The 541778-nt window shown below is 38.6% G+C and overlaps 3 protein-coding genes and 2 non-coding genes across 9 annotated transcripts; 2 read left to right on the top strand and 3 right to left on the bottom strand.

Moving 5' to 3' along the window:
* Nucleotides 1-69222: 69222 nt before the first annotated feature.
* CAMK4 (calcium/calmodulin dependent protein kinase IV) lies at nt 69223-280215 on the top strand. Of its 3 annotated transcripts, XM_054589977.1 has the most exons (11): nt 69223-69504; nt 165670-165748; nt 185224-185286; nt 187219-187301; nt 207104-207176; nt 242455-242545; nt 244620-244694; nt 260134-260209; nt 264469-264595; nt 268480-268632; nt 269699-280215. In XM_054589977.1, exons 1-11 carry the CDS (start codon nt 69344-69346, stop codon nt 270137-270139), a joined length of 1422 nt encoding a protein of 473 aa, XP_054445952.1. In that variant the 5' UTR covers nt 69223-69343; the 3' UTR covers nt 270140-280215. The 3 variants fall into 3 exon arrangements, with proteins under 3 accessions (XP_054445952.1, XP_054445954.1, XP_054445953.1); XM_054589979.1 differs by lacking the exon at nt 165670-165748 and having other exon boundaries at nt 69438-69504; XM_054589978.1 differs by lacking the exons at nt 69223-69504; nt 165670-165748; nt 185224-185286; nt 187219-187301; nt 207104-207176 and adding an exon at nt 224854-224958.
* Nucleotides 134207-134405, bottom strand: LOC129083993 (small nucleolar RNA SNORA74). Its single transcript, XR_008530556.1, has one exon. It is a non-coding gene; the product is annotated as a small nucleolar RNA SNORA74 (small nucleolar RNA).
* Nucleotides 246139-246304, top strand: LOC129083959 (U1 spliceosomal RNA). Its single transcript, XR_008530530.1, has one exon. It is a non-coding gene; the product is annotated as a U1 spliceosomal RNA (small nuclear RNA).
* Nucleotides 280216-283122: 2907 nt separating the features above from the next.
* On the bottom strand, nt 283123-303525 carry STARD4 (StAR related lipid transfer domain containing 4). Of its 2 annotated transcripts, none has more exons than XM_054589974.1 (6): nt 303307-303525; nt 296784-296902; nt 295788-295837; nt 289839-289965; nt 288639-288753; nt 283123-287810 (listed from the first exon to the last, which is right to left on the bottom strand). In XM_054589974.1, the coding sequence occupies exons 2-6, from the start codon at nt 296886-296888 to the stop codon at nt 287581-287583; spliced, it is 627 nt and encodes a 208-aa protein (XP_054445949.1). In that variant the 5' UTR covers nt 296889-296902; nt 303307-303525; the 3' UTR covers nt 283123-287580. The 2 variants fall into 2 exon arrangements, with proteins under 2 accessions (XP_054445949.1, XP_054445950.1); XM_054589975.1 differs by having other exon boundaries at nt 303366-303450.
* Nucleotides 303526-444325: 140800 nt separating this feature from the next.
* Nucleotides 444326-473011, bottom strand: NREP (neuronal regeneration related protein). Of its 2 annotated transcripts, none has more exons than XM_054589972.1 (5): nt 472927-473011; nt 472756-472797; nt 471401-471464; nt 450387-450464; nt 444326-446068 (listed from the first exon to the last, which is right to left on the bottom strand). In XM_054589972.1, exons 3-5 carry the CDS (start codon nt 471413-471415, stop codon nt 445943-445945), a joined length of 219 nt encoding a protein of 72 aa, XP_054445947.1. In that variant the 5' UTR covers nt 471416-471464; nt 472756-472797; nt 472927-473011; the 3' UTR covers nt 444326-445942. The 2 variants fall into 2 exon arrangements, with proteins under 2 accessions (XP_054445947.1, XP_054445948.1); XM_054589973.1 differs by having other exon boundaries at nt 472976-472994.
* Nucleotides 473012-541778: the final 68767 nt, after the last annotated feature.

The raw sequence follows: 541778 nt of genomic DNA, 5'->3' as shown, positions 1-541778 counted from the left end.
ACAGTTGACGCAATGGAGGGGTGTTGGGGCATTGGGTAAAAAAGGTGAAGGGGTTAAGAAGTGCAAATTGGTAGTTACAGAATAGTCAGGGGTGTGAATTACAGCATAGGAGACCTAGTCAATGTCGTAACTATATGGGGCCAGATGGGTACTTTAAATACCAGGCAGAGTGGGATCGCTGTGTAAAGTACATGACTGTCTAACCACTATGTTGTACATCTAAAACTGATACAAACAATACTGAATGTAAATTATAATTGAAAAATATAAAAAGATTTCTTTGTAGCATAAAATATGCTTAACTTCTGAATGGTTGGGCCAGAGTTTGGCACTTCTAAAAAGATACTTCTGTTGGCTTCTAAACGGCTGTTAACAATGTAGAGTTTCTCCCCAGCAATGAATGACTACCTGCTCCCCATATCATTAAAGACACTTGATAATAGGTTTTTAAAATTTTTTATTAATCTAATGAGTTAAAAATTACCATTATAATTTAAAAATCTGATGAAATGAGGATGGACATCTTTATATATGTTTATTTTAAGCCATTTTTATATTATGTGAATTATTTTTTACACTTGATTTTTCTATTGAATGATTTGTCTTTATCTCATGGGTTAGGAGTCTTTCATAATAGTTTAGATATTAGTCTTTGATGTCTGTTAACTATTTTCTTGCAGTCACTTGTCTTTAATTTTACTTATGTCTTTTTGTAGATCTTTTATACTTATATATGGTCAAATTGATAAATAATTTTATGACCTTTATTTCAAAATATAAAGCATATTCTGTATTTTCTTCTAAGACATTTATGTATGCACCTAGATCTTCATCTGGAATTGATTTTTGTGAAATGTCAGGTACAGAGGTACTTTTATTCAAAGGCCCAAAACTACCAAAGGCCATTCTTTATTCACTGATTTAAAATTTGTTGTATTATGATGTAAATTCTTTAACTGAGGTATTTAGTATTTCTAATGTATTGCTTTGATTATAGTTTTCTGATAACGTTTACAGATTTGGTGGGGGTAAAACCTAATGATTTCTAAAAATTTCTCAGCTATTGATGAGCATATCTTCTTGAAATTTTGATATTGGTTACACTAAATTTATAGTATTGATTTGGAGAGAATTTCAATAGCATTTCTCTTCAAGAACAATATATGTTTTCATTAAACCAGATCTGTGGGTTTCTTTTGTTTTCATATAATTTCTTCTTTAATCACATATTTTTGAAAGATTTATTTCTAGGGATTGTATTTTTGTTGCTATAGTGAAATATAACTTTAAAATATATCTTAAAATTGGTTATTGCTGTCATGGTCAAAGCAATTTAATTTTTAATATGCTGATTTATTACTGTACTGTGGAAGTTTCAGTATAAGAAAATCTAAGAAAATCCCACCTGCAGTTGTAAGACTTCATTTCTATTCAGTATCTCATTTAATTGCTTTGTTAGGATTGCTGTAGCTATGATCTGGCACATAATGTTGGGTAGTAGCAGTGCTTAGCAGAAATTTTAGCTGATTTCAGTGGAAATATTTTTCATACTCCACCATTAAGGATAATGTATGCTCTGAATTTCTGGTAGATACCCTTGTTAAGTTCTGTTTTATTACCAATTTACTACTTTTTAAACTAGGGGTATAGAATTTTATCAAAAGATTTCTCTATATATATTGAAAGAACAATATTTTCTTTAATTGGTACACTTCAGTGAATTTTATTCAGATTTCTATTATTGAATCATATATTTATTCCTGGGATAGAACTATTTGTAACTAAGGTGGAACTGGTGCATTTGCCTGTTTCATGGGATTATCTACCCTTGATATATTTTTTTTAATTTGCCTAATCAAATGAGGGGGAAAGTCATGCATAAAGTTTTTATGATATGGTGATTTTTGCCTATTTGATTTTCTTCTGTGGTTACTAAACCAGTTGGTTTTCTGTCTCTTCTAAAGAAATTAGATTTTTCTTACAAATCATGACTTTAATATAGATTTCACATTTATTAGTGTAAGTTATTGTGTTTATGCGTTTTTGTTAATCACTCGGGTGCAGATGACAGAAGCTCAACTCAAATACATGAGCGCAAAGTCCAGGGATAAAAAATGACTTTACCTGCCGCTAGATCTAGGGGTTGCTCGGAATCAGTCAGTTTGTCCATCTCCCCTCTTGCTCTCCTCGCTATTGGCTAAATGTTCAGTCAAGATCTCTCGCTCTCCGATTCTTCAGTTACTGAGGACCTACGGTGTGCCAGGATTTTATTTGTGCTGGGATATACTTGATCAAAATTTGAGGCATTTCAGCTGCCAGCAGCTCTGAATTTACATATTTTCCCCCTAAACTAATTTGAAAGTGATTAACTTTTTTAAAAGCCTGAAATAGAATCTTAATGAGCCTACTTAAACTTTGTACCGTAGTGGAGGGGTGACTTTATGGTAACGTTTAGGCAGAGGGAGAAGCCAGCAACAGCTCACAGTTTCCCACGACTGGATGATGTTCGGAGAGCTCTGGGAGTTTCCCCCAGCTTCTAAGGTGAACAAGGGGGAGCGCTGACCGCGAGGAGAGTGCCGAGAGGCAGGCTGTGGAGCCGCGGCGGCAGCGCGAGCAGGACCCCGCCGCAGTGGGACGGCAGCGCCCATTAGGAACGCTGGCCGAGGCTGAAAGCACGAGGTGGTGGTGGGCGGAGGGAGGTGGAGGGGGAGATCTGGCAACGCAGAAGGCTTTATTTTACCCGCCTGACAAGTTGGAAAGGGAGAAGGAGTGGACTGAACAGCTGAGATGAAAGAAACCAGCTTAGTTAAAAATTTGAACACACATGTTCACTAACGTTCAATAGCGTACGCTAATGTGAAAAGGACTGAGAAATTATATTTGGTAACTTTGCACCCCTCCCCCGAAATCCAGAGGTACGAGGGCTTATGATGAAATTTAATCAGTTCTGTAAAGTAACAAATTCTATAAGGATTTTCTTTTGTCTACTACTGTATGCTGAGTTTTTGCTTCCAATTATGCTAATTTCCAATTCCAGCTTAATTCTACTACATGTCACTAAAGAAATATATAAAACTTTCCATAGTTTTTATCTACATTTTTAAAAAGCAATTTATCTACACGGACATGTAGATAACAATGATGTAATAATGTTCACTGAAAAAAAATAAGAATGGCATAAATCCTAACAATTTTTAGCAATATCACTTATCTGTTGTTATGGCTAGGAATGGACATTTCAAATCAGCATTTTTCGCTACCATTTCAATTTTTCCACTATCTGATTAAATTCCACTCTTTACGACTTCCTTATTTTGGCTCTTTCCCCCGCCCCACCAACTTTCCAATCTTGCCTCTGTCCCATTACTCTGGCTCCTGATTCCTCACTCCTGACCACACCCTGCTCTCGAGTAAATATTATGCAAGCCCAGTGGGCGCATGCATGGCCAATGAGTAGGTTGCGCATACATGGCTGATGAGTAGGTTGCCCAACCTGGGCTCACCTTACCATGTTGATTGAATCTCTAAGTATAGTATACCAAAAGGTGACAACATACCCATCTACTACTGTGTTGCTCTTACATCATTGGTTTGTTGACGTACTCTTTTTTTTCTCATCAAATACGAGGCACCTACCCTGTCTCAGATTCTGTTTCATGCTTTTGAAATAGAAAACAAATCACACAAGGATTTCTGGACCTTGTGGAGCTTAATTTTAGCAAATTGTTCTCTTACACTTTTTGCCTGGCCTCTTTGCCTTTGCTCTTTAGAACAAAGATAAAGAGAAATTGTTTCTAAGCCTTCACACTTTGCAAAATGAGAGATTGCCAGAAGTTCTCTCCTTGTTTTTAAGTGTGGAGCGCACATGCCTAGTGTGTGAGCATGTGCGTCTGCGTGCGTGTGGACAGAAATTCTCAAGGGCCTTCTAAATGTGCATGTATACACCTGCATGGAGGAAAGTTCGACATGACAAAATGCCTGCATGATGTTTTTCTGTCATTCATGTTTTAACAGGATTTGATTAGCGCATAGAAAAGCAATGCATATGAAGAGATAAAATAAGGAGGAAAAAAAACCCTATTCTTTTTTTCTTCTGAAGGCACCATCCCTCCCATGGTCTGGAGGAAAGAGGTTGGTCCTGTATGGCCAGATTTGGGGAAGCAAAGGAGAGACATTGACCTTGCCATGTTTGTCACATGTGGTTTAGGGAGCTGAAGGCCACTCCCCAGTGAGCTGGGTGCCAGTGTTAGCTGTTGGCACAGTGAACACAGTCTAACCCAGTGGGAAAGTGGCAGCAAAGGACAGGATGAGTTGTTTATGTCTGTGTCTGTGGTGATAAGGAGGTGAGGTGAAGGGCAACACACAAGCAGAGACTATAATGGGTGAGGATATACCAGAAGTACGCGTGGACTTGTGTGCTTCTGTCGACCCATCCTACTCCCTTTCCCCAGGGCTTCAGTCAGTGTCCTGTGTGGGGTTCCACAAGATGTTGGAGATACTGATGCAAAAGAGACAAGGTGCCTGACACCCAACTCCAGGAGATGAGCCATGCAGGAGGAAAGGCAGAACAGCATGGACAAGAGGACGAACAATGACCATGGATCTTGAAAGACAGGTGGATGGGGAGTGGGGTGCACAGACAGACAATTCAGAAACCAAGGGGAAATGGAAAAGGCAGTGGAAAGTCAGAGGTGGCTACGTGCTCGCTGATTGTTACCTCTGGGGATGTGTGAAGGTCGATGGTCCATGAATTGAGTGCAAAGGAAATGAACTTTTCTGCATTATTGCATGGCAAAAAAATTTTTTTAATTAGACAAAAATAGGACAAAATGTTAACTATTGATTCTGACCATTGATATATTTACATTCCTGGACTCTTTGTGTTGAGTTGTTATTTACCTTATTTTATTTTATGTTTTTAGTTTTCATTATTTTTTAAAATAAAATGCATATATTTATCACTATCCATATGTACATACATACTTTTTTGTACCTGTACCCTATGTATGTGGCCAGAATTTCACTTCCTCCCAGAAGGTGACCCATAGAAGCTACAACTGTGTTTAATGCCCAACCACTGAACCTTCCCAGCAACCTGTAGGTTCCACTTGACCTGATAACACACACTTGGATGTGAATCCCTAGCATTTTCTCTTTGAGAGGAGAGGGTGGTTTCCGGGTCTCGTCTCCTCTCTACACTATGCTGATATGAGCTGGGAGGATGGAGGCCCATGAAGTGGCCATGAGTCAGTCACCTGGCACTTGGGCTGAGCCTGGAGCTCCTCCAGGAAGTAGTGGGAAGGGCAGCTCTTGGCAGAAGAGATCCTTTTTTAATGGCATGGTATGTGCCTGAGGTTTCCCAGAAAGCATGCAGAACACTGGGGTGGAGAGTTTCACTCTCCTTTAACAATAAACAGAAATAATCCTCCTGGTTCCACATGAACTAAATGGCAAAGGAACATAGTCTCGATTAGCATCTCTCTTAACCTTTTGTCAGAGCTCAAAGACGGAAATAGGCATTCCCTTTCCTGCTGGGACCTGACAGTCACTTACCAAGTATACCACACCTTGTATCACTTGAAACCAATTTTATCTTTAAAAAATATTAATTCTTCAAAAGTTATTATTCTCTTTTGAAACAAAAGACTTTTTTCTCATAGTTCTTATGTAGCATAACCTCTGAACAGATATCATTGTCCAGAGGCACTTATGATAAATTTAGATTACAAGGACAAGCTGTCTCACTGTTTTCTTAGACCTTCAAAGGGCTCAGCACGGTTGGTTTCTTCTGCCAACACAACCATGTCATCTCCATGTCTCTGCCTCTGCTTGTGTTCTTGCCCTCGGCTGAACTTCCCAATTTACTATAGAGTCCAAATTATGTGCACGCAACAAGTGTTCAGTAAAGACCTAATTTCATGGTTTTCATAGAGCAATCCAGTGTTTCCTGGGAGGTCCCTGAAACCCTTTCAGAGAGTCAGCAGAATGTTATGAAAAACCATTTTCATAATAAAGCTAAGAAGTTATTTTAATTATTTGATCTCAGTACTTCAAATGCAGAAAATATCAATAGGTATTATCTATACAACCAAAGCTTGGTTGGGTCATTGATAATTTTTAAGAGTGAAGGAGTCCTGAGACCAAAAATGCTGAGAATTACTACCCTACCTAATTGATAGGTTAAGGAAATATGTAGCCTCACTCGAGAGGTACCAGCATTCACTCTGCAATACCCAATGTTCATCTCCAAAAATGCCTTAAAATTTGATGTGCCAAGATGTGGAATATGAATCAATGTGACTTTCAGATTCTCTAAGAAAGCCAGTGGGGCCAGGGCAGCTGTCAGGCTTTAAGATTCCATTCACTCTCATATTTAGTTGGGATTAGTGGTCTATTGAGTTCAGTGGGACCTGATGGCAAACTCTGACTTAAGACAATGATGTGATAAATCAAATATGTCTAAATTGTTAATAAAATGAAATATATCAGTCTGGGTGTTTAGAATTAGTTTCAGCTGTTTTCAACAGAAAATAAATTTATGAACATTAGGAAATCTTTCCAAATCTTTTGTGAGCTGTGTGGCAGAGAACCACATCTAGATTATTCCAAGTCACTTGCATGGCTGATAGTGGCACCAGCGCTGGGTGTCCCTGGTGCTTCTGAAGGCTGGGGGTCCTGGTCACTACCCTCGTTGGAGCAGATTCTGCACAGCCTCTCCTCCAGAGCAAGGCCTTGCAATCATATTGTCACATGGGTGCATCCAGTTGGAACAATCCAGGGCTCATGCCTGAACCCAAGTCGCAAGGGAGGCCATGAAACTGAAGCTCTGGGTTCTGTGATGTGTTCGTGAGGCATTTGGAGTAAAAAGAAAAAAAGTAGGACAGACAACCCCATAGCGCTCTCAGCTTGGCTGTCCAACATGTACCCTTCTATACTTAGACTTCCTAACAGCAATAACAGCAGCAACAACAAAATTCTATCTTTCATACAAATAAAAATACACCCACCCTCTTGCCTCTTACCTGGTTGAAACAATTTTCTATCAGTTAAAAATGATATCAGAATTAAGTAACAGAAAATCCCAACTAATTGTGATTTCAACAAATTATCGGGACTTATTTTTTTAAATACATCAAAAAGCCTAGAGGTAGGCAGTTAGTTGTTCACACTGGTTCAGTATTCAGTGATGCTGTGAAGGACATAGGGGGTTTTTCCCTACTTTCTCTGCTTCGTTTTTATGACAAAGTTCCCCATGTCTCTCATTTTGTAGTCTTAAGATGGCTGCCAATAACTGTAGACTTCAGACCTCATCAAACCTTCCCAAGCAAGGTACAAGGGAGAGAGGCAAAATTATTTCTCCATTGGTAACATCCCCATCTACCCCCAAACAGATCTCTCCTAAGTATCACTGGGCAGAACTGGCTCATATGACTATGATTTGGACAATCACCAATAAAGAGAAATGATTAATTAGACAAAACATGATTTATCCCTCAGGGCTGGGGGGAAAAAAAAGGACAACATCTAAACATGCTGCTGGTAAAGGGAAGAAATGGCAGAGGCTGTTACATTGGCAGTGGACACTGTGTTTTTGTTCATAAGACCAACTAAGAAAAAAAAACCCTTAACACCATGCATTGCCTACTAGAGATTGTTTTTATTGAGTTATGGGTTAAATATGATTTAAATGAAAGAAATTTCAAGTATAATTTATGTAAATTATAACCTCAATAAAGGTTTGTTTTTTTAAAAAAAAACAAACAAACAATAATTTGAGTAGTTACTTGGCTCATACTGAATCAGCAGAGTGACGACCTGAAAGAGTGGGACAGGTAAGAACAATGAGACCACCTGGTACCAGCTCTTAAGTTGGAGGAAGGCTAGAATTTAGGCTGCTATTAAAAAGCAAATTTATACAGAGGAGCAGGATGAGATCTTGTCACAAACTCACATTTGTCTTTAAATCTTACCTTCTAGATTCTTTGCTAAGAGCCATATTGCTATCAACTCTAGAAGTGTATAAACTAATAATAGTAAAATATTTTAGTAGGAATGGAAGTGCATGGACTTAAAGGAAGGAAAAAGTGGTCCAAATGGTGCAAAGCTTTTTCTGCCTTGTGAGCCTGGCTCACCATCTCTGCGTAGCTACGAGTTTTATACATAACACTTTTAGAGTGATATACGACACTTCTAGAATTGATAGCAATACGGCTCCTAGCAAAGAATCTAGAAGGTAAGATTTAAAGACTTTGTGACAAGATCTGATCCTGCTCCTCTGTATAAATTTGCTTTTTAATAGCAGCCTAAATCCCAGGCTTCCTCCAACTTAAGAGCTGGTACCAGGTGGTTTCATTGTCTTCACCTGTCCCACCCCCTCAGGTCATCACTCTGCTGATTCAGTATGAGCCTAGTAATTCCTCAAATTATTTTTTTTAAAAAACCTTTATTGAGATTATAATTGACATATAAAAAATTGCTCACGTAATGTATACTTCTCAATGAGTTTGGACACATGCATACACCCAGATGACATTGCCACATCATGGCTGCATCAGAGTGCCCTCTGCTGATTTCTGGAGTCCATTGCTCATTCTGCAAAAAGAAGTCAAGGCAGTTTCAGGTCTAGCCCAGGATGTGTGGGCAAAGTGCTGATGAGTCAATCTTATAGCATCTTCTCTACTAGTAGCAACATCCTGTTAAAGTTAAGAATTGAAAAGACATTTCGACCAAGTGATGGCAAACAGAGCTCATTCTATCTTGTTTTTTATCTAAATATGTTAAATGACCTAATATTACAAAGGATATTCTAGGGAAACTTTCAGCACATTTTCCAGGGGTGTATATGGGATAAAAAGCCATCCAATGTTAATAGCATTAAAACATGCTACATTCAGGAAAAAAAGAATATTTACCTTTAAAGATAAAGCCATATCTATCAATTTTACTTTCCATTAAAGACAAAGTGACAGAAAGAGAAATGCCATATTCTACGGAAAGAAAGAATCACATCACTTTCCAGGAATAACTAGTGCCACACTTTAAATGAATTCTGAAGAAAACAATATAAATAATAAAAAACATAGAGTGCTCCCTGTTTTTCTTCCTAAACTTATTATAGCTACTTAAAAATATACCTCTGCTTTCCCCTTCCTACAAAAACAGTAGTGGCCAGAAAGTTGTTAGCTGTGGAAAACTGACATCAGTCATAGTTAGTATCCTGTAAAAAGTAGTTGGTGCTCAAAAATTGCCCCAAGTTTAAGGCTTTAATCTGCTCCCTGGCTGTGGATTTGCATTTCACAAGAATGAATGATGGCGGCTTTAAATCATTTCCTACCTGACCTCCTTAACTATAACCTCCTTGTCCATTAATTATAGAAGATGAATATAAAGTGATGAACTGAAGGGATAGCAGGGACGCAGGAGGAGGATGAGATACTGAGGACAGACAGCTCTGGGCGCACAGCCTCCCTGCTTGCTCTTGGGTGTGTCCATAACTCCTGCCCCCATCTGGCCACCATTCCAGTCTCTGTGCTGCCACTGAGTGGAGGACAAACTCCCCATTCCGCCACTCAAATGCAGAAGGCAGCACAATACTTGGCCTATTACTTTGTATTACACAATACAAACATACTTAGCCTATTCCTTTCTTGAACACATGCTAATCTGTAGCCACTTAATGCTGTTTACTTGAAATTCTCCACGTGTGCCCATAGCTTTGGGCCCATAGCCTACTTTGTTGTTTGTTTATGCTCTTTGCTCCACTTAGGACACCCTCCCTGTCAATTCCCAAATATGAAAGGAGAAAACATTGCTTCTGGAATAAGCCTCACCTACTGGCAGGCCTAAGGGAAGCTCTGGAGTCCTCTCAGCTTTAAAATGAGGGTTTAAAAACCGTGTAGCCCGCCAGGGCTCATGGGAAATGCCACACCCACAAAAAAAGCCTTTTCTCATTGCCCATGGTAATTGCATGTCTCTTGGGCACCTCCTCGTGATACATGCCTAGGTGGTGTACTGCTGAAGTACCTTCACGGTTAAGGAGGGAAAGTCTACATCCTCAGGGTCATAAGTGATAGTCTAAAATAATCTGGCTTACTTTTTGAGAAACTGTATTTTTTGCATTTTATATGTGTTTGTTTTCATGTAAAATAATTTTCAATAGATGTGTGCCAGGACCCATGGGTGATTCAGCAAATAGCCTCCAGGTATGTGTTGGTATCTGGAAACACTTGCCAACAGGTTGCCTGTAGCTTTTAAACAGACCTGTGCAGTTTTCAGTACCGCAGTCCTCCGCTGTCTGCGGGGGGTGCGTTCTAAGACGCCCGGTGCCTGAAACCTCGGGTAGTACCAAACCCTACATAGAATGTTTTTTCCTGTACATACATACCTAACATAAAGTTTAATGTATAAATTAGGCACAGTAAGAGATTAACAACAACAACGAATAAAAAAATAGACAATTATAATAACACACTGTAATAAAAGTTATACGAATGTGGTCTCTTTCTCTTTCTCAAAATATCTTGTTCTGTTCTCACCTTTCTCGTGATGACATGAGATGACACAAAGTCTATATGGTGAAATTAAGTGAGGTATTCAGAACAGCATGAAATTTAAAACTTACGAATTGTTTATTTCTGGAATTTTCTATTTAATATTTTCAGACCGTGGTTGACCGCAGGTAGCTGGAACCATGGAAAGCATAATCACAGAAAAGGGAGGACTCCTCCATGTGAGTGTGCTGCATGTATGTTAGCACTTTCTATTTGCCAACATGTGATCAGCATTATGGGCCCAGTGCATATGCCCTATTTCCTGAATCTTGCATGTAAGACGTATGTTCTGGCCAGGTCCCTTGGGTTCAGACAGAGCTGTGCTGTTACCTATCTGTGGATCCCTAGTATTAACTAACAAGGTGGCTTGAGTACCTGCTCAGTGAGTATCTGCTTCAGGTAATTAAGATGAATGAAGGAGAGAGAAAAGTGAATCGGTCAAATCAGACCCCTCATTTCGAAGCTGAAAGGACCCGGAGCTCCCATCAGGCCTGTCAGAGGTTTGGGCTTGCTCCAGAAGCAATGCTTCCTCCTTCACCTCAGCCTCTCCCTTTCTCCCAGAGGGCCTCCATACTAAACTTTGACATCAATATTTATTTAAATGAACATAAGCTAAGAAATTATGAAAAGAAAGGGCAAAAAATACTGTCCTAAGGAGCAGAGATTAGAACTCTGAGGCAAGCATCTTGTGCCAATGCTCCTGTGCCCCATGGGTCTTAGAATTCAGAACCTGAGGACAGCGGTGCTACCAGTGCTACCGAGCTTGTACTTGGAGGAGGTGCCACCTGGAGACAGGACTAGATCTGGAAGGAGACAGCATTGCCCAACTGGTAGTGGTGCCTCTAACTGGATGCTATGAGGCTATGAGAGTCTAGCCGTCTGGAAAAATTGCAAACTGGAATCAGCTGCGCTTCTAAAAGAGCTAGCTACTTACAGATCAAAACAGTGTTGTTCGGGGGGCTGCTGGCTGGAACAGGGAGCACACAAGGAAGAGAGTGCCCCTTTCTCCCGCTCTGGCCGCCTCACAGTCTCCCTTCCACAGCTTTTATCAGTGGAGCCTGACAGGACACCAGAGAGATCCCCGGTCTTCCCTACCCCCAGGAGAATAGCAGGAACACATTTTCCCTCTGGTAATCAGGAGGAATTGCCCAGACACTAGCATCCGCTTCCAATCCAACGGAAACCTTTGATTTTTTTTCCCCAGGTGGAAGAATTCCTCTCTTAGGAATGAAGACTTCTAAATCAGAGGAGCTCAAAGCCAAGGGGAAGGGAAGCAAGGCCTCTGAGAGAGGGTAGTGAAAGGTCAGTCACCCCGACTTTCACCACTTAATTTTCAGATCTGGACATTCTGCTTATGGGAGAAACAGTGCCATATAGTGGTTGTTGAATCAAAACATATTCTGCCTTCTGTAAGATAATATCGATTCTTTCTGAGTCGCATCATAATGGAGTCTTCAGTAAGCTATTCTGCTGCCCATCAGGCCACATCCTTCTGTAGGTCCAGGGTCATGGTAAGACCAGTGACCTCCATAAGCATGAGCTCACTGATGTACTTTTGCCATGATATGAGTTTCTTGATATGAAATAATATTGTGGGAATAACATGGTGGTAAATAAAGCACTCCATAAGTTCTTACATGGTGGTGGCTGCCAGAAGTATTAAAGGCAAGAAACACAAATCACATCTGAAATGTGAGTCTATTCTAGTTGAGGACAAACTGTTGCCCTGCCATGGCTGAAGAGGTTCAACATAGTCCACCTGCCACCAGGTGGCTGGCTGACTCTCCCAGGAAGCGCTGGTGTATTAGAGCCTGAGCGCTAGCAAGCGCAGCAGTCAGCAGTCAGCAGTAGCAGTAGCCAGATCAGCCTACGCACTTTCTTAAGACTATGGCTCCACCCCTGCTACCATGGCCACTTTGCACTTTTAAACAAGCCCCAGACTGGCTGGGGACAAAGGCCAACTGACATTCACAAAATGTGTCTTCTTGTGCACTTGATTATTGAAAGCTTCCTCTGTAGTTGATGCTCTTTGGCAATATTCACATGGGACAGAAACACATTCACCTTTTTCATTTCTGAGAGTCATTGCTCTAAAGTTGTACAACTAATCAAAATTTACATATGTTTTTTGGATAAAATGCCCAGCACACTAACTAGCCAAGTAGATTAAAGCCCAGGGGTGTTGTCTGGATATAGATGCAGTAGCTCTTGAACATTACTTTAGCTATTTAATTCATCCAGGATGATGCATACATAGTACTCATGGCACTTACATACTGATATTGGAATGAAGGAAGCTACAATCATTATATTCTGTCAGAGGCTTCAAGTTCTCACATGCATAAAAGCCCTGACAGGAGCTAGTAGATCATTCAGTCTAGGCATATATCATGTTAAAGATATCTCAAATCTGGTAACATGTTCCACTTTCTCCTCTGACAGTCACTTAACATGATGATATATTCTTCTGCCCTTGTTGTAGCACCAAGGACCCACTAGGTAAGCAACCCCTCCCCGCCCCCACCATACCCTTCTCCCCTCCCATGATTCAGAAGAACCATATACCAACATTGCCATTCAATCAAGAGTCATATATTTCTAAAGTTAAAGGGGGTGGGTGGAAACTAAGTAGTAATTAAGAATCTCTCAGGTGATTGATTGGCTCCCTTAGTCTTCTTTAATGCTTACAAATATTTTGACATTTTCTATAGTGGTCATGATACAGGAGCAAGGAGCATGACAGAATGGCCAAATGGTTTACTGAGTCACAATATGTTTCTGAGGAAATGTTTTCCACCAAAAAAAAAAAAAAAAAATCGAAGTCATCCTTCTACATATGTGAGCAGGCAGATTTCTGTAGGAAAAGTTAATAAAGGATCTCCTCTCAAGATTTACATTTTTTGACCTCACTTGACCACTCCAAATAAATCTTATTTAATCTTCCCATTACTTCTAAGAAGTGAAGTCACTTGAAGCAGTTTGGCCTAGATCACTCACTAGTTAGTAGCAGACAGTCTTTCTGTCTCTAAAGCCTGTTCACTTAATGAAACTTGTGCAATGTCATTAATATTGAATGAGGATTTTTTGTCTATTTCATAACATCTGGGATGTCCTGGCTGGAATCAGTACTGGTAAACTCCTCTCCACTTTGAGGAAAAGATACATACTTGGGCAGATGAAAATTTTCTGATGAACTCTCTCATTGATCTGGTGCTTTGATGGGAATAGCTGTGAAAAGTGCACACCCAATTGCCTTCTAGACTGGTTTTTTTGGAAAGTATAGCAGAAAAATAACCTGGCAAATAGAGGACAGGTTTGGATCCCTTTCAAATCCCTGCACCCTCAGGAACATGGAATTATTTGGAAACTGACTTTCTGACTCACACATACTTTTGGAAAACTTCACTACTTCCAGAGGAGAAAAATCGCAGCCAGCCAGCAACTGATTGGTTGTTTACCTGCATTCTTCTCAGCTTTCAAAAAGGCAACTGAAACCTAAGGGTCCTCGACTTATGGAAAGCGCTGGCAAGGCTATCGGCAATGCCTGTGGCAGTCTTTTATTTCCTTTTCTAAGCTTTCTTTTGGAATCTAACTTACATATACTTAAATGTATAATATAGATACTTAGTGCTCAGTTCAATAAAATTTTACAATTATGTATACTAGTGAAACTATTAAACAAAACAAGATAAAGAACATTTCCATCACCTCAGAACATTACCTCTTGTCCAGTAATGTCCTTCTCCCCGAGACACACATCCAAGAAGCAACTACTGTTGATTTTTATAACCAAAGATTAATGTTGTCTGTTCTTGCATTTTATATACATATAAAACCACATGTGTTTTTGTGTCCAGCTTCTTTCACACCACATAATGACTTGAGATCCATTCATATTTTTTTGTATATCAGTAGTTTTTCCTTTTCATTGCTATAATTCATTTATTTATTTTTCCATTTTATAGACATTTTGGTTGTTTCCACTGGATTGGCCAAAAAGTCCATATGGTTTTTTTCTGTAAAATAAAACACATTTTTTATTTTCACCAATAACTTTATTGATTTGGATATTCGGAGTATGTCAGCTATCTCCCATGTGGTATATCATTGATTGTTCTCAATTAATATCTTGATTTGATTGTTATCAGCTTCAACTGGCCTACCCGATTGTACAGCATCACCATCCAGCGAGAAATCTCCAGCATGAAACTTCGCAAACCACTTTTAACACGTTCAATCCATCACAGCACCTTCTTCATACAGTGCATAAATCTTTTGTGTGTGTGTGTGTGTATGTTTCAGTTGCGTTTTTACCTTTCTTGAAATAATAAAACATAATATGCCAAAAGTGTTGCTTATTTTCTTCCATCTTCAATATTAAAATGGCTACACAAAAATTTACCAATTCTGATAAGTTTTTTTAAAATGCATGCTGATAGACAGCTATGACAATACAGTAAAAAAAAAATTGTTTTAATGAAGTTAAAGATAGCTAAGCACTACTGGAACCACCATAAAGAAGAAAAAACCCACAAACTTTTTGGCCAACCCAATAGTTTTGGGTTGTTTAAATTTCTTTTTAAAAAAGGATTGATATTATTTAACTGGGGTAGACTTCAGGCAAAATTGTGAAAAAAAGAGCATATATTTTGTAAAAAGGAGGTTTTCCTACCAAAGTTTAATTCTTGTGCAGCAGAGAAAATAAGACTGTGTTTGTTTGGGAGCAAAGGGGATTTCCAATAGACTTCAAAAATTCTCAACTATAAGATTTGAGGAACATGGAATTCCCTTCCAAAAGTGTGGCATCTCCTTTATTGACGGACTTTGATGATACTCATTCTGATTAATTTGGGATGACTGGATGAAAGTCAAAGGCAGAAGGAAGGACTAAATCAGTATAATCCAGATGTTATTTTCAGTCCTAAGCTAATGTAGTTATTATTCTTGCAAGAAACCACTTCATTAGCTGCTGTGGTAGAGATACGTTATGCTATCTGACTTGACTCTCCACTTTGCTCATAGAAAAAATTCCATTTCCCCTAGTATGCTAAAATCATATCCTGTGCCTCATTCATGTGTTCATTTAGTCATTGATTCATTTAATGCATGCTGGAGTGCCAACTCTGAGCTGTGATAGAGGTCAAAGTTGAATAAAAGTTACTTCTTTTGTCATTAAATGAATAGATTGAGGCCTCTTGTAAGGGCCCGATGTAAAAGTACTCCGCGTTATTTCTAAATAATGTACTTACAACGTTACAAATGTAGGTAGCAGTCATTGCATTTATTACAGCAAAAACCTGGCTTGTGCTTTTCTCTGGACTGGAGGATCATGCCATTTCCACATGGGATAAGATGTTCAGATCACGCTGGCAGTATGTCCTAACATTTGATTTTCATCCCTGGCCTCTCTCTAGCTGCTCATGAACTCCACCTCTCCAGGGAAGGATGAGTGACTTACCCAGTTAATGGATTGGGGAGAAGAAATTGTGCAAGCTCAGTGCAACTCCTCTTTCCATGTCTCTGCCTTTAGAGAAGGTTGTTATCTATACTCTGCCACATCATAAAAGTGGAGACAGTGTTGGGTGGAAACTGTCTAGTCCTGCAGGGAACTGGGTGAGCAAGTGAGTGAAATCCAGGATGAAGTATTGTCTAGACCATTTGGCCCCAGCTCTAATGCCATTAGAAAATTCTCCAGTCAAATTTTCCAGCAAATATTTTGAGTGTATGATCTTTCAAGATATCATCTTCCCTAAACTTTGGTCAATTTCCTAATTTAATTTGCACTTTGGTGGGGAAGAGGAGTGTGATAAAATATTATTAAAAAATTGAAAACATAATTCTTATACAAATATATAATGAGCACATATGAAAGATATATTTCACTCTTTAATGGTGGTAATGTCAGGAAAGTAAAGATGATTAAAAGAGGAAACAAGAGACTTAAAGGATGGTATAAAGAAAGACTGCTAAAATGAATTCCTAAATTGGATGTAAAACTAGTTAGTATTCCATGGAGCAATAAACTTCAAACTTTGGGATATATTTTCTTCGGAAAAGAAATTACTTGTGTCTATACTGGACAAAATAAAATGTTTTGTACTTGGACAATCATTTTACAGAAACAAGACCTTAATTAAAAGTAAACAATAAGTCAGTCACCTTCCCTTATGTCATCAGATGTGGCTTCTTAGACAAAGTTCTAGTATGGCTTCTGAAAGGCAGGAAGTAATAGCTTTGCTTTATTTTCAAGTCTAGATACTTTTTCTTAGCAGCTTTTCTTTATCAGGACACCAAAAATTCTAAAAGACAAGCTCTAAGCCAATACGGAATACAAGAAAATACCCTGGCCTGGAACATGGCCAACTTCAGGCTGTTGTCACTAACTGGGCACATTAATGACACAAACAACATTCCTAAATCGAATCCGTACTTACAGCATCTGTTAGGGACTGAATGTTTCTGTTTCCCCCAAATTCATACATTCAGATCCTAACCCCCAAATGTGGTAGTGTTAAGAAGTACAGTATGGACTTTTGGCCAAGATGGAGGTGTACATAGATACACTTGGCCTCCTCGTGCAACCAAAAGAAGGACAACAAATTTAAATACAAAAAAATAACCATAACTACCAGAAAATTGAACTGCATGGAAGTCCGACAACCAAGGAGTTACAGAAGAAACATTCATCCAGACATCTAGGAAGGGTGGAGACAGGCAGCAGGAGCAGAGAGGGGGCACAGCAAGGCTGCAGCTGGAGGACCCGGAGGGCAAGGCAGTAGCTGGCAGATTGGACCTTCCCACATTTTCATGAAGATGAACTGGGAAGAACAGCTGGGGAGCAGGGCAAGACAGACTGGGCAATCCGGGGTTCCAGCATGGGAAAAGCCTCAGGCTGTAAAAACCTGTGGGGGTTGTGGTAGCGGGAAAAACTCCCAACCTCATGGGAGAGTTTGTTGGAGAGACCCACGGGGTCCTTAAGGTACACAACCCCACCCACCTTGGAATCAGCATTAGAAAGGCCCAATTTGCTTGTGGGTAGCAAGGGAAATGACTGAAAGCCTGCCAACAGCAGAGGAAGCAACACTGTCCCCTCTCAAACCCCTCCTGCACATACAGCATCACAACGCAGTGACCTGGGTTTCCCCGCCCTGGCGAATATCTAAGACCCCGCCCCTTCCAATGTAACAGGCACGCTGAGACAAAGAAATATGGCCCAAATGAAAGAATAGACCAAAGCTCCAAAAAATAGAACTAAGCAATGAAGAGATAGCCAATCTACCAGATGCACAGTTCAAAACACTTGTAATCAGGATGCTCACAGAAATGGTTGAGTATGGCCGCAAAATTGAGGAAAAAGTGAAGGCAATGCAAAGTGAAATAAAGAAAAATATACATGGAACCCACAGTAAAGGGAAGGAAACCAGGACTCAAATCAATGATTGGGGGCAGAAGGAAGAGATAAACATTCAACCAGAACAGAATGAAGAAACAAGAATTCAAAAAAATGAGGAAAGGCTTAGAAACCCCTGTGACAACTTTACATGTTCCAAGATCTGAATCATAGGGATTCCAGAAGGAGAAAAGGAAGAGCAAGAAGTGGAAAACTTATTTGAAAAAAATAATTAAGGAGAACTTCCCCAGTCTGGTGAAGGAAATAGACTTCCAGGAAGTCCAGGAAGCTCAGAGTCCCAAAGAAGTTGGACCCAAGGAAGCACACACCAAGGCACATCATAATTACATTACCCAAGATTAAAGATAAAGAGAGACTCTTAAAAGTAGCAAGAGAAAAGGAGACAGTTATCTACAGAGGAGTTCTCATAAGACAATCAGCTGATTTCTCAAAAAAAACCTAGCAGGAAAGGAGGAGCTGGAGAGAACTATTCAAAGTCATGAAAGGCAAGTGCTTGCATCCAAGATTACTCTATCCAGCAAAGCTATCAGTTAGAATGGAGGGGCAGATAAAGTGCTTCCCAGATAAGGTCAAGTTAAAGAAATTCATCATCACCAAGCCCTTATTATATGAAATGTTAAAGGGACTTATCTAAGAAAAAGAAGATCAAAAACTATGAACATTGAAATGACAACAAACTCACAACTATCAGTAACTGAACTTAAATAAAACAAAAACAAACTAAGCAAACAACTAGAACAGGAACAGAATCACAGAAATGGAGATCAGAGGGGAGATAGAGGGGAGAAAATGGAGGAAAGGTACAGGGAATAAGAAGCATAAAAAGAAGGTACAAAATAGAAAGGGGGAGGTTAACAATAGCATAGGAAATGGAGAAGCCAAAGAACTTATATGTACGACCCATGGACATGAACTAAGGGGTGGGGGGGATGCTGGTGGGAGGTGCAGTGCAGGGCAGAAGGGAATAAAGGAGAGAATGAAAGGGACAACTACAATAGCACAACTAATAAAATATAAATTTTAAAAAATAAAGAATAAAGGGACATGGGGAACTTCCAAAGTATTTCACAATTTTGCTTACAGTTGCTCACCCTGCCTTACTCCAACCTCCCCCTACTCTCCACCATATCCACACAGAACTCTCAGCCAACTCTGCTTCTAACAACTTGACTTCAGCCAAAGGTGGCTGTTGTTATTGAAGAATGAAGAGAGAATGGACTGGGCTGGACTGGGCTGCACTTTCACACTTGGCTCTTTCCTTTCGTGGATCAGTTCCATTTAGGAGTGTGACATATAATAGCTTCATTGTCATTTGAGGGCTCAAGTGTGGGACTTTCTCCCTTCTACACTACAACCCAGGTTTCTGAAGCTTGACTAGGACACCAGTCCTGCAGAAGGATCTAAAGCCATCCTCATCAAATGTCTTCTACCTTCCAATGTCTTCTACTTCCAGCCCTAGTTATACACACTGCCTACATCCACACTTCTCAGTAGGACACATAGCCAATGGGAATGGTCATCTCCCGGTCCAAGCTTTCTGTTTGTCCTTAGAAAGGAGGTTGATTCCAACATTCGTATGCTCATGGGCTTGCTTTGAGTCATAAGAGGGGAAGCCAAGTGAGATACAGAAAAACCTCCTCTGGGAACTTCCTCCTACAGATTCCAAAGACAGAAGGTGAAGGGGACACAGGATCACCCCTCAAGGACTCCTTCATTGAGCAAAAAAGGAAAAGGATTCGTGGACATGGACAACAGTGTGGTGATTGTAAGGAGGAGGGAGGTATAAGGGAGCTAAATGGTAATGGAAAAAATACAATAAAAAATTATAAAAAAAGAAGTAGAGTCTTTGCGAGATAGTTAGGTCATGAGGGAGGAGCCCTGATGATGAAATCATTGTCCTTATAAGAGACACAGGGTGCTGGCTCTGTTCCTGCTCTTTCTGCCACGTGAGAATGTAAGGAGAAGACACTCATCTGCACAATGGGAAGGATGCCTTTATCAGATAACAGAACTGCTGGCACCTTGATCTTGGACTTCCCAGCCTCCAGAACCAGGAGAAATAAATGCCTATTGTTAAGCTACCCATTGTATGGTATTCAGTTATAGCAGCCAGAATTGCCTCATACAACATCTGTATAATGATTGATTTTGGACAGAAACATTTATCTTTCAGCTAAGTATGTCAAGAAATGTGCCTTCAGATTAAATAATTAATTGACCTTTTTAATGGAATTATTTACTCCATATGTTTACACAGGCCTAAGGCTCTACTTTTATTGCCTTATGAATACTAAGGAGTATCTGATGTAAACCATGGTTTATTGTGAATCATTAATATTTACCTCTTCCAACAACAGTTGACCAGAAAGTTTCCATTTCTTCTTGCAATCACTTCTGGTTTCTGTGCCATAAACAAAGAACAGAGTATCTGTCTTCCTCATAGCTATGGCTGGAAGCCATGGAGCTGGTTCATCTAAAAAGTGTATCTAGTCATTTTAACTAAAGATAATTGGAACCAGGACACAAATCTGTTTTATGCCATATTGTAATGGAATTTGTTCCATCGACTGCTTATTCCTTATAACTCTGAGAGCAATTATTTTTAGGAAATAAGATTCTAAGGGAGCACTAATAGCTCCCTCAGATGAAATCACTGGGCTCTTCAATTGTTTCTTTTTATGATATCAGGAATTGATAGCAAAAATACAATCAGAAATTATATTATTATTCAAAATATTAAAGAAAGTCTTTAAGTAATTCTCAACAATTTACTAAATTGTAATAGTTTTATAATATATTTTGTCCAAGGTCTTCTTGTACTCTTCATAGAATATTCAGTTGAGGAAGTTGGACTATAGTCTATTGTGTATAAAATTGGTATCAACTCACCAGGAAACACCTAAAGAAATTCAGTGCTGCCCTTTTGAAAATAGGCGAATTACTGAAATATGAGGTCTGTCCAGAAGGTGTCCAGCCATGTACTATGAAAAAGAGACATTGCTTGAAGAAGAAGCAAAATATGGGAAACAATGTACATGGGACAATGATGCCTCAGTCCCCTTCAAAGTAGGCACCTTGGGACCTCACACCATTCTCCCAGTTGCCATCATCTGCCCTCTTGTATCTGCCTGAATTTCATCAACTGTCCTGAAATATCTTTCCTTCCAAAGGAGATTTTAGTTTTGGAAAAAGCCAGAAGTCACAGGGCACCAAATCCGGGCTTTAGAGGGGCTGAGTCACCTGCGTGATTTGATGTTTTGCAAAAAAACTGCACAAGACATGAGGCCTAAGTGGGGGCATTGTCATGATGAAGCTGCCAATCACAAGTTGCCCATAGCTGTGGCCTTCTGAATCGTCTGAATAGTTTCTGTGGAGGAATGTTGAAGCTTAACACAAAATTTGATGCAGATTTGTTACTCTACTTGCTCAGTCATTTTGAATGTGATGGCCACACAATACACATGCTCACTCAATGGCATCTACTGCCCCCACTGACCAGTACAGTGAAGTTGTCATTGTTCATGCATGCACATTTCAGTCCACTCTCCCTGGCTGCCAGGTTACGTGAATGTTGCGCAAACTGTTCTCATTATATTAACAATGGCTGGACTTTTTCCAGACAGACCTCATATGTCTGAGAAGCTGAGTTTTGATGTAAAAAGATATTAGTATATATTCTATGTGCTAGGCTTTTATTAAAATTGTTTCACATACATAGTTTAGTAAGGTGCATTAAGCTAAAACCAAAGCTAGACAACTTTTTTCTGCTTACATAAGACTATAGAAAGAAAGAAAGATTGCTGAAGTGAAAGATTCCAGGTGTAATGGGAGTTTTCCTCTTCATTTGAGGATATTTTCTACAGAGAGCGAGATGAAGAACATATAAATGGAAAACCTTACCTTTGTTAGGCAGAAATAGTAAGTTGGTAATCCAGGAGCTATGTTAGACAAATAAAGGAGGTAGAGAATGCATATGTGAATGCAAAAAGTGATGAATGGAACAAGTCAACACTAAGTTTTTATAATATACTAACTATAGATTAAACACTCAATATTTGTGCAATGTTAAATCAGCCACCATTAGTAACCCCCATTCTGAATGCCTATTCTCTGCCACATTAAAAACCATAGCAGCTCATCAGGATAACTGGTGAGCTACCCTGTGACCAAAGGCACTTGTCCCTAGAACAGCTGGCCTGGTAGTGAACTTACAGGTCATCGTTGCATCAGTGTGATTTCCTATAGGATACCACGAATTGAGAGAAAGTGTATTTCAAAAGCTTGGAACTATAATCATATACCTCAGGCAGTTAGTTTTATGTTTGTATCCCTTTAGAGTTTCTCTCATCTTTTATCAGTTTTTCTCTATAAACTATATTGCTTAATTCTCATCATGAGTCATTGATAGTAGTAGCATTAATTGTCCTTTCATAGATTTGGACCTGCAAGGTTCTCCTTTATTTGACTGCACGTTATATGTTCTTTTCTCTTCCTCTCTGTGTCCCTCCATCCCTTTCTTCTATTTTTCCCCTCTTCTCTCTCTGTCTCTGTTTCTTTTGCCTTTCCTGGCTGCTTTTTATCCATAGTTTATTTTAGGAATGCTTTAAAATGGAGCAACTAAGTGCAGCAAAATACTATTTATGAAAAGAGATGAAAAGGAAAATTTTAAATCTTTTTTTAAGAAATGAGGCTGCTACAACACTCCGTACCAAAGAGCTTTCCTTGTTAAAAATGAGCCACGCTTGACTCTAAGCCTTCTAGAAGTTAATATGAAAAGGGAAAACTGATCACTCACTGCATTCCCAACTTTTGGGCACAATGCTGTTTTGAATAAAATTAGAGTTTTGTTAGTAAGGAATAAAAAGTTGTTGACTATAAAGCTTGTAGTTCCTAGTACCTGCCACTATAACTTTCATGCACACCCTTCCTCCTACAAATAGAATTCCTTCCTAGACCTTTCCAAAGTAATACTACATCACTGTCATATCAATTATTTTATTCAATGTAAAGACCATATTTCTGTGTGGTGTGCTGTACGTTTCATCAGGTGTTGAGATGACCCCTCGTAGTCTGGCGATCAGTGAGCTTACACAATAGTTATAAGCCTCCATTTGGAAAAAAGGAGAATGAGAAACTTAGGCATTGTTCCACATAGCATACTCATATATTGCTTCTTGCTGGGCAAGAACAATGAGGACTTACTATTCTAGCAGTGAACTAAATTCCTTGGTTAGCCATATTTGGGAGGGTTCTCTCCTTCGTTACTTTCCATGATAATACTTAAGGAAGGCTTGGACACAACATCCTTGTGAGGGCTGCAAAGCTTCCGCAACTCCTTTCCTATGGGTGCAATTTGCGGGGCTCTTTGATTCCTTTATAAATTGATCAATCATGCAATGTTTAATATTTCTTTAGAAATATAGTTCCCTCTAAAACCTAGTAGGCTCTTAGGCTCTTCTAGTCAATTTTACATGTGAACAACCACAGCCAAAGATCCTTTGGAGCTATAATGTTAAGGCCTAGGATATATTGTTTCCTAGCAACAGGTTTTCATATTCCATACATCTTCTCCTTATTTTAACTTAATTGCCATTGACAACATAAAAATCATTAATTTCAAGGGTAAAAATATAGCTTAGCTTTTTTACCAGCAGGTTTACCTCCTTTGTCTTGCAGATAACATGAAGGAAGAACTGGAGATCCAGTACCAGCCCCAGGTAAGACTGCTGCTTCAGTTCTGGTGGGAAAGGCTTCCATTTTGGATAGGAAAGCAGTAGCTCCCTTCTCAAAGCTAGAAGACTCACATCCTAGGTTTTTCAGACACCTTAGATTGCAGGCTACAGGCAGCAACCTGCTCTCTTAGCTGCCAGAATGACCAGCTCTTGCTGGAGTTCATTTCTCTCAGGTAGGACTTTGCAATAAACAGCAGTAAGTAACCCATATATTTTGAATTTTTTTCTATTAGTTTCTCTAAGCTCAAAGTCTGTGCATGAGATTAATGTTTAATCACCATATTAAAAAAGATCATCAAATTTCTATCTTGAAATGTTGGGACTTAGTTATCTATCTCTTGACTTCCTTTACCTGGGAAATTCACATTTTTGTTTATTTTACATGCAACATTCCACTTACAAGCTGCTGTGTTTTGTGTCAGTGAGGAATTCATATTCAAGTAACAGAAAACTCATTACACTGGCTTAATTAGCTGAAAGTTTGTATGAGTTTGCTCAGGCTGCATTAACAAAAATACCACAGATGAGGTGGCTAAACAACAGAAATTTATTTCTCAAAGTTATTGAAGCTAGAAGTTCAACATTAGTTTTCTGGTTACGAGTTCTCTTACTGGCTTGTGGGTGACTGTCTTCTTGTTATGTCCTCACAAGGAAGAGGTAGGGAGAGAGGGAGGGAAGAAAAGACAGAGAGTGAGACATCTTTCTCTCTTTCTAAAAATTCAATTAAACATTTGATTTCATTCACAGAAAGGAAGATCTCTCCTCCTCTTCTTACAAGGGTAGGACCTTATTTGACTAGGGCCCCACTCTTGTTACCTCATTTAATCTTAATTCCCTACTAAAGGCACCATCTCCAAGTAGTCACATTGGGTTTAAGACTTCAACAAATTTGAGGGGCGATTACAATTCAGTCCATAGCTAGGTTTCTTTTTTTAACATAAAATTCTGGAGGAAGGAAACCCAAGATTGGCATAACAGCCACATGATGTTACTACCATCTAAGGCTCCATCTGTTTCCCAGCCTGTGGCTTCTGAGCCCATGGCTGTAGGTGCCTACTCCATATATGCTCACCTTGGCAGCAGAAAAGATGAAAAGATGGGTCACATCTTATTAGGAAGCAATTTTTTTCTCCAGAAATTCCGAGCAGACTGTTTCTTACATCCCTCTGGTAGGAACTATGTCCTGCAAAGACCCTTAACTGAGGGACTAGAGTACTAAGCATTAACTTTTATAGCTTGGGATAATTTTACTTAGAACAAAATTGGAATTCTTTTAGTAAAGAAGAAGGGATGAATGGAGTTGGGAAGGGCAACTCTCAGTGTTTGTTACCATCTCTCCAGATAGCTTAATAATAACATCAAAGCATAATCCAATAAAAAAATCAGGAGGGGCTTCTAATATAATATATTCTGGATCTATATTCCTTTTTGCTATTTTGGTTTTAATCCACAGAAAAAAGTCTAAAGTTTTCTCTGTATTTTTTCTGTATTATTCTCTATGAATATGTTTTTTATATTAAAGCATAGTCCAATCTATCACCAATTTTCCTATTCAGCCCAGCATCAGATGTTAGTCTCTACTTAAAAGAACTTGGGGGGCAGCTGAATATATGTACTGGAGCCAGAAAAACTCATGCCTTCCCTCAGGCCCTTTCTGGGGGAAGGCATTCATTCTTCCTCTGCAATAATTCTCTGTGGAAGGGTGAGTCTCCTCCAGACACAAGGCTGAGCTGCTTATATGCAGTATCACATTTTGCCAGTAGATGACAACAGCATCTTACATGTAAAGATTTCTGATTAGAAGTCCCTTAAGTTAGGGACATTGAATAAGGAACCATTTTCTTCTGTCATCAATTTTGTTAGCTGTTTTCAGTGGATATTCTTTGTGTGAAAGGGAACAATAAGTGGGATCATGTCATTATCCTGTTTGAAATCCTTCAATATCATCCCAACTAATTACAGACTTACAAAGGATACACAGATAAAGGAAATAAATGCCATCTACACAGCCAGAGCTGCTCTTGCACCTGACCTGATTCCTCTCTTCCAAACTTGGTTCTCCAGCTTCTCATTTGTTCCATTAGCTATTTGTAATCCCTTTAATATATTCCCTTTTTGCTTAAGCAACTAGAGTTGTCTTTTGTTCTTTGCAAAGCAAGAATCTTGAGAAGAATTTCCTATGGAGTCTTACTGCATTATATCTTGTTTTGCTATTTGTATGTTTGCAAGGCTTCTGTTATTTTTTTTAAAAATTGTTCACATACTTTTGCCCATGAAAGCTTCCTTGATATCTCCAGCTGTACTTAATTTCTCCATTATTTGAACACTACAATTGATGGCACTAATTACTTATATAGATCTATCACTTTCCCTTCAGGACTCCAGTAGAATTGAATCAACTTTTTAAGTGAGATAGCTACCTGACCCAATAAAATAAACTAAATAAAGGATCAAATGCAACATGACTCCTTGGTAAGGATGTTTTAACAAGTAAGAGATCTTCTTAATATACAATACCCTCCTTCCCCAAAAGTAACCAAACAAGGGCATCCCAGGATAAGGAGTTGAGGTTAGGGGGTAGAGAGTACTTAATGGTATATTTTTGGGATTTCCTCTTGGGATGCAAAAGAATAGTCCATATCTCTAGCAGTCCATTCCATCTACACACAGGCTCTGCATGGATAATCATGTCTGTATTAAAAGAGTGACTGAAGAGTTGCTTCATAGGTTTTTTCAGGAAAAGGGATGTGTGTGTGTGTGTGTGTGTGTGTGTGTGTGTGTGTGTGTGTTCATTTTGGGAGGGAAAGAACAGAAAGGAAAAGTCAGAATTTTTGAAGCTCCTTATTCATTACTCCAAAAATATTTGATTAATATTTGGCTATTACATTGTTGGCACAATATAAAACATAGCTTTTTGATTTCTGTTAATATAATTCATATTTCTTTAGCACCTATAGCATGGCAGATGCTTTTTGCATGGCCTCCTTATTATGCTTAAACTATAGGTAGAGTCAATGGCTCACTGAACTTAATGACTTGGAACACTGTATTCTGAACTTGTGCTGAGCTCCAAATTTTCTGGTCTTTCACCTAATCTCATTAATGTGTTGGTTAGTGGTAAGATGAAGCCAAGTCTAAAGGGAATCATCTTAGACATTGGCAAGTAAAAACTACATTCTAATAAGAGCTCTGCCACTGTCCAATTAAACTGGGTGACTTCGGGGAAGCCTTTTTTTTTAAAAAAAAAAATTATATTAGCTTGAAGTGTATGAAGCTCCTATTTTCATATAAAATGTTAGAGGAATAATTTATTTAAAAAACAGTTGAAGTCAAATGAGACTGTTGGATCAGTAGGACCACATGACATATCGTCTACTATTTTCCATAAATAAAACTAGATAATTATCATGACTAATGGTGATAGCCCTTCAAGATCAGAGAAGCCATTGATCCTCTGGGAGCTGTGTTACTTAATATTTACATAAGATGATTCCATCCAACCAGAAACATTATATCAGAATTTTCTATTGTTTCTATGTGCTGTCTCCAGGCTTTTAAATGTATCTACTAAAAGGAATCTTAGGAGAGCACACAGAAGTCTTACTCTATCTAGACATGTGACAAATTTAAAACAAGAGCAAACACTGAGAACCCAAGAGAATTGATCTGAATTTCATTTTCCTCTTGCTTTTTACCCAAATTACAAGATCATTTCCAGGAGAGGCTGTCTCATGGAAAGCACATGAGTCTCTCTATGTGGTAATCAGGACAGGAAACCTGATGCTTTAGGATTCTGTAATTATCTTTCCCATCAGTGTTTCTCAGGAGACTGGCTGCAATACTCAGATATTCTGCTCAAGGAAATGAAGGTATTCTGATTAAAGTCACGTTTTTTACTGAAACTTTTGTGGTCTTTAGCTAAAGAAGTTTAGTCGAAGAAATCATGGGAATGAGCTAGTGGGACTTCTAGCCTCCAGAATTGTGAATTTTTTTTATTGTGTAAGCCACCCAGTTTGTAGTACTTTTTTTACAGCAGCTTAGGGAGACTAATATAGCAATGGACTCACATCAGGAGAATTGAACTGAGAAACCAGACTAGGGTGGTATCTTTGGGCTTAGAGAAAGAGATGATAAAGTATGAAAACAGGATTTTGTGGAATTTTTGGAATAAGAGGGAAGAAAAAGTCTAGGCCAACTCCAACATTTCTAACATTGGTATGTGGGGAGATATGATTTTTATTAAAAGAGTTAGTAAACTTGTGAGTATGTGTGTGCGTGTGTGTGTAAATTAGCTTATGGCTAAGAAACTGAAAAGGACACCCAACAACAATTCCACGGCTTACAAAAGACAGACCTTTGTTTTGTCTCACATGTTATCCAGGATCGGCATTTCAGGTTGCTGAGTTCCTAGGCTGCCTCTCCATTCCTCAAAGCCTCATCATCACTGCATGGTTGAGGTGAAGTGACCACAGGTCACAGCTGTGGTGAAGGGGGAAAAAAATGAAATATGGAGGAAACAGATCTGGATGTCTTAAGCCTCAGAGCTAGAAGTGGCACAAATCATGTTTGTTCACATTCTTTTGAAGAAAAATTAGCATTGTAGTCACAACTAACTTCAAGAAAGAAAGTTTGTATATCTGGGAAGCTCCATGCCAAGCTAAAATTATGTTTCTATGAAAGAAAAGGGTCATGGATTTTGGGAGATAGTGAGCAGTCTCTGTTATGGTAAGGATGACTAAAGATGTATATTTTGGAGTCATTAAACTGTGAGAGTGGATGAGATCTCAAGAGAATGTGTGCAGATGAGAAAATAATACAAAGGAGGTCACGCTAACATTTGGAGGAGGAACCTATGAAGGAGATAAAGAAGAATGGGACACAGATATAGAAATACATCCATATTTTTTTGAGTAGAAATTATCATTCTTTTAGCCTGCCCATCATCTAAGCCTTCTGCCTATGTTTGAGAATTTCTCACCTCATGAATTTTGGTAGGAGGAAAACCACCTTCAAATACAGAGGTTAAAGATGACACGAGCTGGTTTTCCAGCCTTCCTTCTGTCATGAGCATGAATATGTGACCTAGCTCTGCCAATCCTATGCGTCCATCCAATCTGCAAGTTGCAAACTAGAACGGTAGGGCGTGGGGACCTGTGGAGGACCCTCTGGCAGCAGTGGCGGTTGCAGCGGGATGGAGTGCTCAGGGCGGCCATGCAGCAGCGCGAGGGCAGTGTCCAGCATCCAGAGCTGGTGTTGCTGGCCGTCCGAGCTCAAGTACTTGGTGCTTGTGACAGCAGTAGCGGCGGTGGTGTCTCAGGCAGGTTACTTCTGCTGGATTATTTTAGGTATTGCTCCCATCTGCATAGCCTATCAGTCACCTTCTCCATATGCTTCTGAAATGTATAGGTCAATTCAATAACATTACAATAATTCCCCCTCTTTTTTTTTTTTTTTTTGCCTTAAAAAGTAGCATCTGTTTTGCTTCTAATTAAGAGCGGCAGCCATATCTTTTTTCTTAAAAATGCAAATTTATGCCTTGTCCTTCTCTTTTTAAGAGTCAGGTGAATGAATATGTTTTAGAATATTATCTGAGAAGAAAAACATTTTTTCAGAAAATTTTGAGGCATTTAAATTTCTCTAGAAAAGTATGCATGTGCATAATGTAGGTCACGAGATGTAGGTTGTGGTTGGTTACAAAAACCCTTACCATGTTCAGGCAGGCAAACCCAGAAATCATTATGATTTAGAAACTGTCTAGATTTTCTTTTTAGTGAAACAAGGCTGGTAGTTTTGTAAAAATGCACAAACAATGATTTAGATCACAAGAAAAACTGAGAATGTACTTTCAGCCGTGATTAAGTAACAGGAAGCGCATGGAAACACTAAGTATTAATGATGCAAATTACCTAAAGATGTAAATCTCAAATATGATTTAAAATTTATTTTCTGGGTCAGTTGATGTTTCCATAATTAACCTAATCCTATGGAATAAGTAATATATTTTATAATTTCATATCTAGTATTTCTTTATCTATTTCCAAATTAGCTTTTAAGATAAACACTTTTTTCTGATTAGTAAGACACAGATAGAGAGAGGAAGATAGTTGATTATTCCACCAAAACCAAAAGTCTTATAGCACTTGTAGAATTATGATTTTTTTAATTATTAAAAATTGTTTTTAATCCTTCCCACCCATTACCTTCTTCTAATTCTCTCTCTCTCCCCTTCTCTCTCTCCTCCCTCCTTCCCTTGCTCCTTTTACCAAGAACTTCCTAAGTGGAAATTGACTTCTCTATTTCTCATTCCCATCATTGGTTGTGTCTAAGTTTAAATACAATTATACTCACCTAGGTTCAGGATTTCTTTTCAAGAAACCAACTAGACCAAACTAATCCAGACTCAGACTTAAAAGAAATAGAAATCCAAAGTGAAATATAACTCTAATATACTAATCTCTAACTTTTCTTTTTTAAAATTTATTAGTGTGATATTGGTTAATAAAATTATATAGGTTTTAAGTGTATAATTCTATGATACATCATCTGTATATGGCATTGTGTGTTTACTACCCAAAGTCAAATCTCCTTCCATCATCTTACATTTGACCTCCTTGCCCTTTACTACCCCTTCCTCCCCCTTTTTCCACTGCTAACCACCACCACCACACTAGCTATTAGGGAAATGCAAATCAAAACTTAAATGAGATACCACCTCACTCACACCTGTAAGGGTGGTTATTGTTAACAAGACAACAACAAGGATTGGAGTGGTTGTGGGAAAAAAGGAACCCTCATCCACACGTGTGAGGACAACATAATTATTTTTAATAAGAATCAAGAAGAGCAAGAGAAGTAGAAGGAAGGAAAGATGAAGAAAGGGGAGTGAAGGTAAGAAGCAGAAAGGCAATGAGAAGAAGAAAAGAGCGAGGGGAAAAATGGGGAGAGAAGAAGAGGCAGGAGGAGAAGGATGGAGGTGCGAAGAGAACAAAGGAAATGGGTCAAAAAGATGAGAACTTTATTTTTACACAGTTCCAGATGCAGTTTATCTTCTCACCAGTGTGGGCTGCCTTGCATGATATCCAGAACTGAAAGAATCAGCCTCTTCTATGATAAATCCTAACTCTATCTTCAGCTTGCCTTTTTGGTTTTCAGCAAGTAAGGGAAACGTGGCAGCACATTTTAGCATCGCTGTCATTACTCACAAGGGAGTCTTATTTGGAGACTGGTACAGTTCAGCTATTACATATCAAAGTAATTTTATTTCTGAACTTTTAAATGTATATTTATCAAAACAAGTTTGGGTAAAAGATCTGGTCAATTGGAATGATCTGGCTCATCCTGGTAAGAAAAGCTTGTGACCCCTACACGTTAGAGTGCTGTTTTGAGTGAAGTTTTTTGAGAAATATGTTGGACTGACTAGGACTTGGGGATTAGGGTTTATACTCTCAAGCCTTAGGCTTAGCAGCTCTGTGGTTCTGGGCAATTCACATCACCTCCACGGTTCACTTGAACATGCACACCATGATCAAGTTGAGTTAGTTCCTTTCAGCTTGAACATTACAGAATACTTTAAGACATGTCTTGACATTCCCCATGTGTCTGGTTTGAGGAGACGTAGGCCTTATGGAAATGGTCACAATCACTAGGCAGTGTCCCAGAAAATGCGATGGGTAAGAGCATTGGCTCTAGGAGGTCTGACTTAATCGCAGCACTGTCACTTAACCATAGGCAAACTTAAGCCTATTCCAACCTTAACCTTTGAGTATTAAGAGAAAAATGATTAAAACTAATCCTAGTCAAAATCAATTGTCGAAAGAGTCAGAATAACCTGGCTCTCCCAGACCTGCATGCAAGTGAAAAGTGCCCTTATCTTTCCACTTCCTCCCTCCCATTTACTCTGACACAAAGCCCCACGCCCCCACCCCGTCTTCACCCAAGCTGTCCTTTATTTGTTATGGTGAAATCCATGGGAACTTTTCTTTGTCCCTGAGTCTTTCTTGTGGCATTTGCCACAGTCTGCTACTACATCTTTCTTGAAAATGCGATTTCGGAAACACTGCTCTTTCCAGATTGTCCTCTGACCTCTCTGGCCACGCCTCTTTTAGTTGTAGTCATTTTTCTATATATTCTCTCCTTAATGTTAGTGTGCTTTAGGGTTTTTTCCTGTGTACTTACCCTGGGAGATCTCACTTGGGCTCAGGGTTCCAAAATCTAGGTCTCCAGTACATACCTTTTTCTTGAACTGTGTCCATTGAGCAACTGAGCTAAGACATCTAACATCCTGCCAATACAAATATGCAAGAGCACTCATCATTCCCTTAGTTCAGGCTGCTGTAACAAATGACCATAGACTGAATGGCTTAAACAACAAATATTTATTTCTCACAGTTCTGGAGGCTGGGAAGACCAAGATCAAGGTGCCAGCAAGTCCAGTGTCTGGTGAGAGCCCATTTTCTGGCTTGTAGATGGCTGTCTTCTTGTATCCTCACATGGCAAAAAGCAGAGAGAAGCAAGCTCTCTTGGGACTCTTATAGGGGCACTAATCCCATTTAGGACAGCTCTGTCCTCTGAACCTCACCTAATCCTAATTACCTACCAAGGCCCTGGCATCTTATGCCATTACATTGGGGGCTAGGTTTTCAACATATGAACTTTGGTCGGAGGGGAAGGGCACAAACATTTAATCCGTAACACTCCCTCTGCCAATGTGCTCCTCTCTTATTTTCTTTCCACTGAATTCTTCCAGCAGCCAAAACAGAAACCCCAAAATCATCTGTGACTTCCCCTTCTTCCTTCTTCCTCTCCTCAGGTCCTGTCAATTCTACCTCTTTAAAATATCGTAGGTGTTTACTGCTTACACTTCTTGCCTAAATTACTTCACCAGCCTCCTAAATGACCTCCTTGTCCCGTCCTTTTATTTTCCAATATATCGCTTATTTGAAAGACCATTTTTACCTCAGAATGCAAATCTTATATCTCAGAATGCAATTGCATTTGGAACAGTCAAGGTCCTTGCTGATTTGAGCACCATCAGGCCCAGCCAACCCCATTCCTCAGCAGCCCCCTCTCCCACCCCATGCTCCCACTGCGATGAACTGCTTGGGATCTGCTGATGAAGCACTTCATGAATGCCGCTCAGCTTTCGTTCAGGCTGCTTCCTCAATTTATCTTTATGGTAAAGAATAATTTTCTCCAAGAAGACTTCCTTGAACTGTACCTGAACGGAGCTATTATCCTCCTAAAGAAGAGTACTATGTTTATCTTTTTTTCCTGGAACATCTCAAAAACTATTTACTGTTTAAAAATTTTTAAATTTCATCAATGTTATACATGCATATAATTTAAACAAAGAGTTTTACAAGGTTTATTGTAAAAAATAATATTCTACTGTCCACATACAACTACTGTCAACTGTAGTGGAGACCTCTTTTAGTTCTAACTCCTTATCTCCAAATGACAAGCTTTTACTGCTTCATCTGTGGTTTCTTAATGTTTTAGCCTTTTCTCAGTGGAAAATAAGAATTTAATGCTTTCTTCCACTCCTTCCACAACCCACCAAATAAAGACACACTCATATACACATACATACATCACCATCCACTATCCTTCTAATGTAGACATAATACAATGGTACCATATGGCTCACAGGTGAGCAACATAAATACATTATGATTACATTTCTTTTCTTGTATAGTTTTTTGTGTTCCTTAAAGAGAATAAATGTCTCACTTTCTTGTCCCCTGAAATTTTTTTCTGTAGCTATCACTAAATCATCTGTATACTCTTTACCTTAAAACAAACAAACAAAAAAAAACAACCCTCCGGCCTTGAGTGGTGTGGCTCAGTGGATTGGATGTCATCCTATGGACTGAAAGGTCTCTGGTTCGGTTCCCAGTCGGGGCACATGCCTGGGTTGAGGGCCAGGTCCCCAGTTAGGAGCATGCAAGAGGCAACCAATTAATATTTCACACATCGATATTTTTCTCTCTCTCTTTTTCCCTCCTTTCCCCTCTCTCTAAAAATAAATAAATAAAATCTTTTAAAAAATGTGTCAATAATTCAAACTAATAGATATTACTATGAACTTTACCTCCTTTATTCCCCTCTTTTGGATCCCACTATTCTCTTGCCAAAGTCTGAAGTGATTTCTCTCTACACCAGTGGCTCAGCTGTCATTTTGAGCTCACCACCATTCTGCAAATTTCTTCTGCCTCTGCTTGTATTGGATTGTCTCTGTTATGTACCCTACAGTTTCTGCTTTCTCAGTTTATTATCTTTTAATGAAGCAACTCCTTTAGAAGCTTCTTAAGAAAGAATGAGTATGGAGATAAATACGTGAGACTTTGAAAGTCTAAAAATGTCTTTATTCCACTCTTTATGTTAAATGTTGGGTTGTTTCAATTAACTGACATTGCATGATAATGTTTCTCAAATAATTTATATTCCTCCTGACATTTTCTTTTTCTATAAATTAGTGAAAGGAGGGTGTTAAAATCTCTGTTGTGGCTTTGTCTATTTCCTTTTTCAGTTCCATCTGTTTTTGCTTCCTATGTTTAGAATCTGTTATAGGGTTCATAAACACTTAGAACCATTGTGGCCTTTTTATAAATTGATACAGTTTAACTGTTCTTTAATTCTTCAGTATCTAATCATTATTAATCTTAGTGCAATTTTCATTTCAGGTTTTTTATTTTTCACCTCTAGTAGTTCAATTCAGGACTTTCTTTTTCTCTCTTCTATTTCTCTCTTCATCACATTTGTTTTACTATGCCTTTTAAACATATGTGCCACTGCTGTATTAATGTATTTTTATACTAATTTTATAATTTTTGACATTTCTGTACTTATCTCTCTGAAGCTCATTCCTTGTTATGGACCATATTTTCTCCCCTCTTTGCATGCCTGATAATTTTAGGTTGGATGCCAGACATTTTCAATTTTACATTGCTGGTTGGTAAATATTTTTCTTTAAATATTTCTGAGCTTTAATCTAGGATACAAGTAAATTACTTGGAAAGAATTTTTTTCTTTCAAGGCTTGCTTGAAAGCTTTATTAGGCTGGACCCAGAGCAGGATTAGTCTACAGCAAATTTAGCCTCACTACCAAATCAGTAAAATTCTGATGATTCTACCCAATGACCCATGTATTAGAAAGTCTTCCCATTTTGGCTGGTGGGAACAAGCACTAATTCCAGTCCTTTTTTAGCTATAAAAATTGTTTTGCCTACTCTGTTTCCATGGTTTTTTCCCCAGACTTGGGTAGTTTTTTCACATGCATAGATCAATACTCAACCAAAGACTCCAGTGAACCCCTCTGTAAATCCTAAAGGTTCATCTCTAAGACGCTCCTTTTTGTCTAACCCCTACCCCAAATTTTAGCTGCCTTAGCCTTTGCATTTTCAACCCTATCTCTTTAAATCAGCAAAACTCCACAGGTCTCTGGATTTCCTCTCCCTGCATGTCACCCCCAGAAATGTTATCTTGCATGAGATTCCTAATTTCTTATTCTTCATATTTCTTTTCTCAGAATTTTCCTGAGTACTATATGTGCTGCTTGCTTATAATTCAGGTGAAAAAGCTTCTGGTATCCTTCCTTAAGGTTACAAATTATGAAACATTTTATATATTTTACCCTAAATAAATAAATCATTATTATCCAAATTAGTAAAATATATCATTTTTTTCCTTTATTTTCTGAAAAGCTATTAATCCATATAAATAGGTCCCAGCTCGCACACTGGTTTAATTGGGCAATATTTTACTGTCCTAGTATGTTGCTCAATGAATCAGGGGTAAATTCTGATTCTTCACCTATACAGGCACAGCAGATTTCACTATTGAGAGTGTAAACTCTTCCTGGAAATTCCTAGGCAACTTTTTAGGAATCCAGTTCTATTAACCACCAACTCAATTATGAGCATTTTTGGGAAAACAGTCATGTTCTAAAAGGTTAAGGTTTTTTATCTGTCTTAAAGAGCTCCAAACTCCAGATGTAGGGACTATTACATCCGTCCCCTACCCCTTTAATGTGCTTCCATTACAAATATGGGAGGTCTTTCAGTTAGAGAAGATCACACTTAGCAGAGGCGAGATAATTGATGATGCCTAAGTCCAACCAGCCTTTTTGCCATTATGGGTAAGCATAGTTCTGCAAATAAAATGGATGCCTCTCAGAGCATTATGTTTTCTTTTTCGAAAACTGCAAGTTTCCCAGAATCAAAGTAACATTCGAACCTACAAAGGTCACAATTTTAGCATTAAAGTACAGCTACAAGTACTTACTGTAGGAATACAGCGTCATTGTTGATAGAATTAGTTACACCATGTGAGTTGCTAAAAGTAGATAAATACCTTTATACTCTCTGACTGATGTGAAAAGGAATCATGCAAGGTTTATGAACCAAGAGCCTCCAACTTTTCCAAGTATTTTCTCAGCGTGAGGTTCTGGTGCCCTACAGGCTTTTTTGTCAGTGTTTTGAGATGTATGTCGTTAGCTCCAGCATCTGAAATGTAAGCATTTGTATATATATTTTTGACAGTCTGAAAAATGTATTGTTGCATTTATCATAGTCTGGAGCACCCACAGAAAGAGGTATAGTAATAGTACTACATGGAAACCCATAGTTTTCTGTATTTTTTAAACACAAAAATATTTTTTTAATTTTTATTGTATTTTTTCCATTACCATGTAGTCCCCTTCTACCCACCCCCTGCAATCACTATACTGTTGTCCGTGTCCATGAGCCCCTTTTCCTTTCTCCTCAATCCTCCCACCCCCTAACCTCCGCCGCCCAGCCTTAGCTGTCATCTGCTCTCTACGAGCCTGTCTCTCTTTTCCTGGTTAGTTCCGTTTGTTCACTAGATTCTGACTGGTTTATTTCACTTAGTATGACGTGCCTCAGGTCTATGCATACCGTCCCAGAGAGTCAAATGTTCTTCTTTTTATATGGCCGAGTAGTATTCCTAAACATGAAATAATGTTTGAATATTCACCTGGCTCAGAAATCAAAACAATACAAAAAGGTATATATTGAAAATTATTCCATCCTTCTCAGCCCCACTCACTTTCACCCTTCTCTCCCTCCTTCATCTCACTAGTTTCTTATGTTGCCTTTCCAGCATTGTTTCAAGACAAACACAAGCAAATATAAGTAAGTATTTTTAGTACCCCATTTAAATAAAAATGTTAGCATATTATGCAGTGTGCTCTAATTTTTGCTTTTTTAACCTAATACTATAGACTTGACATCTTTTCACATGAACACTGATATAATGCTGAGTAGTATTTTCTTATAAGAATGTATCATGTTTATTTAGCCAGGTCCCTCCTGATGAATAGTTGGGTTGTTTCTTATCTTTCATTATTATAACAGCATTGCATTGAAGAACCTTATACATAGTTTACTTAGTCTCTGTACTGGTTTAGCTACAGAATAATTTCTCAAAAATTCAATGACTAGGTCAAAAGGTAAATGTATTTGTAATTTTGACAAATATTATCAGATTTATTTCAAGACAGATTGTAGAGTTTCTTACTTCTAAGTAATACAATGACTTTGTCCATAGCTTTGCCACCAGAATGCTATCATATTTGAATTTTCAGCAATATAATAAAGGAATATTTTAATACAGTTTTAATTTCATATGTAAATATTTGTATTTATTTTTATGAAATCTCTATTGTTGCCTTTCACCTATTTTTCTATAAATTTGTTTATTTTTATTATTTATATTGAAGAAATATTTATAATCAGAGAAATTGGCTCTTGTGATACGAGTTGCAAATATTTATTCCTAGTGTGCTGTTTATTTTGCATTTTACTTATAGTGTGTATTTGCCAGTCAGGAGGTTGCTTCTTTTTCATTTAGATGTTCCTCTATGGATTCTGAATGTTGAATCATAGAAAAGCAATTTCAAGACCAAGATTATGAAGGAATTCCTCCATGTACTTTTATTTTTATGTTTTATATTTATATATTTGACTCTTGGAATTTACTCTGATGTTTAATTAGCTATATAGATCAAATTTTATCTTTTTTTATATAGCTCCCAATTTCCCAAAGATCATGTATTAAAAAGACCAACATTTTTCGCTTTTTGATATATCGATTTTATGACACATTAAATCTAAATGTGAATTTAGTTTTCTGGACTTTCTACTCTGCTCTTTCAAGCAGGAATAGATCACCACTAAGAGATCTGAAACTAAGTTAAATTTATTACCCTTTTTTAAATTTTTTTATTTTTATTTTTTAGTTTTATTTTAATTTATTTTTTCAAATACATTTGTCTCTGTCTACCCCCCACCACTTTCCCTTGCCCCCTCCTTCCTTCCCTCCCTCAGCTCTTCCCCTTTGGTTTTGTCCATGAGTCCTTGCTATTACCCTTTTTTTTAAAAGAGATAAGTGTTTAGGACACACTCTCTAAACAAAAAACCAAAAGAGTCTCATGGAGTTTGGGGAAAAATGAAGGGTAGAAACTGGCTGAGTTTTAAAAATGAGAGATTTAAAAATTGTCTGATGTTTATCGTGGAATTTAGGGATTGGCTAACTTTCAGAGGGGGAATACTGAACGAAAGCTGAGATTTGTTGATTGATTGCAGCCCCTTTTAATCAATGTTGTTGTTACTTACTTATAGCTACAGACAAGAGACAAGGAATAGTCAAACTTGGAATGTAGGAACTTTTTCTTCTCTGTTCCATTTATTCATGTCATGTACTCATTCCATCCAGGTCCATTTATATAACCAGATGTCTCATCGGCCTGTTCATGAACATTTTGTGAGGGAGACAATTTTATACTCACATGAGCCATGGATGGTATATTTTGTTTCTGCAGAAATCTTGGTGAGTTCATTTTTCACAATTCTATTTTGACCTTCTATTTCCCCATTGGTTCTGAGTACTCTTGCCAGATAAGGTATTGTTGCATTTGTAGGGCTCATCTATATAAACTGTATTCATTTAAAATACATTTTATAAAACATATGCTCTGACTCTGTTAATAGGCAGGGATGTTATAAACCTAGGAGTTAGGTCATGTAAATATATCTTGCTGCCATTGATTATGCTAGTCTTTGCACATAAATATGTACCTACCCATCCTGAAAAGGTATATATAATCTCTAAAATAAATTAATGGAATGAATACTTTTCACTTGAAAAAAACTTAAGCTAAATGTCAAAAGAAACACCTCTAATGGGGAATATGAGTTATCTGTGTCTTGTCCGCTTTTCAACATTGTAGTCCTGATAGATTGAACAGAGTGTTCTGACACTGTTGAATGACATGAGGATTTTGCAGTCATTTTAATTTATGGTATTTGAGGTTTATGAAGTTGTTACTCATCCATTTGGATTTCATCTTTACAAATTTTATTGCCATAATTTCTTATTCTGTTCTATTTTTCGATGTAGGTTTATGCCTTTGATCTTTTAAATTTAAATTTATTTTATCCTTTATAGTCATTTAGTAAATTGGATGTGAAGATAAATGTACATACCTTCACATATAGTTGGGGTTTCAATTGGATGCGAAGATAAACGCACATATTCTGACACCTTCTTCAACTAGAAACTTTCCTATAGTATTGTAATTATTATTTTACTCATCCGTTTCTTTGACTAATTTGAATATCCACTAGGAATATATCTATGATATTCATTTTGGTATAATCAGAGCTCTAGGCCATGGTAAACCATCACAGGTTCTCACTAGATCATTATTATTTTAATTAACGTGTACATTTCAAAAATAGGGGCACAGCTGAGGCAATGAACTCTTTTAAGGCTGAACTCATAGAGAATCCCACACCAGGCTGTGCAATGCCCTGATAGAATTGTTTGGATCTGACAGGAGGTGCAAGTTTTTCTGTTTAGTTCTCATTATCTATTTTAATCCATTTATTCTCAATATAAGCAACTTACTGAGATCTGAAATACAATTAAGTCTCACACAGAAAAAAAACAGAACATGGCAACAGAAAAAACTGTATAGTCATTTTATGTCAAGGAAAATAAATCTCATTTTGTAATAATGTGTGGCACACTATAATAAATTCCCAGCACTCTTACTGCCTTTTTTTTTTTCCTGGAAACAAATGTAAACATTCCATTCCAGGAACTACTTTCTACTTACAAAATTTTGTTCACAAAATGATTAGCTTATCTTTTCCTCAAGGTCACTGGATTGATGCACTTTCTATATAGAAGTCATTTGCCCATTTCTTATAATGAACTGTACATTGGTCCCCGTTCAACACAGAAAACCAAATTGATCATAAATGGAACATTCTTATATACATTTATGCTTGCATTTATTGACTCATAGGAGACAGCCCCATTTGACTTTAAGAATAAAAGAGCTGACTGTGTTTTCATTTTATCACTCAACCCAAAAATGATATTGAGAACAAGGATATCAGAAAAATACAACAAATCTTAATCTTGACTCTTGATAAAGCACTACGTTAACACTCCTTTCCTATCTCTGTCCTTCCCTTCTTTCTTTTTTTTCCCTCTTACTCCTTTGAAGGGGTAATACTTAACATAAAGTTAAAAAAATTAGAGTGCAAAGGTATACAAAATTAAGTATGCCCATCACCAACCTCTTGTTCCTTTCCCATAGACAACCACTGCGGTACAGATGATTTATTGCAAATCATTCTAAATATGCTCTATCCCAGGCCAGTGTATATATGCAGCTATTAAAATTTAAATTTCTCTCAAATGTTTGAATATTATACATACCTTTTGAACCTCCCTTTTTATCAGTGCAAAACATTTTAAATCAAATCATTACTCTATAATCTTCCTTGTTTCTGTGCTCCTGCATCTGAGTAACATCTTATTCTTAAATATCTTCTCAAATTACTCAAGTAGCTTTTTAATCAATGTTTGGTTAAAATTTCTCATGAGTACCAATTTCTTCACCTACCACAGATTTATTTTTATAATGAAAAAAGCTTATTGTAGGTTTGGTCACGTAATTAACACATGCACATTGTAAAATTTCAAACAATGTATATATGTATGAGAAATAAAGTTTAAAAATACACATGAAATCCCACAACTGTGAGAGAAACCAGTTAACAACAGACCAATCTTTCACTCATCTCTTTGTGCCCATGTACAACTGCACATGCATGAGGTCAGAGCATGTATGACTTTTTTAAAATTCTGAGCCTCTTTTTCAAAATGTAGTTTTCTGAATGTGTGTGTATGTATGTGAGACTCTCCTCATCTCCTCCTTACTCCATTCTGGCACCCACCCACCCCAAGTAACCAATGTTACAGACACCTATTTGCATGCATATTATAAATATGAAATCATAACTGTTTTCCTTATCCTTTCTTTGAGTGTAATTTGGCATTTTTTTATTGTTGTTCAAGCACAGTTGCCTCCACTTTCCCCCACCGCCCTCCCCCGCCCCACCCACCCCCACCTCCCTGCCTTGTCCTACCCCTCTTTGGCTTTGTCCATGTTCCCTGATGGCCCTTCCCCTTCTTTACCCCATTATTCCCCTCCCCTCCATCTGGTTACTGTCAGTTTGTTCTTTATGAAATCATAACTTATATCCTCCTCTGTGAATTTTCTCACTTAATAACACACACTGAAAAGCCCTCTGAGTCAGCTGGTAGAAATTCAGTAGTATTCTTTTTAATTGCCATATTATTGTTTGATGTGAATGAAGCACACCACATTCAATTATTCATCTATTAATTAAAATTCAAGTTACTTCCAACTTTTTTGGAGCTTAGAGTGATGTTACAATAAAAATTTTGTACATAACCCTTACCTTGTAGTCATTTGATTTCTATGAAATTAAAAGAGTTGTTAGTCCTGAGGGTATGAGCATTTTAAACATTTAATTAAAGTATAACTATATAGTGAAAACAATCAGTGAAGAGGTCACTGAATTATCACCATTTTTACCCACCTCTGTAAATGGTATTTAATTCAAAGAATAGAAGTTTACTAGCACCCCAGAAACTCTCCTTATGGTCTAATCCAGTCACAACTCCCACAAGGAAAACCACCTGCTTCATTTCTCACCGCACAGCTACTTTACTGCTCCTTTTGTACTTTGTGTAAGTAGAGTCATGTAGTGCCTATTCTTTTGTGTCTGACTTTGTTGTTCAACATTATGTTTGTGAGATTTATTTATGTTGTTGCTTGTGATTGTAAATAACTTATGCTCATTGCATATACGATTCAATCTTGATAAAATATCACACTGTTTCTTTTTCCTTTAACTGTTTCTGACATTTGGGTAGTTTTGGGCTTTAATGAATGCTTCTATAAACATTCTTCTACTTGTATTTGATGAAGATATATTGCATTTCTGTTTTGTGTTAATCTAAGATTGAAATTGTAGGTCATATATAATATGTACATGTTTAGAGATACACCTAAAAAATTTTACAACAAGGTAGCGCTATTTTTACCAGCAATGACTGAGTGATCTGATTTCCCACATCTTCACAGACATTAGCTAACTTCTGGTTTGGTTTTGTTTTTTAATTTTAGTCAGTCTGGTGGGTGTACTGTGGTGCTGCATTGTGGTTTAAATTTTACTTTGTATCCTCTGGTTATTAATGAAGCTGAGCTCATTTTTATATGTATATTGGCTATTTTGATATCATCTTTTGGGAACTGTGTTTTGTCTATATTTCTATTTGATGAACTGAATTTTTATTACTGATTTGTAGGAGTTAAGTCCTTAGATATAAGTTGTTTTATATATGTACTGTTTCCAGTCTACAATTTGCCTGTTTAATTTCTTGATAATATATTTAATTTTTGTATTTATTGATGTTAGAGAGAGATAAGAAAGGAGACAGAAACATGGATTTGTTGTTTCTCTTATTGATGCAATTATTGATTGCTTCTTGTATGTGCCTTGACCAGGGATCCAACATTCAACCTTGGTGTATCGGTGACACTCTAGCCAACTGAGCTACCCAGCCAGGAATCAACAGTATCTTGATAGACAGAAGTCATATGTTTTGATATAGTTCAATATGTCAATTTCGGGAGGCTTTTGTCTCACTTTAAGAAATATTTGCTTATTTCATGGTCTTAAAGATACTCCCTAAATTTTTCTTTAAAAGCTTTGTTTTATTGCCTTTTACTTTTCATGTATAATCCATTTGAAATTGATTCTTGTGTATGGTATGAGGTAGGGTCAAGATATATCAAGTTACTTCCAGTTTTTTTGAAGCTTGAAGTGATATTACAGTAAATTTTCATATGGATATCCAACTGACTAAGGGTTATTTATTAAAAAGACTGCAGTGTCATCTTTCTGAGAAATTACTGTATTTTGCCATATATAATGTTCACTTTTTTGCCCAAATTTTTAAGGAAAAAATAAGGATACATGGGGAGTACTAATTACATATCTATACAAATGTTTTTAATTCTTTTATTTATGCTTATGCATAGAAGTGTAACTCTAGAAAGCAATAATGATATCTGTATGCAAAATAATGCCCTAGAATATGATAATCAGTTTTGTTTCTAAATAAAATTAAATAAAAAATTGAATTAAAAAGTTAAAATGAAAAATATTTTTCCTGAAGTTTCAGGCCAAAATCATGGGTACACGTTATGCATGGGAGCATGTTATACATGGCAAAATATGGTATGTATCTTTTTCACTCTCATATTTTGTTGATCACTTGCTCATTTTTGCTCCAACCACATTTTGAAGTAATATACCTTTTAATACATATTGGTATCTTTTTGTAATTTCTCCAGCTTTTTCTTTAAAATCACTTTGACTATGTCTAACTCTTTATATTTCTATATGGATTTTGTCAGTTTACTTGCAAAAAACAAAAGCAAGAAAACCTGTTGAGTTTTTATTGAAACTGAACTGATGTTATACATTAATTGGAGAAGAATTGACAATGTATTTTCACTATGGAGTTTCCAATTCATATGCATTGTTTATTACTCCTTTTAACATATTTCTTCTTTAATTTCTTTCAACGATTTTTTTTTGGTTTCAAGTACAGAAATTTCACCCACTGTCTGTTAAATCTATTTCTTTTTTTAAAAGTATATTTTATTGATTATGCTATTACAGTTGTCCCATTTTTTTCTCCCCTTTTTTTCTTCTGCCTTGCACTCCTCTCTCACCAACATCCCCTCCCCCTGAAGTTCATGTCCATGGGTTGTATATATAAGTTCTTTGGTTTCTCCAGTTCCTATACTACCCTCAACCTTCCCTTGTCTATTTCCTTCTTGTCACCTGTGCCTTTTCCCCCATTCTTCCCCTACCCTCTCCCTGCTGATTACCCTCCATGTGATGATCTCCATTTCTGTGATTCTGTTCCTGATCTAGTTATTTGCATAGTTTGTTTTTGTTTTTGTTTTTATAGGTTCAGTTGCTGATAGTTGTGAGTTTGTTTTCACTTTATTGTTCATAGTTTTGACCTTCTTCTTTTTCTTCGATAAGTCCCTTTAACATTTCATATAATAAGGGTTTGGTGATGATGAACTCCTTTAGCTTTACCTTGTCTGGGAAGCACTTTATGTGCCCCTCCATTCTCAATGATAGCTTTGAGGGATAGAGTAATCTTGGATGTATGTCATTGCCTTTCATGACTTTGAGTACTTCTTTCCAGCCCCTTCTGGCCTGCAAGGTTTCTTTTGCGAAATCAGCTGCGTCTTATTGGAACTCCTTTGTAGATAACTCTCCTTTTCTCTTGCTGCTTTTAAGATTCTCTCCTTATCTTTAATCTTGGATAATGTAATTATGATGCGCTGCTTCCTTAGGCCCAACTTTTTTGGGACTCTGAGCTTCCTCGGCTTCCTGGAAGTCTATTTCTTTTGCCAGATTAAGGAAGTTCTCCTACATTATTTTTCAAGTAATTTTTCCATTTCTTGCTCTTCCTCTTCTCCTTCTGGAATCCCTATGATTCAGGTGTTGGAACATTTAAAGTTGTCCCAAAGGTTCCTAAGCCTCTGCTCATTTTTTTAAATTCTTGTTTCTTCATGCTGTTCTGGTTGAATGTTTATTTGTTCCTTCTGCTACAAATCCTTGATTTGAATCACAGTTTCTTTCCCTTCACAGTTGGTTCCCTGTATATTTTTCTTTATTTCACTTTGCATAGCCTTCATTTTTTCCTCTATTTTGCACCTATACTCAACCATTTCTGTGAGCTCCCTGATTACCAGTGTTTTGAACTGTACATCTGATAGGTTGGCTATCTCTTCATCGCTTACTTGTATATTTTCTGGAGTTTTGATCTGTTCTTTCATTTGGGCCATATTTTTTTGTCTTGGTGCTCCTATTATATTGTATGGGGAAGAGCCTCAGGTATTCACCAGAGCAGGGCAACCCACCTTGCTATGTTGTATGTGGGGGAGGGGTCTGAGGGGGAACCATGCTGCTTGCTGGGCTCTCACATGAGCTTTTGGTCACTTTCCCCACTACCCACAAACAAATTGGGCCCTTCTGGTGCTGATTCCCAGGTGGGTGGCCTTGTGTACATTGTAGTACACTGTGGATCTGTCTAACGGACTCTCCTGTGAGGCTGGGAGTTTCTCCGATTGCTACAACCCTCACAGGTTTTTACAGCCAGAGGTTTTGAGGCTTTCTTTTCCTGCATGGGAACCCTGGATTGCACAGTCTGTCTCACTCCCCTATTCTTCCTCCTGGTTTATCCACACGCAAATGTGGGACCACCCGGCCCACCAGCCTCTGCCTTGTCATGTCCTCTCTGCCACAGATGCCCATCTCCACCCTACCTGCAGATCTGAATGAATGTTTCTTCTTTAACTCTTTGGTTGCTGGGCTTCCATACAGTTTGATTTTCTGGAAGTTATGGTGGTTTTTGGCTTTTAAATTTGTTGTTGTCCTTTTGGTTGTGCAAGGAGGCAAAGTGTATCTCCCTACACCTCCATCTTGGCTGGAAGTCTGTTAAATCTATTTTTATGTATTTGGTGAGTTTTGAGAATATTGTAAGTGATGCTATTTTATTTTCTACTTTTTTTATTGCTTATATTTAAGACTATAATTAAATTACATTAATCTTGTGTCTAGTAATCTTCCTATATTCACTTATTAGTTCTATTGTGGTGAGGATTAAATGTGATAATGCCTATTAACCACATAGCATCATGCTTAGGATGGGCAAGTACTCAATAAATTTTAGCATGTTAGGAAAGAGATTTGTAAATTAGATTAGGTAATGGTTATTAAGGTCCCTTCCAACTCTGAGACTCTATTATTCCATCACTTATGGATTAGACTATCCTCCAAACCACAACTAAGAACACAATTCTATTTGGAGAGAGAATTGTAAGGATGGTAGGTCACACTCTTCCTCAAAAGTATTATAGCAACCTATAGAAAAAAAAAAATCAAGTTTGGCTTTTACCGATGAGCTATGTAAGTAGCTAAGATCAATTGCAAGGTAATTGATGTTAATGACACTATAACAAATCTTATTGTTAACCATTAATTAATCATGTGATTTTAGTGAAATTACTTATGCTTTTAGATCCTCAGTCCCTTTAGTTATAAAATGATAATATAGTTCCTCCCTCAAATATTTGCAATGAAGGTTGTCTATGGCAGCATTTGGTACAAAGTAGCTAGTTCAAAATACTGTTATTTTTACTTATTCTAAGGTGTAAGACATGACAGAAAAAACATATGTATATATTTTAGATCCAAAGTTAGAAATAAAAAACTTAACATATTTCTGTCTATAAGGACCATTTCCTAATTGGCCCAAAGTTATGTTATTTCATATTATAATTCTTATAATATCCTTTTATATATAATACTAATGCTTGAAGAAAAATCTTTGAGATTGATTGACATCCAGAGACAAATAATAAGGCTAATTTAATCAAGGAATTCTAACACAGTGTTATAAACCAAAATTTGAAATACTTTATTTTTTTTAATCCCTGAACATTTTTTTTCCCACTTCTCCAGCTCTCTTTTATTTATTTATTTATTTTAAATACATTTGTCTCTGCCTCCCCCCCACCACTGTCCCTTGCCCCCTCCCTCCTTCCCTCCCTCAGCTCTTCCCCTTTGGTTTTGTCCATGAGTCCTTGCTATATGTTCCTTGACTTTCCCCTTCCCTTCCCTTTCCCTGCCCCCCCTTCTCTCTTGTCTCTGTTGATTTCTTTTCCTTTCAGTGTTGCTGGTCATATTTTCCTTGCATCTTTGCATTGTTGGTTAGGTTGAAATACTTTAGAGTATCATTGACAATTTGAATAAAATTATGGCATAAGTAATCTATTATTTGTTACAAGGCAAGGAAAAAGCATCACAATCATGAATTCATTAATGTGATATTAAATAAGAAGGTCTAATTGCAATTTTAATTTTTTAGAGGGTATTGCATCTGGTATAACATAAATACTGAAAAATTAAAGCATTAATTTATACTTAAATTAAGTATGCATATCCATTAAAATGTAAAAGTATAATTACTGATTCTTTCTTTTTATTAGCTTTTATCTCTTGGCTGTGTACCCACCCTTCTCTACTCTTCTCTGTGGTTCTGGGTCTGGAATTTTCCAAACTGTATTTCTTCTTTGCCATATGGCTCCCTGTTAAAATGGGGCACAAGAGGCAGAAGGCAAAACGAGAGGCAGGAAGGGCTTGCTCCTTCCAGTTCTACCTCCTGCTCTTGTCAGGGTTACCACAGCAATTGTTTTCCATCCTGGCGGCGGCCGTTCATTTCCCACAGTCGCAGAGCCCGTCTCATTCGCCTCCGCCAGCTTGCAGCTTTCCCCTCAGTGGCCCTTCCTTAGCCTCCTGAACCCCAGCTATGAAGAGCCCTCTTTTGAGCTCCTAGGATACCAGCACCAGCTGCTCAGTTTCAATAACCTCAACCTTTCCCTTTGTTCCTTCAGCCCTTCAGGTAGGAGCTGCTTTCTGTCATTCCTATAACTATGTTTTGTTTTACCTTCCAGTTCTCCAAGAGTTCTTCAACCAATTCCTTAAATTAACCTGTTAAAATAACTGTGTGGTTTCTGTCTTCACAAGGGGACCCTGGCTGATACATTCTTTATTTTTATAAGCCAAGGAAAAGGTGTGCAAATTTTATGTTTGTTAATGTAGATGGCAGTATCCAAATATGGAAAAAAATGCCAACTGCAATTCTAATTTTCTAGGATTGAGAGATAAATTTGCATTTTAAATAATGTAAACATAATAAAAATTTAAAGCATGAAATGACTAAATTTTTTTTTCAGCATGAGTTTTCACTAAGACTTAATGGCCTAGTTACTGAAACTTTCTGTTCTTCATCCTCTTTGGCAAGCTATGCATGTTCTGTATTAAAAGTTTGCGGGAAATCCTCTTGATTGTTAGCACTGATTATGCATCGCCTTGCAAAGTCTGTATTTGTCAACCTCATAGTGGGGTATGCAAGGCACCCACTTCCATTGAAGTGGCTTCCTGGAGGCTTCCCACTCACTTGACTCTCTAGTTGGTCTCTTCCAGGATGGGTGCCTATCAACTTGTGAAATATAATCTAAGGGACTGGTTTTAATTGCTTTTTCTCCTAATAATTCTCTTTAATTTTATGAGGCTCAGAAGTTCAAGACAGACAGGAATTAGGAGTACACAAAATCATTGATGTTCTGCAAAGAGAATTTACTCTAATGGGTGCCTCTGCATTTGAGTACAATTTGCCACAACATTCTGCTAAAGAAAGAACTTCACTAGATGGCTCTACCTACCCATTAATCTAAATAACACCTTCATTTGTGATATATCCATTCTTTCTGTTAAACCATGTGATCTTCCCACAGTGATATTAATAGGACAATTACCACTTTGTTATTAGAAACATTCTTCAGAAATTTGAACCATAGTTAAATTTCAGTAAAAACATTATCAGAAGATCTAAATGTTTGTATACTAATATTTTTCCTTCTCAATTTCATTTGTCTTTTTACATTGAATATTTTATATACATAGTGTATGTCAAGTTTAAGCCCTATTAAATTTAAGACTATATATTTAATTGCAATATTGAACATAACAATTATTTGATGTCCAAAATTTCCAGGAATTCAGGTTCTTGGTGGATTATAGATTATTTATTCATTTGGACAAGTAAAGCATATAGTGGAAGGATGATAAAGCAAGCATCCTGCCCTCCAGGAACTTAAGAGCTCCTATGACAAATTAAGCCACATATATAAATAGCCATAGTACAAAGTAGAAAAATTATGATAAAGAGAAATATATTTGCTTTAAAATATTGCTATGTAAATTCCAGGTCTATTTACTTCCAATGAAAATGGTTGAGGAAGACTTTCTGTTGGTACGGCATTTGCCTTAAACCTGGAAAACTGAATACAGGAGAAGCACATTCCAGGCAGGATGTGGTACAGAAAGATCTGATTAAGATGACTCATATCACTGGGGAGAATAGGGAGGGGCCATGGGAGGAGTTTGCCAAGGTAATTGTGGGCAGCCTAGGATGGGATTGGCTGAGAAGATAAATGCCTCCAGAGCCAATGGAAAGAAAAAGAGAGCTCTCTGTCTCCTGAGCGGGCTTTCTCTCATGGTCTGACTCTGGCTCTGGCTCTCAGGCTCACTCTCAGGCTCCTCTTCCTCAAGGATGCCTGGATGATCAAGCTGCAGCTGCATGCATTTCCCAACAGACAGTATTTTAGATGGAAAGGAACTCCGGGCACAACCTAGCACTGGTCTGGTCTGGCAGAGGGTGGCAGATTTATTCTTTGGGTGTTCTAGATGGAACAGGCACTGAAGCAAAAGCCTGCCGTTCTTCCAAAATTGTGTAGCTTTTGTATATTATGTTGTTTCTAGTTTGTAAACTAACCCTATAAAAACAAGGTAACTAAAAACTAACAGGGAAAAAGAAGAAACCAGGCCTTAGAGTTTAGCCTTAATTGACAAGCTTAAATAATTGCTTTTGAATAAAGACTCTTCTTCTTTATCACAAAACCTTTGCCTCTGGAATTTTTGTCTAAAGGGCAGCGGCTGACAGCAGAACCCTAAACACTGTTTGGTAGCAGATCAACAGGACTTGAGTAGAGGAATGGCATGATATGGAAAGGAGAAACATTTTAGAAGGGATAAGGGAGAAAATATGTCAGCAAGGATGGTTAAAGAAGATGGAGAAAGGGAAAATAGAAGTAAATTCACAAAATTTTTTAAAATTTATATTTATTGTATGTTACCATTTATCCCCCTTATATCTCCCTCCCCCCTGCAATCATCACACTGTTATCCATGCCCATGAAATCTTTTTCCTCTTGGATCAATCCCTCTACCCCCAACCAACACACCCCCAGAGCTATCAGCCTGCCCTTAATCTATTAGTCTGTCTATTTTGCTTGTTAGTTTATTTTGTTCATTAGATTCCACATATGAGTGAAATCCTATGGTATTTGTCTTTCTCTGACTGGCTTATTTCACTTAGAATAATGTTCTCCAGGTCCATCCATGCTGTCACAAAAGGTAAAATTTTCTTCTTTTTTTATGGCCGAGTAGTATTCTATTGTGTAAATGTCTCATAGTTGTTTTATCTACTCATCTACTGATGGATACTTGGTCTGCTTCCATATCTTGGTGATTGTAAATAATGCTGCAATGAATATAGAAGTGCTTATGTTCTTTCAAGTTAGTGTTTCAGGTTTCTTCAGATAAATTCCTAGAAGTGGAATCACTGGGTCATACAGCAGATCCATTTTTAATTTTTTGACATACTCCACGCTGCTTTCCACAGTGGCTGCACCAATCTGCATTCCTACCAACAGTGCAAAAGTGTTACCCTTTCTCCACATCCTTTCCAGCGCTTGTTGTTTCTTAATTTATTGATGATAGCCATTCTCACAGGTGTGAGATGGTATTTCATGGTGGTTTTAATTTGCATTTCTCTGATAATTAGTGATGTTGAGCATCTTTTCATATGTCTATTGGCCATCTGTATGTTCTCTTTGGAGAAATGTCTATTAAGGTCTTTAGCCCATTTATTAATTTAAGTGTTTGTTTTTTGGTATTGAGTTTTATAAGTTCTTTATAAATTTTGGAATATATCAGCAAATATGTTCTCCCATTAAGTGGGTTGCCTTTTATTTTGTTGAGTTTCCTTTGCTGTGCAAAAACATTTTAGTTTAATATAGCCCCATTTCTTTATTTTTTCTTTTGTTTCCCTTGCCTAAGGAGATAAATCAGATAAAATATTGCTACAAGCAATGTCCAAAACTTTACTGCCTATGTTTCCTTCTAGGATTTCTATGTTTTTGGTTCTAACATTTAAGTTTTCAATCCATTTTGAATTTATTCTTCTGTGTGACAAAAAACGGTGATCTAGCTTCAGGTGTCTAGCATGTACTTGTCCAATTTTCCCAACATTTTATCTTTAACCCATTGTATACTTGCTTCCTCTGTTAAATATGAATTGATTGTAAAGGTATAGGTTTATTTCTAGGTTCTCTGCTCTGTTCCCTTGATCTATGTGTTTATTTTATGTCAGCACCATGTCATTTAGATTACTATCGCCTTACATATTTCATATTAAGTAGCATGATTCCTCCAACTTTGTCCACAAAATTTTTTGCTGAAGTGATATGGATTAATATTTGGCTGCTTTTCTGGCTTAACTGGTAAATAACCCTAAGGTGATGATAACCATGACTGTGGCTGTTAAGCATAATCATAATCACAGTCGCATCCATATCCACTAGATCTTTGGGAAATCACAAAGATATCTTAATCTTATCAATTACGATGTCCCATCCACTGTTCTTTAATTAAATTTAGAGCTATTAAAACCTAAAAATAGCCCTGGCTGGTGTGGCTCCATGGACTGAGTGCCAACCTGTGAACCAAAGGGTCATTGGTTCGATTCCCAGTCAGGGCACAGGCCTGGGTTGTGGGCCAGGTCCCCAGTAGGGGGTGTGCGGGAGGCAATGACACATTGCTGTTTCTCTCCCTCTCTTTCTCCCTCTATTCCTCTCTGTCTAAAAATAAATAAATAAAATCTTTCTTTAAAAAAACTAAAAATATATATCTTTTAAAAATGAATATAATTGTTAACTATATTAAAATGGAAAAGTTCATCAAACAATTTATATATTTCAATATGTAAAAGCTGAATAAGACTAAAACAGAAAACATAATGAAGAAGCCAAACATTTACACTTTGTCATCATGAATAAATTTGGACTTAAGAGAAGTTGATTTGACACTTTCAGTAGAAGAACACAGGACGAACATAGAGCAGAGGTACAGGAGACATAAAAAATAATACCCAGAATTGAAATATGTGATAACAGATTTATTTGTATATAATGAAAGTGAACAAACTTCAGCTGATGTGGGGAGCACACGGGCAATTACCTTCCATCTCTGACACTAGGAGGCCAGGGATGGAGGATAGGCTGAAATAGACAGAAACACTAGGAGCCATGAAGAGGCTGTGTTGTAGTCTCTGGGACAGGAGAAAACTAAGAGTAACAGGTAACCCTGTAAGAAAGAACTTTAATTTGTAATTTGATAACCTAGATTTATCCTATGCTCCTCGAAAGTCATTAATATGAAAATTTAAAAACCCTTTTATTAATAAATTCAAGTGATTCCTACTTGTCATGTGTCTTTGCTAATTTAACATATTTATCTCTAAGTCTGTGAGAATGAGTCTCCGTCTCTGTTACAAATTCACATGTGCAGAGAATAAGAATGCAGACCGATGGAGGTGTATTGCACTGTCAGCTCAAAACCACAAACAGCATTACTCCCTATAAAATGATTTCCTGAATCATTTTATAGAAAGTAATTCATTTGATGGTCAACATTCTAGATGAATTCTTGAAATATATTAAAATCATAAGAAAACACATTATGGTTATATTTTAAAGATTTTAAATGCATTCATATGGCAAATAATTTAAGCTCAGCGCATTACAAGTTGGTCTTTTATCTGCATAAGCATCTGGTGGGATGCTGGAAGTAGCGCTCCTGTGAAGCAGCCCCTCAATGCGCGTGATGGCTCCTCGCAGTGCAGGCGCCCTAACATCTCCCGCCCAAGCGCTCCCCACTCCCTGTGATGACTCCCTGTGATGACTCAAAATGGCCCTGCCGATCTACAGGATTCTCCCTGGACGCCGTACAGCCTTCACTGAAAATTAATGTTGACCATCTTAATTATCAGCTTGTCTGGGTCAGGCTCAAAGAATGAAAACTTTTAGCAATGATTTGAAAGATGGCTAAGTGATTTTTAATGCTCAGCCTTCACTAAGCTGCAAGAAGTAAGGCAATCAGGAGGGAATAAATACAAGATCTAAAATTCAGAGATGAAATTATAGTCTTATGTAACAGAACATCATGTTTCTAAAAGTTTGTATCTAATCACTGTACTTAAAGGTTTTTGTAAGTAGTTTTGTGTATATATCTTATAAGCATTTTTCTATGTTGTCATTTTACCAAAGCACTGTCTAAAAAAAATGAGATTATGTAATTCACTGTTTTCTGTAAAATTCAAGGTCTCAATATGCTCCAGTAATAATTACATATTCAAATCACAACTGAATACACTTCAGAACTATCACAGTAAATATACAGAGTAAACTCAGAAAAAAATCTAAAAGTGGTTAAATTTGGAGGAAGAAGAATATGAGGAGTACATGTTAGGGAAGTTGCCAACTGTTTTGAGAGGATAAAGAAGCAGTTGGTAACTTAAGTGATGAAGTCCCAACCTTGGGAGCCCTCAGAACATGACCATCAAACAGATCATTACAGCAGCAAATGTAACTTATCAACATTCTCATCCTGGAATGCTGATAGTTGTAAAGGCCCTGTGAATATCTGTTCTTATACACTTATATACTATAAATGAGGGAGAAAGTTGAATTAAATGAGTATTTTCCCAGACTTTTACTTCATTAAAACTATTTAATGAATTACATCAGTGATCTAAAAAAGAAATCAATTTTATTTTGAAAAAAATTCTATTTAGTAAAGCCACATGTGTTTATTGCAGGTTATTTTTATGATATACTTGTTAAATTTTCACTTTTAAAGCAGGAAAAGCTTTAGAAACAAAGAAGAGGTGACCTTAAAGTGTGTCCCAGAATGGAATTACCTGCTCTAATCATGAATTCCATCCTTATTTAACCTACTTTGTGCGCGTATTATCTACTAGAAAAGAAATTGGGTTAGGGACACCCTGCATTCACTTCTTTCATAGCAATTATCTCCCTATGTTATAATTGCCTGTATGCAATCATAGTCATTCCCAATCACTCTATTAGAAAGTAAACTTCTTTTCTACTAGATTGGCCTTATTCTTAGTGATATATTAAAATTTCTCTCTATAATTTTTTTCAATTTTGTCGTTATAAGTTATCACTATGTGTTTTTAGTCCCTGTGTTGTTTGATGCTACAAAAACATGCCTATCATCTTTAAAAACTGAAACTTTTCTCATTACATAATGGCCCTTTTGGCTGAGTAGTGATTGTGTTTTTAAGTTGTACCTTGTTCAGTACATATATTTCACTGTGATCCTTTCTATTTACATTTTCCTGGTAATCATTTTTCATCTTTTACTATCATTTTTAAAGTTATCATTTTAGGTCTATCTCTTACAAATAATATATAGTTCTGTTTTATTTTTTGTTTGTTATATTTTACTGAGATATAATTGACATGAAACATTACATTAGTTTCAGGTTTACAACATAATAATATTTTGTATATATTGGGAAATGATCACCACAGTATGTCTAATTAACATCATTCACCACATAGTTACAATTCTTTTCTTGTATTGAGAACTTTTAAGGTCTACTCTCTTAGCAACTTTCAAATATGCAATACACTATTATTAACCACAGTCACCATGCTGTACATTATATCTCCAGGACTTATTTATTTTATAACTGGAAGTTTGTACCTTCCCACCACCTTCTTTTTGCCCATCCCCCACTGCCACCTCTGGCAACCACCAATTTGTCCTCTGTATCTATCTATGAGGTCAGCTGGGAAGTAGGGGTACGTGGGTATTTTTTGTTGTTGATTTTAATTTCACACATGGAATCATATGAGTTTGTCTTTCTCTAACTTATTTCACTTAGCATACTACCTTCAAAGACATAGTTTTTCTTTTGTAAACAAAATTGGAACAATTTGTTCCCTTCCTATTTGAAATACGAACTGTGTACTTCCTTGTTACATTAATGTTTACTGGGTTTTTTTCCATTGTTTCCTTCTTTACTTGTCTTTGTTTATCTTGGTATGATCAAACTACACTTTATTCTTTTTTTCCTCATGCTAATTTAAAAGTTCAACTTTATATTTCCATCATACTAGGGTTTACCTTCTTATTTCAAACACAAATTCTCACTTGTGATATAAAAGTAAAATGTTAACTGTTTCCGTTGCCGACACTGCCAGTGACCCACCTGATAGCATCCTCTTCTTCTGCTGTGCCAGTCAGAATGCAGATTTCTCTGGGGCACATGCGTGTCTCCAACTTGATTTCCAATGCTTTCTTTTGACCAAGAGTGGCCAGGGGACCACTCTGGCTAATGATATAAAAACAGAAATTTGTTTGGTGGGGCTTTAGGGAGAAATATATACATACACACACACTCAGCTGGTGTGTCCTTTTTGACTTTTGCCTTTATTCTTCTTCCTGCCTAAAATGCAGATATGACCAGAGGTGAAGCGGCCATTGTGTTACCATGAGGACAAAGCCACAAGAAAGAGGACTGAGTAGAAATGCAGGCGTTTGCTTTAGGACCTTGTTGGTAGTGTGGACATGTGCAGCTCTTTCTGCACCTGACTTCCGTTGCAGGAGAAACACAGCCCCTGCTTCGTCTGATTTCTGGTTTTGTGAAGCGGAATGCCGTTCAGGTGGAGACAGTCACCCTACCAAGGTTCACCTCACCTCCAGCTGCTCCCCAACGTTAGATGGATCAGGTGAAGGCTCTAATTCCTATGCTTCCTAAGCTATGCTTAGAATTCTCTTACTTCTCCCCTTTTCTCCTCATTCTCACCACAAAAGTTTTGGTGAAATTATTTTGTGTTTTATTTCTAAACCAAGGATTTACAACCTTTTTCATCTCATGGCACAGGTGAATTCAATACTAAAATTCTCCAGCACACCTAAAAATATATTTTTTGTCTAGCTGACAAAAACATCTGTATAACTTTGATTGATTCAAACTGGACAGATACTGTTCTGTTGGTTATTGTCATTTTTTTAATTTGACAGTCTAGAGGAAAAGAGGTCCGTGCCCCTGACTACACAGTCAGGTATTGCATGTTTTAAAAATTCTTGTGGTGCACACCAGTTGAAAATTTCTGTTCTAGCCATGGCCAAGTAGCTCGGTTGGTTCGAGTGTGGTCCTGATATGCCAAGGTTGTGGGTTTGATACCCAGTCCAATTATGCATTCAACCAATGAATGCATAAATAAACAGAACAACAAACCGATGTGTGTGTGTCTCAAATCAATTTTTAAAATTAAATAAAAATTGCTATTCTAAGCTATTATTTTAGAAAATGCCATTATATTTCAAAATGCTTAATTATTCCAAGTCACTTCTCACATATTGCAAAGTCCATTTCTCACTATCATTTTCTTCTCTACCTTTGCTTATGTTAAGATTTCTGTTTCGAGTCACTCATCTGACTAAAGATTTTTTTTTTCAGTATTCTTCTCAGAAGATTTGTGTGCTGCTACCTTTACTGAATTCTTGTTTAGTTCTTCACAGCTCTTTCTCTCACTGGCCTGTGAATGTTCTTCAAATGCCTTCTAGGATCACAGACAAAAAGAAAATCTGATGTCAGTTTATTCTCCTTTCAACTATTTTTTTCTGTCTGGAAAAATATAATGTTTTCTTTCTTTTTATCTTTGGGCTTCAAGTATTTTATCATAAAATCTATAGTTGTCATTTACAAGTAAATCCTGCTCAAATTCAGTAAGCACTTTTAACCTACAGAATCAAATCTTTCTTGAAGTCAGGGGATTTTTCCCTAGTATTTAATTATTGCTTTTCTTCCTCCTTTTCTCCCCTGGATCATCTATCATTTGTTTATTTGGACTCTCATGTTTTCTCCAAATCAATTCTCTCTTTTCTCAGTATTTCTATCTTTTTATTTTTTGCTTCATTTTTTAAACATTTCTGTACTTGGATTTTCTATGATAATAATTCAATATTCAGCACTGCTCATTCTGTTTTTCATTTCATCTAATGCATTGCATTTTTAAAAAATTAAAAATCATGCATTTCATTTCCAGAAAGTATATTTTAATGCTGTGATTAAATGTCCTTAAGTGCTCTTATTTGGTTGCTGGGGATGATATTAAATGTGAGGTCTGTGTCCCTCAGAAGTTCTCAACCCTAGGAGCTACGTTCTTCCTGGGAGCCACAAGCTCTGCTTGCTTTTCCTTCATCAGGTGATGGGTCCCTTTGGGAACTGGCTTTTATTGCCTTCAGGGCTCAGGTTGACCTAGTTGGATACTACAAACAGCAGCATAGCAACAAAGTGGTGGAAGAAGTGCTATTATATACTCTCATGAGCTGTTGACTGGCAAGCATGGTTCCTTCCTAAGCAAGACTTCCTTTCCACTCTGAGCTACAAAATTGGTGTCAGGCTGAAGAAGTAGAAAAATCAATATTTTCGATCATGTTATATTTCATTCTGTTCTAAGCAATTTATCAAAATTAAAATATTCCTATTATAATGGCCTACACACTATTATTTCCATTTTATGTAAAAGGACTTAAGAACTTGCCCAAGGAAGCAATGGAGCCAGGACTGAAATCTAGGCAGTCTTCATCAATAACAAGGGAAGGTGCTGCTCTGCCCAGTTCAGCATTCCTCATGTATGTATCCCGCACAGCTATTCCAGGGCCAAGGAGACCAGCAGCTCCTTCAGAGGGACCAAGGATCTCCAGAAGCCAAAATCTCAGCAGGAACTCAAGGGGTCAGGTTCTTTCCACAGCTAGTTCTCAGACTCTGTTGGCCAAAGGAAGGAAATGTCCTATATCCCATCACTCCTTCAGAACCCAAGTGTGACAGAAAACTTTGCATAACACTCCCCTACAAGTTCTTCCTCCTTGACAGCCATGATCCAGCTTAGGGAAGGTGTTGTTGGAAGTTGGAGCAGAGTTTGAATAAGGCAGGGGCCTTGGGAACTGTTTCCAGAGATGGCTGCATTCTCAATATTCAGTATGTTATAGGGAGCATAATAGTAGCTCAATAAATATTTACTGAATAAAATTATAATAGGCCTTAACCATCTAAAAGCCAATACCATAAAGTAATGAGTAAGACCTAGGATTCTATCCCCCAAAACTCCCAGACTAATTCCCTTCTCAGTTTTTGGAAAGCCATCTCTCTGGTGTCTACCGTCAGAAGATGTAAGGGTAATCCTCTCTTCATTCTTTCGATTATGAGTGTGGAACAATAAAAAAAAAAGATGAGACTTTAATTTCTTACAGAGCAAATGAATGAATAAACACCACATGCATGAAGAGCTCTAGTAAACTGTGTGTGTGTGTGGTGATTAGGAGAAAAGAGAAAGATGAAGCTAATGAAAAGTGAATATGGCCACCAAGCTCCACAGAGAAGAAGGAAATGTTGCTTAGCAACTAGATTTCAGGAAGGAATATTCTAGATTCCAGGGGAGGAAAGTGTGGAAGGTAGGTAAATATGTATCTGAAGTGAAGGCTTTTGAGATGATTGTTTGGTGAATAATTTTTTGAGAATGTTGCTTCTTTTCCTCTGTATCCGTTGAATAGTTGGCCCTGTCTCAAAGCATGACTAATACATAGCCAAAACCAATGGAGTGGCCAAACTAGGGGCCAGTCTGTTCATTATAAACAGATGTGGCAATGAACCAAAAAGGAAAATTCTTTGCTACTTCACTACTCTAATTGTTTTGTCTGTTTTGATTACCCTAGTAAGGCATGAGTATTTTCTCATTGTAGAAGATTTTTAAAGTACAGCAGTATTAAGAGCAAATCCTGAAATGACCCCTGTAGTGTGTTTCTTCTCATTTTCCCAGTTGGTACTACTTTTTTTCCCAGTTGGCAGTACTTCTTTTCCTTTCCCAGTTGGTACTACTGTTAAGAGTCTGATATGCATCCTTCTGTCTCTTCCCATGCATTTACATGTGTCTCTCCCTTTCCTCTCTCTCCCCCGCCCCCTCCCTCAACCCCTCTCTCTGCGTGTCTCTATCTTCTCTCTCTTTCTCTTACTCTACCTCTCCACATATATTTTCTTGTATGTATGAATATATTTTTGCTTTGCAGTTTTAAACACAAAGGGCATTATATAAAAATAATGTGGTTGGAAATTTTTTTCATTATATATATATGTAATTCTTTTTACATGCATTTCATTGTATTTCATTCACTGCTTCCCTATTGTTAGGCATTTCAGTGTTTCCAGTTTTACGCTAACACATACCATAAAGTTTTGAGTGGACTTGAATGTATCATTAGACACTTGAGAAAGTATCTCTTTTAAATGTATTGTCAGATGCAGAATTTCTAGCCCAAAGGAATTTAAGATTTAAAATATATAATTGCCTTCCCAAAAGACTTCAAAAAGATGTCTATCTACTGCATATGAATATGTCAGTTTTCCCTTATTTTCCCCAAATTTGACAATTTGTGCTATCTTATAAGTGAGAAACACATACACACAATTGCCAGTGAGAGTGACTATCCATGTAGTTTCTCTATTTGAGAATTGCCATCTGGCATCTTCTACTCATTTTAGTGTTGAGTTGTTTGCCTTGTCCTAAATTATTTATAGCGGTTCTCATACATTGTGGTTATTAATACCTTGAATGCTAAATGTGTTGCAGTAATTTTTTTCTGCCATGTGTGTTTTATCCTTTTTATATCTTCCCCCCATTATACAAAAGTTTTAAAGTTTTCTAGAAGAAATGTGTCATGCATACTTGATGGTTTCTGGGTTGGGGGTCTCACTTGAGGAATCTTTGCTACCCAAGGCTTTAAACTGTTCTGTACTTTTCTCTGACATAATTATATTTTTGCTTAATGATTAGTGCTTTAATCTATCTTTTAGTAAATAATTTTTTACTAATTTTTTTAGTAATTTTTTAGTAAATAATAGAAGCATAGATAATCTTTTGTTTTACTTTTGCATATCATAGATACTTTCCTACAACTTAATAAATACACAATCTTTCTCCACTGATTAAAAGGCCAAGTTAATCAAAAATTAAATTTTTACATACATGTGAGTCTGCTTATGTACCCTACTCAATTTTATTGACTTACTTTCCTCTTCCTAAACTCTCCAGGTTTAATTAGTATAGGCCTCATAACATGTATTCATATCTATTTAGAAGTCCTGCTCATGGATAGCCTTTTTCAGATGGTTTTGGCTCTTCTTTTTTTTTCTTATGAAAGAGTAGACCAGATAGATAGATACATAAATAACTAGATACACATAGTCTTTTGGATTTTCTTTTCCAGGTATTTTAGATTTTGTAATGAGATCTATTTTCTTACTAGACATTGCTTATGAAAGAAATATGCTAATAAACCACTCTCTTTCTCATATTCATGCCTCTTATTTCTTTCTCCTTTGCTTTCATCACACTGAGTATTGCCATGGAAGCTCTCCCTTCCTTGTGTCTTTAGTCAGAATGCTTCTTCTATTTGACCATGAAGTATGGTATTTTCTTTATATTTCATATAAGCACCCTTTATTAGATTGAGGATGTTTCCTTTTAGTTTCTGCTTGTTAATTTTTGAATCATAAAAGAGAACTGAATATAATCAAATGGATTTTTTCTCAATCTGCTAATAATGAAATATACATTTATTTCCAAATGTTTAACCAGGTATCCTGGGAAACCCTTGGTTAGAATATTCTTTATAAGTATAGATTTCAAGATTTTTCCTCTCCCTTTGCTACCGAAGAACAGAGAGGAGCTTGACCATTTAACCAGTGTGGATAAAGCAATTGAATAATAGCTGGTTAGGATCATGTTCAATCACAACTGCACTAGATGAGATTAGAAAGAGATCTGTCTATCTCACCTAAAGTGGGAAGGAAAGGGGTCAATATTAGTTCAAATACATGGAAAAAACCCAAATCTCATAAACAAAAGGTTGAAAACAGGGTGACAATATTTGAGTCAAGTGTAATATGTATTGTCTGTAGAGTATATGGTCAATGGAACAATACACTATTTTCTGACTCTCTTAATGCATCGAAATTTCTGCCTCTTTATTTATCATATTTATTTAACAGAAAAGCAAGTTTTATCTGATTTTTGCAAGTATCTAAGACAGAGATAACTTCTATGTGATTATGATGCATTCTTTAGTTTTCTGCTGGGTTTAGAATGTTAATAGTTACTTTAGGATCATGATATGCCTGCCCATGAGAAGAGGTTGGACTATATTTCTCTTTTGTGCATACATTTTGTGCTTTGTAATAATAGAGTTTTGCTGTTTTCATAGACTCATTTACTGACTTTTCATATTTTTTTTCCTGCACTGGAAGAGTTTATGTATAATGTGGGAAATATCTGCTAATTGAATTTTGATAGAATTCTTCTATGAAATTACTTGGACCTAAAGTCTTTTAAAAATAAATTTTAATTGCCTTGTTTATTCATTAATAATACTTTTGTTCCTATTTTTATACTTTTTGTATTAATTATAATAAATATACTTTTCTATGAAGTGACTTCATGTAGTTTTCTAAGTTTGTGGCATAAGGATAACCATATATCCTTATAATTGTTATTTAATGTAATTTTATATTCTCTTCCTACTTATAATGTTGTTTACCTGTCATTTCTAATTTTATTTTCATTATAATTGACAATTGTTCAATTTAATGAGATATTCAAGAACAAACTTTTTATTTTACTGATTGTTTTCATTTTATTTAGTTATTTTCTGATTTTATATTCATTAATTCCTTTCTTTAACTTTCTCTTGTTCTATTTGTCAGTCTTTTCTGGCCTCTCAAATTATGTGTACTACTACAGCATGAGCACATCAGATATTTGCTGTCTCAGTTTGGTCTGAAATTTGAAGGCTAAAAACAAAATAAAAGATGACAAGGACCCCTACATTTCAAAATGAAGGGCTAGTTCATCTATGTACAACTGGCAAAAGAGGTTGCTGGCCTACTGCCATCCTACATCCAGGTTGAAGGTATAAAAGGATTGAAGTTAGAGAGCCAGAGAAGAGAAGACACTTTGAAGGCAGTGTTGTATTGTAGCTTGTGGCCTTTTACATCCACACTTCCCCTCCACACTTAAGGTATGGGGTAAGTGGGTGGGGGGATGTTCCCTGCACTTCAGGAACAGTAAGAGGGCCTTTAAGTGGCCCTCTTGTAGAATTTCATAACCCCACTTTCCCTCTGCTCCTAGTGTTTGATGGGGGCAAAGGGACAGTTTTTGGTCTACATTTTAGAAAATGAAAGGCAGAAAATATGTGATTAGAGTTGTCTGCCTGGGGAAGAGCAAAGAGAGTTGCCTACTTGCACTCATGGCTGAGCAGAAGCAGGTGGTTCCCTGGGCAGAGGTGAGTCATAAAAAGGGGAGCCATGTGGCTTAAATAGACCAAAAAGAGGCTGGAGGTAACCATTAGATACTGAACCTGAGGGCAAAGTCTGAAGTGGCCACATATGAGACAGAGTTCTGCCCACAATGGAGGGACCTGCATTTGGACGTTCCTAGTGAAGAAATCTCTACAAAACCCGCAAAAACACCTCATGAGGTCAGACACAGAGATTCAAAAGGAGCACTGTCACCACACCACAACCCCCCACCTGTTCCCCGCTCCTCCCCTCCCTGACTCTGCCCAACTGCAACCCTGGAGAATCTGTTTGTTGCAGCTGAAAGTCTGGGTCTGGGGGAGAAGAAGCTGATGAAACAAAGACAGAAGTCTCCACACACCCTTGCCCCTCCCTGCCAGGAAATGAACCAGAGCTGGGAGGGGTCAAGTGAAACACTAAATAAGATCCCTATTATTTCACTACAATGGATATTTAGTTATCTAAAGAAGACCATAATTGTTATTAAAAGTGACTGGAGGATTAGATTCTTTTCTTTCTTTCCCTTTCCCTCCCTCCCTCCCTCCCTCCCTCCCTCCCTCCCTCCCTTCCTCCCTCCCTCCCTCCTTTCCTCCCTCCCTCCCTCCCTCCCTCCCTCCCTTCCTTCCTTCCTTCCTTCCTTCCTTCTTTCCTTCCTTCCTTTCACTGTTTAGGAATAAACAAAAAAGCTATGATCTTAGTATTTTACCCAAGGGAAGGGGAAGAGTGAGACTATAGGATTGATTTTTAAAAATAGTGAAAGGTAAACAAATTTTCATTATGTTTGCATCCTACCAATTTCTACTAGTTCAGCATATGTGTTATATAATCTTAACTCATTTATTTTCAATCTCTGTTTATTAACACATTCACTTAAAATTATGAATGTTTCTCTGAATGCTATCTGACTATAGTCCACAGATTGTTATAATTAGTTCTTTCATTTTCATTCATTATAAAGGACATAAATTATAATTTGTAATTTCAATTTTAATTTCATCTGAAAAATTTCCAAGTGCATGACTTCTTTTGCTATTTTTTGTTGTTCATTTCTAATTTTATTGCAATTTAGTAAGAAAAACTTGTCCTGTATGGTTTCTACTTTCGGATGATGGAGATTTTCTTTGTGGTTTACCACAAAGCTTTATATCCAGGGACTTAAATCCAGTATTAAGGGAGTATTCCTATATGCTTACAATCTCCCTTATGCAATTTTTGTTCTGACTTCCCTGATTCAGAAGCCTCAGGATCCAAATTTGTGCCAGTGCATGTTGGCTAGGTCCTGCAGATCCTTTGGCTCACAATCCCTTTTCCCATACGGCAGGTGCAGCACTTCCTGACGTGTTGCATTATGTTGTGACTTGACCCTAGTTATTGGTCTGGAGACCATGAGGGATGGTGGGGGAATAGATGCTGAGTGGGATGCGTATTGTCTTACAAGGCACAGGCCTTTGTATCATCTACAAACAATGGAGATATAACAGCCTCGAATAGGGAGAGGTGGGTCACTTCTACAGGTGCAGATGGTTCGGGGAAATCTGGGGTTTCCACTTTCTCCAGTGCATCAACCAAGATGGTTTCATCCCAAGACTCAGCATCCTGCTCCTTCCGATAAAGGCTCTGACCTTGGTATAACTGACATTCCAGGACTGAGAATTCAGTTTTTTCTGCAATTAACTGCCTTTATAATTAAGGCTTGTACCTGATTCACAACTCTTTTTGTTGTCCTCCTGCAGGGGACGCAGGTCTCTTCAAAAGCCGCCAAAGGCCATCTAGCTTTCTCACTTTGCCTTAAATTGGTGATTCATTATCCTTGGCCTTTTATGTTCTTACTCCAATGCCTGGTTGCACTCAACAAAATCCATCTCATTCCATTATCCTTATAATTATGACTTTCCCTCAACTTTTCAAAGATTTGAGACATTGTACCCATCAGTGCTTTTCCTTCCACTTTAGTTCACCTCTAGTGAAACTTTAACACTTATGCTGTTCAGTAGCTAGACTCCCAAGATGGCTGCAAGTTCACCGCATCCTCCTTATGTATGTCACACATACTACTTCCTCTCCCCTTGAATATGGCCTATGCTTATGATGCTTATGATCACTTAGATAATATAATACAATGGTATAAGCGATGCTGCTCTATCTAGCCCTTAATTGATGCACTTTCGACATCCTCTCCTTTGGAACTCTTGTTCTTGGGATGTTCCCTTTTGGATCACAGCTGCAATGCTCTGAAAAACCCACATGTAGGCACTTGGTTGCCAGTCCAGGTGATCTCACAGTTGAAGACATTATCAGCTTCCAACCATGTGAATAAGCCCAATCAAGCTCCTAGATGACTGTTAACCTCAGCCTCATTGAAGCTGGAGACTGCCCAACTGAGCCCACAGAACCATGAGCAACAATGAAATAGTTATTTTAAGCCACAGTGCTTTGGAATTATTCATTAGGCAACAACACATAATCAGAATATGTTGCCATGTATGCCAGGAGCTACCATGCTTCACTCACAGACAATAATGAGATCTTCATTGTTAGGCAGCCGGTGAGTGATTCGGCTCCAAAATTCCATCCTTAAAGTCTGCTTCCTTGGACCACTTGGCACTAAATATTTAAAATCAAGTCCCCTTAGAAACATTCACTGAGATAGAGAAGAAATACATATACATGCGCAAAGTTTATTGGGGGACAATCAGGAACAACAGGGAGTAAGGGAAGAGTTGAGCAGATGAGGGGTCAAACTGTGATACGTTTGTCCCAGAGGTCTCAGGCGATCCCACAGAGAACTCTGGAGATGGACTGCGCCTTCAGAGTTGTTGAGAACTGAGGCAAGGAGTCTAGGATGAGTAACTGGGTACAAACAGCTCCCAGGGAGGGGGCTAACTTTGAGTGAGGCATTCTTGGGAGTGCACCACTGTCATTTTAAATATTTTATAATGTTTTGTTTCGTTTTTACCCCTCCGCCTTTTGTCTAGCAAATTTTCTTTGTCTTGTTTTCTCTCCGCAACTTGTTTGAAAGCTATAAACACTTTTTATTCTTATCATTTTTATCCTTACATTTTGAATTTATGTTAACAGTACAACTTTCTATCAATGTCCATATTTAATCTTTGGCTCGAAGGCATGGGATTTGTAGTGTATTTTATGTTTCTGCCCTAACCTGTCTCCTTTGCTGCCTCTAGACTTCTAGACTAATACATTATACAAATTCACATTATTGTATTGGGCACTAATAGTCTTTAAAACTTTAGTTTTTTTCACTTTAGCACTTTCTTGTATTCTGTCACTCACCTTCTTACACATACTTGATTTTATTACAGTTCATCCTATAGTGATTTTTTTTGAGAAGATAAATGGGTGACAAATTTTCTGAGCCCTTGATTTTTTGAAAATGTCTGTTATTTTGCTTCACTTGGAAGGCTAGTTAGCTTGGACATAAGTTCAAAATCAATTTGTTGTTGTTGTTGAACTTTGAAATGATTGCTCCAGAATCCAGTGTTATTAATGAGAAGTGTGATGAAATTCTATTATTTATAGGTAACATTGTTACTCTTTTCAGAAACTTTAGTGTTCTTAAATAGCACCCAGATTTATCTCCATGTAGGTTGTTCTACCTTCAGTTTTTCCAGAATTTTAATAAGTGGAATCACACAATACACACTCTTTTTTAGCTCTGACTTCTTTTATCTAGCTCAATGTTTTTGAGACTTACCCATATATCTGTGCATATTAGTAATTTATTCTTTTTATTGCTGAATAGTAAAGTATAAATTTTTTCTTTTCTAGTTCTTTGCCGTTAGCTTCCAAAGTGATCTTAGTATTTGAGCACAGTTTATATATAGATATTTGGATTCTTCCATTGTAGTCCTTTCATTTTGGAATTTCCTCCTCTATTTCTAGCCTCTCTGTCAGTCCTGAATTCTGTTTTTTGACACCTCAAGCTACTAAGTGTTGTAGCGCCTGTAGAGCCCTCAAAGGGAAAGCCAAATAAACATACGTGCATTTTATTCAGAAGAGTTCCTTTCTTTCATGAATTATGTAATTTGCAGTTTTCTGATTTTGGTGGTTCTTATGAATATTTAAATAACTGTATTTATACATGGTCCAGCGATTATAATTGTTATATGCAGGAGGGTTAATCACACCAGCTACTCTGTCATACCAGACTGTAATCTTGTCCATTCATGTTTAAGTGAGAAACAAAATAGCTTATTAGGAATGGGCCCCTAAGCCTGTTCAATGATGGTCTTTGCTGAAATATGTTGACAAAAATCAGAATGTTTTGTTGGAGGGTACAACAAATAGTTAGTATCCATAGGTCCCTCTCCTTTTGAGTTGGTTGGTTTTCTCAGTGATTAATCGCCCCCGCCAACGCCCGCCCACCCGCAATTTCCTGTATGGCTAGGGCTGTGATAGGCACAAGTGTATTTTTCAGCATTCTGCGGGTCTAATGGACCTGGGCATCTCGTGATTTATTACATAGAGTTTCATGAATTCCCCTGTTTTCAATATGGTATCAGCTATACCTTGTGATCTAAGACATCATTTTTTGTTCCACATTTCCAAAAATCAAATCTACTCTCTTTTTCAAGAGTTTGGATAGAGTGCTTTTTGCTGTGAATGGTAGAAAAAATGTAGTGGCCTAAGAGCTTCCTATAAAAATGTTCAACTACTGTCTTATTCTCTGCTCCCTGTTAGAAGGATCTGGTACTCTAATTCCTGAGCATTTCTGGAATTCTATGGTAAGAATTAGATTTCTTCTCATTGTCTTTTTCCAGTCTCCTAAGTCAGTTACCATTTGTCCATCTGTTCCTAGATTCTAAGATTTAGTTGATATTATTTCTCCCTTTCTCCTTTTTCCCTTTTCTGGTCAGTTTAGATAATATTTCAGAAGAAGTGAAGATAAATTGCCAAGACTTAATAACTGTCCCGTCTGTTTTAAAATAAAGTTTATTTTCATTTTATATGTTTAAATAAAAACAAACTGCATTCATTAAACCAAATACTCTCTTTTAAAACTTCAGTTAATAGCACTTTTATAAAGCATTCGTGTCAAATGACTAAACTAATGTTGAAAGTAAATAATAGCTTTGCAATCACCCCATACTATGAAATGGTGTTTTTCTAACTATTGTTCCTTAAAACAGCAGGAAAAAAACAAGGCTTACCGCATCTTCCAATATAATATGCTTACTTTGGACTCATGTTGTAAAAGAATTGCTAATAGACAAGTACCTACATGTAGAGCTGCCACTTCAAGTCTAACCTCAAAGAGGTGTAAACAAAAATGGCCTAGCCACGCTTCTTGCCCATGGCCCCCCTGGCCAGTGTAAGCCATGGGAAGCTCAGTGGGAACTGGAATTTGTTATCAAGTGCTTTCTTAGCTTGCTCTGCTTAGCTTAGCTTGGTTTTCTAACATGAAGATTAGTGGATTCATTTTCTGAAAAGTACCTTGGTGTGTGAGCATTTTCAGTCTTTCACCAAATAATACAGTATTTAACTGAATTTTTGTGATCTATGTATACTTACTGTTTGTTAGGTCATTTGTGAATTGAGCATGTGCTCATCATCATTAAATTACTCGTTGTGGAATAGTTTTTGTATTTCTTTGTATTTCCAATCAGCTGAGGATTACATTTTTATCACTAGTTTGTTAAATTGTTTTTGTTGGTAGTTCACCAACATAGCGTGAAAGCTCCATGTGTAAGCAAGAAATCAATAGATGAGAGAAAAAATATTGGAACTTGTTTACTGGTGTCATTAGGAGTGGAGGCACACTGAGAAGAGTTTAATACATGTTGGAGGAAAGTCAGGAAAAAAAAAAAAGACTGAAAGTAACACCTGTGAAGTAAGATTAAATAAAGGGCCTATAGTTATTTTAGCTAGAAATGAGCTGTGACGTGATAAAGATTTATTGCAGAACATAATGACTAATTGCTGTTCACCTCTGCTGAAATCTGAAAAGAAAAGGTTCAAGGGTAGAACTATAAATGATATATATTTAACCAATACTTGGAATAATAGCCTGAAGGTTGATGAACAGACTTTAGAATGCCTGCGATGGGACACATCTTCTGGGAAGAGGACAGAGCTTTAAAATGTAGCAGTCTTCTCTGAATGAATGATGAGAAGTCTTGCCTTACGGCGCAGGGCTGGACCAGGTGGCTTCCATAGGGCCCTTTCAGACCTGTAATTCTCTGGGTCACTTCTGTGGCTAGCCTTCAGAGCCCGGGAGTGAAGGAGACAGAGCAAGTACCTGCCTTTCAAAGAGCCTCAACAGTGCCAAAGGAGGCAGTGCCAGCAGCAGCAGCACCACCACAGAATCTATTCCAGCAGAAGACTTCACTCAAAGGTGAGTCAGGTCAGCGTGGACACAGGCCACTAATACAAGCATTGATAGGGGGACGAGCAAGAGATGGCTGGTTAGCTGGTGGTGGGTGGGAGGGGCTGGCCACCCAGGCACGCTCAAGGAGCGATGAGTTGCGCCAACAGCCAGGTCCCTTTCTCAGCATCCTGCTGGGCCACCCGGCACTCCCGGAGCGAGCGTCCCACTGCGCGTGGTCCTTTCCCGGCGCCCTGCTCCCGCAGGAGGGCGCGTGGGATGATGCTCCGGTCCTTGTGCTTCCTCGAGCTCCTGCATCCGGAGCCGCCCTAGCCGGCACCGCCGCAGCCACTGCCGGAGAGGGAGAAAGGAAGGAAGGGAGGGGGGCTGGAAAGGCTTGGTGGAGGGCGGAGGGGAGGTGGGGAGGTACGGAGAGAGGGGGCAGGGAATATCTCCCCTTCGCAGTCCCTCCGCCTTTCCTCTCTTTGCGGGCGGCGACTGGGGCTCACCCTCCACACCCTCTCCCAGTTCCTCGCCCCCTTCTCCGCCCGCCCACCCACCCTCCCTCCCGAGCGTGCGGAAAGGAAGCCGCAGCCCCAGCAGCCGAGGGCGCGCGGTGAGGCGGCGGCGGTGGGCGTGTGCGTGTGGGTGAAGGACACCACCTCTCGCTCCTGCGTTCTCAGGCGACGGCCAGAGCGGCGGGGCTTCTCGCTCCGGCAGCAGCGGCGACCGCGGCGGCGGCTTCCGGAGTCCCGCCGCGAAGATGCTCAAAGTCACGGTGCCCTCGTGCTCGGCCTCGTCCTGCTCTTCGGTCACCGCCAGTGTGGCCCCGGGGGCCGGGAGCCTCGTCCCGGATTACTGGATCGACGGCTCCAACAGGGACGCTCTGAGCGATTTCTTCGAGGTGGAGTCGGAGCTGGGACGGTAAGGCAGGGGCGGCGGGCTGGGCGCGCGTGGGGCGCCCGGACCTGGTGGCGCCCGGCGCCCTGCGCGCGGGCTCAGGCTTCTGGGGAAGCCCGCGGCGCGCACTGGGGTTGTCGCTTTCGCAGTGACAGCTCCCGGGGATGCGGCAGCCGGCCTCCCTGCCCTTCCATTTCCCCGTGTCTAGTGTCCAGCAGAGAAGTAAGCACCATTACAGCGGGAGTCAGGTCTTCCCCTGAGCGCTCAGGCCGGTGCAGCTGCGAGCAGCAGCCCTACTCTCTCCCACACTCCCTCCTCCTCGCCGGCTGCCACTTCCCTTGGGTGACAGCTCCCACTGCACGTGGGCCCTGCTTTCCCAATTGGTGTTTTTGCTCAAAATTATAGCTTACCAGAGGGTCCTGTTTGTCTAGTTATTTTGGGGGTGGCGGCGTAGGGTTCCCCTCCAAATCATGACAGAATTATTAAATTAGATTTTTCCTCCTTCCTCTCAGCAAGCTCTGCAAAGCAAGTGGCACTAGAAATTAAACTCAAATACTAGCTTTCCTGCAAAGTCTGCGCCGAGTGAAGGGGGGGGCGGGGAATGAATCATTTAAAAGAGTTGATGGGAGAATAATGCACTAGCGTGGCTTTAAAGAAAAAGCAGCACTTGGGGGCCAGGCAGTGGTAATTAGAAGAGTTCTGCTGCTCTTCTCTCATGTACTGGAGTGATTTATTTAAATATGTATGCAAAAGCCACCTCCCTGGGGTTGCAGGAATGTCCATCATTCCTCCTCTGAAGATCCAAACAGGTAGGAGTTCTGCCATGTGAATGATGCCATATGTTCTCATATTTCTATCCAATGGAAATTATTTTCCCCCCTTCCTTTCTTTTCTCCCTTTTCCATAGCAAAGTCGACTTCTTTATACACTCAGTTTAGATCCAGGCCCTTTATGGTAGGGAATCTGAAGATGTAATTTCAACTGTTGACAAGTTGAAGCTTCCATACTTAATGTTTCTTTGCAATTTCATTTTTCATTCTCCTTTTTGCTGTAAAGAGTTTAGCTAAGAGCTCATTTCTTTTTTATGCCATCAGAGACCACAGTGCAGGATTCTGGATGTTGGTACTTAGTGGGAAGGTGTAAAGGTCACCCTCGTCCCCCAATTTGTCACTACTATTAATGACTCATGGACTACAGAGGTGTATAAGAAATGCAGAACTGGATGAAAATTTAGTAGTTCATTGATGTTTAAAAATGTTTCCAATAGTTGAGCATTGAACAATGTATGCATAAATGTCCTGATTTGATCAATTTTTTCAATGTTCAAGATTTGCTATTGTATGCATTCACTAGCAAGTTGAAAGTGCAATGTCTGCTTCCTAGGCTGGAAACCTACTATAACTGTATAATGAGCTACCAGTGGAGCAAACTCCTGATTAAAGACATAATCTACTTAAAATTGTTTACTTGGTGTTTTAGAAACTGCCACCTAGTAGAGGAAGTGCCTGGTGGTGCTACCGGGACTGTCCCACCACCAAATCTAACTGCTTTCTTGGTAGTGTTTACCCCAAATGTCTCTAATTGACTCAGGCTTATCATCAGCGTGTTAACCTTCATGAATAAGCTTCGCCATCAGGAAACTCAAAAGATTTACTTAATTTGAGGAATGGGAAAATGATTGGAAAAAAAAACCCTGACAGTTGTACACTTAGATGGTAGAATTCATAGGGAAAACTAAGGAATTTGAAGTTATATTTTTAAAAAGCTTGGTGTTATATTTTGCAATACATTTTGGAGGACAGAGTACATAAATTATATATTTCTAAGACTTTCGCTCTGCTATCTAGTTGTTTGAATACCTTGAAAAATCACATTAAAATATTTTTAGGAAAACTAAAAATTCTTAATTTTGCTGGTTTTGGCAGTCATGTGTACTGCGTAGGCTTACTAAGATTCTAAAAAACCAGAGAATGCAACACAATTATAATCCTAGGCATTGACCAAGTGACGAAAGTCCTCTTCCTACACCAGCGGTAAAGTTGAAACAGCTGTTTTTAAGTCTTTACTCTCTTTACTCTGTCTTGGGCCAAATCTGCCTGACTCTAAGGCTGAAACGTTTATTTCATTAGTAACACAGTCATCATTAAGATGCTAAGAGCACAATGCCCCAGATGTCATGTGGTGTGAGTGTGGTTAGTTCCAGGGTATAGTCAATCCCCACTAGATTAAGTGACTTCTTCTATTATAATTATCTGGTTGTAAGCTAGTGGCTCCTGAATTCAAGTCTGGACATGAAACCATTAGGGCAACACGCCCTGAGGATGTGTTTGGAAATTCGAGGGGCTAAGTTCCCAAGCCTCTAACTACTTGAAGCCCCTGGATGGTGATGGTCCCAATGATCTACATGGAGCCATTTAGACCAGGACAGATGTGATAGCTTTCCCTCATCCCCCAGGGTGGGGTCTGAGGAGTGAGGGGCCTGGGGCGGGGGGTGAAGAGGATTGTTTCAGAGTATCAGGCCAACTGGTTAAATTATTCAAAACTGATATTTAAAAATACTGCTTCATTTTAGAGTTTGTCAAAAAGTTCACAAAAATTATGATACATCAACAAATTCATTTCTACTTAAAAATATGAGCTGGCCATGATCCTATTCAGGGCTCCATATCCTAGAGAGCCGTTGGTCCTTTGCCCAGTGATTTAAGAAATTGGCATTTTCATAGCTTTGCCAAGGGAGAAGGGAGCCTCATCTGGTGCAGACTCTGTCCAGAGGTTTGGCACAAGGAGGGCAGAGTTGGGCGAGCCCTGCTCTGTGATGGGTATTTGGCCCTCTGCCTCCAAACCTGTGTCTTGTTTTCAGTTCTTTTGCACTTTTTGTTCCTGTCTGTTTTGCAGAATTGAAAAAAATGTTTGTAATAAAACTAGATGTTTTCATATACACAAACACACATGCAAATTCAAGGAAACCAAATAAAAGATAATTAGGGTGACAGAGGAAGTGTTAAGTTATTATGGAGTCAATTTTTAAAAAAATTTCCATCCCACTTAACTATAGTTTCTTTAAGTGAGTAACTTTAGACCCCTACCTCCCCCACAATCTGATCTGCAATTAAGAAAAATACATTTTTGGCAATCCCAATGAAGCATATCATATAGGACCTCTTGCTTTATATATTATTGCTTAGGAACCAGATAGATTTAGATAGTGAGAAATAGGTATGTATCAAATGGAAACAAATTTCATAAAATGATGCTTATTATTACCAGCAATGGACTCTAATATTTCCTATTTTATGCTGCATGGTTTTATTCAGTTTCATTTAAAAAACAAACAAACAGTCAAATCCATGTGATCTCACATCCCCCGAATGGGTTGTGACTCAATTTGAAAAGTGCTGTTTTAGGCCTTCAGTCAGTGTAAACCACATTAAGACATGAGGCTGAGTCCTTTGGAAAAATGTCCTGCAGACCAGTTAGTAGCATCGCGTGGTCTCCATTTCCACAGTTTCTGTAGAGGAAAGTTCTCTTACCTTTGCCTTCCAGTTATTACTGGGTTTTTCCTTTCAAACATTTTCAAAAAACTCTGGTGTGTCCACAGTGTCTGCGGGGTACACTGTGCTCTGGAGTGGCTGAGGGGCAGGGGGCTGGGCCAGGACACTTTCACTGCATAGCGGGGAATTCGGGAGCCTGAGCAGTGTTGTGTCCACATGGTAACACAGAACTCTGGCCTCCGGTAATGGCCAGCAAATGCCTCCTGTAAAGAAAAATGAAAAGTGTGCATTTTCCAACAGAAGGGCTCCAATCAGTGTTCCTGGCTGCGGAGGAATCCGAGCCTCTCTTTTCCCTTTCCTTTTTCCCTTAGCTGGGACTCCACGTGCCCGTGGTTGTCCCCCCGCCCCCGCCCCCGCCCCCGCCCCCGCCCCCACATTGTCTTTTAGGGCCTCACAGCCTATCCCGGGTACGTACTGCTGGCTACCGATCTCCTGCCACCCACACTGCACTTAGTATCTACGCACTTTGGAGCATGGTGTGTTTTTCTTTTTGTCTAATTTTTAATTTGAATTAAAAATACAAATGTCTGGTCCTGCTCTTCTTCACTGTGCATCCAGTTCTTAGGCTGTTGACTCAGGAGCAAGGCGGGATTGCAAGTGGGAGACTAGAAACTGGGGCTGCACTGGCTTTTTGCAAGAACACTGACCGGAAGCTCCCGGAAGGCAGTCTGTGGCGTTGGTTCCCTCCCCATTGTTCAGCACAGCACCATATTCATCAGGTGTTCAACAAATGATTGAGAGAGTGGATGAATGAGAACCAAATGGACCAGGCACAGTAGGCATTCTCCCTTTCTCTCCTTTGCAATGTGGTCTCTGTTGGCCCTGATGAGATGAACTCAGTCCTAGGGACCCCAGGAAAGGGAAATCCTGTGACCTGTTTTTTTCGCCCCTAAAACTTGTGGGGCCATGACCCTAATCTCATTCAGCAGTTAGTTTCCTTTCTTCACAGCAGGGGAATTGGTAACTGCCACCTCTGTAGCTTGCAGGTGTTGAAAATAATGCCGCCTTTCTGTTGGCAAAGTGCTTTGTGTCTCTGAAATGAAAGGGATTCAGTTTCACCTTTACTATCATTTTACCACAGGCGTGTCAGAATTAGGAGTTAAATCAACTTGAACTTAAAGGCATGAAAGGCCTCTCACCTGTACCAACAACTCAAGTTAATACATGTTACTTGCTGCTAAATTTGGAAATACATTCATTGTAAAGAACCTCAGCATCAAGTGAAGACTGTGATAAAATTATTACTTGAGGAGCACACTGTGTTTTCATATTTAAATACTGTTGCAAAGGTAAAAATAACTACTAATTTAAGAAAAAAAAGACAGGTGCCATCTGCTTCTAAACAGTTCTAAAGAACTTTACTTGGGGAAAAAAAAAAAGAGAAAGAGAAAGAAAGCACTAACCACACAATAGCTTCAAAGAACTTTCTTGTAAACAGTTTACCCTCAGACATAGATGTGGGGATTATTTGCTTGCAGTAAGACATTTGAGAATAAAATATTGAGTGATAGTCAAGTAAACTGTTTCAACTACTAGTTGTTTTTTTCATGTTAATGATTTTATTCTTTTTTGTGGTGGGGAGGGAACTAGCTTAAAAAGTAGTTCTCTTTAGATCTCCTTAGACTCCCTTTTGGGAAAGCTAACATATCTAATAAAAAATTGAATTTTTAATATTTCAAGGTCAGGTTTATTATGTAAAATATATTTAATTGGGTCGAACCATATAATTCAGCCTGAACAATAATTTTATATGAAATCAATACCAGCTAGAATCACAGTTTTGCTCAAAATATATTAATCTTTAATTATTTTATCCCTATTTGAGAGTGCAGGATCATCTGAAAATTTCATAACTACAATGGGTTAATTAAGAAGTTAGATTTAAATATTGGTAGTATAGTATTAGCTCATAAAGGACACGGACTCTTCAATACAGCCCGTTTTTTAAAAAAATTCTGATCCTAATGGAGAGCAGTGGTTGTGTGTCAAAACAGTGAGAGCCCGGGAGTGCTGGGGATGGTTTCCTCTGTAGTCTTATCAGTTACAAAGATCAAATAAGGACCAGAGCAGAGCTGACCAATGGGCTAAGAGTAGTTTGTGTTGTGCTTTCTCTTTTCTCTTAGAGCAGGGTTTCTCCAGCTTGGCACCACAAACATTTGGGGCCAGATACTACTTTTTTGTAGGGCTGTCCTGTGCCCTGTAGGATGCTTAGCAGTGTCCCCAGCCCCCGCCCACGAGATCCAGCAGCAGCCCTCCTCCCCCACTCCCACGTCGTGACAACCAAAAATGTCTCTAGACATTGTCAGATGTCTCCCACTCCTCCCCGCCTTCCTGTTGAGAACCACTGTCTCAGAAGTGTTTACATGATTTCCTTTTGGTTATGTAGATGGTTAACAACAGAGAGATTAATGGATTAAAATTATTTGACTTTATTGAGTATCTGTTATAACCATGTTTGTCCCATTTCTATGTAATACCATTAAGATTTCTGTTATATGTGCATACCACCTGTTCTATAATTTATTTAATATATTTGTTTAAATTACCTCATTTTTGTTAACCTAAATTTACTTACCAAGAGTACTTATTTTTATTAAATTGAAAACTAGTATTCATGCCACAAATATTTATAAAAGCAAATTGTAAAAATTAATTGCAATAAAAACAAAGCTTTTTTTTTTGTTGTTAAATTGTAGCTAGAAATATCTGCAAAAGGCTCCAAGCCTGAGGATTGTTCTGTCTTTGTTAAAAAGGGAGATTATCAAAGATTAGCAGGGTTAAAACCACAGTAGCACAAATTGAGGTTTTCTTCCTGATATAATCAGAACCACTGAAAAGAGGGTGATCTTCTTATTTTTTTCATTCCTTGTTCTTTAATTCCATGCCATTGTACCACCTAAAAGCCCTGTTACAGACCTGACCTTTTGAATAACTATGAACTAGGCAATATATGTTGGTAGTGTGTGTGTGTGCGGTGGGGCACAGAGCTAGAATATGAATAAATATGTTGTGTGCAAAACCATTTGGCCTCCAAATGTGTAGTTTATCTGTCAATGATCATTTTAATATTAGATACATAAATAAATAAATATTAATATGAGACAGATAGTAGAACCACTTCATGACATCATGATAGTTCCAGTTGGGAAGATTGAAGTGTCTTTTTGGAAAGGGTGGACCTTGAAATTTAGCAGAACTTTAACAGGTAGAGCTTCGATGAAGGGTACATTCTGAGTGTACCAGGTGTATCAGGTGAAAAGTACATTCTGAGAAAAGGCAAAAACTGGCAGAAAAATGCAGGTTACACATTTTATTTTGCAAAGTTTACAAAACATGAACATTATCATGTCAGATAAGGTTGGGAGAATAAGTTGATGTCAGACCAAAGATAACATGTAGAAAAAAAAGATTGTATCTATATCAACTAAAGGCAAAAGAATGAACCATTAGGGGAAGAAAGGTGGCTACAGGAAGCAGCTGCATCTTGGGCTAAAGTTGTGGGACTCAGAACTTGCCAGTTACCCATAAACCAGAGGGGTGGGAAAGGGAGCACTCACTGTGTTTGTTGAAGGAAAGAAGGGAGGGAGGGAGGAAAGAAGAAAAGAAAAGAAAGAAAAGAAAAGAAAAAAGAAAAGAAAAGGAAAAGAAAGCCCTCCCACAGAAAGGGGAAGCGTGGGAGTGAGGGAACTGATGTCAGTTACCTACTGCTGGTAAAGAGCTAGTGACGTGACAGACAGCTAACATTTCAGACTCTGTGGGCCACATGTTGTCTGTGATGGTCCAGTGCAAACAGCCATGGATGACACAGAAACAAATGCACATGGTTGTGTTCCAGTGAAACTTCATGACAATGAAGTTTGAATTTCACATAATTTTTATATCACAAAGTAATACATATTTTTCTTTTTTTCTATTGATTCTTCTTTTAATTTTTGAAAAACGCATTCAACACTGTAAAAACTACCCTTAGTTTGCAGACTACACAAAACCACGTAGCCCTTAGCCAAACCCTGACCTAGGTCAATGGAGCTAAAATTCTATTCCTCTTCAATTATGTGAGAATTTCAGGTTAAAATGATATCAAGACTTCATTTATTCAAGGAACTGTCTTGCATCTCCCTTATACTTTGAAATGTCAACCTGATACTAGTTTTTAAGGTGGGCACAACCTTTAAATGTCTGCTTACTCATCCTTTTTCTATATCTATTGAAACTGTAACAGTTACAGCTCTTACCTATGTAGCATGTTAGCTAGATCTATTCATTGACATGTTTTTGAAAATGAAGATTTATAAGAAGTGTGTTTAAGTTAAATTTACATACCATGATCAGCATTCATATCCAAAGACTATTTACTGAAGAGTAATTTATTTTGCATATAATAATTAAATAGGTTTCAAGTTGATCATTTTTCTATTATATTTGAAGTGACAGTTAATTACAAAATAATATGCTAAATAAACTATTGATAAAAGATTTGTCTCTATTGGTGTTTAATTTTTCTGTTACTATTATTACTACACATTGAGCAATTTTTCTATATGCCGTGCATACATTTTAGATAGACTAGTTAGCCTTTAAATTGGGACTCTCTTTAAATAAGCAGTCTCTTGAGAAAAAAATACCATAATTCTTTTCTGTTTGGAATATACTTTAGTGCTAAACTGCTCATTTACATTTTGACTAAAGCAGAGGTTTCTGAAATGGGATGTCCACATACAGTGTGTATATAATAGAGTGGGATGCTACAGGAAAGTATTAGAGAACCTTTTTTTCCTAACTTTTGCTTTTAATTATTGTTTTTGGATATTTAAAAAAAGCACACCACATATTGATTCAGTAGTGCATGTATAGCATTTATAGGTACGTAAGTATATAACAGGAGGAGCGTGTGCTCAAAACATCTTGTTGGATAATTATTACATGAAAGAATGGTATTTATAAATAGATGCTGAATAAGCTTCTTTACTTATATTTAATACCATTCTACTTTATGAAAGTGATTTAAATGCAGATATATAGATCAAAATGCAAACGAAAAAGAAATCACATTGCAAGGTGTGTCTTTGTGCAGAAAGGGGAAGTGGGTACATATGTGCACTTGTTATGCATTTTAAGACTACCCGATGAAAGGTTTTGATAAGAACTTACTGCCATTGTAACCGAAAAAGTCACAAAACAAAACAAAAAAAGAGATAAGGAATACAGCTTGCTCGTCAAACAGAGAGTCAAGTAAATTTTATTTTTCTCTGTTGTTGAACCCAAATTTCATATTATTTTGCAAGAACCTCAATTTTAATATATCTAATTTATTCATGGTAAGTTTTTCCAACTGCTGTCTTTGCCAGGTGACTGCGCTTGCCTGCAGTGTCTGGAGAGCCGTGCTCCGAGAGTGGTGGGCATTAGTGCCAGGGTGCTGAGTTTATCCCTGTTAACTAAGGCTTTGTCATTACTTAATTGCTCCTTAAGTCATGTTTCAGGGTGATTGGTTGAAAAATTAATCTGGTGCAAAAATATTTCTTATAAAATTTTTAAAAAAGGCTAGACTTGAATAACCCTCTAATTGGAATGGTCTGCTAAAAAAGGTAATGGACGTGATGTGATATTAGCTGTTCTCTCTCTCAGTTTGTGGTAGCAGTCCTTGTTGAAAGTGCACTTTCATTTATGTCATCATTATAGACAGGACTTGATGAATATTACAAACTGGAAGATGAGTTGGGGATAGCAGATCTGTAATCGTGTTCACACATTTACTGTTACCTCCAATGCACTATTTGAATGATTTCTTCCTATTGTCAGTCCTTATGGACTGTTTAATAGGGACCTTTGCTTGTCTTGTACCCTTTATTACACTTTTTATCTTGGCCTGACTTACTTGTACTGTCTTGAAGAGACAGGTAGTGAGAGACTGCTTTACTTTAGGAAGTATGAACTGTCCATTTGGGACTCTTAACAGATGTACAATGTCATTCTTTAGTTGTGACAACTTTTCAGTCCAAGTAGGTATATTGCTGTCTATTCATTCAAGTGTGTATCTATCTATATATATGTATTTTAAATATAAGTGTATCTCAAATATATATATTTATATGTATGTACTTATATATACATATATATGCATATATATGCATGTATTGAAAGTTTCCCATTTGGACAAGACTATTATTAAGTGTGACTAAATTCAAAATATATAATTCAATAAGTCAGCCTGGCCTAGAGTATCCAGTCATTGTAGGCCTCTGATAATTTCTTGTGTAAATGGAAACATTTTTAGTGGCTTCCATAGGACACTGGGTCCTTCCTCTATTTTCTCCCTCAACATGAAGATTTAAGCTAATAAAAATGTTTAATGAGGTAAACTCTTGAAAAGCTCTCCTGAGTGTAACCTGTAACTAGAAGCAAACTAAAAACATAAGAAACAGAAATTTTCATGTGTGTGTATGACATGTTAATGAAATAGAAACCTGAGGAAATTATCAGGATAATCCATAGCAAACCAATACAGTTTTTTTATGTCTTAAGATCCTGAGGAAATGGAACATCAGGACTGAGCTGAGGCCCTGAGGAGCAGTGGAGGTTCTAGCCTAGACCAGGAGGGGGCAGCAGAGCACCAATGCTGGCTTGAGCTGCCTGGTAGTGGAGGGTAGTGATCCTCAGGTAGCACCAGCCCAAGGGGAGAGGTGGGCAAGGCTGCCAGCAACTCAGAATGGCTTCAAGGCTGGGACAGCAAGCAGGCCATTCTGGACAGTTGAGTTGGTGGGTGTAAAGGAAGACTAATGAATTAGCAAGGCAGGGGCTAAGACAGGAACTGCGTGAGATGGTAGAGGACGCTGGCAGGAAAACAGGCAAGATAAAAGTGCTACCTGATGACTGTATCCCTTTGGGCATAACATTGAACTTCACTCAGACTCATTTGTATGTAAAATGAAGATCATGGTAGTATATCCTCCCTACGGTTCTACGACCACTAGAGCCAGCACGTAAGCTTAATATTCCCCAGACAGGGTACAAAATGGGAGGTAGGGGCTAACGATTTCAAATCGGGTTTCTGTAGGGGGAATACTAAATCCAGTTTACATGGCCCTTTTAGCAGTCTGTCCCCGACCTGTCTGCCAAGCCCATTGCCCACGACTTCTAATTGCAAGCATGTGGTATTCACTAGAAGCTTGGTGTAGTGGTTTTACTGTCTTGCGTGTACTGAAAATTAGTTCAATAATATAACAAGGTGGCCAGTCATCATAAGCACCATTTTTTCAGAGGAGGAGCTTGAGGGTCAGAATGGTCAAGCAGCTTGTCAAGCTCACACTGAAGGAACGGGGAGTGGAGCTGGGGTTCAGGTCCTGGTCTGTCAGGCTCCAGTGCTTGTTATCTTTCCACGGTACCTGCCTTGGCCCCAGGGACCCCCATGGATCTTCATATCTCTATGGTGTTGTGCATGAAGTTCTTTTGGCCTGAAATGCCCTGTCCTCATTCTTACAGGGTAGTCATCTTACACTGCAGGCAGAAGGTTTCTCCCACCTCCCTGCTCTCATATCATTTCATGTATTTATTGTCTTACAGGTCAATGCTTTGTGGTCTTCACCACCAGGGCACCTGCTCCTGGGGCAGAGGATCCCCACGTCTTACCCGTCTTTTATCTTACTCCAGAGTCTGTTCTTCAACCTACTGTCTACCCCCCATGAGTGCCTAACAAAATTTTTTGTAATAGTGCGAGAATGAATAAATATTAGGTGAACAGCTGCAGGACAATAAGAAGGACTCGGATCTCTCTTTCTTCAAGGTATTTTCCCTTCCAGCCCTCTGCTAAACCAGCACACACTGTGAAATTACTCCTCCCATGCCCGCGGCCCTCTGAAATGTAAGCTGTTAGGGGCCCAGCCTCTGCCCCTTGGCTCACCGCTGTGTCCCCAGCAACTAGAGCAATGCCTGGTATGCAGCGAGCACAGTACACATTTGTTGTGTATGTGAGCCACTTGCACCTGTGGGACCTCTGCAGTTGAAAGGCCTTTGGAGCCCAAGGGGCCCTTGCATATCTGCTGTCTCTTAAGAGGCCCCCGTCTCTGAATGATTGGAAACAGTATGATCTTCTGTGGTTAAATTACTTACCTCTGAGGTCTCTTTTGGCCTCAAGCATCTGTGCATCTGTGTTTTCTACCAGCTGAACTTGCTGGATGGTTACCTTAGCCCTTTACTGTGTGTTCGGGGGACAGAGCAGCTTTTGGAGTTAAGTGGGGGCTCTAAGCTCCATTGACTTTGTAAGTGTATGGAAAGATCCTTGAATCATTTTTATTCTTCTCATAAAAAATAACTTTTATTCTTATACTGTGCTTCTTAAATGCCTCACCTCTTTTAGAAACTTGGACTCACTGTTATATTTGCTCAGTTTTACTTCTTTTAGTGGACCATACAAATGCTGGCATATCTAGGACAGGTTTTAGCAAGAAGGGTTGCTTCCTAGCTCTCCGCAGTCTTCTAGTTTTGTTTTTGGAAAGGATCATTCTTTTTAAAAAGCTTGACTTGTGACCTGTTTGTGACTCTGTCCTGCTACAGAGCCCTGTAACATACGCCCCGCCTCACCACAGGAGGGGAGGAGCTAAGGAGAGGATCGCGAAGGGGGTAAGAACATAGATGGCCTGCCCTGTGTGTGTCTTTATTTGGGGATGTTATTTAAAAACCAGTCACTGAGATCTCTAATTCTTTGATCAAAATCAATCAATCAATCAATCACTTCTTGACTTAACTTCCAAGTAAGGTCATTAACTTTATGTTTATAATTTTTATGCACTGTCAAAATAATCATTCTGGAAAGTGTGTATGTCCCCACCTCTCTTTTGACAACAAAGCCCAGGGAAGCATGGTGACAGGAGAGCTGTGTGCAGGAAGCAGAGGGGCAGAGCCAGGGCTGAAGGGGGAAGGAAGGCCCTTCTCCACCCAGGTCTACTTCTTCTTTTCTGAATCTACTTATACCTCAACCTACAAGCACCTCTCTGTCCCAGCCTGATTTCTCCCTGTTCCCCTTGTCCTGCCAGAGCCAAGATCTCACCCATTCTCCTTATATTCCCCCTTGTTAGTGACTCAAATGTTTGTGTCCCCCACACATTCTTATTTGGTAGCCCTGCTTCCCACCGCCTACCCCCACCAGTATGATGGTATTTGGAGATAGGCCTTTGGGACTGAATTAGGATTGGTTGAGGTCACAAAGGAGGGCCCTCAGAATGGGATCCACATCCTAAGGAGGAGACCACAAAAGGCTTGTTCTCTCTCTCTCTGTCAGGCGAGGTAGAAGCCATAAGGTAGATAGAGGCCTGTGAGCCAGGAAGAGAGCTCTCGCCAGAGCCCACACAGGCTGGCCCCTGATCTTGAACTGCCATCTTCCAGAACTCTGAGAAAATAAGTGTCTGTTGTTTAAGCCACCCAGTCTTTGATATTTTGTTATGGCAGCCTGAGCTAAGACATCCTTTTGCCCTTCCTCCCCACTTTGATACCTGTCTGACTTCAGTCATAACCCCTGGAGTGTGCTTGCTATGTTTCAAAAGCTAACCTGGGTTAATCTATGCTAACGTGGCAGGTAGAGTTTAAAGGCAGTGATGTGCTTTTCATTTCCCAGATGCCCACCCTTGTTCTACCAGATGTTGAGGAATGTGGTCCAGGGACCCACTTCCTAGGGGGCAAAACCCCTGCATTCGCTTTATCTGGGATGGTTGGAGCTGACTCTGAGTAGCTCTTCTTTCTTTCTAATTAATTAACCACCAGAAGGCTCCCTCGCCCAGCGCTGCCTCGCCCAGCGCTGCCTCGCTCAGCGCTGCCTCGCAGCACCCCGGGCTGGGGCAGTTCTGCGGTGACGCTGCCCTCCCACCCTTCTGCCTTTCAGGCACAAGCACCTTGGTCTCCACTGTGCATCCAAACCTGTCGGCGTTCCAAGCGCCAGTGCCTGCCAGCTCCAGGCACTTTATTTCCTCAGCAGCTGGCGCAGGATTTTTCTGTTGCCAACTGGAAGCTGAGATATTAAAAAATAAAAGTTGGCCCATCTTGAGTATCATATGTTTCCATCAGGATTCGGATCTGCATTCTGGCACAACTCACACCATCACTTGGGCACCTCTCTCAGGTCTAAGAACCTGGTATTCTTCTGAGTCTCCGGCCATATTTTCACCTGCTTATTTCATATGCAGTTTCCAGCCTTGAAAAGCCTGTGATGCTTATGACTAGTTCAGGGTCAGGTTACAGACACTTGACTTGGTCTTACTGAATTTGTATATTAACCTGTGCAGTGTGTCTTTAGCACCAGGTTGCCTTCTCTGACAATGGGTGTCAGTTTCATATTGTAAATGGCAGATTCTCAAGAACAAGACTCGTGTTTCTCAGGTAAATGAGTAGCTGACACACAACAGAGACATGGAAGTTTGCTGCATGACTTCCCATGAGCATGAGGTGGTCCAGGAAGATCTTAATATTTGTAAATATTTGACTACTGTTCTTCAAACTTCACATTCTAAAAAGAATGTGTGATATAACCTTAGGTTGTCCATATCTGCAGACAGAAGAACAGGTGGAGAAATTAAAATAACTAGCGTAGATGGGACTTTCTGTATAATTTTTACAGTTTGCTTTGCTTATAAGAATGGTGTTAGAATTCAAAAATATTAATCATTTTGTAGCTTTGAGTTCTTATTTTATTCAAGATAATACATTCTTCACTGTAAAGTAAAATAACCGGGCTCAAAATCGCTGCAACTTGACTGTGATTCAGAAATAAAGAATAGAATTCTGGAAATCATTTGAAGATGAAAAAAAACCCACACCCAAACACCTTCATATAGTAAGGAGTATTTTAAAGCAGTCTGTAGTCTGTGTACACTGATAAAGAAAAACATATGACCTAGGAGAAACTTCTTATACTTAAATGGTAGCACTATTAGTCATACCTAAAAAATGTATTTTTCTAACCTTATTTTTCTAACTTAAATAGTAAAGTGAAGTTTAGCTTCTGGTTTCATTACACATTTCATTAGTAGCTGCTATTAATTGTCTTAGTCTGTCTTCTGATGAAGGGATTTTTTTTATAGTACTTAAGAAAACAAGTTAATAAACTTTGAGGAAAGTGTTAATGAGATAGGTATGGCTAGGAAAAAGGGGGAACATATAGAGACCAGGGGACTCAGGACGTGCCTTCCCTGAGTGTCATTCAAGTAAGGGGTATGAATTCAGGCACGGCTTTCCGTGTAGGGGGCATGGTAAGTGATGGAATATCACAGTCTTTCAAGATGTCTTCTGGCTCCAAGATGCTGGAAATGTGTTGGCTGTAGCCTGATGCTGAGAATACAAAGCAGGGCTGCAGGCCATGTACAATGAGCCAATGACTGCAAGAGATGTTAATAGAACCTCCAGTGATATCTATGGTAGTGCAAAACTACCTTCCAACTCTGGTACCTGTTAGCTGTCTTTTGTTAGTGATTCTTTTACACTGAAACAAGCTTCACTTTCCTCATCTGTTGAATGAAAATGCTAGTGCATTTCTCACGGGATTATGGCAAAGATTTAATACAGATAAATTGTGTGGCTGTATTAAGCAAAAAAAGCTGTGCACATAGGGCATGAGATTTTTTTATTTGAATAACAGTGATTGTTATTTTTTTACTACTGACTCCAAAATGTGTTTGAATTCTACCAGCTATTCCATTAATGTTTTTCTTTTCCAGGATCCAGCTCAGGCAACCACGCTACATTTAGGTGTCATGTTTTCCCTGCCTTCTTTGATGTTGCAGTTTTTCAGTCTTTTCTTGTTTTTCATGACCTTGACAGTCTTGAGGCATCCTGGCCAGATATCCTGTAGAATGGGTTTGTCTGTTGCTTCTGACATAATTAACTGGGGTTATAAGATTTTAGAAAGAATACCACAGAGGTGACGTGTCCTTTTATCCCATCATATCATCAGAGGTATATGATAACACATGTTAGCACTGGTGATATTAATCTTCATCATTTGCTCACAGGCGTGTCTGCTAAGTTTCTCCACTGTGCAGTTACAATGTCCCTTTTCCTACTCTGTCTAGTTTTTGGAACTGGATCACTAAGTCTAATCACTCTTAGCATGGAGGGTGACTATATATTTTAGTTCTTCTGTAAGCAAGATTTGTGAGGTATTTATCACTAATAAATTCTTACATGTACATAAAATGATTGCACATTGTAAGTTGTTTTCCACAATTCTTGTAAAAGTATACTGCCACCATAAATCATGCGACGGGGAATGTACTAGACAATGAGAAACTTGGAAGCTGTTGCTGGGATCGGGTGCTTAGACCATGGAGTGCATTAGAGATGAGGAGAGGAGAGGTGCAGATGATGGTTCTCTTCCTGTGTTCAAAACATGGGCAGGGCTGGTTGTATGTCAGTCCTCCAGTTGTAAAAACACTGAACGTATTGTGGTTGTGTTTTGTGCCTGTATCTACATGACTAAAACGTGCATACATCTGCATCATTCTTAAGATCCTGACGTAGATTTTCAGGAATGCAGAGTGGCTAGCACCTTAGAAATCAACCAGTCCAGTGTTTCATTGACCATGTGAACAAACTGAAGTACAGAAAGGGCACGTGTCTTTCCCAGCACTGCAGAGCTCAGTAGTAGTGGAAATGGGGCCAGAATTGTGTTCTTCTACACTTTGACTCTGTGACACGCTTTGTTTTCTCACAAGTTCCATTTGCAGAAACCTGGAAACCTGGACTTAAACCAGTTCTGGCTCTGCTACTAAAGCACTAAAGTTTTCCCAGGTTATTTCAGATTATAAAATTTATCTCCAAGAAGGTGTGTAAAATTGTGATTTTTGAATTTGCACTATTTTCTACCGTGTATGTTGTGCTTACATTTTTTTTTTTTTGGCAGAGGATACAGTCTTAAAACTAAAATGGAACAAAAACTATTATACCTTGGATAATATTTTACATTTGACTTCTTTCATATTTTGGACATTGTTCCTTCACCTTGTAAAATACCTTTGTCCCTACATTTATTAAAATCCCATTTAAGAGTCTGAACATGCGTGTCACAGTGCATTCTGCTTTTGTTTGTGAGTAATTTGGGGGTTGAAATTCTCATTCTTATACAACTCATTGAAGAAACTTGTCATATACGCAAGTGCCCTACCCACTTTAAAAAGGCTACCTCTATTAAAATATAACAGGATAAATTGCCTTTTGTTTGTTCTTCATGACACCAGTAAAATGGAATGTTTGAGCAGATGGATTGGTTAATATATGACTCCAGTATTGAGCAGAACCTAGAACCTGGAAAAGCCACTTGGAGGCATTCTTATGGTTCCTGCACATGCTGTTTTCATATAGGTGGGGACACTATTGGCTCCAGAAGTTATTTATAGTAGAATATACTGGGTGTTTATTCCTAATCGTAATGAATGATACCAGTACCTGATTTCCAGTAAATAAATATTTGTCTTTTCTTCTTTACACCAATAATTTTGCTGACTATAGTGATGGGCTGGCAACTTAGGTTTTAAACTCCTTTAACTAATAAAAAATATTTTTTATTGTTGATAAAAATGGCAGAAGTTTTCATTATCAATAAAATGGAAAATTGTAACAATGTCTTATTTCTCTTGTTCACATGCTTATTCCTGAACCTATGTTGAAGAATGCATATACTAATGACAGTTAATGACAGATGTCTTTTTCCTTTCTTGGTCTGCCTTGTCTGATATGGGTCAGCACTGCCATATTTTATTCCGCTCAAAAAAGTTCTCCTTGGGCCCCTTAAATCTGGTTTTTATGTTTAGAATTCCATTAAAAAGTGACAAGTTAAGTCCCACTCGCCCTCCATCCCCAAGTTGATTCTCTGATCTCACTTCTTAACCTCTTAGCTGCCTGTGAATTGGTTGATAAAATATTTTCCCTTACTACCTTTCAAGTGACAAGATGGCCATACTCTGTGTGCCATGAAATGGTGAGTATTCGTGGGCAGAATTTCCTGATGTAAATGAAACCACAAAACTCCACTGAGTATGCACATCATAATCATGGAGCAACTTAATCTGTCCAACGAATAAATAGTGTGACAAATAACTGTAATTTGTATAACGTGTATTCAGCTAAATCATGTTTTTAGTTTTATTCTTTTATATCTATTTATCAAAACGGTCAACGTGGACAGTTCTTCCTGCCACCATGTAGGGCAGGGATCCCTGACATTGATCCCCAGACCTCTGGGCCTGTATTTGAAAACTACAGGGAGATCCTGGGACTGAAAGCTAAATTGTATGGATGTAAGCATTTTTTTTGAGAAAACTGATAATAGTTTCATCAAATTTTCACAGATGTTTAAGGGACCCTGATGTTTGAGGTCGTCCACACTCATAGTCTTACATGTGCTCAGAACAGTTGAATAGCACGAAGCTTGTGTTGTCCTAATCATGTAGCAAACTTCTTGTTTCCCCTCTTCTGCTGCCCTGCCCAGTCCACGTAACTGCAACAAGGCTTTCTGTGTTCTTATGTTCCCAGTTTTTACCTTTTCTATGTTCCATTTTATTAGTTAGGATGCTATGACATGCCCGTGCAATTCAACAAATTTATATTGAAGCGCCAAAAGAAATTCAGCTCAGATTGCCTTAAATTTTGGAGTGGATTTATTGACTCAAGTAGCTACAAGTCCACAGGTTATTCAGGTCTTACTTGTGGTTTGACTGCGACTACATATGTATGACTCTTCATTTCTTTCAGCTTTGCCCTCCTGGGTGTTTTGGCTTTGTCCTCAGGCCGGCTTCCCTCACAATCACAGATATGCAGCAATTTGAGTCCTGATGTTGGCGACCAACTGGCATCATCCAGGACAGGGGGGATCTTCATTTAATTTAAAAGCTGAACCAATCATTGTGGCCAGGGGGATGTCTTCGCATCAATGAGTTTAGACCCGTATTGCCATATTACCACCATACCTGAACAAGTCATGGAGACACAGGGAAGGAGGTTGCAATGTGTTTTTTATGTCAGTCAGGGTCTACTTTTAGGACTTGGGCAATTTCAACTTGTGTGTGGGTGTGGGTTGGATGCTGGTAGGAAAGATGCTCAACAGCAACAATATTTATTATATCTCTAAATTTAGTGGGGTTTCAGCCTGCAGCTCTTGGTATCTGATTGTAGTTATGCTGTGGAAAATCAGATTTTACTTCTGTAGAAGGTGGGAACTTATTATGTTCCCTAAAGAAAATTATGTGAAATGTTAGTTTCTCGGGATGTTTTGTCAGTCCAAGTTCTACCAGAGATACACACACATACATATGTGTGGACATACATACACATACATATGTACACACACATGTATAATTTATTTATTCCAAGGAATTGGCTTATGGGATTTGGAGGCTGGTCAGCCTGAAATCCACAAGGCAGGCAGTCTGATTGAAAACTCTTGGACAGGACCTGATTCTATAGTCTTAAGGCTGAATTTCTTGTTTCTCAGGGAAACCTGAGTGGGGTTCTTAAGACCTTTCAACTGACTGGATGAAACCCACCCGTATGATTGAGGATAATTTCCTGTACTTAATATTTTATAATTATGGATGTTAACAAGATCTATAAAATATTTCACAGCAAGTCAAGGCTTGTGTCTGACTGAATAATGGGCTACTGTAGTCTAGCCAAGGTAACACATTAAGACTCACCATTGCAGATGTTAAGTGTAAGGCCAAAGAAGGGTTCTATGGTTAAGTAAAGTTGAGACTTTACATTCTTTAATGTGCTTAAGTACATTCTGATTTTTAACTATTTCTCAAGCTTATTTGATCAAGGACATTTTTTTGTTTCCCTTTGGGATCATACTTTGTGTCTTCACGAAGTAGAAATTCAATAATATTGACTGAGAAATATTCCTAGATAAATGAATAGCTATTAAGTCTTGGGTTAATGATCTTTATATTCTCTCAGAGTCATCACTTACCCTTTTCAGACTTTAAGTTTTCATAGCTTTTAAATGTTTTCTGACCTTTAGAGATTTTAACGCTGTGGGAAACCAGCCAGTAAGATGGAACAGGTTCTATGTCCTCTACACTATAGATCTCATCTTATCAGTTTTGCTTTTTAATGTGACAGGCTATAGCCTTGTTCCACTTAAGATATTATTTAAATCCATAGAAAATAGGTAAAAGAAAAGAATAGGACAGGCTAAGGTCCTGAAAATGAGTTTATCTTTGTTTTTCTTTTACTATTTTATGACATCGAGCACATTGCTTTCCTCTTAGTGATGCTCTGTATATGTTGTACCTGACTCTTAGAAGATAAAAATATTTCCTCTTACCTCTGCTTAAATCCCTTTTTATTGTGATGACATATTATGAGGTCAAACAGGGATGCAATTTGCTCTCCTTAAACCTATCTGTAAAGTAATGTGATCTAGCATCTAGATGTGGCTTAAAGTCCTGGCTAAAGACTATGACCAGTAATCAAAGCATGTTGTGGGTAGACACGCTCTCCTGGGAGAGAGCTGACCATGAAAGACAGGTTTGAATGACATCTGCATGTTCTGAGTGTCTGAGTTGTAATACAGGGTCCGGCACAAATAATGCCCCTTTTTTATTACAAAATCATACGCATGTAATTCTGTAACGTAACAGTATCACATTCGAGCACACCATGTGACATTTTAGATGAAATGTTCAAATTAAAACTGTAAATTATTACACCCATATTATTACCCTGCCAAGCACACTCACGCAGGCAGTACTCCTGCCGGGCCCTGTATCATGTCCTCTGAGGGGCTTCCTGTACAGGGGCCACCCTGACCTGTCTGAATGGATGTTATGGGCAAGTAAAAATATTTTTGAAAAACAAATCAAAACTTAAAGTCTGATTTAATTAGAAAGACACTAGTTGAATCCGAAGAGATTATTGTTGTAAAATAACTAGCTTGATTGATTTCAGCCAGATTACTTAAACGCCAATTTGTGTGGGTAGGAATGAAAAAATGGTCAGGTTAGTTTCCTGTTCCTTTCCTCCTTGTACAAAAGAAAAAGAGGCTTTAAAGCTGCCCATTGGTCAGGGAGTTGGGATAAAACTTAGAGGAAGTTGTAAAGCCTTAAAGGTTTCTTCCTCCCAAGGACAGCGATGATCCTGCAATTACTTGCTATGCTTGAGACAATAGCCTGAAAACTTAAAATGTAGAAATTTTGGAAATGGTAAACAAGAGGCAGACAATAAAAATTACTTTTAATTTCATGATCCAGAAATGATCACTTCATATTATCCTCAGTTCTTTTTTTGTATTTGTAAATATATGTATGTGATTGTTTCTACCTATTTATCTTCTGCAATTATTTTATTCAGGTTAATGTTTTATAAATTAAAAAATATTTTGATTGTTGATTGAATTTTAATATGTTTTATATGATTCATATAAAATATAAAAACATTGAATATGTACTTTCTTGAGTATACAAAAATCACATACAATAATTGCAGCTAACTTTTAACAGGTGTGTACTGTGAGTTCGGCATATGGTCCTCAACTCTCATACTAACCTGCTAGGTAGACATTATTAACCTGAAGAAGCAGAGGCCCGGGGACAGCAATAACCTGTCTATGTCACTCAGGTAATAAGCGCTGTGGCCCAGGACTGTCTGGTTACCTGTCTGACTCCAAAGACCATACTCTTAAAATTTTTAGATTACCTCTTCTGAAATGAGTTCCATGTTGAAGTTACTAGGTCCTTGAGAAAATATATAAGACATAATAGAATGAAATTTTAAGCAAATTTGCCATGCATACAAATTTGATACATAGGACTTGACAGAGGCCATGCAAGGTGTTTTCACGTTCCAGAGGGACGACACGGCGGTGCCGTCGGGGAGAGACCTTCGCCTGGTGCTACCTGACTGCAGGCAGGGGCTGTTACACTTCCTTAAAGAGGGGAGATTTTTCTCCTCAGGCTTTTTCTTAAAAATCAGGTTTGTTTCTGATAATGGCCTCAAAATAGTATTAGAGGACCTAAATTGATGACGTTGAGGCTAGCTGATCACACATTATATTTTGTCATCCATTATCAGTGCCTATGGGCTCATTACGGGCCGACTTCATTTCTAGAAGAATGCTCACATACCAAAGGTTCAGTCAGCGGGGAGCATGTTTGTATCTTTAAGAAATGGAATGTGCATAGCTGCATTTTATTCTTTCCACTCCTGTTAGCTGCACTTCCATAAAGTGAAAAGGCTCTTGCATTATGAATAATCTGATTATATTTTACTCTTAACAATCTGTTGTGATCTGCACAAAAGCTTTGGACCAAAAGGGTGATAGCCAGTTTATTCTCCATTGACCAAGCCACTTCATTCCAGAGGAACAGGTATCTTTTTTCAATTCTTTTTCACCATGGTTTTTTAGTCTAGCAAAGGTTTTATCTGCATGGGCATTCAAGTAGACCTTGGAAATGTACACCAAGGCTATCTGAGAAGAGAACTTCCTAACAAGAAACATTCAATGTGTTCACCATGCCCACTACATCACAAAGCTGGAAAGAAGGCAGGCTGGGTTAATTACAGCCTTATCTTCATTTAGCTTATTTTTTAAATAAAAAATACAACAGTTACATGAACTAATACATGAATTTAATTTGAGAGGGCTTTTATTTCCTCTGTGATCTTTCTGCTGTCTATGATTTTCTTTAAATGTTTTCCTTTGCTGTTTATTTTCCTCCTTTCTGTCTACTATTTCTCTCCCTTTAAATGGTTCTAATATCAAATGTAAATAAATAAGAACGTGATACATGGCTGTGATGAAAGGGAAATTCAAATATATACTCAATTATGAAGGTTCCTGGTACCTAAGTACATTGAGGAAGCTCATACTTTTCGAGTTCACATTGTGTGTTGTGAGTTTGTGACTTTGTGGTATTGAGTGTGGAGTTCACTGACTTGCTGTTCTTCAGTGTTGATGTCTCCTTGACACTAGCAAACCCAGATTTGAAGGGAAAGGGCCAGGAATCATTATGAGTCCAAATTCATGCATCTTTGTACAATTTCTTTTTCTTTATGCTCGTATTACTTCTTGAGTCGTGTTAGCATAACAGAAGACATCTGGGCTAGGGCAGAGTTATAGGATGCCAAGTCATCGTTATAATTGCGGAATGCCAAAGCACCATCGTATTTATGGCAACTCTGGGAATTACTCCCCAAGTCTGTTGTCATACACTTTCCAAGAATGGATCTATTTGGAGATGTATTTTAAACCTTGTCAAAGTCATTTGTCTCAGCTTCTTCAGTTGATTTATGTGGAGACTCTGATCGCTGGCTGCCGAAGTGCAATCTTCACATGGAGATATAGGGCTCGTGCTGAAAATAGCATGACATATAAACAGTATGGAAGCCAGGAAAGAATGAATGCCTTCTTATGTAGTTTTGTTTAGTGTGGAGGAGTGTGGGAGAACACAAATAAGACTGCTTTTTTATTTGGTCCTTCACGATATATTCAATACCAGCATTTTCTTATGTCTTTTCCCTGTAGCTCTCTATGTAACCAGCTTTACATTGAAAAACACCTTGGGAGAACTGGTGGTTACTGAGGGAGTTAGTATAACAAAGTTCTGTAAGTCTTACTTGGAGGTCTCAGTTAGGATGTACAAGTATCACTTAATTTTAAAAATTTGTAATGGCTTTCTTAGTCTTTATTAGTAACTAATGCAGTAATAATAATGTTACAATAGTAAGTTAATTGTAATGTGATGCTAACCAGATAACTTATTAGAAAAACTTTCGTTAAATTTTTTGTGACTCCCTTCATATTTTTGTTTTCTGGAGAAATTCTTTTATCTCTGATTCTACTGATTTTCAAAATAAGGACTGGATAAGTAATTTGTTCCTAAGGTAATGATAGCTATTGATGTAGGATTGGCAGCCTGACGATTACTAAGCAATAGCAAGTGGTGCTACTGGTACTGGTGACAGCTCAGCGTGGATAATACATAGAGACGTAGGGCTGAGGCTGTAAATTGCATTTGCTTTTGTATTAGCTTTCTTATTTTTGCCAAGCCTGATTTCTTTCCTAAAGAGACTTATTTCTTTTAGGTCATTTGGCCTCTGCTGATTAAATGACTAGAGTAAGACAGGCACATGCACCCACACACATGCACATTTACATTGGTAGGGTCTTAGTCCCTCATGTGGAGTGGATACCAATTTCTGCGTGGGGAACACTTCAGTGTGCTTCCCCACCCCACCATTCCTGTCTTTCATCGTTCTCCAGAAGCACCTTTGGGTTTTGGCAGCTGCATATGGTGTAGCCTTGGAGCCATGTGCTGATGCTGGTCTTCTAAGTAGACCTCTCAAACCAACAGCAGGTCCTGGCCGCCCACTTGCCCCTGGGCCATGGGAGGAGACAGTTTTAGTTCTGGACAGGGTCGGCTGTTCTGCTTCAGCAGATGGTCAGCATTTGGTTTCCTTAGTCCTTACACCTGGTAAACTCTACTACTGGTTTAAGTTGTTACTTTTCACTAAGAAGAAGCAGAAAAAAAGAACACAATGCCATATCAAAATAGCCAACAGCTTTAATGTTGACAATAGTGAATCATGGCATTAAAAAAAAAAAGGAAACAAATAAACGTGGCACATTTGCTAAAATGCTTATCTGAAATCTATGATCTTTATTTTATTTATTCCATTTTGTAGATTAAAAAGATTGAGCTACTGAGAAGCTATTGAGTAGATTTTAGATGTATATTTCTTTTAATGTTGCAAAAATAAGTCTGCCAAAAATTTCCATTTTAATTTTCTAATTTGATATTTATATATGCTCACTGATATTTCTTCATCTCAGACAAGACTTTTGTCGTTATCAGCTCCATTTAGCTGCATAATGACAGATTGATTCATTATTTAAATAGTCTTCGTATAAATTTCAGCTATTTAAATAAAAATTGCTTGTTATGTTATATATAAATCGTTTCACTTCTTTTCACTTACAAAGCATTCCAGAAACCTTAGGATACTCAGATACAGAAGGACTGATAAAACTGTCATAGTTTAAGACCTGAACATTGAATCTGGCTTATGAAATATGGATAAATGATCTTCCTCTAGATTATTGCTGCACATGGAGGTGGCAGTGACTCAAATTTTGTTCTCAGATGTAGTCAAGATCTGCTTTGGAAGTTGAGGTCAAAGGCCTTAGTTCTGTCTCCTGGGGTATAACTAGCTTTGTTGCTGTTTCATATTAACTCATTCTTTGTGTTTGATACAAACAGAGATGCTGAGAGGAAATGTGGTTGGGGTGGAGGGGCATGTAAGGCCCAACAGGAGGTCACCGTGGGCAGGCCCTCCAGGAGACTGGCCGAGGTTGCTGCAAGGCAGCCATTGCAGTGTGGGTTGTCAGATGACCCCAGGTCTCTGCTCAGAATCCTTTCCTAGATTGCGAGCAGGGTTGGCACACTTGATGAAACACAGGGGACAGACCTCTTAACTTTATTTAACTCCTTCCCACTCTCTGATGGCATGAACTAACATTAAAACCAGAATTTGAAGTGTGACAAAGATTATGTTCATATAAGACATGAAGAGACTGGCATGTTGAGAAAGAAACTGAAGAGCCAAGAGGTCAGTTTCTCTCCAGATTCACAGAAAGCCATTCACATAAATACATTTTCTCATCCCATCTGTCCTTGAGGGCATCCATTTTTCACCCAGGATTGCCAGCATCCACAGGGCAAGGGGTTTGTCTTTGCCATCCCATGGCACTGCAGCCAATACTGGCTTCGTGGCTCGCAATTCCCTTGATTTTCTCTGAGGGTTGTCATGGTTCTTGGGGGCTATTTTTATACTCCATGAAATTTCTTGTGTTGACCTTGATGGACCCCATGAGGTGCTGGGGGAAACATGAAGCGCCTCATGACAATGGCATTAACAGTGAGCTCAGTGACTGCAAAATAATCCAACAAAATCCCAGTGTTCTTGAAGCAAACTGTCCAACTTTTACTTAGAACTTAGAGTGGTTTTATGTATCTCTTACACTGAGGCTGATTACTGGAATTCCCTGATTTGATTGAAGTACATTTTTAATTGGCTTTATTGAATGTCTAATTGACCAGAGTTGAATATTATCTGCACTGCTGTGATGGCCTGTGTCTTACCAATAACTTGATCTGTCCACTATCTTGTCGGATCTGTTCACTTTGGTGACCTATACATGGAAAACTTCTTTCCATGTACTAAGCAATTACATTTCTCCCAACAGACAGAAAATGTGTGCAGTAGTCTGTATTATAATCTGAGCAGGTTTTCTTGAACTCATGCTCAGCAGGTTTATTTTGTGTGTAATAGGCTGATGGTCTAATTTTCTGTTATTTCTTGGTAGAGTTGACCAAACTGTTTATCTTTGCTGACAACTTCAGCAAGGTCAGGATATGAGTAAATGCCGTTAAAAAGCCATTATTTCAAGCTCCCTATGATCTTTATTGCCAAGTTTTAGATTGACAATTTCTGCAGAATCTTAGCCTGTCTTGGCAATGGAACCAGGGTCTGAGTTGTGTGTTTGCATCCTCATAGCCCCAAACGGTACATGTAAAGCCCCCATTCTTTATCTTTGTAGTCTCAGAAGCTTTGCCTTCCTGGATTCATTATATCTTCATCTAATGATAATTTGGAGTCTCTGATGGTGTTCTAATTAAATTCTAATTTCCTAGTTACCACAATACTGTTTTAAACTGCTTAAAATAACGACCTCACCCGGTATATTTTTGAGTATGTGGGAAATAGGTTAGAATGAGCATTATTGCAGGAAATAAATGATGTTAAAGCTAATTATATAAAGATTAAAAACATTTTTCTAAGATATGTGTCCTCATCTTTAGAACATACACAAAGACCCCTCCCATATATAGCTGTATATATTTTGGTATTAACTAATTGATCACAACATCTATTTACATGTCTTATGAAAATGAGCCAGTCTTATATCTGTACATTGGCTACTACTCAGCAATAAAAATAACAAATTATTGATGCATGAAGCTACTCAGAAGGACCTCAAGGGCCATATGCTAAGTGGAAAAAGCCAATCTCAAGAGGCTGTATACTCTATTCCATTTATATAACATTTTAAAGTGACACAACTACAGAGGAAGAGAAGAGATTAATGGTTGCCAGGAGTTTGGAATGGAGTTGGGAGTGGAAAGGGGTTGGTTGTGACTACAAAGGGGAACATGAGTGAGATCTTTATGGTGATGGAATAATTTTTCATCTTGACTGTGGTGATTAGATGAATTGGCTCTTATAATGAAATGGCATAGAACCATACCATACACACTGTACCTTTGTTAATTTCCTGGGTTTGATGTTGTAGGGTCATTAGGTAAAAATGTAACTGCTGGGGAAAACTGGGTGAAGGGAATGCAGGACCTCTCTATAATATTTTTCTGACTTCCTGTGGACCTATAATTCTTAAAAAATATTTTTTTTCAAATGAGCCAGTAGTTAGAAGCCCTAAGGAAAACAAGGTTTTCCTTGCTGATGTTGGGAGTAAGTGCAGTATTTGACGCTCAGAGCTGGAAAAGACTTTATAAAATAGTCACACACAAATGCCAGAATAATGTGTCAGTCCTAATCTTTTGATGTAAAATTTTGTTAGCATGGTGTAGAACTTGTTTACTTTCTGTTTAATGCTTTAAAAAATCCAAAAATCCATATTCAGGCCTTCAAACCAGCTAAGAAAAGCAAACATTTCAAGCTATGGCAAAAGGGACCTGGAAAACCCATGAAGAAGTAAACCTCGACATATGGTATGAAACTTATGTAACACTGTCAGCTCCAAATCTAGGGAAGGAAAGAGAAAGAATTTATACTGTAGTGCTTTTCCTAATTTGTTAAGTGGCAAGTCATTTTGTACCTTTTCCAATCTTCTCTCCCTTCCCCCAATGAAGTAAAAAGAAAAAAACAATCATAGAACAAGAGCCCACAGAGAGGCACAAAAACAAGTGTGCCTTCCTTTCCTCCCTTAGCTATACAGAGTATACCCTTCTTGGAGGGTAATGTATTTTCTGTTAATTTCTTTGTCTTGCTGCCATATCTCAGCATTTGCCATAGACTCGGACAGTTAACTACTGACACTTAGTTGTTCTTAAATACATAGGAACTGAATTGTTCTTTTACAACTGAGTGTAGTTGAGGGAAAAGTTACAGCAATGATACAAAGATGTAGATCCTTTTAGTATAATTTCTTTTGAAGTATAAAGAAAGAAAAATGATTTTAACCCACGTACCCTAAAGGACTTTCCTCCTGAGCTCATGATATCCTTGGTAAGGATACTGAAGGAGATAAGGGCAAGTTTTCATGGTCCACTGTAAAGGACAGGGATCTGCTGTCTCTGAAGGATGGAACGTGGGTAAGTGTGCACAGCTCTGAATTCCATTCCCCAGGTAGCAACGCTGGCCCACATGTGTTGATTGCCCCAAGTCATGAGAAGATATTCTAATATTTTTAAAATACCCTGGCCATATGTGTGATATCCTAATTGTTCTGGGTTGCTTTAGAAAATGTGATTTACAAAATGTCCACTGTACAAAACTAATTAAAAACATTTCTAAAGGACTCACATTAACAAAGGATTTCCTGTGACATTTATTTAAGAGTGAAATTCTTTAGGGTGTGAAAGTGGATTTTTATAGATCGTTAACAACTTGACAGGTTCTGGGAGTAGAAAAATATAAAACTAATGTGTTAGGAAGCAATGGAAGTTGAAGATCAATCAAAAGTGACAAAATATTCCTGAAACCTTTAGATTAATTAAGGGGAAAATAATTTATACACCATTTTTCAAGAACATATAAATTATATACACTTGTACACTAATTATAAATTATTTTTATGTCATCATAAATAACTGAAAAGCCTTCTTAAAGACAAATAAGTGTGTCTTTTTCCCTTTGTGCTAACATTCTTGAAGGAGCAGTCAGTCCACTTAACGTTCTCCTCATCTCTGTCTCCTGTTCTCTTCTCTATCCAGGTTGATTTTGATTCTGTCCTACCAGGTCACTAAAACTTAAACACTAATTTTTTTATTTGTCAAATTCAACAGAAATTTTTAATCCTTACATTAGTTCTGGCATTTGATAGCTTCAATCACACAAAATTTCGGAAACATTTTCCTTTGGTTCCACTTATACTTTATCTTTTGCTAAAATCTCCTTGGCACCTCAAATGGTCCTTCTCTGCTTTCTTCACTGGCCTTTATTTCTTGGTTTACTCCTGAAGTATGGGTTTCCCCTACGCCTCCAGTCTTAGACTCTTTGTCTTTCTCTACAGCTCTTGCTAGGTGATCTTGTAAGTGCCAACATTTTTAGCTATAACAGTATTCTTGCCTCACATGTTTATCTATAGCACGTAATTGTCTTCTGAATTATAGACCTGATTTTCCTATCAGGATATTTTACCTTCTTCAGAAAACACTGTTTCTCTCCTATATACCTGCTTTTATACTACCAAGCTTTCAAGTATGTAGTTTTAATCTCTTCTTTAGTTCTGGTCACTCCTTATTTACCAGTTCATTGCCTTGTATTCCAACCCTAAAGACCCCTCAAATCCAGAATCTTATCTACCTCTCTACTGCCATTGTTTTGTTCAAGCTCTTAACCTTTCTCGATTGGATTATTCCAATGGTTTCCTAATATGTATCCTGATCCCTAATTCCTTCCTCTTAACATTCACCCTCCTTATAAAGCCAGAAATATATTTCTAATTAAAACCTAATTATCTCAGTCATGGTTCTTAAGACATTTTACAGTCTGATCCCTCCTTACATTTCTAGATATATATATTGGCTGCCATTTCAATACTCAAATTAATTTTTGACACCTCATCCTAAAATCCATTGTTACTCTTCCTAGAATGACCTTTCACAGACCTTGTCCACCTAGTGAATTGCTGTTCATTCCCTGTGATAGAGTTTGGTTGTCACACGTGGTGATGTTTTTCCTGATTCTCACAAGCTACAACTGTTTTTCACAAACAATCACAACAGCGTTGTCTTCATCTCCTTCACCTCATCATTCTTGGAATTTCAGACTCTGCCTCTGACAACTGCCTTTTCATGTCACGAGGGAGGTCGTTTTTTGTGCCTTCAATATTGTGAGATAGTCACTCTTTCTATTTGGTGCGCACATTTACCATGAAAAAGCTGGGGGGATGCCCTCCACCTCCACTTGTATTGCATTCTCTGCCAATTTATGCATTGATCACAAGCAGACTTTGCCTCTTCTCCCTGCAGGAATAAGGTCCTATCCCTTACTTCCCTTTCTTACAGATTCTCCCTCTTGTGAACTATCTTAAGCTCCTTGGGATTGATATATGTGTCAGTTTAAGTGCCTAGCACATGCTTTTCTTAAAAGTGTTTTCACAATGTATCTTCTCCTTTTTTCCAGGTGTACAGCCTGGGGCATTAAAGAGAGGCCCCTATCCATGGTAGTGTAACAAGCTAGAAGTCTTAGGTCTGCAGACTCATCCTTGTGTTCTTTCATTAACACCTTCCACAGATTCCCAGGGCCCTTACTCCATCAATATGTCTTCATGGCCTGTGGAGACACAACTTAAGTATTCTGTCTGCAAGTTTGATGTGTAAAAGAAAAGTTGCACCCAACCAGTAAAACAGGCAAAGAAGGCTATGTTCAAGACAATTTTAATAAGGGAGAGAGACTTGTAATCAGAGAGAGAACTTGAACTCAAAACTTTTTGTTTTGCTGAAACAAAAGGCAGGAGAGTCTTTAAGCACTGGGGAGGGGTTAGCGGGGAAGTTGGTCAGTGTGATTAAGCCATCTGCACTTGGTAACCCGCCCTTATGGAACTTAGGCTCCTGCCCCCTCAGAGAGACTGGGAGATAGGGTGCTGTCTTGATGGTTGCATTTTAAAGAAATAGCTCCATGTCCTGTAGAAAGACATTCCTGAGTCATACAAGGTGTATATATCAAAGGGACAGAAAAAAAATTGTAATTGCAAGTTTTCTAAAGTAAATTCTCTAGGAAAAGGGAGATCAAGAGTGTGTGGTCAGGAAGAAAACTGTTTAAAGTTTAGTCAAGCATTTTTAAGTCTATCTTGGTCAGGTGACTAAACATAAACCAAAAGGTTAACAATGACTCATTTAACTTGCTTTCACGTGGCGTTTCATATTTCATCAGTAATAATAAAACGGGTCATGCAATAACGGCAGGTGCCATTATTAATGAAATTTATACATACTTTATTCTAATAACATGATATAATTGTGAATAATTTCCCTCTTAGATTATGTCCTTTTGAGGAGAAATGAAAGACACTTCAAAATAAATGCTTTGCAATTACCAGTATTTTCTTCCTTCTGACTCATTGTTTATTAAAGGTGAATGCATTTATCACCCAGACAAATACTTGTGGTTTGATTGATTTGTATTATTGCTTTCTCTTTACTGTAGAAGTAGCCATTAGGGTAAGTCTTTCTGCAGCACAGAAAACAGTAATGAATGTCTTAGTTATACAGTTTCTGATATAAGTCAATCTTACTAAGCCAGAAGTCAGGTAAGTTAAAGAGAAAGGGTAGCAGTGAGTAGCAGCAAAAAGACATCCTAGTTCAATGTCATCATCTTTCTAAAGGGTACACTTTCAAAGGTGAGCCTTAACTATATTAGACAATTTTCCTTTTTTTCCTTGATGAAAATGGTGTTTGACTTAGCTTCCCCATGCTTGTTACATGAAATAGATTTCCTAAATACAGCCAGTGATCCCAAGGCAGTACTGATTTTTAATTATGTTAACCTTCATATAGTTTTGATTGTGACCTCCCCTTTTAGATAAAGTCGCATGAAATGCAGAGGAAAAGGAGAGATAGGAGTCAGGTTAGTGCACTGAGCAAGTGGTCAGTACAGCTCTCTGGGGACTATCGGTATCTTGTGCTGTTTAGGAAATACCATTATTTACTCCCGTATGTTTGTTCATTACTCTGTTTCTCTCCTGCGGCAGGGCTCCCACCCGAGCCAGCGCCTCCGGCCCCCTGGCCCTTGCCACGTCCACTTCTGTCTCCACCCTAAGCCAAGTCAGCTCCCCACTTCTCAGCTGGACTTCTGCGGGAGTGTCTTTATCAATACTCCAGTTTTTATTGCCTCTCTGCAACCTATGTTTTATTCAGAGTAAGCTTTAAAAAATATTAACTGGACCAAAATGTTCTACTTAATACCTGTAAAATCCCCCCGTTGCTTCCCAGTGCACTGCACTCAAAATAACTGCCCAACTCTTAACTGAGGTCCTCAAAACCCAACAGACTCTAGACTCTGCCTACTTCATTCACCCAACCTCTTACCACATTTTAATACGTCAAATTACCTGAAACTTTCTTGTTTTGTTTTACTTGTTCAGTGCTATGAGAATGTAAGTCCCATGAAGGGAAGGATCTTGCCTGTCACTTCAACTCCTATAACCTAAGCATACAAAAAGCCCCTGGGACGACATGCTTAGTAAATACTTGAGCACATTAATACATTTACTAAATGAATATCATTTATTAATGCCCCACTGTCTTCCAGGTCCAATGCAGTGTTCCCTTGGGTATCAAAAATGAATACTGCATGTTTCCATGCCTTCTGCAGCATACTGGCTAGATGGTGTATTTATCTGGTATCTGGTCACCAAACTACCTTTTAGGGTTTACATTTAACTTTTGTTTTGGGAATTAAGATGGATTGATAATATTCATGGATAGTCAGATACTTTTGGTTCTCTAAGTATACTCTATATCTACTGCCTAGGAAACTCTAAAAATTTAGCTTTTCTAAATTATATACACGTTGTTTATTCACTTAAATAGACTTTATCTAGCAGGTACCAGACTCAAGGCTTTTTACTGCTTATTATGAGGTATGCACATGAAGGTAAGATCTTTACCCTGTCTTCAAACAATATAAAATTTAGGGAGAGATAAACTCTCTATTCCAAAAAAATCATGAAATAAAGCTGTATCTTGTAAATTCCATAAAAAGACAGAACAAATAATAGAAGAATCTAGGAAAGGGAGTGATCACACTCCTGGATATGAGATGAACAAGAAATGCTTTATTAATAGATTAGCGTCCTGTTGGGTTTTAATCATCATTAAGATTTTGACAGATGGAGGAAATGGCACTAACAGAGGAAACAGCAACAGAAGAACAGGAGTTTTCAGCTGAGCAGCAGCAGCAGCATGAAGTTTTGGAATGGACCTCTCTCCTGAAAGGCTTTGAAATGTCTTTGGTGGGAGCCTTTGGAGATTTGTTAGCAGACTGACAGTAACACAGCCATGCTTTGCAAGAGTAAATTAGACATTTCTTGGCAGAACGGATTGCAGTGAAGACAAGCAGAGGCAGGAAGACCAATCAATTAACAAACTTTTGTGATAGGATGGTCCAGAGATGACAGAATAAGGGCTTGATAGAAGGATAGTCGTTTTTCTAAATATGTTACACACACACACACACACACACACACACACACACACACACACAGGGGACAGAGACCTAATCATGCAACCACAAGGAACTTTTACTATTTTTATCCTAAATTGGAGTTACTCTGTTCTTCAAACACAAGACTTTTCATTTTCCCACTCATGAACTACATTTTTTGGAACACATTTTTTTGGTCTATTTTACTATTCTCAGATATTTAAAAACATATTTAAGATCTCTAGAGTCCTCAAAATATTCCACATTTCTGGTCTATTTGAAATACCCAGATAGAGTTTGGCCACCAATGTTCTTTACTTTTATGCATTATCTTGCTATTTATTAGTTTTTTTTTTCCAATAGATTATCACAGTTCACCTAATTTTCTCTAACTTTCATACCTACCCACCCCCACCAAGATACACACATACCCTCGACTGAATCATACTGGTTTCAGAGATGTCTTACCATACAAATCACACATCTAGCCCTAGGACATTTCATTTACATATCTCATTCTCCTATTTTGGTTGGGCCATGTGCCGTAGCTCCAGCTAATGGTGCCAAATAAATCCCCTACATGTGTGTCAGTCCTCACCTTGAGTTCTTAGAATATTTGATGCTGATGACCACTCTGTCCTTGAAACATTGTTTTCCATTGGCTTCCATGACATAATATTCTCTCTGTTTCTTTTTTCCTTGTCTCTTAGTCTACTTTTTTACTACTGGAATATTCTGCCAGTAGCCATTGAATATTGGTATTTCCCAAAGGCTAGATCCCCTTCTCTTCTAATTCTGCATCCTCTCCCAGCTGTTAGCCTTCATCTCCTCATCACTGGCCAGTAGGATTCTCTTCAGGTTCGCTCCTGAATTCTTTTCACATGATCCTGCTAGTCTCTGATAGCTTTCTTGTTATCTAGTGTGTTAAGATATTCTAGGCTCTTTTATTCATCTTCTGCCATAGACCTGGGTTCAGCAATGTCTGCAAGAAGTCCTGGTTTCTTGTAGTGGGAAATGGTATTTTAAGACCATAATCTGCGGCTGAGAGGTCCTTGTTGTGAAAGGATTTTTCATTGTTTCTAGGCTTTTTTTGGTATATATACATACAAATAAATACTAATACTTATCATTCAAATTCAGGACTACATGATTCTTATTTTATCTCTTGTTATATTATATCTATGTTGCTTTATTCCACATTGAGAATTTTGGTTCTGAAGGACACAGGGAATGGAATTAGAATATCCCACATTACAAACCCAACAGCCTCAGCATAACAATTCTAACACCATCACCACCAGTATGATTTATATACTGCTTTTGATTTAGGAAATGTCAGTGAGAGTACTATTGATGCATCTGTTGTATGCATGTTCTAATCAATTTGGAAAGCTACAGACCTCTGTATTATTTGTTTGTTATTATTTGAAAGTTATTATTAACTTTCCTTAGCATTCCCTTCTCTATACTTGAGATTGTCAGTGCTTTCCAAGACAAACCTAGTGGGAATTCCACACTCAACCAGCAGGTTAGTATAATCAGGCCCAGTATGTTTCACTGTGAGGAGGTGCCTGCTGGAGGAGTCTAAAATTAAGCTCTCTACCCCTAATTATTTTTACTTTTATTGCAATAAAAATAACTTCCAGACTCATGAAAATATTAGATTCATTTGGATCAGCAATACTTCAATATGTTTTACTTCCCATGAATAGATAGTACTGATTTTATGTTTTCTACTAAGATATTTTATTTTTAAAAATTTTATTTATTTATTTTTAGAGAGAGAAGAAGGGAGGAGGGGAGAGAGAAACATAGATTGGTTGCCTCTTATAAACGCCCCACCTGGGGACCAAAGCCACAACCCTGGCGTGCGCCATGACCAGGAATCAAACTGGCTACCTTTCACTTTGTGGGTCAACGTCCAGCCCACTGAGCCACACCAGTCAGGACTTTGCTAAGATATTTTAATGGCTAATCCCTTGAAAGCCACTTTGAGAGGATCTTAATTATTTTTCAAATAAGGGTGGGGCTGTGTTTCTGATCTAAGATAGAAAAGAGGTTTAGTGGATTCATTCTGGAATAACACATACAAGTATTCATCCTTTTGGAGGAAAAACAAAGGTGAAACAGAATTCAGTGGGAATAGTGAGAAGGCTGGAGTTTTCACTTCAACAGTGTCCCTTGAGTTTCCAGCCCACAAATGATCCCCACAAAGTTTTATTTTTTTCTAAGATTTTATTTTTTATATCAGCTTTAGGTTCAAAGCAAGATTGAGAGGATGGTACAGATTTCCCATATATGCCCCACTCAGTTTTACCATATAAACGGTTATTTTGTACAGAGAAATGAGGAAAAGGTAAGGTCTTTTGAGGTTCTGTGTGGCAGGTATTGGGGCAGCAAAACTCAAACCTAACACTGAAGAGATTCTATAGCGGAAATTATATATAATTATGACTTGATTTAATAGCTGAAGGCTGATGAGTGATGTGTGTCATGTCAAGGATAATTTCTGCTTCTGTTTTAATGAGAAATCAGGAACGAGGCATTTCTTTCTAGCTACTTCTATACTTGAAACATATTAAAAATAAAGAAATGGCATGGAGAGCAGGGAAAAAAAGGAATTAAGGAAACATTAGTATTCATTTAAAAGGAGAGATTCTAGAAACTAAATACATACAACTTGAGTTACATCAGTTTAAGAAAGGATGTAGTAAACTAAAAATAATGAAAAGCAGCAAAGAAAAAATCTAAAAGCAGGGAACATTTATATGATGATATAGAGGTATATGACTAGAAGGAATAAAATGAATGTAAGATATGGGACATTTCATTTAAAAGTATTTTAATACTTGCCAATAATAACTTGAAAAATATTTTTTATGTTTGTATACATTGAAACTGTAAATGTGTACCCTGAATGAATATTTGCCAAGAAAACGGAGGTACCTATACAAGTCCTTTAGGTGAGCAGATCTGCACTGAGTAGTGGGGTTTGTGAAGAGTTTGACTGAGGAGGATTGAGAAGGCAAATCTTGAACCTGACAATTTTGTTGTTTCACATTACCTTCTGATTTAAGTAATCTGTTTTGGATGCTTATTCTTTTCTCAGTGAATATTTAATTTCAGTCTTTTATATGTCTTCCTCTTCTCCTTTTCCTCTCCAGAGTGGCACCTGGTCATATGGGGGATGGGGATTACATGATCTTAGTGGGACAAATGGGGGTCATCCAACCAATCCACATCCTCTGGACCATCCTGGGTCCTTGCCATGCAGTGGCTGGTTTGGTTTGCTTTTGAGACGGATGGCTGCTGAGGTCTGACTGGCCACAACTTGCAATATGGGTACCATGGGAGCACTTAGAGCTGACGTCCGTGGTCCCAGCGATTTGTGTTTGCTCACCAAGTCCCTGAACACTGCCCTTATTTTGTCCCACCTCCAGTCCTCTTAGTGCCTCTTTATCATCTGCCCAGAGCACATGGAGACCTCTGGATTCCCTGTGTGGAGGGCTTGGAGCCCTAACTCAGCTCACCCTTTGAACCACTTTCTTATACTTGTGCCTCTGCTGTGTGTTGCCCAATGCTGAGTGTGGGCACGCGAATCACTCCCTCTGACAGCATACATGGAACGGTGCCGCCAACCAGAATTCCCAGTGTTTTAGAGCTCCCCATCCCCACCTGGATGTTTGCATAATGCCCTGCACCTCTCCAGAATCAGAAAGTGAAGGACCTATGCATCCGGCCTTTCAATCCTGCCTGCTCTCTCCTCTGCTTCCACAGCCCCCCAGGCCAGAGCTGGCAGCCTGTCCTTCCCTTCCCCAATCTCACAGTGGCTTCACACGCATATCATTTTCTGTTCCAGGCAGAAATTTGGGTAGGGCATGAGCACCACATTTTAAACCATAGGATCTTAAGCATATTAATAAACCTCTCTGTGTTTCAATTTCTTCACTATTAAGATAAAGATTATAATAGCATCTCCCATATGTGAGGATTCAAAGGCACGATGAAGGTAAATCATGTGGTGAGGGGCTGGCACATGGTGCCCTTCAAAGAACCTTAGCTAGTGTGTAGTTGTTGAAGCAGAATGGACCCGTCACCTGCATTCGCATCAGGGTTTATTTGTCTCTCTACCATATTGCTTCAGCAGTGCAAACAGCTATAGTTGGACTGGTTAGTGGGAAGAGATGGGAGCAAGGAGCTGGAAGTTAGATGGGTGTGAGATCATAGCAGCAATAGGTGGAAGTATCTCAGCAATTAATACGATCATAGTATTTCAGTAACAGTGTTTCTTGCTCAGTATCTGTTTTTTTTTTGTATGTGAATTCTTATTTCTGCTATACAAGTAAATTCATATTAAGCAGAAAGAATCATGTTAATTTTTTTGACTGATTTTAGTTTTTTTTATTATATTTTTAAAAATTTTTTAAATCATGATTATTCTGTTACAGTTGTCTCAGTTTTTCCCACTTTACCCCCCTCCACCATCCCACCCCCACCCCTGCTCCCACAGTCAATTCCCACTCTGTTGTCCATGTCCATGGGTCATTCATACATGTTCTTTGGCTAGTCCCTTCCCCTTCTTTCCACCATTGTCCTCTTTCCCCATCCCCTCTGGTCACTTTCAGTCTGCTCCATGTTTCCATGCCTGTGGTTTATTTTGTTCATTAGTTTATTTTGTTAGTTTATTATATAAGTGGAATAGATTCCACTTACAGGTGAGATCATATGGTATTTGTCTTTCACTGCCTGGCTTATTTCACTTAGCATAATGCTCTCCAGTTCCATCCATGCTGTCACAGAAGGTAGGAGTTCCATTTCTCTTTCTCTCTCTCTCTCTTTCTTTCTTTCAAATGCAGATTGATTTTATTTATTTTTTAAATGTCAAAGTTAATTATAAAATATTAAAAAATTTAAAACCATTATAAAGACTCAACAATTAAAACAACATGACACCAGCACAGAAATAATCAAGTAGATCAATGAAATATAATGAGCACTCTAGAAACAAACATATATATCTGTCTAACAATGTAATATATCATTAAATTGATATTTTGAATCAATGGGGAAAATAAGGCTTATTCAACAAATAAGGTGGCTGTACCACTATTACTTGATATAAAACAAATATAGAGCCCTATTTAACATATTATGTTAAAAACATTCAGGTGAGTTAAAAATCAATATGTAGAATCTAGAGCATTTTAGGAGAAAATACAAACTAATATTTTCCTTACCCTGAAGTAAAATATTCAAACCCAGAAGCTATAAAGTAAAATATTGACAGTATGACTATATTAAACATTTGAGACTATATAGTAATATACATATAAAAAAGGTAAAGGACACGTAATAGAATGAGAAAGTATTTGCCACACATCTGAAAAAGGGTTAATAGTTGTTTGGTTTTTTTAGGGAAAAAAATTCTACATACCTTTAATCAAAAAATCGATAAAGAATACCAAAAAGTCATTTAAAGCTTTTTAAAAATAATAGAAATAGGCAAGAAATATAAAAAAAGGTTTAGTTTCAACAAATAATAAAGAAACAATGAAAATAACACATCATTGTCACAATCAGATTAATGCATATTAAAAATATTGGTAATATAAAATATTGGCAACTGTGAAAGGAACAGGGTATTCATAGACTCTTCATCTTAAAGTAGATCCTTTAGCATATTTTTCAATGCTGGTTTGGTAGAGGTGTATTCTTTTAGCCTTCTTTTGTCTGGGAAACTCCTTATTTCACCTTCCATTTTAATTGAGAACCTTGCTGGGTAGAGCAGTCTTGGTTGCAGGCTTTTGCTTTTCATGACTTGGAATATTTCTTGCCACTCCCTTCTGGCTTGCAGTGTTTCTATTGAGAAGTCAGCTGCTAGCCGTATCGGGGCCCCCTTATATGTTACTACCTCTTTCTCCCTTGCTGTCTTTAGGATTCTCTGTTTGTCTTTGCTATTTGCCATTTTAATGATGATGTGTCTTGGAGTGGGCCTCATTGGGTTCCTCTTGAATGGAACCCTGTGTGCTTCCTGGACTTGTGTGGCTTTTTGTCTCCTCAAATTAGGGAAGTTTTCCATTACTTTTTCCAACAGGTTCTCTATCCCTTCCCCATCCTCCTCTCCTTCTGGTATCCCTATTATACAGATGTTATTATATTTCAGGTTGTCCTGCATTTCCCTAAATGCCTCTTCATTCTTTTTCAGTCTTTTTTTATTTTCTTGTTCCTTCTGGGAGTTTTTTCCTACCTTGTCCTCCAGCTTGCTGATTTAATCCTCGGCTTCATCGAGCCTGCTTTTGATTCCTTCTACTGTGTTCTTCAATTCAGAAATTGTATTCATTTCCTCTTTTCTCTTATTGATAGTTTCTATGTCCTTTTTCATGCTGATACAGTTTGCAGTAAGTTCCTCGTAGTTTTGCTGTAGTTTTTTGTAATGCTCTCTGAGCTCACTGAGCTCATTGAGCTTCCTTAGAACCATTGTTTTGAACTACATATCTGATACTTTACTTGCCTCTACTTCATTTAGTTCTCTTTCTGGGGATTCCTCCTTTTCCTTTGAATAGGGATTATTTCTTTGTCTTCCCATTATTTGTGAGACTCTTCTTTTTTGCTTTTGCTTCTTAAATTGATCTGTCTTGATTTTCTGACTTGGTGGTATGAACTTCTGTGGTAGGAGACCACTGTTTTTTCTTTCTGGATCTGCCTCTGATGATGTCATATGTCATCCCTGTCTGACCTTAGGCAATCTGTTCGAGACTTCCAGGAATCTACTGTCTGTGGCTGTCTCCTTCAGCTGTTAATCTAGTCACTCTGCACTCAGCAGTCAGGCTTAGACAGCTCAGGGTGCGGTGGAGTCCCTCCTGGGGGTGGGGTTATTGGGTCTTCTCACACTGCTGCTGCTTAGGGTAGTAGTCTGCCTGAGCAAGATGGCTGCTGACGTATGGGTAAGGAGTCAGCACTGGGATCCCACCAGCTACTCTCTCCATTCTTTCACCAAAGCCTCCATCCCCAGTCTTTCCTCAAGTGTCTCCAGACCACTCTGTGCCCCCTTTATCCAGGGACCTACTATCTGTGGCTGCTCCTCTGCACTCAGCAGGGCGGCTTAGACACCACAGGGTGGGGTGGAATCCCACCTGGGGCTATTGGGTCCTCTGATGCTGCTGCCACTCAGGGGGAATGGTCTTTGCCTGACCAAGATGGCTGCTGCTGCTGCATGGGGGATGAGTCAGCACCAAGATCGCACCAGCTACTCTCTCAGTTCTCTCCCCCAAAGCCTCCTTCCCAAGTCTTCCCAGGTGTCTCTAGCCCACTCTACCCCTGCCTTTGCTGGAGACAAGGGTAAGTGGCTACAAATAACAATTTATGCATTGGCCCCTAAATGGCTTTTTGCATCTTAAGCTGCCTGTTTCTGATGGAGAGCAACCCTGCCACTTTTCACAGCTGCTGCTATCTGTGTACTTTTTGGGTTCTGGTGCTGTAGGCTGGAGATCCTTGCTTTTTGGTTAGGCACCCCACCCACATTCTCAAGTCTCTACTGCACTCCTTACCAGTTAGATTGGGCTAAAGCTGATTCTTCTCTCTCCGAGGTTATAAGGCTCCTCTCTCGCTATTGTTCAGTTGTTTTTTTTCCAGGTGATTTTTCCAAATTTACTTGTAATTCCAGATTGGTCCTGGGAGGAGGTCAGTGTGACTTCTACTCACTCCTCTGCCATCTTGATTCACTCAGAATCATGTTAGTTTTTGACAAGATTACATCTTAGATTTTTATTGGGCTTATACTTTGTCCTTGCTTCAGTTTTTCCCTTGCTTGTTTAGTTTCCAAGTTTTCTTACCAGGACACTGGATCTCTAAATGTGCCCCCCCACACACACACACAAATAGACATCATCATCTGTGTATCATTAGGGTTTCCTTACTGTTCACTTAATGGAACATCACCTCTTATCCCAACTTCTTAAACAGCCTTCTTAAGTATCCTGGGAAGACTTCTGTGAGTATTTCCCAATCCACCAACTCTTGAGAGGGCATGTATCTCTCTTGCCCTGCAGTACTAGACCCAGTCATCTTGTCTGGCTCATAGACAGCCCTAGCTGTGTGTGTATGTTGTTGTTATTGAATAAACTTAAAAGCTTAAAAGATGGGTAATTTTCCATAAAGTCCAGATATCTGGAGAGGTGTGATGAGAATTTTTGTTCCAACTCAAGATTTCTGGATTGCTTTGACTTACTTCTGCCAAAGAGTTCACTAATCAAATGCTTCGATGAGTCTTAAAAATCCTTTATGGACCACTGTTACTTTCTTTCTTCCATCCTCCTCCTTTTCCTTTCTTTTTTTTGGGGGGGGAGCGGGTTTCATCTATGTTATATGGGAGAGAAACCAATATAACATATAAATGCCAATGATGGTGTTTAAGCATTTATATATATATATATATCATATTATATTATAATATATATTAGATAATCACTTAATACATTGTAATTTCCACCAAAAAGAAAAATTGTGATCCCCACAATAATAACCCAAGAGGTAGATTTTTATCTTTCCAAACTGTAGGTAAGAAAACTAAAGTGCAAAGAGGTTAAATAAATTTCCCAAGGACAAACACCTGTTAAATGGTAGGAATCTAGATTCGAATTTAGATTTGAACAATATATTCTGGGACCATCATTTTGAGAGACTACAGCTTTCATAAATTCACATAAAACTTACACTTGACTTAACATATTCCTGTTATGTGCTATGCCAGTGATTGCAAATTAGACATTAGGTAATGTTACATATTTGACTTTTTGTAATTAAGATAATTAATTACTTGGAAGTGTTGTAAATAAAATTATTCAAGTGTTTCAACAAAGTTGCAAAATGTCTGAGTGCCAGGTTGAAGGAATTAAAATAAATGTCTCTAATGGAAAAGGTGACTTTGTTAAAAAGGTATCACAGCTATTTCTACAGAGTCTATAGAAAACTACTAAAGAAGCCATGGTTTCAAAAAGGTTTTAAGTCATTTGTCTGTATTATCCTCGTCTCTATACACAGTGCTTATGAAATAGCTGGCAATTAGAAAATTAATTTGCTAGTGCCATCCATACTCAATCATTAGATTATATACATCACCTTTCCTCACTCCAATACACTCGTGTGATGGTGGAGGGGAGCAAGTTAATCATCAACTTAATCATCAGTATCACCTAAAGAATTGTCTTTGCCTTAAGGTACAAAGTGCTGTGTCTCTTTCTTAGAGATAGCTTAGAAAAAGGCAGTGTTAAGTGTTACATCAATCCTTTTTTTAAATTGATTTATAAGCCAACTTGATGAAAAAATCCAGTACACTGTTGAATAATAAAAGAGATAGAAATGTCCTTTTCTTATTCCTGGCTTTAATTTTCTCCATAAACATAATATGTTTATTATTATGTTTATAATATGATTGCTCTTGTATTCTTGTAGCTTCCATATTGAGTCAAGAATGTTGCTTAGTTTGCTATGAGTTTTGTTTTTGTTTTAATCAGACATGAGTTTGGAGATTTCATTTCTTGAGGTCCTCCTGTGAGTTTCATTCCCTCCTCTTGTCTATACTCTAATGAATTGCATTGATATACTATTTTTAGTGTATTTAGTATATTTCAAAAGACCATTGCATTCCTAGAATAGAGGGACTACTTGTTCATGATGGAATTGATTTGCTAGTATTTTTGTTTAGAATTTTTACTATCTGTTTATTAACAAGATTGACTTTTGTTTTCATATCACCCTGTCTGGCTTTTGTATAGGAGTTATGTTAGCATTATAAATGATAAAAATAGCCTTTTCATTTGCCCAACTATTGAATAATTTCTATAAACTGGGAATTATTGCCTCCTTGCAGGGGTACAGAAATTTACTTACTAAACTATTTTAACAGCTATCTTTGGGGGCAGGTAGATATTTTCCATGTCTTCTATTGTTTTTTAACTCTTCAATTATCTGACTTATTTGTGATAATTTTGAGACAGGGTGGGGCAAAAGTAGGTTTACAGTTGTTTGTATGGAAAATAATACAATAAGTAATACATACAAATACAGGAATAAACTCTGTTTTATGTACTCACAACTGTAAAGCCCACTTTTGCCCCATCCTGTATGTTTCCAAAAGAAATTATTTGCCTAAATTTTAAAATGTATTGTGTTAAGCTTCTCAGTGTTCTAAAAGTTTTTATAAATCTCTTACTATTTTTAATGTCCTTTTTTTATTCCTTATTTGTTTCTCTTTCCCACATTTTTAAAATGGATTTGCCAAACCATCTGGACTTTATGTAAGTAGTCCTATTTTTAAGTGTTGGCAACTAATTTGATTTAAAAAAATACTGAATTGGCCAGGTGAAACATTTGCAGTGTTCACATTTGAACTGATAACAATTGAAAATTATGTTTCCTCTTCCTATACTCCTTGTAGAACATCTTCATTTTTTACAAGCATTTAAGCTCATATTTCACTCAATGACTTACTATTCAGTAACTGCACTCTTCCCTGAACAAGACCAGAATCTGAGAGCACTTTCTTTTTCTTCTCCTTTTATTTTTTCTCATATTGATAGCATGTGGGATTTAAATTCCAAATTGTTACTGCAATTTTTAAAATTTACAATTTAGACTAATTTGTACTTAACTATACATTTAACTCTCTTCTTTGCTCACTGCTACTTTGGTGTTTAATTTTCCTCTTATATCTATTTTTTATTTTACTTTAGTACCTCCTGTAGTTATTCTTTCAGATAGCATCTGAGAGTGATAAACTTTGAATATCACATACCTGAACCATGTCTTTATTTTTTCCTATATGAATGTTAACTTAGGAGTATAGAATTTTAAGTTCAAATAATATATCTCATATCTTCTTTTAGAAAGTAAATTTTTTAAAAGATTTTATTTATTTATTTTAGAGAGAGGGGAATGTAGGGAGAAAGAGAGGGAGTGAAGCATCAATGTGAGAGAGAAACAATGACCAGTCGCCTCTAGCACATGACTTTTAAGATATAGTCCTATTTCTTCCTGTACCAAATATTGAGAATTCTGTTTAAACCTAATATTAATTTCTTTTCCTTAAATGTTTATACTGGAAACTTAGTATTTTTCCTTTATTCTTAATTTTTCCAGACTGATTGTGATCCATGTCTGCTTATCCTCCTCTGAACTCTCTCATCCCTATGATTGTGAGAGTTAATGTCTTTATTTAGGTTTGAGAAATGATCTGCTATAATTTATTGAAGGCTTTTCTCCAGTCAGCTGTAGCTCTTCTCTCAGCCACTACTATCACATAATGTTTAAAGATTTATATCTATCTAATAGGTGTCTGTGTTTTCCTTTCAAGCTTTCATCTTTTCCTTTTCCTGTTAATGTGTTTTGGTATACTTTCTTTGCTCAATTTTTCAGCTCACTTCCTCACTCTTAAAAATGGAGTTGTAATTTACATAATTGAAAATGCACAGAGCCCCTGTGGTTAACATTCTAGTCAAGATATGAGCAGTTTCATGATGCCAGATAGTCCTTTTGGAACCATCTCCAGGCGATTCCCACCCTCCACCAGAAACAATCGCTATTTTGATAGCTTTATCTCCATAAGATAGTTTTTTCCATTTTGAATTTAATATAAATTACATTATATAGCATATATTCTTTTGTGTCTGGTTTCTTTCACTTAATATGCCTGAGATTATTTTCCTGATGATGTCTGTCTTAGTTGTTTCTTTCTGAGAAGTATGTCATATAAGAATATATTATGATTTCTTTGTCTAGACTCCTGTTGATGAACATTTGGATTATCATGAAAGAAGGTACTATGAACAGGCTTGTATAGATATTTTATGGACATATGCACATCTTTCTCTTGGAACTAATTCATTCTTTGCTTATATCTCTTTTTCTTAGCTTATCTATTTAGCTTTTAAGTTTTAAACATTTTTATTTTTTATTTTTAAGATCTCTTGTTGACTTTGTGTATTGTATAGTATACTTCTAAATCACATGAAGGGTGACTCGTTCTATTAAATATGTTCCTTCTTTTTCTTTTGTTTCTCTTCTGTGTATTGGGTTACTTCTGTGTGTTCTATTGGGGCCTCTATTTCTTATGGTAATTTCATATTGTGTTTTCACCTTTGTCTGTGAGTGTTGGACCTGTTTATAGCAACTGCTGCTTTTCTTTTTTTAAAAGATTTTATTAATTTTATTTTTAAAGAGAGGGGAAGGGAGGGAGAGACACATTGATGTATGAGAGATACACCAATCGTTTGCCTCTTACACGCCCTGAAACTGGGGACCTGGCCCGCACCAGAAATTGAATCTGCGACCTTTTGTTTTTCAGGCCAGCACTCAATCCACTGAGCCACACCATGCAGCAACTGCTGCTTTTCTATTTGTGATTGTGAGAAAATGACAAGAGATACTTGACGATGAGGGGTCCTCATTCCTGGGCTGCCAGAGGCCAGCTATGAGGGCTCTGCCTGGCCACACCTGCTCGTATCACCCTGGGGTCAAATGCCAGTGGTTCCTCCTCTTGGGAACAAGTGAGACTTGGAGGTTATAGAGAGGCAGGTATGGTTATGGGGAGGCACATGGTTGGTGTGGCAGCCAACTACCCTTTGCCCCTGGGCCACCTCTGCTCCTCTCTTTGGCAGTGAACCTTCTACTGGTCCAAACTAGTACCTGTCTTAGAGCTTTAGAGCTGTCTTCCACCTTTCTTTTGGCAGTCTGAATTTTGTCATGTCAGCATTTCTCGTTCACCTAGGTCACACTTTGTTTTCTACCAGCTTTATGAATTCTTTGTTTTTCAAATATGTTTCTGTCATTTGTATGGATTGGGAGTGGAATTGGAGGATTTGACGAGTTATGCTGCTATCTAGATCGCACCCCTTCCTTAATGAGTTAGAAAAATTAGTGACTTTTCTGTCATAAATATTGTTACACATTAGAGATATTAAGACTGAAGATCCTTACTGAAATTTCTAAAAAATATGGTTCTTGGCTATAGTTACTTATTATTTACTTCTTCCCAATCATAAGAGTTTGGCTTCTTTTAACCTTCCAAGGCTATAAGCAATTTGATCTTAAAACTAAGCATGCATATTTCTGTTTCTTTGCCATAGACAATCCTTGCTAGATTGAAATTAGCTGTTTAAATGAAAATCTCCACTTGACTGAATTTTCATTTCCCAGGAGTTGTGTTCACATAGCCCAAAATATACTCTTGGAAAGTTATCTCAAATCTATTTAATTTTCATTAAGGTTTTAACACATAGATGATAAACTTTTAAACTAGATTTATAAATACAACACATGAAGCTCCATGAGTAATGAGATATTTAAATCCTAGAGATGTTGTCTGTAGTTTTGGAGGCTACAGGCTTTCAACCATTTAAACTTGAATCACGTAGAAGCTGGAATAAGTCCTTGGCTTGTTCTTGTAGCAACTGGTTGAAAAATATCCATTGACTCAAACAGTGGCATGTGGGTATGCTATGTCATAAAGCATTAGAAGCATAATACATTACAGAGACTCCCTGAAACAGATTTGCTGAGATTAAAGGTAATGAATGTTTCACTCAGCCAGTTGCTTGTTGCAATTTCAACAAACTTGAAGACATTTTATTTTTATTTTCCTTTTTATCTCCCTCTCAAAGTTTCCCCTAATAAGGTTAACAGTGACTTCACTTTTGGTACAGTATCATAAATTTCAGAAGCTCCAGAAGGGTCAAGAGTCGGCATTAACTTGAAATCAATGTACTTTTTAGACGTTTAAATAAAACCACAAATGAATTTTTAAACATTGGACATGAAACCCAGTGACATTTTTCTTCTCTAAATTTGTTCACACAACTTTTTGTGTCTCTCATCCCTAGCTTTTATACTGCATGTACCATTTCTTACATTTTATAATCTCACCACTCCTTTTCTTGATGTTTAGAGGACCAAATGATTATTATCTGCATCATAGCAGTGAAAATTTAGAATCTATTATAATAATAAGTGTGTGTGTGTACACATAAAAATATAGAACTATGAACCCGGAAAAAATTTAAATTCAGTACTTCCAAAGGTAGTGTTTGATCATTATGGATAATAATTACTGAATACTTTTAGGATGTGGTATAACTCAGAGAAAGAGGAAATGCTGCCTAGTGGTGAACCACTTGCATCTTAGAGCTTAAAGAATCAACTTACTCTGTTAGCTTGTTTTTCAGTGGCTGCAATGATATACCTACTCTTCTACATGCTTTATTACTCCCAACTGAGATAGTAATGTCCTTGAGGGCAGGAGTTTTGCTTTTGCTTCCCTTTTACATGAATAATTACAGTGCTTTATGCTGTGTTCACTAAAGAGGATGATTGGCAGCTTTGGAGTCACTTGCATATCCCTGGACACTTACAGGGCCAACTGTTGTGTGTTAAAGGATAGCAACTGAAACCCATTAATCACTGGTTTCACAGACTTATGGAATAATGAATTTCAGTATGAAATTTGGAGAATTGAGTTTTTTAATTTTGTTTTTTCACACTGAAACTTAAGCAGTTCAGAATAATTTGGGAAAGGCCATTCACAATCAGTAAAACCTTTAACTCAATGAAAGGTTTAAAGTGCTTCTGTAATATTCAAATACATTTACAAAGATCTGTCCAGAAAGTATCCAACCATGTCATATGAAAAATAGAGACATTTATTGAAGATACAAGTAATATTGTACACAAGACAATAACGCCTCAGTCCCTGTCAAAGTAGGCACCTTGGGACCTCACACAGTTCTCCCGATTGCCATTAACTGCTCTATCGAGTTTTCCTAAATCTCATCAATGGTCTGAAATCTCTTGCCTTTCAAAGATGATTTTAGTTTTGGGAAAAGCCATAAATCACAGGGTTCCAAATCTGGGCTATAGCAGGGCTGAGTCATTTGGGTGATTTGATGTTTCGCCAAAAAGCTCCGCATGAGACGTCATGCATGAGTGGGCACATTGTCATGATGAAGCTGCCAATCCCCAGTTGCCCAAAGCTGTTCTGAATCATCCAAATACTTTCTATGGAGGAATCATCAAGCTTATCTCAAACTTTGATACCAATTTGTTTCTCTACTCACTAAGTCATTTTGAATATGATGGCCACACAGTACACATGTTCACTCAACGGCATCTACCATCCCCACTGATTCATACGGTGAAGTCGTCACTGTTCACACATGCATATTCCAGTCCACTCTCTTTGGCTGCCAGGTTATATCAAAGTTGTGCAAACTTTCTTGTTCTATTAATAATGGTTGGATTTTTTCCAGACAGACCTCAGTCATATTATATGTCAAATTGTATTATAATATTGTAAACAGAGATCCTGTTATGTCTACATAAATGAATAGTTAAGAAAACTAGTATACAAATATTTATTGCTTGTGTACTTACAATGGTTTATTTTCTTTGCAAGGCTTACCATGCATCTTAAATTGGGTCTCTGCCTCCTGCATAAAACTACTCAGTTCTTTCCAAAAAAATGAGAGGGAGAAAAAAAGGGATAGTTTCAAAGTGATTACAGGAAATTAAAAAAATTATACACACACACACACACACACAGGTATGTGTGTGTATATGTAAGTGTGTATCTCAGATCTTTTTTCATAGGAAAGAAGTGACCTTAGAAAGTTCCAGAAAGGATTGTCAAGTGCCTTAAAGCACTAACTCAATGGCAGTAAGATATCTCAGTACAGCTTCTGGGGACAACCCTCAGAGCATATTCTAGTGAATGGTTCCTCCTGGGGTACAACCATAGTTCAGTGTGAATGGCACCCCTTGGAGATATGCAATATAGGGGACTGGTCAGACTCATGAACTTGTGTCATTTACTTGAAATGAATACAGTTTGCATTCTAAATTCCCTTTGTCTGAAACAAATTTTAGTTTTAGTAGGCTTGAAATGATTATGGTTATTGATCTGAGAAGTTGGGATAAAATAATGGATACTACTGGGGAAAAGGAGTGAGGCTAGGCTAGGTTTTATAAGGACCTAGGTTCTCAGCCCAGTGACTGTGGTTCAGTATGACATACCCTGGCTGAACCACTTAAAAACGTGAGCTCTGTCACCATAGCAACACTAGGGACCACTTCTGCAGATCTTAGCTGTCTGTGCCAATCAGCTCCAGCCCTGGGCCATCAAATCCATTTACGACAAAGCCAGATGCTATGTGTTGAAGGACACACAAACAAAGCATAGATGAATGAGAGGAGGGGAGGGAGTAAAATTTTCTCTGAAGGTGATTTCTTTCTTCATCTGATAGAAATAATTAATGGTTATAGAATACAACTGTTCTACTTTGCATGAAAGTACAGTTCAGCAAATCCTGACTCCTGTTGCTTATTAATTGATCTTTAAGAGCTCCTGAAGAACTTTATTTTTTCTATTGTAAGAGTGGCACTCATTATTACTGTATTTTTGTTTGTAGTGCACATGTAAATGTGCATATGTTGTATGTGCATTGCATGTTTGTGTGTGTATCTGTTCTCTAATAGATTTTGAGAGCTCTAAGGATGAGAATTATGTGGTATTATCCTTGGGTCCTTTGTACATACCACTGTGTCTGGTACTTCATTAGGCGCTCCATAAATGCTATTTAAGTTGTTGAATGAAATTAGGAATGGCTAAGTTCAATGAACAATAGAGCCACTCCTGACTAAATTTAATTGGCAAATAGGTTGGAGGTGGTCATACAGAAGACAGGAGAGTTACAGAGCCAGCATTGGAAGAGGCATGGAGGGTCAGACAGTATTGGAAGGAAATTGTCAATTTTATCTGTGCAGCTTGTAAACAAAAACATTAGAAGGCAATTTTCATAAAGAACACAAGAATGTCTCTTAAAATCTGTGCTTTCATATATCTGATTGTGGTTTACTAATGGAATAAGAACACTTCCCAGATATCACAGTAAGAGGCCCCATTTTAAAACATAATAAGCTTTTAAGCGATTCTTCTGATAGTTTGTCAGGAAATAGTGAAAACCTTTTAGTTTTAAAACTAGACAAACATTATTGTATCTTAAAAGGCAGAATAGAATTCAATAGTTCAAATTGTTTTGCTGGGTTTTTTTTTTTTTGAGACCCAAAATAAGCCTGCCAGTTGCTTAACCTAATTATTGACCAGATTTTAAGGCACCTACCAAAGGTCTGTCTTTACCACCCATGCTTCTTTCCTTGTATCATGCTGTCTTATTATACTTAAAATGTATACAAATGATCAAGAACTTGGCAAAGAAAATGAGCACTCCCAAATTCTGAATACAATTTTTTCTATAGGAAAGCCAAGTATTCTGTTAAAAATCCAAGCTGACTGACCTAGATCTTCAAACCAAAGGTTTGCTGAGACACGTGCAGCCGTGTAAATCTCTGAGATATGGGTTATTTAAACAGATGGCAACTGTGACACAGTGAGCTCTACATGCAAATTGGCAGAGACTAAAACCAGAAAGGAAGCAAGCTAGAGAGGAAACATTATCTCACTCTGGACCTCTGAGCATTTTAATTAAAACACAGAACAAAATTTAGAGTGCTTGGATATACTTGTGCAGAATAGTAATGAAGTGTCAGTATTGGCTGTATCGTTGCTATGATACCAGTTGTTGGGAGGGCTGGGGAGTTTGGGGAATCTTCTTCAGAATTTACTAAGTTTCAGGATGCGATTTGGCCCTGCCATTTACAGGCACTCAAATAAGGCCTAGAAGGAGAAAGTCAAGTGGTGGGGGCAGTGTCAATTTTGGCAAGTAAGGTTGTAGAGAAGTTTGTTGTTGTTGCTGTTGTTTATCTATAATGGCATTTTACTTGGCCAAAGAAATGGCCAAGGTGCTCGTCTGGCAGGTGTCAAGAGACAGTTGAAGCAGAGGCATCAGTCAGTGGCTTCCGGATCCATGGATCTGAAAACCTAAAAATGTTTGACAGTGACATGGGGGACAGTTCTGTGGCCTGTTTTGGGACTCACTCCTGGTGGCCCAACCTAAAGCCTGCTACTCCCGTCCTGCCAATAATTTTGCAGACTCCTAGTTTCCTGTATTAGCGTTTTAGCTTAAAAGAGCCAGAATATTGTTTTTTCCTTCAACCCAAACCTTATTGATACAGTACCTATATAATAAAATACATCTTTTTTTCCAGCTGTGTTCCCCACCCCCAAACCTGTGCTAAGTCTTTATAGGCTCTGTTTCCAGTGCTGAATGGTAAAGTTCACATCTTTATCTCATTCATCTTTCTCTAGAAGAAAGCAGAGAATAACATTTCAGGAGAGAGGGGTTAAGTGTATTCATTAAACAACTCAAAGAAGACATTTTGGAAAATGAGAAGATTATAAAAAGAGATAAAATACATCAACTGAGAAGTTAAATTCATAAGGGCTTAAAGTCATGTTTACAACTTACTCACATTAACATAGAAGATGAAAGAATGGCGGCTTCTCACAAAGAGCTGTTATCTAAAATTGACAAGAAATTTCCTGGAATTAGGGTTCTGAAGTCCAGATTTATTGCATGTTTCTTCATTGAATTTTTTTTCCAAAGAGAGTCAAAGGACAAGGCAAATACAGGACTGTTTGATTTATACTACTGACTATTCAACTCGATAGAAAGTTGTATAGTCAGGTTCATGCTTGATTATTTTATCTGGCATTTAAAATACAAATGTGTTCTTATAACATTATTTATTTTGTTTTTTGAAATCATCTTTTAATTTTCAATGACATTTGACATATAATATTAGTTTCAGGTGTATACCCCAGTGATAAGACATTATATAGCTTAATAAATGATCATCCTGATAAATCTCGTACCCATTGGACACCACACGTAGTTATTACAATACTATTAACTGCACTCCCTATGCGATACTTTATGTCCCCATAACTATTCTGTAACAACCAATTTGTACTTCTTAATCCCTCCCACCTTTCTTACCCAATCCTCCATCCCCCTTTCATCTGGCAACCATCAAAATGTTCTCTGTATTTATGAGTCTGCTTTTGTTCTGCTTGTTCTTTTATATTGTTTTTTAGATTCCATTGTTGATAGATATGTATTTAATGTCATTTTATTGTTCATATTTTTATCTTTTTTTCCTTTTTCTTAAGACTCTTTAACATTTCCTGTAATCCTTGTTTGATGATGATGAACTCCTTTAGTTTTTCCTTGTCTGGGAAGTTCTTTATATGCCCTTTGGTTCTAAATAATACCTTTTGTGGGTAGAGTAATATTGGTTGTAGGTCCTTGCTTTTTATCACTTTGAAAATTTCTTGCCAATCCCTTCTGGCCAGCAAAGTTTCTGTTGGAGAAATGAGCTGACAAGACTTAAGGGAGCTTCCTTGTAGGTAACTAACTGCTTTTTTCTTGCTTCTTTTAAGATTCTCTTTGTGTGCATCTTGGTGTGGGCCTCTTTGGGTTCATCTTGTTTGGGACTCTCTACACTTCCTTGACTTCTGTGTCTTTTTCCTTCCCCAAGTTAAGGAAGTTTTCAGTTATTATTTCTTCAAATAGGTTCTCAATCCCTTGCTCTCTTATCCTTCTGGGATGCCCATGATGTGAATGTTGGTATGCTTGAAGTTGTCCCAGAGGCTCTTTACTCTATCCTCATTTTTTGGACCCTTTTTTTCCTTTTGTTGTTCTGATTGGGTGTTTTTTGCTTCCTTATATTCCAAATCGTGAGTTGATTCTTGACCTCCTGTATTCCTGTTGATTCCCTATAAATTATTCTTCAGTTGAGTTATTGTGTCCTTCATTTATGACTAGTTCTTTTTTTATGGCTTCCATGTCTTTTTTTATGCTGTTGAAGTTCTAAGTTTATTTACTCTTCCCCTCAGTTCATTGAGCATCCTTATACCCAAAGTTTTGAACTCAGCCTTGAGTACATTGCTTGTCTCCATTTTGTTTAGTTCTTTTTCTAGAGTTTTGTTCTGTTCTTTCATTTGGGACATGTTTCTTTGTCTTCTCACTTTGGCAGCCTCAATATGTTTGTTTCTATGTATTACATAGAGCTGTTACATCTCCTGAGCTTGGCAGAGTGGTCTAATGTAATGTAATATAAGGTCCAGTGGCACAGCCTCCCTGTTCACGTGAGCTGGACACTCTAGGTACGCCCCACTGTGTGAACTACATGTACTCTCCTATTGTAGTTGAACTTTGATTGCTGTTAGCACATCAGTGGGAGGGATTTACCCACATTAGACTGTCTGCAACCACCATGGAAGATCAGCTATGCAGGGGCCCACCCCACAGAGCAGAACTTATTTTAGCGGGGCTCTAGTGCCCACTAAGTCCACCCTGTGTGTCACTTGTGGAGATTGTTGGGTGATACTTTGACCTGGTTTGAAGTTGTCATCTGGGTTGCTGGCTCTGAGGACCCTTGGGAGGTGGAGGCCAAGGTCAGATGCTTTTCAACTAGGTTTCAGGAAGTTCTGAATGATGGTGGTTCTGTAGTTTAGTTGTAATTTTGATGTAGTTGTGGGAGGATGCAAATATCCCTTTTACCTACACTGCTATCTTAACCAGAAGCTCTCTAACACTTAAAAAAAAATACTAAAGGGGAAATCAGCCTGCTCTTTGTCTTCAGGGCCATACTTGATCAAGAACACTCACACAGGCCCTCGCTAATGGTACATCTTGCCTTTTCTTTTCCCTCAGCCTCCAAATCTTCAACCCTTCTCATGTGTTGTATCACAGTGAGTGGCAACCTTCTTGCCTATCAGATTTATCACATGACTCTGTTGCCATTTCACAAGTCAATGAAATTTTTTCATGTAATTGTGAAACAAAATTTTGAAAGCATATAATTTCCTAGTACCAATTAGCAACATTCTTTGCTCATTAGTGGGAAATTAAGGGGATTTAATCTAGAAACCTTTAGAATTCTACTATCAGTGTTATAACATTTTAAGGCTCCTCATTGTATCTAGAAGTTCAAAATCATTTTCATTTTCTTTTTAGAGAGAGAGGGGAAGGGAGGCAGAAAAAGGGGGAGAGAAACATTGATGTGAAAGAAACCTCAATTTGTTGCTTCTCGTATGTGCCCCAACTGGGGACTGAACCCTCAGCCTAGGCATGTGCCCTGACTGGGAATTGAACTTGAGATCTTTCCCTCTACAGGATGATGCACAATCAACTGAGCCGCAACTGTCAGGGCGAGAAGTCCAAATTCTTTAGCAGAGCATTCAAGACCTTCTACAACATGAATTATTTTACAGATTTAACACTCATTATAACCTTCCACATAGGCTATTTTAAGATACAACAAATTATTCTTCATTACCTGCCCAGGTATCTTTGATTGGCAGTCAGCTTACTGTTGATTTAACTTAACCATGATGGAGCAAAATAACACAACACCTGAGCATATTATTTCCCATAGTAGGGAAGCCTATTAGCATAAATGGAACAGATAGCCCATACCATATCACAGTAATGCTGATCAATTTGCCAATTATGAATAAAAATGGGCTGCCTCCTGCCTGTCCCTGCAATTCGTCATGTTCCAGCCCCCATTCTAGTATCATCAGAGAAGTGCCCCATGGTGGTGACAATTTATATTTCTCTGCAAGTTTGACAGCAGACTGGGTGATAAAATCAGAGTGATAAAATCAAAGGAATTGCTATTAAGAAATACTGTTAAAATGTTCCCAAGTCAGACCTGTGTGTAGTCAGAGGTAAGCTGACTTCCAAGACACATCTGTGAGAGTGGATATTCTTTTTTTTTCAATTTGAGGTCATGTTGTCTGGCACTTCCTATCACCGAAGGTCAGTAATGGTTTTAACTCACCAAGTGACCCAGTGCATAGGGTCTCGTGGAGGGGAAGCAGAGCTGAGCAGACCTCGGAGGAGATGAAGGCTTTTGTGAGCTGGTTAAATATGGCATATTCCATAAATGCCTCATATACAGTGGAATGTGGCAGAAAGTTCTAGTCTCTCCCCCAGCAAACTCTCAGTTATTCTGAGCTCCTGGAGAAAGTAGAGACCTCCGCATTTATCTCTCTTTCCCTGTCTTTTATTTTGGCCCACCTCCAGGCAAGGGAGGTGGCCTGTAGAACAAGACACAACACACAATAGAGTAACAGAGTAAGGACAGAAAATGGACCACACAGATGCGCAAGCATTAGTTTCCGTGTCCTAGCCGTGAGTGTGCTTCAGTGCTAAACAGTGTCCCACAGGTCCTGGAGGGTGAGGAATTTGGGGGGAATTTGGGGCAATTCCCTGTGGAGGCATGTAACCCACCGCCCTCCCCTCCCCCAAGTGATGACTGGAACAAAAATCTCTCCCATTATTCATCAGCATGTTGGACAAGTTCAGTGAAGCCCACATGACTACAAAGAAGGGTACCAAACCTTGATTGTATCACAGGGATGTGGATCACAGTATCTCCATGTTTACCATCTGAACCAGGCGGAGTGGTGGGCCATCAGCACACACAGGCTGACCCCACCCAGCGCATCTAGTTAGGGGCACAACACAGCCTTGTCTCCCTGGGTGCTGAGGTCCGGCTGGATCTGTGCACTTGCTGGAACTCACACCTCCCTCCCACAACCACACCAAGGGCTGAGAGCTGCTCTTCACTTGCTTAAGTTTACCTTTCAGACAGGAAATACGATCTTTAACAAAGAAAACATAGGAAAGAACTGAAAATGCAAAAGAAAAATAGATTTATTTGCAAAAATGAGCTTGTTCTCAGAACTAAAATCCAGGGTGTAGTAGATCTGCAGGCTGGGCTCCTGAGCTCTGGCCTTCCTCCGCTTGACCTCTATGCCTATTCAAATTCAATTTTCTCCCTCCAAACTTTGGATAAAGCTAGCGATGATGTGCTGGATAATGAGCTGCCTTCACTGGACCAGATTCCATAGTCTGCCTTCCCACCACTGAAGGGCAGAGGTTGAAAGGCCAGTTTAAATCTCTGAGAACATTAAGTTCCGAGCCCAGTTCTCTCTCAGCATCTGGTGTGTGACCTCAGCACCAGCGAGGCACAGAGCCCACGATGGCCTCGGTGGTGAGCTCTGTGTGGACCCCAGCTCACACCATTAGCACACCTTCCCTGGTCCTTTGGCGAGAAGCTCTGGTTTCTCGCAGAATCTTAGATTCCTCTCCCCCCATGCACTGCGTTGAAACCTAATAACTGCATGGTTTTCAGGGCAAACTGGCAAGAGAAAAAAATAGAAAAAATAAGCAGGATTCCCCCCAAATTGTAAAGTACAGGAGCCCATTTTCCCAGGTCCTCACCAGAGACAGGTTTTTTTCTCAGCATTTTAGGAGCTTACACCCTGGCCATGGCTGCCACTTCAGGACAGGAGCAGGGCCAGGAGAGGGGAGGAAGGAAGGGTCACTGTCAGTCCCCCACTCTGGCTCCCACAGGCCCCCTGTCCAGCCCTCTCTGCATCGTTCCCATCCTGCCCGTGGAGTGGTGCTGAGGATTACCACCTTTAGGCAAAGCTGAGATCAAGGAGGGAAAACCAATCAGCTGACCACTCTGCTGGCCATTTGTCCGGCTCTGGCTTCCGTCCCCAGTCTAACCACTGCTGCCTCCTTCCAGGATCTATGGATACCAGCTTCTATATTCTGTCCTAAGCTCATGGTTGTCATCAGTGGGGTGACAGCTGGCTGTGGACCTCCTTATCTTGGTGGCCCCAGAACCATATGTTCTCATCCTGAAAGAAGAAGAAAGGGGAAGGAGAAATTGAGTGTGGACAGCAAGTAGACTTTCTTTATACTTAGTAGACAGAGTTTTCTTTATTCACAGCCCTTTGAAGTGCTATGATGGTTGGCATGAGGTACTTATATTTTATTCTTCTCTCTGGATATTCTCCCTAAGAAGGTGGACAGAGTTGGCTGCACAGATACAGGGACAAGAGAGTGGGTGTGCTGTTTGAGATTCCAAGACTCACGGTTGTTTGTGCTGTTCTGCACTTCTGAGCTTCTCTCTGTGCAGTTCAGGCCTGGCCAGAGGTGGTAGCAGCTGTGAGTGGCTCATCCTGGGCCTTCCTGATACTGTTCATCCATCTGTCTGTCCTGCACATTGTTGGTCTGTGCTCATTGCTAATTGAATTTAGAGGGACAGTAGACCTCCAGGGCACTTGGTAGAGCCACGTGGTGGAGAAGCCCTGGGTCCCTGAGTCACTGTATGGAGAGGGATGAGCTGTAGTGGCTTCGTGGCCCACATAACGGGACACATGGAATGAGTAGATTTCACTGGATTCAGATACCGAACGGTCCATTATGACTGCTTGACATTATTACCTTAACGCACAGAGTCTTTTTTGGCAATTAGAATCTCTCTGGTTTGACCACTGAGTAAGTGTCAGACTTTTGATGAGTCACTTTCTGTCTCTCATCTTCATTTAAGCACCTGCCAAATAGGGTGTGTTGATTTCACCCACCAGCATTACTTTCCCTTCTCGCAGCCAAGTTGAAAGGTAAAGCCATCTCTGGAAGGAGAGAGCATATGAAGACACGGTATTATTTTTACCATAATTTTGAGCACCATTCTGCCAAGGACACAGAGAAAAATTATTCATCATCCCTTAACCTGGACAGAGAATAAGTATTGTTTCTGTAGTTGTGATCCTCAGATGATTAAAAAGCACACATTCCCGCCAATGGTGCCGCCTTCCATCTGATGATCATCACGCGTCCTTGAGTAGTGTCGCTCATGGAACTATGCCTGTGACAGCTGCCAGGACTCGGCTGAAAGGCTGAGAAGGTCTTCTACATACTTGGTTAAATTTATTCCTAGGTTTTTTTTTATGCAATTATAATAGGATTGTTCTCTTAGTTTCCCTTTCTGACAGTTTATTATTGGTGTATAAAAATGAAACTGATTTCTTGCTCTGGCTGGTGTGGCTCGGTGGATTGAGCACTGGCCTGTGAACCAAGAGGTCACAAGTTTGATTCTCAGTCAGGGCACATGTCTGGGTTGCAGGCCAGGTCCCCAGCTGGGGACAAGTTAGAGGCAACTGATTGATGTTTCTCTCACACATCAGTGTTTCTCTCCCTCCCTTCCTATCTCTCTGAAAATAAATAAATAAAAATAAAAAAAATTTGTTTAAATGAAACTGATTTCTGGATATTTATTTTATCCTGCTACTTTACTGGATTCATATGTCAGTTCTAGTAGCATTTTGGTAAAATCTTAAGGGTTCTTTGTATACAGAGTCATAGCATATGCAAATAATGACAGTTTTACTCCTTCCTTTCCAATTTAATTGCCTTTTATATTTCCTTCCTGTCTGATTGCTATGGCTAGGGCTTCCAGTGCTGTGTTAAATAATAGTGGTAGAAGTGAATATCCCTGTCTTGTTTCTGCTCTTATGGGTAACACTTTTAGTTTATGCCCATTGAGTATGATGTTGGCTGTAAGTTTGTCATATATGGCCTTTATGTTGAGGTATGTTCCCTCTATTCCCACTATGCTGAGAGTTTTTATCATAAATGGGTGCTTGATTTCATCAAATGCTTTTTCTGTATCTGTTGATATGATGTGATTTTTATCCTTCAGTTCTTCATTTGGTTTATAGAGCATATCACATTTATTGGTTTGCAGATATTGTACTAACCTTGCATCCTCAGAATAAATCCAACTCAATCGTGGTGTATAATTTTTTTTTTTTTGGTTTATAATCCTTTAAATGTATTGCTGGATCATGTTCACTAAAATTTTCTGGAGGATTTTAGCATCTGTGTTCATCAGGAATATAGGCCTATAATATTCTTTGTAGTGTCTTTATCTGGTTTTGGAATTAGGATAATACTGGCCTCATAAAATTAGCTTAGAAATCTTCCTTCCTCTTGAATTTTTTTGGAATAGCATGAGAAAAGTATTAGTTCCTTATCTGGATATTTGGCAAAATTTACTTGTGAAGCCATCTTGTTCAGGGCTTTTATTTGTTGGGAGTTTTTAAAATTACTTCTTCAATTTCATTAGTTGTAATCAGTCTCTTTAGGATTTTTGCTTTTTCCTGATTGAGTTTGGAAGATATTTCTAGGAATTTATCTATTTTGTCCTGGTTGTCAGTGTGTTGGTATATAGTTGTTTGTAATGTTTTCTTACAATTCTGTGTATTTTTGTGGAGTCAGTTGTTACTTCTCTCATTTCTGATATTTATTTGGGCCCTGTCTCTTTTTTAAATTTTTTTAAAATTTATTTTTAGATAAAGGAAAGGAGAAAGAAACATTGATTTGTTGTTCCACTTATTTATGCATTCATTAATTGATTTTTGTATATATCTTGACCAAAGATCAAACCCACAACATTGGCTTATCAGGACAACACTCTAACCAACCGTGCTATCTGGACAGGGCTCTCTCTTTTTTTTGTTGCTAAGTCTAGATAAAGGTTTGTCAATCTTATTTACACTTTCAAAGAAACAGCTTTTGGTTTCATTGATCATTTGTATATTTTTTTCTTTTAGACTCTATTTTGTTTATTTCTGCTCTGATCTTTATTATTTTCTTTCCTCTGCTCACTTTGGGCTTTGTTTGTTCTTTTTTCCTTTAAGTGAAAACTTAGATTGTTTATTTGAGATTTTTCCTATTTTTGAGGTAGGCCGGTAATGCTGTAAGTTTTCCTCTTAAGACTACTTTTGCTGTATCCCTTAGATTTTAGGTTGTGTTCTCATTTTCATTGGTTTCAAGGTGTCTTTTGATTTCTTCTTTGATCTCATGTTAACCCATTCATTGTTTAGTAGCATGTGGTTTAGCCTTCATGTCTTTGTGTGTTTTTCAGTTTTTTTCTTGTGATTGACTTCCAGTTTTATACCATTATGCTTAGAGAAGATGCTCGACATGATTTCAATCTTCTTAAATTTATTGAGATTTGTATTGTCTTAACATGTGGTCTGTCCTAGAAAATGTTTCTTGTGCACTTGAAAAAGAATGTGTATTTTGCTGCTTTGGGATGAAATGCCCTGAAGATATCAATTAAATCCGTCTGATCTAATGTGTCATTTATGTTGTTGTTTCTAATTTTCTGTCGGGGAGATCTATCCATTGAAGTCAATGGAATGTTAAAATCCGCTACTCTGACTGTATTTCTGTTGATTTCTCCCTTTATGTTCATCAAGATTTGCTTTATATGTTTTGGTACTCCATGTTTGGTGCATAAATGTTTACAAGGGTTAAGTCCTCTTGTTGGATTGTTCCCTTTATCATTCTTTGTCTCTTACATAAAGCCTTTGTCTTAAAGACCATTTTATCAGATGTAAGTATTGCCATAGCAACTTCTTTTCTTCATTTCCACATGCATGAAATATCTCTTCCTATCCCTTTACTTTTAGTCTGTTTGTATCTTTCATTTTGAGGTGAGTCTCTTGTAGACAGCATATATATGGGTCTTGTTTTCTTATCCATTCAGTTACCTTAATGTTTTTTGATGGGAACATTTAAGCCACTTACATTTAAATAAATATGTTCCTCTCCTCCTCCTCCTTCTTGTTCAAGAAGATCCTTCAACTGTTCTTGTAATAGTTGTTTGGTTGTAATAGACTCCTTTAGCTTTTTCTTGTCTGGGAAGCTCTTTACTTCTCCTTCAATTTTTTATTTTAAATTTTCTTTATTGATTGATTGTAGAGAAAGGAGAAAGGAGAGAAAAAGAGAGAAAGAGAAAGATAAATACCAATTTGTCATTCCACTTATTGATATATTCACTGGTTGCTTCTGATATGTGCATTGACCAGGGATCGAACCTGCAACCTTGGAGTATTGGGAGGACACACTAACCAACTGAGCTACCTGGGAAATTATCCTTCAGTTTTAAATGATAGTCTTGATGGTCAGAATAGCCTTGGCTGTAGGTTATTACTTTTCATCACTTTTAATATTTTGACATTCCCCTATGGCTTGAAATGTTTCTGTTGAGAAATCAGCTGACAGACTTATGGGAGCTTCCTCATAAGTAACTGTCTTTCTCTTGCTGCTTTTAAGATTCTCACTTTCTCTTTAACCTTTGCAAATTTAATTATTATGTGACTTGGTGTGGGCCCCTTTGGGTCCCTCTAGTTTGGGACTCTCTGTACTTCCTTGCCTTGTGTATCTTTTTTCTTCACCAGGTTAGAGAAAATTTTTTTAATCCTCACTACAGGACCTGCTTATAGAGAGGAAGAGGGCAAGAGAGACAGAGAGAAACAACGATTTGTTTCTCCATTTATTGATGCATTCATTCATTGCTTCTTGTATGTGCCCTGACGAGGGGTCAAAACTGCAACCTTGGTGTATTGGAATGATTCTCTAACCAACTGAGCTACCCAGCCAGGGTGAATCTCCTTTGATTATTTATTTATTTATTTAATTTGTAAATATTGCGCTTTCTCTCTCTGTTTTTTAAATTTTATTTTTTTCCTTACCCAAGGACTTTTTTTAATTGCTTTTAGAGAGAGGAAGAAACATCAGTATGAGAGAGAAACACCATTTGGTTGCCTTCTCATACATATCCCAACTGGGGATTGAACCTATAATCTGGGTATGCCCTGACTGGTAATGAACCCGTGACCTTTTGATCTACAAGATGATACTCCAGCTGAGCTACCTGGCCAGGGAAATTCTCCTTCAGTTTTAAATGACAACCTTACTGGGTAGAATAATCCTGGTTGTAGGTCCTTGCTTTTCATCACTTGGAATATTTTGTGCCAACCCCTTCTCACCTGAAATGTTTTTGTTGAGAAATCAGCTGGCAGACATGGGAGCTCCCTTGTAAGTAACTGTCTTTCTCTTACTGCTTTGTAACATACTCTCTTTGTCTTTAACCTTTGCCAATTTAATTATTATATGTCTTGGTGTGGGCCTCTTTGAGCTCCTCTTGTTTGGGACTCTGCACTTCCTGGCCTTGTGTGTCTTTTCTTCACCAGGTTAAGGAAGTTTATTTTAATCCTCACTAGAGAGCATGCTTACAGAATAGAAGCGGGAGAGAGGGAGAGAGAGAGAGAGAAACATCAATCAGTGGTCTCCTGTACATGTCCCAACTGGGAATTGAATCCACAAGCTTTTTGGTATATGGGATAATGCTCTAATTAACAGATCCACCCAGCCAGGGCCAGGCTAGGGAACTTTTTAGTCATTATTTTTTCCAATAGGTTCTCCATCCCTTGCTCTTTCTCTTTCCCCTCTGGTACCCCTATGATGTGGCTGTTGCTATGCTTCATGTGGCCCTAAAATTCCCTTAAACTGTCCTCATTTTTTAAAATTCTCTTTTATTTTTGCTGTTCTTATTGGATGTTTTCTGCTACCTTGTTTTCCAAATCACTGATTCAACCCTCTGCTTTCTCCAACCTACTATTTATTCCTTTGAGTATGTTCATTTCAGATATTGTATTCTGAATACTGTATTCTTCATTTCTGACTGGTTCTTTTATTGCTTCTGTGTCCTATTTCATGCTTACTATCTCTTTATTTACATACATTCTTCCCCTAAGTTTCTTGAGCATCCTCATAACCTTTATTTTGGACGCTATCTCTGGTAGAGTGCTTGCCTCTACTTTGTTTAGTTTTTTTCCCTGGAGATTTCTTCTGTTCTTTCATTTAGAACATGTTTCTTTGCCTCCCCATTTTGGCTGCCTCTTTGCGTTTGATTCTATGTGTTAGGTGGAATTGCTGGGATTCCTAGCCTTGGCTGGGTGGTCTTATGTGGTAGTGTCCTGTGGGATCCAGTGGTGCAGTCTCCTTGATCACCTGAGCTGGGTATTCCAGGAATATCCCTTGTGTAGGTTATGGGGGCTTTCTCTTGTAACTGAGTCTTTGTTGCTATTGGCTAGTTAATATGTGAGGTAGACCCTCAAGCTGGTTGACTGTGAGGATCAACCCTGACCACAGTGCACAAGCTGCCCTGCAGATACTCATACATATGAATTCACAGAGAACAGAATTTGCCTCAGGAGGATCTGGTGCATGCTGAGGTCTCCCTGTGGATATGACCCTTGCTAGTTGGATCCTGCTCTGATATTGTCTGAAGTTGGCCAATTGGTGTGTTGGTTCTGGGGCTTCTTGGGAGGGACTCTGGTGTTGGCCAGTGTCAGATGCTGCCTGTGACTAATCCTGGGCAACTTTTTTGAGCCACAGAGCTATCCACAGTTTGTGGCTGCCTCTGCTGGCCTGGGTGAGTGTGAGAAGGTCCAAGCAGTGCACCAAAACTGGTTTTTGCCAGCATCAGGCCTGGGGGCAGATTAGCAAAGGTTCCAAGGCACCACAGATCCACCTCCACCTGCCTCCGCCTACGCCTATGGACTGCCTGCTAGGTTCAGTCACTAAAAGAACCCCTGGTGGTAATCAAGTTGCGTGATGTAGGTTCCTAGTGAGTTATCAGGTAGATATCTGTTCACCAGATTGATACAGGTTCAAACTCAGTGTCAGTGCTGAGTCTGAGGCCACTCAGCAAATGTCCCTGGGTATACCAAGCCTAGCTCTACCACTTGATGGTGCTCACAAATCTTTGTGGTGGGGTGGGGTCTCAGGGTGTTGTCAGGGTGAGACCAGCAAGTTTATGAGGCCCAAACAAAACCACAAGATTTGGTTGTGTCAAGGAACAGCTCTGCACAGGTATGGCATGTGCGGGAAAAATGTCTCTCATCCCAGAGCCACACAACTCAGTCTTTCCAAGATTCTGTCGGGAGGCAAAGCCAGTAGGACAAGGCAGCTGGGAGTTAGGAGGGTGGGGCTAGTGTATATTCTGTGAGGAAGAGGCACTGGTCATACTAGGGGAAGGTGTGGGGAGTGGCTGCCACCTAAGAGCCACACAACTCAAACTGTCCCTATTCGTGCCTCCACCCTTCCTACCAGTCTCAGTGTGGTGGATTCTTTAAATCTTTGGCTATAAGACTTCCTTTCAGCTCATCTAGTTGGTTATTCAGTTTGCTTGCTCTGTATTTTAATTGCAATTCCAGTTTGGTCTTGGGGAGAGGTGAATGTAACACCTACCTACTCTGCCACCATCTTAGACCTCTCACAAAGTCCTTCCTTTTAAGGGAGGAATCATGTTCCGTTTTATGGATGGACCACACTGGATGTACCCATTCATCCATCAGTGGAACACCTGAGTTGCTTCCACATTTTTGCTATTGTGAGTAATGCTGCTATGAACATGAGTGTGCACATACCTCTTGAAGGTCCTCCTTCAGTTCTTTCAGTAAACACCCAGAAGTGGGATTGCTGGAGCACATGGTAGTTCTGTTCTGGTTTTTTTTCTCAAGGACTCTCCATATTGTTTTCCACAGCACCTGCACCAGCAGTGTATAAGGGAACCAGACCTGGCTTTCTTTGTAAGAGTGAAACTAACAAGGAAAAACAGGCTGCATCCCAAGACCTAAGGTGTCCAGGATCCATAATCTGAGATGAGCAGTGTGAGTTCAAGGGCTCTGCAGAGGGTCTGTGGGTACTCAGGGGCCAGGGAACTGCTTCCTGCTGTGGGCTATTCATGGGTCCCCTGGGTTGCAGCAATAGAGTGAGAGCATGGTCGGGTAGTGTCGCTCTGATCCCGTCACCATGTCATGAGAAGTTTAGTCACCTCATGTGTGGCTGATCCTGGCAGATGCTTCCCTCTATTTCCTTTCTAAGACAACTGCAGTTCTGTTCAGACCTCCAATGGATGCATGCTCACTAGCTGCCTGGACAGTACCCTCCCAGCCTTTGCCCCCAGGGCTGGGTGAGCCAGGCGGGTTGGGGTGCATGGGAGGCTTGGCCAGTGGATAAATGTCCCTCGAGTGGGTTGAAAATGTTATCAGAACTATTAAGGCTTTAAAAAAGTTTTTTGTGTGTGTCTGCTCCCACACTAGAACAGCCTAAGTGAATGCTTAGCACACTGTCAAGAAAGCACCGTTCTGCCTTACACCAGTGCCAGGGGCCACCAGAACAGTGAGGGAGGCACCTGGAGGAAGAAGACAGGGCATTCCTCCCCCAGCGGTGTAACTCCATCCCAGCAATGATGCTGCCTGGACAGCTGACTGCTGCTGGGGCCATGAAGGCTTTTAGACACGAGAATGACATGATCCGATTTACCTTTTTTAAAGATCACTCTGACTTATATTTATATGTTATTTTTAATAATTAAAAATGTTCAATTAGAGTTGACATTCAATATTAGTTTCAGCCATACAGTATAGTGGTTAGACATTTATAAATTTTCAAAGTGATCCCCCCAGTAAGTCTAGTATGGGCCCTCTTTATAAAAGGCATTAATCTTATTCATGAAGTCTTCACCCATCTAATCACCTTCAAAGGCCCCCACCTTTATTTATTTTTAATTTAATTTATTGGGGTGACATTGGTTAATAAAATTATGTAGGTTTCAGGTGTATAATTCTGTAATACATCATCTGTATATTGTATTGTGTGTTCACCACCCCAAGTGAAGTCTCCTTTCATCACCATTTATTTTCTCTTTACCCTCTTTTTCCTCTCTCCTCCCCCTTAATCTCTGGGATTGCTCAGTGATCTGATATATAAAATAACATTTGAGACGTGTCTTGAGAGCACAGGTAGGAATTAGACCCACGATTTTCAACACATGTGTACTGGCAGCCACGCTTTCGTGCTACAAGAATTTTAAAACATGTAATAGGTAGTACAGGAACACTGACCTCTTTTCAAGGCTGTTGTCATTTTCTTTTTCTTTTTCTTCCTTTTTTGCCTTTTTTTTCTATTTTCTCTTTTCTCGCCTCTCTTGTATCTCATTTCTCAGATGTTTCTTTCTAATGAATTGACCATTGCATTTCCTAAGGTCTAAAATGGCAAACAGACATTTCTTTAGGCTTCTACTTGAAACCACATTGTCATTTTTTTATTTGACAATCTGAAGGAAGAGGTCAGTGCCCCTGACTGCATAGTCAGGCATCACATGTTTTAAAATTCTTGGGGCACACCAGTTGAAAATTGCTCATTTAGACAGATGAAGAAGGTGAGATGTGGTTCAGACACAGAAAGCAGGCATGCAGCCAGGGAGGCAGGAGAGATGGAAGACTGGAAACCAGATCACAGGCCCATCAGGGGCCAGTGAGTGAGGCAACAGGGCAGGAAAACAGAAGACCTGGCAGGACAGAAAGGGGGCCATCCATGGAGGAGGAAGGAAGGGTGGATAGGAGACTATAGGAGAGATATGGCAGAGGGGACAGGGGATCCTGGGAGGAGGCATGGCAGGGAGGACATGGGACACTCCATGGAGGAGGCAGGTTCCCCTATCACCTGTCCCTTCTCCCCTTTCCCTCCAGCCCTGTCCACTTTATGGAGGGTCCCCTTGCCTACACCATGAAAGTTTCCCTGAGCCCACCTGCCCTGCCTCCTCCAAGGACCCCTGTGCCCCTGTCTTGCCTACTCCATGGAAGGTGGGCTGCCTCCCCGCCCGTCCCCCTGCTTGCCTTCTCCATGGAGGGTCCCCTGTCCGCCTGCCTCCTCCATGGAGGGTCTTCTGTTTCCTTTCCCTGTCCTGTCACTCACAGGTCTCCCTGGGGCCTGTGCTGTGGTCTCTGGTCTTCATGTCTCCTGCCTCTGGGCCACACGCAGTGTCCACTGTCTATACCTGAAGCACGTTCCTCACGCTCTTCATCCATCTCAGTTGTACCTGTGCTCTCAAAGCACATCCCAGATATCATTTTAAATGTCAAATCACAGAATGAGCTTTAGAAAATATGAATCAGACCACGACCTTCTCATGCCTAAAAGCCCTAATGGTTGGGATAGCACTTTCAACCCACCCGAGGGCCCTTTTACCTGTGCACCCAACCGCTCTGCCCTGCATCCCTGCCAGCCTGGCTGTCCCTGCCCGGTGGGCACTTGCTGTCCCTTTGTGGGAGGCTTCCCCAGTTCTCCAAGGGGCCAGCTCTGTCTCAGCAGCCAAGTCCGACTTAAATATGGCAAGATCTTGGGGAGCCCTTTCCTGACCCTGCTGGGGAGTCACTGCAAGGGTCGCAATCCAGCACTGTGGGGTATTACGTGGCCACAGGTCGCAGAAGTAAGGCAGGTCACAAAGGTAAGGCAGGCCAACGAGGTAACCGGACAGCCATCCTGGGTCAGCTAGGTGTACCAAGGTAACCCGCTGAGGCTGGACGAAGGGACCACAGGCCAAGGTTTTGAAGGGCCCCTGGAAGCTGGGAGTGGCTTCGGCAGGGACAGGGAAGGAAACTGTCCTATAAAGAGTGGGTTCTGCCAGCACCCCAGGGGTAGGGGGTGGGGCCTCCAAAGCCTCCGGGGAGGAGCGCAGCCCGGGGAGTCAGTTCAGGTTTCTGACCCACAGCACCTGCAGTCCCGCACTTCGTGGTGAGGGCCTCTCCATCTGAGGCCAACTGTTAGGGCAGCGATAGAAAAGCAGTACACATAGCCCCTGTCCCTCCCTATTCACATCACCTAAGTCTGTTTTCTTCACGGCTCTTAGAATCTTCTGAAGTATTGTTCTTTGTCACCTGTCTGTCTGTCTCCCAGCCCCTCTCAGCACCTGAAAGGTAACTTATGAAGGTCTCATCCCCAGGACCCAGGTCCAGCAAATGCCACAAAGGAGCCAATGACACACACATGTTAATGAGTTTAGGGGTGAAGGGCTCTTTTTTGGTTTCATAAAACTGTATTTTTGTAATAAAACTGATTCATTAATATATCATCTTTTTTTTGTCAAAAGCTGTGTCTCCATTTTTGGTTCACAAATGCGATAGCTGTTGCATGAGCTGCCTCGTGGAGGGAGAGGGACCTGACTGCAGGCCAGGTTCACGCTAGGATTTGCCTCCCATCCCCCAACCCCCCACAGGCCAGCCCTTGGGCTCTGGCGGCCAGCTGACCCACAGAGCTCCTAAGGCCTCATCTCATGTTCCCCTGCCCGGTGTTGCTTCCGGCGGGGAGAGGGGACTCTCTTCCTGGGGCAGTGGTGGCCCTGGTGATCTTAGCGCCTGGAGTTCTCGTTCATTTCTTACTTGGGGGCTAGGAATGATGGCCATTGGATGGCCTGCTGGTCGTGGCTGCAGGCCTGTGGGGGACCAGGCGGTGCGGGGCAGCCGCTCCTGCAGCCCACCACAAGCTGACCCCCTGCCCGGCTGCCCCTTCCTGGATGGCAGGTCCCCTCCTGGTTCCCATTGAGGTTCCTGGGGACAGTTTCAGGGATAGAGGGATGTCGGGTATCTGGAAGGATTAAGAAAGCGGATGCTTTGGAATGAGGCGGCGCGGCCGTGGCTGCCCACAGAGGAGGCTGCTTCTCCCTGGGAAACGCTTCCCGTCCGGGGACACCAGCAAATCAGAAGGCAGTTCTACAGAGGGACGGGTTTTGCCTTCCAAAGATGAAATTATAAAAACTAAGAATCAGTGTACACTCTGCTGAGAAAACTCAAATAAACAGTTCAGCAGAATGTGTCTATTTTAGGAGTTCTGCACCGCGTGAATGTGTACAGGAAGTGGAAATGATGGGCACAGTGGCAGATGTCAGGCCCAAAAGTGTTTTGCTCACTGACATTTCAGCTGCTGCTATGAAGGCCCACAAAGAACAGCAGCTGCCGGCGGCCCCTGTGGTGTTTGCAGGGAGTTGCTCCCCTGACTGTGGCAGAAAGGCATTTGAACAAGAAGACTCTGTGAGTCTAGGGCCTGAGGGCTGCTGGCCCAGTAATGACGGGAGAGGACGCCCTGCCTGCCCTGCCTGGGGCGTTTGTTTCTTTTGGGTGGCCGGACCTGGCTGAGCGGAGGCCACCTGCCCTCAGCTATCCCCGTGTCACCACGCAGCTCTCGGTGACTGCTGCCCTGAGCTCAGACCTGAGCAGCACCCAAGGCCAACTTCAGACCCCATCATCATCAACAAGTCAACCTTTGTTTCAAATAACTCACTTCCCAGACAGCGGCCCAGTGATCGGGCCCTCAATTCCTCCCCCAGGCTGATAATAGTAGGTACTGATTTCCTGTCCAAAGCTGCAAATTCCAGAGAATTAACAGTCATATCTATAGAAAAATAATATAATCTCACTCAACCCCATCTCCAACATATATCAAGCATTTTATGTTTCTGGTTTTCTCCATACCCGGAGCAGCTTTTCATTTCCTTCCTCTCAACCTGTTCCTGCCCATAATTCAGTCTGTGATTGTCACAAGCCCTGTATGTCATCTGTACAACCTCCTTTCCCTCTGAGGTGCACACCCCCCCTGTCTGACCTGCACAATCTCCCTCTTATGTGCACAACTTCTTTATTGAGAAAAGACAGCAGTAGCAATGTGAATGGATCGACGATGGCCCATTTTTGCAGATTGAGAGTTTTAATAAATTTATGTAATTTGGCCAAGCCGGGATCTTTAGATGGCAGTGAAAGAGGCAGGAGAGAACCTCATTCGTTTTGCCCAAATCCTTTGACACCAGGACGCACAACTGTCCCCCTTCCCTCTGTCTGCCACGCCCTGACATTGACACCACATTCAGTCAGGGCCTTGCTTGTCCTGTGCCATGGATGGTGCTGGCCCTCCTGGTCCCTGGCCCTCCATGGTCCTTGCTGAGAGGGCGGCCTGAAGGACTGGATTTGTCATCCATCCACTCTGCCGCAGTCCCTATGGTCCCTAATCAACAGATTAGAGGGCCCCGATGGAGGAGGGAGAGGAGTCACGTTTAGGAAACAAGTCCAGAGTAGAGGTACAAGTGGGGAGGCAGAAGGGAGGAGATGCTGTTGCCATGAGTGTGGGCTGGGGCATGGCAGTGCTGGCTCTGCAATTCCTGGTCGGGGTACTGGGGGTTCCCACCGACAGGAGTCTATCGTCTCTGCGTGGGGTCTCCCCATCCATCTTTTTTGAACTGCTTTTCTCCCACTCTCTCTCCCTCATTTACAGGTGTTTTATTTAGTATTACAGATAGTAATAATTTTATTGGGCCTATCTCAATCTCCTTATACTGGAAATTTTCAGGTAATAATTTTCTCTGTTATCCTTCCAGGCAATTGAAGAAATAAACTTCTTTAACATAGCTCTGTGTCAGCAGGGGAGGGAGGAAGGAATGGAAGGAAGACACGGTCCTTCTTACTGGTACTAAAAGTACTCTGAGATGGTATCTAGACAATCAAGGATGATGATAAAAAGTACTGAGTAACAGGACCTCAGAGGGCCCAACTGTCAATTAGAATGGATGCACATAACACAGCTGGATCAGAGTGCTAGAGGCCGCCTGCGGTGCCAAGTGCACCTCTTTGTTTGCTGGACCAAGAGAAGGCAAGGTGTGGCTCCAGGCAGCAGGTACCATAAACCAGCATTTCATTCATGGATATGGACACATCTGTGCACACTGGCTGATTATCAGGTCTATGCTCAATGGTCCATGATATAATAGCTCCAAATCTATCCTTCCCCCATATCTATAATCACTTCTAAGTGAGGGCAAGTGACCTTTACTGGTGAGAGGAGAGTGGCGGACTTTATTAGGTGTCTTAAAGTTTCATTATGTTGGTTTTGATGTGCAAATGTTCTATAGCTTTATGTGACCATATAAACATTTTTGCTTTATGCTTTTGTTGCATTGTCCTTATGCTGTAATGACCTTCCTCATATAGCTAGCTATCAGATAAATTTTAAGCTATATTTTCTCTGAGTCTGTTAAAGGTGATATAATTTTTAAATTTAACTCTTTGCTGCCTTTTTTTGATATCATGTGCAGCTCTCATCTACTTTTTACCGAAAGATCCAGTCTTCACCTCACACATTGAAAAATGTATGATTTTCCCATTGATTTACCGGTATTATATTATTTATCATGTTTTAGGTTTTTCTATAAACTGTAGAGTTATAAGAATTCGAGAGTTATCTATTGATGTTTTGTTCCATTCATTGGTCTTAATTACCATAGATTCACATGAGTCACTATTTAGGGACAGAATAAAACGCTCCCTGGAATTGTACAGGCAGCCTTGTCTAAAAAAGCTTGACTGTTGAATTTACCCTGGAAAAGAGTGAAAGAACTTGTCCACCCTTTGTGTTCCATAGTGACTTGTAGCAAAGAAGCAATTTTGCCCTTATACCTTCCATAAGACTTAAGGATGCCTCCCTATTTACCTATAACAAGGCCACTTCCAGGAATTCCCATTTGTAAAGGTTAACTGAACTGTTTTGTCCCACTGATCAAAGGGAACAAATGCTTGTTAATCAAAATTTGTTAAGATTCTTTTCTTCCTCAGCCCCCCTGAACCTTGACTCACCCTCAGCTTGAGCCAGCACGCAGCCCCTCCTTCACAGCCCCTCCAGGGATCAGGCTGGCCTCAGGGTAAGAACAGTGCTCTAATCCCACTCTCTTACTCTACCCTGGGCTCTCACTTGGCTTACTCCTTCTGTAAAGGAGAAGCCTGCAAATCTTGTGGTGAGAGTGCTCCTGCGGCAGTAGACCCTTTCCCTCCTTGCACTAACCATTTCAATAAATCTCACTCAATCTGGATCTGTTTGTCATTTGAAAGGACCCACTCATTACTCTTTATTACCAATTTTTTTCTTTCCTATTCTCTTATATTCATAAGAAAAAATTATTTTGATAAATCTGACCAGTACTCAATTTAGGTTTTTAAAAACTTTACTGAAGCATAATTTATATAGTGTAACTTTATACATTTAAAGGATAGTTTGATGAGATTTGACATTTCTATAACCCTGTGAAACTTCTATTATTATCAGTAATGGAAACATGGAACATTTCTATCACCCTTAAAAGTTTCCCTGAGCCAATTTGCATACAACCTTTTTTCTGCCCTTGACCCCATGAAAAAACTGGTCTATTTTCTTTCACTATAGATTGGGTTGCATTTTCTATAATTGTATTTATGTGGAAACATACAGTGTGTCTGGCTTCCTTCACTCAGCCTAATGATTTTTAGATTCAGCCACATCATTGCAAGTGTTAGTAGTTCATTTCTCTTTTTTTGTTGGTTTGTATTATTCCATTAATATGGATATACCATATTTTGTATATTTGCTGGTTTATTGATGAACATTCAGGTTTTTTCCTCAGTTTTTGGACATTGCAAATAAAGATACAATGAATATTTAAATACAAATCTTTATGTGAACATATTTTTTCATTTCTTTTAGGGAGGAAAAAAGGGCTAGGTCTAAAGATAGGTATATATTTAACTTTTAAGAAACTGCCATAGTAGTTCTACCATTTTACATTTTTACAAGCAGTGAATAAGTCCAATTTAAGGTTGCTCTAACATTATATATTATACAGGGTGTGGCAAAAGTAGGTTTATAGTTGTTCATGTAGAATATAACACAATAATTAATAAAAAATATAGGAATAAACTCTGTATTTTGTGTACTAACAGCTGCAAACCTTCTTTTGCCATAGCTTGTATATAAGACATTGTTAGCACTTAGTGTGGAATTCTTTTAAATGTAGGATTTGGTTAGTTTTGGGCTGTGTAATTTTGAGGGGGAGTTAGTGATACTTTTTGGTGCTCTTCGAACTACTCATGAAGACTCACCTTCACCATCTTTGCCCAAATCCAGATAAGGTTTGACCAATAGCACATCAAAATCCATATAATGGAAAGTCTTGTTTTATTATGGTTCTAACACTTTTCGTAATCATGAATCTGAAAATCTATTTATTAGTTAATAGCATATAATAATCCAATTTTACAACAGTGAAGCCTATTAGTGATTAATTGCTCTTCTTCAATGCAATTACAAGAATGTAAATTGTTTTATATTCTTCTGGTGAATATAAAGTATTGCTCATTTGCCCCATAATACACATTTTATATTTCAAAAATGTGCTTTATTATTAACCAATAAATTTAATATTCCCTTTAATTCAAAAAAGTAGCAAATGTCTCATCATTTTTTTCAGAATATATTTGTATTTTAAGAACTTTCAAAAGTCGTAGTTAAAAATCTGTAGAAGCTAATGTATTAATTCTTATCAATACTATAATGACATGCTCTCATATAATTTTGTTTCATTTCTGTTCATAAATATGACTGAAAACCATTAAGACTATCAAATAAGTATCTTGATAATATGTTTAAATTACTATTTCTGTATTTATAATAAACAATACAAAAATGAGGAAAGTTGACATTTACTATTGTGTGAGATATTATTGTGTTTACAATGAACCAGAAACAACTGCACACAACTGAGGTTTCTCAATCTTGACATTTTGATGAGGCAATAGTATCAGTTTAGATGATAAAGTGTTATTTCTGAAATAGGTGGATTTGATATCAGAAAGGTGTTTATGTCAAAGATAAGAAAATACAACAGTGGAATCATATGACAAATGGATAACATATATGGCTCCACATGACAATTTCTGTTTAAAAAACTTTGTTTCTGGATAAACATTTTATCTTGTTTATTGTTAGATCATCTGGGAAATCCTCCCATACTTTATTTGAAATGAATATGCATTTGGGTGACCTTTCAGCCAGAATTCTTTAAGGAGAAAACTGTTAATTGAAAGGTTATTATTTCTTCCTTAAAATTGGTAGTCAAAAGGAAAGGTCACTGTTTGCACATATAATTAGAAATTTTGCTAGCATTAGCTTTTCAATTTATTAGGAAAAGATATAGTGAGCTACTTTAATTTTATGTAATATTTGCCCTGTGCAATTTAATGACTATTGATTTGTTCAGATTAATTTGCAATATTAACATTATAGGTGCTGAACAGAACAGGGACACTGATGTATTGAAGAGTTTGTCTCTATCTGACTAGGTTAGTCTTTAGCTGGGATTCTAAAATTAGATACAGTAAGGAAAAAAATAAGGAAATTAAAATATATTAAGCTCTACTTATGTGTCTGGCATTGTGCTAGGGCCTTTCTCATAAAATATCTAATTTAATCCTCATGACAATCCTTTCCCCCTCAAGGTGCACAGGAGGACCTAAATAAATATTAGCTTGGGAAAAAAAGGATTTTCTGTTTGGCAATTATTTTTTTCCCACTTTACAGCCAGTGGAAGCTTCTCCTGCTAAACAATCTGAATCACCACCTGAATGGTTGCAAGGGGCTGCAGTGCCACAGCCAGACATGCTTTACAACCTCCTTCAGGAAGCAGATCCATGGTCTGGGGTTAAAGTTAAAGAGGGCTCAAAAGAGGTTAACATTCTGTTTGGCTCATTACACAATAATTGGATGTCATTTCTAATTAATGTAGGAAGCAGAATAGACCACTACATTTGAGCCATTAAAGCAGTATAGGCCAACTCAAATTATTTCATGACCCCAAGCAAACCTCACCAATAATAAAGAGGAAATCATCATTCTCCCAAGGAACTGCCAATCACCTCTAATCACATGAACATGCTGGTATGTGACCTAACACTCTAATTCTTTTCCCAACCTCCCTTGGCCATTCCTACTTCATAGAGATGGGGCAGATGTCACTAGTCCCCTAGGGAAGATAAAGTGTCCACTCAGTTTCTTTTCTGTGACCAGCCCTTTTCAGTTTCAGGTTGGGTGTCTTTGTGATCGCTACTGCCCTACTTAACTGTTCTCAGCCATTGAGTACCACCCCACAGACATTTTCACAGGAGGCCCAACCTGACATTTGGAAACACACATTGAGTTGTAACCTCCTTTCCCTTCGCTTTTTCTTTGAAGATTAGGACAGTGATTTGTCTTTTTCTTTTGGCTCTGAGCCTCTGGTAGAGGTTGCGTGATTGATCTTCTTCTAGCTCTAAGGGCTAGGCCCTTAGCTCTGCATGGATGCTGGGGCAGGAGCATGAAGATGCAGAGAGAAGGCTCTTCTACAGTCATGGACAGTGTCATGTTCAACTGAAGAACTTTATTGTTGGTTTAAATTACTTATTTTAAAAGATGGTTTCCTTAGATTACATTATGGTTATATCATTACAAGAAAAAAGGTTTCTGATAGTGTCTTGATCTATACTGATACTGATCATCATGGGGAAAAAGAATCTGTAATAGTTAATATTACATTTTCATGGATAGGAATAGTAATAGTCTAATCTCTTTCCTAGCTATTTAAATGTACCTTGGAAGGCATAGTGAAGACAAAAAGTAGAGACATGTTTCCTCTGCAGTAAAAATTAAATTGTTTTGTAATTGCATCCTGAGATGTTTTGTGCTTTGAGAATCAAGAACATACAGGAATGGATTTTGAAATTTCTAGCTGATTTAAGTTTGTTTCCCCTACTTTTGACTCAAAAGCAAAATGTAAGAAAATTGCTGACGAGATATGAAAAAAAAATCACTTAGCAGAGGATAGGAAATGCTGCCAAAAAGACACAAGAGCTCAGAAAAGATGAGACCTCAGGCTTCCTTCTACATAAACTCTGATATCAGCCAAAAGGAATATGAAGTGCTTATTAGTGCATTTGATAAGATAATATGCTAGGAGAATTTCTACCCAGAAACTAGAGAGGCTTGTGAAACTGGGGACAGGCTGATATAGGGATTTAGATGTAAAATTTTAGTTGTGTTGCATAGTGATGTGAAGCAGTTTAAGTTGGCTTCCAGTCATCCATTTGTGCTTAGGTAGATCTGTTTAATGGACTCTTGTTTCAAGGGGTATGTTACTGCTAACTTCCTCAAGTACACAATTGGTGTAAAATCATGGTAAAATCTGTTGTTTTAATAAAAAAAATTGGTATTCATAGGGAAATAAACAATACTCAGTTGTATCAGACTTGGTCTTTAGCAAGTGTTTTATAATATTTGCTAAATAAATGAAAAAGAATTATGCACATCAACCAGTAAGTTTGTAACACAAACATATATTTTAAGTGTTTTGGAATCTACAAAGCATTTGAACTTACGTGATCCTTACGAGGACCATGAGAGGCATTAAGTAGATAAACTAGGTGTGATTTGTTCACTTTTATAGATGCGCAATTTGAGGGTCAAGGAGGTCAAATGATTTTCCCCTGGTCAGGAGTGGCAAGTGACCTGCTGTCACACAGGTTCCTGTGCTCTGAACAGCTCGGCACTTGATTTAAGGCTTTGTCATTTTGAAATTATTAATATTGAACAAAGTGCCCTGTATTGTCTGAATGCAAAATTACATTAATTTACAAAATTACAAATAAATCCAGGATCCTAAAACCAGTGGAGTAACATGTAAAAACTCATAAAATATATTGAAAGTATATCTTATCGTCAACATGAAGACAGATTGCTAAGAAAGAAGGGCCAGTCGGTAACTAGATGCAGAGAGAACTGAAGCACTTGATTCAAGTAATGCAAGTTACTTAATCCTTTCAAACCCCGGCTTTTCATTATGATAACACAGTCATTATAAATAGTAATGGTTCGTTTATATTACTTAATTTAGCAATTGCATTAGGAAGAAGTACATTATATATTTACGATGCTAAATGGCTAAGTAAGAGCTGCAAAAAAAAGAGATCAAGTTCTCCATATTTGGATTTAAGTTGACAAAGTATATGGCTGGCTGAATTCACAGTTCCTAACACCCACGTTTCTGGGCAGTGTCCCTGTGCTAGGACTAGAAGTTGTCAGACAGTAAAACCCCCAAAATGGTTCCTATTCTCTGGGATGAGTAAGACTCATTGGATGCTGTGTATGTAGTATAAGACTCTTCCAGGGTTGATTGCCTTAAAATAACCATGAATTATTTTAGTCCCATATGGATTTGGATTATCTGAGGGAAAGGGAGAAGACATTATGATGTTTGGTGGGGAGGACCAACAAACTGGAAATACTAACTTTTGCTATCAGTCAAAAACAATTTAATTGAGATATCACTGTCCACAAGAGCAGTGTCATTTCTAATCATATGATTGACTCTTAAGTTGTGATGAAATGTCACTAATGGAACATATAATCTGGCATTAGTGAGAGAAACACATGATACCATTAACGAGAGAGGTGACCTAGTGGAAACAAATACAACTATCTGGAAATAAATAAGACAATATTAAAGGTAATGCTTGAAATTTAAGTATATTTTTGTCAATATAAATGGATTAAAAACAAGATGAATTTATCAGTTTTATCATGACAGATACTGTTGATAAGATGAGAAACAATAACTAGCTGTAAGTGGCTGCATTTTTTTCCCTTGTATCACAATATTTTCCCTTTCCTCTTTTCTTCCTTCCTCCTCTTCCTCTTCCTCCTTCAATTTCCTCTTTTCATTCTTTCATACAGGATGTAAGGCATTATTATGATAGAAATAATAAAAAATAGACAACTACTCATTCAATTCCTTTAAATTCTCCATGTCAATGCTGCAGATCTATTATATTTATGAAAGGCACTGGCTGTCACAGGATTTCATTGTCACATTGAGGAGACACAGATTGGATTGGTCAAAAAGTTCGTTTGGTTTTTTTTCTGTAAGGTGGCTCTAGTTGTCTTTAACTTCTTTTGAAACAATTTTGTTAAGTTGTATTGTGACAGCTGTCATATCAGTGTGCATTTAAAAAATATCAAAGTTGATTAATTTTTGTGTAGCCATATTTAATATTGAAGATGGAAGAAAATGCATGTTTTTGACATATTATGCTTTACTATTTCAAGAAAGGTAAAAACACAACTGAAACACAAAAGATTTGTGCCTTGTATGAAGAAGGTGCTGTGACTGATCAAATGTGTCACAAGTGGTTTGCTAAGTTTCATGCCGGAGATTTCTCACCGGACGATGTGCCGTGGTCAGGTAGACCAGTTGAAGTTGATAGTAATCAAACTGACACATTAATTGAGAACAATCAAGGTTATCCCATGTGGGAGACAGCTGACATACTCAAAATATCCAGATCAATAAAGTTATTGGTGAAAATGAAAAATACGTCTTTTATTTTATGGAAAAAACAATGGCCTTTTTGGCCAACCCAATGCATGTAATATACTGTAATAAAAAGCAATATGTGATAAGTTCTGTAATGGTGAGGATATAGAGGATGCAAGGATTAATTCATCAGTTGAATAAGTATTAAGGTTTCATAATTTTTCCAGATAGGCAGACAGAAAAGACTATGTGTCTTAGTAAGAAATCCTGAAACACAAAACAAAGATTTGGGTTCCATCTCACATCTCAGCTCTGCCTCTTAGAAATCATGTCTTTTTTTTTCTTTTCTCTTCTTATTTTTTTTTAATCGGGCATATGATAGCATATACAATGCCATCAACTTATTAATTAAATATATATAAAAACGTTTAAAACCTCTTATGTAAATATACACACAAGTAGAGAGAACAGTATAAGTCCCCATGATCACCTCTTTAACAATTATCAGCCATGGCCAATGTTTTTTCATTTATTCCTCCTCTTCCATCAGATTATTTGTATTAAATATTTAAAATAATGTATTACCTGTAAGTAGGTTAGATGTATTTTAAGTATATTTTTGTCAATAGGAAGTTAAAGTCTACATCTAAAGGAAGACAATTTCTATTAGAAAATTCTTGGTGGTTTTTTTACATTGTTTTATTTATTGTATTTTCTCCATTGCCATAAAACCCCTTTATACTCCCATACCCCTCAAAGTCACCACACTGTTCTCCATGTCCATGGGTCCTTTCACCGCTTGATCCCTCTGCTCACTAAACTCTCCCCAACCTGTATGTGTCAGCCTCCTCTCTATGAGTCTGTCTCTATTTTGCTTGTTAGTTCAGTTTGTTCATTAGATTCCACATATAAATGAGATCCTATGGTATTTGTCTTTCTCTGACTGGCTTATTTCACTTGGTGTAATATTCTCCAGGTCCATCTGTACTGTGGCAAAGGGTAAACTTTTTTCTTTTGTTTATAGCCGAGTAGTATTCCATTGTGTAAATGTCCAATAGTTATGTTATCCACTCATCTACTGATGGACACTTAGGCTGCTTTCATATCTTAGCAATTGTAAATAATGCTGCAATGAATATAGGAGTGCTTAGGTTCTTTCAAATTAGTTTCTTCAAACTTTAATTGGGTTTCTTCAGGTAGATTCCCAGAAGTGGGATTACTGGGTCAAAAGGCAGATCCATTTTTAATTTTTTGAAGTATCTCCATACTGCTTTCCCCAGTAGTTACACCAGTCTACATCACCACAAACAGTGTAGAATGATTCCCTTTTCTCCACATCCTGGCCAGCACTTGTTGTTTGTTGATTTATTGATGAGAGCCATTCTGACAGGTGTGAGGTGATATCTCATTGTGGTTTAATTTGCATTTTTCTGATGATTACTGAGACCACCTTTTCATATTTCTATTGGCCATCTGTAAGTCTTCTTTGAGAAGTGTCTATTCAGGTCCTTTGCCTATTTTTTAATTGGATTCTTTGGTTTTTTTAATGTTGAGTTTTGTAAGTTCTTTATAAATTTTGGATATTAACCCTTAGTCAGAGGTATTGGTGAATATATTCTCCCATTCTGTGGGTTGTCTTTTAATTTTGTTGATAGTTTCCTTTGCTGTGCAAAAACTTTTTAGTTTGATATAGCCTACCTTGTTTCTTTTTTCATTTGCTTCCCTTGCCTTAGGAAATATATCATTAAAAATATTGATATGAGCAACATCTGAGATTTTACTGCCTATGTTTTATCCTGCGATTTTTATGGTTTCAGGTCTAATATGGACATCTTCAATCCATTTTGAATTTATCCTTGTGTGGGGTGTAGGAAGGTAGTCTGGTTTCATTTTTCTGCATGTATCTCTCCATTTTTTCCAACACCATTTATCAAGTAAACTATCTTTAGCCCACTGTATGTGCTTGCTTCCTCTGTGAAATAATAGTTGACTATAAAGGTGTGGTTTTATTTCTGGGGTGTATATTCTGTTACATTGATCAGGTGTCTGTTTTTATACTATACCACATTGTTTTGATTACTATGGCCCTATGGTATAGTTTGATATTAGGTAGCATGATTCCTCTGACTTTGATTTTCCTTCTCAGGATCGCTGTTGCTTTGTGAGGCATTTTGTGGTTACATATAAACTTTTGAAATATTGGTTTTAATTCTGTGCAGTACATCATTAGAATCTTGACAGAATGGCATTGAATCTATAGATTGCTTTGGGTAACATGGACATTTTGATGATCTTAATTCTTCCTATCCATGAACACTTTATGTGCTTCGACTTATTTGTATCTTCTTCAGTTTCTTTTTTCAGTGCCATAATTTTCAATGTACAGGTCTTTTACATCCTTGATTACATTTATTCCTAGATATTTATTCTTTTTGAAGCAATTGTCCATGGTATTGTTTTCTTAATTTCCCTTTCCGTTAGTTTGTTATTGGCATGTAAAAATGAACCTGATTTCTGGATATTAATTTTGTATCCTGTTACTTTGCTGAATATTCGTTTATCAGTTCTAGTAGTTTCTTGGTGGAATCTCTGGGATTCTCTATGTATGGTATCATGTCATCTGCACATAGAGATCATTTTACTTCTTCCTTCCCAATTTGGATGTTTTTCATTTCTTCTTGTTCTATTGCTATGGCTAGGACTTCCAGTACTATGTTAAATAAGAGAGGTGAAAGCCAACATCTTTGTCTTGTTCCCAATCTTAATGTGAATGCTTGTAGATTTTGACCATTGAGTATGATGCTGGCAGTGGGTTTGACATATATAGTCTTTATTGTATTTAAGTATGTTCCCTTTATTCCTGCGCTGCTGAGAGCTTTTATTGTAAATGGGTACTGGATTTTATCAAATGCTTTTTCTGTATCTATTGATATGATCATGTGGTTTTTATCCTTCATTTTGTTTATGTGGTGAATCACATTTATTCATGCGTGAATGTTGTACTAACCTTGCATTGCTGTAATAAATACCACTTGGTCATGGCATATGATCTTTTTGATGTATTACTGTATTTGGTTTGCCAACATCTTGCTGAGGATTTTAGTACGTATGTTCATCAGGAATATTAGCCTATAATTTTTCTTTTTTGTAGTGTCATTATATGGTTTTGGAACTAAGATAACGCTGAGCTCATAAAATGAGCTGGGGGGACTGCCTCTTGAAATTTTAAAAATATTTTGAGAAAGAGAGGTATTAGTTCTCCATGGAATGTTTGATAAAATTTACCTGTGAGGCCATCTGGTCCAGGGCTATTGTTTGTTGGAAATTTTATGATTACTGCTTCAGTCTCAGTATAATCTGTCTATTCAGATTCTCTGATTCTTCTTGATTTAGTTTTGAAAGATTGTATGTTTCTAGGAATTTATCTATTTTGTCCAGGTTATTCAATTTGTTAACACATGGTTGTTCATAATATTTTCTTACAATCCTTTGCATTACTTTGATGTCAGTTATTATTTCTCCTCTTTCATTATTGAGTTCACTTATTTGGGTCCTCCTTTTTTTCTCGATGACTCTCATTAAAGGTTTGTCCATCTTGTTTATCTTTTCAAAGAATTAGCTCTTAGATTCATTAATCTTTTGTATCATTTTTAGAATTTTTTCATTTATTTCTGCCCTGATCTTTATTATTTACTTTCTTCTACTCACTTTGGGTTTTGTTTGTTGTTCTTTTTAAAGTTTATTTAAGTATAAAGTTAGATGGTTTATTTGAGCTTTTTCTTGTTTTTTGAGATAGGCCTGTAATGCAAGGGATTTCCCTATTGAGATTGCTTTCCCTATGTCCCACAGATTTTGGATTATTGTGTCCTCATTTTCATTTGTTTCAAGGTACCTTTTGATTTCTTTCTTGATATCATTGTTAATCCATTAATTATTTAATAACATGTTATTTACCTTCCACGTCTTTGCAAGTTTTTCAATGTTCTTGTGACTGACTTCTAGTTTCATAGTATTATGCTCAGAGAAAATGCATGATATGATTTCTCTTCTTAAATTCATTGGCACTTGTTTTGTGTCCTAACATGTGTCCATCCTAGAAAACGTTCCATGTGCTTTTGAAAAGTATGCATATTCTACTGCTTTGGGGTGAAATGCTCTGAAGATATCAATTAAATCTATTTGTTCTAGTGTATTTTTTAATGGCATTGTTTCCTTGTTGTTTTTCAGTCTGGAAGATCTATCCATTGAAGTCAAATGGGTGTTATAATCCCAGACTATGACTGAATTTCTATCGATCCCTTATGTCCATCAAGATTTGCTTTATACATTTAGGTGCTCCTATGTTGGATATGTAAATGTGTATTAGGTTTATATCCTCTTGTTGGATTGTTCCCTTTATCATTATGTAGGTCCTTCTATGTCTCTTACTATATAACCTTTGTTTTAAAGTCCATTTTGTTGGACATAAGTATTGCTACCTCAGCTTCTTTTCCCTTTCCATTTGCATGATATATCTTTTTCCATCCTTTTACTTTTAGTCTGTATCTTTTGATCTGAGATGGATCTCTTGGAGGCAGCATATATATGGGTCTTGTTTTTTTATCCATTCAAGTATCCTGTGTCTTTTGATTGGAGCATTTTAGCCATTTACACTAAGATAATTATTGATAGATAATTGATAAAATGGCACATTTATTGCCATTTTATTTTTAAATTGTTTTCCTCTGTGTTTTTTTTTCATTTTTTTCTCCTTTTTAAAGCAAGCCCTTTAATATTTGTTGCAGTACCAGTTTGGTGTTAACAAACTCCTTTAGCTTTTTCTTGTCTGGGAAGTTCTTTATTTATCCTTCTTTTTGAAGTGATAGCCTTGCTGGGTAACGTAGCCTTGGTTGTAGATCCTTCCTTTTCATCAACTTGAATATTTCATGCAAATCCCTTCTGGCCTGAGATGTTTCTGTTCAGAAATCAGATGACAGTCTAATTGGAGCTCTCTTGTAGTACTACCTGCTTTTCTTCTGTGGCTTTTAGGATTCTCTCCTTGTCTTTAAGCTTTTCCATTTTAATTATGATGTGTCTTGTTATATGCCTCTTTGGGTCCATCTTATTAGGACCCTCTGTGTTTCCTGTACTTTTATGTATTTTTCATTCACCAGAGTAGGGACATTTTTAGTCATCATTTCTTCAAGTAGGTTCTTGATCCTTTGCTCCCTCTCCTTTCCTTCTGGTACTATGATGTGGATGTTTGGGACAATAACTATGTTGTCCCAAAGGTTTCTTAAGCTCTCCTTATTTCTTTAAATTCTTTTTTCTTTTTGCTGCTCTGGTTGGGTGTTTTTTTTCTACCTTGTCTTCAAAATTGACGATTTGATCCTCTGCTTCTTCTAACCTACTCTTTATTCCTTCCAGTGTATTATTTATTTCAGATATTGCATTCTTTATTTCTGACTGGTTCTTTTTTTTGTTTGTTTCTATGTCTTTTTTCATGCTGTTGAGTATCCTTACAATCATTACTCTTAAACTCTCTATCTGATAAATTGTTTGCATCCTTTTTTATAGTTCTTCCTGTGGAGGCTTTCTTGTTGTTTCATTTGGCCTATTTCTTTGCGTCCCATTTTGGCTGCCTCTTCATGTTTGTTTCTATGTATTGGGCATGTAGACTATGTTGTAGGGCTGTGTCAGACACCGCCAGTGACTGGTCCCGGGCAACCTGGATCTATTAGCGATCCACAGCCTGTGGCTCCCTTTGCTGGGCCTGTTTGTGTGCAGAAAGAACCAGGCTGCACACCAAGGCTGGATTTTACCAGGGCCGGACCTGGGGGAAGTTTAGCTAAAGTTTCAGAACTCCCAGAGATCCACCTTAATTGTTAAGTTTAACCACTGAGATAACAACTTTCAGCTATACTCAGCAGCCTATGCTCCACAGGGTGGGGTAGAATAATTCCTGTGGCAGGGACTATTGCCTCCCCTTAGGCTGACGCCATTAGGAGAGGAGTGCTCTACCTAAGAAAGATGGCCTCTGCTGTTTGGGGAATGCACAGGGTTCTTGGTGACCATCCCTTCAGTTTTCTCTCCAGAGCCACCAGCCCCAAACTCTCCTCATGCATCTCTAGTCCACTCTGCCCTCCCTGTGCTGGAGCCTAGGGCAGTTGGCAGCAAATGGAATTTTGTGTCTCTCTGCATCTCTAGCCATCTCTCCCTGGCAGACAGAAATCCTGCTGCTTTTCTAAGCTGGATGTTATTTGGGTTCCTTCCCCAGTTCTAGTGCTGTAGGCCGGGGAGTCCAGCTTGGAGTTTAGGTTCAACACTTCCAAGGGAGAACCCCGCGGCCTCTGAAATAATCTTTTGGATCTTCAGCAGCCACCTGTGGAAGCCCAGCCAGCCCTCTCATGCCTCCTCTGCTCTCCCTACCATACTCGTTGTGGTGAAATGGTTTCTTCTTCATGTCCATGGTTATAAGGGTTCTCTCCAGCTAGTGTTCAGTTGGTTATTCAGGGTCATTTTTCTTTAATTTAGTTGTAATTCCAGTTTGGTCCTGGGAAGAGGTTAGTGTAGCTTCCATTTACTCTGTCACCATCTTGTCTGCTTAAGGTCAGAACCATGTCTTTATGAACAAGACATTACCTTCCCAAACTGTAGATTCTTTATCAATGATGAATCATAATGCTTACCTTGCCTCTTTGCTGGATTTCTGTGATTATCATATTAGATTATAATTACATAAAATATTTGTTGAACTGTAACAATATATGCCAGGCTCTGTGCTAGGTACCAGGGACATAGGCCAAGATCTTAATTCAAGGAGTTCACAGTCTCTCCAAAAGCTGCAGACTCTGATGCTTACGGACACTGGGCCTGTATTGTAAATGAGTGAAAAGACATATTAAAAACCATGGGAACTGCTGGGTTTCCTGACCCACTGTAGAAAAATATCTAATCTTGATGAGGCAGGCTTTGCCATAGCGTTAGCTGATTGTGGTTATCCAGGAGTGCTAGGTTTAGTTTTCTTTAAAGGTGAAATTTCTGTGCTTTTAATGTTGACATCTAATTACAAAAAAATTGTCTAAACATTTTGTAAGCAAAATGTGTCTGTGAATGGTGAAATCAACTTAGGAGCTGCCATCATGTCAATGGTGTTAGCTCTGGTCTAAACAGGAGTGTATATGAACCACAAGGCAGATATTAGATGCAGAGGAGGACAAAGCTAGTTTCAAATGGCTCCAGAATGGAATGAAAATAACATAGTATGTGTGCCATGGGAGGTTTCTGATAAACGGTGATGTTCCAACTGATTTAAAGAATGACTAGAATCTTGTTAACCAGAAAATTGGAGAAGGCGATTCAAGCAAAAAGTGCAAGATGCTCAAAAACTGGGTGAATTTGGTAGTGCTATGTACAAGAGGGAGGGCAAGAGGAGGTGAGACGAGAAAAGAAAAGGGTGAGATGGCAAATGATCTCATACGGTATGCCAAGGAACCTGATCCTTCTCCGTATCATGGGGAGAGTGACCACACAGGAGTTACTCGGCCAGATTTCTACTCAAAAAATATTGTTCTACTGGTAGAATGCAGGAATACTGAAGGGGATTAGGCCTGGAGCCTATTTAAGAATCTATGGCAGTGGGAATGGAAATTATAAAGAGATTCAAATTGACGTGTAATTGAGAAAGCTTTCTATTAATGTGTGGTACTATTTACATCTCTGCAATTAAGATGCATCCTTCAGTCCATGGGATGGTATTGTTAAATAGTAACAGGTTTCCTTTTTTTTCAGTAATCATAGCATAATGATGCCTCTTCAAATTGATTGTGTCTTTGATACAGAGTAATGATCATGGACTTTTAACCACTAAACTGAATTTGAAAGCAGAGAAGTAGAGTAAGTTCTGAAAATGATGATCCCATCTACATCTCTGGAAGGAAGTCTTTAGACATTTCTCTGTTTTGGTTACCAGCTATCCCCACTTCCTAAGTATTCATTAGATCAAGGAAGGCTACTGAGTATGCCCAGGAACTGAGAGGTGGTATAAATGAGTTAAGCTGAGAGGAGGGCCGCAGGCCCTCTCTAAAAGACAGTTGCTTCTCAGATTGGCCCAACTACTGCTGGATGCACATGAAAAATTATTGTTACCAGATTTAAGAGAAGCTGGAAATTAAATTTTTTTGAAATTTTGCAACATTTAATGTTGGCAAGGCATTCAACATTTTCAATAACCCTGTGAAAGCCAAACAAAACATATCTGTGTGCTCAATAAGCTACAAGCTTTGCGTCTCTGCTAAGCCTCTTGTTAAAGGAGTGATCATACTGATTTCTATTCCTTTCAGTTTTGTTATATTAAATGCTAAATGTCACTGAATGCCAGTGACAAGACTAAGTCACGTCTGGGAGAGATGGAATCTCTTCCTCGTCTGTACCAGCCATCTGGTACAGCTCTCAGCCACATGAATCCTTTAGAGGCAGCCGTGGGGGTAATCACAAGGCCTGTGATCTCAAATGGGTTGCTTATTTTGTTCTAAAATATGTCTGTTTGATCGTCTTTTCAACAGAAAAAATTCTTGGTCTCAGTGTTTTGACATAATAAAATTATATCTCATGCTTCAAAACTCCTTTCTTTTTAAGAACCAGTAGCAAAAGCTGTTGATGTTTTAAAAGCTGCCTGGGATGCCAAAAGGAGATTTCTTAATTCAGTTCTTGTAGATTTATCATTTACTAATCTCCTGCAATCACAAGCTTTGTCAGCATTTGTAATGTACTATTGATAAATGCATAAAGAATAAACATATTGCCCTGGCTAGTGTGGCTCAGTGAATTGAGTGCTGGCCTGTGAAATAAAAGGTTGCCAGTTCGATTCCTAGTCAGGGCACATGCCTGGGTTGCAGGCAAGGTCCCCAGTTGGAAGCCTGTGAGAGGCAGCTGATTCATATATCTCTCGCACATTGATGTTTCCCTTCCTCTCTTTCTCCCCCCAATCCCCTCTCTCTAAAAATAAATAAATAAAATCTTTAAAAATTAAAATAAACAGCTATAGAGAAAAAAAGAATAAGCATATTGTTTTTCTCTTTTGCACATTTATGCCTGATTCAGACTCAATTACATGATAAAAATTAAGACCATAGGGAGGAGTTCTGCTCTGGCAATGAGAGTAGCATGTACTGCACTTGACATTCTTCCATAAATGACTTAGACATACCGCATTACACAGTTGTCTTCAGTCACTTAACAATGATCAGTATAGGCTGTGATCTGTGAGAGAAGGGAAAAACAGGGTCAGTGCCACATTCACTTTGGCTTTCTAACTGAGACGAGTATGAAGGTTTACAAGGCTAAGGAGGAGTTGCTGGGTAGGACTGTGAGCTAACAAATATATCAGAGGGAAGATACGCAGGGACTGTTAGAAGATAGTGGATCTCTGGCCAAGGGTGGAGAGACTTCATTGAGCATCAGATATTTGGTTGAGACCTCCAAGAGGTCACACCTTGGGAGTAAAGATCATGCCCTAGAGATGGACATGGGACCAAGAACAAAACCCAAATAAATAGATTTGCTATAACAACAAATAAAACCAAACTGGACAGAATCAAAAAGATTTATCAATAGTTTAACGGACTGCCACTATAAGTCAACTTTCTTTAAAAGAAGATAATATATTTCAGAGTCCCTAGCATGTAACAGTTAAAGATGTTGATCACACAATAAAAATAAAAGTACCAGGCAGTCCAAGAAGCAAGGACTTGGGCCCATAATCAAAGAAAAAAAAAACAGTCAATAAAATAGGCTTGGGAGATAGCCCAGATGTTGGAATCAGCAGATGAAGAATGTGCAACAAATACGGTAAATTCATTCAAGGACATGAAGCAAAATACGGGCATAATGAGTGAACATATGGGGTAGCTCAGCACAGAAATAGGAACTAAAATAGAGCCTAATGGAAATTTTAGAATTGAAAAGCATATTACATGAAATTAAAAATTCATAAGTTTAAGACTGGATTGGAGGCTGAAGAAAAGGCCAGTGAACTTTAAGACAAATCAATAGAAATCATCTAATTTGAAGAATAGAAAGAAAAACAACTGATAAAAAGGAACAAAACCTCAAAAACTAGTGGGAAAATACAGAGAAGGCTGTGTCCCAAAGGTAGAGGAGAGAAAGAATTAGACCAAAAAAAGTTTTACAGAATAAGAAGCACACATTTTCCAAATCTGCTAAAGAATATTGCAGATCAAGTAAGCTCATTGAGCAGCAGTCATAATAAATGAAAGGAAAACAAAATATAGGTATATAGTCAAAAACCAAAAACAGAAGAAGAAGAACACATCTTCAAAGCAACCAGAGAAAATGTGATATACACAGAATACAATGATATGAATGATGGCTAGTACCTCATTGGAAAGAAAATAGAGCTCAGAAGACAGTGGAAAATACCTTTAAAGTTGTGGGGGAAACTGTCAGCCAGAATTCTATGTCTAGTGAAAATATGTCTCAAAAATAAGGGTAAAATAAAAACATTTCAAAATAAATGAGACAACCCCAGGTAGGAAAACAAGATATTAAAATAGGGTGCTTGCCATCACCACTGCCAAATTTAGCAAATCAATGAGCCAGAGAAGGGGGAAGTGGGTAGTTACGGACAGACTCTTCTGAACTCAAGCTTATTAAAAGTTTGGGCTTGAGCACTTCTTAAAATCTGGGATTTGATATCATTTCTCAACATAATATTTTTCAGATTTACTTTAAGACTGTAATATTTAACTCACTTGGGAAGAGCTGAGGGAGGGAAGGAGGGAGGGGGCAAGGGAAAGAGGTGGGGGGGGAGGCAGAGACAAATGTATTTAAAAAGTAAATAAATTTTAAAAAAAGATTAAATAAAAAATAAATAAATAAAAGTTTAGGCTTGAGCACTTCTTAAAATCTGGGGTTTTATATCATTTCTCAACATAATATTTTTGAGATTTACTTTAAGACTGTAATATTTAACTCACTTGGAAAACCTACAGATCTAATAACTTTTTCAATTCTAAAAGTTAGCCATTCTTCAAGTTGTAGATTGAAAATGCCAAATCACTAATTAAGTCATTTCAACAGTTTTTCCTCCTATCTTTGTTGGTTTACGGTTCTAATTTCTTTTGTCTTTGGTGGCCAAAAACATTTTGAAACACTGAAGTATTGAAGAGCATTGAGGAGTTGCAGGCAGACAGAGATGGAGAATAAAACAATGAAAAACTGTTGCTGGAATGGGCAAAATGTATGCTGACATTAAGCACTTAGAGACTGACTTTTTCAGTCTCTTGTGACTGAATATGACTCTATTTTCACTCCCAAGTAGAATCAATTTTGAGGTTATAACCAGTCTTCTTTAATAATTCATCTAGTTTTTTAAAAACATTAGTGAAAGGAGTCGGCTTTTTAAATAATAGCAAGTCAGTCATGTAGAAGTAATACAATGATATGTAGACTTGCACACATTATGTTTTCAACAGGTGATTGACAGTTCTTATAAATCACAGCTTTGCTGTTAAACCTTTTCATAATGAGCATTAGAAGGCTTTCTCCTGCAAGCACATGCGCTCATTGAAAATAAAAAAAAATTAAAAATCAAATGCAAAAACAAACAGAACAAGTAATAAATGCATTAAAATGTTTTATTTTTGATATAACTATATTTTTTAATCAAGTACCTTCAACATTGGAAAAATACAACAAGATTCATTAGTTCTGTTTCAAGACCCCTCCCATTTTAAAAAAAGTGAAACTCTTTAATAACTCATTCTGCCTGATGCCCTTAGCACTGACAGTTTTACACAGCTGTGAAGCATATCATTGCAGAGACACAGAGGAGCAAAGAAACAATAGTCAACAGTACTTCCAGGCTTCTATCTTTTAAGAGATTATTTTTATTAAGTTTATTAGGGTGACATTGATAATAGGATCACACAGGTTGTGAGTGTACATTTCTGTGATGCTAGACCTGCATATTGCACTGTGTGCCCACCACCTGAAGGCAAATCATCTCTCATCACCATTATTTGGCCCGCTCCGCCTCCCACCACCCCACCACCTCCTCTCTGGCAACCACAACCTCATTGTCTGTGACCACGAGTTTCAGTTTTATATCTCACATACAAGTGAAATCATATGGTTCCTAGCTTTTTCTCATTGACTTGTTTCATTTAGCATGATAGTCTCAAAATCCATTGGTGGTGTCGCAAACGGCAGTATTTTGTCTTTTCTTATGGCTGAATAAGGGATTTTGTATCTGAAGTTCTCTTCCATTTCTGAAGAGCAAGTTGTGGGTTAGATGGCAAGGGAATCAGAGCTCTATTGCTGCAATCCAAACAGTCACAAATGTCCCACTAGTTTATCCCCCTCCCCAGAAAATCAGTCTCTAATTTATAATTTCCATTAATGAGAGAATGCCCACAATGCTCACTCTTAGCATTATGCAATCTCATCCTAATTCCCTAAAACATCGATGTGAATTCAGACCTCTGACTTCTTGCTTCCATTTTGAATTAGAATTGATCTCTCCCTGGCCCTTTGAATCCATTCAGATATCTATCTCTCAGCAGGTGGGTGGACAGAACAATGTGCTTCAGTTTCTTTTGGAGGAAAAGAATAAAATTGAACCAATCTCTTTCCTTAAAACAAGAAAGAGCACAGGGGAAAATAAAGGTGTGAAAGTATTAAAAGAAAGAAAAGGAAAAAATCTGTGTTGTAAGAGAGATGAGAAAAATTTGATACTTGTTCTTTAAATGTTGGGGGTGAGGAACATGTGAAGATAAACTGTAGGGTAAAAAGCCCCATTCTTTTCTTACCTAAGTAGCCTTAAATGGGTAGCAAAAGGCCCTGTACTTGAAATGTATCTAAGTAGATAAATATACATGGAGCTTTTTCCTCTCATCCATGAGTTTGACCAGGTACCAATATCAAGTGCTTCTTAATAACTTAACAGGGGCTCTAATGTGTGTGCATGTAATATACATATAAAATAACATATGCATCATATTATGGTTAGCATGTACACCTGATTTTTCAAACACATTATAGGTTTGACTGCTTTCCTTCTTTCCCTGATATGAAACACGGTAGTCCACATTTATAGCTTTTTAAAGCTCCTAACTTTTTTTTATAACCAACCATATTAGATGAGGCGAGAGCTAAAAAATGATTTTTCTAGGACTTCTGTTACAGAAAACCAATGTGAATGTCGAAGTCAGACTCTGACTCCCAAGGAGTATTGATTTTCACAGAAAAAAATTCTAATTTCTATATTCCTTGGCCTTTTTGTCAAATAATATGTTATAAATGAATAGACATGAGTAGTGAAGCTATTTTTCTAGTTGAATAACTTTATGAATATAATATCCTCTAATCTATAATCTCCTTTTTTCCTTTGGATCTCAGGAAATTTTATGTTGATTCTCTCTTTATATAATCTATGTTTGAAATGAGAATACAACACTGTAACAAAATGTTCTTTCTATATTAAAAAATTAATTGTTAATGTGCACAATAATTCCTATTTTTATAAAACATACTAAAAATATGATTCTTTTAAAAGTTATATTAACATATTATGGCAATCAATTTTAGCAAAGAATATAGATTATATTTTTGGAAAATTACTGAAATATTTTTATATATTTATTTGGGTTCTATTTGGGTTCTATTCTTTTAACTAATCTTTTCATCTTTTAAAAAGTTATTTCTACAGTGGACTGAGCACCAGCCTGTGAACCAAAGTGTTGCTGGTTCTATTCCCAGTGTGGGGCACATGCCTGGGTTGCAGGCCAGGTCCCCAGCAGGGGGCATGAGATGCAACCACACATTGATGTTTCTCTCCCTGCCTTCCCCTCTCTAAAATAAATAAATGAAGTTTAAAAAAAGGTTAAAAAAAAAGAAAATTTTATCTATATGAGATGATTGGTATGTTAACTAACATTATTATTTTGGTAATAATTTTGTGATATACATATATGAAATCATTATGTTGTACACCTTAAACTTATGCAATGTTATATATTAATTATATCTCAATAAAGCTGGAAAAAATTAAAAGTTCTATTAATATTAATAAGTCCATTACTTAGCAAAATAAAATTAGATATTCTTAATAGAGTCTTCATATACAAAAAATAAAAAGTTAATTCTAACATACTTGTGTCCTGAGATTGATCAGCCAAGAGTGTATTTTGTTTAAAAAAATTTTTTTAAAGCTAAGATGATGATTTATACATTGAAATTATTGATAAGCTAACATGATGAGAAAATTATAAAAAATGGATGCTATTTAATATATTTCCCTTTACATGAATTATTGAATAACATTAATTTTTCAATTCATATAAAATTAGATATTTAGTTTTTCTCAATGTTTCAAATTTCTTTTCTCTTTTTTCTTTTTAAAAAATTCTACCAGTTTCCATAAAATAAAAATAAAATGAATTGTATGTAATAAGCTACATTTGCTAATATAGTTTTTAATCTTGCCTTTGAACAATATGGTTTTCTTGGAAAGGTTTTTTTACTGTATTTTTATTTAGTTATAGTATAAATACAGTAAATTTTATCCTTTTTACCATACAGTTCTACCTATTTTGACAATGTTTAAAAATGTGTAAACACAACCACAATCAAGAGACAGAACAATTCCATCATACTAAAAAATTTTTCCATACTTGTTTGTAGTCAAACCTCCCCCTGTTTCTGAGTCCCCAGCAACAACTGATCTGTTTTCTCTGCCTATAGTTTTGTCCTTGCAAAAATACTGTATAAATGGAGTCATACAGTTTATAGCCTTTTGAACCTACCTTCTTTCATTTAGGATATTATATTAGAGAATCACCCAAGTTGTTATGTGTACCCTAGATCATTTCTTTTTATTTCTGGGTAGTCTGTCACTATATTGATGTGTTACAGATTGTCAGTCCATTTCTCATTTGAGAGATATTGAAGTTGTTTGAAGATTTTGGTGATTACTAATAAGCTTGTATAAAGATTCATGTTCAAGTTTGTAAGTGAACATAGCTTTCATCTCGGTAAATACCTGGGAGTAAGATGGATGGATCGTATAGTATCCTCAATTTTATAGGAAACTACCAAGCTGTTTTCCAAAGTATCTCCATCATTTTGCATTCCCACCAGCCATGCACGAGAGTTTCACATCTGCATTGCTTCGCATCTTTGACAGCCCATGGTATTCTCTCTCTCTCTGTCTCTCTCTCTGTCTCTTAAAATAAGGTGTCAAATCAGTATGTAGTTGTATCTTACTGTGGTTTGTTGTTCTCTTTTTTTAATTTTATTTTTTCTACTACCATTTGTCCTCCTTATACCTCCCCCACAATCACCACACTGTTGTCTATGTCCATGAGTCCTTTATCCTTTTTGCTTGCTCCCTCCATCTCCTTACCCCTGTCCTCCATAGCTGTCATTGTGCTCTCTATCTATGAGTCTGTCTCAATTTTGCTTATTAATTCAGTTTGTTCATTAGATTCCACATATGAGTGAAATCATATGGCGTTTGCTTTTCTCTGGCTGGCTTATTTCACTTAGCATAATGTTCTCCAGGTCTATCCATACTGTTACAAAGGGTAACATTTTCTTCTTTTTTATGGCCAAGTAGTGTGCATTATATAAATGTCCCATAGTTGTTTTATCCACTCATCTACTGATAGACACCTGGGCTAATTCCTTATCTTGATGCCTGTAAACAACACGGCAATGAACATAGGGGTGCTTATGTCCTTTTGACTTAGTGTTTTAGGTTTCTTCAGATACATTCCCAGAAGTGGGATTGCCAGGTAAATAGGAAGATCCATTTTTAATTTTTTAAGGTTTTAATTTTCATTTCCTTCATGACTAATGATAAGGAGCATCCTTGTGCTTATTTTCCATTCATATATTTTCTTTGGTAAAGTATATATTTAAATCTTTTGCCCATTTTTTAAATGCATTGTTTTTTTCCATATTATTGGGCTTCAAGGTTTTTTATAATTCTAAATACAAGTCCTTTATGAGATATGTGATTTGCATATGTTTTCTCCTTGTCAGTGACTTTCAAAGAATAAATAGTCTTAATTTAAATGAAATGCAATTTACTTGTTCTTTCATTCGCCATGCTTTTGGTTTTGTGTATGAGAAGTCATTGCCTAAATGAGGGTTACAAAATTTTCTACTGTTTTTAAAAAATGCTTTGGAATTCTATGTTTTCCATTTATATTTTGGATCCATTTAAGCAATTATTGCATAGTGTGAGGTGTATATAAAGATTTTAGGGGTTTTTTGTTGTTGTTGTTTTGCATATGGGTATATATATTTAGTTGTTCTAGGACTATTTATAGTTGGAAGGACAGTCCTTTCAGTTCCCTTTTTACCTTTCTCAGAAGCCAGTTGGCCGTGTATGTCTAAGATGATCTCTGAATTCTATATTCTGTTACATTTGTTTCTATATTTACTTTTTCTCCCATACCACTCTCTTAATTACTGTAGCTTTACAGTAAATGTGAAAATCAAGTATGTAAATCCTATAACTTTAAAGAGAATGTGTGTTCTGTTTTTAGGTGGAGTTTTCTCAAATTATCAATTAGGTAAATTTAATAGAAAGTGCTGGTCATGTCTTCTATATTTTTAGTGAAAATGTTTCCATTTTTTTTTAAGTCAAGTGTTAACAGGGTGTCCTGAATTCTCCAACTATATTTGTGAATTTGTCTATTACTCCTTTCAATTCCATCAGTTTTTGCTTCATATATTTTGAAGTGCTATTGTTAGATGCATACACAATTATACTTGTTATGTCATTTTGGGGAACTGACCCTTCCATAATTAAGAAATGTCTCACTTTATCCTTGTTCTGAAGTCTAGGTAACCTAATATTAATATAGCTATTTCTGCTTTTGTTTGATTAGTATTTGCATAGTACCTCTTTCCCATCATTTCATTGTTAACCTATTTATGCCTTTATATTTAAAATGTATTTCAGTACATAGTTTTGTTCTTGATTTTTCAATCCAATCTAACCATCTTTATTTTTAATTGATGTGTTTATAGAGTTTACATTTAATGTACTTGTTAATCTGATTGGATTAATATCCACCATATATTTTAGCTCTTTTATTTTTTAATCTTTTAATTTGTTTTCCCTACATTGCATTTCATTTTTGATTTTCTATTTTAGCTCCATTAGTGATATTATTAATTTTTAAAAAAAAATAACTTGATTGCTCTAGATTAAAGAATATACTTCTTTAATCAATCCTCTTAAATAATATCATACTACTTAACACATAATATTAGGGCTTATTATTGTTTTCCCGATTTCCCCCCATTCTTTATGCTACAGTTGTCATATATTTTACTATTACATATTCTATAAACACAATGCATTGTTAATATTTTGGCTTTAGATAGTTGTCTTTTAGACCAATTAAAAATCAATAAAGATGAATTACATATTTACCTCCACTTAGTCCATTTCTAGAATACCTTATTTCTTTATGTATATGTTATATCTTACCAAAGTTTTTAAAAATATGTTGAAATTTTAAAATCTATTAGTATTTACAACATCAGTTGCTGACTCCTCCTGGCTATGTTGTATGTAGGCATCTGGGAATATGTTTGACTTCTATTATTTTTTTGTGCTTAAAATTTCAAAAACATGGGACTGAATATATCATAAGAAGTCCTTTGGGTTAATCTTCTAAGTTTCAGATTTACTTCAACTGGCCTTATTTTAAGATTTACCTGAAGTTCTCCTTCTGAAGTTGAGACTTACACAATGGTGGCTTGTGAGCCTCCTTTTGTCTGTCTGGTCCTCGTGCCCCCAGGGGTGGAGAGGGAGCATCAGGACAATGCTGTCCCACTTTTTAATATTCTCCTTTTAATAACTTTGCATATACATGAGGCTTGGTATTCAGTCCCTTTTTACCATCTTCTTTACAGGTAAAAACCAATCTGTACTTCTTCAAGATTTTTATAAAGAGATAGATCTACGTTTTCCCTATGTATCTTTAACCATTTTTATAGTGCTTTCTCCTGAACATTTTACATAATTCTTTTTGTTAGGGCATGTGAAAATAAGTGGTAGCAGGATTCGCCAAGGGGAAGGAGACAGAACCTCTGTGGGGCTAACATTGGCTCTGGGAGGGTGCCAGGCCACCAATGGCGTCAATTCTCAAGGGTCCCGGCTCCCTTGCTGAGTAGTGGACTGCCTTGATCCTTAGAGCTGAGTGCTGAACTTACACCCTCCCACTGAAGCCATTGTGCCTTATTTTACTCTAGACACATACTTTTAGGAAAACTCAGGGGTTCTGAAATTGAATGGCTGGGCTCCCCAGGCTATGCTCGCCTGAGGGCCTGGTTCATTCCAGAGCCACTGACTGTACCAGCTGTAAGTATGTTGTCACTTGCACAGGAATGGGGCAAAGGAAGGGCATACTGAGAAGCCTGGAATTTTTCTGAGGAAACTATATTCACTTGTCAGTTATTTGGGTAACTGAAAGAGCTACTTTTTTTAAGGTCTCCCCTTTATTTTATGCCCAGAACATAACATTTTCTTTTTGTCTTTTTCCCCCTCAAGGGGTGCTACATCCATTGTGTACAGATGCAAACAGAAGGGGACTCAGAAGCCTTATGCTCTCAAAGTCTTAAAGAAAACAGTAAGTTTTTTCATTATTTATAATAGCATCTCTAAGGGATCTGTTACCTGGAGAGGCCAGAAGCCCTGAATAAAAGGACAAAGGGGCCAGAGAGCCGCTCTGTGAATGAACTCATTTGAATTTTGATTTTGAGAGTGCAACCAAATGAGTGTTTGTTGGCTGGTGAAAACTGCATGACTGCAAGTAACTGGGTCACAGATTGGATGTGGTTGTGGGTAGAGGCATGGAAAGAAAAAACCTTTAGAGCTGGCAGGTGAACCCTGCTTTGTATATTAGTCATGATTTTAGATGCACACATATGCCTAGAGTTTCAAATGTTGGGTTTGCTCCAGTCAAGTACAACTGGACAAATGCTGATGTTTCTGGAACCCAACTGGCTCATCTAAGAAGTTTGTATTTGAACAATAAGGGAAAATTTTGTTTTGGGGTGGCTCCTTTTTGCTCTATACTGCTAGGAGAGCTGAGCAGGTACACGTTACTTTGGCTCAGCTCCAATGAGTAAGAAATGCAGCAGGTGAAAGTGCAAAATACACACGCCAGCAGGATGTGATACTTTCTGTGCCCCACAGGGCATTTGCCATTTTAATACTGTGTCTGAACTTTCTGTCCTTAGGTGGTTTCTCCTTATAAAACCACAAAAAGACAAAGTATTTTTTTTACTGCACTTTTTCCTTTCTCAAATTTTATGTGAACAAATATGTGAAACATATATATACTTCTGGAAATCCAGTTATAAAATATGCTGAGAAGTATCATAAATTTTGAAGTCAAGTAATACCTCCTTTAGGTCAAGATTTTTTTACTTCTAAAGACAACTAATATCACCAGCTGTTTATGCATTGTCTGACACAGGGAAATTTTAGAATCTCCTTTACTGAAGAGGAGAATAATGGCACAGGGTATTCAATCACGTAGAAGTAGAATGACATTGGGAAACAATGTTAGAATTTAAAGCCATAGCAAAGTAAAAATGACAGTTTAATTGAAATAGGTAATAATTTAAATGGCAATTGCTGCTAATCAACTCTATAATCTGGATCTCCTGTTTGGTGTAGGCAATGATTTAAGTTGATAATGTAATATTTTGATTAGTAAGATCTGGAATTTTCTCTTAAAGCAATTTCTTATACTCATAAGATTTATTGGAAATAGGATTTTTGAAAATTTTATGAAATAGAATTTTCTGTTCAATGCAAGATCTGGCACAAATAACTCTCCTTTTTGTTACAAAATCTTTTATTACAAAAGCATAAGCATATGATTCTGTAACATAACAATATCACATTCAAGCACACCACATGAAATTTTAGCTGAAATATTCAAATTAAAAATATAAATTATTACACCCATATTACTACCATACCTATCACACTTGAGTAGGCATTAACTTCTGCCAGATCCTGTATCTAGTTCTTATGGAACTAAATTGGCATGCTTTAGCAGGAATAACACATGAGACATTTTTAGCCTTGGTTGTATCCTTTCCTGTTGGTTAAAAAAAATTGTCAGTAAAATTTGTGAATGGTTATTTTTCTTTTCATATTTGAGGAAAATAGAAAAAGGACTAGATATATGAATGTACAGAAAAATAAACACTCAAAATTGACTTTTGGATGCTCAGAGTCCTGAAAGACAAAGGGCTGTCTTAGGAAGCACTGTTTAAAGTCAAAAATCTTTGTATGAATGGAGTAAGAGATAGGTAAAGACATTTGGTGGGTTCGTGACTCACACTCGTTGAGAAAAAAAGCTCTGGTTTGCCCTCACTGTATTCTCTTCTCCACCTCTGTTGTGGAAACATCTGCCTGAGGAGCCAGACGGGAAGAGAATGTGGATGGAAACCAAGAGTCAGAAGGAGCTGCAGAGCAGTTCTATAAGGCAGATGTCAAATGCAGTTACTACTGTGCCAAATGGAATAGGAGAAAATCCCCTGGAGGAAGCTCAGCTTTGAACAAGAATTACTTAGAATCCCCAGCATTGTCTCCTAGAATAAACCATGCAAAGAGGTCTATAAATGAGAAAAGTAGCAGGCAAAACCTCAAAGAGCAACTGCCCCAGTGTTTAATTCCATGTAGGTCATGGAAACTTCCTTATCTAAGTGAAGTGAATGAAGCTGAAGATTCTATTTATAGAAGGAAAGTGATGCTGGGAAAACAAAGTACCTTCTCAAAAAATTCAGCCAAGGATCTGCTCCTGAGGTGAAAAGGGCATTTCAGAAAACTTGATTTGTGTAATTGTTATATTGAGCCACATAAAGTTACCTTTATTAAATCATTTTTTCCTTCAAAAATGGCAATTTTTGTGGCTCAATGTAACAGATACATATTGTTCAATTTCAAAACTTTGGGATCACTATACTACTTCATAGGATCATTAGGTCCTCATTTTATCTCTATACCTAAACCTCGGTCTGAAGGATGGTCTGTATCTAACCATCTATCTATCTATCTGTCTTTCTATCTATCTATCTATCTATCATCTATCTATCTATCTGAGTTTCCTCGAGATGCCATAATAAACTACCACAAATTGGCTTAAAACAACAGAAATTTATTCTTCTATATAGTTCTGAAGGCTAGAAATCTGAAATCAAGGTGTCAGCATGGGTGATTTCTTGCAAGGGTTCTGTGGGAGAATCTGTTCCATGCTGCTCTCCTTGCTTCTGGTGACAGCCAGCAATTGCCTGGTATTCTTTGCTGTAGATGGATCACTCCACTCACTGCATCCCTTGTCACATGGCCATCTTCTCCCCGCACATCTACATGTCATCTTTCCTCTGTGCATGTCTGTGTCCAAATTTATTTCTTCTTATAAGGATGCCAGTCCTATTAGATTAAGGGCCTAACCTACTCCCAGTCTCCCAGTATGACCTCATCTTAAATTGACTACCTAGGTATACAACAACCCAATTTCAAAATAAGGTCACATTCTTAAGGTCTGAGGATTAGGACTTCAATACATGTTTTTTGGGGAGTTGCAAATTCCACCCATAATACTATCTATAACGATTCCAGTAAAGGTTTCTTATCTCTTTTACAGTTAATTATTTGATAACAGTAGTCCTCTTTCCCAGGATTTATTTACTTTTTCAGTATAGTTAACCCAAATTTTATTTTATGGTAGTGTTAAGCACTCTTCTCATAGTTTAATATTTTAGAAAGGATTCAGTTTACACTGGCAGTAAGAGAGACTTCTTTCCCCATAAATCACCCTGATCATCATTGGGAATCCATTAGGAACTGCTATGTCTGAGTGATAGACAAATACTCTATTTGTCCATAGGGAGACAGACTAAAGCACCAGTACTAATGGTGAAATCCATATTCCATTGTTGGTCAGGTACAGAACAGAGTTAATACTAATAATGAACATGAATTGTCATGTTCAGACCATTGGGTATTTTAGCTAATAAAATATCCCAGTGAGAAATTTAACATGTAATTGTAATGCAAATATTTTATTACCATGTATTTTATAAATGGATATAATACCATATACTTTACTTTTTAACGATTTTATTTATTTATTTTTAGAAAGGGAAGGAAAGGGGGAGAAAGAGAGGGAGAGAAAAATCGATGTGAGAAAACACTGATCAGCTGCCTCTCATATGCGCCCCGACCAGGGACTGAACCTGCAACCCAGGCTAGTTTCCTGACCAGGAATTAAACCGGTGAACTTTTGCCTTGTGGGACAATGCCCAACCAACTGCGCTACCACAGTCAGGGCAATACCATATTCTTTAGATAGAAGACTATAATTCAGAGAATTAGAATACATTAAAAACATCAGTCAAAAAAGAGAGAGAGAAACTGTGTGTGTATGTATGCAACAAAGAGACAGAGGCAGAGAGAGCATATGGGGAGAGAGAGAGAACAAAAATCAACAATTAATTGAATTTAGGACTGTATACTGATGTCAATGATGGTATTTTAACATTTAAGTATATATGGAAATTCTCATAACAGAAGGTTTGGGGAAAGACATAGCTTCAGCTTTGAGATTCTGTTCATTATAACTTAACATTACTTTTGGCTACTTAGAAAGAATTTCGAGATCTTGCAGTTTCTAAATGCTACGATAAGTATTGGTGATTCTCTATTATAGGTATATTTTTGTGCCAGAAAATTGAAAATGACAGTCAAACCAACTTTTTACTATACTGAAAAAAACCTGGATGTTTACAGAAACAATATCCATTTGTCTCACTGCATCATTAATGAGGATAAGGTGTTAAGGGTAGTACGAATAAACAAGAGAGAAATTAAATCAAAGGGCTATTTTAGTTTGTATTCATAACTTTCTTCTACTTCGTATTAATAATTCTTTTTCTGCTTTATTTTTTATTGTTTTTTCTATTACAGTTGTCCTGTTTTCCTCTTTTGCTCCCCTCCACCAGCCCAACCCTCTCTCCCACAGTCAGTTCCCTTTCCATTGTCCATGATTCGTTCATACATGTCCTTTGACTAATGTCTTCCCCTTCCTCCCACTATTTCCACCCATCCCCCTCCCCTCCTATAGTTCTCCCCCTGTTGCACATATTAGTGATTCTTGTACTGAAGAAGTCAAATCACTAAGAGTTTCCTCCATATCTTCTCGTCGTGGGAAAAGGTGGCCTATTTTGTGCATTTTATTTTGAAACAGTTAGGCAGTGCCATTTACCCCTAAATACCTTATTAGTTTGCACGTAAGAACTAATTGGCTTGCAGGCATAGTGGAACTTTGACTATGAACTTTGAAAAACAGGAAGGCTATTTTTTTTTCCTTTATGTATGAGCCCTTTGTCATCTCCATTTGATGTGAAATTTAGAAGTTGAATTAGAGAAAAAAGATTTACCAAGCTTCTTCCACATGTTAATAACTTTGGCCCATTAAAGAATTCTGACAACAGCTAGTAGGATAACCAGTGATTTACAAGATGAAACCTTTTTACTGATGTTACATGACTTTGAATATGCTGATCTTAAAACTTCACAAAAGGAAAAGAAAGTGTCAAAATGTGAACAGATTAAGCAGATGGAAACTTCAGCCTGGACTGAATTTCGCTGAGTAAAATGAAACCACAACTTTTGAAGACTGACATAGTGATAATGGATTCACTATTTCAGGAACAATTTATTTTCCTTAGGAGTTCATACCTTAGGTGTATTTAAATAATCACACACTTTGGTTTTATCAATAAGGCTCTTTTTCAGGAACTGTTGGAGATGTAAGAAAATCATGCTTACCAATAACTTATAATGTCCCTGGAATTTTGGGGACAAATACTTGAATTCTATAATTCAGATGAAATTTCTAGCCATGTGGCTCAACTCTTGGAAAAGATTGCATGCAGCTTACTGCAAAATCCTTGCCCTTTCACGAAATACCCAACATTGAGTCTAAGAATTAATCTCAGTGTGTAAATCAGCATGTGTTAGCAATCTGACTTTCCTATGAATGGCTGTGCAGTTGTGGGATGAGACCATGGGCTCTGGAGCCAGACACACTGAGGAGTCAGGATCACTTCTGCTACATATTACCCATGAGACTGTGTAACACATTATGTAAATTTCTCAACCTCACTTTCTTCATCTGCAAAGTGAGTTTAAGAACATCTAGCTCCTGGCGTTCTAGCAAAGATAAAAATGAGATAATTTATGTAAACTATTTCTCATCACCCAAGAAGCATGTAATAAATGATGAACAATATTCTTATTACTAATTATAATGGTCCATGAAGATATTTTGTATTATAATAGTGTTAGTTTATTCTCTGCAATTCTGATGCTCTCATTAACTTGACTTAAAACTGCGCAGTTAGCAGCACCAGATATATTGTACATTTCTGAATGGATAAAACTATTACATTGTTTTTGAAGTGCTTTTATAATTTCTGCTAAACATGGGCATATATTTTACCATTGTAGCAGTAAATTTAATGTGGTGCTATAAATACTTCTGATCCTATGACCTCCTACTTAAACAAATCTTAGGGGCTTATAGTTCCTCGATTTGGAACATTTTCAACCCTATGGCTCTTTTGATGCTTATCTCTGGAGCAGTGCGACTAGATCACAGTGTAGACACTGCTCCAGGTCCGAATTTTGTCATATTTTATATATTGTAATATAAAGTTACCTATAAATTTCAGGAAATGTTTTTCTTGAATTATTTAATTAACAATATCCTAGTAAATGCCCATAACTTTTATGAAATTTTTCAAAGGTGCTACTTTGGCCTTTTATGCTCTTCTTAGTTCATTGAAGAACCACACATTGTGACTTGCTAATCATTCTGTGAGTTAGTTTCTAACTTCTAGTCGTTTTCCTTATGTTCTTATGAGTTAATATTTGAGTATATATAACTATGATGTTGCAGGAGAACTTGAAAGGTTTCTCTAGATTAAATTAGAGAACATACACAGGCTTCCTCCCAAATTCTTGGTAGGTGAATCTTGAGGACACCTCCGTTATAGGAGGTTTTCAGGTTCGACAATTCTAAAATAGAAATAATACCATTTATACCGTTGGGTAAAATGAGGATTACCTGATCTTTTCTCTTTCTGTCTACTCTGTGAGAACACAGGAAACTAACCATGGACCATTCATTTTCCAGTTGCTATGATTTACATAAGAGATGGCTGGGTCAAGGTGGGTTAAAGATCTGCATCTTTTGAACACTGCTGTAGCCACTTTTAACCATTCATGAGTATGCTCTGGAAGTGTAGGCAAGGCCACCTTTGGTCAGTGACTAAGAGGAGGATAATAAATCACTGGCTGAAATAGACTTTTTGGGCCCAATTGAGGCCTCATAACACATTAAGGAAAGTAGTTTGCAGATAACAAACCGCATCAAGTGAAGCGAAACTTCTCCAAGCATTCTGTCAGTTGGAACCTATTGATTTCCATAGGGACTATTAAACCAGGTTTCCTGGAATAGGAACAGGGTTATTTCTAATCTGTTTGTGACAATTATATGTCTACAAGAGAAGAAAGGTAGTGGGGTAGAATGTTCAAATCTTGGCCCAATTGGTATGCTTCACCATTCAAGGAGTCACTTGGAAGTCTGAACATTCTTGTAGAGAATTAGTTGTTGTAGTTTGATTTGTCTTCTCTTTTTGATAGAAATATTGCTAGAATCTGATACAGTTCAACTTGCTTATCCATCGTGTCATTATAGTAAACTCTCATAGGTATTTTGTTATGTTTTTTAAATAAACACTCTAATTCAGAGGCAAGCTGAGGCAAGGGGGAGGGGGAAGGTAGGAGGTAGGGGAGATAAAAAGAATGAATGAGAATATAGGCATATGCCTATGTTTTGTTGCCCAAAACAAAACACACTTTGCAGTTACACCATCCACTGAAGTTATCATATTTAACCCTCTAGTACTTTTATAAGTAGTGGGTGGTTGGAGCTAAAGTGATCTTTGTCTTTTATACGGAGTCTGTGGAGAAGAAAGAGGAGATTTATAACTAGCCAAAAACAGAGGAAATGTTAGAGAGATAGCGTAGGTCATGTACCCTAGTAGAAGAAAAAGGCTAGACATTTCTCAGAGAGCTGAGTGAGAATGGCCTTGTAACTAAAGGAGAACTGCCGGGCAGCAGGAAGGCTGAGAGCAGCCCAAGGTCAGGGGATCAGAGCTGGGGATGGGTACCCAATGGGCCACACGCAGGAGAGCTGAGAGAGCCAGAGGGGACACAGCCTGTCAGCCTCGCAGCAAACTTAGGACTCACAGCTTACTGAGAAAGACAAAAGCCATAGTCTCAATGTTAACAGGGAGAACATTCTTAATCTTTATTTTTACATTCCTTTATGGTACAAAGTTGAATGATGCATCCATCCCTCCAAAGTAAAAAAAAGAGAAGAGAAACAGGGCTTTAAAAAGATCAAGTGATGGAACGCCACAAGAGAGGAAGCAAATGACTGTGTGCAGAAGATATTAATTAGAAGAGGTCCAAATAATTTTCAGTATTCAATTCACTTTCAACTTTTTTTTAAGTAAGCACATAAATTACTGTATTCCACTTCAGTAGTTTTAACGGTAAAAGAACATAATGCTAATAAGAATGGAACCCATATTTAATTATTAAATGCTACGTGGTAACCTCCGTTGCATATTAATGCAAAATATCCCATGGGAGTGTATTGCTTACAAGAGTTTTACAGAAGTGGCATGTCCAAAGTATACAATAGCTTATAGAATATGAACACGGGGCTTTTGGGTCCCAAATCTGGGCCCTTCCACTTAATACCAACTAGGTCCTGATAGAGAATAAGACAAATAAGCAGTCAGGAGTGTTCATAGCCCTTATTTAGGACTGAAACTAGATGTTGCTTGTTGCTAAACATAGAAGATGAAAAAGCCTTCACTGATACACAGACACAGAGAAGCTCAGTGCCGTCCTAAGTCACACTGTGAAACAAGGATACATAATATTCCCTATGTGCAGAGAAGACAAGCAACATATTTCTTTTTCAATGCTGTTAAAACCTTCGTGGAATGAGTCTCGGCATGCAATATCCACTAACAAAGGAAATAATAACAACTAGGGGTGTATAACATATGTGCATTTCTCGCTAAGATCCTTTCTGCTTTTTGTCCTGATGGTGGATGGATCTGCATTGATGGCGCCGGTGCAGCTCTGTATATCAAGTTCCAATTTCCTTTCTGCTGCAAGTGTCAGTAGCACAGGATAAATTCACTTAAAGCTGGCCATACTTATCTCTACCGCAGAAATCTGAAAAATATATCACTGGATGGTTATATCTACAATACTCCCCCCTCCCCATGACATAGCAAGCTCTCACCAGGAGGAACTTTTCCTTGAGATTTTGAAATCAGAATAGTCTATAGCTCTTTTTCCATCATGGCATCAGGACACATTTAGATGTCTTGAGGAGTTGCAAGGTATGACATATGTAATAAAGCAATATAAGCCCTGAATGACTTCTTTTATTGATACATCACAGCAGATCCAAAATTACCATCCTCATGTTTTAAATTCTGATAGATTTTTAAAAAAGGGAATGTGGGTGTCAAACTTTACCTATCACACTTACATCTGAAAATTCATTTAAAAGTAGTGTCTATTTTCTGTGACAATTCAAATTCCACCTAAGATAGGTACCTCCAGGTATCTGGGAGTGAAAATACTTAAAATCTTTAGTCAAAGATATTTTTGTTTTTCAAGTTTGAGTCTCTTTCAGTTTAAAGTAGTGCTGGAAAGTATCCGAGAGGGAGCAGTGCTACGACATCAGCGTGGAATGTGTGCCTATCCACCTCGCTCCGCATTTCACGAGGAGCTTTTAAACTCTGAGTCCTTGAACACAGAAGAGACTTAAGCACATGCGGATGGGAGTGCACTGAGAATGTGCACATTCCTATAAAAAAAAGGATGTTGAGGTCTGAGCTGAAACTTTAGTTTCTGATTCTGAAAGGATCTGGTATCCACAGAAAAGCGAAGCTCAGGTTTATGCACGTTAAGATGCTTCCTCAGCAAGGCAGTCAAATCCATATTTCCACAGGGAGGGAGAACACTGCCATGGAGCCCAATCAATAGTGGAAATTTTTTTCAAACCGTAAATCATTAAGATCTCTTTTTCCAAGTCCAGCCCCACAGAACAATTGTATTACTTTTAAAATTACTTCTGAAGTCATTTAAAAGCATTCTCCTCCCCTCCCACAACCACTCCTGTTTTGTTTTGTTTGTTTGTTTTTGAGGAAGTTCTTAGCATTCTTGAGTAATATTATCCAGGGTATTCAAAGGTCTTAATTATCTTAGAAAAAAGCAGGCAAGGAACTAAAGCTTTTAAGAGTGTCCCCATTTTCCCATATTCAAAGCTACCCTCAGTAAGGGATTCAACCAATGACAGAACTGATGAGGCTTAAAATTCTAATGTTTCAGGAGCATTTTTTTGTATTCGTTAAGCTATAAGTTACAAAGTCATAAGCTTCTTAAATATCTAATTACTTAGTTGTATAACTAATAGATAATCACTTAGTTTTAAGATCAAAGGGGTATCTCAGGGCCTCTGAGCATATACATTGTCCTGCCGCTCACTTCAAATGGTTTAGCAATTGTGCAACTAATTGCTTTCCAATGAAAGAAATATAAAATTATTCTTCTGAACTGGTGTTTCGGGATTCTTAGGATATGTTCCCAGAAGTAGAATCGCTGGGTCAAAAGGCAGTCCCATTTTTAATTTTTTGAGGCAATTCCATACCGTTTTCCACAGTGGCTGCACCAGTCTGCATTCCCACCAACCGAATATATGCACCTCTATGTTTAGAGCAGTGTCATTCACAATAGCCAAAATCTGGAAACAGCCTAAGTGCCCATCAATAGATGAGTTGGTAAAAAAGCTGTGGTGCACTTACATAATGGAATACTATACAGCATAAATCTTACCTTTTATGACAGCATGGATGGACCTGAATACTATTAATGCTAAGTGAAATAAGCCAGTCAGTGAAAGACAAATAGAATATGATCTCACTTATATGTGGAATCTAATGAATAAAATAAACTAAGGAGTAAAATAAAATCAGAGGTATGGAAACCTGGAACGGACTGACAGCTGGGAGAGGTAGGGAGAACCTGGGGACTGGTTGAAAGAAGGTGAAGGGATTAGTTAACGAACATACACGCGTGACCCATGGGCATGGGCAATGGTGCGGGGAGTGACTATGGGAGTGGGGGGTTGGGTGGAGGGAGCAAGGGGGGAAAAATTGGTACAACTGTAATAGCATAAACAAAATATTTTTTAAAAAGAACAAAATATAAAATTAGGAGTCCTGTTTTCATTCCTTCTGGGTAATTTAGAAAACATTATGAAAAGTACCCTTTTGACCATGTAAAAGTTACCAAAGGCACTAAAAAGAAATGGTGCCATTTGTCACATTTCTATTAGAACTTAAATGTCTGCAGGACCTGGCTGATACCCAGGTCTGCATACCTCAGGGGTGACTGTGGTGGTCAACAGCAATTAATAAATGCAAGAAACCATCTTAGAACCTCCCTGAAGCTTAACCAAGAGAGTACAGCCCTTATCCCAGTCTTCAGGGAAGGTGGAGGAAGATTTATTTAATTTAAATGCCAACAGGCATCAATTCCCTCTTTGATTACCACAAAGCAAGAAGGTTATATTGGGTAGAGTTTAACATTTTTGATGAGGTTGCCTTCCACTTTTAGAAAAAAGAAAAATAAAATCATGTTTCATGTTTATTAGACATTGTTTTTACTGGAGCTGAATGCTCTTGTGAATCCCAATATTTCTAAATTTAGTTTCTTTTAATTGCAGTAAGTTTTTTGGGAAGACTTAGAAAATTGCAAATAGAAGACCAGAAAATGTTTACCCTACTTTTACAAATTATTTCAGGACAGGCACTAACATTCCTGAATATCTACCATGTGCTGGGAGATTTCACACATATTCTGATTTAATCCTAACAACAATCATACTGGAAGGTAGCAATTATCATCCCCATTTTATGCATGAAGAACTTGAAATAATCTTCATAAAAGATAAGTGACTTGATACAGGACTCCAAATGACAGAGCCAGGACTCAAATTGCAGTTTTAAAAATAATGTACTGTCAAAGATGTTTATTGCATAATAATTTATATGAGTAACAAAGTGTAAAAAACCATGAGTGTCTAACCATCGGATAGCCATTGGTCAGCCATCGGTAATACCAGGCCCCTAGGAAGCTGTTTCACATTCTGTTTATGAACATGAGGTATCCTTAAAATTTTAGAGTATCTTTAGTGAACATTGTAAGAAACAAAATTCTATTTTAATATGAAAAATATGTAAATAAATATGCACAACTTAAAAAGGTGAAAGAAAATAAAACAAAGTGCTAGTGATAGTGGCATGATAGTGGTGAATATGTTCCTCACTCTTATTTTTTTATATTTCACATTTTTTTAAAAATGTGGCTATGATATTTTTATAAAAGTATTTATTTTCTTCAAAAGTATATTTTATAAAAGTGTTTATTTCCCTCAAGCCCTGGCAACATGAATTTGACAAAAGAATTTAGGAGGCTTACTTTGTATTCATTTTTTATCATGGGATATCTTTTTATTTTTTAGTTTTTTGTAAGAATCACCTCAATGGGGAATGTGAGAGTAGGGACCCAGCAAGGCTTTTCTCTTAAACTGTCCCCCTAGTGGGCACAGACAAAGCAATGAATTCACAATTGCAACCCTAGAGCCCTCTGCTCACTAAGGGTCTCACAACGCCTTCTTTGGGAATGCATAGTACACTTCAGTTCTCACTGTTATCATTGCTTAATGTTCATCACTTCATTCTCATTTTATCTTTTGCGTGGTTGTGTTTGATATAAAACATGGATCATACAAGTTAAAGACAAGGTGTGCTCTTTGAAGCAGAAGAACAGGACTCCTTTTGGCCCCTGTGAAATCTCTATGGCCTATGATGGGGAGCAGAGCAGACACGTAATCAGTACCTGCTGCAGTGGAGCTTTAGTTAATTACATTTCTTGGAACAGTCTTCATTTCTCTTAGGAGAATGAAATATTAAGTAAGTGGTGCGGTAACCCTTGGTGGCTCACAGTTTGGAAATCACAAGCTATGATCTGTGCAGGCTCTAAAAGACCTGGGTGTTTAGCTCTGCCTGTGAAACAGGCGTTCTTCACTCCACTGGCATAGATAACATGACAAAAAGAAGTCATACAGACCTGAATGGCAGGGGGCAAACTGACTAACCAAGTTCTAATCTCATCTAACCAAAGCTATTAAACCTGGGATTTTTTTTTCCTTGAACTACCAACCTTTTGTATTCAAACACTAGCTCCAACTCTCATTCATTCATTCATTCATTCAACAAATTGCTATATACCAGGTTTTGGGATATAATGCTGGGGATACCGCTGTGTACAAAACAGACAAAACTCTAGCTGTCATGGAGTTTATGTTTTGGTGGAAGAATCAAATAATTATCTAGTAATTAAATGATAACATAGATGTTTCTAAATGATTCATGGCGTGTGTCTGTGTATATGTGTAGGTAGCTACTTTTGATGGAGTGGCCAGGGGAGGCCTCTAGTTACTCTCTGAGTGAAGTGAGGTCTAGCAGAAGAGAAGATAGCAAGTGCAAAGGCCTTGGAGCCCGGTCTGGGAGGTGAATGGCCTATCGGATCAAAAGGGTGTAGCCAAAACATCTTGAGTTTTATGGCTCATGGTAAGGAATTTGTGTTTATTTTAAGAACAGTGGGATGACAGCAATGGAGTTTAAGTTGGAGAATGACGTGATCTGATTTACAGTTTAAAAGAATCAGAACAGGAAGATCAGTTAGGAAGTATTACAGCACTACTGCAGCCTTTCAAGTAACAGAGACATCAGACCAGAATGATGACATAGAATAATCCATTTTGTTTGAAGAAGGGAGTGATCAAATATCATCATGTTAATGCTGCTGACAAGATAAGATGCAATCAGAAAAGTAGCCAGCAGTTTGGCTCCAAGTAGCTCTTCCAAAGAGGCCACTAACTTCTTCTCTAAAAGCCATTTGGATGAGTGCTTAGATGAGGCCAGACTGGATCGCCTGGACGAATATATGGGCAGGGGAGGAAGTAGAAAAAGAATGCAGAGAAAACTCTCGGGAGGTTTTCTGAGAAGAGAGGCAGCGATCTGCTTTAGAAACAGGACGAGGGGTGAGGGGCTAAGGAATGAGACCTTTCTAATATGAGTGGTGTTAAATCAGGGTAACCCCCATATATTCTTAATCCCAGAGTGAGATATGGAGATTAAAAAAAAACCCAACAGGTGTATAAAGATATAAAGTCCTTTCTACTTTATACAACACATTCTCCTCTCTCTTTCTCTCCTTCTATTAAGTCAAAACTGTTTCTAATGAGTCTGGCATCAGCCAAATCTTTTGCATAAACTTTGTTTAGTATGTTATCCCTTCCAGGATTTTAAACCTGTTTCATTCACTGTAAAATACAAGACTGTTCCTTGTGACAGAATTTCTGGCATCTGCAAGCAAGAAGTCTTATATATTAGAATCTAAGAATGAAGGAGAGGAGGTAATCTTACTCAGAGAAGCCGCCTTGTTTTGAATCTATCTGATTTACAGATGTTTCAGGTTCTGATATACGTGTCTGTTTCCTGGCTGAGCTACTCAGAGCCATTTTTGTCTTTCCCAAACTCCATTCCAACCTTTGGGCTCCTCCTCCATGGGAAATCTCTCCTTTTAAGGTTTTTGCTCTCCCCATATCATAGAGTCTGCAGGGAGTAAGAGATGGTTATTAACAGAACTACCAAAAAATACTGTCACAATTTGCAAAACCAAGCTTATTTGATTGAAATGCTCTATTAGAGTTTGTCTTCCCATACTGATCAGAACAAGATTAGTGCTATGCTCGTCAGTGTTGAATGTAAAATAGATATTAGGTCCCTACAACTTAAATCTCCTTCCTGTCCCATCCCACCGTGTCCAGTGCTCATCACTGCCTCCACCTCTGAACTGTTTCTGTGTAGCTGCCCCTTCCATCCTCCTCTCCATTGGATCCAAACTCGCACTGAAAGATCTGGGAGAAGAACATTCAAGACAAAGGCTATCAAGTACGGAGTGGAAAGGCCCGGAAATGGAAATAATCTTGGCTTCTTCAAAAGTCAACTAGATGATAAGTGAGCTGGAGTAAAATGGGACAAAGAGTAGATGAGTTAAGTACAATGGACAGGGCCAAACGGTAATAGCATCTTCCTGAACCTGCTTCTCTCCCACCTTCCCCATCTCAGAAATGGCAATGTTATTCTACCCTTTTCTTGGGCTGAAAAAAAAAAAAATAGCAGTCGGCCTTTACACTTCTCTTTCTCTAACACCCCAGAGGCAGTTTATCTTCAAATACTGTTGGCTCTTCCTTAAAATTATCCATCCCCTTCTTCCTCCTTCATTATACCACCTGTGCCCAAACCTCCACCATCTCTCACCCGGGTAACTGCCGTAAGCCCTTATTGAGTCTACCCTGCTTTTACTCTTTCCATCATCCTCATCCCTACAGGATTCAACATAACCTTCTAAAACTTAACTAGAGTCGTCCCATACCTCTCTCAAAACCTACCAATTATGTCTGATCTCTCTAACACTGAAATACCAAGTCCTTACCACATTCAGCATGGCTCTTCGTGACCCAGCTTTTGGTCGTGAGAAGCCTCTGTCATCATCTACTGCTCTCCTCCTCTCTCACTTTGCTCTGGCTAAACTGGCTTCCTTGCTCTCACTCGATTGTGTCAAACCCCATTTAGAGCTGAGGCCCTTTGCTTCTCTTTCAGGAGCACTCTTCCCTCAGATCCAAGTGGCTGTGTCCTGTTACTTTACCAGCGAGACCTTTCCTGGCTCTCCAACTCAAGTAGCACCCTCATCACCCTATCTCCCTTACCATGGGTTTTGTTTTGTTTTGTTTTCTTTTCTTTTGTTTTTTTCTCTTTTAGTACTTAGCAACTTTGGACCTTTATTTATTTGTTCATTTTCTGTCTTCAGTAGAACATAAGCTTCTTGGAGCATAAATTTTTTTAGGAAGTTTATCAATTTGTTCACTGTTGTATCCTCATGCTCAGAATAGCATCTTTAAGTAGTAAATACTCAAAAATATCTGCAGAATAAATAGATGAAGTTAATCGGATACAGATTGTATATAGGTTGATAGATTGGGTGGTGAAAAGGTTGTGTTCTCTTTGGATTGTTTATACCTTCTCAGTGAATTAGAAGCAAGTCTGTGATAGGAGAGTGAAGGAAAGAGGTAATATTGGAGGTTTGAAGGAGAAAATGAAAAATGTTCTATTTTAGAGAGAGCTGGATATTTGTGGTTATAAATTGAAAATGGAACCAATTGTAATGATTGTGTGTTTTCTTCCAAACACTTCAGTTCAGGCACAGACATAGGGTAAGAGAAGAGCAGAGTTAACCACATTAAGGGTTTTTCCTGGCAAATAGAACAGAGAAAGGTAAGAGCAAAGAAGTTGGGGGAATGTGCAGGTCATTGCTTATACTAATGGGCCATGGAATCTAAGTTAAGAGAAAGTTAAATATATAAGAGGTAGAAAGCAGAGAGTGTGATGTTAGAAATCAATGTCTTTGAAGTGGCACAATCAATGACAGTGATAAAGCCTGGGATGTGACTATGGGAATGGGTGACTAAGAAGTAGCGGAATGATAGTTGGCATTGAGGAAATGGTCAAAAAGAAACAACTGAAAGACAGGGATGTTGAATGGATCATCTGCATGAAAGCTGAAGCTATTAAAATGATAGGATCAGTGATTGAGAGAAAGTTGCTGAAATATGCTAAAATGTTTAGTATAGGGTGAGTAATAAGGAGATGGGAAGATGACTACAAGAAGTTGCAGGTTGTGTTGGTTGATGGCAGACATTTCAAAGCAGCTGGAATTTTGGAGGGACAAGGGAAGAGAAATGGTTTGGACCTAGCAATGACAAGCTAGGACACTTCACTCTGGGCCCTGTGGCACATTGCCCACAGAGACAGACAAAGACAAGTCACCACTTTGAGAAGACTGCGAAAAACATAGTCATGAGGTGTCCAGGTTTCTGTTAGCTCAAGCAGATAATAAGAATACTCAGACTTGGTGAAAATTCCATAGTCACTGGAGACACTAGCCTCATGTGGAAAAACCTCAACATATTTTGTGTCCCTCTTTTAATATTTGCATGTTGTAACAGATTTTTGTATGTTGGAAATTTTTAACTTTCAAATCCTTATAGGCTAAAACTACCTTCAATTTAACAAAGCTTCAGTTGTCAAGTCTTTTCACCAAGCACGTCAGTGACATGGACTTGTTGATATATCAGAAAACAGGATGCTCAATTAAGCAGAAGCTCTGCAGAAGAAAATGCTTGTGAAAATTTAAAGACATTTTGCTATGTATTTATCCATTAATAATTTATATATTTTGCCTTTTTCCACAGTTCTATACTTTGGGGTCGGTGGGAGATAAAACACTACAGTGTTTGAATTAGAACCCCTAGATTTAGCTATGTTTGAAGATAGATTCACTACGACTTCCCAGTTATATATGCTAAACTACCTTTTTGGCTTTAGCAAGTTTGAGCTGGATGTTACTTATCACTAAAAACATTTTGATTAATACATAGTTTGAGTTGTATGATAGTTTAGTGTCTGGGACCGGCTGGAGCAGCAGTTCCCAGAGTTCCCGAGTCACACGGCACTGTGTGCGTCTCTCTGTTCCTTCGCTGTGAATGCCCCAGGGCCTGTCGCTTCCACGTGCAGTCACGTGGTTACTTCTTGCCAACTTGGTGTTTTGGTTTGTGTTTTTTTGTTCACAGCGTTCTCCCCTGTGTAACTGCCTCATATTGGTTTTTAGATATTATATACACAGATCATATCTTTATTTACTCTTCTTAGTTGAAATTTATAACTTGCTGCAATTTTATGAAGGATATTTATGAATATTCTCAGAAGTATGCTGAATTGCACAGACTGGTATTTATTCCAGTAGAATATATTTTTTTTTGCACTGTGAATTAATTTCAATAATTTAAATTTTCTCTGACACGTGTTAAATGTGTTAAAACACCCAGAGCCTTCTAATTAGCCATATAAATTATCAAAACTTGTATTATAGTTTAAGAAGCTTTAACATGACCATATGGCTATTTAATGTTTTATTATGTACAGTGATGAAACAGGAGACTCTTGAAAAATCTTTTATTGGAATGAAAATTCTTTAGCAATTTCTTATAAATGTCTTTTCTTCTCATAGAAACTAAAGGCATTTATAAATGGTGAACCTGTCTTTAGTTAAGGCACTCTAGGTTCTGGCAAAATTATATTTGCCAGGAAATATATATAGTTCTTCCTGGTGTGGCTTAGTGGGCTGGGAGTCACCCTGCAAATGAAAAGGTCACCAGTTCGATTCCAAGTCAGGGCACATGCCTGGGTTGCGGATCAAGTCCCTGGCTGGGGGCAACTGATAGATATTTCTCTCATACATCAATGTTTCCTCCCTCCTTTTCTCCCTCCCTTACCCTCTCTCTAAAAATAAATTAATAAAAATCTTTAAAAAAAATATATGTTTATATGTTACCACCAAGCAAAAAGACATATAAAGTTTATAAAATTCCATTGGATATTCTTTATTTTCAAAGCATATATCCTTGTTGGCTAATGTTTTTATTAGAGAATAAAAATTAAATGAATGCTTATCATTATATTGAAAGTATGTCTGGTTATCACCATTGAATCCTGATTGGAATTTTTCTCAGGTCCACCCTTGGTTCCTCAAGTTACACCCTTGGATGTAACTTCAATGGTAGAGTTCATTCTCCATTTGAAGCCGTGTCTCTTGGTTATGCCCACAGAGCTTGGCTGTGAATTGCACATAAACCTCTGCATGTTCGTTTCTAAAACCATGTGAGCTCTGCCAGTAAGAGGGTTCTGGGCAGCTCAGGTGGCAGAGACCGCAGCAAGAGTGAAGGTGTTATCCATATATTGCTATGGTGGATTTTCTTTCTAGTATATGACTTTTAGGATCTAAAACTTTAATTTACTATGATTAAAAGAGTTAATCATTGGCCTAGAAAAGGGAAGCCCTCCTAATTTTTTAATATCCTAAAGTAAATGGCTACTGTTTTAAACTTAGAGATCAAGTAGTGAACCAACTAGGGTTCCTTAGTGGCAAGCAACAGAAAACTAACTCTGGATAACTTAGATAGGAAAGGAAATTTAGTGGCTCATTTAATAAGAAAGTTCAAATAGCAAACTGGCTTATGCATAACTGAATCCAGTGGGTTATATTATGTCACCGGTACTCATTCTTCATCTCTCAGAAATGTTTTGGTTTTCTTTTTTGACTTTGTTTCCAGGTAAGTGGTTTCCTTATGGTATCAAAATTGGTTACTGGTAGTGGCATGCTGTATCCTTTTTTTGATCCCACAATTTCAAAGGTAATACCTATTTCTTGATTATTTGAGTAAAATTTCTAGGGAGGATCATGACAGGGATGATTTGGGCCTGGTGGATCTCCTTGACCCAATCACAGTGACCAGGGACCAGAGTCCTCTGAGTGGTTCGGCAGCTTATGTGCCCAGGCCTGTGCAAGAAAGGCAGGTGCAGCGGTTGACAGCTCCCATGGGTTGGGGACAGGAATCCATAAAAGAAAGGAAGAGGAAGAAGAGTAGCTTGAGATGAACTTATGTCCTAGTGGCAATAAGAATGACTTTTGATAAGAAAAATGCCTTGTAAGAGGTCTGACAAGTTGTGACCCGTATTTGTAACTAGCTCCACTTTGTGTATGAAGCAGAGAGAAAGACATGGGGGAACAAATAAGAGGGTGCTGGGAATGAAGGAGACATAAGAAAAAACTTAGAAGATCCTCTGCCAATTACCTGATTCACCCAGGTGGCTATTGCTGTTTCTTATTCTTTGCCATAATTAAGGCATTTCTAAGGTGGGAGTTTCTTTCAGCTTGTCTCTTTCATTTTGCCTTTAGGTGGACAAAAAGATTGTAAGAACTGAAATAGGAGTTCTTCTTCGCCTCTCACATCCAAACATTGTAAGTGGTTTTTAACTACTATTTCAAATAATCTCCAAAGTTATAGAATGGGATTTGTGGGGTTTTTACTGTCCACACTGATAATGAGAAAGGGATTCTTCCACCACCAGTAAACAGCCGCAGTCACCAGGCTCTTGTCCTTATCGCGTCACATTTTGCAATTCTTCAGCTGAATAAATCTTAAATACTGTACCTTTAGAAAGAGTTTTAAAAATAGACAGATCAGCAATATATACCATCTTTATTTTCATGCATAAAAGGATAGCTAAAATTCAAATCACTTTGTTTTGCTCTGCTAAAACACTGGCTTTTTCCTTCCTCTGAAAAAGCTTCTGAAGAAAATGCATTGCTTTCCAAAGTCATTTCAGTCTCCTCAGAGAGGGTATCTGCTTCAGAAATAATGTGAAGATTCAAATAAATGACTTGCTCGAATGTGGAAAATAAAATGTCTTCAGAAGCTTTGCTCTAGGCTATGTCCAGACAAAGGCACTGAGGGGAAGGTCTGGCAAAAGCTCCCTGGGGCCAGTGAAGTGAAAAGAATAGGCCATCACTTGATTTTATGAATGGAGCCAACTACTTAAGGAACACATTTTACTTGTTTCTCTGAGAGAGTTGTGTCCAGGAGAGTGACCTGCAATGCTGAGGCTCAAGGCAAAGTGCTTGAACTTACTATAGGAGTTAGCAATGCATTTAGCTATAAATAACAGAAAACTTGAATGCAGTGGTCTAAACAAATACTTTTCTTAGTCTATAAGAAATCAGAAGGCAGGCAGTCACTAGCATTGGTTCAGCTCCTCAGTGATGTCACCCAGAACCCAGACACCTGCCGCCTTCCCAGCGCTGATGATGCTGCCTTTCTCAGGGCATTCACTGTTGCCCTCATGCCTTTCCCTCATGGCCCAAAAATGGCTGCTCCACACCCTTCTCCAGCTTCTGTCCTATATTCAAGACAGAAAGAGGTGAAAAGACCCCATAAGCAGAGTCTGATGAGTAAAAGCCTTTCCAGAATTTCCAGCTGCAGCAGAATGCTCTTCAGATTTTGTTGGTCAAAGCTGGTCAAAAGAGCAAGCTGAACTTCACGGAGATTGGGAAAATGGGGAACAAGGTCATCATAAGTGTCTCACACCAATTATGACCCATAATTTGAAGCTAGGACCTTTGTTCCCTACACGCATTCAAGGTCTGTTTGCAATAAAGTAGGGGGAGAAGGGCTTTGGGTAAGCAATGAACAAGATTTGCCACATACAGTCACCACCTTTGCATTGTCCATAGCTTTTCTTTCAAAGAGAAGTGAGTGTAGAATTTTCTTCAAATGTAGATTAGTCCTGTAACTAGATTGTCAGACGTATTAAGGAAAATATCCAAAATTGGAAGGATTATCTAAATGTGATGAAAACTCTGGTATGGTCAATCAAGATATTGCCACTACTACTCTTCTGAGTATTCCTTCATCCACCAGCAACCTTTAAGCAGCTGAGGGATATATTTTCCATAAAGACATACTGTAACCTGGTCTTGTTCTGTCTTAAACCATGATCTGAAGTTCCTTCCAGGAGAAAGAGGCATTTGCATTTTCATCAACCATGATGCTTTCAAATGGTTTAGGAAGTATTATTCATTTGCTTTTATTTCTAAATTCTGCAGCAATTTAGAAATCAGGATATTTTCATAAAAATTAGAAAGTGTTTCTAAGGTAGGCATCTTCTAAATATCAAAAGAAAAAATATAAAATCTCAAAAGGACCTTTGAATAAACTAGGTAACTGATAAAGATAACCAGAGTGACAAATGGCTCCCCGATACGTGCATAAGGATCCTTTGTTGATGATGTTCCAACACATTGCTATTATAGAGTTTTGTTTTGCCATAGCTTTGGCTGTTTCTTAGAAAAGTGAAAGTAAGGAATTTGTGGTTTTTTTATATCTTTCTCCAGATAAAACTTAAAGAGATATTTGAAACTCCTACAGAAATCAGTCTGGTCCTAGAACTCGTCACAGGAGGAGAGCTGTTTGACAGGTAAGTTGGTCCTGGAAATCCAACGACAGAAAGGCTTTGCTTCCAGTCACCAAAAAGAATCAAAGGGAAATTTCTCCTGAAATTTTTCATAATGACACATCATACCAATTAATACATCTACTCAATAAATCTTAAGAGTAGTGTAGAATGGAAGGAGAGTGATAGCCGATGAGATGTGAGTGGATGAAATTTGGGATGCTTAGTGAGCAAAAAGGGAAACACTATATCCATTTACTTTTGCAAACATTTACCTCTCCAATAAAAAACAATTTCTAAAGTCATACTAAATCTAAACTAATATTTATGAAAATATTTTGTGAGAAACATTGAATGAATATTATAGAAAGTTAAATGTGTTATAATAGTATCTTCTGTTAAGATCCAAAAGCTCTTAAAAATCAATACTCTTCAAATAATTATTTTGAAGCCCACTTTCTCTCTTAGGCTGTGTAAAGAGTTCCAAATTGCAGAGAAAAACATGTTCCGCTATATCCAATAATAACCAATTTTAGTTGTCTGTTCATATGTTCATCTCCTGAGGAGGCAGAGTTTTGAGGATGGTAGAAAGTGTGCCTAGATAACTTGTAGAGTGTAATATTGGCAAACTGTATGAGATAAAAGTTTTAACCTCCATAGCTTTCCCACATTCCTCATCTTCTCAGAAGAATTCCCTGTTCATCCTGATGCTCTCTTGGGACCCCTTTGCTGTGTTCATTGGGGTAATCAAAAATAATAATAAAAATGGAAAAAGTCAAAGAACTAAGTAGGCATATATTAAAAATAGTAAGAAGCTATGCACAGATGTAAAAATCTTGCTGATTAAAAAAATGGGTTAAGAAAGATGTGGACTACAGAAAGCAGGGAGATTGAGGGAACTGCTGATATGTCCTAATTGCCTGGAGCACAGTAACTTCTCTATAAATATTCACTGAATGAATGAACGAAGGAGCAACCACTAAGGTGAGTAGTCTCTGAGAAGGAAGACATCTAAAGGGGATAGGTGTGGAGTGTGTTGGGAGAGGAGAACTTCTCCCCTTCATTCCCACCCCAACTCCACCCAGTGAAATTTGCTACCTCTTCAAAAGCTCCCAAAAGTATTTATATTGGTTTTCAAAGGTTCTGTTTTTAATGGTACCTGGTGCTGATTCGCCTCTTCAGCTAGGAAGGAACAAAATGGCAGAGCTTGATTGGTGCTACATATGTATCTTCAACAGTAGATCCATTCACTGCAATTAAACGAATCAGCTGAGAAAAGTGGGCATCGTTTTTTAAAAGGATATGCGTACTTCTTGTGGTGATTGGCTGACAGCTATACTCATGGTTCCTAATGCTAACTTAAAGGAAAAATAACTAACCTAGAGTGAGTTGATTAACTTCTCCGAACCTCAGAACAAATTTGAAGCTCTATGATGCTAAGGAAGCCGAGACACTCTGATCCACTCTGTCTCTGATGTGAGACAGTCTGATCATTCATTATATAAGGATAGTCTTGTTCTAAAACCATCATGTTCCCATGCTTAGTGAAGACTCTTCTGGACTAGCTTATTTGAATGTCGCCAAAATTTGCCAATAGTGGCTCCTTTTTCAAAACCTGTTTAGCTGACTTTTCCCTGAACATATTCCTTCTTTAGGTATATTTAGAACCAATGTATTGTTAGATCCTGCTGGTTTTATAGCCATAAAGTCTCTCAAAAGAGAAATTACATATTTCTCTGCTCACTACAGCCTATCAGAGAGAACTCTCATGTTTCTTAATTGTAAGTAATTGTAGGATGGAGATGTCACGCAGAGGCTATTATCTACCAATAGCACTTACTATTTACCTACCTATCTCTATTTGTTCAAATTATTTTGGAATCCAGGGTCCCTTCTCATTTTCTCAACCTTTCTTTCATGAAAAAAATCTGGTTTTCTCATCTTGTTGCCTAGTTGATTTTGATGGGATAGAGTTAATTCAGCTTCACACAAAAATGAAAAACTAAATGCTGTTGATAAATTTCACTTACAGAGAAAATGGGAGATATTCAGAATTAACAGAACACATCTAAAAAATGGCAGGCAGCCAGTAAAGCACTCAGCCACTCTGTAAACTCCTTGTGGTTTTAGATAAGAAACTGTTTTCCCCCCCATGAATGTTGTTGTCCACGTATCTGTTGCCATATCTGAGATGAACTGGGTTTCTCTATTAAATTACTTAATTCTACAGTTATCTTCAAAATTACATCAAGCTGAAAATATATCCTGCATTTTTGTCCATGTATTGCTTTCCTTCTTGAGAGTTAAAAATCATAATATACTTTCTATTCTTAAGTCAAAAACCAAATTTATTTCATTGTGATGATGAAAATTCATCCCTGGTCTAATGATGGCCTTAATGGTACTAATAAATGAACTAAAGGATCAATTGATGAAAAGATAATCATGTTAGCACATTGCAGTCAAAATGGTTGTATTTTATTAGCACTAAAAGATCTATTCTATGGTGCTTTAAAAAAAAACTAAGCATAGTAAAAATCCAAGTGAATTCTGCTATCGCACATAGAATACAAAGAGTAAATTGCTTAGGACAATTGATTAAAAGTTTTGGAATAAAATCAGTGATTTTTTTTTTGTATCCAAGGAAATTCCCCCACACAAAAAAAACCTCTACAAAGTTATGATATCATGTAAAAAAGAAAGTTCCAGCCCTGACTGAAGTGGCTTAGTTGGTTGGGCATCATTCCATAAAGCAAAATGTCACCAGTTTGATTCTCAGTCGATCACATGCTTGGGTTGCAGTCTCTGTCCCTAGAAGGGGCATGTACGAGAGAAGCAACTGATGGATTTTACTCTCTCACATTGCTATTTCTCTCCTTCTCTTTCTCCCTCTCTTCCCCTCTCTCTAAAAATAAATAAATTAAATCTTTAAAAGAAAACTCCAGAGGTGTTTCTCTTTCATCTTGCTCAATCTAGTCTCACCTCTTAGAAGTTTATTAACTTTTTAAGTGGATGTGGTGTAAATTTTTGAGAGTAAATTTTTGAGTTTTGTTTGTTTTAGAAAATGGTTTTGTTTTAACACAACTAATTTAATAGTATCCTTATAATTTTCTAATTAAATTTTTCAAACAGATACTGTTGTCCCTGATTTTTGTCTAATCCCAGTATCAGAATAATGTGGACTTTAAAATTGCCTCGTATTTTCAATTTTCTTCCTATGCTTTTGCTTGCCTGATTATACTGTTCAAATGCTAAACATTATATATAGAAGGTCTTAAAATTTGTGGCTTTACATGTTGTTACCTTCTAAAAGAGCAGAGTTTATTTTTGTTGATCTGGCAGGCAGTTAAGTTAAGGAACATATCACTTTAATTCAATCACGTATTGGGCTGATTCAGAGCTGGGCTTCCCAAAGGCAGATCTATTTCTTGTCAATCTTACTCACAGGGCTTGTTGCTCTTTAAGGGTCCCGATTTAAGCCAGGGAATGTTGCCAGCCCACCTCCCCTCCTTGATAGACCCTAAATGCCAACTTCTGTTCTCTCCACCCTGTGACAGGCGCAAGAAGCTTTGTTCAGCTTCAGCCTGTCAGCTGCTGGTTTAGAAGCAGCAAATGGCTTTAAAGGGAAAGCAGACACGTCAGATGTTCCCTTTGCTTTGCTGAGTTTTTCTTCTCTGCTTGATCTTGACTCCTGAAGCCTTTACTTCCTTGGTAACTCTCTGATATCTTCAAACATTTTTTAAATTATTATATTTAGCATGTTTTTATTGTTCTTTCTTGGAAAGTTTTCTCCCCCACCATTGCTGAGAGCAAAAGTTCAATGTCAGTGTAAGAACTTCCAAACCTGTAAAAAAAACCTTTCTAAGAGTTTATTAGTTTATTTGAGCCAACCAAAGGACCCACTTAAAAACAAGATCTCAACAGGCTGAGAAAAATGCTTCCCAGAGTGACAGTTTGCAGTACATTTGGAATTAAGGAGGGAATGTAAGGGTGATTACAGGAAGGTGGGAGAGAGCCAGACAGGGAAGTCTGCATAATTGCATTACAGGATAGTTAAGATTATTTGCTCTCCAAAGGGTGGTTATACTTCTATGGAGTTTGAAAAGGAGGCCTATCAAAGGTGTGTTAATCTAGGCACACAAAGACAATGGGAAGGTGAAGAAAAACGTTTTATAGGCCCAGGGGTGTGACTACTCACCAGGACCTGCCCAGTTAGAAATTTATGATCAGATCCCCCTGTGAAGCTACTTTCATTAAGATTTATTAGAAAACCCCTTTTTCACCCACAAATACATATGGCTTTAAAGTCCGTTTATAGATACTGGTGGATTTTCCTCTTTTATGTCAACCCTTTGCGGCAAGAAGGATGGACAGTATTGTCCCCACTGTACAGATGTGGAAACTGAGAATGAGTAAAGGTAAAGGATCTTCCCAAATCAGGCAAATCGGCCTTCTGGGCCAATTCTTTCTCACATGGCCTTACGATCTTTATTAAATCCATTTCCCTTTCAAATAATTTCCAAGTAACTGAACTACTATTGTTTATTTTATTTATGGAGAATTCATGAGATATTGATTGGTCTTTTGCAAAGACCAATCTTGGTTGGATATTGATATTGGATATATTTATTGATTGGATATATATATATATATATATATATATATATATATATATCCCACTTAATCACCCTTCAGTTTTTTTGAGGTATTATTCCCATATTTTTCAGGAACATAAACTGAAGAAATTGGTATGTTATAAAGTCAGACTTGAAAATCATGTTACCTGACTACAAACTTATTTTTATTTCCCCAAACTTAGAGTATTTAAAAAAAATACAAGTCATCAATATGCAAGAAAAGTAGTAGTTATGTTTAGGGACTATGCATTTAGCCTATTAATTATCTGACAAAGTACTAGTATACCAGTCTTAATAGTTTCCCCTACTCCAACATTTCTGGGTTGAAACAAATGAAATATTCAGGACATAGTCATTAGAAAAAGATTTCAGAAACAGAATTTAGGGTGGTTGTTTTTTTGCCCCAGTCTCTACAGAGTTATATCATGGTTGATATTCTGGATAACAAAACTCAGAACGTATCTGAATTTGTGAAGAACGTTGTGTCAAAAAATTAGTCATTGACATGATTGTCTAAAATATGATTTCTAAAATATGACTTCTAAAAAGGATAATTAGTCACTATAATGAGAGCCATGTTTACGTGCCTGTTGGGACGCTAGCAGTGGCTGGGCACTGTGCTGCACACGGATTCACTTAACCCTCACAACACATACACAAGGCGGGCCTTGATACAAACGCATGTTATAGATCAGGTAGCTATGGATCAGAGAGGCCTAGTAACTACCATTAGGTCGCTCAGTTTATATTGTATCGAACAACAACAAAAACAATAATTAAATGAGATTGGACTCAAGTACGTCCAATTCCAAAGCATGTGACTTTTCTACCATCTCATGCTGCTGCTATGTAAGCAAATGCCCGATACTCTTAATGTAACATTCTGTCCACTTGAGCAGTGTTTGCTTAACTTAAATGTTAATATGTCTCTAGTTGTTTTTCAACATGGATATTTTAAATGCATCTTTTTATGTAGTTTATCTGGTTATATGTGAAGAAAACATATACTTTGATTTGGACTAGATTTATAGTCTAGTTTTTCTAGAAGCTCCGCTATAAAGGGAAAGATTATAGGAGAGGTCAGAAGGGACACAAGATGAATGGAGGCTTATTTATTATTTTAAGGTGACACACTGAGAACACATTAACTTACTAACAAGAAGGAGCCCATTAGATGGAGAAGCAGGAGATATCTGTGTGAGAAGTACTTACTTTTAGAGCAAAGTCCCAGAAAAGACACAGCAGAAATAAGATCTACAGTCAGATAAAAGGATTTGTTTAAGACAGAAGTTTCTTTCATCCCTAGAAGCAGAAAGGGTCATGATACAGAAGGATCACAGGACCTAGAGTAGTCACAAAATTTTGGAAAAAAAAAAACAAAATTAGAGGACTTACTAGCAAGGTTGGGGAATAACTCTGCCCTACTTGCAAACTAATATTTCATTCTATTACACTTGCATGGATGTTTGGATAATACATGAGACTGCGGTGTCAGAGACACCAGCCTTTACTGAGTCATGGGCATCAGCAAATTTGTGTCATTTCCCTCTCTGCCTTTTAAATTCCATGGGGGCAGCACAATAGCCTCTGACAGATGCCTAGGCATGGAGCAGGGTGTTCCAGGAGACAAATAACTGAAGTGGCCACAAACTGGCAAATGGACAAACAAAATGTACCATGGAATATCACTCACCAATGAAAAGAAACAGTCCTTTGATATGCACTACAACGTGGATGACCCTCAAAAACATTATGCTATGTGAAAAAAACCAGAGAGGAAAGACTATACATATTGTATGACTCCATTTATATAGAATTTCTGGTAGGCACAAATCTCTAGAGACAGAAAGCAAAGCAGTGGTTGCCTGGGGCTGGATATGGGAGTGTGTTGGAGTAGGGAAGAGTCTGAGAGGTTTTAGTTCATTCAGGCCTCTGTTTTCCCAATGTTGTGGAAGAGAAATTTATTTTCTCACAATGGCTGGAAGAGAAGGGAATAAGGTATGTGAGGAAGAAAGGGGTGAAATTTGAAAGTGAGAATGTGAGAACAGAAAAAGGCAAGAATAAGGTCTTGTGAGGAGCACTGAGGTTTGCTGAGGCCAGAGTCTGTGTTTTGGAGAGTCTGGCCTGTGCTTTTTCATACTGTTGACTAAACCACTCTGTAGCTTCTGTGCAGAGTTTGACAGCATCTTTTTTTCCCTTGGTTATGTATCCTGCTTTTTGGTTTTCTCCTTGACCTTTTTTCCTCGGTTCCTCTTCCTTTTTCCATCCCTTAAGCATGACAGAAAAACTAATGCCAGTTAGGAGTCCATTGAAATGAGAAAGAACATGTGGAGGATCAAAAGGGCAGGTACGATGGGAAAGGGGAGAGGAAATGGCCTGGAGAGCTGCTTGGAGAAAGAGTCATGGGCAGTGTGCAGGGAGAAGGGAGAGAGGCGGGGGGAATCAATGCTGACTAGCTTAGTTGGTAAATCAGTTCACAGATGTAGGGAGAGGAAGCAAGACTGGGAGTTGAAAGGATTCTGAGTTCATTTGATGATATATTGAATTAGACATGCCTATGATACATGCAGGTGAAAAGGCCTAACAGACTGTTGAAAATGCTGTTTTTTGCCTCTGCTGCGACAGCAGTTGCCAAGCTGGCTGAAGTCACGGGAGAGTGTCCCATTTACCTGGGAAAGGAGGACGATCACACACATAGTTTAAAAATAAAAGTCAAGACTAAATTATGATGTTTAAAAATGTAAGACTCAGGGTAAAAAATCTAAGGAAAACCAAGAAAGTATTATCATAGAAAGTAGATGACATGAGAGGGGCGTGAAGGGGAAGTTATGTGGAAGAGGCCAAGGAGACTTCTGACATGCTGGTAGTATTTTATATCTTTGGCTGGGTGGTAGTTACACAGCTGTTAGCTTTGTAATTAACTCTACATCTGTGTTTTTGGCACTTTTCTGTATCTACATAGTTTAGCATGTGAAAGAGATGTGAATAAGTGAGGCCACAGGTCAGACGTGATTGCCGAAGAACTAAGCATGTCAAGGTTCATAGCAGTTTGGAATAGAACTATTTCTGTAAAGCATGGATTTAATCAGGTCAGCCCAGAAAGCTACTCATTACTTTTGGTTCAAGTCAGTTGTTTTAAACATGGCAAACAAAACCTCTTACAGTCTGGCCTCACCACACAATTTTAGCCTCACCACTCATTTTATTCCCATCTCACTGCCATGTTAACCAGAATGTATTGATTTCCCCCTCAAAGAGCTTGTGGTCTGGAAGAGGGGAAGTAAAAATGCAATGTGGCCCCTAATATTATTTTGTAATACTACTACCACCTCCCTAAAAAATACATTAGAGACAACCACAAGATTAAAAAAAAAAAGTGACAAGGAGAGACTAAAAAATATATACAGATAAGAATCATTTCACAAAAGACATATCATAAGATACTTTGTGTTTGCTAGAAGTCGGTCACAAATTTGGCTATAAGTGTTCATGTGGGGGTAATAAATGTTGTAATTGGGGCACACAAGACGGGAGTCTTCTAAGTCAGGAATGGTTTCAGGGAGAAACGGAATCTTTTGAGGTGAATCTTAAGTGAGAAGTTATAAATTAGCAGATAAAGGGTAGAAGGAGGGACAAAGGGATGTCGAAAAGCAGGGCACACTGGTGAGCCTTAGCTATGAGCCTCCTGGTGGCCATTTTAGAAGCCGTTCTAGACAGGAAGCAAGCAAGTTGCTAGGTATTTGTCAAATAAGTGATAAAATAAACAATGTGCTCTTGGGCAATTTAAATAACACCTTTGGGTCAGGCTTTTCATTTATAGTAGGTGAGAATTGAAGTAGGAACCCCTCATCTACGTTTGTGTTTGTTCGTTCGTTGGTCTACAGTTTGACCTGGTCTCCCCTTTCTCCCGCACTGTCAGCTCCCTGGCCAGCACCCGCACTCACCCGCAGTTTCCTCACTCTCCCCCTAGCCTTCCAGTTTAACAGGTGGCAATAGTGATTCTGAAACTATTTTTTTAAGTCTATGAATTTATTACTCTTTGGGAAAGTTCTTGGAAAAAGCATCAATACAGACCAAGAGATCATCAATGAAATGAGAAAAAGCAGTGAATGAAGCTTATAAAAGAGTGCTGGATGTAAAAAGAAACAGAGTAATTCATTTTAATGTAACTTTTTGTGTGTAACAGCATCATGAAGGATTAGCAGTCTTTGACTGGACTCCTGAAACTCATATTATTTGGGGATTTTACCCTATGTTATTTGATCATTTAGCACACATTTCATAAGATCAACTTCTCACATAAACCTACAGCCATCTAATAACAGTAATATCTCCATTTGAGAAAACGCCGCCATTGGTGAGGAGAGCAGTAGGCTCCTGATGTACGAGCCAGGCAGTCGGAGGGCCTAGGGCTGTGATCTGATTAGAGCTCTTCAGCTGCATTGCCTGTGCTAACTGCCTGGCTGGAGAGATGCTCAATTCAATTTGCAGCAATTAAGGTGACAGAAGCAAATGCACCGAAGTCATATTTTAAAGCAGATCCATGGAGAGAAATAGACATTGCCTGTGTTTTCTCATCCTACAGTTTTAAAACGATCAGAGGGAAAGCAGTCCCAACTGTGGCGAAGAGCAGCGCCTGGGCCAGCAGGGCCAGCAGTGGGAGGGAAAGGCACAGACGGGAGTAGAAGGCCTGTTGGGGCCGCAGAGGCACCGCCGGGGAGCCCAGGGAAACACTGCCTTCTTTACTACTTTACAAAGCAGGAAAAGGAAGTTAGTTTATTAAACCTGAAGAGAAATATAACAATAAGTATGTTCAAATAAAAAAGCACAAAAACACCGAATAAAATCATCCTTGTATTTTTACAGCTCTGAAAATACTACCATGATTGAACATTTAATTGCTCCTGACAATCGAAGACCTAAACCCTTGACTGTAGATGCATGGTTCAATTTCATTAGAAAAAAAATTTTTTTTTAATTTTATCTAAATTTTAGGTAGGAATTTGTGTTGCTTGGAGCTTTGAATCACTTGATTTTGTTCAAAATAACTTTCTAAAAGGATGCATGTTATTACAATATTATCTAGAAATTAGATAACCAAGTTTCTTCCTAAGGCCAGCAGTGACCTTTCCAACTGTTGCATTTTGCCTTGGGAAGCATCTATATGGCTGTTCTCCCGCTGGACCCATGGCCAGTGTATGTGGGGGGACCCAAGAACCTGGAATTATCTTCTGGAGGGTGGGCCCTTGTGGCACTGGCTTCCCCCTCTAGGTGAATGTTCTAGAAACCCATCTGTATCAGTCAGTGTTCCAGCTGACATTGTTCTGAAAGGCTATGTCGGGCTTCAGTGAATTTTTTTGAAGACTCAACGCATTTGCCTATTTCATGAAGGATGATTATAAGCTCACCTGCCCACAACTCACCAAGTGTTCGAGCAGTTTTTGACCAAAAATCGTATGACCCACATGCCCCCCCACCATTCACCCAACCTCACCCCAAGTGACTCTTTTTTTGTTTCCCTGGATGAAAAAGTCCTTAAAGGGATGTGGAATAGGTAAAACAAACAAACAATAAAAACCCGGCAGAAGTACTAAAAAGCATCAAAATCAATGAGTTCAAAAACTGTTTTTGAGCCATGGAAAAAAATCCTGATAGGTGTATTGCATCAAATGGAGAGCACTTTGAAGGTGACTGGAGTTTAAACATGTAAGAATAAATGCACAATTTTTTATAAATAAATTCTAGGTTTTTGGGGTCCCCCCTCATACTTGTGATGAGCATCTCTTCCTTGTTCAATGCTTTTGTTGCCTAGGATAAGAAACACGGGTAAAGAAGTTGTCCAGATGTCCACAGTCTGAAATTTTTCTGGCATCATTTACTTGGTAATTAGTATTGATTCTACAAGTATTTATTGACTACCTACTATGAGCAAGGCTTGGAGCTAGACTCTGTGAGTGATCAAAGTAACAATCTAGTGAGAAGCTTAGAATTTTGCCACCGTGCCCTTCAAAAGACATTGACTCAACACATCTACTGTAGTCTTGCTACCTCAATGGAGAGACAAAGATTGCTGAACTTCATTTTCCTTTGCTTGGCCACTAATATGTTCACTTATAGTCTTAGCTGGAAGTTATAATCCTGTATTTGAAACTTGAGAAGTTCATTGCTATTGATCTTTCTAGTCACTCAGGGATAGCCTGGGTGGTAACTCAACTTATAAATTATTTAAAATTGAGTGTCTGGGTTCCAGAAACCTAACTCTGTGACACTCTGATGAACAAATCACTTGGGAACAAATTTTTAGAAGAAGGAGCCTGGGAAAGAAACAGTGGAATTCTGATCGTTTGGCAGAGTTGCGGCTTGCAGAGTTCACACCGAGGTGAGGCAGGCAAAGAGCCAGCATTCTGGGCTCCTGCCCCATGCATCTACCGTAAGGACATTTCTCCCAACAGAATGAATAAATCCCTTGGTTGTACAAACCTTAATATAACCTGTATTATGTATATGGTGATGTTTTTGTTAATAACTTATCCATTGTCTGTGGTCTCATCTGGACAAGACCCAAATCTTATTCTTTGTATATCCAGCAAGTATTGGCTCACATGAGACACCTAGAAATACTGATTGAACATCATACCCCGTCATCACCCTCCAATTTGCACTTTAGTCTTGATCTTTTTCTTTCTTCTTTTTCTTTCTTTCTTTTTTGCTTGCTTTCTTTCTTCCTTTTTGTCTTTTTCTTTTTCTTTTATTAATCCTCACTCAAGGATATTTTTCTTAATTTTAGAGAGAAAGGAAGGGTGGGGAGGGAGAGAAAGAAATAAAACATTGATGTGAAAAACAATGAAGTGAGAGAGAAATAGTGAGCAGTTGGCCCCTGTACATGCCTAGACCAGGCATTAAACCCACAACCTAGGTATGTTCCCTGACTGGGAATGGAACCCACAGCTTTTTGGTTCACAGGACGACTCTCCAACCAACTCAGCCACTGGCCAGGGCCATCTTGGTCCTTTTCGTTAGAACAGGCTTCCTTCTCTCCAATACCATGCTCCTCCCCAACACCTATACTACCCCGTACTTCTGCCCTCCCCACAGGTAGAAAAATTCTCTATACTCTTCAGGTTTGAGCTGAGATATAGCTGCCTCTGGAATCCTTTCACCACCCTGCATGGCCTCCAGAATAGATTACCTGCCCTTTCTAGAATCTCTCAGGCAATTCCCTAACACCTCTGTCACAGCCGGAAGCACACTGTGTTGATTATTGTCTGTGTACTTGGACCAAGAGAAGCCCCACGAGTGCAGAGGCGATGTGTGGCTCACTACTGAGTGCCCAGCATATCACAGTCATTCCATTATAGTTTTTGAATAAATGGATGAATGGATATATCTGTTAGAATATATTCTCTCCTTTAATTAGATGAAATATTTTGCTAATGTAACATGTATTGTGGAAAATTCGTGACACTTTCATTAACTATTTCTCTTATACCTACTACTCTTCCCTCCATCCTACCTGAAAACAGCTCCCAAGAAAATTCACTCCCTCATCCAGGCAGTCCTTAGAGAGTCACACATGGATCTGTTCTGAACACGGGTTCTTACCCCTAAATTATACCCAAATGGATATGCATAAACATCATATTTATGCCAAAGCTTGAGACTTCATAAGAAACCAAAATATAGAGAGGAATTCTTGTAGGTGAAGCACTGACTCTCCAAGGGGTGGGAATGCTCGTAGGAACTCAAGTGTATTCAGCAGTCAAGGAGGGTTTCCCATCAGGGAGGCCACACATGGTTGTACACATTGGCTCCGGACAACCCCAAGGAGTACTATTTGCATAGACCAATCTATAAATAGCAGCCCATGGATGGATATCACAAAGAAGCTGCAGTAAACATCTAGCCTTGGTAAGTGACTGTAAGGAAAATCCACACTGTTTCTTGCAGGTCAAAAGATAGTTGACTTTATTCCCTTCTGCAGAGTATGAAAAGGGAAAATAAAGTTAACTCTAGGCCATTCTCTTCCATCGTATTTGTTATAATGCCCCTCCTTTAACAGGACCAGAGACAGCCAAGCTGCTGAAGCTTATAGGTGCAGTACACAGGGAAGACACTAATTACATTTGTGTTGGCTGGTGGCTGTCCCACAAAATCCACATTTAGGCCAAAATGCAGTGGATGATGTAATGGTAGGCAAAGTGTTCAACTTTGACAGAATGATCCTTTTTCCCTTTTCATGTACTTTATTTTATTTTTTGTACTAATTTTTAAAATGTTCAGAAGGTATAGTTCAAGAAATTATTTCAATTAAATTTTTAGTAAGTATACTATGTAACTCAATCATGAAATCCAGAAAAAATTGTACTATTATAAGGAAATATCACATAAAAATGTATCTTCAAGAACCAATTGATAATAATCCCCTGAATATGGTAATCTCTTTTTATATTTTATTTGACCCTGTTGCATAACAGTTATCCAAGAAATAAAAAAGAGGGGAAAATATTTCATTTCTCCTCTTTTGAAAACATAAGTTTGTATTTTTTGACAATGTTTAAACAATTAAATGGAGAAAATAAAATAATTGATTTTTTTGGCATCAATATAATTTTTCTGAATCTTGACAATTGAGGTATCTTATTTTTGTCATTTTTGTTCTGTTTTGCATTCCTAACCCTTTATCCCCTATTGTGAAATCATCTTACAGATTGTCAATTCAACTTTTAACACCAGCTACTTTTAGAACTTACTTATTCTTGCTAAAATATTTTTTTCAAAAAGGGAAGATGCTTTCTGAAAAATAACTATGCTATTTGAGGAATTAACAGTTTAAGAAAAATTTCAATGCAGAATTATGAAAATTGCCGATTTTGTGTCTTTTACATTTTGATATGACTATTTCCACATGTCTTTATCACAGACTTTTTTCCTTCATTACTTTAATATTTTATTTTTTATTTTTTAATTAATTAATTTATTTTTTCAAATACATTTGTCTCTGCCTACCCCCCACCACTTTCCCTTGCCCCCTCCCTCCCTCCCTCCGCTCTTCCCCTTTGGTTTTGTCCATGAGTCCTTGCTATATGTTCCTTGACTTTCCCCTTCCCTTCCTTTTCCCCGCCCCTCCTCCCTCCTTTCCTCTTGTCTCTGTTGGTTTCTTTTCCTTTCAGTATTGCTGGTCATATTTTCCTTGCATCTTTGTATTGTTGGTTAGGTTCCACTTACAGGTGAGATCATATGGTATTTGTCTTTCACCCCCTGGCTTATTTCGCTTAGCATAATGCTCTCCAGTTCCATCCATGCTGTCGTGAAGTTTAGTAGTTCTTTTTTTCTTTCTGTTGCGTAGTATTCATTGTGTATATGTACCACAATTTTTTGATCCAATCATCTACTGATGGGCATTTAGGTTGCTTCCAACACTTGGCTATTGTAAATTGTGCTGCTATGAACATTGGGGTGCATAGGTTCTTTTGTATTGGCGTTTTGGTGTTCTTAGGGTATAGTCCCAGCAGGGGAATCACTGGATCAAAAGGCAGTTCCATTTTCAGCCCTTTGAGAAAATTCCACACTGCCCTCTACAATGGCTGCACCAGTCTGCATTCCCACCAACAGTGTACCAGAGTTCCCCCCTCTCCACAGCCTCGCCAGTTGTTTGTTGATCTGTTTATGATGGCCATTCTGGCCTGTGTGAGGTGGTACCTCATGGTGGTTTTGATCTGCATTTCTCTGACGGCCAGTGATGCTGAGCATCCCCTCAAATGTCCCTGGGCCCTCTGTATCTCCTCCCTGGAAAAGCGTCTGCCCAGGTCCTTCGCCCATTTTTTGATTGGATCGTTTGTCGTCTTGGAGTGGAGTCGAGTGAGTTCTTTATATATCTTGGAGATCAAACCTCTATCTGATGTATCATTAGCGAATATATTCTCCCATAGGGTGGGCTCCCTTTTCATTTTGCTGATGTTTTCCTTTGCTGTGCAGAAGCGTCTCACTTTGATGAGGTCCCACTTGTTTATTCTTTCCTTTATGTCCCTTGCTTTAGGAGACGTATCGGTGAAAAAATTGCTGCATGGGATATCTGAGAGTTTCCTGCCAATGTTCTCCTCTAGGACTTTAATGGTGTTGCGACTTATATTTAAGTCTTTTATCCGTCTTGAGTTTATTTTTGTGTATGGTGTCAGCTGATGATCCAATTTCAATTTTTTGCATGTAGCCATCCAGCTCTTGCAACACTATTTGTTGAAGAGGCTATTATTGCTCCATTTTATGCTTCTGCCCCCTTTGTCAAATATTAGATGCCCATGTAGACCTGGGCTTATTTCTGGGCTTTCTATTCTGTTCCACTGGTCTAGGGGTCTGTTCTTGTGCAAGTACCAGATTGTTTTGAGTATAGTGGCTTTGTAGTAGAGTTTGATGTCCGGTATTGTGATCCCTCCTACTTTGTGTTTCTTTCTCAAAATTGCTGTGGCTATTCGGGGTCATTTATGGTTCCATATAAATTTTTGAAATGTCTGTTCTATTTCTGTGAAATGTGTCATTGATATCTTAATAGGGATTGCGTTGAATCTATAAATTGCTTTGGGTAGTATGGACATTTTGATGATATTAATTCTTCCAATCCATGAGCACGGTATATGCTTCCATTTATTTGTGTCTTCCTTAATTTCTTTCTTCAATGTTGTATAGTTTTCTGTGTACAGGTCTTTTACGTCTTTGGTTAAATTTATGCCTCGGTACTTTATTTTTCTTCTTGCTATATCGAATGGTATTCTTTTTTCTGATTTCTTCTTCTTCTATTTCATTGCTGGTGTACAAAAATGCCTTTGATTTCTGAATGTTGACTTTGTATCCTGCTGTTTTGCCAAATTCACTGATTAGGTTGAGGAGTTTTTTGGTAGAGTCTACAGGGTTTTCTATGTACACTATCATGTCATCTGCAAACAATGATAGCTTTACTTCCTCCTTTCCTATTTGGATGCCTTTTATTTCTTTTTCTTGTCTGATAGCTGTGGCTAGGACTTCCACTATGATGTTGAAAAGAAGTGGTGAAAGTGGACATCCTTGTCGTGTTCCCGATCTTAGTGGGAAAGCTTTTAGTTTTTTCCTGTTGAGTATGATGTTGGCTGTAGATTTTTCATATATGGCCTTTATTACTTTGAGGAATGCCCCATTTATTCCCATTTTGCTGAGTGTTTTGATCATAAATGGATGCTGTACCTTATTGAATGCTTTTTCTGCGTCTATCGAGATGATCATGTGGTTTTTGTCTTTTCTTTTATTTATGTGACGTATCATGTTTACTGATTTGCATATTTGAACCATCCCTGCATGCCTGGGATGAATCCCACTTGATCGTGGTGGATAATCTTTTGAATGTATTGCTGGATGCGGTTTGCCAATATTTGGTTGAGGATTTTAGCATCTATGTTCATCAGCGAAATTAGCCTGTAGTTTTCTTTCTTTGTAGGGTCTTTATCTGATTTTGGGATTAGGGTGATGCTGGCCTCATAAAAAGAGTCTGGGAGTCTTCCCTCCTCTTGGATTTTTTGGAATAGTCTGAGAAGGACAGGGGTTAGCTCTTCCTTAAATGTTTTGTAAAATTCTCCTGTGAAACCATCTGGCCCTGGGCTTTTGTGTGCCAGGAGTTTCTTGATTACTGCTTCCATTTCCCCAGCTGTTATCGGTCTATTCAAGCTTTCTGTTTCTTCCTCCTTCAGTGTTGGAAGATTATACTTTTCTAGAAATTTGTCCATTTCATCGAGGTTTTCAAATTTCTTGGCATATAATTGTTCATAGTAGTTTCTGACAATCCTTTGTATTTCTGTGGTATCAGTTGTTATTTCTCCTCTTTCATTTCTGATATTATTAATTTGGGTCCTCTCCCTTTTTTCTTGATGAGTCTGCTTAAAGGCTTGTCGATTTTATTTATCTTTTGAAAGAACCAGCTTCTGGATTGGTTGATGCTTTGAATTGTTCTTTTCATCTCTGTCATTCAGTTCTGCTCTAATCTTGACTACTTCCTTCCTTCTCCTTGCACTGGGATTTATTTGTTGTTTCTCCAATTCTTGAAGTTGTAGTGTTAGGTCTTTTATTTGAAATGTTTCTATCTTTTTAAGGTAAGCCTGTATTGCTATGAACTTCCCTCTCAGGACCGCCTTTGCAGTGTCCCACAGGTTTTGGACTGTTGTCTGTTCATTTTCATTTGTTTCCAGAAATTTTTTGATTTCTTTTCTTATCTCATTATTGACCCATTCATTGTTTAATAATAGTGTACTGTTCAGTCTCCATGAGTTTGCAAGTTTTTGAAGTTTCTCCTTGAGGTTGATTTCCAGTTTCAAGCCCTTGTGGTCTGAGAAAAAGTTTGGTATTATTTCCATTTTCCTGAATTTGCTGAGGTTTGCTTTGTGTCCTATCATGTGGTCTATCTTTGAAAAACTGCCATGAGCATTTGAAAAGAATGTGTATTTTTCTTCTTTGGGATGTAAGGTTCTATATATGTCAGTTAAGTCTCTTTGATTCAGTGTGTTTCAGCTGCACAATATGTTTATTACTGTTTTGTTTGGAAGATCTGTCCATTTTTGACAGTGGGGTGTTGAAATCCCCTACTATTAGTGTGTTGCTGTCTATATCTTTTTTGAAGTCGTCCACCAATTTCCTTATATACTTATATATATATACTTATATACTTATAAGTATATACTTATGATGTTACTTATATACTTATATACTTATACACTTATATACTTATATACTTATATATAGGGGGCTCCTATATTGGGAGCATATAAGTTTACAATGTTTATGTCTTCTTGATAGATTCTCCCTTTATTATAAAGTGCCCCTCTGGGTCTCTCTTTATGGCCTTTGTTTTGAAATCTACTTTGTCTGATACAAGTATGGCAACCCCAGTCTTTTTCTCTTGCCCATTTGCTTGGAATATTTTTTTCCATCCCTTTACTTTCAATCTGTGTAGGTCTCTTGCTCTGAGGTGGGTCGCTTGTAGGCAGCATATGTGTGGGTCATGTTTTCTTATCCATTCAGCTACCCTGTATCACAGACTTTTTATTAGTTGAAAACATCTTATGCAAGTTGGTAACCTACAGTGCTGTCCATAACGTCTTTTTTCTTGAAATTCTGGTGAGATAGAAATAGCAAAAAAAAAAAAAAAAGTATTTTTTTATTCTTCCCAAATATTCCCTTAAGAATAGGCAGAGAAACTAGGACAGAAAAACCAAAAACTCACAGACAATATAACAAAACTAGGTGACAAGGTATTCCAGGAAGCCTAAAATACAAGTGAATGAGGACAAAGTAAAAACAATTCCAAGAGCCATGTGGTGTTAGCCTCCATGAAAGAAGAAGCAAAGGAAAGCAAGAGGAGATGCGATAGACCTAAGAATCAAGAACACTGATCTCTAAAATCTCCAAATTATTGGGAGGCAGGATAGGCCAATACAAAAAAAACAGCTGAAATTGTGAGGTCTTTTGCCACCAAGATTTCTGAGAAGTACGAAGGTCGCACCCACATTAAGGTATGAAGCTACTAATGCATTCAAGGCACTGTGAAGTCCTGAAAATAATACCTGAAGCCCCTCAGCGGGAAAGCCCCATATTTAGTAGAAACTGCTAGAAGAAGACTCCACTAATCAGAATAGAGACGGTAGAAACAAGGGAATGAAGTTGCAGATAGAGATCTCTCAAAGTATGAGGTCATATTTTTAATGCTTCATGAAACAAACAAAACATAAAGTCAAAGGCAGTGATACTAGAAAAGATATCCTGGCCCATCACTCTGTCAAAAGAATGAAGGTACTCACTTCCTGTTAAAAAAAATAAAATAAGTCACAGGGATGTAATGTACAGCATAGGGACAATAATCAATATTATTGAAATAACTTTGCACAGTGACAAATGATTACCAGCCTTGTTGTGGTGATCACATCATAAGGAATATAAATGTCAAGTAATTAGGTTGTATACCTAAAACTAATATAATATTGTATGTCAATTATATTTTAATTTAAAAAAGGGAAACCAATTTGGCTTAAAAATTAGCAGCAACAGAGAGATGTCTCGGTTAATTTCAACATAAAATGATAAAAGAGCACAGAAAATAAGACGCAGAATAAGATTCTTTTAGGCAGTGAAAGTGTGTCAGGAGGGTATGTCCACAAGCTGATAAAACTATGACTTAATATTGTAAAATAAACATAAATGAAGAAAGTCATACAAGAGCAATGTAAAACAAAAGTTAAAAACTTTTATGTGTATATAACTGCACAAAACAAATAAGAAAACTAAAGCAATGGAAGAAAATAAATACAAAGCATTCTAATTTAGGAAAACATTCCTGAAATTAAAAAAGAAAACACCTTAACTTAAAAGAAAAATTACTTGCCCTCATCCGCGCAAAAAGAGCAAGCCACTTATTTGGAAGAGAAAACCAGATGGAGGAAAGAGGGAGCAAGGAGGAAGGGGAAGAGAGAGACCTTATTTGGGTACAGATTCAAACAAATGAACAACAAATTTTAACATGTCCAAAACACTTGGAAATTTGAAACACTACCTTTTAGATAATATTAAAAAGTTATTGTAATTTATAGGTATGATAACGATATTGTAGTTATGATTTTAAAAGACTCTTTATCATTTAGATATCTTAAATATTTATGAATGAAATTATATAGTGTCTGATGTTTGCTTCAAAATAATAAAGAAGGAGGGGATGTAATTAATTGGATAGATAAAACAACATTGGTCATGAATTAATAACTTTTGAAGCTGTGTGGCAATTACATGGGATGGTTTATAGCATATTGTTTACCTGGTATATGTTTAAAATGACTCACAATACAAAGTTGAAAAATGGAAAATGTTTGTCCTAAGAGAATAAACAGTTTGAGGCTAAACAAAATAAATTATTTTATTTTATTTTAATTTATTTTTATTTTTTATGAGTAATTGAAGTTTATTCATTTTCATTTCTTTATGTAATGTTAATAGAAAATAAAACGTTTTTTAATTTTCCTAAATAAAACCAAAGATTGCTAAAGTGCCAGTTTAGGGAAATCTTTTTCCTGGTGTTATGGTAGCCTGTTGCACCCTCTTTAACATTAATTTAATTAACTTCTTTTAACATCCACTCAATTGAGTGCACGTGTCTGAGAAGCATTTCGTGTTTTTAATTGTTTTTAGGATTGTGGAAAAGGGATATTACAGTGAACGAGATGCTGCAGATGCTGTTAAACAAATCCTGGAGGCCGTTGCTGTAAGTATGAAATGACAGCTATAGTGGAACTCCTAGTAATACCTTTCTTTCTTTTATAGAATCTCATTTAAGAAGTATATATCTGTGTCATAAGGAAATTTTATGACAAAACTGTATGAGATATTTGTGAGAAAATGTTTAATAAATTTATAATTTTTCTATTGCTTACTCAAACTCTTAAAGATGTAGTCCCCTCCATGTAATGCCATAAGTTTGATAAAATATTTTTTATTCTATTATTATGAAATCAAATCAGACTTTGGTGCCTATAGCTTTCTCTCTTTCTCTCTCTCTCTCTCTCTCTCTCTCTCTCTTTCTCGTTTCTTGAGTTTGTTCCTTCATTATTTCTGTTGCTTGTTAGGAAAGTGTAGGAAAGTTGAATGTGATAAATATAGGCCTTGGAGCATAGAGATGATTAATGATTTTTTCTTTCAGGACAAGAAATGAGTGAATTAGAAGGAAAAATTCTGACAATTTAATTTTTTAAAGGAAGAAATACAATTAATATTTTTAAGTAGAATGAAATTTTGTAAGTTAATGATGGAAACGTGTACACACATTTACAAAAATATGTAATTCTTAAAAGCTTGTTTGGATTGAATTAATGAGGAAATATTAAACAGACTCCACTGGTAAAAGAAAACTTCCTATATATAAATGATGTCTAACATGTACTGAGACACTTTGGTGACTCATTTATTGAATATAAAGCCAGAACAAATGATTCTCTGAACAAACAGGGTGGGGGCTCAAGGGGAGATATTTATCAGAGTCAGTTAGAGACAAATCTATATAAAATATACTCCAAATTAAGATCTGTTCTATTTTTCAGAGGCAATTACCTAACTAAAATCATTATTCAGTGTCTTGAGGAATCAATCACAGGGATACAAGCACGTGTGCTATGAATTTTACCCACAATCAAAATAGGAAGGAGGGAGGAAAAAGGGCGGGGAGGAAGGATAGAAAGACCATGTTATTTTATCTAACTTACCCACCAATGGCAAAAGGCAACAACAACCTTCACAGTCTTTGCATAGGGCTGCTAAAAATAGATCTCTGGTTTAACCAAATCTATTATAAAGCTATCAACACCAAATTCAATTGGCTTTATAGCCCAGTCTTCCCAAATGATCTCTTCCTATAATAGTGTTTTTTTGGTCTTTTGTTCTGGTGGGGCATAAAAAGTTTGCATTGAAGGTGGGTAAAAGCTGGAGAGGATGCTATAGAATCTTACTCTAAATACACAATGCACGCAGCTCCTGATTATACGAATATTGAATATCAAGTTCATATTCTCACCATACTCAAAAGAATCACTTCATTTCATTTTTTAAAAATCAATCACAGTATATTTACCATCCCTGGTTTCCTAAGCTTGCCAAGTAAGGAATGGTTTTTAACTCTTCCATCACCTTCTCTCCTCACATTCATTCACCTTCCAGCTTCGGTTGACTCTTCCTTCACCCTGTCAGGCTATGACTGTTATTGGCATGCCTTTTAGAAAGCAAATAAACAAAAACACCTCTACTTGTTTCCAATTCCTATCTTTAATTAAAGAAGTCTAGAATCCTCTTCTGCCATTATTCTGCCATTATTGTTTTTATTTTGTCACTTCTGAATTCAATAATGCAGTCATGTCTTTATTAAATACCCACGTAAAAACTTCATTTTTCATTACTATATACTATTGATTATTCAAGTAAACTTGCTGGCAGTGACCCACTGTCACTTTACCAAAACCAGAGAGGCAGCTAGTGTTGCAGTTAAGAGTACTTTGGGAGTCAAACAGAGCTGGGTTCAGTTTCTAGATAGGCGAGCTTGGGCTCATCACTAAACACCTGTGGGCCCCACTTCCCTCATGTAAAATAGGCATAACAACCAACTAACAAGGTTATGGAAAAGACTAATGAGATACTGGAAGCCAGAGCAGTGTTCAAGAGAGAAGGGAAAGAAGATGAGCAACTTCAAACTCAGTATACTCATTTAAAGGAGTACTTGATGTTGTTAATCTCTCTCTCTCTCTCTCTCTCTCTCTCTCTCTCTTTCTCTCTCTCTCTCTCTCTATATATACACCTACTCCCCAGCTAAATAACTGAAACAAAAACAAATGATAGTAGTAGGTGCTCAATAAATATTTACTGAATAAGTAAATGGAAATATATCAAAATTGTCAGAAATAGGCACTATTCTAAATGTATTTTGTCTCTCTAGAGGATGGCATATTTACCGAGGCATTCTTGCTATAACTTGCTTCCATTCATCCGATTTTTTTCTCCTCCCTTACTATCACTAAACTATTTTCGTATCTTTTTAAACTCACCTTTTTCAATATGTTATTTTTGGTTTTCTCCATCTATCTACGTCAGCCCTTGGTTCTTTGGGCTTATTACAGTGAGCATGTTTCAATTTAGTGATGCCTTGGGTAGCTGAGTGGGAGTGCTATATTTTCATTCAGTGAATGAGAAATGGATGCTTTAAACATCAGAATTTTCCTCCTCCTGTGGTTACACCAATTAAGGAATAAAAGGTCCCCAACTGGGTTGCTCCAGAGGGATCCCCTACATAGAACAGCGGGAATGGAATGCCTATAACTCTATTCCAGGACTGCAAAGATGGATTGAGTAGTCTACTGTTATTGATAAATTTAAAACAAAAAAAAAATGTTATTTTACCTACTCATAAATCTCCAGTTTAAGAAGTAGGTTGCCATATTCAATGAAAACATTCTTCAAAAGAAGTTTTATAAAAAATCAAATTTTCTCTGATTGCTGCAACTAAGTGTTAAAAAATTCAAGTCATTTCTCTGTGTCCCAGGTATAAAGCAAGCAATTTAAAACTTGTGAGAAGTGGGTGACATTTATAAAATAATTTATTGTCAACTACATAGCTATAGATAGCTATAAAAAATAGGACAGCTGGGAATCAGTGATACATCTCACAGTTCCTCTGGATCACACACTTATAGACTGTATCTACACTGGTGTTTGAAAGCACAGAAGCAGAAAGCTTAAAGATTGCAACATTCTTGGGAAACATGCTATAGGTATAATTATACCCCTTCGGGACAAACCTTGTAATCCTTCTCTTCCTCCTCACTCATCCCAATTCTTTCTGCAAATATTTTACAAAATTTGTCTGACTGCAATCTTGTTCCTTCTGCTTTTTAGCTTTAAATAACATTTTTGAAAGCTTCTAAAATGAATTTGGAAGATGTTCCCCCCCCTTTGGGTTTGAATTCATTCAGTCAGTTTTTGAGGAAAGGTCCTTAAGCCTTCCTGAGTGTTCTATCATCTTGAGATGAATTCCATGTAGTCCCAAGTTAAAAGGTTTGGGTCAGTCTAGACATTCTGGAAGGGTCACTGTGTCCTCATCTGTCATCAAGCACAATGCCAAACCTTAAAGCCTTGCTTTTCCACTTACTTATAAAGATAACCAAGGAATATTTCACCTCCTCTGACATCATCGTTACTGTCACCTTCAGTTCTTTCCTCATCACCACTGACACCCTACTGTTGCTCTACTTCCAAAAAAAAATCACTACCCCCTCTCTTTCCCACCCTTGGTGCCACCCTCCCTCTTATTCTAGCTGTAGTTCCTTGGGTACACCTTAACTTCAAAGCCATGACCTCGGAACCTGGAGAAATTTGTGCGTGTCCTAAGTTTAATAAACTACAAGTAAATGGTTGAAAACTATGATATATGTCAGCTATCCCAGCACAGAGATCTTGGGTTAGAATTGTTTCAAAGACTATAATGATGTGGGTGAAGAATTACAAACAAAAGCATCTAATCCTTTAAAGTTATGGATACCATAACTTTATTGTATCTGCACAGTGAAGAAAAACAGTAAATGAACATGATTATAAGGATGCAGGGAGAAAATGAAATAGTACATTCTCTTTTGGTAAAATTTTAAAAAACTGTAAACTGTCCCCCCCAGCAAAAAAGAACAGATGTAGCCTTTGGAGAGTTATTTGATCAAGAATTGATGACTAGATATTGAAGAACTGCTAAAGCAAAAGCGGAACACTAAAGTAAGGTATTATGGGTGTAGGAACTTCAAGAAGCAGCTTCCCCTGAGACTGGGGAAAGGTTGAGGTTGAGATCATTAGAACCTCAAGTTTAAAGGAAGTGCTTTATAGGCTCACTGTTTGGCTGGTCCTGGTCTCTCAGTCTGAGCTCAAAGGAATTGCCCAAGAAGCCGGCACCCAAACCTTTGAGAACGCTGTTCTAGCCAGCTAGTGCTAACATCGCTGAGTGGGGGGACCCCAGGATTGGTTCTCTGAACACTGGAATAACTAAAAACTGGCATTGGCGACTGCTACTGGGTCACCCGCTACCACAGCATGAAAAGTGTTTTCTAGGGTGCATGGAGCGTGCCAGCAGAAAGACAGACTCATGAAGCAAGCAGAATGAGGCAGCCCCTTTGCGCCCTTTCAACCTCCCACTCTCCCCTAGTCCCCTCCACGGCAGAGCCAGACAGGAAGCCAGCCCAAAGTGTGGCTTCCAATTCACATCCCAGCTTCACAAAGTGAATTATAGAAGGGTGGGTTTAAAGTTTAGAGACATTAGCTTATAAATGGTACAGGAATTTATTTGAAAACAAAATTCTCAAAGCTTCTGTTTTTTATTTATAAAGTTTTCTAAAATGTTCATAGTCTTTACTAATGTGCATGAAATGGTTCTAGAGGTCAGTGAAATCAAAACAAGTGCAGTAGCATTAAAATAAATTACTATATATACTACTGAGTACTATTTTTGATAACATTTATATAGATTTAATATGTGTATATACACACACACATTATTCAACTTTACATTATTTGACACATTTAAGTCGTCTTCCACCTGACCTCTCATTCCTTATTGGCAGGACCAATCTACCTTTATAAAGATGGAAAATACCAGAACTTCTTTTCCCATTCTCCCTTGCAGCTGAGCAAGGACACATGACTTGATCCTCACCAATTATTTCTAATGGGCAAACTGCTTGTGAGTTTTGGGGAAAGATTCCTCCCCTTAATAAAAGGAGGAAAGGCCATTTCCCTTTTCCACTGGCATAGTTGAGTCCACATATGATGCTAGAAATTGCTTTTAGAGAAACATAACTGTGTTGAAGAAGGCAGAGAAAAAAAAATAGACATATTGGAATTCTTCTCCTGCTTGATAGCTCATAGGAGATAATAAATTTCTCAATATTTCTGCCACTTTAAATTGTAAGTCCTGTTACTTGAAGCAATAAGATACTGACTTATTCTTGAATAAACTTTTGAGTATATGCTAATAATGATTCTGTGGTCAGAACAAGATATGTGATTTTCTATCCATAGAATCATAACATTAAGGTCATTTTCCTGGATAAAAGATTCTGGTGCCACAAATTTCTAAAAATTGAATTTTACTGACTATCAAATGCACACCCACATGCTGATAAGTCAGATTTAAGTATGATTTGAAAGCATAATAAGGTTGAAGTTTATTAACAATAAGCTTGCTTCTGACACTTGTTCTTTGTTTTTCTGAATATTGTTCCTGCTTGGGTCCACTTATTGTCTAAAAGAAAAAAAAGATTCTAAGGGTTCAATTAAGTAATAACAGGCTAGAGCAGAAATTGTGGGATTTGTGCTGTTTATTTTAGGCTTCTTCCAGTTACTGTGGTATTTGCATTTCTTCCTGGGAGGATTCTGTCTCTTGTTACTCACACTTGGTCACGGGTCTCTGGGAGATGCGTATTAACGCCGAGCTCAAAGCATGGCAACACTATATAGATACTTCTATCAGTAAAAAGTAAAAGTGGTTATGTGTTCTTATTAGAAATTGAGAGGTCACAGTTATCAGAGAAGAAATGACAGTTCTATTAATGTTTTAATATTTTGATTTTTAAACAGAATAAAGTAGACTAGTGGCTCAGTCAAAACATATTTTATCAGAAACAAAATTTGGAACAAAAGAAAACCAACACTCTGAAAATTATAACTGTATTATTAAATGGGAGATGTAAAAATAATTCCTGGGAAGGGATTCTCTTTCTCATTAAGTGTTTCTGTAGATCTTTATTGGCAATAATAATGATATCAAAATTTTATCAAATTCTAAGTGGCATCCTCTCTTTTGAATTCCAGAAGAATCACAATAAATTCTTGAGCAGTTATCTAGGAGTTTTCCAATTGCTATGCAAAAAGTATCATGTCAATTATTACATTTGAAATCACTCTGTTGTTTTAGGGTTTTGTAACCCTTTAGTTTAGCCATTAACTGATTCTCTGGTATGTGCCAGAATCTTGAATACAGAGACCAAGAAGCATACCAGATTATAGGGCAGATAGACATTTATAAGCACATGGCTATAAGATTACCTATGTGAACCAGTTAGTACATTTTGCAGATTCAAAGGCATTAGAGAGGATAAAAGATATTCAGTATGTCAGTAAAATCTTGTCAGAGGGATTGGGTTTTAAAATAAAAATTGTTTAATAGGCAGCCTAAAATGTAAGAAAGGGAATCTCAGGAATACTTCTTTTCTCCCACAAGTTTTCAGGGAACATAATAGACTAAAGGTACAAAAGCACAAATATCAATAGAAAGTAAAGTGTATGTGATGAGAACTGGGCCTTGAGAGAGGGCCAGGGACCTGCCCTGAGGGGGCTTGTATGACTGGTGGAAGAGGTTCCTGTGATTCTGAAGATGAGGAGATCCTGGGTGACTTCTGCTGCAGGACCATTATCCTGATGGCAGCATGAAGTCCAAAAGCAGTGAGGCCAGTGAAGAGGCCTGCAGGATTGGCAGGCTTGGAAACATGGACAGGGCCCCCTGCAGCTCCTATCCTGAATGGGAGGTTACAAGGGGGAGGTAGGGAAGACACCCAGACCTTATGTAAAGTGAGAGGGCTGTTCTAAAGGTAAAGTCCATAGAGCAAGGGATGAGGCAGATCCCTGTGCTGGGACTGAGAGCTGGCAACCTCTAGTCAGGCCTGCCTTCTCAGACAGGCCAGCAAGCAACCTCATCTGCATTCTCCAGGATGGACGCCCTGGCTGCCTCCATATACCAGACTCCCTTGCAGCTAGATGCAGTCATCTAACTAAGTTTTGGATCACAAAACATAAGTGGAAGTACCCTGTGGGACTTCCAGGAAGTCTCTGGGATATCCTTTGTGCTCTGCTAGGAACACAGTGCTGATGTCTGAGCTCAAGCATCCATTGTGGGGCCATGAGACTGCTGGTCAACCCTAGTGACCATAAGAGAGCTGGAAGAACATGGCCTCCATGGCTGTGGAGGTAGCATCATCTCTAGACCACGAGCACTTGTACTTCATTAGTGGGAGAGAGAAATAAATAACCGTACTTGACAAAAAAAGAGAATATGAAAATGTCCTGTCAAAAGATGAAAAACATCTGAAGAGACATGGTTTGTGATTCTATAAATGAAAAACGCTAACCAACTAAGCCTGGACTTCCCCTTGGATCTTCACTGTCAGTATTCATGAATGTTACATATGCAAAGACTTAGAGAACATGAAAAATAATCTTGAGCAGGGCACATGCATACAGAGAATTTAGAGGATTGATGAAAACGTTTCATCCAACTTTCTCACCTTTATTAACACGTAACAAACCATTCTCTTCTCCTCGCCTCTCTGTCCTCTTGCTCTCTGAGTTTTTGTTCCCTTTTCTTCCATCCAGTCTCACAGTTCTTCAAGAGACCTCTTTTTCTTCATTTTATTTTTTCTTCTACATTTTTTCCTTTCTGTGCTCTCATCTTCCCTTTCCTTTAGCGGAGAACTCATGGTGAATAAAACAACAACAGAAAAAATGACAAATATTTTAGAAAATCAACTAAAGCCTTCAGACCAGGATAACTGTGTTCACTATACACAGCATAATTGTAGGGCGTGAGGAGAGCTATAGAGAAAAAAAAAATGGGACACAATCCCTACCAGCAAGGATTTAACAAGAAAGAGAGGGTAGAAAACTAACATCTAAATTATCTTTCTTAAAAGGAAATGCCTTGAGATTGTCTCTGCTTTAGCAACAACACATTGAAGTGTCATGAACATGAGGTTACTAAGTAGATGTGATCTGATTCTTGTGTGATGTCCTTGGATTGTGGCCTTCAGTAGTTAATTCACAGGTATTCTGTCAGGTTTCATTTGATTGGGGAATTCGGTTCATACGTGTGCTGATTTGGAGCAGAAGAACTGTAAAACCTGAAGGGTCAGAAATATTATCTAGTTAATTGTAGCAACATGAAGGAAAAAGCACAAAAAAGGAAACCATGTATTAATAGAGAAGTACTCACAAGGTCCTTATAAGCTCAGGGAAAGCATACATTGTTTCTGCTTCTATTGATGACCTACTAAGATTAATGTGAATGAAGAAGGAAAAAGATGGGGATTTAAACTATAAGGGCATACAATTTTAAATATAGTAACAAGTTTTAATTATGTTTAAAGAATGCTTATCCCAAGCAGGTGTTTTAGACCATGAAAAGAAGGATATTATATTATCAGGATAACTTCTTAAATTTTAAATGAATTATATTCTAATTGGTAATTTCGCCTAGTTTCCTAGTTTCCACTTCTCATATATTGTTCCTCTGATATCAAATGCTCTGAAAAGTTAAAATTCAGAAAAAAAAGAGCAAAGAATTTTACCACCTACAATGGGCTCCCCAGATTCATATTAACACAGTTTTTGTGTGACAGCCTTTACTTTTCTGGCACAAGGAAACAACTCTCAGCTAGAAAGGCTCCTTTGACAAGGACCCTCTTTTAAGAAAGGAGGACTGTGTGAGAACTGGGAAAGGAATGTGGTTAGAAGATGAACAGTGATCCTTTCTTTGTGTGCGTGCTTCTCTCCAAAGATGGTAGAATGACCAAGGTTAGACTCTAGTTAACTGTTTTTATGTTGTTATTTCATTAATTATTTATTGGAGGGTGGGGATAGGAACAAAAAATTTATTTCCTTGCTTTTTGGTAATAGTTGTCTGTCCTAAAGCTGACATATTCCTGTTTTGAGGGAATGAAATCCTATTTCATACTACTTGGAGCAACATGAACTTACTACTTATGATGTCTTTGACACATTAAAAAATGAATTTTTATTTTGGGAATGGATGAGTTAGAAATAGTTTTGAAAAATAATGACCAATTCTCTCTATAGTTTGGTAAAAAAAAATATATATATATATATATATATATATATATATATATAGTACATATACACACACTATATATATTTATTTTCTACCAGACTATATATAGAGAGAGAGAGTATATAGAGTATATATATATACACACACACACACACACACACACACACACACACACACACACACATATATTTCTGGATCAGAAGTAGACCTTCCAGGCAATATTCTAATAACATTCTGTTAACTTCATTCCTCAAACATGGAATTTTGATTTTATTATTATTAAATAGTTCAGGAACAAATTCTGCAAGAAGGTTTCTAATAAATGAGAAACATATACCATAATGAAGATGTAAATTAATAAACAGGCATAGGCTGTCATAACCTCTGCACATTGCACCAGTCAAGAAAACAGAAGGTTAACTCGTTTATCTTGTTCTAGTCACTGTTTTCAACCCCCCCTCAAATGTGTAGCTCCTGAATAAAGAAGGCTCACAAAAGCCCAGTTTAGTCACTTCGATATGAAGACAAGCATTTCTCAGTGGGGACAATGGGAATGCTAGTTTCATTTGGGCAGGACAGTTCTTTACAGGCATATAGCATCCCTGACTGTTAGGGCTGCTCTAACAGAATTCCATGGACTGCATGACTGAAACAATGAACGTGTACTTATTACAGCTCTAGAAGCTGGAAGGCCCAGATCAGAAGGCCAGCATGGTCAGGTTCTTGATGGGGGCTCTGTTTCTGGTTCACAGACTGCTGCCTTTTTGCTGGGTCTTCACATGGGGGGACAGTCACCTCTGATCACTTCCTCTTCTTATAAAGGGACTAATCCCATCATGGAGTGTCACTCTCATGACCTCATCTAACTCATTTATGTTCACATACTTTACCTCCAAATAAATCACATTGGGGATTAAGGCTTCCACATATGAATTCTGGTGGGACAAAAACACGCAGCCCATAGCGCTAGCCCCAATGTACTAGATGCCCATAGGAGACCCAGATATTGTGACTACAAAAAACAGTCGCAACAATAAACAAACAAAAAACAGTTCCCCACAATTTCCGATGCATTTAAGTAAAATCTTCACCTTAATCTCTCTGTTTTATTCTCTCTCACACCCTCAACCTGTCTTCCTTACTCCTTTATCTGTCCCCACCAATCTTTACCTTGTAAATTTCAAAGAACGATCACCATCCAAGGATCCAAAATAATCTGAACACCATTGCAATGTATGCAGCACTAGACATCCTAACAATGCTTGTTCACTCTTTTGCATACTCTAACGAAAGTTTTCAGTAACCACCAGAGGTTTCAAAATGTTCTCTTGACCTAAGACAAGACTGCCCTTTCTCATTCCAGTGTCCTAGTGTCCACTTTATAAATCTGCCTCTTATAAATGTAATTTAAGTCACCTCTGTGAAACAACCTCTTTATTTTTATCCCATGAATGACATATAGCATAATTCTAATGCATTTTACATGTCATATATTTAATAATAATCTTTCATGACTCCTTAACTCCCTGTTTTCTCTATATATTTTTGCTTGAAGTTTACAGAGCCTGCTCTGATTGTTTTTAAAGGAGATCCTTTCATAAAAATCATAAATCCATAAAATTGTGCTGGAATATCAGGTCTCTGCCTACTATATTATAAGCCATTGGTGGATTAGAGCTATTACATCGAGAGCTCTTTGTGCTCTGGACACTTAGAAATAGTCCAAACTTAGATTTTATTAAGAAAATAGTCCAATTATTTTTAAAATTATGTAAAAGTTGCATGATTATATTGCTAAATATAAGAAAATCTATGTTTACATACAAAGCTTGGAATGTAGACAAGGAGGAGTCACATTTAACTTTCCTTTGTTTTCTTGATTTGGCAGCAAAAGTATAACTCCATCTATAAACAGTACAACACACCTGCAAGTCGGAGGCTATTGTGTTGGCTTCTCTGTAGTCTTCAGTTTGCCCCACATTTACTTTGACCATGTGGGGTCTTCCTTGATTTATAAGACAGCAGCATACATCATATCACAGTGTTTCCCCACTTAACCCTCCAGTGTCTCCCATCACATCCTCTCTGTGTGGCCCTCAGAGTCCCGCCTGAAAATCCCCCTCCCTGACCTCATGGTCCTCTCCCTCCACAGGCCTTTGTTCGCAGCCCCCCACTTCATTCATGGTGCCCCAGTGATGCTCCTCCAGCATGAGAAGCTCTGGTCCCTGGAACACTGAACTCTTATTTGAAACTATAATATAAATTCCCTGAGGTCTTTGACCTCATTTTACTATGTCCAGTATTAGGAATGGTTCCTGATACATACTGGGCATTTCATAAATATTGGATGACTTGACTGACTAAAGATTGTTCATTGCTTAATTCACCTATTCAGTCATGCGTTCATTCACAAAAGAGAGAGAGAGAGAGAGAGAGAGAGAGGGAGAAATATTTACTGAGTACATATTTAGTCCCTACCACTGTGGAGTCACTTAAAGACACATGTCATTTGTATGCCACGGGTTTATATTTATGTTCTTTAGTACACCTTTTGCTAACTGCAAAATACCATGTATATCGGTTTTCTATTTCTGAATAACAAGTTACCACAAAGTTAGCAACTTAAAAGAACTCATAATCTCACAGGTCTGTAGATCTGAAGTTCAGTGAGCCCTACTGGGTTCTCTTTTTAGAGCCGCCCAAGGTGGAAACCAAGGTATTGGTCAGCTGGGCCCCTCGCTGGAGGCTCTGGATAAGAATCTATTTCACAGCTCATTCAGGTTGCTGGACAAATTTGTCTGCATGTGGTTGTATGACCAAGGTCCCTGTCTCCTCACTGCCCGTCAGCCAGGGGCTGCTCTCAGCTCCTGAAGGCTCTCTGCATTGCCTGGCTCATGCCTCCCTCCACATCAGAGTCAGCTTTCAGATTCCCGACTCCTTTTTCTGCTGCCAAAGAAAGTGTTCTGCTTTTCAAGGGCGCATGTTAATTTGATGAAGCCTACCTGAATAATCTCCTTTTTGTCATTTTATATAGTCATAGGAATGTTACCTCATCATATCCATAGATGCCATCCACACTCAAAGGGGAAGGCACTTAATATAAGGGCAAATTTTGCAGAGGGGTTACTCATGGAGCTCTGCCCATCACACACAGGGTATGATGCATTTGTCTCCGAACAGAATGTCTTTAATCTAATCAACCCAAAACACCCAGACACAGGGATAAACTTGAATGTCATTTGTTTTCAGGTCTTTCAGAGATTCATTCACTGACAAGGGTTTTTGCTTGTTTGTGTTTTAAAATATATCAGATATTCTGTGTTCTCATGCTCTTTTTTCTATTCTTTTCTCCTTGTTTATGTGTTAGGACATCAGTTCCATTACTTTAGAGCATGAACCACAGTATTTTTAAACATTTTCAAAACTTCCCTGGCCAGTGCGGCTCCCTTGGTTGGAGCATTGTCCCATAAACCAAGAGGCTGTAGGTCCAATTCCCAGTCAGGACACATGCCTGGGGTGTAGGTTCAGTCCCCTGTTGGAGAACATACGAGAGGCTACCAATCGATGTTTCTCTCTTGCATCTATGTTTCCTTCCCTCTCTCTTTTCCTCCCTTCCCCTCTCCATAAAATCAATGAACATGTCTTTAGGTGAGGATAAAATAAATAAATAAATAAATAAATAAATAAATAAATAAATATTTTCAAAACAATTTGCCATGTGTTAGAGATGAAACTCAACCATAGGTCATGACCAAAAAAGAAGGAATGATGGTTGTGGCCAAGGCTATGTTTGCATCTTGGCACATACATTTATAAATATGCAATATACTTATATACATTTGGGTTTTCATGTTGCTTTTTGACTTATTTTTCTCCCTTAACAATATGCCCTGGTAGTCTATCCATTTATGTATTTAGTTTTTATTACCACAAGCTTAAAAGCTTTAAAAAGCACCCATTTATTACCCCTCAGTCCTGTAGGTCAGAAGTGAGGCAGGATGTGAGTGATTAGAGTCTCACAATTTCAGAATCAAGGTGTCAGTAGGGCTGCATTTCTTTCTGGAGGCTTTGGGGAGTAATCTTCTTTCAAGCTCATGCAGTTCGTCAGCAGAATTCACTTCCTTTTGGCTGCCTTGACGCTTTGGCCTGCTCTGTTTTCAGAACTACGATGGGACATCAAATCCTTTTCATACTCTGAGTCTCTTTGACTCATCTGCCTTCCTCTTCTGCTTTTAAAGGCTCATGCATTTATATTGGGCCCATCTGGATAATCCAGGATAATCTCTATATTTTAAGGTCAATGTGATTAATAACTAACTACATGTACGAAGTCCCTTTGGCCATGTTATATAACATTTTCACAGTCTCAGGGATTGTATATACAGTGGAATCAAAGTTGTTAAAACTCCCAGTCTAAGCTTAACAATATCACCAGGCACTTTTCTTGTTGGTCTTTGGGATTCTAGGTATTTTTCTATTTCAGTCTGTATAAAATTCCATCAACTTAAGCAGTGTTGTAGAATTTTGATAATTTTCCTTACTCTCTCTTTAAATCAAAGCAGATGAAACATTTGGTTTATTTTGGTTTCTATGAGTCCCTCACCCATTTCTTAGAGAACTTCTGAAACCTAATCTAAGGTTCTACCTGCTCCTTCATTTACGTCTGAGAAGTTCTGAAGCTAACTATATATATTTGTTTTCATTTTTATATTTTTCTATTCCTGAGAGATACCAGTTCAGAGTTTCAACAGTTACTCTCTTCCCTTTACTCCCATAGATAGCATTTCCTTCCTCTGGAGTGTTATGGTGAGTTGTACAAGGACTTGCCTCCTGAAGTCCTTGTACGTTATCTCTAGACCAGCAATAATGACTTATTCATCTGTATCTGTCATTCTTTTCATTTGCCCTCTACCCCCCTCACACACACTCTATACACGTTTCTGTATTCATAGCCCCTAACAGGTACAATCTACATTCATTGACTTGAATGTGATTATTTACATGTTTTGTTTAGGATCCCAGTATTTTAAATGCTAGGAATATTTTGGAACTGGCTTTATATATTCCTGGTGTCTAAAAGACAATAGGACTTCAAATATATTTAATAACTCAAGAAACTGTTAAATCATATTACTTTTTAAAATCACATTACTTTTAAAAATGATAATGCTCATCCAACTCTGCAGGAGAGCACTTTTCAAGAATCATATGATTTTAAAATCTAAATAAATATACAGGGCACATTTATCTATGTTTGGGAAAAGATGCCTGATTTCACAGAATTTGACATGGTGATAGATAGATGGGAAAATCCATGATGAAAAATGTAATTTCTCACATATGCACTTTGTATTTTAATCTCGGTTTCCACTTCTCAAAATTTACCCTTGAATCACTTACACTTCTGTGAACAATACGTTGATTGTGCTGTAGGTTTGACCATCAGTGTGATTTATCCTTTGAAATGTTCTCGTGAATGTTGCAGCTGATCCAAAACCACAGTATCTAACTTTTAAATTATCTTCTTAACTTTTGCCTGTGAAACCATTGTTACCGAAACTTAGCCACACTGAAGGTTTATTGGCTCTGGATGCTGCAGAATTCTAGAAAGGCCATCTTATTTTAAGTTCCTATCACTGAGGAAGAGCCTCATTACACACTGATTCACAATGTTCGTTCCTTCTGCTTATTCATACAATGGGCCATTTAGTAAAGGGGCTAACTGCTTATGCTCTGTTTTGCTAGAAAACCGAAAGAAGACACCATCTTTAAAGGAATATAAAATTGGACTAAATGTGATTAAACCTGATAACTATATCAATAATTATAATAATACCAGCCATCACTAATATGTGTTAGTAAGCACTATCTGTGGACCAAGCTTTAGCTAAAAGCTTTATGTGCACTATTTCACTTAATCTTCATACCGATAAGGCTTTGGGTGTCCTCATACTCCCTTTGCATATGAAGAAACTGAGACTCAAAAAGGTGAGGGTAACTTTTTCAAGATCATACAGCTGGTCCATGGCAGAATGAGGATTAGAATGCACCGTAAAAAATGACTGCAGAGTTTATGCTCTTAATCCCACTGCTACCTGCCTTTCTCTACTGCGCCCTGCCGTAGGCCGCGGTGGGCTCAAGCCATAGACACAGAGGAGCAGACCTGAGCGCCAACTGCAGGAAATTTGAGGGCTCCCACTGAAACAAAATGAGTGAGATGCATCCATTCGAAAGATGACACATAGCAGGCACAGAGTCCCACCTTTTTTTAAAGACACAGATGTGTTGCAGCAGGCACGCCAGTTTGTGTCCCTCTGCTTTTCCACTCCTGTACTCAGTTCTTGAAAACTACTTATGTGACCTAATGAAAGAGAATCACCTTACATGCTAGATTTAAAAATTCATCTCAAATAAATTAAGAATGTGTGTAGATGCATGTTCCATTCTTTTTAAGACAACTGGTAGGTGGGGATAATAATAGCTCCACAGATGTATCTCTTCCAGATGCAATCAGCTCTGCAACTTTGTCAATATCCAGAATGATGGTAGCATCAAAGTTGAACATGCCTAATGTGATACAATAGTGAGGAACTGGGTAAAAGACTTACTCAATTCTCTGTAGCCAAATTCAACTTCTATTCAGTTATTGTGTTTCTTCACAAGCAGTTGCCCTTATATGCCAGTTTTGGGGTGTCAAAAATATAGCACAATGTTCAAGGGCTGATTATTCACATTGATCTTCCCTGGCGTGCATAGCTCCAGGGTCTGCTGAGGACCAGGCTGACTCTCAATAGCAGCTCCCTGTGCTTTCAAAATGCAAGCACCTACCAGCACCTCTTCAACATTTTGTAGAACAGATCTTTGTTTTTCCCCCTCAAAGTTAAGTCTAGCAACATAGAGAGAGACATAGAGAGCTCAGCTTGGAAGAATTCAGGGCTTCATTCATTCAGCCAACTTCCTTTAAATATCAGAAATGATGATAAATACAGGCTAAAAGAGAACTAACATGGTTTGTTATGACAGTATAACAACCATGAAAGGGATAATTAATAAACTGGACTTCATTAAAATTAAAAACTTCTGCTTCATGAAAGACATTGTCAAGATAATTTTAATACAAGCCATGGACTGGGAAACATATTTGCAAAAGACACATCTGATAAAGGACGGTTATCGAAAATAAACACAATCTCTTAAAAGTCAACAATGAGAAAACATAAAACTGGACTTCAAAATGGGCCAAAGATCTTAATAGATATCTCACCAGACGAGATGAACATATGGAAAATAAGTATATGAAAAGATGCTCCACATCATAGGTCATTGGGGAACTGCAAAATAAAATAAGGAGATACCACTATACAACCATTAGGCCAAAATCCAGAACATTGCTGGTTAAGATGTAAAGCAACAAGAACTCTCATGTATTGCAAAATGGTTCAGCTACTTTAGAAGACAGTTTGCAAATTTCTAAAAGAACTAAATATACTCTTAACCTTAAGATCCAGCAGGAGTTAAAAACTTACGTTCACACAAAACCCTGCGTGTGAATGTTTAAAGCAGTTGCAAGTATGATTGCCAAAACTTGGAAGTAATCAAAATGTCCTTCAGCAGGTAAATGGATAAATAAACTGTGGTACGTACAGACAATGAAATATTATTAACTACCAAAAAGAAATGAGCCATCAAGCCCTGAGAAGACACAGAAGAACCTTAAGTGCATATTGCTAAGTGAAAGAAACCAATCCAGAAGTGTTACATACTGTGTCATTCTACCTATATGACATTCTGGAGAAGGCAAAAAGTCTATAGGGACAGTGCAGGCCAGAAGTTGGGGTGGGGCAGGAAGAATTAATAAATGCAACACAGTAGACTTTTAGGGTAGTGAAAATAATCTATATGATACCATAATGGTGGATACATGTCATTGTACATTTTCCCAAACCCATAGAACGTACAACGCCAAGTGTAAACTGTAATGTAAACTGTGGCCTTTGGGTGATTATGATGTGTCGATGTAGGTTCATCAATTATAACAAATGTACCCATGTGGTAGGAGATGTTGATAATGGGGTAGACTGTCCATGTGGAGGAGGGCAGGGAGTCCACGGGAACTCTCTATACCCTCCCCTTGATTTTGCTGTGAACCTAAGCCCATTCTGAAAAAATAAAATCTTTTTAAAAAGCACTCTGTTTTCTAAAAGATCTATCTAATCTTTTCTGTTCTGGCTTTATATAATATATATTATTAATCTCATCATATGATTCACCGTATTTAATATTCATTTTCTGATATATAAGGGCAGATCGAAGCCACATATCCACCCTACAATGTCCTTGTTTCCAGATTGATATTTTCTCATTTTAGGAACACAAGAAGATGTTAGTTAATGGCTACTGTGTAATTTTCAATATGTCAAAATGTTTTATGGCAGTCACGTATGTGCTTTTGAAAGTGATGCAATAGTTAATGAAAATCCCAACCTTACTTGATTTGGCTTACATTTGTCATTTTAGGATGGTAACCCTGTGTCTCTCACTATTGATAATGCTCTGGCTGGCAGCAAGAGAATACAGACATCCTATGGGCCATGGGGTTATATGCTCCTGATTAACAAGAAGGAGATGGGTCAGTTAGTTATTACTTATTAAATGCTGTGTTATAAATACACTTTTTTCTAACTATGGCATCTACCACATGAATATTAACAAAAGAGATCCTTGTGGGTAAAAATTGTAACTGTTAAATGACCTATTAAAATTATCCCAAGTCAAGCCAAGCAAAACCATTCCTTCTGTATCCCAGAAAGCAAGATACTGTAGCTCAATGGAATTAGGCAAAAAGCTCTGTTCTTTTCCTTTAATGGGAGAAGAGGCAGAATTAACAGGTGACTTCTAATTCTCTCACTGGTGTTTCTCTTATATTATATTTCATTTTTCTCCAAAGAGCCATCTCCAATATCAGCTTTTCTCCTATGGAAGAAACCTGGTAATATAGTTACTGTCCAGAATCTTTCAGGCATAACTACCAGATTTTCTTTCACTCTTAACATCAAACCCTGGAAAATAAATTGCTGAGCAACTAAGAATTAAATCTTGAGTTTGCTCAGATATTGTGAAAAGCTTAGTGGATAAGATGTGCTATCTCTGATTACCATAAGCTTCTCCGTTCTTGTTCAGTCTGTGGTTAGGGAACACACTCCAATCCAAACTATGTGGATTCAAATCCTACCACTGCTACTAACTGTATGAACTTGAGCACATTATTTAACTTGGTGGTTCTTTTTTTTTTGTAAAATGGAGATAGTAGAATTATATATATTGATATAATATTGAATATATGGAATTAATATAATACAGTTAGGATAAAATAGGATTAATATACTTGGTTAAATCACTTAGAACAGTGCCTGTCACATAGTGCTATAGATAATTATTAAATAAAAATATTTAAATATGAGTTTTGGCCACCTCACTCTTATATTAGCGGCCTGTCCTTGAGAGACATTTGAATTTGGGGTTCCTACTCTAAATAATCTCTTAAAATCTGAACTGGTTCTAGCATCCTTCTAGTAATCTTTCAGAAAAGGCTCAAAAAGTTTCTGGCTGTAAAGCATTTGATTATCTGTATTTATTATAACACTCTAATATAGGCACTTAGTATTATTAATACTCTAATGTAGACATTTGGTATTTTTTAAACTATATATAAGTTGAGACCATGTAAGACTTAGAAGTAACTTTAACATATCAAAGGCTTTCAAGTTTTAATAAAAATTATATTTTATTTTCTTTAAATGAAATGCCACCAAATAGATCGTTTGACTATTTTTATCTGTAAGGATCAAGAAATTTTATGATTGTCATAGAACAGTGATTTTCAACCTTTTTCATGTCATGGAACACAAGCTAATTACAAAAATTCTTCAGCACACCAAAAAATATATTCTAATTTTTGCTGATCTGGGAAAAAAATAAGTATAACTTTGATTGATTTACCAAAAAAATATATAGTAATTGCCTACCCTTTTTGTTCCAAAGTGACTTTTTAAAAAATCAGGTGTCTATTTAAAAAAATAAATAAATAAAATGAATCTGCATTTAAAAAAAGAAAGAAAGATCTCCTACCTTTTGTGACATCATGGATGGAACTGGAGGATATTATGCTAAGTGAAATAAGCCAGGAGGTAAAAGACAAATACCATATGATCTCACCTGTAAGTGGAATCTATTCAACAAAATAAACTAATGAACAAAATAAACCACAGGCAAGGAAACACGGAGCAGACTGAAAGTGACCAGAGGGGATGGGGAAGGAGGACAATGGTGGAAAGAAGGAGAAGGGACTAGACAAAAAGCATGTATGAATGACCCATGGATGTGGACAACAGAGTGGGAATGGACTGTGGGAGAGGGGGGTGGGGTGGGATGAATGGAGGAGGGCAAAGGAAGGGAGATTGAGACAACTCTAATAGAATAAACATGATTTAAAACAAAAAAAATTAAAAATAAATAAATAAAATAAAAAATCAGGTGTCTGTACTTGTATATAAAGATTTCTAGTACCAAGAATTAACCAGTCAGATGCAAACTTATTATGTGATATGACCAATAAGATGCATGTCTATTATATGACCTATATAATTATGGTTCAAGACAGATCATTCATACCAAAGGTCTATTGTTGTGATGGCTGTTGTCATTTTTTTATTTTATAGTCTAAGGGAAGAGTGGTCAGTGCCCCTGCCTAAATAGTCAGGTACTACATGTTTTAAAATGTCTTGCAGTGCACTGGTTGAAAATCACTGTCATAGAGTATAGAGAATCTCTGAACAACCAACATATATAGGCAAAGATTATTTATTTTATAATTTTTAAGCATCACTCAAGTATTTTAATTATTAAATGAATCATTGCTGCTAGTATCTAAAAATAAGTAACCTTCAATGTAATTCCTCATATAAATTCTTTTAACAGATTGCTTTCCTGACACATTTGTGTAATACTTATACCTTTTATATATTTAGGATTTTTTAATTTGGTAAGTTTTCATTTTGCTTCAATAAATTATGTAAACATTATATAAATAGTAGAATATAATCAATGAGTACTTCATCTTTACTCAGGAGGAAATATGGCCTATAAAGTTAAAATACTGTGTCATTTATTTTATAGATTTAAAAATTATCAAGAGGACTATCTCTAAGACAAGTACTATTAGCCAGCCTACTTAATATGATTTTTATTCTTTGTATCTCTCCTTTGGATCATGTCATACCTGGCAGTGCTCTCAAGCACTCCCATGGGCCTGCCAAAAAGGAAAACATTCTTTTTAAGAAAGGAGCAGGCTGAAAGCATTTTTTCTTCACTGTAGGAAACCTCAGGAACTTATAAATAAATACAGTTGAAATTTTGATCAATATTGAATTAAATAGAGTTTGATCAATATTGAACTAAGTTTAGGATTTCTCCAATTGTCATTCTTTCTTGAACAGCTTTAACTGCATTTACTGGTGCACCAGTAGTAGTAATAGGTTCAAAATGGTCTGAACTGCTGCTGATAATTCCAATTTTAGGTATCAAGTAAAATGTTGCTTACAAAACAGTTAAAATATCTGGAGTAACATTTGCAATGCTTGTCTCTGGTAAAGGTGGAGTAAAAGGAAACTAATTTATACTTTTTCTTGAAAACAACAAAAACAAGACAAAAAGTAGGGGGCATGGTTTTTAGACATTGGACATCAGGAAGCCCAGGGCAGTGATCCCTGAGAAATAGAGTGCAAAAAATATGAGCCCCACAATTGCCCGAAGAGAGTTTCAAGGCTGCCGTGTAGGAAGGGAGAAACCAAGAGGAAACCAGCAGTATACCTGAGATGAGAAGACAAAACAGAAAGTCTGAGAGGCCAAGGAAGCCAGAGTTCATGGAGTAGCATATCAGAGGGGAGGAGCTACACTGAGTAACATGTCTGAAAACTGCAAATGCCCTACCACACCCTACCCCAACACCCTGCCCGTGGTCTTCAGCTGACTGCTGACCAGAACATGTATGTGAGGGAGGGAAACGTGCATGCAAGGCCAAGGAAAGAACCACAGGTTAGAGGTAACAATGCTTACAGCTCACACACAGATAATTTGTGTTTCCAATAGACAAAGTGGACAAATTAATAGTTTAAAAGCAAACCTCAAAAGGATCAAACCATTTTCAAGTTGTATAATTTAACTGCATCAGAATAAAGCTAAAGAAGATCACAGATGCATCTGTATTTGTCCAGCACTCAACAGGATAAGATCACAGTCTATTGCCCTGTCACAGATTATGGGAAATGCATGCAAAAGCACAGCCAGAGTGAGACAGGAGGAAAGCAGGAGAAAAACCAGTCAATACAAACAGGCTTAGGAATGACACAAATGACGTAAATCGTATGTAGAGACACTAAAACAGTTGTTATAGATGTATTCCATATATTCAAGAGAGGAAAGATTGACTATGTTAAATAGATTCATGGAGATATATAAAAAAGATTGAAATCAAATATCTAGATATGAAAACTGCAGTATCTGAGATGAAAAATATACTGAATGGAATTAACCTCAGCTTACACACTTTAGAAATTAAAAAAGTGAACTTGAAGACATGGAATTAAAAGAGAAAAAAGGTCCAAGATGAAACACAGAAGAAAGAAAAGACTGAAAACAAAATGAAGAGAATGTCAATAAGCTATACATAAAAATATATATTTATACTTATATATGTATAATTGGAGTCATTGAAAATGATGGGAGATACTTTTATATTTGAAGAAATAATATACACAATTTTCCAAATTTGATGAAACTTACAAAGCCACACTGTTAAGAATCTTAACAAATCTCAAGCACAAGGAACATGAAAAAAAAAATGATACCAAGATACCTTATATTCAATCTTCTTAACTAAAGGTAAATAAAATAACATAAAAACAGTCAGAGGAAAAAGACTTTGTATCAGAAGAACAAAGATAAGGATGATATTAAATTTTTCATGAAATATAATGCAAGAAAGAGACAGTGGGATAACATCAAAGTATTGTAAAAGAAAAAAAATGGAGCGAGCTGATATTCTAAACTCAGTGAAAATGGCTTTAAAAAATGAAAGCAAAGTAAAGACTGTTAATCATATTCAACCTAATAGAATTCATCACTATCAGACCTACAATTCTAAAGTAAATTTGGCCTTGTACTGAAGAATGGAACTAATCAATTTATATTGTATTTCACTTCCCAACCCACAGTCCAAGGGCAGCTATTGATATTGCCTTAAACAAAGAGCAGGATGAGTTAAGTTCACTAAATTTCTTGAACACAAAGCCACTCAAGGTTATGAACTTGGATGGACATAGGACAGCAGTTCTAATACAAAGATCTTAGGAGCTCGTTCCTGTCTTAGTTCAGGTAGTTTCACCACTTTATTTACACAGTTATGTCTACAGTGTCTGGAGTCTTTGCTGGGAGCTTGATGACTGGAGGCAGGAGTCATTTAGAGGTGTCTTTGCTCACATGTCTGGCAGCTGATGAGGTCTGCTACATGGGACTTCAGCAGAGTCAGCTGGAACAACTATACATAGCCCTTCCATGTTGCCCAGTTCGCTGACAGCCTCATGACTTAGGATAGTCAGATGTTTTACATGGCAGCTAAGGGATAGAAAAATAAGTGCTAGCAAACAAGGTAGAAGCTGCTTTGACCAATGATTTAACCTCAAAGTCACATACTGTCACTTCCACTGCATTCTATTGCGTCCCAGCAAGTGATAGACCAGATTCAAGAGGAGGAGAATTAGAATCCATCTCTGAATGGGGAGTAGCAAGATTCTCTGGAAGAGAATTTGGAATGAGTAATATGGTTGCAAGAATCATTAGAAAATACAGTTTGGCACATGAAAGATTATTATTATCCAGGACTCAAGTAAGAATGTGTATGGCATGGTAGAGGAATAGTAGGTAAGGCTGTGTGGCATGGGAAGAATTGTCCCAGGATGATACATAGCCAGAAATTGGGGACAAAGTTTGAAGGACATTTAATATTTATACTGAGGAGATTAGACTTTAATTGATAGGCAATAAGGAGCCCTTAAAGGTGATTTTGTTTGTTTGTTTTTAGGCTAGAGGATTGACATGAGTTAATCTGTATTTTAAAAAGATGACCTAGGTGTGGGGAGGTATGGGGATGGCTAGGACACAACTGGTAATTGTGCCTGTAGAGGATATGAAGGACCGTATTAAGCAGTTACCATGTAAATTAAGAGAATAGATATGAGGTGTATTTTGGAGGTGGAGTTATGACTGGTCAAGCCTTGTGAGAGAAAGGGAGGCATCAAAGATAACTCTGAAATAATGAGAATGCCTAACAGGCCCCAGAGCTTGGCTGCTTTGCCCAGTGTGGATTTCTCCAGCCTTGGGATACTCTACAGATCAAGGCTTAACACTGATCTCACAGCCAGGCAGTCCTAGCCATGTGTGTTGATCTGGTTGAAGAAGATGGTCACTTACTGTTTTTCTCATATATTCTGTTGACAATTCTGAAGGCATCTTGTAGTTCAAGAATAAAGACAAAAGTAGTGGCAGGTCTCCAAAGCAGATAAAACCCAAAAGTAGAAAGGTCACTATGAAGTCCTTAAATTGATGTATATTGGTTCTAAATATCCTGAGGAGTACAGAAGAGCTCATTCATATGGTTAATTTTTCTTCCCAGTAAGAGAACTGTAGTCAGAACACTGCTTTCTTTTTTTAATGATTGGTTCTTCTTTGTCCTGTTAGATTTTTAAAGACATTCAAACTTCCTCCTACTAACTCCTGGGACATTATCAATTAACTACACACAGCCCATTGAACACAGTATAACTGTAATTAAACTAAATTACTATGCAGTGGCTTTCATTACACAATGACACAGTTTTTGTTAGGACCATAGAGTTTAATTACATGTCTAGACACCCCTGAATTCAGAGCATCAGTATTATATTTCTCTGCTTAAAAGAGACTTTGAGCTTTGGGTGATTGCATATTTTTGAAAGGCCAAATGGTAAGATACATTTGGGTTGGCTTTTTTCTTAATTCCACATTTTATTTTAATGCTTATTGATTTAAGAACCACTTATACATATGTGAATATAAATGTTTTCAAGGAAAATGCACAGATATTCCTTCTGTCATATTTTATGTAGTTTTCACTTGTATCCAAAAACTTTCTCTAATACATCCCAAATATCTGCTCTTAGCTTATTAAAGTGTAAAGCATGAACTGTAGTCTGAAGCACAGTCATCTCTCATAGTGTTTCTTCTAGCATCTTCATCCTTATGAAAACCTTGTGCTGTCTACATTCACCCTCAATCTTGCCCAATCACCTTCTCCACACAGAACAAAGTTCAGCCCCTTGGTAGACTGTAGACTCTGCTGGGCCAGAGTGTGCAGATTCAGAGGCTCCCTTTGGTCTCCTTGTACTCCAACCTGATTCCTTCTTTCTCACTACAGAGATGTTTGCTGCTTTTTTCTCTATAGCTGCAGATTATTTTGGGACCTTATTTCAAACTACACATTATCTCCTATATACCACTTCCATTTGATTGTCAAAAAATGTTTTAATTAAAAAAAATCTTTATTGTATATTCTTCTATTACCATTTAGTTTCCTTATACCCCCTCACTCCAGCAATAACCACTGTCGTCTATGTCCATGAGTCATTTTTCCTTTTCGCTCAATCCCTCCATCCCTTAATGTCCCCTCTAAACTAGCTGTCATCATGCTCTCCATCTATGACTCTATCCCCATTTTCCTTGTTAGTTCAGTTTGTTCATTATATTCCACATATGAGTAAAATCATATGGTATTTGTCTTTCTCTGACTGGCTTATTTTACTTAGTATAATGTCCTCCAGGTCCATCCATACTACAGCAAAGAGTAAAATTTTCTTCTTTTTTACAGATGAGTAGTATTTCATTGTGTAAATGTCCCATAATTGTTTTATACACTCATCTACTAATGGACACTCGGGCTGCTTCCATATCTTGGTGATTGTAAATAATGCTGCAGTGAAAATAGATTTGCTTATGTTCTTTCAAATTAGTGTTTTGAGTTCTTTCAGATATATTCCAAGAAGTAGGATTGCTGGGTCAAAAAAGCAGATCCATTTTTAATTTTTTTAATGATTTTATTTATTTATTTTTAGAGAGAGGGGAAGGGAGGAAGAAAGAGAGGGAGAGTAACATCAATATGTGGTCGCCTCTAGTATGCACCCCTACTGAAGACCTGGCCCACAGCCTAGGCATGTGCCCTGATTGGGAACACAGGCCGGCACTCAGTCCACTGAGCGACACCAGCCAGGCCCATTTTTAATTTTTTGAGGTATCTCCATGCTGCTTTCCACAGTGGCTGCACCAGTCTCCATTCCCACCAGCAGTGCAAAAGAGTTCCCCTTTCTCCACAACCTCACCAGCGCTTGTTTGGTGATTTATTGATGAGAGCCATTCTGACAGGTGTGAGATGGAACCTCATTTTGGTTTTAATTTGTATTTCTCTGATGACCGGTGACATTGAGCATCTTTTCATATGTCTGTTGGCCATCTGTATGTCCTCTTTAGAGAAGTATCTATTCAGATCCTTTGTCCATTTTTAATTGGATTTTCTTTTTGGTGTTTTTAAAAAATATTTTCTGAATTTTGGATATTAAACCCTTATCAGATGTATTGGCAAATATATTCTCGCATTCTGTGGGTTGTCTTTTAATTTTTTTTATTTTCTTTGCTGTGCAAAAACTTAGGTTGATGTAGTCCCATTTGTTTATTTTTTTCTTTTGTTTCCCTTGCCTGGAGAGAGATGTATGATAAAAAATTGCTTCAAGGAATGTCTGAGATTTTGCTCTCTATGTTCTCTTCTAGGATTTTTATGATTTCAGGTCTAACATTTAAGTCTTCGATCCATTTTGGATTTTTTCTTGTGTGTGGTGTAGAAAGATGGTCTATTTTAATTTTCCTGCATGCATCTATTCAATTTTCCCAGCACCATTTACTGAATAAATTACCCTTAGCATAATGTATCTGCTTGCTTCTTCTGCTGAATATTAATTGGATATAAAGATGTTGGGTTATTCTGGACTCTTTTCCCTCTTCAATTGATCTATGTGTCAGTTTTTATGCCAGTACCATGCTGTTTTTATTACTATGACATTATAATATAGCTTGATATTAGGTAGCATGATTCCTCCAACTGTGTTCTTCTTTCTCAGGATCACTATGGCTATGGGGGACCTTTTGTGGTTCCATATAAATATTTGATGTATTTGCTCCAGTTCTGTGAAATATGTCATTGGAATCTTGATAAGAATTGTGTTGAATCTATAGATTGCTTTGTATAGTATTGACATTTTACTGATGTTAATTCTTCCTATCCATGAACATTGTATGTACTTCCACTTACTTATATCTTCTATTTCTTTCTTCAGTGTCTAGTAATTTTCTGAGTACAGGCCTTTCACATCCTTGGTTAGGTTCATTCTTAGGTATTGTATTATTTTTTGAAACAATTGTGACTGGGATTGTTTTCTTAATTTCCCTTTCCATTAGTTTGTTATTGGCATACAAAATGCAACTATTTTTGGATATTAATTTTGTATCCTGCTACTTTGCTGAATTCATTTATCAGTTCCAACAGGTTCTTGGTGGAACCGTTGGAGTTCTCTATGTACAGTGTCATGTCATCTGCAAATAAAGACAGTTTTACTACTTCTTTCCAATTTGGATGCCTTTTATTTCCTCTTTTGTCTGATTGCTGTGGCTAGGACTTTCAGTACTATATTGAATAAGAGAGTTGAAAGCGGACATCCTTGTCCTGTTCCCTCTCTTATAGAGAAGCTTGTAGGTTTTGCCCATTGAGTATGATACTGGCAATAGGTTTGTCATATATGGCCTTTATTATGTTTAGTTATGTTCCCTCTAATCCCACTTTGCTGAGAGTTTTTATCCTAAATGAGTGCTAGATTTTATCAGATGCTTTTTCTGCATCTGTTGATATGATTATGTGGTTTTCATCCTTCATTTTTTTTACATAGTTAATTCATATTTATTGATTTGCAAATGTTGTACCAACCTTGCATTCCTAGAATCAATCCTACTTGTTCATGTTGTATGAGCTTTTTGATGCATTGCTGTATTCGGTTTGCTAATATTTTGTTGAGGATTTTAGCATCTATGTGGCCTATAATCTTCTTTATTTGTAGTGTCTATATCTGGATTTGGAACTAGAATAATGCTGACCTCATAAAATGAGCTTGGGAGCCTTCCCTCTTCATGAATTTATGAAATATTTTCAGAAGGAGAGCTGTTAGTTCGTCTTGAAATGTTTGGTAAAATTCACCTGTGAATCTATCCAGTCCAGGGCTTTTGTTTGTTGGAAGTTTTTTGATTACTACTTCAATTTCACTAGGTGTAATCTATCTATTGAGATTCTCTGATTCTTTTTGATTTGTTTTTGGAAGATTGCAAATTTCTAGGAAGTTATTCATTTCATCCAGCTTGTCCAGTTCATTGTATAAACTTGTTCTTAATACTTTCTTACAATTCTTTGTATTTCTTTGGTGACAGTTGTTATTTCCCCTCTTTCATTTCTGATTTTATTTATTTGGGTCCTTTCTCTTTTTCTCTTGATGACAGTTTTTCAATCTTGTTTATCTTTTCAAAGAACCAGCTTTTGTATCATTTTTCTAGAGTCTGCTTTTATTTTTGCTCTGATTTTTATTATTTCCTTCCTTCTACTCACTTTGGACTTTGTTTGTTGTTCTTTTTCAAGTTCCATTAAGTGTTAAGTTAGATTGTTTATTTGAGCTTTTTCTTGTTTTTTGAGATAGCCCTGTAATGCTATTTCCCTCTAGGACTGCTTTCTCAGTCTCTCACATATTTTTGGATTGTTGTGTCCTCATTTTCACTTGTTTCACAGTATCTTTTGATTTCTTCCTTGATTTCATTGTTGACATTTATTGTTCAATAACGTGTTATTTACCTTCCATCTCTTTGCATATTTTTTAGTGTTTTCGTGGTCTAGTTTCATAGCATTATCGTCAGAGAAGATGCTTGATATGATTTCAGTCTTATTAAATTTATTGAGACTTGTTTTATATTCTAACGTGGCCTATCCTAGAAAATATTCCATGCATGCTTGAAAAGTATGTATATTCTGCTTTGGGGGGAAATGCTCTGAATATATCAATTAAATCCATTTGATCTAGTGTGTTTAAGGCTGCTGTCTCCTTGTTGATTTTCTGTCTGGAAGATCTATCCATTGAAGTCAATGGGATGTTAAAATCCCTGACTGTGACTATATTTCTTTCAATTTCTCCCTTTGTGTCCATCAAGATTTGCTTCACATGTTTAGGTACTCTTATGTTGGGTGCATAAATGTTTACTAGGTTTGTATCCTCTTGTTGGATTGTTCCCTTTATCGTTATGTAGTTTCCTTCTTTGTCTCTTACTATAGCTTTGGTTTTAAAGCCTATTTTGTCAGATATAAGTACTGCTATGCCAGCTTTTTTTTGTTTTGTTTTGCATTTGCATGAAATATATTTTTCCATCCCTTTACGTTTTGTCTATGTATATCTCTCAATCTGAGGTGGGTCTCTTGGAGGCAGCATATATATGGGTCTTGTTTTCTTATCCATTCACCTCCCCTGTGTCTTTTGGTTGGAGCATTTAAGCCATTTACTTTAATGCAATTATTGATAGATATGCATTTGGCGCCATTTTATTGTTAGACTATCTTCCTCTGTTTTTTCTTTCTCTTTTTCTTTTCTTCTTCTTAAAGCAAGCTCTTTAACATTTGTTATAATACCAGTTTAGTGCCAGCAGACTCCTTTAACTTTTTTCTTTTCAGGGAAGCTTCTTATTTGTCTTTCCATATTAAGTGATATCCTTGCTAGTTAAAGTAACCTTGGTGGTAGCTCCTTGCTTTCCATCACCTTGACTATTTCATGCCACTCACTTCTGACCTGAAATATTTCTGTTGAGAAATCAGATGACAGTTTAATTGGTGCTTCCTTGTATGTAACTACCTGCTTTTCTCTTGTGGCTTTTAGGATTCTCTCCTTGTCTTTAAGCCTTGACACTTTACCTACGTTGTATCTCAGTGTAGGCCTTCTGGGTCGAACTCATTTGGAACTCTCTGAGCTTCCTGAACTTGCATGTCTTTTTCCTTCACCAAATTAAGGAAGATTTTGGTCATTATTTCTCAAATAGATTCTCAATCCCTTGCTCAATCTTTTCTCCTTCTGGTATTCATGACACAGATGTTATTACACTTCATGTGTCCAAAATGTTTCTTAATCTTTCCTCATTTTTTTAAATTCTTTTTCTTTTTGCTGCTCTGTCTGGGTATTTTGGTTTCTTTTTGGTTTGGGTGGTGTTGTTGTTTTTTTGTACCTTGTCTTCTAAATCACTGATGCAATCCTCAGCTTCAGCTAATCTGATGTTTATTCCTTCCAGTGTATTATGTATGTCAGGTATTGCATTCTTTATTTATGACTGGTCCTTTTTTGTGGTTTCTATATCTTTTTTCATGCTGTTGAGTATCCCTATACTCATTACTCTAAACTTTCTATATGATAAATTGCTTGCCTCCATTTAATCTAGTTCTTCTGGAGAATTCTCTTGTTTTTTTTTTTTAGGGGGGGAGTTTGTTTCTTTGTCTTCCGTTTTGGCTGCTTCTTTGTATTTTCCACCTTAGTTGTTAAACTAATGAGTCATTAAACTGGTCAGTTGTTAAAGTAATCAAGTTGGAATCAACATCTGAAGCTCCATGGGGGGGGGTAGACTAATTCCTACAGGCAGGGATATTGCTTCCATTTGGCTGATGCCATTCAGAGAAGAGTGCTCTGCCTAAGAAAGGTGGCTTCTGCACTATGGAGAATGACTCAGCACAGGGAGACTGGCATCTGTTTTTTCAGTTCTCTCCCCATAGCCACCAACCCCAGACTCGCCTCAAGCATCTCTTGTCCACTCTGCCCTCCCCCTGCTGGAGTGCAGCATAAGTGGCTGCAAACAAAATTTTGTGCATTAGCCCTTTAAGAGGCTCCCTGCATCTTCAGCCATCTCTCCCTATCAGACAGAAACCCTGCTGCTTTTCACAGTTGGATATTATCTGAGTTCCCTTCTGGCTCTGGTACTGTAGGCTGGGGAGCCCAGCTTGGGGTTTACACCTCACACTTCTCACGGGGAACCCCACAGCCACTGAAATATCCCCCTACACTTCAGCTGCCACCCATGAAAGCCCAGCCAGCCCTCTCATGCCTCCTCCGCATTCCCTACCAGCCTTGTTGTGGTGAAGTGGTTTCTTATGTCTGTCTGTCTGTGGTTATAATGCTTCTCTCTAGCTTGTGTTCAGTGGGTTATTTACAATGATTTTTCTACAGTTTAGTTGTGATTCCAGATTCATCCTGGGAGGAGTTTAGTATAGCTTCTACTTACTCCTCTGCCATCTTGGACCTCATCCTTAAATACATATATTTTGGAAAAGGATAATACCCAACTCTGCTGGCTGCCAGTCACTAGGCACCAGGATTTTTCCCAGTCAAAATGAATTAATAGATAAGGAAGAAAAGTGCTAGGAATAAAAATCAGTTCACTCCCTCTTCATTTCCTGATAAGCAGCATTGTGGAAACAGAAGGGCAGAAGGAAAGCTATGGCAGCCAAACTTGGCATTTCAGGGTCTAGTCATCAGTTTCCTAGGTGCTGAGACAAAGTTGGGGCAGCAGAGATGCCAACTACTGGCAAGACTGTAGAGAAACAGGAACTTTCATTCCTTGCTGGTGGGAATTCAAAATGCTTGAGCAAAACTTTTCATAGCCTTCCGACCTAAAATCTCATCTTTTCTCAAATCTGAAAACATTCATTGGCTATAAGAGAATGAAATTATTACATGCTTCTTCTCTCTAATCATTCTCAACAGCCCCTTGGAAAGTTGCCTCATAACATGCACTTGCTCTCATCTTATATACAAATACATTTTATATACTGATTCATTTTTCGATTACATGTACATTACTTTTTTTATATTTTTGTGTTCTCTCAGCATGAAAGTTATGTTTAAATCAAGGCACACTTCTTTTTTCATTATTTTTGTATAATGCCTAATTTTAAATGATAACTATTCACTTAATAATGGTTTTTGAAAGCAATGATCAGTGTTTCACTGAAGTCTTAGTTGAATGAATGTTTTATGTGTTGAGTTGCATCTAAGGAAAATAGTACAGGTAATTGACATTTTCCACCAGTGCTATGTAGACCATTCTTGGAAACATGTACTTAATAGAGTTTTCTGACAGGCACATATATAAATAGGTAGGAAAATGAATTTCCAACCTGTTGAAACTATCCGTATTCTCCCATTCTTACTTTGTACACCAGGAGACTTGCACCAAAATCAGAAATGAGAACTGGAGTCTCTGTTCTTCATGACCTCTCCCCGAAAAACTACTCTAGTGTGACACCCCAGGTTTCCTCACCCAGTGGCATTCATAATTATCCTCTCTGTTAGCATCCTACTCACATTCCCCGTGATATTCTTGCTCCAGTAAGTATTTTCTGCAAAGCTTTGCTTTATCCAGACACTCCTAGGCCACACCCAAAACCCAAAGCAGCAGTGCGCACCTGGGAACCTTACTGCAGGGACAGCAGCAGACCCAGTCACCTTCATGTTTACCCCTGGAGTCCAGCAAGCCACCTTCATCTACTAACAGAGGCTTCTGGCTTGCCCATTGTTCATTAATGTGTTATTATAGCTGGCCAAATCACTGCTCAGCTCCATTTTATCACACTGGCAAGTACAATTTACTAATGTTTCAGACATAAAGGAACTGAAAACTAACAGATGAATTTTCAACTGTCATTACCCAAATTCCCCTGAGGCATATGCTGTATTGGATATTCAGATCAACTTCAAAGGCTGTGAAGAAATTAGTTCAGTCATAACTATCAACTTAATGATACTACAGAAGAACAAAAACTGATTGTGTAATTATTCAAAATATCATTTTGAAGATGAAGCTCTTTTGCCTTATCCTCAGTTAAAATATTCTGATTGGGTTTTGGCTTTTCTCAAAATGACGCTATAAATCTAATTCATCTAACTGATACTCAGTGAAGGGACTATTTTTTTAAAGATTTCATTTATTTATTTTTAGAGAAGGGAAGGGAGGGAGAGAGAAACATCAATGTGTGGTTGCATTTCGTGCGCCCCCTGCTGGGGACCTGGCCTGCAATCCAGACATGTGCCCTGACGGAATCAAACGGGCGACCCTTTGGTTCGCAGACCGGCACTCAATCCACCAAGCCACACCAGCTAGGGTGTGAGTAACTATTATTAAACATTAAGTATAGTATGTTTCATAAGCACACAGATGCTGAACCTATTAAAGCTAAAGGTACCAAAGTGTTGTTGCTTTGGAACTTAGTGCTACAATGCAAGCACACAAATTTTAACTTCTATTACAAATTAATAATTGCAGATGAATAAAAATGCAGATTATACCAATAGAAATTTCAGTTTTTCAATAGGAAAACTGAGTTATTTCTTAATCATTCAAAAGTATTTATTGAGTGCATACTTAGTGCCAGGCACTGGGGACTTGGGAAGCAAGATAAAAATTTCTTTGTCCTTACAGTTTTCAGTCTAGTGAGGCAAACAATGTGAACATAAAACTTGCAAAGACACAGACATGCTATAAAGAAAAATAAGAGGAATCAATGAGAGTGTATAAGAGTGGGCACGTATGGTAGTTTGGAAGGATAGGTACAGCCTGCCTGAGAAACTGACATACTTGTGTCTGGAGGATAAGGAGGGCTGGCCAAGTGAAAAAGGGTAAAAAAGCATTCCAATAAGAGGGGGCAGCGGGACAAGGATGCTGGGTTGGGTAAGAAATTAGAACTTTTGAGGAAATGAAAGGAAGTCAGTATGGGTAGAGCAGAGCAATAAAGGGGAAACTGGCAGAATATGAGGCTGGAAGCAGGGGCCAGGGCCAGACGACCAAGGCCTTGGAAGCTCAAATAAAGTAATGGGAAGGCACTGAAGCATTCCCCAAGGAGGAGAAATGGCCTGGCCCCTGTGCTGCGGTGCGGGCGCACTGGAAATCAAGGAGCAGTGAAGGGGGACTGTTGTGATGATCCAGCAGAGACCTTGTGAATGGCATGGTGAGTGAGGCAGGGCGCTTCAGGAGACATTTTGGAGTCAGAATCGACAGCAGTCCGTTGTGAATTGGATGGAAGCAGCGAGGAGGAGGAGAGAAGCCATTTCTGAGTTGACCACTTGAGTTGCCTGAGACACCACATTTTGAGGTGGGAAAAACTGGAAGAAGCAGGCTGGGAGAAGGACAGGGGTTTGGGTTTGGACTCGTAGAACTGAAGGCACCTGTGAGACAGCCATCTGGGAATGAGACATAGGCAGGTGGATAAATTGACCTGGAGCTCGAGGCACAGGCTTGAACTGAAACATTTTTTTTAGAATATTACATCAGAATAGTCTTTACATTGTTAAAATGCTACCAGTGCAATTACAGAGTTCGTTTAGTTAATTTGAGACCCAGCATAGTTACCACCTAAATGTATTTATTCCTATTCAGAACATATCACTTGTAGCAGATGGATGGTATTCAGGATAAGCAAACATGAAATGCCTGCCAGTTACATAAAATTTACTTTTAATGGATCACCCAAGTAATAATATATAATTTTTATAGTTAAATGTTATATAAGAAAAACATAATATTAATTACAATCCCAACACACATTTTTTTTTGCACACATATACTTTGGGGGAGCTATAAAAAAATGACTGAAGGGAAGGGAAGGGAGTAGACAAACAGTCAAGGAGCATTTACAGCAAAGGAGAAGGCTAGCAGTGCAACCATAATAAGGATTTAATTGAAGAAGCAGAGTCAGAAAAAAAATTGTATTCATGTACTTACCGATTTTTATTGAGCATCTACTGAGTACCAGGGACTGTTTTCAATTCCAAAGCAAGAATCAGAGACTTCAGAGTGGTTTGCTGGCATGGGTTTAAAACCTCATTGCCAACATTTAAAATCTGGACTATTTAACAAAAATAAATAAATAAATAAATTTCTGTCTTGCCTTAAAAAGTCAGAAGAGCTAGCACCATGGGGCCTGAATTCCTGCCTGACAACAATGGCCTGAACCTGAGTCACCTTGGCCTCTTCAGGGGTCATGCTCTATCCTGGGGTACATGCAGTCCCTAGGACTCCCCAGTGTCTCCCTCTTATTTTACATGCTTCCAACTTCCATTATTCTTTTATGGTACCTTCCTGCCCCTGGAGAGTTTGTGACCCCTGCTTGAGATACAAAATCAAATGCTACATTGCAGCCGCCACTCATGCCAAAGGCAAAGCAGAGAGTGATGTGACTAGATCTGCACTTTAAAAAAAATGACTCTCATGACAGTGTGGAGCCTGGGCTGGAGCTGAGCGGGCAATTGAGCTAGTCATCAGAGTAATTAAGAGGGAGTGCAGGTATGCGGCCGGCTGCAGGCTAGGGCAGTGGGAGGGGTGCGAGCTGGGCGGGGGTGGATACCTGCGGCTGTGAGGAGAGACCTGCACACACAGTCATGGGATGGGCGTGTTCTCTGTAATAATTACTAACATCTACATGCCTGTTCAAACAATAATCTGAAGTCTTTGCCATGCCTGTGAATTTATAAGATGACACATGCAATTATGCTTTTCAGATAATAAACCAGACAAATTTCAAGACACAACACCTCGACTTTCTTACAATATTAATTAGCCAATTTGAGCTGATAGACATAAAGAGAACTGCAACTAATACTCTCTGAGGGGCAAATATTTTATTTCTGGCAGTTGGTTCTATACAATTTAAATTGCACTTCACTTTCAGGAAACTATAGATAAGCTATTCTAGAATGATGTGTAGTTTCAAGCATATTTTTCTTTATGGTATTTATTTTTAAATTATAATATGTGTGTATTAAATCACATAACTTAGTAAAGATTATTATAATTCTGAAAATAGTAAATATAAGTGTTGGAACCATGAATGTGACTACATGAATGTTACCTCATTATGTTCCCTGTTTAGTACCTACATGAAAACGGGATTGTCCATCGTGATCTCAAACCAGAGAATCTTCTCTATGCAACTCCAGCCCCAGATGCACCACTCAAAATCGGTGAGGACATATCCTATGACCCCTTTTCCCAGAGCAGGAGAAATTTATTCTATAGAATTTTAAAATACAGCTCCATCCAATTTCCCCTCCATTTAATTTCCTCGAATATTTGCTATCTGTAAAGGAATAAGGCACAGTTTCAAAGTCTGGAATATTAATCTGGAATTAGTACCTAAAATTAGTGCCACGTTGCTGGACATACAAAGGAATCACAGCTCTTGAAAACAACAGAAACTTTAGGAGGTGGCCTTGTATTTTGTAGATATGTTTATATAGAAGAAAATCACAGATAACCTAACACTTCTTTTTTGTTATTAGCTGTTATTCCACAAATTAGATGGAACTTAATTTTAGATCATCAAGAACTTTGACACAAAATGTTTAGTACCTATCAGTGAATTTAGGCTCTAACTCCCTTGTTTATATGAACAGAGATCAGCTGAGATCCATATTTCCCAAAGTGTGCTCCACGGAATGCTCATTCCTCAACGAAGTGAACAAGGGTGAATAATTCCTCTTTGGGGAAGGTGCAGGCAGTTTGTGGAGATACTAATTGGTCAAATAAGTGGAAAAATGCCAACACAAACAAGATTTTCATTTTTTCAAAATTTCCCCCAAACCTAAAAAAAGGTTAATGTGCATACTGTCATCTCATATAGTAGACTGTGAGGCTTTTCCCAAAAACCTTGTTTTTTCTCCCAGTAAGCATTTTGAAGAACTGCAAAGATGAATTGTGGGAAATTCTGATATACACAAAGAGATTTTTCAATTAGCATTTTAGGAAAAAGTCAGTATATTAAATATTATTTTCCATTTGCCTTCCAAAGCAAATCTTCATTTACAAAAAAAAAATAATAAAATAAAAGTAAAATTTATTTTAGATGTATTCCCCTCAGTAGATCGGTCCTGTCTGGCCTGTACAGGGCTTGAAAATGTTTAAATTAAATCCCTGGAAGGACACTGCTCTCTTGGTGCTCTCCTTTATAGTGCAAATCTGATGAGTTCACTGCATTCATAAGTGTTAACACCTTTGAAAATTAAGTTATACAGATCATGGAAGAGCTCAAACAACATAATGTGCCTTATGAATGCAAGAACCTAAAGAAAAAGTACCGGAGCCCTGCTGGGCAGCCAGCATGTTCTCATAATCACTCCTGAAAGGCAGGGGACAGCGGGGAGGCTCCCATTTCCTTTGACATCACTTTCAAAGATTTTATCCTTAACGATATTTCTTTAAATGGATGGATAGATACTAATTTAGGCAGGAGAGCCTTTCTTTCTGAAGGACTTCCTGCTGCTTTCTCTGATAAGGATCAGCACCTCCGAGGAAAAATGGGTTTACCTTTGAAGTCTAAAATGGCATCTATTCTGCACCTGCCTCTCTTGAAGAATGGTCTTAAAAGGTTTCCTGGTGTTTCCTGAGTGGGACAGATGTAGCCCAGCAAATAGACCCCATAATGATAGCAACTTCTGATAATGTTTTATCTAGGTAATATTCTGAGGAATAAATAAAAAGGATTTTTGCAAAAAATAAAAAATAAAGCCATATTCTTCATAGAGTAAATTCTTACCTGTCGATTCACTAATGAATGATATTATTTGAAGTAGAATAAAACTATTGATGTTTCTGTTAATTTCTTTGACATTTATGAGTCTAATTTTTTTATTTTGATTTATTCCAATAGATTAAAAAGTTCCGAATTATATCACTAATTCTATATTCTTCTTTAGAGTTAGTTTCATTAATCTCAGAGTTAATATTTAACAAAATAGATCTATTTCAATTATTACTTCAAGAAGAAATAGCTTATTTGCCAAAAGCTGAAAATTATAAAGTATAAAATGTATTTAGGAATCACATTTTTCTCCAATTTAAAGCAGGACTTAAATTATTATTATTACTTTTTTTAGTTTTCTCTCCCTGGTGACTGGTCCCCATCTACATTCACCCATCATCAAATACAATAACTAACAAATAAATATATTAGTTTTATTTTGAATAAGAGAAGTATTCTGTCATCTTATAACAGCTGAAAAAAAAACTTGCTTTCTCAATTTTTTCTTGTGTTGTTAGCTGATTTTGGACTCTCCAAAATAGTGGAACATCAAGTGCTCATGAAGACAGTGTGTGGAACTCCGGGCTATTGCGGTACGCTTTTTAGTACTGATATTTTACTTTTATTGTTATTTGAAATCTATTTTTATTTAAAGTTCTGAATTTTTAAACTCCTAGTATTTTTATTTCAAATGCTTACAATTTGAGGTGAGTCTCCACAAGGAAGCATGTATAGGTGATACTCGGACCACCCCTTGTTCTACATGAGGGATTCTCTGATGTTGGTTTTAAGGTACCCCTGTTAGAACAGCAGAGGGGCGGGGGGCCCTGGGAGGAAAGACTGGGAGCTCTGCATCTGGCTTTTGGGCAGTAGGTACTCTTGGACCCGCTCAAGAGTAGAAAGACCTCACCAGGGAAGGAGTCAGGGAAAAGGCTTTGTTTGTGTTCGGCCATCAGCTCTTTGTCACTTCCCTTATTTACTTGAGATGGTATGTGAGGAAAGCATGTGTCATAGGACACATGACCACATAGGAATATAGGACAACAGAGAGAATGGGATAGTCAGTAGTGCTCAGTGATGGCACAGGCCTAGCCTCATTAACATAAGGGCTTCAGGTGCGGTTTCCCCCACAGAATTCCCTAGTCTCTGAAGATGGACAGAGCAACGGTCCTCACGTCCTCCCACCCAGACTCCTGGGGCTGTCTGAAGGCACCCCATGTACAGTACACAATGGAGAGGCAGAAAAATAGCTGTTAATCCACGTCACTATGAAACTCATCCTTTTTTTTCTTGATGGCTAAATTAATCTGGCAACAACCTAAAGCTTGCAAAAATTATCAAAAATTTCTAAAGATTTTGTGACTAACAGATATGTCACAGATCAATTAAAATCCTAAACCAGAAAAGAGACAAGAGTACATATTATCAGTCACAGGATTAGCCATCATTTTCTTTTAGGATCATCATCTTTTTACACAGATCTTCCTTCACTTACTCACCTCGTCAGCAAAACCACCTGCTGTATACTCAAGCCAGTGCTTGGGACCAGGGAGATGCATTTTCAGCTCCCAGCTCCTCCTGAGGAGCTCACAGTCTATAGGGGAACAGATTTGTAAACCAAAAAAAGTGTAGCACCTCAAGAGATGCCGTTTCATGTGCATGGAAAAGCCACTATGGAAACATAGGAAAAGGGTGATATTTGGAGTGACCTGTCTTATTCTTCCATGTCTTCAGAAATAGACATGTAAAAGCTACGTAACCAACTCATTTAAACAACTTCTGAATTCATAGAAATCAGACTAGAGAAGTGCAGTATGGCATCCACCAAGACAACATAGAATTAAATCCACAGAATTTAAATGTTGGAAGAAACTATAAAGTTTATTTACTAACATTCTCATTGTACTAAGGTACAATGGCTATGATTTCCCCAAGATTCCATATCTAGTAGTTAGTGGATCAGAGATGAGAATCCATGTATCTAAGGGCCAATGAACAGAATTGTAGAATTTCCTATTTTAAAAAAAAAGAAGCAATTTATTTACCTGGTAGGGGAGATACCATGATCATGAAGCCGGCCTTCCCAGGGTGAGGCTTGTCCATTGTTTTCCGGATGTGCTGACCCCTGCAATGTCCCCAAATGTGGGAAACTCAACTGCATAATTTGTAGGGAGTTGGGAGAATGCATTTGTGGTCTCCCCTGGCACAAAAAAAAAAACAAAACCAAAAAAAAAAGAAACAAAGAAAACAATATAGATAAATCAACATAGTTTTCCTTTATAGAAATATTTATCAGTTATTACTTTCAGTTTAAAATATTTTCTATTTTAATTTTTAAATCTCAAAACTATTACTAGGTTATTGTAAGATGTAAAAATCTAAATACCTGTAATCAATATTAGTAGCCTCATGCATTCTTTCTCCTCTTTCTTCATGTTTCCATGTTTGTGTAAACTTTTTATAATTTTGTTATTAACTAGTTAGCTTTTCTGGTAAATCTAAAATATTATTTTCTTCTCAATTATTCATAAATTCAATAATTACACAGAATTAAATGTACTTATTTTTTTATCAGATCTTTGTATTGTGCCAAATATTTTTGTTCTGGATCTTAAGTTCTTTGAGGACAAGGGTTGTTTATCATAAGGAGTAAATTCAGAAAAATCAAAATAATTGTGTCTTAAACAAGATAGAAGTTATTTTTTTCATGTTAGAAGTCTCTATATAGGCAGTCCTGGTGGCTTCCACAGCTATGGCTCAGCAGGTGTGATGGTTCTTAGTGCCAGGGATCTAGGATTTTTTTCTGTCTTGCTCCACCATTTTTTAGTATGCTTCCTCATGGTCCAAAATGGTTGCTTAAAATCAGTTATTACATCTGCAATCTATACAACAGGAAGGAGAAAATACTAAAAATGAGTGTACCCTTTCACTATTACATAGACTTGCTAAAGCCCCAAATGTCATTTTCACTTATATCTTATTGACCAGTACTTAGTTTCAGCCTTCACGCTGCCACAGGAGCTGGACATGTTGCAATCCCAAGTGAATTCAAGGTTCTGTTACTAAAGATGAGTATTGCATTAGACAACTGTTTATCTCCACCACAAACTTAGGAGTAAGATTCCCATTCCTGGGATGGGGGGGTGGGGGGACTGAAAACCATTGGACTGCACCATGTCCCCTATAGGAAGCTTCTTGCTTTGTTCTTATATACAATAAAATATTTTATAACCTATAGCACTGGTAGTAGACAACCTTCTCTTCTAATGGTACTGTGTGTACTTTCCCTTTCTCTAATTCATATGTCTTTATCCATCCTCCTTCTATATTTCTTTCATGTCTCCAGATCTCCAAGACTATGGGAGAGAAAAGAACTCTGAATTCAGTACCATGTGCCAAATGGGGTTGCCCATTTATGATCACTAATTGCTGACTAATTGATAGAATTGAAAGAAAACTGAGAAAAGAATAATAAAACAAATTAAGGATTTCCCACAAGAAAGCTGATGAGAAAGTTAGTAACTGTTATCTAGTACCAAACACTAAGGAAGGATAACCTCCTTCCAAGGAGGTTAGCATGTTGGAGGGATCCCCTGAGAACTGAACAGCTCTACCATGGAGAGATCAGGCATATATTACATTAGTGATCTCTCTGAGTCCCTCTGTGACTGAGAGAGAGCAGCAACCTTTCAACGGCTTTAATAATGGTGATAAGAGCAGTTCTTCTTTGCACCATTAAAGAATGGTCATTCTATGAATGCATGATTCATTCATTGATAAAATGAACATTGGCTGACTAATAGACTCTATTCTAAACACTGGGATTACAAGAGTAGATACAGTATGGTCTTGCCCTTCAAGTATTTTCATGGGCTATGAAAGACCTGTACACAATAAATCAAAGTTTGTTGTGGTACATTTTTTATTTATCTGAGCCAAAGGCTCAAGATTACAGATCGGGTAGAGCAATTAATCCTGCTTAGAAAGGTCTTCACAGAGGAGGAGCATTTAAACTGGGCATCGACGGATGAGTAGGAGTTTAACAAGAGTTGGCCACAAGGCACTCTTAGTTGGCAAGCATAGGAAAGGTCACAGAGGAGTGGTCACATCTGGCAATTCAGGGACTTTTTACTTTGTCACTGTTCATGACTGGAACATAGACTCCTTGGTACAGAGGATATAGATGGACTTGGAATGGTAGGATGGAACATATTTTCAAAGAATTTGTACATCAGTCTAAACAATTCAGGCTTGTTTTTGTAGATAATAGTGATCTCTCAAAGATTCTTAACCAGAGCTATCATATTTTAAATCAAATCTGGATTTTATAAATACCCTGACAACGATGTTATGACAGATGGATCTGAGGAGAAAAGAGGTCAAAAGAAGACAAATTAGAAAGCTATTGTAAATGCTCTTTCTTGTCACTCATAAACAGCATCTAAGCAGATAATGTTTTTGATCTACTGCTAAATCTGCTCACTTATTTTTTAGATATAAAATGATTGTAAAAGGACTAGGTCAGATGCTTGTCCTTGCCATAAACAAACCTATCTTATAGATAATGCCACCTTACAGGGAAGGCTTATTTTCCATTTACTATTTTTTTCCCTGCAAATATCCTTATCACCCGAGGGGCTGCATAATGAGAAAAGAGGGAGTTGAGTGGTTGGACGTTATCAAGATAATCCTTCCACTCTGCTGTATAGGCAGAGGCTCACCAGGAATGAGGTATTTGCTATATTATAAGAAAAGGAGGAGAAAGAAGCAAGAAAGCTGTGGTGGTGAGGAGAGAATTGAGATGGAAACTGTAAGTGCTCTGAAGTACTAAACATATGCATAAAATCACTTTTATAGGTTGAGGCAGGCTTGGAGGTCAAAAACAAGTTCAATGTAATATTTAGTTACCAGAGCATGGTAAAAATTATATATAAATAAACACTATTTCTACATTCTCTTGACTCAAAAGAAATACACTAAAATATTATCTTATAGTGGGAATAAGTGAAGGGGCAGGATTTTAAAAATATACCTGTGTACAGTAACACAGAAAAACTGAAAAGCTTAGGACAAAACAGAAGTCATAGTAACATCAGGGCATAGGAAGTAGATTACCTAGATCAGAGGAAGATGCAGAGTTCTGAATTTTTTAAAATTTAATATAATAATGACTATTTCTGTGTATCTGTCTTACCACTAGATCCTTTATGGACAAGGCTAAAGCCTGCTGTGAGGTTCACCATCAGTTCAAGCCCTTTCTCCCCTCACCACATATTAAGTACTCTCATTAGTTCGATATGTGTCCTTATGAGATACTTAGGTGGGGAGGAAACTGTCCCTTTATAGTATGAGTTGAAAATGAGATCCAAGTACAAGACTGGTAAGGATCACTGTCATCTATGGGAAACATGACTACACACAGACTTTAACTTAAAGTGTCTGAAGCCCATATAATTGACAGAGAAGGAAGGTGTGAGCCTGTTTCCTTGCTTATAGGAGAGATTACATCCTAGGTCAGTTATCCTTATGCACACTAGAAAGTGAGTGTTTATGTCATTCATCAAGAAATAAAAAAAAGGAAGAGCCGCCCATTCGGTCTCATTCATTAAACACTTTGTCTCAGGCTTGTAATACTAGAGGGTTCTCCTATAAGTAAATCTCAAAATAAAATCACAGCTGCTGTGTGTTTAAGCAAATATTATTTCCTGGGAAATGTGCCCAGTTGAAATGAAACTCCAGGCCAGAAAATTAAAATTTGTGACCAATCTAAATGAAATCAATGACTAGTTCTCTGAAATGGCCCGTGTAGAATTCAACATGAAAGAAATTCTCGACTTGCGGTCAAGATGGCAGCATAGGCAGACATAGCTCACCTCCTCCCACAACCACATCCAAATTACAACTAAAATATAGAACAACCATCACTCAGAACCATCAGAAATTGATCTGAATAGAAGTCTGACAACTACGGAATTAAAGAAACCACATCCATCCAGATCAGTAGGAGGGACGCAGAAGCAGAATAGGCTGGTCCCACATCCACCTATGGTGGGTAAAAATTCTGGAGGAATATCTCAAGAGTGAGGAGTCCCAGCCCCATACCAGGACCCCCATCCCAGGGTTCCAGTGCCAGGAATATCAGTCCCCACCACCTCTGGCTGTAAATTCAGTGGGGATTAATTCAGTGGAAGAAACTTCTGGAGCCCCAAGCAGTTCCACTTAAAGAACCCACAAGTAAACTCACCTGTTTAGACTCACTCCCTCTGAGCTCCAGCACTGGGGTAGCAGCTTGAAAGGCACCAGTGCATAAGGTAGAAACTGAAGTGTCTGACATCAAGACGAGCAGAGGCAATTGTCCCCTTTCTAAACTCTCCCCGCACAGAGCCAAAAGCCGGCAAGATGGTACCATATCTGAGGCCCCATCAACCTGGCTAACACTGTTTGCCCTGCCCTGGAGAGTCTTTGAGGCTTCGCCCCACCTGACTTACAGGCACCCCCAAGCTGCTTTTACACATGAATGGCTGGTCTTGGCTCATGCTTCACAACACCCTAAATCCTATCAAATGTTCAGCAGCTGGCTTCAGTGAGCCCCAGGCCCATGCACTAGCAACAACCAGCTTAGATTCATAGCCTGGCTTCACCTGGAGATCTCCAAGCACAGCACAAGCAGCAGCCATCTCAGATTGTTTTATAGCTCAGGCAGGGTATCCTGGGCAAAACACAGGTGGGGGCTGACCTTGCCCTGTAACACATGGGAAACCCCAGAGCCTGTGCCCCTTGCGGGCAGCTACAGACCACATTGGACCACCACCATCCCACCCCTGTGCAGCTGATCCTCCACAGAGGGCAGATGGTGGTGGTCAGTGGTCATAGCCAGTCCTTACAGCTGACTGGCCTGGGTAAATGCTTCCCATTGACCTGCCAATAGCAACCAAGGCTCAACTACAAGAGGAGGGTGTGCTCAGCCCACAACAAGGGCGCACCTTGAGTACCCAGCTTGGTGGTAGGGGAGGCTGTGCCACTGGACCCTACAGGACACCTACTACATTAAGCCACACCTCCAAGACTCACAGTCAAAGCTGCTCTACCTAATACATAGAAACAAACACAGGGAGGCTGCCAAAACAAGGGGACAAGAAACTTGACCCAAATAAAAGAACAGATTAAAACTCCAGGAAAAGTGATAAGCAAAATGGAGATAAGGAATCTATGAGATGCAGAGTTAAAAACAGTGCTTATAAAGATGCTCAAGGAACTTAGTGAGGACCTCAACAGCATAAAAAAGTTCCAGTCAGAAATAAAGGATACACTAATTGAAATAAAGAACAATTTACAGGAAAACATCAGTACAGTGGATGAAGCCAAGAATCAAATCAATTGTTTGGAACATAAGGAAGCAAAAAACAACCAGTCAGAACAACAAAAAGAAAAAAGAATCCAAAAAACTAGAATGGTATGCGCAGCCTCTGGGACAACTTCAAGCATTCCAGCATTTGCATCATAGGGGTACCTGAAGGAGAAGAGAAAGATCAAGAAATTAGAAGTCTTTTTCAAAAAATAGTGAATTCTTTACCTATTTCCTTTACCAAACTTCCCTAATTTGGTAAAGGAAATAGACATGCAAGTCCAGGAAGCACAGAATCCCAAACAAGATGGATGAAAAGAGGCCCACTCTAAGACACATCATAATTAAAATGCCAAAGGTTAAAGATAAGGAGAGAATTTTAAAAGCAGCTTATTTCTCAAAAGAAACTCTGCAGGCTAGAAGGAATTGGCAAGAAATATTCAAAGTCATGAAAGCAGGGACCCATAGCCAAGATTGCTCTACCCAGCAAAGCTATCATTTAGAGTTGAAGGGCAGATAAAGAGCTTCCCAGACGAGAAAAAACTAAAGGAGTTCATCAGCAGGAAATCATTATTATATGAAATGTTAAAGGACTTATTTAAGAAAAAGATCAAAACTATGAACAATAAAATGGCAATAAATACGTCTATCAACAATTGAATCTACAAAACAAACTAAGCAAACAAGAACAGGAACAGAATTATGGAGATGAGAGGAGGATGTGGGGGAGTGGATAAAGATGTGAGGGGATTACAAAGGACAAATAGGTAGTTACAGAATACCCATGGGGATGTAAAGTGCAGTATAGGAAATGGAGTAGCCAAAGAACTTATATGCATGACCCATGGACATGAACAAAAGGGTGACGACAACCTGAGGGAGTGAGGGGTGCTGGGTGTAGGAGGAGCAAAGGGGGAAAAATCAGGACAACTGCAATAGCATAATCAATAAAATATAATTTTCTTAAAAAAGAAACTCTCTACATCTTGTTATAGGAAAAAGAAATTGGTTTTAAAAAATCCATCAGGCCATGACTCCTGATAAATGTGCCACTGTGTGACCGTGCAATATTACTACCAAACTGTCTTTACCGGTTTAGGTACTTAAGGCTTAAAATCAGTGGATGTTGAAACCTACCTATGCCAATTACAGAAAAGAAGTGTAGTTGACCCTTGAACAACTTGGGGGTTAAGGGTATCTACCCCCCACAATCAAAAATCTGTGTAGAACTTTTGACTCCCCCAGAACTTAATTATCAATAATCTACTGTTTATGGGAAGCCTTACCAATCACACAAAGTGTTGATTAACACACATTTTATGGATATATTATACACATTCTTAAAGTAGGCAAGAGAAGAGAAAATGTTATTAAGAAAATCATAAGGAAAAGTAAATACTTTATAGTACTATATGTATTTTTTTAAATCTGCATATAATTGGCCCCACGTGTTCACACCCATGTTGTTCAAGGGCCTACTGTACAAGCTGTTTGAGTAGAAAAGAAACTGATATCATGATGGTTAGATTAAAAAATATATTTCTAATACCAATTATTTAATGCATTCATAAGTTTAATTAATTAAACTGTGTGTTGGTATTTCATATTTCTACTTGTCTATTTATTCAAATTCTATTTTCAGGGTCCAGAGCTGTTAAGAATTTATTATCACTTGGCATTTGCCAGAGTCTTGTTATTACAGTGATAATTCTATGTTGTTGCCACATCGCAATGTTTTAAAGAAATAACCTATTATTTTAACTACACCAAAATTAAAGACAGTTTTCAACAACCTACAGTCAGGCAGAACAGATTTCTGCCATAAGAGCACTCACTAATGTGAAAAATGAAGGAAAATGTAAATGAAATGAAAGAAGTAAATATAAAATATAAGCTTTCAAATAGTTTCATAGAAGATATATTTTGTTCCTTTTCAGAGGACTAAAAAGCTAAGGTAAAATACAAATTATCAAATTATGCTGGTAATCAAATCACACAAGTGATGACTTTACTTGAGAATTAATTAAACACCCCCAATGATGACTTTCTTTTTACTATGAACTTGTGAAATGTCAACTGCACTTTCTGTAACATTCTGCCTGACAGGCTGGTGTGTGTACAGGGGAGTCCCGTGGGAGTTGTCAACAATAGGAAGGGAGCAGGGACGGTTAGAGGAAGAAAGGGAATGCTAAGCAAATGGGTTAACGGTGCCCAGATCCAGCTCCCGTTCCTGACCACAGCCCTTCTTTGTCCCTGAGATAGGCTGTGTCTCCAAGCCGTCATATGACTCTCCCAGAGGCATGCTTGTAGTGCCTGTTCCAAATGAGTAAGTGGCAGGTAAAAGAAAAAGTGGGGCTGGGATCAGAGGCAGGATGGTGGGAAAGGCCATAGCTCATTTGTTCTTGGCCTTGCAGAGGACAGGACTCTGCGGATTGAATGCAAGCTTATTTTAAGTTGTCTTCGGAGTTTTAAATCTAGAGGAAAAAGAATATCTTAGGGTCTTTGCATTGGTCTGGTACTGACCTAGACAATGTGTATTCTGTGGAAATTCAGTTGTGTAGATGTTTAGTCCTTTTTAATTTAGTAAATATTTATTGAACTCTTATTACTCACCAAGCAGTGTTCTAGGTGCTAGAGATATAGCAGTGGGGGGAAAAAAAAGCAGCAAAACTCTTCTCTTTAAGAGTACATTTTAATGAAAGAAGACAAATGATAAATAAAATTAATGTGTAAATTAGATGGAAAGAGATGATAATTTCTATGGAAGAATATAGAGTCGGGAAGGAGTAGGAAGTGCTAGGAGCCTGGGCTGCAATTTAAACAGAGTGATCAGGGAACGCTTCACTCAAGGGGGAACACAAGAACAAAGACTTGAATGAGCAGAGCGGGGGGCGGGGGCAAGCCATGTGGATATCTAGAGGGGACAGAGCACAGCAACGCTGAGGCCGAAGCATGCCCGGTGTCTTTAAGGTCCAGCAAGGAGGCTGGGTGGTTGGAGTGCAGGGACAAGGCGGGAAACAGGAGGTAGGAGAGGGGACCAGAGAGGTCCGACTGGAGGGACAGAGTTTACATTTACTGAGATGGGGAAGACCTTTGGAGCAACAGGTTAAGCCTTGTTGATTCTGAGATGCCTGTTAAACATCCAAGGGGAGAAGACATGTGGGCAGAAGGGTGTATATGTTTGAAGATCAGGAGTAAGGACATGACTTTTGATGTAAATGTGAGAATAATCAATATAGGTGCTGTTGAAAGTCATGAAACTACCCAGACAGAAAAGTAAACGACCCAGATTGATCCCTGGGCAATACCATTAGGAAGCCAGAGAAAGGAGAAGAAACCACATTTGTTATTCATAGATATCAAATAGGAGAGGAAGCCCCACAGGACAGAATTAGGAATTGTGAATGAATGCTGTGAGGTACAGACCTGAGGCTTAATGGACAAACCAGTATTTTAACATCTAAAGCTGTCAGCTGTAGAAGAGGCTGCCTCCCTGGATTGGAAAATGGCCACAAAAGCTGACTGACTCATCTCTCAGGACTATCAACAAGGGAAGGGGAGGAGAGTCCTGATAATTTTTGTATTACCCAGCAAGTAGGTGTGTGGTATGTGGTTTTTAAATATTACGCAAAAGCTGTCTATATAGCATATGTATGTAAACTAAGTCGAGGATTATGGCAACCACTTAGTTAAACCAAAGCTAACCAAATATAATTTAGCCTGAGGTAGCTGATAAAATTCAGTCTGAAGAGATTCTCACCAATGTCATATCCTCTCTTTCTCTGTTCTTTGGTTTGGAGACAATCTTTTAAGGTCCTGGTAATCTATACCTTCTGGCTCTCCATACCATAAATCATATTCTGCACCACTTCTTTGTAACTGTAAGTGACTATTTTAAATGTAGAACCAACCGTGCCAGAGAATTCACAGTGATGGGAGGCTCAGCTCTGCTATTACATATGTGCGGGCGGAATGATGTGAGGGAAAGGGGTCAAAAGGAAGCAGTGATTGATGGCAAGTGGGTAGAAGACTTGCTTAAAATATGTTATTTGGGCCCTGAACACCCTGCCAAATGTTCCCTTTTAGAATGTTGCTACAAAAAGAAAAGATATGCATAAAATAAAATAAAAAGTTTCAAGAAAAGTAATACTGATAGTTGTCAGTAAGATTTCTTAGCCTCTTTAGATAAAAACAGTATTTGTCATACTTAACACATGAGTCAGAGTTTGAATTCCAAACTAAGTCCATTTCTATTACTTTATATTTGTATCACCATATACAAGACAGATCTTTATATAGTGTTAACATTAGGATGAGTTATTTGTTTATTAAGTGTATTTATTTATAATCCACCTCATCCCACAAAAATGGAAAGGCAGTTTTTCAACAGATAGTATTCCTTTGCTGTCCTGAGATATCTTTCTTTGCCCATTTATAAGATTTATAGAAAAACAAATATCCTACAGTTCGTGTGGCACAGAAGACTTTTTTTAATACCTTACATAAAAAGTATTAACTGAGCAGTGGATTGACTGATATTTGCAGTATAGAAGACCAGGACAGCCCAGGAAAATGGAAAGGATGAGTTAGAACATAAAACATATCATTTGTGTTTAAAAATATCCATAAAATTTTTTCCTTGATCCACACTAACAAGTCATAGATAACCAAAGTGACGGCGGCCTCAAAGCCTCTGCAGTCCTTCGCACCCTTTCAAGCATGGCATGCGTAGAATTGATAGGTTCTGAGAGTCACTGCAGTAAGCAAACAGGCAAGGCTGCTCTGGAGACATCTCAACTGTATCCCAGTCTGATCCACAGTTTTGTTATAACACTTAGCATACTGCACTCAACACTGTCTCTCTTCTCTGCTGTCCCAACAACAGTTGCACTTGACAAAGTTTAAAAGTTTGTGCCCTGTACTTGCCAAATGTATGCAACACCATAACATAACCTGCCCAGCCATGGCAGAGACTTGTTCTCTTTAACTCCCCATTATTCTTCCCCCAGTACCACCTAACACTGCCTGCCATACAGCAGATGCTTAATAAGTCATTCATAATTTATTTAATGAGCGAATGGATGACATTGTTGTTTCATTCACCTTAGTCTCTCTTGGATGTGTCTTTCTCAAAACAGTTAACAGTAGTTTGGAAAAGTTCTCTCATAAAGAATGCCACTCAGTAGTTTTAACTCAATAGGTAGAAAGGGATCATAAAGCTTATCTAGGGCACTGAGAAAATGAAGGTACAATCAAGGACCAAAGTCATCCTCTATTTTTCTCCTAGGGCTTTAGGAAAAGAGGGAAAACCTAGCTTTGATCATCCCTGTGTGTCATAGGGCATAGCTGATGCTTTTTATTTAAGACCATTTCCAGACCTCGTTACAGTGATTTTATTCAATAAATCAACATTCACTCCTATCTCTACATGGACCCTCAGTCTCTAGATATTTTAATTGTACCATGGTCTTATTAAAAAAACAGCATTGTGAGGTCTGCTGAATAAATATTATAATTAGAGTTAGAATTTTTATATAATTTTTATATTCAGTTAAAATTGCTTATTTAAAAAGTATGCCTGGTAGCTTGGCAATCTGAAAGCCAACTACCAAAATTATTCTGTATTGGAGATTGGAGTATGTTTTATCCTAGGAGCTCTGTAGTATTTAGTGTACAATGGGCAATAGCATGAATGATGAGGTAATTTTAGGAAGTGGCAGAAAATTTGGATCCACTTAGAAGATAGCCAGGAAAATCAATAAGTCATTAATGACTGTTTCAGAAAAAATAACTCTAGATTATTTTAAATTTATTCTAAAAAACTGTATTACACTTTGAAATTATTTTCTCCCTCCTCCATTTTGTTTGTGTGTTTTGGCAATGAGGTGAGAAATGATATGAAGGATAGCCAGATGTGTGTATAGCATTAAAAGGTGGACTAGTTGATACCTTATCTTGAACTAAATTGGAAGTGGTCAACTATTTCTCACTCTAAGAAAATCACAAGTTTGTAGAATCACCTGCAAGAACATTTGAAACGTAGGAGACTTAAAGCTCTAGTGTTCCAGAGCCTAAAATATATTCTAAGAAAGCTTTGACTCTTGGAAAGAGTTCAAGTAAATTACAAAAGTATGTTCTGGCTCTGAAGTCAAATTCACATTAACTAGTAATTGAAAATATTAAAAGATAGTATGAATGGTATCTAATTGTGTCTGGGTGTTTTGAGTTTGTTTCACCCAAATTTTATATTATGATTAATAAATATTATAAATTCCTTTTAAAAAATATTTTAAGAGAAATTTATTATGTACAAAAAACATTCTATATTCCTTTTCTCTCAGCCTCATGGTGGAAAGTTTAACTTTTCACACCACAGTTTACTCGCATTGCAGCATAATGCTTACAAGGAAATAAATTGTCTCTGGAAAGTAATGTTGCATCCAGTGCTGTGAAGGGAGGTCAGACATTACCAGGTCATGTAAGAAATCCAGATGTCCTAAAAAGTAGATTCAGAAAGAATTTTGTTCCATGATATTCACTTTATTTGGGTCTCTCGGCCCGGGAGCTATGAAGAATGGCCAGAGAAAACACCTGACCTTTGTGACTATGTGCTGACCTCTAGACAGCAGAGGATGGGAGGGTTGACCTCGCTAGGGCCAACAGGAAAGGCGCGCACAGAACAGCAGGCTCAGAAGGCGCCCTGGCATGGGAAATGCGAGTGCAGCAGGTTCTGTGGGCAGAGCGCTTGACCTCTCCTCTTGCTCACACTGTCAGTGACTCTCCCTTTACCAATATCGCAGTAGCTTGCAGGCTAAAACTCAAAGTTAGCCTGAAAAAAAAGCCAGCCCAATTCACTTAGGTTTTGGAGGTAAAAACCAAGACCCAGAAAATGGAAAAGACTCTCCCCAACATATGCCAGTATTTAAGTTTAAATGGCAGTGTGGGACTTGGTAGCGCTTCACTGCTCTGAAGACCTGAGCCAGGAAGCTCCCTAATGCGCATGGTGCACTTCAGCTCCCTGACTGGAACAGCTCTGGGAGGCAAAGACAGGCAGCAGGAACCCTCGTGAGAGTGGCAGCCTAACCTGAGTGTCTTATGCGCTATGCTGAGCAAAGCATTTGTGAGTGGGAGTTCAGTGTTGGGGCTGTTGGGGCCCAAAGGAACTGCCTGTGGGGTACAGATTGCTCTGGGAAATGAAAGCCAACATGACAGAGTGAATGGTGTTGGCATCGAGCGTGCATTTTCCTTAATTATGTTAATTAAGTCTTAAAAGGGAATTTTTCTAGGAATAATTTGCCTATGGATGAGAAAAACTACTTGGCCCCAGATACGATTCCTTAAAGGGTACACCTTGCTGGATTGCTGCTCAGAGAGCTGTAATGCACACTCCCATTTCGCCATACCGGCTCTTCGTCTCCTGTATTTTACATAGCACAATTCCTACAAGAATATCCTGATTGGAAAAGGATGGGGAGAAGGGAGTGGTATGGGAATATGTCAGTGGAAAAGCCACTCTATTTCTTCCTATGAGTTAAATGCAGAGTCCCATGAGGACAGCTTCCTTCTGGAGCTCACTGTGACAACAGTATGACATTTCCAGCCTACATGGACAGGGGTGCAACTCGCTCTCTTGCCCCCAGCTGGAAGGAGGAGTGTGGTGCCTGTCCCCAAGGTCTCCCTCATGGAGCCCTCACCATCCATCAATCAGCTTTTTCTCCAGGGACCCCACTGACACCTACAGCACTTTTGTTCAAAACAGAAAAAGGCCACTCTGGGCTATAGCCCTGAGCCCTCTTTCTGCAGGGGCAGTAGAGCTCTCACAGCTTCTCTGCCTTTGTTAGTAAGGCAGACCAACAATACCAGCAATCCTCAGGGCAAATGGCTGGACTCAGTTAACTCTCCATTTTCACAGTTCCAAGGTAATAGAAATATGAAAGAATCCTCACAATTCTATACTACAGGGCTAGTTTGTGGTTGAGAACGCCTTCCTCTTTCACAGTGTGGGCAGGGCTAATAGGAGCAGCCTCATTACACACAGAGAAGTCCTCCTTTCTCAGCTCATAATCCAAAACTCACTGGGGACAGCTGCTCTCTGGGGACCCATGTGTAGTTCTCAATACCATACGGGGGCATATGCCAGGGCCCCTTCCGGCTCCTATTCCAACCTTTCAGCATTTGTGACTTTCCAGCCCTTCCCACCATCTGCCCTGGTCTCTGGCTGGTACACTGCCAAGCACACATGCTCATGGGCGCCTGAGCTCCAAGCAGATCTGGTTCCCTAGGTAGCATAATTGTGCCTGTTTTCCCCTACTACGCTAAGCTTTCATTTCTTTATTTCCTATGTACAAAGCTTCCTTTGAAGTAAGGGATCTTTTGTAGCAGAGACAGAGCTCTCTCTCTCTCTCTCTCTCTCTCTCATTTGAGCATTATCATGATGTTCTGATGCAGAATATTAAAGTTAATAGTTTTATTTTTTATGCATTGCAAACACAGAGAGACTGTAAACTCTCCCATTAAAATAGACATATGACTCTGTAGCCTCATTCTCTGGTTTGGGGAGAGAAGATTGGTTATAAAACTGTTCTAAAGTTGATGTTGATGGATTCGTTTCTTCCCCATTGCTTGTTATTAAAATGTAAATGTTGAGTTTAAACTCCAGTTTAACATAATTTTCACTCTTCCTGCAGCCCCCGAGATTCTTAGAGGCTGCGCATATGGACCTGAGGTGGACATGTGGTCTGTAGGAATAATCACCTACATCTTGTAAGTGAAGAAAAGCAATCTTTATGCAAACTATTTGGCTTTACTGTAATATTTTCTCATAACTATAGATAATCATTGTCCTCATCAAAAGCAAGAGTACTTTTTGACTTTTTGTGATTTTCCATGACATACTAAATATAGTTAGCCATAGAATTTTCTGAAAATGGGCATTTCCTTCCATTTTGTAATTTGGGGGGGGGGGGGTCAGAACTTCTGTCCAGAGTGCTTCTGTGTCTCATTCTGCTATACAATGCAAAGCAGATTTGGGAAACAGTTCACATTTGGTAATAATAATGTAAAACTCATGTTCACCTATTAAAAATACTCTTGTTTTACTTATTTGCATCACATCAAATTAATTAGGGCAAATAGCTGTTTAATCATTTGAGCAATCCCAAACTGGTACCTTTTGTATCAGAAATATTTTAAATGCATTTAGGCTATCAATTTTGTTTCTTGTCTCAAGGACCTCAAGTTTAATACCCTAAACTCAGAGAAATATTTTCTCTGGTTGAAAAAATTATGGCCTAAATCTCTCACTCTCTGGTATCCCCAATTCCATTCCTGACTACTGACAAACAAGGGGCTGCCAGAAACTGGCCAAAGAGACGGTGAAATTGAATATGAGGAAATAAGCAAGAATGATGGAAGGGTGTCTGTGGAGGAAGATGGCTGAAGCAACTAAAAAAGCAAGATGTCAACGAGTTCCAGAATTTAAACAAGTAGATTTGGTTGCCATTTAGAGGAAACTGCAAGGCTAGTTGTTGGAACCTGTACTATTCAAATCCATAAAAAGATTTCAGAGGGTATAAAAAAATGTATTAGTCAGCTCAGGCTGCCATAACAAAATGTCACTGACTGGATGGCTTAAACACAGAAATTTATTTCTCACGGTTCTGGAGGCTGGAAGGCCTTGGTGAGGGTACCAGTAGAGTTCTGATGAGTTTTCTTCCTGACATGTAGCAATCTACCTTCTCACTGTGTCCTCGCAAGGCAAAGAGAGGTAGCTAACTCTGTGGTCTCTTTTTAACAAGTTACTAATCCCATCATGAGGTTCTACACTCAAGATCTCTAACCCTAATTCCCTACTAAAGTCTCATTTCCAAATGCCATCACTATGGGGGGTTAAAGCTTTAACACATGAATTGGGAAAGGGAACACAGAAAGTCCATGGGAGAAAGTCCATGGGAGAAAGAAGGTTTTGTTTTTTAAATTTAATAGTGACCTTAGAAATTGCAGTGTTTAAGTAACATGCTAGGCATGGGGTAACTGAGGTAGGACCCCCACCAAGTTAGTAAACTCTGAGTATATACTTTGGTCAGTAGCCAAGACAGATGGTTTAACAGGCAAACCATAAAATAGCCATCTGCTATTATATAATGTCAAAATATATTTTCATTAATCAGTTCCTTGTAGTTTCTGAATGTACTAAAGCTTCAGAAGATTTGGAGAAGTAGAGAACCATTTTTTTTTCTTATGAAAGTGCAAACTGTTAGGTAATTTTTGTTTGCCACACTAAGTACTTAATTCATTAAAACGGATTCCTAAGACCACATCATAGAATTCTTCATCTTATATTTGAGATCACTTTCATACTGGGGAAAGTATGTAGGTGACGTATCATACCTAGTGATGTTAAGTGAAAAACTGAACCACACAGATGATTCAGATTTGCCTCTAAAATGTAAATATGCCCACCTAATTACAGTTTCACACTGAAAAGTTATGGGAGGGGTTAAAGTATTAAAGATGTATAGGAATTCAGAGAGATGGAGGTAGGAACATAAGTTACATTCACCCTGTAAAATTGATATGTGGAATGAATAAAACTCCACAATATGATCACTGACATGGGAAAATGAATAGAAAAATATTTGATCATTTGGGATACATCTTATTCTAGCCCTAAAAATAACTTTAAAAGGCTATCAAGGTCTTTCCCCCCAGTTTACTTAAGGTCATTAATTAATAGGCAGTGGTTGAAAGTAAGCATTAGGAACCCCCCCCCCCAATTAAAATAAGAATGCTGCATATAACTAAATTCCTTAATAGTTCTGGTCTGGTCTAACCTCTGTCAGCCTGTGGACTTTTTTTTTTAATGTGACGTAGGCATGAAACAGCTCTGGCCACCAAGACAGGCATCCAGCTAGAGTGAACGAAGGACTGTGCGTCTACCTTGCCCCAGTCAGGTGTCTCCTTGCCCATTGCCAGGGGGCCCGGGGACTTTTTATTTAATCTGTAGTTCACTAATAATTGATGAAGTCTACCAGGCAATGTTCACTGGAACATTTTCTAAAGTGGAATGTGCCCTTGGACATATGCATCTCCTTTATTACTGAACATTATTGAAAGCTCCACCAGGCCATTCATTTTGTGTTATCACCTTGCTATTTCTAAAGACAACAGTAGATTGGAAATGGAGGCCATTTTGCTGTTTCTCACAGGAATTCCGGTCCTTCTACCTTTTACACCTAAACCCTTTGTTCCCATAGACAAAAGCAACTGCTTCAATACTCAGGTGACAGTCAGAATCAGGTAACGTCAGAGATTCACACTCTGTCCTTCAGGTTCCACCACTGCAGTTCTGCCAATGGCTTGGAGCTACCTTGTATTATTCACACCTCAGGCCTGTATAATCCTAATATCCTCCTAAACTGTCCTTGTTGGCATTCAAATATTTCCATTTCTGAAGGGTTTCTGTTCTGTGCGTGTGAATGTGTGAGTACACAGTCTGCTGTGTGTCACATTTCTTTCATTTTTGGCATTTCAGGCTGACACGACAAACTTATTACCTGTCACCAAGGCATAAATTTGCTGAAATGATTGAGATGAAAAAAAGGCATTTGAGTACTGTACCTTCTGAACTGTCACTTTTCTCTCTAGATTTCCAGAAGGCAAATGCAAGAATTCCCTAAAGTAAAGCTGGAAAGTTGGCTAATTTCTTCATGCCTAACCAATAGCAGGCTATATTTTTCTAGTGTTATGGAGGGTGGGGGAGGGCCAGGTGAGGCTGAGCTGCCTCCTCGTCCAGCTGTGGACACGCACTCCCTTCTCTCCTGATGCTGCAGCAGGACCCTCCGGGTGGACACCGCAGGGACAGGGTGGGTGCGCTGGCCTGGGCCTCTGCACTTCTGACCTTGCCTTTTCCTGGTTGGCTCCAGGATATTTGAAAAAGACAAAGACTCTCCCCAATGGGACATTCCCTGAACAAAAAGATGTGAGAAATTGCTTCTTCCAAGAAACCCACTACATTAGGATGCCCCCAAACATTTCCTGCTCTGCACCAACCTGGCAGCTTAAAGAAAGAATTTGGGAAAATGTTTTTTAACTTATTCATTCTTTTCCCCCCATTCTTTGTCAAATACAACACATGCCCTGGGAGGGACTTTTTAAAAAAATTGTCTTTTGGTTCCTAGTGACTTCAGAACCTCTACCCATCTAGGAACAGTGAAGGCTTGATGGTCCCAGACCAGGAGCTCACGTTTCCTCTGTCACTTTAGGAAGCCACAGATGGTCCTCCGTTTCTTTTTTCCCATTTTTCCTTTCTATTTTTATGCTGACCCTGTTGCAAAACATAAAGGGGAACATAGTGAAATATCTGTGCAATATACAAAAATGAGGGTCACATACAAGGTGGAGGAAACTCTAGGCTGCTCATCATCTCTGTTGGTTGCATCTCTCTGTTCATCGTATGAAGTTTTAAAGGCTGTTCTCTGACAGTAATTTTAGCTCCTATCTTTGTTCTCTCTGAAATCTAAGCTGCAATAAGATGGAAATCTAATACTTTACTCGTTTATATGTAAGAATTCAGTGAACAGGGCTAAACAAAAACGACTGAAAAATCTTTTTTTTCCACCTTTTAATCTCTTTATTCTTTAAACCTTAATTCTTCTACTTTGTAATAAATTAGAACTATAATCAATCTCTGTCTCCTCAATTCCTGGTGAAAAAACTCATGGAAAGCCATTCTCACAATGCCTCTAGTCAGGTTAGCTATTGTTATTGTTTTTGTGATATAATTATTAACATTATCATAACAGTTTTTAGAAATCCCAAATCCGTTGTGTATCTATACCTACTTCTTGAAAGCCTAAGTTTGTGTTTACACACTCAAAAGTGAGTTATAATAAGGCTAAATAGAGTTGCATTCATAAGAGGAAGCTGTGAGAAAGGAAAGCCTTGAATTTCTACAAAAAAAAATTGGTGAAATATACTTAGACTTTTAAAGACATTTTATTCCCTATATTTTTTCCCTCCAGACTTTGTGGATTTGAACCATTCTATGATGAAAGAGGCGATCAGTTTATGTTCAGGAGAATTCTGAATTGTGAATATTACTTTATCTCCCCCTGGTGGGATGAAGTATCTCTAAATGCCAAGGACTTGGTGAGTATAACAAAAACAAAATGAAATAAAATCCCTTGTGTTCATTTTTAGCTAAGTAATGGGCAGTGTCATTTTTAAAATTTGTCCCCCTTAATATCTTACATCTTTATAACTGTATTTTTAATAAAACAATGAAAACTAATATATTAGCTGAGTTATCACAAATTAAAAATTGCCACAGTATTAATTAATGATTTTTCCCACCAAGTCAATGTAGAGCCTTGCTTATGAAGGCAGATTGTGCTGGGTGAATCCAAACATAATTTATGCAGAAGAACTCTGTCTTAACATGGCTAGCTATTACCTAGATGTGGTTGTATTTCAAATAAAACAACATTTTTCTTGAAATGTTTAAACTTATTAAAATATCTTGCTACCAAAACAAGTCCCATCATGTATCATTGGCACTATAAACAAGTTACACTGTATTAACAGTGCATTTTGTTTGTTTTTTGTTCTTGTTTTGGTTGGTTTGTTTTACTAAGCTTGTCACTTAGGCTAATATTGAAGTTTGCTCGCATTCAGGAAAAGAAAGGGGAAGTGGCCTACCTGTTCTAAAATAAAGAGGCTACTAGCATGCGATTAAAATATTCTCCATCAATATGCAGAAATTACTAAAAGCTAACTTTTGGATCACAGCACCTAGATCTTCAAGAGATCTTAGGAGTCATCTAAGATGACTTCCCCTAATTTTAAAGATGAATGTTTTAAAGCCCAGAAAAGTGAAATGACTATCCAAGGTCACATCGTTTCCCAGCAGAGTGTCATTGTTTGGAACCAGCAATCCAAGTCTCCAGACCTTTTATCCAAAGCTTTTTTTCCCTCCAAACATTTCCTCCTTACCATCCATGTTCTTCTGTGAGACAGACCCCCTGTAAGCCATGACTCCTGCACTGTGGCCGGAAAGTGAAGGAGGATGTGCGACACGTGGAAGTGTCATCCCAACGTTGCCCTCCAGTCAGGCCCCACACTCCTAAACAGCCCTTGACTCTACCTACTTCTCTCCACCCCCACCGCCCAATCCAAGCTCCAGCGTCTGCCACTGGACCCCCTGGACCCCCGGACCCCCTGGACCACTGCCACAGCCTGCTGTCTGGTCTTCCTGCCCCTTCCCCTGCCCTTCTCTACACAGGACCCAGGAGAATGGTCATCATACGAATAAATCACATCGTGTCACTCTCCTGCTGTAAGGCTCTTAGGATACAATCCAAGGTCTATAACAAGGTCTAGACAACATTGCCTGCTCTGGAGCCTGTCCCCCTCTCCCATACCACTCATTTCGCATCACTCTCCTTTGGTCTCTCTGCACTCCGGTGCGCCCGACTTCCAGGACCTCATCAGTGTAGCTCGGATAGGGGCCATTGTTCTTTCTTCTGCCTTGTAATGTTCTCTTCTCCATTCTTCCTCCCCACCATCACACACACACGCACACACACGCACACGTAAGCCTCTTACATGGGTAACTGTTATTTTCAAGTCTTAGCTGCCGCTTGACGTCCTCTGGGAGGCTCAGTCTGTCCTCCTTTGGCAATCCCTCCTCCTACAACAGATTTGTTCCTTGGCACCTGGACTGCCTCTTTCATAATAGTCATTGCTTATATTTACTTGTTCAAAAACCTTCCTTAATTATATTGTAAACTCTGGAAGAGGACAAAGCTTGTGTGCCCAGATCGTAGTGCCCTATGGGCACATAGTCCAGACTCAGTGTTCACTGAATGAAACAGTGAATCCAGAAATAGACCATGGGTTTCTAAAATCTCACACACCTCAGATCAGTGCCCCCTTTCTTGTAACCTAAAGGTATAACCTTCGTTGTATTTTATAGCCTCTCTATGCTTTAGTGTTCTTATGCAGGATGACACTGGATGTTGGGAGGCTTAAAGGATATAATACATGTTACCTAAGGACCACCAATGAAGTCCATAATGGTTCCTTTATTTGGCCCTCCTTCCATTCCTTTTCATCTTTAATAAAATTAAATGGATAAGAGTGTTAACAGTGATGTTTCTTCATTTAGCTAAATCCTGTTGGCCAATAAATTTATAAAACTCCAGAACTAAAGGAACGCTTGAGCCCATGAATGCCTACTTATTAACGGAACCCACACCTGTTCTGCTCTCAGCGAGGTGACAATGCCAATGTGTAGGGAAGTCAGGCTGTAAGAGCGGGACACCCGTAAGGCTTTGGGTTTGAATCCTGACAAAGTCCCTGGATCTCTCGGACCTTCAGCAAGTTTCTGAACAATTCAGTGCTTCAGGAACTTCAAATATAAAGGTTAATGCTGTCATATGAAAATTTTCAATACCCACTGGCTTTCAATAAATTCTTTGTATTTTCATGAAGAGTAGGATGGTAATGATGAAGAAAAGTGAAACAATGCTTGGGAAATGGGAGTGAAATCTAATCATAAATGATGTTGTTAATGATTAGTCATCATTTACATAAAGTATTAATTCATGTGTTCAAGAGATGATTGCTAAGACTACTATCAGATTTTTACTTACTGTTGTGTATTTGTTTTTTTTAGTCATCTGTACCTCCTCCATTTCCTCTCAGATTTTAGGCCTAAGCATTCTTATGTCTCTGCCCTCTAAAAATTCAGTGTCTCTATCTCAAACACACATTTCTTTGCATATTTTACAGAAAAGAAGTAAAAGGCGAACCAGATATTTAGTCTTCATTTGACATGCTGCCTGATTCTGTTAGCCTGTGTTTCGCTCTTCTTAGGTTATTAGTATTAAAAAAGACTTCAGGCCTTGAATCATTCAGAGCTCCTCATTTTACACATGAGCAGACACAAGGCCAGAAAAGCTGACTGCCTGCGTGTCAGCCACTACGGTGTGGTGACCACAGAGCTGTGAGGTAGGACAGACCTGAGTTTGAATACAGCCTCCAAATACAGGTTGTCTGACCTTAGACAAGTCACTAAATCTTTCTGAGCTTCCTTCTGTCCCTCCTTCATGAATTGATAAGGTTATAGAAAAGAGTATATGCATTTAAAACATGTACATGTATATAAGGATGGATTTTTCAAAGGGAATGAGATTGTGACAAAACAGCCCAGGGGAGTGTCCATAGGCACTCAGTTCCTATGTGGGCCTGTGCCCAGGGTCACAAAAGGAGCTAGAGACATTAAGCAGGACTTAAACATGTCTCCTGACTTCCGATAGCCTCTGACTCACTCCAGGTCAGCCCTTCTGAGTCCAGGGCCAGGGAGTATTTGAGTTGTAGATCTTCCTGGCAATTTATTTTCTGCTCTCCTCACAAACAGAGGGGAACCTCCCAGAATGGGCTGCCATTGGCAGAATTCAGTCCTTTAAACAAATCATGCCCCCAAGCCACTGACACCTTTACTTTGATTCTAAATAGGCTTTTTTACCCAATCATAAAGGCTATGACACTATCCTTTTTTCTCTCTCTTTTTTATTTTTATTTTTATTTTTATTTTTATTTTATTTTATTTTGGCCATATAATCCCCACGGAAAAGAATGATGGATGGGCGAATGATTCCATCTCCACAGATGCATTTGAAGTTCTGAATTCTAAGCGGTGTGAAGTGTAGCCTAGAATTGGTCAGATGCCGGTTCTCCTTCAAAGTGCTGTCAGTCCCCAGGCCAGCCAGCACCTGCCTCCTGACCTGTGCCGGAAAGCTGTCCGACAGTCGGGCTCCCCGGTGGCTGGCGCACACCACTGCCTTCTCTGACTCCCTCAGCTACAGCTGCCGGAAGCCATTCTTACCCAAAGTGACCTCAGCACTTAAAACAATGTTTTTAAATATAGTCAATGGTACCTCTAGGGAAACAGAGTAAGACCTAGAAGTTCACAAGGTGAGAGGCAAGCCCGAGTCACCATAAAAATCCCCCTATGGCTCTTATCACTTCAGGTCAGGAAATTAATTGTTTTGGATCCTAAGAAACGGCTGACTACCTTCCAAGCTCTCCAGCACCCATGGGTGACAGGTAAAGCAGCCAATTTTGTACACATGGATACGGCTCAAAAGAAGCTCCAGGAATTCAATGCTCGGCGCAAACTTAAGGTAAGATGGCATTCATTTGGTTTGGTTTGGTTTGGTTTGGTTTGTTTTGGTTTGGTTTTAAAAGATGTCTCTCTTGAACTATCAAAGATAATTCCACCATTCTTCATCTAATACTATTATTCATCTCCTGTAGTAACAGGCAAAATCTTACTTTGAAATCCCGGCGCCACTGGTATAAAGCCACTTCCAGTCTTACGTTATCCTCTCAAAAGAATTCATTGTTAATAAACAGAGAAATGTGTTACATGTTGACATTTACTCACCAAATACATTATCACTGCTTCTCATTTACTTAAGGCTGAACTGCTTAAGTAGCATTATTCAGGAAACTATTCAGAAAGTTTTCTTCTTCCTGAATACATGAACACTGGGAAATAATCTTTAAAGACCATATTTTGTAATATAAATAATGACCATACTTGGTAAAAATTAAAATAATTCAAGTGATACAGAAAATTATCCATAAAAATATCTTTTGATAAAATATATATGGACTAGAGATTAGGTGCTTTTCTCTTACATAATGATGTTTAGGACTAGCTATATATACAGTGATCTCAGAGAACAGCTGAGGGGTGAAAAACAGTGTTCTACTCAGCCATCACTTACAAGCTGATACTAAATGAACCTGAAGGGTCTCATGGCTAAATCTGAAATATCCTGTATTTAATAACCTTGACTTAACCCAGGATTTCTCAAATTAATCTGAGCATAGAACTCTTTTATGTCTATAATACCTATTAAACATCTATGGAACTAGTATTTCATGAAACAACTACTTTGGGAAACACATTCTAACATTTTTGAAAACCGATAATCCATGGACAAACCCATTTACTCAGCTTTTAATTGTCCAGATGACTAAATGCATGGACCGGTTTGAGATTAAAGAGATTTTTCTGTTTATTCTGCAAATGAGTTTTCATATGACAGTGTTGGTACATTAATACTTTGAAAGATCAAACACCAACATATAAAGCAAACTCCCTGAATGCAAAGTTGAGACTGAGCTCCGAGGTGGGATTTTAGTGGAGGTGACACCTGACCATGTTCTGTTTGCAATCAGGCAGCAGTGAAGGCGGTGGTGGCCTCCTCCCGGCTGGGAAGCGCCAGCAGTAGCCACGGCAGCATCCAGGAGGGCCAGAAGGCCAGCCGAGAGCCCTCTCCAATCCACGATGGCAGTGCAGATGTTAAAGCTGCTCCAGAAGAAGAGAAAGTTCAGGGAGATGGGGCCCACGTGGCAGCCGAGAAGGCAGAGGCTGAGCTGGTGAAGGTGCAGGCCGTGGAGGAAGTTGAAGATGCTGCTATCAATGCTGGAGAGGCCACCAAGACGGTGCCCGAGGCACTGAAGGATGGGATCAAGTTGGCTGACCCACAAGTGGAGGAAGGCCCAGCAGAGGAGAAGCTGAAGACTGTGGAGGAAGCCGCAGCCCCCAAAGAAGGGCAAGAAAACCCTGCTCTGGGATTTGGAGCTCAGCAGAATGAAGTGATCCTGCCAGAGTACTAGGTTGGCTTCCTCCCAATCAGGAAGCCAAATCCTCGTACTTGATGCATTTTGTCCTTCAGCAAGGAAGGTGTGGAAGCATGATATGCACTATAGTGAATCTGTTTTTGAGGTGCAAAAAAATACATATATATATCAGTTGGTAATCCTAACTTCAATGCATGTGACTGCTTTATGAAAAAATAGTGTCTTCTATGGTAAGTAATGGATACCTAATACCGATGAGTTAAATTTGAAATTGCAAGTAAACACAACATAACATTTAAAAACATGCATTTTCAGGGACCAATAGCACACATTTGAAGTAAATGTTAACAAAAGTTACTTTGCTTTGAAAACCTAACCATCCTATACTCTTTCAATTTCCTCACAAGGCAGTTGGTCATCCCTTTGACCTGTTCCTCAGCTGGTACTAGGCAGTGCTCTGACATGTGTTCCTGTGCCATTCATAGTTTACTTATCATGTGTTCAAATTGTTTACAAGGATATGGTTATACATTGTGTACATATATTCACATTTGGTATGTGCAAAAAAAAAAAAAGAAATTGAAGCATACTTTAAGGGCCATGAAACCATATGCTCCAAAGCTTGTGTGAAAAATGCTTTTTTATTTTGTCCTTATTTATATAAACTATATTACTAGTAAGATGGCTTTCTGATAGACAACACTTAGGGAGAAATAAAGAATTTTAGGGAAGAAAAGCTGGTAAGACTAGGACAAGGCCAGGAATTAGAATAACAGATTGATTCCTTGTCATTTTTCAAATAAAATTGGATTTATTAATAAGTTTGTACAACTTTAAGAATAGGAGCATTTTTATAGATAAAGTCTATAATTACTGAGTTTCAAATATTTAGAAAAATCCACCCACAGGCTGGTGCCAAAATGTCTGAATAGAGTAGAAAGAGTATTCCAATAAAAGATCATTCACTATTGACTTTACTAGAATAAGAAAATTTTTGTTTATAAAGTATTTTTCCACTTCAATTGTTAGTTAGGTATACTGCTTATAAACTAAAGATATTTCTGAAAAGCTAGTATATCTTTTTCTCACACTTGGAATAGAAGCCCACATTTCACAATGTTGTTTAGAAAGTCTTCATGTCAATTTAGGACAGTGCAACTTTTTATTTACCTTAAAAAACAAAAAGAAACAAAGAAAAAAGCACTGATTTCAAGTCAGACTTGAGAAGCTGTAACATTAGACCTGATACTTTTCTATGATTTTTTTCCAAAATATATTTCTTTGATTTTCATATCAAACACTCTTTCCTTATAGAAATCATTAAAATTCCAAGTACCTCAGACTTATTTCTAGTTTGAAATGAAATAAAAATTTTTATGAAATCTTTATACATCACATTTTAGTATATTTCCTTAATTTCAAAAAGAATTATATTCAAAATACAAGATGATAGACAAGAAAAATGACTATCACATAAAAATCCTCATCCAAAAAAAGAGATCTTAAATTCTTTTGCCTCTTCCTCACCACAATTAAATTGGAAAATGAAATGAAATCTCTGGTTTCTGGGGGCACTTGAACCTGGGTTGGCTTTCTGCTTTCCAAGCACAAATCTTCATTTCCTGCTATTCTTCAGAGAAGAAAGCAAGGTAGGATTTCTTGTCTTTCATATTTCAGGGGCCTGACAGATTACTGACATGGAAGATAGGGCCCTTAATTAAGTCACATCATCTGGGCTCAGAGGAAGATTATTTTTTGTTTTATTTTATTAACTAGTAGAGAGTACTTACTTTCTTCTGTGTTTCTGTCCTTCTTTATTCTCTCTCAAAATTTCCATTTTAGTTATTATAAGGGGCTCACTATTTTTAACCATTAAGAATGAATTTTTTACTAAGCATTAAGACTTTCATTTAAAAAGATCAGTTGATATAATTTCCCCAGTGAGACTTAACAGGTATATACAGTAAATGCCCTGTACATTACAAACAGGAAGAAGAGTGGGAAAGAGCTCTTATTAGAGAGTGGTAATTAGAAAGATCAGAACATATTGTCCCTCCCAGCCCATGCCCATGTTGTTCCAAGGACAGTTCTACCATTCCAGCACTCAGGGCTGACTTCAGTGGTGGGCCCTGTGGACTATGAGGATAACACTGTAAATGCCAAGGCCAACATGTGTATAAGAGTTTTACTTATTTAAATGAGTACACATGCCTGTTCCTTGGTGAGTACCTGAGGGTGTCAGGGTAATTTCCTTTGTTGTTGTTGTTGTTTTTAATCTGTAAATTGCACTCTTTAAAAAATCAGTGAGAGTTTTAAATTTTGACTTGTGTTAAAGATTAGGTCCTGATAATGCCTAAATAGTGGCTAATTTAGTCATTTCAGTGGAAAACAAGTCAAACTTTCATAAAAATTGGTCATTCCAGCCAAGAGACTAAAAAAAAAATCATAGAAATACAACCTAAGGATAACTGAGTTAATGTTTTGAAAGAACAGCAAGCATTTATATAATATTTATGGAAAGGAGATACATTATTTTTCTCAAAGATTACTTAGCTAAATAATTACTTGGCTAAAGCAGATAAAGCTTTAATTTGATATACTACTTCACAATGTTACCCCTAATTGACAACAGTCAAATTATATTTAAAGCAAAAGACTGAAGGAAATTTTTGCAAAGAACAATAAATTATGTTTTGCATTTTAGAGCTGACAGTTATCATATTATATTACTGATTTTTGTTTTCAGATAAGTTCAGATATACAACATAACCTAGGCTACTTCACCATGAAGGAAAGCAATCTTCATCTCTCCCCTTCAAAGAAACTAATTGGAATCCCAGTGACCAAACTATAAGAGCTCATTCATTCCATGATTACGTAAATAAGGTAGAAGTTAGAATAATACAGTCATAAAAGTTATCATCTAGAACAAGTGCTCTCTGATATACATACGATGCAAGCCACATATGTAATTTTAAATTTTCTCTTAGCCACGACTTTTTATTTTTTAAAAAATAGATACAATTAACTATTTTAATCCAATATATCCAAATTATTATTCCAACATATCATCAACATGAAAAATTAATACTTTAAATTTTTATTTTTATACTATTTTCAGAATCAGGAGTATATGTTGTACCTTTAGTAAATCAAGTGCTTAATAGCTACATGTAGCTAGTGGCTACTGTATTAGAACAGCGTTGTTCTAGAGTATTTTTTAAGGAAAATGACCCATGAATTTCTATGCTTAGATTACAGCTGCCTCAGTTTTCCACATGGATGTGTTGGTAGGAGGCCAAAAGGAAAATGTTTCAGACATGTCATAAACTGAAACAAGTCAAGCCTCTGCTGACCACTTCTGCTTATTCATGTGCTTCAGAGGAGTGTTTCCCAGCATGACTTTTAGAGAACCATACTTTCCTGGGCATTGCTAAATTGTCTGCTGGCCACAGTCCCTCTCATCCCTTTGGGCCCTGGAATCTTGACTACCGGCTGGTCTCTCCTTAGTGCTGCCATGAAGCCCGTAGTGTTCTTGTGGACCCATATTCACTGTGGGTGAACCATGGGTCCCCATTGAGGAAGGCCTGCACAGAGAATCTTAATAGGATTTTGTAGGCCTGGACTAGACTGGCAACTTTTTTGTGTTGCAGACAGTAGTTCTTTTTAGAATTCTACTCAAACATACCAAATTTACATGATGAAGGTCGCGCAATGAGGATAAGAGCCTCCAAATGTGCATATGACCATCAGCCAGCATCTTTTAAGTTTTCTTAGAAAACCTGCCATTACACATGCATTCGAAAGACTTTTGGATATTTCTTACATACTGCTGTTTTAAAATAATTCTCAAGGTTCTATAGCCATTTTTAGTGGCAGACTTAAAAAGAAAGAACAGTTTGCCTTTTACCGTGTCTTCAATTACATAGCATTTTAAACATATTTTGTAATTTAGCATGTCTAGCAATCCTTATCCCCAATTTCACATGCAAGGTAATGGCGTGTGTGTTGCCTACACACTGAAGATTTAGAGAGAGCCATTTTGTTTCATAATTTCATAATTTAATTTTTTTTCACAGAAGCATCTGGTTGCATTTCAAATTGGAAAAATTAAAAATGCCAGAAAAGGCAAAGAACAAAGTTAGTAAACTATTTATCCTGTTTTAAGATTGTTCTTGCAAAAATATGCAGAAACAAAAAAGTCAACAAAGTGAATCAGTACTGGGTTTTTCTTGATGAAGGTTAACTCCACATATAATTGACATAAATATACTAAGCAGAGTCAATTACATAATTACAATGCCATTATGTAATTTACTTGTCATTACAGAGTATTCAGTGTACTACTTTAGAAGGTGAAAAGTTTACAGACATTTACCTACATAATAGAATTTTAAATCCTTGTGATTACTGCCTATTAGGTCATATCCCAATTTTCTTAATGCTCATCGCTGATACGTTTCTGATCAGGGTTATGGCTAACATCTGTACACTTCCTGGTTAAATACTGCACACTGGTTAGACTCTGTGTGTGTCTTCAGTGTTTTTTTAAACATTTATGCACATATAATCTCACTATTTGTACAATATGCATAACCCCATGATAAGCAGAAACGTACCCAATAATTCTCTATAATTTTTTTTCAAAGTCCTTTCCTTCCCCTGAAACAACTTGGGAATTTTCTGATTCCTTGACAAATGGGAAAAGAAAAAAATAAAAGACCACGGGAAAGATATCAGCTATCCACCCATGGCAAACAAGTTCAGCATTTTCTCTTTCTATATTCTGATATGGTAAGGACCAAGTTTTGTCATTACTACACCTTTCAGATATCACCTGACATCAGATGATAATGATGGATATTTCATTTCACATCAGCTCACAAATTCCAACCATTTATATACTTGCCTTGGAGAGCAATAACAAACAACTAATTTATGCTTCCTTGTTTAAAATTCCAATTCCTAAATGCCTGTGATATACTTGAGAGGATCGGATTGCTTGATTTGGACTTCCTTCAACTCTCAGCTTTTTCTCTGTCACCTGGCCCAGGGGTCCACCTAGGGCAGCATGGAAGTCTTCCCATGACAACGGACCACCCGACTCCTTCCCAGGAACCAGACATGACTCTAGAGAAGACTCCAGGCACCTGACCTGGTTCAGCTCAAGTGAGCCAAGTGGAAGAAAACCTCTTCCCTTGCTCCGAGTGAAAGTGATGCTGGTGAATATCGGTGTATTGCCATTACTCCGTACTGAGAAATGGGATTCCACTAATCATGTGCGCTTCCCAATACCTTGGTTCACTACCACTTGTCCCAGATCTTTGTTTCACTCCATCTCTCTGGCCATCAGGCCGCCCTCGAGGACTGTGAAATCCTCTCTAAAACCCTGAAAGGAGCCTCCTGCGCTGGCTGCAGAAATGCGGGGCCCTTGGTAGCCCAGAATTCAGTTTGAAACAAAACAGAAGTGATAAAACTGTAAAATCACACCATTCTTTTTAGCACGTTTTGAAGAAATGTTGATGTGAATATCTTGACCTGGAAAATCCACAAATATGGAATACTTATATCCATGGAATATTTGCTGGGGTTCATTGTATTAAAGATGACAGATATTTCATTTCAGTAAGATTAAATAATAATCTTTATTGTCCATTTAAAAGATCATTTCAAGCTACTCGAGTGCAACAGGATCACGTAAGAATTTTTGAAAGCTGTTTTTCTGTCTTTTCAGGGAAAAGAAAAAAGAAAGCTGTTTTTTCTCCTAAGCACTCTCACTCTGACAATCAGTTGTGGATGATAAACGGTTTACTAGGTTTCTTCTTTCTTTGTCTTTTCCTTGATACCTGTATAGTAGTTAATCTGATCTGTAAATGATACAAGTGAGTATGACTGTAAGTTGAAAACTGTCATCTCCTAACTGCCTCCTTTAACCTGACCTATTTCAGAGCCTATCATGCAGGCATTATGCAGTAGCAGAGGTTCAGACAGCATATTCATGAGTTACAATTCCATCTACATTTATAATGTCAAGGTTATTATTTATGTCAGAAGTCCCTAAGCTGTTTCTATTCACACGTCTCAGTAATACCGTCATATCCCTCTAAAGCCACAAGAATTACCTAACATGCCCATTTATTAGGTAGTTGGGTCCAAACGATATAATAGAACTGCATTCCATGTCTGACAGATATTGCTCTGTTTCCCTTGAAATTTTAAAATTCCCTGAGTTCACTGAGTGGGAACAGTAGACGGGGTGTAAGTGATGCCTTATGCCCCGTGAACTCACAGTATCAGGGAAAGGGATTATTAGGGAAGGAGTTAGGGGCTTTTGTTTATACTCTTTCTTATTTGAATGCCAATCATCCTTTTATCTATGGCCTTTGTGATATACATATAAAACATATGTGCATTTTTTAAAAAGTAATTTTCACATAAATGCCTGAGGAAATAAATTTAAATCTCCAAAGATCAGTTTTCAGAAGTTAAGCAAACTATGGTTCACAGACCAAATCCACCAGAGACCTGTTTTTTTTTTAAATAAAATTTTATTAAAACATGACCATTCTCATTTATTTATACATTGTCTGTGGTTGCTTTCATGCTTCTGGTACAGAGTAGTTTCAACAGACACCATATGGTCCAGAAAAGCCTAAAATGTTTATCTGACCCTTTACGTTTAAAATTGAATGAAAAACAAAAACAAAAAACCCTAGTTCATGGTACTCCATGCCTTTTGGTGACATGCAGGAAAACAGAATCCCATGCTCCAGATTTCTTCTCCTTAGCTTGAGGTTCTTATTCCCATTTGTTTCTTAGGAAGTTAGGGGAGCTTTATTTCTGTTGCAGATGGTCTCACCACAATGTTTGTGCTGGAAGTAAAACTGGGCAAAATTTTCCTAAGGAACTAAAAATTCAAAATTGCATCATTCCTGAAAAAAAAATTTAGACTATGAAGTGACTTGGGTGAGAGAGTAATTGAAAAGATTTCTGGCACTTTGAGCATGTTTTAGAAATTTGATCCTTACATTTAAAACCATGTAAATGATATCTTACACTGGTATTGGTTCACACTGAAGTCAATCTGGAGCTCTTACTTAGTAAGCTAAGAAATAAGAGAGCCCTTTGGTTCTGAATCCTTCAGAATATTTGCAAGTAATTTATATCAATTGGATTTTCACTTAATCATTTTTAGGAAATAATGTGCCATGTTATGTGACATTCTGTGACAATGACTTGCTCATCGATAGCTCAGGGAGCAGGCAAGTCTTGTAAGTCTATGTAAGGCTACTTTTCAATCCCCATGTTTTTCTGAGTATTATAATTTCATTTCTTTGAAAAGAGGGGGCCTTGAAAAAATGCTTCCCTTTACTGTTCTTATATATTTAGAAACCCAAGAAGGGCCCTTCTCTTAGTCTATTTTCGTCATAGAGAAATTATTTGTTCCATAGTATCTGCCTTAAGGGAAGCAGGAGACCCAGATATTGAGAGATGTAGGTATGCATGACCTTTGTGTTTGACTTTGAACATCTGCAGCCAAAGGTTACAAATGAGATATTGAGTAGAAAGCCCTATTATCAGCTTTAGGAACACCTAAAATTATACCATGACTCTAATGAGATAACATTCTGTCTTCTCTAAACTGTTGCAGCAATTAATAATATGATGGAACTGTTACCAGGAAAGACCTGGTTCTTCTTGCCAACGATGTAAAGAATTACAGATCAGCAAATTTGTTAGTGTGCAAGCAGGGTGTGTTGGTGGTATGTTCTCATGGAAGACAACAGGCCCTGTTGAGGTTGGGGGTGGGGTGGAACAGGTTCAGGGCAAAGCAGGGCAAGGGCTGCCAAAGGCTGGGGTGGCAAGTGCACCCGGTCCTTTGTTCTGAGGCCTTGCCAGGATGGCACTGACGATGGTACATATTGACTGAGAGGTAAAGGTGGTACCAGCTTTGGGGAGGGGGTTCTGAATACCCAAAGGTGTTAATGTACTTCTGCATTTGGGCACTGTGAGCCCTTTCTAGCTTTTGAGGCCTTGGGATGAAAGCACACAATTGCAAATGCTTTCTTTCCCAGGTAGTGGAGACAATCATAGAATTTCAAGGGCTTCCCTCCTTCCTGCCTTGGTTTCCCTTCTGGCCACTCATTCTACCATTAACACAACCACGGGGACACACTGTAGAACTCAGGAAAAAAGACCAATTGTCTGCCAGCTCCTTGTGATTGATGTGTGTAGGAGGGAGGCAATTAGAATGGAAGAGGGAAAAGATAAAAGTGGATTACGATTCCACATTCCTAATGCTCATTCATCTTAATTGCTCAGTTTGAAGGCAGTTGTCAATGTATTGAAATTAACATTTTTACATTTCTCTCAATATCTGGATCACCTACTTCCCTTAGAAATGCATAGACCAAAGTCAATAGCTAATTTTCCTCTCAGAACCGTTTTAAACAGTGGAGTTTAGGGGATATTACGCCTGCATTCCAAGCACACTTCAAGGACATGATTTGCTAATGTTGAAGCTTCCAGGGGTAGCCCATCCTAGGAACCCATTTTCTCTGTAGACTTTCACTGAGACAGTTCTGCGCAATGAAGGAGTCAGAGATGAATTCAGCTACACTAGAAGTGAGCTTTGTAGCTGGAGACAAGTATACATACATAGCCTGTGCTACATTTACGCAGGGAGTAAGCCCCCTAGGGATGGAAAGAAAAAAAAAAAAGCTCCTTTCTGCCTGGAATGATCAAGGAAAGCTTCATGGGAATATGGGCTGGATTTGAAGAACGGAGAGTGTCTTTGCAGGTAGGGCAGAGGAAGGGGCAAGTCTGGCTGAGAAATCCAGAGTGAAGAAATGCAAGGCAAAGTGGTGAAGGAACATCTTAGGTTGAAAGGCTGAAATCTAAGGGAAGTGCTGCTAAGTCTGCACAAGAGACTCCGGTCTTGTGCAAAACTGAATTAGACAGACCTCCTCCCTCCTTTCTTATTCTGGTAGACACTGTGCACTTCCTTAGAGTACCGAGCCCTCTGTGACCTCCTACGTACTTCACTACCAGATAATCTGGCACATCCCTAAGCAGAATAAAAGTCACTCAAGACTGTAAAGAAATTTTTGCAAGTCACCATTTGAAGCGAAGACTGCATTGGCTTAGTTACATCTCCACTGACAAAGCAGAGTAATGACAGTGATTATCTGAGTAAGTCATGCAAAACTCCACTATCTGTATAACTCTCTGTGACTCTGGAAGTAGCCTAACGGCTTCCTAAAGCTTTGCCAATGGAGGCCCACATCAAGGTTACTTCTGCTGTAGTTATTTTAACCCTTCAAAAATTATCTGACCTGAAAAGGCAATCCCTGCAGGAGTTGAGATGGATTTATACCTGCAAGTTTAGACTTCAAAAGATAACATGTACAAAAAAAGCTAAGTCTCAGATGATGAAATTTAAAATGTTCACAACTGTCCTCAAACATCAAGCTCATCCTGTCAGGTCCTTACTTCTTCACCCTTATCTTGCCCCTTTACAAACCCTTCTATAAATCCCTTTTTATACCATTCATTGCAGGCAGTATTTCACATCCATCTTCAAAAAAAAAATTTTTTTTAATATTTACCAATTAGAATCAGATTACAGCATGTATATTTTCCGCTGTTGGGCCACCTTACTTGTTTTGGACCATGTCTGCGATTGGAAATGGCTGCATTACTCCTCAGGGCAAGTGAAGGAAGGAACAAAGGTTGACTATCATTTGAGTGAATAGAAGCAAAGCGAAGACATAAGGGACTGGGAGCATTCAGAAAATACAACTTAGCAGAGGCTGAGAAAGGAGTGCTTTCTACTAGGGTTTTTCAGGCTCTTGTAGCGTTATTGTGTAGGTCTTTTTGTACAGGAGAAATCTGTACTGCTGGGTTGTCAAAAGTTTACTGGCCTAAAGGGATATAAGCATCTCAGGAGAAGTATAGAGGATTAGATGAATGGATCGCATTCTATACAGGACGCCTATGTCTCCAGTAGCTTAAACTGCAAGTCATTAGCGAAAAACAAGTGCATAGAGGGCTTGGAGGACAAGAAAAAAAGTGTAAATAATAATATTAAGTTTACACAGCCAAGATTATAGGTTACCTCCCCGATTTCTGGTTGAAAAGTATCGAAAAAGGAGTGAAGAAATCCAGAGTGAACATATCCTTTTTAAATTTGTCAAAATGGTGCTACTGACTCCTTAATACAAAGAATACATTGAATTTTTTTTAGGTAAACATGTAAGCCTGACCTGGCCATAAATGTAAATACAGAAAAAGTTTGTAGAGAACTCATCAAAATCATGCCCGTTTGCTTTTGACTGAGCCACCATATTCTCCAGTGGTGGCAACTGGCAGTGAGTCCCAGCTTCCCAGAGGGGGCCCAGCAGACTCCTTGGCGCCTCAGCAGCCCACAGCCTGGGGCAGACAACATCAGAGACACAGGCAACCGTGGCTTCTGCTTGGACTCAGGTTGAATAACTTGATTCAATGACTAAACAGGCTCATTTTTTGGTGTTTTTCCCAGGATCATAAAGGAAGTGTATGCAACATAAGGCAAAATGGATGTTGGTAAACTGTTGAACCTGACCTTAGCGAGGGCCAATGTTACTTTGTATAAGTCACCCAGATGTGTCAAAACATGCCCCAAGAAGCATATATCTAGCTGGTGGGAAATCTGTAAAGCAACCTGCATGTTCAGTATGATAATAAATCTCTACAAGCCCACTGAAACTTTGCGTTCTGTATTTTGAAATGTTACCACAATTCAAGAGGGACATGAGGGACATTTTCACTACATCCGAAATATGGCGGGGAATCATTGCTTGAACGTTTTCTCATTCTCTTGGATAGCATTATACTTTAAGTTTCACAGCATTTTTAAACATTATACAGTGATGTCATAAAAGTTATAACACCATTAAAGTTAAGAGGGGAACTTAGTAGTAATCATTTAACCCAACACAGTCATTTTGTTAAAGAGATGTGACACCCCAAAAGGCCACAGTTAGTGGCCAGGAGAACAGATCCAGATTGGCTCACCTCTGGAAGGTCAATTCACTGAGCACAAGGTAAATGCAACAATCCATGTAAACACTGAGTTTTCATTGTTAAACTTTGAAAATACAGAAAATTAGCATAGTAACGTCTTCCACAGACAAGCGTTATCTTTTCTTAGCCTGAATTTACTTTTTCTTCCAGACTTGTAATTATAGTATAACATGTTTGTATCAGCCTAGCACTAAAGCACAAGCATTTTTGCATAATCTTCCCATTTCGGACAACTGCATAATAGTGCGGTCTCCATTGTTTTTCTCAGTAACATTACATCAAGCCCTTGGTGTGTTTGGGGAAATCAATCCTAAGAAGATAACACTAATGTGGAATTAGTTTTATTTGGACTAAATGATATTTAGTGGTCACTTCATGATGATGCTTTCAAACTGAACGGGCCTGAAGATGAGAGGGGCTAACCTGCGCGTTCACACTGAAGAAGGGGATTATTAGTCGCATGAGTTGTAAAGATCTCGAAGTCTTTCTTAAGCTTGGCCACTCAATCAGTTAGCAAGCATTTGAGTAAAATATCTGAGACGAAGGGAATAAGAGCAGAGCCTACCTTCAGAATTGCTGCTTGTTACTACCATTAGATCCCAAATTCTCACTTTGTTGAATAGACACACTTAGCCTAATGACTTCTCAGTTGAGAGAAATACTTGAGAAAAACAAGCCCATTTTGACTACATGAAACACTTTTATTTTTAGTTTTGCACAGTCTCTTGGACTATTTCCTTTAATAAAAGAAAAATCAGCTCTCACTTAAGAGATGTCATTAAAGCTCCTGAAAAAGAAAAGACCATCCAAACAACAAGTGAAAAGCCTATCTGGGTACTTGTACATTATGCTTCCTCTATTATTCTTATATGAATATTACACCCTACTAAATCACCTGTACAGTCAATAACACAAGTAGTGTGGATCTACTCTCTTACTCCTGGGATATACTTGTAGCTCACATTTTCTACCAATTTTCTGTCATCTCCGTCTATAGGATCCTTCATCCACAGTGGACCCTTTTCTCCAGAGGAATAGAAACATGGTGTAATATAAACATAGGTCATTCATGTTGGATGCCATGTGACACTACCCATTAATTAACCTATGGAGGAAACTCCATCACCTCACGACCTCAATAAAGAGCATCTATGTAAATGTTTTATGAAGAAGTAAATGACTACTCTGCTATTTTTATTTGCTTTGGGAGACTATCACTCTCCTGTTGACATCTGAAGGACTCTTATACACACTTCCCAGAGCTAATCCACTGAGAGATGCTTTGGGTGTCTATCCAAAGGGTCACTACCAACCCTCTCTCCAATAGGCTGGAAATTCTTATGCTTGCCTTTCCAACTATCATTATAGCTAGGAGTAGTCATGTGACCCAGACCACTGGGAAGAAAAGCTGTTGGAGGCTTCTGGGAGTTTTTGCTTTCCTGATAAAAGACAGATGAGTGGTGTCATACCTTCCCTTACTTCTTCCCTTGAGTGCACATATAATTTCCACAGCTAGTCACCTCACCTCTATGAGGGAAAGATGAGGGGAACTGTGGAATCACTGGCCCTGAATTCCTGAGCTGATAAATACTAACAATTACCTATACCCAGATTTTTTTGAGGAAGATACCTCCCTATTTGTCTAAACCATTTAATAGTCATATTTTCTACTGCATACTTCCCACAGCCATAATTGCTTTCTTACAACAGGCCAAGCATTTCTTTGTAATCACTTTCAACTTTTTTCAACTCCAAATAAAATTAGCACTGTAATTCCTAATCAAGTTAACACGGTTACTTAAACATGTACAATAAATATTACAGTACATGTGTCCATATGTTACTATAATAAAGGCTGAATTCATCACCATCCTGGCTATGTAACAGCAAATCCAGATTCACAGGTATTGTAGCTCATATTACAAGAGACATTGGCAGGAGGTTAGCATGTGCATTAGTAATCTTTATTTTCCAGTTTATATGCATAGTTTTGGAAGAGTTCAGGAAGTTAAATTGTATACTTTAAGTTCAGATATATCAAATTATTTGTCAGTACTTAAGGTTAAAGCAACTTACACACACAGCATCAATGATAAATTACAAGAGTCTAGAAATTTTATTCTGATATATTTCATAGCAATTAAAAATACATACACATTTATAGTAACACATGCTCTTACTTTAATAAAGGTTCTAGTTTTACAGGCTGGCTCACAAAAGAACTATACATGGCTTAAAAATAAAATCTATATATAGTATAGCTTTTACTGAATTACAAGAGATGAATTATTTAATTATTTACGTAAAAATCTTTGGAAACAACAAAGTAATGAAGAAAGTATAATGTCAAGTTCCTGTGCTCTGGGATTGATCCAAAGCTTCTTTCATGCTCAGACCCCACCATCCCCTACCTCTAGCAGCTGAATAAGGAAGGCGCAGGAGATACATCGGACAAGTAATTATACGACACAGATTCTAACAAAAATCTGGTCAATTCTCTAACCTCCCTGGGTTCTGTTAATTTACCCACAGGGTTTGGAGAGCTACAGCACCCACTAAATGAAAAGACACTGGATTTTAACAACACATTTTAAGGATGCTAGTGTGTTCTTGAGTAGACAGATAAAACTTTTACCTATATCGAAAGGAATTACTTATACCCAAAAGCTTTTTATAGTGGGAGATAATTTTAGACATAGAAACCTATAATTTCAAATATATCCAACCTCAATGAACAGTGAAATATAGAGATTATTAACATTCATAATCTCTTTAATACTCTAGAAGTTTCTATTACACATAACTGCAGAACACTAAATTCTCATAATTATTTTTCCTGATTATCATGTCAAACTTCAAGAGTTAACCAAGAGTTATCAAATAGAACAAATATCTCATGCAAAAGTATCACTTAGGATAAATTACTTTTTCTTGTATGAAATTAATTTTCTTAAAAAAATAGGTACTATGTACTAAAAACAGTACTATGCCAAGTAGTCCTGCATACATGTTTCTAATACAAACTAGCTATTGGCTAGAGAAAATAATCAACCACATAACAACAAAGCAGAGTACATTCTTTCATTAACTGCCCTAAGAAAAGTTATCTTTAAAGGAAGTTTTAGGGGACTGTAATTTTTATTTGAATGAAAACTACTAACTGACATTTCTAATGTTCAGAAGTCCCCACTTAGCAAGCCCTGAAAGTTCAAAAGTCAGAAAAGATTTTGTAATTAAAGAGTAATTCCATGGAATTCTCTATTTCATATTATAAAACAACAAATTAATATACTTTATAACTGTGCTGTTCAATACAGGAGACTGGCCACATGTGCATAATGAGCATTTAAAATGTGGCTAGTACTAATTAGTAAAATAAATATACACCAGATTTCAAAGAATTAGTAGTATACCAAGATTGTAAGGTACTTAATGATTTTAAATACTGATTAATGTTGAAATGATATTTTAGATCTACTGAGTTAAATGAACTAAATTATTAAAGTTAACTCCAGCTATTTCTTTTTATTTTTTTAATGTTACTGCTGGAAAATTTTAAATGGCATATGGCTTCACGTTATTTTTCTGTTCAAGAACACTGCCACAGAAACAGCGAACTCATTGATCCCAGCCCCCATCGTTTAATTTTTGTATCATTATGGTACTTGAGATAACGTATTTTAACACATTAACACAAGGATCCTGAGCTTAGATTCAAGTATATACTTCTACTCTTCAACACAAAACCTACTCTAATCTTTTTCATTGTCCTCTGTACACCGGCAACTTTAGTTAGGTATGAATTTGCCAACAGGCAAAGGGATCTTTTGGGAAGATGAAAATGTGCTACAACTGGATTGCGGTGTTGGCTGCACAACTATAAATGTATTCAAAAATCACCGGATTGTAAACCTATGACTGGTCAATTTTATGGCATGTACATTATTCCTCCATAAAGCTGTTTATTTTTAAGTATACAGCTAGAGCCCAGCAGATCTAAAGTGCCATCTTGAAGCTGCATATAAATTTCAGGTAATTCAAATATAATTTCTCAATCCATATGACTCAATATTGCAATGAAAACTTTTCCCATGAGTGTCCTTTCACCTATAATAGGTCCACAGTAAACAGTGGGTTATGTAATAATCACTAATTGGAGGTGTAAGTTGAAAAGGACAAAGGAAACATTAGAGTAACTGAAGTTAATTTGTGTTTAGGGGCACCTAAATTAAGCAATAATAGCCCTTCTGTACAACATTGTTACAAATCCCTTTACCCAATCTGGGCATTTTATAACTGAACATCTGTTGGTATATCACCATCTTAGATAGAATACTGGAATATAAGAAACTTCCTACTCTACACTAACGAAACCAAATGAAAAAGAATACATCAAGTCAAAATCAACATTCAACAATTTCCATGGGAAACCAAAAACTAAATTGCTGAGTTTTCTTTTCATATTACAAAAAGAAAAAAGTGGGAGAGAAATCCAGCAACTCAAAGTTACAGTCAACTTAGAAAAAATATTGATTAGTAAATTTCAAGTTAAGAAAATAAGATCATTCATGCATTATTTCTGTCAGATCTTGAAACAAATTATTTTCAGTCTAAAAACTGTGAGCTCATTCACCATGGATATTGCAGTGCTGCAACCTTTTGCTGCTGTTGTTTTTTTTAACACCAATGCTAATAGCAAAAAAATTAAAAAAATAAAAATAAAGACAAAACAAGCTCTACTTTTTCCACTTTATCAAAATGGGTCTGACGAACAATGACTCGTGCTCTCTTTACACTCGGGAAAACACAACAATGTAAAACACAGATCCAACCTTCATGTGCCTGAACCATATAGGTTCGGGCACTTTTTGTGGCCTATCTGGCTCATGTTTCCAGATTTCATTTTACCCCATATTAACCAAAAAGAAAAAAAGAAAAAAGAAATGAAAAAGTAATAATAACACAAAAAGAACAATGAACAATTAAATAGATTTCAAGATGTGTGCATGTATACAAACATAAATGCATAAAAGTTGTGCCCGGACACATTGTGATGCCTTAAATTCTCATTTTAGAAGTAAACTAGGTGGATAGTTCAAAAGCCAGAGTCATTTGGAATTCTAAAATAGTTTAGGAATATTCATTTAAGGCAGCCATAGAATCGAGGGACCTATTATAGTCCATTCTAGTTATAAAATGACTCATCTAGGCATTTGGATAAATCTCTGAACTCATTAGTTAGTTTCAGACAAAAAATTACATCACAATTGCGAATATTTATGAAGTAGTTAGTAATACTTTACGAGCTGAGTAATACTTTTAAAAGTGAAACACATATAAAACATTCATTGAATTTGACCTTCTGGAGCAGGGGTCCCCAATCCCAGGGTCCCGACAGCCTGTTAGGGACCGGGCAGCAAATGAAGCTCGCCAGAGCTCCACCTCCTGTCTCCGCCTGCTCCATCCGCAGCTGCAAGCAAGCAAGGGAGGCTTGCCAGGGCTCCGCATCCCTGCTAGCCCTGCTCCCATCTTCCACAAAACTGGTCCCTGGTGCCAAAAAGATTGGGGACCACTGTTCTTAGAGAGATGATTCCCTGTTGCTAGATACAGGATACCACCAGCCACTTCATACGACCCACACGACTAATTAATGTGGGCCCAATTAATGTGGTGTCCCCAGCACATATTTGGCAGGGTTTTTTTGTACTGTTTTATTCATGCATTAATGTTTTAAGGCTCCCAAATACACATAAACATACAACTATATTTTTAAAGATAACCACAAAATAATGTTACCTAGGTATCAAAATTGAATTGCATTTGATTTGAACCTATAGTTACTTTAGCAGCTATCCTTTTCATATTTCTTATCTTTTCAGTACTTAAAGTAGTGCAAGTCAATTGACAATGAAGTTCATTTTTATAAAATATAGAGAAGCGCTTTTCTTTAGTCCAAGATATTGGCAAACTCACAGAGCATACCAAAAGTAAAGTACTAAGATTTAACTTTTGAAAAAAATTAAAACTTTTACAAAACGTCCATAAAGCTCTAAAATAGATTATTTTACACTTAACAGCATGAAGCTTGTGCTTTCTCAAATTTCCAAGCAGCCAACAAATTTCATAGTGAGGCACTATTCAATTTCTTAAGAGTTTGGGTCTCTTATCTACTTCTTGGTTAATTCCTGTCATATTCTCCACTCTCAGACACACTCATACCAAACAATGTGCAAATAACTGTTTAAGAAAACTAAAATGCCCTCTCTTTGATAGCTATTTACTTTATGAATAAAATAACCCAAAAACTACAGGCTATAAAGAAGAGAGGAAAGGGTGATTGAGGTTCTATACAGGCCATGGAGCTAAGAGAAAAAGTTGATTCAGGAAACCATGGTACTGAAAGATTAAACGTATTATGCCTTTTGTAAGGCTTTTCGTAAATCACCATAGAAGTTGATTAAAGTGCTTGCCATAGCTGTATCTACTGCAGACTGAGGAATCATCCCACGCAGATCCGTCTGAATGTAGCCTGTCAAAACACTCTGGTTTGCATTGTCTTTCAGGGGAACACAAAACCAACCACAGGGATGGTTATATCCACGAACAAACTCTGGTCTCTTTTCACTCCAGTCAAGACTTATCCCTGTAAGGCAATTTTAAAATAATACTATTAATGGTAATGACTGACATAAGTCTAAAACTCTCATGAAAATATTATAAGATTTCTTGTTTAAGTATTTTTCTTGTTATCCCTGTAGATAAAAATTCAGCCCCAAGAGTACCCACGGAAGAATGAAAAAATAATAATAATTACCAGATAGAATTCTGATAGGGGGCTAGAGAAGTAATGGGGAAAAGTTCTAATCCCTTCAGAATGAATGACATCTTGTCATCTTGGTAACTACTTGGAAACTAAGAATCTTGGATGTAGCATCCAGGTCTCAACGTGCCAATAATGAAACTTCTGGTACCACCACTACTCCCCACGGGCAGTAGTACCATGTGCAACTTTGGTACTAGCTGATAAAGAATAAACATGCAGATGTTTAATTACAACTGCCTTAGAAAGCAGGAGCCTTCTAATAGTAGTATTTTTAATTTTGAAAAGAAGAATATTACACAACTCAAGGAAGGAAAAATATTCTAACACACACCAAGACTTTTTTTTCTATCTATATGACTAAAAAGCTGTTTTTCATCTACTGGATCTCCTTCTGAGAGGCAGTCACGTGACCCACGTTCGTTAGCTGTGTGGCCTACAGGATACCACGTAGCTGGACACATAAAAACTTAGATCTCAGAACCCTTCTTGAAATTGTTATTTTAATTCCTGGGATTCAGCATTTGCAAACAAAGCCTGGTGATTATAAATAATTATGAAAATATATCTTATATAGAAAGAAACATCAGTCTAGAAAACTCAAGTATTTTAAACAAACTGAAAGAAAGTATAAGGTTTTGAGATCATTACCACAGGATAAAAGCCCTCCTTGATAGTCCACCGTGTAGGAGAAATCAACAAACTCTCTTGGGGAAATGATATTCCAAAGTTGACCAGCAGTGGTGTAACGCATCACACAGCAATTCTGAACGAGAAAAGGTAACAGGTGTTACTACTATAGGGACACATACATAGACTCAGGTATCATAGGTTCATTTTAGTAAGAAACTAAAACTCACTTAAAATGTATTATAATTAATAGTAATGATTCTTACAGTGCTTCCAACAGGTTTAGATCTCTATTCTAAATCTCACTACTGCTGTATGCACATGAAGAGGATATAGAATCAAAATACAGTGAGATGTTACCCCATATCCAAATCTCTAATTCAATATAGTATCTCTGTATCCTGTACGATATTCAACATGGAAGTGGGTGTTGTAGGCTCTAGGTGTTTAATATAAAATCCACAAATACTTTGACTAAAGCACCACATGGTTCAATAAAGAAATTCAAACATGATATCCTGACCAGTGTGTCTGAGTTGATTGGGCATTGTCCTGCAAAGCAAAAGGTCATCAGTTTGATTTCCAGTCAGAGCACATGCGTGGGTTTCAGGTTTGGTCCCTGGTAGGGGTTTGTAGGAGAGGCAACGGATCAATGTTTCTTGCATCGATGTTTCTCTCCCTCTCTTTCACCCTCCCTGCCCCCTCTCTAAAACAAATAAATAATTAAAAAAAAAAAAAAAAAGGAATCCAAACATGGCAAGAACTCAATAAAAGTAGAAAAAGAGAGGAAGCCACTTCATTGACAAAATTCTCTAATGCCTAAGGTGGCACTTTTAAATTCGGTCTTTGATTTTGGCTTAATATAGACAGAAAACTTACATACAATTTACCTGGAAACTAAACATAGTAGTGATGTTTTCAGAATTTTAGATTTCAGAACTTCAAGTAAAGTTTTATAAACAAAGATGCTGATGATTTTCTTAAGCAGCAAGGGTAGAGCTACTGTGGAAAACAAACTCAGCTCTGACTAACACTCATTAGGTAATAGGAGAAAACTCAAGCTTTCTCAAAGGCAGCGAGGATTCCCCTGTAAGATCTTTGCCATGGGTACTTATTCTCAAAGCAATGAATGCAATGTGTACACATGCTCCCATCCACATTCTCCCTCTCCCTCTCTCTCACACACACACACAATCTGAAGTAACGTCTCAATACAAATACCTCTTCAAAGTGTTCCAAAATATCCAATGAAGTCATTAAGCTGTCCCAATCCAAGCGACAGGGACCTGGGCGTATGTGGTCCATTATACCATTGACAACATCATCTATAACTCCTTGGGCTTTGAAACTGAAGGAAAAAAATATTAAAGTCAAATCCTATTTAAAAATTTCATCATGTCCTCATAGCTCAAAACTAACTTTAAAAAGAGTAAAAGCTAATGAAGATTTACTAAAGGGAGTAAATCCTAACAACTTTTCTGATAAATAAGTTCTATCAATTATTTTATCTAAATGCTCTCTTTGTCCTCAGATCTAGTAAAGATCTGAAGGCAATATTATATGCTACCATGAACATAGTAAAGTACCGTCATGTCATGACGTGGCCAAAAACAGTCTGCGGAACGCTGTAATGCTTCCATTTACTTAGTATGCTACTCATTTCTCGTTATGCTGTAACATGTCATTAGTATACACATATTTTTACCATGACTTTTATAAACTTATTAGGAACGAAAGAACAGGTCCCTTAGAAATAGAACACTTAGGACTGACTCATGAATAATACTGAAACTTGACACATTTGAAAAGTGGTATTATATGCATATATCAGTGGGGAAAGGATGTATTATTCCATAAATGGTGCTTGGGATTCAGTAATTATCTTAATGAAGAAAATAAAATTTAAATCCCTACTTTACACCATTCAAAACAATTAATTCCAGAGAGAGTAAAGACCATTGTATAAAATGCAAAACTCTTAAACATTGAGAAAAACATGTAAGTGACCATCTTTGTGACCTCAGGATACAGGGGGATTTTTTAAATACATAAAATACACAAAAACACAAATAATAAAGATAGTTAAAATTTTAAATTTGCATACTACAAATGACAAAAAAAGTAATTTCTTTAAAAACTAGTCCAAGACTGGAAGAAGATACGTGCAACACATATAAACAGACATATGATTATTATACAGGATATATAATTAATTCCTATAAGCCATAAAAAAAAAAGACAGCCAATCCAAAGAAAAGATGGGCAAAGTACATATTAAGATTGACCTGAAATGTCAAAAATAAATTTAGAAAAGGTGCTCAACTTCACTAATAATCGACTAAATACTAACAAGACACCATCTCATATCCCTCAAACTGGTAGAAATTATAAACTTAACAAGTGTTGAGTGGAAGGGAATAAGAACTCTCACACTGCTACCTCCACTTTAGAGAGCAATTTGACAAGGTCTAGTAAAGCTGAATGACGCATATCCCTAAGGGACAGGTGCATATCCAAAGGAAACCACACATGTAACGAGACATATACCAAGGAGCTTACTAGAGCACTATACTTTATAGGGAGGAATTGACAACAACCTAAGAAGTTATCAGCAGGCAAATTTGCAAACATAAATATATTGTGGTATATGTATATAGAAGTGAAAGAATAGATCTACATGACTAAATCCTGAAAACACAGTATTAAATGGAAAAAATTAACAGCAGGTTACTAAAGGAAACATACACACATGGTTGAGGTATGAAATAGAATACAAACAACTTCAAGACAGCAATTACCTCTGGGGAGGAAAGGAAAGAAATGAGAGACAGATGGCTTTAGCTCTATCGGCAACGTTTTGGTGGGGGGTGTCTTTTTTGTTTGTTTACTTTAAAGCATCTGAAGTTGTTTTATCATTTCACAAATATTTCAGATTCTAACTTGTATTATCTCCCCCATTCTAAATCTGCTCTTCCTTCCTGTGTTCTCTACCTTGGGATGGAGGATGGGGGGCAGGGGTGGTCCAAATTAATCCAGTCACCCAAATAGGAAATCTGGGGCTCAACCTTGGCCATTCTTTTTCTCTTAACCTAGTCCAACAATCAGAATTAAGAAGTCATCATGTTTTAACAAGATGATTTCCTAAATATAAAGTGCTCAGAAAAATATCTGGTTCTCAGATAAATGTCATCATCGCTGTCATCATCCGCCATCACCATCTTTAAATGTCTTTCTTGTTCATTTGCCCTTTTCACCTCCCATGCTTTGTCTTTAGTTTGTGCACTCTGTGTCCAACTTGACACTGCACCAGTCTCCAGCTCTATAAGAATCTGAAAAAAAGCCACAAATGTCTTCCCAGGAATTTACACACTGACACAAAATTTTGTATACAGTCTTAGGGGAATTCCATGAAGCCAGCCATGGACTCCCAGGGTAAAACCTTTTCTCTGAACTCTCCATGCTCATTTCACAATGTGATTAGAGTGCATGTAAAACCCTTCGAGGATCTGGGAGGGTAAGTGCCGTACTGAATTCCTTAGTTTAGCATTTGAAACTCCTGCAGATATATGTTCCCCATACCCTCATAATTTATGTTCCAGCTACACAAATACAACTTCTATCTCCCTGAACAAACTTTCTGAAGTGTTTCCCATTTGTGTTTATGTAGTAGATGCAATTCCTCTGCCTGAAATATGAATCCATCCTCTATTCTCTAAGAAACATCTATTTCTCCTTTCAGACTCAGCTTAAATATTAGCTCTTCTATGAAGTCCTTTCAAATCACCAAGCACAATGCTCCCTTTGCACCTTGTACACTTCTCAGTCCCCAGTGGGAATTGCTATCTAAAGGATTAACTTTCCACCCTTGCTTACAATGATTAATCCAACTCCAGTTTCCCTGTCTTCATCATCAATATTGTATAACTCATCTTTCTGGAAACGCTATCTCTGATATTACACTTCAGAACATTCTGTACATAAGAAGGAGGGCGAGACCCCAGTTTCATTTTAAAAAGGGCTGAGCCTCAAGGACGTGAACATTCCACTCCAATTGCACAACGCAATTGTCCCCACTGGCTCTAAAAAAATAAAAAATAAAAAAACCTTGAGGATTGGTGTTAATGAATAAAGAAGATATGCATTCAAAAAAGAAAAAAAAAGATTTTCTTTGCTTAAAGGGACAATTCATGTTCAACTACATGCAAATACCAAAAAATGGAAATAAAAATCACCCATTAAATTGCCATACGGAGATATATATTTAGTGTTAAATGAAAACAAAAGATATATAAAATCAACTAATATTTGTGCTATACAGTTAAATCTTCACTGGACTCACTTTAAGTTAAATGGTGATCATTTCTTTATGTTTTTAAACAATGTTTTTTTCTTGTCTTTCTCTTCTTAATCTCTCTTTCATATAGGAGTCAAAAATTCAGAAAGGTAAAAGTAAAACTATTTTTCTTCCTCTACAACAGCAATATAGATAAAAATTTATTAAAATATTAGACTAGAACATGGAAAAATCTCTTACAACCTCAAAATAAATTAGATCTATCTAACAAAGTTAGAAATGTACAAAATCCAAAAACCTTAAAATATTGATATATTTGACTACACAAAAAATAAATTTGTTAAAAATATGTAATACTCTTTTAAAAAAAATCATAAGCAAAGTCAGAAGATAAATGACAGAATGGGAAAAATATTCACAATTTATATCACCCTAATATATAAGGATGCACCCAATAAATTAGCCAGAAATTATCAACAACCCAATAGAAAAAGTTGCAAATGTCTACACAGAGAATTTATTAAAGGAAAAGAATGAGTAGCTCTTAACAGTTTTTAATACGAATTATAAAAGAAATTAAAATTACAATGAAAACCATTTTTCACTTAACTGACCAGCAAAAACAGTCTCATGCATTATTGGTGGGATTATACAGTGGTTCAATTTCTGTTAAGAGCAATTTGGAAGCATTTATCCAAATTACTAATATATATACCCTTTGACCCTAGGAAGATATGCCTGCATATGGGAAATAACACATTGTTCAAGGGATATTTCTGAGCATACAAGGATTATTTATAAGGCTTTGTTTGTAATAGCCAAAGATTGTAAGTCACCTAAATGTTTATCGAAAGGTAACTGATTTAATCAACTGTGACAAACCCATGCAATGAAATACTCTTGAGCTGTAAAAAAGAATGGAGTTCTTAATGAATCAATATGGAAAAATCATGCAGAAAAATTCAAATACATGTACCATACCTGTGTGTAAAGCAGGCTGTCGTGTATGTTAAAAAATAAAAAAAAGGTGGGGGTGAAAAAAATGTGTCTATATGACTTACTCATACATAAAAAATATCCACAAGGATAAACAAGAAAAAATAATAGTAGTTATTTGGTGGGACGAGTACCCGATTTTCCCTCCCCTCCTTCCAGAGCCCTATTGCGTGATGCACTGGGAGGTGGGGCAGGAGCAGGTGGAGGAGGGAAGTGGAATTGCCTGACTTCACAGGCATGGAGTTCTGCTTTTGACACTGATGTCAAATAAAACTGTATGCATTCCATTGTGTGTATATGTGTGCAAATGTTCTTCTGCTAAAGGTAAATATTCGGCAACCTTTGTCTCAAATTTTTTTCATGTTTAAAAATATGTACACCAGTAGCTTAAAAAAAAAGGAAGTGGTCTGGCCTCTTTGCACTGTGGGAAAGCCTGCATATTGAGCTTTTGTCTCATTTCCTTTTTTTTCTTCTTAAACTTCCCCCTGGGTATTCACACTAACATTTCACTGGGACACAAACAGGAATGGGGAGGGGTACTCTTGATGACTTGCCCTGGGCACTGCCCTCTCCCCAAGAGGAGGCCGCAGTCCCTCTGGCTCCGTCTTAGGGAAGTAATAAAGGCCAGACGGGGGTAATCCAAGGTACACATGCGCCTTCTTAATGATTCAGTACTCAAAAGATATTTAGTAAGGGATTCAGGGCAGATATCTTAACATATGGGAATCTTACCCACAGGGTTTCTCAAGGCAAAGCCTCCATTTTGGTTTCAATTTTGGTCATTATTGAAAGGCAAGAGATGGGAATTTGTTAGCATGAAAAAGAAATTGGGTGCTTAAAAAAAACAGAATAATGAAGTCAGAATTCTGCTAGGGAATTCACTTCCACTGGCAATGTAAAATATTTATTTAGAGTGTCACATAGCACAAAGATTATCCAGGAACTGACAGGAAGGATTTAGTGTTCCAAAGGTGGGGTGCTCCAGGGCTAATACAAGTTTCTATGAAGAAGAATTTTTGGAGAAAGACGCACTTTGCTCTCATTGGGTGGAGTCACCGGTCATATATCTTTGAAAGCCTGGAATAAAACTTCTGCTTTACAGCCACTTTTGCAGCATGATTTGAGTGGAAAGAGCCATATCCAGGTACTGATTGGTTTGGGGAGGAGGAGGCAGACCAAAGAAGAGGAGTCCAACATGTCCTTTATTCTCAGATGACATCATCTGTTGAATATGTTGAAAATCCTAAGACTGATTTCCCTATACTTGATTTGCCTCAAGAGGAACGGATTAATGAAAGGACGCATATGGCTAGGAACTGGGATCGGAAATCCCGTTGAGGCAGGCTGGTAAGCCAGGGCAAGTGGAATAGGGTTAAATAATTTTGAAAATGTGTTTTTAAAAAACTGTAAAATATCACATTATGTTCCATAATTTAATCATTCTCCAACCGTTGATTATTCAAGTCGTTTATCATTTTTATGTCATCACCAATGCTGTGAGAGAAAGACAAGTACTTATCTATTACTTTTCTGATGATTTCTTCAAGATAAATTCTTAGCATCAAGTATGCTACAGCACTGAGTAAGTGTAAAAGAATATTAGAAGGATCTTATAATTATGCTAAGAAATTAAGATCTCATGTCATTTGATACCATTATTTATGACCCTCTCGCCAACTCAGTCCCTATGGGATACGGAAATTGAAGAGGCTTTTACTTCATTAAGGTGATTTGGTTCTCAGAAAGTTTAAATCTTAAAAGTAAAGGCCCAATGTTACTGGTAATGATCATTTAGTGATCATTAATGTGTGTGTCTGTGTGTGTGCGTGAATGTATGTATAAAACGTTTAGCAATGTCTTGAGAGCTAGAATTTACTTACAGATATCCATTAAATTCTTCTGAAGGTTTTCTCCAAATTGTGACATCTCTCTAGAAGAATAAAAATAGTACATGGTGATAATTACATAAGTGGAACCCAGGATATAAAACCGACAATTCCATAAGTCTTGAGCATTAGTCTCTGCATTAAAACTAAAGTAAATATTCAGAGATGCATAGAAGTTATTGATACCATCAAATGATCCCCATTTGAATTTCTTCCATATCCTAAAGTTCTTCATATTTTACTTTGTTACAGGCCTCCAAAAAAGATTTTTCAGTAGTTTACTGTGTGACCCAAACACTGTAAAGATTCAGCGACGGCACTACCGCATTGGCCATTATTATTTGCTTTATTTCAATCTCATCTACTGACCCGTTTAGACTAAGACATTAGAAATGCTAAATACTTCATTCTGAACTTGCTCATATCTTTTCAAATATTAAACAATTCACATCCGTCATTGACAGTGCTGCCTTAGTCCCTACATTTTTCTTCTGATCATTTCCCAAGAAACTCTGAACATCGGAATAGCTAAAGCACTTACCTGGAACAGTCGTGGACTGTAAGGCTAGCTCTCTCAACACTGAGCCCTGTGATAGCTGGGGCAAGTTAGACTGGTAAAAAAAGCTACTAACTGACGACCCTCAAACACCTGTTGAAATATCTGAAACTATTCCAAACTATCAATTACCATACTTCCTTAAATTGACAATGATACATTTTATTTGTTCACTTAAGAGGCTAGTCTTTAGGCTCTTGTTGCCATTGAATCTATTCTCACGTCCAATATCTAATGAACTAATGAAAATAGTACAGGATTACTATGTTTATTCCTTTATAACATGCTAAAAGCACACACTTTATTAGCAAAATTATCTATCCTGCACATCCATCTGAGGTATGGTCCATATTTTTCCTTACTATTCTGAAAGTCATTAACCTATTCATTAGATAGAAGACACAACCCAAATATAAGTAATTGAATTAATTTACCGTTTTCTTCGCAACTCGCCACTTATCATCTTCGATGCTATGGTACTGGATGAGAGTGTTTTTAAGTTCAGTTGCAAAAGCAGCAGCATCAGGCAGGCCTTCCATTTGCTTTTTTTCCCCTGTTACAGACACCAAGATTAGCATCAGCAAACACCACAATCTGATGCATTGGGGCAATGGGTTTCAAATGCGGCTTCATAATAGAATCACCTGGGGAGCTATAAAAACTACCTAAAGATACCTATACCTGGACCCCACTCAAAATCAACTAAGCAAAATCTCTCAGAATAGGAACTGAGCATAGGTTTTTTTTCCTAAACACTCCCAAGGTGAATAACACATAGTCAGGAATGAGAATCGCATATTTTAAGTTATTAAAACCACTCATACAAAAAAAAATACAATCCTATTTTCCCTTTCTAATAAAATCTAATAAAAAGAAAATAAATTATAAAATTCTAGGTCACTTAAAGAAAAAAAATGGCTATTTCCAAAGTACAAAAATAATACACAAGTCATAAACTCTTTAAAAATTCCTCAAGATTTCCGCTGCTGAAAATTTTTATTTTACCATCCAACAGATTTAGGACTCATTCTAGCAAACAAATGACAATTAGAACTGAAAACTTCTTCTTTCATCCTTTAAAGATAAGGCTACAGAGCTCCAAACGTTTTCAAAATTTTTCAGAGCCCCAATGTTTTCAATATTTTATTGCACTTGCGGAAATGTTACAGGATTCAGGTAGGTAACAGTGTGAGAAGGTAGTCCTATGAAGAATTTTAGAACCACGAGTACAGCAAAAATAAATAGTTCATAATTTTAAGCGAATAATATTAACTATATAAAGAAAACTGCTAATCATTAATAATTCCAAACAAGGTACTATTCAACATTATTTTTAAAGGCAAAGGATTACTAATCTTCGAAGATACCAAACTTAATATAAGGGATTCTGTAATGAGATGGCTTTAAAACACTGCTGCAAGCTGCTGGACACACTTCTCATCAAGAGGTAGAGCCTGTGACTCTGCGTGACTTCCTGGGTGAGGTTAGAAAGGGCCAGGCAGCTTCCCTCAATTTGCCTCAGAGATCTTCCCAACTTAACAATTAGCCTATTAAAAGGGTAATTGAGCCAGATGCTCCAAGTCTAAAACCTTGAAATCACCCTTAATAGGAATGAAGAGATTCCTAAACACAACCCTTTATCCATTGACCTGAAATGTCCTTGTTCTACCAGTTTTCTTTCTGTTCCTCACTTAGGCCAAGCTTGTCACCTTCAGGCCCCAAGCTGGGCCTGGATCACTCTAGATCCAAACTTGACTGTGACCAACAACAACGTATAATGACCATTCTTCAGTTTGCACCTTCTGCCCTTAATATAGTCTTCCATTAAGTCACTATTATAGCCTTCTTTCATTTTCTTCATCGTGCTTATCAGTACCTGAAATTCAATTGTTCATTTACTCATATACTGTATTCTACGCTTCGCCCATCACATCAGAAGAGCAGCGGCCCCTGCCTGCCTTACCCACGAGTCTATCCTCACCAACTGGAACGATCACTGTAACACTTTAGGCCCCTAATCTTTGTTGAAGTGTGTTTGCTTCAAAACAAGAATTATTTGCTTGTAACTCTGTCTCTTTTTGTGCTATGGGTATGCTCCAGGAAAAGCCTAAAGGAGAAAAGAATTTGGGGGGAAGGCCCTTTCAAGCTACTAAAAAAATAAATCAAGAAAAGAGTTCAATGAAATACCAAGCCTCTATGAAAATAAGGTTTCAGTTCTCAACTACAGATGCATACATCAGCATCACCGTTATATTTTCCAGTAGCTATTAACAAACACTCCCCGCTTAGTCCCCTCTGAGTCCTGTTTTTGACTAGGCCTACCTCTTGGGATTGTCCTTGGCCGCCTTAGTTCAGTTTTAGCAAGAATCTTGCTAAATTAATTCAGTGAAAACGCCCCACCCTCAAAAATCCCTCATCCCACCCTCAGTCTTACCGCCCTGGCCTGCCTTCAGCAAGGATCCTATCAAGTTAATTTAGCCAGAATGCCCCTTACCCCCGGAGTTGCCTCTTGGTAAGTGTCCATCTGGTGACGCCTACCCTGCTCCTTGGCTATAAATTTCCATTTACCCTTGTTGTATCCAGAAGGAAGCCCAGTTCTATACTGAGGCTCCTTTTCCCCGCTGCAATAGTTCTTGATTAAGATTTGCTTTTACCACTTTAACTTCTACCTGCCTCAAGTTTTCTTTGACACTGTTTTTAAATGTTAGATTTCAGGGCCCACTGCTAAATAGTGTGATTCGGTTGGTTTGTTCTGAAATCTAGGTCCTTTAAAAAGTCTCACCGATCCTTCTGTTATCCAGCCAGAGTGGAAAACCACTGATCGAAAAACTAAAGGTGACAGAAATAAGTCAATGCTCTAGTCAATATTTAAATAGCATAACACAGAGCATATAAGCCATTAAAAAAGATAAACACTAAAATGATCTAGAAATGTCAGGGAAGAAAAAACTTTTCCTCTACTCTCTTAAGGTTCTGTCTCCAGAATGTGTGAATTAAACTGATTCAAGATAGATTCAAGACAGGAGAAAGGTAAATAATTCTTATTTGATGTTAACATTTTTAATTTTTACCTGCACAGAGGCCTTCAAAGAAAAGAAGTGGAGACCCAAAGAAACTTACATTTTAATAAAGGGTGATAAATTGTGGAGAATTAAAAAGACAGGGGGAAAGGGGTTGTGCTTCTAGGGGTGGTAAATCATGGGAAGTAAATATATGGAAGAAAACAACAGAAGGGAGGGTTATTTTAGTCCAGTTTGTTTGTGTAGACCATCTCGATGCCAACTTTTCGACTCCAGTAATGAGAGTTGTCCTTTTCCTGGTGTAGGAGAAGGGACTGAGGAGAACTTCACAAAGGAAAATTTATGTCCTACTTTTAGGCACATAGCGGGAGGAGAAAGAACTTTTTTTCATTTGCTGCTTCTTAATTGCCTTCAGCTCAAATCCGTATTCCAAGTGGCATATTTTGGGGTGGCATGTCCCTTCAGGAACATGGGAAAGTATACACTTTATACAGTATATATAGAAAATTTAGCATCTATGTAAGTGGTGCCAAGTGTATAATAAGTACAGGTCCTACCCACAGACTAAAAGTGAATGAGCTCATTCAAAAAGTCTGTCAGGAATATATCCCATTTCCACTCAAGAGACAGCCAACTTGATAGCCAGTACAATGACCTTATTCAAGAATATGTTACAAACAAGCATAAATTCTTAGAGAAGACTTCCAAAAGAAATTTCATTTATCTATTACTGGAATCATTATAATTAAACGATATTCTTTAAACTCAAAGGCCACCTGCCAGGTTCCTGTGGTTGGCAGATAAGAGAATTTTTTCAAAAACATTTGATAGAAATCAAAGGTGAAGTAGAAAGCTACTATTACCATAAAACAACATTAACTCTGTGCAAATCCAGCACACAAAATGTAAGCAATAGAAAGTACCTATAAAGATAAGAATCTGAATCTTTACAGTGCTTACCTCAGGAATTATTCACTCCTACGGATCAGTATAAAGTCCAAACTCCTTAATATGGCCTATGAGCTCTTTTATGAACTGGCCAAGCATCACTGCCTAATTTCTACTGTTCATTCCTGGATTCCCCTAAAGACTATGTTAGTTCCTCCTCCAATGTTTTCTCACAGCAACTCTGTAATGTAATTATGTCATCCTCTTCCATTTAACTGTAAATCTTTTAGAGCAGGAAATGTGACTTGTTTGATGTTATGTGTAGCATGCAGTAGGAACCCAGTGAATATTTAAAGTAGAAAAAACAATGGGTGGACAGTGAGCGACCAGTCTTGTTTATGGAAGACCTCAAGGTATCTAAGGCAGACCCATTTATGCTAATCACCTTTAAGTTTTGAATGACTAAAACTTCCATTACTGTAATGAAACACAATTTCCCAAAGGTCTACTATTTTATTTACCAAGCATCTATTATATACCAGGTCCTAGAACTACAGAAATGGATAGAATCCAGTTTTTGCTCTCAGAGTTTATTTATTCCACTGTTCAAGTCAACTTTTAACTGCAATGACAAAAATTAAAACTCCTGTCCATCGTGTCACTTTAAGGGTGATGGAGTAGGAAGCAGGAAAGGAACAGAACAAAGCAGAAACTTGGAAAGCTCTCTGTTAGCCAATTAAGTAGTTAACCAGGCAGATAATCTGTGCATGAATTTTTGTTCATCAAGATTAAATCCAAAGGAGAATAATGGTTCCTGTCCAAACTCTCTCTGTGTGGGAAGGAGTGTCAGAGAATCACTAGAAATATCTTCCAGAACCAAGAAGGGGCATTATCGGAGTTATCAAGGTCGTGGCACTCTCCAAATATGGTAGGGCATTCATGTTAATCGAAAGAAAAGCACACCATGTTTTAGGACTACTGCAATCTCCATCTGTGGACAATGTCAGGAAAATGTTTTAAATGCCACTCTGAACTCCCTATTACTAATTATTTTATTCTCTTTCTTAACCTTATATCAGGAAACTCTCCAAATCTACCAGTTACATTTCAGAGAGAACACGTACCACTTAACCTTATCAGAATCTAACAGATTATATGCTCTTGACGGTTTTATTACACAGTGCTGAGTAATGTCCACCTTCATTCTTTCCTTACTTTAACCTTTTTGTTCACGTTTTCTATGTCCATGTTTCAGAAGTGATCACTAGTGCAGACAGTGGGTGCCATCATAGAGTGGGCAGCCTTTCTCAGTTAAAATTTTTCTATAAGCACCATAATTTTTGATTAATATACCCCCAATTTTTATCAAGTATATGTCACAGTGAAATGGTCATAGGTCATATTTTATGTATAGGACATAACAAACATCTCAATCTCTAATAAAAAGTGAATGCCATAAAAATCTGTACTTATGTAATATGCTTAAATCAGAATTCCCTTGTTAAAGGAGCTCATACCAAAATCGACCTTCCAGTAACCAATAGATACAAGCTTCATTTATGTGAGCAGTTTCAATTTAACATACCCTAGAATTCCCCCCAAACTGCTGTGCAAACCAAGGCCTAGTAAATTAAATTATATTTTCTACCTAACAAAAATGTCTGCATATGCATGATTTCCACTTGAATTGGTAATTTCAATCTTGAAATTGGTAATTTAGCTTTTCCAACTCAGTAAAATTCAGTAGTTTCTCATTCTGAAAATGGCTGTAGCAGATATGCAACAGGGAAGCTCACTTCTGCAATTAAAACTAATGTTCCTCTGTTTTAGTGATCACTTTGGCTTATTTTAGTACATTGAGACTTTTTACGGCATTTTAGGCAATATTAAACTCTAAGGATATCACAACTTTACGTTTACATCCCAGTAAATGTTCACGTTCCTAATGCCCTAATCCTTCATTTAAAATAATAGCTGATGTTCTTTGATCATTTACTATGTGATCAGTCTTCTGGCTACTTTACATTGCATTATTCCATTTCATTCTCATAAAGAACCTTAAGAGCTGATCTATAATTATCGCTATTTTACAGAAAGGAAAAGGAGCAATAAGGAAATTAGGTCACTGGTCCAAGATCATACAGCTAGTAAGTGATGGAGCCAGAATTTCAACCGAAGGTTTCTGCAATCAGAGGCTAAAAGTCTATTTTGCAAAACGCTGAAAAGCTAATCACTGGCTACAACAGACTTTACATTAAAAATCTGATATCATATTGAATCTGTCATATTTTGTCCTGGCTTCTAAACTCAAAATAGATCAATCTTCTTAATGGTAAATTAAGGATAACAGTAATACTAATTTATTGAGCAATTATATGAGTTTACACACTTAGCACGGAACTTTTAAGATACAGGGAGGGGCAAAAGGTTTACAGTTGTTCATAAAGAAAATAATACAATAACTAATAAATAATAGTACAAGAATAAACTGTGTTTCGCTTACTCACAACTATAAACCTATTTCTGCCCCACCCTGTCCAGTAAGCACTTGGAAAAGCTGTCTCTTATCACCAACGTCACGTTAGTCAATGCTTAGTGCGAAAGGATAGACCCTATGTTGTCTGTGCATTTACTAAAAACCAGGAAGCACATGCCCTTCACAGAACATGACCTCAATGAACATGAACTCGTCTAGAAGCGAGGTCATTACCACCCCTTGCCCCATTTAACAAATTTAGAGACTCAGGCCTAAGCAGTGTCCAAAGCCTGAACCTGGTGAGCAGTGTAGAGACAAGGTGCAAGCCCTACGTTACTTCCGGATCGCCCCCTCCCCTCCCCGGGCCTGTTCTCTCTCTCTCACCGGCTAAGTCCACACCCACCCCCAGGTCGTGGTGCGCAATCTACGCCCTTCAGGGCCTCCTCCTCCACCCCACTCCCCGCAACAGCTCTGGGAAAACGAACCAGGGTGGGCGCCCCGGACGCCCGCCTGTCGCCCTCCCTCCAAGCCGCCTCACTTCCGCTGCAATCCCCTGCATCTACCCAGAGCTACCTGAGCAGAAGCGATGAGTGGTACGCCAGACAGCAACCGCACGGTGCGACTCGACTCACCGCTCTCCGCTACCCTGACGCGTTAAAGCATTCTAAGCATCTCCGTCCGTCGGGGCAGCACAAGGTGGCAGCCAATTGGCGTCAAGCCACTGCACGTCGCGGCCAATTGGAAGGTACCAAGTTCTTCAGGGGAAGGCGGGCCGAAACTCCAGGCACGTCCCCCCCCGCCCCCGCCTCGAACCCGGCGCCCCGAGGGGCTCGTAGCAGAAGTTTAACCGAGCAGCGTGTGTTTGCTTGCATTGGCTGGCTTGGCAGCGTGCGGAGTGCTGATTGGTCTCCTGGAAATGGAACGATTCCGCGTGGGTGTGAGCTGGGGGAAACTGGCCAGTGTTACCCGAGGGTGTGGAGTTTGCCGTGAGGTCAGCTCGGGCGGGGTGTTCCACGGCCAATTACAGCCGGGAAAAATACAGCACAAAGAGGGAAGGAATGTTGACACTAGGGGTTGCGCTGGCGTAAACTCTCCTCAGCTATCAAGATCTAGTAGCAAGCAAGTGCACTACCCTCCCCGGACCGAAAGGGAAATGAGATGAGGCGCCAGTGCCGAGTTTGACCCGACCTTTTGCCACCCACTTTTCCTGACTTAGCATTGACAGCGCTCTATGAGAATGCATATAAACAAAGTCACAACCACAGTACCAATCATCCTCCTAGATAAGGGAGTTCAGATGAGGGACAACCTTGAAAGTAGAGAAGAGGAGAGGTGTGGCTGGTGGTTTTAGCAGACTCACAAAGAGTTCTGGTTTTTATCTGTTTGGAGGTTACAGTTCATCCAGTGGCTCTGAAGTCACCTGTCTGATAGGATATTTGGCAAATCTGAATTCTAAAAATCAGGTGTTTGCAAATTATATTTACTAGGATATGTAGTTTGAAAACCAAGAGTAGGGATGCAATGTTAGCTACATCATTAGTCATTATTGATAGACTTGCAATGAGAATAAATAATATGTAATAAATTTTAAAATCAGCATCACTAAAAGAATCACCACACCCCACTTGCTAGTAGTATTGGCAGATTTTTTTTTTAAAAAAAAATCTTACCTCAATGCTTATATCTAAAAGGAATAATTTGTTTGGTGATTACTTTTTTCCATTATCATCTCACATGTAACACACATCTACCTTGAGGGGTGCTGTTAAGTGGATTCAGTGAACTACATAGTGTGTAAAACTTTATACAAAGCACTTTCCCACAACTATCTTGACTTATTTTCCATTTATATGAAAACAAAGACCACAATAATTGGCCAATAATAACTATTCAATAGAAAGTTACCTTAAGGCAAACTATTCAATTTCTGAGTAGCTGAACTGGAATTTGGTCCAGTCTGCTGGACTCTTAAACTGGGGCTCTTAACCCCCACAAAACTCAATGTGTTTCATAGCTCTCTGTCAGACTCGTGTGTACAGCAGTGGGGCCCAGAAATACAAAGCCTAATCCCAGCCCAGAAGGTTTATACTGTTTAATGATGGAAAGGAACAGGTTCTCATGCCATGTTCAGAAAAGAAGGAAATTAGCATCTCTTACCATTAGGATTCATGTGTGGTTACATTGCTTGACAGTTCCTCATAGTCTCTCACGGAACCCAGTAGAACATGTTTAAGACAAAATTAATGGTTTTTCTTTTTGTGTAAGGGGGTGCCACATAAGGTCATCACATCACACATGTCCAGTAGGATGGTTTTTGTTTCTTTGCCTTTTGTTCTCATCAGTTGTCATGTTTCTCTTGGTTACAAGTTGGGATAATTAAAAACCACCCTATGTCTATCACACTCTGGTTGGTATGGCTCAGAGGACTGAGCGCCAAGCCAACCTGAGAACCAAAGAGTTGCCAGTTTGATTCCCAGTCAGGGCATATGCCTGGGTTGCAGGCCGGGTCCCAGTAGGGGGCGTTCAAGAGGTAACCACACATTGATGTTTCTCTCACTCTCCTTTTCCCTCTTTTCCCCCTCTCTAAAAATAAATAAATAAAATCTTTTTTAAAAATGTACAAAAAAATGCACCCTATGTCTATCAAATTGGAATGCTACTAAAAGCAAAATTGCAGGTTCAAAAAAATAAATGTATCATCTGGAACTTTTAATGAGAGCTTACTCTGGACCAGGAACAGTACTGAGCATTTTACACATATTTACTCTTTTAATCCTGATAACCCCATAAGGTATGCATTATTATTATTATATTTACAAAGTAACTATAGCATATAGGACAACAGATAGGTCCCTCCTCCAAATAATTTGAATATAGAGAAGTAAGCTTTTCATCTAGACTTCAAATTTAAAAGAGACATGTAATGTATTCGACCAGGTATATGGAACTCACCCTGAACAAAACAGCTTCTCTGACAAGCTCCAAAAAAAATTTTTTTAATTATTTTAAAATAAAAAAATTTTATTTCATGCAATTATCTAACACAGGGGTTGGCAAATGACAATTCACATTCCAAATTAAGTCTCCCACCATTTTTGTAAATATAGTTTTCTTGGAAGATAGGCACACTCATTAATCTATGTACTGTCTATAGCTGCTTTCACAGTACCATGTCATTACTGAGAAACTACAGCAGATACTATACAGCCCACCAAGCTGACTTCTGCTCTGAAACATATTTTATAAATCTAGGTTTAAGACTGAAATGTTTAATGAGATGAAATAAGACTTGATACACATCTAAAAGCCCTTATTTCCTTGGAGCATGGGTATCAGAGGACATGGGGAGGTAAAACCACTTGAAAAAGAACAAAATGTAAGAGAATTCAATTGGATCAGGACCTTTGATTTTTAAGGTCAATTACTCCTCCAAGAGAATGATCTTTGTTAACCAGAAGGTTACATTCATAATTATTCAAGCTCAGAGAACACTGTATTGCACTTGAGTATGCAAAAGTGCAGTGATCGTGACATAGGTAGCCTTTTACAAAACTGATCTTATATTTCTGATACCACATTTTCTCTCTTAAAGGGGCAATTTGTATTACTGGTATGTTTGCATAAATGTGTCCATTATTAAGGGCCTGCTCTACCTCAGAAACAACCCTAATATATTTACCTTCACAATCTAACTACTTGTTCTTTATCTCCTTCCCCGCTTGTTCTCTCATAGAAATGGACCCCTAATTTTCAGCTGGGCACATCATTGCTCAGAGCAGCAGACATTTCCCATACACTGATAGCCAGAACTCTGAATTGACTTGGATCCTGCTAATCAGATGTACCTGCAAGATGTTTGCAAGGAAGAAGTCATGCTTCTGATGCTTCTGTAATTCTACCACAGGTTTCTATTTCCCAATCCCCCGCCTAGTTCAAGATTACTTTATGACCTTGGTGGTTTTCCAATAGCTATCAGAGTAACAGTATTGGTGGCCCCACTCTCTTGAACTGTCCTGAAAGCATTCCTTGATTACTTCTTCTGTCCTCCAACTAATTCTCCAAGCGATAACTGAAACTGTACTAAATCCCTTTCTGATTTAACTAGCTAAAATGCATTCTGTTCTCTGCCAGTGAACTCTGACCAATATAAAATATAGAAGTGGGGTGCTGCCTTAGATATTTATGTATGTTTTATTGACTTAATAGACCAAACTGCAGATGATGAGGGCAGCTATAGCAGTGTGGAAAACTGGAGACCCTGTATTCAATGACAGAACATTTGATAAATTGCTGCTAAAAAAAAAAAAACTTGGAAGAGAGATTACATGCTGATGAAGCCTGTAGCTATAGGTTAAATCATTGGAAAAGTTCATAATAGTGTAGGCTGGTTGCTTCTGCTATTTTCAGCAAAGCTTCACAGGAGAAAGATGAACTAGATCTAGATCTAGCTTGTCTGCAAAGAGAAATGAAAGGAACATATTTCTGGTAAGGAAAGGACAGACAGTCTAAAATGATAGCAGAGAATTTCAACCTGTGGCAGAGAATGTAAAATATTTGTAAGCCTAATAATTTGGTGGCTCCCAGTAACTGCCTGTACCTCCACACTGAAGTAGTAAGAAGAGTTTGCCCTGAATGAACTCGGTGGCCCCAAGTATTTACAAGTACCTCTCCAAACATTCTGGACTAGACAACGAGAATCAAACCAGCAGCATAGATCAGACTAAGGGTGTTGCCCTACCATTCAAGACCCTTATTTTAGGGCATGACAGAGCATGTAACAAAGTACCACAAAATGGGTGATTTAAACAACAGATTATTTATTGTCTTATGGTTGTAAAGGCTAGAAGTTGAAGATCAAGGTATTGGCGGGGATGGTTTCTACTGAGACCTGTCGGGGAGAATGTGGTGGTTTATTGGCAACCTTTGCACTCCTTGGGTTGTGAATGCATCACTTTCATCTCTGCCTTCATCTGCGCATGACATTCTCCATGCGTGCATGTCTTTGTTCTATTCTTCCTTTCTCATAAGGACACTAGTTGTATTGGATTAGGGTTCACCCTAATGATCTCATTTTAACTTGATTACCTCTGTAAAGATCCTGTCTGCAAAGAAGATTGTGTTCTGAGGTACTGAGGCTTAAGAATCAAACATATTTTGGGGAAAGAGAGGCACAATTCAACTCATAAACACCACCATAAGGTTGAAAAAGGTTGTGCAGAGCATAGCAGCTAATAATTGAAACCAGATCTTCACGTCTAAATGAAATCCTTGGATACAGTTCTCACTCAGAAACTGACCAGAAGGAAGACTGGAAGCCCATTAAGTGTTTGAGGAAATTCTTTACCAGAGAAACCATAAACCTAGCTTGCCAAAGCCTGACTCTCTGAGCACAGTGCAGATGTAAGCACCCAAACCTGAGCCAGCAAAAGAAAGAGGATGTGAAAGTTTTATAGCCCCAAGAAGGGCAGACTCTCCAATGCCCAATTCAGATGTGGTCGAGGAGGCTAATGGACAAGGAAGGACTTCCAAGAAAACAAAGCCAGTAGCCATGGAGATGAAAGAGAAACCAGAGACTGTTGGATGGGCTAACCCTGAAAAGTATAGTCATCTATTGCCTGGACAGAGGTCTCTGAAATTTCTGCCCAGCACAATATTATTTCTAAAGAGAACTTTTTATTACAGCTACCCTGTTCCTATTTCACCATTGATGTGTGTTTGTGTGTTGGCAGGGGAAATAACTTACTTGTCCTTTCCTGGGTCACCTAAACACAGGCAGTCACATTTGGACTTTATGTGACTCAGATATTCTGGTCTCTGAGCTGGATATGTCTCTGGATGGGACTTAGAACTTGTACCTCTTAGGTAGAGTATGAATTGTTCTCTGTTTTGGAAGAGAGGCACTCACAGATCTCAGGAATGGAAATGGGTGGCCTATGGCAGACTGCTAGATGTCATCCAATAGATGTTTTCATCCATTTTTTAATCTATGGCAATGACATCTCTGATTTTTTTTCTGAACACAAGACTGCTACAAATAAAGACTATATTTCCAAGCCTCTCATGCAGCTACAGTTCTGGTTATGAATTAGTTTCTGCCAATTAGATACTTTTTTGAAATATTCAGAAGGTAAGAGGTAGGCAGAGGTGGTGTGGAGGTCCCTGGTTTGCCTGTTGTGACTTCTTGATTAGGAAGGCTTTCCTGATCGTGGTAGCCACTGTAGCTTTCCAAGCAGAAAAATAGCTTCCTGAACATAGGAGAGGCAGTAGGTGCGTTGGTGGCCCGATTTTGTGGTGTGCCCCTCAGATTTGTTTTTGTGAGTTCTAACTATAACCTATTTTTATCAGTCTCCCCCACAATTTTGTAGGACATTTAAGATTGTCTAGCAAATCCCTTTTCTATTTAAACTAAGAGAGAGATTCTGTTTACTGAAACTAATGTGTTCAATGCAGGTTGGAATTATTTTTCTCATTTTATGGATGAAGAAACTAAGGCTTAGAGACAGTAGTGAGTTGGTAAACTAGTTCTCTCTGAGAAATAATATTGCCACTACTTGTCACATTTACCTGTGGTAAATACTCCTACCATGGCTGAATTAAGTCTCCAAAGGTTCAACAACCTATAGGAAAAACTGAAATTTGACAACTGGCTCCCACAAGCTAGCTCCTACTTCAATATTCCACTGCTTACAGAATTTAAGTAATTTTTTCAAGGTACCAAGTCAGTAAGTATTTAATTAAGAGATTGAAAATAGAATACTTATTTTGCCTGAAAAACCATTTTACTTCAACAGGAGAGTTTTTGACTGACAACACAACACTGAACAGAAATTGATAACACACAGTATAAATGCCTTCAATGTCTTCACTTCAGAGACTTAGTTATTGAGTATTGAGACAGTAGAGGAGAAGTTATAGTATTTTTAAATCTTCAGGTTGAATTTAGATGGGTAATTATGACACAGACATAAAAGGTTTTAAATAGCTTAAAACCATCAAAATTGCAGGTGGGATTATGAGAGAAATAATTCATAAATTGATCAATTTAAACTTGGTGCTTCTTGACACATGTGTGAGTTTGTGGTTAAGGTAGTTATACAACTAACGTACTAGAAAATTCATGAAGACTACAAAGGGAATAACTGGTTTTCTTCAATCATGTTTAGATTATCATAATATTGCTTTTTGGTTTTTGTTTTCATAATATTGCTTTTGGACATTAAATGAGAGATAGAGTAACTGATAATGTACTTCTCATTTCTCTAGATCAAGTGATCGAATAGGGTTTGCTTTTAGACATTGCAAGATAACAATAAATGTATAATAAAATTAGAAGTAGTTCTCAAAGTTGCTATTTCTTTATATGGTAAGGATATAATTAAAAAAGGTAAAAACATTTTGAAGCTAATAGAATTTCTTATAAAGTAATATGGAGTTATATGAATCGCATTCTTTCTTAGATACAATTGTTTTAAAAAACATCTTCCTGGTTTTCTTCCATCATCTATGAAGAAACATTTACTGAGTAATTAGAAAACATTACTGCTTGACAAGTAAGAACAAATGCTAAGAAAATAGATATTTTAAAGATAAATATGAAGACATAGTTTTGTATAAAAATGCTACCACTTTAAAGGTTGAAATTGATTTTAATTGCCACTAAATCAGTCACTAAGTGTGATAGATTCTTTTGTTTTACTATTTCTTCAACCCATCCTGACATCTCCATTCTTCTGTCTCCACCATAGCCTTACGTTTATAGTATTACATTAAAGTCCTAATAGAATGGAACTGATTTCTTCCTTTCAGTCCTCAGCTCAAATCTAAACTCTACACTACTTCCTAATTTTCATAAACCACTGCTTTATAAGGCCAATCCTCTTCCACATATTAATGGCCCATGTATGATTTATTAAAACATTATGGATATTCAACTCAAATTAGAAAGAGCTGAAATGCCCAACAATAGAGGATTTTTAAATATAATTTGGTATATCAATGAAGTATTATGCAGTCATCAAGAACATGTAATAGAAAAAAATATTGATCTAAAGGAAATATTTGTATGTTATTAAATATTTAAAAAACATAAGACAAGCCACCTATGGCAGTATGTACACATTCTATAAAAGGCAATAAATACTCTTTGACTCATAATTCTTTCTTATGAGAATTTATTTAAGAAAATGCCACAGGATGGGTGCAAAGATTCCAAATTCATCTTCATCCAAGAATTGTTTTCTTTTTTTATAATTTTATTTTTAAGTCATGTTTATTCTATTACAGTTGTCTCAGTGTTTCCCCCTTTGCCCTCCTCCACCCATCCCACCCCGCTCCCCTCTCCCACAGTCAATTCCTACTCTGTTGTCCATGTCCATGGGTCATTCATACATGTTTTTTGTTTAGTCCCTTCTCCTTTCCATCATTGTCCTCCTTCCCCATCCCCTCTGGTCACTTACAGTCTGCTCCATGTTTCCTTGCCTGTGGTTTATTTTGTTCATTAGTTTATTTTGTTGAATAGATTCGTCCTGTAGGTGAGATCATATGATATTTGTCTTTCACCTACTGGCTTATTTCACTTAGCATAACATTCTCCAGTTCCATTCATGTTGTCGCAAAAGGTAGGCGTTCCTTCCTTCTTTCTTTTTTTAAATGCAGATTGATTTTATTTACTTTTTTAAATGTCAAGATCCATTATAAAATATTAAAAAATTTAAATTGATTATAAAGTCTCAGCAATTAAAACAACATGACACCAGCAGAGAAATAATCAAGTAGAGCAATAAAATGAGCATTCTAGAAACAAATGTATATATCTGTCTAATGTAATATATGATTAAATTGATATTTCAAATCAATGGGGAAAAAAAGGCTTACTCAACAAATAAGGTGGCTGTACCACTATTACTTGAAATAAAACAAATATAGAGCCCTATTTCACACATTATGTTAAAAATATTCAGGTGAGTCAAAAATCATATGTAAAAACTAAGGAGGTTTTAGAGAAAATTCAAAATAATACTTTTCTTACCGTGAAGTAACATATTCAAACCCAGAAGCTATAAAATACAATATTGACAATATGATTATATTAAACATTTAAGATCATATTGTAATATACATATAAAAAAAGTTAAAGGACAAGTACTAGAATAGGAAAGTACTTGCAACACATCTACAAAAGGGTTAATAATTTTGTTTTTGTTTTTGTTTTTGTTTTTTTTTAGGGCAAAAATTCTACAAGCATTTAATCAAAAAACGTATAAAGAATACCAAAAAGTCATTTAAACCTTTTTTAAAAAATAATAGAAATAGGCAAGAAATATACAAAAACACATTTAGTTTCAACAAATAATAAAGTAACAATTAAAATAACACATCATTGTCACAATCAGATTAATAAGTATTAAAAATATTGGTAATATCAATATTAGTGACTGTGAAAGGAACTGGGTATTCATAGACTCTTTTTCTTCATCTTCTTAAAGCAGTCCCTTTAGCATATCTTGCAATGCTGGTTTGGTGGAGATGTATTCTTTTAGCATCCTTTTGTCTGGAAAACCCTTAATTTCACCTTCCATTTTAACTGAGAGCCTTGCTGGGTAGAGCAGTCTTGGTTGCAGGCCTTGTTTTTCAAGACTTCGAATATTTCTTGCCATTTCCTTCTGGCTTGTAGTGTTTCTGTTGAGAAGTCAGCTGTTAACCTTATCGGGGCTCCCTTATATGTTACTACCTCTTTCTCCCTTGCTGCCTTTAGGATTCTCTGTTTGTCTTTGATATCTGTCATTTTAATTATGATGAGTCTTGGAATGGGCCTCCCTGGGTTCCTCTTGAATGGGACCCTCTGTGCTTCCTGGACTTGTGTGACTTTTTCCTCTCCTCCAATTAGGGAAGTTTTCCATCATTACGTTTTCAGAAAGGTTCTCTATCCCTTCTTCCTCTTCTTCTCCTTCTGGTATTCCTATTATAAGGATATTGTTACATTTCACTAAACTCATTCTTTTTTAGTCTTTTTTCATTTCCTTGCTGTTTCTGGGAGCTTTTTCCTACATTTCACTAAACGCCTCATTCCCTACTATACGGATATTATTACAGTTCACTAAACTCATTCTTTTTGAGTCTTTTTTCATTTCCTTGCTGTTTCTGGGAGCTTTTTCCTACCTTGTCCTCCCGCTTGCTGATTCAGTCCTCAGCTTCATCTAGCCAGCTTTTGATTCCTTCTACTGTGTTCTTCCATTCTGAAACTATATTCTTCATTTCCTCTTGTCTCTTATTGACAGTTTCTATGTCCTTTTTCATGTTGATATAATTTGCAGTAAGTTCCTTATAGTTTACCTGTAGATTTTTATAATTCTCTCTGAGCTCACTGAGTTCATTGAGCTTCCTTAGAACCCTTGTTTGGAACTCAATATCTCATAGTTTACTTGCCTCTATTTCATTTAGTTCTCTTTCTGGGGATTCCTCCTTTCCCTTTGACTTGGGGGTGTTTCTTTGTCTTCCCATTATTTTTGAGACACTTCTTTTTTTGCTTCTGCTTCTTAAATTGATCTGTCTTGATTTCCTTACTTTGTGGTGTGAACTTCCATGGTAGGAGACCACTTTTTTTTTCTTTCTGGATCTGCCTTTTATCATGTCAGATGTTGACGCCATTTGACCTTAGCAACTGTTCGAGACTTCCAGGAATCTACTGTCTGTGGCTGTCTCCTTCAGTTGTTAACCTAGTCATGCTGCACTCAGCAGTCAGGCTGAGGCACCCCAGGGCGGGGCAGAGTCGCTCCTGGGGGCAGGGTTATTGGGTCCTCTCAAGCTGCTGCTGCTCAGGGATGTGGTCTGCCTGAGCCAAATGGCTGCTGCTATATGGGGGAGGAGTCAGCACCAGGATCCCGCCAGGTACTCTGTCCATTCTCTCCCCAAAGCCTCCATCTTCAGTCTCTCCTCAAGTGTCTCTAGACCACTCTGTGCCCCCTTTAGCCAGTCATGTACTATCTGTGGCTCCCACTCTGCACTCAGTAGGACAGCTTAGAGACACCAGAGGGTGGGGCCAAAGCCCTCCTCGGGGCAGGGCTATTGGGTCCTCTGCCTTTGCCACTCAGGGGAATGGTCTGCCCGAGTAAGATGGCTGCTGCCGTCTGGGGGATGAGTCAGCACTGGGATCCTGCTGGCTACTCTCTCAGTTCTCTCCCCAAAGCCTCCTTCCCCGGTCTCTTCTCTGGTGTCTCTAGCCCACTCTGCCCTTGCCTTGGCCACAGACCAGGGTAAGTGGGAACTTACCCTTTACTTTCATAAATAAAAATTTATGTGTTGACCCTTTAAATGGTTCTTTGCATCTCCAGCCACCTGTCTCTATCAGAGAGCAACCCTGCTGCTTTTTGCAGCTGCCTGTTATCTGTTTACTTTTTGGGCTCTGGTGCTGTAGGCTGGAGATCCCTGCTTATGATTCAGACCCTGCTCTTCTCAGGGGCAACTGGCTGTTTCAATATCTTTCTGGTGCTGTCACCCGTGGGCGCCCCACCTGCCTTCTCGAGTCTCCACTGCACTCCTTATCAGTTAGGTTGTGCTAAAGCTGATTCTTCTGTCTGTCCAAGGTTATAAGGCTCCTCTCTTGCTATTGTTCAGTTGTTTGTTTCAGGTGATTTCTCCACAATTTAGTTGTAATTCCAGGTTGGTCCTGGGAGGAGGTCATTGTGACTTCCACTAACTCTCCACCATCTTGATTCTTCTCAAGAATTGTTTTCATAGCACAAAAATTATAAACAAGCTACATTTCCAAAATATGGAATTGAATTTCTGTTTGCAATCAAGATAGAGTAAAAAAGGACATACAAAGTATGTTCTCTGACCACAATGGAATTAAAATAGGAATCAATAACAGGAAGTTGTCTGGACAAACCTCAGATATTTGGAAATTAAATTATATTTGCTTACATAACCCATGGATCAAAAAAGAGTCAAAGGGAAATTAGGAAAAAAATTAATTACAATAAAAATATAGCATACGAAAATTTATGGAATACAGTTAAAGCAGTAATTACAGGGAATATTTTTGCTATGAACATCTGTACTTAAAAAAAAAAATTAGACCTTGAGTCAATGACATCAACTACCACCTTAGGAAACAAGAAAATTTTCAAATTCCTTAAAAGATCCAAACCTACCAGACTTGTTCAAGAAGAAATAGATAATCAGAAGAGCCCTATCTATATTAAAGACATTTAATTTGGAGTTGTAAGCCTTCCCACAAAGAAAATTGTATTTGCAGTTTCCTTCACTGGAAACTATCATTTCAGCCAAATCTTTCAGAAAATTAGACTTCCTAGCTCATTCTACGAGGTCAGCATTACTATGATAATAACCCAGAAAAAGCTATAAGAAATGTATGGAATGATATCCCTCATGAAGGCAATAATTCTTACTAAATTTAACAAATGAAATCTAATACCATATTAAAGGGACAATACATCACTGTAACAGGGTAGGTGGGACCTGAGATTGCTGGAGAATGGGGAAGACCCCAGTCCAGGGGAACCCCAATCTGGCAAAAGGGAGAGCATCCTCTTCCTCCCACTTGGAGAAGACAGTGGTGGGGAGAGATGCCAAGGAGGCAGATTGAAGCATCTGCCTTATGTTCCAAAGGGAAGGCTCGAGGGAACAACTTTCAACTGTAAACAAGCCAGCGCACATTGCCTGAGGCAGCTGAGCAACTCATGACTCAGCAGAAAGGAGTTTGTGCAGAGCATACATGACTGGAAACTTTGCTCTCTTGCTAAACATGATGGCCAGAAGAGGGGCAAAGGCAAATATGGCCAACACTAGCCCTCATTGGTTGAAAAGCTGGATACTCCCACTGGCTTCTGGATCACATGGGATTCTGGGAGAGGACTTTAAAACGGAAGGCAGGTACTTACTTGCTCTCTTGGCTCTTGTTCTCTTGGCTTCTTGGGCTTTTGCTTCGCCCCAGCAATGATGGGAACACTAGGGGGGACTGGCAGATGCCAGGCACCCCTGGGGCTTTGACCCTACATGGTTGGAAGCCAGCTCCCTGCTGGGGAATGCCTCACACCAGGCTCCAGCTTTTGGGATGCTGTGACCCAGTGCAGCACAGCACGTGGGTCCTGGACTGCTTCCACTCTCTCACCCTGATAGCAATACACAGAGGCATGAGCTGGGAAGTTCCTTGCAGATGGAGCTATCCCTGCACAACCATCTGAAGTGATCTAGCAATGCACCCCAGACCCTAAAAGAGAGAGAGAGAGAGTTGCTGCAAGATCCACTCGAAAACACACAAGTGCATACCCCTAAGAGGATGGAGACCTTTTTGCATGGCTGGTTTAAGCTCCAAAAGGACATATAAGCCATAATGGGAAATTTCTGGGAGTGGCTTCAGTTTGCAATCTTTTTGGGAGCAAGAGAGGTTCTGTGTCTTGTGGAAGAGAAATGTTCAGAGCTAGAATGCTCCCAGTGCCCCCACCCCCTAGCCAAATAGGAAACCCTGTTAATAAAAATCTATTCCCTTCCACACTAATCGTTATGTTATGCGTATACATGGCGACAAGCGGCCAGACCCTATGCTGATGCTTACATCATGACCAAGTAGGGTTTATCTCAGGAGTACAAAGCTAGTTTAACATTCAAACTGTAACTCACAATGCTAACAGACTAAAAATGAAAAACGATATGATGATCTTCATAAAGAAAAAGTATTTGACAAATACTTAACATCTAATCCTGATTAAAAACAAAACAAAAAAATGTTCACTTCCAATCAAGATGGAGGTATATGTAGGCACTCTTGCCTCCTTGCACAGCCATAGAAAAAAAGAATTACAACCAGATCTCAAAATTAATAACACCTGGAACCATCAGACAATTAAGCTGTATGGAAGTCCAACAACCATGGATTTAAAGAAGCCACACTCATTCAGATGATTAGGATGGGTGAAGCCACGGAGATGGTCAGAGAAGCAATGTGGCATGGAAAAGTAACAGAGGGAGTGGCAGCAGAACAGACAGGAGAGACGCCTTAGAAGCCAGCAACCCCAGCCCCAGGCCAGACTGCACAGCCCCAGGTTCCAGCACCAGGAAGATAGATCCCTATTACCTTTGGCTGTAAAAACCAGCAGGCATTGGGACAGTAGAAAAACTGCCAGATTTTTGCCACTTACAGGGCCAGCAGGGTCTTAGAATATATGCAAACCCACCCACTCTGAGATTCACCACCAGGGCAGCAGCTGGAAGAGTGCCAGCTGCACACGGGAAAGCGGCAAAGTAACGAAACAGGGTGAGCACCAGGTGAACTGCCATTGTCCAGGTGGCAGCATGGTCCCTTCTTGGAGCCCTCCCCACACAGCCACACAGTGGTGGAGCTGTTGCCCCACCCTCGCAATTACCTAAGGCTCTGCCCCACACAATTTACAGGTGGCTTTTCTACATAGGCCACACCACTAAGACAGGAAGTAAAAGCAGCTCTACCAAATACACAGAAGCAAACACAAGGAGGCTGTTAAATTGAAGAGACAAATAAAAATGACCCCAAATGAAAGAGCATAACAAAACTCCAGAAAGAGAACTAAGCTAAGTGAAGATAGGCAACCTAGCAGATGCAGAGTTCAAAACACTGGTGATCAGGATGCTCAGAGAACTCCTTGAGTATGGCAAAAAAAATAAAGTAAGAAATTAAGGTCACACTAAGTAAAATAAAGAATGGCCCACAGGAAACCAACAGAGAGGGGAAGGAAGCTAGAATTCAAACCAACAATTTGGATTATAAGAAAGAGATGAAAAATCAACCAGAAGAAAAAGAAGTAACAAGAATTCAAAAAAATGAGGATAGGGTGAAGAACCTCTGGGACATCTGATAACTTGCCAACATCCGAATCATAAGGATGCCAGAAGGAGTAGAAGAACAAGAAATTTAAAACTTATTTGAAAAATGATGAAAGAAAACTTCCTTAATTTGGTGAAGGAAATTGATTTACAAGTCCAGAAAGCACGGAGAGTCCCAAACAAGTTGGACCCAAGGAGGAACACACCAAAATACATCAGAATTAAAATGCCAAAGGTTAAAGATAAAGAGAGAATCTTAAAAGCAGCAAGAGAAAAGAAGAGAGTTACCTACAAAGGAGTTCCCGTAAGACTATCAGCTGATTTTTCAAAAGAAATTTTACAGGCAAGAAGGGACTTGCAAGAGGTATTCAAAGTGATGAAAAGCAAGGACCTACAACCTAGGTTGCTCTATCCAGCAAAGCTATCATTTAGAATGGAAGGGCAGATAAAGTGGTTCCCAGACAAGGCAAAGCTAAAGGAGTTCATCATCACCAAGCCATTATTAAAGGAAATGCGAAAGGGACTTATTTAAGAAAAAGAAGAAGATCAAAGCCATGAGCATAAAAAGACAACAAATTCACAACTATCAACAACTGAATCTAAAAAAAACAAAAACAAAAACAAAAACTGGGCAAACAACCAGAACAGGAACAGATTTATAGATATGGAGATCATTTGGAGGGTTATCAGCTGAGAAGGGGAAGGGGAGAATGGGAAAGTGGTGCAGGGTTTAAGAAGCACAATTGGTAGATACAAAATACACTGGGTGATGTTAAGAATAGCATAGGAAATGGAGAAGCCAAAGAACTTACACACATGACCCACGGACATGAGCTAAATGGTGATTGCTGGATGGAAGAGGATCCTGGGCAGAGAGGGGCACTGGGGGAGATATTGGAACAACTCTAATAGCAAAATCAATAAAATATACTTTAAAAAACACCCTGTAAACTAGAAATAGAAGGAATGGCCTCAACCTGATAAAATGCCATGTGAAAACTGTACTGTAACATCATACTTAATGATTAAAGACAAAATTATTTTCCCTATGATGAGGAAGCAGGCAAGGATGTATACTCCCACCATTTCCAGTCAACATGGTACTGGAGGTTTTAGCCAGCCCAGTCAGGACAGAAAAAAAAAAAAAATCTAGATTATAAATGAAGAAGTAAAATTGTCTTCATTCACAGATGAAATTATCATCTATATAGAAAATCCCATGGGATCTATATACCTACTTAGTTATTAGAGTTAATAAATAAATTTAACAAGATTGAAAGATATAAGATCAATATATTAGCAACAAACTATTGGAAATTGAAATGATCCCTATATTTGACTTTCTCATATTTAGTCTCTTCAGTTAATCTAAGATTTCTCATATATCATATTTTGCCATGTATAATGCACACCACCATTTTTGTGTGCATTGTACAAGAGATTAATATACCCATGGGATGTAATCATTATACTCATGTATAATGTAAACCCTTATTTTTCCCTCAGAAATTTGGGTAAAAAGTGTCCATAACACACAGCAAAATACAGTATTGTATTATATGACTCTAAGAGTATTTAGACCGCAAATAAAGTTAGAACTAATATTTGACAGAAAACTAAATTTCCAATTGCAAAGCCAAATTTATGCCACTAGGTGGCCATAAAACACTAGCTATGATTTTATCAACTGCAAGAAACTCAGTTTTAAGCAATGCTCCAAATTTCACGTTTACCTGCATAACTTTTACTTTCTCCATTCTCAAATGGGAGGAAGGAGATAAAGGGAACTGAGAGTCAGAACTCTTCCTCTTAGAGCCCAGGGTCTCTTGGTCAAAAGAGATAGTATTTTGGGTTTCTCCATAGCATGACTGCACACCCAGAAAAGAAGCTGGCAAAGGTTGTGTTCTGTGAGGAACTCTGCTTGCCTAACCCGTGCACTCTGGATGTGGGGAATCGTTATTTTTCCACCCCATTGCTACCTAACATTAGGGGAGAGACTCTTTAACTCCAGCCTCCCTCTGGCTCACTGTCTGTGGGAAACAGCAATGCTGTGGTCTGACATGACAGGGCCCGGATATCGGCTTCTCATCTGAGTAGCCTGTGCAAGTTCAAAGGTCTAAGTACATAGGGTCAGTGGTCTAATTTGCAAATACAAAATATTTTTAATCTCTGTATCTATGGGTCTTAAATATTCAGAATTAAAATACAGAGTCAACTACTGTATTTAAAATTCTTGAATATTGTCTCCCCAAGATGACGGCCACTCATCATTTGTATAATTGACCAGCTTCATGCTTTTAGGTTCTTGCTTACAGTTCCCTAGGACTTGGTTTTCTTCTGTAAAATGCAGACATACACTAGAAGACCTCAGGATTTTCCATCACAAATACAGAAAAGGCTTCAGTGGACACTGAAGAGTTCTAGTCACAGATCTGAAGAGGAAACAGAGAGTTCTGCGCTTTGGGACTCAGTGGGCTAGTGCCCCCAAACAGAGGCCCCTGGAGCTGGGTGGATCGGGCTTTGGGATTACAGAAGTGAGGCTTCAAAATCAGCTTGGGACTCAAGGACTACTTTACAGAGGAGGTTAGACTTCGTCTGCTAAATTTTGTTGAGTTATTAATTTATGTTTTCTACCTAAATTTTCTATTTTCTTTATACCCATTTCAGAGAGCCAACTCTACCTCCTTGCCCTAGGGTAGGACTATGGGGGATGGTTTGTATTCAAACCTACTCACCTGGAAGATTGTATGGAGGAAACAGAGGGAAGTAGTAGTAAGAGGGATTTGAGGATGTAGGTCTTGGGTAAGATTCCTCCAGGCTGGGAAGGAGAGAGGGGAAGACAGTGGGTGGGACTCTCAGAAATGCACCTAAGTATGCGTTAGCATCTAGCATCGTTAGTGGGGTGGAGGGAGAAAATTCTCTGGCACAAAGGCACACAAGTTGTAGTGCAGGCAGAAAGGATGGTAGCCTCACACATGCAGCAATTGTAGGTAAATAATCCCTCAATATATAGTAGAATATATACGTCTGTGCTGTGCCATCTGCCTCGAAAGGTCTTCCCTTCTGCTCACTTGTTAACTTTCTATTGTTGGAATAAAATTATACCAGACAAAGTCAAACAGGCAAGAAAGAGTTTATTCATGGCTACTGCAACGGGGGAGAGAAACCAGAACAAAGTCAGAACTTAACTCCACTGAAATGAAGAGTAGGAGGTTTTTAAGATTGATAATGAGCTAGTGAAAAAGTACTAGAGGATATTAGAAGAAGGTTAATCTATGGGTTGTGTCCAGCACAGTGAGTTATTCCTGAGTTTGTAAATTTTTTTCCTTTGTGATTAGGTCACCTGTGATTGCTAACTGGCACCAGGGAAGTAAGATTCTACAATACCCTCCTACAGAGACTAGGAGATAGGGGCACTATTTTCCTTGATGATTATATTTCAAAAGGATGGCTCATAGGTCCTTGAGAAAGACAGTCTTGTGTTGTAAAACTGGCAATGGTCTTTTAGGAAGGTTTACATCTCAAGGGGGCAGAGATAAAATTTACAAGGACAAGTTTTCTAACATGAATGCTTTAAGGAAAGGGAGAAAAGGGAGGCTAGGGGCCTAGCGTCAGAAGCAAGGCTTTCTAAAGTTTAGTCAAGCTGAGGAGGACCTTCAGGCCATCTTCGTTACTATTTATCTTTGAATTCTACTTTTTATCAATGTTAATGTGACACATTTCCTAATTTTCTTTCCTTCATCCCCATTTTTTTAATCTAGCGTCTATAGAAATGCTGATTCTTGTGCCTACAGCCATTACCAGTATAGGGAACTGAACCACAAATATTGATTTCTATGTTTGAGATATTTGAGGCAGGACAATACAAGCATACCATTTTTTATTGCATTTTGCTTGATTGCACTCCAGAGATATCATGGGGTTTGGGGTGTTTTGTTTTTTTTTTACAAATTAAAGGTTTGTGACAACCCTGTACCAACCAAGGCTATCGGCACCATTTCTTCAAACAGTATTTACTCACTTCATGTCTTTGTATCACATTTTGGTACCTTTTGCAGTATTCCAGACTTTTCCATTATTATTACATTTGTTATGGTGATTTGTGATCAGTCAGTAGAAATCAACATTGAGGCAGGATGCTCACCAGTAAAAAGATTACCACTTACTGAAGGCTCACATGATGGTTAGCAATTTTTAGCAATAAAATATTTTTTAATTAAGGCATGTACACTTTAATGCTATTGCACACCTAATAGACTACTTATTACAATTTCTAGATAGTCAATCATTATATTACAGTATAATGTAAACATAACTTTTATATGCACTGGGAAACCAAACAATTCATGTGACTCACTTTATTGTGATATTCACTTCATTGTAGTCATCTGGAACTGAACCATGAGTAGCTCCAAAGTATGCCTGGTATCTTATTCTATCAATTAGTACAATGATGATTACATGGTTTTGTTACCGGACATAGTCCCGGCCCCTGAGTGGGCCTGCGTAGGGCGTTTGACTTCATATAGATACATTTATTGAAGCTGGGGACAGTTAAACAAGGAAGGCTTAGCATAGAAGAAGCAACAAGAAAGTCCAGGCTGAGCTGCCTTAGCTCACTGGGAAGTCGTGAAACTGGAAAAGCTGGTGTTCATGCTGCTTATCAGCTACCAGACCCAATAAGCAGAGACAAGGATTGAGTCTTTGTGGGTGCATTATTCAGGTGGTCAGTGACCTGAGAAGATGGCAGGTTTGTACCTTAACAGACTGTCTTCAATTCCATTTTTCAACTGACCCTTTTTATAAGGAGAAGAAAAGTGTAGGTAAGGGGATTGGAATTCAGGGAAAAAACTAATCACATAAAAACCTGCAGCGTTCTTTCATCTGTGCCCTGGGTGGTGGTCTTTATCTGTGTCTTGGGTGTGGGCACCTTACCCTGGAGCAAGATGGGTCAGATACCATCTTGATTGTTTGCAGTCCTCCCAAGGCACAAAGGTCAACTGCTTATGGTCTCCTGGAGTCAGGGTGGGTCATACCTTCAGTTCCTGAAACAATAGCTTTTTATATACACTGATTACTCAGCTTATTAGCTATCACCTGAAACTAAAATTTTTTATAACATTTGAGCCCCTCATCTGTCAGAGAAAAAGGGCTTTAGAGACAGGTCAGGGGATCAGCCTAGGACAAGCTGTCAGCTGCCCATTGTCTTATTGTTTAGGAGACCCGTGCTTGCTAAGAAAGGGGGTGGGGGGGAAAGAAAGGAAAGGAAATAGAGCAGGCTGCTCCTCAGAGGGAGAGCGCAGGCTGTTGTGTTCTTTGTCTTGAGGCTTTTTTCTTTTTCTTGTAGGTAGGAACCTTAGGGGAGGTCTCAGGGGAGAGTTTCATCAGAATAGTCATCAGTTCTCCAGGTGTGTCCTTTTAGGGTCATGGTCTCCTCTGATTGGTCAGTGACAGGGCAGTGGGTCTTCGGTCATTGCAGTTGGCTCTGGTTTCACCCACCTGGTTTTTGCTGCTTTTCTGGGCCTGGAGCTGAAATGCTACTGAGACCTAGATGTTATCTCCAGGGAGGAAAAGCTAGGGGAGAAGAGGTTGCCCTGGGGGTGAGGTCCTTGTTTTCCCAGTCTTGCCCCTGCCAGGACTTCTGTCTTGGTGACCAACTGCTTCTGGCTGTAAATTGCTTGGCTGTTGTGTTCAGCTGTTTGTCTCAGTTTCCCTATTCCATTTGCCAAAGAACTTTCCCAGCTTCTCTCTATCCTGTCTCAGTTTTGAATGCAGAATAAATATTTGTTAAACTGAAATAAATCTTACCAACTCACACAGGCTATTCTGACTGTTTTCACTGATTTGACCTTTCTATCAAATTGGCTATCAATCAATACACTTATTTTTGCTCCATCAATTCACCACATACAGCTTGTTTTATTTCTTTGTTTGTTTGCTTGTTATTTGAATATTTTGCATGGGTCTTTAGGTTAAGGACTAGAATTCTAATGTTACACACTACCACTCAATTTGAGCCCAGTTCAAAGACTGGATAATCTTTAGCCATATTCTAAATTTGGACAGTAAGTTTTCCACTTTCTCTATTAGCAACATTCATGAATGGTAAAACCAAGGAAGAAACCCCATGGGTGCTTTGATGGTGGCTTCTGGAAAAGGTATTTAAGTAACCAAATGGTTCCCAATTTCCAATGAGCTAAAAAAAAAAAATGCCCCTCAAATAGTTCTATTAGTGATTCTATGTAAGCTGAGACTTCGTCTTTATACAATAAAGGGAAGAGTTGAAGATATGGTTTACAGTGATTTTAAATTCCCTCTTCAAATGACACTCTAGTAAGAGGAAGCATCATTCTTTTGGTCTGAATTATCCAGAACTAGTGTCTGGTTTGATTAAATCCACCGAATAATTTCTAGTCAGCTCTTAGCAGTAATACTATTTTTAGTCATCCAGCTGCCTGAAAATACTATACCAATATTGTTTTTTCTTACTGTGTTGTTGACCAGGCACAGCCTAACTATTATTACTACCTTGGATTTCAATTGGCTCACACATGCAAAAAATATGGAATATTGTATGATTATTGTTTTTACATCAGCCAAGGGTTTTACTCTGCTCCTGAAACTTGATTTAAGCAATTGTGGACTAACAGTTCCTTTTCATCGGTAGAGTAGCATTTTGTGCACAGTACCAGTATGTTAGCAGATGGATCCCATTCACGTGAAAGAGTTAACGTGTTTCTAAAAATGATTAGTTGCCAATTCTCAGAAAGTTTATTATGTCCAGACCACCAGATGACAATGAAATAATATCATGTACAAGTTTAATGATAAAGTGCATCCAAACATATTGGTCTCTGTCTAAAACACAATGATAATTTCTGAGTATAAAGAGAATGAATGGGATCTTTTGAAATACACTATATCTCTTAAAATATGTGCCACTGTTTTGCAAATATCTCTCCCTCACCTCTCTCCATTACTCCACTGCCTCATTTCTCTCAAATACACTGTGTTTTTAATATAATTACATAATTTAAGACTGATGTAATATATATGCTGGGTTGAAAATTAGTTATAAAAGAAATATATATGAGAAGATGAGTGGTTTCTTAAGTTGACTAAGGTGGATTTTCAGTACTTTTTAAGTCTGAGACTATAGTGTGATGCTTGTGAGAGGCATGTTATTTATATTGGTTTTAAAAATATTTTCTCCTAAATATCTGTGGAATAGGGAAGAGAAAACACAGGGTACACATTTAGATGCTAAAAACCCCTCTGCTTTTACACAGTTGACATAGGATTACCTTAGTGTGATGTGGGCCTCCAATGCCAGTAAAGCATCACCTCTGATCTGTTCTTACTAAGCCTGGTTCATGGTGTCTCATATCTTTGGATGCCCTTCATATGTAAGATTTTTGTTTATACACATAGAGGTTTGAAATGAGGTTGTTAATAAATTGTATTTTTAGTTCTCTCCTGAAAAAGGTCATGTCTCTACAAGGCCACTGAATCGATTGATTGAATTAGCTTTGCATTAAATTCAATTCAGTTAAGACAGTTCAAACTGCCGCTATTAACCATTTCTCAACTTGTGTATCTGCTGCAAAGGAAAAAATAATAACCTAACAAAGATAATCTGACAAAATTGAATACAATTAATATCAATCTAAAGTAATTGCCTTATGATAAAAACATCTTCCATGTAAACAAAGTCCCTAGCCACAGATAAGAGAGCTAGATTCACTAGGCAATGTCAATTTTCTTTAAATCTGATTCTAGAAAGATATGTGAGCAAATTATTCCTAATTCCAGCTGTGCAAGCTGAGAAAGTCATTTCAAGTCATTTGACCCATATTCATCAGTGCCCTCATCTATAAAATGGGAATAAGACCCCATTAAGAAGACCCCTGCTTCTTAAGGTTGATATGAGAATTAAATAAGACATTACATAAAACACTTAAGAAAAATGGTTGGTGTACACTAAATTCTTAGTAAATACTGACATTAATTTTGTTATAAATTAAGGGGGGGGAATCATGGAAATATCAGTGAAATGTTATTACCCAATGCCTACTGAAGAACTATGAGAACAAGGAAATCAAGAAGGATTCATGTTCCCCTTAATTCTCAAGTTGGCTGTGAGTAATGGCACTTCCTCTTTCTTCCCAAGGCATTTCTCTTGACTTTCCTTTTCTTGGAGAAAGGTATTTGAACTTCTAAACCCCACTCTTGCTTCTTTATTAACTACAGACCTCTAGGCCCTGGCTTGCTGTTCTCTCCTCTAGGTAACTGCCACTACCAATATTGTCCCTGGGTGTCTTGTTCCTTCCCTCTGCTACAGTGTGGGTATGGACTCCCCACCTCCTTCCTTCATTTCTGTCTTGAAAGTATGAGACACCTGCAATGGCATATAAACATAAGAAATAGTATAGTTGGGGGTGGTAAGAAGTAGATTAATATGGCTTGCACTGAAGGCTCGGGACAAGGGAAGAAGCTAGGGGGAAGAGAAAGGGTCAGATCATGGAAGACCTATAAGGTTCTGCTGAGAAGCTGAATCTTATCTTGAGGTGAAGAGGGAATCAACGAGGTACAATTTAAACCAGGAGGGACCTGGTTATATTTTCATATTATAATGAGGACTCAGGCTATAGCATTAAAAATGGGTTGGGAGGCCATATCATTTAAGAGGAATTATAGGAACCTCTATAGGAGCTGTGTAATGGGGATGGATAAAAGAGACCAATATAAGGAAATATTGAGGAGACAGATTCAACAGGACATGCTGGCTTATTGGAAGTGGGAAATGAAGGGCAGTGGAAGTCAAAGACTCAAGGACTCTAGGGTTTCTGGCTTGGAAGATTAAGTGAATGGTGGATATAATAAGAGGAGCCAGTTAAAGAGAAAGAGAATAAATTCAATTTGAGGTGTTTGTGTAATATTCAAGTAAAAATGTGAAGCTACCCAATGGGCAGCTAGATATGTAGGCCTGGAACTCAAAACTTATGAGCTGCAGATATAAATTTGAGAATTATTAGTTTATGAAAATAGCTGCGAATAATGTAGAAAGGGAAGAGAAGGAAATACAAGAGCGAGTCCTGGGAAACACCAACATTAAGGGAAGGGCAAAGCCAAGAGAAAACTGGAAACCAGGACAAAATGTTCCCAAGCCATGGGGTGACATGATTTTAGGAAAGAAAGACTGATCATCCATGTTGAAAGGACTGATTCTCATTTTGTTGAAAAAATTCAACAGCTGTAGAAAATTACCAAAGATCATAGAGTAGTATATTGTGGAAGCTCATCTCTTTAATGTTTTATTCAATTCAATACACCTTCATTAAACCACTCTTCTGTTCCTTATGGCATGTTGGAGAAAAATATAATCTAGATATAGTTTCAGTGCTCGAGAAACTTAAGGTCAAAGAGTAGACCCTGAAGTCAAATATAAAAAAGTACTAGAAAGATTTATGTAAGAAAAATCAGATATGCTGGACTGAATTCTACAATTTTCATTTGAGTATTTATGCTTTATTAGATAGAAGACTTACCTCTGCTATATCAAAAACATGACCAAAAAATGGAAAGATTCATTAAATAATTACACTCTATAATACAAAGCAAAAATAAAACCAGTTATTTTGGAGTCATATAGATAAAATCATGATATATATTTATTTAGAATTATGCCACAGTTTGAGTTGTCATTTCATTATATAGTAGCAGAACTTATGAACATTTAAATCCTTCCTAATTATGTTTATTACAAAATTAAATATCATTCTTCTAAGTTTTAAAGGGTCTTTCAAAAATTCTATCAATCTGTTTCTGCAAAGCCTATTATATTTATCACATTTCTATACTTCACATTGAAGAGCATTCAAATGGAAATCAAAGAACACCATTATTAATTCAATTACCTTTTGAAGAAACTGCTGAGAACACTTATCAATTATTAGTGAATTGGAAAAGGAATATAGAATCAGAAATTGGAAAACTGGGTTTTCAGTCTCAACTCAATTACTATTTGGGTAACTTTGGGCAAGTCACTCAGCTACTCTGAACCTGTGTTCTTATCTGTAAATTTGTAATAACAGCAGGATTGTTGTGAGGCTATGAGGAGGGGTATAAAGCACTATATCTAATAAATAAGTGAAATTTCTTTGAAAAAATAAAGTTTATACAAATATTTATCATATTATTGTTTCCTTGAGAGAAAGATTCATGTAAGAAAAAATTTCAAATATGAACTCCTACTTGAGGCTTATAACTCTATATTGTCTTCAGTTTCAGTGGTGTATAGAATTATTTCCAAGTTGTAGATGGAATCACCAAATAACTAATCCCTGCCTGTAGTATTGGAATAGAAATAGCCAATGAGGGCATTTTGCTGATCTTAATTATCAGACATCACTCCTTGGCACTTGACTACTATTTTCATGATAGAAAAAAGAAATTAACTAATACCCAAATAAATCAATTACATAAATGAGGTCTTGGAATTTTGAAAACTACTTAATATATAAAATATATGAATATATGTTTTATCTATATGAATATATGTTGTCTTAGCCTGGATGTATATGTTTATATCCATATACAGATAAAGACATAGATAGAATATATTCATATAGTTACATCAATTTCATTAATCTTTTAACCAAATCTTTTGATTTAACAAAAACAAAAATCGAAGGAAGAAAGAAAGATGTAAGAGAATAACACTGAATAATTTTAAATATGGGGCAACATATTTATCACAGAATCATTTAATGTTAGAGTAAGAAGGAATCTTAGATGTATACATGATGGGGCAAAAGTAGGTTTACAGTTGTGAGTATGCAAAAAATTTATTCTTGTATTATTATTTATTAATTATTGTATTATTTTCCATACAACTGTAAACCTACTCTTGCCCCACCTTGTATTTATGCCCTTCACTTGATTCCTTACTAGTGATTTTTCTGGCCTCTCCTGGCACAGAATAGAATAAATATTCTACAAGACAACCCATTTAAAATTTTTTTCTCCTCCATTTTAAACAAAAATAATTTGAGAAAATTCTTCATCCTATTGAGTTGAAATATCATCCCAATATTTCTTTAAATTTTTGTAGACATAAACAATATTTTATGGGGTAGGAGTATCATTTATTCATTCATTGAACATTTATTGCCAGTTTCAGGTTTCACACAAGCAGACTCCACTCATAAGCCAAGTACAGTCAATTTTGAGATAGGCACGACCCAGTCCTAATTGTTGTCTTTCAAAACCAAATCCCTAGACTCACAGGAAAACCCCTTTCCCTACAACAAATCTAATAGACTCTCCTGAAATGCTTCCCTGAGTGAATTTTGCAGTGGAGTAGTTATCACATTTTCTTGTTCCTTCCCCAAAGGGTCACAAGCAACAAAGCAATTCCAGTCCATTCTGTAAGAGATTTTCTTTAGTTGTAAATATGCACAACAAACTTGTGATGATTTTACTTGTCACCAAAAACACAGTGCTCTGAAAATTTAACAAGCATATGTTCTGTTTGTTTTCAGACAGTGTTACCAGAAGACTATCTGATGGATCCCAAGGTCCTCCAACCAGCAGGAAAAACCTAGGCTTCAGGAGGGTGGCGGGGAGAACCACCCAGGAGCAGAGGGAGGAGAAGTGAGGCTGACTTCCTGCAGACACCAGTCCCGCACAAACCAGCTGCAGGGCTTTCTCCACCTCAACCTCCTCATCTGTAACAAGGGACCATTACGGTTCCTTACAGCTTTAAAAATCTAAAATTTCAACTCTTATTTGAATAAAATCAAATAAATTTGGGAAAAAATAAAATGCCATTTTAATATTCCAAGGTATGACAGAACTTATTTTAGACCTTTTTAGATTGTGTCTTAGAAGAGATTTTGGTCACCAATTCAAACAAGGTATTATTGAAGGAGCTTCGAGTGGATGTGGCTGCTACTCGACCCTGGAGCTGGACCCGGGCAGCCCAGGGCTCCTTCCCTTCTCCCCTGTCCTTAGAATAGACTCTCTGAGTGCCATTCCCACAGCCTGGGCCATTTTCGAGGTCAGAGTCTTGGGAGAGCAAAGTGCTGTTGAGACCATCTGGATGGTATACATGACAGAACCCAGTTAAGGTCTCTACATAAACTTTAAGATTCTGGCAGGCAGGTGCAGAGGTCTCATCTTGAGGCTGCCCAAGTCAAGCCTCATAAGTCCCTTGCTTATTAAGCCTGCCGCTTACCAACCTGGAGTGGCCTGCCTCGTTCCTCAGTCTCTGCTTGACCTCTGTGTACAGAAGCCAGTTTACAAACTAACAAATACATATCATTTTTTATTTTAAGATTTCAAGTATTTCAATGTATATGATCCATTATTGCAATATACAAGAGGTTGGTAATGTATTTACAAATGTATTTGTCAGTCAATTTAGAATTGTGATTTCTTTATTTATTAGCATACCTATGTTGTTTTATTACCCTGAGGTTTTTCAATGACTCTAAGACTATTAAAAAAAGCTATAGAAAATCTGGAAAAATGAGACAAACATTTGTGAATATACATGATAGTTAAATTAAAACTTTCCATCATATCTTTTATGATTATTTATCATCCTAGAAAAAGAGAAAAATATATTAAACATTCTCTTCAGTCTTGAATAGAACATTTAACAATCATAAAATAGCACATCCATGGGTAAATAAAAAAAAGATTTCCCTTAAGAATCTCCACATTTAAGTGCATAAATTTTCATATAACCAATAATAATTCACTGAGATGAAGGACTGAATTGCTCTGTCACCTTCATTATGAGAAATGATCATATGATTCTCTGAGATTTTTAGTTCTTACTCTTTTGTTAAAACTTGTTAGTTTTTTCTATAATAAAAAAGTTTGAAGCATTCATCTGCCAGCCAAGGACCAGTTGAGTTACACCTGTTGCTCATTGGTCAGCAGAACACATGATCACAGACGGACAAAAACAAGATTTTTCTGCAGAATGGGGCTAATTTCCCAAAGTGCAGTAACACGATTCTCTTCTGCTCCTTATCCCAACCATACCCTCCCTGGATTGAATTCATGAGCAGAACATTACTCCGTAACTCCGCACAAAGCACATTTTTCAGCTGAAGAGACTTGGGCACTTACGGAAACAGCACTGAAGCAGGTGAGTATAACTTTGCCTTCTCATCCCAGTGGCCTTTGGGAACTCTCATCTCATCTTAGTTTCCACAAGGCTGAGCTGAATAGTTAATGAAGTGCCTCATGGCACTTTAATCATATGATTGACTATTTACCCCATTTATTCAACTTCTGGTGGTTTTCCCTAAAAAAAATCCTGTTTTTAAATTTAACTTAATTTCCAAAAATGATCAAACAGTAAATCTGACTTTTTTAACTTAAAGTAGAATTCTATGAGATTTAACACATGTATAGATTCTTATAACCACCACAATCAAGAAACTGTTCTATCCCATTACCCCTAAAACTCCCTTGAGCTATCCTTTTATATTCATACTCCCTTCCTCTGATCTGGTTTCTATCACTATATTTTTTTTCTTTTTGAGGATGTTAAATAATATAATGTATAACTTTTTGAGGCTGGCTTTTCTTATCTTTTTCTTTAAAATTTATCTAAGTTATTTAGTATATCAATAGTTTGTTCCTTTTTACCACTTAGTAGTATTCCATTGTATGGATGCACCACAATTTGTTTATGTCTTTGCTCATTAAATAACATTGGATAATGTCCAGTTAACTATTACAAACAAATACACATGTACAGGCTTTTTGTGTGATATAAGTTTTCATTTCTCTAGGGTAAATACTCAGGAGAAGGGTTGCAGAGTCCGTGGTAAAACTAGGTTTAACTTTACACAAAACTGTTTTCCAGAGTGGCTGTGCCATTTTGCATTCCTACCAGCAATATATGTGAGTTCCAGTTCCTTATCAGCACTTGGTATTGTCAGTATTTTTAATTTTAGCCGTCTGATAGATGTATAGTTATATCTGATTGTGGTTTTGTATTTACATTTATCTAATGGCAAATTATATTGATGAGCATCTTTTCATGTGTTTATTTGCCATCCTTGCATCTTCTTTGGTAAAGACTTTATTCAAGTCCTTTGTCCATTTTTAATTGGGTTGTTTTTCTTTTATTGTTGAGTTCTGGTAGTTTTTAAAATATATTCTGGATACATGCCTTTGATAGATACATAAGTTTGCAAATATTTTCTGCAAGTCTGTAACATGTCCCTTTATTTGCTTGGTAATTTCTTAAGCATAGCAAAAGTTTTAATTTGATGGGGTCTAAATTACCTTTTTTTCTCTTTATAGATTATAGATCCTATTTTGGTGTCATTTTTAAAGAACTCTGTGCCTAATCCAAGATTGTAAAATTTTTCCTTAAGAAAATAATTGTAAAGAAAGAAAATGCTATATGCATAAGGACATTCCTCATAGCACTATTAGTGAATGGTGAAAAACTGGGTATAATATCATGTTACTACCATATAACAATGGTTACATAAATTATGACCCTGTCATTCTATGGCTGTTAAAAATATTTATGAAGCATATATAATAACATCACAAGGAAACAATTAAGACTTCAGTCAAAGTAAAATACAAATGATATGTGCTATATACCCACAATTACAAAAAAAAAAAAAAAAAAAAAAGCCAAACATTGCTTAGAAAAAGATAGGAAGAAACTATACTAAAAAAAATGTTTTTAAAAGATAAGCTACAGTGATTCTGGATAATTTTTACACTTTCCACTTTTCCTTAATTTTTTTTTAAATAGGTTTATGAAAGAAATGAAAAAAACCACACAATTTTATTTATAAAAATAATCTACTTGAACATTTTCTCTCTGGTGTGAGACCAGGTACTGTTCTATATTGAATCGGCCTGCTCTGTCCTGCAGAGCAGGAATTGGCCCGCTGACCAAGGGGACAGAGGTTTGAAGAGAAAGGCCACCCTGCCCTGGCTAAGGGGATGCGGCCCCGGAGCTGGGGCTGGGGAATGTGGGGGAAGAGTGAGAGCAAAAGTGCACTTCATAACACACGGGGACAGTGGCTGTAGCCTACACACCAGCAAACTCTATTCTTGTTTTTTTTTCTCATGTCCATTGCTTCAATTTACTACAAACGAAGGGCTCTGGAAACAGTCTAGATTTTTGTATGGATCACATTCATTCAGTCACTCTGAGGTCACTCTATGTGTCTGAACCTGTGTCCTGTAACCCTAAGAGAACTAAGGCACAGCCTCTGTCCTGTGGGCCCTCACAAGCCAATGGTTTCATCTGCCCTCTGACACAGGCAAGGCACTGGTACCACTGCAGCTAAATAAACTCTTCTCTGAAGGAGATGTGCTGCTGTTTTCAAAATTACCTTTCACTTAATATCTCCCCAAATAGCCACATGATTTTCCTTTCTTGGCCTCCTGCGCTGAGCTGTAAAATTGTGTTGTGCTTTGTTGCTTAAACATAGTTGCCCCATTTCACACCAGGGCACCAATGGCCCCAAAGGAGATAGGTAATCACCATATCATTCTCCAGGAGGACAGGTGAAATCCTCCTCGTGGGTGAGGAGCAGAACCTACAGGCTTTATGGACATATTAATCCCTACTTCCCCCTTTCTACATGTCTGTCTAAGCAAATGGAAAAGCCTCTCTCCACCATGCCTGACAAAGTTAATTCTCTCTGAGTTCATCTTTAAATCTTTAGGACTCACTTGACTATTTCATGTAAGAAATGCAGGCACCACCTGCAGTGTCTGAGAGAGGAAACAAAGCACAAAGGCACAGAATCCTGGTTCAGAGCCAACAGGTAAACAAGGCTGTCAGGAAGGATTACAAAGTGACTGACAGACCTCCCACCAGAAGGAGGCGCTCTTAGACATGACCTGTTGCTGCCTTGGTCCCTTTGACCTCTGAGGGGAGCTGTGCTAATAAAAAAAGGAGAGGCTCATTAGATTTCTTTTCTATTCATGCTTGTTTTGAAAACATGACATGCATTGCAGATTACATGATAATTATACTTAATGGCTGCCAAGGCTTCAGCAATAATTATTGTATGATTTACAGGTTTTAGAGCTCATGGTAACAACGCTTTAAGGCTAGGAGACCTGCAGACATTCACAGCAATTACTTCCCCTAAAGTGAACTCTTACAGTTTTAGATTGTTCCTTGAGCCCAATGAGAAGCCAAAGAAGCTAAATGAGAAGTGTTCGAAGAGGCAGGGAGATATGGGGGATGTGAGGCTCCACTAGGGTCCCGACTAGAGCGCCAGACAAATCAGAGCCTTTCACTGGGGCCACGTGAAGGCCAAAATTTAATAAAACTAACAACTGCCTGGGGACCTTTCTTTCAATAGACATAAAAGTGCCTACTCCTTCCTCACTCTTGTGAAACCTTGAAATGTGCTTAAAGTAGCCCTGCAAGCCAGTCATGTTCACCACTTCACACGAATTGCTCTTCCTCATGAGAGCATTTCTAACCATGACCACCCAAATGGTAAAGCCTTGGAGCATTTTGCTGTCAGCAAATTAAACTTCATCTGATCAGTCCTCTCCCAAGTGAAGCTCTCCCCACCTTTGGCATTGAAGATGTCGTTCTTCACTGCTTATCATCCTACTTCTCTTTAATTTCTCTGTTAATTCCTTCTAAACTGGGCTGGGTTCTGTGTTTGACACAGTTGATGCTGGGTAACTTCTACTCTATTAATACATTGATGGTAATCAAATATGGCCTAGAAATTGAACTAAATGTGTATCCATTAGAGGCTAACAAGAGTGTGTGTAGTGTCAGAAGAGTGTCTGATTGTGTGCCACTCACTTATTTATTCACCACCCAATACTTATTTGACACCTGTTAAGTGGCAGGCAACAGGTCAGGCACTGGCGTCACAACTAGAAAAAAAAAAGTAGAAACAGACAGAATCTCTGCCTTCAGGGATCTAAGTAGAACCCAGTAAGAGCTGTTACAGGAGCATCTGAGAGACACAGCAGCTCCCTGTTTGGAGGTGAGCAGCCCTGCCCAGACTTGAAGGCTGCAACCTGAGGCATAACTCCTGACCGACGTGGAGAGGGTTAAGAGGAAGCATGGTTCAGATAAGGAAAATAGCTTGAGAGAGTACCTGGAGGCAAAAAGGAGTGGAGAGACTTTGAGGGAGTGAAGGGTAAAGGCAAGAAAGAGGCAAGTAAGGGACAGATTAATTTTGTGCATTTGGGAGAATTTAGAAGGTCCACAGGGTGCAAGCAGTGTGTGTTCAGGTCACTTACTTTGCTTGACAGGGAGCTGATCTAATAGAATGGAGACATACACCAGTTTAAACACAGTGAGAAGAGAGAGGAGAAATTGTTTCTGGATGAGACCTGATGGTTAAGGCTTCATAGGAAACCTTGTGAATCGTCACAATTGTTCCTGTGTAAGGCAAAAGGGTGGGTACAGTATTCCCCCCTTACTCACAGCTTCATTTTCTGTGGTTTCAGTTATCCACAGATGGCTATGTTCCCAAAATATTAAATGCAAAATTTAGAAATAAACGATTTATAAGTTTTGAATTGCACAATGTTCTGAGTAATGTGATGAAATTGCCAGCACATTCACGCTGTTATGATACCCACACATTAGTCATGTGTAGTAGCCACTGTGTCAGCTCACATCATCACAAGAAGAAGGGTGAGTACAGTACAAAATGGTATTTTGAGAAAAAGAGACCACATTTACAACTTTTTATTTTATTACTATAATTGTTATTCTAGTTTATTATTAGTTATTGTTGTTAATCTCTTACTGTGCCTAATATGTATATTAAACGTTATCATAGGTATGTGTGTAGAGAAAAAACAGTATATACAGGGTGTGGTATTATCCTTAGCTTCAGGCACCTACTAGGGGTCTTGGGTTGCATCACCCCTGCTCGGTAAGGAGGGGATACTGTATATGGCCCCTTCTCTTGCAAGGTAATTAATGAGATTCCCACAAGAGGGCGCCCTTGCAGAAGAAAGTCCTTCATCCATTCACATCCTTTGTGCCTGACACCAGCAACCTCAGAGGAAAGGAAAGCCCTCAGAGGGGCCCTGAAAGGAAAACATCCCCTGATGATGACAGTAAGGACACTGGCCCACTTAAATTCCTGTGGAGCTTAATTACAGGTGTGTCTGTGATTCCAAAGCAAAAACTCCTATTATAACATTAGTGCTCTATTTTCTAAGTCATATCATCCTTTAGGAGTCCTGCACTATCTATAATAATTCTGATTTAATTAGTACTTATCACGTAAGCAATGAGCTGCCTATTTTTAGCACCTAGAAAGATTCAAGATGAAGCTTCGACTTCTTTCATTTTTAAACCACATGCATCACCATCAGATCTGCTGCAAGACCAGGAGATTTTGTCTTATTTTAGGTGAAATATTACAGTCATTTTTCCCTAGGAATATGCCTGTCACATTTGGTTTCTTAGTGATATTATCTCAGAATTTCAGCCCATTTCCTTAGGAAGTGCTAATAGCAGTACAGGATGCAGAATTTAGTCTAATGAGCAGACAACAATACGGGTGTTTTAAGCCCAGGCTATGTTTTGGATGACTACTTAAATTAAAAAGAATAAATAGACCTTATTTTTCCTTGCCTAAGGACACCTATTGGAAAGGCGTTCCCCTGCCCCCGACAGATGTTGACACAGTCATCGATGGTAGGTAACGACTATTATTTGCCATGGGCCATCCCATGGCCAGGCCCTTTCCACAGCACTTGGAGGAGCCTAGCCATCTTGTCTTATAATTTTTTATTTTTTTCTTAAATAGGGCTCCCCAAATTATATAAATTTCTGCTTATCCCCACAATACCTTGATTCCACAGATGTTATTTATAGGAAACCATCTCTAGGCCCGTGCTTTCGACACCAGAACACCTGTGAGTCTCAGCGAGCTTGAACACGTCTAGGACAATAGCAATTGTTTCCAGTTGTGCGCATTTCCACCAGCTTTTCTCCCCTGGTTTTTCTTTAAGGGACTATTGTACCAAAGAGAAGGAAGGAAGTGACTAAGGAAAGGAAGTTATGCTTAAGTCATTTTAAAAGTGCACTTTCCAAATGACAAAACTTTTTCCCAAAGTAAAGGTTTCAGGCGAGCAGAGGACAGACAGTGTGAGTTGAAACATAAATCTTCAAAAGTTGACTTCCTTCTTTAGCCTGCTCCTGTTCCTTCTCTTGGCATAGAGATTGTTCTTTGAGCTTTCATGAAATATTTTTCCCAGTTTCCTCTCTCCATTCCCAAACTCACTTAACTCATGGTCTGTCTGACTCTCCGTTTCCTTTTTCCTCAGCCCCCAGCGATACGCATGCCAACTTTCTGCATTGCTGGCTTCTTTTTCATCTTCGGCACGAAGCGTCTGTGTGCTGAGTGCAGATGTATCACCTGTGTTTTCCTGAAGTCATTCCCCATTGCTGCCTGTCTCAGACAGTGCCCTTCCACATTATTTTATTCTCTGTCATTCCTCTCCGCCACACCAGCTAGCAAGGCTAATGGAGACAGCGAACTTAGCATGCTTTTTGTTCATCCTCACCATGAGAAATCATTTCCAGTGGTGTTTATTTTGTGCAATGGAAAAAAGCAGGAAAGAATCTTGTTCTGTGTGGTCTCAAGCTCACAGTGACAGAGGCGGACTTACAATGAAACTCCCAGCTTCAGGCAAAGAGGGGAAAGAGTGCAGAGCACACATAAAATACAGGAATACATATGTGTGCACACGCATTTAAACATGCAGTAGCTTCGCCTAGTAATTGATATGCACCTGGGTACAAGCCCCAGTTTCACCTTCTTTCTACATATTGGATATGTGCTCATGAGGGAGCCCATTTTTTTCTTTGACATTCAGTTAAGCTAAAAGCAAAAACAGCCATCTGTACTGCCTTTGATATAGAAGACTGCTAAAAGCTGTTCCCTGTCAGACCTCTCGGTTCAGCCTTGGCGAGGAGACACATACACATATGACACTTCTCTCATCCACACGTGAAACACACAGATTTCAACAGAGTCATAGGTCCTCTATAAAACCGTCAGGCTAAATACTAAAACTTTCCCCGTGGCTGGCTTTCCTTCTATTGCCACAGCAGGATGAATGGCGTTAATTTCACTGTCAGGTTTAGGTTGCGTGTGTGTGTGTGTGTGTGTGTGTGTGTGTGTGTTTGTTTTTACTGCTGAGGGCACCAAACATTCTCTCTGATCCTCACTTGTGCTCCACATTTTTCATTAACACTTGCATTTAAGCAGCTCATTCTAATTCTTCCCGTTGTTCCTGTTCTGCCAGAACTATCTACTGGCAGTTGCCATGCCAACCCCAAATCCTGGGGTCCTACTGCTAGATCACAAGCTGCCATTAGCATATTTTTAATGGCACCTGATTGCCCTCCAAAGACCATCTAGTCACTAAACTCCATTAGCTCAGAGTGTCATGAGATTTGACTGCAGATTTAAAGAGCAGATCAGGGAGAGAATATGCTGAGCTGAAGAGCCAGTCTCCAGGCTGTTTCCATGAGTGCCAGATTGGTTCCTTGGGCCCAATTCTAAGGGAGGATCATGACAATTGTATGGTCTCAGTAGGTATCAATTCTTGTTTTTAGAGTTAAGTTGCCATAATGTGGAATGCCAGTGTAACTGTCAAATTTGTGGAAGATGTCTCTTACTTTTCATTGAAAAATCAGCCACTCTGCAGATTAGGAACATGGAAGGGGTGATGCTACCATCTTGCTCTTTCTAACTTACAGCAAACCAAACGGAGCAGGCCATGTTGATGAGAAACCAGTTTCTCTTCAATAAAAAGGGTAGAGAGGGAACAGTGCATTAGAAGTGTTTCAACAATTAAGAGTTAAAAAGACAGATCATTTCAAAGTACATAGTTAAGAGCTTTTGAAATTATGTTTCTTTGAATTTCTGAAGACTCTCAACAGCCAGTGAGCTAAGTAAAAGAATTTTGACACCTAAAATGAAGACAAAAGGAAGTTTAAAAATTGCTAATAAAATTTGAACACAGCAGAAAGATTAAAATGTGGTAGAAAACAGTTTGGTAAAGAGGGACCTTACACACTCAGGTGCTTATGGAGGCAAGACAGACAAGGGATGTGAGTGAAGTGAAATGATTGGAAGATGATAGAACGCAAGGGGCACAAAGCGCCATAGAAACATGAGTGATATAAGTAAGGATTAGAGCAACCCAGAGTGCAGACTCTATCTAAAGTGAGTACTTTCTCCTACAAGTGATCAGGAAGGCTCAGTACTGCCAAATATTCATGGTTGAAGAAAAGGTAGAGATATATATTTTTGGTGAAACCTCCCAATTTTCAAATATTGAGCATACACTAATTTGATTTTAAAACATTGGGGCAATCCAATACTCTGGAGGACGTAAAACAAAACAAAACAGAAAACAAATATCACTTCTTCTGTTGAATATGGTCCAAGAGCTGTCAGTTCGCAACTCATTTTAGAAGGAAGCCATTTTTATTCCTAGAACTAAGATATTATTCAAATAACAAATCCAACTTACTAAGGACCTATATTTTGATAGAAAGCAATACTAGATGAGATTATATGTTAGCCTGTAAATCTGTATCCCTAGGTAAATTTTCATAAGGCTTTGTATTTGGTTCAAATAATTAAGTGATGATAAAAGAACAGGAAGGACAGTGGGAAATGTAAGTGTTTGAAGATAAAACGAAACAAAATAAAATATGTTTGGCTGGTACAGTCATAGAAAGCTTCAAGAAAGAGGTAGATAAAACCTGATCTGTCCTTCAAAGGGTGATTGGATTTGGATAAACAAATGAAAGGAGAAATTTTTCTGGGCTGAAAGCACAGTGGAACCACAAGTCCAAAGGCAGGAAATTATAAGATGCTTTATTCTCCATTGAGCAGACTGAAATATCACAGAGGTAATGCTGGGCAAATAAATAATACATAAATAAACAAAACAAAACAAAGAAAAACATTACTACTTACTTACAGTCCTTAACTTCCAATATTAGGGCTTTGAGGCATGAAAAATTGAATTTGTCTTGGGAATGCAGACTCAGATATTTTAATAAAGCTGCCCTAAAAAGCAGACAATCTGAAAGGCCTTCCATTAGTGCTCAGAGCATTTACTTAAATTATGTTCGTGTGAATACACTTTTCCTTGATTTTCTTCAGAATACTTGCATTTCTTCATTTTTTTATTACTTTTACATGCTACTACTCTATTCATGGATGACCAGCTTAATTTTGAATTGCATTTGTAAGCCTGGGATCTCAAACGTGGATTTTAAATGTGTATTTTCCCATGGAGGTCAATCTCTGTTGCCTTCATTGACACTAGCTTCCAGTGGACCTTAAAGTGCTTGGTGGGTTCAACATTGATTTGACTAATAGACTAAAATTATGACACTCCAACTATTGATGGAAATCTTGGGTCTTTTATGTATCAAGACTCTGGCTTTCTGATATAACTCGATTACACATCTGTTTTTGCAGAGCTGCTTCCTACAGCCTCCTAGAGTCATGTGGAGGGTGGGACTATGGAGCAAGTTCATCCTGAATCAGGGTTGCCCTGGAGAAGAGCCTGCAAGTGTGGGAAGGGATCCTGGAAGGGAGCCAGCTGGGGCTTGTATGGAACTATCAGAGGAAGAGAGTTAATTAAAAGTCCAGTTAAGTCAACCCAAAAGAATAATAAAGCAAAAAAGTTCATCAGGCTAGAGGAGCTGAGTTGAACAGGAGCCAAAGGATCAACGTGAGGGTCAGAAGCAGGATGATTGGAGATAAAACCTACTCAGGAGCTTGTCCTGGGAATGCTGAGACAACGCTGTGGCCACGTCTTACGCACAGGTCAGTGAGCCCAGCTGGACAGCGCCCTTGTTCTGACAATCGCAGAGCCTGGATAGAGCCTCATAATTTGATGGGAAGGCAACAACATTGAGAGACAATTTTGCAAGCAGTAGTTTTGGAGCATTGCTTTCCTAGTCTCTCAAATGTGAGATTTGTGCTGATGACAGCTCATACTGTGTGATGGATAACATTCTCTGACACCACCTGGATGAGGCACCTGAAGCACTAAGTCAGGCCTCTCCCACCCCCCACCAGCCCTCCCTCAGCCTTTGCAAACCTATCCACGGTGAATGTGCTGACTGTCAGCACTGACCTGCCCCCTCCCCCCCGGTAATATCTGTGTGGAGCAAACAGCTGGTACAGCAGCACCTTTTGCAGGAAGGAAACACCTGTGGAGAGTTCCTTTCCATACATCCCAAGATCAGGCCCTGGAATCTGGGAAAATACTTGCAATGGGAATGTGCTGTCCTTTAAATTCAAGTACAACGATCAGGCTGAAAGAAAGCTAGTAAAGTGCATGCCAAGTTTGTCTGTGGTCTCGTAAACGAGCCTTAGCTGTTTCCTGAAGATAGGAGCTGGAACTCTCCTGGGAACAGCTGACTGAGCTCACATATTTCACCCTTGGCCTACTTTGTTTATCTTGAGACCACTGAAGAATTCAGTCTAGACCGTACAGTATTTCCAGTATCGCCTGTTACTTCTTTCCCAAGCATCTGTTTTTTTCTCAGGCCCCACGTGCCTCCCCCTGCATGGCCTTGTGCTGGGATCCAAGAACTCCTACGGAATGTTAATGGTAAGAGATTGAAGTCTGGGGCCAGTCTTCTAAGCTGTCAAACAGTGCAGACTTGGGTTTTTCTCTCTCAACAGTGAATGTGGGACATGGGAATATGCCCTACATCCTGGGAACTGCTTGTGGCGAAAGCACGGAGACTCTTTGAAAGACCTCACCTACCAAACAAATTGGTTTTCACACCATTTATGTTTATTGTGTCATGGTGTTCATTATTTTTGTTTTTCGTCACTTTCACAATGTTTAAAAACCCACCAATCAATAAGTATTTATTGAGTACCTGCAAAGTAACTGTGCTAAGCGTTAGTGAAGGCTTCTGTTTTCAAGAAGCTAATCCCTGAGATGAGATGATACAATTAATTTGTATAAAGGAACACTGAATAACACAAGGAAGTGTATCATGAGGGCCTGTATTGAGAGTGGCAGACAAGTTTCATGAAAGTGGAACCTTAAAGGGAGAGTACTGGGTGCTTGAGAGTAGAAATTTTATAGTCGGCTTTGTACAATGGATAGAAACTGAATGCTGGATGGATAATGAAGAAGTTTTGCACGAGAAAAATTATCTGGATTTATTTAGATAGATAGAAATGGTAAACTAAGTAAGGCATAAGGCAACAGTTCAGATTAGGTTTATTTATCGTGTTATCTCATCATCTTGTATATTACCTGTTCATATAGTGTGAGATAAAGAATTTGTTTTCTACTTGATACAAATTCAGATCATCTGTAGTAACCTATTTACCTCTGCCCTTTGGGTCTAAGGGTGACACTCCTGGTTCTCATAAACCTTGGCCAAAACACTGTATGCTTTTTCAATATCATACTATTTCCCTTCCACTAACAACTTTATGTTATTGTTCTAGATATGGTATACTTGTAATTGGATCCATTTCCACCCCTGGATTTGCCCAGTCCATGATATACCGATTTCATGTTACATTTTCTTTTCTTACCTTATGTATGGTCAAATCAGAAGAGAACTGATACACAAACACTTATTTACCATTGGATTCAGAAAGTCTTGGTGTCCCTTTATGAATTGTTCTGTTTCAAACTAAGGGACAATAAGCAGTCAATAATTGACATCCAAAAGAGGTATGGCTGCGGCCTCAGGAGATACTGAGGCCAGAAACAGGCTGGTCCTATTGATTTCCTCAGGAATCTGCCAAGGGGTTGATGCCACCTCATCGTTGAAGACAGGGACCAGGAAAAACAGCCATGTTAGAAACCGTGTGATCATTCATAACCACAGGATGTTTCATGTGGCAAGTGATATGCTTAATATGAACTCTAGAGGACGATCTAGTTGGTCACAAAGAAATCAGTAGCCTGCAGAGAGTACACCTAAACCTTTGCACTTGGACAGCCTACCTTTAAAAAATAAGTCCTGAGCTGTACCTGGTGGCTCCCAATTATGATTAAGCCTTTATTTCACACAATTGTGGGGTGAATCCACTAGAGGACTAATACCCAGGCATGGCTATGGGAAAAGAAAGAGGAATTATGTAAATGAAGAAACTCCAGCTTCAACATGCACAGTGGGGCTGTCTCCCAAAACAAGAGGGTTTATGGGAAGGTGTTTGGAATTCCACTGTAGACAGCAGTGAGCGTGTGCAGTAGAGCAGGAGTTGGAGTAGCAGCAAAAGCCAGGCATGCTGGCCAAAAAGTGTCACAAGCATGACATGTCCCACTGTGTGTCATTTGTCCCTCAGATACATTAGAACATACCCATGAACGTGACAGCACCTGAAATATTGGGATGTTTTTGGTACCTTTATTTTCACGGAGGAGAAAGAGTGGGACTATGTATGATCAATGAACATGAAGTTCACTGGGCAAAACTTTAAAGTTCTTGACCTAATTCTAGGAGGGATGAGATATAAACATCCTTTCAGTGTGTGTTCTGTTGTATTGCATTAAATGTAAGGCCTATAACATGGCAGCTGTAAAGTGAGACGTGTGTAACCCTAAAGTGAGCTTCCTTTTGAGATGCAGCCTAGAGATAAGAGGGCCTTGGGGGATGCTGCAGGGCACCGTTCTGACTGGAGAGTGTGCAGCCTTCACTCATTTGCCTGCCAGGGACAACATGGAATGAGTCATAAGAAGCATAAGAAGCAAAGTGTACTTGATTAACCACATCAACAAATTTGTCTTTAGTCCTGCTACATAGAAGGTAGTGTGATAGGTATCAAAGATATGGATATAAAAGTTCCTTTTTCTCAAGAGCTTATGTATTAATGAAGGGGGAAAACAACAATTCAGGGAAGTAGTTGTTTTGATAGATATATACCTGGGATGAAATGAAAACACTTAGGAGGGGACTATTCCAGGATTTATATGGATAGTATGTAGCGGGGTTGAACCACATCATAGATTTACCCTAACTTGGGAATTACAGGTTCATAAAGAATAGCTTAGGATATTAAGTTATGGGCTAAGCTATTCTCCAGTGCCTCAAACAAGTTAGAGGTTAGTTTTTTTCATCCAACATAGGAAGGTATGTCTGGGATGTAGGAAGCTCTACCCCATTAGATCATTTAGGGTCAAAATTCCTATGTCAAGGACCATGAGAGACCTGAGATTTTATCTTACTTGTAAAGTATCAATTTACCATGCCACAGTTTCATAGGTGGAAAACAGACACGAGACTCCTGGGTCAGAGATGAAGGACTGCATTCCTCATGGTAATGGTAGTAGCCAGAGTTTCAGCATTTGCTCCAGGTGTCCGCGTTGCAAAGCTTGCAAAGCACACTGAGAGGGGCAGGAGACACCTGCGCTGGCAGAGCGTAACTTTACAAGACAGGAACCCCATTCTTAGGAAAACAAATCCTTCACAACTGGCAGTAAGTCGGCCTGCCTTTTGTCCCAGAGGAAGACATTATCGTTATTATCCTGGTTAGTTAGCAAACTTGTCCTTTGGAGGGAGGCTATCTCTAACTTCAAAGGCTGTTTGCTGCACAAACATCCCTGAAAAGAAAAGCATCTGGAACAAAGGTGGTCAGTGTCTCTGCTCACCAGAGGAGCAGAAAAGTTAGATCCAACAATTGTGTCTCTCAACACGTTCTTCCCTCTGTTCTCTAGGGCAGAGATTAGGAAACTATGACCCTCAGGTGAAATATAAATAAAGTTTTATTGACACACAGCTATGCACATTTATTTATGTATTGTCCGTGGCTGCTTTCATGATAGCAGAGATGAGTAATTTCAACAGAGACCATATAGCCTCTTTAGAGGAAAAAAATCTGCCAACCTCTGCTCTAGGGTATAGTCTTCTTCCACCTAACTGAAGTACAACATCCATAATCCAGAGTACAGGAAGAGAGAAAAGAGGAAGAACCAAACAATTGTTTAAAGGATGTGATCCAGAAGGTGATTTCTGTTTAATTCTCACTGGCCAGAATTTGGTTACATGTTTTGTCTGGAGTCCCCAGACTTTCTCCCAGTTTTATTGATTCACTAGACGTGCTCACAGGATTCAACATGCATTTGTAATTTGCCTGAGATTTATTGAAAGAAAAAAAAAAGGATACAAAGAAAAATCATCAAAGGGCAGGGGCGTTTGGGGCAAAATCCAGAGGAAACCAGCTGCAAGCTTCCAATAGTACTTTCCCAGTTGAATCACACAGGATGTGCTTGATTTTTTCCAGCAACATGTTGTGACAACATGTATGACATGCTGTTTGCCAAGGAAGCTCATCAGAGACTCAGTACCCAATGTTTTTGTTGGGGCTGGTCATGCAGTCCTTCTGTGCATGTCCTCATACCAAAATTCTAGACTCCCAGAAAAAAAGCAGATGTTCATCATAGACTTGGTGTTTTTATATAGTTTAGGAATGGTTACCTACTCTTATCCTGAAATGAGTTCCCAGATGCCAGCCAAGGGTCAGCCTTGCAAGCAGGCCTTTCTCAGGATACCAGTCTTAAGCCTGATATGTTCACTTTGCACTGCATACATGCCTCCACCTCCACTTGGATGCAATGGAAGCTGGGGAATATAGTCCAGCTAAGTGACTGTGTGCCCAGTTAAAACTTGGGAGGTTTGATTAGTAAAAGGAAGATGAAGAATGAATACCGTGAAAAATCAGTAGGCTCTCCCACACAAGAGAAGAAGAGGGACCAGGATAGGGTTTCTGAACCCTAGGACTGTTGACATTTTGGGCTGAATAATTCTTTGTTACGAGAGTTTGTCCTGTACCTGTCAGTAACTCCCCTCAGCCCTGGTGATCAAAATGTCTCCAGGTGTTGCCAGTCTACAGGGGATCACAAATGTCCTGGATGAGGCCCAAGCCAGTGTGTGAACGCCAGAGAAACCAGGCCTTGCTGAGGAAACTACAAGTAGTTTCAGTTTGAGTGTAAATAAGAGATGGGAAGTGGTAAGAAATAAGCCTGAAGCATAGGCTGCATCATATTATAAAGCAACTTGTGCACCATAATAAGGGGTTTGAATTTTTAAAAAATCACTTAAAGATATGAGGAGCTACCAAAAGATATTTGAGTTCAAGATCATATTTGTATTTTCAGAAAACCAGTTAAACCTACATATGGAGAATGAATTGAAAGTCAAATAGTCTGGAGTTAGACTAATTAGAAAGATATTTCACTTATGCAGGTAAGAAATTTTAAGGAACAAAGTGAACATTTTGGCAGTGGAGAATAAAAAGGAAAAAATTGATAAATATCATAGAAAGAGGGAAAAAGAGGATGTGATGATTGGTTAGAGATGGGAATGTTATTAGGGTTTTGCTTTGGGCATCTGGGTAAACAGGTTACCATTCACTGTGATGGCAAAGTCAAGAGCAGAAGAATGCTACATGGGGAAGACTGATCAGATCAGTTTTTGACTTGCTGAGTTTGACATGACCACAGAATTTCCAACAGGAGATTCATGACATGTGCTGCGTGACGTAACAGACACTTGATGGAATGTGAGCAAGGGAAGGTGGAACCTGCTCCTACAGCCAACTAGGGCCAATACTTCTTTCCTACTGAATTTTGAAAACTGGTGGCTTACTTTCAAATGTGTACAAGGTGGGGTAAAATTAGGTTTACAGTTGTGAGTATGCAAAACAGTTAATTCTTGTGTTATTATTATCAATTATTGTATTACTTTCCATATACACAACTGCAAACCTACTTTTGCCCCATCCTGTATAAAACGACTGTTCTACCAAGCTTGCTAGGTTGCGAGGGTGGTTCCCTCATTCCCAATTTATTCAGATGGTCTTTAACATATTGCCGATTACTAGCTGCTCAAACATTTTCATTTCTTTCTAGACTGGGTATCATTTCTTGGACACAATATATTTTGTCTTTAATAACTTTCTTCTGCTTTGAGAACGTAGACCCTACTGGCATTCAGGGCCTCAAAGAGATATAACTCTCGAAGGGACTGATGTATGTTCAAAAACTTAGGTAGATACACAAACTGATATTCTGTGGTTAAAATGATTTAACCAGATGACATTTCATACTGGTGTCTAGTTTCTCTTTCTTTAGGAGAAGGCATACTGTATCTGGCAGAGTACCTAAATTTGCATTCTCTCAGGCAAGATATTCATCATGTGGTTGAAGAGTTAGTTGGAAGGTAGTTATTTTAATTAGCAAGCAAGGCACAAGATGCTAAACATAAAGGCACAGATCCTGAGTCCTTGCATACCTCCACTCATAATGATAAGGGAAAGTTCTTGTATTACATTCCCTGTAGGGCTTGACAAGAGGTAAACAGTGGGATGCAATTCAGGTTCTAGTCTTTGATGTCTCAAACACAGATGTTGTCATTGACAGGAAGAGATATGTTGAGTGTTGTTTCTCCTTCTGCTTAGCAAGATTTGACATGTAGTGAGCCAGAATAGAAATTTGAAGAGTTGAATCAAGTTATGCTGAGGGAACTTTGGGAAGAAGTGATAAAAGAAGCAGGTCTGGATGTATAACATTATGCTGCAGATGGAAACTTTAAAATAAAAAAACCCCTGCAGAACTGATTGTTTTGATAAGCTGACTGGTAAATTAAATTCCTCTTAGAAAAAGAATTTTAAAAATACCAAGGATATTAAAAAACAGCCAGGATATCATAACTCTAAACAAACAATGTCCATTGTCCATCTATTTGTGTTTGTTTACATAGTGATAAGTGCTTGCCCATGGCCCTGGAAGCTTGCTTGAGTTGGGAGAAATAAAATAAGGTGATGGATGGTGGGGTGTGGTTTGCACCAGGTCCCAAACTGCCAAGTCTCCCATATCCCTTTGGTTCATAGTCACCATGGTTTCCAATGTTGGCAGAGTAGGCAGTGCACCATAGATCAGTTAACAAGAAAAATGGGTAGGTTCTATTAAAAGAGGGGACATGGGTATTTGTAGATCCTTTCTTTGATAAAAGAAAATAGCCATTCTTCAAATGTCTGCTGAGTAACAATACAGACATGGCACCATTCCAAGCACTAGAGTTTTGTCCTTAATATTGCCACATGTTAAGCATGAGCCAGTTGCGTATCCTTTACTGCCTATAAGAGCCAGGATTTAATTTATGGCTGTAAAGTGCTCTTCTCCCATCAACCACGCTTGCTTATTCCTGAAGGTTTATTCATTGTTTTTGAGTTGTCTACTGTGTCTTTTCCTCCTCTGTGACTATTCAACTGTGTTCAGCTCTTTTACCTTTCAAATTAAAAAAGGCCAGGGCAGTGAATTTTGATAGTCCGTGGTTGGGATCAATCATCTCCCATTTAATGAACTAGGGTTGTATTCCATCTGGTACTTCCAAAATCTAGTACTCTGGACCTCGTTCCTGTTAAAATCCATATCCCATTTCCTAATTAAGCTATTGGATGGCATTTAAAATGTCATTGTAAAGACACTAAACTGCAAATGACTGATGCTCCTGGGGAAAGTTACTCCTTTTCATATGTATTTCCTTCATTTATTCCTTCTATAAATATTTATTAACCAGTATGCCAGACATTGAGAATATGTGAATTTTGTCAGGGTCCTGAAAAGAAACAAATTCTTGGGTAATAAAGGAAATAAATTAAGTTGGGTAATTGGAAGAAAGTACCATAGAGTGACTATTTATAAATTATTAATTGAGTGAAATTAAATCAGAAGGAAAGGACAAGGGATAGTGCAGTTTTGGGGGACTATTAACGGCAGTGGTGGAGGATTCATTTCCTCCACTGCACAAGAAGAGATGAGAAGAGGGAAACTGAGTCAGGGAAAGTTGTGCGGGGAGAGTAGACTGATAGAAAGCAGTGGCTTTTAGTTAAAAGAAGCCATCAGCTCTTGATGACCTTGCAGGAGGGGCATTGGGAAGAAATAAACATCTGGAACTCACCCTTCTCACATCCATCTCCTCCTGCTTTGTATCAATTAAAGCCCACAGGATACTGCTGATATTATCAATACATACAGCTTCTTAAAAACATGGATTTTGGGGCCCTAACCCCCAGCAACTCTGGTTCAGTAGACCTAGAGTGAGGCGGAAACATTTCTGACACATTCCCAGTCTTGCAGTCTTGCACGTGTTACCTGTGCTGCTGTTCTACAGATGACATTGTGTGTAGCACTGGTCTGACATTTTCAAACTGGACAATATCAAACCCTGAGAAATAGATGTCTAATAGCAGAGTATCAACTCTATTTGAATAATTCAGAGATATTTGTGCCACCTTCTTAACACAAGGCAAATTAATCTTGACTAGAAATCATCAAAGAGAGTTCCAAATTTTTGCAAATAAGAATGTATGGATAGTCATGGGTTTAATTTTTCTCCTCCTAAGTAAATTTTCCTCTCTAAAGGAGCTATGGCCTCATTCAGAGGAAGCTGGGGAGATTCCATTTCCAGTGCACACAAAGGCTAGTCTGTGTAGAGACACTATTTTTACAGTATATCTAAAATGTGTTTTAATTAAAAGAGAGAATTGATTTTATTTTTAATACTTTTGGTTATATTTTTTTATATTGGAACTTTCTACACTAAAAAGAAAAGAACCAAACAAACAGTTCTTGAAAGCACGGAGGAGAGCATGGAAAGTCTTCTCCCAGATATTCTTGGATAAGAGCCAAATGTTTTTCTTATTTGCTCCTTCCTTAGCATTATGCCATGAGAATAACATGTAGTTGACCAACAATAATGAGCTAAGTGGCTCAGAGATAAACTTATTGAGGAAGAGAAGTTAGTCTTTGACTTGTGAGCAAGAGAATCAAAGTGTTTGAACTGAAAGCACCTGACCGGATCAATGACTGTGCATGCCAAAACCGAAGTCCCGCTTCAAACAGTCTTCTTGTTTCCCGTTAGCTAGTCCTACTTCTTTCCTTTATCAATCAAACTTTTTGTTAGAGCAAATTGAACTCACCGTCTCACTTTTTTACTTCCTATCCATTCGTTGTCCATTGACTTCTTCTGACTCCTTTCTTCCAAAACTACATTGACAAAAGTTCTTTGTGGTTACCTGACTTCTCAGCAGCACTCTGTTGTTGGGCCTCTCCTTCATTTTACTGGTTTCTGTAGCATTACTTTCCTCTGATGATTTCTTCTCATAAGCCCGATAAATCTATCACGTCATGTTGCTCATCCTATAGTCAGAGAATTTTCAAAGATGTCCAGAGCAACAACTAAAAGCAACTTAACCAGATATCCCTAAAAGAATAAGAAAGGGAATTTAATTTATCTACACTTCTCAAAGACTCCTACAATGCTCAAAGTTTTCTTAAACCTTGCAGCTAGTCTGGAGCCTCTCACACTATGATCTCTAAAATTCTGGAGTTCCAGATGAGACTTTTTTCTTTATTCTTCCACATCCTTCTTCCATCCATCTCTTTATTGAATAGATTTACTTGCCTCTTGCTTCCTTACTATTTCGCTAAGGTGAAGAAGCAAGAAATGAGCGGCCAAACACAGGTTTCTTCTTATAGCATGGGCGAGGAGTGGGGGGAAAGCGATGTAGAGGAGCGATGACGCGCACATCAGTGCTCATGCTCCGCCTCACGCTCATCGCGTATGAAGCCCCCTTGCTCTGCCTTTCTCTGAATGTTGGCATCCCACCCTCACCCCAAGTTTCCATGATTGTATTGCCTGCTGGCTTGTATCAGCTGCTCTTGTGATTCTGTCTCTCTCTCTGTCTCTCTCTCTCTGAATGGGAATCGTGGACAGTTTTTTCTCTTGTTCAACATGGACTAGACTTTTCCACTTGGAAATCTGCAGACCCCTAATACTCAGTGTCCTTCCGATTAAACTCATCTTTTCCATATGTGCTTTCCCTTTAATGTTCCCATTGCAATTGCTCCTTGTTGCTCAGTCCAGTGAGCAATGGGCATCATCCTGATTCACCTTCCTTTCTCACATGCCATCTTAAGTTAATCTCCAAGTTCTTGGATTAATCAGCTTCCAACCCAAAGTCTCTCAAACCCATTATTATTTCCTGATCCCTAGACTTCTGACCCAAGATATACCTTTCATATATTTCCCCTGAACTGTTTTAACAGCACCTTACATGTTCCCCCACCTGCAGACTAGCTCTTCTCAAATAAAACTTCCTCAGCACTCACAAAGTGACCTATCTACAATGCAAATCCTACCCTGTTATCCCATACTTCACTATTTAAAATGCATCAGTGTTTCCCTATGACCTAGAAGATCTTGGTCCTTTACATCCTGAGACCCACCTGCCTCTCTCTGTGCTGCAGCTCTTCTGAAAGTTTTGCAGATCCCTCACAAACCAACCTCTATGTCTTGGCTTGTACTTTTTCTCTAAAATGCCCTTGACTGACTATGAGTTAATGTGGACTTACCACTTAACCCTGGTAGACAGAGCTAAATAACCCACCTTGGTCTTCCTGTTCCCATAGCATGAGATTTATCACATTGTATTCTCATGTCTGTTTATTGCCTGTCTCCGAGAATGAATTTCTTTTACTTGTTTTGAAGATTGTCAGAGCTGAAATTTAAGTCTAGTGGAGGGAAAAATCACAGGACTGGAAATTATCATAACTTGGTGTCAAGTCTAAGTCAGCTATTAATCTGCTGTGAAATCTTAAACAAGTCATTCCCCTTCTCTGGTCCACCTTTTTCTTTATTTCTCTCACTCTCTTTCTGGTCCATCTTTCATAGGAGAGGCTTGGACCAAATAATCATAAGCTCCCATGCTTTGGTTTCACGCTATACCTTCTCACTTATCCAGAGGGTGTTCACTCATGTTCACACACTACTCTTTCTACCTTTCCCTCAGTCCTCTGCTTCCTTCCTCCAGGGCTTTGTCTAAAACAGTTGTTTTCAATCCTGGTTTCTCTGTGGCACTTTAAAAGATATAGATGGCTGGCCCTGTTCCAAGGGATTCTGATTTTATTGATCTGATGTAATACTCCAGCATTAGTGTTTTTCAAAAGCACTTCAGATCATTGTAATGCACAGTTAAGATTGGCAACCATTAATATCAAACAGCATCAGCATCATTTGGGAAACTGTTAGAAATGCAAACAATCAGGCTGTAACCCAGACTTACTGAATTAGAAACTCCAATCTCTATAGGCAATTCTGATGCAGACTACATCACTGTCTCAACTTGAATTCTTTCTTCCCAAACCTATCAAATAGGAGTTAGAGGTCACTACTACAATTTCAGAGCATTATACCCTGATGTTTATCTCAAAAGATCTTCCCCCCAGACAACTTAAATCAGCTTCCAAAAAGTTGTTAATGCCGCCCTTATATCTTCCAAAGAGGGAGCTCCTTGGCTGGAACAGAGTTAACATCTTTAAAAAATATGTTAGGAATGATGAAATGTATCGGGGAGAGCAATGGGGCATCTGTCTGGCTGGCACCCAGGATGGGAGTGAAAATCAGGCCCAGATATTGCCCACATGGGCAGGGCCCTTGGAAGCAGGCCAACGAAAGCTGGCTCTGGTGTTGCCTCATTCTTCCTCTCCTAGAAACCTCTGATTTCCAACCCTTTCTCACAAGTCCATGGAATGAAATATATGGTTTGGGTATAGGTTACCAGCCAACCACTGTCTAAAGAATTAAATATTTCTCCTAACCCATCTCCTGGGAAATAGAACACTGATTTTAGAGCCATACAACTTGACTGCCTGAAATTGCACCAGCATGAATATTTCAGTTGCATAAGAAGTTTGTTTCCATCATCCCCTTCTCCTCTGAAGGCAGGGGAGACAATAGCAGCGTGAACCACTTTCCTCATTCCCAGCCTGTTCTGCCCACGTGAGAGGCAGTCACTCTCTGAAGAGAAATTCCAGTCCTAATTTTTTCTTCTTATCTGTTCAGGCAATCTCTCCTCCCTAAATTATGGAGTTCTGGAAATATATTCAATCATTAATTAATACTTGAACAAAATGTTCCTATTTGAAAGTGACATGTTTATTTTACATTTATCACATTTTTAATTATACAGTTGTTTATTTGTCTAGCTCCCTCACTAACTGTAAACTTCATTCAGATAAGAGCATGTCAGTTTGTTAACCACAAAATAGCCAGTATCAAAATTTGGTTGAATTAAATATTGAGTGAATGAAATAATGAGTGGCTGTGTCAAGTGCAACACAGGGGAAGAAGAGGGTGCTTTGGGGGCAAACGCGTCAGGCTCAGGACCTATTCTGGTGCAAGTGTAAGGACAAATACAAATGAAAAATAAGAGGCTTTATTCTCCTTGTTGAAAATAAGGGAAGAGATTTCCCTCTCTTCCTTCTTCTTTGAGCATTTACCTTAGAAAACATGTAAGTATAAGTACTTCTCGACTCTTTGAAATGTATATAAATCCTCTTGAAAACTAGATAGACCTCTTGTCAGCTTTATGATCAGAAACGTCTTCTTCAAGGACCTGACAGCTATCTCTTTGAAATATAATCTTCAAGGGCAATAACACTCCTATTTCCCAGTTTCTGTGGGAAAGTAGGAGCCTAACTTTGGGGGGCTCTTTGCTCCAAGTTGCAAAACTGCCTCCTGTTACAAAGGTATGAGCAGCTTGGGTTTTTTTTTTCTGCATAAAGAGGACGGTCAACCCAATTACAAGTAAATTTAGAGTGACTCATGTATGACAAACAGTACTGCCAAGTCCCCTTACTTGTGGACTAGTTATTATTTATCTTGAAAGCAGGCATGTAATGGGTTGTATCTACTTATCCATAAAAAGGGCAAAATTTCTTCCTGTCTTTGCAGTCTCTTAAGGGACTGCCTGTGACACACATCACTTTCTGGTTTAATGCTTATTCAAGAATAATTTTTTTTTTCCCACTATCTTTGTGGAGAGATTTTCTGGGCTTGGAGAAAATTTTGTTTCCAATTATGTTTCTCCATACAGACAAGAGGCACTCAATAGAAAACTTAAGTGAGAACAAGAGTTATCTGTGTGAAGAAGGGGAAGTGTTTCAGTCATGAGAAAAGGACCAGACACGTCAGAAAGCACTAGTTGCGAGAGAGTTGCAGGGGGGAGTCAGGAACTGAAGAACCTCTTAAGCGATGTTAAGGGATTTGGACTTTATCCTGAGAGAAAATGAATAAGCAAGGTGATGCCATAATAGGATTTGCCTTTAGGAACCATAATTCTTGAAGTAATGTGCAGAAGATATTGGAGAGAAGTATTAATGGATATAAGGAGGTGAAGTTAGGTGAGAGATTCAGTTATCAAAATGGGCAACAACAATAGCAGTAATAATATTGGGTTGGCCAAGAAGTCCATTTAGTTTATTCCATAAAATAAAAAGACACATTTTTCATTTTCACCAATAACTTTATTGATTTAAATATACCGAGTATGCCGACTGGCTCCCACATAGTATAATGTTGATTATTCTCAATTAATGTCTTGATTTGATTGCTATCAACTTCAACTGGCCTACTTGACTGTGGAGCATCATCATCCAGCAAGAAATCTCTAGCATGAAACTTCGCAAACCACATTTGACACATTTAATCAGTCACAGCACCTTCTTCATACACTGCACAGATATTTCCTTGTGTTTCAGTTGTGTTTTTCTTTAAATAATAAAGTTTAATATACTGAAAATGTTGCACATTTTCTTCCATCTTCAATATTAAAATGGCTACACAAAAATTTACCATTTTTGATTAGTTTTTTTTCCTAATGCACACTGATACATGACAGCTGTCACAACACAACCTAACAAAAGTACTTTGAATGAAAGTAAAGACAGCTAAGCACTACTAGAGCCATCTTAGGGGAAAAAAACAAATGAACTTTTTGGTCAACTCAGTTGCCTCTCTCATACCCTCAACCAAAGATGTGGCCCACAACCCAGGTATGTGCCCTGACTGGGAATCGAACCAGTGACCTTTCATTTGAAGGATGATGCCCAGCCCACTGAGCTACACCAGTGAGTACAACTTGCACTTGAGCTAACTATGTGCTGGAAACTCTTCTAGGCACTTCACATGCATTGTCATTAATTTTTACAACAACCCCATGAGGTTTGTAGTACTATACTGTATGTGTACAGATGAGGTAACACTGAAATTTAAACCCTGGTTTCTGAGACGGTTCTCTTAACCTCTACTCTGTACTGATTTCTGATGTAGTTTGGATAAAGATTGCGGCAGAATAGATATAAGGTGGATTGATTCAATAAATACAAGGTAGACTAGACAGGACTTGGATATAGGAAAAGGGCAAGAAGGTGATGTTAAGGATGCAACCTAGGTCCTTATGAGTGCAGTTGGGATATTCATTGAGGCAAGAGTGCCAAGAATGAAGCCGTTTGGGGGGAGAAAGTTAAAAAATTAGAAGGCCACAATGCACTGAGGAACCAGAGTGGAGATGTCTAATGAAGCAGCTTTTCATCCCTCTGGAGGTTGGAAGGGAAGATGCCCCGAGCACAGGATGGTAACTGAGGTCACGAGGGCTGACCCAGACACCCAGGTAGAGTGAGCTCAGTAAAGAGGAGAGACCGGAAGCTTGTATTTATTTATGTATATATTTATTAATTGTTTATGCTATTACAGTTGTCTCTGCTCTCTCTCCCTCTGTCCTCCTCCACCAAGCCCCACCCCTTCCCTTCCCTCAGTCAGCCCCTGCACCACTGTGTGTGTCCATGGGTTGTGCATAAATGTTCTTCAGTTAATCCCTCCACCATCTTCCATCCAGTCCCCCACCCTCCCCTCCAGCAGCTGTCAGTCTGTTCCACGTATCTATACTTCTGTTTCTATTTTGTTCATTAGTTTGTATTCATTAGATTCCACATATAAGTGAGATCATGTGGGATTTGTCTTTCACTGACTGGCTTATTTCACTTGGCATGATATTCTCCAGGTCCATTCATGCTGTCGCAAAAGGTAAGAGTTCCTTCTTTTTTACTGCTGAGTAGTACTCCGAAAGAGAAATAAGCCAGTCAGAGGAAGACAAATACTATATAATTTAACTTATACATGGCATCTAATGAACACAATAAAATAACAAAATAGAAATACTCATAGATACGGAGAACTGACTGACAGCTGTCAGAAAGGAGAGGATTGGGGAACTGGATGAAAAAGGTGAAGGGATTGTGCAAAGAAAAAAATTCAAAGACACAGGCAGCAGTATGTTGATGTCCTCAGGAAAAGGGCAGTGGAGGGAGGTAGAAGAAGGTAAAGTCTGGATAAATGGTGATGGAAGACTTGACTTGGGGTGGTGAACACACAATACAATATACAGGCGAGGTATTATAAAATTGTACACCTGAAATCTACATAATTTCAATGTCACCCCAATAAATTCAGTAAAAATTAAAAAAAAAAAAAAAGAGGAGAAGCTAGGAGCAAAACCTGGGGGAAGGAACATTAAGAAGAAAGAGTCACTCCATAGGAGAGTAATATGATCTGTCCAAGGAGGTAAGAGAACAAATATTAGGCAAGCATGTTGTTTGCAAAGCCCAGAGAAAAGACTGTCCTCAAAGGAGATAGGGTCACTCATGTTAAAAGCTGCCATTAAGAGCTCTGTTAGCTCATAAAGAGGTGAGGATGTGACCCTCTCTGCCAAACAATCAACCACTCTGGAACATAAATCTAACTTGGTTTCTGATGGAAGGTTAGCGTGGCAATGCTTTACTTAGATTTTTTAACTGTTTAGGCTGCTGTCAGCCCCCACCTCCCGCCCCGCCAGGGGTTCGCCATGCTGCGCTCCTTCTGGGAAGCTAAGCATGCAAAATAAGGCACGGCTAATCCTCCTGCTGCCTCTGGAGGGAAAAGCAGCAGAAGAAGACGGGGTGCAGTCAGCAAGCTGAGCAGTTGTCTCTGTAAGAGCAAAACCGGTCATTATCACTGTCTCCCTTCAGAGCCTTGCAGATCCAAGGATGCCGTTTACTCTACAGCCTTCCCTTGTTTGTGACCCACTTCCTCCTATTGAGATAATTTCATTACTTGACATTTTCCTTTGAAAGCAGGTTTAGGGTGAGATAATGATATTTGCAGAGATGTTTTTTTTCTTTTAATAGACCTACCAATGGGATTTGTGCCTAGTCTGGGTAGGCTAGTGTAGAGTCTATTATTTATACTGAAAGAATTTGGGGGAATGGATAAATGTTTTTATTCTGTGCATCTGGGCAACTTAATTTCATTCTGTCTCCTGACATTTGAAGATAGCTTTAGGATTTTCTTTTCTTTTCCTCTCTATTCATTCTCTCCCAAACTGTCCCCTCTCTCCTACCCTCCCCACTATTGGATTGTTCATCTAAATTTATTGGCTTGGAAACAAAACTGCAATGTGATTTTCCACTTGGTTTCTAGTGTAACGGAATTTTTAGAAATTTTTGTATCTTCTGGCTGCATGTGGGTGAGGAAGAAAACTCTCCATCAAGACTCAGAGGGTGTTATAATACTTACCTACTAGGAATGGTCGAGGTCTGGGGTTGAGGTGTCTACATACATTACCAGTATGTAAAACAAGGTCAGGCCTAAAAAAACAGAGAAAGTAAGGAGCTAATAATAATGGGTCTTGACAACTTGGAGATACTCTCTTACCTCTTCCTAGTCTTTCTGTATTGCGTTCTCACAGAAGAGAACCAGTGATGGTTGAAATTCTGTGCAGGGCTCTGCCAATCCTGTTTTAGCTCTTGACGTGGGTAGTGATAGTGTGAGGTAGATGTGAGATAATGAACAGGATAGCTCTGGGTACAGTGCCAGATAGTTGTATTTTTTTCTTAATTTGAGAATTATTTAGTTCCATTTAATTTAATTCCATTAACTTCTAAATATCCACTCCCAGCTTTGCTTTCATTTGCTGAACATTTAGCAACTACGTAAGCACACTGGGCTTTGCCTGCTCTGCTTTAAGTCCAAGCAGCAGCCCCTCTTGCAAGGGCAGCAGGGTGCCTTAGGTTATGGGGGAAATGAGAGCAGCTCCGTGTGCACATCGGCTCTTGCATTTTCCTCCCACTGTAGATTAAGACCCCAGCAGGGATGTACTGCAAGGGAACTATACCTCTTGCAGGTGCACAGGGGTTCACTGTTTTTAAATAAGTAGCTGAAGAGCATTCCCTTCCAGCTAGAGAAGCATGAGATGGCCAAGGACTCCCCCAAGGAGCTAGTAGACTCAAGTTGGCATGAGGTAGAGATGAGTAAGGCTTTGTGGAGGCTAGTGAAATAGGAGCTGAGGGCAGAGGTGTTCTGCGGAAGGCTGTCTGGCTGCAGGACATTCGCCTAGATGGAGAGAGAGAAGGGATCCTACATTTCCTGAGCACCCGGTCCCGTCCCTGCAAAAGACGATCTGGTTTAAGAACTTCTCAAGGAAACAAACACTACAACATAAGTTTGCTCGTGAGGAACTGAAGCTCAGAAAGGTTATAAGATTTGCTGATAGATACCCAATTACTAAAAGACAGAGATGGAATTTGAACCTATCTGATTTCAAAGTCCATTCACTTCCTTGATATCCTGCTTGTGGCCTTAATTCCTACCCTGGAATCATAGGGAAAGGGAGGTCACTGTAGACTCTCTTCATCCTCATTCCACACCTTGAAGGCGGAGGGTGCTGCTCCATGGGGATGGGCACAGGACCCAGGCCCCGTGAGGAGACAGACTATGGTACACTCTTGGCCACCATGATTAGGTCAGCATCAGGTAGATGACATGAGTAAATTCAGGGAGTATCAATCCCTAGAGTTGAGAAGAAGGTACTCTCCATCTTTTGGGGTTGCTAAGCCCGTGCAATGTAAGCCTGGAGCTGCCAGTGGACATCTTTGCCACCGGGTGACAATAGCCCGTCCGAGAACAAAAAGAGCAGAAAGGAAAGCACAGAGAAGAGAGAGATGGGTGTCTGAAAACATCTGAATCACTTGAGCATCTTTTTTCTGCTGCACTTGCAGCTAGATCTCCTTCAGGACTTTTTATTGATTGAGCCAGTTTTCCAGCTTACGAAAAATTTTGCTAAGTTTTCTGTTACTTGCACCCAAAAGAACCCTAATGAATATGAGTGTTAAAAGAAGGAATTTTAAAAGATATTTTCATTGTCTTGGATCTTTGGAAATTGGCAATTTATATTGGGGGAGATACATCTTTGAAAGAGTTAAGTAACCATAGAGCGCTGTATTAGTTTCCTAGTACTGCCATAACAGATTGCCATAGACCTGTTACTATTACTTTAGTGGCTTAAAAACAACACATGTACTATTTTACAGTCTGCAGTTTGGAAATCTGACATGGGCTTCATGGGGCTGAAATCAAGGTACTAACATACTGCATTCTGTTCTGTAGGCTCTAGCAGAGAACACATTCCCAAAACTTTTTCAACTTTTAGAGGTCACTGCACTATGTAGTTTGTGGTTCCCTATCTCTACTTTCAAAGCCAATGACATAACTTCTATCATCACATACCTTTCTCTAACTCTTCTGCTTTCTCTTCCACTTTTAAATTCCCTTGTGATTACATCGGCTCCACCTGGGTAGCTCAGAATAATCTTCCTATCTTAAGGTCAGGGGATTAGTAACCTTAATTTTATCTTCAACCTTAATTACCCTTTTGCTATGGAAACTAACATATTCATATCTCTGGGCATTAGGATACAGGAGTCTTTGGTGCTGATGAGGCATTATTTTACTTACCACAGTCCATTCGTCTATTATAGCAAGGGACTTTTTTTTTCTTTTTTTTTTTCCGTAATTTCATGTTGACTCGCTGCTTCTCCAGTAGACTTTATCTCTTGTTTCCAATTTTGCCCCAGTGTCCATGTCCCACTAGTAAGTGCCAATTAAAATTTCTAGGTTCATTTGCTACAGAAGATCAGGAAAATGGCAATCAGGCAGGGTATCAGGAAAGGCTTTCTGGAAAGTAATCGTCTTTGTTGCCGCGGTATCTTTGGCACCCAATGTAATAGGGAGTGAATGAACAAATCAAGGTGGGATTTGAACTGGATGTTTAAAGATGGGTAGTTTAGAATTTTAAAAAATGTGCAAGGTGTACCTGGGGCTTAGGAAAAAAGGGTGTGTAAGTAATGACTGGTATAGAGGATCCACAAAAGGGAAGACTACATGCAAAAGGTAAGACTGTTTTTGTTTGTTTGTTTGTTTTTGTTTTTAAGAAAGAGGGTTAGGGAGGAAGAAAGGGAGAAAAACAATAATGTGAATGAAAGAGAAGCATCAATGGGTCACCCCTTGTAGTTGCCTCTTATACACACCCTGACTGGGGACAGAACACACAAACCCACAACCCATGTATGTGTTCTGACCAGGAATCGAACAGGTGACCTTTTGCTTTGTGGGATAACACCCAACAAACTGAGCCACCCCAGTCAGGGCAAGTCTAGGTTTTTGAACAGCCAGAGTCAGTCTGGGTTACAGCCAGGCTTGAGGAGCAGCCTAAAGAGTGAAGAACTTTTGTTCTCTATAGATCATGAGAAATCGTCAGTGCCATCCCCTATCATGCTGCCAACACCCCCTCCGTGGTGATGTCATCTGGTCCCATCAATGCCATGAATAGGCTGATACCTCTCAGATGTGTATCACCAGACTCAGGCTCTCCTTAGACCTCCACACTCACATATCCAAGCATTTTTTTTACATTGTCACACAAGTACCTAAAAAGCATCTCAAATTTTACATGTCCAGAACTAACATCCACATTTTTGCCCCCACCCCAAACACCAACTTTCTCGTTCCTGAGTCCTCCACATCTCAATAAATGGATAGTCCAGTCTTCTAACTGCTTAGGAGGAAGACCTCAGAGTATGCTTTCCCTCACATCCCACATCCATCAGCTAATCCTATCCTCTCTACCTTTAAGATATTTTCAGAATCCAACTACGTCTTAATACCCCTGCCACTAAGCCTTAGTTCAATCTACTGTCATCTCTCAACTGTGATTACTGTTATGGTTTCCTAATCGGGCTCCCTCATATCACCAGTTCCTCCTTGTTTTTTCAGTAAAGTAGCTAGAGTAATCCTTTTAAAATTCAAATGAGACCCCTAATCAAAGTCCCCCAGTAGTTCTGGATTTTACTCCAAAAAAAAGCTAAAGTCCTTACAACAGCCTGCAAGCCCCGATACCCTCTGGCCTTGCCCCCTCTGCTCCCTGTCTGCCGGCGTTGCCCGCCCCTCTCTCACATGTGCACCCTGCTGCAGCCACGCTCGCCTCCTCGCCGCTCCTTGAGCACGCCAAGCCTGCTTCTGCCTCGGACGTGGCTACTGTGTCCTTCTTCCACATACACTGTTCTTATCTCAGATGTTCCCATGATTTATTCACTCACTTATTCATTACCTTCAGGTCTCTGCTAAAATATTAGCTGCCAAGAAGGCATTGCTTCCCACCCAACATAAAATACTAACCCCTGCTGCCCACCCCAGCATTCCCTGTTTCCCTTACTAAACGCTTTCTTTTACTCCACAGCATTCACCACCCTCTGACTTACTATATATTTATTTTGATTACTTTGTGTTCCCCCCACTAGAAATGCAAGCTCTAAAACTGTGGTGACTATGCATTTTTTGCAGTTAATTAATTTATTTTGCAATATTCAGTGCCTAGAACAGTACCCAGCACATAGTAGGAACCCAATAAATATTTCTTGCATAAATGAAAGATGAGGAAGGGCCACCTGGTAGTGCCCTCTGGAGGGATGAGGTAGGACAGACTGCAGGCTGTGGAACCACCCAGGAAACAGATAGAATCCCAGGTTCTTTGATTGAGGAGTGTGGGAAGAGAGAGACAGTGTGAAAGAAGTCCACAGTAAACACCACTTAGATACGATAGAATGAATGTTAGAAATGAAGGTGAAAGAAGAGTCAAGTGCCTTAGTTTTTGAGTTGGGAAATAAAAATGTAAGTGCTACTAAGAGGAAGATGGGTGCTCATCCAGGGGCTCCTTTTGGAAAAGAACAAAGATCCAGTTTGGGCCTGGATTCCCTTTGGCGTGTCTTCAAAACATCCACTTAAAATCTTCTCTCAGGGGATAAGGCAGAGACTAGGCCTCTATCTGCCTTTCTGTAGGGCTCCTCGAAGAAGCCAGAGCAGTCAGACCTCATGGATGGGCAAGAGCCTTGTGTGCTCACACAGTAATGAGATGGGAGTCCTGCTAGAGAGGCAGCCCGGCCTGGAGCTGGGCGTTCTGGGAGAGAGCAGTGCCCAGCATGATGGCAGAGACGGTATCCCAGCCAAGGGAAGCGAGAGTGTATTTACCTCTCTGTTTTATTTTTGGTATGATTGTTGTGGGGTTTTTTTTAAATGTTGGTGAGAAAGTCTAGGATTTATCAGGATTCCTGAAGACAGGAAAATGTCATTTGACAGAAATTCCAGTTTCATGGGTTGAGTGATCAAGGCAGCTGTAGTTTCAAGTCCACTGGTAACTGGACTGTGGTAGCAACCCTGCCTGCTCAGGAATGTGCTACCTCATAAATCTTGAATCTCGCTTGAACACTTAATGCTCTCATGTTACCCTAGATGGAACTTCACCTAAGCAGTGCCACCAGTTAAACATTTCCAGAGTCCTGTTTTTCCACCACTTAGTGAAGGAGGTCGGTTGCCTTCTCCTGCAGAGGGCTTGTGATGTGAGTAGAAACCTATCATACAATCCTATCTGAGGCCACCATGGCCCCTGCTTGGAGGCTGTGGTGACTGAAGGGTAGGAGCCAGCTTCTTGGCCCAGAGCTTGTCCTCAGATGCCAAGGGAGGGTGAACCATCGAGCACAGCCTATCGATGACCTAGTGAACTTCAATAAAATCATAGCACTCCCGGGGTGGCTGAACCCGTCATAGGTCATTGACTGACTCATGCCAACTCCCTCCAGGTATACTTTTGACAGTGACAATGATTTATCTTTAGCTTGGCACCTGTGAACCAGCAGCTAAGAAGGCCAGATTACCTGCCCATTTAAAATGATACACCTGTCTGTCCTCCCTCAGTGTACTCTGTGATAGGCGCTGCCTCCGACTTCCCCTGCAGGGAGGCTCACTCTTCAGTGACTTCGTCTCCTTCAGTCCTAGAGCAGGTGTGTGTTTTACGCTGAGTGGTGTAAGTAGATTCTTAATATAGATGTTAAATTGGTCCAATATTTACACAAATTTCTGATTTTTTTTAGGGAAATAAGTAGTTTTCATTTTTGCTGGATTTTTGTAACCTCAAAGGGGAGACGGCATAGTGTAGTGCTGTAGGATATGACTTCTTATCCCTATACATTATGGTCACATGGATATCATCATAGTCTAAACTCATGTAATCCTTTCTTTAAAAAAATCTTTTTATTCATTGATTTGAGAGAGAGAAACAGACAGACAGACAGGGAGAAATTTGTTGTTCCACTTATTTATGCATTCATTGGTTGATTCTTTTATGCCCTGACTAGGGATTGAAGCCACAACCTTGTTGTATTGGGATGAATCTCTAAACAACTGAGTACCTGGCCAGGGCAATAACCTCTTAATATTCAACTATCTACATCTGTAACCTGCCTGGGAGGTGAAAGTGTGTTGGGACAGAAGAGCTATGGCCGCTGAGTCATCCCTGGGACCATGTCCCTTTGAAACTTTGCTTTCTCCTGGGTCATTGTAGTGAACTGGCATGCTTCTCCATGGCTCCAGATCTCATCCTTATTCTGCTGGAATTTTCCTTTTCAAACTGGTTCTTTTCAAAGGCATTCCCCTCCTCCCACACCCCTTCAGGACAGTAATCAGCTCTTCAAGTGGGAGAAAAATGGAAAACATATACAAATGCAGGAAGAGCTGGTGCCCTCAAACAACCCAGCAACAATCCCTGAGACACAGAAATGCAAAGCCTGAAACATGCTCGGCAGAGTGGGAGATGGGAAAACACAGGGAGACTCATTAAATTAACTCTCCCAATAAATGATCCTTACACAGCACAAAACCCACCTGCTATGGAGCCTTTTACAGGCCATATCTTTACTTTTCCATTTTTTAAATGGGGGCCCTGTAGGGTTGTTATGGGAGGTGAATATCATAATTCTTCAAAATGAGTAGTAAGAAATCATCCATAATTCATCCTTTCAAAAAATACTATTGAGCGTTTATTATGTTATAAGCACCAAGAGTAAAGCAGCTCTCATGGGGGCCGGCAAGACTGATGAGAAGCTGCGGCCTGAGGAAGAGGAAGGAAGCATCCAGCCACACAGGGTCAGGAGGAAGAGCATTTCTGGGAGGGGGCACAGTTAATGCAAAGGCTCTGATGTGGAAACAAGTCTTGTAACTCAGAAAACGAGAAAATGGCCAATGTGGCTTGAGCCTGTGGGTAAAGGTAAGAATTGGGAGAGAGGCAGAAGTCAGCTCCTGTGAGACTTGTGGGAGGGAGTATTTGGATTTTATATTAAGTACAATAGGAAGAGTAGCACGTTCAGATTTATACTTTAAAAGCTCACATTGTCCTCTCTAGGTAGACAATCGTAACAATCGTAAAAGGATTGCAAGTAAGGAGATCAGATTGGAGTGAAAGACAATCAAATAGGAAGAGAATATGTGGTTTATGTTGTACACATAAGACTCCTCAATCCTGGATTATAAAGGTTTTCTTAACTGGTTTCTAACAGCATCTACTTGCGTGTATTCAGAGTAAAGCATCTTCCCTTATGATCTATATGGGGTTTTTGATGTTTTTTAAACATCCAATCTATTTAGTCTTTGCATCACATCCAAGTCTGGTATCTTCATGGGGTCAAAGTCACAGAATGATAGTATTCTTGAGCTGATAAGAGGTCACATGGCTCATTTTTTTTTTCAGCATTGCTATTCCTAGATCCTTTCAGTCCAGATAAATGTCTACTCTTTAAAAAATAGTTAACAGCTTTATTGAGATATAATTTACATGCTACAAAATGTGTCTACTTTAAGTATGGAAGTCAGTGGTATTTAGTTTATTCCCAGAGTTGTGCAAACATCGGCAAGATCTAATTTTAGTGTATTTTCATCACTCCAAAAAGAAATCTCATACCCTTTAGCAGTCACTTTCCATTCCTCCTACCCGCTCCCCCTTCAGACCTAGGCAACTACTAACTTACTTTCTGTTTTCTTGAATTTGCTTATTCTGTACATTTTACATAATTGCAATCATAAAATATGTGGCCTTATGTGACTGGCTTCTTTCACTTTGCATGCTTTCAAGGTTGATCCACATTGTATCATACATTAAAACTTCATTTCTTGTCACTGATGAGTCACATTCTGTTGATCCATTCATCAGCTGATAAATATTTAGGTTGTTTTCTACTTTGTGGCTATTGTGAGTAATGCTGCTATGAACATACATGTACAAGTTTCTGTGGATGTATGTTTTCACTTCTCTTGGGTATATACCTAGGAGTGAAACTGCTGGATCATACAGTAATTTTATATTTAATTGTTTGTGGAACTGACAGAGTGTTTTCCACAGTGTATGAGATTTCACCCTGCTCCCTGATTGCACATTTCTTATGACCATGAGCAGGAAATTTGTCTTTGTATGAATCAAGAAATTTATTTTTTATATTTGAAAGTAATGCTCAAACCAGTGTCCCTTGGTTTCCTCCAAATAAAGCAATAATGAATTCTTTCTTTTAGATAATTTCTTTTTTCTCCTACTTCTTTGTAGACTCCTCCATTGAAAATACAGAAATCAATATCCATCACCCTAAAAAAGATCTGACCAATGCCAACAATTACAAAAAGATTGTCTTAACAGTAACAACACATATTGCTTTCTTAGTTAGAGCTATAGTCACTTTGACCTAGTCTTTTTCTATCATATTATGTAAGTTGGGTTAATCTTTCTCCTTTATCTGTGGTTTTTAGCAAGCTGAATCCTCCTTGCTCCCAAATTCAATATCTTAATTCTCCTTGAGACACAGTTCTTAATGAACCAATGCCTTCTATTCATTTGCTCATTCATTGCTCATTCAGCAAATATTTATTTAGGGTCAGGAACTGCTTTAGTTTCTGGGGTCACAGAAGTGAACAAAACAGACCAAGATCCTGCCTTCAGGATTTATATTCTAGTGAAGGTTATATAATTTAAGCATAAATAAGCTTGAGCTTTGGGATCAGGTAATTTTAAAGGGACTTCATATTTTCTCTGAAGTCCACCCACTCTTTTGTAAAAAAAAAAAAAAAAAAAAAATGAAACCATAGAACAGAATGATTACTTGACTTGCTTATAATTAGTTCCTGGTGAGCTAAAATGGATTCTAGGTCTTATACTTCCAGGATTCTTTCCACCACTGTGCTAATTGGAAAGGTTTGAGAAATCCCTTGACTTGACAGACATGAGTTAATGTAACATTTCTTAGCTATGGGAACATTTACAAGATTTTAGTGGACATTGCTACAGTTCTAGGGAAAGAACTCAAGGAACATGGACTAGAAGGAAAAGCAGGAAGTGGGCTTTGAAAATTCTTTTTTAAAACCAAACCCTCTTTCTTGAGTGAGCATCTTTGAAGTCAGACTTCCAAGTTACAGTAAACATTGTGAGCAAACATATATCATTTAGTGAATCTTTCACAAACAAGATTCTTTTTGTTTTCTTCAAGGAACTATGAAAGCTGCTTTCAGAAGGCAAGTCAGGCAGTGATCTTTCCTGTTTTAATTTCAAAGTTCGGCATGTTATTTTATGTTCCCAAAGACTTCCTGTTTCTCCTTTCCCTCAGAGTTCAAGATTAGCAACAATTTTCCATCTTGAAAACAATGCAAACATTTCACCCTTATGGATTGCAGGGAAGCTGGGCTTATTGACGTGTTCTTACATCTGGCCTTTATGAGGTGGCTGGTACTTCTCAAGGCCTTCCTTTAGACTGGACAAAGAGGTGGATTGTTTTTTACTGGTGTAGGAGATAATTACAAAATTGCATTTAGTAGAAGCCCATGCTCAGAATCATACCCTTGAAGCTTCTAATTTTGCAGCCTGGAAGAATCACTCTTTTTGAGGTCTGCACTTGGCTTTGATGGCCAAGTGTCATGACTCTTGCTCCATCCCAAGACCAGACATGTCAATACTGACTCCATGATATTGGACTTCTTTCTCTATTGCCAGGTCCTTTCCCTTCTAAAGCCCCAGGGAAAGCAATAAGGAATCAATGGCTACAGAAAAGTCTAGAAAGAGGAATAAAAAGTCCCAGGAAAATGCTAGGTTTATCCTCCAAGATAAAAATTAAAGGGGAAGTATTATGGTGGCTTAAAAGTAAAATATTTACAAATTAGAGGCCAATTGAGAAATTTCAAAGACTGTTTGGAAAAAATCAGATAAAATCTGTAGGACGTCTCTACCTTCCCACCCTTCCCTAGGATACTTTTTTTCCCAATCACCTGTTCACCCCCTTTAGCATAGCGCCGGCGTGCGCACGCACACACACACACACACACACACACACACACACACACTTCGCAACAAATGCAGTCTCGTAATAAGTGGCAGGAAAGGATTGAGTGATTTCTCAAGTGAGGCAGGGAAGAACTGGTCCTTTTTGTCTCGTATTTATGATTCACAAGGTGTCAAAAACCTTAAACACTGCAAATGAAAGCAATTATGTTTCCTGACAGATATCCTTCTTTCTAGATTTGTTTGCTTAGAGATGACACTTGTTAACTTTCAACAGTCCCAGGAATCAAAACCCTCAGGTCACAGCTGTCCTGGGGCCACGTGTAGCTCTTAGCTAGTTCGTCAAGCCATCTACCAGCCATCTTTCTGTCGTCATTGAAGTAAAGTGAGATTATTTTCAATTTTATCATTATTTATTAAATACTTACTAGGTGTTATTTTTGTGTTAGAAAGTGTCAATTTGAAAATGATAAAAATGAGTATTATATTCTCTGGTTTTCAGTCACTCATAGTCTTGGCCTCCTGAAAATGAGCAGAAACAAGCTGACCCAACGAGCCCTGTGACCTTATGCTCATGCCTCCACAAAAGATGACTAACTGGTTAGAACATGGATTTGTCAAAAGTGCCATGTGTCTTTCACCTGGGACCAAGGGCCATTTCTGATCAGTGCTGCCTTTCCCAGGAGAATGGCGGCTATTTTTTTTTGCTTAACCTTGGAGGAACCAGGTGGATCAGAGTAACTTTGACTGATATCTTATCATGGTGACTACACAGCTATCACATGGTGATACAATTAATCTGCAAGATCCAAATTATATCCATTCTGACCCATCACCCTTACTAGGCTCCTAGAGAAAAGCAGAAAGATTTACAATTTAATAGCAGAAACAAAACAAACACACAGCAGGTAGGACAGTATAGAGAATAAAGCCAAGGCTCTGGAGCCAGACTCTCTGAATTTGACTCCTGATTGTGATATTCGTTAGCTGCAAACCATGGACAGCTTTCTTAATCTATACTGTGCTTGGGTAACTCATCTGTAAAACTAGGATAATAATAGTGGTATCTACCTCAGGGAATTATGAGGGATAAACGAGTTAATACTTTGAAGTCCTTTGGCCATAGTAAGGGCTTGATAAATATTAGATCTTGTTATTACATTAACTACCTTAAACAAGTAAGTTACTTCAGAACCAATTAGTGTAATATTATCCATGTTGAGAACACAGAGCACAGATACATTGATGAAGGCTAGAGAAGTCAGAGTTGGCTTCATGGAGGTGGTGACTCTTGAGCTCAATTTTCTATACAAGTGGGACTTTCAAGGTAAGGGAATAACACCTGCAATGCCACAGACATATAAATGAGTTAAGCATCACACACGAGAAGGAGGCTAATTAATACATTCTATAAGAGTCAAAGATTCTCAGGCAACAGCTGAAGCGAATAAACACTCACTGTTTAAAATTCTTCCCAGCCTGAGTGATAGTGAAGCGAGGTGACAGAATGAGCAGGTTGCATAAGGTAACAGAAAACAATTTTAATAATAGAATTAATTTATATTAGTAAAAGGAAGTACCTTTATTGAACAGAAATTTGGAGGAGGTACGACAATGTAAGGCAGCAATTTTCAATCTTTTCATCTCACAGCACATATAAACTAATTAATAAAATTCTGCAACTAAATAATAAAATATGACAAAAATAGGTAAAATTTTGATTTATTCACACTGAATGGCCACTGTGGTGTTGGCTGTTGTCATTTTTTAATTTGACAATCTAAGGAAAAAGTCAGTGCCCCTGACTAAATAGCCAGGTATTGCGTGTATTAAAAACTCCTGCGGCATCTCAGCGTGTCTGCCGCAGCGCACCAGTTAAAAATCGCTGGTGTAAGGAGGAGGGTGCGCAAGTCAGACTTTAAGTTTCATATAACAGAATTCACTCTGTCTAGTTTAAGCAGAAAAGAAATGTATTAAGGAATAGTAACTTTTCCCAGAATACGGAAAGAAGAGTCCAACTGTAGAGTTACACAGCCCAAAGCAACGTTCAACGGGGCCAGGGATGCTCTAGCTAAAGATCTGCCGCCACTGCTCCGCGCCCGGCGTGTGCAGGACTGGACAATGGCCACATCGCTGCCATGTTTTAAGTAATGGTCTGAGTCAGGGGCTAGCAAACTCATAGGCTGGCTGTTTATTTCTGTAAATAAAGTTTTATTGGAACAGTCATGTCCACTGGTTTACATGTTTTATCACTCCATTTCCCCCATTCTATTAGTTTGGAAGTTACAATCTCTTCCATTCATTCGTTGTTTGGTGCTTTTAAGACTTTTTTTTTTTTTTAACTTTTCCTCTAGCCATTTAGTTGTTCTCAGTAGAAAAGTTAATCTCAGTTATGTAGTGTACCATGCCTGGAAACACAGGCTTGGGGACCATTTCTTTTTTCAGAAAAAAAATAATTAAGTGCACTGAACTCTTATCCAATAACATAGATTTTAAAAGAAATATAGTATTAGGGGAAAAATAAATAATTTTTATATAATTACCCTGGCCAAAGGTAGTGGTTAAGATGAGAGGAGGAAGATTTGTTTTACCTAAGCAAGACATAAAACCCATGTGCTATAAAGAAAAAGGATTAATAAACTTGACCACATGCAAATTTAAACTTATTTAAATCTAAATTAAACTCATTACAAATTTACCATTACCAATTTAAATTCATTTGACAAAGGCATCACAGATAATGTGAAGAGACAGGAGACAACTTCAGAGAAGATATTTGGAATCCATATAATGAAGAATAATGTCTATACCGTGAAGGGGAGATTTACAAATGTATAAGAAAATGACAAGGAATTGGACCCCCTCTCACATGAACCAAACTCACCAATAAGCAATTCACAGAACAAAAATGAAAAGGATAGAAAAAGTTAAGATGATAAACAACTTTACTAAATAATCAGTGAGGTGAAAGAAGACTTCCAAAAAATATCTCATACACTGAAAAATCATATTTTAGCCAGCATTTTATATTTGATTATCTATCCTAAAAGATTCATACATGTTTGCAAAGATGCTTATTTGAAAATCCTCAATGCCCATCAGGGGCAAATAAAATTAAACATTCAAACTATAAAGTACTACTATATAGCTGTTATAAATATTGGGATAGATTTATATATGCTTCAGAGAAATATCATTATGAAAATATATGAGATAAAGGAAGTAAGTTTGAGAACTTTTCTTTTTCATTTATATAAAAAAAACCCAGGTGTATTTGTGCATACATATTTATAAATGCTAAAACAAAATGAGAAAAATGCATACCAAATTGTTAGCACTGTTTGCATGTGGGAGGCATTTCAAAGTTAGATGTGGATGACTGGGGACTTTCACATGTTTCCCTACATAATAATGTATTTCTTGAATATATTATAATAAGCTGCAGTCATTCATTACTTATGTATATATTTTAAAGTATGGTCCATAGGCTCTGAGATACAAGTAAAGGAGTCTAGGCTTTGGAATCAAGCAAGCTTGGACTCTATAACCCTGGCTTTTTCTTGCTGGCTTTGTGACTGTAGGCAAGCCATTCAGGCTCTCTAAACAGTCATCTGAATTTATACATCTTTAAAATGAGGGCAATTAAGTAAGAATATATATGTAAGTGTCAAACAGTGTTATGTACATAGTAGATTTACAATAAAATCTACCATGTTACTTCTCTCTGGAATAGTGAAAAATAGTCACAAAGGTGTAGGGCAGCGACCACTTCTTCAAAACTTTGAAAGTGAGGAGGAATGACTTAGCTTTCATTTGGTAAGAAGGGCTGCTGTAAAATCCTGAACTGGAGAGTGACTCAATCCAAAAGATGTTTTAGGGAGATTACTTTGGCAATTCTAAAGAGAAAAAGAAATCCATTGGCATGGCTTTATCTCTTTTTCCTGTAATAAATGGTGACATTGTAGAACTGAAAACTTGCTCTTTTTTTTCCATTTTCTTTTTTTTTAAGACTTGAAAACTTTATGATGCATTACTTGTCCTTCATTTTAACACATGACCTAGCCGATGATCTGGGCAAAAGAAAGGTCCCGAGGGGAGCCTATAGCCATGTGGCTTTATTTGATCCCCTCAGAATCAGCATTGTGGCTAAGCTTCAATGGAGTTGGTTTCTCTAATTGCTCTTCACCAGGACTGTCTACTTTTCTTTCAGATTTCTGATCTACCACTGCAGATATTGAAGCACAACAGATTGATCCTTAGCAAGTTGAAGGTACTTGGAAGGTAGACCTCGTTTAGTCATAGCACACAATTTTGTCATCACAAATGTTCCAAAACAAAATACTTCTTAAAGTTAGGATAGAGTTTCAGTGCTTTCCTGGGAGATAGCTAACATTCTGGAAGGGTATTCTCACATGGCATGCCCGTGTCAGCCTAGCCGAGGCCCAGAGCGCTTAGCTCAGTCATTCAGGGTAACCCAATGTCCCAGTACATGTGCCCTAGAAGCTAATACTTGTCTGTGGCCCACTTCATGGTGACAGTAATAATAACAAATAAACCTGAATAACAGCTTGGAGTTTCCTATAAATCCTATAAATATTTACAAATGAAAAATAGATTGTCCTCCTTAATAGTTTTCCCACTAGAGCTCTCTCACCCCATGTCTTTGTCCCATCTTCTCTCCATACCAGAAACCATCCTGGTTGACTCTCCAAATTTGGCTGGTACTACACTGAGCTCAGCCTTGAGAAGGGAGGGGAAAGGTACTAAGCTTTTTGTGTTCAGTGTGCTGTCGGGCCATGCCACTGCTCATAGCAGTTTCCAAAGACTTAGAAATTAAGGTTTTTGCAGTCAAAGCTGAAAGTGGATAGGCTGAAGTGGGTGAAATGTTTTGACGAACGGCTGTATGTGTCTTGGCGCGCCCTGCACGCCATCCAGCAGCCTGCTCTGAGAGTCTCCCCTTTGCAGGCTCCTTTACGAGTCGTCCTGGGGGGCAGGGTGAACGCTGAATTTAGGGAAAGATCACACTAAGATGGTCTAAGGCGCTTCATAGCATAAAATAAAATATTTACGTTTTACTCTATTTGAATATTTCTTACATTTGATTTATTTTTTCCATTAAACACAAAGTTTGTCCTCTGAATGGCCTGACCATGGGATGTACTGAAAAGACCTATAGAAAACATGGAGACTCTAGAGGATGTAAAAAGGAGGAGAGAGCATACATTAAAAAAAGGGCAGACAGCACGTATCTATAGCTAAAAGATTAATTATAAAGTACGCAACCATAAAGCTATCCGCCAGGTTAAGGAATTGAACCTTGCCGGCACCCAGAAGTTCCCTTGTGTCCTTATCATCACCACACTCTCCTGATCTTGGAAAGATACTATCTTACACTCTTCTAAAAGCTTTATAATCTGGCTTTTTTAAATTTAGGTTTATAATTAACCTTAAATAAGTTATTGTGTATGGATAAGGTACAGATCCAGCTTTTTTGTTCCTTCCTCATTTGGATAATCACTTGTCGCAGTATCATTTATTGAAAAGCCTCTCTCCGTTGCACTGCATAAATCAATGATCTGTCTCGAGGCCCTGAATTTATTTATCCTGCATTAAAGAAACACTTTAAAAGTTCATTAATTGAAGCCTCTGGTTACTCCAGCTCTTCTTTCTTGAGCCTTTCCTCTGTCAGAGGCTCTCTTTATGTTTATGAAGACAATCTTCATTTGGTCCTTATGATAACCTATGAGGGTGTTCCTACTGTTATCCCCAGGTGGTTCAGAGGTTAAGGAGTAACTTGCTCATGGTCACCCTGCTAGTTAGTGACAAAGTCAAGATCCCAAAATCTGTCTTTCCACATTTTACTCTGAAGCCCGAACACCTCCCGCAGTTATGGCCAGCGGCCATTTCAGTCCCAATATTTTAGGTGTCCTGCCAAAACCCTGCCCCAACCATTCTGTCCTTCTAGACACATAACTGGCTCTCTATCTGTCTGGAGACATGCCTGCTGGTTGGATTTGAATCCTTTGTCTATTTAAAGAATCAAATATCAGTCAGCCACTCAGGCAGCCCAGCCTCAGGCTCTCTGCCATATGCTCTTGCCAAGGCACCTTGGCTAGACCTGGGGTTTTCCCAAAAGGGTTTGATACTTGATACTCACTCTTCAGCCTGATTTTCAACCTATGATGCTTTTCTGAGCCCTTACAGGTAGTTGATTGTGCAGCTTTTCTTTTGTGTGCAAAACATGTTTCGTCATCAGCCCAGATTTACTCTTCTCAAAGGTATCAGTGAGAGATGGCAGCATGAGAAAATAGGAGAGGTGATTGGAGGATTGGAAATGGGTCCTCAGATTGACGTGCATTGCTGGGTTGCCAAGCAGGGCTACATTTTCAAGAGAGATGATTACTCAAGGCCTGGTTCAGAGCTGAAATCTGGCTTATAAAAAGAAGGGGTTAGGGGCAATGCCATTCACACTGAATTTGCCAAATCCTTGATTGTGAAATAGTCTCAGAATGTTGGCCATCACTTCTGGTTAACCCCACGTGTACAACCGTTCCCAAAGCTACCAGACACATTGGTGTGCAATGCTTAAGTAAGGTCAATAAACATATGGGAGTTAATCACCTTTCTCTGAAATATCTTACTCACTGTGGCTGTGAAGAATTTGGAGAATCTTTCCTGCTACGAAAATACATCAAGCCATGTGCATTGCTACCTTGTCCCATCCATATGACATTACCACATATTGACACAGCCCCCATGAGGTTGCATATGGCTTTGGTTTTTTGCTTACTTCTTTTACTTCTTTTTTCTAAGATGTCTTACCAGAGATGTGGCAGCTAAAGGCCAGAAGCATTTCAGAAAGAATACTTCAGGTTTCATCCTAAAGTTTATTCCATGTCTGATGGTCCCCACCACACATTTTTAGGTTTACTGACAACCTGCCAACAACAAGATGACTTTAGCTCTTAGCACAGGTGGTGCATTCTCCTGGGAACTGTGATAGGCAATGCAAAGCCACTGTTTGCATGTACACCAACTACTCCCCCTTCTCTAGGATTCAGAAAGATCCTATGACTCTTGGGTCATAAGGCATGCCTGTATTTACTGACCTTTTGTGCTACCAGTCTAAAATTTGAGGATGTTTTTCATGCATCTCTCACCTTCTCATCCCTCCTCTACATTTTTTTTTCATCAGCATTTGTCACTACTCTCTGTATGGAATCCAAGAATGACCTCAGATGATTATGTAAGTATTGGATTCGTCTCTGAAAAGGAATGGTATAGATTTCCTTGTGGCAAAATGCTGAATTGCAGTCATGCATCGCCTTCAAAATCAGCTGCAAGCCAAATGTTTAATTGCAGAAGCTCCTGGAGAAAGCCAGGAGAATGAGGAAAGAATATGCAGTCAATTTAACATGTTCTGGACGGATGTATCACTAGTCCTAAGCAAAGTCTGAATTTTTGCTGTGAATTCCAAAAATTGCTGACACAGTTTGGTTCATTGTAAATGAAGCTCAGGAAACATCAGTGAAAAACAATAATATGATACATATTTGGAAGTGATCTTTAACATATAGTGTCTAAATTTATAGAGAGAATGTTGGCGGCAAGGAAATTGGCATTGACTAGAAATACAGGAAGAATGTTATAGACAGACAGCTGCTAGGTTGTTTCTCTCCTTGTTTGCTGGTGGAGGATGTGGTAGGTGAGAGTCCGGGTCTTATGCTCACACTTCCTCATAAAGAGCTTTCTGGGAGCATTGGGAATTGAAAGAGAGAGAGACCCTCTGATGTATCCTAAGATAAACAAATGAAAGGAAAATCAACGCCTGGAAAACATGGGTAGGTAGGACTGCTGATGCTGCTGTACTCCACCCCCAAAGCTGTGCTAGCTGAAACATGAAACAAGGTGAAATCCAAAGAACGGGGCATGAAGCCAAGATGAAACCTCCAGATGGTGGCTTTCATCCCCAGCTCAGCCCACCCCACTCCATTACCATTTGCAAGCGCTTTCAGGAAGTCTCTGTTTGGCTTCTCGGAGGTTGGCATCCTCTGTGTAAGTTCTCTCCCACATCTTCATTCCTCTGGCCAAACATGTCCTGGGGCTCTGACATGTGTAGTGAACATTTCAGTTAAGTCTGCCCTGGGACCTGGTGTTTTAATCATTAAGGCTGAAGGGGCAAAGAAATTCCAGGAGGTGGTTTCCAGCTTGCACACTGTTTCCAAATCTCAGATGGCAGTGGCTCCATCTGTTTGGTCATGGTTGGTTACACCCAACCCCAGCCACATCCTGATGCTGAATAGGAGCCAATATTTGTTGAATTTGTGATGAACAAAGAAATGTATCATTTCGTTTGATAGCGTAATCACCCATGGACATAGCTAGGGCTGTTGCCATCCATTCACATTTTATACATGAAGAAATTGAGCCTCAGAAAGACTAAATGCATTGCTCCAATGGATTGCTGCACTGGGACCATAACCCAGTTATTTTTATTCCAAATCTAGCTGTCCTACTATACCAAAAAAGATAAATGGAAGAGAAGAAGCTAAAGTTAATTTGAGCCAGCCTGCCAGAGAAATTGATGAATATCTAACTTTCTGTTGTTAGAGATGGTGGAATTTCATCCACAGCTTGAATCTGGTGAGGATCTAGAGGGGATATCAGGGGCTGCAAGGAGAGGGGCTTTTTAGGGCTTGATCAGAGAGCCAACTATTAGATTGGAAGGGATGATGTTAAAGAAGTAGAGTAGCTATAAAAACCAAAAGCAGAAGTTGGGATGAAAGGACTGAGAAGGGGAGGAATGAAAGTGGGGTTTAGGGGTTATGACATGCGACGGTAAAAGGGAGGATGGGCCCAGGTACTAGGGTGAATCGTAAGGGTCAGAAGCTAGGGGCTTTGAGAAGAACTACAATTGAACTAAAACAAAACTTCAAACCACATAGTAGGACAACTGAGCCTTGCCGAGAAAAGGTAACGTACTTCATCAAAGTGTTTGTGTAGTGGAGCCATCGTGCAAAATTACATGTTTTTTTCCCCCCACCTTCTCCTGGGAATTCTAGAAAAGGTATGAGTGTTAGAACCTACAGCTGCTCTTGAGAAAATGATAGTAAATGCCTGTCCTGGCTCCTGATCGTTGGGCTAGAGATCCCTGAGCCAGAACACATGATTTTTTATTATCCTTCATCTTGCCCTTTGCAGATTTCAGGAGGTCTTCTCTATCTCCCTAAACCAATCCAGAGAGACAATGTATTGAAATGGCAAGATCGCTGGTAGAAAGCTAGGAAACAAAGGTTGAATCTTGGCTTTGCCAATAACTGTATGGCCTTAGACAAGTCACTCATACTTCCTGGGCTTCACTGTCTCCGTTTGGAAAGAGTAACAGATTTTATGTCATAGGAAGTCCTTTTATCTGACAATCTATGAAGCAAAAGACACAATCAGATGCAACATTTGCAAAGCATTTTGTTTTTTTAATAAATAAGGTCTTCAGAGGTTGTTTAATGCACAACATTCAAGTCAGGCTGGTGTCCAGGTCCTGATTCATTGTGCTAGTGATTTGCCAGGGTTACCCAGGTACTATTTCCATATAAAAACAAACAAGCTAAATTTTGTTAATTTAGCCTGCCTAGGAAAAGTGTCCAACCTTAATCATCTATAAAAATATCAAAGTAAGAAAGAACAAGGGAATTAAAACACCAAAGGCAAAGAATTTTTTTTGCTTTGAGAAAGATGATAGAACACTTTTTTTTTTGAGTTATTAGTGTTCTGTGGATGGGGAACACTCTTGAAGAGCAGATGAATGCATTTAGCTTGTCCATGCAGTGATAGCTGGAGAGGTAGGAGCATTTCCAGAGAACGGTAGTACTAATATTCCTTCAAAAGGCTAGACTAGGGGTGGAGGGGACACCGAGAGAAGTGTTCACCCGAGGATGACAGAATTCTAAATGCATACCTCACCTTTACTTTCACTAAGCAAAGTTCCTGATTGGAATATATAGCTAAAAGGTCGTTAGTATTCCTTTTAAAATCATCACATGAGGTCAACTGTTAATCAGATTTAATACTCCTGCAGGTTGAAAAGAGACAGGCTCCATTCAGGATGAGAAGGAGTTTTATTTGAATGCCCTTCAACATGTTTTTCTTGTTATATTTGTTTTACTAGAGGGACAGTGTGTGCAGTGGTTAGGACTATGGGATGTATGATGTATCATTTAGAAGCCAGGTGGCCTTGAGCAAGTTATTTAATCTCATGCCTCAGTTAACTTACCTCTAAAACAGAATTATACTAGAATCTCAGAGAGCTGGTGTAAAGAATAAATGAGCCCTGACTGGTGTGGCTCAGTGGATTGAGCACTGGCCTGTGAACTGAAAGGTCACCATTTTGATTCCTGGTCAGGGCACATGCCTGGGTTGAGGACCAGGTCCCTAGTTGAGGGTGTGCAAGAGGCAACCAATTGATATATCTCTCGGACATCGATGTTTCTCTTTCTTTCTCCTTCCCTCCCCCCACCTCTAAATAAGTCAATAAATAAGCTAATACACATAACATAGCTTGAAAGAATGCCTATCGAGTGCTACTGAGTAGCACTCTGTTACCCCTGAAAATCGTTGTTGTTGTTGTTGTTACATTATTTTAGTATGGAATATTTTGTGGGCCCAGGATGAAGTGGGGAGTCAGTATCTGACTAGGGGTCATGATTGGACCCTGGCTAAGTAATGATGGCAGTTAACAGTGGTTAGATTGAAAAGACAAAAATTTGGGGGCAAAGGACCTACTACTCCTTAACCACAGGTAAGTTGTCTCACATAATCAATAGTTGACTATACCTTGGTTTCATTTTAATGGGGAATTATCTTTGCCCCCTTCTCTTCACAATGAGAAAGGAGATTTGGCTGAGAATAATTTCATAATAATCAATTAAGTGGCCTGAGATATAAAAGTGAAATGTGTTTTGCCAATTCTTTCAGAGGTGTTGGGAACTGGATTAGAAGTGAATGATGATGAAACCAGCAGCTATTATAATTTACAGATGCAGTGTAGTCTAGAAAAAAATATTCTAAGCTCCTTCCATACTTTCTTATTCTTCATAGATTTTTTATTCCAGCAAGAAATCTATGCCAATCATATGGCCCCATCATATCCTTGAAATGAGAGAAACACTATTTGGGGACAAATGGACTCAAAAGAATGAAAATATTTCAATGCCTGTCAATATTACCAAGAGGGAGTTAGATATTCCTTACACAGTAACTTCTCTTTATGTTTTTTTTGTTTAAATAGAACCACTTATTTATAGAATGTTTCTAATTTTAACTCAATTTAAATAGAAAAGGAGAACTGACTTAGGCATATTAAAGTAGCAGAGCGTACTTACAGAATATATGTCTCTTTCTTTATTCACCTCTTTCTGAAAAGGTAAAATAGCCTCCATTTTCTGCTCTTTCCTTCCTAACCTCCTGGTGACTTTAGCATTCATAACTCAAACAACCACCACCAAGAACAAAGTTGAAGATGTATTGAACCTGGTTGTAAAACAATGAAGGGCTCAATGTCATGTTTATAATAAATATCAGTATTGGCATTTTGTTTCCTGAGTCGATTTCTTATTTGAACAAACATTCCTTTGTAGAACCCAGTAATTATGCACATAAACCCCAATTAATTTCTTTAGTCCAAGCCCAGGAACCAAACTTTGTGAAAGTGCTTTAATCTTGACTCAGTAGCAAATAATTTTATTTTGCATATACTAAGAACAGAAGTGGGAGGGTGTGAGGACAGAAATCAGGGATGTGAAGCTACAGGCTCTACAGAGCTGTGGACATTTTTCCTGGGTAATGACTTTAATAATCCTACACTTGACAGAAAGGGCGAGAAAGAAAATAAGGTTAATGGTTCTGAGCTCTATTTTTTCCTGAATTTTAGCTATTATATTAGCTCTTGAAATCAGAGGCATCACACTCACTTTTGCCATTTTTATCCTTAAAGCTGTAGATTGAAAATACTTATTATGCTCATTTGTGGATCCCTGAATCAGTGGTATTAAATGAATGGTAGGTGGCTCTATGAATTAGGATTAGGATCAGCAGCATGTAACAGAAAAATTCAAAATGACAGTGGCTTAAACAAGACACATGTGTTTTATTTCTCTCTCCATAAAGCAATACAAAGGTCGGCAGTCCAGAGCTGATGGGGTAGCTCCACAGTCATCAGGAACCCAGTATCCCTTCAGGTCTCTGTATCATTATCCCTAGTCTGTGGTCCTTGTCCGTGAAAGTCCCAGGAAGTCGTCTAATTATATCTATTGACCAGATAACAAATGGAGGAGACTTACTTTGAAGGGATTTCTTTCCCCCTAAGCTCCATTTAATAATTACATTTATCTCTCATTGGCTGGAACTTAATAAAATAGCCAAAGATGGCTGTGGGAAAGGCTGAAAAATGTGCCTTAAGCTAGGCACTAATGCACCCAGACAAAAATTTGGTTTCCCATGTCTAAGAAGCAGAACATAGATAATGGGAAGCAGTTAGCAGTGTCTGTGCAGAATATTTCAATAGATTCATTCTAGAGGCAAATAGAAGTTGAAAAGATGTGTAAAAGTTTTCTATTTCTATCGGTAATGCATGTAGTATATATTCTCAGGTTATATTATCAAGTTTATTTGTTAATAATGCAGAACTTACAGAAACTGATCATAGAAAGTGAAGGACATAAGAAAATTAAGTCAAGGTGTTAGACTTCCTACTCTTCACAGACTACCCATCTGCGGACACTGAGGAAGTTACGTATTGTGGGTATTATGCACATACAACCACTTTCAGGTTCCTCTGTAAACAAAAAACAAGTGTAAATTCTAGGAAAAAGTAATTCTAGGTGTATGGAGACCCATCCACCTTATCATAACCAAATACAGGGTTCTGAAACCACTGCTCAGTTCATGAAAAAGCTTTCTGTCCTGGATGGCTTCAGAGAAAGCTAATACTTAGAATATGTCTGTGAGAAGCGGTTGTACAGAATACTGTAATAGAAGTGAGTCAATGAAGGCTGAAGGGCACAGCAGGAAAGCATAGACGAAGGTGGTAGAATTCAGGAGGGAAGGCCTGTGGAGTGAGAGTATTGAGGATGTGGCTGAGTGAAGGTTCCAGCCAAAAAGCCAAGTGAAGGATTCCCGCCGGCTGGGGGAGTGGCGGGGGGGTGGAGGGAGGGCTGCTAGTTCTTTCTAGTCTCACAATGTTAGTTTCAAACATCTCTCGGGGTTTAGAAGGAAAAAAATATGCAATTTATTCACCTGTTGCTCCAGAAGTAGTTAAAGCAGGGACCATAGCAACATCTGCCAGTCTATAAAAGCCAAATAATGAAATTTTAAATAGCAACAAAGGGCAGAAGCACAGGCACCCACTTACAGGTCACAGAAAGGACACCTGCCTTGGCGTCTTCGGTTCTCTGCTCCAGCTGTAAGGGAGACCCAGGTCAGGTCCCCACCACACGTTGCTGACTGTGATCCAGGGGCCCGGATGACCCAAGTCTTCTCAGGGATCCCTGTGAAAAACACAGCCCTATTGACTTTAAAGTTTTATTTAGTCTCACTCCAAAGGATAGCTCAGCCTTTCTCACTGACCTGAGAGAACCTCTTTACAACTGTGGCCTTGAGAAAATCTTCCATAAGCCTCTGGTGAGGATGGAAATGGAATCATAAAAGAATCCAAAAATTTCTGTTTCCTGATATGTCAAAGTCTCCTCAGATGGTGGAGTGAAAACTAGATGAGGAGAATGAGCGGGCAGTGCTTGTCCTGAGACCTGAGCTACCCCGAAGCCCAGCCCAACAGGATTGCTCCTCATGGTTCAAAGAAAACATTTTTGAATTTAGACAAGGGATATTATTAACAATCTAATAGGAAGCAGACCCTACTACCCCAAGTCTACCTTTGGATCTCAAGCCTTTACAATAGTTTCTGGTTTCCTAGGCCTTTTTTTTTTTTTTAACTCTAACAATATGTCCAAGCATAACTAAATAGTCTTGATGTACCATGTCTCATAAACCACTTCTGTGTAGCTAGCCAAAGACAACACCTGCTGTTCCTCTTTTTTCTCCTTCCATACTCCACCATGCTGAATTCAGAAAACTTATAAGTTGATGGGAGCCCCAGCGGAGTAGTGAATGGGGATATTCTCAACTATGAAGGTCTGAGAAGATGTATTCTTCTAGCCCTATACTCAGTAAAAAGCCACAGCGATCTATAAGGAGATAAGCAAGGCTCTTACAGCTCTTTATGGATAATTATAATATTCATTTACTCAGTTAACATCTATTGATGCTCATCTTAGCCAAGAGCTATACTAGCAACTAGAGATATAACAGTGAACAAAACATATGGCCACTTCTGTCATGGGCCTTACATTTTCATGGGGGAAACAAATTTTGAACGACCAAATTCACAAGTAATTATTTAATTACAGGTGTGCAAAATTGCTACTAGGAAGTACCCAGTATTATAAAGTATGTTATAAGGACATTGACCCAGCCTATGGTTGAGGAAAGATTTCCTTGAGATTATGTGATTGTATAATGATGTTTAAGTTGACATCCGAAAGATGAATAGAAGTTAATTAGCAAAGATAGTGCTCCAGGCAGAGGGAAAAGAATACCCCAAGGAAGAGGAAGGGTCTTAGTGATAAGAAAGAAAAGTGTGGTACAAATACAATGAAATATTATTTCTCCATAAAAAGAAGGAAATCCTGCCATTTGTGATGACATGGATGGAACCTGAAGGCATTATACTAAGTGAAAAAAGTCAGAGAAAGGCAAACACTGTCTGATCTTACTTACATGTGAAATCTAGTGTCCCTCCCCCCCAAAAAAGAAACCAAACTCACAGATACAGAGAACAGATTGGTGGTTATCAGAGGCAGCTGAAGGTGGTCAAAAGGTAGAAACTTCCAGTTATAAGTCCTGGAGATGTAAAGTACAGCATGGTGACTACAGCAAACAATACTGTATTGTATATTTGAAAGTTGCTAAGAGAGTATATCTTAATGCTCTTACTGCAAGAAAAGAAATTATAACTATGTGTGATAATGGATGTTAACTAAACTTATTGTGTTAATCATTTCACAATATGTACATATTTCAAATCATTATGTTGTACACCTGAAATAATATGTTATATGTCATTTATACATCAATTTTTAAAAAAAGAGAAGAAAGATGGAGAAAACAGTGGTTTGCAGCACAGCGAGCAGTGAGGCTGCCTGCATTAGAGTGGGAGGGTGAGCAGGCCGTCCTAAGGGTTTCCACCTGCCATGGGTAAGGAGAGGCTTGAAGAAGCTTCCACACAGGGAAAAGAAAATTAAATGCACACTCTTTCTTCTGGTCTCTTGCTCCTTGCCTTCTGATTTTGAAACAGGATGCAAAGCAGGAGTCCCAAGAATGTAGGAGAAATACCCCACAGCCCATGGATAGGAGGTAGAGGAAGAGGATGATATGGTGGTTAAGATACTTTTCAGAACAATGGCAAGTTGATAGCTAGTTGATAGTTATGCTCATGCCCTGGGCAAAGGCATAGTGACTTTGGGAGCAGTCAGGTACTGTGACATAGCTGGGGGGAAACTATACAACACCTTCACAGGAGGCAGGAGCTGGAGGCCTCAGTGTCATGGGGTACTCTTGCCCTGACTAAGGATGGCAGCTAAAAGAAGGTAACATATACAGGGGAATTAGCAAATGTAGCACATCATAGGAGGGGCCAGATATGACGTCACATAGGAAGTTGCAGGCCAGCATTTAAAATAAGGGTGGGCTGAGAGAGAAAAGAGAGGCAGCCATGAGAAAGGAGCCATGGAGAAGGGGGAATCCTGACATGAGGGCCAAATAAGTAGGGAAGCAGCAAGCAGCTATGCAGTTTGTAGTGAAGCAATGCGCCATGAGGACTGGTGTATAAGGTAGAAGCCATGCTGGCCAAGAGTAAGGGTTCCGCCATGAAGCCTGGGGTAGTAAGGAAGGTAGCCATGTGGGCTAAGGAAAGGCTGTAAGGACAGAGTTAATAGACGTGCGTGGGAACTTGCCAAAACCAAGCATGATTCGTGAGAGTTGCCTGGAATGCCGAACTGTGACCAGGGAATACTGACTTCTGCTTCTCTGAAGGACCTACAGAGAGGACACTCTCTTAGGACGTGTGTCTCCCTGGACTCCACCACGATCCAGTGTAATGTGACATATGGTTTCCTGGACTACTACATGGAGGCCTAGAAAAACTGCAGATCCTGAAGGAGAGCGCTGCTGCACGAGGATGGCGACTCTTAAACCCACAAGTGCACATTCCAAAGGGGATGGAGAACTGTTTGTGCAGCTGGCTTAAGAACAGATAAGGATATGGGGAACTTTGGGGCATACTTTTGGCCGATAGCCTGGTGGGGAGCAAGGGAAATACTGGCTCTCATGGAAGAACAGGGCTCTATGCAGAAGTGCTCCCAGCCTCCATGAGGTTGGAATTCTGTAAATAAAGGCCTGTTTCCTTCAACACTAATTGTTGGGTCATGCATCAAGGTGACATGTGGACAGGTCCCGCTTTGTTTGGTTACAGCTTGATATCTCTAGCCAATGAGCTTAAAATTTTAGGGCAAACAAAAAAAATCAAACCATCCTTTAAACTTTGTGCAAAACTACTCATATAAGAATACTGTGAAGCAAATGCTCAGAAATATAAAAGTTAAACTCATGTTTTCATCTGAGTACTATAGCTATGATTCAGTAGATTTGGTCTTGGCATCTGAACTCATTTATCTTGAAAAACATGTGCAGAAATCTTAACATCCTGATTTATGTACATTCATAGTTTTCTACAGAAAACAGCAATTACATGCTGATTTTGAGTAGTGCAGGGCAAACATATTTACCTGGATCAAGCAATAACTTTATTGGGCATATGAGAACTCATTAATGGAAAAAGCAGAGCATCCTCCTTTGCTGTAAAATTAAATATCAGGTTTTCACCCTGATAAGAGGGAAATGTGGAGACATGGAATCCATCTACACACATGAGAGTAAGATAAAAAGACAATGTACCTATGGACAAAGACTTTTAACTATTACTTTACTTAAAAATTCGTCAATGCACTCTTCCTGAAAATGTAAGCAACTGAGACTTAAAGAATTTGTATTTCTTTTTCCAACTCTCATTTATTCAGAATATTTAGAAGATAAGACTATTTGATTTGCTGTGATACAGGCATCTAATCTCCAGAGTTGCTCCACCTCCTGGCACACAGCTAGACTATATCCCCAGCTGCTCTCAGGTGTGCTCAATGGACTGTTGGTGGAAGCAGTATCCAGGGGGCCCCAACCTCCAGTCTGCAGATGAGTACCGGTCCAGGCCTGTTAGGAACTGGACCGCACAGCGAGAAGTGACCGTGAATGTAATTCTCTTGAATCATCCTGAAACCATACCCCCTACCCTAGTCCATGGAAAAATTGTCTTCCACAAAACCTGTCCCCAGTGCAAGAAAGGTTGGGGACTGCTGGCTATAGGCCATTTCTAGGCCTGGCCCACAAAACTTTCCAATAGTCCATCATCTGTCCTCTTTTACCATTCATCAACTTGATGAAAATAAGCACGGTGACCTTGGAAATTACATTAAAAAGATGGTGGAGCACTAAGACAGAGGGACCCTGGATCCCTGCATCAGGGTTTACAGAAAAGCAGTCTACTAATCAATCAGCTGCTCAGTCTGACTTCAGGTTCACTCTTCATTTCTGGCACATGGCAGTTTTCCTTTCCAGAGCACTATGATTTCTGAGCTCTACTATGATTTAAAATTTTTGTACTATACTTTGTTCAGCCTTTTCGTGTAATTGCATTAGAAGAACAATGCACATTAGTTAGCTCAGTCTACCATGTGGCTGGAACCAGAACTCTATTAAAGTCATGAATATTATTAGTATCCTGATAAGTCACCAGACTAATAATTTAGGAGGTAGTTTGGATCTTGCCATGCCTTTTGTCATAATTATAACCTATCATGTTTCATTGTATTTATTACAATTAAACCCTCTGGTTGATTGATGGATGATTCAGATTTCTTACTCTCACAAATACTGTGGATTGGCCTGATTGTATAAAACAATTTGCACTTTATGTCCCCCCTCCCTGGGAGGAGGGCACACTTCCAAACAGAATACACTGTATTCAACTGATATGTCCAACCTTTTCGAGCATGATACAATCTCCAAAATTTGTAATATTACTTGTTATTTTTTTCTCCAAGAAAGAAGAAAATTGCACAAGCAATAGTGTAGACATGTAGGAAAAAGAACAGTAGGGAGGATGCTGGAACAAGAGAGTAATTGTCTTGGAAAAGAATATATTATAGTGACTATAAGTCAGACGTCTTAGATTCACCCCCGACTAGCTGTGTAACCTTGGGGAACTTATTAAATCTCTCTGAACATGAGTTTTCCTATCTGTAAATAGAGAATGATAATATCAGCTATCTCATAAGTTGTGATTTGGGTGAGATAATACATATAAATTACTTAAAATACAGCCTGGAACAAAGCAAGCACTGAATATATACCAGATTTTATTACTTCAAGTTATTCTAGAAGTGGAGGGAAAAAATGACAAATGTGGCTGGCTACTAGAAGCACCTAAAAAGGCACCTTGCCAGCCCTCCTTGGAGAGAAAGGCTGTTATTATCCAATTGTCCATCGTTTTTCTTAGCTGACTTTGGGCAGTCAAGTCCAGCCCCATTGTGGATTATGGGCCATAAAAACCCACAAACAATGTCAGGATGGCAGAATTGGGCCAACTCTTCCCTCTCTCAGCCTCTCAACGCCACTATTTGGCAACAGTCACCATGGCTCACTGTCAACTAGCCACTACCACCACTTTTTGAAAGACTCAAAACCCACATGCTAAGTCAGGGCTCACAAAGAAAACATGCTCTTGAGTTCCTAAGATACTTTCCAAAGGCAGTTTTGAAAAGACCCAGCCTTTTTCTTTGAAGAATATCTCTTATCATTTAATAACGGCTGTTCTAATGCAACTTGGCCACTGGTATCTTTAAGTACAAAGTAGTTACTTATCAAATGGCAGCTACTACTATGACTAATTTCTTTCATCATTATGCTATTTATTTAAAGACTTTATCTTTAGTTTCATAGGATTTCAAACATACTGACAAGAGTAGTTTTGCGTTTTGCCCGAATTCCATGAGGTTTTAAATTTTTAATACTAATGAGATTTGTGAGTCACTCTCTGGCAGAATCTGCAGCATTTAGCATGTCTAGTGTTAGAAAATGATGCATAACAAGATACAAAACTGAGAAGGAACAAGTGATCAGTTTCAGAAGAAGCTACAGAAGTTGAACAAGTGAAGGGGAAAAAGTTTCTGGTTATATAAGACACAGAGTATTTGGAGAAATGAGACATTGGGTGTAGTATTTCTTATGTCAAAGTAGATATCCTTTTCAACACTTATTCTGTGGCCTTGCCTGGCACCTGTCCATCCATTTGCCCACTGCGTTGTCTTGGCTTGACAGGAGATGTGATTACCCATACAAGTTCCTTTGTTCTCTTCTGCCTTGGACAGGCTCATTACATTAGAGAATGTAGAAAAGCAGAGTTGGAAACTGACCTTTGGACTGACAAGAGGAACCTAAACCCCTCATCTTCTTTTATTCCTATTAAGTCAATCAAAAACTTTTGTCCACACTCTTTAGAGCTCAAAGACAAAGAGCTAAGCCAGAAGGAAATGAGGCTTTGGCCTTGGGAAGATATTTTCCCATCTTTTCTTGTTTTTTTACCTCTGGTCTCTCAGTTTTGAGTGTGAGCTAAGGAAAGGGGTGGGCATATTTACTCTGGCCCCTTAAAGAAGGACAAGTGATAGCAAGGGGCCGATGCAGCAATGGTTAGCATGGGGAGGGCCTTTTCCAACCAACTAAGCTAGAAAAACTCTTGTTCAGTGACCCACATGAAACTTGAGGTTTTGTGAATATTCCCACCCTGTCCCCTCAACTTGATGGAAAGTCAGCTGAGTGGCTTGTCCAAATTTCCACTAAAAGTGTAAGATTCAATTCTACTGTTTAGTAACTTATAATATTGAGAAATTACTATCTCTAAACATGTCACATTGACACCTTGCTATGTCATGATTGACATCATGCTTTGTCTTGATTTGCCTTAATAGTGCAGTCTTATCCTTACATCTATATTGCGACTTGCGATCTATATTGCTACTTTCAAATTATAAGATCCTAGAGATGCGGAAATTTTTCCTTCTTAATAAAGCTGGGCTAGGACTGACCTTTTCAGGTTGGCTTCCATTTTGGTCATTGCTGCTAAGATGCAAAAAGAAGATAACTAGAAGAAAACCCATTCTGGCTGAACGTAAAAGGTTTTTGATCACACCTTTAGTTCTAGTGCATTGGACGAAGATATGATTAAGACAGTGAGAAGCATACTTGGTTCTGCCAGCAGTTCCCCGTACCACTGCCCCCTACAGGCTTTCCAAGGGCTTTCCTTCCTTATTGGCAAGACAGTTAAGCAAAGTTTCACCAGAGAATGTGAAGTACAATGATTCTGAAACTACTTGGGCCTTCTTCTGCAGCATCCACCTTGGACAATGAATGACTCATTAAGATTAATTTCTAGCTTGCATAATGGCTCTTGCACAAGACTATGTTTGCACTCTAGAGTATTGGCACTGGCAAAGAGGACCAGACTTTTGGCAGGTTTTTCGGATAAACAATGCCAAGCTGGCTAACTTCCTATATTTCTCTAGTCTTTTTTGGAAAATACCTAGAACACTTTCCAAGAAATTAGTTTAGGTCAGTGAGAGTTTGTTCTGGATAATACTGTGTTTATTATTGCATAAGAATCTAAGTCAGGATCAAGATCAGGCCCCAGTCAGTTAGTACTAACATAACACATGAGCTTTTTCTGCTCAGGGCATGAAGGCTAGTGGAGGCGCTAAGAGAAAACATAAATTTTATTTCAGGTAACTCCAATTGGTCATGATTTCACTACCAATTTTGAGGCTTTGAGGGGACTCTGGTTGGTAACAAGAGAAACAGTACCACCCAAATAATTAGAAAGGCTAAGGGTTCCTCTTTGTCCCTCTCCTTCCCGGCCGATGGAAGCAAGAGTGCTGGGTGGGGTGCAGGGGAAAGAAAGCACAGTGCTGGAGCAGGGACGCGGTCTGAACCCGGTTCTCACAATTACTGGCTAGTTAGATAGTTCAGTGGGACATAAAGTCTTCAGTGGACAAGTGTTCATATCAGATTTCAACAAAGCCAAGGGCCATTTAAATTTCAGTTCATCATAGAATGAATTTCTAGCCCAATAACAATTTAATTATTATGATAATTTGTTTTTAAAGTTTTTAGTTGGAGTTTTCAAAATTTGACATTATGTTACAGAAATGATTTCTTGGTACTGTCAGCTACTTGATTGCTTCTATGGCCATGACACTGTAAATCTGCCATACTAAGTAGTCACTCGCTTTTCATTTAGGTTTACTAAGAAGCAACATTTTTTTTTTTGACAGCTCTGTTAGTTTTGTATACTGCTAATAGTGATGTCGCCACCTGGGTATTAAATGTTCTTTTCTCTCTTAGTAGTAATTTATTAAGGTAAAGGCTTCTCTTATCACCTAGAAGATATAATTTTACTGAGACAATGCCATAGACTGAAGCTTTGTGCGCTGCTTCAAGAGAATATGAATATTTTTAGAAGACAACTTAAAATTGTTCTATAGAAGATTAACAGTTACCACGGTCATCAGGAGTTAATGCAGATTTTTACTGACTGCTAGAATTTTCAACATGCAAAGTACATAAGTAGTTTTTCATTTTATGTCTGGAATGATTCCCTATATTTGAAAATGTATATTCAGTTATTCATAATAATTTCAACTAACGTGCTCTGTTTGTTTTACAGACAGTACACTGATTAGATTTGATTGTACCCTAGTGGTTCATATTATCATTGATCATAAATATTGTCAGAAATGCTAAAACCCATGAAGACCTTCCAAAGGCTAAGGCTGACACCCAACTCAAAGAGCAGGTCTTGGTCAAATCTTTAGGCTGACAATAAGCTGCATAAGGTTGAGCAGTTCTCTTAACTTTTGGAAGCTTTAGCTTCTTTATCTAAGAAAGGAGAACACTACCTCTTCTTTCCACCTCTTACTAGATTGTTGTAAAGATAAGAGCTAGACAATAAATATCTAAGTCCTTAATATATAGTAAAGATTTATATGCATATATACACAGTGTGCTATTCTTAGTTATTTCAGAAATATTAGCACATCTATTGAACAAACATAAGGTCCAGGGCACTGTGTTGTTGTAATTGATGTTTGTAGAGACTATTCCTCAAAATCCCCAAGCCAGGAACCATATCATTAAGCCATCTTTTGCAATACTCAGTGTGTTCCTTTCCTCCACTGATACAACCCACTTCCGGCCCTGGCTGCCTTCTGCCTGGTCTATATAATTAACCTCAGTCATGCTCTCATTGTCCTAAGGCCCCTCTTCACCATCTGTCCAGAAGGCCAGGACCAAGTTCATCTTCCACCAGATTTTATCATGTCATCTTAAATTCAACGTTGTTCCCCACTGCTTACCAGACAATGTATGAACTATCTTTAAAGTCCTTCAAAATCTTGTTCCAATCTATATTTAAGACCTTTCTATTCTCTTACGCCTTCCCTATGAGCCAATTATATCAGCCCTCTTGTTTTCCCTCAATGTTATGTTTTGCTTTTCTCAGTCAGTGTCTTTCTTTATACTGGCATCTCTACATAAAATGCCTTCTTCCTCTCTCATCTATAAAGATCTTGTCTTACCATTTCAGGCTCATTCCATAGTCAGCTTATAATAGATTATATAGGCACATATTTATATATAACATATGTGTGTATCCTTAAGTGTGTAAGTATATATAAATATATTTTATTTCATTCCAATTATACAAATAATACAGGCTTTTAAAAATTAAGTCAAAATATTAAACTACAAGAAAGAAAATTTAAATTACATGAACTCTCAATATTGAGACAACCGCTATGAACATCTTAGAGACTTTTTTTCACTTCTTTATGTACGAATATACATATATCCTGTTATATAAATGTGATAAAATTATACCTGCTTTTTAAATCATATTTAGCTTCATATATAAATAAAGTTTGATTTTTTGTTGTGCTTATTGCATAGCTTCCCCCTCATCCTTTCCTTTCATTATTCCTTCTAACAAATTCGCCCCAGTAATCAATTTGTTAAAAACTTGTCACATGTTTTTCCATATCTTTCTTTATTTTTTTAAAGATTTTATTTATTTATTTTTAGAGAGAGGGGAAAGGAGAGAGAAAGAGAGGGAGAGAAACGTCCATGTGTGGTTGCCTCTTGTGCGTGCCTAACTGAGAACATGGCCCACAACCCAGGCATGTGCCCTGACTAGGAATCAAACTAGCAACCTTTTGGTTCACAGGCCAACAGTCAATCCACTAAGCCACACCAGCCAGGGCTCCATATCTTTCTTTGTGCACATGTGATCATGTGTTCTTTATGTTATTGATTGATTTTCAAAGCAGGCTTATATTATAAATATCTGATAGAAAATTCTCCAAGTCACTGAATACAGGTTTAATGCATTAAAGCTTAATTTATCTGTTTTATGTGTTCACATAACCACAAATAAATGTAATTTTATATAAATGCCTTCTTGTTCTTAGGGTTATACTCTTTGTGCCATCTTTATTTTCCTTTCTTTTTCTCTTTCTTCCTTTTTATTTATTTTTCTTCCATTTTTTCCCCCTCTAATTCATTCTTTTTTATTGGCTGCACACCTACCAACAATACATTATTTTACTTTCACTGTGGATAGTTATCCATTTTGTTTCTAGTTTTTTACACTGAGACAATACTATAGTATGAATGTATATGCAGGTGTGTATGTATGTGTGTTTGAATTCTTGATTTTAATTTGATGGATTAGATTTCTAAGTCAAGGAGAATGTGTATTTCTAATTTTAATTGATTTTAACAAATTGCCTTCCAAGAGGGCTATAAAATTCATATTTTCAATAGCAAGAATGTATGAGAGTGCTATTGCCTCACTTTTATAAATTAATCTGAGATGTATCTGAGTGTTAGTGTGATTCTCTCATTGCCACTTTAATTTGCATTTCCATGACAACTGTAGAGGATGAGAATCTCTTCATATGTAAAGCAATCATTTAAATTTGCTTTTATGTGAGTTGCCCATTCCTATCCTTTGCTCACATTTATATTAGGTTATCTTTTTCTAACCAGTGTGTAAAAGGGATTTGTATATTACTGCAGTAGGCAGCGTCCCGGAATGGCTGCCAGTGACCTGGCATCCTGGTACTCATGCTTTAGTGTAATTTCTTCCTCAGAGTGTGGGTTGGACTTAGTGATTTGTTTTTAAAGATAGTATATCATAAACATGATGAGAGAGCACGTTTGTGATTAGCTTACAAAAGACCAAGACTTCTATTTTGCTGGTAGTCTCTCTTGGCTTTGCTCCTATGCTTGCTCTGACTCAGAGGGCCACCTGGCATGGAACTGAGGTGGCCTCTAGCCAACAGCCAGTAAGAAACTAAGATCCTTATTTCAACAGCCTTTAAGAAAATAAATCCTGTAAGCATTTGCATAAGCTTGGATGCAGAACCGTCCCTATTCATGCCTTCAGATGAGACTGCAGCCTGGCTGACATCTTAACTGCAGCCTTGTAAGAGACCTTGAAGCAGGGAACCCAGTTACTGGTAATTTGTGCCTAGATTTCTGACCCACAGAAATTGTCTGTGAGTAATAAATGTATGTTGCTTTAAACTGCTAAGTTTGGGGATCATTTGTTTTGCATAATTAGATAATTAATACAATGACATATACAAAATTTATATCTGAATTTTATGACACATTATTTTTCCTGATATTTTATTTGTTTATATCTTTTTCCACACAGGATTTAAAATTTTTATATGATCAAATATGTCTATATTTTCTTTCATGGCTTTTAGATTTGATAAAACATGTATAAGTGCCTCTCCATGACCATGTATTATCTAAAGTCTCCTAAATGATTTTCTAATATTTTAGTATTTTATTTTTTGAGTTACATTTTTATTATGTCATTTAGGTAAAATACATAAGACAATCAACCTCAAGATCTTCTCTTCTTACATCTTCATTTTTAAAATTAGGATTAACATTGATATTTTTGGTTGCTGATTGACTATTGAATATACATTCTCCACTCCTAGCAGAGTCTGATTTGGTTAAACATTCCAACTCCTAAGACTGGAAAATATTTTTGCTTGTAGAAAGGTAAAGACAACTAAAATAATTGTGAAGGAATGATCAAGAACATGCAATGTTTATTTATAAAATTCTAAAAGGGAAACTTTCTGTTATTAGATTATAATATTATTTCTATTTCACAAATATTTATTAGGTACATTCCACCTGCCTGGCACTGTACTAAGTCTTGGAGATAAAAGGTTAAAGAAGACAGGTAGATATGGCCTTCGCCTTCATGGAATTTATGAGCAGGCATTAGACGAGTTATCACAAATGTGGTGACTATTATGGGAGGGACCGCAGTGACTGTGTGTGACGGGGAAGCCTACCAAAGACCACAAGGGCCGGAATGAACATTTACACGGAGGGGTGCAGGGTAAGAGCGAGCCACGGAAAAGGAGCAAAGGAGAGAGTCCAAGCATAGGGAACTGGCAGGATAACTTTCAAGGTGAGAGTAAGTCTGGCACAATTGGGAAATTGAACAGGGCTAGAGCTCCAGGTGTGAGAGCTGAGACTGGTGAGGCGGGTAGGGACCAGGTGGTGGAGAACCTCAGCAACCAAGTTACAGAAGTAAAATCTGATTCCAAGAGATGCAGAGAGCAAGAGAAAGATTTTAAGCCTGAGAGCATCACGATGAGATCTGTATTTTAGGGGTTACTCTACCTGCAGTTTAGCAAATGCATTAGAATAAGAATCAAATCATGAAAAGCACTTAGAAGGCTGGACAAATCAGAATTCAGAACTGCAAACAACTATAGCTAATTAAAGAAGTTTGACTAGGAAAGTCAAATGATAGGACACTGGTTGAAGAGGATGTGGGGTCAAAAGGGATTTCCTATTTGTTTTTTAAGTTTTGTTCGGTTTTGTCACGACAAGGGTCTGAGTCTGATGAAAACAGCAAATTCAGAATAAGATGCCTGAGGATACATGAATGAAGAAGGCAAACCCAGAAAGATATGGGCTAATAATTGAATTCCCAACAAGGAGATATTCTTTAAATATGTGGCTAATATTTATTTAATTGGGGCAGAAAAACTGACCTTTTATGTAAAAGAAATGGTATATCTTATTTTTTCATAAAATTCCTATTCAAACTAAGTGTTCTGTTTTAGGCACTAAATATAATATAGCATTTAACTTATTTGAAATTGTCTTACATTTTGGAGTTTTTATACTCAAAATGGGTTACTCAGTGATTTTAACTCTGTATGGAAAGAAGTAACTTAAACACATTCGCTACAGCTTTTGTTCAAAATACAGTTTCAAGTTTTTTTTCCACATTTCATGTTGGCAAAATGTTTCACAGGTCTTCACTTGTTATTGCTTTCTACTGTGATTTTTTAAAAATCAGATTGCATCTTCAGGTGTTTTTATTAGGTAATAAAATAAGTCACTCGCTCCTAGAAAACAGCATTACTCTATATGTTACGGATGGTTGCAACTTACGTGGAGTTGGGTTATAAAGTCAAAGAGCAAAGTGATAATCGTGTTTTCTCAAAGTAATCACTGAAAATTCTTTATATTGAATACAGAGTAAACATGGTTGGGTGTGTATGCTCCTGTATGGCAATGTGTATGTGTGTGTGTATATATATATATATAAAATATGTAGAGGCCATAATAAAATGTGGAAATGCAAAATATAGCTCTACAGTATTTTAAATTATGGCAGAGCAGGATAAGGAGAATAAAAGCATTTAAAAAAGGAAAACAGTGATGCTGAATACCCACCTGCACCCTGGATAGTTTTTCTTGGCTCTGATGGTAATAATGGTGACTCACCATGATGACTGATGCTGACAATAATGATGAGTTCAGAGTCTGTGTGATGAGGAATGAGATAATGAAGATGGGCATTGTGCACACCCCAGGGCTTCATTTTTCTCCTCTCTGACAACACTGTCGCAGGTTACATCAACAGTGAGGAGACTGGCAGGCGGAACAGCTCATAATATTTACATTGTTAGTTGCTCAGCTCTCACTTTTGTTTTTGCTCTCTCATTAATGGCTCATCTATCATTGATTTCAAATAAGTCAAAACCACTTTTGATGCTTCTTCACTGTCTTGGGTCTGAGGATTTCAGCTGACTCCAGACAGTGGTCAGCTAGCTGAGTTCAGTGTTGGTGGCAACGTTGGGGTCGCATCCTGCAATGGCAAAGATCACGAAAACTCAATTGTTGTAGGTCAGAGTTGGAGAGGAAGTTGCTTGTTTGTTGTTTGCTTTATTTTGTTTGGTTTTAATTTCCATTCAGTAGGAGGGGGAACAGTTTACTTTATGGTTATATGTGAAAACTGGAATTAAAAAATAATATATTTCTATGATAATTTACTCCAGGGATGTTTCTTCACTTCTTATGAATTGGCAATCTGCTCGCGTGACTTGACTTTGAAAGCCGGTCCGAAGATAAGGAAGTGGTCAGTGCAGGTTCCCTGAGGTGTTGAGATAGGAGGTGATGGAGAAAACCTATGGTAATCTGACCCTTCATAGGAGGAGGGGCTCCTTGTCAAGTGCGAGGAGCGAAGCAGGGTGGGGAGTAGAGAGCAGTTTGGTGTGGCGATATGGAGGGTTCCAATTTGATGGTGTGGGCGAGAGAGTCAAATCTGAGGAGAGTTTTGAGGTTGCAGTGGGAATAGAAACTGACCGGGCTGTTCCATTTAAAGTGCCCCGCTGAAGATGATGGCCATTGTTTCTGGAGACAACAGTCTGGCCAGCTGTGAGATTTCGAAGCAGCATAGCATTTAGTCATTGAAAAGGACTTCATTTTATGAGCAAATACTTAAGAAGGACAATATCAGAAATCTGAGGAGAGAACCAAATTACAAAAGATAAGAGGTTACAACCTGAAGGTGGGATTGACTGAAGAGTGAGAGACACTTGTTTCTAAGGCGGTGGGGCCAGGCCAGAAGCATTGAGACCCTGAGGGTCCTGATCATGTGGAGCCTCATGATTCTAAAGCTGCAGGTGCCCATGTAACCAGCAAAAACTTTATTTTGTGCTGAATCAATCATTCTTATAGTACGTTGCCCTAATTGTTCCTATTGACAACATTAGTTGTGAAATTTTGTGATCCCAAATAAGGGTCTCTCTTCTTTATGAACACAAGGAAAGCTGAATCATAACAGGTTAACTTGAGGAGGAAGAGTCCCATTTCCCCATGGGAACAAAAGGGCCACTAATGGGCAGTCCACTTCTACTTTACAGACTTTTAAGGGGTTAAGTTGAGCCCCTGTGTGTCTCACCCAGGAAAGACGGGTGTGGGGCACGCCAGAACAGATGTCCTACCCCACAGCCAAGGGTCGGTGCATTTTCAGTCAAGACCCAGGAAAGACGTGCAAAGAAGGCCCTCTTCTTCCCTTGGTCACTGAACATGGAGGTCAATAAAAGTCTTTACTTTTAATAAATGGCATGGAACTGTGGGTCACTGAGTCTCAATCCTGCTCCTATGAACATTGAAGGATGAGGCATTCACCCCAATTAGCTACAGGTTGACCTCCCTGAACTTCCAGGCAGTGCCTGCCCCCAGGGCTGCTGGACAAAGCTCTAAGGTAAACCCTGATGTGGACAGCAAAGAGCCATGGGAGGTGGCAGCATTCACGAGAATTCTTCACCATGCCTGAAGGGCTGAGGTCAAAAGTGGGCCAAGGGGGTATGGGCACCTACCAGGGCTCTGTGCTGGGGATGCAACAATAAAGAAAGCGAAGTCTCATTCCCTGAGTCCACCATCTCCATGCTTAGAATAGTTGTGTGACCATGGGACAGTTACTTAAGCTCTTGCTTCATGGTTTACTCATATATAAAAAAAATAAGAATAATGATATTGGTTGCTGACACTAAATGAGATAATATTTGCTAAGGCACAGACCTCAGCACGTGATAAGTTTCAGGAAAAGCTGACTCTTGCATGGATGGGCCTGTTTTATCTTCCTTAAAATGAAATTTTTGGAATATCCTTTCCAGCTCTGAAACTCTGAGATTCTATGACAGAAAGAAGTTTGGTTATTGTTCTATAGTGAGGGTTAGCAGACATTTTATGTAAAAATCTAGGTAGTGATATTTTAAGCTTTGCACTTCATACTGTCTTCATCATAACTACTCATCTCTGACATTGTAGTGTGAAAGCAGCCAAAGACAATACTTACAAGAACGGTCATGGCTGTCTTCCAACAAAGCATTATTTACAAAACTAAAGCACAGTCTACATTTGGCTCATGCAAAGTATCGTGCTAACCTCTGTTCTATAGAATAAAAATATATGGAGGAAAGAAGTGAAATGCAATTTGTGATGGAAACAAGGGCACAGGAAACCATGTACTACAAAATTGTGTAAGCTCATGGCACATTTGTTTAGCTCAAAACCTTTTTTTGCATTGAGCATGCATATGAAAGAAAGCAGATGTTTTGCAACAAAGGTGGATAATAGAAATACAATAAACAGCTTTCACACGCTTAAATATTTATAAACATTTAACAGGCATAAAGATGTAAAAAGTGAAGTGGAAAACAGTGGCTCAGACATTCACATTTGCTACCAATTGGAAGAAGGCAAGATGACAATCAGGCAAAAAGCACAAGCAGCCCAGGTTGGAGCAACAAGCTAACGTTGCTTTTGACTCCATAATTAAGGAGATAGTTATGCATTAAACTGGCTCGAACACTTGAAGGGTGGTTGCTCAACCTTCAAATCACACTCGATCTGATCTGGTCATCTGAGTATCACAATGACTGGGTTATGGGCTATTTGCCTCGTGTCAGCCCAATGACTAACCACCAGCCATCAGGCCTTCATGGTACCCGGATACCTTGGTAATGAATATCTAACTCTATGGTGGTCATGTTGTACCTGTGAGCATGACCAGAAATGATGCTGAGGAAAGAAAAGAAGGAAAAATGCAATTGAATAAAAAAGACATGACAAAAAGGTACATGAAGAAATGCTGATGGTGCAACATAGAACTGAGGCATTCGCTATGGGAGAACTGCAGAAAATCATGTGCATACTTTAAATACAATTCCCGCCCACGGGTCCATCACAGCCATCCCTCTCCCCTATGCTCCTCTACAGATGCCTCTGTGTCACAACTATCTTTTTCCTCCCTTCCAGGTGTTCCCCAGGTGTTGTTCTTAACTAGAGTTTACTCATTCAAAAAAGAGCGAGCAGGGTAATATTTGAGCAAATAATTTACTCTCAGTATTTTTCCACCCTCTCATTTCCAGCATTCTAATACTTTGCTTGTCTGGGGCATTTTGCACAACAGAAAACTTGATGTCAAAGGCCTTTTCTGTCTTTTGTGAGAGCTTAAATCTCTGAAGAAATTATGCCAGCATCCTAAAGGGAAAGCGGGTGGCTTTCAAGTTCGGGGAGAGATTTTTCTGAGAGGTGAGAGGAGGTAAAAGTCAGAGTCCTCCTAATGTTAGGGATCACACGCTGCTCCTTGGCAGAAATCTGAAGAGTCCCCAAGGACAGCTGTAGGGCACCCAGGAAAGTTGGCCCTGTATACAGGGGACCCCAGCTTGCCTAAGATTCCAGGGCACTGAGGACGGCTGCTGGGGCTGATGGCCCCGGCTGGACTCTAGCAACAGACATCACGGCAGTGACCAGCAAGGACCAACCTGTTGCCTGGGGAATATATAAATTCCTTTGCATGGGTTTTCAACGTAGGAACTCCTGGCAATGACTGAAATTATGTTTTTCTCCAGCCTTGAAGGAGGGAGACCCAGGGCAGATTTATACTGATTTAAAGACATGAAGAAACATAATGATTCTTGCTGAAGAACACTCTTGGGCTGATATTCATGTACCAATAAATATTTGGGAGTGGGAGGGGCGGTAGAAAGGGAGAGGGACTCTCATATTTTACTTGGCACGGTTTCTGATCAGGCCAGCAAGCTCCCGGGGGACTAGATTAGGGTGCAGAGGCAGTGACCACAGCGGCTGAGAAAGAGCAGAGAACTGCCTTATAAATCAGGTAAATGAGCGCCCAGAAAAACACAGAGAGGGGGTGGGGTGACAGAATTGAAAACAGCTGAACTGCAAAATGGGCTTAATTTTCTTCTGAACTAAGAATGAGTAAAATATCTTTTCAAGAACTGGATATAAAAATGGAACCAGAAGATAAAGAAAACCCACTATATTTAGTTGTTCTCACACATACACACACACAAACGCAACTAATATAGTAGCCATGAGATGCATTAAGAAAATCTTCTCCTCCTGTACTTTTCCTAATTTGTCTGGTTGTGTGCTCACCCAGCCCTTGGAGACTGGAGAACAAAAGGCTTCCCGAGCCATTGGTAGAGTTTAAGAACATGTGGGTCTGTCTCCTTGGGAGGCATAACCACTCAGGGGCCTCCATGTGGACTTCCGGCTGCAGAGGCTGTGCCTTCTGGAGAAAAGCACACACAGAGAGGCGGGAAGGAGGGGACACTGTCCCAGCAGGACCCCGTGAGCTGGGTCAGCCCTCGCCATCTGGACAGTGAGTGCCCTAGGCTATCCTCACAGCCACTTTCTCTCCCAGGTCTTGTTTCAGTGACATCAGAGAGATCCAGGTAGTGAGTCACTGGCTAAATCAATAGATACGGTGTAACTTTCATGGTTATTATACAATAGTCCATGAATAAGAAGTAATTCCCTCAGAGCAAGTAGAGAGCAGTAATTCAAACCAGGTCCTCTGGACCCAAAACTCACCTACTTACCTCCCCTTTACAGTGCCTGTCACTCCCAGCGCCCGGCAATAGGTGCTTTCACTCGCACCGCGCAGCTGCGGCACCTGCTCTGGGCACGGGTGGGCGGCACTGAGCCCCAGACCCTGGTAACAACCACACAAGGTCGATGATAATTGGTTTTGAAATGTCACATAAAGCAAGGAGAAAATCGCCTAAAGGAGAAAGAGAGTCTTTTTAGAAACAATTAGGAGGGTCTAATATGTCGGCCCTGAGAAATATTTTACTTCTTATGTTAATAGACACATTAGTAAGGCCCAGTTCTGGGTGGGAGCCCAGTAAGCTGGACAGGCTTTAAAAAGAAGGATCCAGACAAAACCACTGAGCTATTTTTATCAAATTATGTAAATTAAATGATAATGAGAGAAAACATCCATAAGGTGAGAAGACAACAAAATGCATGTTTTCTATTTGAAGAATTATGCACCTCCAGTGCACAGGAATTAGTCATTATCTACAAGTATGTCATTAAATTTGCTCTTTCTTTATGCCCACATCCTTTTTTTTCTCTATAAAGATTGCCACAGATGTGGTCTTAAAATCCCTGTGGTTTCTGCATCTTGTTTAAAAGAAGCGATACCTTTTCCTATTCCTGCAGCTTTGGCCAAGCAACAGCAGAGGAACTAAGTCAGATCATTCCATTTCCCTTTTTGTAAAATTAGCACACTGGTTGATTAGAAAAATGCCATTGACGTGGTCTCTATTTCTTCATTGGCTTAATTAGTTGGTCAATAAACATTTAATAAGCATCTAATATGTCCCGGGCTCTGGAAAAACAGAGGTCAATGGAATATGGGTCCCTGCCCACCTGGAGCTGAATTTAGTAGGGTGGGTGGATAGATCAACAGAGAATTGGGAAAATATTTTGAAACACTGTAAGTCATTTTCTTCCTCAGAAAACCTTTTTTACATTGTGGCCCTTTCGCCATTGAACTAGATCAAGAGACCAAGGCTGATTGCCCCAGAGAAGAAAGGCCACAAAAGAATACAGTCAGAATAGAGTCCAATTCCTGGCTGAGAATCTAAAAAGAAAACCTTGAAAGCTTTTATTCTTAAGAGCCTAGTGTTTGAGGGAAGCGGAAAGTTGTGGGGGGGGGGGGCGCATGGGGAGGGGGTGGCGGGGAGGGGAGGTGGAGGGAAAGGGGGGTTAGCTTTTGTTTTATTTATTTACTTATTTTTGAATTCTAAAACCTTGGCCCTGACTCAATAGAGTAAAGCCTGAAAGACTAGCCAGTTTCTCCCCAGAACCAGGGAGTAGGGCAGAATGCACGATGATGCAAGAGCCACTTCCCAGCCTCAGAGGCGACAAGGCCTTTTCTGAGTCGGAGACGGAGCTTTGGGAGGATAAACAAAGGAGAGCTAGAGTGTTCAGATGCAAATGTGGGATTTGCTGCAACCCCTGGAAGTGGGCAGAGGGAGTGGGAAAGTGCTGCCTGGAAACATTTGGGGTCTGAAAATAGAAGGTACCCCGCGTTCTTCATGGAGTAGTCTTGCTAGCCTTCTCCGTCGTTGTCGCTCATGCTCAATTACTTGTCAAATATTCTTAATAGTATCCTTGCACTGCAGGGTTTGGGTGGGTTTTGCTCAAGGGTGCAACACATTATGACCTGCAGTTCTGAAAGAACCCCAGGGAGGAAGAAGACCATAGGCCAGAGGAGAAAAGGCCAGGACATGGAAAGAAGTATAGAGGCAGTTTTCCAAGCATAAGAGGAACAGCCCCAGTTCAGTGCTGGCGGCGCCGCACTGCTTTAACTTTGCACCACTTTACTTCTGAGGGGGATGAGGAAGAGGGAGGATCTGGGAATGCACCCAGGATTCTGGCACAGTGGGCTGGACTGTGGTGCCATCAACCAGGAGATTACTGGGGAGTAGGAGTGGGTTGAGGAAAGAAGATAATGAGTTCAGTTTTCACCCAGGCATGCTGTGAAATCTTAAGAAATCCTTGAGAAATTGGAGAAATATGAACTGGTTGATAGTATGGTAAGGAGGATCTGAAGCTAGTGGAACAAATGAACCCACTGTGTTTATTAATGAATCGCGATGCCTCTCCAGGGAGGTCTCTGGTGTTCCACTGGAGAGCTCTGACCTTGCCCTATTTTTTCCAAAAACTTGGATATTGGCACAGAACACATACTCATCAGATTGGTGTAGGATGCCAATTCTGAAGAAATAACTATGACAATACATGACAGAATAAAAAATTCAGAAGACTGAAGCAAGTGTCTCAAAATAACAAGATGACACTTAACAGAATAAATATAAAGCCCTGCCTTTCGGTTTAAAGAAAAATGAACAGCACATTAAGAGGATGTGAAGGCCTAGCTTCACAGAAGTTCCTCTGAACAATTATGTGAGGATTTTAGTTGACTTATTATGAATCAACAGTGTGATGCACCCATTTAAAGGCGACTCCATCTCTACATGATATGAAGCAGAGTTCAGAATACCACTTCCTAGCAAGCTTCCTCAGTTTTCCCAAGGTAACATCGTTTCTGAGAAGAACAATACATAATTTAAAGAAACCACAGATTTAAAAATCAAGGCCTTTGGTCACCATTTCCAAACACAGTAGACATGGAACGGCTCCTCAGTTTGGTAACTTGGTCCCCGATTGCACCATCAGTTCATCCAGAGACAGCCAGCGCTCACTGAGCATCTGTGCACTCTCCTGCCTTCCCCGAGACTATCCACTGGGCTGGGGTCATGTGACTGAGCTCTGGCAGATAGGAATGAAAGCAGAAGTGAGATGGCACACCTGCTCCTGCATCCTTAACTGTCAGTGTGCCTTCTCCATTCCTCTCCTCTCTTGAAGCATGAACTTGAAGTCACATGTTGAGATGCTGGCAACACAAGATGCAGAGAAGCTGATCCCCTGAGTCACTGCAGGGCAGAGAGCCCTGCTAACCCCATGACTTCACATGAGCAAGAAATAAGCTCTTGCGGTTGTTGAGCCCCTGAGATTTAGGGGTGTGCTGCTGCCACTAGCATAACCTAACCCTATGAGTATTTATTCTTAAATATCGCTGGTCTCTGCTAATTTGTGTTGATGCTTCCTAGTACTATACTCCTCTTTAGAGAACTTTTGAAAAACTCAGACTGTGGCTCCGGTACAGTCCTTCAACAGATAAATTCTGTAGTCACATACTGGAGGACTGGGGCTGAATTTTAGTTAAAATGACTGGAAAAAACCACCGTTCTGATCTAGATAATTTATTATTTAAGGGAATTACTAATTTTTGGAAGGGCATAAAAACATTCACTTATAAACCTTAATGTACCTCTCGAGATGTCCCATGTGCTGAAAGCTTGGACTAGATGCCAGCCAATGTCCCTTTCAGTTTGTGAAGTAGAGCAGAAATCGTAAGAACTAGAGGAAATCTTCGAGGCCATCTAATGCTACCAAATGCCAGACTTTATAAGTGAGGAAATGGAACCCAACAGATATTAAGATATTTGTTCCAAGTCTCTTAGTTATCCTGAATTCCTTTTCAGTATTCTTTCCAGTATATAGTTTTGAAAGTGTAGTATTTAAGAACAGACAACAACAATAACAGAGAGAAAAACTCCTCTTGATTCTTTTACCTTAAAAATCAGCTTTTTTTCCTCCTGGACCCCTTCAATCTTTACGACTCCATGAAAGGGGGAAAGAAATGTTTTTTCAGGAGCAAAGGAGTGGAATAAGGTGTGGCATATGGGAAGAAGAGAAATCTGTGCAAGCATGATGCTTGTCTCAACTCAACTACTTACTACATTCTTGCTCCTAAATTCATGACCATTGTTTTTTCTTCAAGTCCTTCAACTACCATATCTAGATACACACCACAAAATCTGCATGAAATATATTTCCTTTTTATTTTTAAGATTTTATTTATTTATTTTTAGAGAGAGGGGAAAAGAGATAGAAAGGGAGGGTGAGAAACTTGGATGTGAGAGAAGAACAGAGATCAGCCACCTCTAACACATGCCCAGACTGGGGACTGAATGCGTAACCCTGGCAGGTGCCCTGACCCGAAATTGAATGGGCAACCCCTCGCCCTGAGGGATCATGCCCAACCAACTGAACTACACCAGGGAGGGCACACATTCCTTATCTTTTTCTTTTTAAAAAAAAATTGTGTTGTATTTTTTCATTACCATTTAGCCCCCTTATACCCCTTCCTCCCTGCAATCACCATACTGTTATCCATATCCATGAGTCCTTTTTCCTTTTTGCTCAATCCATCTACCCCTTACCCTTTCCCCCCACCCCCGGCAACTGTCATCCTGCTCTCTATGATTCTATCCCCATTTTTCTTGTTAGTTCAGTTTATTCATTATATTCCACATATGAGTGAAGTCATATGGTATTTGCCTTTCTCTGACTCGCTTATCTCACTTAGCACAATGCTCTCCAGGTCCATCCATACTGTCACCATGGGGAAAATTTTCTTTTTACGGCAAAGTAGTATTCCACTGTGTAAATGTCCCATAGTTGTTTTATCCACTCATCTACTGATGGACACTTGGGTTGCCTCTTATCTTGGTGATTATATATAACGCTGCAATGAGCATAGGGGTGCTTATGTTCTTTCAAATTAGTGTTTTGGGTTCCTTCAGATATATCCCCAAGGTGGGATTGCTGGGTCTAAAGGCAGATCCATTTTTAATTTGTTTAGCTGTCTCAATACTGCTTTCCACAGTGGCTGCACCAGTCTGTAGTCCCACCAAAAGTGTAAAAAGGTGTCTCCTTTCTCCACATGCTTGCAAGCACTTGTTTGGTGATTTATTGGTGATAGCCATTCTGACAGATGTGAGATGGTACCTCACTGTGGTTTTAATTTGCATTTCTCTGATGATTAATGATGTTGAGCATCTTTTCATATGTCTGTTGCCCATCTGTATGTCCTCTTTGGAGAAATGTCTATTCAGGTCCTTTGCCCATTTTTAAATTGGGTTGTTTGTTTTTTTGGTGCTGAGTTTGTAAGTTCTTTATAAATTTTGGGTATTAACCCCTGATGAGATATTTGGTGAGTATGTTAATCCATTCTGTGGGTTGTCTTTTTACTTTGTTGATGTTCTCATTTGCCGTGCAAAAACTTTTTAGCTTGATGTAGTGCCAACTGTTTATTTTTTCTTTTGTTTCCTTTGCCTGGGGAGATACATTAAATAAAATATTGATACAAGCAATGTCAGAGATTTTGCTGCCTATGTTTTCTTCTATGATTTTAATGGTTTTGGGTCTAACATTTAAGTCTTTGATTCATTTCAAATTTATTCTTGTATGTGGTGTAAATAGATGGTCTAATTTCATTTTTTTGCATATAACTGTCTAATTTTCCCAGTACCATTTATTGAATAAGCTATCTTTAGCCCATTGTATGTGCTTGCTTCCTCTGTCAAATATTAATTGACTATAAAGTTGTGGGTTTATTTCTGGATTTCTCTGTTATGTTCAATTTATCTATGTGTCCATTTTTATGCCAGTGCTATGCTGTTTTGATTACGATGGCCTAATAGCGTAGTTTGATATTAGGTAGTGTGATTCCTCCAACTTTGTTTTTCTTTCTCAGGATTGCTGTGGCTATGTGGGGGCTTTTGTTGTTCCATATAAATTTTTGAAATATTTGTTCTACTTCTGTGAAATACATCATTGGAATCTTGACAGGAATTGCATTGAATCTATGGATTGTTTTGGGTAGTATGGACATTTTAATGATTTTAATTCTTCCTGTCCATGAACAAGGTGTGTATTTCCACTTACTTGTACCTTCGTCTATTTCTTTCTTCAGTGTCTAATAATTTTCTCAGTACAGGTCTTTTATATCCTTGGTTAGGTTTATTCACAGGTTTTTTGGCTTTTTGGTTTTTAGCAATTATGAATGGGATTGTTTTCTTAATTACCCTTTCTGTTAGTTCATTATTGACATATAAAAATGCAACTGATTTCTGGATATTAATTTTGTATTCTGCTACTTTGCTGATTTCATTTATCAGTTACAGTAGTTTCTTGGTGGAATCTTTGGGGTTCTCCAGGTATACTATCATGTCATCTGCAAATAAAGACAGTTTTATTTTTTCCTTTCCAATTTGGATGTCTTTTATTTCTTCTTCTTGTCTGATTGATGTGGCTAGGACTTTCAGTAAAATGTTGTATAAGAGAGATGGAAGTGGACATCCCTATTTTGTTCCCAATCTTAAAGGGAATGCTTGTAGTTTTTGCCTGTTGAATATGATGTTGGCAATGGGTTTGTCCATATATTGCCTTTATTATGTTTAGGTATGTTTCCGCTAATCCCACTTTGTTGCGAGTTTTTTTTTATCATAAATATGTGATAGATTTTATCAAATGCTTTTTCTTCATCTATTGATATGATCATGTGTATTTTATTTTTCATTTTGTTTATGTAGTGAATCACATTTTTGAATTTGCAAATGTTGTACCAAACTTGCATTCCTGGAATAAATCACACTTGATCATGGTGTGTGATCTTTTTGATGAATTGCTGCATTCAGTTTGCTAATATTTTTTTGAGGATTTTAGCATCTACATTCATCAGGGATACTGGTTTATAATTTTCTTTGTTTGTAGTGTCTTTATCTGGTTTTGGAATTAGAGTAATACTGACCATCTAAAATGAGTTTGGGAGACTTCCCTCCTCTTGAATTTTATGAAATAGTTTGAGAAGGAGAGATGTTAGTTCTTCTTGAAATGTTTGATAATATTCACCTGTGAAGGCATACAGTTCAGGGCTTTTTATGTTGGGAGTTTTTTCATTATGGCTTCAATTTCAGTAGATGTAACCTGTCTATTCAGATTCTCTGATTCTTCCTGCTTTAGTTGGGAAGACTGTATGTTTCTAGGAATTTATACACATTGTCCTAGCTGTCAAGTTTGTTGGCATATAATATTTTCTAACAATCCTTTGTACTTCTTTGGTATTAGTTGTTATTTCTCCTCTTTCATTTCTGATTTTATTTATTTGGGTCTTTTCTCTTTTTTTCTTAATGAGTTTAATTAAATGTGTCAATTTTTTTTTTTTATCATTTCAAAGAACCAACTCTTGAATTCCTTGATCTTTTGTAATATTTTTTAGACTCTATTTTTTTTTCTGCTCTGATCTTTATTATTTCCTTCATTATACTCACTTTGGGCTTCATCTGTTTTCTTTTTTAAGTTCCTTTAAGTGTAAAGTTAGATTGTTTATTTGTGCTTTTTCTTGTTTTCTGAGATAGGCCTAAGATGCTATGAATTTCCCTCCTAAGATTGTTTTCCCAGTGTCTTAGAGATTTTGGATTATTGTGTGCTCATTTTCATTTATTTCAAGATGTCTTTTGATTTCTTCCTTGATCATATTGTTAATCCATTCATTGTTTTGTAACGTGTTATTTATCTTCCATGTCCTTGAGTGTTTATCAGAGTTCTTTTTGTGATTGATTTCTTGTTTCCTAGCATTGTGGTCAGAGAAGATATTTGATATGATTTAAATCTTCTTAAATTTATTGAGACTCGTTTTGTGTCCTAATATGTGGTCTATCCTAGAGAACGTTCCATGTGTACCTGATTAGTATGTATATTCTGCTGCTTTGATATGAAATGGTCTGAAGATATAACTTAAATCCATTTGTTCTAGTGTGTTATTTGAGGCTGCTGTCTCCCTGTTAATTTCCCATCAGGAAGATCTATCCCTTGAAGTGAGTGGGGTGTTATAATCCTAGACTATGACTGTATTTCTATCGATCTCTCCATTTATGTCCATCAAGATTTGCTTTACATATTTAGGTACTCCTATATAGGATGTGTAAATGTTTACTAGGGTTATATCCTCTTGTTGGATTGTTTCCTTTATTATTATATAGTGTTCTTATTTGTCTTTTGCTATAACCTTACTTTTAAAGTCTATTTTGTCAGATATAAGTATTACTACCCCAGCTTATTTTCCTTTCCACTTATATGAAATATTTTTTTCCATCCCTTTACTTTTTGTCCTTGTGTATTCTTGATATTAAGTGGGACTCTTGGAGGCAGCATATATGGGTCTTGTTTTCTTATTCATTCAGCTCCCCTGTGTCTTTTGGTTGGAGCATTTAAGCCATTTACAGTGATTATTGATAGATATGTATTTGGTGCCATTTTATTGTTGAACTATTTTCCTTTTCCCCCGACCCCTTCGCGTCTTCTTCTTAAATCAAGACCTTTAATATTTGTTGTAGTACAGGCCTGGTGATAACCAAATATTTTAGCATATTCTTGTCAGTGAAGCTCCTTATTTCTCTTTTGATTTTAAATGATAGCCTTGCTGGGTAAATTAGCCTTGGTTGTAGGTCCTTGCTTTTCATCACCTTGAATATTTCATGCCACCCCCTTCTGGCCTGAAATGTTTCTGTTGAGAAATCAGATGACAGTCTAATTGGTGCTTCCTTGTAGGTACCTGCTTTTCTCTTATAGTTTTTAAGATTCTTTTCTTGTCTTTAAGCCTTGTCATTTTAATTATGATGTGTCTTAGTGTAGACCTCTTTGGGTCCAACCTGTTTGGGACTTTATGAGCTTCTTAGACTTGTGCAAATTTTTCCTTCATCAGATTAGGGAAGTTTTCAGTCATTATGTCTTCAAATAGGTTCTCAATCCCTTGCTCACTCCCTTCTTCTGGTATTCCCATCATGTGGATGTTGTTATGCTTCATGTTGTCCAAAATATTTCTTAAGCTCTTCCCATTTTTTAAAAATTCTGTTTTCTTTTTGTTGCTCTGCTTGGGTATTTTTTTCTATCTTGTCTTCCAGATCACTGATTTGATCCTGTGCTTCATCTAACCTACTATTTATTCCTGCCAGTGTATTATTTAATTCAGATATTGTATTCTTTATTTCTGACTGGTCTTTTATTAATGGTTTTTATGCCTTTTTTTCATACTTTTAAGTATCCTTATAATCATTACTCTAAACTCTCTGATAAATTGATTGCCTCTATTTCATCTAGTTCTTCTTCTGAAGAATTCTCTTGTTCTTTCATTTGGAAGCTGTTTCTTTGTCTTTCCATTTTGGATGTTTCTTTGTATTAGTTTCAATGTTTTAGGTAGATCTGCAAAGAGTCCGGTGTAGGCTTTTGTCAGACACTGCTTGTGACTGGCCCTGGGAAACCTGTTTGGAGTTATCAGTGAACCACAGCTTATGGCTCCCTCTGCTGGTCATAAGTGTGTGCAGAATGAACCAGGCTGCACACCAAGGCTGGCTTTACCAGCACTAGGGGAGAATCTGGTAACTTCTCAGAGCTTAAACTAATCACTGCTATAGCCTCAAGATGTACTCAGAAGCCAGCTTAATCTCCACAAGATAGGACAGAGTAATTCCTGTAGGCAGAGTTATTGCTGCCCTCAGGCTGATGCCACTTACAGAGGAGTGCCTGCCTGAAAAAGATGGCCTCTCCAGTAAGGGGAATGACTCTGCACAAGGATCTTGGCAGCTATTCCTCAGTTCTCTCCTCAGAGCCACCAACCCCAGGCTCTCCTCAAGCATCTCTAGTCCACTCTGCCTTTCCCTCGGCCATAGCCCAGGGTAAGTGACTACAAACAAAATTTTGTGTCTTGGCCCCTTTAAGAGGCTCTCTTGAGCCTCTAGCCGTCTCTCCCTGGAGGACAGAAACCCTACTGCTTTTCACAGCTGTATGTTATTTGGATTCCTTCCTGACTCTGGTGCTGTATGCTGTGTAGCCCAGCTTGGGGTTTAGACACCACACTTCTCAGGGTGAACCCCTTGGCTCTTGAAATCTCCCTCCAGACCTTCAGTTGTGACTCTCTTGCCCCAACCAGCCCTCTCATGCCTCTTCTACACTCCCTACCCATCTTGTGGTGATGTGGCTTCTTCCACCTGCCCATAGTAATAAGGCTCCTCTCCAGCTAGTGTTCAATTGATTGTTCAGGATGACTTCTCTACGATTTAGTTGTAATTTCAGATTGGCCTGGGAGAAGGTTAGTGTAGCTTCCATTTACTTCTCTGCCATCAGAGGTCTATCTCACCTTGCCTTATTTTTCTCATTCTAGTTTAAACTTTGTCCCATACAGTGATAGTTTTAGTCCAGTTAAGTTATAAAAAGTCTAGTTTATAATTTTAATCGCAGAATTCTCTTATCTTAATGATCTTTTCCTACTATTCACCACCAAGTCTTAATTCACTGCAAGGCTGGGGTAGAAGAGATGATCTGTTAACTGATTATGATTATTATTATGATTATAGTTTTAGTATAAAGGATACAATGGAGGAATTGGACACACTCCCATTTGGAAGTGACACACAAGAGAGAGCGCGGGAGGGGATGCACGGAGCTTCCACGCCTTCCTTGTTTTCACCCCTTTCCCTTTGTTACTGAACAGGAAGTTGGGATCCCGCTCCCTGCTGCCACCCTCTAGGAAAAATTCCAGAGGCAAAAGTTTGGTGATAAAGGAAAGGAGTCTTTATTCAAAAGCTTCACAATTTTGGAATAACAGCTTTCAACATGAATTAGTCACTTAGGCCTATCAATTAAGGCTAAACTTTTTAACACCTGAGTTCTCCTATCATTCCCCCTGTTAGTTTTGTTATCTTATTTCTATAGGGTTAGTTTACAAAGCAAAACAGTATCAGATACAAAAGCTACACATTTTGGAACAATGGCAGGCTTCTACCTCAGTCTGTCCCCTCTAGAACATCCAAATAAGAATAACCCTGCCACCCTCTGCCAGGCCAGCCCAATCCCAGGCTGTGCCCAGAGTGCCTTCTCATCCAAAATGCCATCTGTGGGGGAAATGCAGGCAGCTGCAGCATGATCGTCCAGGCATCCTCAAGGAAGAGAAAGCCCGAGAGCCAGGGAGAACTCCTGCTCCCCATCTGAGAGCCCTTCTATTTCAAATTTTCTTGCTCATAATTCCATGCTCTCTGGAGGTGTTCAGCTTCTCAGCCAGTCAGTCCTATCCTAGACTGTTTACTGTTGTCTCAGGCAACCTCCTCCCCAGTGATTTGATCAGATCTCTCTGTATCACCTTGAAGTGTTCACCAACTCAGAAGTTTCTCTAAACCTCATTATTTGGAGGGGTTTTTGCTTGTTTGTTTGTTTTTATTTTTATTTTATTTTTTTTAGAAATACCTGAAAATGCTAGTTTATTGGAATGATGATGCCTCGGTGGAAGGAGGGCATCCAGCAGCTCACGCCAACACGTGCCAAGTGTGCACGTCAACACTTGCACAGCCGGTGTCCAGTTCCATCGTGGGCACTCAGGAGCCTGGCTGGTCCTCACTTATTGGTGCCATTTCCTACCTCCCACCTTGTACCTTTCTTCCCAACTATTTGCTACTTCAGTTGAAAATCCTATGGTGACCAGTGGGCTCCCGTGTCCTGTCTGCAATTGGTCTGGGTGTACGGAAGACCTAAGAATCTCTGCCACCCTTGACTTGATTCCATGGGAAACCAGAGCTCTGACCCTTTTGCCATTCACTATCCTTCTCTGCTTCTCCCTCAGACCCTTGCCTGTGCTCCCTAACACCATGATCAGTCTGCAGGTCCCACCGTCAACCATCCAGGAGGATGGGGATGCCAGTCTTTCCATTCTATCACCTGCCCACATTGCACAAACGAAGTCTTGGAAGATCTCTCTGCCTTTGGGGAAGCAGACTTGAGTTGAATAATACCTCCTTCTGCATTGGGAGGTGAGATAGAAAGGGATACTTATTGATTCAGTTATAATAAAATCTAAGTATCACCTACTGTGTGACAACTACTTCTCAAACACTAATCATATACGATCTTACAGACTCCTCCCAAGGACTCTAATAAGGTGGGATTTCTAAAGTTGACTTTTTTTATTTTTAGGTTTTCTCGACCCTGAGGTGGGAGTGTGGTGAATGCCGCTCCATAGGTGCTGCTGAAATGCCTCTTCTTAACACTCTGGAGGGAGGGTGTCCAATTCCTTTTGTTCTCAGTCAATAGCTGCCTCCAAAGGTGCCCATTACCACCAGTCAGTAATCTTGCTACAATTATGTTGGGGCTTACAATAGCAGAGTAATATGAGTGCATGTGCATATTTGTTTACATCTTTTCATCGTGTTTTTTAACCATAGAGTAATAAGTACTGTAGCAACAACACAGAAATGTAACAAACAGGAACTTTCTATTAGTTAATTACCTCATCCCCTTACATTAACCACTTACCAGAATGAAATGTTTGTTATCTATGAATATGCTTTTTTAAGTATATATACAAACAGATTTGCAGTACAGAATTTGCTTTTATTTTCATAAAAATGGGATTATGCTATATATGTATATATATGCAAATACATACTATAGTGTGTGTATATATGCATATGTGTACATAAGTATAAAATATAAATATATAACAAATTATATTAAAATTACATGTAATTATATATGTACATATATATTTCTGAGTCTTTTTGTAATTTCAAATATTACCATGTCAGAACATTTAGATCCACCATATCTTTTCGGTGGTCGCATAATATTTTGTCCATTTCCCCAGTGATGGTATTTGGGTTGTCTCCTGTTTATTTCTGCCATAATAATGGTACAGTTTGTGTGTGTGTGCGTGCGTGCGCGCACAACCACACACACACCCCCCTCTTTCCCTGGGAAGTCAGAGCTTTCCTAAAATAGAATCTGGTAAGTGGGACTAATGGGTTGTAAAATGTTTATTTTAAATTTGGTAAATTCTGCCAAATTGTCTTTCAAAAGTGTCATACGAGTTTACACACCCATTAATGGAATATAAAGGGGTTTATTTCCTGTCCTCTCACAACACTGCATATCATCAAAATCTTACTAAAATTTGTCAACTTAACAAAAAAATTAACTCTTTTTAAAGGAATTACTGCAGTGGTGAGTCTGAGCATTTTTCAAATGTTATTAACCATTTGTAATTTTCTTCCCCTAAATCCTCCTCTTATCATTTATCTACTTTTTTCCCTTTTGGTCTTTTTTACATTGTTTAGTAGGAGCATTTTAGCTCTGATGGATTGTTAACTCTGTCTTTTATGCGTTGCAAATATTTCCCACAGTCCTCATTTGACTTTTAAATTTCTTCATGTGAGCTGATTTTGCCAAGTAGAAGTTTTGACTTCTTAATCACTCCAATCTGTCAACCTTTTTCTTTATGGTTTCGGGCCTCCTGTGAGCCTTAAAAGGCTCTCCCCACTCCAGGCTTGTGAAAATAGGGAGAGTGTGCCAACTTAGAGCACGAGATGATCAAATTCAAAGAGGCAACATAATTGATAGGATGCCAAGGAAAATCGCCCTGAGCCCTGTGAGGAATCTGCCTAGCCCACATTTCCCCTCCACTGTACTTTTCCAGCCTGCGGTTATTTGTTATGCTGTAGGCAGCCCTCAGTTTCCACTAAGTTCGCCACCTTTCTCATTCCTGCACAGAGAGCTGTTCGGTTTCCTATTTGTGCTTTTGTTTTCGCAGACTGTCCTCAGCAATAAATGGGGATGCATTTATCTCTAGGTCTCATACGGGGAGACTGAATGCAACATTATGATATTTTCATCTTTCTGTCCTTTTACTGTGCCCCCAGTACTTCCTGCAGTGAGCGAGCAAGGCAGCCAAAAGCAGACATTTGACACATCTGCCCTGGGCTGGCTCAATTCCAATGGGAAAGTTTGCTGTTGCAAGCTTCTAAAAGTCACTTGCATTTCCCTGATTTACAATCATACAGGCTTCCTTGACTTCCTTCTAATTCAATAAGGACAAAGAAAGCAAGCTGAGTTGGCTGCTGCTTGGGTCCTGGGGGAACTAGCCCCAGGCGAGCAGATGACCTAAGAGCCATTGTCTTGGACCCCTTTCTCTGCCCCAGCTGCCCCTTCCTGTCTCTACAGCTGCCCTCTCTCCTGCCTTGGGGCACTCTACCTGCTTTAAAGTTTCTCTCCCTAATGTGGTGAACCACAAGCCAATGTTAAGGATCATCTTAGGAGGATTTTTACCCATCACAGCCTCCATCAGGGCGCAACATCCATTATGTCCATTTCATAAACACACTGTCTGAGGAAACGCAGTCTGCCTGCCCTGTAAGTGCGGCTGCAAGACACTCCCCAGCAACCCACCGCAGCCGCGTTTCCGTCTGCCATACTGAAATCCGTCCTGCGTAGGCACCTTGGACTCCACGCCTGTCTCTAATTTCTCCAGGTATTCGTAGGGGCAGCCTGAGTGCAGGGGGTAGAGGATTAAGCCCAAGGGCTAGGTTTTCAGGTTTCAGTGAGCAAGCCTGGGAAGCAAATGCAGGTTGGTACCTCTGAACTCCCACCACACCACGTGGAAAGCACCTCTTACCTTCTGCCCTGGAGGAACTGTTTCCCTTCTGCTGGGCCCTTGCAGAGCAAGCGCTTGTGGGTGCCTTCAACGTTCCCTTTTGTCTTGGTTATCCATAGTTACTGATTTCTTTCTCCTGTAATACTAAATATTGCTTCTAATAAAAAAAAATAAGGTTTTAGTTTAAAGTTTTAAAAATGTTAACCTCAGGGAAGCTCTCACAGCATCTAGGAGGAGTTTAAAGGAAACCCTGTGAATATTTAAAGGCGTTAAATAAGCCTCCAGCTAAATGGCAGTTGTTATCGTGATTAGTATTATAATTGCTATTATCATTCTGAAGAAGGAGCGAGTGTTGTTGGGGCAAAAGTAAAGTCAGCACTGAGTGAGAAGCAGGCAACTGATCCCAGAGTTCGATGGTTCTCCCTGTGGACCTTGGAGTCTGCTCGAATTAGCCACATTTCTCTTTAGATGCCAAATAAGGTTTTGTAACAGTGACGGTCCTGAAACAGGAAAGAGGCTGTCATCTTGACATCTCTTCGTGTGGCCTGGGTCATGGACAAATAATTCATGGGTGGGGGAAATGTTTATCAGCATAAAATACTGAAGAGATACTAGAAAGACTGAGAAAGTACTGGGAAAAACCAAAAAGACTGACTTCCTAGATGATTCTGGGACAAATAAAGATGATTGGTCTAGTAACTCCTCCAAGGGCTCACCATATATACTTATTTGAAGGTAATCCTGGTTTGAAATGTTTTGCTCCTTTACTTCCACAATGCAGCGAAGCGTTCTGATGTCTGCATTAGAAAACGTGACCACCGTATGTCTCCTTAAGCACAGGGAAGCTTGTAAATGATGCATGATTTCCTCTGTTCAACATGCCTTGTAAATCTCAGGTGCCCAAATATCGTAAGGTTTCCCTCCACTGAGGGGAGTAGAGAGCAGCAGCCCGGTGGCACATGAGCTATTGAAAACGCATTTCGGCCAGAGGGCGCCGCTGCCTCCGTGGCTCCATGCCTCAGGCTCAACAGAGGGCTTCCGCTGTTTGGGATGCCAGAAACCCCACTAGGGATCCAAGTTTTCAAGGCTAATAAAGATGATTTAGATGCGAAGTTTGAAAGGCTGTATGGCATAAGGCCTCCCCTGTATGAAATCCTGGCACGGCCATGCAGAGAACTGTGAGTGGGTAGGACGGTGGGGCTGTGGAAAGGCCCGGCGCCATCCTTGGCCTGGGGGAGGCACTGAGGAAGGAGTTACAGAGTATAACTCCCTTTTTGTCTTGAATTGTCTTACCAATTTAAACTTTTTTTCAGGGAAAAAAAACCCCCGCCAAATAAAAAAACTTGGCAATTCTTTCAATAAAGCATGCTCTGTGCCTAAGTACTAAGATTCGCTTTTTAAAATGCAAGATTTAAGATTACGGGGTGAGAGAGACAACACAATTACAGGAACAAACGGTCACTCGTCGCCTAGTTAATCAAATAAACTTGAACCCTGGGAGAAAAAATAGGTGGCCTGTGATCCAATCGTGTCTTGTCTTCATGAAACAACGGGGACACTTGAATAATTCCAGAGGTAACATTTGAGAGCATATGTTCACTGGCCGTGCCATTAATACAAATACTCATCAGCCACTGAGGAACCTAGAACCTTCCAACGCAGTGATAGCAATAGGCTATTTCTGAATCAATGAAAAAAAGAGACGTATGGCCTTTCCCTTTTAATCTTTGCTCTTACACCCGACCCCTCAGCCCCCTACCGAGGTGGACAAGTCCATTCCAGCCCCTTACACCTTAGTGAGCTCAGCCTGTTGTCTGAGATCCTGACCTAACTGTCCTTCCCGTGTTTAATGGTTTCTTTAGGTTTCTTTCTGTAGGAGGAGCACATGGGAGCTCCGTAGGTACAGGGATGCACAGCCACCCTCACTGACCACCGGGCTGATTTCTAAGATCAAAACAGCCATTCAAAAACATGCTATATTTTTCCTGATGATGATATTATTACTATTTTCAAAGTTAAAATAAGAATGAGCTGCACTGATTTAAACCTTTGGGGGCTTGTCGCATTTTCACACAAGCCTGCTGTGACACGCTCAGGGTACACGGAGAGTCGCCATTCCTGGTATTTAGAAAGGGTGCTGACGAGAAGAGACTCGACTGTGTGTAAATTTACCCCTGTAGCAGAAAGCGTGAGCACCTGACGGCCCTGGAGCAAAACATCCCCTATTTTAAGGAACTCTCAGGAGTTCATACTTGGAGTTCAGTTTATAATTTCCTATTACCATACCTTAGTTACTTCCTAGAAAGGGATTCTTTCTAGATTTTTAATAAAATCTAACATGTATGAAGTGCGTTATTATGCACTAAGCATTATATGTATGTTTTATCTTTTCCTACTCATAAAAATCCTATGAGGTCAGTTTTCTTATCCTCATATTGTAGATGAGAAACTGAGGCAGAGAGAGGCTAAGTAGCTTTTCCAAAGTCACACTGATAAGTGGCAACACTGGGACTCAGTCAAGGATACATCACACAGCAAAGTCTGGGCTCCACGACACTCCTTTTTGGGGGTCTATTCACAAAGAACTTTCTCACAGTTAATCTCAGGTAAACTTTAAAATGACCCTGCGCATTAAGTATTATTATCCTCCTCTTATGGACAAAACTAAAAAGGTTAAAACAAACTTAGGTCCGTGAGCTTTTGAAGTAAGTCATGTAAAAATGCCAAACAATCCTACAAACCATTAGAAATTCTTAATATAATGTTTTTCACATGATGTATTTTAAATATTCATCACCTAAGAAAATGTTAATGTTCAATTTGCTACATAAAAACTTTGTCCAAAGTCCCCTTCTGGAAAGGGTTGCCAGGTTTAACAAATAAAAGTACAGAATTTCAGCCCTGGGGGCTGTGGCTCAGTGGACTGAGTGCCAGACTGTGAACCAAAGGGCCGCAGGTTTGATTCCCAGTCAGGGCACAAGCCTGGGTTGTGGGCCAGGTCCACAGTAGGGGCGTGTGAGAGGCAACCACACATTGATGTTTCCGTCTCTTTCTCCCTTCCTTCCCCTCTGTCTAAAAACAAATAAATAAAGTCTTTAAAAATTTTTTTAGAAAAAATAAAGAACTTCAGATAAACAGCAAATGATTTGCACAGGGATACTTATACTCTAAAAGAATTCATTGTTTATCTGAAATTCAAATTTCGCTGGGCATCCTAAATTTTATCTGGCAGTCCTATTTTTGGAAGATATATTTAGTATGCAATAAATAAAGAAATTTTAAGGCAATTGGAAAAGATTAGAACGCTATTCCTTTACCATGAGCTAAGCTTGTACTAAGGCGCACACCTGGTGGACAGGGCCTGCCTAGATGCTCTGCAGCCATGCGGTCCAGTTTCTGCCCTCCAGGAATGTGCCATCCCAAATAGTCGATTCATGTAAAAATAGTGATAAGTTGGTTATTTGATATGTGCTCAGTTCTTGCTACTAAAAGTTAACAAATAGGAATTGCCATTTGTATAATGTTTGCTATTTTGGGCTAGTTTAAGATTTAACAAAATCTTATGAGGGCTGAGGGTATTCCCATTTCACAGAGGGAGGCAAAAACGTCAAAACGTGACTTGTCGAAGGAGTCAAAGCTGATAAGGAGCTGAACTGAGGTTTAAGCCCCCTGATTCCAGGCTCACTCATCTTTCCTCCATACTCTGCAGTACCACGCTTCTCACAGCAGCCGGCCAGTCATGAGGGGAAGCACAGATAATCGAATATAAATGAATGCCCTGCATTTCTGGCCCTAGATGACAGAGGGGGTGATGATTCTCCAGGGAAGTGTTTGCGGGTTGACCTCAAGTCCCTAGTACTGTGTTAATGGAGCAGTCAGGATTGGCTCAGGCAAACAACATGGAAGTTAAGTTAATCAAGAGCAAAAGTAATCCAGGAAAAGCGAAGGTCCTTTAAGGGGTGATCTGGCCTCCATCTAGGTCAGATTTTTCTAAGTGGATATGATGATTAATTTCATGTGTCACCATGACTAGGCCACAGGGTTCTCAGATATTTGGTCAAACACTATTCTGGGTGTTTGGGGATGACTTGAATATTTAAATAGAGACTGAGTACAGCAGATTACCCTCCCTAAGGGGAGTAGGCCTCACTCAATCAGATGAAGACCTGAACAGAACAAAAAGTTGACACTCCCCTAAATAAGAGGGAATGCCTCCTGCCTTCTGGGCTTCAAATAGAAAGATCACTGTTCCAACAGACACATCATCTTCCAGGGACGGTTTGGAGAACTGAGGGTCTTCATTTTGCTGCCCAGAGTACCTACCTCTCCGATCTTTCTTCCCACTTCTCTTTGACACACATACACTCTTGTCATTCCTGGTCCCATACCAGCCTGTCTGAGATTTCCTGAGTCCATGCGCTCACTATTTCTCCTCATCTGCAGAAAACATACCCATATTTTGAGCCAGTGGTTCTCCAACATGAGTGTGCATCTAAATTGCCTGGTGGCTCTGTTAAACTTCAGCTGGCAGGCTCCACTCCCAGGATTTCTAATCCAGTAGGTCTGGCATGGGCATGAGAATTTGCATTTCTAACACATTCCTGGCTATGCTGACATGGGCACCATACTTAGGTAAATATCACTTAGTGGTGCTTCTCAGACTTTGCTGAGTCTACAATCACCTATGGACCTTGCTAAAGGCAGAGCCTGATTCAGTAGGTCTGGGGGTGGATCTAAAAGTTCTGCTTCTCTAACAAGCTCTTGGGGCCCCATTTTGAGCAGCATGATTGTAAGGCTCAGCTCAGAATACCTCTAATTTTTGTTCAGAGAAAGAGAACCTCCCTCTCTTCACTGTATCAGTGGTTCCCCAAGTTGTCTGTGCACTGGCATTACCTGGGGAGTTTCACAATCTATTGCTGCCTATGTCCCATCCCTGAGATTGTGGCTGATCTCAGTTGCAAGTTTGAAAAGATCCCCAGGTGGCTGATATGCAAAAATTTAGGGACCGCTGCTCTAAAACTCAAAAGTATGGACCATGCCTCCATCACACATATTCATTATAGCTGTCATCCTTCGATCGCTTATTTTGTCTTTGCTTTTGTCTGATCTGCTCTACCAGCTCATTAACTCCCTGGATGCAGCAATGGAGTCTTTGTTTCCCTCATGGTGTTTTATACACACTAGGGCTGAGTGTTTGTTAAATAAGCAAATGACAAAAATAAAAATGAAGATGTAAAAGATATTACCCAGGTCATCAGCCCCTAGTAGAGTATGGTCTCCCCAAAAAAGCCACTTACCTAAAACAATTTGTCCCCTAATAGACTTACAGGAACTATTGCTCTTTACGTATTCAAGTTTCTGACCCTTTAGCCCTGTGAATTCCATGAGGAAACTTTCTGGTACAGGTTTCATTTCCCACACTTGACTTTTTACTTGCTATGACGGGCTTACTAAGGAATCCAGCTCTGGCCTGGGATCCAGGGACACATGCTGGCCAGCTCCCGGGATCCCCTAAAACCACTCAAGGCTTTTGCACTGACCTGTTCCACAGGGGAGCTCCATCTGGCCTCCTCCTACACAGGGCCTGGAGCAGCAGGGAGTGGCCTTGTACCTCATCGCTGAGAGGCTCTGTCCAGGTGGCAAAGATCTCTGGAATCAGTCCCCTTTCCTATCCCACTCTTCCCTTCCAGACCTCCCAGCAGCCACAAATGTAGCAAAACCAGCCAAGGGTGGGCAGCTGGGGTGCAGATTTCAGGGTCCTAAGTCTCCTAATGGAGTGAACATCCTGTGGATTTTTGACAATGAGCACGGTTTCTTGCAATCCAATAGCTTCATAATCACACCTGGAAAAAGCAAAGGTTCTTCATGCTACATTTATTCTCAGAGAGCAAGTAGATATTATAGTCACTCTCTGTGCTTATGGCTACTACATAAGTTTCCAGGTTCTAAAGCTGCTTCCTGACATTGGAATAGATTTGTGTGAACTCCTGACATCACATCTAACCCCCAAAACAATGCTGAGGCCCTGCAGCGGTGTGCGAATTAGAAGCTGGCTGGCTTAGGACAGAGAACCAAATTAACCACTAGCTCAAATAAGTAGAATTTGTCTTTTATTTTTCCCCTTTTTCTAACAAGACTTTTGGCTAATACTGTAACTCAAAATACCATTAGAAGCAAGGGTCCTTCTACTTTCTGCTCTCCTATCTTTAATAAGAAGACATTATTATTTCCTGGTTGCAAGATGGCTACGCCATCTATGAGCTTCATGTTCTTCATTCTAGGCAGAAAGGATAAGGAAATCAGAAGCGTCACCCTTCCCAGAACTTCCAAGCAACTCGGAGGGGATGCCATAGGGCTACTACTAACCGCAAGAGTCTGCAAAAGAGTGTTATCAGTTGGGCACAGAGCCAACTTATCCATTAAGTACTGTACGCCAAGCCTGCCATACTTTTAGGAACCTACGAAAATGTCTTAATTTTACTTTCTTTTAAAGTTGGAAGATAAAATAATATAATAAGTATGAATGTATAATAATAAATTCAGCCACTGGATTCCAAACTGGAACAATGCCATCTGAGCCCTCTTCTGTCTTTGTTCCCACACCTGGAAAACAAGCCTCATAGGATGACGAACATTAAAAAATCTAGTACACATCAATAACAACAATAATAGTGCCGTGCCCACCAGATAGATGTCACCCACTAGAAGCATCCACGAACGTCTATTTATTTTTCTAAATGGAACATGTGAAAAAGAATTTTTTGAAATACCATGCTGTTGTGAATTGTTAAATTTTCGATATTATTTTCCAACCCAAGAACTCTTAGTAGCTTCAAGCTTTGGCTACTGAGTACAGTTTTTTGTACTCAGTCTGCTCATTGAAAAAGACACTTTCTCAGTGTTTTGTCAGTGAGGTGGGTATTACTTAGGTCAGTGACTGCCGTGAGGCATGTGCTTTCCAATTGCACGACTATGACTACCTGCCAGCCTGTCGCCGTGGCCCTTCCCTGAAAGGCCATCTAAGAGGAGTCAGGCTGATTACTGTATTTCATTTGTGGTTGGAAAAGAGTGGGGTTTTTCTTTTTCATTTGTTTCTACAAACATTTGGCCACCAACTTCCAGGAGTATCACTTATGTGCCATTTGGGAGAGTTGTAGGTCCATAATTGTTTCCAGGTGACATTTCAAATCGTGTGGTTGAGTTCCATTCCTATTCTCAGAGCGCAAAGGATAAGCTTAGCACCTCAAAGCAGTGCACCTGAAAACATTTAGCTGAGAGCACATACCACAAATCTGCCCCTAAAGAGGAGGCTTTGGTCAAGAATATGAGGGTAAAATTCTTGAAGCAGGGACAGTCTCTTGTTCAACTTGGTTTCCTCATGGCACAGTGTGCATAGCGGGCTTTCAAGCCTCTCACTGAATATCAGTCCAATGAATTAAATTACCAACCTAAAAGAAACTGACCTGGAAACATTTTGTTTCCAAAACCAATTCAGGATATTAGGTTTTCCTGGGGGAAGCAAACACATTATTTGTGATGCCAGCTAAGAGGAATGCCAGTATTCAATTAAATAAAATATTGTCAGCATCCTGGTCTTTGACTTAGACAAAAGGATTTCCCTAAAACCAGCTCAAGAAGAAAAAAGGAGAGTAAAGGAAAGGGAAAGGAAGGAAGGAGGGAGGGAGGGAAGAAAGGAAGAAAAAGAAAGAAAGCTAGCTTTCTGAAAGGTGAGATTAATGAGTAAATTGCTTCGCTTTCTAAACAGTTTCTTCACCTAGGAAATGGGGAGTAACTAAGTAGGTTGTGATGAAGACTAATCAAGATAATGCTTGTAAAGTAATAACGCAGTGTCTGACTCATTAATATTTTTACAGTGAAGTGTAGTTACCAGTCTAGATCAAAAAAACCTATTTCATGGTTTGTCATTGCTAGCATGGGTTTAGAAGACTACAATTAGGAAAAAATAATACAAGAAAACCAGGTACTCTTTTAAAAATTTTTATTGTGGTATAATTGACATAACATTATATTAGTTTCAGGTGTCCAACATAATGATATAATATCTGTATACACTGCAGAATGATCACCACTGTAAGTCTAGTTACCATCCATCTAAACATATAGTTACAGTTAAAAAAAAAATCTTTTTCTTGCAATAGAGGACTTTTAAGATCTACTTTCTTAACAACGTTCAAATATGCAACACAGTACCACTAACTGCAGTCACCGTGATGGAAATTACATTTCCGTGATTTGCTTACAACAGGAACTTTGTACCTTGACACTATCACCCACTTCGTCCACCCCAGGCATGTACTCTTGAGTGCTATCTCTTCTATCCCCAGATGCCCTTTCATAGGGAAAGATTTTTTTCTTCTTAGTTTACAGTTTTCAACCACCATGAACAAAATCTTTGAGAAAGCAATAACCTGAGGCATGACTCTCTGTTCTCTACTAAATCAAAGATTGGAATCTCTTACACACCAGAGGCATTTTGCGATTTTTTAAATTAATTTTTTAAAGTAATGAATGTAATGAACTGTCTACTGTGTTACTAGTGTTCCCTTTAGTTACACAACTGTGTCCCAAACTTTGAAAAATGAAACATAGACTCATGGGATTGCCATACCCTGTGAGTGGCTGTCCTCTGAAGGGTGGGATTTCCTGCTGTTAATTATATGCCCAGTGCAGAAAGTCAGTCACACTTGGATCCTGTTTATTTAAAAGAGGACTATTCCTCTTTCTTGGGAAGAGACGAGGTTGGAAGCCTCTATTCTGCAAGGTCGGATCTCCAGTCCAAAAGTAAGGTGGTCCCTCCATGGAAGGGTGTAGGAAGCTGAGGACCCAGACAATCTGTGGAAGAGCCCTGAGGAAGGTCCCAGGAAGAGATTCTAGGAGACATTCTATCTAGAAGCCAGCTTTCAATGTTCTCCTTTCTCATGAGTATCACCTTACACCCAATACTTCAGTACTCCTTTGTTAAACATTGCTGCATAGTTTCAGCTGGTACTTGAAGGGATCGACAATGTCCATGTGGGAGGGTCCAACGTCTGTACTTAGGGAGGAAGCGAGTTATAAGATGGCAAAAGTAAACAAGGAGTATTAGTCAGAGCAAGAAAGCTGGCTGAGGGTTGCAGGGATGATGAAGTCGTTTAATGGAGCATGAAGGCATTCCTAAGTGAATTCTCAAAATTTTACTAGGGGTGATGAGAGGGTAGAGAGGAATCTGGTAAGACCATATCTCCACATTAGTCACAGTGGGATTCCAGACTATTGCCATGGTTCTTTGTTTACTGTCATTGCTGTTTGATTAAAAGGAAGAATTACCCTCAGAACTGGAGAGTTTGCCAACATTTGGGTCATATCAGTTTGCTAGGAATGCCAAGCCAACAGCTACAGACTGGGTGGCTTAAACAACAGAAATTTATATTCTCAGACTGAAGACTGGAAGTCTTACATCAAGGTGGCAGCCGGACTGGTTTCTCCTGAGTCCCCTCTTCTTGGCCTGCAGATGGCTGCCTTCTTGCTGTGTCCCCACATGGCCTTTTCCCTGTGCATGTGAATGTATCCTTGGTGTCTCTCCCTCTTCTTAGAAGGACATCAGTGCTATTGGATTAGGGCCCATCCGAATGACCTCTTAATCACCTCTTTAAAGATTTTATGTCCAAATACTTTCACATTCTGGGGTGTACTGGGGGCCAGAGCTTTAACAAGAATTTGGGAAGGACACAGTTAAGGGTTAATACAGATGTCAGAATGCAGTAGCATCTAGGCCCTAAAGTCTAGAAAAATAAAACAAGAAGATGCTGGTGACCTCAGTGTCCAGGTAACAACCTTTCTCCTCTTTAGTCTGATTCTCTCTCTTGCCTGGGAAGCATGGCATCCTTTTTCACTGGTTGTCTTTCTGGAAGCCCTAGGCTATCTCCTAGATGCTAGATTTCTAGAAGATTTTAATAGACCTCCATCAGGGATCCATGAAATGGCATGATGGAAAGGACTGCGGGTTAAAATCATGAAATGAAGGAAGCTCCTTGTCTCCAGGCCCAGCAGGGAGAGCTTGGCTAGGAGACAAGTATGCTGCATGCAAATCTGCTCTCTGCACTCAATTTCCCAACTACCTCTGTGGTGTCCAATACTTCATCAAACACACTCAAGGCAACGCACTCAAATGCTTGCTGAACATTTCTCTGTCAAGTTTCCAGCACTTCATTCTTCTTGTTAATGTGACAGAGAAAATTACACAAAGTACTCAGGGTGTTGATATGCTACTTGCCTCACAGTTTACTTCAAAGTCTCTACAGAGTTTTCTGAATTTTACCTTCTAGAACCAATATCACTGGCAAAAAGTATCAAGTAAGCCCATGCAAGTGATAGGCAAGCAAGTTCTGGATATCCAGGTCAGAAGTAATCTGTCTTCTAGCAATTAACAATTAATGGCCAGATAGTAGTAAGTTTAGTTGGCGCGGGCTTATTTACTCCAATTTGGTGATTCAACAACAACAACAAATGTGAAAATGCACATGTTTCTATTGAGTTATCTCCCCTGGCCCTTGATCTTACACTGGCACACTGCCTGGCATTGCCCCAAGAGCTCGCTTAGTTTCCCTGACTAAAGCTAACATCCAAGGAGACCCATTTCATTCATCAAATCATAAGCTAGGTAGGACCACAGAAATTGTTCAGTTAAATCTGCCAGGAAAACTTCAATGCAACAAGACCATCGAAGTTTTCTAGGGCAGAACAGCAGTGTTTCCTACATATTTAACTGTCAGAAAGGTTTTACTGTGTGAAGTCAGTTCCCTGCCAGTGTCTGAACTTGAATTAACTCTAAATCTTAATTAATCCCCTGACTGATATCTAGTCTCAGAAGATGCCTGGTACTCCAACATTTTTCAAGAAAAATATACAAACTGAACCCTGAGCAGTGACCTGGGTTACCCTTGAAGCCTTGACTTCTGGCATTAGTCATAGACACAACTAGAAGAGGGTTTAGTCTATCGCCGATTCAAAAATTTTCCCTTAATGGATGACTCATATGGTCAATCCCTTGAAATCTGGAGATTAATTCTGCTCATAAATGTCAATTTTCAGGGGGAACCCTCTATAATTTTTTTAAGTGTTTTTTTTTTCTTACAATATGTTAGAAATTTAGTGGGTTATTTATTTTAGGCTATTTGTGCCTCTGCATGGATAATCAAAGCACACTTTGCTGTCTTTAGCTCTTTGTTTCTCCCAGTCTTCACCAAGAATCCATGTTTTTAAGAACACCACACACCCAACAGTGCCCTCTGCCTCACACAGGGCATCTTAGCAATGGGATCAGCCATTCCTGGCTCTGGACTCCCGACTTTGTGCTATTGGCCAAATAGGAAGTGAGATTTTTCTCAGGGACCTGCTGTTTGCCAGCAAAGAAACCCAAGCCTGTGGTGGCTCACTTAGCAACAGGAGGCTAGAGTAGGACTTGGGCTATATGATATTGTATATTAAAATCACCATCATCAGCCCAGAAGCTTTTCTGGACATAGAGTCAAGGTGGAAATGGTTCAGGAGTCATTGGCACAGTTGAACTGCGTCCTCCAACACTGCCAAATATAGTGCAGTTCAGACCCTTATTTCATAGTGGAGAAACTGAGTCCCAGAGACATGTGGTCATTTGTTCAAGTTCATTTAGTTCATTGCTGGAAAGTTGTGCATATAACTCAGTCTTTTGACTTCCAGCTCAGGGTTCATGACATCATACTGTGTGGCTCTCAAGAACTTCTTAATCACCCCGCCCATCCCACAATGCCACCTGAGCCTCAAAACCATGTAAGTCAGCGCTCTGCATGCCAAACAAAATAACAAGTCTGAGTACATGAACTGTGCAGCCAAAAACCCTGAGGTGAGGGTACACTTCCCTCCCTGCCTCAAGAATTGTCCATTTCCCTCTGCAGCCAGGCCTTGAAGCAGCCAAAAGGCACTATGGTGGCTTTGTATGCTCATTCTACAGACAACAAAGGAATATGAATACATCGTGCTACAGGCATCCTCAAATTCCTTCTGTGTTTCTTAACAGAAGTTCAGACTCCTTGGCTCAGTATCAGAGGCACTCCTTAGCGTACCCTAAACCTCCTGCTTCTTTCCTGCCCAGCTGCCTCCAACCCGTCCCTTCTTGCATTGCTGTATTGCTGCCCCTTGCTGCCCCTTTCCTCTTGCCCAAAGTGACCCCCCATACACTCTTTTTCACCGAATTCTAGTCAAGCCTCCAAGATCCAATTTCATTTTCCTAGGTCTTGTCCAAGAGGGGTCCCCTCTACTTTATCACTGAAGACGTCTAAGCTCTCCCTCAGCAATGAGCAGGTAGGGTCAGGTATTGTTTCCTATGCATGTGCCCCCCAGGTTATCCTTTCCTAATGGCTTCCATGCTTTTCAACGCCCCTTGAACACACCTTGGACTCCCTCACCCCTGCGCCTTTGGCCACACTGCTTTGTCCTTGGAATTCCATTTCCCACTTCTGCCTATTAGAATCCCACCTATACCTCAAAGTTCACCTGAGCCCTCCATTCAACTTCCTCATATCCTCTGTTTTCTATGGGCACGGTAACAAATTACCACAAACCAGTAGTTTAAAACAACACTGCCTTCTTTCTCTGTCCTCTGGCCTCCCTCTTACGAGGACCCTTGTGCTGGCATTGGTTTCACCTGGACGTTCCAAGAAACCTCCCACTTCAAGACCCTTACCTTAATGACATTTACAAAGACCTATTGCCATGTAAACTAACATATTCACAGGTTTTGGGGATTCCCCTCATAAATAATCTTTTTCATTTCTAATACCTCACAGCATCGCATCTGTGTACCAGTAATTCAGGGTTTAACAAGGACTGCCATGAGCCTATCTGTATCCCCACAGCAGGATTAACCCTTTGAGAACAAGCTCCATGTCCTACTTGATTTTATGTTTTTATGACATTAAGCTTGATGCCTTGAACATAGCAGGTTTGAGCATAAGCCTTGTTCCCCATTCCATCCCTCCCGCTTCATCTAGCACAGTGCTTGGCACAGAGCAGCAAAGTCAGACAGTGTTTGCTGGACACCTTGGAATCAGTAAATGAATAAATATGCTTTATAGGCTCTGTGTGTCGGAGACGGGAGGGAGTGCAGGTCAAAGTATTTGAAGTTTGAAAGCTAATGAAGCTATACTGCTTTTTGCTCCCCCTCAGTAGGCTAAGCAATGAAGAGAACTAGGACCAGAACATAAGTTTCTGCTTCACCTAAGTAAACATCCCCCTCTATTCTGCCCGCTTCCTGCTTAGCAACAATAGCTTCCTGAAATTTCAGGCCTAATAGTGCACGGGCCACTTCTAAATGGGTCCAGAGGCTCTAAGTCAAAGCTCCACTACTGAGAAGCACTTTATTGGCTTGAAATCCAAACCATAGAAATATTTACCTTTTTTTGCAGCCAACTGACCCTGTGAACTCTGTGGGCCAGGGGCGTAGCTCCATGTGGCATGGTGCATCCATGACACAGTGTCTTACCGTATACAGTGGCTTTAGCACAATGCACTTACTTACACACAGGGAACCTAATAAAACATGCTTGAACCCTCGTATTTTCTGTGAATAGTTGTATAAATTAAAGCAATTTTTCTTGGAGGTAGTTTAGCAAAAGATTAAAAATATTAGTTGTGCACATCCTTTTACTTACAATTATATTTCTAGGAACATCCTAACCTTTTTCCCCCATTACAATGGCCACACCTGGGCACAAGGGTAATATACACAAGTGTGTTCATTTCAGAAATATTTATAGTAATGAATAATTGGAAAAAATGTGAAAGTCTATCAATATGGTACCAATTATTAAATTATGGTAGAGTAAAAAAAAACTAAGCAGATATTCAAAACAAGAGAGATGCATGTGGAGACTGCAGGGTAGAGGTATAAGGGAGATAAATAGTAATGGGAAAAATACAATACAACTAAAAATTAATTAACTTATAAAAGATGCGTAAACTGACAGAGAAAATGCTTACAATATGTTGTTAAGGTTTTTAAAAAGTATGTTGCAGGCAGTGTATCTAAAGCTTTTGAAAACAAAATCATAATATGGATCATTATATTATGTATAATATATGTATGCTAAGTTATGTATGCAAACAGAAAGATCTGAAGATAAATTATTTTGGGAATATGAGGTTTTGGAATATTTTCACTTCCTTTGAACATTCAAATTTGATGTTACAGTTATGTTTTGGTTTTATGGATGGAAAAAGCAAAAGACATCTAAGCTAGGTAACTTCTGGAAACAAGAGGCAGCAAAGATGGGTATTTGGTAAGAGGACAAAACACAAGACATCCTTCTTCCTAGGAAACTGAACACCATGAAGGAGGTAACACCCTTTTGTTAACTGTAGTGAAATCAACCCCTTTACATTTATACTTTCTTTTACACAAAATGACAGCAGTCACATGAAAGTATTTCTCAGTGACATTAGGATGTGAAGGTTCTACTACTCGCTACCCCTGACTCTTTTCAGGTGCTTCTGCAGCTTGACAAAAATCTTAAGGAAATCTTCCAGAATTTCCCGGGTGAGGAGGAAGAAAAAAATATCTTTTGTTATTGAATTGGGTACAGGATTACAAGTAATTTTAACAAGAGTATTTTGAAAGTGGATTTAATTAGACTGCTTATGGTTTTAAGTGGCTCCATTTGTGAATTTTAGTGGGTTTTTTTAAATGATGTCTCTTTTTCCCATATGTCTCTGTGTCCCTATATGGTTTTTTTCTCTTCTGTACTCTCGAATCAATTTAGAATTCTTTACACAGATGACTCTTGGAATTGACTTTGGCCACCAAAAACATCAGGATGCTACCAAACTTATTTTTCGTATGATTCCATATGTTTAAAAGTCAACATGCAAATGCATGCAAAAATTCTAGAATTTTTTTTAAATAAGAAGAAAATTCTCTCTTAACTTGAAATCAGACCTTCTGGGTGGTTCCAGGTGTTCTGAAACTAGGTGGCTGACACGTATGCATGGCTGATGGATGGCAGACACCAACCTCACTTTCTTCCATAAAGTTGCTAGAAAGTAAATCCCCCAGGAGACCAAGGAAACGTATTCAGTGGGCGCCCTATAATGATTTTCCAACTACAAGTTTTCTGTATATACTTTTTTAATGAACCTAATTCCATTCACTTTAGTCAACAATACTCTCACTGTTATCCCTGGGATGAGAACCACAAGATTACACCTTTATACCCTGTGTAGTAACATGATTCCTGTATTACAGAATAATAAATCTGATTACCTGTTTATTCTCAATTTCAATTTAATTCCATATTCAAGAACAATGCTATTTTTTCCCTGAGTCTCATTTCCATCATGAGCAGGCTTCTCTGTAGACAGACAATGTCTGTTGCCGTAATGAGGCTAGAATTTCAAAACCTTGCGAAAGGTTCTACTTAGTGTCATAATAAGAATTCACAAAAACTTCATGCTATTTATTTCTACTTAGAATGACCTCTTTTACTTCAGACTCATAGAACTCTTATCAGGAATCAGTGTACCAAGCAAAGACTTCACGCTCAAGGAAGAAAAGAAAGGAATTCAAGTGGTTGTGTTATACAATATCAAACCAAAGAATTCTAAGAGGTTTGGAGAACAGCATATGTCTTCCCAGCTCTAGGCGGGCCAGCCTTGCGGAGTCCCTCCCGCCATGCTCCCCTCTCCTGCTCTAGGCGGGCCAGCCTTGCGGAGTCCCTCCCGCCATGCTCCCCTCTCCTGCTCTAGGCGGGCCAGCCTTGCGGAGTCCCTCCCGCCATGCTCCCCTCTCCTGCTGCCGCAGCCTCGGACTCCTGGCCACGCACCACGCCCCTGACCAGGCAGGCTTTTCTGACCTCCTACCCACTCGCCCTCCCGCCTCCTATCCCAATACACCTCTATACATAGGTGAGTTGATAACCTATTATTCACATATGAATGGACATGTTTTGGGGGTAAAATCTCAATTCATTCTTTATTTCTTGGCACTTTCGAAGAAATAAATTTACATTCTTCAGGATGGAACACAAATATACCTGTTCACCTCCGGCAGTGTGGATCAAGTGGTTGTATTTCTCAGCACTTACATGGGGGAAATGAAGCCAGTTCATTTTTGGTTTTTTGGTGTTGAAGATTTGGGCTTATGTTTAAAGTATACCCATTGCTGCAGGAACGAGGTGTAAGGTCACAGCAAGCCGAGCAGGCCAACTTCCTAGGTGGTAGTGCTCTTGATCTAGAATGTCAATTGGTCCTGTGTTCCCTTAGGACCACTCATAAAGGACACTTAGAAAATAATCCTCTTGTGTGATTCTATCCGAAGGTCAGCTGATACTGCAGACAGTATTTGCTTCTTTTGTTTCAGCACAAGTTTTTTCCTATAAAGTGTATGTTAAGGTACCAGTAACATTGGAAAATGGGGACCTCAGCAAATTTAATAAAAAAGTTGTAGAACTGTTTTGGTGCCTCCTTGTTTATAAAGGTGTATAAGTGAGACTGTGCTGAGTCTGAGACTTTTATTCATTACAATGCATATAATTTTGGTTTTTATAATACATCACTTAGTAGAGAGGTTGATCAAAGAAAGCATGTGGATCCCACCTACTCTCCAAGTAGAAGGCTACTAACATTCACCAAAGAAATATGACATTTGGGAAAGGCCAGATTGGCTCAAGTGAGGTCTTGAAAGGGGGCAACTGCTAGAGCCCAGGAATGAAGTCCAAGCAGAGTTCTTGTTTGTCAACCACCAGGCACACATGAAAGGGAACCTCATTTCACATTGCCAACATGCATTAAACAAATGTGAAGCCAGTGGACAGAGGTTCCTGGGCTTCAATTTAGAGAGGGCTCTAGAAACTATCTTGATTTCCTCTCCTGGTTCTTGAACACAGTTACCTAAAACCAAAATTTCCATGATCCCCAGTAGCTTTTCGTGTGGGCCTCTCCACCTCTTGGGTGTCCTGTGAGCCTCCCGGAGAAAGTCCTCACTCCTCCTCCAAGTCCAAGAAGCAGCCATTCAGCCAAGCGCCTGTGGATGTCCAGATGGAGGAGGGATTTGGAAAGGATCTTCACACAAGAGGTGATGTTCTGGTCACACTATTTTTAGTGAGCTAACATGGATTTCTATTGTGAATGTTTAGAATAATTAGTAAAAGGGAGCCATGCTTGTATGCAGTGGGAATAACAGGGCCAGGCTTGTGGGAATGACAGACAAAATAAGAACACAAAGAGAAGAGTAGAAACAACAAAGTTATTATCAATAGGAAGTGTAGAATAATCATTTTGCCAATGTGCTATGCAGATAAAAACCAGACAAGTTATTTTTTAAGTATCCAAGACAAGTAGAGTTTCTGACTTTGGAATCTGTTTTGTACGCCTTCATGTTGAAATTCTTTTTGATTAAAAAAATAAAAACATATAGCTGCTTTGTCTATATTTGTTTCTTCAGGCCTGGCAAGCTTGCATTCATGGGTAAAGGAAAGCTGACCGTAAGGTCACTGATTCACCACAGGTAATTGTCGAGAAACCGACTACAGAGACCCGGGACAGGGCTAGAGGACTTGGCAGGGGACGAAGATGACACAAAGGGAGAAAATGACAACTATTTCAAAGAGAAAATAAGGTAAATAGTGAAGGCCGAACACGAGTGAATTGAACATCTATCTCTGGGGATTTTCCTGAGCACATGGAAAGGCAGGAGATAGCCCTTCACGCTCAATCCGTGTCTCAGGGGAACACCCTGCCAGCCTGTCATTTCCTTGATGGCCACGTTCCTCTGCATAGCTGGGGGTGCTTTAGACCCAGTGGGTCTTGGCTAAGTCAGAGTTCTGTCCTCGTAGTCAAGACAGAGAGACAGACGCAGCGGTTTCAAAAGCTAGTCTTTGGACCTGTGCCCAAACCGCCGCTGAAGAGTCTCCTGGGGAGTCAGTTTAATGGTCCAAGATGCCTGCACCAGGGCCCTGGAGGCTATGGCGTGAATTCCAGAAGTGAAGCCACAAGCTTCCCAAATGACCCTTATGAGCAGGCAGGTGTGACATCCCAGGAAGCTGGCTGAAGACCAAAGACAAACGGAAGCGAGATATCCGGAAGTGCCACGCCAGGCTCTGTTCCAGCCAGCACCGTGGCCAGTGCCTCAGATAAAGATGAGAAGTGTATCAAATTCAAGGAAGACATGAAGCTGGATGAGGTGGCAGAATGAGCATCAGAGATGATCTCAGCATGTTAAGTCTAACCAGATGAAGACCAAAGATGAGGTTTATTTAAAAAAAAAAAAAAAAAAAAGCATTGTCAGTAAAATTTTCACATCAACGATGACTTTAAGTCACATGGGAGATATCCAAAATTAACTTTTTATCTGTAATATTAGAAGGTCATTGAAAAACAGTGCAGAGATCTGGCCACGGTGAATGGTCTGTAGGTCTGGCTGGGCAGCGAATGACAAATCTTGAGAAACAAATAATCATGTGACCACTTTGGTGGCAGGAATGGGGAAGTTGCAGATTTCTGTGAGTAGGCTCAGGAAGGAATAGGCAATGCGTATGGCTTAGATCCCAAGACATAGGGCACAGGGCCCACTTTTCCAGAAATTATGGAATCACCTATAAATAAGATTTATTGCATCCCATCAAGGTCCGGGCCAAAAACTCTGGTCATCATGGCCTTAGTTAACAAGGATGGTACTTTCCCTCCTTAAAAGGTAGGCATCTTTCAATCCCAGAATTGAGAATTGCATAGAGAAATGTTTAGAAAACTGAAACCCAATAATATTAACATTTTTGAATTAAAGACACTTAAAACTCAATATTTTATGTACTTGTAATGTTTGGGAATTGCATCTGAGCATTAGGTTTGTAACTTAAACTTAAAATATCTAATTAATTGATTCAGACTTGTAGTTCACACTGGAATTCTTATTAACTATATAATACAATATTATAACACTTAAGAGAACTCAGGGTTTATGATATTTATAAACTTAATTTATTAGATTTATATGAATTACTTAATACTTGGTGAAGTTGGACAGTCAAACAATTGAATTGTCCAAAAGGAAATAAAATATATTAAACTTATAAATGCAGGGTAAAAAAAGTGAAAGTAATTAACTGGTTGCAAACAGGATCAAGTATTGTTCAAAGGCTACGAGAGTGATTGCTAAAACTGCTAAGCAGAACCAGAATAACAAGATTTGTAAATTAAACTTAAAGCCTAGGAAGAATGAGGTTATTAAAAATCACTGACTTTAAGAAAGTGAATATCAATTTTTGAGATCAAAGTAAATACCTGAATAGTCTTTTTGACATAGCAAGCTATCCCTGAGTGACCCAAAAATCTCACATCAGCTTGTACGTGGCCAGAATGGAGGAGCAAGGGTAAAAATTACTAGGGCTGGATGTTGAATCCTAAAGTTCCACAGGCGGTCTCAGAATCCTGGAGACTGCCAAGAGAGGCTGCGTGCAGCCTTAGCTAAGCAGAGAGCAGAGTGTCAGAGGGGACAAGCTGACCCCCCCCCCTTTCTACACTAATCAGACCCCTTGACATGTTATATTCACTCATGGACACCTGTCATTAAGCTCAGTTGTTGCTAACTGTCCTAAGCCAGTTTGATCATTCACTGACTCTGAAGTTTTTCTTAATTTGTTTGTTTTTGTGAATATTTCAATAGATCATAGTTAGAAGTGGGAGAGATTGCTTGCCATTGCACAAAGCCGCTAACAGGTTATAACGAAAGCAGGTCTTCAACTGAATTCTGCCTCATGTCTACCGGGTACTTACTAAATAAACATCTATTACTAAGTAGACACAAAACAGTTCATATAATCGGAAACACCCTCTCTGTTCTTTTATGCAATCAGACCATACTTTTCATGGAGAAGTCTCTAGAAGCAGATGTGACAATATTTTAGTGGCAGAAATCTGTAACTCTCATATAACTCTTATGGAAAAGCTGGCTTCCGAAAGTTACAAGGCTCTCACAAAAAGCACAGGCTGATACTTATGAGCCGCTTAGCAGAATCTAACAAAATACTTCAGAGAAAAGAGCCTGAGACACAGACAAGCCTGGGTTCAAATATCAGCTCTGCCCATGCACTAAATTGGGAGTGTTACATAATCTCTTTGCCTCCCATTTCTTCATCATTAAGGCAGGGATAATGAAAACTACCTACTTTTAAGGTTGGGGAACTAAAGGAAACAATGCATATGATGTGCATAGTGTCCAATAGTGAGCACTCATTAAATATACTCTATTATTTTTCTTGGTTTGTGTGGTTCCAGGGGAGAACTAGATTTTATGGGTGAGAATCAGAAATAGGAAAATGGTGAGTCAATTCAAAGAAAGAATTTTCTGGCAATTGCAGTATTATTAAAATAGATTAAGCTATCTTTTGCTGAAATAAATTTCTATCTAAGGCATCCAAGAAGAAGCTGTTTAAGGTCTTACAGAGGCTTATCTAAGGTTACAGGGGAGATTCTGTCATTTCTACAGAGGGTAGAACAGTAGATGTAGCGATGTCTCTTTATTACCCTTCAACACAGAGATTCTGTAATATTGGCCCATTTTCTTCTCTGTTAGGTATAATTTAGATGTGATTATCATGTATAGTCTAGGAGGGTTCACTAGTTTGCTAGTTTACAGACTGAGAATGTTGGTCTATAGAGGTCATTTTTTCTTTATTTCTAACTTTATGTCCTTTTCCTGAAAAACAGCCCAAAGCTCTTCTGCTGCACCTTTATTCATATTATAATCACTGTAAGTAATTTTCTGTTTTCACATTTTTTTCAGGTGCATACACATTCGCCAATCTAACATTTCCCATTCCTCGATTTATAGCTACAGTCACACAGGTACTCGAACCACCCTAGCCCCCGCACCCCTGTGTTAGTTTTCAAGGATACGCCTCTACTGAAACAATAGGACCTTGTTTCTAGGGTCAAAATTGTGTCCTGGGCCATCTCTCCAGATTTCTGCAGTTTGTATTTCTATGCTGTTTGATTCTTGCACAATTTTTGTATATTTATCTGCCTCCCTGCTCCTTTTTTTTCCATCAGAAAGAATATGCCCAGCTCTTTATTCATGAGGTCCCTGCTATATTGCTCTCTGTTCATAAATCATTTCTTGACTTTTCCCCCAGACTTAAACCATGTCTTGTCTGGACCCCACCTCTGACCCTGCTTTGGTTACATCTGCTCATCCCTCTCGTTTCTTGGTTAGGATTCTCCTAACATCCAAACCTGTCTGTTCCTTTTATGGTCACTCTTAACAAATCACAATCAATTTTTAACCAGTTTATAATGTTTCTTGTGCCCACCACTTCATGCATGAAGAGTCAGAGGTATCCTTTGGTTCTTGGCAAACAGATTAATCATAAAATAATATAAATGACTTATAAATATTTTTAAATGCTTACCCTCACTAGTACAGAAAACTAAATAGAGGCAATGAGATACAATTTTTCACCGACAACATCAGCAGCGATTGGAAACCAAGTGTGCATTGCAAGCTTGGTGAGGCTCTCCTGGGACAGGCATCCAGGCCTCCTGTATTGATAAGAGAGTAGCTGGCACCAACTTTTTGGAAAGCAGTTTGGCAAAATATAAGAGGACACATGACAGATACATATAAAGCTTTGGGGGCATTGAGACTAATCATGGCATTATTTCGAAACGGAAAAATGAGAAACAGCTAAAATGTCAAATGTAAGTACTAGAGAAGAAAGTTTGCTGTAACTGAACATTTGCAGACATTTGATGTTTTTCTTCCTCTAATTTTTAAATTAAACTGTCTATTTTGGGGTAATTATAGAATTATATACAGTTGTAAGTAATAATGTAGAGGGATTCCTTTTACTCTTTACTCAGTTTTCTCAGTGATAACATCTTACAAAACTGTCACGCAATATCTCAGTCAGGACGGTGACATTGATATTGTTAATAGGCAGGAAGGACAGTCCCATCACTACAAGGGCCCTTCATGTTGGCTTTTACCCCCTCCCTCCTGCCCGCATGTCCTCTTTAGCCCCTTGCCACCACTAATGTGTTCTCTATTGTATACTTCTGTCAATTCAAATAAGTTATATAAATGGAACAGTACAGCATGTAATCTTTTGAGATTGACATTTTTTTCACTCAGCATAATCCTCTGGAGATTCGTCAATCTCCATGTATCAATAATTCCTCTTTTTTCATTGGTGAGTAGTATTCCATGATGTACATGTAACTAACCCACTGAGAGACACCTGACTTTTTTCCCCTTTGGGGCTGTTAGGAATCAAACTGCTATAAATATTCTCATATAGGTTTTTATGTGACCATTTTCTTTTTCTCTGGGATAAGTGTGCAGACATGCAATTGCTTGATCATATGTCAGCAGCATGTTTGCTTTTTAAAGAAGCTGTCTTCCAGAGGCCTGTAGTTTTTACATTCCTACCAGCAAAGAATGAGTGACCAGTTTTTCTTGATCTTAATCAGCAGTAGGTATTGTCACTACTTTTTATTTTAGTTTCCATTTGCATTTCTCTAATGGCTAATGATATTGAGTATCTTCATGTCATCTGTACCTTCCCTATGCTGAGTTGTCTGTTCAGATCTTTTCACAATTTCTTATTGAATTATTTGATTGGTTTTACTGTTGAATTTTTAAAAATTGAGATGTAATTAACATAGTAAAACTCATACTCTTAAGGTATACAATTCAGTAGTTTTCAGTATATTCAAGAGATTGTGTGACCATCACATTTCATATAATTCCAGAACATGTTAATCACCCCCCACAAAGAAAACCCATATCTATTAACAATCACTCTTCCCTCTTTCCTTCCTCAGCCCTGAGCAAACTCCTAATCTAATTTTTATTTCTACAGATTTGCCTACTCTGGATATTTAATGTAAATAACCTTTTGTGACTGGCTTCTTTTGCTTGTTTTCAAGATTTATCCATGTTGCAGCATGTTATCAGAGCTTCATTTCTTTTTATGGCTCCATAATATTCCACTATATAGATATGCCACATTTTGTTTAGCTATTCACCAGCTGATGGACATTTAAGTTGTCTCCCCTGTCTGGCTAATGTGAAAAATGATGCAATGTACATTTGCGTGCAAGTTTTTGTGTGTACCCATTTTCAATTCTTCGGGTGTATACCTGGGTGTAGATGTAACTAACCCACTGAGAGACACCTGACCCTTTTCCCCTTTGGGGCTGTTAGGAATCAAATATGACAAGGAAGGTTCTGAGTCATATGCTAACTCTATGTTTAAGTTTTTGCGGAACTACCCAAACTGTTTTCCAAAGCCGCTGCACCACATTATGTTCCCACCAGGGATGTTGGAGTGTATGGGACTAGTGTAGACTGAAGGAAAAGGCTCTGTCATCTTGGACAAGATACTTTACTCTGGGCAGTTATTTATCTCTCAACTGAGCTAATGATCTTGACCTGACAGTGTTGCAGAAGGACCATACTGTGAAGTGATATAAGAGACAGCCCTCAAGTGTCCCACTCATGCATTGAGCAAGCGGCTATTTTTCACACTCTTCTGGGAGTTGTTCCTATACTTTTTAAATGTCCCTCTGAGCTAATCCTCCTCCTCCAGGAGAACTCACATCAAATACTCCCTCATTATCCCATTTGACAAAGCAGATCCTAGCAGTGCCCCTGAGATCTGCAGGGGAACACTTGCTTGTCAGAAACTAGCCTTGGGTTTCAAGGAAGGAGCCAGCTGGGAGACAGCCCCTGAGGGCGCCTGCTCCCCTCTGCTAAGTATCCGGCACCTCTGGCGCAAACAACTGGGGGAAAGGAGAGAACAGAAGGAGGTCTAGGGCCTCCAAGAAAAGAAGGGACGGTCTCCTCCCTTCTCAGAGGCTGTGGGAGCAGCACTGTGGTGAGGAGCATAGGGGAGACTTCACTCCGCACTGGGCTGCCCCAAGCGCTGGGGGAGCGGAGCACAGGTGGGGCTACGGCAGCCGTTTAGACAATAGCAGGAACCCTGGCTCTCTGCGCGGAGCTATGTTAGCGGTGGCCAGATGGCCAGCACACCCTGCAGCGTGCCCTGCAGGGAAGTCTCTAACACTGATCCTTCCCAGACCTCGGCTATCATTTTTAAAAATTTTTTTTAAATTAAATTTATTGGGGGTGACATTGGTTAATAAAATTATATAGGTCTCACGTGTATAGTTCTAGGATACAGCCACTGTATATTGCATTGTGTGCCAGGTCAACAACAAATAAGGGTTCTTGTAAGAGGGCAATAGGGGTGGTGAAACTTCCAGAAACAGATCACAGGAAAACTGTCTAAAGAAACTGAGGCGTTTGGGCCTGGAGGAGGAAAAGGCAGGGGGAGCAGATGTGAAAGGCTGTCAAGTAGAAGAAAAAGTCCACTTAGTCTGCAGCTCTGAGAACCCAGCTAGGACTGAAGAGTGGGTGGAAAGTAATAGAGGCATTGGGCTTAGAAGGATTCCAACTAATAATTAAAGCTGCCGACTTCAAGGAATCAGCAAATTAATGCATGCTTAAAATTCTCTGTTCCATGAGTCTTTCTCATAACCACATGGGTCTCTCAGGGAAAGAACTAAGCTGTGCATTAATGTGGTGTGTTGCGTGAGGGAAGAGATTCATTTTGTCTTGCTTCTATGTAGTTATGCTCAGAGGTAAGCCTAATGGACACATGTGATAAAGGGGAAGATAACCCCCTGTTTCTGCTCTGATTCATGAGCTGTTTGCTGCGCTGAGGGCTTCATCGCGGATGCTGGGTCTCAGGGACGAAAAGGTTGGCGCTTGCTGGATAATCCCACTTCTCTCATTGACCTGAGCCCCTTCTCTTGTGGCCATTGAGCCAGCACTTTTGGATATGCTGGATTGAAAGACAATGAAGTGTTTGGAAGGTTCTGGAGGAAAAGAATATTACCATTAAAGGGATTTGATATTTGTTTTAAGGGAATGAAGTACAGACTCTAAGAAAAATTGCCACTCTTTTACAGACTCATTGCACTTGCAGCTCAGGATGACTGAGCTGGGGATTCTTCCGCACGCCTTTCCCCGACGTGGTCTGTACATCAGTGGACCATCCCCTGACAAGCAGCCTGGATTTTTCTTTCATTTCCCCATCAAAATTCACTGGTACTGTGTTCTCTCAGAGTCTTGTCCCCTGAACTGCCATAAATTCATGATCTGTAACCTTCAAGGCTTCAATCAGAATAATAATGGGTAAAATTCAGGCATTGCGTCTGGGTGGAAAGTATTTCTGGCCAAGAGTGAGTTCCTTAAAGTACAGCCCATAGCTGGTTGTGTAGTTCAGAGGCCTTCAAACTTTTTAGGCATTATACCCTTGAAAGGAATCTTAATAGAGTATGTACCAACATGCAATTTTTAAAGAAAAGATTTCTTTTATTTATTTTCAGACAGAAAGGAAGGGAGGGAGAAAGAGAGGGAGAGAAACATCAATGAGGAAGAGAAACATTGAATGGTTGCCTCCCATATGCGCCCCAACTGGGGACCCAACCCGCATCCCAGGCATGTGCCCTGACCGGGCATTGAATAGGGGACCCTTCTGTTTGCAGGTCAGTGCTCAGTCCACTGAGCCACACCAGTCAGTGCCCATCATGCAGTTTTTAAGTTAATAACAAAATGTTTCATTGTAAGTTTAAGTATTTTCAAAGAATGTAATTTGGATCATATTGTAAATATTTCCCTTTTGAAATGAAAATTGTTTCTTTTGTAACTGTATACACTTGAATCTAAACACTATAACAATTGATAATCCATCAATTTTATTTTAAGAAACAAATCTTTAACTTTCAGAGATTTGACTTTTCCCTTTGGACTTATTTTTTTTGTATTTTACTCACATTTTATTTAACCCAATATACTTTAACCAAAAATAGCAACATTTCAACACATAGTTAATATTTTAAAAAATTATTTAGTAAGATATTTCACCTCCTTTTTCTCTCCTACTCAGTTTTGAAGAATCTGGTATGTATTTTCCACCGGCAGCACAGAATTTCACCTTAATGTAAATAATCTTTGCTTGAAAAGACTTCATTGATTACACCATCACATTTATCTTCAATAAAATGTACCTGAATTAAAATTTTAAGCTTTTATTTTCTATTACCATAAGTCTCTAAACATTAAAAAAAAGCCCTGTATGATTGAATTATTATTATTGGCAATATACTACTGATTAAAACAACATGCATATGTTACACTATTAAATGCAAAAAGTAAAATTATATTGCAAATGCATCTCTTAATGAGATGACAAACTTTTTCAGTTAGTTCATGTATTGGTAGATGAATATTACTTATTGCTAGAATAAGATAGGTTTCAGCATCAATTCCATTTCTAATTTTTTTTGTTTTTATAAATGTAAGCTCTAAGAATTTAAAGTATTTTATTAGAGCAATATAAATCAATTCTTTGAACTCCTTCTATATTGTATGCCAAAATTCATATAATGATCTCATCACAAAATATTTTTAATCTTCTGTCACGTGACAACTAGATTTGGTCCTTCTTCATTTTTATTATAAGGTGATTGAAAAGTACCTGACTTACAAAAAGATTTGTACTCGTCATTAGAATAAATCACTTTCTCAGTTTCTGGGAAGTACACCAAGAAAGCTCTGCTAAGCCCTATCAAATTATTATTAATTATGCTGTAACACTTTCACTTAGGCCCAGCTTCTTACATCTCAGATCTTCAAAAATTATAGAAAAAAATATTAATTCCATTACATTTTATCAAAATAATGCTTTTTGATAAAATGATTTGAACTTATTTCTTGTTTTAAATATATTACCATTAGTTTGAAGCTGCAGATTTAACTCATTTACAGGCAATGTCTACCACAAATCCACCTCAGATTGGCTAATCTTTACTGTCAAACCAATTAACCAAATTAGATACACTTTCTGTCAGAAAAAAAAAAAATCTTTGACTTCATTTTTCAATTCAAATAGCTATTTTGAGGATTATTATAAAAATCAATGAGAATTAAAAGCACATCTTCTGAAAATGATTGCCAAAAATATGAGAATTAAAAGCACATCTCAGAAAATTGATCACTAAAAACAATCAAAATTAAAATGATATAGATCTAATTATTCCATGCTTAAGTAAGTTATAAGACAAAGATGATCAATACATGTTCATAAAAAGTAACAAGAATGATAATAAAGAACATGGTAATTATCTGGTAAAACTGGGCTAGGCAACTGAATGCTGCTGGCTGGCTTTGGAGAATGAATAAGAACTACTGTAAAAATCAGAAACACCACCAATAATACAGAGGTTCTAGGCTGCTAATCCATCTAGCAGCACATAATATTTTTTGTTGTTATTATGAAAAAATACTGATTTTATAAGACAGATTATGATGATTATTTATATATTTCATGTTATGAGTTGATACAAAAGGTTTTGACAACTCTGTTAACTACTGCATGTCAAATTTGGAAGAAACCACATGAAAGTTTACCTTTGGGTTTTATTCATTTTATTTTGTAAAAAGTTGGTATTCTCAATAAGCATTTTAATTACTTCTAAAATAATCAGTGTTACAAATCAATATTGCTTTAGCTTTTCTAAGTTACTTTTCTTCCCAGTTAAAATAGATTCTAGACATGAGTAGGGAGTATAGTAGAAAATAATTGCTTCCAATTACATGAATATATTTTTGGTATTTAATGTCTCCTAGAGATTTTCCCTTTGCCTCACTCTCTCAGGACCATCCTTCAAGAGCAGGACATTCTTTGAGCAGCATCAGTAGGTAGAAGAGGAAAGGGCATTAAATAAAAATTTTCATTATTTCCATCACTCTACCATATATCTGAATTCTGAAAATCCATATATGAGTTCAAACACTTTACTTCTGTGTAGTCTAATATATCACTTTTAATGTGTGTATAAGAAGGAAAATCCCAAAGTTCTATGGATTTATAGTTGATCATTAAAGGAAACTTTCTCTTTGTTTGCCACATCTGGGGGTTTTGTGTGGTATTAAGGGCAATATGTCATAAGATTTGGATAGATGAAACCTGTATGTATATTTTTATACCATGGGTAAAGGAATATTATGAACAGACTCATTCTCAGCAGATGAATTTTAGGGAAGAATAGAGAGAATCTGGAAAGACTTCGTGTTACCCTGAGGAACACATACCCCGGTTGTAAAATGATGAGTTTATCAGATTCCTGCATAGCCTAATCAGACCCAGTCCCATATTTTTTACCACTGAGGGCCGGGGTGGGGGGTGGTAATTGAATTGTTTAAAAGAGCCTAGAAGTAGAGATGGGCATGCAGCATCCCGCTTTGGGAATAATAATGAGGGTACTATTTTCAGGCTTTTATTCATTAGGCCTGCATGTGCTCCTTGCTCCCAAGCTGCCCCTGACCGCTTGCTGATGAATATGCCTATCACTGTCTCCTGAAACCAGAGGACTAGTGTTGCAAACTCATGCCAGCAGAAGGAGGCAGGTGATGTAAATGAATGAAGCTGACAGTTTGCAAGAAAATAAAAGGTGTAAGGACAAGGTCTTGGAGGGGGCATGCCTCACCAAAGGTGAAGGCTGCTACTTAGCTAAACCCCAACTATTGCTAGAGCTTCCACTTTTCAAAAGAAGCCACAACCTGCATTTTCATGTGAAATCTTTCAATTTGTACATGTTGGCAATTAAATCGACATTTTTATAAAATACACAGTGGGCAAAACAAAACAAGTCTACAGGTCATATCTGATCTATGGTTGTTGGTTAGCAATCTCTGCCCAAAGGCAACATGGAGATATTTTTGCCTCCGGAGAGAGGATGAAGCAGTGTTTATACAAAGTTTGGGTCTCCCACTCTGACTCCATCTAGAGCTCCAATTTCTTAGCTCTGCCTCAGCACTTACTAACTTGAATATTGGCTTTAGCTGGCCCTTCACACATGGGTCCTGCTAGTTTAAAGTGTAGGGTCAAACTTCATGGAGGCCAAGGGAGTTGTCATCAGTAAACCCAAGTACCCAAGTCCAGTGAGTTGGACAGAACTTTAGGCATCACTTTTCATCTGGGGTTTCCTGGTTTTATGGCTTCCACTACCATCCCCTAAATATTCCTTCTGGGGTTAATAGTGCTTGTATTTGTGGATGAAGACTCTGCAGCCCCAATACTACAGTGTCTGGATGCTATCCTCATACACCTTCAGCCTCTGGAGCTCCAAGGCCTGCAAAGTTTCTTTAGTGAAAGAAGTAGCTACAACTCCGACTTCAGCTCTTCTCACTCCCAACCCCCGGGGTTCAATTACCCTGAGCACTTTAACTCCAGATGGTGTGGTGTGCTAGTTTTAAAATGTGTCCAAAAATTCTTTGATACTCCTTCCTTGAGGAGATAGAGCTTCATTTCCTCCCTGTGAGTGTGGGCTATACTTAGTGACTTGCTTCTAATAAATAGAATATGATGGATGACAGTGACTTCTGAGACTAGGTCACAGACAGTGTGGCTTGCTCCCAGTGTTCTCTTAAATTCCTTGTTCTGAGGGAAGTCAGAGGTCATGAGGACACTTCAGTAGCCCTGCAGAGAGGCCCATAAGTGGAGGAACTGAGTTCTCCTGCCAACAGCCACGTGAGTGAACCATAATGGGATCAGATTCTCCCGTCCTGATCAAGCCTTCAGATGACTGCAGCCTGCTGAACTCTTGACTACGGGCTCGTGAGAGACCCTGAGTCGGAACCAACCGCTAAACTACTACTGAATTCCTGCCCGGAATCTGTGAGAAAAGTTTGTTGTTTCAAGATGCAGTGTCGTTGTGATGTGTCATGTGCCCACAGACAACTTAATAGAGAAGGGCATAAAGCAAGCCAGGCCACACCACCCCCATGGCCTGGCCTCGTCACCTTTCTCTGTTGCTCCATTTAGCAAGGGACAGAGGCAAGACGTATCCCCTCACAGCTGGGAAAATGTACAGGCAATGACGGAGCCCGCTGGGTGAAGAAAATGATGACTGTTTACAAGATGAAAGGTAATTAAGTCTAAGTAGGACTTCTCTTACATTTGCAAGTGCTAACCTGTGGACGGGATTACCAAAAGATGTGACGGTCGCTCCATTTCTAAGAGTTTACTTTCAGGCTGAACGAATTCTGATTACCTGGTAGGCAGTTGGGATTTAATTCTGCCCTAAAGCTCCTTTTTCTTAATTAGAAGTTCAGGGTAAATAGAAAACTTAACCCAAATCTGAGATGTGCATTGATTTCAAAAGTAACTCCCCAGAGTAGATGTCCCTCCTGACACACAAAGGGGTAGAGACCGAAGCTTCCCCAGGGAGCATCGCGGCCCCACCCTCTGGGGTCTGGGCTCCCAGTCTGGGACAGCACAGCTCCGGCTCCTCTCCCTTCTCTCACGGCCTCGTATCTCAGGGCCTGTTCCTTAGCCTTTGTTGAGCTGAAACTCCCATATCTAAACCCAACCAGCCAATATAGAAACCTATGTGTAATTCCAGTTCACGTTACACTCTCATAATGGATGAGAAGAGAGCAGCAGGCATTTCTCGTGCACAGGGAGAGCATCAATCCCCTGAACTGTAGGGATTCAGGGTCACACGAGACCTCCAGGCGGCTCTGGTGATACCATCTTATCATCTGCTAGGTTCCCGGTAGCTGGGTACAGATGAATTAATCCTATCTCAAATTTTTATCGTCTTAGAAGCATAAGCCTTTTGTTTGTTTATAAGTGAGGTCGGGTATCCTTTGGCACAGATAAGGAACACCACAGAGTAGGTCCTAATGGTAAATAATAAGAGAGTGTGGGAGCGCCCTGAAAGGGGGAAACCAGTATAGAAATAAAAGGGTTTGGTTTAATTCTTCTTTGTATCCAGAGGCTGCTCTGCAAATCCCACCCTAATGAGCCAGCGCCTGGCCTCTAATCTCATAAAACCCTCTGAAAGGAAAATGTGTGAAAGGCAGAACTGATTGGATCCTTTTTGATATTTGCCCTTGGGCCTGCTTTGGGGGCTCTGAGAACACAGGAATTAACGTGAACCAGTGAAAGCATTCCAAAGTAGGTCTTTCCAATGACGAGCCAAGCCAGTTACCTTACAGCTTGTATATTTATTGAACAAATACTACTAAAATAGCTAAAATACATTGGGTACTTGTCATGAGTGCATCAGTAAAGATCACATTGTTACAAAAGCCTGCATTTTCAGCAGCACACAACTGCAACTCTACATAAATGCCACAGATGCAGAATACTGTTCTTGCTCTATTTACACAGCTGATATACCTATTCTAACAAAGAAGGGAGCGGGGAAATGCACGAGAAACTCAGGCCAATGGGGAAGCAAGGAGAGAACGAAGAAGTGCAGAGCATGCATCATCGGTGTTTAACAGTCAGAAGCGAAACAGTTCAGAACAGAGCCTGCCCTGTCAAAGGAAGAGCTAAAAGACAGTTATATAAAAATTAAGGTGGGCTTTCAGACTGGCTAATGCAACAACATTCCGTGAGAAGATGGTATTTCTGATTTTTTTGTTTATCCATTCCATTGGGAGCAAGGACAAAAATGTAAAATCTACACCTTGCTTATCAAAACTGTGGAAAAAAGAGTGCTCTGCCTTTTTTAAAAAAATTTTTGTAGGCAATTTTTCCAACCTAATTTTTGGGAAATGTGTAATTTTCCTATTCCAACTCAGATGCCAGTGTTTGGGGTTTTTTTTTTTTTAGAGGGCATTTATTAAAAAAGGAGTTTTCCCTCCCCCCCCGCAAATATTCTTTCAAACAAAAAGAACCAAGAGAGACACCTAAAAACGCCTGTCCAATTATTGCTTTTCTTTCTCTAAGTCAGGCAGGCGAGGCTACCCAAAGGAAGAGATTTGGTAAGTAAATTACAGTTTTGTGATTGCTCCCACTACGGTGGCTGCGGGTCCATGAGTGCCAGCCCATGAGACGGTGGTCTCTTACACTCTCTCCGGTAGCATTCACTCAACCTACAACGCTGAAGAAGAAAGCCACACTGAAGACACAAGGAAAACAAGTCAATCCAGTCTAGAGAACGACATTCAGGGAAACAGAGTACCAACACCTTCTTAGAACATGGAAATAAAAAATAACTCCATCAGAGCTACCTCGCCAAGGAGCATGTTGAAAGTCCAAAATAGCACCATTCATCAGTGTCTCAGGTCCTGTGGCAGCATCTCGGTCACTTACCACAAGGAAACAATGAGTTTCAAACTACTTCTATACATCAAAAGAGTACATGGATAAAATATAGAGATATACAGACAATTGATGAACATAAACTACTAGGCTTGTTACATCTAAATGAAAAAAAAAAAATGGGGACTCTCAGCCTCTGCAGGAAGCAGTCGGGAGCCGTGTGAGTGCCAAGGCAGGAGTGGACCGGTTGTGTGAGAGCGGTGGGGGTTTGAGTTGTGGAAGACGTCGTCGTAGAGAACCAGGCCTGAAGGCCCACCTGTAAGGGTTGTAAACGTGGATTCACAGTGTGAAATTCTGAGCGTTTTCACTTGAGTCAGAATGATTAAAAACGGATTTGATGATACCTATTTGCCCACTGTAAATTCTCTAAAGCAAGGCTCAGAGTCCCATAGTTTCTTCTTATACTTGATGATTTACACAGAAAAAAATCCCATATATGATACCATGACCTCATCAATACCCATACACCATACGTAATACAAATGGAGGTGTTATGATTAAAAAGAGTGGAGGTAACTGATTCTCGGGGAGTGGAGTTCATTGCTGCCAAGTGGAGTCAGGGAGGCAGCCTCAGTCGCGTCATTCTTCTTGCGGTTCACTCCCTTGGGGACAGGAAGTCTTCCCTGAAAAGCAAGTGGACCCAGACACAAACAGACGGACACACACAAAAGAGAGACACACTTAGTCATGCTTCTGAAACCATTTGAAATTTTTTTTTATCCTTGAACTCCCGACGTTTTGCAAACAGAGTTTACATATTAAACACAGTTCACCTGAATGTAAATATTAGGTGTGTGGGGGCATGAAGTATAATAATTAAACACTAGCCGCCTTGGCTTCAGCCAAATCCAGTGTTTCTTTAATGGCCGGGCCCAGCCATGTGGGAGGCGGCATTCCCCGAGAGTCGGGTGGCTGAGGTCAGTTTCTAGCTTCAGACAGAGCCCGACACGGGGCTGGTCAAGAGGTGCTTGCTGGAGTATTGATTCACTTTTTTTTTTTAAAAGAGTTCAAGGGCTATGATGGAGTAGGGTGATTGTCTATTTTCTAATATATAATAAAAACATGTAAAAGCACAGCACAACTCGCACAAATGTAATTTACACATGGCTCATGCCATAAGCACCGGCACAGCCCATGTGGGCCTTGCAGTCACAGTCAGAAGTGAGAACCAAAGGTGGGGGTGTTTAGGAGGGAAATTGTGTGGGGTTGGGGGGGCGGTGCAGGAAATAAGAGAAGAGTGTGGAACCGAAGCCAGAAGAGAGAGGTTCAGCTAGTTTGAACTGACTGGGTGAGGTTTTTGTGTTTCTGACTAAAATAATCCCACCGCAATGTGACTGATGACCCATTGAGCACCAATGGAAAGAAGCTCTCCGCAGTAACGCAGCAGCAAGAGGATGGGGCTGCGCACCCTATCGGGCGTGGATGATATAAACTAGAGGTCTTACTTTACCACAAATAGATTGGATCTCCAATCAGATATGAAAACAGTGATTTGACAAGTTTCTCCTTTAGACAAACTATTAACTACTGGAGTTTCTTTAGGAAAAAAAATTATCAATTGTCGTTTTAAAGGATCATTTTTTTCCCCATTTTTGATCAGGTTACATATTTTAACAGGACATTTGTAATGAGCTAATTTGGCTGGATATAATAACTTGGATTAAAGTGATAATCTTAATTTTGTGATTCTGTAAGTGATTGCATTTGAATTTCTTTTTAACAAGAATTCAGACATCAGGAACTTCCTAACCACTTGAAACTGAATAAATATTTTCAGGAGCCCCAGAGGTGAACTAAAGATCATAAATAATTCAACTTCAAGAAGTCTTATTTACTGTATAGATTTTTCATATTAAACATCTGGCATGCCTAAATGCTATGATTAAAAATCTCAGACATTGAGCATATACAACATTTTTAAGATGTATATCAAATCCACTCATATTTGTATTTTAATATTCCAGCCTTAGTGTGTGATTTAGAGGTTGTTTTGGTATAATTAAATATCAACAGAACCAAATCAGAAAATTAAATTGAAATATAATTCACCACTCTCATACACTTAAGGGTGTAGATAAATTTTTCCTAAAGCATTACATTGGGCAGTTCCTTTGAATTGTGAAAATAATTTCAATCTTGACATTTTGGCATGCAATCCCAAGATTTTTTTAAAAATCCACTGTAGTCCTGGTACCTTTAAAATAATCTTTTTTCCTCATCCCCCATCAACCAGTTAGCATGTGTGGTTTGAGATACAACAAACTTCAGTTTTAGACAAGTGAAGAATTCAATGGTTTGTAATTGTCACAGGCCAGGAAGGAGAATCAAAAGTTCACAAACATCATTTCACCCAACTACCCTCTGTACATGGTTGGGCTCAAATTGTTAACTTCAGTTCAGAATTTACTCTGTCCAAAAGTGAATATATAGAGCATTAGTCTGTCCCTATATAAATTTCAGTCTTACCAATCTTTTATCTCCATGGAAAATACACAAGGAAACAAAACAAAGAGCTGAGTGGCACATCTGGATAATTTGGAGAGAGGTTATACCCAGGGGGAAAAAAATGTGAAGATTATTTCAGATGGGAATCTACATTTTTACTACTTCTTTCTCCTGTGAAGCTCCCAAACATTCACGTTCATTTATTATTCATGTTCTGAGTGCCTATTATGGCTTGAGTACTCTATTACATTTTAAACCTGCAGAGACTAAAACAGAGACAAAAAAAAAAAGACCCAGTCCCTGCCCATCCTGCTGTTCATTAACTTGCTGCAGGGAGATGGCCAGTTACAGCTGGATAATGGCAAGACAGCTGCGTAACCGATGCAGGGGGTCCACGGCGACAGTGGCCGAGGGGCCCCACCCACCAGTCTGTGGGGAGGGGAGTCTCTGGGGAAGGGAGCACGTGGGCAGATCAAGTTCTGCACAGCCTCCCATTGGGGGCTGGAATTTACTAGATTTCAATCATTACCTCCTGTCCTTCATTAAAGGAAAAAAAAAGAATAGTCTTTCTGGCCCCACTAAAGGGCTTCTGTAGCAAGGGAAGGGAGGCATTTTGAAGAGGGAACACAATGATGTCTTTTTCTCCAGAAGTCAAGCCTTATAACAATTTAGGCAAATAGTCCTACCATCTTCCACCATCCAGCATATACGGTCTCTAGAGGACTGGGGAACCTGAATAATCTAGAAGGCTGGAGGAGGGGAATGATGTATCCAGCAGCTCCCACAGGCTGGCTCTCCTGGGTGCCCCTACAGCGGGTCTACCTGAGGTGAGATGGCCCTCTCGGATGATGACTGTTAGTACACGAACCCCAATTACTCAATCATGTGCCACGGACCAAGTGAGTCAAGATTATTTTTCTTATGATTACACAAAGATGTGCTTTTCCAGAAAGAAACTGCTGGGAATAGGACAAATATATTATGTTTAAGGTACCATTAGCGTATGTAGAGAGGAAAGAACTTAAAATAACAGCAGGCCTGAATGGCACGGCCCATTGTGCGGAGCCCGTGAAGCATGACTCACTGCAGGCAAGGCCAGGGGCCTGGACCAGCCTTCCAGGAGGATAAGGAGGCACTACTGACTCACTGAGAAACTCACCTGGTCTCGTCTCTTTGGTTGCTGTCTCTAGCATCAAAGAGAGGATACTGGGATGCCTGCGTGGGGCAGGAACTAATGAAAAGACTACACCCTCTCTTGCCCCTTCCGTTACCATGTCCTACCCTCAGTGGCTCAGGGGAATTTTGCCCTGAGCTGGCCCTGCAAAGGATGCCTGCAGTTATACTGCCGCTGCTGGCGATATGGTGGGGGGCGGGGGAACGGCGGGGAGCAGGTGTGCTTTAAGTTCACTTCCACTCCACCTCTGCAGGATCAGTACAAGCCTAGCTCTCAGACAGGGACAAAATCATTTTGTTCACCTACTTTCCTGCCAATGATTTCAACCTTGACCTTCAGAAATTCTCTGAAAAATTAAAAGTGATTTAGAATCGCTTTCTTTCGATGCAAACTGCCAGTTGACAGAATCTCTTCAAATTCTGCCTGCCAGTAAAAGACAGAGAACTGCTGAAATCATTTAGTGTAAAGAAGAAAGTTTTTCAAACATTGAAATACCTGTAATAGCTGGTAGGCCTCATCACTGGTCAGTTACACATATGAAGCTTTTACATGTTTATTTTGATTTTCAATGAACTCTATTTTTCTTTATTAATTGCAAAATCAGGAGATTAGTGGTAAAAGTACAATCCTCCAACTTACAGTCAAATGATATTTACCCTAACAAGCAAAGTCCAAAGGCATCGATAGTAAAAACTGGTAAATGACTTTAAAATCTTTTTGTTGGACTTTTTCTTCCAGAAATGGTGCGAAAATCTAAAATGCAAATTTTACAGTTTTTTTTAAGGCAGAGAATTGTCACACCTAAGATGTCAGCAAAATGAAAGCATGTTTACAGAAAATATTTTAGGCCTAAAAAAATAAAAGAAAGGAATATAACATTTTTTTTAATGTTCATCCTGTTTTGTTTCATGGGTAATTTTATCAAACATCCAGGCATTATTATCAGACAAAACTGTTATCATCCTTTTTATCATCATCCTTTTAAGGTATCTTTTAGTTTGAGCATCATATTTGACTTTATCTTCCCAGGAATGGAACAAACAAACTAAAAACCTGTAAAATGTACATTGGTTCCATGATTATTAAATGAAAATCTGCTTGGACTTGTCAAGAAAGGAAGATGCTGTGAACTTTAAGCATCATAGAACTTTAGGATATGATTCCTTTTTCAGTATATGTTACTTCCAAGGTCATAATAGTATCAGATAAATGAATTATTATCATAGACTATAAATGAATATTAAGAATAATAACAACTCGACTTTTAAAAAAATTGCTCCTAAATTTTAAAAAATTAACAAAATAGGAGCTAAGGATCTTACCTTAGGAAGCCTTCCCTCCATTCCCTTATTTGGAAATGGTTCTTGGCTGACCCAGACAGAGAGATCTGGGTAACAGACCTGTAAGAGACGTAAGAGCACACACATTTAGATTAAAAACAGGGTCTACTTTGAAACCACCTATGTGTGATCATCTTAATGAGCTCAATCCTCTTCAAAGATCACTTCCTTCCCTACTGCAACTTTAGAGTGCTGGGGAAGCCCATCTACTCTTTCAGACTGTTAATGAGCTTCTGAATGTTGGCTGCACTCAGGAGAGTTTAACTCTGTCTTCCAAGACTAAGTCCAATAGAGCGGAGCTATCAATCAATGTTATCTTTAGCATGCCAAGGGGCAGCTTCATGGCATGACTGGTTGAGCAAAGAAAAGCACTGAGGAGGCCTAACTTTCAAAGCGATCTATGATAAGAATCCTTGCAAAATCCTATGTTTATGAGATACATGTGCCGTGCACACATCAAACACGGTCAGGGGTTATCCGGCTCACTTTGTAGAAGGCTCAAGATTATGCACAGAGCGTGAGGAGGAAAGGAAGCAGCAGCCTGCGTTCTCCCAGGTCCACGTAGCCCCTGACAACACACTGCCCAGCGGCCTGAAGGTAGCGAAGTGTCTGAGCGAGGGGCAGGGAAATGGGCAGCACCGCCGCAGATGACCCAGGGAGCAGGAGCCGATGAATGTAGAAGTAAGGTGGAGAGAGTGAGGCCACCTGAGTAATTCTCCTTTAACTACCTAGACAAAGGGTTATGATCATAAGAAGTCTGCTGGCCAGCTGTTCTCCACCTCCAGGAGAGACAGCGGTTGGGGATCAGGACTTTAATTACAGCAGATTTAGGCCAGCTATAAGAAAGAAATGGGCAGAAGAATTGTTAAATTGCTAAAAGAATTCAGAGAGGAAAAATGTGAAATCTACTTTAAAAAATGAGCAACGCAAGTTAAAAACCTAATTCAGAGCTAATTCTCATTTAATACAGGTCCTTCTTGAAAGGTGGGGAGGAAATTAGGTAAGATTTCCTCCAGGTCTGATTCTCTAAATGCTGTAAATAAGCCTCACGTTTAATAAATAATATTAAGAATCACACCTCATTAATAGGCTAACAAACAGACTAACATGCTGTTTTTGATTTTGGAAGCACCAGATGTGGTAGCCTAATCCCTGGGCAAACTGCGATGTTTGCAATGTCCAAGTCAATGCATTGCTCGGGATGTCTGGAGTAGGAAATGTGCATGGCTGTGTTCATTCCTTGGGACAGTCTAACGGCCACTTCGCTCTACTCCAGTAACATTTGTGGCATGTCCCAGTTCACAAAGCAATTTTGCGTACATTACCTAATTCATTCTGACAAGAGGCCTGTGAATAGGTCTGAACATTACACAGATGAGGAAAATGAAACTTGCCCAAAGTTAGTGTTGGATAGGACTTAAACCTGGTTTACAGACTCTAAACTTCAGTTCTTCCCACTATCCCGATGTTCTTGAATTATCCCAGAATGCAAATTGCCTACCACCTCTTTTTCAAAAACTACACAGTCCACAGCCAACACGTACATTTGGGTCTTAAATATTTGAGAGCTCTCTGGGGAGAACTGGACCTATTTTCTGACTTTGCACTGGGTCTGCTTTCCAGGCCCTGTGCCTCCCCCAAAACCAACCTCCTCCCTCTTGCTCTGCTCCTCCCTCCTTTGCCCAGCTCCTTCTGGACGGTTCCACCAATCTGCCGTATTTGGGACGAAGAGCCACCTGACATGCCCTTTAACCAGGAATGGGTGAAGAAAACAAAAAAATCCCATTTGGGGCTGAATTTCAGGAGACCCTACATTGGGATCAACCATAAGTTCATAAACTGATAAAAAATAATTACCAATCAATAAAAATGATGACATTTCTACCTCTTTCTTTTTTTAATTTAGATATCTGATTGTTTATGCTCTTATAGTTGTCCCAATTTTTCCCCCATTCCCCCCAACCCAGCCTGCCGCCCGCTCCCCCAGTCACTCCCCGCGCCACTGTCCACGTCCGTGGGCCTCAGGCATGTTCTTTGACTAGTCTTTTCACCTCCTTCCACCCAGCCCCCACCTCAGCGCTCCCCTCTGGCAGCTGTCAGTCTGTTCCATGTGTCCATGCCTCTGATTCTATTTTGCTCAATCGTTTATTTTGTTCATTAGATTTCACTTAAAAGTGAGATCATATGGTATTTGTCTTCCACTGACTGGCTTATTTCACTTAACCTAATAGTCTGCAGTTACTACTTTTAAAAGCATGCTTTAAGTACCATTAAAAATATTGCGCATAATAATGAGAAATAGTTTCCTTGTAAAACCAAAACACTGATAAAAATACACATAAAAGCTTAGTAGGCACATGGATGCAATGAAAAGGAAAACCGAGTAAACACTGCTATGCCTGTGTTCTTGTGATTTTCTGCGATATTCTATTTTAACAAAATCACACTGTTTTAGCATTTAACTTCTAGGTTCAAAGCATCAATACTAAAGTTACTCAAGTCTGATTTGTAGTGAAAAAATAGCTTGCTTTTCAGAAATTGTTATGTTTAGTCTTACAATTTATTTTCCCAAGAATTTTTTTTTTTTTAAGAAAAACTATCAGTGACTTTTTGCCAAAGAACTCAGGAACATGAGCATCTTATAGCAAACGGACAAATGAGGAAAATTCCCCCACCTACCTCAAATTTGCTCTTTTGAAACATTAATTTAGCCACAGGTATTTCTAATTAGGCATTTTTTAGTGTTTGATTTATTTAAAAAAATCATTGCATACTTTAGGAAAAAATAAGTGACACTTTGGCCTTGTGGTAAATTCTTTGTCTCTTTCAGAATCAGAACTTTAAGCCCCAGATGGCAGGGATGGAGGAGTCTATTATCTTCTGAAAACCTGCTTGGCTGGTGTCTAAGAACTCAGCATATCCCTGGACATGGTATCTAAAGATGATACTTAAACTTCCTTTTGTGATTTTGGAAAAAGGTGGTAGATTATTGGAAATATATGCTGCCTAGATTACAGCTTTGTTCTTTCTTATACCTGTGGTGTTTCGAGACTCTTAAATGAAGGACTTGAGAGGAAAAATCTATGCCAATTAAAATGCCTTTGTTCATGCACACATTCACCGTGAGTTTGGGAGTCACTTGCAATGTGCTGGACACTGTTAGCTTCTGGGGGTTGCAATAAGAGAATACAGTCCTTGCCTTCTAGGAGGTCAAATGGGCAGGGGTGGGGGGCAGCAGAGGTGTTAATACCTTCTCAAAGATCATTTTAAAAGTGTGTGCTATGAGCTGCATTGTGTCCCCCTGCACCCCAAACTCATATGTTGAAGTCCTAACACCCAATACCTCAGACTGTGCCCACACTCGAATATAAAGTCTTTAAAGAGGTCCTTAGGGTGAGCCCTCATCCAGGATGACTGGTGTCCTTATAAAGGAGGCAATGAGGATGCAGACACACAGAGAGGGGAGATGACGTGAAGAATTAGGGAGCAGAGGACTGTCTTCAAGCCAAGAGGTGAAATCTCAGAAGAAACTAACCCTACCAACACGCTGACCTCAGACTTCCAGACTCCAGAATTGTGAGAAATGAACTTCCGTTGTTTAAGCCACCCGGTCTGTGGGACTTTGTTTTGACAGCCCTAGCAAAATAATACCTTACTTTAAGTGCAATTCCTTAAAAAAAGTATAGTTCATGTCAAATGTAATAGCTGTTGGAAGATAGATCAACAGAGTAAAAACAAACAAACAAAGACAACATTCAGCAAAACACCCAGTAACCCTGTCAACAGAGGAAATGTGGGTGGCAGTGAGCAGACTGAAGTGACTGCAGGCTGTGGCGTCCTGTTTTTTTACCTAGTTCAGAATAGTAGGAGCTGACAATGACCCTGTCGTTGAGGCTGTTGAATACAGATAATATGTGGGTCAGAAAACAGGGATACGATGATCTGTCTTCCTGGAGTTCCGTTCTTGCTGGACCCTAAAGCTTCTTGGCACTGGCCAACTGATGTTCTGAAGGTGGACATGTGGCTTACACTGTATTGTATTCATTCACTTTTCTGGATTCAAGTTTGTGTTTTTCATGAACATCAAATAAACTAACTTACTCATTTTTTTAACTTCACTCAACTCTCTTTATAGTGTTGTTTTATTCAATAAGTAAACCAAAGTGCACCTTGATCTTCACAAGTATGTGTCCTCTTGAGTGTTTTCCATATATAAAACAAGCAATTGTTTGCTCTTGCTCAAGTAAAATCCTCAAAACTCTCTAGAACAGCAATTTTCAACTACATGCTGCAAGAATTTTTAAACATGCAATACCCAACTATATAGTCAGGGGCACTGACTTCTTTACCATTAGATTGTCAAATAAAAAAATAACAACAGCCAATATAGCAGAAGCTGTCCAGTGTGACTGAATCAAAATTATGCCAATTTTTTGTCAGATCTGCAAAAAATATATATAAGTATATATTTACATATAATATAAATATTTATATATATTTATATATTCCAGAAGTTAGAAATCAGAAAGGCAAGCTATATCCTCAACAATTAAGAAAACGTTGCAAAAATACAGAGGTGAAGAAAATTCTTGTTGTTTTAAATGGCAGAACAAAGGTTTTGTTTAAATTCTGGAAAAGACTGAGTGTTTATGCTTGTCACTGAATATGTCAGTTAATGCATCTTTTTCTACAATACTACATTTACGTCACTGATGACTACATTAAAAACAGAACTGAAAAACCACGTTGATTTAAATACACTAATCATGATAGATATGTGTTCAAATATCCATGAGCAACACTTAGGTAAAAGCGATTTTTTGCTTCCAAGTATATTTAACATATTTAAACCCACAATATATTTATTTAAATAGTTTAATGGTGAAAATGTACTATTTCTTACTGATTCTTTAAATGTATTTGATGGTTGGGTATTTAAGTTTCAATTGTCTATCACAGCATACAATTTGAGAATATAGTGCTCAAGACTTTTTGCTTTTTAAGTCTTTCTTTCAAGGCTTGTTTTACTCTCTGGACAACGCAGCATGAAAAATATTTTTTTTTTAAAGTCTATAGGGCAATTAGCTTGGCAATGATTATTATTTGATATCCCAATTAGAAAAATAAAACATGGAGGAAATCAGAGACCACTCCTGCAAGGTCCTAAAAAAACCTCAAACCAGAGTATCCCTTAAATTCTATTTTTTAATCTTTTAAGCTTTTCACTTCAAAACTTGCTCTTTATTTTCCAATAGTATGGGCCACATGCAGAATCAATCTAATTGACATTTCCTATCACTTCTATACTGCATGTACAATTTGGATTATAGCTATTTATTGCCTGTTTCTAAATGTGCAGTTTCCTCTATTTACTGTCTTTATCACTATTTCTTTGGGGAGAATGTTACACTAGATTGATCCTCCAAGGTAGAGTCATGGCTTTATTCGGAGCTTAAATACACCACGTACATGTACATTGCTTACTTGATTGGTTAATATACTGCCTCAGAAACCTGCTATGAAGATGTGGCATGGCCTGGTTAATGACTGTAATTATATCTCCTATCCTTGATGGAGTTCTATGTGCTTAAGAATGCACACACATGGCCCTTTTATGTCTTAACAAGGATGGGTGCCCACCCCACGTAATTAGGAAAGTGGGCTGGGGCAGCAGGTGTCCAACCTTCATAATTAATTCTTTAAGCAACAAAGGAGTATATTTCATAATCTCTCTGCCAATTAAACAGTACGCATGTGCCTGCATGTGTACATGTTCTATTCTGCCTAATTGGTTGGAAAGTTGTGGAACCTAGTACTGTAATACAAGGGGAAATTACTTGCATATACGAACACTTCATTTCTGCAAATACCCTTTGAAGTGGTGCTATTAAGAATCTCCCTCAAAAGCCACTCCACTCCCAGGTGCTACTGGTCATGTGAGAGGGCAGGATGTAAACTGAAACCATAAATGAGTTACAAGGATCATTTTCTCTGAAGAGCATTACATCAACGATTAGATGGTGCCAAAAGATGATGCACTGTCCCTCCAGAGACCACTCTTAGAGACCTGCCTGACCCTGGGAACACTGTTTGCAGATGAAGCGCACAGTGGAGGGAATGCATTGCAACTAGAGGACAAAGGATAAGCAGGCAGAACAAAGAGCCACTCTGGACATTCTGGAACGCAGGACAAAAGTGTTAGTTGGTGCCTAAGTTGGCAAACATTCTGGTTTGGGAACTAAGTGAAACATGCGGAGATCTAATTTAAGTACACTGTGTGCACGCACATACACACAAAGCACACACATAGGAGCTGGCTGTGGTAACAATGGGTAATTACAGAGAAAGCATTTCAAAACATTCTCAGCCATAAATGTCCTCCAGCCAGAAAGGAAAGGATGGCCTTTTAGGGCAGTGCTGTATTACTACATGGGCTGACACTCCCTGCTGTTCCATGGTCTGACAGGGTCTTAACCAGTAGAAATGGGAGTAGGGAGAAAATAAGGTTCAACAAGGAAGACAATGATAACTCATAAAATGGTGAAGGCCATTGGGTGCCTACACCCACCACAGGCACAGAAAATGGCCATGTTTTATAAATATCGCACAGCAGATTTATGTTACTGACCACTTTTTTGCCCAAACTTTTGAGGGAAAAATACAGATGCGCATTATACCCAGGTAGTACCTGAAATACCTTGTATCTGTTCTCGCGTTTTGTAATTATTTGTTACATAAAATTTCTTGTGCCGTAGTACATTAAAAAATAAATGCCAAAATTCCTTTCTAACACACAAAAAAAGTATCTAAATATACACAAATAAAAAATTGAATTAAAAAATTAAAACAAAAGATTACGGAGGTATGCATTATACACGGCAAAATACGGCGCGTGCTGGCCACAGGCATCTGACAAGTTGTGTAGACGCGAAGAGTGGAATCCTCCAAGTTCACGCTGCTCATTGTGAGGCCATGTTGGGAGGCCCCTGATGACTACGTGGGAACTGGACAGCTGTGGAATTTTATTTCTAAATTTCAACTAGGCGGAGGAAGGAAAAGGAAATCTCCTGGCAACGAAATGAAAGTGTTTACATGTGAAAATAATTGTCAGCACAAAGGGCTTTCAGAGTCACTCTGTTCCACAATATAATATTTGGCTGGTTTGGCTACTGAGTCTTCTAAAATTTGATTTCTAAGAATAAGAGCAAAGACTTTCAAGAGCAGCAATGAATCAAGTCGGGAGGAAGCCACAAAAGGTTAACAACATTATCCAACTTCGCTTTTTCAACACTATTTAAACCAGTTCGTTGGGTGAGTTTTTAGGGCTTTGATGGCGTGTGGTTCAAGGCAGGGTGCAGAAGCAGCCGGGTGGTTGAGCGCAGTGAACACAGAGGTTAGCGGCAAGCATTTCTGTTGAGCAAACTCCCCCTCTCATCCTAGCCTCATTCCTTTCCAAGAAGAACATGCTTAGCACAAAGCAATCCACCTAAAGACTCCATAAATCCAAAAAAGGGAGTTACTGATCGAGGAATTCTCAGATTTCTGCCAAGACACCCTCCCCTGGGCTGGAGGTCAGCCTGGTAAAGTAATCAGAGCCAAACTGTGGACTGGACTCAAGGAATCAAGTTCAACACTTCAAATCTTGACTTTTAATGGGCGACTTTTCTTTTCAGTGATGAAGACAAAACAAAGTACAAAAAGCTGATAACAGCCCAAAGTAAACTAGAAGAAAAGTACAAGAATAAAGCTTGGAAGCAAATCTCGTAAGGGATATCTAAGAAGAGATTTTTTTCAAACAGAAAAAATAAACCAGCGTTTTAAAGCTCTGGTTTGAGATTAAGCAGTTTGTGAATGAACAATAAAAAGTAAAGGGCACAAAACAAGGTATTTGCTCTTTTCAGGAGGGAAAAAAAAATACTGGCCTTTGTTAACTAGCAGCGAAAGGAAAAGAAAAAGGCCCCTCAGGCATTTAAGCACAGCGTAAGCTTTTCCTTGCCTTCCTGACCTCAACGAATATGTTAATAAAATCTTCAACCTTCCTGGAGTGGAACCAGAGTAAATATTTACTTAACACATCTGAGTTCTAAGTCTGGACCACCTTATTCCTTTATATAAATTGGTTTTCATTTGTAATCAAGTAATGAAAAACAATGTTTTGCGATATTTCTCCAACTTTTAAGATAAAAGAAAAAGGAAAGGAGGAAAGAAAGGGGGGAAAAAACTATATTGTGCCTTCACACACCAAATTGCACTTCAAATTTCTGAACTGTATTCTTCGCCACAAATGAGAGTGACTTGCTTGATATGCTTTCCAATATTAGACATCTGGAGTTAGGAGGACTTTTTCCAAGCACATTCCAAGATTAATAGGAAACATCTAGACTTGCTTTTATTAGCTGGCTTGAATAATTTTAGGTATGCTGGGTTTCACCTACAAATAACTATAATAAGTCTGATTATTCTACTCACCAAAATACTATTTTTTTCTTTCTCTTGTCCTAAAATTACTGTGCCATCCATTAAAATCTTATGAAAATTTTCACCAATTACATGGAAGAATATGTCTTCAAAAATAAGATTTCTTTTGTTAAAGCCCTCAATCAAAGTCTAGTGAGATATGTATTTATTTATCTAGACATTAGGATTTTGGATTTTTCCTGGTCTGGGTGAATGATGTGATAGCCAGTTGCTTTTGAGAAATGTGAGGACATTTCAAAACATTCCCCTTGCTGACATGTACCAAACTGAGCTTTCCAGAAAGTGTGCCTTTTCTCCCTGAGCGCTCCTTGCAAAGGCAGCCCTCCCCGCTTTCCATCAGTGCCCGCCTTGGGGGCGGCTGGCTGCACACCTCCCCGCACTTGGCCAAGGTCACCCCACCGTGCACTGCTTCCCTTGCACTGTCTTAGCCACTGAAAGACTGATACCTCTTCAAGAACGAAGCATCACAACAGATAACCAAATCTGGAGGGAAAGTAGTTTCTATTGGGGGAGGGTGTATTTAAAATGGGTTTAAATCAGAGTCTAGTTGGCTATTTCCAAAGACGTCTGCCTTTAAAAAACATAAAAATAGTACCCAATCTATACTCCCATGCTGTAAAAACTCAGGTCACAAAGAGGCTACCAGAAGGCTTCCAATCCTGTGTCCTCTAAGAAAACCAGCAAAAACTCAAAGTACAAAAGGAATAGAAAAAGATGAGGATGGATGTGCCCTATGCCCCTGCGCCTTGCCTGGATTTTCAACCCCACTGGGTGCAGCATAGTCCAATTCAGTAGGCGGCTTCTTCCCCTCTGATGAGGGCTCAGCCAGGCAGTACCCTGGGAAGCGGGGAAGTCCTAAGCGGTGGCCCCCAGCCCAAGTCAGTAGATGTTTCAGGGCTAGGAGTAATGGAAGAAACAAATATCTCAAGACTTATGAAAATGACTGCAAAAGGCATGCCAAGTTGGGAGGCTAAGTTCCCCGGAAAGGGGCTCACAGAGTCGAATCAACATGAAAAGATGGAGATGGAAACTGTGACCTCCATTCCAAGTCCTGACTGCATTCTCCATCAGGAGAGTTCTTCAACCCCATTTTTCTGTCTTTCTTCCTTCGTAAACCAACCATCAAAACCATACTTCTCCAAAGGCAGAGAACTACACACAATACATGGGACTTGCTCGAACCCACATAGGCAGAGTATGCAAATTTGGGAACCACAGTTTTCTGTGGAAATGCATAGAGTTCATTTTGCACATCACACACATACACACACACACACACACATTTTAATTGTAGGCATGTTTTCCAGGCACACTCATTCAATCCTCACAATACATGTGAAGTGCTAGCAACAGGGTCAGGCACATGAGTAACTGCACCTGGGTTAACCACCACTATCATCATCCTCACCACTCTCTAGATGTGAATGCTGAGGGGGAGCAAGTCAGGGAGCCTGCCCAAGGTCACAAAACCAAGAAATGAGGAAAGATAGGATACAAACCCGGCCTCTCCTCTCCTTGGATAGTCCGTCAATATCGATCTTCTCTGCTACTTTCCCGAAGCCACCTGGAGGGATGCTATGAGGCCCCCTGTGTGATGGGTCCTGTTTTCAATCCCCCAAGTAGGTGCTGAGCATCTCTGCTTAGTGCCCTTCTGGTGAAATTGAGGTGGATTTCTGACACCTACTGTCAAGAGTAATTTTCTCAAGAACATCTGTTGCTCTGAGCTGCCTGTGCTTCTGATAAGTAGCCGCCCTTCAAAAAATAACATACCTTTAAAAAAAAAACAAAACCCAGAACTGTTTGAGGGCACAGGGATTGGCTCTGCAATGTCTGTGTTCCACAGTCGTGGAGAAAGGAGCAGCAACTTTGGCTTAGCTACATTAGGACTTTGGAGCTAAGTAAACTATTAATCACAGTTTTGCCTTTTTCCAATTTTCCCTGAAAGGGAATGTTCAACACAATACATATATCTAACAATCTCTGCAGCCAATTATAAAGGGCATGTGCTAAGAAACTAAGTTGTTTTAATATAACCCCCAAATGACCTCTCAAACAAGCTCTCAGATGGCCTAGCAATGGACAGTCTAATTCAGAATATCTTTCTTTCATCGGATGCATCTGCAATCATGTTCACTGCAAGTCTGCTTTTCAAAATTTCAATTAATTTAAAAGTAAGCTGCTTAGAGCACAATTAAAGTCTTATATTTATCAATGGTCTGCAGATATACAAACCATACGCTACATAAAAATACAAAATGATCCAAGTTTAAAAGGACGAACATAAAAACATATTAGACCAGAGAGAAAGTGTGTATACTAAGAATTGGTAATTCAGAACAAAAAACAAAATTTAACCTGACTCCACTTGGAAACTTTTACTTAATATGGTAGAATCGCAGACAGTTCCAAAGACAGAAAAAGGGAAAAATGAAGATGGAGTAACAAGCCAATTATTAGTTACTACTATCGCAAAAGTACCAAACAGACAATAACAAGGGAAATCGCATTTGAGCCTCAGATTACATGCAGAGTCCTGCATTCAGTCACAGTCTAAGTGGCGGTGTCCCTATGGCTTTGTCCAAACAACACAAGGACACCTGATCAACTTTGTAAAAATTCACATTAATTATCAGATGAATTATTTCTATGATGCCAAAGAACAAATTTAATTGAATTTCTGATTGAATTGATTGTGACATTGTAGACAGTTAAGCTTCATATAATAAAATTAAAGTTTGAAAAGCAGTCCACATTTAAAAAAAAAGAAAAGAAAAAGGAATAGGCTTAATGAAGATAAAATGAAAAGATGTGGAGACTTGGCTCCCAGACCTTGGTAATAAGATCAGAATCTAAGATTCTATTATCAAGAAGTGAGCAAAATATCCAAGGCCTGGGGCATTTCATGATGTATAATTAGACCCAAGTCCCCATAGGGCAGCATGAAATGGAGGCTCAGTTATGGTCCAGAGCATCCAGGCTTCAGAAAGAGTCAAATCCTGGTAACTGAGGATAAAAATTATGAACATGAGAAAGGCTCAGTGAAGATGTGGGCAGAATTTCTTACGCTGTATTAACTGAATTGGTTTGGTATATAAACTCAATTATCCAATCAATTAATTAAGAAATATTTACTAAGTTCTTACTTTCTGCAACATATTGAATTTTTGGTAGGCAGTTTTCAATCCTATAGAATGAACATCTTATCAAAGAGTATGTCCCATTAGTTTAGGCTGGAAGTGCTAAAGTAGCAAAGAACACACATTTGTTTCAAAAAAGTTTTTTTAGAACTAAGCCACCAAATCCTGGGACATCAATTCAGGAAACCAGTGGGCTAGCTAATTAATTCATCAGTCCAAAGTCTAATTCTCCTACCCATACAACTGAAGTCCTTGAGATCGCCTGTTTCAAATAGTGGGTCCATTTCCTGCACGGTATTCATTCTTTCAGCCAGTGCTGTATCCCGTAAATGCAACAGGCTCTAGGCTAAGTGGCCAACCTTGTGCTGCCACAGCCACGCCCACACGCAACTGACACTGAGATTCAACAACTGCCTGGCAAATGTGCAGACTTTGAGGTCATGGTCCCAACAAGTGCTTGGGGTGACTTTCTCTATCACGACATCATGAAGGGAATGAAAGAGCATGTCTTGGGAAAGTACTTAGTAATACTTCCTTACTTGGGGTCACATACATAAGTATCTTAGTCAACACATTTTATCCATCTAACTACTGACTCTCGTTTTTCCTTGACAGTTCTGAACGTTGACTGCCAAAGATGCAGTATCTTCTCCTAGCTTCTACTCTTTCCTGTCCAAGAGCAGGTTCTGTGTCTAACACTGACTTTATCCAATAAAAACGTCCTCGAAGTGCCTGGGCCCATTTTAAACACAGCTGTGTCAATTTCTCCCTGTTCGGCCACTGGACTGCAGTACTTTTCCCTGCTGGAATGGTATCAAACACAATTCAGACAGGAAGGCTGTTACCTGCCCCAGTCATCAAAGGACAGTGGTGTGCGATGGTGATCTGAGTAAGGGCTGGAGTGGAGAAGGGAGAAATGCTAGAACTGGGCAACCACGCCAAAGCTTCCGTGCACGTTATGAATCTCCCTCTTGTTTTAATTACTTATTGGTATGAGTCTTTGGCTCATCTTTTTACTGGCAACGACTATTCAGCTATTCTCCCTTTCTTTCCAATCAATGGCTCTGGTTCCCCATTTCAGCCTAAAAGGGGCAAACAGACCCTCCTTTCATTGGCCACACTTTCTTATGTATCTCCTCCTTCTCCTCTCTAAACACACGTTATATTTGAATTTTAGTTTCTGAAAGTAAGGATGAACACTGAAAAAGCAGTCTAAAATCAAGGGTTTAAAACTATCTCCAGCAAGAGAATCATAACACTTTTAAGGCAAAAACCTTAGATTGGAAACCATTCTACGGTAATAACAGGCAATAATTTTATTTATGAAGATTTCATTACCTTGTGAAACCAGAGCAAATTGTGCTCTACTGTCATGAATACCTCATTCAGATTGCTGAGAGACAAGCTGCAGAAATGCTGGAAAAAACCACCGTTAATAACCTCGTGAATAATGGCGCTCCACAGCCAATGTTTTGGATGTGTGAATCTACTCTAAAATGAGATTCCTGTTCCCACACACCGGACCAAACTAACTGTGTGGACTCTCTCAGAACCTCTTCTGTCTAAACGACTGTAAAAGAAGGGAGCGTGGAATTTAAAAGTTGTTTTTGTCGTGTGCTTTGATTTCACTTAACTCTTCCCCCCACGTTTACTTCCCTCACACTGACACTTCTGAAGCCTTCAGTGAGAGGGACTTTTCAGTAGCAAATTCATCATCTGTGTGTTTTTATATATTTTATAATCTGAACTATCACAGCTCTGCAAAGCATTGGGCAGTTACTAGTTATAAATCTCAAGGTGAGCCACCTGGCTCTGCTCACAAAACACGCAGCTGTCCATGTATCCAAGACCATTAACTCATACATTCATGCCACAGACATTTATTGATCACTAAGGATGTGCCAGATCCTGGGTAGGCATTGGAGCAGCTCTCAGACTGGTTCACGGATCCCATTACAGCGTATCAATGAAGGCTATGGTTTCCTTCCACTTGGTAGAAAGAAAAGGCCAATCAACTTCACTAGCTGTTTTTGAGTTCCCTCTCAGCGATGAAACTTTTCCACATCTAAATTCACCATTCTACTGATAGAAGAAAAGAAAAAAAAAAAATGACCCTTCACAGCCTCAACTGCAACCAAAGAGAGGGATGATGCTGATTTACTAGGGGCCATTTTTCTTGTTTCAAGTTTCCAATCTTCGAGGGTGGAAAAGAGCTACAGAAAACAGGCAGCTACAGGTAAAGTGTTATGTGATGAGTGTACAGAGGAGCATGAGACTCTGCCTGCTGGATGTACTGGGTGGGGAGGGGTTGTTCATATAAGCGTTATTATTTAAATTCAGTCTGCAAGAACAGCTTTATTTTGTCAAGAGGAGCATTCTTTCTAGGATTGAGTAAGCAGAGGCACAGAAGGAGGGACTCCTGGGGCACATTAGAATAACAAGTGGCCTGCTCCCTCCTAGACAATATAGTCCATCGTGGCTAGAAATAAAGTATTAGTTCATATAGTTCCTGGCATGGCTGCCCAGCCACAAAAATTAAATTCATGAAGATCTAAGCACAGTAGTGGGAAAAAAATTATTTCAAAGTATGAAGTGGGAGTAGGTAGAAAGAATTCAGAGAAATGCTTACCTTTGTCACTTTTATTGAGAGACTGAGTGATAAGTCAACCTTATCTGAAGGGGCTAAAGAGCTCACGAAATCATTTCATATTGATGCCCCTGCAGCTGATATGTTCTAAAATAGGAGTCTGTGGTACATAAAGAAATTCCAGAAAAATTCTCTTCTTCTTGGCTTTCCCCAAATTTCGTATATCATGTGATGAGGTTCCCTTTAGATGGTCACCAGACAACTGACTAAATTAGTAACAGTCTCTAGGCCTCAAATTGTAAACAATTTTATTATGATGATGTAAGTGTTGGCTTGAATTCTGAAAAAGCATATCTGGCTAATCAGGAAGAAGTGGAGGGAGAGAGAACCAGCTGGGTACATGTGGTTACAACTGATTAGCACATGGCTACACCCAGCAGGCCTCACAGAGGGAAGCATGGTGCCTCCTCTTGGGCAGCTGGCACAGAGCAACCCCCTCTCTGGCCAAGTGGACACCTCTGAACTGCTGGGATTTGCCAATGGAAGTGCTGCCACTTTCTAAAAAAAATAAAATAAAATAAAATAAAGAAAGAAAAGAGAAAAGAGGTGAAGTGTGCTCTTTTCTTCCTTCCCAAGTCCTTGCTAGGAACCTTCTTTCTCTTCACCACTCTACCCAAGCCCAAGGAGAGTGAGAGGTGGCAATGATGCAAGTTCACAGTTAACCAGAAAACATTTCCAAGTGTGTGTTGGGCACAACCAAAAGGCAAAGGACTTGACCCAGGCTGGAACCTGAGGGAGTGCCTTGGGCTGTCTCTACGATGCCTGCTCCAGCTGCCTATGGCTCAGCACATCAAGTCCTTGACTTCTAGGTCTAGTTCGTGAACTCTGTGCTTGAGAGCAAACAGGCCCTAAGTGGGCAAGGACATTCCCTACTGCAGTAAAAACGAATTATGTTCACTCTCGCAAGCATACCTAAAGTACTCCCTTCTTCTAGAATGTGCTTCTCTCTTCTCTAAATCTACTCAAATATCCTCAACTCTTCATTCCCTCAATATTTGTTAAAGACTGGAGCTAAGCCCTAGGGACAAAAAGCTTAAGAAGACATAGTACCTGCTCCCAAGGAACAAACAGCGTGCTTCCAGGTGTCAGCATTTCCTCCCACTCCAGTTGGTTGTTAAGGGTACACCATACTGAAGATTTTGAAATCACATTCAGGCTGAATAATAATAATGACTGCAAGGTTGATCAGCAATGACTGCCACAGCTGTGGCAGGAGTTAGTGGTAAAATGTATGCCATATATTTGCCATCTCTGGGTCTAGGTTAATTTCTACCTCCTTAAAAAAAAGTATTCCCCTACAATTCCTAGTCCCCAGTCTTCAAGCACTCTTCTGCATTATACTGGATTACACTGTTAAGTTTGTCATGCATGTTAAGCCTTTCTCCCACAATTAAAATATAAATTCACTGAGGTCATATAGCAAGTGTACACTTTCTATAAGGTAAAGAACTGAGCACAAATAAAATGCTCAAAAAATAAATAGAAAACCTTGTTCCACTGACATGGGAATAGATGCATGATCTTACTGCTAACTCTCCTCGGTCTCTTCAATACTTTCAGACGTGGCATCTTTATGTTCTTGGGATCATCTTCAAAATATCGCAGAATCAGATTATGTTGGAAATAAGTGAGGGCTTTAAATTTCCAATCCTGGGAGCCGAGCTCCTCCTGGATTCTGGAGGGGATTTTTATGGCCACAGGAGACGTCGTGGCGGGTTCAAGCACCACCGCCCGACCAAACCTAGACAGCTACCATCTCGCCAGGTTGCTCCGCGTGTGGCAGGAAAAACTGGTAAAGGAGAGCAATTGAAAGCCACTCTTTTTTTGGCAAGTGGCTTTATGGCTTAATGCATTTTTTCCTCCTCCCATTAATAAATTATGGGAAAATTGTTGTGAAAACTAAAATCTATTCAGGTCAACGGCCTAGATTTTTTGAAGAAAGTAAGGATACACATGACTTCTAGTTCACCTAAACTAAACATAATGAAGCCATTAACAATAAGTAAAATAAGTCCAACTTAATATACATTAGTTTGCATAGACCAAACAGTTACTGGCCTTCTAACATATATTTAATACTTGCTTAAGCATTGTATACGAACTTTATAAATCCTCTGAGTACCTATAATTTAGTTGGTCAAGGAAAGAAATGCATATGATCCAACCAACAAATAATGCAAGAGAGTACAATCTATTGTTATATGCAGGTTAATACCAAGTCATTGCTACTAATAACTGAATTGATATTTAGAATTTATTTGAAAGCCATGTTAATGCTTAAATCCTAAATCACTGGAGCTGCTAATACTTGTCATGCACTAGTAGGTCAATTTCAGAGTCACTGCTATTCTTCAAACCACTGAGATGAGAAATTCTTGAAGCTACCCCTAGGTACAAAACATGTCTAGAAATACCCATTTCAGATAAATTTAGACCCAATAAATAATATTTTTAGCAGTCATAATTTCTACAGATATGAGCTGAGATTTATGGTTAAACTGTGTTCCTGTTTAAAGCAAAGGAGTTAACATTGGAATATCTTTATCCCCCAAGATGACACAGTCCAAGTACACTGAATAAATTTTCCTCTGGTATATTCTAATTGGATTTGCTGACAAAATTTCTTTGTCCCTAGTCTTTTCCTGTATAAGGAATTATTCAAATAATTCAGGCAAATCCTTCCCACTCCTGTATCATTCCAGCAACATTTTAAATAACCAAAATGAATCAGACGAAATCAAGGGTTTTTTTTTTTTAAACATAATTATTCAGATAATTATCTCAACCCTCCATTTCACTTTGCCTCCAAGGATAAGACCTTAAAAGACTTTCCAGTGAGAAACAGCACTAGGTAAAATATCTGCAAAACGAAGGAAGTCACAGTATTTCACTCCAAGGCTCCCTAGTCAGTCCAAGGTAGATGAATATTTAATGTATAAAACTAGAAATCTGGAGGTTATTCGTTTAGTTTAGTAAAAATATTCACATTTTAGAAGTCTATTCTCCTATTTTAAAAATATTCATCCTAGAATTTAAAATAAAGTGAATTCCTTCAGTGTATTTATGATGATCGGATTTACATACAAGTTTTTAAGAACTGTATCAGGTTAAAATAGCACAATACTTTGAATGGGTATTTATTCCAAGATTTCCCCTAATATACCTTCTGCCTGAATTATCTACGTAGCTCAAAAGGAAGCTGGGCTGAGGTGAAACCCAGACAGACCATCCCTACTGTCCTAATTCCCCCAAACAATTCCCAATTCTCCCCCTTACAGTGTGCTGAAAGGCCTGGTGAAAGAGAAGATAGTACCATATAAAATTACCCTCCTAGGTACTCTTCAGCATCTCCACAATCAAGAATCACTGTGAGCAGTATGCAAATTTACATTCTAAAACCCAATGGCACAGCTACCAATAGGACCACATCCCTCCTCAATCTCTGTCTTTTTCTTTAAACAGGAAAACCGTATGTTAATGGAGAGATTATTCAAAGAGTCCCCTTGTACACCCATGAATGCCACTTCACAGACTACAGAAAGCAGAGCTCTACGAACCGTACAATGGAGTCAACTCATCTTTTTCAAAAGCTCAGCATCACCCTTAAAGAGAACTTACATTGTTCCAATTCCTAGGTCTCTGTGAAGCATAATGCGCCCATGCTTTCTGCCACTGTGAGTCCTTGGCACACACATGCTCAGAGCCAAGTTTACTGCACAGAGGGTAGGCATGTTGAAAAGCAGAACTTAACCTTGACATCAGATTAAATAATCAATTTTTTCAAACTATTCAATAAGACCATCTGTGTATTCTGAAGTATTTTCTTCTGAGTATCAAAAACAAGTGCCTTTAAAATAAAACACCCAAATAAATACCAAGGACCCAGACAAAATGTAACCTTAGAAATTAAAATTTAGCAAAAAGCCAATCATAAATTAACCCTGAAGATCTCTGTAGACTCACAGTACCTTGTTAATTGCATTTTTTTTTTAAAGGCAACTGGAAAACGGCATGTTTACTAAAAAACTTAAAAAGTTGGGGAAGGAGTTATTGAAAAGAACATTCTGTTCAACTAAGACATGGAAAACTATACTCAAAATTTCAAAGCTAAAACTTGTAAGAGTCTTCTTGAGGCGCATCACCCCAGGGGCGCTGTAACCTATGTAAACGGCGCCTCCTGGAGTTGTGCTACAAGGGTCCCATACTCAGCATGCAATGTGATTAGCGCCTCCTGGAGTTAACAAGGTAGCGTATCTTTTTGATAATGGAAAAAGTACTCTAGGATTCAAGGGTAAATTTTCAAATTATTGTTGTGAAATGTTATCATTTGAGGGTATGTAAAATGTCTAGATATTGAATCACTCTGTTTTGAATTCTGGAGTTTACCAGTTAATTTCTTTTACTGAAACGAGACAATAATACATTTGTATTTGGGAGCAGGGGCAGAGGGGGAAAAATTGGGACAACCGTAGTAGCATAATCAATAAAATATAATTTAAAAAATAAAAAATATATTACTGAGCAATAAAAGGCAATAAGTAAATAAACAAATTTGTATTTGGAATAAATACTTTACTAAATTGGCTAAATACACTGACATTAGATCCTCTTTGGTATTTCAAATTATGTAAATGGAGTAACACGTTTGACGGAAAGGGCGTTTATACATTATCTAGAGGTGGCCAGGTGTTAAATCTATTTCCCTCTCAGTAGTCTATTGAGTAGGCTAAGTCTTTAAGTAAGCCAATTACAATCAGCAAAGTAATTTCAGTTTTAATCAAGGAAAGAAAATAACTTCATTTTGCCAAAAAGGAAAAAGTGGAGGAACAAAAACACCTCTAATATGAGTTTTTAAAAAACACAATTGAAACATTTTTTTACACTTATATGTACAAAGATTTGTAAGAGTTCAGACCTCCCGGACTAAGAGAATTGCTAGAAAGTTACTTGGAATCACCCACAGACAATAACTGTCGGTGGTTTCATTTCAGGCAATGGGCTTGCGCCAAAAGGGACTGACATCTTGATGAAAGGATCACCAAAAAGTTGTGAGAATTTTTCCATGAGTAAAAATCCTTCCAAGAGCAACAAATTAGGATTTCTCATTCTGCCACCATATGTAAACGACAACTGTAAGAAATTAACAACATGTAATAGTAATTCCAATTTGCTCTTCTGCATTCAAATCATTCCAACTTTCATTCTCAGCTCTGGCACACATGCTTGCTTTCCACAAAGCTCATTCCACTCACTGCTACAGAAACATGATATTTTTACTCTTTGAACTTGATCTATAGGGCTAGTTTTGGCAAGGTCAGTAGTCAAATTTGTATAACGAAACTGGTCACCTGACATATTACAACTATATATGGTGACACAGAGAGTAAGTTTCTGGGATAAAGAGCTAAAATGCAAGGTGATGTAGCAAGTCACAGTAAAGGATAATTTAAAAAAAAAACAAAAATACTTTGCAGGAGTTCACTATACTATCATCCTGGTACTTCGGGACAATGGCGAGTTAGGAATGCAATATGCAGTTAGGAACCACGTGCACAAAACCCTTGATCAGTTTAATTTTCTGTTCATCCCTTTTGCTCTTCTACCTCGAGTTTCCTAATTTGATCATTATCAAAGTCCGAGCAAGAGCCATTTCATTTGATGTTTTGAAATCCACCTGTTGAAATGGCAGGTGAGGCATACACACAAAATAAAGAGCCTATTTGATAATAGCATTCAAACTGAACTCATTTAATTGCTTCTGATTCATTTTTCTCCTTGGAAGTTTATACTTGGGTTGTTCTCAAAGAAAATATCAAGTATATCAGATTCAATTTTGATTCATTAAAATCCACCCTTGCTTAAAGGAAAAACTAAAACTAAATTTGGAAATCAAACATTCTAAGTGGCAAACAGGTGTTTTAAAGAGTATAAACATCTGCAATAGAACATGCTGTACCTATCTGAAAAGTTTCATGATATTTCTATTTTTTCAGTTCAACTTTTTTCAAAGAGGAAATTTTTCATAAAAGATTGATATACGTATTCAATTGTATTTAATGTGTATTTCATCTAATTCTTTAATCAGCCATCAAACTCTCAAATGCCTTCTCTGTGGATCATGATGCTTGTCAGACATAGTTACACTTTTATTTAGAGCATAACATGCTTAAGGAGGATAACTCTAAAACTGAGTGGCTGTCTCTCATAAGTGAAGGTTATACATCAAAAATCATGCTAATTATATTTTAGATACAGTAGACAGTGTGTGTTAATAAAGTCCATGTTCCTCATATATATTGCTCTTAAGGACAGCAGACAGTATAGCAATTTGATTAGCTGGACACAAACCCTACTTTGCAGGTAAGTTCTCTGATATAAGACCCACTGCTTTGTTTGAGTCCTGCTGTCACCCTCTCCGTGCAGTTCACAACACATCACTCTTCCTAAAGAACAGAATGGTTTCTGTTGTTCAACTAAAAAAAAATCTTCACTTCTGAGAAAGGAATTTTAGTTTTCTATTCAACATGACTAAAAATCAAAAGAGCTAATTCACCACATCCAATCCATATAAATTACTGTACTGCAAAGCTCCCACATGCTGGAGATAGAACCTTTTAAAGGTCAGATGGGGTAGAACAATGAAGGGTTGAGGCGAGATGAAGGTGAGCGGTTGATATTTATATGGAATAAAGGCAGAATAAGATTGATAATCTCCTCCGATGACCAATTCTTACCATTTTGAGAATCATAACAGTCTTGGTCTTGCACCCTCCCTCTCTTCAGTCCAGGGAGACCAACCTGAAAAATATGTTTAAATACAGTAGACAAATCACCTCACCACAGGTCAGCAAATGAAAAATGCCTGTTTCGAGGTTACAGACAAATACCTATTTTCTGTGGTTAACATAAATTACATGCAAATTATTGTTATTACTGGGGCTTCTGAAAGAGCTTTCCAAGCGGTTTATAGGCTGAAATAGGGGACAAAGGAATCCTTGGTACCTGGCTTTGCACAGTCCAGGGCTATTCTTAGTGTTTGGTTCATTTTTAAATTGCAGTTCAAAAGGTTTAGCAACTTAAAAGTAGAACCAAGTGATAAAAATAGATTGTTTTCTGGCTGCTCTTTGTTCCCAGACATACTACTGGCAGTATATTTGCAATCAAGACAGCAGAATAGGAATCAGCCTTCCACCGTGTAGTGTAATGCCTCAGAGTGGATATTTTTGGAAATGGCACTGCATTACATAACCTTCCGTGTTTAAAAAAAAAAAACTACACTGGGGGGGGGGGAGTCAGGAATATACACCATTATGCCCTTCTCCCTAAACCAAACCAACATTAATGTACATGGTGCAGTGATTTTCCTCTCAACCTTTATGTCATCAGAACACAATTCTTTTGTTCACATAAGTTATGACAAAAATTAACATGAATGGAGAAACTAAAAGTTCTCCAAAAGGGTATCATCAGCTCGTAGAGTTTTCCTGTTATTATACATATATAAATGCAAACCAGATTATTATCATAATCAAGCAAAAAGCAGTCATTTGTTTTTAAGCCCTCCTTCCTTCCCCCAAAGTTCAACTGCTTTATAAGAAAATGCAGGGAAAAAGTGTTGAAAAGATTGAATGCCCCAAAAGACCCTTGGTGGCAACAGCGGCGTTGAAAGAGTAATAAAGTGTAAGGATGGAGGGGCACAAATTCATTTAATAAAAGGGGGAGGGGTGCATGCACCAAAGTGCATTTAATGCAAAGAAACAACACAATTTTTAGACAATGCTTTATCAGCATGAAGAACAAAAATTAATCACACCAACAAGAAAAAAAAACCCAAATCCACCCCCTTCCCCAAAGGATTCTCCCTCTTAACTTGTGCATTTTTTTTAAGCCCAAGTTCAATTCCAGCCTTAATGCAGCAGGACCAAAATGCCAGAATTTCTCCAAGGTACACGCTTCAGCTCTTTAAAATTTAGAGGCAAGAAGCATGAACTCTGCAGGGTTGAAGGGTCCAGCTAAGAGCAAAGGCAAGGAATCGACACAAAAGAGAAAGCAGCGCTCCCGGCCGGGGATGGGAATGGCATATACTTACAGACAAAAGCCCCGCTCCCTGTTCACTCTCTGCTCTCTACACCTGAAACACAAATGTGGATGAAAAAGGGCATCATGCTAGAAAGACAGCTGGGGGGAGGGGGGAGGGGAAAGGGGTGGGGGAAGAGGAGGGAGGAGGGGGAAGGGGAAACAAAACCCAAACCGCCTTCACTTCCAAGAAGTGCAGCCTTGGAAAAAGAAGGAGGGGAAGGTCTCCCTGCCTCGTGCTCTCTCTTCAAGAGTGTGTGTGTCTCTCTAAGACAGTCTCTCTCTCTCTCTCTCTCTCTCTCTCCCCCTCTCTCTTTCTCTCCCTCTCTCCGCTGCTAGTGTGCTGGTGAACAATGAGCTAATTCTGATGGGGCTGGCGCGGTGCCAGCGCCCCAGCCTTGCTGCCACTGTGCTGCCGCGGCGGAGCCAGACTGCTTACTCGGCAGGAATCGGCGACTCGGGGCCCCGTCGGCGAGCGGCCAACGTGCGCGCGCCCCGGTCCCCCGCACCCACGGCACCCCGCGCGCCGCGTCACCCCCACTGCGCCCGCCGGGCCCCTAGGGAACAAAGGGGCCCCGCAGCTCGGCGCGCCGCCCCGGCTCCGCCCCCCGGAGCACGGTGCTCACACACCCGGCCCTGCCTCTCCCGCCCCCGGCGGGCTTCTCCGCCTCGACGTGCGGTTGCTTTTCAGACAAATAAGGAGGTGGAGGAGGCGGTTTGGGGGCACGCCAAGCGTGAAGGCGGCCAGGGCGCTGCACAGCCCGGCGGCCAGCCAAGGCCGCGGGGAGAGGCGGCGCGGCCCGTACTGTAATAATAAACCTGCAGCAGAGGGCATCTGAGGGAAAGAGGACGCGACGGGCGGCAGCCGCCTTCCCTTTTATGTTCCTGTCCCGAGTGAAGCAGAAAATGGTGCCGATGGCGGCAGCGACACACAGACACACAGATCCGGCGCCGCACGCGTTTGCGCACGGCCCCGGGTGGGTCCCACCGAGTACGCGCGCCCCGCTCCCACCCACGAGGAAGCCCAGGGCTAAGCAGCCCCAAGGCCGGGCCCAGAGGCCCTGTGGCTGCGCGCGCACACTCTGGCACACACTTGGACACAGTCGTGCATGGACTGCAAGAGCTGCGACTGGTGTGATCAGCCCAAGGCACACTTCCCTGGTAAATCCCTTCTCCTTTCTTGAAGGATTTGGCGTGTCCCCCACTCTCTGCCCCACCGAAATAGTACTTTTTAAAATTGGAGAGTGCTTTTTAAAAAAGCGCTTTGCATTTCTGATTTTTTTAAAAAAGTCATTGGTCTTATTTAAAATATCTTTTCATAGTAATGTAATAGCCTGAAATTATGCTATGAACTCGAACAAACTGGTTTTGTTGCCAACAAAACAGGACATTTTATAGTATCAGATGTTAAACAGGAAGATTATTTTCCAATTAAGTTGCTTTGCCAAGAAAAAAAATTATAAAGGACAATGATGTCTTCTAAATTGGCCAGCCACATTTTACTTCTAGTCACCAAAAGCAATGTTTTCTATTATAACGGTCAGAAGAAAAGGGGGGAATCTACAAAAACATGTTTATAGAATATCTTATTTTTTAGATTTTAGTAATTTGGGGATACAGGAATAGCACATTTTGAAGAGCAATGTTTTACACACTTAATTCTAAAGAATAATTTCTCTAAAATCTTGTTGCTAGGCCTGTATAGATCTCCTTTCATACTATGAAAGCCACTGCAGTAACAAATACTTATTAGGCTGCCGGTGGGTGTTGTGTTTAAGGGGCCCTCTAGGAGCTTCTCTGAATTAATCTAAAACATAGTAGTCATTTTCCTGCAAAAAAAACCAAAACCAAAAACAAAACAAAAAAAATCTCTAACTTGGAGCCATTGCTACGAACAAAGGGAAGAAATAAAACTCAAACTTCCCCAATACCTTCAAGGCCAGACTTCACCTGCCAGGGAAATGATGAAGGAAGGTTCTGGCTAGTAAGCAGGGTGGTGGGAGAGGGCAGACGCCTGGGGTCTGCTTCAGCAAACTGATCAAGGACACCTCAACGTTGAGATCTTCGTCATTTACCACAGTCAGTCTTGAAAAGAAACCCAAGAGGGCACTGCCACATCAACCAAAAGTCTATCCCAGGAAGACATGTTCAAAAGTTGCTTCTACCATAAAATATACATATATACACACTTACTTCAGTGTTCATGTAAAACTTACCTAACCTAAGATATACTTTCAAAACAGGGAAATTTGGGATGTATCATATGTTAATATTTCTTCATTGTAACCACAGATGTACAGATGACATAGATTTATTTTTTAAGAAATAAGAATACTGGGTCAGTTCGCAGTGTATTTACTACTGTGTTCCGAAAAACAGTTACAATCTTACTATTCAAGATACATTCTTGAGTCTATCTGCTTGTAGGAGACTGTGCTAGCTGCTAGGGACATAAGGGAACTTTACACCATGTCACCTCACTCAGGAACTGTAGCAATAGCTACCTCATGGGGCTCCTAGCTGTCATGTTCTGTCCCCTCCCATCTATCCTCTGCTTTGTATGGGATACCCACTCTCCTGAAATACCTTTCTAATCATGGTACCTGCTGCTCCATTACAGGATAAAGACCATACTTAGGTTTCCAGTCAGAACTCACCACAACATGACAACAATTTTACTTTCTAGCTTCATTGTCCATCTCTTTCATCCCTTTCCTAATCATGGAATATCATCCTTAGCTTCAGTCTGAATGACTGCTTAGGGCATACCTTCATCCGTACACCATTAAAAGTCAGGTAGCCAAGTCATGGAAACATTGTCAAACCAGAGTGTCTCAGCCTCGGTATTATTGATGTTTGGGGCTGGACAGATAATTCTTGGATGGCGCCAAGGAGTGGGGTGAAAGGAACGTGGAGGGGGCAGGAGCTGTCCTGTTCACTGTAGGATGTTTAACAGTATCTCTGGTCTCTACGAACTGAATGCCAGTAGGAAACCTCAGTTATGAAAACCAAGTATGTGTCCAGACATTGTCCAACTTTTCTTGGAGAGCAGACACCCCTGGTGGAGAACCACTGGCTTTAATAATCAGATGCATTCCTTGAGATGGGAAAGAGGTGACCTCCCTTGAGCCACGTGGACTGAATGCAGGAGGGACAGAGACCTGAACAAAAACAAAGAGAGGAAAAAGAAGTAGGCGATATCCTTATCTTCACGAAATGTATAGCCTGGGATGAGGGGGTGGAGAAGCAATCAAAGCCAGAGTCACAGTGCAGTGTGATAGGGACCATTGTGGAGCTGTGCACAGGGAACACTGTGAGCCCGTGGCTCCTTTCTAAATCGGACCCAGGGTTCAAAGAAAGTTTCCTAGGGGAGATGATGCTTAAACTGAATTTGTGGAGAATGCACAGAAGTCAGAAAACTGCAGAAAGGAGAAAGAGACATTCTGGGCAGAGGCAGGGACAGATCATGAGTCCCTGATATGTGTACGATAGTCCATCAGGGGATTTAATTGAAAGGAGAGGATGTACATTAGATACAGTCTTTTCCTTCACTCTTCCTAACACATTTCATTCTCAAATACATCTTCACATATTCAACTACGTCTCAAATACATATTCCTACAATTGTGTTTATTTTCAGTCTATGTCACTGCTTGGAGTAACAAGTTCCATGAGTGAGTTCCGGGTGAAAGGTTGTGCGTAAAAGTGTTTAGAGCCAGGTCTAAGTGACCCTGGAGAAATTGATTAACCTTTTAGTCTCAGTTTCTTCATCTTTCAAGTTGGTTTTATTCCATGGTACCAGACTGCCGTAGTATGTAAAATTGTGGACTGTGTATAGCATTTTAGTTAGCGTTACATAAATGGTAGCAATAGGTATTATGGGTACTTCATAGAATAAAACTTATACGACAGATCGTGACCTTCCCTGCCTCTCATTTTAGTCTCATCTCTAGTCCCTCCTTGGTCAGCCTGCCTGAGGTGCAGCTTTGCACTGGGTCACCCTGTTGTATGACTCTTTGGCCTTTTCACTTGCTATTCCTGCTGCCAGAATGCTCCTTTGCCCTTCAATGTGTTCTCTCTCACTAATTCTTCATAAATTTAGGCTATGCATCACCTCCTATAGGACACTTTCTTTGAACCTCTGGTCTGATTTTTGGAAGAAACCTTGCGCTCACAGTGTGCCCTGTGCAAAGCTCTACAGTTGTCCTTACCACACTGCACTGTAACTTTGGCTTTATTTTTCTGTCTTCACCACCAGATTGTAAATTCCACGAAGGAACAGATTGTAGTAGACTTCATTGGTTACCTGCCAAATACTCATTGTCTCTTTCCTCTTACTCTTTCTTAATTAAACCCTGATTGTGTCCTGGTCTCCATCCTTCCCCCATATAATCCACAAGTTCCAGGGAAGGTGACCCCAAGAAATGGGCCCTAATTGTTTAATCCAATCAGCATGTTGACTTGTTTGGGGCTGATAATGGGCTAGAGGTGAGAATGTAACCTAATCTCAACCAATCAGACTGAAGGGAAATAATTTTATTGCATGCTTGAACTAAGAAATTGAATTCTATCCTTAGAGCAATACAAAAGTGTTGAAGAAATTTAACCTGAAAGTGATTTTTTTCATAGAAAGATTATTCTTGGAGCAATTTGGAGGATGGATTGGGGAGGAGAGAAGGGGCAGAACTGAGGAAGTGAGATCATTAAGAGACTTTTGCAGTAACCCAGTTGAGTAAATAAAAATGGCCCGAATTAAGGTAGTGACTATTGTACTGGAGAAGAGGGGAGGGGTCAAGCTATGTCATGGTGCTAGAACTGCCAGACTCTGCAGGGGCTTGATAGAGTCCTGGGCATTAGTTGGGGGGAAAACATCCATCTGCTTGAATGATGTTGGTCTTTGCTGAAACAGAAAATACTCAATATTTCAACAGCAAGCCTTGAGTAATTTTATCACCATTTCTCTTTTCCTCTTTCTTTCTTCCTATGATGGGCTGGATTGTGTCTCCTCCAAAATTCATATATTGAAGTCCTAACCCCTAGAACCTCAGAAGGGGACTATATTTTAATAGAGGATCCAAAGAGGTAATTAAGGTCAAATAAGGTCATGAGGGTGGGCCTTAATCTAATATGTCGCAATAAAAAGAGGCAGTTAGGACACAGGCACGCACAGAAGGCCAAGAGAAGACACAGGGAGAAGGTGGTTATCTATCAGCCAAGGAAGGAGGCCTCAAAAGACATCATTCTGATCTCCAGAACTGTAAGACAATAAATTTCTGTTGTTTAAATCTCCCAGTCTGTGGTGCTCTGTTATGGCAGCCCTAGCAAACTAATATACCTCCCTTCCACCAATATTCAGAAGACTGAAGAAATTGTAATATTTATGTTGGCTGTGAGTTTTAGGTTATGGTAAAATGGAGTGTCCAAGAAAGAGCCTGAAGCTAAAGACATAATATGTCCACCAACAGAAAGGTTTTATCCAAACCCAGAAGGTCACACTGAATATATGGATGAAGTTGCAGTCATGGAGGCTCATCTGAAATTCAAGGCTCGTGGTTCTCAGAACAGCATTCCAAAACACATAAGGAAACCTATTTACAATCGACCCTGTCCACTCGCAAGCTTCCAGCTGTATTTACACAGCTGCTGAGGCAGCACAGATGATCGGATTCTCCTCATCACCACTGAGAAACCCACACTGAGAACAGGTTCAGGAAAGTGCCTTCATTTTTGGAAATTCAGTAAGTTTCAGGAAGGAACACAAAACACCAAGAATGGAGCCACTGACATTGGGAGCATTGGCAATGAAAGGAAGAAAAATTTCTATAAATTTAGCAAAATGTGAAACCTGAATGTGAAAGCAAATGTAAGAAGATGATTTGTCACCTGTATCACTCTATAAAATATAATGATGAACATAGCACTTAAAAGATAATGAAGGACAAATGTAAGAGATGGAAAACATTCAGAAATCATGGTGCTCTCAATGTTGTATTCTGTCCAACATCTGGAAATAATTGAAAATCCCTGGAAAAGTCAAGCTATCTCTCCGGAGGTGGAGAACAAGCTAGCTGTTGCAGAAACAGAGATAAATGGAAGGAATGTCTCAGAGGAAGATTTATCCAGAATATCCCACCACGCAAAACAGACCATATGAAACACATTTAAAAATTAGCTTCTGCTTGCCTTAAAACTGATCTGATTGGTGTTACAAAACTTTAAAAATAATACTGGCGGGTAATGCTTTCCAAAAAAGTAACAGGAAATTATTTTAAAATCCCAGTGTGTGTACGCCTGTGTGTTATAGCCTTAAAAATAATTATTTTCTATGGGAAACTCGGAATTTTTTAATTGATTTATCACTGGATATTCTCCATAACACCAGGGAAAGGCAAAAATGTGTTCTAAGAAGCTGACAAAATAAAAACCATTCTGCTAGATGAAGATAATTCTTATCATTCAAGAGGTAGAGTAACAAAAAAGGCCTCTGAATTTAAATATCCCTCTATACTGTGTTGTGGTTAAAACAAAATGCTATACATACTCAATCTAATTTTAAAATTCATTCAAGAATCTTCACTGAGCAAAATTCTGTCCCATTACCGTGGGATTTGTCATCCTCAGACTTTAGGGTTCAGCAGGTGCTGAGATATCCAGGGCTATGGTTTGGGGCACCTTCACTTAGGCACCTTCCGCACTGGCCCACCTTTCTCACCTGACCACTCAGGGGACAGTAGAAATGGAAGGAGCCTGACCAAAGAGAGAAACAGCCAGGTGGAAGACGAGGATGCTCAGCCTGAGAACGGGGTTCTTCCTTTCAGAAGCTGGAGGCAATTTACCTCCTCTCCTTGTAAAGATACTCACAAGGGTAAACCTTTGCCAGAAACTTCAGACACAGACGACGTGGTCCCCTGGAATTCATGAAAATATATATGAAAGAATAATGAAGGTGTATGAGTTTAACAATAATAATTTCACACGTTTGTTGTACCTTATTTTTAACTTGTAAAAATATGTACGCTTTTATTTAAACATATACACATGTAAATAAATAATAAATAAATATCTTAGTCACAAGAATCAGATGAGAAAATGGAGTCAGGATCACACCGATTGGATTATCCGAACCGTTACTAGACTGCATCCCTCTCTGCCTAACCCTCCCACGATTGCCCAGAAAGTAGCGTTTGAAACGAGCATCCCCCACGGGAAGGCAGTTAGATTCATAGTGTCTTTATCAATTCGGTGACATCAGTATCTTCACCCCACAGATGGGAAACTGAGGTGACAAGAGGTGAAGCCATCCAGCTGTTTAACAGGGTGTGAATAGCGGAGCTGGGACTCCAGGACGCAGGCCCTTGTCCCCCAGGCCCCCGGGTGAGAAAATGGAGTCAGAATCACACCGATTGGATTATCCGAACCGTCACTAGGCTGCATCCCTCTCTGCCCAAACCCCCCCCCCGCCCCCGCCCCCCCCCGAGTGCCCAGAAAGAACCTCCCCTGCTGGGCCTTGAGGCCTGGAAATATCCAAATGGACACTGCGGAGCCCTTCACTCCTTGACTTCCTTTAATTTCTTGGGCTTATTCTCTGGCTTCTTTGTTGACTTTTTCACAGACTCATCTGTCTTCTGGAAATTTATAGGAATAAGATGGTTCTGCAGGCAAAACAATTTGTAAAAATGGCAACTAAGCTATCCCTAAAACAGCTTGTGATTCTTTGAGATGATTAATTTATAGTTTTGAATGACACCATGTGCCAATTATTTCACTAAATACTGGTAATGACATATTGTCAGAAAACAAAACTGAAAAACCAAGGTCTCTTCCCACGCCACACACACATCCTCATTTACATATCTATCACTACAGTTCCTTTTAAAAGTGCACAGATTTCAAAACTTCAGGTCTAACTGGTTTTGGTGTTGTATGTAGCCCTGACATTCTAAATTAAACACCTTGCTGGAGTTAAAAAGTGTGCCTTAATCATTTTTTAAAAACAGTGTAGTTTTATTTTTGTTGATCCTCAAAGGCACCGTAATACAACAGTGAGAATTTGACTCTGGGAAGACTCAAGAGTCTTCCCTGAGGATTCTGAGAATGAGCACTTTAAGGAGCTGGAATCAGGACAGTTCCAAGAAGAGTTGCCAGGTTTTTATTTGCATGGATTTGCCTCATTTTGCACGGAAAGGTCAGTGCCTTAAAGCATCCAGCTGTAATCCCTTAACTATGCTCTGAGGAGTTGGAAGCGTGAAATCTTAGGGTTTGACAATCAGGAACACAAGAGTGCAGGGTGGTGCAAGGTGGCTCTCTGCTATGCACCTCAAGTTGCCGCCCACATACTGAGCCCACCCGGGATGGATGTCCGAAACCTCTCTTCTTAGGTCTCCCTCCCCTGAGAGCTTTGCCTCTTCCTCTCTTTCTCCTCTCAACCTCCTGGGAGTTCTGCTTCCTCTACACAAACTCCATTTCAAATTAGCAATCCATTGAATTTCTCCTCCATGGTGGTTGGCCTCCTTCCAATTCTGGTGGGAGAGAGGGGCCAAAGGCCCAGGAAATGGGTGGGTAAGTGCTTTCTTCTTGGAAGAGCTTGACAAAAGGGAACTTTCTTTTTTTTGGTCATAAATTACAGGGGTGCTAGTTCTTCATTGGTTGCTAAGTTCAGAAATTTCTTGGTGTCTCTGTCAACAAGTTTACTTTTTCTAGTTTTGCAGTTTTAAGTGTCCTGAATTATTCTGTCTACTTTTCATAAGTTGCAATTTAGTTTAACATCTCCCTCACCCCAGGGATTTAAGGACACACAGGAGCAGTGCCTCAACTTGTGATATATAAACACATCCTTATCTTCACGAATCCAAGCAGTCAAGATTTTTCATACTTCAGCTGAGGGAATCTAAACTGAGAATAGATGGAACTGTGTTTTTGGAACATATATGAAGGAATATTTTATGTGACAAATTAATGAAATAAACAAGATTTAGGCTTTTCAAAGTCCAGCTTTATGTTTTAAAGTCTAGCTTCAGCACATTTTCAGTAGTTTTCACAAAATGTGCTGTAAATTAGAAAAATAGCTTATTTATTAAAGTGAAAAACCTTTGTTTATAAGTAGTTCTCTGGCAACTCTCATGGTACCTTTACAAAGTAAAAGGAAGCAAGAATCCCTGTCTCCAACACACCTATTGTCCTTTGTCTCAGTGTCCTGGCACATCCCTACCTGAATGGCTTGTCTCATAAACTCACCTTATCCTAAACTCTGGTAGGCACCTCCCTCGGAAGGCTGGGAATGTCTTTTGCTCTGAGTTTATGCAAATAGTCACACTTCCACATTCTCACTCATACAAGGTGAAAACCTTTCTTAACTTTGTCTTCCAATCAGTCTGTCATTGGTGTTAGTTAATCCTTTACCTTCAACAGTCTCTTTTAGCCTCAAGTCAAGCTTCCCTGGTGGCCCTAGTTCCTCCTCATGACACCATTCATTTGATTAAATACATATTTATTGAGTATTTGCATACTATGTTCAAGGCAAGGTGCTAACCACTGGAGACGGAGCAGTAAAGAAGTTAGAGCTGGCTGCTATCCTAACGGAACTTAATTCTACAATTACATTAACAAAGTCAAGACATAAGTCGACACATTAATAAGCAAGGCATTTTTAGATCAACAAACGTGTTTCTAGAAAGTGGTGTGGTAAAGAATGGCTGGGGACTGGGTGAGGGAAGGGGTATTCAGAGAAGGTCTCTGAGCTGATACTTGAGCCAAGATCTGAATAAGAGATGGAGCCAGGAATTGAAATATGGGGTATAGGCCTTCCTATCAGAAAGAGGAAAACAAGCACAACGATAGTGAGACATGAATCAGTCGATGTATTCAAGGGGATAGGAAGAGTGTGATTGAAATAATGTGGCTGGAGTGTAGTGAGCAAGAGAAAAGAGTAAAAAAGAAGAGATCAGACCTTGTAAGACCTTCATTGTTTGTTTTACTTATCACCAGACTTTGGGGATTATTACTTTTGATTTTTAGATCCCTGGTGTCTGACACAGAACCTGGCACTAAGTAACTATAATATCTGTTTAATGTACAAATATGAAAGAGCATGTGTTTTTCTTCAAAAAATAAAGTTTGGAGTGGTTAAGTTGATTCAAGATAATGAAGTTTTACTAAATGTTTAATAAATCACTAATAGCCATCTTCAAAGATGCACAGAATGTGTGGAGAATTGTAAAAGCAAACTATAGTTTCTCTCTTTGGGCTGTAAAGGCAGCTTTTTAATTTTAGAATGCATTTGAAGTGTTAGAATTATTTTTTCTTCATCCTTAACCATACCAAGCTCAAGTTTGATGTAGTGCTAAAGTTGAAATGAAGTTGGTGCTAATTTGACTAGACTTCAGGAAAAATAAATAATGAATTATTTCCAATCCTCTTTCCCTGGGCAAGCACAAGAGAAAAGTACTGTAGCTTAATTTGAATGAGGTCGTTTTTCAAATTTTAATGCTCATACATGGAACCTTTATCTCTCTCAGAAGAGGAACATCAAAATTTTGATTGCACCCAAAGAACAAAAGTGTTCAAACTTCTTTTTTTTTAACCATATTAATATGTTTATTTTTTTTCCCTATAAGTTTCTAGGAGAATAGCACTAATACATCATTTAGAAATAAAGAAAAGATGCAGAATGTGTTTAAGTAATATGTAAAGACACATGAGTGGTGGAAGGAAGAAATGAAAGGAGCAGGTACTGAGCTGTCATGTTTGGAGAGACACGGTTAAGCACATTCACCTATGTGATCTCCCTTGAAATTCATAAAATACTTTGAGTTAGGTATTCTTTAACATATTTAACTCATAACATCTAGGATTATTGAGTAAATAACTTGCCTTATATCACACATGGTTAAAGAACAGAAAGGATTTGAAAGCAGGGCTGTCTGAGCAGAGGCTTTGTATTCTTTTACATATATGTGTTAAAATATACTTATGTATAAAACAAGCCAACATATATATTTTAACATATATATTCATGTGTTTCAACAGAGAATTTAGAAGCAATATTTTATTGTGCCATCAAAATTTATTATTTCCCTATTCTTCTAATATAAACCAAAAATCTTATCAGAGTCCCTAACGACATTCTACATGACTTTAGTGTCAGCTTTTGATTACAGAATAATTTTTAAAAGATTTTATTTATTTATTTATTCTTAGAGAGAGGGGAAGGGAGGGAGAAAGAGAAGGAGAGAAATATCAATGTGTGGTTGCCTCTCACATGCCCCCTACTGGGGCCCTAGCCTGCAACCCAGGCATGTGCCCTGGCAGGGAATTGAACCAGCGAGCCTTTGGTTCGCAGGCAGGCACTCAATCCACTGAGCCACATCAGCGAGGGTTGATTACAGAATAATTTTTAAAAATATATCTGCTGTTAAAATTATTTAGCTGAAAGGTTGTTATTAATATCACCATAAAATACTGTTATTAGGAAAAGTTTTAGAGGAAATGGAATTATTAGGAATTCTGTGATCTATAAGAGGGGTTTGAAGTAGAAGTTTCTCCAAATCCCTTCTAGTTATAACTCTCTCAAATCCTATGGCTTTAAAGCTTGAAATGGAACTATTGTGTAAAAATTTGCAAGTAAAGTCTTCTGCTTAAATGCATTTCTTTAGTTGCAATCAAACTGTGATGACTTGTAAAATTACTATCTCAGTCACACTCTGTTTGGTCAAGGGTCTCACTTTTGCACACCTGATAAATAATCAGAGGTGACAGAATGGAGGGTTTTATTTTTAGTTCTTCAGTAGTTTTGAAATATAATCCTATTGTCATTTGTGTTAGTTCTTGTTTTACTAAATTTTGGAAATGACTCTGAGATTCTCATCTTTAATATACAAAGCTTTTTTTTTTAAAGGGCAATTACATTTCTACCTAAGAAACATTAGAGTTTCTGAATGTTTGGAGGTTCGGCTGCAATAAGCAAATCATCATGTGATTTAGGGAAACTTTGAATGCGCTTGGTGAGCATACTTACTCTGGCCCCGTAGAGGACAAGGTGTGAGGCCTCAGAGCTGCACCACTGAGCTGTCTCTTCCAGCTCCTCACCAAACCCACTGACATGGATGCCTCTGGTTCTTTATGGGAACTAAAATCCCAGCCTTCGGCAGGGAGTGGAGTGGGGTGGGGAAGGCAGAAGGTAGGTAGATTGCCCATGAAGACTGTAACTAGAATTGCTTTAGAAATAATGCCTGGAAGATGTTATTTTCTTGAACTGTTCTTTTTCATGAATCTTCTCTATTATAGATTATTAATCATAGAGGTTTAATATAAATGATGAAGAGTTTCATAGCATGATGGTTTTGGATTAAGTAATGTCATCTTGTTACTAATGGTTACTGCTGCTTGGTTTCTCTTAAATAGCAGATGATGATATTCAGATATCTATTTTAGGTTCCATGTTTATCTATATTCAACCAAAGTCAGCACAGTATTGATAGCTCCAGAAGTTTACTATATATAAACATACTTCCTTTCAACTATTAAGTATATTTATACATCATCTATATGACAGTAAAGTGTGCAAATTACAGTACCTATAACTTTCATGCAGTTTTCTGAGCATTTAATAAGTTAAAAAATTTTTAAAGAAACTACCATATACCCAGCACAGCATATACTATGTTCTTAGATGAATCCTTTGCTCAAGGAAGTTACGATCTGGGAGAGAGACAGATTATAAGCCTACGTAAAAATCCTAGTAAATATATATTTCTATAAAACAAATATAATAAATAGTTTTCATAGGCTACTAATTAATCCTTGACCATTGCAAAAAAAAATGATATAGTGCTTATATTTTACTCAAACCAAAAAGTGGGGCCAAATTTCTTTGCTCAAGAAACTTGGACGTGATTATTTATTCCACTGAGAATCTTTGACAATGAGGATTTATCTTCAGTGAAACTTGTTGGGGAAGGGCGAGAATCCATCTTTTTCAGTTGTTCGACAATGATCAGTAAGAATTTTCCTCTGGGTAGATTGTGATTAAAATTCTCTTGCAAGATGCCTCTTTGCTTTCTACTAAAAAGACCCCAGAACCAAAGATAAGATTTCAAATGATCTAAAGTTCTTTTTCTACCACATGGAATATTTCTTTGTTCAAAAATATATTGCCTTCTCTAGAGTGCCTAATATTCTTTTCTGTATTTCTAAAACCCTGGTAAGTCCAAATTTGGTAGGTGTCATCATAGAGTTCTATCTGCTCTGTGCTCAGAGCATGACACAGCAACCTCAAGGGGTTTGGGGCAACCCCAAAGGAGAGCTTGGACCAGGGACACAGAACCACACTGCTGGGCCAGGCAGGCCCTCATCCCAGGCTGCATGGGAAAGAGGATGAGAAGCCCCTTGTGTTTTTTCTACTCTGATTTTCTGGGAGCCTATAAACCACCTGATGAATTCTTGATTCAATATATATGCCCAGAATTTAGACTGAAGCCTCAAGATGAAGGACTCTAAAAATATCATTCAACTAACCAGTAATCATTTAGCTCTCCTTACATTACATGTCCAGCATTGTGCTAGATGGTGTAGAGAGAGGGGATGAGGGGGAAGGAGAGAGAGACAGAGAGACAGAGAGACTGAGAAAGAAGAAGGGGAAGGAGGAGAAGGAGGGAGGGGGAGGAGGAGGGGGAGAAAGAGGAAGGAAGAAAAAAATATAATATGGTAGGTAGGTTAATAGCCCCCCAAAATGTCCCTGTCCTTCCCCTACAACATCTGAATATGTTACCTTACATGGTAAAAGGAACTTTGCAGATGTAATTAAAGTTATACACCTTAAGGCAGTAAGATTATCCTCAATTACTCAGTTGTGCCTACCAAATTCCATGGCCCTCTAAAAGCAGAGAGCCTCTTCCAGCTGCAACATGGAGCGGGAAAGATGCCATAGGAGGGGAATTCAGAGAGATTCAAAATGTGAGAATGAATCAATGCTCTGCTGTGGACTTGAAAATAGAAGGGTCAGTGAGACAGATGGGTAGGTGGACTTAGGGGGCAAATACAAGTTCCTCATTGACAGCCAGCAAGGAAATGGGGATTTCAGCTCTGCAGACTCAAGGAACTGAATTCTGACAACACCTTGAATGAGCTCGGAGAGGGATTCACTCCCCAGAGCCTTCAAAAAGCAGCCTGCTGTCCTGCTTTCTGTCTTAAGAATCTAAGCTTAAGATCCCATTGAGCTACGTGACCAGGACTTCTAACTTGCAGAACTGTGAGATTAAAAACTGGATGCTGTTTTAACTGCTAAATTTGTGGTCATTAGTAATGGCAGCAATAGAAAACTGATACAAAATCATAAAAGGTCCCTGGCCTCAAAGAATCAAATGGAGGAGAAAATGAGTGAATGTCAGGTTCTAACACTACGATTTGAATGGGAGAGGTCAGGGGGTGAGGAAATATCTTCCAGGAAGATTGATACTGATAGTTTTAAACATCTCCCAGTAGTATCGCCATTTAGAATGATGCCTTCGGTCCCCCTCTATATCTATCCTCCTTTTGAGAGCTACCTCTCATTTCACAAGGCACTCCAAGTTGGCCCAGTATTTGGCAGCAGTGTGCAATGCCTGCCGACCTTGCTGTGCCTTGTGGGCTGACCTGGGGCAGTGCGAGGCCTCTGATGGCCACAGATAAACATTTTTCAAAGTTGAACAAATGACCCTAACACATCTTGTGAAGGATGCAACTTGCCTTTTGCATTCTTGAAAAAATCATTACGATAGAAGCCATATTCTTGTTCTGTCTGTCTGCTAATCACTTTTTTATATGCAGGCTTCCCTTCAGTTCTCTGAAGTATGCATTAGGACAAGATTATTTTTAATAATCCAGAGGTAGCAAAATATAATTTATTTTTATTCATGAATAATGATCAAGATGCATCTTGTGGGTGCATAAGAAAGGATAGACCAGGGCTTTCGAAAATATGCTGTAGAAATCTGAAGTAAAGGAAATATTCCAAGTCATTCCTCAATTATTAACAGATACAGAAGACAAGCAACAATCTGGGGAAAATATTTGTAATTCCTATCAGAAAAAGGACTAATTCTTTTACTATGAAAGAGCTCCCCTAAGTCAATAAAAGACCAACAACTTGATAGAATAGTGGGTAAAGTTTTAAAGAGAAGTCACAGAACAGGAGATACCAATGCTTTTAAACTTTTAAAAAGATACTCAATATTACTTATAATAAGAGACTTTGAATTAAAACTACAAAGAAACTTTATTTATGCCTACAGGACAAACAAGTTTAAAATATGTGATGACTTACAGGGTCCACACAAATGAGGTGAAACATTGTCAAATATTGACAGAATCAGTATTTGTGTATGTTTGCACTGGCTGAAACACAAGAGAGACAATTTTTCCAAATCTACTGAAATTAAAAATGCACATATCCTTGGGTTCAGCAAATTCACTTCTTATAGTTTTTCCTATAGTAAACTTGTATATGTGCCAAATGATTTACGTTAAAGGGATAATATTTGGAACATGTTTTATAATAGCAAATATCTGGAAACAATTTACATTTCTATTAATAGTGGCCTAGTTTAAATAAACCATGGAAAATCCATATAATACTACACAGCTGTTACAAAAAATAAGCAAAATTGGAATAACCATTTTGGAAAACTGGTAATGTTTACTAAAGCTAAATACATGCCTGCCTCATGACCCAGCCTGCTCCTAGGTACATATCCAAGAGGAATGAGTGCTTATTTCCACTAAAAGACATTTGTAAGTCTGGCCATAGTAGCTTTATTCAAAATAGCCCTAAAATGGAAATGATTCAGATATCCATCAACAGGAGAATGAGGAAATAAATAGTAATCTGTTCATATAATGGAATAATACTCAGTAATAAAAATAAACTGACACATACAATGACATGGAAATTTTCTGTGACATAATAAAGGAAAGAAGGGAGATACAAATATGGTTTTATTTATAAGAAGTTTCAAAATGAACAAAACTAATCGTAATGACAGAGGTTAGATCAGATGCTGCCTCTGGGCAGGGGCAGGAGGAAATATTCTGAAGTGATGGAAATGTTCTCTATCATAATCTAATGACGATCACATGGGTGTAAACACATACAAAATTCTTTCTGCTGTACACGGAAAACTGATGCACTTTACACACTTCCTATATTGTTATATCTCAAAAAGCAGTAAAAGAAGAAAAACAAGAAAAAGAATGAGGATGGCTAGGAGAAGAGCAGAACCTGACCCATGGATATGATCCACAAGCTAGACTAAATAAAAACATTCCTCAACCAGAGCGCCTCATCTGAAGCACAGCACACGGAAAACTGTGTGTAATTATCCCCCCAATTCTCCCAAGGAGGCACATGATACCATTCTTGATGCCCAGGAGAAAAGTCATTCTATTACATACCATAGATCCCTTAGCATATGAGAACTTAAGTCTCTCCAGAAATCCAAGCTGAGAGTATTTATTTGTGTACACTTTGTGTTGTTTTTAAGCATGTAAAGATATACTTAAAGTATATGAGTATATAAATATATACTATCACAAGAAACTAACAATGATTTTCTCTGGAGAGGGAAGTGGGTAGCTCATTTTCAACTCTCTGACCAGGCATACCTTTGAATTGCGCACTGGGTGCATGTGAACACACACAGGTGTCTAAATGCAGCAGTGGGAGTGGAGGAGAGATGGGGTACTCGGGAGGAAAGGCCGGGATGCTCCAGTAAGGTCGCACGTTAACCAAGGTACGTATGCTAGTGGCATTTAGAACAAAAATGATTTGAGCTTAATTTTTAAGTCCAAAATGTTTTTTACGTTAACTTTTAGTAAGCTAAGAAAGAAAAAGCAAAATTTCTGAGAGCAAGATATATGATTTAAGTCTGTTAAAGTTCCACAAATTGTAGGTGTGGAGGGAGAAAAAAAGGACATTCACCAGGAGCATGAAGTGTGGCAAGGTTCCAGTAACAGTCTACTGTTCTGGCAGGTCGGGTTACTCCTTCCCATCCAGTCCAGTTGCCATCCCACTCTCTGTGGGATGGCGCACATGAAGTAGGTTGAAGATTGAGAATAATAGGGTAGGGGAGGTCCAGGAATCTGATTGTTTCACTGGGTTGGGCAGCAAAAATCAAAACAGCTTCTTTGTTTTGCTGGTAAGCAAAGATTTTTTAAAAAGCCAAAGAAATTCAAGCCTGATGGCCGAAACTGTAAGATTCAATACAGACCAATTTAGCGTGTGCACACACACTCACACACAGAGAAAAGGGAATGGTCTTTGTGGGCAGAGGCAGGTGTGTGCCAGTTTCCAGTCCGTATGTCAGGCTCTTCATATACCAGGAAAATTGCACCAGAATTTCTCAATACACTTGTAGTAATGAAGATAACAACTGCTATACAAGTATTATGAGAGATTATTGAGGACACTGATGCACATGCCAAATGCTTTACATGAACGATATTGTTAAACCCTCACAACATCCCATTGTAGTAAATAATGCAGTTATCCTCATGTTACAAGTGAGGAAACAGGCTCAATGAGTTCAAGTAGCTCGCTTAATAGCGAGTAAGCATGGAGCCTACTTCCTTTCCTCTGAACCTTGTCCTGTTTGAGCTCTTTTCCTCTGAACCTTGTCCCTTTTGAGCATTATGTGGCCCATTGTCAGTCAGTGAGCGGCATGATTTCCTTACATAAAGAATTACACATGAAGTTTTACACGCAGTCCAATTCCGTACTTCTTTAATGGTGATTTAGATTTTTCCCACAATCCATTATGTTTCTTAATTTGCTAGTACATTTTACCCCATTTCTTGAAATGGACACACTTTTCTCAGAAAGGCTTTGCAAGTTCGTTTTTATTTGTTTGCTCTTTTGTTTGTTTTGCTGTTACACTGACCCTAAGGAGCAGACAGAAATCCCTTGAAAAAAAATTGACAAATATCACATTCTTTAGCATCTTACAAAGCCCTGCTCTGGAGCTCACTCATATGAAGTTCTCTATTCAAGCACTAATACATGGAAAATAGCTTCAGAGATAAATTTAAAACATACCATTTCTTGAGAAAGTTAATTACCTAGGATAGGTTCACAATGACAACATTCATTCAGTATTAAAGTATATTTTATACTTTTAATGGTCCTAGAATATCAGAGAGGAACATCAACCATACTTGATTGAAACTCCTTTATTTGTAATTGTTCACTACTTACAACATACACAAAGTCTGTCCAGAAGCAGGTGAGCCATTGTTAATATAACAAGAACGGTTTGTGTGACATTGATGTAATCTGGCAGCCAAGGAGAGTGGACTGGAATTCATGTGTTTGAACAATGACGACTTCACTGTACTAGTCAGTGGGAGCAGTAGACACTGGTGAGTGAGCACGTGTCTTGGGTGGCCATTGCATTTAAAATGACTGAGTAGAGCAATGAACCTGCATCAAATTTTGCATTAAGCTTGAACATTCCTCCATGGAAACTATTCAGATTATTCAGAAGGTCAAAGCTATGGACAACTGGTGATTGGCAGCTTTATCACAACAATGCGCCTCCTCATGTATCGCATCTCGTGCAGAGTTTTTTGGCAAAACATCAAATCACCCAGATGACTCAGCTCCCCTACAGCCCAGACTTGGTGCCCTGCGACTTCTGGCTTTTCCCAAAACTAAAATCACCTTTGAATGGGAAGAAATATCAGACTGTCAGTGAACTATGATGGGGCAGCTAATGGTGACTGGGAGAAGTATGTGAGCTCCCAAGGTGTCTATTTTGAAGGGTACTGAGGTGTCATTGTCCTATGTACAATGTTTCTTGTATCTTGTATCTTCTTTAATAAATGTCTCTATTTTTCCTATTACATGGATGGATACCTTCTGGACAGACCTCAAATACCCAGAAAATAATAGGTAAGTAAGTTAATGAAAATAAAAATATCTTTCCATTTTCTTTCTCACATTCTGTGGAAAATAATCTCTGTTCACTTGGCTGCAGAGTAGCTGAGGCAGTAAGGTGAGCATATTTTTTCATGGATGGGATCTCTCAGCCAAACCCAGGGGTAAGAGGAGTGGTCAGACTTCTCAAGGGTCTGGAGGCAGGAAGTAGATAGCATTTGGGAACTAGATTCCTTTCCCCAGTTCTGAAAGTCAAATGGTTTGCATCCATGTTAGCCTCTGCTGAGAGGTTTGCTCTGCTTTGCTCAGACTCTTATAGCTACTGTCTTTTAGTCCTATGTCTATGTCCTAGGGAAATGATCTGACTGGGTTATTTTGAGCCAGTCGTCCCCCACAATCCACTCAGCTGTAGGAAGGTGCAGCCCCTCATGGTGTACTCCCTCTTAGCCGGGCCAGAGTGGATGGGACAGGGTCTGGGCAGACTTGCTCAGAAGAGGGTTAGGGGAGTCGTGAGGACATGACTGTGGAGAAAGAAGTTGGAATTTGTACTATAGCTGCCATGTGGGAAGCAATATTCTTCCAGAACCTGATTATTTAGAGACTATTCAGAGAGCATCTGTATTATATTTAGATGTTTCCATAAAGGGCTCTCCTGTGTCAATTTATTTCTAAAAGTTCATGGATTTAAGAATAGGCTTTGGAAAGGGACCCAAACAGACCCAGAATTGTGCTAGAGGAGAAAAGGCAAAAGTGGGGTTTCCCTACTTGGTTTAGATATAAATGGGGACTTGGAGGTTCTGACTGAATGGGGATTTTTGCCTCGGGAGCTCTGAACTTACCCATGTACATAGTGTCTGAGGCTGAAGCTTTTCCTGAATGTTTTGGAAATCAGAGATGGAAAACTTAAGTGGAGAGTGCTGGCTGTAATTCAATGCAGGCAGGCCAGTGCAATGCAGAGGGGGAAATGTTATTTCAAACCACAACTGAATGTAGCAGCTTCTTTCTTTCCCATGGAGAAGACAGCAGTGGGAACAGGGAATAATTTATACAACTGAAAGACTATGTCTTTTCTCTGATCCTTATTCTTGCAGAAAGAGATGAAGGAGTGAGAAATGGTGAAGCTTAGATTTGGATGACCTGTGGTTTAGCAGAACACATTAGTGGATGTTTGTACATACAAAGAGAGTCTATGCACCAAGTAAGGGGAGCTAAAGCAAAATGATTTTTATGAGAAAATGGAAGGTATTTCAAGGTTTTACTCCTGATAGAGAAAAGGTAGATAAGAAAAGGGAGGGAAATGGAAAGAAAAAAAGCTCTGGAAAGTAGGGAAGAGTCCATAGAACTTTTCAAACTAGGGGTTTCCAATATTCTATTTTTAGTTATTTGGCTCCAATGTAAATCCCATCCATTCCTACAAGCCTCAATCAAGCCTGCTATACAGACTTTAATGAGTGTTTTTGTTTGTGAGTGTTTATTTAGTAGGAGTGTATTTCTTTGTGTGTGTAAATCATGGAAGGAGGCTAGATTCAAGTCTCGTTACATGTGGTAGAGAATAGGAAAAGAACATATAAAACAGTTAGACAATCCATTCATGAAACTAACTCAGCAAAAGAAGGAGCTAAGGGTCATTAGTAGTGAATTGGAAAAATTTTAAATTTCTCATAATTGCTTCCTATAGCAACCTTTACCTTGCAAAGAAGTCCACACCAGTACAAATCCCCAAACCTCATGTTCTTTGTGTAACGTGATATTGGTGCATCTCCATCAAGAAATGGAATCTATGTTTCTTCTTCTTGAATTTGGTGGATCTTTAGAAGTGTCTCAGCCAATAGAATGAGGTAGAAGTGATGATGGATGCATGATGCAGCTACAGTACAATCCTATGTACAGTACAGTACAGTTTTCTCCACAGTCATGTCCTTACTACTCCCTTAACCCTCCTCTGAGCAAGTCTGCCCAGACCCTGTCCTGTTTATCACATGAAGGTCAAACAAGGCAGTATAGCTTCTCCCTGGCTCCTGCTTCCTCTTAGGACTCATGTCCTTAAAACCACACCACCATTATGTGAGGAAGCCCATGTGTCATGGAAAGGCCATGTGTGTATGTTCTGGCCAATAGCCCCAGCTAAGCACCCAGCCAGCATCAACTCCTAAAACTGGGCAAACAAGCTGTCTGAGGATTCCTGACCTCCTTCTTCTAGTTTTCAAGCCAAGAGCCTGTACGTTGTATAGCATGGGCTGTCTGTCTCCACTGTATCCTGATTCGAAGAAATCACGAAAAATGATCAATAATTATTATTGTTTTAATCACTAAGTTTTGGAAAAATTTGGTATGCTGTAATAGATAAATAATATATCCCCACTTTCAGTATCTACAGAAATAATTACGAACATTGTGAAATTCAAACTAATTCTATTTGAGGCTTAAGTGATTGGATCATATCTGTTTTCACGGTATTTGTTAGATCTCAAGTATTATTCTTTGCAATTGAACAGTGCTGTAGCCTGAAAGGCCAAAGCTATCAGGGCAGAGAAGGATGAGAGGTGCTATAATCTGAATGTGAAGTCCCCACAAAACTTATATGTTGCAATATAACCTCTAAAGGTGATGGTATCAGTAGGCAGAGCCTTTGGGAGGTACCTAAGTCATGAGAGTGAATCTCTAATGAAGCGGATTAGTGCCTGAAAGAGGATCCAGAGAGATCCCTAGCCCCTGTTCCTTGCCCCACTATATGGCAATGAGATGTCTGTGATCCAGAAGAGGATCCCATGTTGACATCATGATCTCAGACTTCCAGCCTCCAGGGCTGTGAGAAATAAATTCCTATTGTTGGTAAGCTACCCAGTATCTGGTATTTTGTTATGACAGCCCAAACAGACTAAGACAGAAGGGGATTAGTTCACCTTTCAGGAATAAAAAGACAGAGGCCAAGCAGAAAGCAAGTGGCTTGACACACTAAAGAATTAATTCCTCCAGATTCAGCTATTTACTAACCATGTGACTGGAAAATGACTCTTTTTTCCCCCTTCAGTTTCTTCACCTATAAATGAAGCTAATCCATGTTTATAATTGTGAGAATCAATAAATAAAATGCACATGAAGTGTTTAGTGTTTTGTACAGAATAAACACTTCATAACTGTTAGATATTATTATTAATAATATGCTTTGCATAGTGTATAACATTTAATACATGATAGCTGCAATTATTATAGTGCTCCAAATATTTACTCCAACATGCTAATCCATATCACTGAATTCTGCATTCCTATTTCCATGGCTATGTCCCTGGAATTTCCATATGGAAAGGACAGAAAATTCAGTAGTACATGGAAACGTAAGCTTATCAGTGCTACTCGTACGCTCACCATAAAATTGAACTCACTCAGAATGCCCTAACCTAATGCAATTTGTTAGCTACCAGCCTAAAAAGGCATTGATTCATCTCTGCATGCGTTGGAATATAAATGGCAATCCTTAGAGATTCAATCATAAATTCTGCCAACTTTGGAACATATTTGTAACTTGGAGAATCTGTATTTCAAATTAGACTCTTACATTTTGAGTGCTTAGTTTCATTTATACTTGACTATATGAAACTTTTAACTCTTCTGTAAAATAGAGCAGAAAATAGATTCTCTGGGCATCTGATAGTGCTAAATGAGTAAAGCAGAGAAAAACAAGAAATTTCCCATAATATACACAATAAGTGGAAAATTTAAGAAAGTGGTTGTAGAAAAAACAAAGAACCACATGGAATTTTTAAAAATTATTGTTCTATTACAGTTGTCCCAATTTTTCACCCATTGCTCTCCTCTCCTCTGTCCCCTCCCTTCCCCTCCAGTCTTTTTAATACTTTTTTTAAGGCTTTGGGTGAACTCATGGTAGGAAGGCTTAATTGTACCACAAAGTCATCAGGAAAGAGCCCCAAACCACTGACACTTACAGTAGTCTTACTTTTTACAATATTGGTCACAATAATCTACAGATAAAGTCTCTATGCCAACTTCTCCCGGGAGAGACAGAGCAGGGAAGATGCACTGACTCCCTGGGGTAGCTCAGGTGTCCTGCATGAATTCCTGTCTTACTGTTTTATAATTTGACATCTTAATTTTCTTAAAAAGTTAAAAATCCTCCTAAGATTAGCTCTTATATTCTATATGTTGGGGGAAATATGCAAGAGGAGATTATTTGGCTCAAATATTCAACTCAATTTGTTATTGTTCTCTTTCAAGTTACCAGTCGGGTGGAGATAACAAAATAAAAGAATTATTTAAGATATCTGATGGCTAGTGATATTGAGCATCTTTTCATAGGTCTTTGGGTCTCCTATATGTTCTTCTTGGAGAAGTGTCTACTCAGATCCATTGCCCATTCTTTAATTGGATTGTTTGTCTTCCTGGTGTTGAGTCGTATGGGTTCTTCATATATTTTGGAGATTAAACCCTTGCCCATGTATCATTGGCAAGTATGTTCTCCCATACAGTCAGTTCCATTTTCATTTTAATGATGGTTTTTTTTAGACATGCAGAAGCTTTTTAGTTTCTTGTAATCTATTTTGTTTATTTTTTCCTTTATTTCCCTTGCCCTAGGAGATATATTGGCAAAAATATTGCTATGTGGGATATCTGAAATTTTCCTTCCTATGTTTTCCTCTAGGAGTTTTATGGTGTCTTGACTTATATTTAAGTTTTTTATCCATTTTGAGTTTTCTAATGGGTATGTGGTTGATTCTCATTGTATTTGCCAGCCATTGATGACTAATAATGTTAAGCACCTTTTCATATGCCTGTTGATCATCCATATATCTTCCTTTGTGATGGGTCTATTCCAATCTTTTGATCCACTTTTTTATTCCTTTTTAAAAATTTAAAAATGTTTAAGGTTTTTTCCATTACAATTTACATTTAATATTATTTTTATTAGTTACAGGTATACAGCAATGTGGTTAAACAGTCATATACTTTACAAAATGTTCTCTCTGATATTTCCAGATGCACTGGTACCATACATAGTTATTACAATGTTATTTACTGTATTTCCTATGCTGTACTTTACATCCCCATGACAATTTTGTAACTACCAATCTGTACTTCTCAATCCCTTCACCTTTATCACCCAGACCCCCAAGCTCCCTTCTGTCTAGTAACCATCCATCTGTTCTCTGTATCTATGAGTCTGTTTCTTTTTTGTTTATTCATTTATATTGTTCTTTAGATTCCACATAGAAGTGAAATCATATGGTATTTCTCTTTCTCTGACATATTTCACTTAGCATAATACCTTCTAGGTTCATCCATGCTACTGCAAATGGTAAACTTTCATTCTCCTTTATGGCTAAGTAATATCCCTTCGTATATCTGTACCACCACTTTTTTATCCACTCATCTATTGATGAGCACTTGGGTTGCTTCCATAGCTTGGCTATTGTAAATAATGCTGCAATGAACATAGGGGTGCATATATTCTCTCAAATTAGTGTTTGGGTTTCTTCAGATACACACTCAGAAATGAAATCACTAGATCATAAGGCAGTTCCACTTTTAATTTTTTGAGGAACCTCCATACTGTTTTCCACAGGGGCTGCACCAGTCTCCACTCCCACCACCAAGAGGGCACAAGGGCTCCCTTTTCATTACACCTTTGGCAACACTTGGTTTTAACTTGCATTTCTCTGATGATTAGTTACATTGCGCACCTTTTCATATGTCTATCTGTATGTCCTCTTCGGATAAGTGTCTCTTCAGACCCTTTGCCCATTTTTTAATTGGATTGTGTGTTAATTTGGTGTTGAATTATATGAGTTCTTTATAAATTTTGAGTATTAACCCCTTATCAGGTGTATCGATGGTGAATATGTTCTCCCATTCAGCAGGTGGTCTTTTCATTTTGTTGATGGTTTTCTTTTTTATGCAAAAACGTTTTAGTTTAACGTAGTCCCAATGGTTTTTCTTTTGTTTCCCTTGCTCATAGATAAATGGCTGATATTTTACTGCCTACGTTTTTCTTTGAGTAATTTTATGCTTTTAAGTCTTACATTTAAGTCTTCATTCCATTTTGAATTTATTCTTGTATGTGGTGTCAGAAGTTGGTCTAGTTTCTTTCTTTCTTTTTTTTTTTGCATATATCTGTCTTATTTTTTCCAACACCACTCATTGAATAGACTGTCTATACTCTACTGTATGTTCTTGCCTCTTTTGACAAATATTAATTGACCACATAGGCATGGATTTATTTCTGCACTCTCTATTTTGTTCTACTTGTTCCATTTTCTTACTAGGTTGTTTGTTTTCTTATTTTGGGGTTGTTAATGTTATATAAATACATAGGTCAAGTCTTTTTATCTGATATTCATGTTGCAAACATTTTCTTTCAGTCTTTTTCTTTTGTCTTTTTTTCTATTTTATTTTATTTATTTTTATTTTACCCACTTTTTTATTACTTTTTTTATATTTTTTTAATGGATAAAAGGGTTATTGCATTTTTTCTCATTACCATTTAGTCCTCTTAAATCTCCTCCCACCGCCCCCAGTTACCACACTGTTGTTCACGTCCATGAATCCTTTTTCCTTTTTGCTCAATCCCTCCATTCCCTAACCTCTACCCGCCAACCTACTAGTTGTCATCCTACTCTCCATCTATGAGTCTTATGAAGAACAAAAATGTTATTTTGGTGAAGTCCAATTTATTCTTTTTTCAATTATGGTTTATAATGTTTGGATTCAATTTAAAGAAACTTGTTTACTCTAAGGTCACAAAGATTTTTCTCCTATGTTTTCTTCTAGAAGTTTTATAGTTTTATGTTTGAGGTTTAGGTCTATGATATATTTTGCTTTAATTTTTGCACATAGAATAAGGTAAAGATTAATATTCATTTTCTTCCCCTAAAGATGACATATGCAATGTGTGGAATGGGCATTTGTATCCCCATCTAATTGCCTTGGGATCTCTATCAAATATCAGTGACCATATGTATAGATAGGTCTATTTTTATACCCATTTTACTGATCTATATATCAATATTTTCACCAAAACAACAATGTCTTTATTATTACAGCTTTATATTAGGTCTTTAAATCTGGTAGGGCAAGCCTTCCAACTTTGTTTATATTTTTAAAAATTGCTTTATTTCAATAAATAAAAAGATAAATAAAAATAAAAGAAAATTGCTTTATTCTATTCCTATGCATTTGCATATAAATTTTAGAATCAGTTTGTCTATTTTCTCAAAAATAAGCTGCTGGATTACATTAAATCTATACATCAATTTGGTTAGAATTACAAATTGAGTCTCCCAGTACATGAACATGGTTCCATGTAGTAAATGTTTTCTAGTTTTCAGTGTTTAGATATTAGACTTTTTTGGTAAGCTTATTCCTAGGAATAAATTCCTACTGTAAATTTTTTTAATTTCACTTTTCCAATGTTTTCAGATAATGCATATAATACTATTGACTTTTTGTATATTAACCTTGTATCCTAAGACCTTAATAAATTGATTTATTGGTGCTAATTCTAGCCAGTTTTTAGATTCCCTAGGATTTTCTGTAAGAATCATATCTGCAGACAGGGATAGTTTTAAATCTTTCTTTCTGACTGCTATGCATTTTATGCCATTTTGTTGCCTTAATTCACTGGATAGGATATCTAAAACTATGTTTTATAGAAAGAATGAAAGTGGGCACCCTTGCATTTTTTCTCATTTCAGAGGGGATCTTTCAACACTTACAAATGACATTAACTGTAGTTTGTTTGTCTTCATATAGATGTTCTTATCCCATTTGAGGAAAGTCCCTACTATTCCTAGTTTGCTAAACATTTATTTTTATCTTGAATGATGTTGGATTTTGTCAAGTATACAAACATCATTAAAATGATTATATTGTTTTTTTTTTGCATTCTATTAATATAACCACCTGAGAGATTTCCAAAATTTGTGACTTCATTCGCATAAATATCTGTCTACTTTTAATGGAGACTACCTTATTCACCTTTGTATCCATAACCCTGGCACTTTGTGCATTAACAATAAATGCTTGTTGAATGGTTGAATAAATGAATTAATGACTAGACATAAAGTGTATGTGGCCTTATATTTCTGTTTGGTAAGGATAAAATCTTTCTATATAAGTAGTAGTAACTCAGTAACCTCGGTGACAAACATAAATTTGGAATAAGGCACTATTTTTATTTCTCATCTAAAGTCCAATTGATTTATATGTGTTGTGGAAGACAGAGGACAGAGGGAGGGCTCTGCCCCACAAATAGTTCAAGAACTCAAGTTGGTAGGTTTGCTAACCTTAACACATGGCATTTAATACTATCTTATGCAAGAAAATATAGCCAACCAATGAGCTGGGGAAGGAGTAAAGCATGTCATAGACTGTCTTTACAGGTTAGGTCTCTAAGTGCAATAGTTAATTTTTTTCCATATTTCACTATGTTGGGAGTATGCATAAAACTCTGTGCATGCTCCCACATAGATGCAAGGGAGTTTGGGAATATAGTCTCTATTCCTGTAGCTGTTTCCCTGCAAAACTACAGTAAGGAAGAAGAGACTGGGTTTTTAGTGGCCGGCTAGTTATCTTTGCCTTGAAAAGGAAAGGGAAATTGTATATATTAAGCACCCATTTAAGGCCCGGTACTGGACTACACGTATGCTATACTACCTTTGGTTTGTTATAATGTAGCATTTCTCAAACAGTGTCCAGCAGAGCAGAGCAGTCCTGTCCCATTGATAGTTTTTTTTTTGGGGGGGAGGAAGGTTTTTAAGGCCAAAATAAATTGAGGAAATGTTAGTTTAAATATATTTAAACAAACTTCTTTTTTGCAGGACTTCTCAGAGCCCTTAATATATTAACAAACATCTTGACTCTCCAAGGATGCATAGAACATAAAGCATTTCCAAACCTTATTGGGTAGCAAATTATATATGGAGATTATAGGACTGGGTTTGAGAAATCTTAGGGCGGTGGATATTCAATGACAGCAATTAAATAAAAAGTTATATTTTCAAGGTACTTAATCATCACTCATTCCACTTGTAATTGTAAATAAAATATAATGTTATCTGGGAGTGAAATTACTTTCCACGAAGCCAGGCCAACTGTGCCTGGGAAATGAAGAAACAGCTCCAGCCAAAGGGAGGGTGGTATTCCCAGTGCTCCAGGGGTGCCGTCGTCAGGCTTGGGGTTACAGAGTTATGGGTATCTTGCCTGGAGGGAGTATCAGATATGAGTACGAGTCGTAGGCCAGAATCTGTATTCTGTCTTCCTGGAGAGAAAAAAGAGCAAGCGTTCCCAGCAGTAATTTATCACTGGGATCACTGCTTAATTTCTCCCTTTAATATTCTTTGGACCACAAAATATCCATCATGATTTTCTTCATTAACAAGAAGCATGGCTTTGTTAAACATCGAGATGCTGCACTCAGACATGATTCATTTCTATCTTAAAGTGACTAATCATTACTCCAAGTTTTGGAAGCTACTGTTGGTAAAAACATGAGCATGCTGCAGTGATTCCAGAATTCACATATAAGAAGTGGTTTGGGGTGGTGAGTTGGTGGAAGGGAAAAGAAAGAGGACTTGAAGTTGTGTTTGCCTAGCACATTTTATTAGATTGGGAAAAAAACATCAATTATCGATAGCAATGAATGGGAATGGAGGGGACTGAGGAAGGCAACACTGGGGCAGGAGAAAGGCCTAAAGCACCCCCATGTCTTTTTGAGTCCCCGTATTTATTATGTAAACTATACGAAGGAGACAGAGAGAGATGGAAGGAGATGCAGGGGGTGGTGGGGGCAAGGGCACAAGCTAGAGACAAAGATAAGGATAAATCATTATTTTTTTTATTAGGTTTGTGAGGAGTCAGAAATGGCATTGAAGGTTACCTTGTCCAATTTCTTTTAAAAGAGCCACTATCTTTCATTAATCTTCATTCAGTTTCTGACCATTGGCTCCCAATGGCAGAGTGCTCATGCAGTTCTCAAAGTAGCTTTTGTGATTTTCAAACAACTCTAATTGCTTGAGGGCAAATAATACCATTTTTGATATTTGTTTTGATATTCGTCTTTGGTGCTTACTTCATTTATTGATTCTCATTCTGTTCCCCTCCTGGTCTCCTAAATGATGTAGAAAAATCTTCAACATGACTGTCTTAAACATTTAAAGATGGTATGGACTCACTGTTTTCTTTTTCTTCACCAAATGTTACTAATCCTGTCATATGCTCCACAGATAAGAAAATCTGAGAAAACTCCTGCATTCTTGTCAATCTCCTCTGAATGTAAGGTATTCGATGTTCTTCTTGAAAATCTATATGAAGAAATTATAATAAATGTAGTATACATAACAAAAGCTGCTGCATTTAGAGGTAGCACTTTCAGGGAACTAGTATGTTTAGGGATTTGGTGATGTTAACCTCCCCTAAGGGGGAAAATGATTAGATTTTTGTATATTGGAGTGGACCCCACAGAGCCCGCAACACTGCTAGACCTGATGGCTTACGAAATGTCCCTGACTTATATTCTCAACCCTGTGGGGTACTCCCTCACTGAGCTTCCCCTCAAGTCCCCACAGGTGGGGTTCTCTCCTTAACGTCCCACAACCACTCCTCATTGGACACTGGTATTCCTCAGTGGTCTGAGCGGAAAAGAGATCCTGATGCCACACACACATCAGCTCCAATGCCTTATTTATAGTGTATGTGTGTGCACATGCGTGAGTGTGTATGTGTGTGAGAGAGCGAGAGAGACAGAGAGAGAGATGAAATTATTATTATTTTCCCATAAATAATTTGTTTTTGGACCTAGGTATGAAGGAACTACTTGTTTCTCTGGATGAAAAACATATATAATTTTAAAATGGATTGACAATAAGAACTTCATATTTAGCTGATAGTTTAAAGCCCATTTCATGGTCCAGGTCTTATAATCATATAAGCATTTACAACCTCCATGAATGTGCAGTTACCTGCCACCCTGACAGCCACATTCTCTTAGCCAAATTTTTAATTTTTTAATTTGTGGTGTCTTGTTGAGAGTCTGAAACACTGCCTTAGATAACCTGTATAAATAAGATAGGCCATAAGTAAATAACCAACTAACTCAATTTTATGATATTTTTGGGAAAGACAATATATATGTTGTTATCAACATCTTAAAATGAAAAGAAATGTATTGTAAAGATTGTGTAGATTAAACTTGGGTATACAAGAAAAAAATAAATGGCCTCATATCCCAAGAAAAGGATATGGGCTTATTAAGCCAGATAACAACAAGATTCTAGTGCTACTCTTTAAAGCACAGTTTTCTCCTAGATACTATGTTTATATAGATAATATCTACCATACACTGGAAAGGAAGGTGAATAGATGTGACAGAACCAGCAGGAAAAAAAATCTGGCAATCTTTTAGCATCTGCTACTAAGAAAAAGAAGACAAAAAAAGACAAAAGAAGGGAGAGAAGAAAATAGAAAAAATAGAAAAATATTATTTCAATGAAATGAACAAACAAAATTTAGTTCTGTTGGTGATTCAATCATAACTTTGTTTTATGTGTGTGTCATTTGTAATGTGGTTGGCAATTGTCTAAACTGGCACAGATTAAAACCACATCAGGATGTGAAAATTCCTTTATGATGATGTTTCTTATTATTTGGTTCTTTATTATTTCTAGTTTTTCTAGCTCTTCAAAATTGGACATTGCTATAAAAAAAAGATACAAATGGGCCTTGGAAGGGAATGTGTTGTACTGATCAAAAATTATAACCAGGCATGTCAAATGTCAGAGCTCTCTGCAAGCCACTCAGTCAAGTGGGTGCTACAAATTCAAATGAAATATGGGCATTTCCCAACTGAATTACCTTTTTTTTTTTTTTTCTATTTTGAGAAGTGTTAGGTTTTGGGAACTCTCCTCACTCTCTTGCATGTTTTATACCTAATGAATGATAAGAAAAGTTGATAAGTGAATGTGTATAGTAAAAATTTCTCAAGTCAAAGTGAATCGGCAGCCCCTTTAATAAACAAATTAGTGTTTCTATTCAGAATTCAATACAAAATTCAATGTAATTGAATTGTTGTGTCTTAAAATAGTTGACTAGTTTAAGTCTCTTTGATCCCAGGCTTATTATCATGACTTTTATGAAGAGACATTAACATTCTACCCTACTGTACCTCTATTTTGCTCTCTTTTAATCTTTCCATTTTGTGTAAATAGATGGGGAAGCACAGATGGATAATTACTAAATGAATACACAGGAATAAACAAAATGAAGATGTCAGCAGGCAGGGATTGAACTGGCCATCTTCTACTCAAGATTGCTGATTCCTGTAGGAAACTTCAAGGTAATTTTGCTGACGCCGCTTCACAAGGACGCCCTGCACAGTGGAACGCAGTGAAAATTTGGCTTTCGTTAGGCGAATTCAAGCTGTGTGGACTATCAATCTGAATTTTCCGAACCATTTCTCTTGACACCAAAGTTCTTCCACAGTTGCTTGAATCATCCTTTTGATTTGGCTTCAGCTCCCCCTTATAGACTATGATTTACAAAAAAATTTTAATCTGTTCAAACTCTATAAGGTAATATTTGTTACTATTGTTATTAATATTTGAATAAAAAATTAATATCCTTTAACTCTGAAATCCAGTCATTTATATTTCTGTTTAGGAAACTATTTACACATTGAAATATACTAAGTACTATGAGAGTATATTGCTTTGGTAAAATGTGGCTAATTTTCCAAGAACACCTAATTCTGTGTCAAAAATATATAAATGATAGCTATAATTGATATTTTAAAATCAGTTGAAAATGTATAAAATGCTTGGTACAGAGAAGTATTTACTAAAACCGAAGCACAACTAAGGAATCATTTTAAGAGGAATGTGCTTTCATTATTCCCATTTGGAAATAGAAGAAGTGATGCAAAATCAGGTCTTTGGACAATAAAGCCTCAATTGACCACCATATTCATTCCCTGTTGCTGCTGTAACAACTTACCATAAACTTAAAACAATACAAATGTATTATTATCTTGCAATTCTGGAGTTCTGAAGTCCAAGGTGGCTTTCACCGAGTTAAAGTCAAGATACCCACCTGTGTTCCATCTGGAGGCTCTAAGGGAGAATGTTTCCTTACTTTTTCCAGGTTTAAGAAATCAACTACATTCCTTGGCTCATGGCTCCTTCCTCCATTTTCAAAGCAGCAGCATAATATTTCCAAACCTCTCTCTCTCTTCCTCTCTTCCCCCCTTCCTCTCTCTTTCTCCCTTTCTCTCCCTTTCTCTTTCTCTCCCCCAGCCACCCTCCCTCTTTTCTTTCTCTTTTTCTCTGTCCTCTAGTCTCTGTCCTCACACCTCCTGCTGTGATTGTTCTACTTCCTTCTTTCACCTTTTAAAGACCCTTGTGATTACACTGGGCCCACCTGGATACCCCAGGATAATCGCCCTATCTTAAAACCTTAAGGCGATTGCATGTGCAAAGTCCCTTTGATGTGCCAAGTGCCACATTCACAAGATCTGGGAATTATATGTGAACATCTTTGAGGGGGACGTATTCTGTTCACAACAACCACTGCATTAGTTAGAATCCCAAAATCACTGAGCCAAGAAGGCAGAGCCAGGACAAGACTCAGATCTTGGGATTGGTCACATAATTCTTATTTTTCATCGTATTGTGGGGTGGAGATCACAAGGACAGTCATAGCAAAAGGAAATATTTTGAAAGAAATGCCTACTTGAAGTGTACACTGGTGTCACTGTCCGGCTTGGTAAATATTTGGTGAATAAATAAATAACTGCTAATTGATGACTCACTTGACTTAGTCTATCAGATATTCAGAATATAATAACCACTTACTGACTAATACTTTGATGTGAACTATAGGTACAAAAAAAGAGTCTGCGGCATTTTCCCTGCTCTCAAGAAGCTTAATAGCACGTTGCAGAGACAATTTTACCTTGCATGAAACCATTAAACAACTACTAAACTGTATTTAGGAGTTTGCTGTTCCCTATAGTAGAAATAGATAGTAGAAGGGAAATTTGAAGAATCAGTGAGGTCCATACTGCTAAGACAAATAGCAGAGCCTTAGGATTGACTCTTCACCAAAGAGACAAGAAGACACAAGCGCAGTGTCCACAAAAATTAATTAATTCAAGTAAAAAGAAAAAGCTTATGGCAAATACATATAGACTGTGAAACGATTAGAGAAGTAAACAGAGATTCAATATTTCATCTATTTAACAAAAACCTATTTATTGAGTACCTATTATGTGCCAGGCACTGTACAGGTGCCCAAGAAAAAAATATGGAAAAGCTTATAGCCTATACATAGCTTGTATTCATACTGTGACATTTGACCTCCTTGCAATTGCATTTTTTGCTTATAACTTAAAATTAGGCGGAAGAAGACTGTCCCAATTGTTATACTCTAAAAAGTGTTACCATTTTTAAGATCAAGCCTCTATCTAGTAGAAATTAGAGAGAGGGGGAAAAAAGATGATTTGAGCAAGAGCCCAGGCCATGGAGGTATCATGTTCTACATGGGCTGTCTTCTCTTGAATTTATGGAGTCTGTCACTTAAATATGCACTTTCTGATACTAAATATAAAGCTGATAATCTTGCTGAAGCTCTTAGAGTCTCTGCAGCTAAAATGGGAAGGCCAGCAGGGTAGGGCTCTGGGTTGCAGTGTCTCAGATGTCAAAAGAATATGAAATTGTGCCAGTTTTATCTTCAAATGAAATGAATCCACCAAATAAGATGATTAAAATGAGAGAGCTGATAACAGCCTCAACAGTCAAGAAAGCCTTCTGACTGCAAAGACCCTGATGAGGATGGAATTTTACCCTCTTTTGAAAAACTGGGTTTCTTAGGAAAAGGGTGTAATAGTGTGGGGGTATATTTTGAGCAATTCAATTGAATACATTTATGGAAGAAGAAAAGTAGGTTTTAGCTAAAAGAAGAACAAAGAGGTGTATATAACATGCAGAAAGTAAAAACTGATAGGAAAAACCACCAAATTTGCAAAGAACAGAAAAATCATTTAATTTGTAGCTCTCATACATTGTTATTATTTGGGACTTTACACTATTAATTAAGAATTAATTTGATTATTACAGTTTTCCTCACAAATTTAATGACCTAACTTGGTTACTTTGACTTAAATATTAGAATTATAATAGCTGAGAGAAGGATATGTTATTTCTTTTGGTGAAGCTGGATTTTGAAAGACAGGTAAAATTTAATTTTAGTAAATATGGCTAAAGTAAACTTCTGTTTATATTAGGCCATAAAAAATGGGAAACTAAACTGTTTAAGCCTCAAACTTTCTAAAAATGAAATATAAAAATCTTCGGAAATGGATTATATAATTCCATACCTTTGTCGATATTATAGCTACTTTAACATTTCCTGGGAGATGTGTAACATTATCATTGCTAAATCCTATGTGGGACTGATAGATGTTGAAGAAGATATTTTGCCCTAAGATTCAATAATACAAATCCTTTAAATTTTTTCTCTTTTGTTTTCCCCTCTATTGTAGTCTTGCTTTTTCTACTACCTAAATTTCCTATGTTTCTAATCCGATACTGTATTGTAAATACAAATGTTTGCATGAAAGTCTGAGATTGTCTCCCAATCCACACTAAGGAATAAACACTTGGGCATAATACCAGTTATTTCTGATTTAAGGTTGTCCAGAAGCTGTAGTCACTTACTTCTTGTTCCATGAACTCTGAACCAAGTGACAGATCATGTTCCTTACATAGGGAATTATTTGTAAATAAAATGTTTCCAAACTTAGCCAACAGTCCACATCTGGAGTAAAGGTAGATATAATATAATCCAGTGAAAGAATTCTGTCATTTTCTTAGAAATTGTTGGTAACAGAATTTTATATTTAATGGAATAGAATTTAAAAAGTAATAAGTGTGCAGAAAATTGTTGGCATTTCTATTGTTTAAAGCATTTTATTAGAGCCTAGAGTCAGTGGTTTAGACAGCATTTGCTGTAAGCCAGTGACTGTTAGTCAGGGGCCCAGGATAGAATCACCAACGGCACATGCTGCAGGGACACACGACCTCTGCAGACACACAGGGCCCTGCACTTAGGAAGCCTCCGCAATTTGGTTCAATGCTCTGCTATTGTAGACTTGACTTGCATAAAAATTTTATATTTGAAGTTGTGTTTTGTAAATCAAGTGCTATGGAACAATGGATCACATGTCATGTGTGTCTACTGTCATCCCTTGTATCCCCATTTGCTTGTAGTGCCCATGATGCCCCATGAGCACAGAATTCTGGTGGCGTTCATGGGAGTTCAGTGAGACTCAAAGTGAATATTGGTAGGGAGATATATTTAAACGAAATATTCTCCCAACCCAGAAAATACCTCCACAAAGGTAGAAGGAAGGAAAAACCAGAATTTTTTATGGAATAAGCATTCAACCTGAATATAATCCACAACACAGGCAATCCACTAAAGAGAATGCAGGTAGAAAGATATCTCATCCATTGTTAATGGCCAGTAAGAGACGACCTGTTACATACATGTTCTCAAGATAAACAGTAACTACTCCGCTAGTAAGAGGCCTTGACAGCACCATTGATCACATACAGTTCTTTTTAAATTTCCCTGGTAATTGGGGTGACCATCTGCGTTAGCTAATTGGCTTTATATAAAGAAAAATAGCCCTGGCTGGTGTAGCTTGGTGGATTGAGCGCTGGCCTATGAACCAAAGGGTCACTGGTTTGATTCCCAGTCAGGGTATATGCCTGGGTTGCAGGCCAGGTCAGGTCCCCAATAGGGCACACGCAAGAAGCAACCACACAATGATGTTTCTTTCCCTCTCTTTCTCCTTCCCTTCTCCTCTGTCTAAAATAAATAAATAAAATCTTTTAAAAAAAAAAAAAAAAAAGGAAAATAAACTCCTACCTTTACCACAGAATGTAGTTTGGGAACAAGGAGCTGGTAGTTAAGCTGTTATCCTCCCCCAGAAGCTGGAAGTTAGGGGCTCTATCTTCATTGATAATGATTACATTTCAAAGAGATGGTTCTCAAGTCTTTGAAAAAGGCATTCCTGGGTCATAAAGCCTAAAAAAAAAGAAAAAAAAAAGCGTATTTAGCTTTTAGAAGATACAGACATTTCAAAGAGGCAGAGAGACCTTGCAATGACATTTTCTAAAGTAAATGCTCTAAGAAAAGAGAGGGTGGGGTGTCTCTTATTTTTCAACAAGGAGAATTAAGGCTCCTATTCTTAATTAGTATTTGCCTTTACAATAGGACGGGTGTGGTGGGAAGGGAGGGGGCTGCTGAAAGCCCCAGTGAGCCAGACTTTCTGTTCATCTCCAAACTTGCTTTAAACACACAAAGAAAATAAAATCTAGATTGATAAAGAATCACAGGAACCTGCTGAATATTTTGTCTAAAATGAACTTTCACTAGACAGCAAATTGCTGTGTCTGAATTCTGTACATACATTTATAATGATTTTCCTTCCTGATTTCTTTTACCTGTTTCCTTTTAATTACATGTTCATTTTGATAATGTTCTAATGTTTGGGATTCTCCCTTTCTAAGAGCTGTTAAGTTTATCTTTTATTGCTTAGAGCATTTATGTTGACACAAGGGGGAAAGACAAGATTGTATTTTAAATTCTAATTAATATTATTGTCACAGAGCAAGAATATTAGCATTATTAATAACCCTTTCAAGTAAAAATCCCCTGGATGTATTATCAGTTCCTTTTCCTGGTAGAGTTTTTTCTGCCAGTTTATGTTGTGTCCCTCACTAGGATTAGTGTTAAAATATGGAAGGTAGAAGCTTTAAAAAAAGACATACATAGGCACAAAAGAAAAAATATATAGGAATAAACTTAAGATATGTGCTGTATATAATAAACAGCATAACTACACAGAAAGAAGTATTTATTTAAAATTCAAGTAATTTGAAATAAGAGCTCTCTGATGCACTGAAAAGGACAATTCCCTCTGAATAATGACAAGGAAACAATCAGACAAATCAAAATTGATCAATTTTTGAAAGCAACTGGTTTAGATCTTTTAGAAATGTCAAAGGCGTATAAATACCAAAAAATTAAAACGCTCGGGAATTGTTCTAGATAGAAAGGAGACTAAAGAGATGTGACAATGAAATGCCAACCCCTGCTCAGAGCTAGATCTCAGACTTTACAAAGGAAAAACAGCTGTAAAGTTCCTTGTTGGGACAGTTAATGAAAGTAGGATATAAACTGTGCATTAGATAATACTATTGTATAAATATTAAACGTAATGAGTGATAATTAAGTGTGTTTATATAGTATTTGTTCTTTTTTTTAGATACACATTCAAGTATTTGGGGATGAAGTGTTACAAGACCTGTAATCAGCTCTCAAATGTTTTAACAAATAACTGAATTAATGATTCAATAAGTAAATGTGTGTTTTTATTACAGGGAGATAGCAAAGGGAGAAAAAGACATTAAGCAAATGTGACAAAATATTAAAAATGTGTGAATTGACAAGAGGTTATATGAGTGTTACTGTATTATTATTGTCTTTCTTCTATAGTTTTGAAATTTTTCAAAATAAAGAGCTGGGGGTAGGGGAGAAGAATGTGCATAGGCCTCTAATTAGGGACAGAAATTGCTATGTATCTACCCCTGTCCTACACCTTAAGTCAAAGAATACATATACCCATCATGGCCAGGTGGCTCAGTTGGTTAGAGAATATTCCCATGCACCAAAGGGTTGCAGGTTTGATCCCCCATCACGGCACATATCTAGGTTGCAGGTTCGATCCTCAGTCAGAGTCGCATGTAGAAGGCAACAGATTGATGTTTCTCTCACATTGATCTCTCTCTCTCTCTCTCTCTCTCTCTCAAATCAATAAACATCCTTAGTTGAGGATTTAAAGAAAAAGAATGTATATACCCAACTATAACTATGGGTGGTGTACTGCTGCCTCTGATGACAACATAGTTGTATTCTGTATTGTCCCAGACTATCTCTATACAGCAAAAGACAGGGAGATTCTTATGCTTTTAAAAATGTGAGCTACCCTTCACCAAGAAAAATGACTAGCCTGCAAAGGTCACAAGATTCCAGAACTCTACTCTTCCATGAGGAATAACAAATTTATAATTGTGCATCCATATCTTGTCGTAGTAAATCACCAACCTTAACAAGGGGTATGGAGAAAAAAAAGGAAGAAAAAAAAATTTCTTACCAAGTGTTATTGGTGGGGGTGAATTATTCAGCACATTTGTTACAACCACCAGCCTTGTATTTCAACTTAGCCTTGAATGTTTTTTTTTTTAATTTTTATTTTTTAATAGCCTTGAAGTCTTGATCCAACATGGGAAGGAGACTAAGCATCTAATTCAGGCTTTCTAGCCCTGACTATTTGGATTCTGGTGCCAATCCAAAAGTTTGTCCTTTTTAATTTTTTCAGGGAGAAACCAGTTCTTCTCAATTATGTGTTTGAATGTGTCCCTCTGATCCTGCCCTCAGAAATGGACCAAACACTGGATTGGGTCATAAACCTAATCTAAACTGATGTGTGTGAGTGGGGTAGGAGGATGTGTTTTAGTAACAGGTTTCTGGTCTGGGAATAAGACCCTCAGGGATTATTCTTGTGGAAGCAGAGCCCTGAGACCTGCTTTAGTCCTGCCTAGACCTCCAGGGAGAGCCAGACTTGATGTGGCTTTTGGCTAGAGAAGAGGGAACAGACTGTGCTGGGGAATTTGTTACTTGGAAAGTCTATTTTTAAAAAAATGTGGGCTGGCAAATTTTTATGTCTTTACAAGGCTACATGTAAGATAATTAAAACTATTCATCTTTAAAAAATAACATCATGTATCTGATTATAGACTTTAGCTTTAAAATAACTTCTAAATAAAATCTTACACCTCTGAGTTGTTGACTCAATGTTAAGCAACTGCAAAGCCAGAGATTCTTTGTTCCAGGCCCAATTTTAGTGCAGACTCTCCTCTAAGATGGAAAAAATCACTAACTTTATTACATCCCATCAGGTTATTCAATCATTGGAGAATAACAATTCTAACCTTTCTTTCAGATGACTCTAAAAAATAAGTAATAAACATGAAGGAATCTTGCCTGGAAGTTACCAAATATTATGTAAATGGATATTGATCAAAACAGTTCAACCAATTTTACATTATAAGGGTTTATACTTTATGAAAATATATTTTTTATAAAAAATACTTATTTTATAAATATCTTTGCTGATTTTTTAAACAAGAGAATCATCATTTTTAAGGTAGTAAGTTTTAAAGACAATTTTTAGAATAACAATAGTAAGAGATGGAAATTAATATTATCAGAAAGGATTGATATAATCGAATAAAAGTTACTTGGGTGCTTAGAAACCCTAAAAAACATTAAAAACTTAAAAGGAAAAAAAGATTTCAATGAGAATTTTTAAACATTTACAACATGCCTTACTATGTTCATTTTATAAGTTTGTAAAAATTTTCTCCAAAAATAGCTCAACAGTTCCATGAGTAAAACTAACCCATCAAAGATGGTGCTTAAAAGAGGAAAGTCTCACTTTATAACAAAACGTTTTATTTTCAAGTATTACATTAAATGAGGCATGAATATTGTTTTCCCTTTTTGGGGGGATCAGGGAGATGACTTTTTCTCCTGCTTTCCAGCCTCTCAGTGGCCCTGTGCTCCCTTTTGTTTCTGGACACATACGCATGCTCTCCTTTCTGCCTGGAACGACGATGTTCTCTCCTTTCTTTACCTGGCTAACCCTTAGTTATCTGTAAGGACCCCACGAAAGTTTTACCTTTGTAACACTCAAGATGGTGATAGCTTCTCCTCCAATGGGCCGTCATCTGAGGTCCATTCCCAATTCAAAATACTCCCTACACTTACAATTCTTCCTCTGCCTTCTCCACTGTATTGTTCGTCTCTGCCAGGTAAGGGGCATGTTCATCTCATTCAGGGTTATATCTCCAGGTCCCAGCACAGGGCTGACATTTAATGTTTAAAACAAAACCATATGCAATATATCAATCAAATTATGGTAAAATTATAGATGGTAATGAAGATTACACAGCATCCATTATCATGTGCAATCAACAAATGATTTAATACCCTCAAAAAATAAAACCAAGAACTTTTTTTCTCAATTATAGTGATCAATCAGGCAGAGCTGTTTAGTATTGTTCTTTTTCATTCAGCAACTATTATTCATTGACCTAGAAGCGAATCATCCCCACCCACATCCTTTCCCCTCAATTTCGTCCTCTGCTTGGCTAATTTCTATGCAACCCACAGGTCTCAGATTCTGTACTATCCATTTCAAGGAAGCTTTGCCTGGACTTCTGGTCCGGGTGCGGTCCCCTCCTCTGCACTTCCCTTGCACTCTACACTTCTCCTATGATGGCCTTTATTGTTCATACTGAAATTGCCATTTTGCTTTTCGTGTCTTCCACCCAAATGTAAGCCCCATGACAGCAAGAACCATATCACGTTTTTAACCTTTTTATTTTCTGCATGTGGCATGTGCCCGCATGTAGTATGCATTTAAGAAATATTTCCTGAGTAGGTAGTATTATATTATTATAATTATTTTATAATGACAAGTGATCTCCTTTTCTTCAGGGTCTCATTTTCCTCTCCAGCCTTTGTAACACTGCCAGGTCGGCCCTTCTTAAATTCTTCCTTTCATCAACTTACTGGTTGAAATCTATCATTGCCATGTAATTCACTACATGACAAAATCTCATCTTCTATGTCTAGATGTTAAGGCACTTTTTAATATGGCCTTTCTACTATTCTCATTTGAAGTTCCTCTACTTCTCACTGTATTTTCCACTTGAGCTAGCTCAATTGCTTTAGTCTAGATTTCCATGACTCTGGACACAACTGTATGTTCATTTGTGATTTTATGATCTACTTTTAGTCCAACCCTAAAAATTCCTGCTACATCCATCATTCCCTTTATGAAGTTTTTGTCATAGCTCCCTCTCAAAACTTGAAACTTTGTTGACTTAGCTGTGTGTGTGTGTGTGTGTGTTCATGTTCATGGTATGGGGATTGATGAAATAAGAATCACCCTCTGATAAACTAGGATCTATGAAGTATCTTGGGGTGCAAGTTCTGACTAATGTATACAATAGTGATCTATGGACCAATCAGACTAATCCTTTAGGGGACTCTGAATAAGATATTGGTTAGCCAGATAAATACCCAGACAGAGATATAGATAGATCAGAAAGAGGGGATGGGGAAGGGAGGGGAGCGGGAGGGATAGGGGGGAGCAGGGGAGAGAGAGAGAAGTAGAAAGAAAACAGCAGATACATAGAAGAAAAGCAGGCAATGAGCCATTTGTGCAGAGCCAATGAGGCAACAAAAACTGTGGGTGGGAAACAGAAAAATACAGAGGTGCATGTGAGGTCGTTGGTAGCAGTTGAAAATTGGGAATTAATGACCCCATGCTGGTGTGGAGCAACAATATTTCCAGATCACAAATGCTATGCTGGGCTCTGAACTATCATTCAGTCTCTGACCTCTAAGTCGGTCTCCACAGCATCATACTGTATAACCCATTCCACTTCCATAATGCCCGGTGTGTGGCCAGCACCCAAATCTTCCTCATTTCTACAAGTACTATTATAGTAATCATGCATTTGATTGAAGATATCCTGAATGATTTCTGTTGCTATCACTCTGAAAAATTTCACATAGATTTATTTTGCCTTTATAAAAGTGAAATTCAATTTCTTTTGGAGGAGTTCCATATTACAGAAATAACTTTCAACATGTAGACCACAGAATAGCCTCTGTGTTGTGTAGTTTCTGGTACTGAAATTTTTTAAGCCTGTTCTATTGCTTCAAAGAATGAATGAGCATCTTGCTTTGCTAAAATGGTTTTCCTCTTAACAAGTTTCACACATATTGAGTCTTTTATATTTTTGTACAAAACTGTCACTGAATTCTATGAGCACTATAATTTTATTTCAATGTTGACAGGTAAGATTGAATGTTAACTGAACTAATTCTTTCAAGTGCATTACAAGTACTGCATAGTTATTGAAATTACTTGGCTTATCTGGTCAATACTTTGTAAATTAATTGAGGGAATTGATTCCTGCTGTTCACTGGGGAAAGAAAAACCAAGCAGAGCAGCTGCATGTGGAATAATTGTAAAGCAGAAAACCACACACTTTTGAGAAAAAAATGTACAAAAATGTGAAATGAACATTGGACCTGCACCCTTCAAACTTTCCTTCCTTTTTCTCACCAAACTTCAGGTGCCTTTAAACATTTCACTCTATTTCCAACACGCATTCAAAGTGCCTCACTTCAACTTCCCTCTTGCCATCAGCCTTGGATGCTGTGTTCCCCGTCCTTTAGCCTGCTACACTGCAAGACCCAGTTTCATAATAATCCATCAGAATTTGCCTGTCCTGTTGCTGAAATTTTGAGCACCACTGAGAAAATAAAACAAATGTCAATATATATGCCACTATGCATGTATTGTCTACAAACTAAACTTAGTAAACCTTTTATGTGTGTGGTCATCTGTCACTCCTATTCCAATAGCAGAGCAGTCAAGATTTGATTGTCCTTTTTGAGTCCTCTAACTCAGGCCCCATCTCCTTCAACAAGGACTTTGCTATCAATTTCATATACACACACTCAAGACAGAAACCATTAGACATACAGTTCTTTCTGCAAGTTACCCACATCTGCGCCTGCCCTGACCACGTGTCCACTCTCACAGGCTAGGAATTATTGAAGGGTAATCTCATCAATGCCGAGGAGAGAGCTGCGGACAGAAGAGTTCTAGGAGTTTTCCGGAATAGGACATTCTCCTCGGATGGTTAGTCTTCTCTTGACATTAGTGAAGCCTTTGTTCAGAGATATCAGTCCTAAGCTGAAGGTCAGACCTGGTTGCACTTCCTATTAGGTCCAAATTATTGGGATTTCAGAAAGGGTTTTGTTTTCTATGCGGTGATAAATAACCAGAATGAAAGGCAATGATCTGATCCTTTTCCAGACTTACCCTCACTGAAGTCTGGTCCTAGAGAAGCAATGATCAGTTCACAAAAGGTAACTACAACTTAAAAATATACTAATGTTTTTCAATTAGATGAAATTGGGATCAACTTGTTTCACCCCAATTTGATCTCACTCTTATTTTTAAGAAAGGAAAATACTGGCTTAGATAATTTTAATATTTACTTTGGCTTAAGTGAAGTTAATGAAATACTATCTTTGAAAATCAAAATATTTAAAAATGATAGGTCTACATTAATTTCTTTATTTAATATAGCTAAAAAAGAAGAATAAAGGAAGATTGCTTTGGTATTACTTTTGACAAAAAACAAGATCCAGTTCTACAATATAGTCAACACATTCAATTTAAGGCAATGACTTAAAAGCGACAGAATTTTTTTATTTTATAAAATGAATCTTTTATCTTTATCTCCTTCTTCTAATAGGTCATACCCATGTTTTGGAGTCCTTAACATTCTCCAGGGCCTTATTCCCATATTGCATAACTCAAAGTTACCTTTTCTATATAAGTGGCAGCTCCAATATAGCCATAAAGGTCACTGCCTTGTCATCATTAGTATATGTATATGTATACATGTGTGTACTATGCCCTGGATGAATATCATATTTGTATAATATTAGTAATAAGGTATCTTACCTAAAACTTTGTATATGTCACAATTTCTTAATACTGGGGTAAGATATATTCTCATTTTGTAAGTGAAAAACTGAAAATTTGAGCAATTATGCAACTTGGCACCTGTTGTCAATAGCTAATACATTGTTGAGTCAGATTTTAACCAAGTGTAGCCTAACCCAAAATGCTATCTTTTGGCTACTATACTGTATTCCATCTTATAGGTACTTTATTGTTTGTGTTCACATGCAGTAAGCATACCATTTAACTTTGAGGGTCAACATATGAAGTAAGCATGATCATCTTCATTTTGCAAATTAAAATTCTAAGGCACAGAGGGATAAAGTGACCTTCCCAGAGTTACTTGCTGGATACTGGCAGGGCTGGCCTCCTGATGTCAGTTCCACCTACAGACCTGTCTATCAAATATACTGCAAGGGATATGATGTATAGTGATATACAGAGGCACAAAGAAATCTTTCTTTTGTTGTTACAGCTTCAACAAAAATCTTAATAACACTAAAAATATTTTCTCCAAAATTAGCAATCCTCATAGTTTTACCTGAGGATAAATTGTGTACTAAACCTTGATGGTTAGTGATAATGGATTAAAAAATGGAACTGCTTATTTAGCTCTAATGTATCATCTGCATTTGATTTTCTAGAGACACCTACATATTTTTCTTCATTTATTTTAACCTCCAATTTTAGAACATTTCCACAGCCTTAAAACCAATTTCTATAAAAAATGAACACTGTCCAAAGCACTTTATAGATGACCATATTACATGAAGTATAGATCATACTCTTTTTAGTAATTGACCTCTCTGCAAAGAACTGGTTGTTATGGTTACCACGGGGCAGGGGAAGAGAGAGAGAGAGAGAGAGAGAGAGAGAGATTACTTTAAAACAAAGTATTGCAGAGTTTTGTTTTCAGTGATCACATTAACAATTTCCTGGCTGACTTATCTCACCATCCTCTCAGGAAACAAGGAACTAATACACATAAACATGGGAAATGCTATTTCTTAATTCACTTGGTATCTGATATGTTCTAGATTTCATAAATGTAAAATCTCCCTTTGTTATCCTTTTGTGTGCATGCCCATAGTTAATTTTAATAAGCATTTTGAACACACATTAACAGTTACAGGACTAAACTAAAAAAGTCAGAGAAAGAAGGGAGGGTCTTAAAACTTGCAGCCAGTTTTTCCTTGTTGCAGATGTATTGTCTGGTTAGGATTCTGAAGACTGATAGTCATGTGCAAATCAAAAAGCATAAGGTTCAGTTATGCAAATATAATGTCCTTATACCATTTCCTGTGTTTACTTGTGACACTGAACACCTGCAGATATGATCAGTAAAAGAAAAATATTTAAAGGGAGTTAAGTCTCTAACTTATCTATTTGTTTATACAAATTTTCAAATGTTTAATCAAGACACAAAGAACAGGCAAATATTCAAACAAGACTTCTTATTCATCCTTGTACCAGGATGTATTATGGAATATAATAAAATAAAAATAATTATATACCATTTCAAGAGCTTAATGTTAAAAGAAAGCAAAAACAAAAAAAAAGAAGTAACTATTTTCCTCTTCACTGTCTTTCATAACTTTCTTTTTTGATTGCTTTCTGCTCATCTTTTGAGAAATATTAGGTTTAAAGTACTCCCCAGGTCTAGAAATTTAGACGGTCTGCCATTGGCTATTGACTTGACCAAAAAACGGATATTTATCGAGCAACTGCAATGTACCAGACACATTACCGACTACTTCGGAGGACTTTTAGGGGCATTGATACTAAACAGCACCCCATGCTGGAATAAACTGGGATTCAAAGAAATAACCAAAGAGCCCTGGCTGGATAGCTCATTTGAAGAGTCATCCCGATATGCTAAGGTTGCAGGTTCAATCTCCAATCAGGGCACATATGAGAATCAACCAATGAATGCATAAATAAATTGAACAAATCTCTCTCTCTCTCTCTCTCTCTCTCTCTCATTCACATAGAAATTAAAAATAAATAAATAAATAAATAAATGGCCAAAGAGACTTGGAAAGACAAAGAGATGGGGTATGTGTAAAGACTTGGAAAGGCTTCATCCTAGGGATTAGTGGGTCAGTCTTGGGACACTGGGGTGCTGGTAAGTAGGTGTTAGGGACTAAGAAATATTGGGTTTGAAAGGAGTAATAGGGAAGCTTTCAGGTCAGGATAGGGAATGTGGAAAGCATTGAAAAAAATGAAAAAAAATGGGGTAAACTAGTGTGAGGGAAAAAAGGGAGTGTGGAATACTAAAGAAACTAGTGCTACAGAAAGGGATTTGAACCAATCAATTAATCTTAGAGAAGTAAATATAATAATCAGTTAAATTTTCCCTTAAGGCATTTGCCAAATCCTAAACTGTATGTGGGCAAGGCTGGAGAGAAACCTAGCAGAAACCTGCTATACCATAGATTTCAGTCTTGTAGGCTAAGGAGTTTCAGCCCAGGATCTACCAAGGAGGACACAGCTGAGTAAAACCGAGGTTTTCACCTGACAGCCGAGAAGTCAGTAAACCCATGCCCTAGAAGTAAGAGAAAATTGGGGACAAACAAGTCCAAGACAGCTTTGGGTCATCTCCATATTGGACTGAATCAAAAACGAGCATCCTTTACTCTACTTCCCCTTCAGAAGAAAAGTAAATTTCTAAAGAAACATAAAACTACCCACAGATTATATTTTACTAAAAAATGTTTGTCATCTAAAAAATTAATAGGCATACAAGGATTATTGTACAAAGATTTTTAAAAATATTATAAATGCATTGAAGAAATGCATAAGAAGATACGTTTTTCACTAGAGAAAGTATCTATAGAAAATCAAATGGAAATTCTAAAACTGAAAAATACAGTCCCTGAAATGAAGAATGCACACACTGGGTGCGGGAGTAGCTTAGGCAGAAAAGAAGAAACACGTAATAACGTAGTCGATGGGTCAGTAAAAAAAGAGCCAAACTGAAACACGCAGAGAAAAAGCAACAGAAATTACACATCGAGCCACATCAAGCCACAGATCAACGAAGATTTATAAACCCAAAGGTGAGGACTAAGAAAACCACATCACGTCACATCAGAGAGGAACTGCAGAAAATCAATAACAAAGGAAATAATCTTAAAAGCAGCTAAAGGGAAAAAAGACATATGGCATTCAAAAGGACAATACTAAGACAAATAGTATTATTAAAATAGCCAAGATATAGAAACAACATGAGTGGCCACTGACAGAAGAATGGATAAAGAAAATATGCTATTTTTATAGACAATGGAATACTATTCAGCCATTAAAAGGATATCCTGTCATTTGCAACAACATGGATGGACTTTCAGAGTATTATGCTAAATGAAATAAGGCAGAGAAAGAAAATATATCATATGATCTCGTTAATATGTGGTATCTAAAAACAAACAAACAAAAGAGATCAGATTTATTGTTACCAGAGGCTGGGAGTGGCAGGTAGGGGAACTGAACAAAAATGGCCAAAAGGTACATACTTCCAGTTATAAAGTGAAAAAGTACTGAGAGTTGCAGTGTATAAGATAATGACTATAATTAACAGTACTGTATGGTATATTTGAAAGTTGCTAAAAATTCTCATCACAAGAAAAAAAGCATTTTTTGTATCTATATGAAGTGATGGATGTTAATTAAAGTTACTGTGGTAATCATTTCATAATATATGTAAGTCAAGTCATTATGCTGAATACCTCAAACAGTGCTGCATACCAATTATATCTCAACAAAACTAAAAGGAAAAATCCTATAATCAGTAAAAATATTCATCAAAAATATTATTTTTTATATCTCTTTAAAAATTTTATTTCAAAAAGGATTTTGAAATAAAAAGTAGAAACTTTTCAAGTAAATAGAAACTGAGAAAATTCATTGCCAGCAGGCCTGCATAGAGAAAAAGGAATACCAAAAGATTTTGCTAAGCAACAGGAAAATAATTCTGCAGAGAGGCATAGTATTGCATGAAAGAACAAAGGGCTCCAGAAAGAGTAAGAAGGTTAATCTAAATGAATATAGATATTTAAATCAATGACAGTAATATTTTGTGAGGTTTACAGTATATATAAACTGAAACACATAGAAATAAAAGTAAAAAGGTAAAAGGCTCATAAATGGATTTAAGGTATTATTAGATCCTTTTACCATCTGACCATTGCTAAAATTCTTAACTTAATGTTAGACTAGTAAGTCAAGCTGCCTTTCATAATATCAAGGGTACACTGAAGTAATAACAAAAAAAATGTGCAATCAATAAGCTAGGGGAAGAAAATAGAACAATAAAAATAATCTATTAATCCAAAAGAAAGCAAGAAAGAAGAAAAAACTGATAATATGAAAAAAAACTAGTAAAGGATAGATTTAAATTGAACATATCATAATTCTATTATGTGTACATAGTCTACATAATTCCAATTAAACTTCTAAGGTTCTCAGACTGAACAAAAATATTAACTATAACAACCAGGAAATTTGAAAGTAAAAGGATGAAAAAGGATAGCCAATGGCAGCACTGGAATGCAAACAAAGTTCTATTTGATTTCAAAGCCTACACTTTTTTCAAGTACATTGTATTTTCTGTCTATAGAAGCAGACAGATGGAGGGATAGATTTATGTTAAAACTGGTGAGCATTTAATCCTGTTAGGAGTTTAACAGGACTTTTATTTGAAGTCTGAATTTGAGTGTGGCCAGAAAGTTCATCAAAGCTGGATCTCATATTTCAAAGGTGTATAGAATTCTATGCATAATTTTTGCATCTATTATTTACAGTCTTCTCCAGGTAAGTTTAGGACACTATGTTCCAATTATTTAGCCTTGAGTGCATAGGTGCATACAGTATACATTAGTTAAAGAAAATAAATCCATGAAGTAGAAAAGTAATAATGTAAAATGCTACAAATAGTTTGATAAATGAATTGCATATATCATTTAGTTTTACATGTATGTTGTTTTTGAGTTAATTCCTAATCAGAGAAGAGATATGAATCCTCATTAACTGTGTCCATGTTAGAGCTGAGGAGAGTGATGTTATATAACAGCTAAGAGGTGTGTATGTTACATAGCAATCATGTAAAATCAAATTTCCCTTTGCATTAAGTACTTTAATATTCTGTTATTATACATGCTCATGAATAGCAATGTTAGAATCTTTGACACTTAAGGAATAAAACATAAAGCCCAGAGCTTCTCTATATTTTCAGAAGAGACCCACACAGCAATGCTCCTACTGAAGTAAGGTGCTCATTTTTTTCTCCCTGTAGTTCTCAGCTGCAAATGGATTGATAAGTGTTTGTGGTAGGAGATTAGCACAGAGTCACAGCTACCAGCTTTAACCCCATTATTTTCCATACCTCCCTAAGCATTTTCCATTTTAACTCTATGATTGCTATTACAGTTAATTTAAAACTACCCAGGTTTGAACAGCATAAGTTCACTATGATGGATTTTTTTCAATAAATAAACATATTTCCTCTCATGATTTTCTTAATAACATTGGCTTTACTCTGGCTTACTTAATTGTGTGAATACCATATATAATATGGATAACATGAAAAGTATGTGTTGATTGATTGTTTATGTTACTGGTAAAGCTTCCAGTCAACAATAGGATATTAACAGAGTCAGCCCTCTGCACCCACAGATTCCCAACTTCAGATCAAAAATACTATTTTTGATCCACGTTGGTTGAATCCATGGATGTGAAACCTGCAGATAAGAAGGGCCAATTGTAGTTAAGCAGGAGGAGTCAAAAGTTGTACACAGGTTTTTAACTGTGTGAAGTTTTGGTGCCCCTAACCCCCATGCTGTTCAAGGGTTAACTGTACATGTTTTTACTCTATTTGTGTTTAATGTCTATTTCCATTTCTAGAATATGCCAAAGAACAGAGATTGGTTCCCTAAAAAAAGCATGCAGAATTCTTGGTTACAAACAGAAGAGAACACTCTAGTTTGTTGGAAGGGATTTTTGGTAGCTCACAAATCTCCAAGAGAGCTAAAGAACCAGGACTGGACACTAGCTTGCCAGGAATAATGAAAGTAGGGAAACTCTCCTATTTGTGCTATAGCCTGTTCTAATAAACCACAGTAGCTTTAGCCTGACACTCAGCACTGAATATGCTTACGTGTGAACACCACAACTTCGACCACAGCAAATACAGAACCAGCTTCCAACTCTGCTGTGCATGTAAGGGGAGCGATTTTCCCTCTAATGTCACAGCCTCAAGTTTCTCATTTTAGTATTCACGTCTCTTTCAGGGCCATCTGACTGGTGGCACCTGGGTCATGTGGCTGCATTCTAGTTGCAATGGAGTAAGTACAATTTTCAGCTTTCAAAACTCTTTAGTGGAAGAAGACAAGTTGGAAGAGGGTTAAAATGGGTATTAAGTCCAGGTACAAAATATGTTACAATACTAAATTAGTGCTTGTTGGATTTCCTCCACTGTAACTAGGATTATTTTCTTATTTGAAGATGTTTTCTTACACACTGAAGTAAAAATAGAAAGTGGATATTTTCTTGAAAGCAAATTCTGATTGCTTGTTAGTTGCTGGCTTTCCCATGCTCAGTGGGAAAATGTTGCGATTGACTGGTGATATCTTCCTGATATCCTGAAGGATCATTACTGCTCTAAATATGTAAGTTTGATACAATTTCACTAGTGGAACAAATGGGCACTACTGCAGAATATTTATCAATGTAAGGGCTGCACCCTGTTGGTTTGCTTTCTACATATGTGTGAAGTTTAGGGCCAGGGAACCTTGGAGGGCAATGTGTTACACCAGAAGAGTTGTTATGGGATGCCCCTCAAATTTTTAATTCTATTTTAATAATAGTTAGAATGAAGACAAGGGCCACTAACACAGTCGAAGATTTTTTACAAAATGGTCACTCAATGCCTAAGATACCGAGAAACCAGGCTACTCATCCAAGGTGACAAGGCCTTCCATTTACTGTACTTTTCAAAAAAAAAAATGACCATGTCACTTGCCTTTCAGGTTGAATAAATACTGGGCACTCTCTGGAGAGTCAATGAGTCAATACAGTATCCAATCAGAAGAAGTATGTCTTGGAAAGTTTCCTTCAAAAAACATTTCAAATAGTGCTTCCGTAAGTATCTTCTGTATTTACAGGTAACTTGACACAAAATCTCTGTTTCCTTTGGGTATTTATTTTGTGTGTGGTGGGAAATGCTGTATTTGGAAATAAGTAAGAATATTATAGGAAAAAATATAGTTAATATATGTGTGACCTGTGTGTCTCTTCAAAAAAAACAATACACAAACATTCATTCCCTAAACAATGTTCACCTGCTGTCCCTTGGATGACTTCAGCTTCATTTCACACTTAATAATCACAAAGATTAGAGTGCTTAATTACATCAGTTACTGCTGATTGCTTTGGAAATGAAAAATGGATATATAATATAAAGTCATTAATATTATACTTGATAGATTGGTGTTATTATTCATAATAATTCAGACTCTTGGCCCTCATTTGATTTTTTAACATGATAAAATGAAATAATTATTGCCTCAAGGAAACAATTTGGTGCACCATAAACATGCTAATGCAATCAACAAGGATTGAATAAGTGCGTATTATATGCCAAGGACTGTAGTAGGTGTAGGGCTACCGTGACCAAGACAAGTTCCCTGAAGAAGGTCATGGTCTGGTGGACAACACAGACAGACACTGCACCAACACAGCATCATCATCAAAGAGCATAGGGTACTCTGGGATCACAGGCTGCTGGGATAGTGGGGGAGACAGCTGAGCTGAACCTAGTACTTTTCCAGAGAAAGACAAGGTCTTTCCAGGCAAGGAAATTAAGGCAAACTGGCATCACAGAGCAGGGTGCATTTGGGGAAAACATATAATTCTGTGTGGCTAGAACATTAAGAACATGTTGAAGAGACACAAGGAATGAAGTTGCAAAGCAGACTGTCCAACTTGTGAAGGATGGTGAACATTATACAAAAGTTTAGATTTTATCCTTTTGCAGTGGGAGCCCAAAGAAGGGTTTTCAAGCAGTGTCCTGACATAATCAGATTTGTATTTCATAAGTGGAACTCTGGCAACCAGAACAAGGAGGAATTGGCAGGGGAAGAGGCTGGAGTCAGGGAAACTAGCTAAGACTCTATTTCAGAAGACTAAGTAAGAAATAAGTATTTTGAACCTGTTCCTGCAAGATAGTTTGACACCCACTAGCCCAGAAAGACAATGTTTCTTGATACTTCTGGCTTCTTCTCAATCTGCACCCACATATATCAAATTCTCTTTGGGCTTTTAACATTTGATTCAAGATTCTGCCTCTTTACATTCACTCTATCTGGCTTCTAAGCTCAGTAACCCATCAAATTTCTTGCCTCACAATGGATGATTTCAGAAAGCAAATACTTAGTAAATATCTGGTGTTTGGTTTTGTGAGTCCAGACCTTACCTGAACTCTGCTCCAGGGTAGAAGGCTAATACCCCATTCATCCTGCTATTTCTCTGTGTTAGAGGACAGAGGACCTGAATAATAAATAGTTATTTAATTTGTCCAACCTATTCATAGCTCTTTAAACTCTGCAACCTCACCCACATACCATGCCATGGATTATTCGGACTCCCATGGGAAAACACAGATGAGTTATTGACTACTAGATCAGCTCTTACTGCCCTGGATTGGGTTTACAATGTTCATACAGATAACTTGATAGAGGATGAAAAACTTACCCAAAGGAATCTAGATAAATTCTTATGATCAGGCCTGCCACCCTGGAAAACTCCCTTAGAGCTTATGTTAAAACCATGTGAAAATTAAGAGATATTACCATGACAAAGGATCAGCAAATGCCCCAGATTAAGGTAGACTTCTTTAAAATAAAAGTGTCACTCAAGGAATCTAGGCCAAGTCAGGCAAAGGGTGAGAATCTCACAGCCAGCACCAGAAAGCAAGCCAGAGTCACTGCTTTCTATTGCTGAGTCAAAAGGTACCCAAAGCTAAATAGAGGGGGTCAGCCATGTGGATCTCCTGAAAGAGAGCATTAGGCAAGCCCCAAATTTTGGAAGTTCATTTCACTGAGCCATGAGCTACCACCTGAACACTCCAACCCGCAAGTGAATGCCAGACATGTTGGCCCAGAGCCATTCTTTCCCCCCATCCCCGGATCCCTCCTTTCCCCTCTATTCTAAGCTACTTTAAAAGAAAATATGATTAGCAGTATGACCAAGGCCTTTTGTCTACAAAGCCTAGATATACCTATTTGAATATGTGGGGCAATTTCAGGGAGGAAATGAATTCAAACTTTTATGGCTCTGTTGGATATAGGTACACAATTCAACATCCCACCAGTTCCCTGAGGGGTGGGGACGTAAGGACTCTATTAATAAAAATTGGCTGGGCCCAAAGAGAAGAAGGGGAGCTAATATGACTTTATGGGTGAGGCACTTTGGATCAATTCAATTTACTGTTGTTGTTACTTCTACATCTGAAACTACAATAATAATTAATATATTATATGCTTGTACTTCCTTGTTGCATAAGAGCCAGAAGGCATTCTCCTACTCAGGAAGAGCTGCATGTAAAGAAGTGCTAGTGAAACACATAAAGTGCTTTCTAACCATCTTTCTAGCCCATCCCAAGTAGGACCCTACTAAATTAATGGCCTCTGTAAGCTAAAAGTCTCTATGACTGTTGATTTTGCTTATTGACGCTTCTGGGAAAAGGCGCCTTCATCTGGAAGCCTCCACCTGGGGAGATCGCATGGTTCTGGACTGATCACTTCCCTGACAAGGCTACTGGGTACATCCATTTTGAAAAGCAGCTACTAGCTGGCTACTGAGTTCTTACTGACCCTGAACACCTAGCCCATGGAAGCCTTGTAAGTCCTGAGACTGATAATCCCATTTTGGGGTCGGTGAACTCAGTCTCAACAACTAACAAGGTGTGAAGAGCACAACAAGCCTTGCTTGCCAAATGAAACAGCACATGCAGGAACATAGTCAGCGTGGCCCAAGCAGGCTCTTGGCTTCACATGAAGAAAGGGCAACTCTTTTTCTGGGGAAATCTTTATTCCCCACAACACTGCCTAAAGCAAAATCATTTAGATTCCCCTAAATGATTGGGCCTGACTCATTGATGGCTCAGCTAAGCTAAAACCAAACGGTGTCCCCTGGGCTGCCATGGTACTTCAACCTCAGTGCCATCAATGTAGAACAAAAAGCAGACATGGTTGCTCTCCTCAGTGGGCAGGACTCAAGGCTGTTCCTACAAAGCTTTGACCAGTATTCCCTTTGATGAACTTTGTTTTATTTCTCTGACCCTTGGGCTGTTGCCAATGGCCTAGCTATCTGCTCGGCCCCTCTTTGGGGCTGTGAGCAGTGAAAAGCAGCAGCTGCTGATACAACCATCTGGGTCACTCAAGAAGAAACCCCCTGCAAGGGCTTGTTGTCCTTTGAGACCAACTAGAATTAAGCTGCTGATGAGCCCGCACTACCCAGATTGCTACTATTTCTGTCTAGATACATGATCTTACCAGATATGGCAACATATCCACTATCGTAGACTGGGCAAATAACAAAGAACATTTTTTTTCTGCTGCCAAGGCTACTGTTCAATGTCATATTTGTGACTTCTGCCAAAAGTTGGCTTGTTAGTCTCAAGGTGAAGGAGGCCACACCATATCACATGGGCTCTATTCTGGCAGACTGACTACACTGGACCTTTTACTCCCTCTCAGGGCTACTAGTGGTCCCTCTCCTCGGCTGACACTTTCACAGATTTGGGTGTTACTGTTCCAGTCCCATCAGGCAACTGCGGTCACACCAGTGTAGCCCTTGAAACTAATGTGTCATTTTTTCTGTTTTTCAGGTTCTGAAAATGCATGACTTTTATTACAAAATCACTAAACAATGGATTGGTTGTCAAGGCATTTGATGAGCTTTTCAGTCTCCCTACCACCCACAGACATCCTATATTGTGGAGTATTGAAATGACCTCAAATAACAACCCAGAAGATTTCTGACCTTACTTGTCTCACCTCCTGGTCCACACATTTTAGCAAGTGGGTATGTTCACTAGACGTGGCTGTCCCAGAAATGAATCATCTCACAGATGCTTCCTGGTAGGAGCACAGGGTTATGTACGTCTGTTCTGAAAACCTGAAATTTCACCATGACCATATCTAGACATGACACCTTTCTTTTTCCGCTAATAGCAACCTAAGGACAACCTAGTTGATATACCCTCTACATGGGTGGCAGCCAGAACAAAAGGGGCCTATAAATCCAAACCTCAGTCTGCTGCCACCTTTTGTTTCTGTTTATTTGGTTGGTTTTTGTTTTGGGTTTTTTTTTGGGGGGGTGGGGTTCCTAGGTCATGCTCTTAAGGATAATGGCCACTTGGTTGAGTACACTGCTTGCCAAGAGGCTTAGGCAGGACAAAGAGGTGGACATAGGGCATCTCTCTGTAAATTGCATAACTCTTTCCCCTCTTGCTTTGGAACTTTCTAGATGAAAGGTCTATGAGTGAGGAGGGGACTATTTGAAACAAGGTAAAGTTACAGCTACTGAAGGAGGTCATGCTGATTTTGCGGCAGTGGAGGGAAAACCACAACCCTGGCCCCAGTGAAAGAAACACCTTATACCTTGGTAGGTACAGGAGAAGGAGGGACATTAGTGGATCCTTGTCTTACAGAATCACCCTGGAGCCTCCCTCAGGAAGGAAACTGCCCTGGGCAGCTCTCTGTGACAGTTGCAAGCATTTGAAATTCACCTAACTGATGGGTCTGCCACTCCCCACCAAACAGTTCCGACCTTGATTTAGTTAGTTACATTCCTTGAACTTGGCTAAGAAATCTCAGAAACAGCAGGGAGAGAGCCCAGCTTCTGTACTTTCCTTGCAAAACACTGGTCAGCACGTTCAGATCTTCCTTACCCCTCCCACTGCCGTAGCCAATACTCAGTCATCCCAGGGGTTGGACACGTGCCTCCTAGGTGGTACCATGGATAAGTCAGATTGGACTCTCTCAGGCATTCCTCCAAAGCAAGGATTAGACTCAATTACTATAAGTAAGGTTGGAGCCCTAAAATGACTATGAAGACACAACTGGAGGAACTGTCAGCCTGTGTCCCTAACTGAAGTAGGTCCCACTTGGTGGGCCCCAGTGGCTGTAAACAACAGTTGCTTCCCCGGGACTGCACTTCTTTGTGGTAGCCAGGCATTCATTTGCCCTTCTCCTTAAAGCTTGTCTTGAAAGTGTTGAAAGAAACACCACTTCTAGATCATGTAGCCCTCAGACAGGTACAAGAACCTCTCCAAAATAAGGCTACTTTAGTTACTCAGGGAAAATTCTCAGAGGGAAAACTGACTGGCTATTAACAGGCACCCTCAGTACAGATTTCTCCACATGAGAATCCTTCAATTATGAAAGACAATATAAAAATTGCCCCTGACTCTAGATATACTGATCAATAACACCACGTCAGAGCTACAAGGCATTTGGGTCAGTCTCAATTCATAGGCCAGAGTAGGTTTGGACAACAGAATTGTCTTAGATGTCTTGCCTTCTTGCAGGCCAACACAGAATTTGTCCAATTGCTAATATACCCTACTGTACCTGGACTAATGCCTCAGACCAAAGGAAATCTCCTGATTTTTTATAGTAGACACTGAGAGTTCACAGGTTCATAAAGCTAAGTGGGTCTGAGACCCTGGGAGCATAATTGAAGCTGGCACTCCAATATGGCCTCATCCTGCTGTTTGCAGTCCTGATGATAGTCCTTATATATTACTAGATAAGAGTTGCTCCCAGCCTCTGTAAGTCTGATTAATCAGAGTACCTGACAGAGTGGAATACTCATGGGAAAATCACCAGCCGCCAAGGTGGTATGGAAATAAAGAGTAGGGATTAATGGGAAACAGTATCCTGGGGGTCCTTTAAATTTCTGCATGTCTCATGAAGAGAGCTATTGACTAGCTTTGTTTCAGATTATCTTTTGAAGGATAGTTGTATATTCTCGTACAGCAGACAGCTTTGGATGACAGAGATAGTGTCTCCCTCTAGAGGAGGGGCAGGCAGCCTTACTATCAATTATAAAAGACTGGAATTCCCTGGGCTTCAGGTTCCTTTCCCATCACATGCACTGTGAGCACAAATGTCACCTGGCCTTTTTTGTGTTGCCCTGTGGGAACTGGAGTTTAGGAAACCAGTGTGAATGTGGACATTTGGACTACTGCTCTTGCCATGAATGATAACGTCCTTTCACCATAATCTAGGAGTCTGTTTTTTGTCAGCATCTACAAAACTTGTAAGATTACAAGTATGGAAAAATTTCAGACCCTTCACAGTTCTTTATACCTATGTGATGGCAATTTAACAGATTCATTATCAAACATTGTGACTCACATTAATTCTGTTACTGATCTCCAGGATCCTTCAAAATGTAGAACGATGATTTTGTGGTTGAAGACCCAAGATAGGATATTGTTATTTTCAAACAAAAATATTTTAAGTACCAGGGAAGACTAACACCAGGTCATAGATTAGTGTAAGAAAATGACAAATACAGTAATATCTGTAAGCATATCCAAGCTGTTAAACTATTTTATGGTACCCTAATATGTTCCAGCTGTTGCAGTTTTTCTTTTCTTTCTCTACATGTACTTCTTTTTTTATGCATATGCCTAGATAGATAATAAAGTTGAAAAGGTATTGGGTGGAACATCAGAGAATCTGTGTTTAAGTGCCAGTTTTGCCAATTACTAGGCCTGGGACCTTGGACCGGCTACCCTCCACTACTGGACATTAGATTCTCCAACTTTAAAATGTGAATTAGGGTTGGCAAAGTTAATGGGTCTTGTTGGATGATTTTAAAGTTAAGCCCCAGTCCTTAATTTCAATGAATGATAGAAAGAATTCATAGCCAAGATGGGTAATTATGAGGGTTATTTTTATTTTTCCTGTTTGCTTTAGCAGAAGTTACTGACACTGGAATGAAGATTTCCACAACTGTCTACTTGTCTTTGCCCTTGTGAGAACAATCTGTTTTAACCCTCCTTGAATCAGGGTGTACATTCCAAGAAGGTACCTCCTGTGAAATGAAATGTAAGAGAGGAACATTCCTTGCACAGAAGGTCTTTTCATTTGCTGCCTTCACCACACACAGCCATCTTTCCTTTGGCTAGCATACTACACAAACAGGAAAGTTAGTTGATTTCCTATTCAATATGTGACATGACCTTGCCAAGGTTATGCTGTCCTTGCCAGGGCTGGCCACAGGAGGAACACACCCAGTGGCTTAGACTATCATTGGGTTGTTCCTGGGCACAGTGCAGTAACTATAGGCAAGAAGACAGTCTCATTTGTTCATTCATTCATTTGTCTATTCAATTGAAGCTTTTAGGACCTACTACAGCCAGCCACTGGAAATACACATATTAGTAATAGGATCTTGTACCTGCCCACAAGGATTCCACAATCACATGGGAGAGGCAGATCCACCAACAGATAATCACAACACATCTAATGCTAGGTGAAATTATAGAAGGAAGAAATAACCAGCTCCTCTGTGGGAGTTTTAGAAGGCTTCCCACAGGAGGGAATGCTTGAGCTGAGACTTAGGGGCTTAGAATGAGTAAAGAATGAGAGTATATATGAGCCAAAAAAAAAAAAAAAAAAAAGAGAGAGAGAGAGAGAGAACATAAAAACAAGAAAGAGGAGTAAACCAAGATAGCAGGTCAGATATTTCAGTATGGCTGGAACACAGTTTTAGGTTGCAAGTAATAGGAGATGAAGATGGATTGGGAGGAGGTGACTTCTGAGGCAAAAGGGGAAGGGGACTTTAAAGATTTGAAAACACTTGAGCCAGTTTTTGTGCCAAAATGAAGAAATGGTGGAAAGGCTAACAACAGAGGAAGGGAGATCATTGCTGAATCAAGGTCTTCGAAAAACTAGGAGGAGGTGATTTCTAGACAGAAGGTGAGTAGAAATTGAAAATAGGTCCCTTCTTCCTCTTAGAAAGATGAACAAAGAGAAAAAAGATGTGGATGAAAATAAGTTTGAAAGAGAAGTTTGTCAAGACAAGAACTTAGGCATCCTGTCCCTGGGAGCTGGAAAGGAGATAAGGCTCCTGCATTCTGGGTGGTCAGCAATACATGTGTTTATTCATTCAGTCATTCCCTCCTTACTTCTTTTGAAATATTTAAGTACAGAAATATAATGATGAGATAGACACTGATTACCCTTCCAAAGAATTTATAATCCAGTTCAGAAAAAAAAGAAAAAAGCACAAGCCTGAGTAGGTAGTTGGTTCTTAGTATAAGTTTATAGAATGAATAATAAATAAATATGTCTCAAAAGAAAGACAGAGATGATATATGATTAGAGTAGAAGAGAAAGTAATATTTTCTACAATTGTGTGGGTCCTAAAAATACAGGGTGGATCTAAATATACAGACTGGTAGGGGGTGAGAAAGGTCATTCTATGAAAAGGGAACACATGAGCAAAATTTTTGAGGTAGGAAAGGGCAGGGGCTCATTCAGAGAATAGCAATCTTTCCTGGGGAATGTGCAGCAAAATAAAATTTGAAAATATTAACATAAGTCTTTCTTTTGTTACGTTTCTGTTGACCCTCTACATCAAAATTATTGGCATCTATTACTATTACTATTGAGTAGAAGACAAAACACTTACAGCAGGAGCCATCATTAAAATACAAATAGGTGGTGAGGAATAGGAAGACAGTCCCTTGAATTTTTCAGAGCCCTAGAGTTGGGCAAGAGACCACCCTAAATTTTCCTATGTTCCACAAGGGAGTGTGCTGTGAGTGGATCATTAGATCTAGAAATTCCTAGCAGCTGGGCCAAGGAGGACACAGAGGAGTTTGCAAAGATCTGGTAAGCAAGGTGGAGAGAGAATGTGTTCATTTCAGTTGTGGACGCTGCTGAAAAAAAGGGGCATCCTGTGTGTTGATTTATGAAATCTGGCATCCTGTAAGTGGGTAAGATGGCCCTTTGTGTTGCTAGGACAACACAAAGCACTCCGTCCACCCTAACCCTCAAGTCTGTACTATCTTTGGGGAAAGGGTAGGATTGAGAAGAGAGAGACCTAAATTTGATTGACTCTTGACCCAGAAAAGAGTAGAAAGAACCCAGAAGGGACTACATTTATTTTGACTGGCAAGATTTAGGTTTCAGTGGAAATTTCAGGTTGCTTATAGGAAAATAAAATTTCATTTTTTTTTAACTCCTAAGTTTATGACTGTGAGATGCAGATAGCATTACACATCAATGTAAAAAGTCAAAATGTTTGTTTCCAAATATATTTCCTAGTATAAGAAATGAGAGTTTCATGGATAAATGGTTCATGATCTGAGTAGGAAGGTACAGGTGAGTTCAGGATATATTCCATGTCAGAGGGCAAGAAAACATTCCAGGATTGATGAAATTGTATCAAAAAGACCCTGGAACCATATTGAAGGAGCTCCCATAGTCCAACCTGTGAAAATTAAAGCATTAAAATGAGTAATAATTTAAGTTGGTTGAAAGATATTCTATATCTGAAAAAAACAAATCCTTGAGTTCGCAGTGATATTCAAAAAAGATAAACCAATAAAAATTAATTTGTCATAATTTATGACAGCTATTAAATCAACTTCTGCTTTGAAAACTAGCAATTAAAGGAAAGAAGTAATTTATTCCACCTTTCCAATAAGCATTCATAGCAACCAAATGAGTTAAACAGGAGTTAAACAGGAGATCTCTAGCTTATAAAATAATGACAATTAATTATGTGTAAGGGATGACGAAATTGGCATTAGGTATCCTGCAATCTCAGTTAAAATAATTTATTCAAGCAGCATTATTAATTACTATTGAAACCACTTGATGAATTGCTGGTGAGAAGGTGGATGTTCTTATGGTAGCAAAGTAACACTATGAGGATTACTTTCTGATCACAAGAAGTAAAGCACAGCTGTACCGGAAGAATCAGAGGGTCATCCCTTCAATCCAGTTGCCAAACTCTAAATCACTAATAATATGCAAGATACTACTTTCTACTGCCACATGAAGTAACATTACAATGGAATCTTGCTTGGAAAGCTTAATTTTTAATCTAATCAAATCTTTAGAGTCTGGTTACAGAAGATATAGGAAATGTGTTCATTTCAAAAATGAACACACATTTCATATGTGTTCATTTTGTTTCTTTGGGTATCATGGCTCTGGCCACATATGCAATCTGAAATTTTCTAGTAAGCATACTTTAAAAAGTGAAGTAAAACAGTAAAATCAATTTTTGTAATGAATACATTTTACTTAACCTGACATTTGTAAAATCTTATTTAAACATGTAATCAGTAAGAAAAGTAATAATCAGTAATAAAAATTATTAATAACATATTTACATTCCTTTTATTTGTACTATGTCTTCTAAATTTGGAATGGATTTTACTCTACTGCATACCTCAACTCAGGCTGAAGGTCTACATTTCAAGTGCTCCATAACCAGTGGCTGCCATATTGGACAGCACAGAGTGAGAGGAATCAGCTAACTGTGATAGTTAGCTTTATGTGTCAACTTGTCTAGGTTATAGCAACTAGTTTTCAACCAAACACTAATCTAGGTGTTGTTGTGGAGGTATTTTATAGATGTGGTTAACACCTCTAGTCACTTGACTTTAAGGAAAGGAGATTATCCTTGATAATGTGGCTAGGCCTCATCTAATCAGTTGCAGAATTGAGGTTTCTTTGACGAAGGACCTCTTACCTGAGAGTTTCTAGCCTGCCAGCCTTCCCTTCAGACTTGCCGGCCCACACAAGGCCATAAACCAATTCCTTGAATTACATCACACACATACACACACTCAAGGAGGGAGGGAGGGAGAGACGGAAAGAGAAAGACAGATCTGTAAGATATCTATCATCTAGATTTATATCTATATATAAACATAACCTTTAAAAGACATTTTGGAGACAACTGGAAATTTTTTAATATGAACTTAGATAATTAAGGAACTACTGTCAATTTTGATAGGTGGGATAATGTAAATTTGTCAATGGAGAAAAATGTCCATTTGTTTAGCAATGCCTTGTGAAGTGTTTAAGGATGAGATGTCATGATGACTCTGGATTATACTCTGTTGAATAAATCTCCCCAAAATCATACCATTCAGTGAAATGAAGGAAATATACTGAGCTTTCATCTTCATTGACATAAACTGCGTTATCACTAGCAAAGCAGTTAACAAGGTTTTAGCCTAATATTTAACAGGTTTCCTACATGATGAATCAGCTTTAAAAAATTAAATGAGAGGGACTCTAAGACTGTGGGGCAGCTAGCTCTTGCACGCTGGGGGACCAGGAGGCATTCTACTTCTAGGGCATAGAGGGCAATGGCCAGACCATAGGAGGTGATGTGGATGGTTTCAGACGTGAGTTATTCCCACTTGGCCCATGTCAACACATGACATCCAAGGACACCATGCCTCAGAATTATGACTCTTTCAATTCATCTATAAAAGCCAATATTTTGGCTTTCTGTAGTGTTTTCTTAAGAGTGCAGATGTCCTGGCCAAGTGACAGTATGTTCTTACCAGAATTCTCCCGTACAAGTAAAACAACAAGATTAAATTGTAATGAAGTGTTGATGGCCTTGCTGTTATGGTGACTGTTATTGCTATGGTGACAGTCTATACATTCCAAAAGAAGAAAAACCACACCAGCCCAGCATATAGCATTATTTCATAAAAGCTCTCTGTCAGAAGTAGAAGATAAATTCATTTTACTTATATAAATTCTAAGCAAATATTTGTATACCTACTGTGTACTTAGTTCACTGTGGGATAGAACAATGTTTTCTTTTTATGTACCTCATATAAACTGCTTAATGGCTTCTGTGGCATTCTGCAAAGCTCTTTCACGTGTATGATCCCATTAGAAGGCCCCATCTCATGCAGTTGTATAGATTTGGTAGCTTAAGTGTCCTGAACTCCATATTGCAGAGTGGGGCTGTGGAAGACACCACTGGGTACGTACCTGACATCCATTCATCCCACTGCCCCACCTTCATTGCTAACAAAACCCTGATTGTGTGTATAGAGAGAAATTGCCCTGCTTCGGTCTAGGTGTTTGTTTCCTGCAGCCCGGCTGCTAGGGTTATGCACTGCAGTTCAGGATCATGACTCATAAAGAAGATATCTGCTGGGCTTTTTGGGACACCTTGTCTGTATCTGTGTTGGTTATTGCTTAAAGGAATTGACACGGCTATCTCTGTTCTCCACTCTCCTTCCTGCTCACATGTGAATGGGAGGATGGAGGCCGCCATAGCCATTATGTGACCAGGAAGGAAAGGCCAATAAATAAATAAACTTTTAAACCCCCCCCAAAAAATATCAGTTCAACAGCCTATTTCTGGACTTTATTATGTGAGAACATAAACCTTCATTTGATTAAGAGACTGCAGTTGAGTTTTCTGTTATCTACAGCCAAAGGCATGCCCAGCTGAGGCTGAGATTGAATGTTTAAACAGCGTTCCCAAGCTCATGCAAGCTGTAAGGGGCACGTTAAGTCAATTACTCTTTACACTTTGCAAAGCTGTCTCGTCCATTCAATGGTCAACAGCATTTTATCCAGCGCTTACAAATTGCCATTATACATAAATACAAAGAAGAAGAGGACACAAGCTTCTGTTTAACATCGCAGGACATAAAACAGAAAAATAAACATGTAAACAAGTATACGAGTAAATAGTAGAGATGTTTATAGGAAAAACTGTGAACCAAACAAAATATGTCTATTGGCCAAATCCAGTTTGGGACCTTTAATACAGATGACAATTGAGCAAGGTTTTAAAATATAAAAAGATTTGCCAACTAAAAAAGATAAAGGGTATTTCAGGCTTAAGGTACAACAGAAGAAAAAGTGAAGCTAGAAGTTGTTTTGTGTAGTTTCTGAATGATTGAGCTGCAGACTCTCCTGAAAAGCAGAGTCTGAGACAAGCGCTTGCATGTACAGGGGTGGGCAAGTGTAGGTTTACAGTTGTGAGTATGTGAAACACAGTTTATTCTTGTATTCTTGTTTATTAATTATATTATTTATTATTACTATTGATATTATTAACCTACTTTTGCCCACCCCTGCATATCATTTTTTGGGGGGACATTTCAAGGTATAAGTACAGAAGTCTGGGAAGAATGAAGCAAGGACAGGGAAAAGCCAATACAAGGATGCAATATCAATTGGGACCCTACTTTGTGCAATCTTGCTAGGACCTTCCAAGGAACAGTGTGAAATACACCCTAGAACTATCTCCCTGCAGACTGGAAAATGGACATGTTTATTCATCAGCTTCTGCCCTCCACCAGTTAAGGGTGCCCCACGGATTTTTAACTACTGTGTATTTGCACTTATGGTAATGTCAAGAGAGTTCTCAACACCATCCTTGCCTCTCTTCCAGCAAAGTCCCAGAGCAGAAAGCAAGAGATAAGAGGTACAGCTGAAGTGCAGTATTGTTAAGTCACACATGCAGGAAGCTTCTGTCTGCACATGAGCTGGAATAACAGGTAAACAACAGGGTCTGAGGTCAGGCACAAAAGGTGATCTAATATACTGTGATGTAGTTGTGGTGGAAGAAATGGAGATAATGTCTAGAGATGAGACTAGAAAGGTAGACAGAGGCTTGATGAGAAAAGGCCTTGAATTCTGGTCCTTAAGCCTGGGGTTCCCCACTCCCTTCAGTTTCACTCCGGAATTATATGAAGAGATTTGTTTATGTGAGAGTGGGTATGTAACATGGAAGGTCTTAGAGTTTCATAAGGCTCAGTGATCCAGAATGGGTAGAAAAATCCTACTCTGGGCAATTATTAGAGTAGAAGCAAGAAAATATTGTGTTGCAGTTCACATTTCAACTTTTGCCAATTGCTAATGTTTCATGTTTTTTAAAGCTGATAGGACCAGAAACCTCTCTGGTGAGCACTCTGTGATTTTCCCTGAAATACCTAGGAGCCTCTGGATGGAAAACTCTGATGAAATTATATTGTTACTCTTAAACATCACTGCCGAGTGCTGATCATATCTTGTATACTTCTCTATATCATCTCATTTCATCTCTACGTGACTTCTGTAAGAGATAGTGATGTTAACACTAGTTTCTGCTTAACTGAACTCATAATGCTCTTCTGCTATTGAAATGTCTTAATATTTTCCTTTGTCCAGGGGAAATGTGTCTATGCCCCCAAATTTATTATTTGGGGCATTGAAATTGAGGCCCTAGAAGTTTGGCCAGTGAAAGCATCACAGTCTTCCCCATTCAAGGAGTCCAAGAGTCTATACTCATAGACTCACTAAAAAAGTCCTTTTATTTATTTATTTATTTTAGCAGAGATGAAGTTATACAGGGAGGGATGAACTTAGAAGTCAAGTTGGGAACAACCAAAGTTAACCTTGAAAACCCTTTGAGAAGAAGATCTGTGGAAGGATTTCAAGTATCTCCCCATCGGTAGAATATAGCATCCACACTCATTGGAGCTGCTTCCTCTTCCTCATTTGAGAGCATATTTTTTCAGTTGCTAATTATCTTACATTACAAGAACAATGTTGTTCAAACACCATGGATATTAAAACTGTAGAATCACACTGAGGGTGGGCTGCAAGAGTCTTATACTGGGGAGGACAGAAGCACAAGAATGGGGAGCCAAGACAGGCTGAGGGACAGTCTCATCTTCCCTCCCACCCTCACTCTCAGGCACTAATTGAGTGGAACAGCAAGAGTAAATAATCTAATTATTTATGTTTTTCACTTTATTCGCTGAGCTGCTTGAATTTACATAAGCTAAATAAAAATATGAGTGACTCTGTAGATTAAATAAGAATATTAACAGCTAACAGTTATTAAACAACCAAAACACATGTTTTAGCCACTATAAGAGGGAGGTGCTATATTGTCCTCATTCTGCAGACATTGAAACTGAGGCACTAACAGATGAGGTAACTTGCCTTCAGTCACATATGTAGTAAGTGGAGAGCGGGTACTATGCCAGGCAGATTGGCAACAGAATCTGTGTTCTTAACCAGACTCTAGCATGTGTGTATGTGTGTGTTGGGCGTGGGAGGGAGAAGAGGGGAGGAGCATACTCAAATGCTTTTATCATAAAAATATTGGGAAGGTAGGGAACAACTATTGGATTGGCCAAAAATTTTGTTTAGATTTTTCCATATAGATGGCTCTAGTAGTATTTAGTTGTCTTTAACTTCATTCAAAACAATTTTGTTAGACTGTATTATGATAGCTGTCATGCTAGCATACATTTTTTAAAAACTTATCAAATTTGGTGAATTTTTGTGCCACCATTTTAATATTGAAGATGGAAGAAGATATGCAACATTTTCAGTGTGTTATACTTTATTATTTCAAGAAAGGTAAAAATGCAACTGAAATTAAATAAAAAGATGTGTGCAGTGTTTGAAGAAGTGCTGTGACTAATTGAATGTGTCAAAAGTGGTTTGCAAAGTTTCTTTGTACTATTGACATTTTGGCCAAAAACCTCTTTGCTGTGGGACTGTTTTACGGATTGGAAGATGTTTAGCAGCACTCCTACCTACTAGAAGCCAATAGTAGGGGATAGCCCACATACTCAAAATATCCAAATCAATAAAGCTATTGGTGAAAATGAAAAAAAAAATGTGTCTTTCATTGTACAAAAAAACTAAACAGATTTTTTCGCTCAACCCAATAGTTTAATACAAGCTTCTGATTGCACAGATGAGGAAAATGAATCCCAGACGAAATAAAGTGCCTGATATCCCACTTCAAAGGATAAAAAGGTATAGTAAGCATAGTAGCCTCAAAAGATATCCACATTCTAATCCTTGCAAACTGTGAATGTTGCCTTATGTCATTAAAAAAAAAAAAAGGACTTGCAGATGGTATTAAGTTAAGGATCTTGAAAAAAGGAGATTATCCTAAATTATCCATATGGACCCTAAATGTAATCACAAGGGTCCTTCTAAAAGAGAGACAAGGTCAAAGGAAGAAGCAGGAGATGGGATGGTGAAAGCAGGAGGTTGGAGTCAAGGAACACAGGTGGCCTCCAGAAGATAGAAAAGGCACAGAAAAACAAACAAACAAAGACAGGTTATCCCTCAAAGCCTCCAGAAGAGCCAGCCCTTGACTTTAGCCCAGTGGAATTGATTTTTGGACTTCAGACCTCCAGAACTTTAAGAGAATAAATTTGCACTGTTTGAAGCCCCTAAATTTGTGGTAATTAGTTACCGCAGCCATAGGAAACAAACAGAGAGGGCTTCTTGCGATTGTCATGTATAGGTGAAATTGTTAGTTTAATGTTTCTTAGACCACAGTCTATTTTGAATTACATTAAATTGAGAGGAATAAAACTTTATTTATTTGAAAAATATTCTGCAGTCTACTCTTTCACTAAAGGATATTTACCTTTCCCCTGATTTTTTGCAGTCAGTGATGTTTTAGTGTTCTGTGACTCCCTGGCTGTTCAGTTCAATGAGATGCTACCAAAACCTCCTGGGCTTGCTCCCTGGACCTGACATTTCCCTCATTAGCTAACCATGCCTAAGGTATCTGTAACAGCTGTCTAGATATAATTTAGAAGAACTTCATTCGAAACCAAAATGTGTTTATGCATATTCATGGTTCATTCATTCATGCATTAATTAAATTAATGTTTTATTAAGCACTCACCAAATGTCATAAAGAAAAGCAAAAGACTCAGGGGCCCAAACACTAATAAAAGTAACGCCTGACCCCAGAGGCCCTTCAGCCGCGAGAGAGATATGGCCTCATCTGTTTCATGGAGCTATGGATGTATTTTTTAAATGGAGACATGACAAACATATTTTGTGTTCCACGCTAAATATTTACATTTAACACGCCTAGACTTTTTTCACGTACAAATCAATATGATATAATTTTTCTCTCCAAGCAATAATGATGGGGTTTATGGATTATACTATCTCACAGTGCTCTGCTAGGCAGTATGGTCCAGTAAGGGACCCAAGTTTAAAGGCATAAGATGAATGCAATCTTGTTCTAATCCTGTCAGCATGTCTGACTCTTTGTAAATGCTTGTTTGGAGACAAGGTCAAATTTCTAAATTTGCTGCCTTGTGTGAATGGGAGACCTGGGCCAAATGTCCCTGCCTGACCCTAGTTATTTAGAACAAATTGCATACACATTCACCAATAACAGTATTAACTATGTACAAATATATTTCAAAGGTTTCATTCATAAACTTTTATATTCATAAACTAGTCATGAACCACTGGTTCCATCAATTGTAAGGGGAAATATACATGTGTCTTTTTTTAGGTCCTCCATCCAAAATATTCCTGGAGGATGCTTGCTGGTGGATATTCCTGCAGTGCCAGACATTTAAGACTAAGCAAGTCTCAGGAAGGGCTCTGCCCTGAGGTTTAGCAAGGCTCAGGGGACTGGGATTGGAGACTTTGGTTCCACCCAAATTCCTCCCTCAATGGGAACACTACAAATTTGCTAAGTCAATAAAGATTTGGTTTATGGTTTTGAGTGTCTGTGTCCAAATACCGATGGCAAGGAGAAAAATACAATTAAAAGACACCATTTGATTCTTAGTTTGTCATAAATTTAAAAGTTAGTGAGCTTTCTTTCACATAAACTATTTTTAGACATAGTTGGCAGGCCATATGGATATATTTCTAGTTCTTTATTTCTAGTAAGGTTTTATTTAAAAAGAAAAACACAGACTAATGCTAGAGCTTTCAAATTAGAGCAGATTTCAAGGCTAGCCATTTATATGTTCACAGGGTGCCTTTCATTTGCCCACATAGAGAGAGAAATCTTTTCTCTCCCAGCAGCACCTTGGATCCACACCTACCTGTTTAAAATCAAGCACACAAGAGAGGAACTGCCGATGAATTTGGTCCTGTCTAGACAAGTATACTAATATGCAATGTTGTGCTGGTGGTTGCCATGGTAATAAGCAAATAAGCTCTTACAGCTCTGCTAAATAGTGGGTTGTGGATGCTTCCTTTACAATAGGCAATTTTCCCTCCCTTGAAATGGGGATTGCCAAAATAATCTGACTAACTTTGAGATGTAGAATCATGACATCCAACAATGCTTCAGGTTGTAAGATGAATGCCACACTCTAATGTTCCTTGTCAAAGTAATTCATTTTCCTTGCCATTTGTCAGCATATTAACAAGTTCCTCATTATGTAGCAGAAGAGCCTAAGCCTACCAAACAACAGTAAATGGACAGGAAATCCAAGTGCTCTCACTTGCTTTGATATATAATAGCTTTTGAGTCTTTCCCTCATTAGAGTTATGCCTTTCTGTCACTCAACTAATACTTTTGGATCTCCCGGGCTGCACCAGGCCCTGTGCTAACCTCTGCGAACACAAATGTGGACAGGGGCTAC

The sequence above is a fragment of the Pteronotus mesoamericanus genome, unplaced genomic scaffold (assembly GCF_021234165.1).
Source record: "Pteronotus mesoamericanus isolate MK-2021 breed Mesoamerican mustached bat unplaced genomic scaffold, CSHL_Meso_final scaffold_167, whole genome shotgun sequence".
NCBI lineage: Eukaryota > Metazoa > Chordata > Mammalia > Chiroptera > Mormoopidae > Pteronotus > Pteronotus mesoamericanus.
The sequence above is the reverse complement of the archived record's forward strand: the minus strand, read 5'-3'. Positions and strand labels throughout refer to the sequence as shown.

Excerpts from the sequence above, each read along its gene's own strand:
- STARD4 (XM_054589974.1), bottom strand. The coding sequence starts at position 296,888 with ATGGAAGGCCTGCCTGATGCTGCTGCTTTTGCAACTGAACTTAAAAAC. Across the intron at positions 295,838-296,783 it reads GGCGAGTTGCGAAGAAAACG|AGAGATGTCACAATTTGGAG; the intron begins GTAAATTAATTC and ends TTATTCTTCTAG. Across the intron at positions 287,811-288,638 it reads AGGAGGGCTTTTATCCTGTG|GGATAAGTCTTGACTGGAGT; the intron begins GTAATGATCTCA and ends ATTGCCTTACAG.
- CAMK4 (XM_054589977.1), top strand. The coding sequence starts at position 69,344 with ATGCTCAAAGTCACGGTGCCCTCGTGCTCGGCCTCGTCCTGCTCTTCG. Across the intron at positions 207,177-242,454 it reads AAATCCTGGAGGCCGTTGCT|TACCTACATGAAAACGGGAT; the intron begins GTAAGTATGAAA and ends TTCCCTGTTTAG. Across the intron at positions 244,695-260,133 it reads TGGAACTCCGGGCTATTGCG|CCCCCGAGATTCTTAGAGGC; the intron begins GTACGCTTTTTA and ends CTCTTCCTGCAG.
- NREP (XM_054589972.1), bottom strand. Across the intron at positions 446,069-450,386 it reads TGGAGGGAAGGCTTCCTAAG|GGAAGACTTCCTGTCCCCAA; the intron begins GTAAGATCCTTA and ends CTTGCTTTTCAG.